Source organism: Cuculus canorus, chromosome 9, assembly GCF_017976375.1.
Source record: "Cuculus canorus isolate bCucCan1 chromosome 9, bCucCan1.pri, whole genome shotgun sequence".
In the NCBI taxonomy this organism is placed as follows: domain Eukaryota; kingdom Metazoa; phylum Chordata; class Aves; order Cuculiformes; family Cuculidae; genus Cuculus; species Cuculus canorus.
Window position 1 is genome coordinate 2978124 of NC_071409.1, and position 444742 is coordinate 3422865.

The 444742-nt window shown below is 45.7% G+C and overlaps 13 protein-coding genes and 1 long non-coding RNA gene across 52 annotated transcripts; 5 read left to right on the forward strand and 9 right to left on the reverse strand.

The window, feature by feature from the left end:
• Positions 1-2926: 2926 nt before the first annotated feature.
• NGEF (neuronal guanine nucleotide exchange factor) lies at positions 2927-43593 on the forward strand. Of its 4 annotated transcripts, none has more exons than XM_054074670.1 (15): positions 2927-3209; positions 6559-6673; positions 16545-16685; positions 17801-17895; positions 23331-23605; positions 31184-31344; positions 31552-31704; positions 33626-33755; positions 34503-34577; positions 36467-36556; positions 38083-38246; positions 39278-39433; positions 42166-42245; positions 42665-42769; positions 43415-43593. In XM_054074670.1, exons 1-15 carry the CDS (start codon positions 2942-2944, stop codon positions 43585-43587), a joined length of 2181 nt encoding a protein of 726 aa, XP_053930645.1. In that variant the 5' UTR covers positions 2927-2941; the 3' UTR covers positions 43588-43593. The 4 variants fall into 4 exon arrangements, with proteins under 4 accessions (XP_053930645.1, XP_053930646.1, XP_053930647.1 ...); XM_054074671.1 differs by lacking the exon at positions 2927-3209 and adding an exon at positions 5291-5309; XM_054074672.1 differs by lacking the exons at positions 2927-3209; positions 6559-6673 and adding an exon at positions 14766-15230.
• On the reverse strand, positions 3011-14782 carry LOC128853062 (uncharacterized). Of its 3 annotated transcripts, XR_008451293.1 has the most exons (5): positions 14657-14782; positions 13153-13218; positions 11569-11703; positions 10541-10706; positions 3011-3148 (listed from the first exon to the last, which is right to left on the reverse strand). It is a non-coding gene; the product is annotated as an uncharacterized LOC128853062 (long non-coding RNA). The 3 variants fall into 3 exon arrangements; XR_008451292.1 differs by lacking the exon at positions 14657-14782 and having other exon boundaries at positions 11569-11700; positions 13153-14530; XR_008451291.1 differs by lacking the exon at positions 14657-14782 and having other exon boundaries at positions 13153-14530.
• A 2843-nt stretch (positions 43594-46436) lies between the features above and the next one.
• Positions 46437-57292, reverse strand: SNORC (secondary ossification center associated regulator of chondrocyte maturation). 6 transcript variants are annotated; one of them, XM_054074690.1, is made up of 4 exons: positions 55876-57292; positions 55214-55358; positions 47448-47633; positions 46437-46574 (listed from the first exon to the last, which is right to left on the reverse strand). In XM_054074690.1, the coding sequence occupies exons 2-4, from the start codon at positions 55284-55286 to the stop codon at positions 46465-46467; spliced, it is 369 nt and encodes a 122-aa protein (XP_053930665.1). In that variant the 5' UTR covers positions 55287-55358; positions 55876-57292; the 3' UTR covers positions 46437-46464. The 6 variants fall into 6 exon arrangements, with proteins under 6 accessions (XP_053930665.1, XP_053930660.1, XP_053930661.1 ...); XM_054074685.1 differs by lacking the exons at positions 55214-55358; positions 55876-57292 and adding exons at positions 48215-48384; positions 52916-52963 and having other exon boundaries at positions 47448-47630; XM_054074686.1 differs by lacking the exons at positions 55214-55358; positions 55876-57292 and adding exons at positions 48215-48384; positions 48830-48876 and having other exon boundaries at positions 47448-47630.
• A 538-nt stretch (positions 57293-57830) lies between these two features.
• On the reverse strand, positions 57831-135267 carry GIGYF2 (GRB10 interacting GYF protein 2). 12 transcript variants are annotated; one of them, XM_054074656.1, is made up of 29 exons: positions 135222-135267; positions 123394-123476; positions 120659-120788; positions 118365-118460; positions 113949-114057; positions 106644-106755; positions 106050-106090; positions 87083-87262; positions 80290-80507; positions 80047-80209; positions 79760-79957; positions 79053-79243; positions 78214-78373; positions 76096-76262; positions 75619-75707; positions 74528-74635; positions 73901-73998; positions 73445-73545; positions 72482-72643; positions 70580-70681; positions 67652-67810; positions 66241-66477; positions 65522-65644; positions 64697-64909; positions 64375-64580; positions 63927-64081; positions 62386-62555; positions 61874-62021; positions 57831-59567 (listed from the first exon to the last, which is right to left on the reverse strand). In XM_054074656.1, the coding sequence occupies exons 2-29, from the start codon at positions 123432-123434 to the stop codon at positions 59500-59502; spliced, it is 3945 nt and encodes a 1314-aa protein (XP_053930631.1). In that variant the 5' UTR covers positions 123435-123476; positions 135222-135267; the 3' UTR covers positions 57831-59499. The 12 variants fall into 12 exon arrangements, with proteins under 12 accessions (XP_053930631.1, XP_053930630.1, XP_053930629.1 ...); XM_054074655.1 differs by having other exon boundaries at positions 57833-59567; positions 70580-70678; positions 79760-79960; positions 135222-135266; XM_054074654.1 differs by having other exon boundaries at positions 57833-59567; positions 79760-79960; positions 135222-135266.
• Positions 93212-102447, forward strand: KCNJ13 (potassium inwardly rectifying channel subfamily J member 13). Its single transcript, XM_009568981.2, has 3 exons — positions 93212-93358; positions 99537-100017; positions 100912-102447. Exons 2-3 carry the CDS (start codon positions 99540-99542, stop codon positions 101532-101534), a joined length of 1101 nt encoding a protein of 366 aa, XP_009567276.2. The 5' UTR covers positions 93212-93358; positions 99537-99539; the 3' UTR covers positions 101535-102447.
• Positions 135268-142573: 7306 nt separating the features above from the next.
• Positions 142574-161218, reverse strand: EFHD1 (EF-hand domain family member D1). The gene is made up of 4 exons (XM_054074684.1): positions 160840-161218; positions 151416-151563; positions 145349-145483; positions 142574-144215 (listed from the first exon to the last, which is right to left on the reverse strand). The coding sequence occupies exons 1-4, from the start codon at positions 161139-161141 to the stop codon at positions 144081-144083; spliced, it is 720 nt and encodes a 239-aa protein (XP_053930659.1). The 5' UTR covers positions 161142-161218; the 3' UTR covers positions 142574-144080.
• Positions 161219-163644: 2426 nt separating this feature from the next.
• LOC128853036 (autoimmune regulator-like) lies at positions 163645-164570 on the reverse strand. Its single transcript, XM_054074537.1, has 3 exons — positions 164385-164570; positions 164049-164117; positions 163645-163931 (listed from the first exon to the last, which is right to left on the reverse strand). Exons 1-3 carry the CDS (start codon positions 164472-164474, stop codon positions 163851-163853), a joined length of 240 nt encoding a protein of 79 aa, XP_053930512.1. The 5' UTR covers positions 164475-164570; the 3' UTR covers positions 163645-163850.
• Positions 164562-169611, reverse strand: LOC104066398 (autoimmune regulator). Its single transcript, XM_054074519.1, has 10 exons — positions 169601-169611; positions 166487-166614; positions 166214-166388; positions 165990-166142; positions 165826-165897; positions 165609-165722; positions 165367-165491; positions 165183-165260; positions 164848-164963; positions 164562-164775 (listed from the first exon to the last, which is right to left on the reverse strand). The coding sequence occupies exons 2-10, from the start codon at positions 166559-166561 to the stop codon at positions 164562-164564; spliced, it is 1122 nt and encodes a 373-aa protein (XP_053930494.1). The 5' UTR covers positions 166562-166614; positions 169601-169611.
• Positions 169612-169848: 237 nt separating this feature from the next.
• On the reverse strand, positions 169849-174507 carry LOC104066370 (uncharacterized). Its single transcript, XM_054074399.1, has 2 exons — positions 174367-174507; positions 169849-173433 (listed from the first exon to the last, which is right to left on the reverse strand). The coding sequence occupies exon 2, from the start codon at positions 173398-173400 to the stop codon at positions 172552-172554; it is 849 nt and encodes a 282-aa protein (XP_053930374.1). The 5' UTR covers positions 173401-173433; positions 174367-174507; the 3' UTR covers positions 169849-172551.
• SCLY (selenocysteine lyase) lies at positions 174401-181880 on the forward strand. Of its 12 annotated transcripts, none has more exons than XM_054074388.1 (14): positions 174401-174561; positions 175557-175640; positions 175712-175824; positions 176017-176117; positions 176259-176415; positions 177457-177584; positions 177695-177859; positions 178707-178813; positions 179109-179145; positions 179492-179575; positions 179741-179843; positions 180021-180096; positions 180708-180900; positions 181654-181875. In XM_054074388.1, the coding sequence occupies exons 2-13, from the start codon at positions 175570-175572 to the stop codon at positions 180865-180867; spliced, it is 1302 nt and encodes a 433-aa protein (XP_053930363.1). In that variant the 5' UTR covers positions 174401-174561; positions 175557-175569; the 3' UTR covers positions 180868-180900; positions 181654-181875. The 12 variants fall into 12 exon arrangements, 11 of the variants coding, with proteins under 11 accessions (XP_053930363.1, XP_053930365.1, XP_053930360.1 ...); XM_054074390.1 differs by having other exon boundaries at positions 174511-174561; positions 175523-175640; positions 175715-175824; positions 181654-181877; XM_054074385.1 differs by having other exon boundaries at positions 174511-174561; positions 175523-175640; positions 181654-181874.
• A 495-nt stretch (positions 181881-182375) lies between these two features.
• On the reverse strand, positions 182376-190233 carry SLC35G2 (solute carrier family 35 member G2). Of its 3 annotated transcripts, none has more exons than XM_054074395.1 (3): positions 189980-190233; positions 188168-188299; positions 182376-184279 (listed from the first exon to the last, which is right to left on the reverse strand). In XM_054074395.1, exons 2-3 carry the CDS (start codon positions 188176-188178, stop codon positions 183022-183024), a joined length of 1269 nt encoding a protein of 422 aa, XP_053930370.1. In that variant the 5' UTR covers positions 188179-188299; positions 189980-190233; the 3' UTR covers positions 182376-183021. The 3 variants fall into 3 exon arrangements, with proteins under 3 accessions (XP_053930370.1, XP_053930372.1, XP_053930373.1); XM_054074397.1 differs by lacking the exon at positions 189980-190233 and adding an exon at positions 189125-189903; XM_054074398.1 differs by lacking the exon at positions 188168-188299.
• Positions 190234-191856: 1623 nt separating this feature from the next.
• STAG1 (stromal antigen 1) lies at positions 191857-386471 on the forward strand. Of its 4 annotated transcripts, none has more exons than XM_054074812.1 (35): positions 194558-194782; positions 198560-198638; positions 238522-238656; positions 245871-245973; positions 254218-254397; positions 266145-266241; positions 296218-296294; positions 301429-301633; positions 304455-304606; positions 308881-308954; positions 317478-317601; positions 326082-326180; positions 331027-331106; positions 333538-333645; positions 335763-335877; positions 338001-338118; positions 339515-339618; positions 343610-343702; positions 343828-343917; positions 344105-344308; positions 347876-347946; positions 353436-353523; positions 355075-355155; positions 359890-359982; positions 364487-364661; positions 367112-367251; positions 369266-369367; positions 370894-371042; positions 372103-372231; positions 376809-377014; positions 379492-379663; positions 381499-381609; positions 382546-382660; positions 384025-384105; positions 384200-386471. In XM_054074812.1, exons 3-35 carry the CDS (start codon positions 238628-238630, stop codon positions 384221-384223), a joined length of 3789 nt encoding a protein of 1262 aa, XP_053930787.1. In that variant the 5' UTR covers positions 194558-194782; positions 198560-198638; positions 238522-238627; the 3' UTR covers positions 384224-386471. The 4 variants fall into 4 exon arrangements, with proteins under 4 accessions (XP_053930789.1, XP_053930787.1, XP_053930788.1 ...); XM_054074815.1 differs by having other exon boundaries at positions 194559-194782; positions 254233-254397; XM_054074814.1 differs by lacking the exons at positions 194558-194782; positions 198560-198638 and adding an exon at positions 191857-191891.
• Positions 386472-388562: 2091 nt separating this feature from the next.
• PCCB (propionyl-CoA carboxylase subunit beta) lies at positions 388563-412283 on the reverse strand. Of its 2 annotated transcripts, XM_054074817.1 has the most exons (15): positions 412093-412283; positions 410238-410357; positions 407964-408032; positions 406269-406325; positions 402976-403089; positions 401293-401403; positions 400878-400986; positions 399821-399941; positions 396863-396944; positions 395159-395282; positions 393750-393857; positions 391390-391490; positions 390153-390251; positions 389862-389955; positions 388563-388815 (listed from the first exon to the last, which is right to left on the reverse strand). In XM_054074817.1, the coding sequence occupies exons 1-15, from the start codon at positions 412255-412257 to the stop codon at positions 388694-388696; spliced, it is 1596 nt and encodes a 531-aa protein (XP_053930792.1). In that variant the 5' UTR covers positions 412258-412283; the 3' UTR covers positions 388563-388693. The 2 variants fall into 2 exon arrangements, with proteins under 2 accessions (XP_053930792.1, XP_053930791.1); XM_054074816.1 differs by having other exon boundaries at positions 388563-389955.
• A 10605-nt stretch (positions 412284-422888) lies between these two features.
• On the forward strand, positions 422889-440512 carry MSL2 (MSL complex subunit 2). The gene is made up of 2 exons (XM_009568952.2): positions 422889-423306; positions 436452-440512. The coding sequence occupies exons 1-2, from the start codon at positions 423165-423167 to the stop codon at positions 438047-438049; spliced, it is 1740 nt and encodes a 579-aa protein (XP_009567247.1). The 5' UTR covers positions 422889-423164; the 3' UTR covers positions 438050-440512.
• Positions 440513-444742: the final 4230 nt, after the last annotated feature.

The following is a 444742-nucleotide window of genomic DNA, read 5'->3' on the forward strand; positions in this document are numbered from 1 at the left end:
GCACTTGCTGGTTTCACTGCTGTCGTCTCTCTTTTTCCCTACAGACTGCTACTTTGGTTATCTTGAACTACAGAGAAGTATGTTTGCCTGCAAAGCACATTCAGGTAGGTGATGACGCTGCAGCCAGACATGTGATCTCAGGATACATGGGCTGGGTTACTCCTGACGCAAGACCTGTGACTATTAGAGATGAACACCTCCTTCAAATATTCACTACAAACAGACAGGGATAGTTACGGTCCACGCCTGCTTGAATCATTCATCCTCTGTCACTAAATAGCTTGACTGCTACCAGAAAAAAACCTAATACTAATTTTGAATGTATCCTTTAAACTCATCCCGAATTTTTAATATAATTAAAGCAACTGCAAAATCCAGGACTAACTGATTGACATACCAGTAAATGGTTTCTCAACAATCTCTTAGAGTATCACTTTCGGAATCAGAAGCATTGCCTTCAGAAACATTCTGTTCTTGAACTTTTCACTGAAGAAACTAAAAATGTATATATTGTTTAGAGCCAAAAACCTGGAATTCTTTCTCTCATCCACTGCTGTATTCCTTTCTGGACAAATATCTTATTTCTTAGGGACAGTTTGGCAGCCTAACAGCAGGCTGTTCAGGATGGACAGCCCTTGTTCTTCTGATGGACCAAAGTAAGTGTATCTGGCAAAGATAACTACACTGGTCTGATTGTGCTGCTGAGAACAGCTATATCTTTGGGCAGGGCAGCAGGGTTTCACTTAGCCATGCAAAAGGCTCATTCTCTACTAAGCATCTTTGTGAAAGCCCAACAATGACATCCACATACATATTCACATATTCACCTAATGATTCCTTTGGAGATTTACAAGGCTTTGAAACGACTCCTGACTGGTGAGCAGCTCCTGTGAAAACTCATTTCTCAAGAAAACACCATCAGCAATTTGCTAAGCATTGAAAACTACATTGGCACAAAAAAGAGACGGGTCTCTGTCCCAGTGTGAGTAACATGGACAAGGGGTGGCCACTCGAAGGATGTAGGAGATTCGATATAGAGGGGATTGTTACAGGTTCATCTCCCCAAGCAGCAAGGCATAAAGCAGTTTATAGAAAAGAAATAAATACAAAATAGAGCTTAGGATTAGGAAGGATTATAGGTGTAATATTAATTGTGGTCCACTTAACTGAAATACTTCCATCGCAGCTGCAACGATGAAGCCTTTGGGGCTTTAGTCATGGGACAGTAAGAAAGGTACAGGAAAAGAAATAGCTGCTTCTTTCTTTTCAGGCTGTCTCCAACAGGAGCTGTTTTTATTTTGCTGTTCCTCTGAGCCACAGAAACAGAAACAGGCTTAGTGAATCTCTATACCTCAGACTAATTTACAAACCAAACTTAACACCACAACCAACAAATGGGCCCTTCATACACTTCCAGTAACACTGGAAACAGTCCCAGAGCAACCACCAGTTCCAAACTGTCCAGCGGTCTTGGGAGAACTGAAGTCAGGATCCAAATTTAGCAGGTATGAGCTGTGTGCTGAGGTTCAGGTTATGAAAGGAGAAGGCAGACTTTCTCATCTGTAGAGCCAGGAAGCAGAACAACTCGGGCACAGCTCATGATTTCTGGGAGTGACTTTCCTTTCATAAAGATAAAACATAGGGCCCTCAAAAATTTTGGAAAGCAAAGGATTCACAGGTGATGTCCCAGCTATCACTGATGTCCCTGGGACCAGGTGAAGTGACCCTGGGGGTGAGGAAGGAAAAGGTTTGTGGCACACAGTGATTGCAGAAGACCCAGAACAGAAACTCAGACACTTACCTTCTAGAGTATCTTATATACTGGATATACTGCAACTTAACAAACCAGGGATACATATAACTACTCAAAACATCATTAATGACTAATACATAGCACTATTTTATGTCCTTCTCTCAGCGAATTGTCAATTTTACATTCACATTTCCTCTGCAGCGTTTCTTTCTACTGTTCACATTAGCCCCATCAGTCACAAAATCACATTATGTACTTAGAAAGGCTTTGACAGCTGGAAGAATTCAACAAGACAAAGCCAGCAGTGAACATTTAAGTAATCAGTTCACATTTACCCAGTCTTGCAAAGGCTGAAGGATCAACTATTGTTTTGCTGTTTTAGTGTTTTACCTTCTAAAAATGCTTGTAAGCGCTGCCATAGTCCATGTACGGATGCACGGAGCAGGGGGACCCCTGTGCTGAAGTCCCCGTGTCACTGAGCAGGTACATTGGCACCTAAGAAAACAAAATCAGGTCTCTATGCTCTCCACTGCTACATAATCTTGTCTCTTCTACCTTCACTCCCCGACAGCTATGGATTTTTCTTCACTTATCTGCACTGCAGGAGTAAGTGTTGTTCATAAGTGCTAGAAGGCACCCAGCTCTGTGAAAGGCATTAATTCTTCTCTTACAAGGAGAAGTACACAGATAATAGGCAGATTAAGAGAGCTTTCTCTTCAGCTGTTACTTTCTCTTCCGTAACATTTTCATCCTTAAAACCAAGGACATGGCTATTAGCTGTATCCCCTCTAAATCAGCTTGTAAGCTAGTGCTAACAAGTGACAAAAGGGAGTGGTCATCAACTGAGCAAATACAGTCATTTTTCCAGTGACATCCGTGGCAGCATGTTGTGTGTCATGTAGGCACATCAAAGCGATGCTCGGGACCTTAGAATAAGGCTTGTAAGGTGGTGATCTCAGAATGATCTTAGACAAAGTCCTGGAGAGTCCCCTTTATCCTAAACAGATAACGCATCGTAGCCTCTGAACTAACCAGAATTTGTCCTCTTTTCTTCTTTTGTTGCATTTTGTTTGTCTGTTTCCAGCTCCAATTAAAATCAAGCTGATGGAGTTGTGGAGGCTATCTGTCTTCTGCTGTTCTGCTGCTGATCCATAGTCTCAGTTGCCATAGAGACAAGATCTGGAAGTCATGGATGGGCATGGGAGAGAAGCCGCTGGCAGGCTCTCTGCCAGTGGGCTCCAGCAGGGCCTTTCTCAGCAGGTACTGAGAGAGTCAGGTTCGGTCTCAGAAGGTGAGGAGGAGTCAGAAAGTACTGATTTGGAGACCCATGAGAGGGACTCGCACACACGTTACATTGCCATTCAAAGAAATTCCAAGTACTACCGGTCCATGAGGCTGCCGAACAGAGAGAAAAGAAAGTTATCCAGAGAGGCAATGCATAAAGGGCGTGCTGCAGGTGAGTACTGACCCAAACAGCATTACGCTTCCTTTTCTAGTCACAATAGGAACTATAGGAGTCGATGAGATTAGAAAAGGGGCAGGGAAGGTAGAAAGTGGCTCAGCAGTCAGCACGTTACAGAACACCTCTACCCTATGGCAAAGCTCGTATCTTTCTTTGCTCAGCTTGGAAGTGTAAAACGGATGGTTGTTTAAACATGCTTGAGAATCCAAACAAAGGCAGGATTCTCTTCTGCCATCCCTTTGCCCTCTAAGAGAAAAATCATTTAAGCAGGGAAAGGCACGAAGCTGTCAACAAAGCTGGAACTTCTTTAGAGTATAGAAAGGACATATTGAAAAGCCGTAACTGTATGGCAAGCCGAACGGCGTATCGAGGAAACCGTCAGCAAAACCAGAGCCGTACGTTTAGGGACCAAGCCTGTGGAAATCACAGCGGAACATTATGAGAGGGGAGCGAGATTTCTCTGAAAATGCAGTTGCTGCCACCCCGCATGGAGTCCAGCTGTAAGAAACACCTAAGCTCCCTTTGAACTAAGAGGCTGAAATAACAGGAGCACCATCCAGAACACACATGCACTCAGCCATGGCTTCAGTAGAAACAGAACAAGTTGGCTTTCTCTGCGTGTGAACAGCACACAGCATGACTGGAAGGCCAGGATTTCACAGAGCTGGCACCTTGTCTGAGCAGCTCTCTGTGACAGAAACAAGAGAAAGATATGAGGAGCTGAAAAGAGAACCAGGAAAGAGCGACTGCAACACACTCGGAAGCAGTGCAAGAAAAAAATTAAAGTGGTTTTAATCTAAACGCCAAATGAGAGAGATTTGGATCTGTGAGAACAGAAAATGCCCTTTGCTTCATCTCCCAGGTGTTCAGAGAAATGGAGTTTCATAAATAAAAGAATTGCAGTGAAGACACCAATCCTATCTTCAGGTTACAATCTAACAGAAACAATGTCCTGGCCTCTGAACTTCAGCTTAGATGCATGAGTCAAACAACACTACTGACCTTGGAGTGCCATGCAAGCCACTGAAAGCTATTGCTTTGTTATGCAGTAGTAGAGCACGCCCTTCAGCCCCTGAAAACAGACATCTTTCTCTAAGAAAAGAAAGAAGACATCATCCACCTCAAAATAAAGGAGGTCTGGGAAATGTCTCCAGGAAAAAGGGTGTCTCCTGCCCGCCTGGCCAAGGGAGACACGCAATTTCAGCACTATAAAGGCCCATTCAACCCTGTGGCATGGACAGAAGGAAAGTTCCCTCCCTTCTCTAAGTTTCCAAGCAGACAGCAGCAGAGCAAAGAGCTCCTGTTTAATATTCTGCTACTGTTGTCAATGAGGTTTGTGGATAAACCTCTGCCAGAGCAGAGCTGCTCTCCACCCTGCCAGTGCAGCAGCAGGACCAGAGCAGAACTGTCTTTCACCGCCTTCCCAGATCGCTGCTGCAGAGCAAGCACAGAAGAGGCTCTCCCTCTCTCCTGCTCCCCAAGCGTCACAGCGCCCAGATTGCTGCTGAGGAGGCCCTCTCCCCTATTCCTTCCTGGTGTCACTGCAGCAGGACCATCACAGCAGGGCACACCTTCTTCATACATCTGCAGCATCACGGCGTCAGGACAACGGCACAGGAGGACATCCCTCCTGTCTAGCCAGTGTCATTGAGGAAGGACAAGCTAAAAGAAGGGCTTCTCTCTTAGCAGCTCTTGAGACCACCCACAGAAGCTGATCTGCGCTTCTCTCCCACACTCCCCTCTCTGTGTTACCACTGCTGAAACAGGATCTGTTCCAAGCAGGGCTTTTTCTTCTAGATCTGCAATTGGTCAGCAGGAAACACTGGGAACGTTCCTTTTCTCCAGTGCCTACAGCAAGACCTGGGCTAGGAGCAACAGCTCTTTCTCCAGTATCACTATAGCCAGTCCAGCTCAGAGCTACAGATTTTAAATTCAGCTAGGACTGTGTAAGCAGCTCTTCTACCCTCTCCCTCTGCTCCACTGATTCCATTCCCTCTCCCCGAAACTGGACAGCGGGTGCTTCTACACCAGCCTCATTTGTAGCAGGAACAACTTCTGCCAGCAGTTGCTGACGTGCATGGGAACAAGGGATGGGTGAGCTCTTTTATCTTGACTTCAAACCCATTTGAACAGCAGCTATCCGAGTGTCTGACTCAAGCTCGAATGTTAACCTGTTCTAGGGAATGACTAGGGGGGAGGAGAGGGGAAGGAAAGAAGAAAGGAAGAGAGGGAAAGATACAGGGGAAAACATAGAGTAGGATTCAAAATGGGAAAAATAGACTCAAGAAATGAGAGCAAGAAAAGTAATTTAGAAGAGAGAAAGGCTTTTTATATAGACACCCCTAGCACCAGACTAGCTTTGGCTTATAACCTAGGAGCTGTAAAACAAAATAGATGCTTTCCTTTAACTGGAAAAGGAGTTTGTTTTTTAAAGCAATCTCCTCTGACAGAAGGGCAAAATGTTTAAACTATTTAAAAGGCAAAGAGAATAACTCAAACTAGCATTTCATAACTCCTTGGCACTGTTTTGGGGAGTTTAAAAATGTCTGGATTTTACCCTTTCCCTCTGAAAATCCGTTAGCAATGATTAAATGGGTGCATCAGAAATCAGCTTGGTCAGAGCACTGACCTGCCTGTGCTGTCATCAGTTTGAAATGCAAACAAAATTATGACTTAGACCAAAATATTTCTAATAAAAAAAAAAAAAAAAGGCCATTTATCAACAGGAGGTTTCATTTGAAAAGTGAGATGCAGCCTCTCCTGCCAAGTACTGCAGTAGTAACCCATGGACTTAAGACAACTTTGGCTCCCTGAGAAAGGATCAGAGGTTCATCTGAGGGAAATTGGAGAAGCAATTAAAAGTAAAGCTCCTGTCTCTCCTGTCTTACCCAAATCTAGTCTTGATCTATCCAGTAAACTGAACACCTACTGTGTGCCTGACAGCAGAGCAGTAATGAAGGAACTTGGGGAACCAAATATTGGCATGCACACACAGCTAAACCTTTACTGTTTAGAGAATGGCACTGAAAATCACTAATTTTGGTACCCAATTTTCAGTGGTAAGAGTGCTACTCATATTCATAAGAAATGATACTCCCTATCTGCATTCACCTTTTCTCGATTGTATGTGCAGTTGGGACAGAGGCTGTGCAATCTTGCACTAGGCAAGCTGATGACATTTCGATCTTGTTTGAAAATCCAAGCTAAAAATACAGCCATCTCTGTGTCTGTGGTATTCCTATTGCCTTTGGTGTAAGCAAACCACTATCTACAGTAACAGTAAGGATGACGCTTAAAAAAAACTACTGTTTTAACACCCTCTTGGCTTTCTTTTATGTCACAGGTTCACTCAAAAACAATGAGCCCATCAAAGAGCCTCTGAATGTTTTATCTCATAAGGGATCACCATCACCAGTAAACTCCGATAAGGCACAATTAGATGAACTATGGATCCAAAGGTAAGCAAGTGCACACATGGGGTATTGAGGACAAATGTAGTTGGAGTGGTGCAAGAATGCTTGTATTGACAGCTGGACTAAGCTATAGCTCTGATATACACCTTCTCTCTCTGACTTGCAGTGCTGTTTTCAGTCTTAACAATACATATCGTATACTGCTAGCATCATGGTATGAAGGGGCTTATCAGCATGAGTCTGGAGAGGACAGTGAAGGAGATAGGGGGATCAAGAAGACGGTGGGGATGATTGGAAAAAGGGGAAAGTGATGTAGGAACACCCAGTGGTGTAAACAAAATGGGCAGATTGCCTTAAGCAGCTTGTTGAGAGTAAGGAGAGCCTGCAGGTGTTGCCTTATGGAACATCCCAACATAAGGGCTCTCCTGAAGCCTGTTACAGAATCACAGAATCACAAGGTTGGAAAGGACCCATTGGATCATCGAGTCCAACCATTCCTAACACTCCCTAAACCATGTCCCTCAGCACTTCAAAACTTTTGGGGTTACAAAACCCCACATGGAAAACAGGACTTTATAGCTGAGGAAGTAGCTACAAATATGCTTTCTAAAGTATTCTGACCTTCTGCTTGTTGTTTACTTTGAAGAACTGAAAGGCAATAGGTGCCTTTCAGTAGTGAGGTAGCTCCTTTTTGGCTTAAATCCTTCAACAACCTAGGTCCAGTGAAAGACTGTGATCCCACAACCAATAAATTTACATACGCCCAGTATATCTGCCCTCATCCCTGCTCTCTTGCCACTGCAGCCAGGCAGAGAGAGGAACAGCCACCTAACCTTACATTTTCCAATGTATGAATGAGATATTGTCCCAAACTCCCTCTCTAGCTCCTCATCTCCTGTGTGTATAACTACAAGACAGATCCTACTTGTACTGTAGAAGATCAAGATGAAAGTGCTACACACTTGCCTTCTAAAGGTGCATGCATTATGCTGCACCGTGTGGCTCTAATTACCGAGCCCCGTTGTGCTGGTGTAATGCACAGTGCCTTTCTGGGGACATTTCCTTACGAACACAACACCAGTAAAAAAAATATAGACAAATTGTCAAGTTGGATTTAAATAAACTAATTGCCCTGGCTAAAATTGATTGCCCTTTGGCACTAAATCGAGCATATGAAACTAGACAGTTACAGTCTGCTGCGATGTCAAACCCATCTGCCGCCTTCTCCTTGCGGCATAATCATCGCTGTCAGTCGCTGACATCCTGACACGGGCACTTAGGCAGCTCTGAAATGTGCAAATTCTGATTCTCCCTGGAGCTGGAAACAATGAGCCTGTGCTGGGAGCCAGTTTTATCAAAGACACTGCTGTGCTCAGAGCTTGACAGGTCAGTACAGGTTCTAAGTCATGTGTCTGCTAAAAGCAGGCAATGCTGCTGAGTGACATCTCTTGAAATCTGACAGAGCATGAGACCAGAGTTCCAGCTCAAACTGACCCCGTGTACTCCTCTTCCCTTCTCCAAAAGATTAGCGGTAATTTATAAGAGCACCACTAGAAGTCTGTATTGTGGAAAGCCTGCAGGAACCTAGGGATATTGCCATTACTTGCAGTAATCACTGATCTCCCTCTTCTATTGGGTAAACAGGCTGGGCAGGCACAATCCCTTCTCCAGCAGGTTTGACACAAACAGGTTCTTTGCAGGTAGGGATGTCACTTCATGTATAGCCATGCTACAGAATTTAGGCCAGGAAATAAACACAGCTGGGAAACCTAGTAAGTGGCTCAGGAAAAGGAATTATCCGCACTGTACTCACATGAGACACAGACTTCAACACTCTGATTAAGGAAAAAGCACCATAGGCTCCTTCAAACCCACCAGTGTCTTGAATCTACATGGCACTCAGAGCTCTGAGAAGAGCAGAATAGTTCGTTGATCTCAGAACACTGATGTCTGAAAACAAGGTGACCTCAAACATTACTGGTGATGTTATAAAATCTGCCATTTGGCCCCCATAAGCTTCTTAAAAGCATTTTTATGTCTAGTTATTCTCAAATTATTTTTTCCCATGACTTTTTTCCCATGCGATCCCCAGCTCCCCCTCAGCACTCTAGAGTTCTCCACAAAATCATGTGGCTCCCTCCCAGTCTTCCACATTATGCAAAGATCCAAACCCTTTGCATGATAAGCCACTTCCCAACAACTCGGCTGACTCGCCCTGCACAATTCAGTGCAGAGCTTCCAGCACAACTTTTCTTTTTCAGAGTAACCAGAGCCAAAGATCTGGAAGGAACTTAACAAAAGCTGCTCTTCCCCACTGTGATCAGTCCTTCCAGCTTCAGAGCAGCAGCAGTTGTGCAGACTGAGATCATAGAAACCCATCACAGAAGAACATCCACACAGGGTGTCCAGACACACTGTCAGCCTTAGCTGAAAGCAGCTCCCATAGAGACCAGAAAATTACTTATTTCAAATGCTAGAAAGGAGATTCACTAATCAGGGACCTGTCTTTACCAGCAGCCAATAGAATGTTGACTTCTCTTCATTTCTAATACAAGACAGGTATTTCAGTGGCGTGACTGTATTATTTACCTACCATTTCCCACTGAGTCAGATTCCAAAAATGATATATCTCTATTAAGGGCCAGTGGCTAGACTGTAAGAGAATCTCAGTGTGAAATTTCACATTGCAAAGCTCGCTGTGAGGTCATTGGTCTGCCAGCACAGAGCAAAGCCTTTGTTTAGGCTTGTTATAAAACCTCCAATTCAGAGAAATGAGCATAATCTAAAACAGTGTTTGATTATGTTTGTTCAGAGCTCAAAGAACAGAAGTATTACAACGGGGACTACAGTCACCTTCAGCAGCAAGAGGGAATCTAACTTGTTTGAATTCATGCAAACACATGTCTTAGGAAGAAACAGCACGCATGTAAAATAGAGCAACGCTCTGAAGGATGCTTGTGTGAATTTGGGTTAGCATTCCTCAGCACAGCACTGTTTGTCCTGGGCAGCAGAGGGCACTGCTTTTATAGCCAGGTTTGACCAGAAAAGCTGGGAAAGCCTCTAGGGAGGCTGGGACCTGTATTGCAAGAGGCCCTATGCTGTTCTCAGCAGTCTCTTTCTACTTAAGAAATACATTTCTTACAGTCACCTCTTCTGACTACCGTGCCAATGCTGCTTCAGTTTGCAGGTGCTGAAGCCTGTTGGCCAAATCTTTATATTTTCTCACACGACAACAATTTTTTCTCTTTTAGAAATAGATAGATAGATAGATAGATAGATAGATATTTTTTTCCTATCCCTCTTTCTGTACAATCTGAATCTCAGAAAGTCTAACAGCAACTGTATTTTCAGGGAGAATAACTTTTAAAAACTAATAAATTTTCTTTTTGGTAAATAGAGCCACTGTAGGTATTAATATGTGATGACTGTCAAGATCTCACGTTTCACAGGATCATACAGAATAGTAAGCGACGACATACACAATGCTGATTACATATACTTTCACCATGCAGCCAATGGAGATCCCAACCCCAATCTGCCCACCTATTCCATCCAGTCTCTATTTGTCAGGTTTTTCAGTCCAGTAATGGCTTTATTACCCAGCAAGGTCTAGGCTCTGCCCTCCAGCTCTCCCAATCCAATCTGCTTCTTTTGGACATCCCCTGACCCTCAAGTCCTCAACCAATCTCTTTGTTTTCTCCTTTACTACCAGTTTCAGCTTGTAATTCCCTGCACCATTTCCTCAGTCTACTGTTTCCCAAACACATTATTCCTCTCTCTTCCCTCCTGCAGCTCGTATCCCAGTGTCCTGCCATTCCCCAGGCTCTTCACCCTTTGGCTCCTCACGCACTTTTAGTCTCCCAGCCCTCCTCCTAGCTCCAGGGCTAGGTTGTACAGCCTTTTCCAACTCACCATTTCCTGAAGCATTCGGCTGCAGTTGAGTTCCTCTCTTCGTAGCAGTCTCCTGGTCCAGAATTAGAACCCTACCCTCCCTGTGCTTGTATCTGGTTTTTGCTCCCTCTGTTTTTCAGTCAAGTACTGTTCTCCATCGTGCTGCCTGGACCCAGCATAAGGATCACTGAGGATACAGCAGAAATGGCCTTTATTTGCATTTATTATTAGGACTGGACCAGGCAGATTTTGACAGCTGCGATATCAGAAATGTTGCTCTCAGCTCTGAGCAGGGCACCCGTTCTCTCCATGGGCAGCAGTTCATAGATTTTAGATGTTAAAACCTAAGAATAAACTTTCTGTGTATTGCAGAGAGTGCAAAAGGGCCTATAATTTCCGTGGATTTTCATAAATGTGGCAAAGACAAAGCCCCAGCAAATCCCAAATTTCAACTTGTGTTTCAACAGAAACCAAAGCTTCTCAAAGGACAGAACAATAGGTTTCCTGTTTTTCTATAAGAGGATCCAGTAATATTTTCCTAAGCCTAAGAAATCGTTGTTTTTAATATATAAAAATAACCTGCCAGCAGCAGATGGACAGTAGGTAAGAACGTCACCTTGATGATTACGAGCATCAAAAGGTTTGAAACACCTAAAGGTAGGGAATCTCATAATAGCAAGTTCTGAACATTTTTAGTTATTGGTGAGGCTGCAAGCCCTAACAGATATAATTAAGGTATTTTGATGAAAGCTTAAGCAGGTTCAGGAACAGATGTGGTCTAGGCCTTTAGGATCTAAAAATATTAGGGATGAGGAGTTCCACGTACCTCCCACTAAAAAGTCAAAAAACATGAATAAAAATTTCACAGACATATCTATTGTCGAAACACTGCTAAAACCCACACGTGAGCAGAGAGAACCTGAATGAGCCTGAAGCATGGAAATATCCTTGATAGAGAGAGGTATGTCAAGATATAATCTTATTCAAATCTATTAGTAACTTCACACTTCACAAATTTGGTTAATTCAGAGCAAAACAGCGCTTCTTACCTCATCTTGTGGCCTTTCTTGGTGTGAAACTCCCACTAACTAGAAGGGCTCGGGGAATTTTTCATGAATAAGATCTGCTGGACTGCCTCTTCTCTTTTTAGTTTCTGGAAGAGGAGGCCTAATTGCTAAAAACTGCTAAAAGAGAACATTTAAAAATTAATTTCAGAATCCTTTGAAATCAAACTCTTTGCACAGATTCATTCTAGGGGTTGCTTTTGAGTTTAGAAATCTTAATTCAAATGATTAACTATTTTTTCAAAACTACTACTGCCTGAAAATACAGATTGAGACTTCATTCAGCAAACATAACTTAGATGAGATCATTGGAATAAACTAATTATAAACTCACACCAGTTATCACATTTTAAATGCAACCATGGACTAGGTCAGCCAATATTTAAGATCTTTTCCCACAGCAGTACAGTGAAGCTGGGATCTCTGCAACAGCATAAACCCCTCTTTGCAGAAGGGAGGCAAGCTCAAACCTACTCTCCTGTGCCCACAGGGAGCTGAACCATGGTTGAGCTCTGTGTCACTGGATCATTTCCAGTGCTTGTGTGCTTGGGGATGCTAAGAATTCCTGAGACAAATTGGGCTTTGGTCCGTCAGAGTGGGTGCTGGGGTAGGATTTTTAACTTGTGTATTGCAGTAGTCAGATTCTTTAACCTACAAATAGAGAGGGAGTTTTAGGATTAAATACAGGGAATTTGGTCAGAAAAGTGATCTCTCATCATGAAATTTTACTGATTTTGATGATATGGGGGAAAGCTTCTTAGCCCCCGAGTCAAATTCAGTGTGAGAAAAGAAAACCTCCTCCAAACTCCTACCCAGAGGGTTAAGATTAGGTGGAGTGGGAACTTTTGCCTGAGCCTGCTGTTCTGCAGCAGTGTAAAATAGTCCAAGGTGGCACTGCCATGGTCCTGCCATCCATCTGCATGTCTGCCACCTCGGCTGTGCTGGCACTCGCATTGAGCTCACTCTGTAGAGAGACAATTTAGGCTCACACAAAGCTAAAAAAAAAAACATTAAAAAAAGAATCATTTTCCACCAGTTTTGCTGCCCAAACCTGCTCACCAAGAATGAGATGAGGTAGAAATCTGCCTCAGGGAGTCGAGTGAAAAGTGGAACTGAGCAGCTAGGTCAGATAAACTGTACAAGTCCTAACAGTTGTGGAAGCAGGGAGAAAGACAGAGGCAGCTATGCTGGAGCTGTTCTACTGAGCAGAAATAGTCCAGGATTGACTGATCCAAAGCCATATCTGGTCAATAAGGCATTCACCAGGTTCAAACACCATTCCCAGTGACCAGAGAAAGCAGAGCAGCTCCAAGAGGAGAAACCAGTCTGCCTGGGAATGACACAGCTAAGACTCCAACCTGGATCCCTCACACCCAGTATGAACACCCCAGCCACCAGACCACTGGGAGAGAATCGCTTTCTGCGTTCCTTCATTTTTCATGACAGCTCCCTGTTTTGTCTCCAAACAGAAAAGCAAGCTTTGGAACATCTCAACAATTTTTTCAGGACAAAAATATCTCCTTCTTGCTCAATACATATTTTTTTCGCTGTTGGGAACGCTCTTATCACCTCACTTGGAGAAAAAGCATCTCTCTTGTTATGGGTGTTCTCTGTACATCGACATGAAGAATAAGCCTAGAAAGGAAGAAAGAGCAACAGTTTTGGAAGACCAAATTACAATGTAAAATGAAAAAAAGAAGTTCTGAAGGAAGAATAAGTAGCCTATTGGTAATTGCTGCCCAGTGGAACAGACCTGGGAGAGACAAAAATATAAGCTGTGGCCTCCCATGGCCACAGGGAGCATTTCACTCCCAGCTGGTGAACTCACCTCTTCCAAAATTCCTATTATTGTTCTTACTTTTACTGATATTTTTCAGGTTTTTCATCTCAGACCAAGGAAAACATGAAGGAAAAAGAAAAACAGGCAGGACCAAATTACCGTATAGTTACAGGAGATGCTTTCTATTCTTGAATGTTTTTATATCATGACCCAAATGCTTTTTCTAAGAAGAAATTCCAATTTGTGGCAGGTTTAACCCTTCAGAGTGAAGCAATGTGAGGGGTTAGAATCCGTTACGCTCTTAATGCATATTTCTAAAAGATATATGGTTTTTTAATAGGTAAACCCAAAAGTTATATTTAGGTGTCTATTCATTCTAGCAGTGACAGTAGAAGCTTGCACACTGACTTCCCATTGATTACTTGGGAGAACTCCCCACTGCTCTTAGTCCTTCTCTTTAGAAAATAGTAAACAGCATCCCTGCTTTTCCAGAATTTGAGATAACGAGGAGGCTCAGTACGGTTAACGTCCTCCCTCCCCTTTTCTGAGAAACAGGCATTTTAGCATGCCATCCACTTACTAAAATCTAAAACCCTTCACAGTATCCCTGCCCTGGCAGCAAGCCACCAAATCACCAGTCATTAGCCCGAGCTTCACCTGGTCTCTGCTGCTTTATCCTTTCTATGAGGTCTTGGCTGCCCCCTCTCTCACCTGTCTCCCCAAATCCCCTTGGCCTTACTGTGTCATGGCTGATAACCCACTTTCACACCATACTGACCACCTACCCCGTGACAATCTCTCCCTGCACAGCCTCGCTGTCAGGCTCTCCTCCTCTCAAAGTGCGAAATAGGCTCCAGCTCTCACCTTCACCCCGATTTTTCCTGTCCACTGTCTGGTCCTTCCAACCTGCCAGTGCGGGACTGGACCTGAACTGGACTGACAGTCTTCTCCAAGTCTTCAAATCCCTCCACTGATATTTCCAGCTGTTTTTCCCTTCTGTTCTGCCTCTTAATGACATAAGGACCGATCTCTCAGTGTGCCAGATTGAGATCTAGTTCACATTAGCTGAGGGAGCTTTCCTAGGCATCCTGTCCTGTGCTGAATGGAAGCTATCACGATGTATCGTTTAGCAAATACAACATAAAAGTGATGGAAAGGAAACCATTTTCCACATACCGACCAAACCGTGGATTTCATGTTGTTGCATAAATTACATTATCACGTACAGAAAAAACCCTACAGTTCCTTATGCAACAGGGAGAAAGCGAATGTGAGGAATAGCTGAGCCTTTACCGACTGTTAACTCCTCAGTTGCAATGTGGTGCAGATGACGTTTTTTTGGCTGGGGGTTACTAACGTGTAGAGAAGAGCTGCACTCAACCTGTCCGCAAGCACTTGAACCGATCCGAGGGTGTAGCCGTACTCTGGAGCTCAAGAGGATTTATCCCTGAGGCGGAAAAACAATTACCTGAAGGAAGACAGATATAGATCATTGAGTACTGAGATGCTTACTGCCTAAATGAGACAATATATCCTTATGGAAGTAGCAGTGCTAAGGAAGGGGAGACTGGGGGAATGATCGAGCCCCGCTGGAGGAGGAGAGAAGGATAGCGGTCAATCCTGTGGGGTAATTAGGGGTGCAGTTCCCGGCAGGAGGGATTAGGCTGAGTTTCTCAGTTACATTCCTCCATCTCAGGGTTTCATTCCCGGAGAAGAAATGCAGCATACGCACCAGATCTGGAAGCAGTTCAGGAGAACCCCTTTCTCCCACTCCTATTTCTCCCTCAAAGCCGGTGCCAGCCGCGCATAGGCAGAGGGGTGCAGGGACTAGGGAGCAGCGCTGTGCTCCGGGGCTGAGAGAGGAGAGGTCAGTGCCAGGCTGGACCCCCCCTCTCCCCCCGTGGGGTGGCTGTGCATGGAGGAGAGGCTGGTGCATGGGGTGGCATGGGGGTGTGGGTGCTTGCCGGAGGAGGGTGCCTTGCTGGGGAGGGAGGGGATGGAGAAGGGGCTTCCCTGCATCTGAGGAAGGAGCCTCTCTGCAGCAGAGCGGAGGGGATGGAGAAGGGGCTTCCCTGCATCTGAGGAAGGAGCCTCTCTGCAGCAGAGCAGGGGGGATGGAGGTAGGGGTGCTTGTGGAGGTGGGGGGCCCCTGAGGCAGGGATTGTTGCCTTTTGGGGGGGCCCTTGGGGAGGAGGGATTCAGCCTCCCCGCGGAGGAGGGATCTGCATTGGAGCGCTGGAGGGAAGCTGGGGGGCTGAGGAGGTCTCTGCGGACAGGGGTGCCGGGCACGGGGTGGGGGGCTGCAGGGGGACGTGGAGTTTGCGGAGGGGGAGCCTGAGGGGTCTTGGGGGGCTGAGAAGGGATTTTGGATGCTCTGAGAGGTCTGATGGGGGGCGGGTGGGAGCTCCAAGGGTTGAGTTTGGAGGGCTCCGAGGGGCGGTGGAGGGAACTTGGGGGTCAGGTGGAAGCTCTGAGGGTTGAGTTTGAGGGCTCTGAAGGGCTGTGGGGGGAACTCAGGGATTGGGTGGGAGTTCCAAGGGTTGACTTTGGGGGCTCTGAAGGGCTTTGGGGGGAACTCAGGGGTTGGGTGAGAGCTCTGAGGAGCTGTGAGGCGAACTCAGGGGTCAGGTAGGAGCTCCAAGGGTTGAGTATGGGGGCTCTGAAGGGCTGTGGGGTAACTCAGGGGTTGGGTGAGAGCTCCAAGGGGCTATGGGGGGAACTTGGGGGTCAGGTGGTAGCTGTGAGGGTTGAGTTTGGGGGTTCTGAAGGGTAACTCAGGGGTCGGGTGGGAGCTCCGAGGGTTGAGTTTGGGGAGCTCTGAAGGGCTGCGGAAAGAGCTCAGTGGTCGGGTGAGAGCTCCAAGAGGCGGAGGGGGGAACTCAGGGGTCGGGCGGGAGCTCCGAGGGCTGAGTTTGGGGAGCTCTGGGGGAGCTCTAAGCTCGCGGGAGGGATTTGGGAAAGGCTGAGCGGTCTCCGCGTGGACTTGGCAGAGCTCTGGGCGCTCGGAGGAGAGCGGGGAGCAGAAAGAGGGGCTCCGAGGGGGCTCTCTGCGGGTTTTGCGGGGGGAGCCCCCGCCAAGCGCCGCGCGGGATCCGAGCGGGGGCGGCTCGGGGGGCTGCGGGGGGAGTGCTCCGGGAGCCCCGGGGGCGGCTGCCTCAGCTTCCCCCATCGCTGCCGCCAGGCTGCTGCCTTCCTGCCCCCGTTACCGCGGCAACCGCCCGGGCTCCCCCAGCCCCGCGCCTCCGGCCATGGAGCTGCTGGCAGCCGCGCTCAGCGCCGCCTGCGCCCTCGAGCAGGACAGCGCCGCCGGGCAGCCCGGCAGGTGAGCGGGACGGGGCGGGAGGGGATGGCCTGCGAGGGGGGAGTGACGGAGGGAGGAGGGGGTGACAGAAGGAGCGAGTGTCCAAAGGAGAGGGTGACCTGGGAAGGAGGGGGGTGATAGAGAGAGGGGGTGACAGAAGGAGGGGGTGTCCAAAAGAGAGGGTGAGCTTGGGGGGGGGTGTGACAGAAGGTGTGGGTGTCCAAAGGAGAGGGTGACCTGGGAAGGAGGGGGGTGGTAGAGAGAGGGGGTGACAGAGAGAGGGGGTGTCCAAAAGAGAGGGTGAGCTGGGGAGGGGGGGTGACAGAGGGAGGGGGTGACACGGGGGGGGTGACAGAAGGAGTGAGTGTCCAAAGGAGAGGGTGACCTGGGAAAGGGGGGCTGACAGAGGGAGGAGGTGACACGGGGGGGGGGGGTGATAGAAGGAGAAGGGGGTGACAGAAGGTGTGGGTGTCCAAAGGAGAGGGTGACCTGGGGCGGGAGGGGTGGCAGAGGGATGGGGTGATGGGCTGTGCAAGAGAAGGGGTGACCGGGGCAGGGGGTGACAGAGGGAAGGGGTGACCGGGGGGGGGGGGGGGTGAGCAAGGAAGGGGAGGTGACCAGGGGAAGGAGGGAGCGACAGAGGGAGGGGATGTCCAAAGGAGGGGGTGTCTGGGGCTGGGGGGTGACCTGAGGAGGGGGAATGACAGCGGGAGGCGGGGGGGACAGAGAGAGGGGGGTGTGACCTGGGCAGGGGGTGTCCAAAGGAAGGGGTGACCTGGGGAGGGGGAGTGACAGAGAGAGAGGGGTGACCTGGGGAGAGGGTGTCCAAAGGAGAGGGTGTCCAGGGCAGGGGGTGACCAGGCAAAGAGGGGGTGACCTGGGGAGGGCGAGTGGCAGAGGGGGGAGTTACAGGGAGAGGAGGAAACAGAGGGAGGGGGGGTGACCTGGGAAGGGGGTGTCCAAAGAAAGGGTGTCTGGGGCAGGCAGTGACCAGGGGAAGGGGGTGACTGAGGGAGGGGGTGACCTGAGGAGGGGGACTGGGGGATGGGGGTGACCGGGGTAGGAGCTGCTGTCAGACGGAGTGTCCACAGAAGGGGGGTGACCAGGTCGATCCCTGAGCTGCCCCCTGCCTGCAGGGACCCCGCGGCAGCTGCTGAGTCCCCCACCGCTGAGGGGCCACCCACGCACCCCATGACAGCAGATTCCTGGAGGAACCTCATCGAACACATTGGTGAGGACGCGCCCTGTGCCCCCTTTCCCTGGCCACTGTCTCCCACAACTTTTCCTGGTGTCCCATGCTCACGGCAGCACCGCAGTCCCTCCAGCCCCCCGCAAAATCCCCTCTAAACCCCCTACCTCCTCACTGAAACACCCGATCCCCCCAAAAGCCCAACCTTCACCTATCCCTCAACCCCCACAAACCCTCCACTCTTTCCCTGCTCCCCCAACCTCCCCCAATCCTTTTACGTCAATCTCCCCATTCCCTCCTTAAACACGTCCTAATCCATCTGAAACCCCCAGCCCCACCAAATCCCCTTCCCATCCCCCCAATCTCTCCCTAAAACCAACCCCCCCAACTCTCCCTAGTGTCCCCCTACCCTCACAACCGTCCTACCTACCATCAGGCCTGAGCAAACCAAACCCCAATCTAAACCCAGTCGGGAATGGTCCTTGGGCAGGGGCTAGCGGCTGCATCGCAGGAGCCCATTTCTGTCCTTCCTTCGGAAAACTTCTCACTGACGGTGTATGAAGAGAGGCTGAGAGAGTTGGGGTTGTTCAGCTTGAAGAAGAGAAGTCTCCAAGGAGAGCTTATTGCCACCTTTCAATGTTTGAAGGGGGCTTGTAAGAAAGATGGAGAAAAATCTTTGCGGCAGGGCCTGTGGCAATAGGACAAAGGGTGATGATTTTAAACTAATGAAGAAGTTTAGATTAGATATTGGGAAGGAATTTTTTTTACACTAAGGGTGGTGAAACACTGGGATAGGTTGCCCAGAGAGGTGGTGGACACTCCATCCCTGGAAACGTTTAAGGTCAGGTTGGATGAGCAACCTGGTTGAGTTGAAGATGTCCCTGCTCATAGCAGGGGGGTTGGACTCGGTGACCTTCATGGTCCCTTCCAACTCAAACCATTCTATGATTTTGCTCTCTTCAGAGGCATCAGGTTTGCACGCTGCCTAGCAGGGGATTTAACACCATCACTGAGCAGCTTTACCTCCATTCATCAGTAACACTTCTTACAAAGCAGTAAATTGTTAGGACTACAGCCAACTTTCTGCTGAAATCTGATTTTGTGTATGCAGAATGGTGTAAGACTAAAGTACTGGGTCAACACCAACACAGAGACTGTGTTGATGGACCTCAGCTCTACGCAGCGAGGTCAGCGTGCATCCGTAACAGCCACTGGTATAGGATTTGCAACAGAGGAGAGAGCTATTTTGTCATTTGTGGTCTCTTTGTAAAGGCGGAGTTGAGGTTATCAGGGTGGCTGTGGTGGAAAGGACTGTTATGCTTTTGCTCTTGTGGTATTTTTTTTTTTTTCCGTTTTTCTTGTGGGATGTGGAGAGGACCTTCATAGCTTGTTTCTTGGTTTCCCACATCTAAATTGTGACATTCCTCAGAGAGATTTGGGTAACTGCGAAGTTAACTCGTATCCTGAGGCAAGTTTTATGGTGGGAATAGAGGAGCTTCATTTTTAAACGGTTCTGTTCCATTTCAGAAATGAAACTGCAAGACTCTTGAATCTAAAGGGCAGGAATGTAGCACTTAGCATGGAAAAACTGGATTGATAACTCTCATGGGCAGCAAGGCAAACCTCCCTGGCGAGATTGAGGAGGCTTGTAATGCTGTCACTGCAAGGGGAGAGCTGTCACCTTCCGTGTCAGGTCGTGGCGGGCAGGGCTGATTCTTGGAGCACCTGATGCCACTGGGACAGTGAGGAAAGAGGCTGGTGAAAACACCAGCCTGCCAGACAAGACAGTCGAGGTCAGGGCCTTCAGGAGGGAAATGGTGAATGATTTGCATGGATGTTGCTACATCTGTTACGTGCTTTTGGCTATGCAGGAACTAATCTCCTGAAGCAGATGTGTCAATATGTTGTCAGTTTACTGGGACTCTGCTGAGAGGCACAATAAAAACACTGAAAACATCAGGACTTCAAAGCAACTCAGCTCCTATATTCATACGTATTTTTATATCAGAGGGAAGCGTTGCAACAGTTCTGTGCGCATCCGTGTAACTGCAAGTAGGTCTGTTGCACCTTGATGGAGGAGATAGGGTTTTGACAACCAGAGATGCTGTGCCAATCAAACAGCTGGAGCACACTCGCTCCCTTCCATTCCTCCTGCTTTTGAGGCAGTAATGGCGTTTTGCCTGAAATTGGAGCAGAGGATTTCAGAGAAAACGTCTCTGGACCTCCTGAGATTTTATATAGCTTTCAATGTAATAACGTTTACTTTAAGAGCACTGCAAACTCTCTAAGGCAAGCATTTTCCAAGATTAGTAATTAGTTTTTCAATTCCCATCCCAGTTTTTGAGAGAGCTGGGAAGGGAGACTGTGGCAGCAAAATTAAATGGAATAAATGTAAAGGGAAAAGTCTATTATGTACTATACAAACTATGTAAATACCGCTTAGGAAGATCAGCCTTAACCACTTAAGTCAACAGGCAGCACCAAACCCATGCTCTGACCACATGGTTAACCTTTAGCCAGGTCACAGTAGGGACAGCTGGGACATGAAGCAATGGATGGAGTTTGTACAGGTCTCTGACATTTTGTACTTGTTCACTTACTAAATGTAAGCATTTCCTAAATCATCTAATCATCTTCTGAGTCATGTTCAACTACTGATCCCTGTTTCTTTCTACACATTCAGTCGGTTCCCAGATGTATTGCTGTCCTTTCAACATATCAAAACCCTGTTCCTGACCTTGCATCAGTTATGCCATCCATTCCGTACCTTGACCATCTCTTGCTTCATCTATAGCAGTCTTTTGCGTGGTTTCTCCCCCTCTATCTCCTCTAAGCCTTTGCTCCGCCTATTGCAACTTCTTTACTGATATGCAGATGGGCCTTTTACACCAAGACAGCAAGGATATGTTTTATCTGTGCTACCACAGCCCTCTTTTGTTTCTTCCTACCCTTCTTCTGCCTAAACATCCACCTGTCTTTTGGCTTTATTCTGGTATCCCCTTTCTGCTTCTTGTCATATTTCTGTCTGAGATGATGCTTCAGCCAGTTTCTCGCCGGCTCCCTCCTTAAAACGAGTTACCTTGCTGTCATTTCCCAATGAGCTCTGGTGGTGAATGTCTTTATTCGATCAGATCTCCTGTCCATATTTGCCCTTGCCTGCCACTGAAGGCTCCGTAGGTCTTCTCTGTTTGGTTGGTCAGACAAGGAACCTGGAAACAAAATGAAGTTTCATTGTCTGGATTTTATTTCCTTAAAAGCAAGAGGCAAAGTTGTCTTGAGGATCTCTTTTTTTAAAGGGCTGCTTTCCAGATCTGCAGAAGGGATACTAAATCCCTCTCACACAAGATAGTTTTAATTGCCTCCGACTCACAGCACAGACCCACCAGCACAACATGGCTGTACAATCAACACTGCACATGTAAATTATCTCTGATGTGAGAGAAACAGAGAGATTACGCTTTGGTTTCCCAGCATGTTTTCCCTTGAGTGAGGCACTGTCCGTCCTGCTGCAGATACTTGCCAGCCTGTCCTGCTCTCCGGTGCACAGTTCGGTGGGGCAGCAAGTACCCGGTGCCCTACTGCATCAGAGCCTTCCAGCACAGGCTGAGCTTATGGACCAGTGGAATCGTAGAATCCCTAGGTTGGAAAAGACCTTTGAGATCTAGTCCACCTGTAGCTGTCCCCTACTAAACCATATCCCTAAGTGCTTCACCTACCCATCTTTTAAATACCTTCAGGGATGGTGACTCAATCACCTCTCTGGGCGCCAGTGCTTGAGAACCCTTTCAATAGAGTCGGTACCACTGAAAGCAGCTCCCACTTAGCAGCCTCGGCGCTTCATTCCTGAAGGGGCTTTTCCACCCCACCACATGCTTAGCACCCTCACTGATGCTGAATAGCAGGCAGAAATGCTTAGGAAAGCTGTATAAGCCTCTTTGATGCAGAGAGACATTATATAAGTAGCAGCAGCCTGCAAAACTTCAGGGGAAGTCTGCTCTCTTCGGTTATCGTGTAGGAAGCTAACAGAAGACTGTATGGTTTCCTAGGCACAGCTACCCTCATTGCTATTTTAATCCGGTGTCGAACATCTTTCCATGGAGAATGGATAACAGGATACGTTCACGGACTGCGGTACTTCTGTTCTTGTGCCTGAGCTTTTCCCCAGCATATTCCTAATGTGGTTTTAAGAGACTAGTACAGCGCCTTGTAAAAGCTGGCCCAGAGATTTCGTAGGTAGTAACATCTACATTTCTGCCCTCCCTGGACAAACTCCCCACCCAGTTGTCTCTGTCCTTGTTAAATACAGACTCTGCTTCTGAGATCCACTATCACAAGAGCATGTGACCAGATAGATTTTTTAACCCCTAATGATTCAGACAAATTATGTAGGGGTTTTTTTTAACATTGAGGACTTTTCTCTCATTCATTCACGTTACACTGTGATTCAAGTATAAACCAAGGGAGATAATGTAAATAGCGCTGCTTCAGTTTGAGTAAGTGAGGAGAGTGACTCAGAGCAGGCTCATGCTCTCTTGTCTTTTCGTATCTTCTAAATTAAATTCGAGCAATTAATATTCTGGGTCCTACAGATGGCTCGGAAAGAGAAATGGAACAGTTAGCAAGCCTTGGAGGGACAAAGGATCTTCTAAAGATGGCCAAGGAATTTCAGGATTCTTACCTTTTTTGTGTGCTCAACTGAAATCAGGAGCAGGGGCAAATTCTGTGCAATTTCGCCTGCTTCCCAAGTCAGTAATTGGAACTCGGGGGACACCTCCTGTGATTGATGTGCTGCCACTGCATGGTGATGTGAATTCATAGCCTCTTCTTTAGTGCCCTGTCATTCAGGTACCTTTTTAGTGTTCGTTTCTTACCTTCAATCATAATAGAAACAGAAGGAAATTATGCAACATGTGCAAGGCTAATTGCAAAGTCAGTAGCAAAACAAAGTAGCTGTGTCTTGTTGTCCCAGTGTTTACCTGTCTAATGCCTTAACTGCAGCTCAGTGTTTCCTCCTTAAGAGGGTTTTCATGGCCACCAAATTGCTTCTTTAACGTAGTCTCGGTGTGTGCATTACAACTTCTCCAAACATGCACTCACACATACCTGTCAATCTACAACTCGTAACATAATAATATTGCAGAGGAAATCAAGGTTTTAAAGAAACATTTAAAAACCTGGCAAATAACAAACTGCTTGTTTTATGCCTTCCAGTTGATCGTGGATTCATCTGACTGTGTTAACTAAATGTTTCGTGACAGCAGATTGTTGACAACACTTTAGATTTAGCAATGGCCTTCCATTTATAGTTTCCACTTCTGGCTGAAATAGGAACACCATAATTGGCTTTTTCACTCAGCCCGGAAGGGATCTCTCTCACCTCTGCCGAGGTGAACTAGTGTGAAACAGCTGTCCTTTCCCACAATACATTTCTACTCTTGTTCAGCTACAACATCTCAACCTGTTGTGTTGCCTCCTAGGGCTCTTGTATCAGGAATATCGAGATAAATCTACACGCCAGGAGATTGAAACTAGGCGACTGCAGGATTCACAAACAGACCCTGAGGAGAGTTCACCCAGTGAGGAAACTCCATCTGAAGCAGAGCCCACAAGTACAACTGAAAGCAAAGCTCCACCACAAATCAGTTTGCTGAGGAACTCCAACTCCAGGTTCAACTTATGGCAGGATCTTCCCGAGATCCGGAGCAGCGGGGTCCTCAGCATCCTCCAGCCAGACGAGATCAAGCTGCAGGAGGTAATGGGGGAAGGTGGAGTGTTTTTTAACTGGGTTGCTGCTTAAAAGACCACGAGTTAATTAAGTCAAATGATCAAGATTTGAAAATGAAAAGCTTCCTAGCAGCCACAGAGAAGTTTTACCCTGCTTAGTACTTTTCCATGTTGCACTGGTTAGTGCCACTCACTGTTTTTATGCAACTCCAAATACTGTTGCTGCTGGACATTTCTATAGTAAAAAAAACCTTCTTTTCCCTTTTCTAATTCAGCATTAGGAATAGTTTACAAAGGAAGAGGCATATGAAGAGGCTCTTGCAACAGAACTTTTGCTTCCCAGTGCACATTAATCCTCTTCCGAAGTAGGCTACATACTTTCCACCAGAAATCTTAGAATTAACTGTTAACTGTAGTCTGTTTTAAATAGGATGTCATTAACAAAAAGGGAAAAGATGGAGATTGATAAACTTCCTTAGTTTTAAATGTTGTTACTTGGAGTCTTATGCAAAACAGTAAAAAATAATGACAGATATATTTGCATTTTAGCCATACAGTGCTGCGACATCAGTATTTAAGAGTCACACACTATTAAATTAAGAGTAATACACTGATAGGGCTGCATCAAACAGTGAAAAGAGTAGCTAGGGGTAGCGCTGCAATTAATGAGAACATCAATCACTCAACAATGTACAACTGGTCACTGTTTTGGATTGCATGGGAGCACGGGTGCTTTTTGTCAGTGCATAGCACTGCACTCACAGCCTGCAGTGGAGTTGAACCAGCCTTGTTTAGTGTGCGATGTGCATTGTAATAAGAGCGATGAGCCTTTAAAGGCTCAATCCTGAGAGTCCTACTACACTCTTGCGGCAGGATTGCATCCAATGAGACCATTGTGGCAGTGTATCTGTTCGGCCCGGGCCAATGAGATTCTACCCGAAGTGCTGAAGAACATCTCAAGGTGTGAGCAGTTCCCCCTAATTTTACTTGAAGTTGCACAATGAACATTGATGAATCATTTGCATTTACAGTGCCACCCTCCTCTGGCCAAGACTGCGATTCACTGTTACACCGGGAACGCAGATCTTGTGACCCACAGGGTTGCGACGGGCAGAGCTGTGTTACTTACACCCTGCGTGGGAGGGACCAGTGTTTATCCAGGGTACCTTGGACTGGCAGCACAGGCTGTTACTGTGTCAGGGTTATGTCTGAAGGTGACTAAAACAATTTGTTGCTTTTCCATGTTCTTCTGCACTCGTTATTTCCATATCAGATTTGTTCTGTTTACCTGGCAAAACACGGTGCTTCTAACTGCCAGCATTACAAATACAATCTGGCATCTGAAATATTAACAAGCTTTTCTTCTTCTTTCTGCTTCAAAAAGAAGTCTTTTACATAGAAATATTCATGTAGAAGTTTGCATTATGGATTTCAAAACCTGCCGTTTCTGTTGAGTTACATTCATAACCCGTAGGTGTTTTAAGGAAAAACCCCTACATTAAAAGTGCTGAATTTTCTTCTCTCTGCTTAAATAACAACAGAAATAAAGCAGATGGAGATGGGACAGAACTGCCTTAAAGAAGTGTTGTGCTTTCTCCTGATGCTAGCTTATCAGAGCTGAAATTTTCTTCCTGTTTGTTCTGGGATTAGCACAGTAAGAGATTACAAAATTGCTCAAAGCCAGAGAGCTGTGAAATTGGCTGAACATTGAAAAGATAAAGTGAAGAATTTGCTCTATGAGGAGAGTTGAAGGCAGTAAAATCGAAAACAGGGTGTAGATGATCTTTAAGTTCCCTTCCAACCCAAACCGTTCTATGATTCTAAAACAAGGAAGGCTGACGAAGTCACAGCGGCAGTTAAAAAAGTTAATGTTGAATTCTGCCTTGCTATAAGCAAACACAGCTTGCTCTTGCAGTCCTGGAACTCTGCTTACGTTGGGTATGAACTGGGAGCGTGAGCTGTACATGAGGGCTTGACACAGTGAATGTGAAAGTGTTCAGCTCAATGAAAGAGTATTGCAGGAATTTACATGAAATACAAGGCAGCAGAAATTCTGGAGTAAATTTCTTAAGGACGAAATTGTACCTTTCTGACCCATTTTATCTTCAAAGCTGTGGTAAGCACAAGGATTAGAAGAGCAAGAGCAGCCACCAAATGTAGAATACTACACAGAGTAGTATTTAGACCACAGGGAGGAATATTGGTACACAAGCAGAAGGAAACTGAAAGCAAACACCTCTGTTCACAGCTGAGGAAGGGAACATCACTGTAACTGTGATGGAGCTGGGCTTGAACAGTCCGAGACAAAGTTGCTCATCTGCAGTGACCTGCAAAGTGAAAGAGACAAGAACAAGAAGAGGAAATGGGTCTTCCTTACTGACAATGATGCAAAATGAGAAAGGAGGTTATCAACACAAGATGGAAAACAAGGCACAGGTGTTTTTAAAGCATCAAAATAAGAACCTTGACTGGAAGATGCTTGAAAGGTGTCATGGAAGGCCTTTAATCATTGTCCCCGTTGGAACTAATGAGCCAGAAAATGGAGTTTCAGGAAAGAAAACAAACAAACAAGCCAATCAACCAAAAAAGCACACCCACTCCCCAGCAATTTGAGAAAAAAAAATGTTGCAGCATGGCCCATTAGCCCTGAGAACTCGAACAGAATTCAGACAGCCATGGCCGCTGCACACTAGCCTTTTTCATCTGAAGTGAACGTGGGAGTAGCAAGATGTAACAACTGGAAGTGTGGGTGCAAATGCAGAAAAAGGAAGAACAAAAGAAAAAGCAAAAGACATGTTACAGAGCACAGAGGTCAGGGAAATAGGAAAATGATGTACTACTGGAATAATGATCAGATAAGATTAAGTTATTGATAGGGTAGTTCTAGGTATCCGGACATCTGCTGAGCATCAAACACAGCAAAACATGAATCATCAAGGGCTTTCTCTTAACCATATAGGAAACATAATAATGCAAAAAGAACAAGGCGAAGAAACGCTGTTTGGATTCTGATAGAGTCATCGTGGAGGAAATGCCAGGCAGCATGCATCTAGCAAGATGTACAAGTGACTGGAGAGAAAACACACTCCCTGTATTACATGTGATTCAGGCTCAAATTCCATCACCAAGGTACTAGGCTCTGAAGAAGTAGCAATGCAGTGACTGGAAGAAACAGCATTTAATTAGTGAAACTATTTTCAGCGTGAAGCTTCAAGTAGACATTGATATGGCCTTTTTGTGGAGTAGCTCCAGTTAATTCCTCTTTCCCAGTTCAGTTCCCTACCTTTCCATTTGCCCTTGGTTTATTTACTGGGTAGTTTCTTTTCTGCTTGCTAACTGTATTGATTTTCCTGCATCATGTTCATCTTCTCTGTTTTAGGAGACTCTGAGCTGAGTGGAACTCAGCCAAAACAATTTAGTAATAAAAATAGTTTAGCAAAGGATTCTCAGTCTTTGAATTGAACCATTTTTACTGAGATGTATAAGCTTTGATAAAGTTTTTGGTAGACATCATCTGGATTCGGGTCACTTTGATGTTAGGAAAAGAGGCAGAGTCTGCACCATGTGTTATGGTGTGAATTTAGATCAGGGAGCTGCTGCTGTGAAAATTTTCCGTGCTCAAGCAAAAGAGGGTTATGAACCTGTTTGTGTGCAGTGGTAACACAGCGTTTCTGTCAAAGAGCGTGTTTGACAGGCAGGCAGTCTTTCTTTTTTCTTCCATTGTCACAAAAATGTCCAAATAAGATATAATTTACATTCCTTTGAGCAAACATTAGATTTCAAACTTCTAAATTTGCCGTACAGCAAAGCTGCTTTCCTCCAGATTGCTCTGGTGCTGGACTGTGCACTTCTAGCAGGTGGATGTCAGACTGACCCTGAGCAGGCAAGCAGGTCTGAGGGCTGGTCACAGGCAACACCGTGGCATCAGCTCAGAACAGCATCCCTCCTGGACCAGAGCAGAATTCCCCCTTCTTATCTACATGAAGAGCAAGGTCATTGGGAACAAATATTTTCAATCTATGCAATAAAACATTGTATTGTCTCAATATGAATGTAGTCTCTAGGGTTACTTTTAATTTTTCTCCTTTTTTTACCTTCTGCATTTCCTTCTTCCTTAGGCTTCTTTTATCTTTTCCTTTCTCAGTCTCTCTGCCAAAACATAAGCAATGAAAGCGATTGGATTAGCTTTTACATGATTATGAGAAGTCATGAAGTTCATGACCGAGAGGACTGATGGAACAGTATTGGTCATGTTTCCAAGAGATCTTTTCAAACTGTTTGTAGACTCGGGAAAGCAATATCGCACCCACTGACATTTAGTTAATTTTTTTTTCTAGTTATTTTTGCAAATCTGAGACCAGAAGCTCATGCTCTTTTTTCTAGTGACTGCTTAGAGCTAGCACAGTTCAGTTATTCCACAGAGATGACATCACATGGTTGGATGTTTGCTGCCAGTTTGGGAGGTTTGCAGCTCATACTTACCACTCAGAAGGGAAACAGCAGCCTGGGCTGCTTGAAGCAGGCACTTTGGATTTGCAGACGACCAGCTGGATTGCCAAAATAAATTAAGAAACTTGTGCCTTACACGTGCTATGAACACTTCCAGAGCTTGTCCCACTCACTGGAGATGTTACTTTTCTGGCACCTGCTTTTAATCAGAACCCTGTTGCACTGGTATGGCTTGCACCCTACACATGCCCATGAAGGTCTGGCATCCCCACCTAAGGTGAAGAGCAAGCAAACACATTTTTATTTCTCTAGACGCAAGCAGAGGAGCATCTGCAGATCAGAAAGCAACTTTCTAGATAAGCAAGTTATCTAAAGACTTCAGGCTGTGGTAGAGTGGCAGATCTTGATTTTGGCTCTTATGGCCACCCTGCAATCAAAGACTTGGCAGAAAAAACTGTGCAAAATGACTAGTGGTAGCAATCCCCAAGATATCTGGAAGGAATGGGCTGTCCCAACACGCCATGTCTTGTTCTTTGTTGTATCTTTACCTATTTCCTCCTTTCTTCTCATTTATCAAATAAAAAACTGCAGTTAAAGCTGTAAGAAGTGCATTTAGGAACTAGCCAGTCATGCAGAGAGAGAGGGGGAGAGAGAGAGAGATTCTCTCTCAGGGCCTGTGGAGAAAAACCTGGGGGTCCTGCTGGATGAGAATCTGGACATGAACTGGCACTGTACACCTGCAGCCCAGAAAGCCAACTGTATCCTGGGCTGCATCAAAAGAAATGTGGCCAGCGGGGTAAGGGAGGGGATTCTGCCCCTCTACTCCTCTCTTGTGAGACCTCGTCTGGAGTATTGTATCTAGTTCTGGAGCCCTCAGCACAGGAAGGACATGGACCTGTTGGAGCAGGTTCAGGGGAGGCCACAAAAATGATCAAAGGCCTGGAACCTCCCCTGTGAAAAGAAGCTGAGAGAGTTGGGGTTGTTCAGCCTTGAGAAGACTCCAAGGAAACCTTATTGCAGCCTTTCAATACTTAAAGGGGGCTGATAAGAAAGATGGGGAAAAACTTTTTAGCAGTGCCTGTAGCAGTAGGACAAGGGGTGATGGTTTTAAACTAAAAAGGAAAAGTTTAGGCTAGATATTAGGAAGAAGTTTGTTCCGCTGAGGGTGGTGAAACACTGGCCCAGGTTACCCAGAGAGGTGGTGGATGCCCCATCCCTCAAAACATTCGAGGTCAGGATGGATGGGTCTCTGAGTAACCTGATGGAGTTGAAGCTGTCCCTGCTCACTGGGGGTTGGACTGGATGACCGTCATGGTCCCTTCCAACCTAACCCACTCTATGATTCACCAGGTGCCCTGGTGAAACTGCTGGGGGAAGCTGAGCTGATACTGCTCCTTTTTTCTCACTGGGAATCTGGCCTTAAAAAAATTGTCCTCTTACTTTTTAAATGCCAGCCTTTCCACATACCCTGACCAAGTATATTCATTTCTACCTGCACCCTTTGCTCTGTCTCCTTTCTGGGAGCTGTCTGGGCGTGACCTCCTTCTCTGGTGCCAGGAAGGACCACCTTTTGACCTAACTGGCCACAGGGAATATTTCCTAGGCTACCAAACCCACATAGAACTGAAATGTCACTTCGACTGATATCTTAGCAGCTCTGGATTGAGTTACAGTCCCTCCTTGTTGTGTCCATCCTCCCAGATCTTGGACTGCAGCATAGCATCGGGTATATAACCCAGGTCTCTGTCCCTCAGGTCTTTCTGTGATGCATAGCAATACTTCCAGGAAAAGGCCAAAAACTGATTAGCAGAGATTTCAGATTATTTGTTTAGGAAAAAAAAAAAAAAAAACCAAACAACAGCTGCCTGGCCAGGTCCCACCATCACCAGGAGGTGAGCAGTAGGGGAGCTTGGGTCAAAGCAGCTTCAGGTTCAAGGAAGCAAGACTTCTGCTGAGCTACCAAAAGAGTCCTCTTTCAGTAGCAGCAGCTACCCAGGGTACACATTGATCAAGAGATGCCTGAAGGACCTAGCGATTTTTCACAGTGTCGAAGCCCTTGTGACAATCTTGAATTAATCTCACTTCAACTGATGGATTCAATAGCTGTGTAAATAATCACCTTTTTTATCTGCCACTCAACAAACACAACAAACACTTTCCTGGAGATAAATGAGCTCTGTGTGATAATAGTAGACTGTCTCTGTAGCATCCAGTGTGGGCAGAACGTTTTACATCCCTGTCTTATTAATTCATGATTTATCTCTGGCCTAAACCATCAATTTGTCTTTCTGCTTCCCCAGACCACATCCCTGGCTTTAACAGGAGCAGCGAGGGCTGGAAGTTAACTATAACTTCTTGGTTATAGTTAAGAACTAAGGCGTCTTGTCCTAGGTCAGAAAAGCTTATGGCTGGGATTTTGGACAGTAACAACTGTATTTCCTTTGGGTCAGGGAACACACAGGGGCTGGAGCACCACAGCTGTGTAATTCCATTAGCTCTGCCCCAAGGAGCGCGTGTCACACGCTGGGAGTACAGCGTGCCAGGTGCCAGACAGCCCAACCCCTACACCATGGTTTCTCTAAAACAAGAGTGGCGAGGGTGCAGGGAGACCCTCCTGGGCAGCACCATAAGCCCCAGTGAGCAGAGATACAAGGCAGCACTGTCATGATCAGTAGGGGGTTGGAGGGTGTGTGGAAGCTCCCAAGGAAAGGGAGACCTGTGACAAGTAGGCACAGGAGGGATCCAGTGGCTGGGCAACCTCAGGTCAGGCTTAGGTGACACTAAGAAAAAGGGAGGAGCCCATGAAGAGCATTTATATTTGCACATGTGCAAAAACAGACTGCTTATGTATCGTGAGAAAATGAGAGAGTTCTGCTGGAGTGAATCAGTGGAAGGAAGTGTGGTCAGACAACTTAAGAGAGAGACAGAAGGAGCCAGGGCTGATGGCTGAGGGAAGAAATCTTCCATTTAAGTCACTAACCTGTGTAACACATGACAAATGCCATTGTGGGCTTACCTGTCCCTGTACTTGGAGCGTGGAGGGTGGGTGCAAGGTCCATGACTGTGTGCAGCACAGATGCTCACAATAGCGCTGTGTCCCCGTCACTATAGAAGTAGAAGGTACCTGCTGATTTCCTTCTTTGGGCTTCTCTCTCAGGCCATGTTTGAGCTGGTTACTTCTGAAGCCTCGTATTACAAAAGTCTGAATCTGCTGGTTTCTCACTTCATGGAAAATGAACGTCTGAAAAAGATCTTACACCCGTCTGAGGCACACATCCTCTTCTCCAATGTCCTGGATGTCATGGCTGTTAGTGAGCGGTAAGACAACTGCTGGTGAATTTTTGTCCAACTCAATGGCATTGCTTTAGCTAACCTTGTCGAGGGGTGGAGGAGCTGACTAGGGGCAGTCTGTTACTCACTGTCTTTTCAAAGAGCTTGTGGATACACTCATTGCTTTAAACTCTTCTGGGAATTTTCCTGGGACAGACAGATCGCTTTAACATGAGCATTGTGTTTCTAACCTAGCTTCCTGTTGGACCTCGAGCAGCGAGTGGAGGAGAATATTGTGATCTCGGATGTGTGCGATATTGTCTACCAGCATACAGTTAATCACTTCTCCGTGTACATCACCTACGTCTCCAACCAGACCTACCAGGAAAGAGCTTACAAGCAGCTTCTGTGAGTTCCAGTGCTTGATGCTAAATTACTTCGCAAAATTACTTTGCAAAATTGTGTAGGCTACAAATTTAGCTGTAATTTTGATATTTATGAGAAAGGGCTAGATAGTACAGAAACAAGATTTCCTGCTTCACTGATTTTTCACTGCACCTATAAAAAGAAAACACAATTAAAAGGCTTTATGGTAAGGGTGGGGTGATCTGGTATTCAGGTAACATCCCACATAAATTCAGAGCCAGCGGCTTGCAACTGCGGGAAATATTTGTGGTGTGCATGGGGACGCATGCTTGCAAAATGTATGCATTTTTAAACTGCAAGTAGAGGCAAGAGAGTGAAAGGCCAAGAACATAATACAAATCTCTGATGATAAGAGCAGCCATTGCTTTTCTCGAGGTTCCCAGTGAGGCATTTGACCTTCCTGCAACTGAATATTGATTTTTTACATTCTGCTGTTACACAGACATTACCTACGCCTGAGGATATAATCTGAGAAATTTTTTTTCAGTATTTTTCAAGTTTAGCAAGTCTTTTGGTCCAGTAGGAATTCTCTTACGCCAGCTCTAAACAAAGAGTGCCCTACAAGCTTGTCTTTGAGCAGGAAAATTAATTTTTCTTCACTTACAATGTCCTGGATTCTTTCAGGGCAGCCCATTGCACATGCTGCACTGTATTTCCTCCCCGTAGCAGCAGCTGGTTCAGGGAGAGTAACAAGCCCTAATTCCTTCCTTTCTCTGCTCTCCAGCTTTTGAGGTGACCCCCCCACACACACACACTTTAAGGGGCCTCTGTTTAGCTTGGCCAACTGTTTTCTCCAAGAGGAGGGTACCAGAGGGTTTCCCTCAGTCAGAGGTAAGCAATATAGCTGCAGAATACAAACAATTTGCCTAGAGCCATTAGCTAAACACTCAGAAATGAAGCAGTGATAGGCTGGATTACTTTAGCTTGAAAAGGACCTGTTGGAGCTATTCGTAAATAGGGATTTAGAGGGCAGCATTTTTTTCATCTGCAGGAGAACATAAAGCAAATCGAAAACGAATAGACTCCCTTCCACTGGTTCCTAGCTGGCACAAGGCTTCTGCAGCATTTGGCTGAGCCTGAAGTGTGCCACGGTTCCCTCCATTTGGCTGTAGGTCCATTCTGCTGTGGCTTGGCGAGTCGCATAAGTACCTTCTGCAGCAGGGAGAAAGAGTGGCTTCTCTTGGGTGTTGCAAGTCACACAAAGTAAGGACAGGTTTTGCACAGCAACCTCTTCGCGTCTGTGCTGTATTTGCTAGCCAGGACTCCAGCAGTGTAAGTCTTCCTCAGGGCCCCACAGTTGTCAGGAAGCATTATATTTGACTGCGGCAGCTGGGGGTGTTCTGTGCTGCTGTGTCCATGGCCCAGCAGTGCCCTCATCTGCCACAAACACCATAAGGGGAGGCCCAGGCATGGCCCATACCCTTCTCAGCCTGAATAATTATTTCCATCCTCCAACTAAGCAGCCAGGAGTAACCAAGCTTGAGCTGTTCTGTGGCTTGTCTTATTCTTACGGCTGTGTGAATTTCACCTTGTCACAGAGTTCCAACTGTGTAAAAGTATATAATTATGCCTCTGACTCATCTACTTGGACACACACCCCATTCACGCACACCTACGCACACAGCGTATGCTGCTGAGCTAGATGTGCTAACACATGTGAACGCTACCCATGGCTTGTACATTAAATGTCTATTTTTTCCCTCCCCCAACACTATAAATAGTTTTAGATTTAAACTACAATACACCTAGAAGTGTTCAGTCCCCTTCTCCCCTCTTCTCTCTTACTGGGAGAGGCCAGGCAGATGCTGTCGCTGGAACCAAGCTGCTTTGGGGTCACCAGCCATATCATGGAATCTCGGGCAGAGTAGCACTCAAAGCTCTCACCTTCCCTCTCTCTTTTCAGCCAGGACAAGCCAGCTTTCCGGGAAGTGATCTCACAGCTGGAGCTGGATCCTAAGTGCAAAGGCCTGTCCTTTTCTTCCTTCCTGATTCTGCCGTTTCAAAGGATCACTCGGCTGAAGCTGCTGGTGCAGGTAGAGTTTTGCTCTTCTCTCTCTCCCGAAAGTCATCAGGATCACTCCTGGAATTTTCCTTTCCAGCACTTATGAATGAGGTTTAGATCGAGCCACAATCAGTCCTAGAGCTGGATAAAGTCTTTCTGTAGAGTTAGACATTCTCAATAACTATGAAAAAATATTTCAGTCCATTCTCCAGTTTATGTTGCATTCTGGCAAAAGAGTTGAGGAGGAAATTTGTTGAGCTGCTAAAAGTGGTAGCAACAGTCCGTTAACCCAGCAGCCTGATGGTTGGGATGCTGACACACAGATGCACAGTGCAGAACAACTGCAAGACAGAGAAATGCTCCTTGCATAATATCCTGCCTCGTGGTGGCTTGGACCAGACTGTCAGCCCTCTGCCACCTGTGCTTTGCCGGCTTCTGTAAATGCTGCTGGAGAATGTGCTTCTAGGAATAAGGAAACAGCTCGGTCCCAAGTGGTCTTATCCTACTGGGATTACCAAGAACACTGTTAGTGCCACTCTATTTTTATATATGCATTTAGTTTTATAAAACAGAAGTCTGCCTTCTATCTGTCTTTTAGATATAGGGCCAGATGGGAACAGGTTTTAACGAGAAAGAGGAACTAAGAGGTGAGAGTCACCGTACTCTGTCATCTTCCCTGTAATTAGGCTGATTGCTAGAAATAACTCAGAAGCTAGCAAAGACCTTTCTATGCTGTCAGACTGGAATCAAAATTAACACAGCTTTTTCTCCACTGCAGAATATTTTAAAGAAAGTGGAAGAGAAGTCTGACAGAGAAAACACTGCTCTGGATGCACATAAAGAACTGGAAACAGTAAGTTTGAATGAGCTAACTGGAGGCCATTAAAATTAAACCATCATGCTCATTCCCCACACCCAGCCCACCTCCAAGTAAAAAAACCCTACAAACTACATTCTCTCCTAGAGCTTTCCCTTTGAATCCTGTCACTATGTTTCACAAGTATTTTTTTTCTGAAGTCTTCCTTGATCTCAAAGATGGACTAATCTAGCAGCACTTAGATGTCAGTGACGAGGAATCCCTTGCTAAAAACAGATGTGTGTGTTTCCGCTGTAGGAAAGGGCAGAGAGACTCTTTTCCCCCCAGAGTCTTCAAGAATACAAATTGTTTTTCCAGATACCCAAAGGTGATGGATCCCACTGAGAGATGTAATTAGCTGCAACAGGCAGCAGAGTACAACCGTGTCAGGTTTTTCTCCAATACAGCACACTTCTTTCTCTGACCTAGAATAACAGTTTCTTAATGAAGTCCTCAGGCCTGCTGTTAGCTCTTTTCCCTGAGGCTGGCAGTTGGGTGTTGTGCTAGTTATTGCTGTGTACAAGACACCAGGAAGGCTTTGGTATGTTTTCCATCAGGACTGTTCCTGACAAGATCCCACCTCCAGGCTACACATCTGAATGGTCTGGATATAGCTGGCATCTGTGTGGGCCAGGACAGCGTTTGAACCGTTCCCCATCAGAAGCATAGAACATCTTTCAGATTCCACAGTTCAATATAAGGATTTGAAGTTGAAAACTGTGCTAGAACAGTAGCCTGAGGATACGGTTGCAGCTTCTGACTGAAATACTACAGCAAATGGGCTCTTGGGTTTGCCCTGAACCAGTCTAGGGAAGTGTACGCTTTGGCGGAGACCTTAGCAATGAAGAGTGTTCTGTATTAGTTTGGATTTGCAGAATCCCTCCTGATGTATCTGGTAGCCAGTTGGTTTTCCACTGGTCAAAAGTCTGAGGAAGGTTGTTTCTGTAGCATGCAGGTGACCACAACTGCTGATGGAAAAATGCTCTTTTTCTATTCAGCTGTCAGTGACTCATGTGATCAATTTGGTAACTCCTTTTGCATGGTAACTTATCTCTAAGTGTTTCAGTTTACATACTTAACATCCAGCTTGGTTCAGGCATCACAACAGAGATCATGTGGTGCATATTTTCTCTGTAGGTGTCCTCTTTGAGATGTAAGAGCTGATCACGGTTTCAGTTGCTGATAGCCTGGTGGATTTTGAGTAACAGAAACAGAGCACAAAGTGGAGCTTGTTCTCCAACATAATTTTTCTGCCTAGGTAGGTCTCAAGAGAGTTGCTCCTTATGAAACAGGCAGTGGCATCTAGGTTAAGGTCTCTGTAACAGGGTAGTGCCTGCACGTTGCTTGAGGTTTTTCTGTTCCAAGTCTGTGCTCAGAACACAGCTGGGCTCTGTATGATGAACCATCCCTTTCCCTGGGACATTTTATAGCCTTGGCATCTGGCGGTGCTTGGCAGAACCACAACATTTACGTCTTTGAAATTAAGATCTTTAGCTTCATTCTCTTCATGAAGATAATACTGCACGTATACCCTCACTGGGGTTGAAGACGATACATGGTGTGTCAGGATCCGGAAAATGAGCTGTGCCACCAGGAGTATTGCTTAATGCTGTCGGGTTCAGTAACTGAATGCAGACATCTAACATCCTCTGACAGTCAGCTTCCAGCTATAACATCTTCTGTGTGTCTGGGGAATTTTGGTGGGATTTTGCCTCCCCCTTTTTCTTTTTCCATGCAAATACAGTGCTGATAGAAGGGTTTAGCTTAGTCAGTTCCTATTACAGCAGGGCACTTACTTACCCTGTCATGGTCAGGCCTTTCTGCGCTGTCAATCACTTACCTGCTTAAGGCCAGTGGAGGCAAATCTTTCCACTCTTCTTTTCCAGGTGGTGAAGGCATGCAATGAAGGTGTCAGGAAGATGAGCCGAACTGAGCAGATGATCAGCATCCAAAAGAAGCTGGAATTCAAGATCAAGGTATAAGCATAACCTGGTAACCCTTTGCAGACATCAAAATAACAGCATTGAGGTGTTGCGTGCACATACGCGGTAGTAACCTTGTTGCACTCCTTTTCATGAGTGTTCAGTGATGGCATCACCCACACTGTCCCCCTCCCAAGCCTTTGTAAGGGGTGCTGCTGCCGCAGGCACTGCAGCCATGCACGTGGTCTCCATGCACGCGTGCTGCGGAGAGAGCGAGCAAGGGGCAGCACTGAGGCCAGTGTGTAGTGTGCCCCAGATGTGACATCTGTACACAGATGTGACACTGGCATCAAACTACCTGCGTGCAGCAGGTGGCTCCTGCTCCGGCACTCAGCTCTGGCTCTCACCTCTCTTCAAAGTGCTGGTCAGATTTCAGCTGTTATTTTACATTACAAATTACGTTAAAGGAAGATGAAAGCTACAAAGCAAAATATTTTGAAGCTGGAAAATACCAAAATGAAGACTGTCCCACCATTTTAATTCATCCCTGTGTTTATGAACAGTCTCTAATTACCTAATGATGATCTATTCTGGCTCCACTCATGGAATGACTGAATCAATATTTAGGAGATCTCATTTAATATATGCCATAAAACTCCAGTACTGAGTGTAAAATTGCCATTTCTTCTCTTGAGTGCTGTGGAGATGCTACTAAGATCTGTCTGAGTCACAAACTTTAAGGAGCATATTTAGCTTCCAAACAATTTTTTTTACATACCTGGACTAGTAAAGCAAAAAATTTGGGGACTTTGTTTGGAGAGCCACACTGGGCACCCAAGAATTTGATTTTTCCAGAGCACTTTACCAGTGTGTCAGGGCTAGACCACAATCCACAGCATTAGTTTGGCGTAGCTACAAGGCTGCCTTCATCTCTTGTAAAGCTGAGGCTATAATGACAGACGGGAGTGGGTTCATCCCTGGAGCAGCTCTGTCTTGGGCACTGGTGCAGGCAGGGCTTCTCTAGTGAAACAAGTGTGGAAAGACCAACCAACCATGGGGCGTGTGACAAACACAGGGTGGGAGGGAAGGTGGAAGTAGCACTTACACAGATATTTACCTATACTTCAGTTATTTGACTGGATGCGCAGTGTTCTTCTAATATAAAATGTGCTTTGTTCCAGGCTTCTTGTTTTTGACACAATATGTAGTAAAACTCCAGCCAAAGTGCTGTTGTGGCTGCATGGAGAGCATTCTTCTCCTGGCTGGGACAGACCCAAGCTGTGAGAACCCATTTAACCTGTTTTTTTGTAGCCAAAGGGCCAAATACAGGTGTTTGAAAGTCAGTCTCCCTGGCCAGAAAGGCTGAGTCCTGGTGATGAAACCTGGGATTGCCCAAAGACAGATGAGGCTCTACGTTAAATCCAGCACTTGGCACTCCAGCATTGCTGTCCTTGAATGTTTGTTCATTCCTAGGCCCTTACTATGTCTGTCCCTGACTGTCTGTGCTGGGCTGTGGTGCAGATGACAGAGGACACCGCCCTCTCTTTGCCTGATCTTTGCCTTCTTTTCCTCACTTCTAGTCTGTTCCCATCATCTCTCACTCCCGTTGGCTGCTGAAGCAGGGGGAACTCCAACAAATGAATGGTCCGAAGACATCACGAACACTTCGCACCAAAAAACTCTTCAGAGAAATCTACTTGTTCCTTTTCAATGATCTGCTGGTAATTTGCCGGCAAATTCCTGGGTGAGTGCAAAGTTCTGGCAGTACGCAGGGCACTTTGCTAGTCCTTTTTGCCCCTGGGTTTACCCAAGCTGTGGTGCTCTGTCTCTATCTTGTCACTCAGGCACAGGGAGGGCATCGTGGCCTGACCTGTGTACCCTGCTCCAGCAGTCACCTTGCCTTTGAACGCAGTCAACTCTTCATGGGTGGCACAGCTCTCTCCCGATGAAAATTTATGGCAAGTAGGACTTGAACATTCCAGGCAAGGTCTCCCAGCAGAAAGAGCTGGGGCTTGCTTATCCACTGGTGAGCTACATCAACTGGTGGGATGACTCAGAAGGCCCATCTTCCAGTCAAGAAGTGATTTTTGACTCATCACTGCCTGAATAATAGCTCAAATTCAGTCAGTTAAACTTCTAAGAAGGCAGGGTAGAAAATTTGAGCAGCTGGGAGGGGTATAAATTTAGGCATGAGGCCAGCAGTTATATTTGACATGGTGTGACCTGCCTCAGGAGAAGGAGAATGTCATCATGCTTAGGACTATGTGTTGTGCAACTAGAGACCAGTGAAATACAGCACCACAGACAGATGGGTCCCAGAGAACAGCGCGTTCTTTGTAGCATTAACTAGACTCACCAGTAGAGAGCATCTTGCTAGTCCAACGTTTCTAATAAACTTGTCGCCGCAGTGTCTGTACGCCTGGAAATATTTTGCTTCTGCGGCAGCTTGTATCCAGAAAACATAGAGGCATTTTACAAATAGGAATGAATTAAGCCTTACAATCCCCTTTGAAGGAACACCGTCTGTGGGGACAACGTGGGGAGCTCAGGAAGAGCAAGCAATTTGTTCTAGGCCACGTGGGATGCCTAAGGCAGAGCAAGGAGGTCTCTTGCTTTGTGATGGGTCTCTATAGCCTTTCGTTGATCCCTTCCCACAGCAGGACATCTTTTTTCCTCTTGTCATGCAGCGGTTTCTTGTCTGTGTCCTCAGTACAGGGTGGCTGAAGCCAAACTCTCCTGGGATCGTTTCCTAACCTCCTCTTTAACCTCTCCCAGGGACAAGTACCAAGTATTCGACTCAGCTCCTCGTGGACTTCTTCGGGTAGAGGAGTTAGAAGACCAGGGGCAAAGCTTAGCCAATGTCTTCATCTTGAGGCTGCTGGAGAACGCAGATGACCGGGAGGCCAGCTACATGCTGAAGGCATCATCCCAGTGAGTACAACAGTACTGCACTCTGCCTCCCTACACCCATGTGAGGGCAGCACCCTGCCTGCGCAGGCACGAGCTCTCTGGACTTAACCAGAGTCAGGCAGGCAGAGATCCCACTTCTGGTCAGAAATCAGCCCTCGCACGGGAGCCCAACTGATTTACAGCCCACTGCATATTCAGACAGTAAAAGCGAGTAGGATGTGTGCTGTGCATACTCTGCCAGCACAGCTGGTTCACTTAGAATCATAGAATCATTACGGTTGAGAAAGACCTCTAAAATCAAGTCCAGCCATCAACCCAACACCATTTAAAAGATCAAGGCTGTGCCTGACCAGCCGTGTGAAGTAAAGTGCCTCCTGCTTGTAGGCAAAGGTGGGAGAAGCTGCCTCTCCCTCAGCGCCTTCCAAAGCCGATGCTGATCTTGCACAGCCCTTCTGTTGCTTGGGGCCTCTTTGTCTCCCTAGATACAGGGTTTTTTGGCTGATTTTTCAGTTCAGGCTCCAACAAGCTCACATTGGGCAAATGATTCAGCTGCGCTAACAGAGACCTGGTTGTTTTGGCACACAGGACATGGCTTTCTCACTGACCCAAGCCTTACTAGGCCCAAATTTTCTAGGCACAGCATCTGTGTTATTATACATAGAATCATAGAATAGTTTGGGTTGGAAGGGACCTTAAAGATCATTCAGTTCCAACCCCCCTGCCATGGGCAGGAACACCTCCCACTGGCTCAGGCTGCCCAAGGCCCATCCAACCTGGCCTGGAACACCTCCAGGGATGGGGCAGCCATAGCCTCTCTGGGCAGCCTGGGCCAGGGCCTCACCACTCTCGCGGTGAAGAAATTCCTCCTTATGTCCAGTCTAAACCTGACCCTCTCGCATTTATACCTATTGTCCCTCCTCCTATCACTACAGGCCTTTGTAAAAAGTACATGTAGGAGTACCACCAGCTAAACAACTACTTAAGACAATGTGCACCGCCAGCTTGATAATACTTTGCTGTCAGTAGGTCAGCGTTTGACATCCGTACCCACTTAAACACCAGCCCCAGCTGGTTCCAAGTTCTGAAGGGCTGAACCCCAGCACAGTGCAGCTCTGGTGTCAGCGAGACAAGCTCCCAGCACTGCGAGCAACTGCACCTTCTCCCCAGCCACACGGCTGGACTGAAAATAGAGGCATCAGTCATGTTATGCAGGGCAAACGCACATTTGACATCTGTGAGATTGAGCTGCGTGGAGAATGATAAACCAGGCCAGGGTTTGCCTCAGCTCAGGGGAGGCAGTTGCAGTTCTGTGCTCCTTCATCCCTTCCCATTCTTCTAGATGGCCGCAGCGAGCATGCACTCCAGCGCATGGTTTGCCAACAGGTCTCATGCACCGAAATGTGAGCTAGCAACTGCTGAAAGCAGCTGTTGCAGAACTGTAGGGATGATCAAGGCACAGAGCTGGGCACAAACTGAAAAACATAAGAAAAAATAAGTGGGTGCCAAACAAACTGGCGCTTCTGTTCCACAGTTCTGAACCCACACCTACTTGGTGGCAGCTTAGTGGGCCCTGGGTGGGCTCTGCCGGGAGCTGACAGTATGTTTGGACACATCTGGTTGCAGGAGCAGGGCTGGAGTGCAGGTGGGCCCCTCACAGGCTGAGAGAAGCGAGGGGCTGCAAGCAGGATCCAAAGAGCCCTGCAAAGAGCTTTGTGCAAGGTCAGCCTGCAGGCAGGGCCACAGCCATGGCAAGACCCTCAGCTGGACCCCTCAGAGCACAGGTCAGTCATGGCTTGAAGGGCTGCACCTGACCTGCAGCTGCAAAGGGATTCACTGGGCCTTGGCATCAGGCTTCAAACCTAAAGCACAAGGTGCTTCCAGCCCCACAGATCAGCCTGCCAGTACTCGTCCTTCACATCTCCCTTTTAGGCCTCTCTCCTCCCAGAAGACACTCCAGTGGCTTTAGATGTGTGTCAAGTTCAGGCTTTAAAACTACCGTCTGAGAAAGTATAAAGTTCCGTCTCTCTCGGGGCCAGGAGCACGGCTGCTCCTCCAGGCAGGAGCTGGAGCCTGTAAAGATGAACTGCCCTGTTTCCAAGCTGGGCTGAGGGAAACCTCCAGGGATCACCAGGCCTGGGGCTTCTCCTGTGCCTGCAAAATCTTCAGCCTCCTGCCGCAGGCGTAGCTGCCTGCTGGATCTGGGGACGTGTTCAGATGGGGCTCGTCTCATCCGCTGCCAAGCGAGCGGTACCCTTGGTATGCCACAGCATTCATCTGCAAGAGAATTAATCAGCTCTGCCCTTTAAATGTTCCCGCACAGCAGTTGTGGGAATAAATGGTTCCTTTAACTGCTTTTTTTCTAGAAAAAAAACCTGCTCTTGTTGACCGAGCCCAGCCAGGAGCTGCCTTTGCTGGTTGAGACTCAACGGATGCCAGGTCCCCACGCTGCTGCTGGCTTTCTGAAGCCATCCTGTCCCCTGCTGCTTGTGGGGACAGCCAATCTGTCCCCATGGTGGCCCTGCAGCAAGCCAGGCCTGTGTGGCAGGGCCTAGGGCTCTGTGGCATGGGTGACGTCCCAGCCAGTGTGTGTGTGAGAGGGGGACACAGCCTCGCCAGTGAGTCCAGGACCACGGGGGGCAGGCAGGAAAAGGCTGCGAGAGGAGGAATTAAGATCCCAGGGCTGGCTGGGCAGGAGAACAGGGGTACCTGCAACTGTCTCCCGCTCACAGCCTTGGTTTGTCTCCCCTAACCAGGAGCGAAATGAAGCGCTGGATGATTTCGCTGGCCCCAAACCGAAGAACCAAATTTGTTTCGTTTACATCAAGACTTGTTGGTAAGAGACACAGCATAGGAGCCAGGACCTCTTCACCCCTATCCCTGGGCACCTTCTTCTGTGCAGACCTGGGTCTGGGGCCTCCATTGAAGCTGAAGCATCTCCTGGGGCTCCCCTTGTGTTTCCACCATCAATATCCACTCGTCTCTGTGCCTGGCCCAGACCTTGCTCCCCTCCAACCCAGGCTCAGCTGCACCAGTGCTCTCCCCCCGACCCACGCTGCTCCTGGGTGGCACTGGGGCGGTGATCCCTGCGGAGATGCGCCCTGTGGCTGGGGCACCCCTCAGCCTCTGCAGGGTTTCTTACCAGATCAGAAGGACCGTTTGCAGAGCTGACAGTGTTAGACTCACCTGAGCCATGCTGTCCTGCAGCGGGCTCTGTCGCAGCCCATCCCTCACTCTTGCCCTCTTCCCTGGCAGACTGCCCGCAGATCCAGTGCGTCCACCCCTACGTGGCCCAGCAGCCGGATGAGCTGTCCTTAGAACTGGCTGATGTCCTCAACATCCTGGACAAAACAGATGACGGTACAGGGGACGGGATGGGGCTGGGCTGGGTGTGCCTGTGGAAGGGTGGGCAACACTCGAGGTGGGTGGCTGCCAAACAGACAGGAGGGGTCCTCCTGCCAGGGGGAGTCCTCAGCGTTGCCATTGCAGCCGAGATTGCTACCGCCTCCTCCTAAAATTTGAACAAACTCAAATCCAGGCTGCCCTGAGCTGTGGCAGAGCTGGTACAGCCACCCTGGCACTGGCTGTAGGCCACAGGAGGGCTCATGCAGCCACTCCAGATGCAGGCTAGAGCTGTTCTTCCCATGATGATGCTTTGCAGCCAACCTTGTCCCGGTCTCCAGGGCACACTTGTAGCTAGAAAGCTCAGTCCCATGGGGTCTCTGCTGCGGGCTGCTCCTGTGGCATCAGGGGCAGCAAAGTGGAGCAGTGCCTGCTTTCTGCTGGCATCATTTTAGCCAGTTGTACAAACACAGCGTTACTCAGGGGTGTGGGGCTCCTTGGCTCCTTGGCTGGATTTACAAATTTCATCTCCTCCAGCACAGGCCTCTGAGCAGCTTCCACAAAGCACTGCCAGCTCCAGAGGCTCTTTCCAGCGCAACTATCCCAGTGCAGGAGCAAGGGCCAGTCCTTCCCCACTTACACCTCTGTCTTGTCTCTGCTCAGGCTGGATATTTGGGGAGCGTCTTCATGACCAGGAGAGGGGCTGGTTCCCCAGTTCTATGGGGGAAGAGATCCTGAACCCCAAAATCCGAGCTCAGAACTTGAAGGAGTGTTTCCGAGTGCACAAGTCGGATGACAGTCAGCGGAGGAAACTGGGCAGCAGAAACCGCCAATGACCGCCGGCGTCCCCAAGTGTCTGCAGTGCCTCTGGGAGAGGGGCAGAGGACAGATGGTGCCACGGGCTGTGGTGCAGGACCTAGTGTGCCAAAACAGGCACAGGCACCCCTGAACAGACAGACTGTAGTTCCTGGGCTCCTCTCCATGCTTCCTGCGGCACTGATCCTTCCCTGGAAGTCAGCACTTCGACCTGGCTGAAATAACCCTTTTCCAGGTGTTCTGTAAAGCCCCGCAGAGCACGAGCCAAACAGGCACAGCCTGGAGGCCAGAGGGTGCCAGCCTGCGGACCCCTGTCCCGCCCTGGGACAGGCACGCGGCCACAAACATAACAGCAGTTAACGTCACCCAATCTGAGCACTCGCAGGTCATCACTGTCTTTTGAGTTTGGGGCCCTCTTAAAGTTGCATTTGTCAGGGGCAGAGATAGAAGCAAAGGAGGTGTCTGACCATGTCTCACGCAATCCGTTGGCTCCAGGCTGGGACCAGCCCCAAGAACCCCACCTCTCCAGTCCTGCTGCAAAGCCTCTGGGCCCGTTCCCACAGGCACACCCTCGATCTGCTTCCGAACACTCCAAAGCGCTCTTTGCCCTGCCCTGCTCCGGCAGCAGCCCAGCCTCACGCCTCTGCCTGCCCGATGGCCTCAAAGCACATCTGAGCTGTGCCCCACGCCTCAGCTGCTCTTCCCCAGCCAGCAGCCCTCTGTCGAAGCCTGGTACCACGGCCTTTCCCAGCCGATCCGGTACTCGTGCTCTCTGCTGCTGAGGCACAGAGCAGGGCGCCTGCTCGCACACCATCACCGACCACGGAAGCACCAGCAGAGCCAAGCTGCCACGCAGCAGGCGAGTGACGTTACCCCAGGAGCCGCTGTCCCACGATCTCTGCCTGCATGCTTGTAACCCACACGGCGCAGCTGCGCACAGCCTGCGCGCACCAACTCCCTGTACAGGCTCACCTCTGTATATAAGCAAATCCTCCACCGCCCACAGAGATGGGTCCTCGCTCCTTCCAACTGTAGCACTGAGCATTGCATGAAGCCCAGGGCACAGCACCGAGATCAGCCAGGGCACGGACCCACGGCAGCTGCCTGTTGTTCTACCATCCTGCTCCAAACAGCCCCACACGCGGCCACAGCCGAGGAATTCTCAACCACGGGCTGTTCCCGAGCTGCTGCCAGGATCCATCAGGGAAATCAGTTCTTTGGCATCTTTCTGTAAGACCGCAATGGAGTCTTCCAGGCACTGCGGCGCGCGTTGCCGTGCGCTCCTGTTGTGCTCAAAAAGGGGACAGAGAGCAACGGAGCCGTGTGTCAGCCCCACACACAGAGCGGAAGAGCACAGCCGTGCTGGTGGCCCTGTAGGGAGAGAGCAGGACACCAGGGAGCCACAGAAGCAGGGTCTGGAGCCGGCCTTTGGGCCACACAGGCCTAGGTTTCATGTAGAATGTGTGGCATGAGGCTGGATCCAGCTGCAGGAGGGCCAGGGCTGTCCTTGGGGCTGTCCATACTGTCACTGCAGCCCCGGTACAGCCATCCCAGAGTCAGCCTCGCGCCGGGAGGGCTTGAGCCAGCCGCCAGCACCCACCAGGAGGGAGCCACAGCCGTGCAGGGAGCACAAAGGCGTTCTCCCCCTCAGTGCCACACAGCAGCACACGGCAGCCGCCAGCGGGGCTGTGCCTGCCCCGGCCACCCCAGGGAGAGGGCCCCGCACATCTCATCCCAGCCCAGAGCTGGGACCAGGGAGGGACCACAGCCTCCAGTCCAATGCATTGGGCTCAGTTAATGGGGACACTGCCCATCACCCCCCCCGACAGTGCCCCACAGACAGCTTTGGGCACAACCAGACCTCCAGCTCAGGGTCCAGACCTTGCAGCAGCCACAAATTCCCTAATGCAAAACCCAGAGGAGCTCCAGCTCCAAATCCTTAAAATGACCTGAGAAATGGCCACATCCCGACTCCTCCAGCTCCGCAGTCAGCCCAGTCCAGGCCCTACAGCCCCACATGCCCAGCTGGGACGTTTCCAGGCTCAGAGATGCTCCCTTACCATCAGAAACATTGGAGGGGCTGGCGCAGGTTCCCCAGGGCCAGGATGCCAGTTCCTCGCCGCAATTCTCCGTGGGCTCAGGGCTGCCATGCCGTGCCTCTGTGCCAAGACCTGGGACTCGCTCTGGCCCCTCCTGCTCTCTTGTGACTTTTTAGGACTCCAAACCCAAGGCACAGGCTGTGCCGTTTTCAGGCACCAAGTGGCATCCAGTGTTCTTTCCACAGACCCAGCCCTGCACGCCTCCGTTTCAGTGGTCTCACGTGTTGTCCAGGGCCAGGCCTGGGGCCAACGAGCAGGGGCTGGAGCCCCCCCGGCCTCTGCGAACTGAGGGGAACTTTTCGTCGTCTCGTTTTTCTGTGTGATGAAATATAGCTGAGCGAGCCAGCGCCAAAGCAACACGTGTGTCTCCTTCCCCCTGCTCGCCTCCTCCCCAGCCCCCCTCAGCTGTGACCGGTGAGGGACAAATGGCCCAAACGCAGGGTGAACGTGGGGTGAGACGGGGAAGTATCAGGGTGGTTTACACCAAACGGCTCTGCCCAAGGAAAGCTGTGCAGGGTGACACCCAACACTTACCACCACCCGGACCAGACAGAGCACTGCTGCCAGCTCAGAGCCACGCGCTCCCACTGGTCCCTCCTGACCATAGAGGTGACTCTGCCAGGTCTGGGTGCCCCCCAGGGAGCCACATGCTAAGAGCAAAAAGCACCTGGGGCCTGGAGTGCCCTTTGCCGCATCCGCAGCAGCATTTCTGCGCCGGGCAGATGGGGAGCAGCTCCATCTTTGAGGTTGAGGGCAGGAGACGGGGTGGTTGTGTTACAGCAAAATCTTTTATTGAGTTCAGGAGGCAGAGAACTTTCTCAGCGTGATGACAACCAAGGCCACAAGCACAGACGTACCCAGGAGGGAGGCGATGACAATGGCACCGATAGCTCCAGGCCCCAGCGAGCCTGCAGGGACAGAGAACAAGGTGGCGTCAGGTCAGCCGAGGTGGTGGGTGCCAGGGGGAAAGGGCTACAGGGATCACCCCACACCCAGCAACATCATAGAATGGTTTGGAGTGGAAGGGACCTTAAAGATCATGTAATTCCAACCCCGCTGCTGTGGGCAATGACACCTCCCACTAGAACGTCTCCAGTCATTGCACCACACTTGTGCCCCAGAGTTCCCTGAACTGACCATGGTGGCTCTGTCCCTATGTCCCACACAGCTGAGGTGTGGTCATAGAGTCATAGAAGAGTTTGGGTTGGAAGGGACCTTAAAACCCATCCAGTTCCAACTCCTGCCATGGGCAGGGACACCTCCCACTGGCTCAGGCTGCCCAACGCCCATCCAACCTGGCCTGGAACACCTCCAGGGATGGGGCAGCCACAGCTTCCCTGGGCAACCTGGGCCAGGGCCTCACCACCTTCATCATGAAGAAATTCCTCCTCAGTCCAGTCTAAATCTGCCCCTCTCCAGTTTATACCCATTGCCCCTCATCCTATCCCCACAAGCCTTTGTGAACAGCCCCTCTCCAGCTCTTTTGTAGCCCCTTCAGGTACTGGAAGGTCACTCTAAGGTCTCCTTGGAGCCTTCTCCAGGCTGAACAATCCCAACTCTCAGCCCATCCTTTTTGGGGGTGCCTGTTGTGACAGGTCCCCAGGGCAGGGACAGAGGCCTCGGCAGCAGCCCTGGGGATGGCAGGCACTCCGCAGAATAGGCATTTCAGCAAGGAAGTCCCTGGGGACAGGCCACCTCTGGTGGCTCAAACACCTCCTGGGAAGCGAGAAGCCCATAAAGATCAAATCCAGAGGGAGGACAACCCACAGGCAACCACGTACCATCCCCGGTGTCCAGCCGGTGCAGGTGGGTGGTGTCCTCGGGCTCCAGCTCGGAGGTGTACGGGGGGAAGGCGGTGGCATCCGACAGCCGAGCCGTGGTGGTGGCGGCATCGAAGGGGCCGGCGCCAGAGGGCAGCTCGGGTGGTTCGTTCCAGAGGGTGGGAACCGGGCCCTGCGGGTACTCTGCTGGGAAAGAAGCACCCACCATCACACGGGTGGCCGCAGGCTGCTGGCGACAGCCGCAGGTCACGGGGCTCCGGCTGCTGCCGAGTGCCCCAGGAGGGATGGAGGGTGACCCGAGGAAGCAGCTCCACAGAGCCCCAACAACACCCAAAGGCAATGCCCACGCCCTGGAGAAGCCACGTGGCCACAGGCTTTTGTGGCAACCCAGTGTTACCACGGTACACACGGGACAACAGGGAGCTCCCCACAACCGCACGACCTCTGCTCGTGCATGAACAGGCCCTGCATCGCCATCCACAGCCAGGCTGCTCACGGGTGCCCGTGGGACTGGGCTGGGAGGGCCTGTCACATTCCTGCCACAGGCAGAAGCCACCGGGCCACCTGCACTAGCCAATCCACAGCCTCTCGGGGCCCTTCTGTCCTGCGCCACCAGCCTACGCAGTGAGGATGCCAGAGGCGCTGGTGCTGCACAGGATGTGACTCCCAAACAGGAGCCCCAGAGCCTCGACTTCCCTCTGCTCCACCTCCACGCCGTGCCGGGCAGATGAAAGCCACAATGGGCTCCGTTTGATGCGACCGTTCACCTCCAGTTATTTCTTCCCCCTGTGGGGTCGGGGACCAAACCAGAGAGCCCTCCTTGTCTGTGTGTGGCTGAGCCGAGCGCTCCCCATCAATGCTGGTCTTGTTCAGGTGGGCTCCGGCGGGAGCGGGAGACATTCCTCAGCTCCCTGCTGAAACCACTGGGAATGTCGCACTGGGATGGAGAAAAAAAGGGGGATAGGAGGAGGAAGCAAACACCATCCAGTGCCAGAGCCCCACCTAAACTGACACCACGGTTATCTGGGCTGGGAACAAGGGCAGCAGAAGAGACAGAGTGAACAGCTTGGGCTCCCAGAGACAAGGCAGAGGTATTCCCAGGCATCCCGACTCCGGCATAGTGGGACTCAGACTCCCCAGGATCTCCCTGGCTCAGCAAGAGGGAGCAGCGCATCCCAGCAGCGCCATTCCCCACTCTCTGTGCCTGGAGAGCCCCCCCGACTCCTGCAGGCAGCCAGCATTTTGAGTGAGCTGAAGAATCGGTGCTAATGGGCTCCACCAAAGTGTGTTCTCCCACAGGAGCGCTGCGCCAAAAGGAGCAGGAGGAGCAACATCTGAGCGCTCCCCTCTGCTGCCCATACAAACCCGCCGGCAGGACTTACCGCAGGGCTCACTGTGGAGAGCAGCTCCCACCGGCCCCGGAGCCATTCGAGGCTGCCGGCAGCCTCGAGGGAACTCAGCAGGGACCTAAATGAGTTTGGGAAGTCCTTCCTACAGCCATAAAAAAGTTGCAAGACTTTCAGCAGGACAGCTGGGACTTTCAAGCAACCAGCAGAGCTGCAGACTCCCATCCCACCCAGCGGCTCTTCCAGAGTGCCATTTCCAGCAGACTGCTCTTCTATAAATCCTGCGGTTTAGCTACAGAGGACGGAGCAGGGGAAAACAGAGGATTTAGTGAGTTAATGCAGTTAAAACAACAGGGAAAGGAAGCGAGCGGAGCTGGGGCTGCGTAGTTGGCAACAGTGCCATCGGGAAGCTGTTGGTTTAGGCACAGACCAAACGTACGTCACTTCTGGAGCCCTAATTCCTGGCTGCTTTGGCAGGTGGAGAAACTCCACACGGAAGACTCATACTGTAGCTACGACCTTCCCGACTGTGTCAACACTGCCAGAGCCAGCACTGACACAGCAGCCAATCCCACCACGCGGGGATGGCATCACTGTTGTATTTCCCAAGAACGGTTTTCTCTTCAGAGCCAGAAGAGCCGAGTGTGTCCCTGTGCAGGTGACCAGCGGCATTAGCTCAGGGCATCTCCCTCACACAGAGCAGAGTGCGCTAAACATGAGTTTTCTGTCCCGAGTTCTTGTGGTTTTATTTTAACGGCGCTTCAACCAAGGGAAACACAACTCCTTTCAGTCGGGTCTGGTGCCTCTTAACAGGAGCCATCAGCTCAGCAGCAGTCGTGCACACACATAAAGACACCTGCGCCTGAACAGCATCAACAGCCAGGCCTTCCTGCTGGTCTCCTCAGTTCCTGCACCTCGGTGCTGCCAGAGCCAACGCCAAGAGCCGTGCAGCAGGCACGGAGGGTCGGGGAACACAAAACCGAATGCAGGCACCATCCCCAGAGAAAACCACTGGCCAGTGGGTCTCTCCAGCACAAACTGCTGGGAACCAGCACTTTTCTTTCCATGGCTTTGACGTTCCCTCCTAAACTAGCAGCCCATGTCCTCTCATGCCTCCATTCCCACCTGCGGGAGAAGCCCAACCGCCCACCAACCATCCCCACGCATCCTGCTGGTTTTTTCAACAACCGGAGAAGTCCCACCTGCTCCCCTCCGCAGCACCCGGGCCGCGCGGCTGCTGGCTGAGCACGGCAGAGCTCCGGTCACAGTGTTAAATGCCACACACCCGTGTCGGCCCTCTCCAGGAAAAGCAAGAAAGGAGAGGGAAGGACGGAGCTTGTGTCAGGTGCTAAAGCCAACACCCACAAACAGAACTAATAAAGAGTGCCCCGATCCAAGTGACACACGAGGGCCTGTTGGTTGCACTCCATCCAGACAGGTTCCAAGCACAGGCACGGGGCCCAGGCCAGGAAGATGTGTTCTCTGCTCCGCTGCTGACATCATACAGGATCACCCTCTCCCTCCACAGCTCCACTTCCCGGGGCATATGCAGCACTCTAAACACAAACTACAAGAGAAGAGGCACCCGGGCAGCCAGGCCTGCCCACCCGCGCGGTCACGGTCGTCCTGATAGCGATGGGGAGGGCATGGTCTGTGCGCCCCAGCGAATCCCTGCCAGTCACCGTCCCAGCGCCCTCCACAGGGAAAAGGACCTCCTGTCTTGGGGCAGGGCACAGCACTTTGCCACGCAAAGTGAGCCGGGGCAATCGAGGGAAACCAAATATCAAAGGCAAAGTAGTGCACGGTTTTCCTGTTACCCAAGAACTTGGTAGAAATAAAGAACTATCAAGAAACACCATCAAAACACATCAAACATCACAAGACCAGGAGTTTCAGGTCTAGGTGAGAGCACCAAGCAGCAGCTGTGCTGGCATCAGTCATGGGGTTGGTCGTGGCTCTGGAACTCCCACCTGGTGCACTCGTGGTGTTTGTTTGCCTGGCACAAGTCAGCAGGTGGGCGAACGGAGGGGAGCTGCCAGGGTAAGCCCAGCACTGCCAAGGCTTCCCGCTGCAGCGCTGGGTGCTCCAAGGAGAAAGAAACCTTCACCCTGCAGCACAAGCAAGCTCTGCCCCAGCACCAGCGCTGCCTCGGCCCTGGGGTACAGAGAGAGCAGCTGCTGCTCCACTGAGTTTGTGAGCACTCAAGAGACAGACGTGGAAGAGTCTTAGTTAGTGGGGTTTTACGAGGCAAGGATGGAATCCGGAAAAAATGGACTAAGGGCAGTATTTTGTACCAGCCCAGGCTGAGGAGGGCACCGCTTCTCTCCCACACACCCACACCACAAATTGCCTTACTTCAGGGAAATCCCTCTACTGCACTGCGTGTTCTCCCTCTCCCTGCACAGGTCGGTTACAACTGAGCTCAGAAAAAGGGAAGGAAATATTGGAGCTACTACACTATAAAGAAATAGACAGTGAGTTTCCCGAACGACACAGGGCCCCACCAGGACTGCAGCGAGACCCACAAGGGATGACACCATTGGCAACTTGACAAACCCCTTTTTTCCATGCTGAGAAGGAGATGGAGCGAACCGTCAGCACAGTGACACGGGAGCCGATGCCCCAGGCAGTCAGTGGCTGAAAGGTAAGACTGGGAAGGTCTCCACAAGCCCATGAGGAAGCCAATCAAATCTGAATGATCCTCCAAGATATCCCAAACAACCAACCAGAAGCTCCCTACAAGCAGGGAGCGAGACATCAAGCCCAGCAGATGTGGCCGTCTAACATCTTCATCCCTGGAGAACTCTCACCAGTGGCCAGTGCTCTTCCTTGCAGAAGCTGGTTTCAGCACCTCATCCTCCTCACAGCCTGTCAACAGGAGATGACAATGAGACTTTCTCATCCACGGGGTGACAAGTTTAAGCTTACAGTGACAGTAAGGACATGGATGCTCAGCAGTCCTTGGGAAGAAGCAAGGGCACCCGCTGTAACCTGAGCACTGCACAGTTTCCTCAATAACAACAGTTCATACATCAGCTTAATGGCACTCAGCTCTGCCGTTCACATCCTTCACCAAACCTGGGGGCTTGTACACCTAATTCCAGATGTTTGTGTCTCCATGTTACATCCATCCAGGGAGTGGGGGGAAAGGTTACGGCCACGTGCTGCTTCCTGGAGCTCTTTCCACCTCCAGCCCAGTAACCTTCACCAGGAGCTGGTACCAACATCAGTAACCTACGAGGAGCACTGGTGCTGAGCAACTCTGAGTCATGGTCTACAAAGACTTGCTGTAAGCTGGTGGGGACCTGGTGGGACAACTATATCGTTTTAAGATATTTGACTGACAGAACCTATTTACCAATCCTTACATTCTAGAACTTCAGTTTTAAAAGCTTCCTAATAATCTTTTACTCCCCTGTTGAAAATTAAGACACATGAGTCGCTACAGAATGATGTCCTTGGACAAGGTCTTCTCCTGTACGTTTTCCTTCAGCATAACAGAGACTCTCTCTGTCTCTGCTGCTTTTTCCCCCCCCATGTGCATTCAGATGTGCTACGGCCGTAAAACGTATTTCCATATGAGCTCAAAAGAAAGACGTTCATGAGCCCACATCAGAGTTCAGTGACAAAATACACACACAATTAATTCGGCAAAGGCTTTTTACTAAGTTCCACTTCACTTGGAGCTCTGAATCCATTCAGTGAATTGAAACTGGTTTTGCTGATAGAAAAAGAAAACTCCACTCTTCACAATCCCCCTGCGCTCCGGGCCCAAGTGCCACAGGGGCTGGAGGAAGAAGAAGCAGAGAGGATTTGGGTGTGTGGCAAGTCCTTGAACTGTCTCTGTCTCGTGTTGCACCTAGATGACGTGGACAAAGAGGGTTAAAGACTCGCTTGTTCCCCATCTTTGACAAACGGGATATTGGGAAGAGCCCAGGAACTCTGAGGAGAAATTCACGCTCTGCAGTCACAGAGCCTGGACCACACCGACCAGTAAACCAGACTGGCTGGGCAAGAAGCCAGATCAAGGTACATGACCCACCAGCACCCCAAAAATGCTCCCATATGGGAATCAGCTGCCAATGAGATCCTTCTCATCTCACTGAACTTCTGAGCACTTACCCCAGGGTTTTGGTACCAGGTAGCCCCGTGTCACCACTGCGATAGAATTAAATCCAAGAAGGCAGGAAAGGCTCATTCCAGACCTCAGGTGCGCATGGCCAGGGTCAGCTGCGGCCCTCTCCAAGGCAGGCTCCCCTTCTGCTCACCATGGTGGGCTCTGCTACGTTAAGTACGAGGTGCTGACACGGGAGGGCAGGGGCTGGGTGAACTCCGAGGCCAGCACCGGGCTGTCCAGCCCCAGGTAGCCACAGCAGGCGCCGGGCCAGCGCACGGATGAAAAGAGGCCTTCACAGGGAGCACAAAGGGCAGCCTGTGATGGGCGAGCGCAGGAGCGCGAGTGTGGGGCAGCGCACAGCACTGCGGTTCTCGTGAATGTTAAATAAACTTGTTTACAGAAAGGCAGGGCTGCATGTGTATGCACAGAGACCAGAGCGCTGTCTGGGTGTCCTTCCCTTCTTTGTCTGCACAAGGCAAGAAATTTCCTTTTCTAAAGGGGTGGAAAGCAGAAAAAAATTCCACTGTGCGCCTGTCTCGGGGGGGGGAGGGGATACCTCCCCAACTCCTAATGCAGCAGAAAATCCTCCTGCTCTGGGGATGGCTGACTATACGGGCTGGTTTCCTCATGTCCTGCTATGAGGTAGCAGAGAAGAACAAGCTTCAGAGGGCCTCAAGCCTCTAAAATGTGACAGAGAAAGCACAGGGGGTCTCCTATGCTCCAGGATCAGAATGTGGCCTTCATCAGCACCAAGCTCTTCAGGAGCTCCTGGCCTCGCTGCCCCACTCTGACTCGCCAGTAAAGGAATCAAGCGAACTGGGAGTATTTCATGGGGCAAAGTGACACAGGGAGGCAGAGACAGTTTGGTACAAATCATGGCTGCGACACCGAGCCAAGAGCAAGTACACAGGAAAGCTGGCAAGGCAGGAGACAGAGCAAATAAGCACCGAATACTGGAAACTTCAGGTAGCGTCAAAGAAATCCTAGCTCAGAGAGGAAGCAGATGAAATTTTCACTGGAAATGAACCAATTTCTGCAGAGTGAAATACTGTTAACAGTTAAAAACCCTTACCTGGTTTTGGGAAAGCCACTCTGGGAGCGCAAGCAAGCGACAAACTGAAACTGTGCTTAAGCAATTAACCTTCCACTACAGAAAAACCAAAGTTCAGGGTTTAAGAAGGAAAACACCTGCTTTTTAGTGCGCATTTGTTAGTTACTTTAAAGATGTCCCAGAGAGGTGTCCTAGAAGGGGAGGCTCTGTGGGGGAAAATACCAGCTACAGGGGTCCTGTTCTTGCACCCGTGCATGGTCAAGCTCTGCGCAGCAGTAAATTCTCCTACCTGTAGGAAAGCTCCTTTAAAAATAAATCATTTACTCTACTAGACTGCTGGCCAGGATCTCCTTGCTAGGCAAGACGCTGAGACCAACCTGAGAGGGAACTGGAATCCAGCCTTGCTCCAGGTCTTGGAAGGCAAACGAAGAGTTTGGAAAAAACAAGTGCTGTGCTGTTATCTTGGCCTGAGCCATCCCTTCATCCTCACCTGCACTCAGGAAAGAGGCCCCGAGGGAAGGCAGTTCCCCATAGGAGTTCCCACCCGTACACTCAGAGCTCATCCACGGAGTTGGACTGGAATCCAGTTTTCCCCGGCAAAGCCCAGCTCAGCCCAGCTTGCCTCTGAGGCCGACTGTACCCTTGGTCCCCTTCAGCCAGCATAGCTGTGCTAAAGCCGGGAGCAGCTAAGGCTGGAATCACTAACCAACCCCTTAAAACAGCCCCTCATGGAATATATGTCTGACACCGACCATTTCCATCACCTCACTCAACTCCAGTGAGAGCCGTGTGGCTTCTTGGAGCTGCCGCCTGCCTCGTACCAGACAACCTCAGCTTAGACACTGCAGCCTTTGACCAAGCCAAGGGTTGTCACAGACACGTTCCTATTGCTACTTAGAGCAGTTGCAAAGGGCTTTGCCGTAGCAAAAAAACATAGAAGGAACCAGAAATTCGCACACACGCTTGAGCCAGACAGAAATTTTTCCTGCCCTGTCTCCTGAAACGCCACAAATGCTCCCGTAGGTGCTACTGCTGTTCAGCTTTGGAAAAAAACACATATTTTCTTTCTTTTCCTCCACAGAAACAAGGTTTGAGGATGGAGAAAATATTCGTACTTGCCACCAGACTCCAAAGCATTTCCATGACTCAATAAATACTTACAGGTGGGAAAGGAGGTACGCAAGGAAAGGAGAGACAGTTAGTAAAAGCTCTCCCATGCTTTTGGGCTTTAAATGCAAACAAAGCTCCTTACCTGCCAGCGCAGCAGGGACCAGGACGCCGCAGAGCGTTAGCAGGACCAGGCAAAGGACTCTGTGGTAGGGCATGGCTTCCCTCAGGAAAAGCGTCAGCAGGAATTCTTAAAACTCTTCAAAGTACGAAATAACTCAGAAATTTCACTGGGATAATAAAAACTTTGTCCAGTCAGGTTATTAGAAAAAAAAAAAAGTTTCCTTCACACCAGCAAGTGAATAGAGAGAGTGCAGAGCCCAGCAGAGGCTCACTGTCTCGACTGCGGAGCACACCTCCTCCTGAAGGCAGCTCCACCCTCTAAAATCTGTGCCTAACCCCATAGGCAGCCCAGCCGTTAGCGCCCATCACCCTGCCAGGGCAGCGCACACACACGCGCTTGTTGGCCAACCCTTCCCAGAGGACACAGGGATGCTCCTGGAATGCCTCCCCTCTGGCCAGCCATCCTACGGCACAGGAAATAACAGAGGGGCCATTGGGGCAGCTACCCCCTAACCAAGCAGAGCGCTCGAGGGCTGTGCTCTATCCTCGGCGTGGAGGGCGGCGGTTGCCTTCCCAGAGTGGGCACAGGGGAGAACAAGTGTCTCAATCTTTTGAAGCTAAAATGCTCTGAAGCAGAGGCAGAGAGGCTCCGCAGCATCGCTGTTTTCTGTGTGTAATACTTACAGAGGTGGACTAGGAGCTGTGGGTGGTCTCTGCTGGCACAACTTTCTGTTAAAACTGGGACGGTCTTCCATGAGAGCCTCCTTTGGCAGCCAAGGCCAACATCCTCCACGGATTTGAGCTGCGCAGACCCGACCTCCTCCAGGAGCCCTCTGCTCCCCCGAGGGGGGCTCGGGAAAAGTTCACAGCAATGAAAACTGAGGTTTCTTTCAAATCACATTTGCACCATTGGAGACTTTGGAAAGGATGAAGGGTGTGAATAGTGAAACACTCCAGCTTTTTGTCAGGGGACAGAAGTATTTCATTAGGATTTAAGTTGGTATGAGGATAAAATAGTTGAGTTTCTGTTCAGAAAAAGATGTAATAAAGTACATAAATATCACCAACGTCAGCTCTTTAAGCTCTGAAAATACAGAACAAGTCGTTTTTGTCTTAAATTTCAGATCCAGATTGTTCTGCTAACAAATATCTTTGCTTTTTGGCTTTCTTTACCAGGCAGCGTTCAGGTATCCTTTCAAATAATCCTGCTTGCTGCAGTTCTTTGTAGAAGTGCCTGGCTGTAAGGGGAAGCAGGAAAACCAAAGAGGCCTGAGCGCTGCCCCTGCAGCAGCAGAAGTTGGGAAGTAACCTGGTGAAATGTGCTCAAAAGAAACCTCAGGCATCTGTAGCATCAAACTCCACATCATCTGTCAAACCTGGATCACAGCCCCATTAGCTTTCCAGGTTTGTGTTCTATCTGAAAAGGAGCTGTGAGTACATAAATAGATATTCGCCAACAGACACAAAGCTGTAGCTCCCATTTTTCCCATCCCTACGGATACAAGTAATCCTCCCTACGCAGAAACAGGCCCTGTCTGGAGACAGGGCAGTCACTTGAGTGTACAACCTGAATGCCAGTGTCTTACCTTTGTATTAAACACAGAAGCCACAACATTCAGATATTAAGAGCAACACTCCCCCTCACTGAACCATTAGCTACAAACTCTCAGAAGCCCAGCGAGGTTCTTGGGGTTCAACATATTATTGCACATTTTTCCTGCTCGCATTTCTGCACTTTCACTCAGCAATGGGCAAATTGTTCCTTTCCTGCTCCCCAGCTGAGCTGGAAATTACCAGGCTCTTGCTTATTTGTTACACAGTACAGAGCAGTCCAAAATTATCTGGTAGAAATTAGATCATACCATTAAAAAACAGAAAGTACTTATGAGCCAGACACCTTATGCCTAAAAAAAAATTAAGACATTAAAACAAAGTCAAATTATCAGCCTAAACACGTACCATTCTCTCCAAAACGCCAGCTAAACATAATGCAAAGCTACCATACAAGTTCTTTCTCTACTGGCTTCATATCTGTTGTGATCATGTGAACGGAGGACATTCACCATCAACTTTTACTGGGATTTTCCACACAAAAACAAGCACCAAGAAAAAAAAAAAAAGAGGCAAATGAGATGTTTTCTAAAAAGGGAAACCTACAAGGTGTCCATGTGGTCTTTACGCTGAGGGGAGAAATAAACCCTCTCATTTAGGGAAGGGAATGGAAGCGGGTGGTTGGTTACCAACTGGCAAAAAGAGGCTCCATGGCCGAGTGTTTGCAGAAAGAGAAAACCAGCCAGAGCTTGATCTCTCCTCCATAAACATAAGCGTGAATGCACGTGTTTCTGTTCAGATTGGGGGGAAATTAAAGCTTTCTTGTCAGGATTTTCCAATCTCAGTTTCCTGGTGTTTACCTGAACTCTAAAATTATCAAGTAGAAAAAAACCCACTGATGTTCCTCACCAGGGAAGAAATAAAGCAGTGGTTGTTCCACATCCTGTGTATTTGCTTGTTGGTTCTTGATGGAAATTGATGAGACTCAAGTTTTGGGTCAGTTTTAACAGCAGGAATTATCTCAAAATTGAGCTTCGACAAAAGCAAGCAGAAAGTTTTCTCTCAGATATAATACAACCAGGTTTTATTTAAGTTCTCTCTTTTCCCCCCCCACACTGGCAAAAGTTCAGAGGGAGTTTAAAGTTTTGTAAACATTTTAACTACCCCTCTTCCCCCTTTTATGAATTTACAAAGCAAAGGAGACAGGGAGACCAGATTTGCAACAGTTCCAAGTCTCTCCATGCTATTGGATCCAAAAACTATATACAAGTCTGCAGCAGTCTCTGTATAGTTACTGTACATGTTTGGGGGCAGGGGGAAGAGAGAGGAGGAGGGGAAGGTGACCCCAAAAATGAATAAACCAAACGAAATAAAATCCAAAGCCAAACTGCTCTTGAGCAACTCGAACTGTTTTCTTTAGGCAGTGATGACAAAGACAGACACCTTTATACAACTCCACCAAAATTGTAGCGTATCTCCCTTGGCAGGTTATAACCCTCTGGGAATGGGAGATGGGACCAGGGGGTTGAAACTAAGTGCATTTGGCAGTTTTCATTTTCTTTCTTTTGTGGTGTGTGCACGTGGGTGGGTGGAGAAGGGAAGGTGGTGTTAATCTTTCGGTGAGAGAGGAAGGTTATGATTCCATAAATACTTAATCATTATGGATCCCAGTGAAGGCGTGTGAAGTACTTTAAGCTGTAGAAGATAAGCAGGGCCATCATTGCACATAGCTTCGCCCTCCACAGTCTCTCTTCGTGACAAAAGGGCATCTCTGCTCGTTAACCTAAGCACTGCTTGAAATGACAACTAGCTAGGACTGCTTGGGGGACATAATCTGAAAGCCAGTGTTCACCCTCACCAAAGACTAAAGATCCACACAGTAAAGATCCTACTGTCTCTTAAACGAGACAAATTTGCAGGAAAAGAGCTCAAAATAAACTGGTCCTAACCCTCCAAAGGTAGCATTTAAGGGGTGAATTCAACCTGAAAGAAGAGATGCCACCCCCTTTTTTTCCCCAGAGTAGAAGTTCCCACATGTCCAGGGAGGCCGGAGTATGCCGACGGGGAACTCCACCAGCTTCAGCATCACCACCTAATGAAGACAGCCTCGAGCTTTCCCTCCAAAAATAATGTGCTGAGAAGGGCTGGCGGGGGGTGTGCAACTTCAAACCAACCCAAGCTAAACTGCGCCCACCACCGCCCCTCTCCTGCTGTCGCCAGTTCTAAGGTTAGCTTATGAATGCAACTCCTGGCTTGGGAGAGCACCTCTTGCCCTGATGGAGCGCGGAAGTCAGTATCTGTGTGGCATTTTGGTTTTGACCAACATCTGTTAACCACAAACTCTCTCTCTCACTCTCTCCGTGACTGCACGTGTTGGATGTGGTACGAGTAACCAGGAGAGGGAAGAAACGGTTTGCAGAATCCCAATTGAATTTTTTTTTCCAGGTATGTCAGCAGAAGAAATCACAGCACAGTGAAAGTTTGCTGCCCAAATCAGCCTTGTTGTGAACGAGTCCTACCTCCCACCCTCCCAGGACTCGGAACAAAGTCCGCTCGACTCTAGGCTGACAGTAGGAACGATGCCTGTGCAGTCTTGGGCAGAAAGGATTTGCTGAGGCGAGAGGAAGCAGCCTGAGATGATTGATTCTGTGACTCGCTGCGAGGCGAAGAAGAAGGACGCATGGTGGAGAGTACTGTGTCCAAAACGGAGAATCCATGGTTAACAGGTGCAGGAAAAGCCAGTTGATTTGCACATGCTCAGTAGTCTTCCAAAGTCTCTATTTCTCCCATATTGAGCCGTTCTGATGAGGCATTCACTGAAAACCCTGCAAACCAAAAAGGAGATTGAGATGAATGTTTTCCTGTGAGGGTGGGGAGGCCCTGGCCCAAGTTGCCCAGAGAAGTGGTGGCTGCCCCATCCCTGGAGGTGTTCCAGGCCAGGTTGGATGGGGCTCTAAGTCCCTGATCCACTGGGAGGTGTCGCTGCCCATGGCAGGGGGTGGAACTGGATAAGCTTTAAGGTCCATTCCAACGCAAATCATTACATGATTCTATGATGACCTCTTAAAAATCTGTCTGTGGTATCTCTTATTCGATGCAAAACATCTGTTACATGTGGTAGGACATGTAATAAAGTGAATAATACTCCTCAAATAAAAACTATGGGGAAAATTCAGTAAGACAGAGATATAATTCCCCAAACTGTTTATTTTTTCCTTAATAAATCAAAGACAAGAAGTTGCAAATTTATGTAAGCAACATTTGGTCTTTAAACACAGATTGGCAGAAGACTGATTTGAACTTTCATTCAGATGATGTGATCTGAAGAACACATCTTGGCACAGTAGCGATGTGCCTTAGCAACATCTGGGAAGCGAACACGTTTGAGTCAACTGGTACTCATCAACACGTACCAACATGGACCAAGAGGCAGAAATACACATTTCGTGAACTCAGAATCCAAGTGTGGAATGATGGTCAGCACTTAGGGATGTGAACAATTCTATCCCTTACTTTGAAGTCTAAATATGCACACCTAGGAAATCTAGTTGCCAAAAAGGATACGGAAATACATGGAATAGCCATCTCCTCTCCCAGGAATATAGCGTGAAAAAGTACAAAGTTACACAGGGCTACATGCAAGATGCACCTAAACTTCTACCCAACCTCTGAAATGTGAGTGCTGAAGACATGATGCACATGAGAAAAGGGGGAGATAAAGTAAAAACATTTTCTAGAATGAAAAAAATCCAACGTATTATATGCAAGTTCCCTACCAAAACCCAAGTTTTATGGTTTAACCAACCCCATATGCTGTATGAGAAAACGAAAGCTTTCCTGTGTAAGGCTACTAAACCCAAGCCTGACGTTTCAATGTCTTGAGACTGGCTGTCCTTGAAAACAAACCGCTTTTCACAACCACTCTCTTCAACCCATCAGTTCCGCAGGTTTAAGAAAACTGCTCTGGCTCCCTCTCGTGGTACCTCACCCAAAGGTTTTGGAGCTCATGTGTACCAAAATGCACTCATTTTTTAAGCTGCACGTGCCAGTTCTCTTACGGCTGCAGCTTCTTAATTGTGTTTAGTTATTTCTTCTTCACATCACACAAAGAGCGTTCAAAATTATTCAACTGAAGACCCAGATCAGCCCCGCTGGACTGGGACCAGAGGATGGCACAAGTCAGGTTTCTCCTGAAGAGTTCAGTATGCTTCAGTGTAGAAATTACTGATTTAATTGTTAATTGTTTTGAGAACAAGAGGGAAGATAAAAACAAAGGCAGGGCTCTGTCAGAGCCTTAAGAAAGGCAGTGACTTACAGGTGGTTAACACTAGGCTGCTTTACAGCAGTGTGAGCTAAATAGCACCAGCACAACAAATCCTGGCCAAGTATGGCATCCTAGATTGTTTTTTTGTCACATACAGCACAAATGTGGACACATTTATTCTACAAGGATACTACAGCAACATTACATCCCACACTGCTCTCTGCTCGGGTACTTACATGATGCCCTTGTATCTTGAAGGCCACTTCAAAGAAACCCTTCCACCAGTGCTACAGGGGCTGGCTAACTACCAGCATCCTCACATCAAGATTAAGATAGAGAAAAGGAAAAAAGAACACAAAAGGACCACTAACAACATCGTCATCTCCATTGTGACTGCTTTTCATCTCTTTTTCATTAAGATCTTTGCCTCTTTCCTGACCAGGGTGGTCAGCTCATGTGAAAAATGTAGGGAGGAATAAAGACAAGCCTCAGAAGCTGTTCCTCAAAGAAACAGAAGATCTGCTTTTCTTAAAAGGATAAATTATAGGTAATTCAATAAAATAGGTATAGGTCAGCTCAAAAGACTAAAGGCAGTTTAACTGAGGACCTGAAACACTTTAAATGTTTCCAGGTAATAACCAAGGTATTGAATAGGCCTTTCCATGAGGGAAAGTTGACAAAGGTCTTCCATGAAACTGGTAAGAGAATTTTTTAAATCATTAGATAATAATACTGAAACAAATTCTGAAGACACCTCAACTACCTTTTCTGCTCAAATTCAACATTCCCATTTAAGGTTAGCAAAAATTCTAACCTCCAGAAGGTTTCTCCGAAATTAAGCATTAGTTTCTACAAATTAAAACTGACCTAGCAAGCTGGGATCTGCGCGAACCATCTTCTGTTTCTTCTTCTTCTTCCCGCTTTGCACAGCCTCGAAATTGGATTGCTGGTTGTTGCTCTGATTGGTCTGAAAGACCGAATGTAGCGAACTGTGGTTCATTCCCCACACTGAATCCTAGGGGAAAACAAAAAAAAGCAAGTACAAAGTAATGAAGTGCTATTAAGCTTGGGGGTTTTACATTGAAAACATTCAGAGAGCCCAAAGCGCTTTACAGATCACGTGTGGCAGCACTAGCCACTGACACATCCATGTGACACATCTACCTCATCTTTCTGAATCGTATCCTGGATCAGGAAGACAAGACACTGCTTGACCTACACTCGGCCTCAACTGTTAGTTGTGCAGCAAATATTTAAAAACTGCTTTATTCTCTGCATTTCATGTAGCTTAAAATCTTGCTCATCCTCCTACTGTCCAGCAGAAAGGCAGACTCTTCAGATTCCCAATACACTAAGGAGTGGAGCAAGTTAAGATTTACCTGTTGCTGCTGCTGTTGCCGCTGCTGACTGGCTTTCTGTTTGGCACGGCGCTCAAGAAACTGCTTGGCAAACTCCTTGGCCTCAGGAGTATCTCCAAGATAGGCTCTGATGTAATCATGGACCTCATAGGGAGACTCTACTTCCTTCAGGAAAGAAACAAACGTGGGAACTGCAAGAAGAAGGCAGAACATGAGGGAATCTGTGTTGATACGTGAAGAGTGCATGCAATAAATACAAACATTGGATTTCTTGGTTTCAAACACTTGCTAATGTAGAGGCCATGGCAAACAGCTTGCCCTTTTAAGTTCCCTACAGTAAAGCCCTGCAACGCACGGCTTCATCTGTTTTACAGTCAAGGTTTGAGTCACCATCCCTGGAGGTATTTAAAAGACAGGTAGATGAAGTGCTCAGGGACACGGTTTAGTGGCAGATAGGAATGGTTGGATTCAATAATCTAAGAGGTCTTTTCCAATCTAGTGATTCTATGATAAGCCAACAATCTAAGGGTATGTCAGCCCATCAGCTTTAGCCAACACCAGCTTTAACGCACAAATTTAATGCCAGGCCCAAACAGAAAACTCTCTCCTCAGAGCTGCCCTCCACAGTCTCTTTATGGCTGAGGCACAGCAGATCGCACTCCGCAGATCCTGACCGGACCTGCATGCACCTCAAGCTCAACAGCTGGCTCACTCACAAGCCTTCCTTATCATCTTTTTTTACTTTAGACTACCTTTGTCGTATTGAATTTTTCACCATGAAGAAGGGCAAAGGAAACAATAGGCCAGGAAGACATCAGGACAACCGGCTGCCACCTCAGAAGCTCAGTGTGTACACATGACCCACAAACGGCACTGCAGGGCCACAGCCTCCCCTCAGACACCACACGCAGCTCGTTAGCTTATTACGGACAGGGTCAACAAATTCCTTCTAGTATCTCTCCTCTAAGAGAAGGGAAGCTGTGTGAGGTGCAATCCTGGCTCTTGGGGCAGCACTGGTTCTCCATGCAGGTTCAAGGGTCCCACAGAACCACAACTTGGCAGCATGTAGCTGCTGGAGCACAGGGATTTGCACAGGTCTGCATTGGTGGCAGTAGGATGCTTTGTCCACGAAGGTATCAGTTTATGGTCTCAGACCAGGCATTCCTCTATGTGCTCTGCAGTAGAATTCATAAAAACCCAACCAGTTTCACATCAACAAATGCTTTGCACTGGGGCATACAATAACTTGGCCTGCATTCTTAAAGGTGAACTGAATCTTCATCCATCTGCCTGACAATGCTTCTAGGACCATCAAAAGTCCTCAGCAGAGCTCTGGGTGGCAGACTTTGAAACTGTTTCTAATTCGCTATTAGTCAGCCCAACAAAAGCCATGGAGATGATGATGCAGTCAGGTCTTTGGACCACTATTTAATGATTCCATTTTGCAGACAGCATTATAGCTACTACTTTGATGTCACAACTTTCGCTCAACTCTCTGGTCAGGAAACAAACTGGATATTGTTTCTCACAGTGGATCGTTTACTCTCCTCCCCACTTCTTACCATCTAAGTTGTTGGCTGTGTTGAGTGCATGAAGCATCTGTTCACACCACTGAGTGAATCCATCCTGGGCTTTATTAACCCCCTGGAACAATTTCAACAGCTTCTCCTCTTCTTCCACCTTCTTGTTTTGTCTACTTGTAATACCGACAGATTTACTGAGATAAAGAAAACACATATAAATTACAAACCACCAGACTTGCCAACAGTACAGTACATAGTATAGCGTAACAACTCACTAATTTACAAGATGCAAACAGTGTTTAAGAATCAACCAATTTTCCAAGCAGATGATAAAATAATGAACAGTCACCTAGTAGCTGTTACTGTTGTCAAAACAGATCCTGAGTGACACATAACAAATGAAAATACACAAAGATGATGCAACTGCTAAGTGATCAGCTTGGGAGCAGTTGCCTTTCTTTGCAAGAGCTCCTTCCCCAGTTCCTACCTGAGGCTGGCATTGCTTTTATTTTTATTGGTCGAGTTGCGAGGTCCCACTTCCTTCACTGCATCATCCCAGAAACCCATGTTTGAGTTTTTGGTATCAGCATTACTCCAGATGCTACTGACTAGGTCAGATGCCCACTGGTTGCTGGGATTAGTGTTTAGGGAGCCCCACACTGAATTCCCAATGCTGGTGTGCAGGTTAGAGTGCTGTTGAAACACAACAAAGAGATCTGGTTATTGCACCAGACCTGGCCCAACAGTCACAGACAGACACGGAGAACTGTCACGTACTGTTTCCTTCCACATACTGATGAGATAAATACCGTACGTACTGCAGTATTTCTGACTCTGTTTGGCTGCTGGTGCTGCTGTTGCTGCTGCTTCTGCATCTGCCTTGCCTCCTCCTGCTGTATCTCCAGCAGGGATTTGGTGGTGCCTGTTGGTTTGGTGACATTACCCCAGCCTGACAATTTTTGCTGCTGTTGCTGCTGCTGTTGCTGGAGTGCCTTCATTAGTTCCCGCTGCTGACGCCTTTGCTGTTGCATGCAAGACAAAAGTGCTTATATGTAGTTTCAGAAGATCATTACTACTCAAAAGCCTAGCTGGGAAACTGGTTTTAAACCAATTCCACTCTCTTCTGAAGGAGTCTGGCTGACCTATTATTTTTTGAACCATTAGTGTCTCGGTTTTGGAGGAGTTAACTAACCGGTAAATATAAATTGTTTATTAGCTTAGGACAGAATAAATCATGACTGCAGCCACCTAAGCATTTGAGGTCCTGAAGGAATATCTTCTCTCCTACCATCATTTGGGGTTTCTTCCCCCCCTTAGGCTTCTCTGGGTTTGTGCATATCTGTAAGCATATCAGAATACCAATGTGAAATAATATTGTATTGTTTTGTGAACATATTATACTCCTGGGGTCAAAAGGTACAGGTTTTCCTCCTTTCAGACACTTGTATTAAGAAGCTATAAAAACCTGCAAGCAGGTACTTATTGAACCTACGCCTGAAAGACAGGACTTCATGAGTTACACGATTTCAAAAACCATTCCTCATTGATTTATTGTAATAACTTAAATAACAGTTGAACAGTCACATAGTTCAGGACACTCTAACAATATGTGCATCGTTGCCATGTGTATTTACCTCCTCTCGAAGCTGCCGCTCCCGTTCTTCTTCTAACTTCTGGATTTCTGCCAAGGACAGTGTGGTCTGGGATTGACAAGCTCCTGAATTTGATTGCTGACCCCATGTTGAAGATGAAGGGAGCTGTGCCAAAGAACACATTAAGAATTACAAAACATTTTAGAGACTACTGCTTAAGTATAATCACAATCAATCAGTACAAGCCCACAGCACAGAAGCGAAGAAAAGCCACTTTTGAAGCTTAGCAAAACACTGGGAAGTATAAAATGGTACAACTAAGTATGAAACAGTACAAAGTATAAACTGAATCACCCTCCCTCTGATGTATCATTGTGTCAAAGACACTGTGTATCAAGACTAATAAACACATTACTGCCTGAAAAACAGCAGTTTTGATTTCAAAGGCTTCAGGGAACCCCAAACTTTAGCAACCCTGTATAGGCCCTCGTGCACTGCAGCAGAATAAACATCTGTGCTCATCTGCAAACCCCTTTCTATTATGCTTCTGTCAAGTGAACCTCTTTCTTTTTTATTCTGTAGCTTAACTTCCTCTTGTTTCTTCCATCACCTTCTCAGTCAAGTATTTACCCACTTTCCCCTCCAGATAGTTCATCCTTTCCTGCTCTGTTCAAGCTAGTCTAGACAACTCTGAATCCAGCTGTGGTTCTCCTTGCTAAACTGAGCTGAAGGAGGAACTTCCAACTGTAGAAACGTGTTACCTTCATCTGTGCAAGTTGCTGCTGTTGCTGCTGCTGTTGCAGCCGTCGTAAAGCCTCCTGCTGCTGCTGCCTCTGTCTCATTATTTCTTTCTGGCGTTGGAGTTCCAGCTCCTTGCGCTTTCGCTCTTCTTCTTCGAGCCGCTGTCTGGCTGCTTCTTCTTCCATGCGTAGCCGACTTTCTTCAAGTCGCCGTTGAGCTTCCTCCTCTTCACGTGCCCACTTGGCAGCCTCCTCTTCCTTCCCAGGACATAATGAGGAATAAGTCTAAGTAGACTTAAAAAAACTAAACTACTCCTATTCTATGTTTTTGACATTCTGACAGAATGGAGAGGCACCTTTACCTCTCATCTGGGCTCTTTAAGTTGTTCATTTACCTTTACATTTCTCAGGCAAGAAAGTTCAGTAATATGGTCTATAACCCTTAAAAACATAAGCTTTCCACAGCTCCACAAAGGAACTCTGAAGAGAATAACATCTCCCTAGTCCAGATCAGCTACTTCCACACCACTTTCCTTCTAGGATTTATGCACCTTTTAGTCCGAGTTTCTATATGCTCATCAGTCATGTGCTGCTACACTGCCAGGGGAACAAAACTTGACAGGAGTAAAGCGAGAAGAGGGTTTGACTTGAAAGAAAAAAGGAGGTGACAAAAATGGTCATGTTTACCGTCGTTACACAACACTAGAGTTGCAAAGGAAGAGGTGCTAGTCCTAATAAAGGAGATGACCCCGTGGTGGGACAGAAATGGTGATCAATGTCATGGGGAAGGTCCTGAATTAAATAACAACTTGCAATTCTGCAATGGACCTGGAAGTTAACGTGAAGCCAATCATGTTTCCAGATTAGTTTGATTTATGGACTATGACAGTAACAATTCAAAGGATGGAAGCTCAAGTTCCCCTATATGGGCTCCTAAAGCTGACCCCGAGGGAAAAAAACTGCTAATAGTAAGTAAAGGGAAGAAGAACGCTGCAACTTTGATAGTGGGTACAGTCTTGGCACAGTACAGAAAGACTGGCAAAACTGATCTCAGATCAAGCTGAAGATAACAATTCTACAGTAGAGGCTCAGAGGGACTGTTCAAAACAAATTATTCCAGTTCTGCACTCAGCCTTTCTTCTGAAAAAAGTAGAAGCATGATGCTGCAAAGTCATTCTCAAACATGAAGGGAAACACACATTTAACACAAACCTCTCTTCCAAAGGGCAGATCTGATTCTGACTCTCTCATCCAAAATGAGGATGCAGGTAAACAACCTACTTTTCATTCACTTGATGCTGCCTTATGAGCTTTGCCTTTCTCCACAAAAACCGATGGCCTCTCAGGCACTGATGCAAGTTTCAAAGCCTGTTTGTTCAGGCAGCCTCTATAATAATATATAATATAGTAGGTTCCTTTTGCCATTTTTCACCTGTTTACGAATTAACTCCTCTCGCTGCCGTCTTTCCTCCTCTTCTCTTCTTCTCTCTTCCAATCTTCTAAGTGCTTCCTCCTGCTGTTGCCGCTCCTCTTCCTCCCGCTGCCTCCTTAGTGCAATTTCCTGCTCTCGCTGTCGCCTCAGGGCTTCCTCCTGGAGTTGGAACAAAATGTCAATGTATAAATGCTATTTTATTGATGAACCACATCAGAACACAGACTACAACATGGACTGGCCAGATAAATGGCCTCAAGAAAAGCTCCTTAGCTCCAAGCTAAGCACTACCAGAACAACTACATTGAACACTGCAGACCCACATGTTAACAAGTTCTTTGATGCAATGTGTATCTTGTACACAAATTAATTATTTTAATTAAAAAACCAGCACATTTAATCATCACCTATTGTTGGATTTAAAAAGAATGGTGCTGGGAATGAAAACAAAGGGTGAGACTCCTCTTTCCGATGTGGACTAACTATACTTGAGCGTACATATTTGCATGTGTGGGTATCAATAACTCCATTTGGGTTTAGGCGTCAGCTCTAAGTTGAGAGCTTTTCCTACTGATCAGAGTTACTCAGCACTGTCTACTCAAGTGCACTACAAAACTCAAACCACATCTCCAGACATCAGAATCAGCTAAAGCAGCCCAGTGCACTTAAGGACTCCGTAACCTTTGGAAGTCCCAAAGATGCAGAACTCAATGAAAGGGCTTGGACTGGGCTATTTCTACACTACTTAAATATTATGGGCAACAAAAGGTCTCTTGAGCACTTTGATTTTGGGCTACCCCTAAATTATTTAAATAGCTTCCAATACATTATACTTTGCTTTCCAGTAGCAAAATGGTTCACTTAACCCAAAACCAAACATCAGTGCTTTTCTCTGCTGCTCTGAAGATCAACATAAACAGAAATTTTTCCATTCTGCTACTTGCTTTTTTAGAGGAAAAGGGCACAACCAGCCTTGCACTTCCTGTATCCTGTTAAACGGGAGCACATCTGTGCAACTTTCCCCGAGTCCTAACTTTCCCTTGCACAGAACAGCCTTGGTCTTTGCTGTCTTTACTGATGTCCAGCAACTGTGTTAAGACCACTCTGCTTTTCATCCCTTCTGCACTAACTCTCCACTTCTTGACTTGTCCTACCAGCTCAACCTAAAGACCCTGCTTCTTCGACAAGAACTTTTGTAAGCTTTCAGAAATATATTTTCCTGTTCAATGATCAGTTCTGTGCAATTGTACTCTCACCAGTTTTTTATAAGCATTATCCACATGATGAAGGGAGAGTAGTTGGGCAGCATGGATATAAATTTTGAACTCTGGTAAATCAGGAGGTTAATTCTGAAATCTAAGTCACTTTTATTAAATATGATACCAAATCTTCGTATACATACAGCACAAACTGTGATACAGGCTCAGTGAACGACTGGACCAGTTTCTCTCTGACAATGGCTAACTTCGGATGACTAGGAATAACTGTCAGTAGACAGAACATCTTTTATAAGCAATTCAACAGCACTGAAGAGCTGCTGGTTGCAGGCCAAGAAGTAATTCATATTCTTAGAGATCACTTAAGTGCTTTAGTGCTAAACATAAGTGCTTTAAGTATAAGTTTTTCTTTTACTAGTTAGATGTAAAACAGTAGCCTATGAAACATTTTCTCATTTAATGTAGTCCTTGATGTGTCATTTTCACAAAAGCTTCAAGCATAACACAACACCTAGAGCATTTTGTTAGTTGGGCCTGTAACTGAATTAATTGGACACATACAGTCAAGTCACAATAATCAAGTGTCCTCACTACAAGGGCTGAAAAATTTCTGCTTGTTGTTTCTTCTGCTGAAAAGTCTGAGGAGGCTGGAGGTGTGACGGACTGTTTTGTTTGACTGGAGACCACACACCAGGGCCTCAGCTCTGGTCACAAGGCCTCCTATATGACAACTGCTCGTTGACATCTCTGCCCTACTTTCCCTATGGGAAAAGAGGCTGGATTTGTCACTGATAAAGCTGCAGGGATCTCTCCCTTGCTCAGGCACATCAGGAGAGACACTGTTAAATGACAGCAATTAAAAAAAGACTTCTCTCCCCTAGAGAATAAGATAAACAGTGTTGTACCAACATGAGGAAAAACTTCTGTGAGATTACAAAAACCTGGGAACCACATGGCTGATGCAATTCTTTTTCTCTACTCTTCAAAGCTATAGAAAAGGTCATCTTAGTATTTACTTCTGTATCACCTTACTATTCAATGTTTTTGTTTGAGCACGTGAGCACATTCAAAGCTCTCCAGCTTTCTGCCACTGACTGGTATGGGAAAACCATTTCTTTGGCTCTCACCGCTATCATACTTGTGGCTTTCAGCTCCAAGAGAATCCAAATATTCATCAGTATCTTTTCTAAGAATTGTTTTCAAGCACACACATCTTGCCGTACAGAAAAGTTACTTCAGATCCTTTAAAACACCAGTAGCATTGCAGAAACCCTTAAGCAGCTGCCTCATTTCAGTCTCTGGAGTGTTAAATAAAATAACAGTTTTCTGCAGTGCTTAACACATGCAATTCTGCTTGTTTGTGTTATTAGAGCTTACAAATTTTTTGTTTCACGGACCTCATCTTTGAACCAGGTACTTTAAAGGGAGCACAAAATATATAATTCAGAGAAAACAATTATTAGCTAATTCTTAAATCTCAAATTTTGTTCCTGAAAGTGATCATCATTACAAAATAGAAGGTATCAGACAAGAAATACAGGAGCTACAAAAGCTGGGCATTACTGTTTGCAATTCCACAATGCAAGTAATTGATGAAAACTATGAACAGAACTGGATTCAACATTTGGCATGACATTTCATCCTACAGAATTGAATTTCTATTAGTTATTTTTTTTATTTAGAATTCACCATCGACAGCGTATTTACTAACCTTATATACTAGTCTTTTATGCAGTATTACATCAAAAGCCTTCCTGAAGTCCAGGCAGATTAAGTCTACTGCTTCACCCCTCTCAGCTCTCACTGTCATCTCCTCAAAAGAAGTTAATCAAATTTGTTAAGCATCATCTCCTCTGTATAAATCCATGCTAATAAATCAGTTCATCCCTAATTCTACAATGCCTTCCAGTACAGAAGTCAGATTCAAATATCAGACCATTTTTTTTCAAATACAGAATACAATATTATTTTGTCTTTCCAGAGAAGTGCTTAAACTCTTTGTTACCTTTTCAAGACATTACTGCTCAGAATTAAGCATTGTGGCAATTAATATTCCATCCGTAATGAACTAAGATGTTACTGCTTTTCAACCCCGTTCCGCTTCCTCCTTGTAAATAATTCTTTCCCATGACATCTCAGAAAGGGATAGTCAGGTTGCTTACTGTACAAATCCAAAGTGGACAAAAAACTTGGGAATTTAATGGACATTTCTAAGAAGTTATACACAACAGCAAAACTGTTAGTCTGAAAAGAAACAACCCAAGTCTATTTATTTGAAGCCACCATGGAGGAAACACATCGAGTTACCAGAAGATCAGCTGAAAAATTAGTTGTTATTCAAACAGATCTAAAGCAACTTAACTCGAAAGTTATACTTTTGAGTATATTATTGCTTTAGTTTAACAATAAAGCTTGAAATCGAGCATCAAAAGATGCTTTTCCACTGTATACAATAATGACCTGCTGTACAGAAAGTAGATATGTTAAAGCAAGGAGCCATTTATATACTTCATTCTTATTTTTATACTTCATTCTTCATTCATAAAAGTGAACTGCATATCACACTGCAGTCTACTGAAATAGCTCTTCGGTGACAAAATCCAAACATGGAGTGAACAGAGGTCTATGACTAACTTGCACATAAAACTAAAGATTCTAGAGGCTTCCTCAGAAGAGTCTGAACCTTAAACCAGGAAACACGCTTTCTAATTGCCTCTTAAGCACGTAGAAAATATTGTAAAGGGCAAAATTATTTATTACGTTTGCCTATTATTAATGCACTACTTCACAGGGCATTTGTTGACTAACTCCTTAGTGAATAGCCTAACAATACGCTTGCCTTTATCTTTCACATGCAGAGTGAAAACTAAATTTCACTGTCTTTCCCTCCTGCAATGCTTAAGGAACAATTCATCTTCCCTCCACAGAGAATTCAGAAGTAAATGCAAGGCTAGTAATGTGTTCTTGTAAGATTAAGAACATATTAAAACTCCTACATTCATTCTCCTGCTGCAACATATGTCACATCATTCATTTTTAACAAATCTGCTTGTCCAAGCTACATCCCTTGCTTTCCCAAATAACAATTCAAGAAAACAAAGCTGACAGACTGACATCACCCAGATAGTCATTTATTAAAAAAAATTATTTACTAAGTAAAAAAATAATAGGGAAAGTAGCTAAATGTTACATCCCTCTACTATTTATTTATTTGAAAGAGCTTCTCCAGCTCCAGTCTACCCCAGAACGTACTCTTATCAAAAGACTAGGCTGTATAAATGGTGAATAAAGATAAAGCATACAATAACTGGACAACTAACTGAAGTCCAATATTGACACTAAGAAGCTGGGAGGGAATATTCTACACGGAATAAAGTCTCTTGGCTCAAACAGGAATCTATCTTGAAGGGAACCAAAGCCCGTTTTCTCAGATTGCAATTTGGGCTATTAAACTTCAAATCAAGAGCAGAAGAATAATTCCGGATACTCACATGAAAAGTATTAGAACTGTCTTCGTGCACACCTAGCAAAGATTAATCAGACCCCACAGGATTCTTAAAGTGAGTTTTATAAAGTATTAAAATTAGAGATGAACTACATTGAGGAAACTCACTTGCTTCCTGCGGGCCAGTTCTTCTTCTTCCCGTCGTTTCCTCTCATCTTCCTGCTGCCTCCTAAGTAGCTCTTCTTGTTGCCTCCGAAGCTCCTCCTGCCTTTTCCTCTCCTCTTCCTCTCGTTTGGCCCTCATTTCCACTTCTCTCCTCTCTTGCTCTAGCTACAATTCACATAAAACTATACTCAGACGCAGATAACGTATTCCTACACCGTTTCTCAGGGCAACTCTGCTGAGATTACAGTAACAACATAACAGATGGAAGCCTCTGACAGACGCTTTCCCTTACTTGTGATTTTACCTATCAGCTGGCTGCCTGCTGGGGTCAGATTCCTCAAATAGTCTAGAACAACTTCTGAATTTCTGTTCTTGAATGAACATCCGTTCTCTAGTCAGTCTGTCTACAGCAGCTCCTTAAAATAACCTCTGACTTTAGAAGCTACTAGCGACTTGCTTTGCAGTCATCATAAAATCATCAGTTTCAGGAAATGTACAGAATCATACAGGTTCAAACTTACTCTAGTATTAAAATATTTTTGTAAGTGTGAAACAACCCCAACTCTTACGTATTGATACCCCAAACCAATTCTAGTGAAATGATGCAAGGATTAAGAGAACAGCTACTGGCTCCTACTCAGGGTTTGACATGACAGCTCCTGATGGTCCCATTTTAAAACAGAGGTGGCTAATCAAGAGGTTTTTAGCACAAGTGTAGAAAACAGTCACTGCTTTAGACGTCAGAAGTACCTCCACAGCAGTGGTTTCCAAACAGCAGTCCACAAGGATTTTATAACTAGCTTCTATAGCCCATATTCTTTTGATGGTGGTTTTTTTTCCATGAAAATCTAATCAAAATACAGAGTGGCCTGAAGATTGAAGAGTTAGTCTTCCATTGGCTCAAGAAACACAGTTACACTGCAGAACATCAATCCCAACTTCTTACAGTACAAAACAGTTTCTGACCTTTGCAGCTTTGGCCTTCTCGAGCTGCTGAAGTTGTTCTAGAGCTGGTCCCTGAGCTGCAGTATCAATGGGGAGATCCCAGACACTGCTTCCTTCCCAGACTAGATAGTGAAGAAAACAAACATTGACAAGCAAAAATAAGCACATCAACAAAAAAATAACTGATAGGGGAAAATCTTGTGTACACTGTTACTATGTTTCATGAACTGAAGCCATGATAATACATTAATCTTAATCAGTAGAGGGCCACCTTATCTTCCTGTAGAACAAGCTCGTCTGTTACTGAAGCAAGGCTGGACTTCTTACAGAATTGTACACAAGAATCAGCTATTCAAACTCTCCCATCAGAGCAGAACACCTTTACATTATATCAGTCAATGCCTTTAGACCAAGACTTCCCATCAACATAGGAAATATGACTGTATCAACAGATCTGACACACGCTCCACATCTTACCTGTAGGCTGTGAAGCTGACTGAAGTTCCCATATTGAGCCAGTGTCCGGCACTGACACAGACCTTGTAACGGGTGGCATCATGTTTTGCTCAGATATTCTGCAATACCAACAGAAAGAATCAACACCCCATTTCCAGGGCAAATAGTGCTCTGTACACACATGAGATTCAGTAACTTGTAACATACGCCTTTCCTTCCACACCTCTATTTAAAACAAAAATATGATATGGACAATACTACTTGCTTGAAGGGTCCTGGCTCACCTCAGCCCTGCTGCCAAACCAAGGGCCAAGCCAGCTACAGTTCTTCATTTGCTGTCTACAGGCTGGTTTCAGGAACAAGCACGTAGTACTGCAGAACTCAACTGGCAAAGCCGTTTGGTTACCAGCACAGAGCTGTCAAATAGGTATGATTTCAACTGCAAGCTTTTCCTGCCCATATTCTGAGGCAAAGGCTACACGTACAAAGAAGTAATCGACATCCTGCAACTGTTTCACACTCACACCATCTTTGAAATGTGTAATGCTCAAATATGGGCAAACCTGAACAGGACAGGCCACTGAAAGGATTACAGTTATCACTGTATACAGGAAGAATGGTATTCTCTTCAAGTCTGGGCTAACTCACCTCATCTTCAGGGCCTGGAACTGTTGCAAGAGAATAGCGAGCTGCTGCTGCTGCTGGGATGAGAGGGCTGCTTTTTGCTGCTGAGCCAGCATCTGCGCGTATTGTTGTCTTCAAAAGAGAAGCAGAGAATCACTGGTATTTGTTCACTTGCTTATTTATACACTGCCCAAGTTGCCGAAGTTGTGCAAAGATTCATCCTCCAGGTTTAATGCCCACTGACCTATACAACATACATGCTAAGTGCCAGAGGAAGTCACAGAATGGGGCCTTGGAAAGAATCCAAATACCAGAATGTAACAAATCAGCCCACATAAGCAGACCCAATCTCTATTCATCTTCAACTACGTCAACTAGTTGTTGCTGATTCTCTTGGAAGCTGTGCAGCATTATTTCTGTTTTTCTAAGATCACTAATTAATGTGACTTTGATGACTGCCTGCCTACACAAATCCATCTCTTCCCCAGCATGTCAAGACATGCCCTGCCACAGGGGCAGGTTCTTGCCTCATCAAACCACAAGCTGACAATCAGTATTCAAAAGTCATAATCACGGCACACACTTCCAGGACCCCTCGCACAAGTAGTCTTATTGGACTGCTTTCTGTTCTCCAAGCTCCTACGGAACCAGTTGTCAGGAACTGGCCAGAACTGAACAAATGACAGCTTCGGCAGAAAAAAACCCACATTCTCCACTGATCTTCAAAAAGCTAAGCAAGCAGACCAAAACTAGGTTCTGCCTTCTCCATCCCCAGTTCAAAAGCCTTTCACTGACTCCGAAACATCCAAAGTGTATTATAAAGACTGCTGGGATCCAGCCTGACCATAACAGCTACCTAAATAGCAGGCCTCACCAAAGCAGCTACGCACAACACCGAAGAGACTCTGAAAAGTGTGGCTGTGGTAACCGTACTTTCTCCTAAACCTATAGACTATGGAGCCTCTGGTGGTTGTGGAAGCAGGCTATTGCCGTTAGAGGTGAAGCACTCCCAGCCCCATTGCCCAAGGAATCAGAAACAAGAAGCTGAACCCAGATGATTACAAATGCAGAGCAGAACATAGCCACCGGAAGACCTCTGGGACTGGCAGCCTTACTGTATTAAAAGATGCTGATACTGGAGGTGCTGCATTTGGATCAGAGCCAACTCTTGTTGTCTGGTCAGCCGCTCTTGGTCCAGCTCGCCCTATGTTTAGGAAGAGAACGTTCTGTTTTAATAACATAGAACAATGGTAGTAGATTGCAAACGCAAGCAACCTAAAAGTCACATTCTGAAAAGATGAAGAAAATAGAAAAATAGACAGAGCTCAACATTCACAAGCAAAGCCTGTAGTACAGTGACTGTGAAAGACACACCACTTCTGTGTAATACAGCACCAAGCCTTCCAGTCAGAGACACAGCAAAACAAGCATTTTTAAACTGAGCATTGTTCTCTTAAGAAGGTAATTTAACATAGAGTTCAACTTTGGTGCTTGGAAAACCTACAATCCCAAGACAGAGCATTTGACATGTAAATAATGCAATTTCCATTTGTTACACGGCTATCTGAATAATGTAACTGTCACGTAATTACCAGATGTGGAAGCGGTGCTGGACCTGGAGTGAAGGGAACCCTGCCCCACATTTTCATGATGTCTCCCAGCGGCTGGAAAGTTTCATCACATGCTCTCTTAACCAACAGCGACATAGTGAAGTACCCTGCCTGGAACCACTCTGCCATCTCCTGATTGCTGAAAGGACCTGAAATAACACCAACCAATACACATCGGGGGAAGGGGAATTAAGGCCAGCATACTGGAAACAAAGAGCACGGTGCTTGTTAAAATAACACAGTACACAGCTCCTGTTCACTTGTCTGGACAGATGGTAGGTTCAAAGCTGGAGTGTCACACGTATCTAGTTCTTTACAGTGGCTATAGCATTCCCTCAGATAGTCTGTATGGAAAAGGCCATGACAGCTTTCACCACGCACTGGAGGGAGGCGAGTCGGCTCCAAGATGAAAGCTAAGCAGCCACAGTTCTGTGGAGCTTGGTCTCGCTAACACACATCCTGCCTTCCACTCACTAGGACAGGCTCAGCACCGGGCTGACACCAGCTGCCATTTCCAGGTTGAACCTCAGCAGACAGTCCTCAGACTGTTCTGGCAGACAGTGCTGAAAGCTCAAGTGCCACATTCCCCACAAACTACACAGATAATTAAACAATCTTAACCTGTTTCAACTCTCGCCTTCAAAATCAGAGGAATTCATCTGTTTTATAGAAGTTGTGCTTCTGAAACTTAGCAGATGAACAGATCCATCTCCAAGTGCAAAATGACACCTTTTCAGATCAGGAAATCAGTGTCTCTTTTCCTTTCTCAAAAAGCTACACTTGGCCTTCTCTTCCTCCATTTCTCGAGAATTATTTCAGTCACTCCCTCCAAAGGGAGACTCCTACCCTGATTTTAAATATCCAAACACCCAAATAGCCAGAATAAAAAAAAATAGCTTATTTAAATTAATAACCACACTAATACAATTTTTGCAAAAATACCTTTGGGAAAGTAAAAATGTTTGGTAATTGTCTTCTTTGTAAAAGTACCTTTAGAAAGTAATTCCTTCCGAAGAATATGAAAGAAGAGTTATCCCAAGAAAAAGTTACATAGGAGTGCTTACTCTTGAGGTCACATTCAAGGCAGTACTTACTCCCATGAGTAAACTATTAGGCCATAGCTAAGCAATTAAACACCCAGCAGTGAGTAACATAGATTTCAAAGCACATAGAGCAAATAAAAATGCTTTATGGTTAACATCATTTAATCTTAAAGGGGTGCGAAGAAAGCTGTGAAGATGTGTAACACCTGCAGACTGGCACAGATCCCACAAATAACACCCGCCCGAATCCTATCTGGAGTTCCCAGTTAAGTAAGTCACTTGTACAACAGCAACAGGAGCTACTACTTAGTAAAGTACAGCAAATAAGGAACTTGCTACCTAACTACACTTTCGGGAGGCAGCTATGCAGCTGCTAAAACAGCACCCTGAGACCTCCAACACAGCAGCACCTTCTGAAAGTGAAGAAGCAAGTACCTACACTAAAGGGGCTCTTCCAGCTTTCATCAAAAGAAAATATAAGGAGAATTTTTTTTTTTTTTAAGCAAAAGCATGAAATAGTTGGTATCATATGAACTAATAACGCACTGGCTGTGAGCAAAACAAACTGAGACTATGCGTGAGCACTGGCTTGTGAAAACTCGTTTTCTTTTTGCTCTAGATTGTAAACAAGTCACCCCTCCTCAATGAACACTCCATGTCTTCAGGCTAAGACTAGAAAACTGATTTTTAAGTTTCTCATAGCTTCTTTGACAAGCTGGTTACATTCAGGTCATATAAATGGTCATGTTCTTGTTTAGTTTCCACCATTATCTGGAAATCTGAATAACTATTGGCATGAAAAAACAGGTTTTAGTCTCATCTCAATTTACAGAAACTTGAAGTGATGGCAAACCTTAGCCATGAGAGAGCAGAACTGTGGACATCAGGCATGCTGGGCTGATGGGGGCAGTGATGGGCAGAACTCTAATTCTAGAGTGGCACATTCCCTGCATTGCTTTTGTTAAAATAAGCATCAGTATTTGTAGGTGGTAATTTTGTGATGAACTCTTAACAGTTCTGTGAAACAAAAGAGGAAGTGGAAAGGGCACAGACCTACCCTGAATTTCTCCTTGTGGATCTTTGTAGTACCACTTCTGCATGGCTTCATGGAACAGCGGCATAGAGGAACCCTTTGCTCTGTGCTCCTGAATTTTTGCTGCTAGTCTTTCATCATCAAGGGCACTGTCCTGCAGGTACGCCACCATCTTCTCTGCTTGCTGCGGGAGACATCAAAACCAGCAAGGAATGCAAGAGTCAGTTGTGTGCTTAGAGATTCAAGAAAACACCATCTTCATACTACCCAGTGCTCAAGAGTGCACCGGGAACTACAGGCAACTCAAGGACTGGGGCTCACTACCACCTGAATTAGTACACAGAGCCTACCCCGAAAAAGCACAGCTCATCTGCCTAAATAAAGCTTTAAAACAACTTGACAAGAAGGTCCCACACAGCATCACGGTGAAAAATAAAATGCATATGGGAGCTCTAGCATGAAAAATGCTCTACACCCCAGCGGTCGCTAAATTTTTGTGAACACAGCCTGTGCTTTGTTTATCTATGTACTGTTCTTTGGTTTTCTGGGTTTTTTTAAACATATTGGGCATACTGCTGCTTTACGGTTTCTCAAGGCAAATGGCAAGGCTACTTGACAGTGGTCATCAGCACTAAGATCTGCAGCTCTTGAATACTGGATATACTTCCCTTATTCAAAAAAATACACAGGCTACAATTACTCTCCAAAAATATAATGGAGGGGAGAAACGTAGCTTTCAATATACATAGTGGAGTATAAAGTTTCAGCTGTATTTCTGATTTAAAGGGCTTCAAATATTTTTTGCATTCCACATTCTTCTAGCCCTGTGATTGTCAACAACAAAGGAATCTGAAAAATTTCACCTGCTCTAGGTGTTTGAGGCCCTCTTCATCATCTGGGTCAGTGGGAATGTTGCCCATGCCTGGAGCAGCTGTGACAGGTGTCTGAACTGACCGCAGAGCAGGATTTGAATTGGAAACAGGAGGAGAAAGATGAGCAGGAGAAGCTGTGTCTGCAGAAATCTGTGGCACAGGTTGAGCAACAGAAGACAAATCTAAAGAAAAAAAATAAAATTAATTTATCTTTTATGTAAAGGAAAAAAACTTTTAAGAACTTACTGCAGAAAACATTCAAGAGCTCAAAGCACAAGTATTTTCAGATCTTCCTGTATGTCTGTTTGTTGTACTGTTTTACGATTGTCAAACTGGTACTGCTAACAACACAGGCACCCAACCTAACTCCAAGAAGCAAAACAGTTTAGTTCCAACCGTGCAGAACTCCTTTCATCATATCCTGATTCTCAGCCACATCCAGACTTTGTCCGGACTGATGTGTTCTACCACAGTGAGCAACATCCACAACTAGCCTGTGTTCCTCTGAACAGCAGTGCAATAAAGGACCACTGCACTACAAGCATTTCAGACAGCATATCCAACAAATCTTGAACTTATACACCTGTTGAGGAATTCCAGCTTTTCATCAACATAATCCAGTCCCTGTCTCTTAAGATACCAAGACTAACCACAACAAGTAATGGAAACACACTAAATTCATCTATCAAGTACATTACCTTCCCCTCTGTTGGACATTTTGGCTGGCGGTGTATTCTCCGTTCGATTCTCTTTATCTTCTGCTTTTTCTGTCCTTTCTGGCACTGACTCTTCCTTCCTTTCAAACAGGCTTGTCTGCAGTGGGTCTGGAGGCTGTGATTTCGGTGGGGTATCTGATCTGGTAGCCGGTGACGATGTTTGGACTGCTTCTTCCGCTGCTTCTGTAACATTGCATGGTTCTGTGTAACTGAATTAACAGAAACTCTACACCGCAGCATGGAACGGATGCATGAGAAGTCCCCCTTACCTGACACTACTCTATCTGGTTTCTCCCCCTCTTTCTTTGTGGTCTTTTCATGATCTTTGGCTTCTTCATTGTGGCTCCCTTCAGAGTCAGATCTTTCTTCCCCTTCCTCCACAGGTCGGAAGTCCATCTCCTGTTCCTCAGGAATTGGCTCCTTCTGCACTTTCTACAAAGTCAACATAAACATCCATAATCCACCCAACAGAACAGGACGTTTGCCCAAAGTGAACAAAGACAACTTTTCACCTTTAAAGAGAGAAATGCTCCAGAGGAGTCAAATGTTCCCATTTCTTCTTCTGCATCTTCTAAGCACCACTCGGGGAGACTGTCCCTGTCATCATCCATGCTGCCACTCCCACACCGTACTCGTCGATAACCCCGTTCATCATCTCGTTCCCGGAAGTCAAATTCAAACCTCCGTCGTCGTTCCATGTGTTCCCGCCAGCCTGCAGAACGAGGGCCGTCTAAGGCAGGGGGAAAGCAACTTTACAAGACAGTCCCGGCGGCAGCACCTCGCTTGGAAGGGTGAAGAGATACCAAGCAGCGATAGTAACTCAGAAAGCCCCTACAGGTTACAACCCACCTACGAACAGGCAATCCTGAAGGATGAGGGAAAGAAAAGGCATAACTCGCCATTAAGCAGGAGATGTTCATATAACGCCCACTGTGTATCCCCACATTATAAACTGTATTATGAGCATTAAAAAGGCTCATAAGGCTAAGAAAGCTAGGCTACTAAAATCTAAAACATATTAGACATCAAAACAATACAAGCAACACTAGGTGTTGATTGAATTTATAAACTATCATTGACTTAAATCTTTTTTTGGCATTTTTATGAGATATTAGATTTTATTTTAGATGCTCACATTCGGAAGGTCACATTCGGAATAAACCACCCACGCTTATTTCCTCCTGCCCTAAGAGATGCTTTTGTGCCTAAACCTGAAAAATGGACTGACAGCTGCTCAAATACCTTTGAATCACAGAATCACAGAACTGTTTAGGTTGGAAAAGATCTGCAAGATCATCAACCCTTAACCTAATGCTGCCAAATTCAGCACTTAACATCTCCCTAAGCAAAGGACTGTTAAGTCTGTCGACTAGTCACTTTTTAGCCATGGAATACCAAAACTTGGAATGATAACAAGTAAAGAGGGAAAACTTTCCAAATTCTAGTACAAATTTTATTTTACTTTCTAATGCATTCAGATGACATCTTCACTCCATCAAGCTTCACATCCTGTGACTGCAATATTGGTATTACAACTAAGAGCCTGCTGCTAAGGAAAACAAATTCGGAGTGAAAGGATTGTAAACGGCTTTCTAGCCAACAGAAGCAATCCTTAACAGAAAGGTGCAAAGTAAAAATGAAAGCACTATAGTTTTTAGTGCTTTTAGCAGTAGCTGTGTTCTTTTCTGAAGAAAACCTTTCTTTTCGCCTCAATTTTTGCAATCAGGGCAGTCTCCCTGTGTATCAAATGAGTACCAAAAAAAAAAAAAAAAAAATCACAGTAAAGGGGAGAAACTTTGTCCTCTATTCCATTTGCTTCATAAGAATAAGGAACGTTTCTACATCAATCCTAAGCATTAATATTAACCACACAAAAATCCACCTCACTCTCACAACTACAGGAAGCTTAAATCAACAACCTCTAGAAACACTATGAACTTTAACATCATATATTGTCAAGGAATCATAACAGGTTAGATTTTAACAAAGCATTTCACTTACATGCTTATTTGCAGATAAATCCACTCTATAAATTAATTTATACTTCTAGTTATGCCTTAGAAACAAATAACATTTCAGGTATGTAAAACAAATTAGTGTTCTGAGGTAACCTTTTTAATGTCATTAAGGAAAGAAGTAAGGCGCAGTAAGCTTGCACTTACTCCACCTTTTCTGCATCCTTTGAAGTAGTTCTTAACATCTTGGACTTTTACGTCAGACTATTGTTCATCAATAACATCTCAAAAAATACATATGGAAAGAGGATGCCTGTATCACCCCCCATGCACCTCTGCCCACAGCTCCCTGGCCTCCAACCAGGAGATGCAGGAGATGCAGGTTTCTAAAGGCCTTCAAGTAATTCATCGATTTGCAGAATGGTTTTGGTTGGAAGGGACCCTTAACGGTCATCCAATCCACACCCTATGCGATGAGCAGGGACATCTTCCACTGGATGAGGTTGCTCAGAGCCCTGTCCAACCTGACCTGGAATGTTTCCAGGGATGGGACATCTACCACCTCTCTCCGTAAGTGTTTCACCACCCTTACTGTATAAATTTTCTTCCTTGTATCCAGTCTAATCTACCCTCTTGTAGTTTAAAACCACTATCCCTTGTCCAAACACAACAGCCCTTGCTAAGAAGTTTGTCCCCGTGTTTCTTATCATTCCTGTTTTAGTACCTAAAGGTCAGGTAAGGTCTCCTCAGAGCCTTCTCCTCTCCAGGCACAGCAACATGAACTCTCTCACTCTTTTTTCACAGGAGAGATGTTCCACCTGATCATTTTTGTGGACCTTCTCTGGTCCATGTCCCTCTGTGCTGAAGTCTCCAGAGTAATGAACACAGATATGAACTTCTCATAAAATGCTGTTCAGTTCTAAAAGAAAAAAAGTAACTCTGGGAGCAATCAGCAACTAAGCAGGAGACCACAGTCTACCTGAAAGGCCTGACACAAATTCCACTGGCAGGAAATCAGAAGCAGTGTGAAGTTTTCTTCTCCGCTCCTCATCATATTTGATGCATATCAATGCATCAAAACCAGGGCTTCCTTTAGAATTGGAGTGCTTTTTCTGATGTTTCAGTGACCGCCACTCTGCATTTCTGAATAAAACTCCACGCAGACATCTCCTCAGTACAGCCAGCAACATCTGCCTCGTGGAAAACCAGAGCTACAGCCTGAGCTCGGCAACGCCATAGCCTACAAACACACCCATCTCTACCTGGTTTATTCTGGGGCTCACAAACAGCTGAGCATCTCTTCTTCAGCTCTTTTTTACAGAGGTGGAAAATTAGGTATTAAGAACTTTCTCTGCAGCCATAAATAGGTTATTTTTAGCCCATGTGTTGAAAGGAGCCTCGATTATTTTTACAGGGTTTACATCCCTACACCAGGAGCACAAGCTCTCCATAGCATGACCCAGCCACATGGTTTCTGAAGGTGAATTCTAATGAATTCTAAGCATTCTGTTAATTCCACATATCTTCAAAGTTCAAATTAAGAACTACAGTTATTCTGTTTATCAAATGGTCTGCTTTACGTTTTCAGAGGTAGGTATACAGGCAAAAAGAAAAGATAAGTGGAGCAGACCAAGGCCCTTGTTTCTTAGTAACAACAGCAGTTTTTAAAAGCCTAGTTAGAATACAGTGAGCAACTCTGAAGGACAGCGCTACCGATCTTTAAGGCAAGACAAAGTAAACACAAATCTTAAATTGTTACCTCGAGTTCTTAACCAAGTCAGGACACAAACAAAACTTTAAATTCAGCCCTGTAGTACCATCAGGCACCAGTTATGAGATCAAGATTCCAAGTCAAAAGAAATAATATTAAGTTAAATTTACCCCTCACAATTCATGTTGGCATTATAGGTGAAAGAAAGGATATTAGCTGCTTCAGACTATCCAACTACACAATTACTAATAGTTACTTATCTCTTAAAAGTATTCTCTAAATCAGAAATCCCAGTGTATACTAAAACACCACTAAATATTAAACAAAAGACAAAGCAATAGTATACATATTACTTTTTGGCATATATTTTACATGAACCTGATTTTTATTCTGCTCAACTTTAGAGTAAGATTCTCCAGTGTACTATAGCTGCTTTAAAATATTCAAGAAGCACAAAGCACAATGTGCAAAGAAGTCTACCTGATTCACAGCAGCTGTTTCTGAGCCAAGATGAATTTGAAAAGCCTTTCAAAACAAACAACAACGGAAAAAAATCTTTATCTGAGATTACAGACTAAGGCCCCTAAAATATTTTTCAGGAGGGAGATCTTAATAGAGCTGCTTACACGAAGACACAAGGACATATCAGAGAGAAATTTTAGGCAAGAAGAGAGAATTCCCATTCCTTAAGGGTGACAAAAAACAACTGAAAAAACAGCTATACATTATTCGCTACTTTTGAGAACAAAAAAGGTTTGTACCTGTATTTGATAAAACAGAATTGCTCTGTAAATTTAAAGGGTGAAAATTTTATGAATGTAAGAATTGGAACAACGGAAAGAAGAGGCTTTTTAGGTAAGCAGATATTAAATCATTTGAAAAAGACAACTAAAGAAATCAAGTCAACTTCGAAGTAGCTAGTGAATTTAAAGCTACGGTCCTATTTGCTTAGGGATCTGCTTCAGTAGTGCACAGGGACAGCTGGACTTGATGATCTCAAAGGTCTTTCCCAACCAAGCGGTTCTATGATTCTTCTTACAGAAGCTAACCCATTCTAAAGATCCTATTTCACATCTACAACAGCAGCAGTACCACATTTACCCTATACAACTAGCAAAACAGCTTTTCAACTGTATAAGCCAAGGACAGACATCTTTTCATCAGGCGTTAGTCCTACTGCACAGGCAGTGGTAGAAAAAACAGAAAACCCCATAAACACTGACTGCAAAAGCCCCGTGATGCAATCCAGACAGTTTTCAGGCTGCAAAATCAGCCAAGTTCACATCTTTGTGAACTGAGTAGTAAAAAAGCATTAGGCTGGTCTATTTTAAGAAGTCCTATCTGCTTTGCTTCTCCACTTTGCTACCAACACTCAGAAGATTCCTCATTTCATAGGAGGCACAGCCATGTGAGAGGAGACCAGTTTAAATGTAGCACTGACACATGACAGATCCCTTCAACTGTGTCAAGGGAATTAACTTTAGCTACAATAAATCAGACCACAGAACGTGGGAAACTATACTTAGGGGCATCAGACTGCTTCGGCAGCAGCAGTCCATGCTCTTGATCCTTTGTGCTTATTAAAAAAGAAAGAGAATGAGCAGATTTAGGTCAGCCATCCCGCAGTAAACACAGCTGAAGGAGCAAGAGGAATTCAAAAGCCAGTAAAACAATGGCCTATGGGAATCAAAGTATGCTTTGCTCATGAACAGAAGATAAAGTCAAGCATGACAACTGCTATGTTCTTCTGAACTGTTCTCACCCAGAAAAGAAACCCAGGCCCATACAATCTAGAAGGGAGTATGCAGAGCCAAGTTAAAGGAAGGTCCAGCTAAACAAATGACAACAGCACTCCGAAGAAATCTCTATTTTTAGCAGGACACATGATTAGTACTATTACCTAACAGCAGCATAAGTACAAAGAAGCAGTTTAAGCCATGCCAATTTGAGTTAAACTCACTGTTTAAAGCAAGAATGTGATTAAAACCATTTTGATGGTCCTGTGGCTACTACTACCAGGAGAATTCACACACAGCTCCAACCAAAGCTGAGAGACAGGTACAACACAGCTGCCCACTTCAGACTCCCAAAATCAGTGACTTCTCTGCAGCTTCACAGAGTCTTTACACAGAATTTTCACTCCACCTGCTAAAACTATCCTGTCAGCGAGGCTAAGTCAGTTGTCTACTACAGCGAAAACTCAAATCAGCAATAGCATTTCCTTTGATGGAAGGACGACGAATTTTCAAAACCTTCCTCAAAACAACTTCCAAAAAAGTTCAAGACATGAACGAACTTCTGAACTTTGAGGTCTCTGCCTCCTTTCAGGCTAAAGCATGCAGGCTTGTACTTGCAAAATGCTCCACTCCAGAGTATCACGCTACAGCTGACCATCATGAGGTACTGCCGTATCTGGCCTCACATCATCTGAGCTATGTAACAATTCAGCAGTGTCTAATGAACAATCATGACCAAACATTAGGGAAATTAACTCTTCAAAATTTGCCCCCTGGCTCTTCCCTAAATAGAAAACATCTGATAAGAAATCTTGCCTTGGGCTCACTGTTAAATTTTATTAGATGCTAACAGCTCTTTGAGGACAGAGTAACTCGCTCCAAAGCTACATGTTAGGAACAGAGGTCACTGCTACTCACAACCATTATAGCAGCGAAAGTCCTTCAGGTTGATGAGAAGGGCAACATATCCATCGTAAGAGCAAGTGTTTGACTTTTAGCATAAGAAAATAAGTTGGCAACCACAGCCCCCAGAATTCCCTGTGTTTCCTTTGCTTCCCCACGAAGTTGTAAAAATAGAGCCACAATCCTCCCTTGGTTTCTTAGTAGCCTTTGCAGCCAGAAAACACCCCAAACCAAGATGCCACAACAGCATGACTGCCTAGCAGGATCTTTTCCCAGTAGAGAGAAAAAGAAATATATATACGCGTGTTTCAGCCACACTGCTTAAATACCAAGCTCCACTCTTTCTCCCACACCTCCTGGCAATGTAATGCTGGAAGGTAAGTGAACCAGACTGACTTTTTTCAGCCAGGAAAGGGGAGAGTGGCACTAATCAAGATGCCTGAAACTCAGCGAGACAAGACATCCTTTAACTAACTACAAGATGCATAGAACAACATATTTTGAGATTTTCCAAGGATGCCTCTGGATATCGTGAACACGTTTGGAAGACTATAAAGAGGCCAACAAACTCAAATGATTTAGTGCCAGCATCTCTCGTTGGCCTTAGCTACGCTGCCTAATGCACACGGTGTCTCTTCCCTCAGCATCAGAGCCAGAGAGGAACAGTGCTATTAAAAAATCCCTGATTTTAACAGACAGCTACACATCTAGAGCACAGCACAAACAAGCACACACATGAAAAATATGGTTCCCTTAAATAAGTTACAGTAGTGAAGACATTAAGAAGAAAATAAAAGGAGCATAGTTTCGTGCTAATCATTTTGTGACCAAGAGCCTCAGGTTTGCCACAAGAGTATTTAATGACCACGGACGCATGAACTTTACCTCTTTTTATCACGAACTTTAAGCCAGTTCCCTTTCCTCTGCTTTCCCTATGCTGTTTCTCCCTCTGCCCTTTACCTATAACCACGTCTGCATTTTGCTCCAAATCTCCTCTCACCTGGACTGTGAGGCCGCCACCTCTCACCATCCCTCCGTGATCCAGCCAGTCGCCAGCCTCCATCATCATCTTCTCCGTTTTGTTCCTCCCTGAAGATGCGCCAGTTCTCGCTCTCTGAGCGTATGAACTCATGCTTCCTCCCTGTCGGTGCTGTCCCGCCTTCCTCAAAGTTTGGTCTCACTGCAAAAAAGTACATGCTGGTGAACATGCGTCCTGCCTTCGGGAACCTGGAAACAAAAAGGGTTGAAATCTTGCTCCCTCAGAGGCAAAAATGCACCAGAGGTAAGTGGTGATAGGAACCTAGGAGGGGAACGGAAGTTCATGGAAGGAAACGTATGACAGAGACAGGTTTAGGAAAAGCCTCCATGTCCCTAAGTACCTTGGGATAGAAAGGCCGAGGAAAAAAACAGAACAAAGTATAACACACGAGAAATCAAGACATGGATAAGAAAGACAGAAGAGGAAAAGGTGACAGTTTAAGAGACATAGGGAGGCATAAACAGAAAGCAGCCAAAGTGTACAGGGAGAAAGTATAAATAGCCGTGTCATGAAAAGTCTGATGCTAAAGGAAAACAGGAATACAGTAATTGTGACCCGCATTTTATATAAACTAAACACATTTGCTAATTCTGTAATAAAAAGAAAGAGATCTACACATTTAATCCAATATGACGTGCAGTATTCTTGCAGTGTTTTAGGAAGGACTGAAAATTTAAAGTAGGATTAAGATTAAACAAGAAAAACATAGTAGTGTTAACACCATCCTGTGAATCCATCTTCTGGAGAGCCAAGGTCAGCATATAAAGAGTTAGAAGCAACTATGCTTGAGCTCAAGGATGAGTTTCCCAGGAGTATAGGACATGGGATGATCTTTTAGTTCATAATTTACATCATTCTATTTAAATGAATCATAAAATCCTCAAGTACTTTATGAAGAGCAGCACTGTCACAAAGGGATGATGAAGATATTTTTTACATAAGAGAATCCCCACAACATGCCCACGACTCTGGTCAGACACACAGGCTGCTGTCTCTGTTGACTCATCATGACAGGGATACACCACCACCACAATAAAAAGCGGTTCTCGCCACAGCACTTCTGGACTGTGTGTTTGTTTAAATATTTAGCCATGTAGCCCTGGAATTCTCACAGGTTTCATGGCCACGACAGTTCTTTGCTGATACTATTAACCAATGTTAAGCTGAAACTGTGAGGTTGTCTATAAAAAAACTATTCAAGTACTCGAGAAAGGTATAATGAATTTCCCTTCTTAGTCTTAAAATCCAAAAATAAGATTGTATTTGGCGAAGACTGCATAGTATGAAATAACAAAAGAAAACTTCACTATGCACTATGATTCCTGGGATGGAAAAGGACAATTTTAAGAATGCATTTCAGGAAGGATATGAGATTGTATTCCCCTTCACATCATGCAGCTTTTTCAGGCAGTGAAAAAATGAGTCAGAGTACCTGGAACTCTATGGCGCAGCAAACCTCTATTGAGAATTCAGAAATTCTTCCTACGTACAGATATTACATTCTGGAGACAGGAAATACACCATCCTTGGACTTGGCATATATCTTGGAAAAAAAACAACATCCCTGCTCCACCATCTCAAAACACCAGAGAATAAACATCTTCCTTTTCCAGCTCAAAATTTTCCAGTCAGCTGTTTTAGGGAGGGACTACACTGAAACAGTACAGGTGGAATGCACTCCAGAGTACAAAACTCAAGATGTTTCTAGTTTTCTGTGCTCCAGAGTGACATGAAATCCTTCACCATTGTCATAGGAACCAGTCACTACAAGGATTTTCAAGATTGCAAGGCCCTTGACCTATCAAGTAGGCAGCAGAAGCAGGAAACACTCCAATGCTTAAGAAGGAAGAGTTCTTCCACCCTAACAACTTCAGATAACTGCTTGAAGGACATCAGAGAGGTAACTGGAATACCTTCCTCACGTTGTCTCTATCCAAAGAAAGAGCTAGAACAAGTTGACTAATTTAATATACATGAACAGCATCAACAGGCAATCTCAGCTATGAAGCCTGACATAAACCAGACATATTTACTTCATTGAAGGTGACAACTGGCTAAAGACCACTTCTGTACTGGCTGGACTTTGAGAACAAACATTAAGACAGTGTATTTTGGCAAGTCTCGGGTAGTATCAGTTCTGAATAAAACAAAATTGCTTAAGATACACAACTCCCTTTACTGGGTAGGAATACTGTTGGCAAATGTACTTATCTGGAATGGATAAATTGTCGCTGGTGAAGGTCAACAACATTCTACTTTCCCACGTGTCACAGAAAATAAAGGATGACAACAAGCTAGATAGAAAATGTTAGTCTGGGAAATACGAAGGGCTCTTTTCATTTTATCTCTCTGAAAAATGTAACATAGAAAAAAGTAATAGGAAGTGTAGGGAGGTCTCAGTATTGCTCCCTGGATGGGCTTTGGGTAGCAGAAAACTACGAGATGGAGCTAGAGAATGGAGTCAGTTGAAAGTCAAATACACAGGCCCAAAGGCCCAGGAGAGAGCTGCAATGCGACAGATGAGATGAGCCAAAGAACTGGGGAATAAGGAATAGGCCTCATTCCTTCTGAACTTATTTTTAAAATGCTACAGAAAAATGTATTTTTTTTTTAATTCTGCAGCAGAAGACATTTGTTTTTCCACAGTAAAGCAGTTACTGACAGAAAAGTTACTCAATTTGCTATTTTGTGACTGGAAAAATATTACTTTTAGAGATATATCTATTCTTTTCATCAAAATTCAGAGTTATTACCTGACACTCATTCAGTAACATTAATTCAAGAGATTTTAGACTATCAATTAAGGGGGGGGGGGGAGGAAATACATGACTTCTTTCCACTGTTATTCAGTTAAAAATCTGGGACTGCTCTTTAACACTAGTAAGCGATCAGCCCACAAGCTTTGTTTGGGGCTTCCAAAAACATTTTAGGGGGAAAAAAGTTACCTAAAGAATACTGTGAAGTCTACTTTGTCCCCAAATCTCTCTAAGTCCTTTCGCCCTCTGCAGATATGTACATGCTATGGGCATACCCAAGAGAACTCACGTTTTCTCAGTCCTCAAACCAGCTCGGTTTGCTCCCAAGAACTAAGCTCTCACAATCAGAGTCCATACTCTGAACTTGCCAAAAACGGCATCCGCATTTGCTGCTCTGGGGTTTGAAACACAGAGGCAACCAAGCATCAACTGCTGTTTGCCAGGGTCAGACACAAGCGGGACCCTGCCCAGTCCCTGAATTTATCTTCTACAGTATTAGGAATCTAAGACACAAGAGGAGATTCAATTACAAGGGGGCAGTATTATATCGCTCTGAAGATGGCATCAGCTGTGCTTCTGAAACCTTTCTAAACCCAGCAGCACTCCGGTGTGTCACTTCAGGTGACTGTGCCGAGACCACGCTTCAGTGCGATTAAGAGAGACAATGCACCGTATCACGACATACCTAACTCTTTTAGTACTAGGACAACGGCAAGCAATATTCAAAGACAGCAAGGGATGTGTTAAAACAGATCTGGCATCAGATGATCCTGAATATGACAGACCAGCCAAGAAAACAGTTGTTTACAAACTGGTCACAGGTTAAGGATCACAAAAACCAAGCTACTCAAGTGACAAATACTGTGGCAAAAGTGCCTACCACAATACTCCTACAGCTTACACAGAAATCCGTAACTTTCAAAGTTCTAGCATACCATCTTCACAACCTGTTCCTAGGCTTGAGAACATGCATTTCAGCTGAAATTACCCAGGTCAGAGAGTCAGGATTTGGCAACATTTTAAGGATGAAAAAAAAAAACACTAAAAAGCAATCTATGGTTTTGCCTCGCACTAATTGACTGGACTTCCTGAAGAGAAGGAGCAGTAAAAGGGCACCTCTGTTCAAGTCTGTCACAAAGCCAGCAATGGTGTTTACAGAAAACTTCAGATAGAGCCTCGCGTTACCCGGCCAGAAAAGCCTACAGCTGTGCAACATCGAGGCAAAGGGACACTAACTGCAACCAACAAGGCGGGGATTCTGGGACGCAGCCCCATGGCAACATGTTTATGAAGAGGACTTACTAACAGAATGGCAAAATAACTTCTGTTCTCCATGCTGCCAGTCCACATCTCCTACAACAAGATCACTGTTTGGAAAGTATGCGAAAGCCCTGCTTGACAGCAACACTGTTTCCTCTGAAGAGGAGAAAAACTTGGAGAGTATTAATGCACTGACTTGTTCCCTTCGTTCTGCTGTGCACTCCACACTTCCTCAAGGAGAAGATAAAAAGAAAATCCTTTAATTAATGTTTTTCGAGAAATTAAAAAAGATTTGCCTAGATGTGTAATTTTACCGCTCATTTTATAAAGAATAAAACAAATGGCCTTAAGATGATGTTTTTCAAGGACTACCTTTTCCTTAGGACATGATTTAACATGCAAGGGACACTACAGGAATCTTGACACAGTAAACTGACTCACTTGTAACCAAAGCCAGGGACAGGGATCAGAAGTTCTAGCGTCACGTTTTCTCTCTCTATAAAATCTCAATCTCAACAACAGGTCTCAGACACGCTACTCCGATATTACTCCACAGTTTTTGCTAAAGTGGTGACCATTATCCACCGCCATAAGTACAAGTGAACCAGTAAATTCAAAGGAACTAACAGTTTAATTCTGTAAGACACACCTGGAAATCACGTACTATAGCTATTTCACCTGCTATCAGGTTAGGTTTTCAAGCCATTCAGTTGAATCAGATTAGAAAACCTGTGACCGGATGCTCTCGACAATACAAAATATGGTTTGTAAAAGAATAGTGATTGTAAAAAAAACCTTATGAACAGAAGGGGCGGCTATAGTGGAAGTTCAGCTTTGCGCAGGATAGAGGGAAGGGTAAGGACAAGTCACACTGTTCTACAGGCTTGCAGAGTGGTGGGAGTCCCCTTGGACTACACTTTTTGCCCTGGTTCTGAAGGTCACACTGTGCCCATCACCATTTTCAGTGCTGTGCCTGAACATGTATTAAAATCTTCCATACTAATGAAGCAAAGAATTAATGTTTTGCAATTTAGGGTTGGGGGGAAGGCTAAAGAAAAAAAAAAAAAAAGGAGGATTTTGTTTCCTAAGCAGGAAAGTCTACATTAATAATTTTCCCAGCAGGCCCTCAGCAGTTTTACTGCAAACAACTATAGCCTTTGTTTCTCAGATCCTCTTATGTCTGATATTCGATCAAAGCCCTCACATCAGCAGCTCACCGAGGGGAAAAAAGCGTAAAATATGACCGTATTACAAATCTGTACTCGAGAGTTTGGTTTAGTGGCGCAGCACGCTGACGACTCGTTCAGCTAAAACACCTTCCCTAAGTAACTCTTCTCATTTGATAAGTGAGAGAGAGAAAACATGAAGTGAAAACAGTACCCTTTATTGCGTGGAATCAGCAACCCACCTAATCTGCATTGTTTCGTTCCTAGGCTTTAGCAAATTCCTGTGATTAATTCCAGCCTTTTCACAAAGGAGCAATGTGGAGATGGAAGAGAAGCAGCCAGACCTACATCTTCTGACCAGCATTAAGCTGCCATTCAGCAACACCCTCCGGAGAGCACATGCTGTACCATGAGCTGCAGCCCACTCTTCTGGTAACATCAACGCCCAGGAGCTCAGGAGAAAAGGAAGAGGTGGCACCAGACAAGCACCAGCGAGACCCAAGAGTTTCCCTGTTCACCTAAACAAGCAATAGTTGACACTGGATATAGGGAAAGATTTCAGCAGAAAAACAGGAACTTTTTCCATTCAGCTCTTCCAGGGGAATTTTGGCGCCTTCAACTTTCACATAAAATTATAAGGGTATACAAATCTAAAATATTATCGTGATGAAGGAGGCAAGTGGAAGGCACCCCTTCTCCAAGTAAGTGTTTGAGGATTTCTCCTCAGCTGCTAAGGGTTTGTGTTGGGTAAAGAAACCCTCCTAACAAACCAGCATTCTTTTCCACATGATCAGAGCTAACCGGCCCCCCTGCAGGCAAAATGACCAATCAAATCAGCTTCAGATGAAAACCAGCCCCCCCCCCAGCACTATAAACGCAGGAATGAGACATACAAACCCATTTTTTCCCTTTTTTTTTAAAAAAAAAAAAAAAACAAACCAGATCTCTACCAACCACTTGTGGGAAGTTTCTTGCCAGTGCTGGGACCAATACACAAGACCAGCCCAGTCCTATTCCTGGAGCCCTTCTCCTGCATACAAACCCTGCAAAGACCGGTAAGTACACAAAACCATCTTAATTTTATTCTTTTTTTCTTATTATAACATTAGAAATCGTTCTATCATTCTGTAATCGAAGAAATCACACTTGTTTTCAGGACACAGAGTTTTATTTCTAAAGCTTGCTAAATTAAGTATCACCTTAAATAAAATGGTTTCTGATTTCCCCCCAAAAAACAAATGCTCTCTCAGATGACCACAGCGCTAAGAGCACACAAAGCAAAACTAAGGTCATCATGCAATTTTTCAGAGAGCTTTCACGATAAACAGCACCGAGAAGACTTGCAAGGCTCTGCAAACAGGGAGCGCTTGCAAGTCTATAGCCAAGGCAGCTGGGTGTTAACTGGCCAAGTACTACAAAAAAGTCATCCTTATCCTCTTGCCGAGTTCATTTTAACTTCAGCTCCATCACAGACTAAAGAAAGGAGCTTCACCTCCTCAAAGCCTGCTTTTATCATTTCCAACTATAGCTCGTGTCCTCAATCATCTCCAACCAATGCATTCTGGCCATGCTTAGAGCACGTCGTGAGCAAGCACCGCTGCTTAGGAAACCATGCACAGGTACCGAGTATCGGCTACCACATCCTAGAAAACTCCGTCATTCCAGACAAGCCGTTAGGAAGTTTGCATCACGCTGGGCAGGACTGCCTTCAAAAACAGCAAATTCCACCAAAAAGTGGACAGCAGCAGACTTCCACTACAGCCTTAAATCAAATATCCTCCCTCCCAATGCTAAATTCACCCTTCTATTAACAATAGTTAACTTTGCATCCCAGGTTTTCTGTAAGGATTTAATATGTACAAGCATATTTTAAGGCTTAAACAAGACTCAAGCAAAGTCTTAGCAAAATTTTTCTGCTTCTCCAAGGGTGGATGGAATATCTGGTTCACTCAGATGTTAATTAATAATCAATAATTAGAGTTCATATGGATACTCAGAGTATTTTGAGCATGCTGTTCTATCTGAAAATACCTTATGCATAAAATGGGGCATTACAAATGTCCTGAAAAATCAAGTACATAAGCAGCCCTGCTTTCTGTACTATAAAAAAGACACATCCTCCCATTTTACCAAAGTGGAGGGGTGGGGGTGGTTTGAAAAGTACGACTGGAGCTCAACAAATCAACGTTCTCATTTTCACAAGACCTGTTCATACATGTATCAACTCCTGACAACTGTTACCGGAATTCTGCAGATTGCTCGGAAAACAGTTTTGTCAAACTACTCCCATTCATCTCAATGAAGCATTAGCTGCAAGATCTTTCTAAAGGACAAACATGTTTGAAATTTTAACCATCCTACTAACAGCTGCAGCATAATCTTTCAACCAAAGCAGTTATTCCAACTGAATTACTTCCTACATTTTTATGATTGTCCTCTGATGCAAGTTATATGATCCAGTCACGTCCATCGACACTGAAAACCATCTTCATACATTAATGGCAGACCAAGGATTGCCATTCAATCTAAAAAAGAATGATACTGAGATTTTAACAGCATGAAAGTACCTTTTAAAAAAACCCTATAAACTCAGTTTGTTCTTGTTGCAAAGCACAGAGGCAGCAACACACCTGAGCGATCACAGATTAGAGTACAGCGATGATATTTAAACCTGAAACTAGTACAAGATTATGCGGACAGGTCAGGTACAGAGGGAATGCTTGTGCTCCCAGAAGAGCATGCTAGCACCACCTGGGCTCTAATAAATCTCCAAATTATGCAAGAGCCATAAGCAGTTTTTGCAGTTTCTCCGAGCAAACAGCAGGTCCTCTTACCTACTTTTGCTGTCACAGCGAAGCAGCATGCTAGAAACTGCCTCAAATCCATTCCAAGGTCAATTAGAGCAGATTTTGTTAAGGGTAGGAACTGGGCAGGTAGGGCAGCACTGCAGACATCTCCCCTGCACACAGCTCCCCATAAAGGCATTCAGGCTTCGGGAAGGGTTGTGGGTGCATTGTGGATGTACTGAGCTGAAAACTGGCTGAATGCATCAGCTTCAAACGTCCTCAGCTGAGAAGGCAAACAAAACCAGACACTGCTGCAAATGAGTCACAGAACCATAGAATAGTTCAGGTAAGGGACTTTAAAGATCATCCAGTTCCAACGCCCCTGCCATGGGCAGAGACACCTCCCACTGGATCAGGCTGCCCAAGGCCCATCCAACCTGGCCTTGAACACCTCCAGGGATGGGGCAGCCACAGCTTCCCTGGGCAACCTGGGCCAGGGACTCACCACTCTCATGGTGAAGAAATCCCTCCCTATGCCTAATCTAAATCTGCTCCTCTCCAGTTTACAGCCATTGGCCTGAGTCCTATCACTACAAGTCGCCCTTCAATCAGTCTTGGCAGCTGAGCTTCTGCTGTCAGGAGAAAGGCTAAGCAAAAGGGAAAAAGAGGAAAGCAACATGGCAGCATGGAGCAGCACTGTAACAAAGAGCTGTTACAACACCAGGAAGACGTCCATCAAAAAGGCAAAGTGTGGGAGACTGGTGTGCTGGAGTATGAATTTGAGAAACGCAAGCTATAAGGCAAGGTTTTATTACACATAATTCATTAGCTACCCAGGTCAGTTCAGAACCTGCGCGACTGCTAGGAAAAGGCAAACCACGACTTGCATTGAAAAAGGCAGTACACACCCTATCAGAGGAGTGAAGCAAGAACAAGGGACAATGATGGTAAAGAGGTTTAAAAAGGCTGACACTCACACTGAAGCTAGTGATAACCATTTAATTGTCAATTGACTGGAAACAGGAAGGATTAGACACACTGAATGCATGATAAAAGACTGGTCAACATGCCAAGAAAGGGTTAGAAAAGCCGCTTGAGACAGTTTCTGTCTTTCCAGTCAAGGGCTATCAGCTGGAAGATGAAGGGAGAAGGAACACCCCACACGTCAGGAACCAGAAAAAGCAAAACCAGACGAACAGCATAACACGAGGGTTAAGAGATGACAAACCTAGATTAGAAACACTGTACTTATTTAGAAATAGTGACAAACATTCTCCAACAAACAATGCAGAATTTTTCAAGTCAAGGCCAAATGTCTTTCCTAAAACAGATGCTGTCTGAAACTGTGACTAACATGGGGACACCAAAGACCACACTGGGCAGGGGATTGGATGAGACGGTCCAAATGGTGCTTTACAACTTCATTACTTGATCGCTAAAAAGGAAGATATTTATATGTTTTAGTACAGTGGGTAAAAGGAAAGGAGTAGACAGATGACAATAATTCTTTTAAAATTCAAGGTCACATCTACTCATAAATTGACTCTCCTTTTGAGAGTTCAGGGGCCTGATCCTCAAGCCCGAGTAAACTGTTTCTCACACAGCAGTTATTTGATTTCTTATTCTAATAAAATGCATTGCTCTGAGAGCATGTTTGCAGTTTCCTACTCTTTCCCCTCCCCCCCAAGAAGATGAGATTTATGGCTCTTTAGGCCATCAGTAGCCTTGCAAAAACAGAGTTTTGAGACTAAAGCTCATACACTTCCGATGCCATCAGTGCCACTGGATTAGATGCTCGATATTTTACACAGGCCTAGACAAGAAAAATCAGAGGCCTGTATTATCAAATGAGACCAGAGCAATAACCCAATTAACCTCAGCAGGCAAGTTCCCCTGCTGGGACTCTCAAGAAGTAGAGACCTGGGACTGTTGTGAAATGCTCTGCTGGGGGCAAACAGAGGTTCTCTTTCTCAAGTACCTTCAAAATCTATCAGTAATGGATCCTGCCCCACAGAAAAAAATTCCAATCAACCCGATGGTGAACACTGACTACATTTTTCTCAGTTTTAAGTCAACATTAAAAGCTAGAAAGCTCCTTAATCAACAATATTGAGCCCCTGCAACGCTGATCGCATTTTGCTCCAAGTAAAGTCTGCAGCACTCAAGCATATTACCTTACCATCGATGTGTGGAAGATCTGAAGCGTAGCCAAGAAAATTGACCCCATTAAGAAAAAAAAAAAAGCATGCTGAACATACATAACACTGTAGAAAAGGCTTCTGTCACCAGTCAGTCCCTATCAGATTCATTCTCACAGAATGTGTTTGTTTTGCAAACCCAAATTACTGCGAGGCTGAGGCAGACGCTGTCCCTCAAAGGACCGTGAGAATTAACACAAAAAATACTATGTGGCTGGGTTGGGCTTCTTCGAGAATGCATGAGGTCTACACCAGCAGCATTCTGCTCTGGATGTGTTCTCCTCTCCTCAAACACAGGAGTGCTTGTGAGTACTGCCTGTTCAAAGATAAAACCAAGCCATTGCCCACGGCTCATTGGGAGCATAGTCCCCACCATCCTTTCCAGAAATGCCCCTTTTCCAGCTTCAAGGCATCCAGAAGGGCTCTTCTAAATCTCAGCACAAGGACTCTGCTGTATAGACAAGACACGAATCATCTGGTTGCTGAAACATTTACAGTTGTATTCAAGTTACTGTAAATTCTATAGCAGTGCAGCAAGACTGAAAACTTGTCATTTAGAGAACCATACAGTAGACTAAAGAGGGACTCGGACGAAGGGGGTCTGCTATAAACTGAATGGACCATGATCAGAACTGCCCCAAGAAAAGTAGCCTGGTACTACTGGCCAGGAGAATCTGAGAGGCTACGGTATTCTTCGGCACTGGGAGTGGTTTTGAAATATTCCTTGTACAAGATGTGAATTGGAAAATGAGAGGAAAACACACGAAATTCCACTCAGGCCATCATTCACTCTACTTCCTTTGACTACAGCACAGATAGGAGAAATGGCTGGATGGTTCCGAGGCCCTGGAGAAAGAAAGAAAACTGAAAATCTAGCTAAGCATTCACTGTGATGTCAACTCTGATACTTCAGTATGCATTAAGCAAAAAAAAAATGTTTTATAATTACTATAATTTGGTATCCATATCAAGTAAACAGTCACGAAAGAGCTGGTTTACAGGATCAAAGATCACAGGGAAGATGTTTACCTTTCATTAATTCATTCTGAAGTTCAGGCTCCTTAGATCTAATGTGTGTCAAGATAAAACTATGACAGCATTCTTGGGGGTAGGGAGGTAGGGGGAATCCAATTCCTCTGGCCTGTTCGTACACTTGTATTATAACTGACAACAGCAGAATTCAGAGAAAGGTCAAAACTGATGAAAAACAAAATATCCTAAATACCCCCTACAGAATTATGACTTGCAGAATCTACCTGCATCTTTAAAATACTGTTATACACAAACTCCTATTCATTTTAATTTATCCTAGGTGAACTTTAAAAATTCAGTATTGATAAAGTTTATGGATTTGTGTAGCCAGCACCCCTGACAGGCTTGGCAAGTTTTGAGGTTTAAAAGTAAATAAAGGAGCCTAACATGCCAAATACCTCAAGTATCCATTTTGCTTCACACATTTGCAATTCCATCTTTGCCCCGTAATTCTCATACACTTGCTGTCCTACTTTCTTATTTTGTCACTAATGAAAAATACACTATTTAGGCTAAACTTCACACTATATGACAGTGTATTTTCAGTATTGGTCTCCTTCCCTCTTTTTACCTGATCCTTAAACAAACGGCTTCGTACTACCAGAAGCAGCTCTACCTGAAAAGTGTAATTCTACTTAACTGGACATGGGGGGTGCAGACAGCAGCCATTTCCTAAGCTAGGAAAGTCTCAAAGGGCTACTAGGTGAGCTACAGCATTCCTCTGAAATGCATAAATACGTTGGAGAAATAACACAAACATTATTCCCACAGTGCTATCATTAATAGTATTCATAACAGTATCGGTAAGCTATTATACTTGGCTAAAAAGAAATTAAACACTGATATAATCAGACAAAACCCTATTTCTTCACAGCTACAGAATGCCTAATCCCATCCCACACCCCCCTAAAGAAGTGAAGGCCCAAATGTAAATTTAGGAAGGTAAAATATGAAGTTATATTCAATCAATTAAGCAGGGAAAATCTGAGAAGCAGTCAGATTTTTAAACTTAATCTTTTTTAGCAAAGTATTACCACAAACAGTGGTAAATTCCTCTCCAGGCTCCTGACTTAATCTTCTCTGGATTGCAATGTATAAGCCCTCCTTTGTTGGCTGCAGCATTTCAACCCCTGCTGATGTGTCAAAACCTGTGAGCGTTAAGCAAAATACAAATATGCTGCACTGTATCAGATGTTTTCTCTTCTTCTCTTTTCCAGAAGATGAGAACAGATACCATAGAGAGCAATAACACCAAATCCAGTGCTCCCCTCCTGACCCAAAGATATCTGAGAATGGTCACTAAGGATGGACACAGCACATTCCAGATGGATGGGGCCCAAGGAAAAGGTCTGGCGTACCTCCGAGATGCATGGGGAATACTAATGGACATGCGCTGGAGATGGATGATGCTTGTCTTCTCTGCTTCTTTTGTCATTCACTGGCTAGTCTTTGCAGTGCTGTGGTATTTGCTGGCCGAGATGAATGGGGACCTGGAGCTGGACCACGATGCTCCACCTGACAACCACACTATATGTGTCAAGTACATCACCAGTTTCACAGCTGCTTTCTCCTTCTCACTTGAGACACAACTCACAATCGGTTACGGCACTATGTTCCCAAGCGGGGACTGTCCCAGTGCTATTGCCCTGCTCGCAATACAGATGGTGCTGGGGCTCATGCTGGAAGCCTTCATCACAGGTAACCCTTCACATTTAATCTTTAGATAGAACACGGGTAACAATTAGATTTAAGAAATGGAGCTAGAAATAAACAGTGATCACATAGTGATATCTGAAAGAGCAATTAATTCAGTTCACAGAATCACAATCACTAGTTGCTACTAGGATGATGAGATTTCAGCTACATAGGAGTAAAAGGTAAACAAATACCTTTCATTAATAAAAGACAAATTAGGAGACACCAAGATTTGAACTTGAGGTCCACTATTCATTGGACGACGCTTGGGGCAGCTCCCCGCTTAACACTCATATTTCTTATACAATTATCTCTCCAAGTTTTTTTCCATGGAATTACAGTATTTGAAGTCAATTTGTTTTGTTTAACAGTTTTAAGATTTAATTCTGTCTAGCTGAAGTATTTTTGTGAATCTTCAACTCGGTGTTTAAATATTTCTCAATACCCAACTTAATGAAAAGTTTTACATTGTTGCAGCTATTTTGAGCTATTTTAATGTATTTAAATAATTTTCAGGTTGGAAGTATTTCAATAGACTTGAAGAATACACAAGCTAGTTTACTGTGCATTAAGAAAGAGCTTCTTGAGAGGCAGAACACCAAGGTCAGGTACTATTCCCAATTATACTAAGTCAGGGCAAGCTGACGGCTCTTCTCCCGACAGCTGTAGTTCACCTTCAAATACTAGTAAGTGAACATAGTTTAGAAAAAGCAGCATTTAAAAAAAAGTATACTTAATAAACAAAAAACAGGTTGGTGTGATGTCAGCCTAGCAGTTTTCAAACGTGCAGACCAAGCCTAGAAAGATGACAGCCACCAAGCTTGCTGTCTCACAGCACTCTGAGGCTGCAGGAACCAGCCTACGCACATATTCAGTTTGGTCTTTTCCCCGATGCAGGTGCTTTTGTGGCAAAGATTGCCCGGCCAAAGAACCGAGCATTCTCCATCCGCTTCACCCACTCTGCCATAGTGACACACATCGAGGGGAAGCCATACCTTATGTTCCAGGTGGCCAACACACGCTCCAGCCCACTGACCAGCGTCCAGGTTTCTGCTATACTTTACCAAGAACAGGAGAATGGGCAGCTGCACCAAACCAGTGTTGACTTCCATCTGGATAGTGTTACTTCGGACGAGTGTCCTTTTTTCACCTTTCCACTGACCTACTACCATTCCATCACTCCACCCAGCCCTCTGGCTGCTTTCCTCCAAAGAGAAGCTGCTCACCATTTTGAGCTGGTTGTTTTTCTGTCAGCTGTGCAGGAGGGCACAGGAGAAATGTGTCAACGGAGAACATCCTACCTCCCCTCAGAGATCATGCTGTACCACCGCTTCGCTTCCGTGCTGGCCCGCAATGCCAAAGGTGAATATCAGATCAAGATGGAGAATTTTGACAAGACTATTCCTGAGCTCCCAGCTGCGGCTGACTCAAAGAGTCCGAAAAGGACTGCCAAGGAGATCCGCATCAACGGGCAGCACACCGACAGCTTCCAGCTCTCCGAGACTGGCCTCATGGAATAGAAGACTTTGAACTCTGGGCTTTTTTAATTATTATTACATTAAACTTTCAGGTTCCATTTACAACCTTCTTTCCCTGACTGCCCTGCCACCTTCTAGTGATCTTTCTCTTGTACTACCATCGTTTTGATTATACAGAGAGTAAAGAGAACTGGTGTGCCCACGTAAGATGGATTAACCACCCAGGATAAAGTCAGGTACAAGAATCGCTGGACTAATTCTTGGAAATTAAAAGAGCTACCTGCTGAATTCACCAGACTATGATTAAAGCCACACTGACCCTGACAGGAGAGACTTTCAAAACTCCCAAAGCTGACCAAAATCATAATTAACCATCTTGTGATAAAACGTACAAAAATACAAAGGAAAAATATCAGTCAAAAATCAATACAGGGTCATTCAGTGAATATATTACTTGTGGGATCAGCAACTCTGTTCATCCAGGATCCTGATTTTGCTGTATTCTTAACTCTTTGGGGATACAGAGTTATGCCAGTTTTCAGATTACTGAATTCACTCTTAAAGTACTGCCAATCTCCTGTGGCAGTGAAAAGCGTCCTTGCTGTGCTTATTAAACAAAATTGTAAATACTAACTGTAGTTCTTCCTTCTGCCAAATAAGAGGAGAACATCTATGAAAACACTATCAAAAAATCTTGATGTACATAACAAATGCTGCAGAGGAAATCTTTTCATATTTGGAAACACCAAATAAATTATTTAGTAGTGGAAAGCAGACTATTCTAAATGAATTACTGGACTTTTTTTACAGGACCACACATTCCACCTGTTCTCCCCTTTGCGTTGCTGGTCTCAAGTAGGATGCACTATATACACAACTAGAACCACATCCACTTGCATTTTATGCTTTTTAATATTAATATCTGCCTGTAGACACAGCACAAGAATATTTACTGAGACACTTGAATCAATTTTAAAATAAAAAATTAAAACAAACTATACATCAGACTTCTGTATTTAAGTGCCTCAAACCCACTACAATTAAGACATTGTTCTGAAGCTCTTAAATAATGTAGGAAGCTAACGGATAAAGAGAATGATGGATAATTATTTCCAAGCTCTCAACAAAAGCAGAGCCTATGTGTCCACCCTTGCCAAGAGCCAAGTATCAAAATAAAGTAAAAGTCACCTTTTAAAAGGTGAAAGGCTTTTCCCAGAAGCCAAGATGGCATAAATGCTCCTTTTCCTTGACAGCAGCATAGCACACAACCAAACACGCTTCCTGTTAACTTCAGTGGCATGGCCAGCAGCAAGAAAAGTGGTCTGAAGCCATCTGATGAGACAGCCTTTAACTGAATTCTTCTCAAGCCCCCAAACTCCATTAATTGACATGGTTCACAACCAGGAACACATTAGCAAAAAGCTGCTTTGTTTTAGGGTCTGGAGAAAGGGGAAGTAGGGGAACCAGACAGAACATCCATGTCTTCATTGCAAGTCAGCTCTCGTTCCAGAACTGTTCTAGTCTCTCGCTACGTTCCAGACATAAGACAGATTTGGTTTAATTTAAAATATTCTCAAAACCTCTTTTTTTTAATTTTATGTAAAAGCATTCATGAATATCATGGAACTGGCAAAGGAACACACGAGCAAGTTCCATTGTCCTCATCCCTGCTTTTCCCAGCTGTTGACCCATATACAATGTAGAGACCCCTTTTCCACCCTCATATCAGCATTGATAACCTCTAAGTTTCTCTTGCAAGCATCATTTCCATGCTCCCTCCTGGTACAACACATTGAGAAACATCTCAAAAATTAAGAACCAGCACAAGAGTAGCCGAACAGATTCCTGTGTTAAGTCTGAAATAACCATTTGGGGGGAAAAAAGCAGCAGTGAGGTATTGTTTTTCCCATCTATCAAATACTCCAGTCTCAGGCAAACCAACCATTCTAAAATCCACTTATGTTCCCAACAGGACAGTTCTATAACCTCATCATTTAGAGCCAAACCTATAAAAAACTATTTCTAATCTCAATTAACATCTAATCAAAGTGTGGGCTGCTTCCTTCAGTTTTAAATGACTTGATACATGAAAGTTGTCCTGTTTTTCTAAATCATTTTCTGTTTGAAGACTTGGTTCAAAAGGAGGCACAGGAGTAAAAAAGAAAAAATGCTTAGTATACCCTAAATGTGATCTGCAAACATTACGTTTGGAATACAGAGTTGCAGACTACCACAGAAGCTGTGTAGTCGTTGCAGAACAAGAGGCAGACAGAATACTCCTACTGCTTTTACAGTTCCAGAGAACTGATGAACCACGGATGCTTCATGAAGTACTGGGAATACACTGTGCCCCAAATCAGAATACAAGCCTAGAAAAATTGCTGCTAAGTCCAATAAAAAAAAAATTACACTCTGTGCTTCGACTACCATTGCAAGAGCAAGTTGATGATGAACCTCCTCTGGATGTACTTCTCACTAGCAAGGCAGGGAAGAACCCAAGCCAGGTAGAGTAGGGGAGTGTGATCCGCAGAAGTTCAATATCCTATTCCTATTCACTTGAACTATAGTCAGGTGGGCTTAACTTAACCAATAAATACACATTAAATGGAACTCAGTCAGGTTCCACAACTGACTTCCTAAATGTCTTGTTAAATCTGCATTATAATTATTCATTACCAGTGTGTAATTGCTGGTAACTAATCAAATCCCCTCAGCTACTAAGCTGGTATTAGTCAAGAAGCTGCACAGAAAATTAAGCTGCTTTTGTGCAGTTCTAAGAGACAGCCAGGATCAAGAAAACAACTTGCTCATTTTCTTTGCTAATGGCCTCAGCCTTCCAGAAGTAGTTTGGGTCCTGAATGAAGTCTGCCTGAACCGTGACAACTCACAAGGGAAGCCTGCAAATACTTTGGGCATCTTCAATTTGCATACTGAAACTAGGAAGAGATATTGCTTATGTTGAGACTCAGTCAAATGTGAACTTGCAAACTGCTGTGAGCACTGGAAAAGCAATTATTTATTTTTACTAACAGCACATTGATCATATTTGAGAAATAATTCCTTGTTGAAGGTCTATTAGTTCTTTAATCTCAATTTTTCATTGAGGGCTTCTTGCATTCTCATCCACTATGAATGCCCAGAAGAGTTCAATATTCGATCTCTTATTAATTCCGTAGTGTGATCACCCAGGGTGAAGACTATGAAAAAACTGGCAATTCAGTGAATTACGTAATTACGTAAGTTCAACCTGCAAATGTCTTGGAGAATCAGAGAATCATTTAGGTTGGAAAAGACCTTTAAGATTTGAGTCCAACCATAGACCTTACACCACTAAGCCCACCAGTAAACCACGTTCCTAAGCACTCCCATCTACACATCTTTTAAACCCCTCCAGAGATGGTGACTCCACCATTTCCCTGGGCAGACTCTGCCAGTGCCCAAGAACCCTTTCAGTAATGAAATTTTTCCCAATATACATTCTAAACCTCCCCTGGTGCAACTTTAGACTGTTCCTTTTCCTATCACTTGATACTGGGAAAAAGCAACCAGCATCCACTTCTTTTTCCTGACCTCAGCTTTACCAATATGTTTGCTAAGGGGGATATTTAGCCAAGACTCCTTCAGCAAAGATCAAAAGATCCTCTGGGCCAAGGCAAGATTCATTGTCAGCAAGGCCTGACTAGTACCAAAATTCTCACTAAGCACAGCTGTGGTACCTGTATGTGGGAACACGGCACAGAGACAGAGCAAGCTTGTACCTGAGAGCAACCAATACAATTCCAGAAAACAGAACTCGTTACACTTGCTATGTCAGTCGATAGAGATCTTCAATGTTCTTACCACTCCCAGAATTCAGAGTGGGTATGTTTTGTCTCCAAGATGACAACCCACTTCAAGTTCAGAAGAACATTCAGACAGATATACTGGGTCCACATTAAGGATCCAGTATTCCACCTGAAAGAGGCCAGTGTGAAGCATTTAAGAAACAGAATAGGACAGGAATGGCAGAAAGCGGGACCAGATGATAACCTGAACAAACAGAAGATTTGTATGATGACTTGAACTAAATTTGACAGATGGCGATTCCATCAGCATGGGAACCTCAAAACATGGTTCTTGGGATCTACTCCACACTACCAAGCATTCTCTAAATTAACGGTTCACATGGTCCAGAAGTGCTACCTACCAAAAGAGCCCAAGCCAGGAATGTTTAAAAGCTGCGCTGAAAAGGCATATTGCCACAGCACACCTTTTAATCAGTACAGCCTCCTTTCACAGAGATACAGGAAGTTAGTTCCAGATGTAGACATCATATCTTAATTGATTAAACAGATCCTACTTATTGCATTTTTCCTCTCTAATATATTCACATGTCCAATAGTGAAAACAAAACAAAATAAAGAACAAGACTGAGAACACACTGAGGTCACCCCGCACAGTACCATGAATCTTTTACCAACAATATACCTGGAGTAATAAGAAAGGTTTATGAACCTTCCCCAAAATACACCCTGCTCCTCCCTCCCATTTACTGCCCGTACAGTAACAAAACCATACCTGGATCTTTTCGCCCCGGTTTTTCAAAGCGTCTGTCTCCCCTGGAAAGGCAGAATAAAAGTTTCAAATAAGGTTTTGGAACTACTCCACTTATTCTAGGTATGGCTTTTTTTTTTTTTTTTTTTTTAACTTGGTGGGGGGTTTTTTAATAAAATCAGAGTTTGATGGACAGCGTCTTTAAAGGTCCAAGTGATAACTGTCATTTCAGGGAACACTGACACACACATAGCCTTTGGCTTGGTATGTTTTGAAATGTGACCCTACATACTATCGACAATGTTGAGACTAAAACTGAAGTGAATCCTTTAACAACCCATGTTTTCACCCATGATTTCCACTGCAACTGTCATAATTTATGTTCTTTTAAGTGCTTCCTTCTTCCCAGAAACTCGGCAGAAAATTTCTTGGCAAAACTGTTCTTTTACTGGATCCTTAGTTTCTAGAAACGTTGTGTTGACTCCAACTCAGAAATTCAAACACTCCATTCAGATGTGCCTAATCCCCTTTCCTAAAGTGTTTTTATGAAGTCAAAAAGGCACAAATGGAAGCTGAGCAGATGTATGCAAAAAACTTTAAGGGCTAGAGTTCTGTTACCTTTCCTCCCAACTCTGTGATCTGTGCATTTCCCTGCCCCCTCCTCGCCCAAATCCACCCTCCACTTCATCAAAACTTCTTTGGTAGAAACCGCTTTCTCCTCGGCCTCTGCCTGAAAAGACAAAAAACACAAGTGTTTGTGTAAATAATAACAGAAGTTTAAAGAGCCAGGTAGGTATCCCTTTTCTGGTTCCCTGTGAACTAATCTTGCAGTCTTAAGCCCCAGTGAAATTATCTGGGTCAAAGGGAAAAAGGAACAAAGTCTGAAGAAAGTCTTACATAAAAATTCATATCAAGAAGCACAAGATCAGACAGAACAGAAAAACAATTCTGAAATAAATACTAAGCAGAAAAACACAGAAAACTTACTTACCCAACAGAAGTTACCGAACAAGGATGCATTGCTCACACAACATCCACATAGTACATGTTTACTTTACACTCAAAGATCAGATCACTTTTAACAGCAGAATCCAGTATGACGGTACCGCACTGCAATGTACTCGATTACTGCTGTCAAGGTCAGAAAAGGAGAAGGAAGCTTCACCACTATTCAGCTCAAGTGGCTCCCAGCAGAAATCTTCCCCGGGAGGTGAGGGCGACAGGAAAGAAGGATCACAGGATAGGTATGGGCAGGACAGCATGAAGAACCTGGGTAGCTACCTAATAAAAATGATCCTCCTCACTTTTTCAAGAAAAGATTCTCTGTAGCCAGCTACCAAGTATCAAGCCTCAAGCCAAAAAAGTCACAGATTTATCTCAAGCAAAGCATCTTGAAGAACATCTTCAGTGTTTGGGTAGGCATGGGTTGCTTGTTAAAAGAATACAACAGAGAAACAACACCCACACATCCCCAGGCCTCCAAGATGGCTTCCAGCACTGGCTAGATTAATGGCTTGGGTGAAGTTTCCAGATCCACTAAAGATAAACAGTACTTCACAAAGTACTACAGCAGAAGAAATAGGAGGTTTTTATCTTTATCTTGAAACTTATCATTACAAAGATCTCATGGGAACAAGACAAACAAGTGAAACACATCGATCATCTGACTGTCAGGATAACTGCTTTCCTACATACACACACAGTCTCTATAGTCAAGTCCAAGAACCTAAAAAGCACTTGATAAAGGGAATCCTTGGCTGTCAAACCATCACAAGCCTCAATCCTTTTATATTTCTCTCTTCCTGGCTTCAAGAATATGAACACCTCAGAGGCTGATGTGCAAAACAGGCCAGGGACCCAGAGGAATAAGACAGAATGACCAAATGAAACACGAAATAAACACCTTGAGCATGGACTCCAGTCTCTGTAGTCTTCTGAGTAAAGTGATGATAATGAGACTATGTCAAAAATCTAAAGACTCCTGGATGCATCAAGGAACTATACTGTATTTCAGCATCTTATGAGAAGAGGCTCTAAAAAAATGTAAATAATTAAGGGATTTCTACCAGTTTCTATACTATTTTATACCAAATCTCTTTCAAAAAAAGAAAAAGTTACTTTCCAGACAGAGAAAAAGAAAAGTGATCCCTAGTTAATCCCATCAATTCGCTCAAATACACACTGATTTTGTGTCAGGCAGTACAAGCTGCAGGGTGTATACAAGGACACCACAAAGTTCATGCCAGTACAATTTCTCCTGCTTCAGAAACAGAACTTAAACATCACTTTGGACAAAAGTATCCTGTTCCTAGCACCAAAGCAGTTCAGTTTTAGACCTCCTCATCAGAGATGCTGAGTTTTGGGTATGTTCAAGTTCCGAGGGAGACTGGACAAACTCATGAAAGATAAATACTCAAAATTACTAAGCACAGAGACCACACCTGGCTCAGGAAAAGCACTGAGCTGTGAACGCGTGGAAGCTGAGGATACATGTGATGCTCCTGCACCTCAGTATTTTTGACAGTCGTTATTCCCTTGCCAGGGTGTCTTCTTTTGGCTGTTGAGTTAAAGGAGCCCTTGCCCAATTCAGCATGGCTGTTCTTAGACTCAGCTGGAGGCAGAGAAGTTGACTGAGCACTGAAGGCAAGAGAGAAGAGATTCGTATCAGACCTCCGACTGTATTAGAAATGTGGGTATCTTCACCATGGCAAGTCCAATGCTACAAGGTTGACAACAATCTTAAGTGCAAAATAAGTTGCAAAGGCAACAGACAGTAAAGATGTGATACGACATCAAGAGTAGCACAATGTTTATTCAGCCAAAGCATTATAGGTCCCCTAAGATCCTGGAAAAGGACTTCAAGCTGTTATTGACCACAAATAAAGCCCATGAAAGTTTAACTATCTTATGCAACGGCAACCTTTGCCTAGTTTCTTCCCTATAGGAAAGCTTTCTTCCTTCCTCTTATAGGAGATAATAAAACAAAGGGCGTTAGCAAGAGAAAGCCACAGAGTCAAAACAGAACAAAGGCACTGACTCATCTCACGTCTCCAAGGTAGCGGAGGTGTAAAGTTGCATGCATTTGTTCAACAGAAACAAAACCGGTTTTCCTTTTCTGTTTTTTTACGCTGAGTGACAGCAAGATTTGTAGTGCTGCCCTTGCTGTGTGAGTAAGTGTGCATGCACGCTGATCGCAGATAGCAGACACACAGCTAACAGAGCCAGAAGGCCAGGGATATGGGAGATTTCATCAGCAAATAAAGCAAACATCCTGTATAAAGGGAAGAACAGAATCAGAGTTGTTTTAACAGCAGCATGGCTGATGGCAGTTTTAAAAGTATGTGAAACAACAGCCTGAGAAATCTCTCTCCATTTACCACCCTCTATGTCATGGTTCACCAGTATTTGAGCTGTGCTCAGCCACCAAAATGGCCTCAATTAAAAGATAACCTTGATAAATATCCAAAGGAATGATCTCAGGAGTTCAGTTTAAGGCTGTCTGTGAGGCTATGCTACTCAACTCCGAGCTGCACTGATACCGTGTTGTACCACATAGGACCTGTTTAAGGCCCTGTGGCCCTGGCTGTGTTTCCAGCCTTCACTGCATTCCCCAAGGTCCTCTGTCCAGGTGTGGAAACAAGATGGGCCCATTCATCAGCACCTTGTAGAAGTACGTGTGCAACTCCAGCAGAAACCAAGGGGACCAGTGCATGAGAACTACACTGCACCACAACAGATTCTACCAAGCTCTGGAAGAGAAGTAGTTAGTTAAAGATACCCGTGGTGCACCAAGTCAGTTATTCAGCAAGTATTACGCAGATGAGTCAGACCTGAAAATGCACACTGGGACAGAGCCAGTAGTGATAACAAAACAGAGGGAAAATCATAGAATGACCTGAGCTGCAAGGGACCCATAAGTCCAACTCCTGTCCCTGCACAGGGCAACCACAACATTCACACCATGTGTCTGAGAGTGTTGTCCAAACGCTTCTGCAACAGTCAGGCTTGGCACCATGACTGCTTCCTCCCTGAGGAGCTGTTCCAGTGCTCTATCACCCTCTGGGTGACGACTATTTTCCTAATATTCAACCTAAACACGTGCAGAGAAGATAAAACTGCAAATATAAGCACACTGTTCACCATTCTGTCTGCATTCCTGGCTTTCTTGGGAACAAGATGCTTATTTTAAATAGAATACCACTTCTGAGAAAATGCCTGACATCGGAGGAGGAGACTTTCTAAGAGTAGGTCTTGCACAAAGTATTGAATGCAAAGTCAACAGATGGCAATAAATGCTTTCATTTACAAACTCAATGGAGCAGCTGTGGCATTTGTATTTCAGCAATTCCTTAAACCTCAAAATAGGGACCTTGATCATCCAGTGGATATTGTAATTGTCACAACCAACATTCTCTAACCTGAAAAACAGACAAGTCTGAATTTAAGTAAGAAATCCAAGATACAAAGAGGAGTAAGCAGCACGCTTACTCCTTTACGATTCTAATCATCATTACAAAGACATCCACACACAATACAACACACAAGTTCTTCTAACTACAGTATGACTGGAGTTTAGGATTTACTGTCACAGCCATAATACTGTGTGGGAAGAGCAGGATAACTGTAGTTCAACTATTGATTAGGGATGAGAACTTTCCACTTTCACACCATTCATACATTTCCCAGCAGCAGCAAAGACAGGTTACAAAGGGGAAAGAGGGTGGGAGGGAAAAGAGCTCTAGCAGGAAGCAAAGTACCCTTCATAAGGGTCTTAACCAAGAAGAACAGCTACAAAACAAGGTGTCTTTAAGCTTACAGCCCATTCCAGGGACTATTTAAATCTCTCCTCATCTGAGGCTCTTATTCATGAATGTTGACATTCCAGTCCCACCAGCACAAAGCACAGGGCTTAAGTGCACACCACAGGGAGCTCCCAGGAAAACAAGTCAATTAGAAAAAAGGTCACGTGCAAGTGCTTGGTTTCTTAAGAGACTATAACTTCAGAACTCAATACAAATGGTTGGGATTTTTGCCTCAACACAAAACACATACAGCATTAGTGATGGCAGTTTCATGCCACAAATGGTTTTTAACAGTAACACCAAGTTGTTTTTCAGGACACAGTCACAAAAATCAAAGCAGCTTCCACACAGTAATCATTTTCGCAACAGCTAAACATAACCACTGCCACTAAGACTTGGTAAGACTACTCAGTGTTATGTGGTAGTTTGAAACACTGATAAGGGAAGTCCCATTTAGAGCTCTAACAATAACCTTCCTTTACCAGCAGTTCAACCATGCTTCCCTTTGCCACTCTGCCACAGACTCCCTCTCACGCTCCCACACGCTGGAATACAATTCCGTTACTTGGGCTTCAGTGAGGGAACTTAATTAACAAATCTAATCATACATGCAAATTCTTCCCTGAGTGACTGTTGTGCAAGTCACTTTAAGCCAGTAATCTTGTTTTGGTAAAGCTGAAGCCCAGATTTGATTGGCAGCAGCTCTCTTGCATACAGTGATGTAAAGTTCATGAAAAACACCAGATAACCTTTCAAACCCAAGCAATTTTGCAGGGTAATAAAGTGTTTTCCAACTGTTAAATGAAGTAGGTCATTTAGTGAACACACTCTGAAGAAATTCCAAGTCCTTTTCACTGTAACTTGAAAAACAAGAATTGCATTTAAAGCTTGCTACTTGCAAGCAAAGTATTCATTTGCAATCTGGATGTTAACAGTCCTGCACTCCGCCTTTAATGAATACACTGTTATTAATGAAGTCTTTAATTATGCAAGTACATAATTATGAAAAAGCTACAGATTAGGGCAGAAGCCCTAATTGGTTTGTTGAGATCTAGAAACTTGGAAGACTCAACACGTCTAAAGCCCAAGACTTATAGTTTCTGGAAAGAAGGGGAAGAGTAGAGCAAGCAGCAACCAGGATCAGTTAAAGAGGGAGAAGCTCAATAATTCACAATTTCAAACTGTATCAAGAATGAAAAAATGAATGGGCTAAGTGCAGAAATGCGTCCTTCACAGCTTGGCAGAAGATAAGAACAACTGAGTGGCCCAACAAGCACAGCATATGATCATTCACACCAATTAAGAGAAAAAGATCCACTGGGGATGAAAAAAAATTAAGTGAAAAAGATGAATTCTGCAACAAAGTCCTTGGGCTAATATCTCCTAACATATCTTAAAAATGACGTACAAAACAGGGAAAAAAAGCAGGAAAAGCTTTCAAACAGTCTTAATACAGCATAAACCTTAAGTTCTGTCCACTGAAGCATGATAAATCAAACTTTAACCCCAAACAAAATTTCCATGCATACAAACAGATTGAATAATAGAATTACTGGATCATAGGCCATATTCTGCCACATTTAACTTTATGATCTTGCTGAAACTAGTGGAGGCAATTAAAATGCTACCAACTGCTCACTGAATAACGATGACGTCTATTGTTAATAGTACAGTAAAAAAAAAAAGAAAGGAAAATTGGACAAAAAGAAAGAAAAATAAAGGGTTTGCCAAATTAGAAATGATCAGTGTATCTTCAGGCTGAAGCTAGAGAGCACACTAGTAGTCACACGATCTCAAATCATCAAGTTTTAAATACTGTTCATTTCATCTGCAGAATCATCTAGTATACGTATTCCCAGCGCAAGAGAAACATGGATGCTAGCCAGGCAATACGCACATTAAAAGCACACAGCAAAAATGCAGCAGCTTCCAAATGTACAACATATTCCAAATAAAACAAGGCATATGTAGGAGTCCTACTCCACATCTATGTATGTGCACATATTTTTTGTTTAATAAGCCTTCAGCATTTAGGTAAAGACAATAATAAATAAAGAAGGGGAAACAACACGGCAGTTGTAAAAGTTTAAATGTATATGCCTTAGCTGGGGAGCAATCACAAGAGGACAGATGACAACCTACAAATATCTGGAAGATGTAAAACAGGAAGAAAGCCAGATTAAGGAATGAGAACAGAAATGAGAGAACAAATTAAGTCTGAGCAAAATTCTGGTCAAGCATTTAAGTGATTTCTGAGGGTGTTATTGAAAATATCACCAGTTAAGAACATTTAGAGTTGAATTAGAAAGGACCCTAAGAGAAGCCTCACTTAAGCACCTGCTAAGACAGAGGTCACATAATTTATTACCCCAATGATATTTCCAAGTTATTAGCTGCTTAGTAGCCCAAAATGTAACCCATCATATTTATATATAAACCCTCCCAAAACAGTGTTCACAGCAGCACTCACGTCAAAAGGAAGCTGCTAAGATAAATCCTGGATTTAACAACTGATTTTTAACCTAGTGATACAGCCTGAGGACATTCACTCTATTAGTATGCAAATGTTTTGCAGTGATCCAAGGTAGTGGTTCCCTATAGTTGGTGTCTTCACATTGGCAATACTCAAATGTCTCCCAAATTAAATTGTCTTTCCATGAATATTCTCCTGTTTATTCTTAGAATGTTAATAAATAAAAATGACAACTTTTCAGAAAATTGAACACCAACTTTTTCATTTCTTTTTCATGTTTTAAATGCATTTGTGGATTCTTCTCCCCTTTCCCTATAAACTAGGTCTATACCTTTCATAAACTTATTTCTAACAATTCTGGACCAAATAATTTTCAATTCTACCTCAAAACTACCTTTCCTTTTCCCTTCCACACCCATCAGTCTGACAGAGGCAGGTAACACGGGTACTAGATGTGTACCAAGGTGTGCAGATCACTAGAAAATATTCATTCCCTAACGCCACCATACCAAAAAGGTTTCAAAGGTTTAAGGGAAAAGAACCTGGGCATGAGAAAATCTGGCTATAACCAAGCCCAACCTAATATCTTTCACAAGATTTAACCTGTATAACCTGCATACACTGCAGCACATCTCACTAATAGCTCACCTCGACCTCTAGAGGAACTTCGACCTCGAGGAGCCCCTACCACCGTTCCTCCTCCACGTCCCGTCAACCGCAGGACAGCAGCACTGTTTACAGACATCGAGAAATTTCTCTGCCAAGAAGAAGAAAGAGACAAGGTGAAATTCTATTAAAAACAGCAAAAATCAGAAACACCATATGCTAAATTTAAATTAATACCAACTTTGCTTTACTTATATTCATTACAAAGCCCTCCCAACCTATAAACACAAAGCAGGGAAAGGATTCCTTAGAGTCATGAATAGTTGAAGCACTCTGTAAAAGGATCTTGGTCAATATTAGTGCTTCTGAGTTACTTACCTGAAATTTCCATGCTCTAAAGGTAGCAAGTGAGCATCCACTTCTTTATCCAGCACAGAAGCGATTAGAACATTAACAATTTGAAAAATAGCTTGTCAGTTGCAAAAAGAAATTGGCACCTGCCTGTACCGGACACCAGTAATACCAATTCTACACCCAATTCTTAAGCAAAAGCAAGAACATGTACAGAGCAACAGAACTTGAGTAAAATTGCATTTATCAATCTGCTCTTCAGAAATGTCTTTTTCACTTTATGTATCATCATCAGATGCTTTGGGGGGAAACTATTTAAGACTTCTGAAATTTAAGTGACTTAAGACACTAAGCACCAGTAAAACAGAACTTCATTTTAATATGAAATAATTGCTAAAGAAAAAGCTGTTTCAATAAAAAATGGATAATTACAATCAACACTGGCCCCATTCTCTGAGCACAGACAGTTTGAAAACTGGGCCTAGAATTCAGGAGCACGTTCACAAACACTAATAAGCAAACCTGAGTTCACACATGCTTTCTGAATGCAAGTTTTAAATAGTTAGAATGCAAAGAATTCCAAACAGCTGTTTCATCAGGATATTGGATAGGAACTTCAAGGAAGCAAATTGCTTACAATAACTCATCTGAACTACTATGACTTTGAAGGTCTTCAGAGAACAATGAGACAAGCAATTATATACTATTTAAAACCTAAACATCTATCATTTAAGCCAACAGACGTCTGAAGGAGTTTTAACCCAGTTCAGAAACAAGCCTAACTGCTTGATACGTTCTTCCTACAAAGCACAGCTTCCTTCAACAGCAAAATAATAAGTAAGTAGACTTGACGAGTGGGGGGGAAAAAATCCAGTCACGCATGGCAAAATAGCAAGGTCAGACTCCAGTAAATCTGATTTTATTTTCCTAGCTAGCTCAAAGTTTAAAGCATCCATTTCAACAGCAAGTCAAAGTCAACCACCTCCATCTGCCTCTAAGCATATCACCACCTTTCCTGCTGTTGATACTTCTTAGTTTTGTGAAGTGGTGAAATATTTTACTACAGAAACAAATTCAAACTATTAATTAGATTCGCTGTCTTTGCATAGGAGATACCTTAATTTTTGACACCTTACTTTTAAGAACAAAATAGTAATCTCACTTCCATTTCCACAGCTGGGGGGAGGGCAGTTTAACTTATCTGCCTAAACTCTGAACAAATTCTCCCTCCACTCTGCAGAGCTTACTGTGGTGAAGATACAATCCATATAATGTGTCTAGGGATAAGAATCCACACGGTAAGCAGAGAAGTAACAAAAGAGAAACGTCAAAATAGCAAAAACTACCCTACTATTGATCCCTGATAACGCACATCAGAGGGCAAAGCTGCCCCAAAACAAAGGTTCAAATAATTCTCTAGCAGCAAATGATGTTCCAAGAAAAAGACATCAGAAACATAATGAATGAGGACAGAAAACCCCTCCGTTATATTCACCAGGAGCTTGAGACTCCCTTATTCCACACACAGATAAGATTAAAACAAATTAATTCTTTCCTAATGCAAAGAAGGAACATATGATACATATTGCCAGTGGTCAGAGGTGGGAACTGCTGCTAAAGCTATCCACAGAAACCTTTTCTTCAAAACACAGTTCCCTGGAAACAGATCTTTGATGAACCCATATCATATAACAAAACTTAATATAAATTGAATCAGCCAAGCTCGAGGTTAGCTCAGTGTCCTTATCAGGAAAGGGACCTTCTACATAAAAAGGATCAACAATTCTGCCCAAAGTGTATCTATGCCCTAGCCTTAAATATTCAATTAGTTGAATTTCACAGGGATAAACAAATATAGCTTAAATTCATATAGCTGACATGATGTATCATCTGCCCCTAGATAACTGATCTTTGAATCACCCTGAGATGAGACAATTTCTTCTTGGACACACTACACATACACCTAAAATCCTATCAAGTGCAGAACTCTCAGGCAGCATACAAGAATTGCTCTGAGTCCAAGGCTAGAGCAAGCCCGACAGGTTCAGCTTCAACTGAACATGTCCCCTAAGTATCTATGTTCTGATCGGCCTGTCCTCTACAGGATTCTCAAACCTCTGACCCCCAGTTCTGAGAGGATACTACCTTCAGTATTCAGAGGGGGCACAAAGGTCTTTTAAATTCTTATCAATCTTAGGTGCTACAGCTTGCCTGAAACACAACTGGCAGGAAAGCCATGAATATTCACCCCAAGGTCACCTCTGTTCATCATGAAGAATCACATTCAAAGCCTATAAAGTCATGGGGAACAAACACCAGGAATTTCTGGTAGCTGAAATAATGCCATTCCCTTGGTATCTCAAATCAAACATGAAGGTGGGGGAAAAAGATCTTCAGACAAGAAAAAACAGATTGTTCGCACCCTCTAGGTCCCCAGAAGGCATTAAAGGAAAGAATTAAAAAGGGAATATTGACCTCTTCTTTCAGATTAAGATTTCTGTGGAGATTGTAGACAACTTAATCCGACCATGAAGACTCCTGTATGATTACAGGTGAAAAGGAGCCAGAAAAAACAGTGACAGAATGCACATCAACTCCTCAGAAGTTTAAGGCTGATGAAGCACTGGGCACTGGACTATAGAATCACCTGTCCCTGAAGCTCAGCAGCACCTACCATTTCATCTGTACCAAGAGGTTACTCAGCACATTTTCAATACCACAGCCACTCATACCATTTCTTTGGTAGATTACCTTGGCCATCACTAGCAGTCAACATCCCTTTAATTGAAAAGGCCTGCAGTTTACTCTCCTTCAGAGAGTAAACTATGCATCAGCAAAAAAATATGTCCAAAAGTATTTAACACCAAGGTTCAATATTTTGGCATGCTACTGTGTGTCTGGGTGACCATCACCTGGGCTCACTGCCCGTATCCCTCGTGTTCCTGCTGGAGAATGGGAGCCAAGCTAGGATTTCCCATAAAAGCATATTCTCAGTCCCAGCTGCCTTTAGGACTGTGACATGTGGTGTATTAACGTGAACTTAAACGTGACTGCTGATTAAAAGCTAAATTATTTGTATCTCATGTCAAATGACAGCACTCTAAAAAGAAAATAGAAATATGAACCAACTCTGATAAAGAAGAAATTCCAGAAGAGGTAAAGAGGATGTGCCAGAACATCCGGGCACACCAAGATGCTGAATAATTCTAGAATACAAGAGCATGGGGTAAAGGAAGGAGGATATTCTGAAGTCTTAAGAAACTTAGCACAAGCACTCTCCAGTCCTGCAACAATTACTGTCCAGTCAGTAAAAACACTCAGCTTTCCACTAGGAAAAAAAACAAAATCAATTTACAGTGTTCTGAAGGAAGTGTGAAGAAACACGATAAACCAGAAAGCAGCTGCAAAAATCAAAAAAAAGTTCAGACAGCCATAAAGAGGGAATCAATTCAGAGTCAAGAGTCAGGAGGCATTTATCTGGAGAGGGGTGGACAGTTTTCTTTGCTAAAGATCATCTTTAAAGGAAAGGCTTTCAAACTACTCATTTCAGTCACCCTTTAAATGGAACGCCTTTGCGGACTACCTATTCTCACCCTTGTTTTGTTCATCAATTTGTTGTATACCTATAGCGACCAAACAAGGAAATAATCAAGAAACTGCTTGCATACAAAGTAAGTTGAGTCCTGCCTCTTCCTAAGAAACATTAGGAGTCAAAAAACTTCCGACACCTCTCCAAAAGCCACCAGGCTGACTTTTCAGAACTTAGAGACACTTGTATCACAGAGAGAGTGGTCCAAAAATAGTACAGTTTCTGAAAATGCTATGCACTTAAACAGGTAATACTTCCTAGAAAATGATATCAAATTTAATGAGCTGACTGCCTGCCAGAAACAGAACACTGTATGAAAAATATTTGTTCAAGTATAAGATAATAATCGAGCATGAATGGAATCTGCTAAGATAGCAGCTTTCAGAATTTCTTTCCTGAAATCTACTAACCCCAAATGTTTCAGTTTTTAATGGAGGTGTACTCTGTATCTTGCCATTACAGTAACCACAATCTACAGATCCTAAGAAAGAACATCATCTCTCTGTAAAGATACAAACCTGTTCTTCTTCTGTAAAAGGTACAAGTGCCAGTGGTGGCAGGGGCTCCTCTTGTAAAACAGGCAGAAACTCCTTATCCAGAAGGTCTGAAGGTATCTATATGAAAGTAAAACAGCATACAAATAGCTGATACACCCAAATAGTTGCATTTCAGGGATGATGAAAAACCTTCGATTTACCCAAAAGAAATTTATCCTGCTCACCACCTGTAACTAAAATACGTAAAACATCAAGATCACACAAATCAGAATTCAAATTTACACACCATTGCAGATCAAATCTGAACCAAGTGAAATCTCATCTGGTAAGTGAAAAAAGTATTCCTTCAATACACATTTATAACCAGATGATTATTTAATATATTAACAAAACTACCATATAGAGCACAGAGGCTGTATTTGATTTAAACATTTCCAATTTATAACAAACAAGGAGAGTGAAGCAAAAAAAAGCACAACTATAGGCACAGATTTATCAAGCAAAGAATGCTGATGATGTAAATCAAAATAAGTTTTATCACTGATTTATAATGAGTCCATCATCATATGAAGGTCCATCCGCAGATGTGACCTTGAAAGCGTGGACAAGAAGTTGCAATTACAGCCAACTGAACTCTAATTATGCCAACAGAGTACTGGTTTAAAAATATCCAGCTCATAATAAAGACTTCTCCCAATTCTAATTGAAGCAAAGCAACCTAGTGCTGGGGTTTTTTTATTATTTGTGTATATGCTAGCAGAAATCTTCCTGGTTTTTATCAGAGCATCTTTTAATGAGAGGTTCAACTTCGCCTAATCATCAGCCAAAGATGGAAGATGACATGGCAAAAAAGGATCAGGGTAGAAGATACAGCTTAGGCTTAAATACTTTGCACTCTCTAGTTGACTAGAAACAGTGTCAAGAACCCTCCCGGTGTCAATAACTAGAATTACTCAACAACATGGAAACACATGTATATCAAAAGGAAGACATACTCTCATCATAATGCCCTTCTGGCAGACACACAGGGAGAAAGTATTCTTTTGGACAGTCATTGCCATTGGAGAGCTTTCTGTAACACCAGGTATTAGCAGGTTGTTCTGAACCAGTCCCAGCTGTAGGGGTCAGATACAATATACATAAACCGCAAAGAACAACGACCTCTGATAGGCTGGCTTAATCAAGCACAACACGAAGGTTTAAATCACAGCTTCTCAAAGTGGAGCGGGACAACTCTACATGTTGAAGCATGGCTTCAAGCTATAACACACTTAATAGCTTGTGAAAAATCTTTGACATTCAACACCCTTGAGTCTGTGTATAGCCTGATCTAGTGGGATGTCCCTGCCTATGGCAGGAGGGGTAGAACTAGATAATCTTCAAGGCCTCTTCCAACCCAAACTACTCCATGATTCTATATGAAATGCAGGGCTCCCCACACGGGATGAAAACATCAGCACAGTCGTGTAGGGCAGGAACATGGAGCTGTATGTGCACTTCTATGCACAAAGCTAAAGGTAGAACCTGACATGTTTTCTTGCAGTCCCTTCCCTGACCTGAGGGAAAGGCTCTTGAGGGATTCAGACTTCCAAGTCACTATTGCCTGCTGCAACAATAAACCAACTTCTGCCACCATCTACAGAAAAAGCTACTATTTGCTAATGCAGAAAGTATGAATCGCTTGCCTAAAATGCTCTCTTAAGCGTAACTTCTGTATTGCTGAGAACCTTCTTTTAAAACAAAACCAGAGGGAAGTTTTTGACTTGCTAGGCTGCTCTTTCCTCTCACACGTGGTAGGTTGTGTGTGTGTGTGTTCTGTGTCCCAGAGAAGTGAGCTACTTGAGGATTGCTCTCACCGGGCCGCCCACATGCTCAACTGAACAGCCTCAAGTCAGGATAAATGGGGAGCTCTCGCTTTTTTCAGATGATCTGTTAGTATGTCTTATACCCAACTATTAAGATTAATCAAATAACTCTTTTATAACTATATTAAATAAAATCCTACTGAGGCAAGCAGATCTGCTCAGCTCCAAAGAGACTTTAACCCTCAGTCTGTGGCAGTGAGATGGAATCAAGCGCTTTTATTCTTGGGGGTACAGGAAGTTGCTCCTATAGCAGCAAAAATAATCAACCATAATGAACGCAGCAAGAGTGGGATCACGTACACAAAAAACCCCCGCAACTGGACCTCTTCAGTTCTTTGCCAAGGGATATACATTTCTGCATCCATAATCACAAAACACAAATTAACTATCCCTGATCACGCAACTGTCATTAGGAATACAAGTATCAGGCCTTATCCTCTTCCTGCTCACCTTATTATCCTTTAGAAAAAGTGCCAACATTTCTTCTCTCCCATAGCGATAGTCTGCTAGTTTGTACTTTGGCAAAGCCGGAGACAGAGGAGGGGATGTCACGCTCCCGCCACTAGACAAAGCTCGCAGCCTGAAATAAAGCAGAAAAAGCAATGAAGACCAAATTGAGGAGACTGAGCCTTCACCTATGCTATAAGTCCTTTTTACATTAACAGATTTGACACAAATGAAATAAATCCAATACTGAAAGTCAAGGAAAGACGTTAAGAGTCTAACTTCAAAACTCTAAAGCTTGGTGTTTCCACAAGAAGAATGAAAGAGCTTCCCTCATTTTTCCCACAGCTTGGAGGGAGAAAACAAAAATATTCCCATGGGCACATCGAGGAATTCAACTCATCCCTGGAGAACTGCTGTTGACTATATAGCAAGTGAGCTACATCCCTTCAGCCTTCACTAAACTATTTACACTGGCCACACAAAATTCAGTTGTAAATCCTCCACAGATATTAATGACAACAGCTTGGTTTTGATGAGAAAAATTCTCACCACACCAGGGACAGTGTGACAAACATTAACATAACAAAAAAGTTTATTAGTACCCTTCACAAATTTTAACAAACAGCATCGGACAGTAAATTTTGCAGTGAGGTTGTTTCTTGTGTCTCTGGAATCCTGCTCTACTCCGAACTCCTCTTCCACAATTTCAAATTAATGGCATTTTCCAGAGAGTGCATACACCATTCAGCTTAGTATCTCAATAAAAAAGATGCACAAAATACAGCCATGCTTTACTTCAGAGGCATTTCAAGTAGTAATCTAACTCACAGTAAGATAAATATGCTGTTAAGTTTGGTCCCATCCCACACAGGTAAGCTACTCAACTTCTTATAGATACCGTCTTACAGTTGCATGATATTACTCCCACTCAGCAGGTGGATTAATCTCATTCTATGCAGTCACTTCCTCAGCTACCCAAATATCCTCTGTTCTTAAGTTTAAGGAATGTTTTGCAGAAGAATGTGTGTCAAGGAACAATATCCAGAGCACTTTCCTACACTGTCCTTGATGTGCATTTTAAGACAATTCAAATAACGGAAGCTCTTCTCAACAACTGCAAAATCCTTGGAAAGGAAGGTGCTTTAAACTAAAACATTGATTCAGAGGCTACCTTTCACCTAATTATTGAAGCATGCTTTGATTTGCTTTATTGTTCTTTAAAAAGAAAAGCAAAAGGTAATTTGCAAGTCAAATGTTTATGTTACTCGTTTAGTTTGGCGCCACCCAGTGGCAGTTTTCTTGCATCCCACCGCTAAACAAAAAACCTTGGGCAGGCGTTATTCACAGGATGAGACGGCTCAGTGCAACATGCAACTCCGATCCAGATCAAACGTGATCGAGCTTCATTATTACGTGATACAACAACATATGTGACAGATCTATATTGCCATGCAAAAGAACCATTATACATCTTGGAAACCTGTTCCATTATTCCAGCAAAAATCTGCTGACCCATTGAGAACAATACATACTTTCAAACATAATCTAATGTGGTTTGAAAACTAAACAGACACTGAAGTCCTCTCACTATGACACAGCAATGTAGTTACTGTTAAAATACGTGGGATTTCTAGAATTGCTTTTGCCCTTCTCTGTTTTTTTAATATAACTTTGGTTTCCAATCCTCAATGAATCCAATCACATCTGTTCCTTATGCTGAAGAGCACTCCAGCACAAGATACCTGCCTGGTGGGTGTATTTACAGACAGAGATAAAGTCATTCTTTAATCTTCTTACAATCTAACAACATAGACTGAGCTCTCTCATTGTTTTCCAGGCCACAGATAATAACGTCTTACTACACTGTTGAATACTCTCCAACTTTTGTACATTGTGTATAAAAATGTGTCAGCAGAAGTGAATGCATTATTCCAGTAACAGCCTCACCACATGCTAGGCAGCAATTTTATTTCCTATCACTTCCCACTCCCATTTAAACGCTTAAGGAGCACATCACACTTCAGGAAGCACTTCATCCAGAATTCTTGTTAGTAACTGCAGAAACCAACAATTTAACAAGAAATCAGAACAAATACTGAACAATAATCCCACCTGTGCAATTATTCTTCAACAAAAGCCAGGACGATGCATGTCAGACAAGCTGGAAAACTAACAGCTGACACAAGATCATACAACCTCATAGATTCCCTTCAACACAACAGCTCATTTTTCCTGATGCTTTCCAGCACACACATGTGGGAGACTACAACATGATATGTACACTTTTACCTTATTCCACATAGATTTTTTTTTTTTTAATGCTGGAAAAAACACCTTGCTTAGCTACAGATTTGAGTACAGCAAGGAGAGTGTTAGAACCTCCTAATTAATATGTATCCCACGGAAAGATCAAACAAGTCAGTCTCCTTTGCTCACTTTGTGTGTACATCTGAGATCATAAACACCATCCCTTCCTCGGACAAGTGGGAGTGATGTGGATGTTATGCATCACCATAACATGAAAGCAAATTCATTTCACACACAACAACAATTCACAAAGCAAAGACTAATTTTAAACTATTGCTGTCGGTCACAGGCCTGGGACTGAGGTGCAGCAGTACAGAACACAGACAACATCACATCCTATTCAGTCTCATAATACACTCAGCCCCAAAGGACAGAAATTAATGCTTTTAAAATTTTAGACAAGGTTCCAGACTCTCACAGAAAAAACTCACCATTCAGGCCCGAAGTTAAGTGTCTGAGTTTCTGCTGCCATTTTTTTCCTGTTCTATTCCTCTTTTTTAATAAAAGCGTGAACCTGAAAAACAAAAATATTTACTATGAAAACAACTGGATTAATACAGTCCTTCATAAATTTCCTCATGAAACAAAAAGCATACCTGGTCATGCAAAGAAGTGAAAAAAAATTGACTAACTGGAATATATATAGGCTTTTTATAAGAAACCCACTTCAGCTCTCCCACACAGATTAATTTACTAATCTAGGAGTAACTGCCTCAAGATCTCCTCCCTAAACTCATCTTTTAGCAGCTCAAGCAGGACACTGGATCAGGGTGTCTAAAGAAACAATTTGTACAGACAGTCCTGTTTCAAATCAGTGATTATCACAAGAAGGCCAAACACTGAGAATTTGATGCCTAATCCTCTTCTGTAAGAACAGTGATGCTTAATTAACAGAACTGCAGCTTCCTGACAATTACAAGAGAATAAAAAACCCACTAGAAGTACAGCAAGCAAGATTTGCCAGTTGAGTGGCAGAGTATTCAAGAAATTTCCACTGCTTATTCTCGAAAAAGAAGCCCTCTAAAGACGGAGTATCTCTCCAGTGCTGGGGCAGCCTCCTGAATTTGCAGGCAAGCAACAGCATTTCTCTCATTAAGGAAAAAATACGCACAACTTCAGACTTCAACTACTTTCATTCCCATTAGCCGAGGTTGTACAGACACTAGTGAAGGTCAGGTCAGGTTTCTATAGAACAAGAACATATGGACAACAACAGATGAACCCATACTGGAGGAAAGGACCGAGACTAAGGGAAGGCTATGAAGTTCTCTCTACCAGAAATGAGTTCAGCCCAGGCAGTTGTGAAGAAGTGTCTTTTGCAGTAAGAAAATGCAGCTCCCCTTTCTCTCCAGTAACAGCAAAATGCAAATCTGCAGAGCAAGAAGGTTTGTTGTTTGATAAAAATCAAACACATTGTAGCCAAAGCCCAAACAAAACAGGCTTTGAAGCCTTACCTACACAAACTGGTTGATTAGACTTCAAGAACTCTTAAAGACAGATGGTAGGGAGGGAACTTTGCCACATCAGAACTCTGTTCCTTAACGCACCCAGGGACTAAATAAGGAGCTTCATAAGTCTGTCTATACTTTGCATAAAAAGGTGATGGGAAGCAAAAACAATACATGAGGAGACAAGTGGAAAGGGCATGAGTTACTGAGGAAAAAAGATAAAACTGAAAAGGAAACAGTTTTCTTGTACATATATATAGCCACACTACTGAAGTAATTATATTAAATTAAAAAAATATATAAAAAAATAAATAGAATAAATTCTGAAATCTAGAAAATGCAAAAAAGTCACCAACCCACACTAAAACTGCCTGAGCAGATTTTACCCAAATCTTTTGGGCATAAGACTATAAATATTTGTAAAATTCCCAGCAGCCTGAATCTACAAACCAACCTTTGGCCCATGCGTTTTTACTACCTGCCACATTAACTTTTTCCCCATACATAGTATCATTTATATACAGATGGTAGTATTTTTATTTACACAACAACCCTATATAATGAAATGGGATCATAACCACTCATGCACTAAGCTAATACCAAACTATCCAGCTATTCTCACAGATGACTTTGCTCTGATTCCGGTTGCTGTTTTAAGCAGCTGACAGCTCACAATATAGCCACTCATCACTCTGCAAATCAAAATACAAGGTTAGGTAGCTAAAGATTACATATAGCAGCTACATGCAAAAGTACTGTCGGGCAATTCAGGCCAACCAGCGCGTACACTTTGGCTTAGACAAGGCTCTAACACAATTCCTAGTAGCCTTAATTGGATGGCTGTCCCTTTGCTTCCTGCAATGCCTGTAATCCTTCTGCTGCGAGGGAGGATAAGGGGGGGAAGCTTTCAGATCAGCCCCTGGGGATCACCAGTGAACCTGGGATCTTTAGCTCCTCATGTTGAAGCTAGCTTAGCATCAGTAATACCAAGGAGACTGGCACCGAATGTTAAACTGCAATGAAAATACAGCTGAAAAGCATCAGATACAAGAATAAAGTACTAAAAACCAATTAGGATACAGCAGTTTACTAGTTTTGGATCCACTGGGCCCACCGTCTTCAGCCACTGGGCTTCCTTCCCAAAAACTGAGGATACTGTTATCTTTCTCTACAAGATTCCTAAGCACTTCTGTAACTACAAGCATACTCAAAGCCTCATCCCACTGAGCTGCAAAATGGCTTTCTTTGTCCCTCATGTTGGCCACCACACTTTGTTTTGAGAACTCTTTGCTGACTTCCTCTTCTGGGTTGCATTCAGACAAGCTACTTCCTCTCCAGAAGTTCTCACTGTATGAATTTTGAACTGAAATTGAGACATTTGTAAGTGGGTGAGAGAGTAGCTGAACAGGGGGAAAAAAAAAAAAAAAAACAGAATAAAAAACAACTGCAGACTAAGTAGGTGTTAACAGGTAGATTTACTCTAACAAGTAACATTACCCAGAAATAAAACATACATTAAAAACAAATCACAGGCAAACCTGCAAGAAAACTCTTGGAAAGGGGGCATTCTGGAAACAGGTAACGATTTGGGTGGAAGAGGAAAAGGAACAGGAAAAGATTCAAGAAAACTAAGTGAGTGCACAGGAGGTACACATGTAGCCACGTCAGAGCACACAAGAGAGGGAAAGCAAAAACCTTCTGCTGCTTCTGTTGGTTCACAACGCAGCAAACGAAAGGTCAGAGCACACAAGCCAAACTAGAGAGGAACCTCTGAAGGGACTGCTCAACACACACAGTCCTGCGCAAAGGAGAAGGTGTACTAACTGGAAAGGCAAGTTGGGGTGGACTACAGCACACTCATATCCTGAGAGGAAAGAGGGTGGAGCAGAAAAAGGATAAGGAATTAATAAAAGGGAATGAATGATCAGCAGCCAAGGAAAAGGCATGAATTTATCACATTTTTTTATTATCTGGATAACTTTCTTAGGCTTTACACTTCAATAGTAATAATTAAGATATTTATTTGGGCCTTTTTTATTTATGCTGCCTCCTTTTTAATCAAGGATGACAAATCACAAAAATATATACCAAACACATTTTCTTCCTCATATAATTGGATGAGGGAAAAATCCCTTTCTGAATTGCTCGAGTCTTGCAAATTAAGATTTTCTACAGATTAATGGGTGTTCATTGAGGAATCTGCACAGCCAAAGATTTTATATGCGGAAAGGGCACACAGGGACAGCCCCGAGTTAAAGCAAGAAACCAAGGCCACATTTCGGTAAGGCCCCTTCAGCACTATTGCAAGACTACTGGAGAACTTCCCAACACTCCTGCAGAGGGGAATCCTCTCTCCAAAGTTCTCTTCAGATCAGGTCAACCCTTGAACACATGCCAGTGCAACCCAACAAACAGTTGCAGCTTTGCTGAATATCTGGGGGGAAATGGAACCACTCCATAAACTGGAAGTGGGATTCGATTCTCCTACGGGGGGTCCCGCAGGTACCAATCCGTTGTCAGCATGCAGGACCAAAAAGAGAAGAAATCCCATCAGCCTGTGGTCTGGCAAGGGAAAAACATCCTTTCCATTCTGCCAGCAGCTTAGTACTTTGGAAATCAGAAGTCCATCCTCTGAGTAGACACAAAATGTAATCCAATAAAGTTAAGCTTTTAAGTGGCTTTCACTCACAATTATCAGGTACTATAGGTACAGAAGTTGCCATCAGCAACACAACTCATTTCACTGGTTTGCCTTAGGTACGCTTGCTATTTTACCAAGCTAGGAGGTTTAGAAAATATTTTTCAAGCTCTCTATTTGGTACCTGACGAATCTATTAAAACACTCAGAAACATCTGCTTCAGACCGAAGTCAGAACTCGATTCTACCAGCTAGATATGTGAGTTAAAATGCATAAGATGTTTCAGTTGAAAAATTCTAAGGAAAGACTATAATTATTGTGGCACATTTTGCCCACAAGCTCTGTTTTTTTAAACATATAGCTAGCTAATAAACATTTAGGGGAAAAAGATGGTTTTCAGTGACTTTGAGAGATCTGAACTGCCACGTTTTCCAGACTCTGTTCAACCTGAGGATTTACACAAAATTGAATTTTAAGGTTTGTCCCTTACTCATGGGCACTCGAGTTTGGATTTTCAGGCAGTGTTAAATCCCTACATTTCCATTACGGAATTCTGTTGGCTTGTACCACACAGCAAAATCTGTCTCACCAAGATGACTTTGCTGTTTTGGATAAACTGATTTTTAGCATCCCAAGTTGAGCCTGGGCAATGACTGCATTCAGGTCTGCCCATTTCATCCTTCCTACAGACAAAAGGAATGAGAGATTTGCACTGTCACTGCAACTTAATAGATTTGGAGCTACTCCTTGCTTACCTTTTTTTTTTCCTTACTTTCGAAATCTAAACCTTGGGAAAAAAGATATACTGCTGATCCTTCCTATACACAGCTATTTTATTTTGAATTGGTCCGCTGTTTGATCAGAGATGTTTCAGAAGAAAAGTATCCCTTGCTTTTGATGTAGTTCCGCTGCTACTATATTAGAGCCAGCTAATTTCAGTGCCAGGAACTGTCTTTAAAAAAAAAAAATTAACAGGTTGACTGAATAATTAACACTGATTTTCACTAATTCTTGAAATAGTAAAGATGATCCAGAATGCTATGCAAGCTACCTTTTAAGTACAGCAGTAAAAGCATGACTCAGGTGGCTACATTACCAGTCTGTTTGATATTAATTATTAGCTAAAGCAGACAACACTGATTAAAGGACATTGACATAAAATTAAGACCAGCCAACATGGATTTATGGAAGAGATTCAATCTAAACATACTATTTTTAAGAGTAGAAATCTCACTGCTCAAAAGCAAGGAGGTGAAATAAAATTTAACTTCTGTAGGACATTTCAATTAAGTAGAATGCTAAAAAGGACAAAATCATTCAGAACCACATGAAAAGTCTCCAATTATCACCACCTCTTTTCCTTTAACCTTCTCTTCTCCAGATTCTACAACAACCCATCTCAGAAGGCAATATAATCTCAAAACAAAGCAGAAGGTAAAAAGCTATTCTCTACTTCCATAGAACCTGTAACATTGGCCTACATAACTTCTAAAACCCAAGGGTGACAAACATGGCTCTGGTAAATAATGGAAATGACACATCATCAGTAATAGCGTTATGAATTATTTAATTACTTGGTCCAGTATAACAGGTCGCATTTAGTAAGGCCAAGAATACAATCAAAAGACTCTGGAGCAGAAACCATAGGTGATATACAATAAATGCAAGACTATTCTGGAGAAACAGTCCTGAAATCAATCTGAGATTTATGACATTAATCGGCTGAAAAGGAACATACGATACAGCACGGTTGGACTTGATGATCTAGTGGGTCCTTTCCAACCTAGTGATTCTATGATTCTATGAACATCGACTACAAGAGCTAACACAAAACACTGAAAACAGAAATAAGGAGACAGAGTAAATATAGAACTGATTTTTATCACTCCAGGAATACTGTGCCATGTTCTGTTGTCCATAAGGCAAGAAAGCAGATAAATCGGGTGTTCTAAAATTGATAGAACCTGACAGACACACCTTACAGTGGGGAAAAAAGAAACCCACATCAAAGTTCTCTCTCTCGAGCTTTGAGAAAAATGTAATGGATCTTGCCCAGTCTGTAAATGATCACGGAGGTAAAAAAGGGTGATGGCCCAAGTTTATTCAGTGAAGGGACCGAAGCAAAACATTCAGAGATAAACAACCGAGTAAGTTGCTTTCAGGTCAGCACTAAATGATTTTATAAGAAGTATGCTCTAATTTAGGCAGAACATTAAACAGAAAAGAAAGAATCATTACTCACATTACACAAGATGCCAGACAAACCACAGCAGTCCCTGCTGGCTTACCAAGCCTTTATCCTGATAAAGGCAGTGAATTTACCAAGGCCTATCTACCCACAGGCCAAGAGGAAGTTTTTCCTAAGGAAACAATGTCTAAACAGTCCACTTCTCCAGAAACTACACTTCTATTAGTACAGTTACACTTTTACATCTCCTGAAGTCTTATAACCTTCCTCTCTCAAATCATTGCAGAAGTGTTTCCATCTCAGCAGTTTCTGGTCAAAAATGGCCTGAGAGGTTCTTAAACGGCAGGACCAAACTGACCACCCTCTGCTCACTTCATACAGACCCACCCTAAAGCTTCACTCAGCACTGCGGCTCGCACTACAGTGCACCACAGTCAAGAATGACAAACATAAGAGGCAGACACTGAAGCCATCCTGTCCCAGAAGACCTGCACTCCTAACAAAATCCCAGAAAAATAAAGGAACATGAAATATCTCACTTCCAGGTGATTTTCCTCCTTTCCTAACCAGTATAGTGAACTTGGTGGTTAGAGGAAGGTTAGAGAGCTACCCCCTTCCTGCTTCACCTGAACACAAACATAAAATTTTTTCCCAGTTTCTCCACCAGAAAGCAGCGTGACCTCCACCTTTATTACAGGACTTCCAGCCAAAGGCAGACACCAGCGATTAAGCTCCAAGCAGAGTCTGAGACCACACCCTTGGCCCTGCCACTAGCTGGAACACAAACCATTTCTCATGCCAAATCCTGTCCCAAAATCCTGCCAGCACTCTTGTTTTCCAGCTGAAAATCACTTCCACGTCTGTCTCTACCTTGTACACAGACAATCGGCTGGTAGGAAAACAGCGAGCCTCTGCTGTTCCACAAGACTCTACAGACCAGGATGCTGACTCTGTCTACCTACTCCTCAGCAAGGCCGTAGCTAGAAACTGCACAAATGCAACCAAAACCACACTGCACCACTGCTCTTCAATTCCACACATGACATAGTCCATCCATACATTCAAAGGGGCAGAACAAAGCTTCCAACTACCTTCACTGAAAACATCCATTGAATGAACAGATCTGGGTTGTTGTGGGGGTTTTCAGTTTTGTTTTTAAATGTCATTTACATAAGCAGCTTCTTTGGGCTGTGTAAAAATTCTCTCCATCCACCTACTCTCCTTAAGGTTTCCTACTCATGCAGTTCTAAGAGGTCCTTTACTTCAGGAAACAAATATTAGGACTTCTTATTCAACAGTGAGAGTGTGTCTGACAGAGACAATTAGTATGGGTATCGGATTGCATAGGCTCCTCAGGCAGGCAGAAGGTAACTTGTTACTACATATGAATGGCAACACTTTTTAATAGCTTATCACTTTCCTTCTCTTTATGTTAACACTGCTAAAGATATCCACTTGTTTTGATCCAAAAAATAGGTCTTTGTAAACTGACTTGTGATGTTACCCTTATCTTGCCTTAGTACTCTTAGAGCCTACAGTAACATCAACAGAGAAAATTACATATACAGATGATTCAGCATTAACTAAGCCTAATGTAAAAGCTTCCACTGGTTTAAACGGTAGCCAAACTGGGCCTCTGACTTATTAAGCCAAGTTATTAGATGCTTTTACTTAAAAACCTTGCCATATGCTACGTCCATGATCAGCCTCGCTCACTTTCTATCACACACATTATTCAGCCTAACGCTGACGTCAGCCCTGCTTTGAGCAGAAGGCTGGAGCAGACAACCACCACAGGCTGCTCTCTTCCAACCTAAATCATCCTCAGATTCTACTACGGGTGCCTCAAAAAAAAAAAAAAAAAAAACCAAACATCAGTGTAAACATTCATTATTTGCCACATGACATTTTGACTCCAAGTCTGAAGTTACACAGATTCAGCTATCCATTCATCACCATAAAACGTCACCCAAAGTAAACTTCACACTGTGCAAAGCGCGTCTTTTCCTTCTGTTTGTCCAGTCTGATCTGACACACCACCACACAGGCCACAAATCTGCCTGCGCCAAATCTGATCTACACTTGGACATCTACAGCCTTTGAACCTCCCAGTCACACAAACCAACAGAATGCAAAGTTTCACTTGTTGAGGTTGACAGGAGGGAGGGGGAAAAAAAAAAGTATTTCATAGTAACCACAAGCTGAAACAAGTATTTCTCTACTGAATAAAAAGGACTAAGTATTCAGCAACAAAACACCTTCATGAAGTGTAATGTAGTGTGCTTACTTTCACTGTAACAACAGCTATTTAACATACAACACTATTTGCACGTGTAAAAAAATGTAGAAAATATTTAAGCTCGTTTACCTGTTTATAAGGACAAATCACACATACGAGAGCCACTGCTGAAGGCATCAAACAATCATTCTTTCTTATTTGCCCAGATTTCTTAAAACGTATGGCCAAAGAGATAAAATATCACAACACACAGCTTTAATAACTAGCTAAGGAAATCAAAAAACAGTAACTGATCCAAAAGTATTTTAAGGCAAATTTTCTAAATGTCCATCAAAATTTCTCATTGACCCATAGACTCTACTGCCTCTTCAGAGCTCCCAGTATCTCTCCTGCCCTCCTCTAGAGCCAGAGTTTCTATATAAGACAAGCTTTAAGCATTAGACGAGGGGCTCGCTCCTGAAAACATACACTTTGATTTCATGCTTGCCAAAAGTCTCAGATGCATCAAAACAATTCTGTGCATCCTTTTCATAAACAAAAAAAAAAAAAAAAAACAAAAACGAGAGAAATAAAAATGTCAATATCAGCCTGGCTTCCTGCACTGACATCAAGCCATAGCTACATACAGCTTCCATATTCAAGGAATGTTTAACCACCTTTACTGAAAAGGGACTGACAACCCTCCCTCTGCAGATAAAAAAAAAAAAAGAAGCGGACACACTTCGTAATCACCACACTGTGGCAACCTCACCTACTGACAAAGCAGCATAAAGACCTGAGTCTGCTACAAGCCCCTTGCTACCATCTGAACTTAATATACAAAAATAATGGTATTAAACATCCCTAGGATGAACTATATGGTTTTATATACACATATGCTACCAACAACCACAAGAGGGCCAACGTTGTATAGACCTTGTAATTTAAAGCACTTAATTCTTAGTTCCATCCGTAACTTACGTCCACCTTGAGCAAAGTGGCTAAGTTCTCTCAGTTCTGACAATTTCCAAGACAGATCATTAGTACAACCAAAAAGTGTTCAGGAGCCAACTGCAAGAAAAGAAAGGGAGAGGCTAAGCTGGGCTGACTTTGCTCCCATAAAAGCAAATGCCATATTCCCCCCCGCAGCAGTTCACACACCTAGGTTTTCAAGTGTCACTCAGCGAATTAAAATAAATTGATGAGAAAACCACAAAAAGAAACAGAATCCTTTTCAACACAGATGCTCCTCCAAGTAACAAAGAGATGGGTTTCTCCTTACTGAAGCATCCCATGGATCTCTAGCAAGCTCTGGAGGATGGAGAAAGCAGATCAGGCCTGCGCTCTTACGTTTGTGAGCGGAAATTTTACTGCTCTATCTCAAATCATGAATTAAATATAGCTTATCTCCACTCATCTTTGAGCAGAAGCACTGAGAGAAAAAAAAAAAAGCACAAACAGAAAAATGAGGGAAAAATGCTAGGAAAAGGAATTTTTTTCATAAATCAGAGTATGAGAAGATTTAACGTAATACCTTAAAAAGTCCTAAGAATAAACTTTAAAGACCTCAATGAAAGAGTAAGAAACATACATGACAGATACATGAACTTACAAGATTAGACAAAAGCAGGCAGAACTAAATTTCATATTCTTGGTATTTCAAACGAACAAAAAAAAAAATATAAAGAGCTGGAGGCCTAAACTACATTAAAGGAGGGGCAGAGAGGAAAGAAGGTAGCATGGCCCAGGTGCCTAGCCCATCTTCACCCATTGCTGTGAACCCTGCATGTTTAAATAGAAAGATCTTTCAGCAGAGGGAATCCTTCAGCCACTCAGCTGCCCCAACAAGATGTTCCATATGACCTGGACACCCAATTTGTTTGCAAATGAAGTATCATTATATCTTAGAAGAGCTGCCAACTTTTTTCCTACATTCAGATATAAGAAACTCTGTTTTTATGACAGAACTCCGTTTAGAAAACTGCCCTTAAGAGACAGCAAGCATAACAGAAGCGATGCAACGATGCTTAGGCTTAATTCCTTAAAAGAAATAAAACCTTCTTTGCACTCTCCTCTTACACAACATCTTTTCCTCATCAAGGAGTAAAACAGTTGGAAAAACTACATTGTAAAGCCCTCAACTCTCTATTCACCAGCACTTTTTGATCATCTTTTTCATTCACTGTATGTTTTAGGAAGGCTAGAAAAAACGCTGACAGGAGTATGTGAGGATATATTGCATTCCTCTCAAGATCAACATCTGTAATGCAGCGAGGACCAGCAAGACTCTTAAGTGTTTTCTGTAATATCAAATTATCTTATAAGCACCCTGTGAAACAAGGCATCACTACAACTGGGCTACTTGGCATTTCAGTTCTATGCTCTTGCATCAAAAGACAGGCTCAAGAAACTATTCAGAAAAGGTCCTAAAAGAAATACAGTGACAAAGTAACCCAAAGCATGTTCATGCGTCCAAGGACCGGCAGATCCCAAGCAGCTCTTAAAATCATTAAGATAACCTAGTATTTATAGACAACGTTGTCAGATATTGAAAAGGGCTTTCAAAGCCTCAGTGCAAAAAGCGGGTCTTGCTGGAAATGATATTCAATTTCCACGGATAAACCTTTACCTTTTTTTCCACATAGTCGGCCATTAGATAGAATCTTTGTGGGTTTTTAATCACAGGCTAAGTAAGCAATTAACACTGACACACAGGACCACTGACATCAGCTAACCTGCAGAACTATGCGAGCCTGGGCAGGGAAGAGCGTGCAGGAGGGGCAATGGACTCTCCAACATTTCTGTGGATACCCCCAGGACTGAGCAGGGCATGCAGTTTAACCTCAGCATCCCATAACTGTTCAAAGGATACCTCTTCAAGAATACCAATACCTTGTAATACTAAAGCTCTTATTATCTATTGGAGCCAACACCCATTAAACAGAGCTCAAAAACACCAGAACAAAGCTTTTGTTGGTGACAACTGCAATCCATTTTGTTTATTGAGGTTCTCAATTATCACACTGGGCATCTACCAAACGTTCTATTCACAAAGCAGCAAATTAACTTGAGTTTATTAAAAAGTTTCTTAAGAACAGAAGCAACCAGCAGAGTTATGGGAAAAGGGGGGAAAAAAAAATTCACACGTACTTTCCAAGAACTTGCCCAAGTCAGCTCCTGAAGCAAGAAAATAGAATGAGCAGCAAGAAGTTAGAACACAACTGGAATCCAAAAGTTCTATCCCTTCCCACCCAACAGACACGCAAGAACCACAGCAGAAGGCGAACCATCACGGCAGCAAACCCATAACGCGAGGCTGAAGGTTACTGGGGGGAGGTTTCACTCCAGAAGGACCCTCGGCAGCATCTCCTCTTGGCCTACAGCTCGTCCCACTCCACAGCGCGATCCGCCAGGCTCGAAAGCGCCGAGGCCGCTTCGCTGACACTGCCTGGGATCGATACCTGATGGAGGGCTCCCTCTCTTCGAGCCGCCCGGGCCTCTCCGGCCCCGCCTCAACTCCTGCCTGCGGGGAGCGAGCCCGGGGCTCCCTCCGAGGCGCCGGGAGCACACGCAGGCCCGGCGGGGGGCGCTGACAGCCCCGGGGCCGCTGCCACGGTGCCTCACGGAGCGGCCCGGCCAGGCCGGCAGCGCCAGGCCTTCCCCCGCGCGGGAGGCGGCGGAGGCGAGAAGGAGGGACGGAGGAAGGGAAGGAGGTGGCGGACAGGAGGTGGTGGTGGAAGGGGAAGAGGCAGCGGGACGGCGTTACCTGCGCTGGCGGACAGGGAGTCCCTCACGGCCACAGCTACGGCTCGGCCCCAACAACACAAGATGGCGGTTGCGCCGCCACGCAGAGTCACGTGACGCGGGACACACCTCCCTCCTCTCTCTCCCTCCCTTCCTCCCTCCCCGGGACCCGGATGGGCGGTGCTGCGCATGCGCACGCGCGCCCCGCGCGGGGGCGAGGGAAGGAAACCCGAGTGGGGGGGGCGCGATCTTAAAGCCCATCCAGTTCCACCCCCTGCCATGGGCAGGGACACCTCCCACTGGCTCAGGCTGCCCAAGGCCCATCCAACCTGGCCTGGAACACCTCCAGGGATGGGGCAGCCACAGCTTCCCTGGGCAACCTGGGCCAGGGCCTCACCACTCTCATCGTGAAGAAATTCCTCCTCATGTTTAGTCTAAATCTGTCCCTCTCCAGTTTATACCCATTGCCCCTCGTCCTATCACTCCAAGCCTTTGTGATCAGCCCCTCTCCAGCTTTCCTGTAGCCCCTTCAGGTACTGGAAGGTCGCTATAAGATCTCAGAGCCTTCTCCAGGCTGAACAACCCCAACTCTCTCAGCCTGTCCTCCTGTGGGAGGTGCTCCAGCCCTCCAATCATCTTCGTGGCCTATTTCACCCATTCCAACAGCTCCATCTCCTTCTAATGTTGAGGGTTAATGGCTATAAACTGGAGAGGGGCAGATTTAGACTGGACATAAGGAGGAATTTCTTCACCATGAGAGTGGTGAGGCCCTGGCCCAGGTTGCCCAGGGAAGCTGTGGCTGCCCCATCCCTGGAGGTGTTCCAGGCCAGGTTGGATGGGCCTTGGGCAGCCTGAGCCAGTGGGAGGTGTCCCTGCCCATGGTAGGGGTTGGAACTGGATGGGCTTTAAGGTCCCTTCCAACCCAAACTATTCTATGATTCCAGAACTGGACACAGGACTCCATGTGGGGTCTGACAAGAGCAGAGCAGAAGGGCGGAATCTCCTCCCTCCCTGCTGGCCACACTTCTTTTGATGCGGCCCAGGACACGGTTGGCCTTCTGGGCTGTGAGCACACATTGCCAGTTCATGTCCAGCTTCTCATCAATCAGCACCCCAAGTCCTTCTCTGCAGCGCTGCTCTCAATCACATCATCCCTTATCCTGTATTGTAATCGAGGATTGCCTCGATCCAGGTGTAGGACCTTGCACTTGGCCTTGTGGAACCTCATGAGGTTCTCACAGGCCCGCTTCTCCAGCCTGTCCAGGTCCCTCTGGATGACATCCAATCCTTCTGGTGTGGCAACTGCACCGCTCAGCTTGGTGTCACCTGCAAGCTTGCTGAGGGTGTGCTTGATCTCGCTGTCAAACACACAGGAGTGATTTCCATCAATCATGTGAAGGAGTCACACGCTGGTTGCAGAATCTATTTCCCACTTACATACACATGGATAAATTCTCTGAGAAATCTTATGCATATTCTTTTCATTTCCAAGGACTAATTTTAATGTTATTATGAACTTCGCAGCAGTAAAACTCTTGCTAATTTGGAGCTGGTTCCAGCTCTGCCTCACCTTGCATTTGAGTTAAGGAAAGGCTCCAAACAGGGGGGATTCCAGAAGAGACATCTGTTCAGCACAGATCATCCAATTTGTTTGTAATTGAAGTATCATTACATATTAAAAGATAGAACAATACAACTTTTTTTTTCCTGCATTCAGACATAAGAAACTCTGGTTTATGACATAACTCCATTTATAAAACTGGCCTTAGGAGACAGTAAGCATAACAGAAGTGATGCAATTGCGCTTACTCTAAATTCCTTAAAAGAAAGAAAACTTTCTTCGCTCTCCCCTTTTACACAAAATCTTTTCCTCATTAAGGAGTAAAACAGTTGGAAAATTACATTGTAAAACCCTCAACTCTATTTACCAGCGTTTCTTTCCACATATACGGGATGATCTTCTTTCAGAAGAAAACGTGCTGTCAGAGGGACATTCTGTCTAACTTTCAAGAAAGACGGTGACTCGGATGAAACTTTATTTTAGCCTAAATGAAAGCCTATCCCGCTTTTTGGTCACCGCAGTCCCATCCTGTCCCAGCAGGGCGCCCTCTGCCGGACAAGCCTCCACACTGCAGCCACTGGATCCAAGCCCCATCCAACCTGGCCTTGACCACCTCCAGGGATGGGGCAGCCACAGCTTCCCTGGGCAACCTGGGACAGGGCATCCACACCCTCACAGGAAAACATCTCTCCCTAAGATCTCATCTCCATCTCCCCTCTTTCAGCTTCAAACCAATCCCCCCCTCGTCCCATCCCTGATCTCCCTGACCAAGAGCCTCTCCCCAGCTTTCCTGTAGGCTCCAGATCAGGAGCTCAAAGCAAATGTTTTTAAGCTAAAAATACTCTTTTATTTTTAGTCCTAGACCTCATATTATACATATGAGCCCCATGTGGTTCCTTCAGCCTAAAGAACTATTCTTGGCTGTTACGCACTGTTGAAGGTATAACTGTTTTCAGCTGAAACAATTTCACTCCGAATGATGATTTCAGCCACAATCCATGCAGCTCTCTCCCTCCTCTTCTAGGTGAACAAACACTTGTCATTGCGCGCTGAATGCCAGCCAAAAACGATGCAACCAAGAACACAAACAATTCTTCTGAGCTAATGGGCTGAAAGCCTGTAATTCTTGGGGATTATTTTTAGCTGAGAGCAACATAGGACTACTTCACCCCAAAATCAGAATGAAATTTCTCCTGTGGGAGGCTGCTGTGTAAAAGCAAAGCCTGCTAGAATCATAAAATAGTTTGGGTTGGAAGGGACCTTAAAGCCCATCCAGTTCCAACCCCCTGCCATGGGCAGGGACACCTCCCACTGGCTCAGGCTGCCCAAGGCCCATCCAACCTGGCCTGGAACCCCTCCAGGGATGGGGCAGCCACAGCTTCCCTGGGCAACCTGGGCCAGGGCCTCACCACTCTCATCGTGAAGAAATTCCTCCTTATGTCCAGTCTAAATCTGTCCCTCTACAGTTTATACCCATTGCCCCTCGTCCTATCACTCCAAGCGTTTGTGAACAGCCCCTCTCCAGCTTTCCTGTAGCCCCTTCAGGTACTGGAAGATCGCTATAAGGTCTCCTTGGAGCCTTCTCTTCTCCAGGCTGAACAACCCCAACTCTTGCAGCCTAGGAAGAGGCTGGCCTCTGATAAGCTGCAGTTGATCACCCTGATTGCTGGAGCCAGTACTAATAACGGTGCGGGGCAGGAGGGAGGCAGCTGCATTTCAAGCTGACCTTCAGAACTTCCAATTTCACGGCAGAAGTGGCTGTGCCTTGTTTTTCTACTTATTGAGTTTGAGCACTCAAAAATATTTTCACATGCTCTAAAAGCTTTATCTGAGATGTGAGAAGTTTAGCACTCACAGAAATGTTTTTCTCCCAGTTAGCAAAACATTATGTTATCTAGACAAAAAATTCAAGAAGGGAGTGTTCGAAACATGCCTCATCTGCAGAAGTTGGAATATTTGTAAAATATCTCAAGAAAACTCAGAATATTTTCTCTTTGGTTATAGCATCTTCAATCTTCCACGACACTCATTCAAGCAGAACAAGGAGACTGTCGTGAAAATTCATCAAGACTGTACCTGTGTGGTTAAATTCCTGCACGGTTCCATGACACGACTTCAGCTGATGTTGTCTAGGTGTGAAATCACCCCAGCAGGTAGCCTGACATTCACTGGGGCACCGAGGGCATGAAGTACTTCAGAGCCCTCTAGATTACCATGCCAATTCATCCACACTATTAAAAATCCAAGCACAGGGAAACAGCAGCCCTAACAAACTAAACCCATCATTATTGACCCATTGTTTTCACCCGTCCTAGCTCGGAAGCAAGAGCCCGCCTCCCTTGCTACAGCAGAGGAGCTACAAACACAGAGCACAGCTTTGAAACGCTAAATAATGGCCATAAAGAAGATGCGGAGGCATCTGTCATGTCTCCCCTCGCCACCCCCACGTTTCGCTATTTGGAAACGCGGCGCTCCTGTTTGTCAGAATACCAGAGATTTTGTCTGAGAAAAGTCAATGTCTTCTTGGCAGGCTCGGTTTTCCAAGAGGCAGAGAACCATCCTCGATTGTCACATCCCTAAAAATAACAATAAAAGCGACAGACAAGGCAGGCAGGTGAGCATCCAACTGTAGTTTTTACAGTTAATCACCTCACACAGCTTATGCCAAAAGATGAACTACCACAAGGACCCTGCTACTGCAACACCTGATTGGTTTAAGACATCCTTCCCACATGTGACAAGCTGAGTTTGAAAGGCAACAACAAAGCATTCTGGTTACTCCAATCCATCTTGCGAGGGATTTGTTTGGACACTCCCATAAGGAGTTAAATACAATTGAGTCACTTTCATCCTCGCATCTAAAACCTGAACGTGAAGCCAGGAAGAACCTGATGGTACTGTTTCCCTGCTTCTCTTGAGGATGTTGACACTGAGCTTTTTAGGCAAGACTTCCTGCCATCACACAGCATCTCCTGCAGCCAAGGGCAAAGGCTGTGACAGAAGCACCAGTGAGAAACACAGACAATCCCAGTATCCCGGCTGGCTGCACCTATCCCCAGTCCTGGCTGAAGTGTTAGCAACTCCTCTACTGTACATAGATTCATAGTATAGTTTGGGTTGGAATGGACCTTAAAGCCCATCCAGTTCCAACCCCCTGCCATGGGCAGGGACACCTCCCACTGGATCAGGCTGCCCAGGGCCCATCCAACCTGGCCTGGAACATCTCCAGGGATGGGGCAGCCACAGCTTCCCTGGGCAACCTGGGCCAGGGCCTCACCACCCTCATCGTGATGAAATTCCTCCTTATGTCCAGTCTAAATCTGCCCCTCTCCAGTTTATACCCATTGCCCCTCGTTCTAGCACTCCAAGCCTTTGTGAATAGTTCCTCTCCAGCTTTCCTGTAGCCCCTTCAGGTACTGGAAAGTCGCTATAAGGTCTCCTCGGAGCCTTCTCTTCTCCAGGCTGAACAACCCCAACTCTCTCAGCCTGTCCTCATATGGGAAGTGCTCCAGCCCTTGGATCACCCTTGTAGCCTCCTCTGGACACATTCCAACAGGTCCACATCCTTCTTACGTTGAGGATTCCAGAACTGGACACAATACTCCAGATGAGGTCTCACAAGAGAGGAACAGAGGGGCAGAATCCCCTCCCTTGACCTGCTGGCCACACTTCTTTTGATGCAGCCCAGGACACCGTTGGCCTTCTGGGCTATGAGCACACATTGCTTGGTCATGTCCAGCTTCTCATCAACCTGCACCCCAAGCCCTTCTCCGCAGGGCTGCTCTCAATCACATCACCCCTACCCTGTATCAAAACCATGGATTGCCCTGACCCAGATGCAGGATCTTACACTTGGCCTTGTTGAACCTCATGAGGTTCACACAGCCCCACTTCTCCAGCTTGTCCAGGTCCCTCTGGATGACATCCCATCCTTTTGGTGTGGCAACTGCACCTCTGAGCTTGGTGTCATCTCCAAACTTGCTGAGGGTGCACTCGATCTCGCTGTCAATATCATTGATGAAGATATTGAACAGCACCGGTTCCAGTACGAACCCCTGAGGGACACCACTCGTCATGGATCTCCATCTGGACTTTGAGCCATTGACCACTACTCTATGAATACAACCATCCAACCAGTTTCTTATCCACTGAACAGTCCACCCATCAAATCCATCTCCAATTCAGAGAGAAGGATGTTGTGGTGGACCGTGTCAAAGGCTCTACAGAAGTCCAGATAGATCACATCCGTTGGTTTAGCTGGGTCTACTGACGTCGTTACCCCACCATAGAAAGCCACTAGGTTGGTTATACAGGACTTGTCTCTGATGAAGCCGTGCTGGCTGTGATTAACCACTTTCCTCTCCTCCATCTTCTACTCCAGGAAGCATTAAAAACCTTCCAGGGATCGAGGACTACCTGGAATTCCCATTCAAGATGAGCGACTTGAGGCAGGGCTTTGTCCCTGCTGGTACAGACCCATAATCACAACAGGCTTTTCATCAAACTTCTCTATTTGCCATCCCAGACAGACTTACGAGTCACTCAGGGCATGTCAGTGGTGCCAGACCGCTATTGATGTACCAGCAGATATCAGCAAAGAGAGTTGGTATTGCCAGGACCTTTAAGAGCCACCTGTGGTGACATCAGGAATAAAAGGAGGACAGAGCATCAAGCACTGTAATACATTAATTATAGGTAAATAAAATTAAGTATTGACAGCCGGTATTAGGTGGGAGATTTAGCTAGAAAACTTCAGCACTTCCACATAACCTAATGACATTTTTATTCAATCCCAGATAACCAGAACCATTTAGAAAGCAATCAATTTCCCAATGTCGCTTTTTGCAAAGCTAATTTCAAAACACACATTGCTGCAACTGCAAAATCCAAAAGCAGTTACCATTCATCGCACTGAATAAATGCCCCAGCGATAACAGCACCTATCTGAATTGGACAAAACCGCTACAGCCACACTGCTCATTTCCTCATTGAAACTTGTCAGCTGGAGTTGACTCAAATCTATTAAATTAAAACCACTGGAAGCCCTTTTTCCACCCTCTCCTCACCCTGGGCTCCTCACCCAGCTGCACATGCAAAGCAGCACCAGTCAGCAGAAGAAAAAAAAAGGGAATATCAAGAGCTGCAGTGTTGCAATTTCCCTCTGGAAACAGAAACTAAGGAACCTTCACTCTGATTTTAGCTGACCTCCGAGACCCGGGGGCTCACAGACACCCAGCGAATGAATTGACTGCCAACAATGCACAGAGCACTGAATAAAATATTTATGTTTTCCATTTCATCACTGGATCATACCTGAAACGACGTGCAGTTAAACCTCCTCCTGAGCTCCCCCAAACCAACTGTGCCAGCAAAGCGTAGCAGATCAGGAACAGTAGAAACAAGATATGTGGGCATCTGAAAATGTGTCCAAGCGTTTTTTAATTCCCTTCTATGCATAAAAAGGCAGAAAGAGGAAATGGAAAGGGAAACCTGGCTGAAGCAACCTGCTGGGGCACTAGGAGGGCTGAGGCACAGGGCTACTTTCAGATAAGGGAAGGCTGACAGCCTACAGATGTCAACATTTCGTATAGTGGGCAGTATTTCAAGTATTTACACAGCCCTGTTCCCTTCTGAGGAACTGCAAACATTAGGGCTTTTTACACCAGAACTGCTCTACAGAAGGGGCAGAGCTATCAAGAAGGGGCTGAATGCTTCCCTCACTCATCCAAGTCAGGATGCTGAGCTTCAGGGATCACCGCTGTATTCTGTGAAGAAAATGGTACATTCAGGCACCTAAAATAAACCACAGACAAGACTGGAGATAATGCTTTATTTGTACATTTCAGCAACAGGAGAAATAATTGAAGATGAAATTATCTGCTTTGTTGTAAAGTATAAAAACATTTAATTATAAATATTTAGCTAAAAAAGCGTGATTTATAAAATATAATCTGTGAAGATATATATACACAGTTTAATTGTTTAGCAATTCTTTCACCTGACATTAAAGAGGAGAGGTTTTTCTATTTATTATTCCACGCTCACAGTTTAGTGCTCACAGTTTAAGAAGCGAACAGACAAGTGAAAAGATGACTGTGGAGTTTTGTTCTGGAAAGGAAAAAAAGAAATGAAATGCACAAATTGGGGTAATAGCAGAGGCAGAGTTTGAGCAAATCCACATTGCAAGAGGTTTCTGAGGGAACGCAGCTCCCCTGCTATGATCTACAGCGTAGGTATCCAGACAAGCAGTGGGCATTTTAACATTTGTGGGCAAGTTTCCTGTGTTTGCAAAAGAAAATGGCTAATGATTTAGAGCAAACCCTCCAAATTTGGTTCAGCTGAACGTGCTCACCTCGCTGGTCTTCCCTTCTTGAGCAGGGATCGCTCAGTATGCTGGGCTGGTGTTATCTGTTGTGGCTCTAATGAAATCAAACAATGCCACCTTCATGATTCAGGATATGAGCAAAATTCCAAATAGAAAACCCCAGCATGCCGTCCAATTGCATCGTCCAGCTGGCAATATCCCTTACAAACAGATACAGCTGCCTAGGGCTGGAAAATACAGTGAAGACGTACAGTACACTAAAAGTGATGGAATGTGAAAGAAGGTGGATGGTCAGGCAACTCCGTTTTCTATTCCTCGTTTAAGAGAGAGCCAGCTTCCTCCCTTCGAAGCCTTAGGAAATCTCTTATCGAAAGGTTTGTTACTATGGCACTTCAGAGAAGAAGAACTGGAAGACTCTCCAACATGCTGGGTGGCAGAAAATGCTACATTAAATGATAATTAACTTGATCCGTGTCCCTAGAAACTATCTTTCTCTCTTCACAGTGTTTTCACAGTGCCTGCGGCACGGGGCTTTGTGGAAGGAAAGGGCTAGTCAAGGATGCGTGACAACACCCAACAGCAGTACAAGCGTACAGAAAGTCGAGCTGTACTTTATACACCCTGATTTACACAAGACCTCGCTACTTGCCTGTAAGCAAAGAATGAATTAATACCGAGTTAAGAGAAAAAGGGTGTAGAGAAAAGAAGGAAAGAATGAAGTAGGCAAGCATGACACATGTCAGTGCTCGCCGTGATTTGCTACCTGCTGTTTCTGCTTTAGGGTGGTGTGCTCGTGACAGTTCAGAGCAAACACGACTCACATCGTTACGAATGCATTGTAACTGCGAGAAACTCAGAAGGATCTTCAGGAGAGGAAGGATAGCGAAGCTGTAACGAATTTTAGGCAAGATCCAGGCAGTTCTCTCCAGGTAGAGCCCTGATCTGGGAAACGTACCAAGTCGTGTGCAATCTCAGAGTGCGTATTGGCTGGTCGGTTACTGGGTAAACGCAGACTTTAACTCCCTGAAAGCCGCTCGGCGGTGTTTCCTTTCCTCCTCTTCCCGCTTTCGCTCATCCTGCTCAGCTTTTATCTCCGCTTCAAACTTACTGGCTGAAGAGAGGGCTTGAACCTTTATGAGAAAGAGAGAGACAAAATAAAAGAGCATCAAGCCTTGCATCAGGGGAGACCCAGAGCTTGAACTACTCCAAGATGAGCAACGTAGGACTATTTGCTGCATTTCCCAGTGCTTGCTGGAAAGCTCTGTCAGGATGGGTCAGGTATTAATTATACTGCAGTACTTGGGTATTTACCCCCAACACCTGTTAGCTTGCTTGACCTCAACATCAACCAAATAAAGGTCATTTACTAACAGTAAAGCCACTAACAAGTGACCAAAACAATGCTTCAGCACTGAGTCACATACATTCTTTCTGTAAGCAGGCAGCGTAGCACAAGTTGTGAGTATACACTGGGAGAAACTACTGCAGAAAACAGTTCAGAACCCCAGCCAGATCTGAGAACATCATACTACACAACGGATAATCTGCAGATCAAAGAGACATTGTTTATTTGCTGGCTATTTTTCCAGCTTTCATCTCAGTACATCTGCTGTGCAATAGCTGTGTTATGCTCTTGGGAAAAAACTTCTTACATAAACAACCAGGATTATTTTCTCTCCAAGAGAGCTTTCAAAAAGGGTGCTTTGTCAGCTTTGAATGGTGCAAAGCTCTCTGCCAACCCCAAGACCCTGCAGAGTAATTTTGATTCCAAAGGTTACAGAGAGCTGCTCGAGAGAGAGATGTCTGAAAACCTACACTCCAAAATACTCCATTCACCGCTGAACTCCGAGTCTTCTGGTTGAAGGAGGTTTTGCAAAATAGGAAAATCTGTCCGTATTGCATTACTTTTCAGGATGCTTTTGTCTTTAAAAGCGGCTGGCCAGCTAGCGCCACAGAGCTCCCAGCCACAGGGGTGCAGGTCAGCCAGTTCTACCGGGGTGAGGCCCAGAGCAGAGATGGTAAATTAAGCTGTTCTCATGTTGACTGACCTGCAGAGGAAGGCTGTAGCCAGAGTCCAACAAAGTCTGAAGGGAAAAAGCTATGTCTGAGTTGAAGGTGGGGTGGGGGCACATGAAATAGGCATCCTTTTAGCTAGGGAGAAATCTGACAGTACCTTCGACGGAAAAGCAAGCAGGGTCAATATCTCAGTGGCAATTAATGCCAGTGTGCAGAGCTTTTAGTGTTCCGCTGTGTCACACCATACCTTAGCTTCAAAGAAGTTCTTGGCTCCTTTGACTCCCTCAATGGAGACATCTATCTCTGAGAGCTTCGCAAGAGTCAACAGGCCGCTGTCCTCCTCGAGTTCCCCAGCTGCAGCCTTATGGAAAATCAGCAGGAACTACCAAGATAGAGAGGAAACATTTCAGTTCTTCCCTGAGGCCCAAACAAAATACAAACAGCAAAGACTTTTACTTGGAGGGGGCTGGAATTTACATTTTTGAGCAAAGAAAATCAGGTCTATATAAATGACTCGGCACCGTGCAGCTTGTGCTCCAGTGCTTTGGCTCTGGTACACAGCCCTGTTAGACCAAGGAGTAGAACTCTCAGACAAAAAGGGTTGCACGGAGAGCAGAGCCCGCCTGAAGCACAGCTCCTACCAAGCCTGGGCTGCTCCATGGCCAGAGGAAGATGGCTTTAGACTGGACATAAGGAGGAATTTCTTCACCGTGAGGGTGCTGAGGCCCTGGCCCAGGTTGCCCAGGGAAGCTGTGGCTGCCCCATCCCTGGAGGTGTTCCAGGCCAGGTTGGATGGGCCTTGGGCAGCCTGAGCCAGTGGGAGGTGTCCCTGCCCATGGCAGGAGATTGGAATTAGATGATCTTTAAGGTCCCTTCCAACTCAAACCAGTCTATGATTCTATGAAAGCAGCGCAAAGATGGCTCAGATCTTTGCACCCCAGGTTCCCTGGACCGAGGAACCAGCGCACTCCTGTTAGAGAGAACAGCAGTCCAAGCGTGTGCACCTGAAGGAGATCTGGGGACTGCTCTGAACTGCCTAGCTGCCTTCTCTCCTTCCAAAGCCCTGTGGTCCACATGGTATAGGAGAATAAAACAAAATTAAGGTCAAATGCACCAGGACAACAGAACATAGTTACTTCAGCCAGTCCCTTGTCTAGAGCATGGCAAAAGTGACTTCAAAAAAATCCATCCTCGTAGCTATGTCTCAGCCTGTTCCAGGGAACCCCAGCTGTTTTCGCCAAGGTGAGCAAAGCCTGTGTATGGTGGTTGTGTCATTAAATAACACACAGGAGAGCTTCTCCATGATCTGACAGAGGTCAGGTCAGAGTATGCCCTTGTGACAGCCTGAGCAGCTTTGAAGGAGTGTCTGCAGAGCAACTGGTTTTGAAACCTTTGTCCCACACTGGACTATAGATATTTAATAAATCCAGAGTCACTACAGTACAATGCATATTGGTATGTGAACTGCAAAAGAAAACAAGGCAAGAGCCCTGATGCCCTCCAGGAAAGCACACTTGTTTTTTATTTAACAGAAGGGACAAGACCTGCCAGCTTAAAAATAAAAACCTCTGCATCTTCCTCCTGCTAACTGAATCCAGGTTAAGATGTGGATGCTCTGTGGGTAATTTTGAGAGGTCCTGTACCTCTCTGCTATTCCTGGCCATCCAGGAGGTGTCTCAATGCTTGGCACAGCATGGAAAGAACAGAGACTCGAACAAGTCATCCAGGCACAAAAGGGAGCACAAGCAACAAAGCTGCGCCACTGCACCACTTCAGTCCAGGGCAGAGGGACGCAAGTACCACGTCAGGCTGTCCTGAAATCCATTCGCACAAGAACATCAAATCTCTCCAGTGCTGAGCTGCCAGGCTTGGCACTTTGCTTCCTCCTCGGATGAGCCCAAGCTGTCCCAGAGGAGGGCAGCAGAGCCCCAGCATCGGCACTGAGCCATCCGCCTGCTTCAAGCTGCTCCCAGAAGCTGGTGGAGATGCAGGAGTTTGGGAAGGTCTCCCATGGGGAAGGGTGTGGAGATGACGGCAGCGTCACCAGGCATTGCTTCATGCAACAGCCTCGTAACCCGTGTATGCTCAGCACAGGGCAGCCAGAACGCAGGCTGTGCTCGGGCAGGCAGCTTCTCCTCCTCCAAACACGTGCAAAAAATTAAATGATGCTCTGCTGAACGGGCAGAACTTCCTGCTCAGAAGGAAACCAAATCCTTCTGAAAATATCCTCTCCCTCTGCTCAGATCCGCTAGGCTCGCTCTAGTTCCTCTCCTCCTCCTCCACCACCAGGCACGGGGACACAGAGGGCTGGCAGCCAGGCTGGCATTAGTCATGGTTCCTCCTCATAGTTTCTTTCTTCTCCACTCTGTGAGTCCCACTTCCTGGCATCGGAAAAGGGCAGTGGAGGCAGCACAATCCTGGGGTCTGGTACAGCTGCTGCCGGCGAGGGGACAGGACTAGAAACACCCAGTCATGAGAACAAGTGTTGCATGAATCATGCTGAAAGTAGGCAATGGGGCAGCGATCCTCTGGTGGAGCACAGGCTGCTGCCACCAGAAGAGCAGGGTGAGCTAAAGGAAACCAGGGGCTGAGCCACCGGTCGGCACGCAGAGCGATGTCAACCCCAGGGACCAAACAATGTGGAAAATGGGCCATCATGCTTGTTTCCACAGGCGCTCAGGAGCAATCTTTCCTCACGTCCCTGCGGCTCACCTCATGCTATTTGCCTTCCAGGCATCGGTCTGTACCAACTAGAGAACACCTGCAATCTGCATTGCGCTCCCGTTCCCAGTCTCTCTCACACTCTTGCTGGGCCCAGGACACATCACCGGCAGCTAAGCCCCAGGGAAATGTCAATAGAGACACAAAAGCCAATAACATCAGTACCTTTAAAAGCTGTGCTCTCAAAGAAAACAACACAACACACACTTTCCACCCCACTAACCTCGTAAGATAAGAGACGGATCTACACTCGCATCCTTCATAATCCAAGACCTACCCCACAGTGCCAAGTTTCAGAGCGACAATGCAGTCACGCAGCCCCACTGGGCACCGTGCTGGCCTCAGGGATGTGACAGAAGGTACAGGACTGACCGGCAGCAGCAGCTTCCCAGAAAAGCACAGCCACCCAAGGCTGTGGTTTGCACCAGCCCTGCTAGCAAACAGATGCTGCGTGTCGGCATTTAAGCTGGTGCAGGCACAGGTGACAGTGGGTGGATTTTTGTGGGTTCTAGATAGCAGCTACAATTAAACACGACTATTATCGCAATTAGCTCTGGTTTCCTGTGGCAATGACGGAACTGGATGATTAGATGTGGTTTTTTTATTTCCACTGTACCTAGTTTTTTTAAGTCAAAATTTCTTTGCTTGAGTCACAGTGGGAGTCCTGTGCAGTCAGTTATTGAGGTGTGGAATGGGTTGGAACAGGTCCAGAGGAGGCTACAAGGATGATCAGAGGGCTGGAGCACCTCTCATAGGAGGACAGGCTGAGAGAGTTGGAATTGTTTAGCCTGGAGAAGAGAAGGCTCTGAGGAGAACTTAGAGCGACCTTCCAGTACCTGGAAGGGCTAAAAGAAAGCTGCGGAGGGACTGTTCACAAAGGTTTGGAGTGATAGGACGAGGGGCAATGGGTACAAACTGGAGAGGGGCAGATTTACACTGGACATAAGGAGGAATTTCTTCACCATGAGGGTGGTGAGGCCCTGGCCCAGGTTGCCCAGGGAAGCTGTGGCTGCCCCATCCCTGGATGTGTTCCAGGCCAGGTTGGAGGGGCCTTGGGCAGCCTGAGCCAGTGGGAGGTGTCCCTGCCCATGGCAGGGGTGGAACTGGATGGGCTTTAAGGTCCCTTCCAACCCAAACTATTCTATGATTCTATGATGGACACTCAAAGGTCAGTGGCATAAGACAGTTTTCCTAACAAGGCCAGCGGTTTGTTAGCAGCAAGTCAGAGCTGTACGAGCTTTCCAGGCAACAGCTTCCATGGAAAGGGAGGACACAACACTACTCAAAGCATTAATAGAAGGTGACCTATTGTGAGTGAAAGAGGTTCTTACCAATTCTCCAGCCAGGCCTTGAGAAGCACATCTTCAGGCAGTTATGTCAGGACTTGATATTCTCTGGAGAGGCAAACGAGCCCCTCAGTGCTTGAGACACACCCTGCTGAGCTCAGACACTCACTTAAAGCAGGGTTTCTCCTAGTGTTGTCAGAGTGCCCCAAGTCAGCTTGGCCAGCCTCCACGTGCTTGCTCACAACCTCCGTCGAGAAACAGAGTGGGTCAGGGCTATGGTCTGGTTCAGACCTCCTCACCCACCAGGAGACCTGCCTCCCCGCCAGTCCTCTGCCCGAGCACAGCAGCTGTACATGGCACATCTGCAACAAGGCAACAAGCTTTCCACTCCTCTCTACCACAAAAAGCACTGGGCACATGCCAAAGCGGCTGTGTAATTTGTTCCCAGAGCTCTGCCAGTGATACTCCTTCGTTCCAACCCATGTGCCACTCAAGCTTGCATTTACTTGACCGTCGTTTTGCATCTGGCGAGAAGCTATGACAGCACCAGCTGCCACACAGTGCTTGCCAAGGGCTGGCAGCACGGGCAGCCCGTGCCGGCTGATGGGCGGCCGTGCAAGGGGCTGCGCTCCAAACAGGTGGCAGCAGAAGAGGAGCTGCTCTGCCACTTGTGCTGCACCACTGATGCCAGGACACCACGGCAACTTCCAGAGCCCTGGGGATAAAGGCACTTCTCTTACCCAGGAGAAAGCCCCTGCAGCAAGCCCAGAGGCTGTCCCCAGCTCCTCCCCCAGAGTCAAGGGCGATCTGGGGGCACGCAGAGGGCTCCTCCTGCCCAGGGATTTGGCAATCTGACCTGGTGGTGAGCACTGTGCTCTTCCTGCTCCACTAGATTCTTTCCTACCTCTGCTTCAGCTTTGACCTGGCACATCTCCTTCACTGCCAAGAGGAGCTACTGGCTTAGGAATTTGCCATAGGGATCTGACAGGTTCTCACTTCCCAGATTTGCTTGTCTTTCCCCCTCTCTATGGGCCAGGCTCTGTAACCCAATGGTCTTTGGCCTTTGTCTTCTAATGCCCTCTTTCAGCAAAAGAAATGCAAGAAGACTCTCGAGAAGAGCAGGGGAGATGGTGTGATGTGCCAGCACGCAGAGACAGTGAAGCAGCTCTACAAACTGCCACTCACCCCTCACATCCCAACCAGCCCAGGCAGTCACGAGCCCTGGCTGCTCATCCTCCCTCCCAGACACTGCAAAGGTCTCTGCTCTTCCAAGATGAAGAAACTGATGTCCTGAGCTGTGGAGAGCTCTGTGTCTTCTCTCCACAACCAAGCACGGTGAGGGACCAGCCCCTGCCGAAACACGGGAACCCATCGCAGCTGCCCACGGAGTGGGATGAAGCAGGACAGCAGCTCAGCCCTCCCAGCCAGGCAGGACACGAGCAGCACTGCCCCTCCTGCTGCCTTAGGGGGCTGTTGGTTAATTCAGAAAGCCACAGCGTGACTTATGCTTCTGACCGAGACAGCAACCAAAGCCTGGGAGGAGGAGGTGATGCAACAGGAGGTTTTGGTATCCAGGCACCCCCTTCCTGCTGAGGTGAGTTGGGCACCCATGACTGCATGCAGGTCACTGCTCCAATTCCCTCTCTTCCTCTATCTGGCAGCAGTTCCCGCCTGCCCACGCTGCTCCCAGTAGTCTCAGCGCAGGGGTTACAGACCCATTTGCTGCATGTCCCTGCTGAGCCAGCAGGCACTACTGAACTGCTGCACCACCCCTTCCACTCCTCGCTGCGGGGAGGTGACCACCCCTCGTGGAGCTCGCCGTCGCTGGTGACTGCGAGATGCAGAGAAGGACACAATATCAATTTAAAGAGGAGGCCTCGTGCGCTCCATGAGACCAGCTGCTCCGAGCAGAGCCCTTCCTCTGCACCTGAAACAAAGCCTGAGCTGCTGCACAGCAGGAGCCCAGCAAGAGACCTTGTGACTGAGGGGACACGCCACCTCCAGCTACAGCAGGAAGCTCTGTCAGCACTCCCAGGCAGCTGCAGCAGGGCTCAAATGTGCTCCCAAAGCAGGCAGAGAGCTTGGAAAGCTTTCACATCAGGTACCATTACTGCCACGTGGAGGTGGATGCTAACAGTGGTCCACACCTCCAGGTCCCCACAGCATCAGGAAGCTCACCTGCTTCTCCACGCTCTCCTCACAGCTGGAGAAACACAGAGGGGACAGTGCTACCAGAGTACAGAGCCTGGCTGGTTCCTCCCTCTGCTCCACAGCCACATCCCCGTCTGCTCCTACAGCCACCCTCACCTCACGGAAGCTGAGCTTCCCATCGAAGTCTTCATCCACCTCCTTGATCATGTTCTTCAGCCCCAGGTGGGTCTGCGGGGCTCCCAGCTTTTCCATCATCAGCTTCAGCTCCATCAGGTCAATGTACCCATCCCGGCCTGAGTCGTACCTGTAGGGCGCAAAGAGGGAGGGGTCAGCCCTCATCATTCCCCATATCCACCTTCCCAGAAGGGGAACCATGCAACTAGATAAAGTCAGGGGGTGGTTCAAAGCTCAGGGTAGACGGGAAGCTGCACAACGTGGCCAGTGCTGAGATATGTTAAGCTTAGGGAAGTAGTGGGCAGCTTTCAGAGCTGTCTCTGAGAGAGAAGTGTTCAGGGGACCTCAGACCAAACCACCCACGCAGAAGGAGCACGGAGGAACTCATCTTATCTCAGTGGAACTTCAATCTCGCCCACTTGCGTGCCCAGCACAAAGGTTACTTAATGCAGCTTACACCATGCACCAGCCCGGGGAGGCGAAGGCAAGCTGGAGCCAACTGCTGCCGGGTCTCCTGCTCATTGAGAGGATAAACAGGGAGCAGAGACCAACCAGGACATCCCAGCAGAAAGCATCTATCTTTCTTTGTAAGCAAAACACACCCTCTCTAGCTGTCAAGATCTTGCCTCTCTGAAATGGTTTTGTACTACACAAGCTTCAGGGCAGCTGTTTATTCAGTGTCCCCGGGCAGAGCAGAAAGGCCGTCCCGGGGGAGCACAGCAATCCGAGCTGGTGCCACCGGCTGCACCATGGGGCCAGGCTGGCAGAGGAAACCAGTGCCTCCCTCTAGGAGCAAGACTGGAGTGGGAGCACGCTCCAAATACAGCATAGAGGACTGCAAGTACTCTTTGCAGGAGGAGAAAGTACCTGTGCAAGGGACGGAGTGCTTTAAGGATGGGGAGGCAGTGACCTGCCATGCTCAGCCTGGGACCATGCACCAATTCCTCCCCTGACATCTGCTGCGGGTGTGAGCAAAGCATCCGGCGCAGTCAGCACCCGGCACTCCACACCCACCAGGGCTGTCACTGGGTGTCGAAGTCCAAAGGCTGGAGGAATGGGTGCTCTGCTATCAGACAGCCCGTCAACAGCCCTGGTCCTGCCATCAGGGTCCAGCACAGAGACAGGGGCTCGTGTGGGAGGCCAGGGCAGGGTCCACCAGGCTGGGCTCAGCCGCACGGCACAGCCTGACACTCATCACTTCCACCGTCTCGACCTCGACAGAGTTAAATTCATTCAGCCATTCAGAGGGGAAACCATAGGCACAGGGCTGAAGCTTTCTCTGTTGGCAGGAGCCAGTCAAATCCTCCATCATCCTTCATTGACGGTTAGCTCTCTTCCAAACAAACAATGGCTTTAGTTGTCCCAGACTGAGACCTGCACAGTTGTGGTTACCCTAGAAAAAAGCCCTTTCCAGCTGAGAAACCTCACAGCCGCAGAGGAAGCTGTGGCAGAGGAAAGCATGAACAAAGCTGCTGGCCCCGAGCTGCTCGCAGGCGTGGGCAGGGAAGCAGCACTGCAGCCAAGAGCCTTGCCCCTGCCCTCCCCAGCACAGGGTGCTGCTCCCCCAAACTGGAGTCGCCTCCACAGCTCTCCAGAGACCTCCACCACTTCTACAGCAGCTTTTCTACTCTCCATGCCTCCCTGTTTCCAAGGGTCCTAGGTCCAAGAGTGGTCAGGGATGCCACCGTACCGGCATGCAACTCCTGCTACTGCTCTGCCCGCACAGTCTGCACCCAGCAAACCTGAAAGCCCATCAAGCCAGACACCTTTCTGGAAAAGTAGGAAAGAAACCTCCGTCAGAGCAGAAACCAGGTCACAGACCTGAGACGTCACGGGGAGAAAAGACAGCAGGTTCATCACAGCAGGAAGGCGTCAGTTAATTAAGGCACATGTTCACAGCATTACCCAGCCCAGCTCAGAGACGCACCTTCAAGACCTCACAGAACCTAATAAGTGCAATATTTAATTGTCAATTTGCTTTTCCTTTAAGAGAAAGGGTGTGGGGACTAAGGCAGTTGAAGAGGCAGATCAGATAAAGTAACAAAGCATGTAGTGACAGGGAGGCACTTGGGATTGGGGTTGGATTCTTTTTTTGGCCCCAGCAAGCTCACGCTGCCCTTTGGCTGGGTCTGGAAGCAGGACTACACCGAGCCCCTCACCAAGGGCTGCCCACCTGGCATCAGGACACTGCCCAGCCCCTCTCGGAGGCACTGGAAAATAGAAAAGGCAGGAGGGCACACGCTCAGTTCTCATCTCACCCTTCTGCTACAGACATTACCCACAGGCAAACACCATCCCTTAGTGCCTGCGCTGGCACTAAAGCCCAGGGGTAAATGTGCCGCCCTGAAAGGGTTAAGCGTGGGGCACAGCTTCAGGGCTCCTCATCCCTGCAGAGAGGCAACACAAAGCCAGGATTGTGAGAAATGGGGTCTTGCCAGTGGCGGCAGAGCAGCACGCTGTACCAGCCGCACAACGGGTGTTGAGCGACGGGGCTGGGGTACAGCCGGTGCAGAGATGTACCCCTACATCCAGTTTCCAGTCCTTGCAGTCAGGGACAGCCCCGCGGGGGGACGCTGAAGCCCCCATATGCTCAGTAGCAACCTGCAGAGCAGCAGCAGCACCCTGCAAACTGCTGCAATCCCTCCCCACCCCCCTCACCTCCTAAAACAGCCCGAGTATTTTAGGACCTGGTTACAGCCACTCTGCTGCCACGGAGCCACGCAGCCAGACTATTTAGGGAGAAGCATATTTATAGGGCATGAGAGACAGTGCAAATCACTCCCCACCACCCCCGCACGCACAGGCACTCGGTGCAATGGGGCACAGTACAGGCTGCACCTTGTTGGTCATGCTCCCAGCACGCTTCAGCCCTACCAAAAACCCCACCGTCTGCTTGTTGAGAGCTCCCAGAACCCCACTGTCTGCTTTTCAGGAGCTCTGATCCCTCTCAGAGCTATATAACTGCCTGCACGGCAGCCCTGTCCCAGTGACGGACACTGGTCAGCCCTAAGAGGTAGCGCAGGCAGAGCTGGAAAAGGACATCAGGGCAAGTTTTGTCCCTAAATGCATCCCAGCATCCCACGAAGCCATCCCATCCTGTGCTCCAGGAGTGGCACGGCAACAGTCCACAGCACTTGGGTTCCTTGCCAGCCTTCCCAGCTCTGCCGTCACCCGCTGTCCTGCTGTGACACTAGAGATCTGCTTCCTCCAGGCTCAAAGCTCCTCGGGCCACGAGCCAAGCCTCACCCCGGTGATGCACAGGCATTACGGAGAGAGGGGCTCTCGTGCCGACAGGCAAAGACATCTCGCATCGCGGGCAGGTGGGCAGCTCCAGCAGCAAGTCAGTGCCGTGGCGGGTCCCCACCTGCGACGGCTGGGACACCGCAGCCAGCGCAATCAGGCTTCGCAGCGCTGCCACGGCAGCATTCCTGGCAGCAGATGAGACACAGGCAGCGGCTGCCAAAATCTGCTGCAACAAGGATGCACCCAGCTTCCCACGCTGGCTCGCTTCCACCCGGGCTGCAGAGCGTGCCTGGCTGCTGAAGCGCTGGGGGAGGAAAGCAGGAAGAGAAACTGGGGAGGAAAGAGGGAATACTTGCTCAATAGACTTGCTTAAGAGCAAGGAGTGTGTTACACACGATTACAGTCCCAGTCCAATCATTGCACCGGTGTTATGCAGCACAGCTGAGGGGAGGAAAAAGGAGATGCTGAGGACTGCATCACCTGTACTGACTCAGCAGTCACCTCCCCAGCTGCACGAAAAGCCCCAAGGGGGAAAAAAAAGGCTATTTGAACGAGCAATCCCAAATCCTGAAGGATCAAAGAGCAGTTTCTAAACATTCATGCTTCTTGAGAAAGGCTGGAAAGAAAACCTGCCCTCCCTGTACAGGTTCACTGCACCTGAGCTTGCTCCACACACTACGGGCACCTGCACTTTGATCTGCAGTTCCTGCATGCTGCAATGGCCTAATACAGGCTTTGGAATAAAGCAGTCGGAGTAATGATGCTGAAGTAGTAATAATCTCCTCTTAAACATTTCAAAATCCTTTCTAAGTAGTACTTCATTCCCTCTGAGCATTGTGTTCTACCTTACATGGGAGAGGGATGCGCTGATCTCTTCTCTCTGTTATGCAGTGGTAGGACACATGGAAATGGTTCAAAGCAGCCTCAGGGGAGGTTCAGGTTGGACATGAGGAACTATTTCTTTAGGTAGAGGGTGGTCAAACACTGGAACAGGCTTCCTGGGGAGGTGGTCGATGTCCCACACCTGCCAGTTTGAAAGACATTCGGACCAATGACCTTAATGACATGCTTCAACTTTTGGTCAGCCCTGAAGTGGTCAGGCAGTTGGACCAGATGTGATCGTTGCAAGTCCCTTCCAACTGAAATAGTTTAGTCTGTTGCTGAGAGCATTGAAAACAATTCCTCCGTATCGAGGGGGGGAAAGGAACAGGCTCCTTGGCCATGCACAGCTCCATCCTTTCCAGCCCGGGCAGCAGGAGCTCTCCTGTTCTTGGAAGAACATGAGGGCAAGACAAAAGTCTCATCCAGCAAGATTTTCTCTGAGATGCTGGGCGAGACCTGAGGCACCAAAGCCTGCAGGGTCCAGGCTCAGTGCTCAGCACTTGGGGTGGCCAAGTTCCCATGGGGACAACCTCCCTGCCTGCTGGACTCCAGACACAGACCAGAGACAACCGGTGACACTGGGAGCGCCGGAACAAGCAGGTCTGCGGCAGCACATCAGACAGGTCCCTTGGTGCAGTAGCAGCAAGCGAGGCACTCCTGAATGGCTCCAGGAGGGCAAAGGAATATCACAGCCTCTCCCACCAGCCAGGCACAAGGCACTCGTGATGTGTGTGGGCAACACATGAAATTCCCCAAGTACAAAAGCAACAGCAAGGCTGGAATGTCTTCACTCCCTCGCACCCTGCAGAGGAAGCTGGTGGCTGTTTATGTCCCCTCTACATACCTCAGAAAGGTCACTCCTGCCAGGCACAGCCTCACAGCCTGGCTTTCACACCCCCAGACAAGACAGCACCAAGGGGAGCTGTGAGACACCAGAGCTCCTGTGGGTTTGCTCGCAGGACTTGGGGAAGGGAGGTTATCATGGTTACCACTGTCCCCACACATTGTCAGAATAGGCAGCTAATTAGGTCACATTATAATTAGCCTGAGCTGCAGATTTCCTGGCCCTTCTGCAAGAAAAAATACCCACCCCAAGAGCCACCTGTGCCCAGCAGCCCCACATGCTCCTGCAGCCTCAGAACCCACAGCAGATACCTGCGCTCTCTGGAGCAACAGGGCTGAAACTGGGGGGATGCTGCCACGAGGAGACTGGGACAAGAGGGAGAAAGAGCCCAAATGTGGCAGCAGGAGCAAGGAGCATCGTTTCTGCTTTGGGAGGTCCTCCCAGTGCAGCCAGCAGCACACAGCACCTGGATGGAACACTGCATTTCAGAAGTCCAACATTCAGACAGGCCCTTTGCTTCCACCCTGGCACAGGGCAGTCACAGCCACCAGCTCTGCTATCATAGAATCATAGACTCAGTAGGTTGGAAAAGACCTCTTAGATCATCGAGTCTACAGGACACCCTGGCAGGCATCAGAGCAGCGCTACCACCAGCAACTCCCTGTTCTCAGCCAGAACCCATCCCACATCGCACCTACGTCCCATAGGCTCAAGTTTAGTCCGAATTACAGATTCACAAGATGCACTAAACTGTTAAGAAACACTTTTGGATGGCCAATCTGATAGCAGAAACCTGGCATCCCGTGGCAGCAAGAGGATACATCCCTGCCTGCCAGAGGCTTGTTTTTTACCTTTAGTAAGAAAGGCCCCGGGTTGTGGTGGCCAGAGCCAATAACCCATATAGAGAATAAAAGCCTTAATCACATTAACTCAAGCTCTGACTGGCAGGAATTAAGGGGACCATTTCCTCTCCTCCTGGAGCACGTGTTGCCGGCCAGTACTTGAAATGGGTTGCTGGGAGCAGATGGAGCAAAGACCAGATCCTTCGCCACCGCTAATGCCAGGTGCCTCTAACAGAGTGAAACCAGGACGGGGCTCTCTGTCCGCCGGCCAGGGGAGCACAGGAGAACACGCAGCCCAGGTTCTTCCCCTGTCGGCACGGCTGGCGGGCGCTCAGCTCCAGTAGTCCTCGCAGGGTGCCCAACGTTTCCCAGCTACATTGACCAGCTGATTAGCATTCAACTGCAAAGCCTAGGTTCCCTCGCTTACAAGGCCAGCATTTAATGAGCTCATTGTTGAAAAATTCGGCTGCAGTTCAGCCCTTCCACTTCTTATTTCCCAAACCACCGCTGTTCCTTTCCTTATCCCTATGGAGGCAGTGCCGCTGCCTACTCGAGGCTCTCTCCTGCAGCTTCCGGGCGTCGCAGCTGCCTGCACCGTTTGTTCTCCCGCCATCGCGGCACGACGTCCCAGCCCTCTGCAGAGCAAGATCCCCATCCTCAAGAGGGGTGCAGGAGTGAGTGGAGCAGGAGTCTCACCCAGAGCACCTCCCTTCTAGCACCCATCTGGCCAAGACCACACTGCTCTGCAACAAAGAGCTCCGGTAAGCTCACAAAAGCCCATCGCTTCATCTTCTGCAGCGACAACCCCAACTGGGGCCAGCAACAGCCCCACCGTGTTGGGAGCTGGAAGCGTTTAACCAGGCTCTCGGTCTCCTCACAATGACCCCAGCCTCCAGGGTGCACAAGGTGGCTTTCAAGGAGGAGGATGACCTGACAAATTACGAACCCTGCTGCGGTCACCTCCGTCAGCTGAAGCAGGTCTTTGCACCTTGCTGTGACAGCCCACGCAGCTCCTCTGTGGTCCTGCCTCCTGGTGCCTGGCAGCAGCTCGCCCCGAGTCCGGCAGCGCTGCCTGCAGCCGGGTGACACGTGTGACTGCCTGCCCGACCCCTTTCCTTGGGGCTGAGAGGACACTGATCCCCAGGAGCACAAGAGTTTGTGGTGCTGGAGGGAAACCTGAGCACAGATAATCAAAGCTACCCGGACACAGCGCAACTGCAGGAGCCAGGATGGGGCTCAGCAAGGAGAGAAGAGGGCAGGATGGTGGTCATGGAAAGGGCGAAGCTTTTCTGCTTGCAGCAGCAGCTCTCTGCATTGCCACCAGCAGCCTGGCTTTAATGCCAAACTTCCTGCCGGGAGGGGATCCCCATCCTAGCCCCCAGGAAGCAAGAGGAAACCATGCTCAAGCTTGGTCTGAGTGCACTGGAGGGAGCACAAAGCCTCCAAAGCAGAGTGTGGAAGGAGCTACAGCACAGCCGGGGATGTTTAGGGTCGCAGTTAAGTCCAGCACACTGGGAGGTCCCGGGGCACAGACCCATCAGGTGTCCCAGGGTGTGGGGGGGCAGCACCTGTGCCCTCCCAGTCCCCTGTCCCCACAGCTCCGGGCCACAACAAACAGCCCTTGTCCCAACCCCGGGCCATGAGCTAAGTGCAAGGCTGAGCTCCAGCCCTTAGACTGAGGCAAATCCCATGATCCACCAAAGCACAGGATAACATGGGGATCCAACTCCATGAGGTCCCCCCAAAAGCACAAGGACAATGTGGGGACCAGACCCTCCCCCCCAATTATAGGGACAATGTGGGGATCAGATCTGCCCCTCCAAAGCACAGGTACAACACAGGGATCAGATCCACACACACCCCAAAGTACAAGAATAACGTGGGGATCAGACCCCCCCCAAAGACCAAGGAGTGGGGATCAGCTCCCCCTCCCTCAAAGACTGGGGATAATGTAGGGATCAGATCTCCCTCAATTCAGGGAATGAGGGTCAGACTGCTTGAAATCACAGGGACACGGGGACCAGACTCCCTCCCAAAAACAAGGGACAAAGTGGGGGTCAGACCCCTACCCCCCAGGCATGGGGACAACATGGGGACCAGACTAGATCCCCCCCAAAACACAGGGCATGGGGATCAGACATCCCCCCAATACAGGGAACGGGGATCAGATCCCTCAAAGCACAGCAAATGGGGATCAGACAACCCCGAACTCAGTGAATGAGAATCAGACCCCTCCAATGCAGGGAATGGAGATCAGAGCCGTCCCTACCCCAAAGCAGAGGGCACAGGGATCAGACCCCCTCAGTTCAGGGCATGGGGATCAGAGCCCCCCAAAGCATGGGGACTGGGGACTGCACATTCCCACAAACCTCAGGGCACGGGGATCAGACATCCCCCAATTCAGCAGACCCCCCCCCCGGAAAGCACAGGGATCAGACTGGACCCTCCCCAAAGCACAGGGACCAGACACTTCCAACAAAGATCAGAGCACAGAGACCGGACACCCCCAAAGCAGAGGGCACAAGGACCGGACACCCCAACAAAGCTCAAGGCACAGGGACCAGACACCCCCCCCCAATTCAGGGCATGGGGACCAGACACCCCCAAAGCTCAGTGCACAGGGATCAGACACCCCTACAAAGCACAAGGCACGGGGACCGGACACCCCTTAATTGAGGCATGGGGATCAGAGCCCCCCAAAGATCAGGGCATTGGGATCAGATCCCCCCAATTCAGGACACAGAGATCAGAGCTCCCCTCAAAGCAGCGGGCACAGAGACTGCACCCCCAACAAAGCTCAGGGCACAGGGACCAGATCCCCACAAAAAGCACAGAGCACGGGGACCAGACACCCCCAGTAAAGCACAGGGCATGGGGACCAGAGCCCCCCCCAAAGCACGGGTCACGGGGACCGGACACCCACAACAAAGCAGAGGGCACGGGGACCAGACACCCCCCAATTCAGGCACTGGGACTGAACCCCCCAAAACACAGGGCATGGGAACCGGACCCTCCCAAGGCTCGGGGCACAGGGACTAGACCCCCCGATTCAGGGCACGGAGACCGGACGCCCCCAAAGCACGGCGATCAGAGACTGGACCCACGACAAGGTAGAGGGCACGGGGACTGTACACCCCCCAATTCAGGACACGGAGATCAGAGCCCTCCCCAAGCTCGGGGATCAGAGTTCCCCAAAGCAGGGGGATCGGACCCCTCCAAAGTCGAGGCACAGGGATCGGAGCCCCCAAAGCAAAGCTCGGGGATCGGACACCCCCAAAGCAGAGGGATTAGAGCCCCACAAAGCTTGGGGCACAGGGATCAGAGCCCCTCAAAGCAAAGCTCGGGGATCGGACACTCCCCAAAACTCGGGGACCGGGGACCAGAGCCCCCCCCAAAGCAGGGAGATCAGAGCCCCGCAAAGCTCGGGGATCGGAGCCCCCCAAAGCTCGGGGATAGGAGCCCCTCCCCTCCAGAGCTGGGGGATCAGAGTCCCCCCAAAGCAGGGGCATCGGACCGCCCGCAAAGCAGGGGGATCTGAGCCCCCCCAAAGCTCGGGGATCGGACTCCCCAAAGCGCGGCGCCGGGAGCCACTCACAGGCGGAACATGCGCTCCATGTCCTTGATCTGCCGGCGGCTGAACTCCTTGAACTCGGTGTAGGGGTTGAAGACGGCGGCGCGGCGGGGCAGCGCGGCGCCCTCGTTGATGTCCTGGCGGCGGCTCAGCTTGGCGCTCAGCTCCGCGTCCGCGCTGCCCCGCGGGCACTCGCCGGCCTCCGCCGCAGCGGGGACATCGCCGGGGACAGCGGGGACACCATCGGGGACAGCCCCCGGCGCCGCCCCGCTCTCCTCCAGCAGCAGCCGCCGCTGCAGCTTCTGTGCCAGCTCCTCCGAGGCCATCGAGCGCCCCGCGGCCACCCCGCAACTGCCGGCCCGCACCCAGAGCCGGGATGGGGCGGGACGGGGCGGGGGGAGAGGGGGGAGCCGGGATGGGGCGGGACGGGGCGGGACGGGGCGGGGGGAGCCGGGAGGGGGGGGGGTGTGGGGGGGAGGAGGGAGCCGGGACGGGGGGTGGAAGGAGGGAGCCGGGATGGGGCGGGACGGGGCGGGGGGAGAGCCCGGATTGGGGCGGGGGGGGGGAGCCGGGGGGGTGATGTAAAAAGCTGGTATGGGGAGGGGGGAGAGGGGGGAGTCGGGATGGGGCAGGACGGGGCGGGGGGAGAGTCGGGATTGGGGGGGAAAGAAACTGGGATGGGGCGGGGGAAATAGTGAGATGGGGCGGGGAGAGCCGGGATGGGGCGTGAGGAAATAGTGGGATGGGATGGGGTGGGACGGGACTGGGGGCAGCCTCGATGGGGAGGGGGTGAACTAGGCGGGGGAGCTGGGATAGGGTGGGATGGGGGGGAGCTGGAATGGCGAGAGGGGGACGGGGGAACAGAGGCGGAGCGGGGAGAGCCGGGATGGGGCGGAGGCGAGCCTGGATGGGGAAGGGGGAGAACTTGGAGGGGGGGGAAGCGGGGATGGGGCGGGGGAAATGGTGGAGTGGGGCGGGGAGAGGGACTGGGGTGGGGAGCCGGGATGGGGCGGGGGGGGGGGGGGCAGTGGGAGCTGGGATAGGCAGGGATGGGGCGGGAGAGAGCTGGGGTGGGGAGGGGGGATATAGTGGGATGAGCCGGGATGGGGGGGAGGGAAGCGGGATGGGGAGCGGGTGGCGGGATGGGAGGGGAGGAGGGAGCTGGGATCGGTCAGTCCTCCCTGCAGGCACCCCACAGGCACCCGCTGCCCTTAAGCTCCGTGTGTGCCTCCCCTCTGTTATCTCCTTGGGCTAAAATTAACCCGGGACAAAGCCGGGCTCAGCTCTGGGCTCCCCCACCTTCCCACTACCCCGCTGCCCTTCCCGGGCTCTGCGGGACAGGGGGGTCCCTCCCGCACCATCCCAGCCGAGAGGAAGCCGGTGGCATCTCCCGAGATCGGATTAGGGCTGGCGTGGGACACTCCAGGGCGGCTGCTGATGGGATTTACCCACCGGGCACGAGGGGGGAGGGAGGGGCTGGGACACGCCGCCTGCTCGCGGCCTGCGCGCCGTGGGGAGCCTGTCCGCCAGCGCCCCGCCGCCATGGGTGACCTGCGGCTGGCTCTCCTGGGCGAGCGCATTCCCAACGAACCTCCTCAGAAAATGACTGCTTGAGGCCATTTACAGCGCTCTTGCCTTCTGCCTCCGGCTCCAGCGAGGGTGGAGGGTTGAGATGGGCCGCGGGGTCACCACAGCGCGTGTGAGGGAAGGTCACCGCGGGTGTCTCGCACCGAGAGTGCCGAATGCCCAGAGCAGGGGGGGCTGCCTCATCCCTGGAGGGGCTCCAGGCCGGGTTGGATGGGGTTTGGAGCCCCTGATCCAGTGGGAGGTGTCCCTGCCCATGGCAGGGGGTTGGAACTGGATGGGCTTTGGGGTCCCTTTCAACCTAAATCATTCTGTGTTCTACAGTTCTCTGAAATCACAGCTGCTGAGTGGAAAGGGTGGTATGTGCTGTGCCCGCACTACTTTGCCTTCAGGCAGTGCCCCATCCCAGGTGGTGAGTGGCTCCTTTGGCCCAGGAGGCGTGAGAAGGAGAGCTGGGAACTGGTGGGGGGCCACTGGCCGCCCTGCGGGCTCAGCACCAGGGCCACAGGGTGTCCAGAGACCTGAGCAGGACCACGGCGGAATCAGGAACAGCAAAGCCAGGTTGCCATCTGCTGGAAATAAGTTTGTGGGATACAAGATGACTAGGAAATCAAATGAGGAAAGCAAGAGTCGTCTGCCAACTGTGAGTCAGTACGGGGGAGATGGCACAAAAAAAATGGGAGCATGAGCGTAGAGATTGTTTTGGAGGCTGGTGATCTGACAGCACATCAGCATAGCAACACCCTGCGGGGTTATACCACGGCGTGTGAATACAATAAACGGCGTTGGAAACACGGCACTGCTGAGCGCTGCAGGCTTCTGCGCCGTTCTGGGGGCTGGAGAATACTGGGGGGACTGGTTTGTAGATGGGGGGAGAGGTGGGAGGTGGTGGGGAGGCAGGTGTGGGCATCGGGTTCCCTTGGAAGCAGCTCCAGGGGTCGCTGGGGCCGGAGCGCGGGCTGGGAGCGTGGTGGGGGCTCCAGGAGAGGGCAGGGCAGGGGGTGCCCATGGCCGTACCACCCTGACAACACCCAGCGTGGATGCGAAGCAGACTCAGCCCCGTTATTCTTGGTTTGTATGTCTGGGGCTGCGGGGCAGGTTCCACTGACCGAGGGGGGAGGATGTGGAGCGGGTTTGTGCAGGCATTGCTGGCGGTGTGGCATGTACAGTCCGTTTTCTGTTTCCCTGAGATTTAAACTTTTTATTTCACCATTAAATACATTCCTGTGGTTTTTTATCCGTTATTAAGCCTTAGGCTCATTTATCCTGCGCGCTCACTTTATTGTCACCGACTGTAAGCTGGGTTTTGCAGGTGTCTCTGCAGTTCAGGTGTCCCACAGGCGTCACAGTGTTTAAGATGCTGCTCTTTTTTGGGATGCCGTGCTGACTGTGTGCTAGCCCCCCCACAGCCTGCCCCTCTGTGCCGCGGGGCTGCCGTGGGGCAGCGCGCCCTAGGCGAGGAGCCCATGGGTGTCTGCCAGGGGCCGTGCCACGCTCTGGAATGCCCACTGCAAGATCCCATCCCAGGCGCCCTGTGGGACAGCCCGGAGGGTCACTTCTCCCTCTCCCTCTGTCCCCTGGCTCTCCCCACCGAGCCCCCAGCCCGATGTCTCCCTGTGGGTCACACCAGAGACTCCCTCATGCCATACCTCACCCAGGAGCGCATCAAGCTCGTCCCTGCTCAGCACAGGCTCACCACCGAGGGGGCCATCCTCTGCCTGTGGAAGGAGACACTTCCTGCCAGCTTTCCCACCTGCCCCCTGCCCGCACCCCTTCAGGTCAGTGCTGGGGACCAGGCCCCATCCTTCACCTCCTGCAGCATCATCTCGTGCTCTGTGTACCCTCTGGCACAGCTTCACCCTCTTGCCTGCAGCCACAGTCCCTCCCCAGCCTGAGCCACCATTCCTCAGCCTCCCTGCTCCCCGCTTACCCCCACTGCCACCTCTCCCAGCCCCTTTTGCCCTGCTGGGACCGACTGGACTGACCTTTGCTGCCTGCAGCGGGTGGTCGCTGCCCGCTGCCGAGCTCGCCAGGCTGCCCGTGTCCGGGGTGCCGGCGCAGGACACGCAGAGCATCAGTGTCCTGCAACCATCCCAGATGACATAGATGCCATCCTCTCCAAGACGGGATGTCAGGCTGGGATGGGAGGGATGGCATGGAGCTCACCTGGGGTCTGCACCAGGCGCAGGGCACTGCCGCGGTGCGGGGATCCGGGTGAAGCAGCGGCCACAGACACCCCCATCACCTCTGCCGCACCGGGCACCGCCAGCCTCCTCTCCTGGGATGTTGGAGGGTCGCTCCGCAGCCACATCCACCTCCCGCTGCCCACCTGGTTCGGCCACGCTCGCCGTGCAGGAGGCACAGCGCCACATCCCACTGCAGAGCAGGAACAGGGTAGTGAGGGACAACGGGGGGACACCGGGATCCCCGTGACAGCCCAGGGCTCACCTGGGGACGCGAGGCAGCGGGGGCACCAGGCAGGCGAGGTGGAAGGCCCTGGGGCAGCCGTCGCAGCAGATGAGCTCGCCGCCGTCACCGCACACTGCGCACTCGTCCTCATTCTCCTGTGCCGGGGGGAGCAGGCAGGAGGTCACCACCACCCTGGGTGGCACCAGCGTGGGTGGCAGAGCTCATGCTGGCAGGAGAACATTGCCCACCACCCCACCGACCCCACATCGCCTGGTTTGGGGGCTGTAGCCCAGTTGACCCCTGTGTTGCCAAAGGGACGTGCCAAGGACCCCATGACGGCGCATGGCTCACTGAGCGCCGCATGCAGAGCTCACCTGGTTGGGCACAAGGTCCTGGCTGTGCACGGTGGGTGCTGGCAGCCGGTCCTGGGGGTGCAGCTGGGGCTCCCTGCTCTGCGGGCAAGAGAAGAGCTGGGAGGCGCTGCTGGGACAGCCTGGCACGGGGACACGGCCCCAGGCCATGGCAAAAGCGGGGTGGAAGCAGATGGGGGGTCTGTACGCTCTGGGATGCCTTGGGCCGGGCAGGGGGCTTCAGGCTGCAGCTTCTGCTCCTGGCTCCCAGCTCCTCACAGGCGGTCGGGGCATAGAGCTCATCCCCAGCTTTGCTGCCCACTTTGGAGCTGCCTGCAAGAGAGCCCACGAGCAGCTCCGGAGGGCCACCTGCCTGGGGGTGGCTTTGGAATTTAGGGGGTAAAGGGGGCAGGAGGCTGGCTGGGCTCCGGGGGGGCCCTCCCCACCTACCTGGCTCCAGCACGTGTTTGATGAGGATGCCCTCGATGGCCCCGCGTGTGACGGGCACCTCGCTGCCCGCCATGGCCACCGCTCTCTGCACCGAGGTGGCCACCGCCTGGAGGGCTGCAGGCAGGGGGGCAGCTCAGCGGGGCCGGCAGCCCCCCCTGCCCTGACCGCAGGCACACGGGGCACAGACAGCCGCCGGCCCGGAGGGGTTGGCACTCACCGGCGGCACGAGGCCCACGAGGGGCATCTGCGCCCTCTGACTTCTTCACAGTCCTCGCCTTCGGTGGGGGCCCTGCGGGTGGTGAGGGTGGGCATTAAGGGGCACCTCTGTGTGGGCACCCCGGACACGGGCACCCATCGCCATCCCACTCGGGGTGTTCGTACCGGGGCTGGCTGTGTGCCGTGGGGAGGGCTGTGCCGCTCGAGCCCCGTCCCTCTCCTCGGGGGCTTTCCTCTTGCCGTGGGGTCTGTGCGGGGCTGGCACCATGGGGCTCGGGGAGAGACGCCTGCTGCGGCGCTGCCGCCCCAGCTCCACCTCTGCACAGGGGACAGGCACAGCGTCACGCTGCAGTCCCCGCGTACCGTCACCCCATCCATCCCGCTCCCACCTCTGGGGAAGGTGCCGCGAAGGGGCCGGAGGCGGCTGTACCGCTCCAGGTTGTAGTCCTTGAAGAGCACAGCCCAGAAATCGCGGATGACGGCAGCGTCACGGCTCAGCAGCCAAGTGAGCAGCGCGTGGAAAGCACGGTGGGAGCCCTCGCGCTCCGTCCAGCTCAGCGTCTCCTGCCAGAGCCACCGCGACCCATCACCACGCATCCCAGTGCTGCCAGACGGTGCCAGTCCCCACTCCGCAGGCATTTTCTCCCAACCCACCGCCTCACCTTGAAGACATGCTCAGGGACAACGTCATGGTCGGCCAGGCCGTGCAGCAGCGGGAAGACGTCGTCCACCGCCATGGCGATCTCGGTGCGGTGCAGCTTCAGCAGGTGCCGCAGGTCCCCTTCACCTCCTGCCATGTTGCGGGGACACCGCGGGGCCCAGCGGATGCCCCGACGCTCTCCTTTAATACGCCGATGGTGGAAACCTCACCGGGCTCGTGTGGCCCTACTCATTTCTGTATGAAGCCACGTAACCTGAGAGCATCCCTCCCGCTGCCGGCTGCCCCCGCGACACCACTGCACCCCCAGCTCTGCGGTTTGGGGTTCAGGATGCTGTTTCCCAGCTCGGAGCATCCACAGCCGGTGTAATGTTAGCTGCCGTGGCTGGTGAAGGACAGACCCCCCCCGCAGTTACAGCCCGGGAAGTGGGGCTCAGCCCAGATGCTGCCACAGGAACCCCCACCTCTCTCATCCCCGTGGTCAGTCAAGCATCGCCCCAAAAGTTCTGGACTTTCCACAGCACCTGCTTCTCTCATCCAGAAACTTGCCCGCGGGAGCACGTGGTGAGTAAAGCCCCGACAGTGGGGGAAAAATGGGAATGTTTGCCCTGGCCACCTGCAAACCAGCAGGAAAGCGCTGACACCAAAGGAACACCACAAACGAGCTTTCCGGTACGATTATGGATGCTGAGCAAGCAAACAGCCCGCCTGGAGCATCAGATCCAGCGTGGCCAATGGCGGAAGCGCTGCCAGTGAGCCCGGGGATTACCTGGGCAGGTGGTGCCCACAGGTCTGTTTGCCCACTCGGGGAAATGCAGTAATAGGGTGATTCCACTGGGAATAGGCAGCTGTAAAACACTTGGAGCCCGGGTGAAACTGGCTCCTTGGGAGCATCCGGCATATAAAAGCCTGGGGATCTGTCTGCTCCATTCCAGGCAGTTGGGAAAGAGAAAGATTCAAAGCTCCCGTTCTTCCTGAATGTTTGGGATTTCATAAAATCATAGAATCATAGAACAGTTTGGGTTGGAAGGGACCCCAAAGACCATCCAGTATCACCCCCTGCCATGGGCAGGGACACCTCCCACTGGCTCAGGGGCTCCAAGCCCCATCCAACCTGGCCTGGAACCCCTCCAGGGATGGGGCAGCCACAGCTTCCCTGGGCAACCTGGGCCAGGGCCTCACCACCCTCATCATGAAGAAATTCCTCCTTATGTCCAGTCTAAATCTGTCCCTCTCCAGTTTATACCCATTGCCCCTCGTCCTATCACTCCAAGCCTTTGTGAACAGCCCCTCCCCAGCTTTCTTGGAGCCCTTTCAGGTGCTGGAAGGTCGCTATAAGGTCTCCTCGGAGCCTTCTCTTCTCCAGGCTGAACAACCCCAACTCTCTCAGCCTGTCCTCGTATGGGAGGTGCTCCAGCCCTTGGACCATCCTTGTAGCCTCCTCTGGACCTGTTCCAACAGCTCCATCTCATTATGTCGAGGATTCCAGAACTGGACACAACACTCTAAATGAGGTCTCTCAAGAGAGGAATAGAGGGGCAGAGTCACCTCCCCAGAATCATTGCACCGCCTGCTGCACGGCACAGCCCAGCTGAGCGGGACAGGACAGGGGTGCAAAAGGGATGCTCTGTTGTGTGGAGCGAGGTAATAGAGGCACAGACACTTGCCATTAAGTCCTAAAAGGCTGGAGCTGGCTCCAAAGCCATGCCGGGAGGAGGCAGCTGCTATCCAGAAACTTGGGAAGAATAACAAGACAACACCCTCTGTGAGAGCAGGGAACACCCTCATACATTTCTGGTTAATAAGTCAACGTATTTACCCAGGAAAACATTCTCCCTGAAGCTTCTTTGGGGACTTGGAGTGACCTTTGGGAGTGACTTCTCCCACGAAGGCACCGGGAGCCACGGGATGGGGGTCAGGCAGGTGCTGTGCCAGGTCACACTGGGATTTTGGTGCCCAGCGCTGCCGTGGCAGGGACAGCTTCATCACTGCCTGTCCACTGCGCTCACCCAGAGGATGAAACGCAAGCGTCCGGAGAAACAGGAGGCTCATCTCCCCTCCCGGAGCTCCCCTGTGGCCAAGCCAGCAGCGCTGAGCACAAGCACACTCATGACACAGTCAGGCCTGCGCCCCCCCTTCCCAGGAAAACCCTCTTCCCCAGTGTCCCACCAGCAGAGCCACAGTTTGTCACCGTCACCCTGTGTCAAGCTGGCCGGCACCTCCAGAACGAGGCTCTGGCGCTTGCCGCAGGGGCAGCCGGTGGCTGTCCCCTCCCCGTGCCCACCCACTCGCCATGTGCCCACAGCGCTGGGCTCAGACTTGCTTTAAATTCCAACTTTGTGACTGTTTCTCTGCTCTGAATCACAGACAGATTGTTTTCCGTATCCAGCCCACTCAGTGGCGCAATCATTTGCATTTTGGGTTGTTTTTTTGGTCTTCCTTCCCCTTTGTGAGACACCACAGACAGAGCGGCCGCCATCAGGTGCCATGTGAAGAGGCACAAACATCCCGGGAGCTCAGCTGGGCGTTTCTGTGCCGCCTGGCTCGGTGCAGACCTTGGCAGCTCTAAGGTGCTTGCAAAGGGCTGTGAAGAGCCGGGTTTCTCTTGCAGAGGGGTGTAAAGCCCTCCCTGAGGCTGGCATGAGCCCTGCCCGTCTGTGAGGGCGTGAGGCCGGGGTGCAGAGGAGCCCAGCCGTGCTTGGGTTCTCTTTTCTATCGCTCCCCTTGCACAGATCAGAGCGAAGGGTTCAAGGCACACAAGCTCATTTTGAGCTCAAATCTGACTGCGAAGACCCAGCTAAATCAACACCTCAGCGTCCCTCAAGTGTTTGCAGCCCCTGGGACACACCTTAATTCCCTCCTCCTGCAAAAAGCCTGTTTTCCAGCAGCTCTTCCTTCCCCATTTCCTTTGCACACAGATGTCCCACAGTGTGAACCATCGCGTGTCTCTGGGACAACACTCATCCCTGAATCACAGACAGGAGAGAGAAGCCAGAGCAAGGAACCCACCCACCCCCCAATTCCGTGTCTCCGATACTGATCTTCCCATGCCTGAAGCACACCCAGAGCCCGTGAAACACTGCCACCACATGCAGCGGGTTCATCCCTCACCCCTTACCTTCAGCTGCTCCAGTCTCTGGCAGTTTGGCAGAAAAAAGGGCTCTGGGTGGGGCCCACATCCCAGACTCCCCTTCCGAGCAGATCCCCTACCGCTGCCCTGCAGTCCAGATGAGAGCAGGTCCACCCGCACGCTTCACGGCTGCTCCTGGAGGAGCCTGAGAGGGAGAGCTGGAGTGGAGAAGATCTATTTTAGCTTCAGTTTCCTCTTTCCTCCCCCTTCAGAAAGAAGGAACAGAGGCCCAGAAGTCTGTTATATTAATTTATTTGGGACACACCATAAAAGGAAAGTCAACAACTGTTAATGTACAAAAGTACAGAATCCTGGGACAAGTTTTACTGTCCTGATTAAAAAGGCACCATGGTCCCAAAAGAGAGCGATCAGAGTACATCATTTAGAAATCTCCCCCCTGCTGCAGCAGAAACAGAGCCGGGCTTTCGCTCAATCCACAGTCAAACCCAGATTAAAAAAAAACAAGAGTGATGTAAATGCATTAAACATCACTCAGCCCGTACAAGGCGTCGGGAACAGAATCACAGCCTAGAGGATGGCCAGAGGGGTTTTTCCGCTTTTCTTTTTTACCCCAGCAAAGGTGGCAAAACAAAACCACTATGGGTGGAGCTGAGTCAGGCGGCAGATTCTGACGCCTTCAGCTTGCCTTTGGGTGGGACAGGCCGGTTAAACTGACACCAGCAGGCTGAGCGCGGGGCTTCTGGATGAAATGTAATTCCCTGTGGTATACAGGAAGTCAGATCTGACAACCTTAAATTCCCTGAATCCCTGAAAATCATAACGCACTATACAGCTGTGTTCCATAGTCGAGCCAACCTTGGTGGATTTGCTTTATACACGAGCATCGGTACTGTCAGCTGTATTTGTAATACAAAGGGGGAGCTACAGCAGTTATTAAAAAAAACCTACTTCGGCGAGGTCCAAGCTTGGCTATATTCCCTGCGGAAACAGAGCTGCTGGTGTAGAAGCCCAGTGAGAGGCTCGAGTCCAGCACCTCAGGGCTGGAAGGCAAATAGTTTAGACGTGATGTAGGGAAGTCGGTGAAGCACGTCAGAGAGAGGAGAGAGGGCTGCACACTCTCAAGCGGTGGAGGCTGAAGGGTGTTGCAGAACGTGGCTGCGTGCTATTAAACCTTGAGGACACTACGAGGGATGCGGAATACATGGAGTTCACTAAATATTTTGGAGCAACTTACCATGAAGAACTTCTCAAAGACACAGAATAAGGATTCTGGCAATAACTAACGAGCTAGGTTGCTGGGAAGCCGATGCACGGCTCAAAGCCGGACGGATCCGTCTGTAGGTGGAGGGACGGAGCGGAGGAACGCTGGAGCCTGCCCGAGCAGCAAGGCTGGGGCTGCTGCCGCCTCTTGCACTCGCTAGAGCTGCTGTGTCCCAATCAGACCGGCAGCCGATTCATGTTTCATTCCTCCTTTGGCATAGGACTTGAAAGCAGTCCGAGAACTGACTGATCAAAGTAAGAGGAACTGTCAAAATTATTCGTACATGCATTTATTGTTAAAGGGAGCAAAAGCCAAAGAATGAAACAGCACGAGTTAATGTCAGTAAAACAATGTGCAGGGCGGACAGGAAAGAAAGGAGGGAAAGCTGAGATACTGGAGCGGGGAAACCAACGCTCACACTGAAAGGTAAATCTGAAAACCAGGCAAGTTTGTGCCCTTTCTACCAGAGAACTTCTGTGGGCAAACAGAGATGTGGGGGGTGAATTTTCAGTGTCGTCTGGCAAGGTTCGGGATCTCACTGGAGAGATCCCCAGCACTGGGTCTCGCTAAAGTTCAAGTCAAGTCTCTCACCATTACAAACCAGTAAAGCAGCTCTAACTAAGAAGGGCAGCGACCCTCGAACTGCGGGTACCCGAAGTCACAGACGTGTCACGGCACGGGATGCGTGTGGGCAAGGGTCTTATGCTTCCTTCAAACCAACTCTGGGTGGAAAACCACCGTTTCCACTCTGCTGGTCTGCAAAGACCCTGGGGCGGAAAAGCAATTCCAGGCTTAGGTGCCTGTTGCTGTAAATACCACAGCCCCCCCATGCAGGGGAAAACTTTTTCTTTCCTATGTCCTAAAGCAGCAGGATAATGGTTTATAAAATTCTTTCCAACTTAAATCTAAATAGCACAATTTGCCTCCTGACCCCCTCGAGAAGATAAAGCATTACCATTTCACTTAAGATTCACACCTCGGATCCTAGAATAGGAACTTCATCTTAAATCTCATCCAGCTACGGGAAGGTCTATCCTCACCAAGGAATCGTCATTAAAATAGAAGCTAGAATAAAACATTCAGAACCACCCCTGCTTTTACAGCCAGAGTACTCAAATGTCTCCTGATCTCTCCCCCTCCTCGAGCAGGAGAGACAGCCCTTCCTAAAATCGCAGGTACCTCTCCGGGATGGGGTAATACCTGCTGAACACCAGCTTTCTTCCTCACAGAAAGGCCAAATTCTGCTGGAAGGGGCCGAGCACCTTCATTCCCACTGAAACCAGCAGGAGTTGGGGCTTTTCAGCACATGGATTATCCATTAACAAGTCCAAGTTATTTCCCTGCAGTAAATCCGAGTGCCGTTTCATGCTGTTAGGCCACCGCTGGCTCAGAAATGGTGAGAGACTTCCCAAAACCCCACTGATGCAGACAGGACCTTGGAAGAAGAGGCTTATGTGCCACATAACCTTAGATCATCAGCTGCGGCTGAGCCTTCGCATCGTTAGCCGCTGACTACTTATCCTTCCAAATACACGTGTTTAGTCCTTGCCGCTGCTGTCGTCATTGCGACGCTCTTCCGTGGAGGCAGGACGTTCCTAAGCTCTGGCTTGGGGATCTACAACAATCACTTCCAATTGATGGTGGGATTTCAAACTTGCCTAACGTGTGCATTGCCACCTCGTACTCCAGCAGCTCTGCCTGCTGACGGCGGCATGCGCTAGCAGTTTTTCACCTTCTCCACAGTCTCGTAGAACCCAGGCCTAACTCTCCTGATGCTCATCCGTATATGCTGGCACTCCAGCGGCATGGCAGCGCTTGCAGGACTCGTGGTGCACCGGCGCTTCCTTCTGCCCCGCAGCGAAAAGGCCGGAGCCCCGCCGTTCTCCTCCTCCACGGGGTAGGATTCATCCACACTCGTGCCTTCATCTGATTGCTCGTCACCTTTTAACTTCACTTCCTTTGCCTTGTTTCCTTCCTTCTCCTCCTTGGCGAGTTTCCTGAAGTGCTCCAGACATTGTATCTTTTGTCTTCTTTCCATCATCTTCAGTTCTTGCTTGTCTGTGAAATCTTCGTAGTACATTTTCCTTTCGCTCCTCTGATCTTCAAGGAATTTCCACTCGATGCTAGTCATTTTTATCCCACTGCATTCCTCCAGTTTATTTCTCATCTGTGCATCCGTACAAAACACATCAAAGAGTTTCTCCGAACTCTCGTTGAATTTGTCTGCTCGCTCGGTGAACGCCTGGTTCTGTCTCTGCTTTCTGGTCTGATACAACCTGGTAAACTCCTCATACATTTTAAGGATAAGTTTCTTTATATTTTGAGTGGCGATGGTGTGCAAGTTGCAAACCAACCAGTGCTCCTGAAGGTGCTCGGCAAGCAGCTGGGCTGCATCCTCTTTGGAGCGCTGGGCCTGGCCAGCTCGCTTGGGCTGCAGCAAGTACAGCATGTTCTGAACCACATCCTTCTTGGTGGGCAGGACTCCCTGGGAGAAACCCGAAGACTCTACGTATTCAACAGTCCCCAGAGTCTTCCGTACTCTCACCTCGGTATCCAGTGATTCCATCACTGCTCGTTTATCTGGTAGTTACGGCATAATCTGAAAGATGAGGAGGGCAAAAAGAGAGGAGCGCGTCAAATGAAGCTTATTTTTTTTCTGCAGCAGAAATAAACAGATGGGAAAACGCACTCAGACCAATAAGATCTGGGATTTTACTGTGAACTCCATTGCTGTTGGACGGCCGCTGCTCTGGCCGAGCCCATTTAAACATCTGCGTGCCGCGACTACCTCGCCCTCTGTGTGGCTCTTAAACAAGCGCAGCAGATGAGGCTTTATGCTGATTAGTTTTTAATTGGGTTTTGGACTTCATATGTTAAATTACAGCAAAACAAGAGCGCCCAGGGCACCGGACTTCAGTGCCGGCACGCCAGGGCATGCACGCCGTGACACCGGCAGCACCGCAACGATGCGGTGGAGACCTTAGAGCAGGGGAAAGGGGGTGCAGGAAACCGGGGGAGGGGCTCTTGGTCAGGGAGTGCGGGGAGAGCATGAAGGGGAACGGTTTGAAGCTGAAAGAGGGGAGATTGGGATGACAGCTTGAGGAGAAATGTTTTCCTATGCGGGTGGGGAGGCCCGGGCCCCGGGAAGTAGTGGCTGCCCCATCCCCGGAGGTTCCAGGCCAGGTTGTTCGGGGCTCGGAGTCCCCGATCCCGCGGGAGGCGCCGCCGCCCGTGAGTGGAACCGGATGGGTGCGAGGTCCTATCCGACCCAAACCCTGCCCTGCCCGTCCCCGAGCCTCCGACGGGCGCGGGCCGAGCCCGGGCCGCCCCCCCGCCGCCTCCCCGCGCGCTGGCGGCTCTGGCGGCTCCTCCCGCCGGGCCCCCCGCCGCCCCGGGCCCCCTCCGCCCCCGGGGCCGGGTCCCCCCCCCGCGGCGCTGAGTCACGGCGCGGCGGCGGCCCCGGCGGCCCCGGCGGGGTGTGCGGCAGCGCGACGGCGCCCCCGGCCCCTCCCCCGCCCTCCCCGGGGCTCACCGCCATCGTGGAGGGGGCTCCGCGGGGCCTGCGCGGGGCGGAGCGGGGGGCGCGGGCCGAGGGCGCCGCCGCCATCTTGGAAAGGGGCAGCCTCCCGGAAGCACCGCGAGCGCGCGCGCCGGAAAAGCCGCCCCCACCTTCTCCCTCCCCTCCCGCCCCTTCCGGCTGCGGGGCGGGGCCGCGCGCGCGGAGGAGGTACGAGCGGGAGACAGTGAGGCACGAGCTTTTCCCTCTCCGCCGCCCCTCAGCCTCCCTCGCGCCCCTGCGCGCGGGCCTCGCCACAGCCCATTGGCTGCGCCGCGAGAGCCGACGGCGGGGCCGTGAGGTGATTGGCTGCGGCCCGGGGGAGGGGGGCAGGGAGCTGATTGGCTGCGGGGGCGGGAGCTGATTGGTGCATGGGGCAGGAAGGAGGGGGGTGATTGGTGCATGGGGCAGGAAGGAGGGGGGTGATTGGTTGCCCAGGGTCATGGGGCAGGGAGGAGGGAGCCCATTGGTCTCAGTGGGGCAGGAGGGAAGGGGCTGATTGGTTGCTCAGGCCTGGGGGGCAGGCGGGAGGGAGCTCATTGGTGACCCCAGGGCTGTGGGGCAGGGAGGAGGGAGCTCATTGGTTGCCCCTGGGCCGTGGGGCAGGGAGGAGGGAGCTCATTGGTTGCCCGTGGGCCATGGGGCAGGGAGGAGGGAGCTCATTGGTTGCCCGTGGGCCATGGGGCAGGAAGGAGGGAGCTCATTGGTTGCCCCTGGGCCATGGGGCAGGGAGGAGGGAGCTCATTGGTTGCCCGTGGGCCATGGGGCAGGGAGGAGGGAGCTCATTGGTTGCCCCTGGGCCGTGGGGCAGGGAGGAGGGAGCTCATTGGTTGCCCCTGGGCCATGGGGCAGGGAGGAGAGAGCTCATTGGTTGCCCCGGGCCATGGGGCAGGGAGGAGGGAGCTCATTGGTTGCTCCTGGGCTGTGGGGCAGGGAGGAAGGAGCTCATTGGTCTCAGTGGGGCAGGAGGGAGGGGATTGGTTGGTTGCCCCGGGCCATGGGGCAGGTGGGAGGGAGCCCATGGGTGACCCCAGGGCCATGGGGCAGGAGGGGCAGAGCTGACTGGTAGCAGTGGGGCAGGCAGGAGGGAGCTGGTTGGTGGCAGTGGGGCAGGTGCCCATCCCCACTGCAGGTGCCTGCTCTCTGTGCCCATGGTGCCAGGGCAGAGGTGGCAGCTGGATGGTGACAGAGACAGCAGTAATGGGTGCCGGGACGGAGCCATTGGAAGCGCGGTGTGACACAGCAGAAGGGTGAGGCCCCACCCGGCCCTACATCCCCTTCCTGCCCCATGGCACCTCCTCACTCACCGCCTGCCCTCCAGCAGGGTCTACCTGGACTACAATGCCACCACCCCGCTGGCCCCTGAGGTGGCCCAGGCTGTGCAAGATGCCATGTGCCAGGCCTGGGGCAACCCCAGCAGCTCCCACCCTACAGGTATGGACCCACGGAGCTGCTGCATTGGCTCCTCACTGAGTCCTTCATCCAAGGGAGCCCATGGTGGAGCTGCTGCTGGCTCCCCACCAAGCCCTTCATCCAGGGGAGCCTGTGGTGGAGCTGCTGCTGGCTCCCCACTGAACCCCACATCCATAGGAGCTTATGGTGGAGCTGCTGGTTCTCATCCCACAGGCAGGAAGGCAAAGGAGCTCATTGGCAGCGCTCGGGAGAGCCTGGCTAGGATGGTGGGAAGTCGACCAGAGGACATTGTCTTTACCTCGGGCGGCACAGAGGTGGGAACGGCCACTCTGATCCCACTCCCAAGCGACCCCGCCCGCCACCTCCTCTCCAGCAAGTGGTGATGAGGAGGGTGAGGATGAAGGGCTCCGAGCTCCCTCTGGACCTTCATTTTCCCACTGCCTTCCTCTCCTCAGGCCAACAACATGGTGATCCGCACCGCCTGCAGGCAATTCCAGGAGAGCCAGGCCAGGGAGGGAGGGAGCCAGGGGACACCACACATCGTGACATCGAGCGTGGAGCATGACTCCATCCGCCTGCCACTGGAGCAGCTGGTGAAGGAGAGCCTGGCAGGTGAGGGACCGCAGGAGATGGTTCGGGGACACCAGGCTGCAAGCTGAGGTTAGCCAAGGAGGCAATTTTGTGGAGGAGGATGAGGACCCTCTTGCATTATGATTTGCTGAGGCCAATTGTATGAGGTTCAACAAGGCCAAGGGCCGTGTCCTGCACTTGGGTGACAACAACTCCGTGCAGCTCCAGGCTTGGGGAAGAGTGGCTGGAAAGCTGCAAGGTGGAAAAGGACCTAGGGATGCTGGTCGACAGCAGCTGAACATGAGTCAGCAGTGGCCTGGGTGGCCCCCAAGAAGGCTAATGGCATCCTGACTTGGATCAGCCATAGGGTGGCTAGAAGTAGGACAGGGATCACTCCCCTGTACTCAGCACTGGTGCGGCCACACCTCAAATCCTGGGTTCAGTTTTGGGCCTCGCAGTACAAGAAGGACATTGAGGGGCTGGAGCGTGTCCAGAGAAGGGAACAGAGCTCGGGAAGGAGCTGGAGCTCAGGAGTTAGGGGACCCGGGGCTGTTTAGCCTGGAGAAGAGGAGGCTGAGGGGAGGTCTCAATGCTCTCTGCAGCTCCAGGAAAGGAGGTTGTGGTGAGGTAGGTGCTGGTCTCTTCTCTCAAGTAACAAGACGAGGAAATGGCCTCAAGTTTGTGGTAGGGGAGGTTTAGACTGAACATCAGCAAAAATTTCTTTATGGAAAGAGTGGTGAAGGTCTGGAACCAGCTGCCCAGAGCAGTGGTGGAGTCCCCATCCCTGGAGAAATTCAGAAAGTGTGTGGCCATGGCACTTGGGGGTATGGTTTAGTAGGCAGGGTGGGGTTGGCCTGATGGTTGGACTGGATGAGCTTAGAGGTCTTTTCCAATCTTAATGATTCCATGATTTTCCCCTTTCCCTGCCTGCCTCCATACTCCTGTTCCCTCACCTGGGTGCATTATCCCATTGGAGCCCAGCTCCAGCCCCAAGAGTGCTGTGCTTTCTGCCCACGCAGTGTGGGCAGCCCTGGACGCTGCTGGGTTTCCAGCAAGAATCAGGGCTTGTTCTTTGGCTTTCAGAAACCACCTTTGTGCCAGTGTCCCCACAAAGTGGGAGGGCCGAGGTTGACGAGATCCTCGCTGCCATCCGGCCCACCACCTGCCTGGTTTCCATCATGCTGGCTAATAATGAGACCGGGATCATCATGGTGAGCCTGTGGGCAGCAAGTGGGACGGCGTGGGGACATCCTTGGGAAAAGGTGCATGGTAAGGGCAAGCAGACAGTGGCTTGGACGCAGATTCTTTTCTCTCCCACCAGCCTGTTGCAGAGCTGAGCCAGCAAATCTGTGCTCTCAATCAGCGGAGAGTGGTGGAGGGGCTGCCCAGGATCCTGGTGCACACGGATGCAGCGCAGATGATTGGCAAGGGGCGCGTGGATGTGCGGGAGCTGGGGGTGGACTATCTCACCATTGTGGGACACAAGGTGGGCCCTGTTCCCATGGCCCAGCTACTGTTCAGCCTCTAGGACATCTCTGACATTCCCTCAAGTACAAGGGAGACTTTGAAGGGCTGGAGCGTGTCCAGAGAAGGGAACGGAGCTGGGGAAGAGTCTGGAGCCCAGGGGTTCTGGGAGGCGCTGAGGGCCTTGGACCTATTTGGCCTGGAGAAGAAGAGGCTGAGGGGAGACCTTATCGCTCTCTGCAGCTCCAGGAAATGAGGTTGTGATGAGGTGGTGCTGGTCTCTTCTCCCAGGTAACAAGGGGAGGAGAAATGGCCTCAAGTTGTGCCAAGGGAGGTTTAGATTGGATATTAGGAAAAATTCCTTTACCGAAAGAGTGGTGAAGCTCTGGCAGAGGCTGCCCAGGGCAATGGTGGAGTCTTCATCCCTGGAGGAATTTAAAAAGCATGTAGAGGTGGCACTTGGGGAAGTGGCTTAGTAGGCACGGTGGGCGGGGGCTGACAGTTGGAGTGGATGAGCTTAGAGGTCTTTTCCAACCTTAAAGATTCTGTGGTTCTGTGATTCTGTTGGGGTGCCAGGTAGACTTCGTGTGCCCCCCACGGCTGATACCTCACCAGTGGCCAATGTTTTCCAGCTGGATGGTGCTCAGGAGACAGTCTCCAGCTGGGTGACAAGGCTCCTGCGAGTCAGGGAGACCCTTCTGGAACAGGGAGCAGAAGGAGGTCAAGGGCGAGGGACAGCTCTGCAGCAGCCTGTGCCTGTGAGACAGGCGGGGCTCGGCACTGGAGGGCATCTGGATTTAGGCCAGACAACAGGAATGGGACACCTGGCATCGTTCCCCAGGGTCACTGTTGCTGTTTTCTCCCCGCAGTTCTATGGCCCGCGGATTGGTGCGCTGTATGTGCGTGGCCCCGGCACCACCACCCCACTGCACCCCATGCTCTTTGGAGGGGGGCAGGAGAGGAGTTTCCGGCCAGGGTAAGGTGGCAGGATGGTGGCCACGCGTGGCTGCTTTGTCAGAGCTGAGTTGGCAGCTGTGTCATCTGTCAGCTTGGAGGGGGGGGGGCGGTCCCTGCATGGGAGCTGCTGGAGCCTTGTGCCGTGGGAGGAACTGCCCCCTTTCCACCCACCTCCGAGAGGGGTCCTGGTCAGTGGTGAGGGGTCCAGGACACCCCGCCAGCGGTGAAGGGTCCTACGTCAGGAGCATCTGTGCCCTGAGGTTGGGTTTCTGGTCCAGAGAAATGATAATCCGCTGCTCTCTTCTCCCTTCCAGCACCGAGAACACCCCGATGATTGCCGGCCTTGGCCAGGTGAGTCAGTGATGGTCATGGGTTAGCAGTTCCTGGGGGTGCTGCCTGGCCGAGATGCCACCTGCGCTTCTCATTCCTTCAAAGTGACAAGTTCGGGGTGCGGGAGAGGAGTATTGGGAAAGGAGATGGGGGTTCTGGTACCAGTCAAAGTAGGTGCTTCAGGGAACCTCTGCAGCTCTGGCAGCGAGAAGTCATGACGTTCACGTGGCATAAGGTACCAAGAGGCTATCAGGGGATGCCGGAGACCTGGCACTGCAGAAGCTGTTCCCAGGCTGGATTTGTATTCCAAGGGGTGGGGGTGTTTGGCGATCGCTTACAGAGCCTGTCTGGGTTTTCTCTCCCTCAGGCTGCCGAGTTAGTGAGCAAGAACTGGGAGGCCTACGAGGCTCATATGCAGGATGTTCGGGATTACCTGGAGGCCAGGTTGGAGGTGAGCAGATCTGGCTCCTGTTTGTGTCTCCCCTCCCAGGGTCTCAGCCTGCAGAGCGTGGGGCTTGGAGCCAGGGTGGGTTCATTTCTCTGGCTCAGTCACCTCCTTACCAGAACAGGGCTGTTCATGATTCCAGAGTGGTTCTCATCCATCTCATTTCTCCAGGCCACTTTTGGGAAGCAGAGGATCCACTTCAACAGCCACTTTATGGGCTCCAAGCGACTTTGTAACACGTCCAACTTCTCAGTCCTGGGTCCAGGCCTTCAAGGTAGCTCTGCTCATACATCTCCATCACGCCCTCAGTCCACCGCTGCTCCGTGGCCAAGCTCCCGCCGCACGCTGTGGCTAGAGACAGGGGCACTTCGCTGCGGCTTGGGCGAGTGGGTGAGGCAGTGGCCCTCAGAGGGAGCCTGGGTGCTGGGAGACCTGTCCTTGTGTGCTGCAGGGCGGAGGGTGCTGTCTCGCTGTAAGGTGCTTCTCGCCAGCGTCGGGGCTGCCTGCCACTCTGAGAAAGGGGATCGGTAAGCAGCTTTGCCAGGCACCTTCCCAGAGGAGAGCAGGTGGGAGGAGGGAAATGGGACAGGGAAAGGGACTGTGGGCAGCGTCACCTGCAGCAAAGAGGTTGCGGAGCTCTCCAGAGGGACTGAAGAGCTGCGAAGGAGGTTATTGCTGGAATGCTTGACTGCTGCTGGGAAGGGTGTTATCCCTCTTGGCTCTGGCGATCCAACTGAGCTTGGAATTACTCTTTGTCAATGCCTGGCACTGCCAGAAGAGCATGCCTTATGTCCACGTGTGCCTGGTTCACCCATTCAATCCCAGTTTGGATCTCCAGTGGGCTCCTTTGGGGGCTTGTGAAGGCAGTGGGTGCTGCCCTGTAAATGTGGCAGAACTGCCAACCCACAGGAACAAGGGGAAGGGTCTTCTTTGGAGGGGAAGAAAATCCGCTGCAGGGTAACAAGCCCAGTAGGAGCAAACGCCTTTGGAAAACAAGCAAGGCACCGTGCAGGAGACAGGTTTGCCTGTGGTGCATCTGCAGATGTACTCCCTCTTATCTCTTGGCAAAGCTTTCTGGTGACGCATGTGCTTCCTCGGCCTTTGAGTTACCCCCGCTCACCCGGTGTCTGTGTTCCAGGCCCTCCTCGATTCTGCTCAGCTGTGGGATCCCCTACGACGTGGCACAGAATGCCTTGCGGCTGAGCGTGGGCCGAGACACCACCCGGGCTGATGTGGACCTGGTCATGCAGGACCTCGTGCAGGCTGTGGCGCAGCTGGACCAGGACCAAGCGTCGTAGAGGCCAGGAGTTGCTCCCCCAGCTATCACACAGGTCCTTGGGATGGGATGGTGCCCCGCGTGGCCCCGGGGCGCCGGCTGCCTGTGCCCGTTTGGGCTCATGTGTTGGCAGGACTAGTTTTGCGCCTCATCACTCAGTTGTACTGACCCAGCCTGCAGTCTGTGGTCATGGATCAGACGGGGAAGTGGCCGCTGGTGGTGGGAGGAGGAGGAAGTGGGATCACCCCTTCCAGCAGCAATGTGCTCATGGGTCCTGCTGGGCTGTATCTCAGGGATCGTGGCGGGGCTGGCATGGCTCTGCAGTGCCTGTGGCTCGAGCGGAGAAGCTAGCGCAAGTGCTGGAGGCACCGAGGAGGGGGCTTTGCTGCGCTGGGGCTGGGGCAGCCTATCAAGAGCTTTCTCAGGACTGTCATGTCCCCACCGCACGGGAGCCTCCTTGCCTGCCAGCATGTACCCAGCTGGCTGCCTGCGTGTTGGCATGATGGCATCTCAAAGCCTGACTCCCTTCAGAGCATTAACAGCCGTGGAAGCCATAGGAGATGGAGCCTTTTGCCCTGGTGGCTTTCCACAAAGGAAGCTTTCCCACTGTCTTCTCCATCAGAGGAGGGAAGGCCATCTGCCCGAGAGGGAAAGGAGGAATTGACAGAAGCACAGCATGATTCTGGGCTGGGAACTGCCCTGCCCCTGCCAGGGCCCTAAGCTGCCAGAGGGTTTTTTGGCTGGGAAGGTGTTGGGCATGGTTTTCCCAGCACGGCTTTGCGTGACTTGCTCCCTGTCCTTCCTACAGCGCGCAGAGCTCCTGCTGCCAGCTCCACATACTCCTAAAGGAAACAAAGCTGTCGGAACAGCCCGAACTGTGTGCCAGCACCCAAGGAATCGCATCTTTCCTGCGTGGCCCAGGCAGTCACTTTCATCACTGACACAGGAGGACACAAGTGTCACATGGATTGGGAGCTTTGCTGCCTTGTCTGACTGATGTTGGGGAACATGGTCTCCCTGGGGTATTCATAGGAATAAAAGTGATCGCTGCTGCTGTGGCTTTTACCTCCAAGTAAAGTGTGTTTTCCATGGGGGAAGCTGGACTGGTTGGGGTCATGTCTTGCCTGTCAGAAAATGCTCGTGTCCCAGGAGAGAGGCACATCCGCTGGAGCGGGGACGTGCCCGCTGCTCCTCCTTGGCACAGAGCCCATGGACGCCGAGTCTGGAACGCTGGTCTTTCTCTTTATTAGCCATGCATTAGCACGACCAGGAATGCTATTGGGACCATAAAAGCCTGGGGATTTTGTAAATGTAATCTCTAACTGAAGCACTAGGACCCAAGCACACTGACATGATGTCACCGGACGTGCGTCGGGCTGTTCTGTGTCACTGCCCCTGCTCGGCTTTTTTGTTTCCCTTTTTTTTCTCTCCCTCGCCTAATAGTCAAAACCTGTTTTAGAAAACATGGGTCAATAGAAAGACTATCACTGTGCTCCAGGGTGGACCTTTTATCTGTCATGGACCCCAGAGTCCTCGGGGACCTTTCTCTCACAGCTGTGGCACAGCTGGAAGTGCCGTTTTTTGGGCACTCTTTTCCCCTGCAGGAGGTCTGGGCTTCCTGCACTGATTCAGACGGAAATTTAATGATGAAGCACAAAAAGCTTTACTGACTCACTCTTTATACACACAGGAAATGCAAGTTTTAACTACAGAAATATAATATTGATTTAATTTTTACAGCCAAAGCATCAGATGTGTTACAGAGGTCACGAACGCTCCTGTTGACCATTTGAATGGTTTTACTGTTCATTTTCCTATCGCCGCAGTGCAGAGGAACGAGAGGCACTAAGGAGTCCCTCTGTCTCTGTGCTGCTTTGTGAGGGGAAGGCGAGGCAGAGCGTGCATGGCTTGGCCTGCACTCCCGAGGGCCAGCCGGGGCCTCTGCTCACGCAGCCTCCGTGCTGGAGACAAACAGCCTTTTCTCATGGGACAAAATGTCACTGGTTGTACGCACTAGAACGAATTCACCTGTTGTGGAAGTCTGGAAATACCAACATTGCTATATCAGCTGTGATTTTAAACAGGAGAGAGAGAGGACCTGGCCGCTATGCTAGAACACCACAGAACTGAAATAGGGTACTTTTACACAGCCAGAATCAGATGGCAAAATCACAGTTCATTTAATGGAAGAATCCACAATCTCCTGATAATCTTGTCTTCGTAAGTTCTTCCAGGACAGTTTATGACACGTAAGGAAAAAAACACTAACCAAGATAACAGCTCCCCCAAGAAGATCATAAACCCCTGGGAAGATCCGCAACACGATGAGCTGCAGGACCATGGTGATGACGATCTCCAGGTGCTGTACGGTGCTGACCAGAGCTGGGTGGAACTTGCTCAGGGCGTAGTAGACCCCCAGGAAGGCTGCTGTGGAGCACAGGCAGATGGCAAGGAGATAGCTCCAGGTTTCTCCATCCAGTGGGACGATTGGCTCCTGAAGTAAGAACATGGTGGATGCTCCCCACACCATTCCCGTCCAGCTGAAGGTGAACAGTGCTGTCCACATGCTGATGTTATCTTTGATTGACCTATAGACTATCATGGAGAGAGCAGTGGTCAAACCTGCCATAACCGTCATGGTGTAGCCAAAAGCTTCCTTCCACGTGCTCAGCAAAGAGTTTTGCTCCTTAACGATGTTGGGGATCATGACGAGACAAACGCCAAACACACTGCCAAGGACAGTAATTATGTCTACATACGCCATTCCTTCATCTACGAGTAAAAAAGCCAAAATGGCACTGAACACTGTAGTGGTGGCCCTCCACATGATGGTCCCATTGCTGGGGGGAACGATAGAGAAGGAGGTATAAGCACAGGTAATAGAGATAACGTTGCAGACCCCATAGAAGAAGAGCCGAAGTCTGTAGCCTTTGGGGCCAAAGGGAGGCTCATGGTAATAACACACGACGGTAACGGACAGCACCTGTAAAACTGAACGGATGAAAATTAACTCTAGAGATGGCACCTTGGAACGATCAGAAACTAATCTTGTAATTAGAGCCACACATCCATGAGCCACGGCAGATCCAAAAAGGACTACCCATGTCTTCCTTGACTGCAGTATGTTTCCGTCAGGAAGAGGCTGGGATTGCCCAATCTCATCGGGGTTTGGCAGTTGTGCTGGCTGAAGCTTGGTGTCTATTGTACCAAAAAAGGTCCTTTCTCTCTTCTTCCCATCATTCAGTAGTCTTTTCTTAGGATTATCCTCCACAAATACTCCAGTCTCTTCACTGGCATCCTCATATCCCTCTTCCCCAGGCTGGGGATAATGAGAAGTGTATTTCACTGTTACTGTGTTGGGATGAATTTTCACTCGCTTTTTCACTGGGTATTTTTGGGAAGACGTATCCATTTCCTCAGAGAAATGTCTTGGTCTTAAGAAAAGAATGGAGATGGACTGTTATTTTTATTTAACAAATAGTGAGAGATTTGATAGTACGTAAATGCTGTTAGCGTTTACAAGCTACTTTTATCAACCCAGTCCAAATTCTACTAGATTGTTCTTGGTTTTGCTTTCATTTACTGGCAAGTTACTGCTAAAACCTGCGACAGTCAGAGCGTTTGGATCCCCCTAAAAGCCAAAATTACACACACTCTCTACACATCATGTACAGAACATACAACACAGTCCAGTATATTCTAATGAGAAAGTTATCTCGTGGAGCCTTTAGGACAGTAGATATCCAGTAATTATGATTATATGTATTGTTAATTGCTCACTAACATTACAAGATTACAGAAGAAATTTGTCTGAGGAGATGATCACTTTGTTTCTAAAATAACAGCAACACGGGGGAATAGAGAGCATCCCTGAGCAAGTCAGCATGGTTGGCATGTGAATAACTAGAACTAGATGGGTTGGAAGTGGATGATCTTTAAGGTCTGTTCGATCCAAACCATTCTATGATTCTATGAACAAACAACACATTTTTTAACAATACTCTGACAGTATTAAAAATTCCTTCTTCTTTTCACATCCTTTTCTTTCCAGTGATCAATTTTGCAACAGACTTGTTCTTCAAATCTGATTTTCTTTTTAAGTGGGAAAATTTGGAAGGGCTGAACCAGACCACCAATCAGACCTTCTTGTAGTGGGCATTTAAAAGCCACAGCAACAAAAGCACCACCCTTCTGCCTCCTATTGAAGGTCCATTTCATGCCACACAAGCAGTGCCTGTGCTTTGTGCACACCGCCGTGACACATGCAGAAACACACATGACGCTGCATGTGTTGCAACAGTGGCATCAGCCTCCCAAACAAGCCAGTGATCCCTGCATGCACCAGCCTTCACTAGCCCAAACATTTGCACTGCCATGGGCGCATGCAGCCTGCCCGCAGGGAGCCCACCTGCAGCCTGGATTCCCTCCAGGCCTCCACCGAGTGTGCCATTGCTGTTCCTGGTCTAATTCAGGCACAGAAATGTCATTGAGATCACTTTGTTTCCACAGCACCCTCCGCCATCTGCACAAAGAGCCCTTCCAAATGAAGTGGCTGCAGGAGAAATGCAACCTTCCCTGCCTTCTGTTTGCCCCGGTAAATAAACACATGCACACCTTTACCTGTGACCGAGAGATTTAATCATGGAATCATTTGGTTACAAAAGACCTTTGAGATCAAGTCCAATGGTACCTGTCCCATTGGTACTAAACCACATCCCTGAGCACCTCGCCTGCCTGTCTGCTAAACACCTCTGGGATGGGGACTCCACCATGTCCCTGGGCAGCCTGGTCCAGTGCTTCACCACTCTTTCAGTAAAGAAATGTTTCCTAATATCCAGTCTAAACCTCCCCTGGCACAAGTTGAGGCTATTTCCTCTCCTATCACTCGTTATTTGGGAGACCAACAACCACCTCACCACCACCTCCCTTCCAGGAGCTGCAGAAAGCGATGAGGTCTCCCCTCAGCCTCCCCTCCTCCAGACTAAACAGCCCCAGGTCCCTCTGCTGCTCCCAGAACTCCTGGACTCCAGACCCTTCCCCAGCTTTGTTGCTTTTCTCTGGACATCCTGAGCCAGAAGGGGTAAAACACCTCTCGGTTATATATATCTTTGTTGAAACAGAAACGCTAGATGCTCGCAGATATCATCTCAATACAGAAAGTAATACCCAAGAGAGGCAGGAAGCACTCGGCTGGTTTGTCAAAGCCGAGAGATTTCTGAAGCACTAGCGTGCCTGTGAAACCATGTTCCTTAGGAACTGGCAACCCTGGTCCATCATGAAAAAAACCACCACCATGAAATCCACACAGCTTTACACGGAGAGAGAGACATTGGTGTCATCTTGCCAAAACCCCTCCCCAGCCATCCCTCAGAACTACTGATGGGACTCATCCACAGAACAAGTGGTGGGTATGTGAGTGCAAGGTTCCTACAGCTCCATAACAAGGAAAATCACCATCCCATGCCTGCTGTCCTGCCTCGCCAGCACTGCAGAGAACACCCAGGAGGACTCATCCTCGTAATCCAGTCACCGATCTCCGAGAGCTGAGCGCAGCGGAGCCCTGCAGGCAGCAGCAGGTTGGCCCTGTGTAGTGTCAGCAGGGGACGGACACGGACTACCGCCCAGTCCTGGTCTGCAGGGAGCACCAAAGCACCGGAGCAGGTGAGTCCTGAACTTGAAAGACCACAAGTGTGTGGACGATTGGGCTGAACAGCGTGGCCGTGGTTTGTCAGGGAGACCGCTGATCAAAAGACAATGTAAACGTAGGTGTAATAGCTCTGTGCAGCAATACCTCAGAAGCGTAGTGGCCTGGTTCAGCCCCTGCGTTTCCTCCATCCCTATTCAGTGTCAGCCAAGCACCGCCTGTGGCTCCTGACAAAAATCATTTACATAAGAATGGGACATCCTTTCTTTCCGCTGCCGGTTTATTGCAGCCCCTGCTATTCCCAAGCGAGGCTGCAGCCCACCCGCAGGCAAAGTGAATCCTGGTACGGATGGGATGAACAAGATCAGGGAGAGCACCAGGCATCGAGTCCCAGCTCTGGGCGAAGGCAGCAGCACCAGTTTAGCACCCTGGGGCACCACCTTACTCCTCCTTTGGCAGGCTACACTCCCGGCGCCGAGAGCCCTTGCAGAAGCAGATGTTGTTAGACAGCAGAGGGTCCAGGACCGAGAAACAATGTTGTCCGTTCAGGAGGCCTTGTGTTAGCACTCCTCCCGGTCATGGTTCTCCTGCCAACACATTTGCAGCAGGGCTTAGCAGAAAAAGCAGAGCATACCCTGCGAAACGGTGGAGGAGTACTTCAGAGTGCTCATTAGCATCCAGTCCAAATCCCCCAAGGAAGCAGCTGAAATGCCAAGGAGAGTAAATAAAGAGGGCGAGAGCCGGGTATCAGCTGCACTGGTAAGCAGTGCAAACATTTAAATGTCCTCTGCCAGAAGTCTGCCCCTGTCTCACCTCCTACTTACACTTTTCCTGCAGATGAAGTTAATTCCAGATTCTTTTAATATGCAAATGCAAAATGTGCTGAATGAGTCCAGGAAGGCAGCGATTTTCACCAGTACAGCTTTCCCTACCTAGCATTTTCATTCTGTTATGAATTCACAATTCTGCCTTGCTGTCCCCACATCATAAGAAAATCGAGAGCCTCTAGATTTAAGGCACAATATATAGATCGGGAATAAAATAAGCATGAGGAAAAGAAGATAAAAGGTGCACGGCAGGCATTATTAGAGTGACAGTGGATTTAAACTGTATAAACCCAGTTGTTTCCTTCAGAAACAGCTGAGTACGTGCTGCAACTCTCAGTTCAGGAAAACAAAACGCAAATAACGGATTTTTTACCATTAGCATACAATAGCAACTTCTTGCTTCCCAACTTTAGATTACCTTTTCTTCCAAGACATACAGAAAAGGCTATAGAAAAAGAAACAAAATGCAGTTGCAAATGTAGTGCTGGACCTGTGTAATGTATTCAGAGATCTCTCTGGAGGAAAACAATAGACAATTGCGAGCGTGTAGCTCAAAATGGCTGTTCTGCACAAACGCTGTGTTCTTTCCAGTGTTCCTCAGCGCTAGGAATGCTAACAGCTGGAAGGGCTGGAAAGTGGAAGGACACTCATGTGAGAAAGGAGAAGGGCAGGAGATGAGAACTTGCAAAGAACAAAAAGTGCGCTTAAACCAACATTGAATTTTCTCTGCTAAATAGAGTCGATGACAGCTGTTATGCCAACCCTCACACAGGACATTTGTTTGTACGCTTCGGCAACCTTGATTCTCCTGATCAGGGAGAAGTTCAATGGAGACTGAGATTAGTGCATACCCCAAATCCATTATGTTTGTCCCAGATTGAAAATAAATGGAAATCGGCACAGCCTGTGTAGAAAACCAGCTGCTTCCCTTTCTGCTAGTGCCTTTTGTGGAGATCACATGAAGGCTCTGTTTTTCTTCATATCTGTAAACATAAAATGGTTTATTTGCATTTCCTATGAAAAACATACTTTGATTTTGAATCAAGTTTAATACAAGGCTGAAGATTACGCGCTACCCAAAAGTCCCACGTTGTTATATAACAAAACAAACATTCCCAATCCACACGACAAGCTGAGACACCCATTTAAATCACCACCTCACGGAAATCACTGACCGACTGCCAAAGCGTGAACCTCACTTTCCCACAGCTGAACAAATGATCACTATGGATTCAATACACATCACAAATCATTAACAGAATACACCTAATTTCTTTTAAAAGAATAAAACCAAAACTCAAGACTGCCCTACTACCTCAAAAATTACTACCCATGTGCTAATTAGTAAGGCAGAAGTAGGTAATGATGTGCCACTGGATCACTGGAAGGGTGGAATGCTGAGTTCTCCTTCTTGTCATGCCTAAAGGAATTAAGGTTTTGAGGTCTGACTGGCGATTCTAACCACCAGTTTTCAATAGGCTCACAGAAAAATAGGCCTGACTTCAGCCAGATGGGTCAACGTCAGAAAGCAGACTGAACTGCTGCTACAAAAGATTTGCAGGCATGGCAATTGCAGTCCCTGTGAAGTCAAAAGCAAGAAGTCAGCTGTCCCCGCGCTTGGAAAGGCAGGCCTCACACGGGTGTTCCTCTGCCTCTCCTGTGGCAAATCCCCTGTAGCCTGACCAGGTCAGGCTGAGATTACCAGAGGGCTGTAAGCAATCTCAATAGGATAACTACAGACTAACCCTTTCCCCTCAACATTAAACATACAGAAGACCCACTCCATCCCTACAAACCCACGTAACCACCTGAACTTGTGCCACCTCCACCGAGCAAGTCCGTGCACAGAGCACCAACTTCTCACAATGCAGATTTTTCTTTCGATGCCTTATCAGGTGCAGGAAAATCTCCCAAGTTCCTGTTCCAGCACCCTCTCCATTAAACCACCTTAACCTCGCTGGAGATTCTTCGGCACTCAGCAGTTCTGGCAGCTGCACACGCCAAGGGATCTATGCTCATGTGATGTCTGGCTAGCGTAATGCAACGTGAGCCGAGGGGGAAGAGAAGGCAACGTCAGGTGCACAGCAGGCAATTAAATGTTAGTATCACTGAAACAGCCTACGCTTCTGCTACGCTTCTGAACTACTTGATAAGGTGCATGCTGGAAAATCAGAGTGCCTTTATCTCTTCAGCCAGATGGTCTGACTACATCAATCAATTTTATTAAAAATATATGCAAAGACACTCAAATATTTATTAAAAATTTATGAATAATAAAAGGTATTTAAGAAAACGAAAAAGCAATAACAGAAATGGAGTTTTTAACACTTAAGCAGAAGAGCAACAGTTATACACAAACCAACAAACCGGCATCCCAATCGTTTTGAGTGGCATCCGAAGGGAAGAGCACGCAGAACCCACCCAGCAGCCCCGCTAAGCTCGACCCCCGCCACTGCCCGCACGGTCCTGCTCGCATGCTGCTCCCAAACCCCAACCCGCATTCGCCCCTGGTCGCTACGCGGCCCCCCGCGATCCCGGCGGGGCTGGGGGTGACACCTTCCATCTCCCCTGCTCTCACCAACCCTTTCCCGCTGTCCGAGGGCTCCAGAGGGTCCACGACAAACCCTCCTCGCGCACCCCTCGGCCGTTCCAGCCGCTCTCACCTGAAGGAACCGCTCTGGATCGCAGCGCCGGGCACGCAGGGGGCTGCCCGCCCGAGGCGCCCCGCGCCCCCACCGGTACCGGCACCGCCCGCCGCAGCGCCTCGGACACAGCGCCGCCGTGCAGCGCGAGCCCCGCTGTCTGCAGCCCCAGCCCCTCAGCTCCTCGGCCCTCCAGCTTCTCAGCTCTCAGTCCCTCATCCCCACCATCACCCTCAGCCCGAGCCCCTCAGTCCACCATCCTTTCAGCTCCTCGGCCCTCCAGCTTCTCAGCCCTCAGCCCCGCTGCGCTCAGCCCCTTATCCTCTCAGCCCTTCAGCTCCTCGATCCTCCAGCTTCTCAGCCCTCAGTCCATCAATCCCACCGTCACCCTCAGCCCGAGCCCCTCAGTCCACCATCCTTTCAGCTCCTCGACCCTTCAGCTTCTCAGCCCTCAAGCCCTCAGCCCTGCAGCCCCACTGCCCTCAGCCCCACCAACCCCCTCAGTCCTGCTGCCCTCAGTCCCTCATCCCTTCAGCTTCTCAGCCCTTCAGCCCTCAGTCCCTCATCCCCACCACCCCTGTCAGCCCGAGCCTCTCAGTCTGTCATACTTTCAGCTCCTTAACCCTTCAGCTTCTCAGCCCTGTAGCCCCACTGCCCTCAGCCCCACTACCACCCTCAGTCCTGCTGCCCTCAGTCCCTCAGCCCTTCAGCTTCTCTGCCCTCAGCACCTCAGCCCTTTATCCCCTCAGTCCTGCAGCCCCATCACCCTCAGCCCTTCAGCTCCTCAGCCCTTATCCCCTCAGTGCATCAGCCCTTCAATCCCTCATCCCCTGTCTCCTCAGCTTCTCAGACCTGCTGCTCTCAGCCCCACTGTCCTCAGTCTCGGCCCCTCAGTCCTCAGCCTTCAGCCTCTCAGCCCCAACTGCCCTCAGCCATGCTGTCCTCAGCCCTTCAGCCTCGCCACCCTCAGCCTTTCATCCCTTCAGCCCCACAGCCTCAACCCTTCAGCTCCTCAGCACCTTATCCCTTCAGCCTCTTATCCCTCAGCCTTTCAGCTCCTCAGCCCTCATTCCCTTACCCCTCAGCCCTGGGGCCCCTCAGCACTTTTTCCCTTCAGCTCCTCAGTCCTTCAGCTCTTCAACTCTCATTCCCTGTCCCTCAGCCCCTCATCCCTTCATCCCTTCAAGCCCTCAGCCCTGCTACTCTCAGCCCTTGAGGCCCTCAGTCCTTCATCCCCTCAAACTCTTCAGTTCTCATTCCGTGTCCCTCAGCCCTTCATCCCCTCAGCCCTTCATCCCCTCAGCCCTTCATCCCCTCCGCCTCTCATCCTCAGCCCTGCTGCCCTCATCGCCTCAGCCCCTCATCCGCAGCCCTTCAGCCCCAGTCCCTCAGCGTCTCAGCCTCGCTGCCCTCACCCCCTTCAGTCTCTCACCCCCAATCTCCCTCCCGCCCTCCTCCCCGCAGCGACCCCGCGCTGCGGGCGCCCCTCCCTCCGCCCGGCCGAGGCTCGCAAGGCCCCGCCCCCTCCGCCCGCGCGCTCCCCGTCCCCGCCCCTTCCCCAGGGCGCACGCGCGGCGTTTTCGCGCGAAAGACGTTTGCGGCGCGCGCGTGCCGCCCCTCCCCTCCCTCCCCGCTCCCCCCTCCCCTCGGGGCGGCGCGCGCGGCGCGGCGGCGGCGGGGCGGCAGGGGGCGCTGCGGTCGCGGCGCGCGGCGGCGGCTGCGCCATTGGCCCGGCGGAGAAGCCGCCAGATGGCGGTTTAGGATTGCGGCTCCGCCGAGCGCGGCCCCCGCCAGCGCCGCCGCCCCGGCCCCGGCCCGCGCCCGCCCGGACCCCGCGCGCTCAGCCTTCGCCGCCGCTCCTCCCGGGGACGCCCGCCGGGCCGCCACCCCCCCGCCCCCCCCTCCGCCTCGCCCCCCTCCGCCCCGCCGCGAGGTGAGCGGGGGCGCCGCGCGCGGGGGAGGGCGCGGGGCGGCGATCCAAGATGGAGGCGCGAGGGGCGGGGGCAGCGCGGCCGGGGCCGCTCGGCGCTCGGTCTCGGCGGCGGCCGGGCCGGGAGCGGGCGCTGCCCGAGCGAGCAGAGAGGAGAAGGGGAGGGGAGGGAGGCGGCGCGGGGCGGGGCGGCTCTGCCGGAGCAGCGGGGCCCCCGGGCGCGGCGCTCTTCGCCGCCATCTCATTGTCCCCGCCGGGGCCGCGGAGCGCGGGGGCTCCGGGACCGCCCCGGGCGGCGCCGCTCGGGGACGGGGAGCGCGGGGGCTGCGCTCTCGGGGAGCGCGGGGGACAGAAAGTTGAGGGCGGGAGGCCCTGCCCGGCCCCGGAAAGGGGGTCCGGTGTGGGGGCCCCCCCCGTGGGACCGGGGCCGGGAGACACCACTCCCGGGGGATGCCCAGGAGGGGGGAAGAGGGAGAGCCGGGCGCTCTGAGCTGCCGGGCGGCGAAAACGGGGAGGGTCGAGCTGGGTGGGGAGGGTTCTGGCGTGGGACTGGATTGGGATGGGACTGGGTCGCACTGGGAGGTGGCGGGCAGCTACGCTTGGCACTCAGCGTGTTTGTGGGGATGGCCGTGACACAGTGGGCCAAGGGGGCACGAAGCCAGGACTGGGGCTGGGAACCGCGGCTCCCGGGAGGTGCCAAGCAGAGGCGATGCCCAGGAGGTGAAGAAGAGGGAGAGCCAACAAGCTTGGGGTCCTGCGCTGTTGGGCAGCAAAACCAAGGAGGGTTGAGCTGGGTGGGAAGATTTCTGGTATGGGACTGGGTTGCGCTGGGAGGTGGTGGGCAGCTACTCTTGGCACTCCGTGCGTTCTTGGTTAGAATGGGGATGGCAGCAAGGCCATGACCTGGCGGGCCAAGAGGGCACAAAGCCAGGACTGCGACTGGGAACAACACTTCCCAAGAGATGAGGGAGAGGGACGCCAACCAAGAATGGGGTCCTGACCTGCTGGGCAGCAAAACCAGGGAGGGTTGTGTTGAGTGGGAAGGATTCTGGGTTGGGATGAGACTGGAAGGTGGTGGACAGCTACACTTGGCACTCCTTGTGTTCTTGGGTGGAATGAGATGGCAGCAAGGCCACAACTTGGTGGGCTGAGGAGCCACAAAGCCAGGACCAGAGCTGGGAACCATGGCTCCCAGGAGATGCCAAGCACAGGCAATGCCCAGGAGGTGAAGAAGAGGAAGAGCCAACAAGCTTGGTGTCCTGAGCTGTTGGGTATTGAAAACAAGGAGGGTTGAACTTGGTTGGAAAGGAATCCGGGATGGGACTGGATTGCGCTAGGAGGTGGTGAGCAGCCATACTTGGTACTCTGTGTGTTCTTAGGTAGAATGGGGATGGCAGCAAGGCTGCAACTCGCTGGGCAGAGGGGGCACGAAGCAGGTATTGGGGCTGGAAGCCACGGCTCCCAGGAGGTGCCAAGTGCAGGCGATTCCTAGGAGGTGGAGAAGAGGGAGAGCCAACAAACTTGGGGTCCTGAGTCACTGGTCAGTGAAAACAGGGAGGGTTGTGTTGGGTGGAGAGGATTCTGGGTTGGAATAGGACTGGATTGGGATGGAACTGGTTTGCACTAGGTGGTTGCTGGCAGCTACGCTTGGCACTCAGTGTGTTCTTGGTTAGAATGGGGATGGCAGCAAGGCCACCACTCGGTGGGCCGAGGAGGCACAAAGCCAGGACGTAGCTGGGAACAAGAGTTCCCAGGAGATGAGAAAGAGGGACCAAGCGTGGGGTCCTGAGCTGCTGGGCAGCAAAACCAGGGAGGATTGTGTTGAGTGGGATGGATTTTGGGATGGGACTGGACTGCTGGGAACCACGGCTCCTGGGAGATGCCAAGTGCAGGTGATGCCTGGGAGTGAAGAAGAGGGAGAGCCAACAAGCTTGGGGTCCTGAGTTGTTGGGCCATGAAAACAGGGAATGTTGTGTTGTGTGGGATAGATTAAGGAGTGGGACTTGGTTGGGATGGGGCTGCGTTGCACTGGGTGGTTGCAAGCAGCTACACTTAGCACTCAGTGTGTTCCAGGATAGAATAGAGATGGCAGCAAGACCATGACTCAGTGGGCCAAGGGGGCACAAAGCAGGGACTAGGGCTGGCAACCATGGCTCCCAGGAGATGAGGAAGAGGGAAGTCAACTAAGCCTGGGATTCTGAGCTGCTGGGCAGCAAAACCAGGAAGGGTTGTGTTGGGTGGGAAGGTTTCTGGGATGGGACTGGGCTGCTGGGAAGTGTGGCTCCCAGGATATGCCAAGTGCAGTCGATGCCCGGGAGATAGGGAGGACAAAGAACCACCCTAAGCAGTTGGGCAGTGAAAACAAGGAACATTGTGTTGGATGGGAGGGATTCTGAGATGGGACTGGGTTGCACTGGGAGGTGGTGGACAGCCACACTTGGCACTCCGTGTGTTCCTGGACAGAGTGGGGTTGGCAGCAAGGTCACGACTCAGTGGACAAAGGGGGTGTGAAGTTGGGACCGAGGCTGGGAACCACAACTCCTGGGAGAAGCCAAGTGCTGGCAATACCTGGGAGGCGAGGAAGAGGGAGAGCCAACAAGCTTGGGGTCCTGAGCTGTTGGCAGCGAAAACAGGGAGGGTTGTGATGGGTGGGGAGGATTCTGAGATGGGATTGTCTGCATGGGGAGGTGGTGGAAAGCCACTCTTGGCATCTGTGTTCCTGGGTAGAGTAGGGGTGGCAGCAAGGCCGTGGCTTGGCTGGCGGAGGGGATATGGATCTGTGCCCTGATGCTGTCCCTGCAGCCTTCGAGGCTGGAGAAGCAGGGCTGGCCAGTGGTACCAGAGTTGGGAACCACAGCTCCGAGGAGATGCCGAATGCAAGTGATGCTCAGGAGGTGAGGAAGACTAAGAACCGCCAAGCTTGGGGTTCTGGGCTGTTGGGCAATGAAAAGAGAGAGTGTTGTACTGGGTGGGAAGGATTCTGGGATGGGACTGGGCTGCACTGGGAGGTGGTGGGCAGCCATGCTCTGTGCTCCTTGGGTTCCTGGACGGAGAGGGGATCACTGTGTCTCAGAAGGAAGACAACAGTAGTGTCTGTAGAGCTACTTGAAGGGATGTGCCTTCTGATATCACTGCCAAAAAGCTTAGGTTTTGGTAAGAGAGTGCGAGTTTAATTAAAATTGAGCTGCTTTTTACGCATTGATAGTTTTGGTTGTGTTCCACACAATGTTGTGGTACTTTCAGCTCTGTAGAGTTAGTCTGGTAACGGTGTTTATGGAGTTGTAAATAATGAAAAGCCTACGGATCCCACCGCTGTTCCAAAGTTGTGACATGTGTTTGGTATGATGGATGACACAGCTGCAATCAGATGTCCTACGACTTGACCAATTTCTCCATGCTATTACACTGTTGACAGGGGCGGTATAGGAAAAGGATTAGTCTGGCTTTTCTGAATCCAAAGCAGTTTTGCCTTGCCTAGTGAGGTTTTTGTGTTCCTCTGTGGATAGCAAGGTCATTTAATGAATGTTCTGCAGTGTAATCCATAGATCCATGAAGAAATCACTGGATCACAAGGCAGTATATAGGTTGTCAGTGTCCTGACTATGGGAAGAAGCTCTTACTTTTATGGGACCAGAGGCCAGTTTATTCATTCTTTGAGACTCGATGGTGATGAGTTGTTGGTGGATAGCCTGAGAAAGCACACGTAGTGGGCGCAGGGGGTTTGAAACAAAAAGCCAGCCTGTGACGCAGCAGGATTTCCTGGGGAGCAGGAGCAGAGGGGCTGACTCCAGGGTTATGGTTAATCTGACAGGATGTAGTTTCTACTGGCTGCTCAACACAGAGTATTCAGTTGAGATTCCTGGTTACTACTGCTCAAGGACATGCTTGTGGATTTGCGGGAGTTGGAGGAGGGAGTGGAAATCAGTGCTTTTCCGAAAGTGAGCGAGCAGCTGGGGCCAGCGAGTGGGGGTTCACAGCACCTCCACTACAAACCCACCGGAACACGTGATGGTTGGCAGCTCATGGTCTCTGCTGGTTCCTAATGTTTTACCAGTGTGCTGAGGTTGATAAATTCACTGTAAGAGGACAGCATTTGTGGCCAAACATCCACACACAATCCGCTGTGGGCAGAAGTTGTGAGGGCAGCTGAAAACCTGATCGTAGAGTGTTGTGACTGGGGTCTGCAAGCGTTTCAGCCGCTCTCTGTCTTTTGTATTGTCTAAGTTTTTATGTGACATCTACTGAAACTGCAGTGCATTTTTTGATAGTCAAGAAGGTTTATGAGAGTTGAGAAGATTTGGACATTAAATATTTGGATGCGTTGACAAAATGAGTTACTTAGGTTGTTCAGAAACTCACTGAGCAAATAGTTTTGATTTGGACAAATCCTTTTCTGAAGAAGAATATGTACCTCAAGTTTGCGCTGGTGACTTCGGATTCTTTCCTTTATTTCGTTTACCAAGACTTGTGCTGTTATAAGGTGGCTAAATATAGGTAATTTAAAAATTTTAGTGGACAAGAGAGCCTGTAGAAGTGTAAGGATGCAGTGGAAGAGAAATGCTTAAATGTGATGACAGAATTTCTAAGAAAAACTCTTGTACTGGTGTAAGGATGTCTCTTTATTGTAACCTCTGTGAATTGTTGTCTGGCAAAATGCACAAAAGGACACCCTGCTGGAAATTTGGAAGTGCTAGTTTTGTAGTTAGCTTAAGAGGTACCAAAAGCAACCAACTTGTCTCCTCGTCCACTTCAGTTGCGCAGGAGTGGAAAAAGGTAGCTTTGGACACACTGCTGTTGTATGGGTAGTTGGTGTCTGAGTGGTCTGGCTCTCCCTGTTGTGCACTGTGACGTGCCCGAGTGTTTGGATGAGGCTCTGGCTTCTTGTGCTTGGAGTCAAAACCTTGCAAGCGATACTGCAATCTGGTGCCAAGATAAGGCTGCCGCTTATACTGACTTCAGGATTTGAAATGTCAACCAAAATCTGTAAGATACTTCATGCTTTTTTACAGTTTTGGTATTTACTTGTGGTCACTCAGATTTGTCACGTGGAGCCCTGGAACTCTCCCATTGCAAGTGACATCTCTTGCTTGCAGTGCCACTGTATTCACTCCTTTGGCTAAAAATAGATAGGAGTGGAGCTAGTTGTCTCCTTTGAGAGAAAGAGAAATCCTACTGAGTTGGAGTTCACCCGCAGATAATTGTTTTGTCGTTTCTATCCAGGACTTCTACAGATACACTATTTTTAGCAATATTTTGCTTTTCCAAACTGATCTCACTTTGGTTTGCATGTTGGCTATGCAATCGGAATGCAAAGAGGTATTTCTTTGTTCCCCTAGAAAATAAGATGTTGAGAGAACATTACTATGACCCTCTGTTGCCACTTCTTAGTCTGAAAATTTGCTTCCAAAACCATGTGTTGTTTGGGGAAGGTCCACACTGCAAATTTTTTAGGATAGTCACTGCTTTCAGCTGGCTGAGAGAGCTGAATCTTCTTCCTGGTTCTGTAGCCACTTACTACAATTCTGACATGCCCTTTTGAACATCTAAGTGTAGGCCATGATTTCACCCCTCAACAATTTGTTTATATTGTTGGCAAGAGAACACCCAATAACTTGGGTCCTTTCACTAATGTTGGAAGGAGCTGCGCTCCTGGTTTTGATAAGTTGTGCAAGGTTTCCTCATCTGCATCTCTGCAGGCATTTTAATACTTTGGAAAATACTTTTTAGTAATAAAAGATACCAGCATACCTTGGACAATAGCTTCTACACAGTATCTTTACTGAACCCAGGCTGTATCACGTGTATCCTGTTTTGAGCAGTAGGTACAATGTAAGCCTGATAAATTGGGTAACTCTGCTTTCATATTATGCAACCTCAAAGCCACCTTATTTTGGAAGGAAATGCCCATCTGTAAATACAGGTAATATCATATTTGGTACAAATACAAGGTTTTTGCCCTGCCTTCAAGCATTGAAGTACATGATTTTGATACTGTCAAACGCTCGTTCTGTGGTTATGATGCCCAGGGTGGACTTGTAGGCTCAGAATATGCAGAAAGCCACTGGTTGCAGGACATTGGTGGGAGAGACGTCTCAGCTACGGTTGCCAGCATTGTTAGACACAAACAAGAGCTTGATGTGGGATGTATTCTGAGCTCCAGTCACACAGTTATTAATCATTTAGTGCAGAAATAAGAGCAAGAGATTGAGTTCTTAAGCTTGTCCTCCCTTAACTGAAAAGCAACTTGTTTCAGGTGTTTCCCAAAAGTGATGTTTTACTAGAAAGCCAAATGAGGCAACGTCCAGCCAGCTGTGTTCCTTGCTACTGGAATACGTGCTGTTTACTCTGTGAATAAATCTAATGTCTCTATATTCTGTAAATCTCCATATAGCAGACTTGGCAGGTTAGCTGGGTGAAAGTATGAACAGATCATTCAGCTTGCATGAGAAAACGCTGCTTTGTAGAGTTACGTATTTAGACTGGTGGGTCTGAAATTTTTCTAAATGTCAGATATTTTTCTACAATAACCCCCCCAAACAATTAATCTTGTATGTGGTTTTTCATATACTACAGGATAGCATGCGATGATGTTTTTTGAAACTGAAAAATCAAACGACAAGCTGGGGATCCGTTTGCTGTACCCCTCATGAGGGTTTCTCTCTCCTTTTTAGGGTCAGAATCCCCAAAGACCGGGAAGATACCAATGTGCTACTGTTTACAAGTGGAAAATAAACCTTCATTTGCAAATGGGTAATGAATTCCATCTTCAATGAATGATAAATATGCCCATTTTGCATTGTTATTTTCTTAGATCTGTTTGCTAGGACCACAGGAGCTTGTTCCTGCCAGTGGAATTGCACAAGATGGTCGAGCTGATCTGCCAGCCTCCCACAGCTGAGAGAGGAATCTCTTTCTCCACAGCTGCGCAGTTCTTCCTTTTTCCTTTGTGCTGGTGCTGGCTTGACCTTCCCTTGAACTGGTTGAATTCCCTACCTGGCAAACCCCGTCTGCTTGGGAGGGGTGTTTGTCGGTGGTGTGAATGGATTGAATCAGGCCATGAGAGTACCGTGTTGCTAGGGGTGACACGAGGTCAGCGACAGGAATGTTTTGGAGAAGAGCCCTTAGGAGCTCAAGACCCTTCCTTGTGCAGAGGGAGGGGCTCAGCTCTGTGCGCTTGCCCTGGGTGGCAGTGTTCAGCCTGAAGCCCATCCCTGTGTGTGTGAAGTTGGGATTCCTGTGGATAACTCCCTCACCTGTGCTGGATTCCATCTGCCAGCTTTGCTGTATGGAGCCTGTGTTCCTTCGTCATTCTCCATGCTGGTCCCACCTGCCTTACCGTGAATAACTGCGTGCATCAGCAAATTGTCAGCATTCGCCTCCTTTTCCAGACGTATGGATGTCTCAGTTCAGGCTCCAGCTCATATTCCTGTGGGACTGTTTTTGCTCCTTGTTACCTCTCTTCTAGCTGGATAACCTATCCATGCCAGGCATTTTACAGCAGCTTCATTTCTTTGAGAACCTTTTGTAATGGATCTTGTTCAATGTCTCTTGGAAATGAAAGCAAGCGTTCTCTAGTTGAGATGTGTGGGTGAGGGAGGCCTCCTAGAGAATTCCTGTAGATTTGTGGAACTTGACTTCCCTGTACAAAAGTGGGGTTGATTTCCTCGTCTAAATGCTGTCATTATTCAGCTGTCTGTTGATCTGTCTTCTAGGATATCTTCTGCTAAGTCACGCTTGCTCGGCTGTGGCATCACGAAGGTTAGGTGAGAGAGGAAATGGAACTATGGATTATGCTCAAGAGATTGTGCTTCAAGCAGTAGAGTTTTTGAAGGCTGTTTTCTTTTGATTCTCTCTTGGGTAACTTCTGTCATGTCTGATAATTTTGATTTTCCTGCAGCTTTAACGGGACACTGCTTTCGAGGGAGAGGAATTATAAGAATCCCTTTTCTAAAGAATGAATGTTTTTAAAAGTGCAGAGGAACATAAATATCCTGGGGTCTCTGTTTTCCTGACTTCAGTGGAAATTGGTCCAGGGACTGTCAGTTACTGGCAGTAGGAATTGGAGACGAAGACAGTGAGAGAAGGATAAGCACACAAAATAGAGCTGTGTAGGCCTGTTCCTGATGGATAGTGAGCTTAGAAACCAAACCAAACAACGAGGTTGTAGAGATACAGTGAAACAGACAGCAGGATTGGACTGTATGATCCTTATGGGCCTCTGCCAACTTGAGATAACTCTGTGTTAGTGCGCACAGAGTGCAAGTCACGGTTACAGAGATCATCCCTGCTTCCCCAGCTGTAGTGTAAGGGTGTGCCATCCTTTGACTGCTCCCAGACTGTACTCAGTGCTCAGTGTTCTGCCATACATAATGCTCTGGGAATAAAAGCGTGAGCAAAAAAAAATAGTAAGGAGAGCTCCTGAGCCTTCAGAAGGACTTCTCTGGAAGTCTCAACTTTTCAGGTGCCTTTTTAGTTACAGATCGTAGTTTATTTGTTCTTCTTTCTATTCCAGAGGTCCGGTGTTTTTCTTCAGCTCTTTGAGGCTGTTTCTGTTTCAGTCTGCTGGTATTTACATAAATTAAACTGGCCTGTGATGTGTTCTACCTCATCCCTCTGACAAGGGTTGGTGTGTTGGGTGAGACAAAATGTTTCTGTGTGTATGGGTCTCTTGCCTTCCCCATCACATGGGTGATTTTGTCACTTTAACGCGTGTTATTTTTGTAAGCTCCATTTGGAACAGCCTTGTCTTACCAAACTGATAAAATGGAGCTGTAATTCAATTCATGTTTCAAAATGTTTCAGGGAGTTTTTTAATATCAGCTATTATGCTGTTGTGCAAGACACTGGGTGTGTTTGGAACCTGAAGAGATGTGGAATAGTGTACTATTTAATGGAAAATAGCCAATCGTGTTCTGGCAGTGCTGTCCATTTGCTGAGGTGGAAGAGAGAACGGTGGACTGGATGGCAGTGAGAACTTGCCATTGGAACCTACCAAAGCCAGAGTGGAACAAGTGGAACCATCCCAGTGGAATGCAGGACTTCCTGGCTCTTCCCTGTTGTGAGTGGGCAGGAGAGCATAAGCAGGAGTCAAGTTTTGGGTATAACCTATGCTACTGGAAAACTATACTGAGTATAACTGTGCTACTTCACTGTTGGAGAAGGAATGGAAGTGAAATGCCCCACTTCTGGCCTTTTCCTTAAATGCGTCGTTATACTTAGTTTTCTCCCCAAAGGACGGCGGAGAAGCTGCTGGTCTTTTGCGTTGCCAAGGAAAGTTTTTCCACACTGTTCCTGCTGGTGTGTGTCCCTGTTGGGAACTGAGAGCACTGCTGCTGGCTATCCCATGGAAATTCCTGCAGCCCCAGGTGGCTGTTGAATTGCGCATTTCTTGTCTTTCAGCTGGAGTGTTAGTGAACATTTGCCCTTAAAGCTGGTGAAATTAACTTTTCTCATTGGTGTGCCTTACTTTTCTGATTTCTCCTTGCTGTTTGTTGATTTGGGGCCTGCTGGTGCTCAGGCAGAAAGTTGGGAGAGAAAAGACAAGGGCATTAGCGAGGAGTGAGAATCAAGGGAAGCTAAATGTCAGATTTGGGGGGCAGGAGGAGGAATGGTCAGATGTCACTGTGGTTATTTCCTAGACACTTTGTTTTCCATAGGCAAATGCATTGTTACAAAACTGCTGAAACTTGAAAGTGAATCCTTTCCAAAACCTGTAGAATATTTGCTGCGAGGCTTCTGCCCTGGACTTCATCCCTGAGGAGCACTGGACCTTTTGCAAGAATGCAGTGGCTCACCAGCGTCATCCCTAGCAGAACTTGGGGTGTCTCACCTTGCGATGCCGGAATATCCCACCAGCACTTTCTGTAGGGAGTCCAGAGGTGTTGCTGGGGTACCTCACTTGTAGTTCAATTCATTGTGAAGCGCACAGCTAAGAATAACCCCTTCACAGCTGACTTGCCCATAAATTTTTGGCAGTCAGCTCCTTTGTCCTTCTCTCAAACAACTTGCCTAATGTAACGTTGTGCTTTAATAACACCCACATCTGGAGTTTGACTATTGTTTCTGCCTCTGTCCCAAAGGCAACTTGTCGCTGCTTTGTAAGTTGTGTTTGCATTCAAGCTGATGTCAAAAGAGAACAACTTTCTGTGGCAGTAACCGCAAAAAGCATTCAGCCTGTGGGACAATTGGCACTGATTTGTAGTTCCCCAGTTCTGGTCTCCACCTCCAAAGCTGGTAAAAGGCAGGAAGCACAGTTGCAAAGTGTTAGAAAGTGTCATTAGATTTATTTACACCGTGTGAATCCTATGTGAATGTGCAGGGTCCCTGTTACTGGCAGAGGTGAGCATCGTGTGGGGAAAAGCTTATGGAACCATGAAGAAACAAAGATGTAATTGAAGAACATGGGAATGTAAAAAACCATCATCTTGCTGGAAGATAGTTACACGACGTGCTGGTTCCCCTTGGACCAAATGAAGTGGTAGGGGTAAAGGAACCAGGCTGTTGCCATCGTGTGCTGGTGGCTGCTACTAAAGGATTGAGCAAAGTAACCATAGCTCCTGTAGCTCCCTGTTTTTCTTTTATGAAAAAAAAAAATGCTAGCTTAATCTCTGGTCAAAGTATTGCTGGTAGGCTTTGCACATCAGACTCTGAGGTCATTGAGAAGAGCGTGGCTTTCAGGTTAGGTTAGGAACCGTTCTGTTCATTCCGTGAGCTTGTGTGTCAGATGTTAGTGCCGAAGTTCCATGGAGGCTCAAGTTGAGCAGACAGAGTGGAGCGGGGGAAGAACACGCTGGCAGAAGGTTAGAAAAGATCTGGATGTTGTCCTACCTAACAGACTTTTCTCTCTAGCAGCAGCAAAGTTTTAAGACACAGAGCAGCCTTTTCTACGTGTTTTCCTTTGCCGTAAGTTCAAGCAGCCAGGGGCTTGGTTGCCGGGGATTTTTTTAATCCTGAAGGGGAACTTTGGTTACTGCATTGTTAGGGTGGCTCGGATAAGCATGCCTGTGGTTGAGATGAGCATTGTTAGGCAGAGCTTCAAATCTTGTTTCAAATAATACATGCCTCTGACAAACAAACCATTCAGACTGGAAATTCCTGTATTAGGCTTTGAGCTACAGATGGGGTATTTTTATTGTGCTCCAGCAAAAAAATATGCAAATTAATTCTTGAATATGAGAGTAAGGCATTTTTTTGGCTGTGGTAAATATGCATTTCTTTCTAAGAGTTTCAGTGCGAAATTCCTGCTGAGTTTTCCTGCTTATAGGTTGAAGACTTGTCATTGACCTGTGGCTTTAGGGTGATTGCTGTGAGCTGGTACTTAAAAAAATATGTATATACACACACATTGCTTGGCCAGTTTATAAGTGTTTGCTAAATAGTCAGTGGTGTCTTGGTGGGGGCTACAGGTTGTGATTTTTGGAGAGGCTCTGCACAGAGCAGATTTCCTGGTGGTGCAAATTCTGTCTACGAAGCTGATTGTGTGTGCCACGGTGAGTGACCTGTGCCGCATCCTTCCAGTGTTGCCAAGGAGGCCAGCAGTGTGGCAGGCATCAGTCTGGTCCTGTCTAAACATGAGCCTTTACCGTATTTTTAGTATAACTTCCAGGGCTGGACAACTCCCGATGCTTTTTCTGTTGTCATTAAGTTGCTGAAAAGGCAATCCTGCCAACGTGCTGTGTTCGAGCTTCCTCCGAAGCATGCAAGTTACTGAGAATTCCAATGAAGGACCAGTATTTTTCTTAGCTTTGTTTGGGAGAGAATATTGCTTTTGGCTAAAATCTTTGCAGAGCAACTTAAACAGACACCAGCATGGGGGAATGAGCAAAACTAGCAGGCTGTAACAACATTTTTGTGGTTGGGGAAATTTGAAATGTCATAGTGGACTGTGAAGTAAAAGAACAACGTGAACGGCTTTTAAACTTGTCAAAATCTGGCCGATAATGTTGAGATTGGAATTGTTTGTACTTCAGAATCTGTTATAGAAACATAGGATGGTTTGTCTTGGAAGGTCATCCAGCCCAACCCCCCTGCAGTCAGCCGGGACATCTTCAACTCAGTCAGGTTGCTTGGAGCTCCATTCAACCTGACCTTGAATGTTTCCAGGGATAGAGCATCCACCACCTGTCTGGACAACCTGTACCAGTGCCTCACCACCTTCAGCGAAAATGAAGGCTATAAAGGTGAATGGAAGTGTCCCCATGTAGAACTTCAGTTTGGCTGCCTGACTGCTGGGGAGCCATGTGGCAACCTCATTTGTTGGGTGGGTATCCGTGCTCTCACAGCAGCACCCACTGCCCTCTTAATTCTGAATAACCTGATCATATGTGATAAGAACCATTGAGATAACCCTGCTTCCTCCGTGTTCTGTTCATTACAGTCTTTTCCTTGCTCTTCAGTCAATGAGAATTTAACTGATACCAACACAGGTTTAACCTTGAGGTGTGTCTTCTTGAAGACCACTACCCAACCCCTTCAAGTGGCGAAGGTTCATGTAATATCTGTTTTGCTGTCCTGTTATTTGCCTCCCTAGCAGAAACACACTGCTACTTTGTTCCAAAATTCATTTCCCTTAGAAACAGTGTTTTAGTTTTGAAAAACTGCAAAGTTTACTTCATTTCCTCTAACTGGGACATGCTGTGATGTGAGGATGTGTGTTGCTAAAATTTTATTGTTGAAGTTTTATGTCATTAAATACCTGGTATTGGGAGGACTACTAAAGTTTATTTCTATCTAATTATTTTAATTATCTCACTTTTTTTTTGTGTGTGTGTGCATTGCTGGAATCCCTAATGACATAACTCTAAATCCAATCTAGTGCTTTTACAGCCACTGAGGGATGTTAAAGCTGTAGTGTTCTGAGATCTCTACCCACTCTTGTACTTTACTGTAACAATGGACTAGTCCTAGAATGGTTATTTATTTACTTTTGTGGTTCTGCCTGGGTTTTCTTTGTTCCTGGAAGAACACTGGACAAAACAAAAAGCTGGAGAGAGACCTTGAGTTAATCCCTTTCTCTGTCCTGAGGGAAGATCATTTACAATATTCTTGACAGATGCTTGTCTAATCTCTTAATTGCTGGAAATTCCACTGCATTTCTTAAGCAGCTCATGCCAGTACTTTGTATTCTTGCTACTTGGTTTTTCCTAATATTCATCTGACACAGTTTGCAGTAAACTTCATTTTTTATTTGGTCAGGTCCAGCTATTTTTGATGTGCCTGGATGTATTCGATCTGCCACTTTTCCCTTGATACCTTCCATACGCAAACTGTGTGTTCCTGTCCTTCCAGTGTTGGTCATAGATCTTTCCCTGTCTCCTGACCCAGCTCACTGCTTTGTAGACTTCCTCCTGTCAGTTCAGATCTTGAAGCCTGGAACCCCAGGCTGGGCACTGCGGCTTTAATGCTGAAGATTTACCCCTGCTGGGCTGTTTTTGTGGAAGAGCTCTTCCCAAGCCTCCCTTGCGCTGCTCTTACACTTCTGTTTGTAGTTGATGTCAGGCTTTGCAAGCAGTCCCAGCGTTGGAGGCTCTGTGTTGGCCTGCAGTTGGTTGCAGATCTGGATGGACTGTTGGTTTCTGTCACCAAGAGACACGTTCATCCTTCTCACAAGCAGAGGAACAAAAAGTGGGATAAGAATCGGCATGGAAAACTATTGTTGCTGACAAAACAAATTGATACGTGCCCCTTGGTAAAGACAGCTTCCCTTCCGTGGTTAGCAAGATTTACAGGATCACTGCTTTATTAGTTTCTTGGCTGATGAGATTTGATCCAGCAGGAGCTGTGGCTTTCTTAGCTTCTGTCTAGGAGGATCGGGACTTTCCCTTTTGCCGCTGTTGCCCGATGTGGTTGTCTCTGCTGTCATTTGATTAGCTACAGTCTTCAATATTCATGAAGAGCGGTGAAGAAAGAGGCTGCCTTGTTTGCTCAGCGTCAAGCTGTTGGAAGCATACGTGGAACATGGGTTTCTCTGCATCCTTTGATTTCAAATGCTTATTTCTTTGTTACTATAAAATGGTACAAATCTTCACAACTACTGCTGGCAATACAGAAAGGGGATTTACTTTTTCATGGTAAAAGCATAGTAGCAGTTTTAAGAGAAAAGAAAAAAATGGGGAAGATGATAAAAATTATATCCTAAAAAAGTGAAAAAGGGATACATTTAAAGTGAATACAGGCTCTGGTTTTACAGTTTTCCTCTGGTATTTGTCTGAGAAACCCCGCTCTTCCTGCACAGGCTGTCTTTTCAGCCTTTGTTTCTTTCAGGCTGTTGGTGTACTTTTGAACCAAGTAGGGATGCTTTGAGCCTTGAAACCAATCCTCTAATTATGACTTAGTTAATAAATAAATGTTGCTAATTGTTTGGATCCTGGCTTCTTCAAATATCAGTATTTGTTCCCTGTTGACGCATAATCATCAGTGCATAACTTCAGACATGGGTTGGATTGGATACAGTACTATTTTAAGTGCACCATGATTTGAAACTTGGATTTCATTCCTTGTTTGCTTACCTTGAATCTATTTTACAAGCTGATATTTCCTGGGACTGTAGGGTGAAGATTTAGAATTGCAGTGGATCTAGCTTATGTGTACTAGGCTGTACTGAATTTCATTCATTTAGTAGCTTTACACTGATAAACATGCGTAATCTTTTTTTTAAGCGCATTTTTGTTGTCAGTTTGTGTTTTCCCACCTCTGTTTTTCCTTTCTTGAGTGTCAGTCCCTGCTACCACCTTTGCTGCCCTCCTGTCTGCCCCAAGCGTCTGCTTGTGACTGATGAGCCTGTTCCCTCTTCCCTTGTCGCTGCTTGCTTCCCTCGCGAACAGTTTGGCTCCTGCTTGGAGCGCGAGGTCATCTGCTGGGGAGGGGCTCTTGATCAGGGGGTGCAGGGATAGACAAGGTTTTCAGCTGAAAGAAGGGAGATTGAGATGAGATCTTAGGAAGAAATGTTTTGCTGTGAGGGTGGGGAGGCCCTGGCCCAGGTTGCCCTTAGTAGTCGAGGCTGCCCCATCCCTGGAGGTGTTCAAGGCCCAGTTGGATTTGGCTTGGAGCAACTGGATCCAGCGGAAGTTGTCCCTGCCCGTGGCAAGGGGTGGAACTGAATGGGCTTTAAGGTCCCTTCCAACCTAAACTGTTCTGTGATCCTATGGAAGTTGTTAGCAGCTGGTTGTCGGTGGAGGAACCAAGTCTTTCAGTAGTGAAAAAAACTTAAAGGGTGGCGATTGAAAAAAAGAGCCCTCCCTTCCTTTTCTGTCCTCTCCATAAGGTTGCAGTTCCCCAGCAGAGCCACCTGTATTTTGCTGTGCTGTTTCTTTGGTGGTTGTTGTTGGTTAAGGTGTGTTGTAAGACAGGTATCTCTGCTGGTTAGAGAGTAGCTTGTGGTCTAATGTATAATAACTGTGACACTGAGGTTTGTTTGCAGGTGGAGAAATAGTTGGTGCTTTGATTCTGTACTTCTGTGGCAACTGCATTTCGCTCTGCGGCTCTCGGCCTGATGGAGCATGCTGGGTTCTGTAATCAAGCATTTCACTAGGTGTAACAGCATATAGAACAGGAGCGAAGGATTGCTCAACTACCCGTTCTGCATCTCTGATATTAGGGGTTTCTTCCCCATCATTGCAATTGGGAGACTTTATTCTTCCAATTCACCCAGGGAAACTCGTATCCCCTGTAATCACTTCTCTTACCAAATACCACCCTTTTCAATGTGCTAGGAGGAATCTAATCATCAGTCTCTTTCTTTCCTTTCTGAAAGTTCTCCAATATCCAAGGAAAAAAAATAAAACAAGTCAACTGCTGTGATTTCTTGAGAGTTTGGTGCTGTATGTGTGTAAAGTCCTCGAGCTTTAGGTGTTGACAGCAAAATCTGTTTGGTTGTGTGGCATCTTTCACTCTGGTTTCATGATTGCAGTGTGCAATTCCACTGCCACTTTCTCTTCTGCTCTGTTCTGCAATGTTTTGAAGAGTCCTTTCCTTGTTTGAGCTTCACAAGCATTTTCCTGCTCTTCCTTAATTAGTCTGGAGAAGTTCTCCACAGTGGCTCTATATGAATTCTATTAAGAGATTCGGTAAGATTCAGTGTTGTTTTAAAGCAAAATTTCTGCTTTTGTGTCACAAACTTGTAGCTCATTTTTATCTGAAATGAAAGTAAGAAATGTAAGAAAAGGCAACCCTACAATAAAGCAGAACAACGGCCACTAGGAAAGGGAAGCTAAAAGGCTAAAGATGGGTACGACAACTTCGATCCAAATTTCTTGCCACTGACTGAGAAGACCTAGATGGTTTGGTGTTAAGAGAATCTCACGTGCCAGCTGACAGAGTGGTTTGTCTTTAAAATGTTCTGCTCTGGCTAGGAATTGTATATTTCCGGACTAATTGTCTTCTCTTCCATTTCCCTGTAACGCGATTTAATTTTCTTCAAGTCTTCATCGGTCTGGAGTTTGGAAGCAGGTTAAAAAGTGAGTTGTACTTTAGAGAATGGTCAATAATAAACATCCTTTGTCACTTTTTGTTCACTTTTAAATAAAATGAATTGTACGCCCCCTATTAAAATAGATATTTTAAAACATAGAACTATAGAATCCTGGAATCATTAAGGTTGGAAAAGACCTCTAGGATCATCTGGTACAACCATCAGCCCACTATGCCTATTCAGGTTCCCATTTTTGTAGTGAATTAAAATGTCATTCAGTTTTCTCTTTTCCTCCTTTGGCAATTAATCTGATATCACATTCTCCCAGATCGTTCTCCTGGTGTTTGAATAAGGTCAACAGCTGCTCCAAACGGCAACCTTTTTTTCAAGTGTGGCTGCCAAATTGCATTTTAATGTGTGAGAAATATCTTGTGTCTTCAAAGAAAACACAGACTTTCCTGTTGCAGAAATATTAGCTGTTCCATTTCTGCTCACGGGTGTTAATGAATCGCTTCTCCCTCCTTTGGGGAGTAATGGAAAACTTGTGGAAGAGGCTTTTGTACCTCTTGGTAAGGAACTTGTGAAACTTTTTAGCTTAAAATACAGGATTTTCTCGGCATTGGTCTCCAAGTGCTTGGTGAGGTGGTTTTAGCTTCAGTGTGGGACACGTTGCTGGAACAACTGTCTCGTTTCACATACACTGGGCAGATTCAGAGAATCTGGAATGGGAAGGTGCTGTATTAACTGTAGTTGATGTCTGAATAAAACATGGGCACAACAGTGTGGAAGAGTTCCCTGTATTCTGACTACAAAGGAAGGGTTGGGTTTTGGGAGTGGGCTTCGCTAGCGTTGTTTGTCCAGAGGAGTGGCGTTAACGGACTGTCCTTTAACAGCTGCAGTGCCCACCAGTTCTGTCAGACAGGAACAAGCCTTTGAAAATAGTCATTTTTGAGCAGTTGAAGCTTCTGTGGTGTCTGCCTGCACCTTCTGCAGGCGAAGCAGTGATTTCAGGCTTGCTGCAGTGGAGTGGCAACTTAACTGCACGGGTTTGATGTGAACTGGTGAGTGGGATGACATTAGTTATGTGTTACTCTATGCTCTTCCAGGAGCCTTTTCTGGACTGAGTATCTACTGGTAAGATTTATCGTATGAGTTGTGTTACTTTGAAGGTGTTGAGGTGTTTAAGTGATCAAACACAGGTAGAAGACTTCAATGGCAGCCCTGTAGGGGAGGGAAAACAGAATCTATATTGTATCAGCACTGTGTGTTAGATATGTCATCGCCTTGTAGCTAAAGTCTGTAAGAAATCTGTACTATGTATGTTAGTGGGACGAATGCAGGCACATAGGAGTTTTCAGTTACATCACTGAAGAGGGCAGATGTCATGTTAGTTGTGTGCCATCTTGGAGCCACTCCCTGTAGTCCTGTCTGCAAGGTTAAGTTTTTACGGTTCTGGTTTTGAATAGTACCTGTGGAAATAAAAAGTTTGAGACAGAAATCAACCTCACACTGTAATTACAGGAAAGTTATAACGAGGGGAAAAAAAAACCCAGGCATAAATAGCTGAAGTGTCAGCAAGGGTGGAGTTTTTGGTAAATGTGTTGAATGGGAAGTCAACTGCAAATTCTCTAGGAGCTCTGTATTCGGGAGTTCTTGCACTTCTGAAGGATATATGGTTTTAACCTGTACATTTAAAAACACTGAGCCCCTGCTTTAAGCATACAGCGAAGTCCAAGTTTCATCCTGCAGGTAGCTTCCATAGGAAACACACAGGTAATTCCCATTGTTCCTGGAAAAGAGCAGTAAATGTAAAGGAGTTACTTTCAAAAGGTAGTCGGTTCCATTTTCTCTCCTTGTCAGTGTTAAGAACAGATTTACAAACATTTTTAATAATGAGCTGTAAAAATCAGTGATGAAAATCGCTCTGAAGCAGCACAGCTTTTGAAGAACATTTTTCTCTTCTGTTGCCTCTTCTACCAAATATGGGAAGACCAGTTGCAAATCTAGCACTGCTGTTCTGCTTTGGAAGTATCTGAAGGCTTGAGTTAGATTGAGAATGTGTTTTGCTAGAGATTTTACAAATGCATATCCATACTGAAAAACATTACATAGAGGGCGAGGTGTGGCAGGGACAGGAGAACGTGGTGATAAGTCAGCCAAGCCAGGCTGAGTCAGAGAATAAGAGGTGAGATTGCTCTTATCTTTCAAGCTGGTTGTGGGCTGAGAATCGATTAGAGAAGTGTAGGACTTGAAATATGTAATTAATGATGAAAAGAGCCACCAGCAATTTGGACTGTATTGAACATGAACACTTTAATGAAGTAGGGCGGTGAGGTCGACCACATTCAATGGGAGAACGTGTCACATCTATAATATTTAAAAGCTGTCTCAGTATTAGAAAACTGCAGTGGTGGGGTACTCAGTAATTTAGAGTATTTCGCATAAAAAATCTGGATGAGCTAATTAAGGGTATTAAAATGACTGCAATAAGATTTGAATATTGAAGGTTTATAAAAGCTCTAAGCAGTAATTAAGGATGCTATTTTAATATATAAAATTCATTAAAGTTGGGCAAAGAAAAATCGTGCTGCAGCTCACATGGGCAAGTGTAAAAGGGAAAATCTGCTTTTAAATTCTTGTTAGAGTCTCTCTATTGGACTTTGTTAAATAACTAAGGAACATGAAACTAGACTATCCTTTTCTCATGCACAGTGTAATTTGGGATATTTCCATGTCCTTGCTAAAACTGAAGATAGTTCTTTGTGTGTTGATCTAATTTCACACTGTGGTTGGGGGGTTATAAACTACGCTGTCAACTTTTCATCTGCTCTGTATTTTCTGAGATCTTTCCATTTTAGAGCTTCCGAGATCATGCCTGAAATAAGAGCTGTGCTCTTCTCTCTAATCAAACTGCTTCCTCACTTGTAGCTGGTGAAAGGTTTCTGGCACCTTGCTCTTGGGCTGTCCTTGCTATGACTGTTGAGCTCCTCACATTCAGGCAGTGCAGTCCCCAAAGAGAACCAAGAGGAGCTTTATAGCAGCTGGCCCGGGATCACCCTCTGGTGCTGGAGCTGCCCGTTGAGCAGTAAGAGAAGGCCTGAGCTGCATCAGAAGTGGCACCAGCAGGGTGACAGGGATTTCTGCCCCTCTCCTCTGCTTTTCTGGGACCTCACGGGATGTCCTGCGTTCAGTTTTGGAGTCCTCAGCACGGGAAGGACATGTGTCTGTTGGAGCGAGTTCAGAGAAGGCCATGGAGATGATCTGAGGGCTGGAACACCTCCCACACGAGGACAGGCTGAGGAGCTGAGGTTATTCAGCCTGGAGAAGAGAAGGCTCCAGGGAGGCCTTAGAGCAGCTTCCAGTGCTGAAAGGGGCTCCAGGAAAGCTGAGAAGGGGCTCTTGATCAGGTTATGCAGGGGTAGGACAAGAGTGAATGGATTTCAGCTGAAAGAGCGGAGATTGAGATGGGATCGTAGGAAGAAATCTTTTCCTGTGAGAGTGGGGAGGTCCTGGCCCAGGTTGCCCAGGGAAGTGGTGGCTGCCCCATCCCTGGAGGTATTCAAGGCCAGGCTGGATGGGGCTTGGAGCAACAGGATCCAGTGGGAGGTGTCCCTGCCCATGGCAGGGGGTGGAACTGGATGGGCTTTGAGGTCCCTTCCAACCCAAACCATCCTATGAACTCCTTATCAACCTGCAGGCCTTGGGTAAGCTCAAACAGCAGCGTAGAAGCTGCTGGGAAACGAAAGCTTGATCCTTGGCAAGATGTTACCTAGTCTCACAAATTGCTTTAGAAGCTCATCAGAAGCTGTAGTCAGTTATTCTGGATATTGAATTACAGTAGGGAAAGGTACTTTTGCAAATATAGTTACATACCTGTGTGTTGGAGCCATCCACCCCCTCCCCTTTCAGTAGGGTGGTTGGTTGCCTGTTGCGTGTGAGTTGCATTACATAAAGAGTGAGGACTTTCCGTTTGCCACTGACTTCTTTTCTTAACTGCTTTCCACTGATGGTAATCAGGACCTTTCCTTCTTGCCAGGGTGTGCCCCTTCCTGCTGAAATATCACTCCTTTCTCTAGTGTGCACTGCCATCCCTGGTTTGGGCTGCTGCGGTAGGGATTGAGGTGAGGCAGTCTTGAGGGGATTTGAAGGTTACAGCTGAGGCCCTTTGAGATGGGAACACGCAAAGAGTTATTGGTGACCTATGTTTGCTGAGTAATCTTTGTTTATTGCCATTTGTGGTTACTGATGAGTAAACTGATTAGCATTTGATGCTGGTTAGCATCGGCATCATTGGTTACTAATGACCACCGTTACCTTTTACCAAGAATGACAAACATGTGAAGCTTTGTATCAAATTCTGAGCTGTTCTAGCTCACTGTTAAAGTGCCTTACCTAAATGGTATTTGAGTATATCCAGTTGCTCTTTTTGAAACCCAAAGCAGGAGAATTAACATGTTGTGTGTCATCAAAGGATTTCAGTGTTATTTGTTCAATGTCCTCTACTATTAAGTTTTAGACTCACTGCATCTTCATTGAGAAGGATTTCTGAAAATTAAAGGTATTAATCTAGTTGGCTTTTCCTCACATCAAAGGGAAAGTGCCTTTTCTTGTTGCATACAGCGGTACAGGTGGGTGGATGTTAACCCTGACCACCCAACTCCATTCCCCATGAAGCAATGCAGCGTTCTTGGAGTGCTCCTTTTTAGCCCTACATCAGTGTGCTCTTCAGCTTTTCTCATGGTAGGACTGGGATCAATACAGTCCTTCATAATTTCTCAGAGTAGACTCAGATTTAGATAGAATGTGAGTATTAATGTGTAGACATTATTCTCTGGAAGCAATGATGCTGTTTGCTCATGCAGGGGACAAAACCAACTTGTCCTGGGCCAGGAAGCTGCCTCTCATCCTCTGCCCTTAGTCGTTCGTTAAGCTATCTGCATATATTGATGCTACCTGACCATTCCTCTGCTTTTTATATTGTCAGAGAAATGATAAACAGCTTCCTCTTCTCTGAGATTGTTTCTTAAAAGTCATGTATCAATCGGAGTTAATTCTCAGTGTCCTGTTTACAGTTGATCAGCTTGGAAGATGACTTAAAATCTGGTTGTGTTGGTGTGGATGAAGATGTTCTCCACATACATGGTTCTCCTAAGGTCTTGATGTTGGTCTTTAAACCTGTGAGTTGAGCTGTGCTTTTCCTGCCTGTGCACTTACTCATAAAGGGAGGAGTCTCACAGGTATTGGGAAATGAATTGAAGTGGGTTAAGCTTGGTCTTAAGACCAAGAACTGCATTTCTCAGACTGTAATTTATTATTTATCCCTTTATTGGAAGGCACTCCTTCACGTTCTCGGCTTTCAGTACTGTTTTATCATTGAGAGTTGGTTTGTGATTTTGTAATTGTTTCCCGTTCATGGAGTGCAGTTTTGTGGGGCCAGACATTACCTAGAAAATTGCATTTAGGGGAAGAAAGCCTCTCCAAATGTTTTCATGGGTATTAGCTGTGTTTTATGGTGTTTTAGTTTCACCAAATGTACTTCGAATTTTCATCAACTGAGATAGTGAAATGTTTTAGGTTTAAATCTTTTGAAGAGTTATATACTCTAATACCATCCTGTAACTTTTCTTGTTGGTATAAGATGGTGTGCTTACCAGCAAAAAATACTTGTCAGCTGGAAACAATTGCTTGTGCACCTCCCTCTCCTGATTTCTAAGCCCTTCTTCCCCCCACTAAAAATGAAGAAATAAAAAGGCTAACAACTCAGAAGGGCAAAATGATGAGCATTAAATCCTGTGCTCTGGGATTTTTCAAATAGAGAGTCTGACCTTTTTTTTTAAGATAGGCTTGAGTTCCAGGAGATATTTGGAAGCCTTTGAAGTAAGGAACGTGTGTTAGTTGGGAAACAGAGAAATCAGTCCTTTAGTGCACTCTTCATTATCTGTGTGTAGTCCAGATACTTTTAAGGTAGCAAAGGAGCTGAAAGATTTTTGGCAAATATATGCTGCTTGGATATAAACCCAAGAATTTTAACAACAGTTTTCTGGGGAATTTCTTGGCTGTTGTTGTTCTGTGTAATTTATATCCATGCAGGCAGTTTAATGTCACCTTTTGAAGATTCATGACTCGTAGTTGGGTTTTCTAAGGCAACGCAGCTTTGCAAGTGTTTCGGTCTGGACTGGAGGCAGCACAGTGAGGGGCAGAGCCAGGGTTGGGAATCCCAGTACGGGACGGACAAGGAACAGCAGTTGGGAATGCTTTTGTATGGTTAATTTTTGGTCTTGTTTTTTATATGGCAGGGTTCAGATATTTATGGTACAACATGATGTGTTATTGAAATGCTTTAGGGAGATGACTGCATTGCTGAACATCTCCCTTGAACACAGCCACCAATCCCAGTGAAATTTGGAGGGGGTAGCGGTGTCCAAAAGACAAGTTTCGGCATCTTTTGTGAAGATAGGTAACTGGCCAAAGTTACTCTGTTAATATCGTCTTCCTTTCCCATCCCTCTCCTCCCTATATGTACTCTCCTAAATAAAAGCAGCAGGAGGATTTAAATTGCTGTCCTGTGTTAAAGAATCCACACAGTTACAGTGCAGTAATCCCTTCAGAACCAGGCTTCTTTGTTTCCACAGCTTATGCAACTGCTGGAAAAGACAAACATGAGGAAGTTATAAGTATTTAGCAGTCTCAGTTGGACAAACGCTGAAACAAGAGCTCTTTCATCCGTGTATCAGGACAGCAGCAACGACTTTTGAGTCTGGATTCCTGGAAAAAGAAGAAATGCTATTCTTCTAGAAGAAAATCTTGAATATGGTTTAATGGGGAGTGACTACATCCTCAGGAAAGACAGCAGAAGGAACAGAGAGATGCATCAATACCTTCTCAGAAACCCCTGTGAAGTAGTTGATCAAGTTCAGCATCTCCCGTGATGGCTCATGAGGCATTTTTACACATTCATTTGTTTTAAAGTGGGATTTTGCTTGACTGTTCCAAAGCCACATAAGCCACTCACTGCATTGACAGAGAGAAATCTGTGTACAAGAGCAAGGTGTTCCTAGGTGAGATGTTCTTGTCTGGTCCAGGACAGGGTTTCACCATTCACTTTTTGATCTAGTTGTTAATGTGTTTCCCTAGGGAAAAGGAGGTGGGGCACTCAACCCCTCACACTCCAGTTGCGGGATAGGGATGCACATGCGTCAGTGTAACAGGGAACAAGGTTTGATTCTACTTTATGTGTACTGTGTAAAGGTACAAAGGTATAAAGCATATAATATAAAATAAATAATTTTTATTAAATTATTTATATTTTATAATATAAAATAAAGCACTTTATTTTAACAATGACTTCTTTAAATTTGATCCACTGATCCAGTGGGAGGTGTCCCTGCCCATGGCAGGGGGGTTGGAACTGGATGGGCTTTAAGGACCCTTCCAACCATACCATTCTGTGATTCTGTGAAGTTTGCCAACTTGTTGGGAGCAGTGATCCATTACCGGGGAAAAATCCAGTTCATTTGAGGTTTCAGGTCAAATTTAACTCCTGTCCTCTTCAGTGCACACTGAGATTTATGCAATGCTGGTGACTAATGGGAAATTATTGCTAGACTGCTAATAAATACAACCTTATACAGTTTTAATGTCAGAAACCCCGACCCTCAAATAAAAGGAAAGCCTGGTGAGTCCCACAGCCTTATTAGCAGTGCCTTTTAAGAATGAAAGTGTGAGAATTATCTACATGATGCGTGGGTTATTGGAAAAAAAGCCATGTAGGATTCATTTAAACATCAATTTTTATGTTAGTGCTAATGTATTAATTTAGCATGAAACAGTTATGTTGGTGGGATCCTGATAACAAAGCTGTTATTAATGTGGCCTTTTGACTTCCATCTGAAGGAAAATGGGGGCCAAAAGACCACATGACTTTTCAGTGATAAGCATCACAGTTCAAATGTTTCATTATGCGGCAAACTTAGGTAGAAAGGAAACAGTGGGGTTTTGCAAAACTCGTCTTGTATATGTGAATGCTGGCACTGCATCTGCTCCAAAGAGCGAGGCAGAAGCAGAACACAAGATAAAACATAGAGACTCATTCTAGGATAAAAATAACCCAACAAGGGTTTGGACTTATGTTTGGGGTCAAGGAATTAATGCTGGAGTGTTTTATGGAAGGTGAGTGAGCATACAGTTAAAGAGTGTGCTCACTGAGAACTGAGTGCAGGCTGCTGACAGACTGATCCAGCTTCTCCTCCATCCTTCTTGCATTCTTTTCCAAACTTTGTACTCTGGTCTGCGTAGTCTGCATCATAGTAACAGTTATGTTTTTGAAGGAATACATTCTAAAACTGTGAATGTATCAATTTCTCAGCTGGAAGCACCTCCTGGTTAGAAGGAGAGGCGTGGGAAAACAGACAAGGTATTTGAGACCAAAGTGAAGAAGCAGGCATTGGAAGGTGACTTTGCTGATGGACCTGGACTTGGTGTTGGGAATATGAATGGGAGCACAGACTGAAGGACAAGGGAGGGGACAGGGCAGGGTGAGAACATCATTTGGGCCGATGGAAGAAAAGGCAGGGGGAGGGAAATTGGTTCCTGTCAGGGAAGTGTTACTCTTCGGGCTGAATCTGCAGTCAGGGGGTTATGGCTGTTGAAGGCAACGGAGAGGAAGCTGCACCAGTCAGGATCTCCATGACTGGGGTTCTCACACTGGAGCTGTAGGGAATTAGCTTTCCTGCAGATGTGAAGGAGAAGCAGAAAAAGTGGATCAGGTCCAGGTGAGGGTGGGGTGGCAGCGTTCCAGCTGCTAAGGGGTCCCTCTTCTTGAGGTGCTCAGCTGGATGCCACAGGGCAGACGCCAAGGGGGCAAGTGGGGGTTTTGTGTGGAATAAAGGGGGGAAAGATCCAGACAGGAGAGGTAGATTTGGAAAGGAAACAGCAGCAGCTATAGTGTTGAATGTAGGTGGTGAGGAAAACTAGCTCGGTTTGTTTATTCTCAGAGGGCAGTGCCAGGATAGGATGTGACTGTGGTTTTGGATAAGGAAATAAAAGCATACAAGGCAAATAGTAGGGAATGAAATGTATCCAGTTCAAGGGTAATATTGACACAACATCTAATGTATGTAAATGGGAGCAATGGGGAAGACCCGGATTTTGAGAGGGTTCTGGAAGAGGATGGCTGCTCACGTGCAGTGGTCCTGGGCCTTGCAGGGCTGCCCTCTGCCCAGCAGGGTGGCTTTCTTACAGTGGCTGTGTTTAAACTGGTGTTCTTAACAACAAAAACCAAACCAGGAATGGGCATCGCTCTTTAAAGACTTTGACGGTTAAGTCATCTTGCCTCTCTCAGTTATTTAAGGTTTTTATCCGTGGAACCGTGGTCAGTTAAATTCTGGAATTGAAAAAAGTTAATTACAGTTTATAATTCTTGTTACCAAACTCTGGAGTTGTGTGTACTGGTTCCTCACTGAAAAGGTGAAGGGGAAGTTGATTGTCCTGATTAGACAATGTTGCTTAATTAGTCCTGTGCCTGTGACTGCTGCTGGCTCTCCCATCCCGATGTGAAAACTAGCTTTTTAAGGCAACACTTTTCTTGCTGTTTGTAGAGTGTTAGGCTGTCTATAACTAGAAATGAATCGTTGGTTGGTTGTGCTCTCGCTCGTTTTACTCATGTGGGCCTATGTTGAGAGGGCAGTTGGAGAAATACCCTTGTTCCTCTCCTTCCGCTGGGTCTTGCTGCCCTGGTGGGCCTGGAGAGGGATGTAGAGATCTCTTGATCTAGGATCAAGCTTTCAAAGCTGGTCCTTTCTGTCCAAACTAAAAGGATTGGCTGTGATTATTTTTAGCAGATCCTCCCTGTTAAATCCAGGGCAAGAAGGTCCCTACAGGAACTGTTGTGTGTGTGTAGCTGGTCGCCTGGTGTGCCGGGCAGAGCTTGTCGACCCAAGCTGCTCACAAAGGTGCTACAGGACTTCAGGCCATGTATCTCGCTCTATATTCTGATGTCCATGGTGGCTTCCAGCAGGATTTCAGCTGGCAACAATAGTAGCACATATTCAAAGCCTGGGTGCTGCGCAAGCTTAATGTTTATCCTCAAGCAGAAGCGGTAATGGGAAAGCGTTTTTGATTTGTCACGTGAGAAAATGATTTGAACTGGATTTAGAGGGGGTGAGAAAGGAAAGCGAAACACCTCTCAAGGTCGCGTCGGAGCTGAGAAACCACTGCAGCGTGTGTTTCTGTATCATTGACAGAGGCGGTACTTGGTGATCCAGAGCATTTCCAAAGGTGTTTTATAGGGAGAAAATATTCTCTGCATTCAGACGCGCTTGCCTTTCCGTGGGCAGATGGGCCAGTCCCTGAACAGAACGTGTGTCCTGGCTGAGGTTGGCGAAAGCCTGGCATCTCATACCTGCTGCTGTAAGGCAGGGGTTTGTGGGACACAATACTGTGGGAACCGCTGTCTGTGGGACCACACTGCTGTCAGGTGTTTTGGTAGTGGTAGTTGAGTTTTTCTGAGGTTTTCTTTCTGAGAATAATGAGTTGGTACTTCAGTTCTGTGCTTTTTCTCTGGGGTTCTGTGTTGTGTAGAGGGGTTATCACCAAGCACACCGATTGAACCCTGGTGGGTATCCAGCTCTGGAGAAAGAAGCGCTGCAAGTCTCTTGGTCTGAGTGAAGGTTAGGAAACAGTCGGCTAGATATTTTCATGAAGTGAGATTGAAACTGGATGCTTGGGTTTGGGGATTACTCAACGTACTTTAAAATACAGTGGTGTTGTTTCTTATTGCAGGAATTTTACCCAGGACAAGTAACAGAAACTTCAATTAAATCATGGTTTTTGTGTGCAGAGTGATCTTACAAGTTGCACTGACGTGCTTAAATTAGAGATTTAGCGATCTGTATGAGTGATTTCCCCCTTCCAGACTGGAGTCAAGTCTTTCATACTTCATTAATTTTGTGCACTTCAATAGAAGTAGTTACATCTTGATACTAAACATATGACTTTTTAATTGTTGGTGATGCCTGTCAGCCTGCAGTGGGTTTCCCGCTATTCCCCTTTGCAGCCCTAGAGCCACAGTGTTTATTTTGTCACTGTGCTGGTGTGCGATGTGTTACCCGCTGCCGTGGTTATTAATTGACAGATGAGTTACACTATGATGGCACTTAAAATGCACAACGTGTATTTCTGAAAGCAGTCGTTGCTATAGCAACTTTCTAGTAGGTCACTGGCGGTGTTGTGTGTGCGGCTCTGTGTGTGTGTGTATGATTTGGCTGTTAATGCCGACTAATACTGATAGAGAAATGAGAAACGGGAACATCGGGAAGGAGACAGCCCTTCCCCCTCCCTGTTCTCTCCCTTCAAATCCATCGGGAGATAATTTTTGGGAGAAAGTGCTTACTCGGGATATTGCATGGATCGGCAAGAAAGTGGCCATCATCTCCGATAATTCAGTGTCTTCTTTTTGTTTGTGTGAAGATTGTAAAATACAAAATTGCCTTAATCTCATTCTGATTTTCCTTTGGCATTGCTGGAATTTGATAGGAAAGGAATACACATTCAGTTTATCAGAAATGCGCTGTATTTATTGAGTGCGCGGATTATATTTAAAGACAAAGAACATCTGTATTACATGTTGGAAGTGAAAACTTTGAGAAATCACTTCTTTATTTCTGTGATCCCTGTGATCCCAATGCACTTGCAGAGCAGTTGAGGCCAGTGTAGATGTCATGTCCCCTTCTTTCTCCCTGGCCACTCTCGTCTCTTCCCTAGCGCTAGTCCTGTGACCAAGGGGTGAGCTGGTTCAGGGAGCTCATCCAGATACAAACAACTTGAAAATAGTTTTAAAAATCACTAGATGTTTTTCTGAATTGTGAAAATAGGCAGAAAGCCACGTGCTGGTGCAGCCACTGGAGGGAGGAACCACAGTGGCTGCACTCCAGGTCAGTGTCCATGGACGGCAGCGACTGGGATTTGTTCAGGGGCTGAGGGAGCTCTTTCCCACTGACTTCTGGGTTTAGTTTGCTCTGATACTTAACCAAAAGTGCTGTGCAGAGGATGGTCTCCCAAAGTCTTTGCTTTGTTTTCTTCTCTTAAATAGTTTTCAACAGTCTCTTCTGTTTTTCCAATAGCATTATACTGCTCTAATTAGAGAGCGCTCATAAATCTCTTTCAGAGCAATCAACCTGTAACGAGGCCATTATTCTCAGTCTTAAATTAACACTGCCTTAAGATATTAGAAAGTTAATGATTTAAGGTAACACATGCTAGATGATGATCAATGAAAATAATGTCATGTAGCAAGTATTTTCCGATCTTATAATCAATTAGATTTTTCTCAAATTATAGCGTTGCTTTAAAAAACAGTATAATAATGTGAACTTTTTGCTGTGTGGATTCACTTGTTCTCCAAAAGAAAGAGCAAGCTGTGCTATGTTTGTGGTTGGATCAATATGACAGGATTGTTCTGGTGTCTGGGTGGGAGCACTGAGAGAGCATGGTAAGGAGTGGAGGGAGGGTGGTAGGATTTGAGCTCCTTTCTACCTTTTCTTCTTTTCCAGTGTCTCCCATCTCTCTCTTCTCTGGGTTGCTGAGGGCCAAAGCTGCTGTAAAGGGAGGAGCAGGAGTGTGTGGCCAGGAGCAGGAGGAAAGAGCAGGGACTGCACTTTTGGTAGCAGCAACCCATCAGCTTGGTTCAGCCTGTGTATGAAACCTCTTCCTAACACTCTGCTGGAAGAGAAGATCTTTGTTTCATCTTGGGTTCCATCTCGCTACCCCTACCCTGATGCGTAGTTACGTTCTCTGTGTTTTGAGAACTTCATTTGAGGAAGCGCTAAATGTTGATTTAACCTGTGGAGAAAAAAAACCCTTCCTTGACGGTTTTAGTATTTAAATGATTGTTTCAATGCTCTGTTAAATGTGTTTGTATGTACTGTGTACTCTGGAAAAGCTTGCTTTAACTCTGCCTCAAGGGTGAATGCAATGCTTACAAATTAATGTTTAATCACAGAATCACTTGAATATACATTCAAATATGTATTCATTTGGAGGTGGAGGTGGGAGCAGGTACAAGAAAAATGAGAGCTTATATCTTCCTTGTGTTTTCTTTAAGAATTGTTCTTGGAGGAACTGTTCCCTTATTTAACTCCTGGGGTTGCAGTTTTCAGTTAGAACTTGTTCTGTCTCATGGGAGTTGAGAATCTGTTTGAGGAAATGCTTCAGAATATTCCCACTCTTGCTCTCACAGCCTGACAGTTTCAAATGTCAGCTACTGGTCCGTATTTTCATTTATGTAACTGTGTAAGAGACACTGAAAATCCTCTTCCTCTCTACCTGAAGTGCAGCAGAAAACGTCTGCAAACTCGGCAACATTTAAAACCCTACGGTCTGATCCCTTCTCTGCAAAAACAAAGGCCCAGAAGCCTTGCAGGGGAACATAACCTCTGGTGTGGATCACTGCAGGAATTTCCCCTCTTGCTGGAGAGCCTCAGCTTCTGGTGATGGCACTTTCTCTTCTGGAGCTTCTGCTGTTTCTCTCAGTTTTACCAGCAGTACTTAGAGACCAGTGTTTTTTCTGTTTCCAGTGTCTTGTGTTTGGTGCTAGAGGTGAGGCAGTTCTCTCTTCTTCTAGGCCAGAGGTTTCTTCTTTCTATCATCTGTTAATTTTTTCTTTTTTCTTAGTCTCTCACGCACAGCTGTATGAATCTCTTCCTGGTGAATATGCAAGCAGGAGGTTGGTGTTAGCAGGCCTGTTACAGACCGTCCCTGTGACTGAGTGGAGAGTTCTGTGAGCAGCAAATGTTTTCCTGTCCCAGTTGTTGGAGACAGTGTCATACACATTCTAGACACCAACTGTATTTTTGCTGCTCTTCCCTGGACGGAGCTGTGACCTTCCACAGACCAACCAGTACCTCTGAACACCCAAAGCATTTCTGAACAAGGTTTGGCAGTTGTCAGGATAGCCTCTGGATTCCAAGTGGTTCCTCTTAATTGTCTTTAGGGCCAGGAGGAGGCTTAGTTGCTTTTTTTTTTTTTTTTTTTCAGTGGGAGAGGAAAGAGTACTGCTGGGGCTGCTGGGAAAGTCCGTGGTCTGGCTTTCCAGTACCACCAGGTTTTCTCTCTGGGTATCTTGTGAAAAATAAAGCACTCTGCCAGTTCATGCTGGAACTCTTGGTGGCTTCATTGCTGGCATCTTGGAGCTGCTTTCATCCAATGGCAGCTTTTCCAAGTGAGACAAGATCTCTTCTTTGCTGGTCTCTTTTCAAGTGGTCCATTTTTGCTAAGGCATTACCTAAGTTACTTTGTTAAGCTCAACACCTCTGTTAGACCAAAGAATTGTTTGGGTGAATGTTCTTCCTTGTCTAGGGGGAAGGACTGCTGTCGGCATCACGAGCAGAAGGCACATCTGTCTGGGCTTCCAAGCTCTCAGAACGGCAGCATGAAAATGAATGATGCTTGCTCAGACACAGTCACACCACTTCCAGCTTTTGCCATCTAAGTAACTGGTCAGAAATAAAAGAGATGTTTCGTATTTCTGTAAGGAAGCAAAACACGGCGAATAAAACAAAGAGAGCATCAGTGTTTGCAACTTAGTCTGAGTGTCCAAGGAAGTTGTTGAGAGTTTTACAGTTTGAGTTGTCACCATGTCTTCAAATAAATATGTTTGGATTGAGTCAAGAGTAAAAACAACCTTAAAGAGCAGAGAGGGATAAGGTGAGGAATAAGTCCTCATGTGGTCAGCAGAATTAGTGAAGCCTGGTTATGTTCCTTACTGCAGAAAAGCCACACAGTTACCTGTGTCCTTGCTGGCTGTCTGCCCTGTGCACGACACCTCTACTGCAGTATCACACCTTGGCGCCTTCCTGGGGCTGGGCAGGGCCAGACATGCGGCAGCCAGCTCTGTGCCATGTGCCTGGTGAACAGGAGAAACAGCAGCCCCCGCTGAGCCCGGTCCCTGCCTCTGCCCTCGTGGGAGCACCAGGCTCAGCCAGCACTTAAGTTTATACAATGATCTTTAGAGGTACCTGTCCCTCTGTCAAACCTGTTTGCGTTTGGCAACAGGTTCAGAAGTTGTCAGGAGGTGGAGGGCGAACAGCCTGGTTGGATGTGAAGTCACTGAGAAATGAAGCTGAATCAGCTTGTTGTCCAGCGTATGCGTTGGCTTCTCTGTTCTCGATTCTCTTCCTTGTATTTCAGATAACGCCTGTCTGGTTTTTCAGGTTGTCCAGTTTGGAACTGGGCTCTCAACTGGTTTCACATCGTGAGGTTATCCTCTTGCCATCTGTACAGTCGTCATTCCTGTATCTGGAGCAAGGAATAAGCAATGAAAGAGAGATTATTTTTTTCCAAGCATTTTTTTTTTCCCAAGGAAGTTTCTCTTTAATGGATTTATTGTGGTGTGCAAGATGTTTATAAACAGCAAAGTGTAGACAGTTTCACCTCCTACTGATTCTTCCTAGGGTTGTTGACTGACCAAATTTCATTTCAGCACTGAATGATAGCATTATTTACTGAGCTAAAATAGCTCTTTTTCCCAGGTGCTAACTTGTCTTTTCTCTAGTGATATCTGGACTATTGCAGAACTATGTCCAATTTTAGTACTTGATAATAACTTCCCTCCTATTTCCTCCTTCCATTTCATTGAGAAATGCGTCAGGGAGATCGTCTCAAGTGCTGGTGGGTAGCCAACCCTAGTTAGCTTTAATTTCTCGAGTCCTTACATTGTTGTTTTCTGCCTCATATCAAAACTCACATCAGGAGAGCCTTCCAGGTACAGGTGATGTATTTTTCAGGTCAATTGACGTTGCTGTGGAGAAGTAGACAAGGTTTTGGATCAGACACCTTTAGACCGAAAAAAAATCACAGTGCTGAGGCTCGATACAAGTGGAAACCCGTTCACTGCTGCAAGGTCTGCAGTGCTGGGGGGAGGATGTGAAATCAGAATTTCCTGTGAGGCAGAGAGGGAAGTTATCCTGGCCGTGGACTATGGAGGCACCATAACCTGGGGATGGAGGAGACTCGTGTAGCAAAGCCATAGTCCCTTCAGAGTCAAGTATTTAAAATGATGGTGAATTTCTGGTTTCTGGCCCTGTGTTTTCAAAGCCTTTAGGATCAGGATTGAGGACTTAGAAGTGGAATGTTTTTAGCTCTGCAAAGTGTTTTGCTGGTAAATCATAGTTTCTGAAGGTTTGCTGCTGTTCCTGGTGCTCTGCACCTGCGCTGTCGTGGGGAAGTTGTCTTGGGGCTCTGGTGAATTACGTTAGCTTGGGATGTGTGAATTTGGATTTGAATTCTGATTGCAGTATGAGGCATTTGTGGTCACTGGGGAAATGTGTTTGCTAGGCTTTTCATTTTTAACTCCAGCGTGGTTGCATGTGTCGATTGGAAAAATGTGCTTCTCCTTGTGAGTTTGTTGTGGTGGAGGGGTTGTTTTAGGATTGGAGGATAAGAGGAAAGCCTTTTAAGGTATGCTTTTCCAGGAGATGTTTTATGTGTATAACTGACTTAAGTTATAGGCTGTGCCATTTGTAGTAATCGAGGAAATATGAGCAGAGGCAATGGCTGGTGGAGTACATTTCAGTGACATTTATTCAGCTGGTTCAAAATGTAGATGTATTTTTGTGTAGCTGTGTCTTTGGGGGAAGTTCTCTTGAGATGAGAGGAGCGCAACAGTGAGTGCCCTGGCAGCACATGCTGTGGTTCTTGGTACACCGCCTGGATGATATGGCTTGTTTGACTTGGAGGTGGTGTTGGCTTTGTGACAGGAGGTTGGTCTGGTGTGCAGGAAACCAGGATCGGTGTGGGCTCTGGAAGCAGCTTGATAGAAAAGTGTTTGCTTGGTATCACACATTGGATGACTTTGGAAGAGTATGAGTCTTCAGACTACAAAATAGATGGCACTTCCATGCTTTTGGAAAAGAATAGGCTTAGTTATGTCTTTGGAATCTCTTCCCTTAAGTAAGTCCATGAGGATTTCAGCGTGTTTATGGCTCTGTTCCAGTGCCTTTAGACTCATGCAGTGTCAGGTTAGGATGGATTGAAAGTATCTGGCAGCATATGGATTCTGGGATTGTCATTCTTGTAAGTTATTAAGGCAAAATACGGTATCACAGGATGAGAAACTGATGATCCAACTTAATACATTTGTGGTAGCACTGATGGCTTTGATGGAGGGCTGATTCAATTTGTGTGGTTTGTAGATGCAGTTTACTTTGTCTTGAAGATAACTGACTCACTGTGTAGTAAAGAGAAAAATTCTTCAATGCATTCTGATGGGTTTTGTTCCATCTGTTTTACTTGGATGAAAGACCTGCCAGGCTTGTCGGGCTTGGGGAGCATCAGAAGTAGGAGAATAGGGTTGCTTTATTTTTGGGGAAGAGAACTGGAAACAAGTATTAAGGTGAAGAGGGGTCAAGTCATAGCCAACAGCTTCTTTTGCCAGTTGTCAGGGTTTGGGATTTCCGTAGCTCAGTCTTCGATGTCGTGGACATGGTAGGATTTAAGGCTTGGGTAGCTTTTTCCTGAACAGCTGCAGTTGTGCTTCAGAAGTAGTAATGATGCAAGATGTAAGTGAATGGTGTCTGGCTTGACATAGGGTTGGGTTTTCTCAGAAGGTTGTTTGGGTTGGGAGGTAACAATTGATTCTGTAATTAATATGTATATATGTATATTTAATGACTGTATTGGCTAGCTTGATCTTTTCTGGTCTACCTTTGCTCATTTTTTGTGGCTCTTGTTCAGCTTTCACAAACTTAGCAGGTATTTGTAATTTAGGTCCTCTGTCTAATGAGTTGAGGAGGGATGTGGAAAAGACTCCCTCTCCGTGACTTCACTGTATTCTGTCAGTACTCCAGCAGCGTATCGAGAATCGAGAGTCAAAATATCCGTGCTACTATGAGCTCCTCTGAGAAATTTGTCTTATACTGTGATTTATTTATTTATTTTAAATCATTTACAGAGTTATTTGGGCTAAAAATAGTGAACAATTGAAGGAAAACAGCTTTCTTGGGATTCTTGTTGAAATTTATTGCTGCTTAAATGAAAAGCATCAGTGGAAGCCTCGTCCACTTAATGACAGCACAAGTTAAAAACGGTAACTAAAAGCGAGAGATTTTCGGCTGCCTTGCTGCAGAAAGACAGCGTTATGTTCCTTCTAGTAGTGCCTGTTGGGTATTCGCTAATCCCTTTATTAAATGCGACCTCTCTTCTCGGGAGCTCAAAACAGAAGGGATTTAATAATTTTATTAAACCCACATACCCTCATGCACACAAAAAGGTTGATTTGAGCACAAAAGGAGCCTCGGCGATGCAGATGCCAATGAGCTGTGTCAGGCTGAGGGTTAAGCTGAGTCTCCAACCTGTTAATAGAGAGGCATCAATATGGGAATCCATAGGATTTTGTCTTATGAACACTGCTGGAGCCCCCGTGCTAGGAAAAACTGGTACTCCAGGATCTTTTTCTCCCTGGACTGATAGCCCTGGAAGATGCTCTCGGCCTAAAGCTCTGTAAGAATTATCTCTGGAGTAGGTGGGAATACTGAGCAGAGGCTCCCGATACTAGGTATCGGGATGCCTAGGTACTGTCCAGAAACCTTCGATGTTTGAGAGACTTGAATCATGACAGCATTATAAGGACAGGGATCCTGACAGGGCTAGCAACAAGGTCATTGATGGAGCTGCTTCGTGAAGCTTGGAGTCTGAGATACATGATTTTCTGAATGAGCAGCATTCAGTGGCGGGAATGCTTTAACATAGTTCTTCAGCACAGCCTCCTGCTTTTGGAACCATTATGCCTTCAAGTTCTTTTGAGGGTGGGATAATGAAGTTGTCAATCAGGAAACTGGTAGGATATTGAACTTCAGGGTCATCCTGCATTTACTCCTACTGGATACATGCCAGTGACTTTCTCTATCGACCTTTAAGTATTCCTGCCCCTGCGGCAACTTGAGAAGTTACTTATGTAGTGACCTTAATTTTATATGATCACAGAATAGTTTGGGTTGGAAGGAACCTTAAAGCCCATCCAGTTCTAATCCCTCTGCCATGGGCAGGGACACCTCCCACTGGATCCGGTTGCTCCAAGCCCCATCCAACCTGGCCTTGAACACCTCCAGGAATGGGGCAGCCACAGCTTCTCTGGGCAACCTGGGCCAGGGCCTCCCCACCCTTGCACGAACACATTTCTCCCTAACATCTCATCCCAATCTCCCCTCTTTCAGCTGAAAACTGTTCCCTATCATTCTATTAAAGAGACCCTCCACATCTCATTTCCTTGAGACTTTGTGCATATCCTCATAAAGATCATATGAGTACCAGAATTAGTTGATTCCCAGAGTTTTTAATCTATATGTGCTTTCAAAATGCACATTTTCATTGATAATCTGGACAAAATGTTCTGCAGTTCCTCTTGGCTTTTCTCATCCGAGTCCCATGTAAGGGAGGAAAATAAAAGAACAAAGAAACAAATGCCCATAGAACAAAAAAACCCTGATTCTTTCTGAGAGTTTTTTTCCTTTATTCCAGCATTCTGCATATCAGGCTTTGCTGCTTTTTTGTGAAAATTGGTTTTATTGTTGGCAGTTTTCCAGATGTGATGAATAATAGAACACCAGATGTCCGCTGCCAAGAAAAATTACAGATGAGTAAACATTCTTTTGAGGTAGCATAAAACAATCTATTAACGCTGCTCGAGGTGTGCCTGTAGCGTGCCTGCATTCTTGGCCTCGTGTGCTCTGTGCTGTGCGGGGATGAAAACCTGGGGCCTGTGTGACCATCTAAATGTGTTTGGCTTCACCAGGGATTCCTGCCTTCCTCTAGGTGTGGATTATTTGGCAGGAATAAGCTGTCACTCACTCAAGTGCTTGATGAATTTAAACACCGGATTTAATTTTATTTATTGTCACACATGGATTTGATTCAAGGTGAAGTCACAGAAACCTTAGAAGTAATGGGGGAGTAAGGGATATCAAGAGTTCGTCTGCTTCTCACCCTCCGGCAGGCTCCGTTACAGCAACACTGTGTTTTCAGGCCCAAAGCAGGCTGTGTTCCCAAAGCTGCCTCTGTTTTTTTCCCAGCTGTTTCGATCTCCTAGGAATAATAAGCCTTTTCCACCAACTTTGCTAGATTTATTGTACCTGAGAAGTGTGACCCGTCTGTTTGGGAAAAGAAAAAATCTCCGGTGTTGGATAATTCATGTTTTTTCGAGCAAACAATGAATGCTTCAAGAAGCATTTTTTGAGCAAATTTTTCCCAGTGTCTTACCTGAAACTTCCTTGCTGCAGCTTAAACCAATTACTTGTCCCGTTCTCACTCTGGAAAAGAGTTTAGTCTCCCTCTCCATTGCCTTTGCAGCCATTTTTATGCATTGAAATCCCCCTCCTTCAGTCTCGCCTGTGTCTGGCTGTACTCTCAAGTTGCTTTCCTGCACGTGGGTGGTTGAGCCTCCCAGGACCCTGGCTGGGCCCACTTAGATTAACTTGGCAAGACCCTGGCAAGACCCCGGTGTGACATTTTAGTGAGCTGAATCAGCTTACGAAATGTCAACTGAAGAGGGGGAAGCATTTCACATCTTGATAACTCAACTATCTCTTGAAACTTTGCCCTAGAGACTGGTGAACACTTAGGCTGTCCATGCCATCATTCAGTCTTTGGCAGGCTTTCATTAATCGCGCAGTCTCGTGGTCAGAAAGATGACTCCACAGTTTTTATGACAGGCAAAATCTCTCGTTCAAATTTGTCCCATGGGGTTTTTTTTGTGGCTCTTAATACTCTTGCATCACCTTAGAGCGATGAGTGAGTTTATCTTCTCAAGGCTCCTTCAGGGTCCTGGAAATACAAGTGCAGAGAAGCAGAGGACTTCAAGGATCCGTCTGTTCATGCTCACAGTTCGAAGATGGTAGAACCTAACTTTCTAGAGGTTTTTTTTATTATGTGCTTGTATCTTCGGAGCGGGTAGGTAGAGGACTGATGTTACGTTAATGGATAGCTCTTGTGAGACCTCACCTGGGTCCCTGCTTCAGGTCTGGAGCCCTCAGTGCAAGAGGGACATGGATCTGTTGGAGCAAGTCCAGGGGAGGTCACAAAGATTATCCGAGGGCTGGAGCACCTCCTGTGTGAGGACAGGCTGAGAGAGTTGTGTTTGTTCAGCCTGGAGAAGAGAAGGCTCTGAGGAGACCTTGTAGCAGCTGCCAGTACTGAAAGGGGCTACAGAAAAGCTGGGGAGGGGCTTTTGATCAGAGGGTGCAGAGACAGGATGAGGGAAACGATTTTCAACTGAAAGAGGGGAGATTGAGATGAGATTTTAGGAAGAAATGTTTTCCTGCGTGGGTGGGGAGGCCCTGGCCCAGGTTGCCCAGGGAAGCTGTGGCTGCCCCATCCCTGGAGGTGTTCAAGGCCAGGTTGGATGGGCCTTGGGCAGCCTGATCCAGTGGGAGATGTCCCTGCCCGTGGCGGGGTGTGAAACTGGATGGGCTTTGAGGTCCCTTCCAACCCAAACCATTCTGTGATTCTATGGCAAGAAGCAAGTTGTTAATTTAGACCTTTAGACCAGATATTGCACTGGCATTAGAATTCAGTGCCTTAACTCTTAGCCTCATGCAATCAGTCAATAATTATTTGCCTTATGAAAGACCGAGTGCTTGTAGCCCCCAGTGATCTCGGTCACCGTTGTGAATGCGCAGTGCTGCAGAAAATCAGGTCAAGTGTCTCACTGGGTGTCCGCAGAGTGTAGAGCAGTTATGTCTGAAGAGGCTGTAAGGATAACAAAGGGAAAGCAACCTTGTTTTCATGTGCTCAGCCCATCAAATTTATTTTCATTTAAAAAAGAAAATTGCAAATTGAAAAGGATTGAATTATTGTTCTTGAGCAAACCCTATCTACAGGCAATCGTTTGGACCAAGCACTTGATGAATATTGTTGGTATTAGCCATCCTAGGCGCTAAGCAGTTTGTGATAATATAGTTAAGAACTATTGATGTAAATACTGAGAAGATCAAACAAGATTATCTGAGTGATGTTTGCCGTTTGAAGCACTCCACAGTTATCACAGAATCACAAAATAGTTTGGATTGAAAGGAACCTTAAAGCCCATCCAGTTCCACCCCCTGCCACGGGCAGGGACACCTCCCACTGGATCCAGTTGCTCCAAGCCCCATCCAGCCTGGCCTTGAACACCTCCAGGGATGGGGCAGCCACGGCTTCTCTGGGCAACCTGGGCCAGTGCCTCACCACCTTCATCGTGAAGAATTTCTTCCTAATGTCTCATCTAAATCTCCCCCCCTTCCATTTTAAAGCCCTGCTTAGAAAATTGTGTCAGCTTTTCTGTGTAACTATGATGTTTGTGCCTTGGCTGAGCCATGCATGGTCCAGCAATTAGCTGCTCCCGTCTGGAAATAGTAGCAGAAGATACAGAGAAACTGATTGTTTATGGCAGCTCACACAGTTTTAGAGACAGAAACCTAAGTGCAGCCGGGCGGTAGTGTGGCTTGGATGGTTTTGTCATTTAAGACTTGTATTCCCAGCTCTGCAAGAAATGATTTGCGTAACCTTTCAGTGTGAGGTCTTGCATTCGTAATCGTGAAGAGCAGAGCATAATATTGCATGCTGGAAAGTGAGACTTGAGGTGGTTTTTTTTTTCTGGCTGACTGGGCAGGACTTCCTAGGCTGAGGGTGTTTGGAGAGAGGCAGCAGCCAGAGCTGTCTGCCCGGGGTGTCGGTTCTACCCGCTGGGGCGACTGGGGAGAGAGCGGGAATTGAAAGCAGGGCTAAATGAGCAACTAAGATTGCCACGAGATGGTTCTTGTTTCCATGTCTGTATGTAATGCAGCTGGAAATACCTTTAAAGCATGGAAAGAAGTAAACTTGAGTCATCACAATGGACATCCAAATGCTTTAGCTTTGGATACAGGCTGGCTTTGTGGTTCTTTGCTTTGCATTGTTCTTACATTATATGTGTTAACTCTGTGAGCTCCCTTCTTTTGGGAGGGTTCACAAGGCTCAAGGGGAGAGTGCAGGCTGGCTAACAGAGGGGTGCTACAGGGGGCAAACTGAGGCCTTTAGAGCACTTCAGAAGGTGCATTGGGGTGCTGAGAGGTTCTGGGAGGGCATCTGGGTCAGGCTGAGGCAACCCCAGGACAAAAGAGGGGTGGGGTTCAGATGGGACTGTTGGATATGGGGAGGGCTCTAGGCCTGATGGAGCTGGAAGGGAAAATGAATAAGTTTTGAGGGGATCTGGCGGCAGAAGGAGAGCCACCATCATCCTGAAATCCCAAGACAGCCAGTCCTTATCTACCTCTTTCCCATCCTGCCCCCAGTGCTCCCCAGCCGTTCTCAGCTAAGCAGCCCTGAATGGCACCCCTAGCCAGCTTGGGCAGAGCAGAGCTCTCAAAGTGTCTGAGCATGGTCACACTGGGCAACGACTCCATCAGAGAGGGGCTGTTCCAGGGCCCCCGGGGCTGTTCTTGGGCAGCTTCTGTGGAAGAGGGGCTGAGGCAACAGCACCGGGATTACAGTTCTGGGCACGTCGTGCAATGCTGTTCAACGTTATCTCTTTCCTGCTGAACAAATACGTCCATGTCTCTTGTACTAGGGAGCCCAGCACTGGGCGCAGCGCTGCAAACACGGCTCATCAGCTCTGAGTCAGGGGGAGGGCCACCTCCCTCCCATGCGCTGGCTGTTCTCAGCCCAGGGGGTGCTGTTGGCCTTCGTAGCAAGGGTGCGTCGCTGGCTCGTTTTCAAGTCATTGTCCGGCAGGATCCTTGGATCTGTCTTAGAAAACCTTTCCAGGTGATGAGTCCTAAACCCATGCATGGAGTTGTTCCTCACCAGATGCAAGACTGTGTGGTTCCCTTGATTGACCTTCACACGATTCCTCTTTGTCCGTTGCTCCAGCCTGGCCATATCCTTCTGAGTGGCAACACAAGCATCTGGTGCATCACCCAGTTCTTCCAGTGTTTTTCCTTTGTCGCTGACCTGTTTTGGCAGGCTGGGAACTTGAGGTATTAAATGGATTACAGCAACACCAGAGACACACCTTTGGGAGAGCAGTGTGGAATATTAATGATGTGCCTAGTATGGTTTTGAAGGATGCAGAAAGTGAAGCATCGCAGCACTGCTCTAACGTAGCTTTTCCAAATCCTATCTCCTCCTGCCATGGTTAAGCTGGGCCAAGAGCAGAGCTTGCTGTGGGCTGCGAGTGTTGAAGACACTCACTAGTGCTTAGTGCTAGTTTGTCTATGACTTGGACTTTCAGTCTTGGTTTTAATGCTTACTAAAATGTGATAATGTGAAATTTAGATTTTGTGTGAAACATTAAGGAAATTATCTTAAAGACAGACTAAACAACCATTATGTCTTGTTTGGCCTTAAACAACGCCTTGTATTTTCAAAATCCGAGCTGGGAGAGATGATTTAATTTCTCTTTCAGTTCAAGTGGCTGCAGGGTCAAGGTCAATTGATTTGTTTCAAGTTCCAAACTGTAGTAGAAATAAAGCTTGTGCTTATAGAAATACATGATCCAAAACAAACAAAACCTTGAGTGATGAGAAACGCATCACAGGTTTGATAAATTTGTTCTGGAGTAAGTTCCTGGTGGCTCTTTTTCTGCTCCTGCAGGGCTCAGAATTGACTGTGGGATTTAGAATTTACATTTTGATTTCTAAATATTGCTTTCCCGTTACAGCGGGAATGGCTGGGTGGGCAGGAAGGGTTGGAGTGGTGAGCCCAAGGCCATGCGTGGGGTTGGATAAAGCAGTGAAAGGCCAGAGTTTATCTGCCAGTGTGTTAAGATCCTCTTTTCTCTCTCACCTGGTTGGTCAAAGCTTTTGGAGCTTTGCTGCTGCCTTCCGGCAGGATTGTTGTTCACTGCTGCAGGGCTTTTGCTGGCTGTCAAACACTGTTGGGCAAAGGTATTGAGGGGACAAATCCCATCTCTAAACTGAATATGGAAACTTTTGAGATTTATATGTCTTGTTTTGTGGGGCTGTGCAATGGCACACCTGCACAAAGCAGTGCATTTGGAGGTCTCAGATTTCCTTTGAGCCTTAATGGGATAGAGGGATGCACTGCTTTATCGTTTTTCAACTTGGAAGAAAAGACATAGCAGGGAGCAGAGAGGGAGAAGGCAAAGTTATTTTAAATGGAAAATGAAATTATAGCGCACAGGCATTACCAATTCAGGAGTAGAAGATGCTGCTCCATTGGGATGAGCCATCATTTGAGTGTGTTTTGGACTTGGGTGGGACAATGTCACTTATTTAAGAAGAAAATGGTTTTTGAGTGGGAGTCAGTCAAATACTAATTCTCTTTCATTTTGAGTATTTTCCAGGCAGTGAAACTGATAATGATTGAACTCTTATTGCTAAATTTAGTAGTTAGGTTACTATGTTTGGGTTTTATTTGTTCGTTTTGTTTTAGGTTTTGGTTTCAGCTTTATGAGGAGCAGTACCTGGTTTATGATAAGGTCGAGGAACATTATTATAGAACCATAGAAAGATTTGGGATGGAAGGGAACATGAAGGTCATCCCGTCCAACCAAGCAGTGTCCAGTGGCGGGAATGCTTTAACATAGTTCTTCAGTGCTGACCTCTGCTTTTGGAACCATTATGCCTTCGAGTTCTACTGAGGGTAGGATAATAAAAGTGTCAATCAGGAAACTGATAGTATATTGAACTTCAGAGTGATCCTGCATTTACTGCTACTGGATACATGCCAGAGACTTTCTCTATCGACCGTTTAATATTCTTTGTGTTAGCAACTGTGGGAACTTGAGAAGTTACTAATGTAGTGACCTCAATTTCATAGAATCACAGATTGGTTTGTGTTGGAAGGGACCTTAAAGATCATCCAGTTCCAACTCCCTGCCATGGGCAGGGACACCTCCCACTGGATCAGGTGCTCCAAGCCCCATCCAACCTGGCCCATCCAACCAGAGCTGGGGCAGCCACAGCTTCCCTGTGCAACCGAGGACGGAGCCTCCCCCTTCCCCCCCAGGAAAACATTTCTTCCTAAAATCTAGTCTAAACCTCATCTCTTTTAGTTTTGTTTGGTTGTTGGTACCAGATAATCTCATGGACCAACTCTGTGGGGTTGCAGGGTTGTCAATATTTTCCTTAGTTTTTTTTGTTGTGTGGCTCAATGGGGAGATTATGTCAGCACCAGAGAGACAAATAAACAATCTAAAGGCTGCAAAAATATAGGTAGGTAGCTTTTCACATTAGTAGAAACTACAGAAAATATTAATGGAGTGCTTGTATCTGGTTTATTGTTGTAAAATTGTGGAGTCTTTCATGAAGTGAACCTCACGATGGGATATTTAATTAATATAAGCTACAATAGAACTGAAAACTGACCAGAAAAGGCCTTTTTTTGGTTTTGTTTTTTTTTTTTAAAGAAGCAGTTTTATCCAGTGGTCACTGTCTGCCCTGGCTGTCGTGCATGTTTAAAAAATAGAAGCAAAAAAGAGGAACGCTTCCTTGTTTTCCCATTGTGTGTTTCAATGGGGTGATCTCTGCTGCTGCCTGCTTTGTGTTATTCTATAGGTCATTTGAGCTATGCCAGCATAAACTTATGTCATCTTAAAATACAGATGTATGGGTTTAAAAAGCTGCAAGCATGCAAAGGTCATTAAAATTTGGATAGAATGAAAACATTGGATCTTTTAAAATCCTAAAAAAGAAGCAGTTGACTGGAAGTTAAAGGACTTGTTCAACTGCATTTCGATTATTATAGCTTCGGTAATCCAACATGCGGAATTATGAAGCGCTCCTTCCCCAGCACTTCTCTTTCCGAGGATAAAGGTGACAAAACAGCGGTCTGTCTCAAGCTTTTGGGGTTTCTTATCATTGGCTTTATTACCAGACTGAATGAGACAAATGAGGAGAGTAAACAGGGTTTATTGTTTATAAGAACATCATCATTAAGAAATGGGTATTCCTTTTATTAAAACCAGAAAGAATGGGAAGGTTCGCACTTGCGTAGTCTGTAAGGATCAATGATTTTTCCACAGTTGTCAAACTAGATTTGGTTGCACGACTGAATTGAGAACACTGTCCAAGCATATACAGCTTTCCAGTAGTAGCTGTAGTGCCTTAGTTTATTTTCAAACCAATTGTAGGCAACATGGGGGATAATTTAAGACTGAATTTTGGAAGCAAATGGTGGTGGTGTTTCTCTGAGTGCAGAGGAACACGGCTGTGGAGAGAACGTGCAAGGCGGTTATCCCAGGACCACTGAGGGTTTCCTAGCTTCAGCTGAGTGCCTGGGTTGAAGAAGAAAGAGTTATCTGGAACAGGACAGCCAGCAGGACCGTACTGGGTGGGTGAGGGGTAGAGCTGACTGGGACTGTGTAACAGGGAGGCATTATTCCATGTGGTGTCAGACTCCGCGTCTGGTCAGTCACACAGAATGAACAGGGTTGGACCTCTTCTTTTTTGGCTTTTGGCTCCAAGCTTTTCATTCCCTGGCTCATCAGCTTTGGTAATTCGTATATTTTAACACTCTGGCTTAATCCTTGTATATACCTTTATTAACACCGGACAGCAGAAGGGCAGCTTTGTTGTCTTCTAAATCGTCCAGTCTGGACCTAACCTCAGACAGATGGATTTTTTCAGCACTGTTCCGCAGGTCCCTGTTTAGCGTAGGGATTTTGACACATCTCCACAAGACTTTGCAGTCCCCTGTGCATCGGATGTCCTCCATAACCACTGTGTCCAGGCCAGGGGTCCAGCTTCCTTGGTTCTCCCAAATGAAACGGTTTGTCTCTTCTCCTTGTGGCTGTTATTCCCTTCAGTCCCTTTTAGGCCAGGACTATGCTTTTCAGATAAGTTGTCTCTGAGCGAGTGTGCTTTTCCTTGTGTGTGAGAGCACTGCCCTGGGGTATTTGTGTGGTTACTACACCTGAGCAGGCATGGCACCGCGGTTGTGAAGGGCGATAACTGGGTTAAAACAGAAAATTAAACAAAGCAATTCCACATGACAGTTGTGCAGGATGCCTTAAACATCTGTGGATAAGATCGGATGTGAAACACACAAATTTTCTTGAGCTTCTTTTGAAAGCTCCTCTGAAAAGTAAGATTGATGCCCAGTATCCTGCTAGAATTAGATCATGGGAAGATCCAAGGTGGTTTGGTTTCCTTTGAGGTCTAGTTAGCATCCACAAAAGCGTGTGTGTGTGAGTGCTTGTGTGCCTACTGAAAACAGACTTTTGTTCTTCTGTTTTAAACAAAGGGAAGGTATTATTGGGGGTTGGGCTGGATGACCTTCACGGTCCCTTCCAACCCAAACCATTCTATGATTACAAAATGTAATTGGCGTGGCAGGAGGAAAAAATATTTGCAGAAGCTTAATAAAAAACTTTGTTCTATTTCAGGATTTCATTAAATATCCGTAATTATACCTAAGATATTAGTGTTTTATGACTGCCAGAGTGCACATTGTTCTGATTGTTGTGAATCTCTCTATTTCAGAGTTTGGAACATTCTCTTTTTCCTTTCAGTAGGAAATAAGACTGAATGAAGATCTGAGTTGATCCTATGCTTGTTTATAATAAATTCTTACGAGCATCTGAAATGGTTGCTTGTTGTTGCGTGGCGATGTCATTCCGCTGTTGAGAGTAACGGCAGCCTTTAAAACATTGTTATGACCAGTGTCTCTAATGAGGAAGCCCCGTTACGGAAACAAGCTATGGAAATAGCACAATTGCATGTCATATCACCTTTTTGTTTATGAAGAACTCGGACTGACTTGTGTCTCCTAGTGAAATTGGAGAGCTTTTACCCCCGCCTGGTGTCCTGGCTGTGGAAACTGCCCCCCACCTTTAAACCATTAATGCTGGAGTGGAACTGTTAATTCCAAACACACTTCTCTTTTGCTAATGTTTATTTTGCACCAAAGTGGAGATGGCAGTACATGGGGAAAGATCTAGATTTGCTGTTGAGACACTCGCTGTAAGTACAAATACTGGTGGCCTAAAGCAGTACGGACTGGGAGAACTGGTTGTGTGCATCTGAATCTAACGGGAACTGCAACACCAGAGGCAGAAAAGCCTGTTCAAGCTGTGGAGTTACAGATTTAGTAAATGAATACTGATATGCATACAGCAGGGTGGAAAATTGTACTTCACAGGTTGGATTGTTTTGCTTAGGCAAGTTTTATTTAGATCTTGTGTTTGGCGCAGGTCACGCTACCTCCTCCTGGCTTGATTTCCTGCTGTCTTGTGCAAAGCTACTAGAGCACAGAAAACCCGCCCGCTGAGAAGTGAAACATGAAAAGAAAAGACATTTAAGATGTCCCATGTTTTAAAAACATCCATTACAGTCCTTGGTACTCATCGCCAGTGCTCACTGCTGTAATCTCTGTACAAGGACGCAAGGAAACAAATTGCTGGAGTTTCTCTACAACTTGTGTTTTCTGGAAGAATGGGATGGCATCTGTGTGTTTTATGGCATCTGTCACATTGTGCCATTCTTTAATGATAAAGTCACACCTGCTGTCATTAGCCAACCCCTTAATGAGTCTTTGAGGAGAGCTGTTACTGGTGGCAGCAGTGGCTCCACACATGCAGTCCAGTTTAGTGTTTAAACATATGACTTCAGTTCCATCAGGTTAAGACACTTTCTGTTGCAGTTAGGCCTCTGCACAGCTCCTGAGAGATGTTCTCTTCTGAGAGATTCAGTCACATAAACCTGGTTGATCAGTGAGTCTCAAGATTTGTGGCTCCATTAAAGGGAATGTTATCAGAATAGTTTACCTGTTTTATCAAAACCTGTATGATTTTAGGTGCAGAGCTCTTGTCTTGATTCAGAACCAGGAAAGACTGTTTCTCATGAAACCACACTTTGGTCTTTTAAGTTTAATCTGTTGTATGACTAGAAAATCAATTCCTTAGATCTAGATCATCACATTCTCTGATTGCTTCGGCTTATCTGTTTATCTTTTTTCTTTGTTTTCTCAGCATTCTGCTTGTGTTTTCTACATCACAGCTACTGTAAACAAATATGGGCAGTGGTGGGAAAGACTTTGGGCCATTTAGAAGAAACCAAACTAAAATTGCCTGAGCAGAGTTGTAAAAACTGACTGTAAGCATATGATTACGCTGTTGTGGGGGCATCCATTCTAAATTTCCTATGATTTAATAGTGATGCAGCTTCAGAACGGACCATTTTTGTTTACAGTGCTTTTTTATTCAATGCATGATTCTTTTGGATTTGCATCTAACTGCTTTTTTTTTTTTCTCTTTTACAGGCGGGCCTTTGACATTCTTTTCATGAAAGAGGTTTCCAAGTAGTTGTCCTATAATAACTTTGAGAAGAAGGTCTATGTAGCTCTTACTTTCAAGAGTGCTGCAAAAATGATTACTTCAGATTTGCCAGTGCTACAGTGAGTATACATTTCTGCTTGTCTTTAAAATCTTCAGTTTGAAAGGGTAGAAGTAAACACAGAGGTGATTATGAGGATAAAGCACAAGCTGGAGAGAGATGCAGATTGGTGTGACTGTTCCAGGCCTCCCGTGTTGTCCTATGCTGGAAAACTGTGTAAAAAATAAAACACTTTATCTAGAAAATTTTCCTCTGTATGTATGGAGGTTTAACTTTACTGTGAAAAGCAAAACAAGGTCTTTGCTACTTTAATGCTTCTGAATGTGGTGAGATTTCAGAAATGTGTGTGTTTAGTCATAATTGACTATATTTGTATATTCCAGTTGTGTACTCTTTCTCACAATGAGCTGCATTTATTGTGCAAAAAGCTTTTGGCTTCTGCAATTAAAGAGGGTGAGAGGCATTAGCATGTGTTGATCTCGCTGGGAAACAGGAGTGGGTTATACAGATGGGAACGTCGCTCTACCTGGATAAAGTGAGCTACTGGGAAGAATAGAATGGAAGTCAGTAATGAGAGAAGCTAGAGAGTTGATCACGTGGAGTTAAGAAAGGAATTTTAGAAATGGGAACAAACCGGAGCTTTATTTGATGGGGTGGGTTGACCTTGGCCAGCTGCCGGAAGGGGGAGGAAAGAAGAGACCAAGCTCTTGGGGTGAGATAAAGGCAGGGAAGCCCTGACCAACTGCCCTCGCAGACAGAACAGGCTCAATTAAGGAAAATTAATTTATTACTAATTAACAAAGATTTGGATGATGGTGAGAAACAAAGACAAAAATTGAAATATGTTGCCTCTCCCTCCTGCTTGTTTCCCTGGTTTAACTTCAGTCCTTCATTCCCGACTCTTGTTCCTGTGAGGTGGCAGCCTGGATACCGGCTCTAGTGCTGGGGCTGTGGGGAAGTCCTGCCAGCAGGACCTCCTCTGTCCTCCTGCTGCTTGCAGGGCCGGTCCTTCACATGCCATGGCATCCGTCCCTTTCTTCAGGAGCCCTCACAGGAACACTGCTGGCTCCAGCACAGGGCAGGACCCACCTCTCCTCGCAGAGTCCACCCTGCGGCCGCCTCGCCCCTACCACCAGGCTGTCTTAGACAAAGACCTCCTGGAATTATCCAATGTTAGTTTTTTTTGCTTGGAACAAATGTATGAAAATAGGAATTACCACAGGGCATAAAAGATCTTCCGTGGGAAGGGACAGCTCTGGAGGTTGCCATCCCTGGAAACATTGAAGGTCCAGTGGATGAGGCTCTGAGCAATTGAATCCAGTTGAAGATGTCCCTGGTGAGTTGGACTGGATGACCTTCATGGTCCCTTCCAACACAAACCACTCTATGATTCTATAATTCAGGTTGGGGTCAGGGTTAGAGTTAGGGTCAGGCTTGGGGTTAAAGTTGTCCCTGCAGAGAGTTGTCCTAGACCCAAGATTCCAGTTATCAAAGTTGAGTGGTGGTGCAAAACTAAGATTTTAAGAGCCTTTATTTAGGAAACTGAATGCTTGAACCACCATAAAGTTACTTGCTCACCTTAATAATCACATGCTCTGCATTGCGTTTTTTTTCTTATATTTTTAAAACCTCTTTGAAAAAAAGTTAACTCCTGCTGTGGGTAAGGACATGGCTAAAGATGGGAATGATCCTGATGGGTAGCACTGGGGGGTTCTGGTCAGCTTTGAGGGCCATTGTGGAAAAAAGTTTTTCTCCAATTGGGTTTTCCTGGGTGTGGCACATTCGGAAAGTGACAGTGTGCCTGTGAACTCTTCCAAGGACAAGAAGGTGGGAGATTCTGTCTCAGGAACAGCAGGAAAGGGATATTCTGGTTCCCAGTTCAGGAGGCTAGATGGCCTTAAGAAGCGGATGAAATATCACAGAGTTTAAAGTTAGAAGTGCGTATTAACAGATCTGGTGAAAAACCCGAGGGACATTAAAGGTATCAGTGTGTTCGAGAATCATAGAAGCGTTTGGCTGGAAAAGACCTTCGAGATCATCGAGTCCAACTGTATCATTCCACTACTAAACCAGATCCCTGAGCACCTCCTCTACCCATCTGATGTATATGTAGTTTTGGTTGCTCATAAACAAGATGAGAGCTTCCTTTTTACCAAAAAAATCAGCAGGATTTCCATGTAGAGGTCATATCATCGTCTGGTGTGGATGAGGTATCAAAGGAAGTGATAACCACTAATCTAGTAGTTCCCAACAAGGCTTTCATCAGAAAGGAGTCTGGGGAAGTGTGAGAAAACATGAAGCAATCTTTGATTTAGGGTCATTAGCTTCACACATTTAGGGACTGTGGGAAGCCACAGTCCAGTTCCACACAAGGGAATCCAAGGTTTTCTTTCTAGCTTGTAAATAAGCAGCCTTGAAGGGTTATTGGTAGTCCACCACTCCTAGGCCTTGTTTCTCCATTTTCATAAAACATTTTCTAATCTTTTCAGCTGCCCCTTTTAAACTAAAGTCAGTTGATAGATGACGGTACTTTGCTTAGGACCATATCAAATACCCCCTCCCAAATTCTGCTCTGTTGAAGGAACATGGAAGAAGAAAGCTTTAATCTTTCTGGGTTCATGGAAGTGCCTGCGGAATGCAAGATTTTGCTTATTGGTGTTTCAGTGGTAGAGGAGGATCTCCTCTGTGTGTTTGACCTGGGTGAGGCAGTTACGAGTCTTCTCTCAATGGGATGACTCATATTTGCTGTGAGGCATGTTCCTCTTCAGATTTTGAAGATCAACCGTGAGAGCTGATTCACCCGTGATTCATGAGCCCGTGCATTTAGTTATTTTTCTTCATGAATACTTTTTTTCACAAAGTTGAGTCTGGTGCCAGCAGTTACCGAGTTTGTCTCTGCCAGAACCTTGAGCTACCTCAGCACCAAGGATAAAAGCTTACAGAAGCATTTTTATCTATAAAAACTGAGACACAAACGTAAGTTTTTGATGTGGTGTGTTTATAAGCGGGGGTGATGTAAGCTCTGTAGCCGAGGCTTTATGTAATAATGGAAGGAAGGTAAATTTGTTTTGATTTATTTTGCAGAGATGTGGCATTTACTGTGTCCAAGGAAATCTGTTCTTCAGAAGGCTGACACAGTAAAGGGCTACCCAGTAATCTGTTAATTCTTCATCGCCATATGGTTTGTTTCAGTGGCTGCTTATTATCACTTCAGAATACTGTCCAGAGTTTTTAGGAGGGATCCTGCACTTACTGGAAGCCGGTAAATGCTTTAGCTGCCACAGAAGCCAGAAAGAAAAGCAGAGTAAATTTGAGCCGCTAGAAGAGATTATCACTTGCCTGCCTTGCACTGCCCACCTGTCTTGTAGGTCTCCCACACTCTGCCATATTCTCTGATGTCTCTGTCCTGTCAAAGGTGTCTCGGAGAGGAAAGGCTTGGCCTTAGGCCCTGCCGCCTCTCCTTTTAGATGAGGTTTCCTTAGTTCTATATTATTTTCCCTCCCAACAGTTTCAGGAAAGATAAATAGCGACTAAGCCCAAGTTTTCCCCTCAGGTAACATGTCATGCGCACCTAAAATAGGGATGGGATAATTCTGCTCTGTTAAGATGTGGATGACTGCCACCAGATAAATGACTTGTTAGCGGTTCTGCACGATGTCGGGGACTGAGGGAGGTGGATGCTGGGCAGATGCTGTTCTCGGTGAATGTTAAAAACCAGACAGAACTGTAGGCACTTAAGAGAAGCTTTACTCCTCCACCGAGGTCAGGAGGAGTTAGAAGAAAAGGGGCATGTGTGTGTGTTCCCGGAGCAGCTGTAAGGCTTTGACAGAAGCAAGAGGCGCTGCCTCCCAAAATGGAGGGGTTCAAGGCCGCAGTGGAAGGGCCTTTTTGTGAAGGAGTTGATTCAGACAGAATTCCTTGCTGCTGGAAATGCTGTTCATTTTAATGGTAAATCAGCTAAGGACTGCAGGTTGTCCCCGATCCTGTCGCCCTGCTCCAAGTAATGTGAAGATTGAAGGGAACTGACTTCCTGATGTTTTGCCCTCACTCCTTACACGCTTACACTGTTAGCCAGGAAGAAATGTCCTCTCTGCCTCACATATTGATGGGGTGAGAGCCACCTTGTTTGCTTGTAAACGTTCCTGTCTGAGCTGCTCATCTAGCTTACCTGAGCATCAGTGGAGAGAAAAGAACACTTAGAAACAAACACAAACTGTCTGGCCGGTTTTGGACACGGACCTTAGCATGTGGCGCGCTGTACCTTAAGACTGTCTTTTTTCTGCCTTGTATCCCTCTCCAAATTAGAACAGATGAATCTCACCCTTAGTTCTGGTTTATTGAGCCTTTCCCAGAAGGCTTCCAGCAAACCAGAGAAGTGTTATGGGCAGAATATTAGAGGAGCATGGATAGTGGGTTTAAGACAAGTCTGCTAAAGACAAAGAGGAGAAGTTGGTTAATAATTAAGCTATTCCTTCCATATACAGTATTTTGAAGCAACTTCAATGTCCAGAACTCCCAAAGCCTGGTGGGATTTGCTGAGCCCAGGCAGAGGCCGTAGCAAAGCCACAGACTAGCTGCATGCAAAGTCGTAGTGCAGTTTAGTTTACTGCACTACTAAACATTCTTTGGGTTTGGGTTGGAAGGGACCTTAAAGCCCATCCAATTCCAGCCCCCCGCCATGGGCAGGGACACCTCCCACTGGCTCAGGCTGCCCAAGGCCCATCCAACCTGGCCTTGAACACCTCCAGGGATGGGGCAGCCACAGCTTCCCTGGGCAACCTGGGCCAGGGCCTCACCACCTTCACTGTGACGAAATTCCTTCTTATATCCAGTCTAAATCTGCCTCTCTCCAGTTTATACCCATTGCCCCTCATCCTATCACTCCAAGCCTTTGTGAACAGCCTCTCCCCAGCTTTCTTGTAGCCCCTTCAGGTACTGGAAGGTCGCTCTAAGGTCTCCTGGGAGCTAGTGCTTGAAGGGAAGCACTTGAGCCGCTTGCCCAGGAGGACTGATGAATCTGGTTTTAATGGAGACAAATCTTTATCCCGATAATATTCGGGGTGTGGTTTTGTGAGCTAGAAAAGCTACTGGATTTCACCAGGAATGGTGGTATTGCTTAGACCACACCATGCCTAAAACTTTATCAGTAAGGATTCGTGTAAACCCGAGAGAAATTTAACTGTTCTACAGAGAGCAAGAGAGACTGGCTTTCATTTCTCTACAGCATAGAAAGCAGCAGGTATTTTTATGAGGTTCCTCACTTCTGTATTCAAACGTTATTTTACAAAAGCCACTGTCCTTGTGAGGCAACGCGCGTTTCTGAGCTGCAGTTGGGTGGCTGGTCCTTGAGTTGGGGCTGAGTACATCCATCGCAGAGTGCTGAGCATAGCTTGGGGCCTTGAGCACCCTGATCCAGAGGAAGGTCTCCTTGCCCGTGGAACTGACTGGGCTTCAAGATCCCTTCCAAACCAAACTATTCTATGATAGCCATTGTATTCAGCTGTCCTCGCTGCTTCGCTTTTCACTCGTGTGGCCCTGTTTCACTAAATCACTCTGAGCTCTGCCTGGGAGATCTTTTACTCAGTTTCAGGCTTTTTACAATTTTTTCCCCCAAAATACATAGCTCAATAGCAAGTTTTTAAAATGTCATACTTTATGAAGCAAAAAAGTTACTTCTCTTTAATTTTATCCCAACAAAGCTGCATTTTCAGTATTTTGTAGAGATACTATTTTACAGTAGTGCAATTTTGGAACCCAAATGTACTTGCATACTGTTTTTAGTTGAGAGTACCTGGTTTTCTGGGCTGTGCAGAGTGTTTAGAGGTAATCCATTGAAATTACTCTCAGAAAAGATTTGCTTATGTTCTGCTTCATTCTAGTTTTTGTAAAGGATTCTGTGGACCCCTTGGTGGGTTTGCGCTTGCAGAGCGGAAAACATTGGATAATAATGTATTTAGTGTTAGAAATTCATCTTAGTTCCCCAGAAATATTTGGATTAGAGCAGACTTGGAGTAAAGCAGTAATTTCTGTAAAGCAGTAATTTCTGTAAAGAAGAGGCATCGTTCTTGATTCTGATACAGCAGTGTTTGTACCTTCCTGCATTAGTAACTAGCTTGCTTGATGATACAGGAGATTTGTGAAGCATTCCTGGTTTATAAAACAAAACACGAGGTAAAACTGCAGACAGCATGGAAGTTCTTGGCTTGCTGAAGCTGCTTATTTCTGTAAACCAGATCACTAATGCCACGTTCTGTACTTGAGGCTGTGTCAATTAATGGAGCAGGTCTAGTTTTCCCCTGCCCCTTGCACAAGTTTACAGCAATTTAACTCCTTTCACTTCAAGGAACTGATGTGGGATTTAAAGAAACCTCTGTTTAGAGCTAAGTTGGACCCATCTTGGAGTAATCCAGGACATGGCTACAGCTGCTTTGTCATTTGCAGAGATATCATGCACTGGTGGTCTTGCATAATCAAAATATAGCCCATCAGTAACAGATGTGGGATTGCGTGTAGGTTCTTCTTGGGCAAAATCGAATGCCTTGGAATATCATTTACAAACTGAGTTTCTGCAAGTGGCTGGGACTGTTTTGAAGACAGAGAAGTAGCTGTGCGCCCAGCTTGTGGGAGGGGGAGAGACAGGGGTTGTGGTTTTTTCCTGCTTAGTGTGGTCGTGAAGCTAAAAGATCCATGTCATGGTCTTCTGTTGTACAAATGAAAATGCTTTTGCAACTGCAAGAATCATAGATGTCTTTGGATCAAAGTGAGTTTTCTGGTTGTGCCTCACGGTCAGTGTTAATCCTCTCTTTATTAACGGCTGCACAATGCCATTGTCTTTGACTGACTGAAAACACAATGTAAGCTGAGTGGGACCTCCTGTAACCGTTCTAACGATGCGATAGCTGGGCTGGACTCCAGTTAGGTTTCTCACGGCCGTGAGAGCAGCTTGGAAGTAGTTACCAGTAAGTTGGTACTAGTGAATACATTGTGGGGTGGGTATGTGGAGAACGTGCCGTTTAATAAAGCCACTTTTTGAAGTATAATGTGGTTGCAAAAACAGCTGTTAATTTAAATAACTTCAGTCTATAAAATGACATTCCAGCCCATAAAAAGGTAAGGCTTTTTGCCAGGGCTAACAATGCTTAGTGTGCAGAATAAATGTGGCAAGCCTTTTAATGCTGATTTTTTTTTACTGCCTTAGGACTAAATATTTAATCAGTTGGTTATAGATTGTTGATTTCAAATCATTTTAATTTATCTAGTGTTTTTCCCCCCTAGGGATTCTACAAATGAAACTACTGCACACTCAGATGCTGGCAGTGAGCTTGAAGAAGCAGAAGTCAAAGGAAAAAGAAAAAGGGGCCGTCCTGGCAGGCCTCCAGTATGTGTAATTTAGTTTTGTTTTGTTATGCATCTATTTAAAAATGACTGCAAACTGTTTTTCATCTGATCATCTTGTGGTCACGTAAATAGGCTTTTAATGAACCCAGTGTCAAACTTTATGAAGACTTGTAGTATGAAATACTTATCGGATTGATACACAGACAATGTTTGGGGTGTTTAAAAGGGGACATAACAATGAGCTCGTTATAGCTATTATTTTTTCTTTTGCTAGCTGGTTATATGAACCTTACAGATTTGTTATTATTGTCATATATGAACATTCTTCCAGGCAGGAGATTAATCTCAGTACACATGACCACTTTCTCTTTTGGAAGCTGTAATGAATTTTAAGTGACAAATGTCATTTGAGCCATCCTTTTAATAACTGCTGGTCTCTTAATGTGAGCCGAAGAGCTGCAGCACAGTATTAACAAAATGCCTCAGATCTGTTAACACATCTTAGAAATTAATGCAATTGTCATACAGTTTTTGGGTGACTTGACAAAATTTGTATGTTTTGGATTCACAATCAAATCCTACCTTCATCACTGATACTGCAACAACAGAGAGGAATAAATAAGGTTATTCTACAAAGAAGGACCAGAAAGGAAAAAGCCACTTGGTGTCTAATATCCTTGAGGACACATGGAGATACCTTGGAAAGTCTAATCTAGGCAATCTTACTTATAACGTTACTTAATAATAATCACAGACTTTGTAATGGAGGTAATGGTTTTGCGAATGTTGTATTCCATTTTCCCTCCTCCTCCGGCTGCCCCCTATCTGTGCTGCTGACCCATCCGCCTTCCTCAAATGAATTAGCCCTTTCTTACAGGAGGTGCAGTTCTGATATCTTCCCCCATGCTTCCGTCTGCTAACGTGACTGTTGTTTCTTCCACAGGTACCACCTAACTTGACTCTCAGATAGGAAACAAATTAAAACACTTTGTTGAATTCAGAGCTGTTTTTCTCAACGGATACATAGCTTTGTTTTCCATTTCTGTTATAGAACCTAAAGAAAGGCTTTTCTGCCTAAAGGCTCTTCTGTTTTTTGTGGATTTTTTTTTCCCTAACTAAAATATTATGTTCTAATAAGATTTGATCTCTCCCTGCAGATGCTGCTTTGCTTATGTCCTTAGGCCATCACAGCTACCCTGACACATCTGCCAATATTGACTTGTTTTGGGAAGAGAGTTTTCTCTTCAGTGCTGTTCTATCTGGCTACATGGTTCTGTTAGAGCTGCACACAACGTCCTCCATCAGATATATGTGTGGATGTATTTTAGACAATTTTCTGCTGGAGTGCTTTAGAACAGGCTTGACCTTTTATCAGACAGATTGACTACTAACAGAGGAATTTCCAGACCCTTTTTCCAAAGAATGTTCCTCTTTGCAGAGTTTAAACTAGTGTAAGCAGATGCTCCTCACTTGAAAATTTGCGGTTTGTAGCAAATACCTCTTCAGTTCATGAAGAACCATAATATTTTGGGGAACCTTCCCTTCCTGAAAACGCTGTTCTGTATTGACTCTCCACTTCTGTAAGAAACTCTTCTCACAAGTACTTTGATTGAGTTGATGAGATAGTCAACTTGCGAAGAGATTAAGTGCGCTGGTCCTTCCAAACAGCTCTCGGAACCTAACCTGATTATACTGGATTCACTGCCCCTTGCTGTGAATTTAGCAGGAGTTGCACCATCTCCTGTTCTAGCCTTGACAATGGTTGGAGCTGGCCTTCCCCTTGCCCATGTTTGGTTTAAGCACTGAATCTTGTAGCCTGCCTGTGGAACGAGTGGCTGAGATGTGGATCTGTCCCATCAGTGGAATTGTTCGGTGCGAGTATTTACATGGCACTATGTGAGCATATCATCTTGATATATGTTTTGTGAATTTTATGGGCTGTATTTAAGGAGTAAACTATGCCAGTCCTCTCGTTAATGATGCTGAGTAACATTGGCCAAAAATGCTTCTTCTGTCTGCTGCATTTTTGAACTGTACAGGTATGGATGCGTGCTTCTGCTCTAGGTAGGAGATTTGAAAGCCCAAGGGCCAGTGGTGCGGTGCAGCTTTCACGTTAGTGAGCTCAGGCTCAGAGCAGTTATTTATCTGTCCTTTTGTCTCCTCTCCTGGATCAATGCTCTTGTTCATGATTGTTGGCATGCTTTAGTTTAACCTACCGGCCCTTACCTTTCCAGGAGCTTAGAAGAGCTTGGCTTAAACCTCAGCCATTAGAGGTTGAGGGAGCGAGAGGTCCCTGGCCATATTTCAGGTTTGAAGTAGGAGCAAACAGGGGACAAGAATAAACGTCAGTCTTTCTGTCCAAGAGGTGGCAATTCCAAGATCTCTGCTGGTGTCTCTCTCATCCCATACTCAAGCCCACAGAATGCCTTTCTCCAATTCCTCTCCTTGGATTCTTCTCTTGAGGCAAGATGGAACAAGGCACTTCTGATCCTTTTGTCCCTGGTGCGGACTGTACAGGTTTGCTTTCAGGTCCTCTTATGTTGTTTAGTGTGGAAGAGACAAACCACAGACCCTTATCTTTGCATTCACATGTGGAATTTTAACTTTGCAGAAGACTCTAAGCCATATTTTGTCTTATAGCATGGATGTTAAATCCTGCAGGTGATTGAGTTTTCCTTCCAGTTCCAAATCATACATGTGCTGATTAAGAGCAAGAAGGAATCCTCTTGGAAGAACTTCCTTTCATATTAGTTGAGTGCAGTTTGGTGTGACATCGGTGTCCTCTTTCAGCTTACGTGCCTGATATTTTAGATCTGTCCCTTAAAACTGAGATGAATGATCCTTCTGTGATCCTGTGGAAATGCAGTGCACACATAGCCGTGGTGTGAAGGCTTCTCTATCCGTCCACTTGTAGCTTCTTGTGGAGAAATCCTAGGGACATTAGACATTTTCCTTTAATACTTTGGATGGAACGGTCCTTTTATTTTTGGCAATCTAATCTATTCTTCATTTTTCTGTGGAAATAGCTTTTTTTTGGTAGCAGTTGCCTCAGCTAGAAGAATAGAAGTGATTGAAGCATTTATAGCACTCTTTGATTTTTAAGATCACTTTTAGAACTCTTGCTGAGTTTTTAAATCAGTATGAAAAAAAAGCAACATGCCCCTTTCCCCCCAAGACTGCCTCCGGGAGTTGTTTTGTTCAGAACTGTGTGTGCTGCAGCTGCAGCAGCTCTGTATGTGCAGGACAGCAGGGACCTGCATCTGCCGTTGCATGCAGGGTCAGGCTTTTCACAGGGAGCACAGCAGTCCAAGGGACTGACCGTTTGAACCCAAGAACTTCTCATTAGATACCCAAGGCGATAATACGCAGCGTGCAGTAGACTTCCTCGTTTAATCAAGGTTCATTCAGAAGGAGCTCAGGCATTACCACTCCTCTGCTTAACACAAGGTTATAATGTAGAAAGGTTGCAAGGTGATGGTGCCTTTGAGAGCCAAGTTCTTCAGTCCTACTCAAGTGAAAGTTAGAAAGCTCCCTCCAGCTATCCTGGGTATTGCTTTAAAGTACTTACAGTATGAATGCACGTAGAGGCCATCATGTGAGACAGTGAGTTAGGTGGAGTTACTGAGCTGTGACACTTACTGCATTTATCCTAGAATTGGGTTTGGGTTGGAAGGGAACTCAAAGCCCATCCTGTTCCAGCCCCCCTGCTGTGGGCAGGGACATCTCCCATTGGATCAGATGCCCAGGGCCCATCCAACCTGGCCTTGAACACCTCCAGGGATGGGGCAGCCACAGCTTCCCTGGGCAACCTGGGCCAGGGCCTCACCACCCTCATCGTGAATAATTTCTTCGTAAGATCTTATTGAAATCTTCCCCCTTCCAATTAAAAGCCATTTCCCCTAGTCCTATCACTCTAGGCCCTTGTAGAAAGCGCCTTCCCGTCCTTCTTGTAGCCCCTCTTCAGATGACGGAAGGCTGCTCTAAGATCTCCCTGGAGCCTTCTCTTTCTGAGCCTGAACAGCCCCAACTTTCTCAGCTTGTCCTCATACGGGAGGTGCTCCAGCCCTCGGATCTTCTTTGTGGCCTCTGGACCCATTCCAACAGTTCCATCTCCTTCTTATGTTGAAGATTCCGGAACTGGACACAAGACTCCAGATGAAGTCTCCGGAGAGCAGAGTAGAGGGGGAGAATCACCTCCCTTGCCTGCAGGCCACTCTGCTTTTGTTGCAGTCCAGGATATGGTTGGCCTCTTGGGCTGCAAGCACACATTGCCGGCTCATGTCAAGCTTCTCAATCCACCAGCAATTTCTTTATGAAGAGCGTGTGCTTGACTCAGGAATTGTTAATGGAAAATGGCAAGCTGCTTTCACCTGTTGGGTTATTTTATTGTTCATGTCTGAATTGACTTTCACTATATTACTTGATTTTACAAATGTGAGTCACTCCTTCCCCCAGTCATTTTAAATACGTGAAAGGAAAAATATTACCTAGCTAATTCATTACAGAAATCTGGTTTGCCATCATTTTAGTTTAATTACAGTCCGGGTAAGTCTTTTGTTTCCTGTTTGCCTTTGTTGAAGCCATAAAGCAACAGGTCACTATGTGGGCAGCAACGTAGCCATTTTAGAGATGCTTCTGTGGCACATCTGGAACTGATGGATTTCCCGTTGCTGCTGTGTATAAATCCTCGCTTGGTTGTTGTCAGTTGAATCTGCTGCACAGATCTGAAAAATCACGATTAACTTCTGTTTTCCTTTGGCAATGTGGTCCATTTCGACACCCTCACCAGTCTGACTGTCTGTCCCCGGTCTCCAGGCAACAGCACAGGTTTAACTGCTCCAGGCCCCCAGCTCCAAGCAGTATCTTTCTTGGGGTGTGCTTAAAAAGCCTCAAGCTTTCTTACCTTGTCCTGCTGCTTTATCCTCCCTCTGGCAGTCCTGACTCACCTCGGTGCTGTCTCTGCCATTGCAGCAGGTGCCTGGATTATGGCAGATGTCACAAGGATATACGAATACATTTAAATACGGCGTTGCTAACCAGCTTGCCTTTTGCATGACTTCTTGGAGATCCCTCTCATTAAACAGGAGAAAATTCAGTTTTGAGCCTGGAAAACAATCAGTTCTTACCTACCTCAGGATGTTGGCAGACTGACAAAAAGGAAAAGAAACCCCATTCATGACTGTGAATTCAAGGAGGCTGTAGGTAGAAGCCGTCAGTTGCCGGCTGGAAGGGTGTAAAGGGACAAACAATAACCACAATTCTTGTTCCTGTTGGGAAACAGGGTTTCTGCTTTTCCTGTATCTTGATGACCATTTGGTGGATCCTCACAAGAGCAGACTTGATAGAAATTCACTCTAATCTTCTGGAACATCACACTTTACACCAATCAGTGATAGTCTGATGGGGTTACTGGAGCCACATGCATCCTTGGGCAGGGCTCCTTCTGTGTGGAAGCTCCTCATGGCACTAGAGGATGGGTTCTTTTGTCTTGAGCTGAAGAACCACCCTTCCCAGTGAATGCAGTTCTCTTTCTTTTGGGATGCAGGGCATCATCAGTGAAAACGTAATGTTTAGATTTGTATCTTGACCTTACAACTCTGCTTCCGAGAGCACTCTGTCTCTTCAGATATTCCACAGAAATTCTCTATCATAGAGGAGTCTTCTTTCTGTTTCTGGCGTGTGTCAGTCCATGCTGTTCCTTCGCTTGCCTCAGTGATGTCGGATGTCTCCATCCTGGGAAGGGTTGCCTGTTCAGCTTTGTACTCAGAGGCAGGGACACCGCTTCTGTGCCTCCTGATTGCAAACTTTATAATTAATGAGGCAATTTCTGGAGGATCTACGTTTGACTCTAGGGTGGGATTGAGCTTGGGCTTCCTGTTGGATTCCTACTGGGTGGAAGTGCTCTGGAGTGGAATTCTGGTTGACCGCTACCACCTACACCTGGCATTACCTGGTTCCTCTAGAACCTCTTCACCTGAAGATAATGTTAATCTCTGCCTACCTCAGAAGGTTCCAGTTTTGGATTTCCTTCAGTTTCTCAGTGGAGGTTCCTTTGTTTTGTCTCTTAGGCAGAGTTTGATACAGCTCCTGTACCGGGATTCAGCTACGGAAGCTTGGATGCAGAACAGCTTTTGTTAAGTGAGCGACATGGTTTCTTCACTGTCATAGATGTTCATTATCGAAAGAAAATCTATACCAGAGGAAAACTTGGTTCAAATAGACTCAGGGCCACACCTGGTGTTAATTCAGATGCAGGATATTGAGATATTTATTGGGCCTTGGAGAACCTGGCCTTGTCTAGTAGTTCTGTCAAAAGTACATCTGTCGGCTGTTTCTGTACCTCTTCTGAGAGCTCACTGGTGTCCTCACCCTTCTAATTCAAACTATGAGTCTTGGTCAAAGCACTCTTTCCCAGGTTCCCTGACAAAAGTGGAGTTTAAACCGAGCTTTGGCCTGTCCTGACTTATTTTGAACGTGCGCGCTGGTCCATAGCGCCCAGGCCAGCGTGGGTGACATCTCTCATTGCTGTGCAGTAACAGGGTGTCTTTGCAGGCATTCATTCCATGTCCGTCTCCTACTTACTTTCCCTTCATCCTTGCAGCGTTTAATGCCTTCCTTTGAATTACACGTTCAAATGATCTGAGCATGGAGAGGGCTTGCGTTAGCTTCTGTGGAGGGCTTCAGCTTGCCCTCCCGCTTTCATTAGCGGTACTTGTAGCTAGCTCAAGTACTTACGGCTTACTGTCACCCAGCTTGAATAAGCACGAGGATTATGCATCTCAAAAGAGGCAATTTGCTTCTAATTCTTTGCTATCTTATTAAATAGTGATCGCGTGTACCTCCGGAGCTCGGTGGAGCTCAAACGTTTCATGTATTGATAGCTGCTGTGCTGATAAAGGCGGCTTTGCACAGGTTTAAAAATTCATTGAGGGAGAATGCAGATCATTAAATGTGGATGTTACCCAAAACATTTGTCACAGTGAGTGTAGCATTATTTTAGGCTTTCCAGCTTGCATTTGTATGCAAGTCCTTAACTGAATATTTGCAAGAGGGAGCTGCCCTCTACCTTGCCTTTTACTTTAGCTCTCTGGCCCCACCAGCAGCGATCCCTTTTAAAGTAAGGCGAAAGCTAAACTGCAGGGCTGTCTCCTGCTGACTCTCTTCCAGATAAGAGATCCCTTTCCTCTGCAGGAAAACTCTAAAGGTGTCAGTGGTTGGAGGATGCAGCCAAAAATGTTGTTCATCTTCTTTACTAAAAGCTGTAATAGAGGTGAGCTGCCAGTACTCTCAAATAAATGGGACCAGGAGGGTATGGCCCTAAATGTGGTCTTCAAGTTACTTACATGTTGTTTTCTTTAATATAATTCCTCAAAACAGCTTCATTGTTCTGTGGAAAATGGCAGCTTTTGCTTTTGGCTGCCTCACAGCAGGGAGAAAGAATAGAATATGGAAGTGAGATCATGTTATTTTCCCCGGAAATCTGTTTATTTTTGCATAAAGTGACTTAAATTCAGAGAAACCTGTTCCCTGGATGGCTTCTTACAAGTGGGATCTGTGACACCTGGTTCTAAGCTTGAAGGATCTAAAGAAAATTTACAATAAATAATTTAGATTCACAGGAAAAGTGTTTTAACTGATAAAATTTTGAAGCGATGGAATGTGAGGATCATCTAAATCTGGCTGTATAAGTGTAGTGATTAATCTGAGCTGCCTTGAAGAACTGTGTGCATGATTTCTTATGAATGTTGTATTAAAAGAAAATCACAGAAGAAGAATGTTAGTGACAAGTGTATTTTTAATAACTTCTCTTCCAACGATCATTCTTTATTCTAAAGGTTTGTGTGCCAGTATAACACCATTGTGCTGTCCTGTCTAGAGTCTGCTTCCCTTTCTCTGGTTTTATTCCTGTTGTTGGCTGCCACTGTTGAACAAACTGATCTGGGCATTGGGATGAGCCGGTACTCCAAGGCTGGGAATTTTCCACTTCTTACCTTGACAGAACAGCGGCTTCGAGGTGCTCCTTGACAACTACTGATAAATGGAAATATGTGTCCCCCACTGGATAAAGCCTGGAGCAACCTGGTTGAGTTTCAGAACTGACTCTGCTTTGAGCAGGAGGTCGGACTGGAGGCCTCCTGAGATCCCTTCTGAGCCGGCTTATCCCGTGACCCTTGTGTGTATGTAGATGTGTGAGTGTGTAATCGTGTGTTTCATGTTTATGTATAGTTTATAAGGAGACACTGAGTGATTTCAGGTGTGGCTATAATCAGTTTTCATTCTGCTGGTTTTCTTTGCCCAGTCTGCCACTAAGAAACCTCGGAAGTCTCCGGCGGACAAGGGTCGTGTTGAAACCGGAGCTAGAGGAGCGAGCCGTGGAAGAGCCAATGGCCACCCTCAGCAGAACGGAGAAGGGGACCCTGTCACCTTGTTTGAGGTGGTTAAGCTGGGGAAGAGCGCGATGCAGGTAAAGTAGCTGTGTTACACCATCGCAATTCTGTATGTCCTGACTGTAGAGGTTCAGTCCAAGCTATGCTTTAGCAAACCATTGTGTCTTTTCCTAACCTGTGCTGGTCCAGAAGTCTGTCCGTGTAGGATAAAGGGACAGACAGGCTCTGATTGAGTTGGGGACTGTCATCTACACCTCTGAGAGACAAGAGCCACACCATGGCCAGCTACGGGGCATGAAGGTGGCATGGAATAGCTCATTGGCCATTCATTGCCCTGGCCATGGCCCTTCCCACCTTGTTGTGAAAATTAACTCTTTTCCAATCAGAGCCAGGACAGAAACTCCTCTATTTCAAATTCTCTAAAATTTTATTCATGACTTCCAAATTGAAAATACATGTTGGTATTAAGCAGTCCATTGAAGAATATTCTGTAATAAGTTTTATGTGAGGAAAGAGCATGTGGTATTAGTGATGGATATAAGGGAGGTTTTGTTCGCTTGTTTTTATTGAAATACCCGCTGACACAAGCCATTTTGAGTCCTTTGCGCTGCAGCTTGTACCCTTCTTGCTGTCCCCACCAGAGCTGCAGGTGAAGGCTAAATGAGTTGCGTAGACTTCCTCTGTGGCCGGAGGACAAAGATGGACATATCTTGAAGGCAAAATTTCATCGTAAAATAAATATATACGACAGTAGTGAATTCCCTCTGGAAGTGGTTCATGTTCTTTTGTGTTTTGATCCATTTCAGAGGTGTTACAGAATTCACTGGGCCAGAAGAGTCCCACGCCAAGATGTTTTTTCCATTACTTGTGTGCTTTTAGTAAACTGAAAGGAGAAACAATGGCTGAAGCCCAGTGTTCACCCAGTGCAGTGCAAACCCAGCAGTCGTTCTTTCTGGAGGACTGTTTAAGCAAACCTCCTTTACTTTGCATTTCAACAAAACAGGACTCGTGTCATGTCAGTTCATTTGTTTTGACTTTGTGGTGCTAACTAACGTGAGAACGTTAAAAATCAGGAAAATTAGGGGCCGAGTCTCATTTCCAAAATTACTTTTAGTGTAGCTAAAAGCTGAGTGTAATTAACTCCCGAAGGAATCTAGTCTTGCAAATGAGCAAAAGCTGCTGGAAATCGTCTCCCGGTCTCAATCCTGTGGCAGGTCTGAGGTGTGATTTTAAAGTAGTAATGAACAGGATGAAAACCAGAATTTTTGTTCTTTGTAATTGCTGTATTTACAGTTACTCAGGATTAACCCTTCTTCTGCAGTCGGTGAAGACAGAACAAATTTTCTCCTAACAAAACCACGGATTCCTTGTGCCTCTTCGTCCTGTGTGTTTTACGTTGGGGCTTCCAACTTTGCTTGGTTTTCAGCACTTTTTCAAATTTCGTTTTTGGCAGGATTTGAGGAAACATCTGGAGTCTGTTTTCTGGTTTTGCTGTGGCACAGAAGGTACAATATGCTTTATGTAGGATGTTTATCTTCAAGCGATTGGTATTTTCAGGAGGCAGATGAAGAGGAGTGGGTGATTTGATACTTGATTACTGTGTGTATGTGGAATCGACAGATACATTTCATCTCCTTCAAAAGAGATGCCATCGGAAAGCTTCGGCAAACGAAGTGCTAAGAACAAATTGTGTGCACGTTTGCATTAAGCAACCTTTGGATTTCAAATACAGAAGAATAATTTTAAGAAATGTAGTGTTTATGTCTGCATCTCCTGGTGGGTGCGTGTCTGTACATTTGAGGATAGACACGTGCCCAGCCTGTGTGAGGAAGACGTCGACAGCACATTTTTAACCAGTGGAGAAATTATAAGCTAATAGTGAAGGAATAGACAAGTTTATTTGAAGGCCTGGGATGCAGACAGGCATATGTGACTCAAATCTTAGAATGGCTTGGGTTGGAAGGGACCTTAAAGCCCATCCAGTTCCAAACCCTGCCACGGACAGGGACACCTCCCACTGGCTCAGGCTGCCCAAGGCCCATCCAACCTGGCCTGGAACACCTCCAGGGATGGGGCAGCCACAGCTTCCCTGGGCAGCCTGGGCCAGGGCCTCACTACCCTCATGTTTAGGAGCGCCAGCCCTGATGTAAAGAGTACGGATCACTTGTGAACCTCTGAACATTCTACTATTTGTAAAAATATTCCCCCTAAACCCTGCTGTAGGAAAGAGGATGCAATTAGAAGGTGATTCAGTACTTTTTAATGCACTTCTAAGCAGTAATCCCACGTGAAACCAAGGTTCTATGAACCAAACTTATTAGCATTTTTATACTTTTTCCTTCGTTGCTTAAAGATGTTGATGTAACAATTAGGAACACTTGGCATCTTTTTTCATAATTTCACTGCTAAAATTGGAAACACAGCCCCTGCAATTTTGTCAGTATTGCCAGTTTTCAGGAAAGTGCCATCTATTTCTCTTTGTCAGAACATATTATTCCTCAAAATTTGGTTCATTCCGTGTAATACAAGCCTATGTTTTTCTGTCATGCTCTTCAACTTGCTTCCAGCAGTGGAAACCCAGAAAAATTCAATTAATATATTAGGAGATTATGTGGGAATTTAATGCATGTGCATTCATTTCTGATCTGTCTGCCCCTGCTGTTTGCTCTTAGGATTTGTTTTCAGTGTTAGATTTTTGTGACTCTGTGTTGCCAGCTCATGGAAATCTGTAGCAGAATTCAATTCTCACTTCTTTTAAGTTTGTCCTCTCTTTCGGGTCTCAGAGCAGGATTAATTTAACTAATTCTCTTTAGGCGTATTGCTTCTTGGGTCTTCCAGGGAAGTAAAGTTAGGTTAGTATTTTGTATTTCAAATAAATGTAACTTCAGGGCTACTCTTTGCATATAAATCTTTCTTATGAAGTCCTGGTTGTGTTGATGTTAGGTCTCATTTGAACTCTATAAATAGATATTGGTTTTTTTGTCCCTGGTTTGTACTTTGCTCTGTAACCTTTTGTACAGTTAGTTGTTCAGAAGTTTTTCTGTTGGCAGCTCTCTTGGATGAAGGCTGGTGTGGCCTCCTGTCCCTGTTTTCTGCTGGTACATTTGTTAGCCTGCTAAGGTTGTTCCAGGGTTTTTTTTAGGCTATTTTTTCCTTATGTAAACACAATACTCATCTGCTTTCTGTCACTTCACTCTTTTCATTATTTTTTTTCCTTGAATGTTTTTATGGATACAGCCAATTCCACTGTATTTCCCCATTTTAAATCTCGTGGGCAGAAGGGAATGCATCACCATTTCTCTTGTGCCAAACCACCTGAGTTTATGGTGAACTTCTCCACCTCCCTCCGAGTCCCGCGGCAGCGGCTGAGGGGCCTTACAGCCTCACAGACACTTTGCATCAGTCTTCCTCCCTGGCAGTGATCTAAAGAGCGTGTGATGCTCTCAAATTCTCTTTAGGTCTCAGTTTGAAAACTTCTTGCAAGTAAACTATATCCGATTAGCTGTGATGAATTTGTGCTTCAGAGAGAATCGCCAGTAATCGTCAGGGGTGTTTGATACCAAAACATGAACAGGTCTGTGCCTCAATTACTCTGTAGTATTCTGTTAGCATTTATTTCTGTTAGTATTTTGTTAGTATTTATTTTTCATATTGCCAGATGGATTTCTTCTGCTGCCTAACCCTGCTTTGCTTTTGGTTATGAGTTAAAAGAAAAAGAAAACCATAACCATAACTAGCTATATTTTTTCACATATGTCATACTAAGAAAAATTTAGCCACAAGATTAATTAATTAGAAGGGTATCCTTTAATACCAAATGCATTTTTATGCAGTCATCACATGAGATGACTTTTCCTTTGTGATGTAATGAGATGTGGGATGATTTTGCTGTTAATGTGAAGATGTGTGCCAATAGTGCAGTGGGTGAACATTTCTGCTTGAAAATACCCATTACAGTTAAAGCCAGAGGAGTCTGCAGTGTCATCGTTTTTTGAAGAATCTGAGGTGATTGGTGAGCTCTTTACAAACTGTGCTAGCAAGGGAGCTTGAATTGTGTTTAATAGATTGATGAGTTTCTTACTGGAATAACTGATTTTGTTTCTGCGCTTCTCTACAGATATTTTGATTCTCATTTTCCAAGTGTATGAGTAGTTTAGGTTCTTTGTAGCATCTCAGAAGCTTTCCTGCCCTTGACTGCCAGCTTAAACTGATGCAGCCCCTCGCGAACTGTGTAACGTGTCAGCTGGGAGATTTCAGCACCTGCAGAAATTCTGTAGCAGAGTAGAAAATCTGCTTGGTATGGGCTGTTGAACGCTTCATCCGTTGTTTCTGAGGACTCGGGTGAGGAAATGCAGCTCTAAGCACTGTAGATCTGCTGCAACCAGAGTGCTCGTCCTCACTACTTCTGTGGCTTTAATCCAGTTGAAAGAAGAATTTTCCCAGTACCTTTTATGCACAAAATCGTAATACCAGTTAAATTGTGCTGTTTTAGTGCTGTCATATCAGAACTAAATATTTTTATCTTTCAGTAGCATCTTTTTCTCCCAAATGGTTCCATGTAGTGCATTACACTGATTTCCCCACTGAATGACACCTACCACCCATTCTGCTGCATGGAAATACGTATTAATACAAACACCAAACAATTATCTCTGTATGGAGAGTGTGGATCTCTTAGTTTTAATGGGAATAAATACTCCCAGCATTTTATTCCTTCCCTCTCTGTGCTTCAGGAGAAAAAAAGTTACCGAGGTAGACACTGCATAATGCAGATTTTCCCATTTTTGCTTATGATGAGAAAAGAAATGAGTACTGTTACATAAAGAGAATAGCCTTGGCCTTTCAGAAAGTGCTTGCTAGGTGTTAGCGAAGTGTGAACTCTTTCATAATTTAGAAGTACCACTGTTAGTGGAAAAAGAATTAATTGCAGCGTCTCAGTCTACAGTTTTCTTTTATTAACCTTACATCAGGTTTTTGAAAGGATGTATGGAATCATAGAATCACAGAATGGCTGAGGTCAGAAGGGACCTTAAAGCCCATCCAGTTCCACCCCCCTGCCATGGGCAGGGACACCTCCCACTGGCTCAGGCTGCCCAAGGCCCATCCAACCTGGCCTGGAACCCCTCCAGGGATGGGGCAGCCACAGCTTCCCTGGGCAACCTGGGCCAGGGCCTCACCACTCTCACAAGAAAGCGTTTCTTCCTAAGATCTCATCTCAATCTCCCCTCTTTCAGCTTCAAACCATTCCCCCTCGCCCTATCCCTGCATTCCCTGACCCAGAGCCCCTCCCCGGCTTTCCTGGAGCCCCTCTTAGCTCTGAAAGCTGCTCTAAGGTCTCCTCGGAGCCTTCTCTTCTCGAGACTGAACAACCCCAGCTCAGCATGTCAGACTTACTGCCTGCAGTTGGGAACGCAACCAAACAGTTGTCTTGCAGGCTAATGCACAATCTTAAATTGCATGTTCTTTCACATGTGAGGAACTACCTTCTCCCCAATAATTGTCTATGGAATTAGTTCAGTCTTCACAAAATTTGTCGCTAAAAGACTAATTTTCTTTTTAAAAAAACCTACATGATTTCTCTTTAAAACAGCTTCAAGCAGAGCATGATGAGACTTTCTCTGCTTCCCTCTCTGTCCCCAGGTTCTTATTTTCAGTGTACTATAAGTTCTCCTCACTGTCTGTTAAAGCATATTTTCTAGCCTCTATCTTCTCTTCGGGCTGCTTTTTATGCAGATAATATGAATCTTTAATTTCCTTTCCTTTTTTATTTCAATAAGCTTTGTATTTCATTTGAGTAACGTTTTTTTGGCATTTTTGGCAGATGATGTTAGTATAAGTTGTGCTGCTTTGTTTTTTTCCCTGTCTTTAAAGTAAATGCAGTGTACATCCGTTCTAGAGCCATTTTTTTGTCTGTCATATTCACTCTAAATGAAGCGTGTCCACCGTCAATTGTAGGAAATAGCAAATCATTTAACATTTTTTATCCTTCATTTGCCTTGGTTTACAGTTGACTCAGATCTTATATTTGAACATAAACTTCGTGTACGGTGTCATTTGTTTTCACTTTGTGTTAGTAGCACTCCTGCCAGATTGTTACTTAATTTAAATTGTGAAATAGTGTTTTTTGAAATCGACTTCCATTAATGTTTCGTGGGAGTGTGCTCATTTGCAAGGGCTGGCAAGGTATCTGCAGTCAGTCCCTCTGGGTCCTCCAGCGCTCGCTGCTCCTGGATGTGGCAGTGTGCTTGCGCTGAAGGAATGTCAAATGGGTTCAGAGCTGTAAAGCCTCCAGGAGGTAATAAGATAACGCGCTTCATTATTTCATTCATTGCATCAGACTTGTGCTTTTACTGGCAATCCGAGCTGCTGTTTCTCTTCAATACTATGAAGTGTTCCTATTTATCTTTTAGCAGGCTTGGAGATGTGAAGGCCAGTGTATCTCTAAGTCTCCAGGTTTGATTTTAAGTTGTTTAGTCACACTAAGGATCTGTCCTGCTGCTAGCTTGACTTGCTTTCAACCTCTTAATTTCTGTAGGTTTACCTCTCTGGCATATTCTTCAAATTGTCCTGCATGATACCTGTTAAAACGGAGTCACTGCAGACTTAATTTCTGTAAGATTCTCTTGAAAGCTGTTGCAGGCTTTTGCAAATCTCTGTCCAGACGATGCGTGTGTGTTCTACCTCACCTGCCATTTGCAGATGACCTTCATTTTTCACTCAGTTCTCATAAGAATTTTCAGATGAAAAATACAGACTAAAATACAAAAAAAGTCTCATTTAACAAATACTTACAAGGACTTGTTATGTTCACTGACAGAGACGTGGTGCCTCTGTGGATAGATCTGCATACATATGATGATAGATGTACAGACATATGTGTATGTGTATATAGGTATAGCTCTTTTCTGACAGCAGGGAGTGATGTGAAAGGAGGCTACGCAGGTTTTACAGGTCTAATCCTGATGTTTTATCTGTGTAACTGAGCTAGGTAATTTTTTACTTGGCATTTCATCCCACTACTTGCCTTGCTGCAGTCTGGTAGTGAAGATGAGAAGCTAACGAGGCTTTTGTGTAGTTTCTCATTTGCAGTCTTTCAGAACTTTAGGGTCAGGGGAGTCTTTTCCTTCTGCATGCGCACTGGATTTGGTGAATCCTAGAGGCATGGATGTCCTGCCCCTGGGCAGAGCATTGCAACACATGTACTGTAGATGTGCTTCAGTACACGATGGGGGATGATGTGATTGAGAGCAGCCCTGCAGACAAGGATTTGCGGGTGCTGGTCGATAGCAAGCTTGACATGAGCTGGCAGTGTGCACTCGCAGACCAGGTCAACCGTGTCCTGGGCTGCAACAAAAGCAGCGTGGCCAGCAGGGATTCTGCCCCTCTATTCCTCTCTTGTGAGACCTCATCTGGAGGATTGTGTCCAGTTCTGGAATCCTCAACATAAGAAGGAGATGGAGCTGTTGGAACGGGTCCAGAGGAGGCCACAAAGTTGATTGGAGGGCTGAAGAACCTCCCATACGAGGACAGGCTGAGGAGTTGGCCTTGTTCAGTCTGGAGAAGAGAAGGCTGCGAGGAGATCATATAGCGACCTTCCAGTACCTGAAGGGAGAGTAAAGGCTTGTGGTGATAGGACGAGGGGCAATGGGTATAAACTGGAGATGGGCAGGTTTAAACTGGACATAAGGAAGAATTTCTTCACCATGAGAGTGGTGAGGCCCTGGCCCAGGTTGCCCAGGGAAGCTGTGGCTGCCCCATCCCTGGAGGTGTTCAAGGCCAGGTTGGATGAGCCTTGGGCAGCCTGATCCAGTGGGAGATGTCCCTGCCCGTGGCGGGGTGTGAAACTGGATGGGCTTTAAGGTCCCTTCCAACCCAAACCATTCTGTGATTCTATGGCAAGAAGCAAGTTGTTAATTTAGACCTTTAGACCAGATATTGCACTGGCATTAGAATTCAGTGCCTTAACTCTTAGCCTCATGCAATCAGTCAATAATTATTTGCCTGCACCCACCTTCTGTCCAAAAAGCTGTTTGTTCCTTCCCCCCTTCTGTCAGCAGCTTCCCTGCCGCATCAGTTCTGTGTTTGGGACAGGAAGGGGCCCGGGCAGGAAAGCTCTGGACAAAACGGTCACTAAATGGGAGTTTTTGCTGAAATTTGCTCTTTGCTTGTGTCTGAAAACCTTCTAAAAACAGGGTGACGGGGTGGAGGCAGCCAACAAGATAGAATCATCCTGGAGAAACCAGTTTGCTGTAACCGGTGGAGTGTTGGTTAGAAATACTTGCTTTTAACATTAGCCTTTCTCCCTATGTGTGTTTACGCCAAACAGTTCCTTTTCTGGCAAGGATTGCTTGTTGCACTGTTTGCTGCGCTATTGCTTGTTGGTTGATGTCTTTTTCACTCATATTGGACGTTTTTCCTGGTGTTTGGATAACTGCTGGGTTTTCTTGGTACGGTTGATACTTGTCTCTATTTTAGGTCTGGATGTGTATCATTTTTATTTTTTTCATCCTAATGTTTTCATCTTTTGTAGCTCTTTTCTGTTACATCAAAAGTCAACAGTTTGATTAAGTTCCAACTGTTGTAGCATATGTAGTCTGGCTTCATTATCTCCTGTTGCCTTTAAACTGTAATCCGTAAAAAAATTCACCAACAAGCATGCCAACTGTGCACGAGGAGTTGAGTGATGCGGATCTGTGGGTGTTATTTTGATTTTGATAGATTGGAAATATCCCTCTCATTTAGAGATGAGTGAACACAACTTGTGTGACTCTGTCTAGGTGCTGACAGGTCATCACTATCTACAGCTGCCTTAAAGGAGGTTTTAGCGAGGTGGGTGCTGGTCTCTTCTCCCGAGTGATAGGATGAGAGGAAATGGCCTCAAGTTGCACCAGGAGGGGTTTAGATGGGATATCAGGAATAATCTCTTCACTGAAAGGGTTCTCAGGCGCTGGAATGGGCTGCCTGGGGAAGTGGTGGAGTCCCCATCCCTAGAGGGGTTTAACAGATGGGTAAATGAGGTGCTCGGGGATCTGGTACTAGTGGACAGGTACTGTTGAACTCTATGATCTCAAAGGTTTTTTCCAACCAAACAATTCTATGATTCTAGATCAGGTGCCTGTATGTGCCTTGTCCGCTCCTTGGGCAGCTGGTGGAGATCTGCTGAGTGTAATCACAAGTGTTTTGAAGTAGGAGCCGTCTCATCTCTGCATGCCTTCCTGCCCCGGAGAGATGAGTTGTGCTGACAGCTGCATTGAATATTGGCTGTAGATATGTACATCTGGAGTATAAAGGGAGCAACTGATTTGTGTGACGACACGGGCACTTTAAGTTAGGTAAAACAAATCCTACTCAAACATTTGACGTCTTAGTTACAGCTTTGTCAATCCTCTACTGGGTCCAGATGACACCAGAGGCAGCCTTTGCCTGCTAACCCTGCTCAGGACCTTCACTCTGGTTTTGCTGGTTTCTTTATTTCCTGCTGCCACCAAAGGCTCTGTGTTGCCTCAAGTCTGGCCCGTGAGCCTTGGGATCCACTGCTTGTCTTTACTTCTCTGTGGATGGCATTTTGGCTCTGGATTGAAAATAAAACACTCTACGAGGTAGGACAGAGCGGGCTCTTTCTGCCCCAGGACATAGCAGAGCCCTCACAATTCTTATTGCATGAAGAGATGAAAAATAGCAGAAGGGAGATGAGCTGCACTGGTGGTTTTGAGGTAGTGCTGCAAAAACCAATTAAATAATTGTTTAAAAGAAGCAGAAACAAAAGAGGGATACTCCTCCAGCTCTGCCCCCTCTGGTTCCCTTCTTTTTCAGTCCAGACGGATTCACTGGCATATCCGTAGCACAGCACGGGAACAGTCGCAGTGGGGTAGCCGGAGGGGCAGGGTGTTGTAGCGAGAGGCAGGCGTAAGGCCCCTTCCAACTCAAACCTTTCTGTGATTCTATGAACCAACAGTGAAGCGTTCCAGGTAGCTGGATTTGCGCTGCTGCTTTGTGTTTCCTCAACTTGTCTGAAGATTAATTTGAGGCCAAGTATTCCTTTCTATTTTTTCCGAAGCAGCAGATGGACCTCTTTGTAAGCTTGCTTCTCCTCCTGTGCGAGTGTGTTAGTACACAAACCTGTAAAAACTTAGTTTCCTGGCAAACTGAATGTTTAGAGATTCCTGGTGGTTATTGAACATGGTAATACTGGTCCTCTTCTGTGTTGGGTGAGGAACCGGTACAGAGATCTGTGTTAAACATGAGGTGTTTGGGCTCAGTTCCCAGAGTTGTGTATGGCTTCAGTACATCCACAGCTCTGTTCCTGTTGCTCCCCTTTGCGCAGAACTTTGCTAAGGTCCCACTGGCATGAGGTGTGCGCTTGGATGGTGAAGACTGCGGAGGGGGTTTTCAGGATCCTATCCTTACATCTACTGGCTTAGAAAGAGGCAACGTTTTCCTGAAAGGTCAAATTGTTTGTATTTTGTCTTTCCTGTTAATTCTTTTCCAGCCTGGTTGGAAGCTGGTTGCGTGGGGCTGGTGGTAATTGGCAGAGGAGTGTTTAGGATTTTTAAACTTAATTTTATATACAACTTTTTTGTAAACCTGAACTCTCCAAAATAAAATAACCTGTTTGGAAGGTGTGCTCAGAAAGCAAAATCCAGGTCAGCTTAGTGAATGCTGCTGCATGGAGGGAACAGGATTTGGTTACATGAGATATACTCAGATCCTTACTTCCAGTGTTTATGTAACCGAGGAGCTCAGTATCCCTGTTTTAAGGACGTGCAAGGAAGTTATACTTGTCTTCCGTCGATGTGAAGCATGCTAAAGAAGGACCTCACATGCTCTTGCTTTTGTAGACCAGTTTTTAAGAATTTCCATAGTTCTTTTGTTTGCTTTGTCCTCGTTGCTTCATTGTTCCTACATCTGGAGTTCTAAAAACTGTGGATCTACGCAGCTGGCGTTGGGTCCTGTCGTCAGAGCTGCAGCGTGAGGTGCCGTGTGGGCAGCAGCGACAGGTTTCGCATGCCTCTCAGCTGCTGGTTTCCTGCCTCAAGTCTTTCTGATGCTGGGGTTGCACTTCACATTGAACGGCAGGATCCCTTTAGTGCCTTTTCTCTTCATTTTGTGTCCCCGAGGTTGATATGGTGCACATTTTGCCACCTGTATGCTTTCTGGCCTCCTCCGTGCTGCTGTTCATAGTCTGTGTGCTACGCCTGCCTGTCGGGGATGATGATCTCCTGGCTATGGATGGTCCTGAGTGCAGTTTGAAACTGCTACTCAGCTTCCGATGCTGTGATTCAGGCGGCGTATTGACCCCCAAACATTGTAAGACCCAACTTCAGTGCATTATTTTTATTTACCAACTATTCCTCGTTGGTCTCTGTCTTCCTGACCTGTGTAAGGTATTTCTGGATGCCTGGTGCGCTGCTTAGGCCTTTATAAATACTGAGGCGTTCACTATGCAATATAAATTCAGTTTTAAACCCAAACTGTTTCTCTCCATCAGATTTCTGGGAATATACGTTGGTCATTCTGAACAGAATCACAGTGTTTGCTGAAAATTAATACTGCAAGTAGAGTTTTGAGGAGTAATGGTAATTTCAATTGGAACTTCTCTTTATACAATCACAATACCAGAAAACAAGGCATGGAGTTGTGGTCTCTAACAATATTTGTTCTGTCTCCACCCTCAGAGAAGGTGTGTAGAGTTCTGAGTTTGTATGTGTGTAATGATGCAAAATAAATGCTCAATTATACAATTATATTCTGAAAAGAATAAGTCATTTGCCTTAATAAAACGCCTTTTAAGAGTCTCTGATAAGTATTCTCTTTTTCTTGACAGTCTGTGGTGGACGACTGGATTGAATCATATAAACAAGACAGGGACATAGCACTTCTGGATTTAATCAACTTCTTTATCCAGTGTTCAGGATGTCGAGGTACAGAACGTTGAAAATGAGTTGTGTGGAATAAATCTGATGGTCGCACAGATGTGTGTTAGTGCGAATGCTGGTAAAGATGTGGGAGACACGTGGCTTGGTGCTCCTTGTGTGCATGTTCTCTGTAGAAACGTTGTCTACGTTCAGGAATGATTTTATTTAAAACTTGTTTGTCGAGGGCCTACCCTTTCTTTCTCTCACTTCCCTGTCATCATCCTGAAGTGTATAAATCCTCACAGAGACACTCTGCTCATCAGCAAAGGGAGACAAAAGCTCTGTTGATCAAGGTAGGTACATCATTCCTTCCTCTTTCCGTTTATTCCCCATTTTTTAATTACAAGAATTAGGTGTAGCTATACCTTAACTTTACTGGTTTTTCTTTCTTTCTAGGGAAACAATGTTTTTTGAAACTGAAGAGGAAGGAGTTGGGCGTCTGTTGATTTGAATTAGCAAGAAAGATTTCTTCGGGATGAGGCACCAATCTCATTTTTTCCCCTGTTGTACTCTGTCAAGGCGGCAGCGAGCGGCCTGCCTTTTATACCCTATTTAAGCCATCTCCCTTACCAGACACACGGCAGTCAGTCTTTCCAGCGTTCTGTTGCCACACTGTAGCTTCTAATGAATTTTTCATGTGCTTTTTTCAGTTAACTCAGCCTTGAAAAGAGAGAAAGACAGAGTTCTACTCTCTCTGTAGTGCCCAGAACCAAGTGGTTTACTGTTTTCTGATGCTTCCTATGATTTCCTTTGAGTAGAGTTGAAAATAGCCCACAGTTCAGCAATTATTTTCCTTTATTTTGTAACTGATATGGGAATATACCGTTAGGTATCAAATGATCTGGATAGAAGTCCGTTTTCTTCCTTCCGAAGTAGAAAGTGAAGTCGCAAGTGCAGTTAAAAGCATCGGAGGAAAGAAATATGAGCTGTCAGCAGCTTCAGCAACCCTTTTCCATAGCTTAAGGAAAATTTGTGGATGGTAGGAAAGCCTGGAGCTCTGGAAGTGTTCTGTGAAAGGGCTGAAGCTTAGGGTTTAGGTTACCAGCCTGTGTGAATGTCTGCACTGTTCACACAGATTGCCTAAAATATTGTTCAGACTTGTTTGGCGGCTTATGTGAAAGGAGTTGCATGCTGTTTGCCTTTATTTAACACTCTCCTAAAGGTACATATGAAAAAAACCCCACAAGCTTCTTTCTAAGAATTTGGGCAGCATTAAACCAAAGGGACCCTTGGCCATGTTTTTTTATTCTCGTTGATGCAAGCTGTTGGTGGAGGCGTGTCATAACTATCTTTATCCCCCTGCCGCTCTCCAGTTGCCACTTTCTCCTTGTTAGAGCAAGCAGCGCTCTTAGAATCTCCGAAGATTCAGATTTTTTTAAAGCTCTTGTTAGTGCCTGAATCAGGCTGAATGCCCAGTGTCAGCCATATGCTGCTGAGGCAATAGCTTCCCAGAAAAGCTTTCTGTCATTGGCTGGGAAGCAGCACTTAAAGTGGCTGATGTCATTTGCTTGCTTTGTTTTTTTCCACGGTGACTTTCTATCCCTTTTCCATCCTCAACTTCGTACCCTCAGTGGTCTCTGTGCCGAGCTTGCTTTAGTGGCCGCCTTATCCCAGACAGCGGTGCTTGGAGAAAGGAAGCAAAACTGGAGTTAACAGTGTCTTTGAGGGATCTGTCTGTGTTGGGATTTGTGCACCGGGTACAGTAACAGCTGTGAAAGAGTTAAAATCCCAGCAAACAGTTCTGTTCTTTCCAACTTGCAGTAACATGCCTGTGTGCTAGAATAGTCTTTATCAGAAGAGAGTGGATTTTGATAGTCCACTCAGTAAAGTGCGTACTAAGCTGCCCTTAGTGGACACGAGGTATGGAAATCTGGGACTGTTGAATATTTTGTGAGGAAAACCAGGTTTCTTTTCCATGGCATATCCACTTTTATAATGTTTTTATTTCCCTTTGAAGACTTCCTTGACATTCTTCTTTGTTTCCGTCTCTGATCAATAACTGCTCCTCGTGGATCTCAGTGGCTGCTTCGTCTTTCTTAATATTCCTTGATTTTGTTCTTTTCAGTTTCTTTCACCACATTGTCTCGGATTCTCCAGTCTTCTTTCCCAGTGTTGGATCTAAATGCTTAGTGATAATGTATCTAACTTTGTGATCATTAACTTGAAGGAAGGAGGACAATTACCTTGTGAGGAGGTTCCTCAGGAAACACTGAAAGTGACACTAGATTTATAAATCTTCTATTTTAACAGTGCTTGGAATTATTTGATATCTAAATATAGGTAAAATGACACTCAGCTTGATATTTCTTTTGAAAGTTTCAAGCAGGTGAAGAATGTATGCCTATTTTGTTAGAAATCACGTAGGCACCAAACTGTTCTATTCAGCAACAGTGTGGCTGACTGACAGAAGTGTCTTTCTGTTTAGAGGACCATTATCGTTATATATTTCTCCTGTTCTCTTGGGCAGCACATACACTTGGATTAACCTCTTACCATCCTCCAGCTTTGCTTGTAGATGTTCCAGTGAGAACTGATCTCTTGTAAATACGAATAAGCAGACATGTTCTGTAAATTATTAGTACCAAAAACTGTAAAATTAATGAATTTTGCAGAAGATCTGTGCAACTTAAAATTGAATAAACATAACCTGAATTTTCAAGCACGTCTGCCTTTTTTGAACTCTTCTGAGCATCTGTTTAATCAGCCACTTTATGTATAACATGCTCTGGTTTATACAATTATGTCCATTAAATGGAAGATTTGGCGTTAGCTTGACTTTGGTAATCTTTCTGGGATCATTTGGTATAAATCAGGAGTTTGTCCTAATTAAACTACCAGAAGCTTCTTAAGTCAAATAATCAGATTTGCACGAGAGATAAAATCACTTTCCATGCCCCCTTTCCTCTGGTTTGCCTGCTCAGTCTGTATGTTTGTTGCCTTTGCCAATTTTGGTTATATAGAAGTAAAAGTAACTTCTTGAAGAGTTTTTCCTTTGTCTTGCTACTTTTTTCTCCAAGAAAACCAGCAAACCCCCTGCGTTTCACAGATTGTCTGTGTAGCCTTCCTTACGATGTTACCTCGTGTTCCTGGGGCAGAACAGTGCTTAGTAAAGAATGATAAATTCACCGCTTTGCTTGTTTCTGACCCTTTTAAAATGCATTGCTCCTTCTAGAGGGAGGATCTTGTTTAAGGTACTGCCTTAGAAAGATGAAAATATTAGTTTTAAAACACTTTATCTTCCTGGATAAATGCTGTTTCTGGTCCTCGAATAAAACAGGTCGGTTTGTTTGTAGTAGATGTTTATTTCCCACAATATACACAACCTGTAAAGCCAGGTCCTGGGGTATTTCCCTGTCAAGGGTTTAATTTAAGGGTTTGGATTTTCAGATAACGGGGAACGTTTCGAATTTAGGTTGTCCTAATGATAAACCAATCTTTCAAGTAACCTTTCCATGGCTGAGGGTGGAAGCGTGTCCTTCCCTCCGAGATTTCCATTTCAAATGCTGTGGTTTGCTCTGGAGCATCGTGGATACAGGCATCCTCCTTCTCCAGAAGAGTTTCAGCATTCGGAGTTTCCCAGGGTTTTTTTGAGAGACCTTTTCCATTGCTTTCTTCTCTGTAGGAACATATTTTTGCTTTTTTTCTCTTTTTCTTTTCTGCTTTTATGTAAAGCACAGCATAGTACGCTGAGGTCTCGGAGCTGGTTGCAAGTGAGCTGAAACATCTCATCAGCAGTATGTGTGCCCAGGTCCCAGAAGGATTGTAACTGTGTCAGGATGATGCTGCGTCTGGGCTAATTAGCTCTGCCTCTCAGACTGAGTAATTAGCTCAGGTATCATGCTCTGCTGCTATGACAACCGGGCTGTTTCCATTTCTGGATTTAGAGCTGACTGTGGGTATCTGCATTGCTGTCAGCTTTTGCCTTCTGTTATTGATATAAAACAAACAGAAAACCCCACAGTCACTCTGACCTCTCCACATTTGAAAGGCAGAGAGATGTGCTTGTGGAATAAATGGGTTTTTTTCCTAACTAGAAGCGATTAGTGGTTGAAGCAGCCCCTTAAGCTGTGAAGGACAAACCAACCCATTGAGTCCATGTAAGAAAAGAAGCTTTCTTGTACAGGGGAAAAAAGGTCTCTCGTGTAGCTAAAGAGAACTACTTGACTGCTTTCAAGTATATAGTGAAATTATTCCCATTCCTTCTCTCCCATCTCTCTCCTTCCCTCTCATTTACAGTCTGATAGGTAAGCAAGAAACCTGTATATCCTTAGGCAGATGCTCAGAAGTGGTTTAAGCACTGCTTCTTCTGCTCACCTCTGCCAGACAGCTCCGAGGCACCGGTGACTGATGGAACAAAGCAGGTGGAACTCCTGTCCTGTTAGATCTTTGCAGTGCCGAAGCCTTTTCTGCATCGTGGGGGGCTCTCTGCTTAAGCCGTTTGGTGATTTGGCACACGAGGTATTTTTAGGAGTACTCGGTGAAGTGGAGTTTCCTCAGTATGAAGTTTCTCATATCTTGTGTTTCCCCTCAAAATCTTCTCTTGAGATTCTTGTGTGGAATCAAAGGTTAATGAAGAAATGTTCAAAGCCATCAGCCTTGATGGCTGGTGGTGGTGAAGGTTGGATGGTTTTCAGTTGGAAGCAAGCAGGAATCTGGGTGTGAACTTTTTGCCCAGTGCTTAAAGCAGGACATCTTTATGGAATTTTTCTTCATGAACCAGACACTTGAGGATCCGCGCTCCCTTCCAGCTCCAGCCTGGACTCTCTGGGTGTTCCTCCCCTCTTTTAGTAAGATCCTCTGAAAAACTCTGTGATTGGATGAGGCAAGTGGAGTCAATGAGTGCAGGAGTTGGGAGGTGCCTTGCTTGAATGCAGCGTGCGTGCTCCTCTTTTTACTGATGTTCTGTGCTATTAATTAAGGGAAGTTAATAGTTTTCTGTTTTGCCAAAGGAAATTGAAGGCTAAACCCAGGAAAAATCACCATAAAGTGTCTGTTGTATGGTCTGACAGAAGAAACGAACAGGCAGCTGCTTGCTTTGCTCCTGGACAGGATTTCCGAAAGTAGATTAGCCAGGAAATAGTGTTGTTTTCTCTGATTAGTAGTATTTTAATAGAGGGTATGGCGTTGTAAATAGAATAGTGGTTTTAATAAAAAGTCAGTCACTTGTCATTTTTTTGTATACAGTTTTGTTTTGTGATGAATGGAATAACATGGCTCTGCACAGGTAGGTGTTATTCAGCATGGAAAAAGACTGCTTGATAAATATTTCCTGGAAATGGTCTTTTAATGAGGAACTGAAAGTTGTTAGTGAGAAAAGTTGCTGATTTTGGCACATGTTATAGAGCTTTATCTCTTTGGTCATTTCTGTATTAGTAAGAAAATGATATAAATATTCAGTAGTTTGAACAAATTAGAAAAGAATGCTGTTTGTTGCATCAGGGCTGTATTTTTATTAAGGGTATAAAATTCACTTTCCTCCAGTTTCTTCAACAAAACCCCTTTTTAGTGTGTGAGTGCAGGGGAGCAGCTGCAAAGCAAAGGACTAACGCACATTACTGATCACAAAAGTTGATGCTCATTCATGATTTTGGTCATAGTCATGACAAAGATTTAGGCAATACTGTGTATACATAGCATACAGAAATAAACGCCCACCCCAATAACTGTGAGGCCATTAAAAGCATTCTGCTAACTCTGTTCAGAAATGGGAAGGTAAGATTGAATGATGGAAATGACTTAATTTTAATTTCATGTGTGGTGTAGGTAAATCAGATCTGAATTTTGTCCTTCTTGTTTCTGAGCCTCGAGATCATTTTTTATGGTGTGTGTATCTTGAAGTGAAAGCTTATAAAATTCAAACTGAAAATGCAATGCAAATTACCAGCTGGTTTGGGTGGAAGATAAATCACGTTGCCAGACACACGGGAAATGTTTTGTCGTTTCACTTCCTTACGTGAAGATAGAGGTAAGATTAAGAAGTTCATATCAAACCCTTGACAATTAATGAGGTTACATCAAAGTCACTTGTTGGTGAAAAAGTACAAATGACTGATATTTGTTGCCATACTCGAAGCTGAAGTTGTAGTTTCATTTTGTGACTTATTTTTAAACCAAGAAGGTTTTCAGTATTTCTCCCTGTTTGCTGCTGAATGGTATCTCTGCTTTTCATCTCCCATACTCTGTGTTCATTGGGCTATGGGAAAAGAAGCTACAAAAAGATATGAAATACTGCATCAGATTTTATAGCCATTTGTGAACTAATGGCATCTTCTCCCAAAGTGTGCATCAGAAACGAGTGGAAAAAAAAAAAACCCACAGGGATTTTCTGACCTCTCAGTGCAGGAGACACGAATGAAGGGCATACTGCTGTGCGGTTGCAAAGTCTGAACGACATTCCTGCTGTGTTGAGGTCTGACTTTGGTCCAAGGTTTCACCCTATGAATTGGTAACAGGAGTGACAGTAATTCAAAGCAAATGTATTTTTTTGTGTTACTCTCTACCTCAGAATATTGAACTCTTCACGTTTGAACTGCAACAGCAGACCAAAGATAAGCTGTCTTCAGATCAACTATTAAATAACTTTTAATATGAGTTAATGTGACCTTTTAAACAATTTAAAATACGTGTATTGCCGGTCACAAGCGGCGTTCCCAGGGCTCAGGGCTGGGGACGGTTCTGTTCTGTATCTTTATTGATGACCTGGATGAAAGGATTGAATGGACCCTTAGTAAGTTTGCGGCTGACACTGGGCTGGGAGGAAGTGTGGGTCTGCTGGAGGGTGGGGAGGCTCTGCAGAGGGATCTGGACAGGCTGGACCGCTGGGCTGAGACCAACGGGATGGGGTTCAACAAGGCCAAGTGATGAGTCCAGCACCTGGGTGACAACAACCCTGTGCAGCTCCAGGTTGGGGGAAGACTGGCTGGAAAGCTGCCTGGAGGAGGAGGACATGGGGGTGTTGGTTGACAGCGGCTGAACATGAGGCAGCAGTGGCCCAAGTGGCCAAGAAGTCCAATGGCATCTTGGCTTGGATCAGAAACAGCATGGCCAGCAGGGCCAGGGAGGTGATTGTGTCCCTGTCTCGTCACTGGTGAGACGCACCTTGAATCCTGGGTTCAGTTCTGGGCCCCTCACTCCAAGAAGGACACTGAGAGGCTGGAGCGTGTCCAGAGAAGGGAACAGAGCTGGGGAAGGGGCTGGAAAACAAATCTTAGGAGAAGCAGCTGGGGGAGTTGGGGTTGTTTAACCTGGTGAAGAAGAGGCTGAGGTGAGACCTTGTCACTGCCTACAAGTGCCTGAAAGGAGGTTGGAGAGAGGTGGGTGTTGGTCTCTTCTCCCAATTGACAGGTGATAGGACGAGAGGGAATGGCCGTAAGCTGCGCCAGGGGAGGTTCAAATTGGACATTAGGAAAAATTTCTTCACTGGAAGAGTTCTCAGGCACTGGCAGAGGCTGCCCAGGGGGGTGCTGGAGTCCTGAAGGTATTTAAAAGACAGGTGGATGACGTGCTTAGGGATCTGGTTTAGTAGGGGACAGGTACAGTTGGACTTGATGATCTCAAAGGTCTTTTCCAGCCTAGGGATTCTGTGAGTCTGTGAGTCTGTGACTTCATTGACAGAACTTGCAATACTAGACTATTTTGCAGCAAATGCATAAAGACAAATTCCCTTTGAAACTATAATCTAACAGCAGGTTCTGTGCTGCCGGTTCTGTATAATACATTCAAATCTCTGCTGAAAGTGAAAGCGCTCCTTGTAAGTGTGGAGCGATGTCTGTGCTCTGCTTTTGGGTACTACTTAGTAAAATCCTCGCTTGTACAATTATTGTTGGCGCTGCTTGTTTGAGATAGATTGTGTGAGGCTTTCATATATTGCTGCTTGTTTTCCACTGTGTTCATTTAATTACATAGGTATTGATCTGGAGAATGGGGCTGCTCGTGTGACTGCAAAGTTACTGTTTGAGATGAGTTGCAGATCGATGGTGCTTTAATGCTATAACATCCTAAGAGAAGAGCAGTAAAAGCCTCTTGGTGTTAATGACTCAGAATAGTTGCTGTCTTACTATTACAGATCTAAAATATAGCGAGAGCTTTGTGTCCTTTCCTCTATATCTATTCTTAGTTTGCTTTCTGCGTGACAGGTTTGTTGCAGGAGGGACACCTCAGTGCTAAGTGGATAAGAAAAACCATCAGTTCAATTGTTGACAGTATTGTTCTAAGTCTCATGAGCAAATTATGCTGTGTGTGAGTTTGGCTCTACCTGTGTGCTAGACACATGGCTGAATTTTTTTTAGATGCCATAGATGGTATTTTTGGTGAAGACAGGAGCTAATTATGAAAAGTACCACTACATTTTAGTGCTCTCTTGGTGGATTACAAGAGGGGAGGCTCCTCACGTCTCCATTCTTTCAAAAGATGCAAATTCTGCTCAAGGTTGAGTCAGACTTATTCCTGACCAAGGGTAGGAATTAAATTCCAAAAATGACATTGCTCTTAGCAAACACTGTAATTACGATTCTCTCTTTTGCATTAAGGAAGCCGTAGATTTATTTGATTAAGTGCTGTGCTAGTGCACACTTTGGTAATTACTGTTGAGGAGAAAAAGACAGGGGTGATTAAAAAGATCTACATCCTAATAAAAAAGCCGTAATCTCTGGCACAAAGACAGTGCTTAAACAAATCCAACATTCTCTTTATCTGCAAGCATTCAGCAGTAGCTGGATAGAGAAGAAAAAGAGTAACTCGAGTTTCAAAGAAGATGCATCTAAACTTGAAAGAAGAAAAAGTGGGCCCTTAAGTGGATACAATCCTGCTCACATTCCACTCCCACCTACGTTGTTCCCTGTTTATGTCAGTCTGATCACATTGCCTCGGTCATCTTTAACCTGAATTGTGACCGGCTGAACCTTACCATCTTTCACCTCCTTTTAGCTGGAAGCTATGGCATTGTCTAGCACTGCTAAGGTCCACTTCCACAGGGCCTTTGCCTTCATGGTGTGGTCCTTTCCTTGTTTGCATCGAGCAAGAAGCGTAGAGGAATGGTTTTGGGTACTTGGATGGGTGGAAGAGGGAGTTGTACGAAACTGTTACCGCATCTTGCAGGAGCAGTGGGGAGCTCCCTTGCCACAAGTCCTTGTTCCCCTGTTTAAGTGGGGAACTGTTAACCCCTGGCAAAGCTGAGCCTGGTTCTTGGGTAACTCAGTGACTGAGAAGTGAAGAGTAGAGAGTTTCACACTTCTTTCAGTTGACACTATTAGCTTAAATCCCTGCTTAGAACAGCTGGTATCGGTACTCTCCGCCTTTAGTGTTCAATCCTGGCTATTTCAGTTTGAAACTGCCTGATTACATAAAGGGGTGAACTCAGGACTTGTGAGATTAAAGCACCTTTGGCTGCTTCGAAGGCCTTTTCTCTCAGGGGTAGCCTGCACAGTTTCGTAGGCACCATCTGTCGTGGAAGGGAGCTTCTACAAAGTCATAACATCAACTCTTGAAATACCTTTCATGTGGTTCGTCACACTTATTGCCATCAGCACTGTTTATTTTCTTTATTTCATCAGTATTAAAAGAAGGGTTCTGGATAACTTGTAAGTTGTTTTGACTTAGGAAAGAAACTGGGAATGGGAAAAGGACCTAGAAATACTTTCAGAAACTTTTGAGGATGAAAACTTAATGTGGCTCTATTTAATGACATAGGTAGAGCCAATCATACTGTTACTTGAAATAACTTTTTTTTTTTTTTGACTCTAGAAATCACCAGGTCAAAAAATTCTTAAGGATTAAATCACTGAAACAAGTTTTACTTTGGATCTGATTTGGTATGTCAAGAATACATTTCCTCTTGACCATGTTTATTCCCAGCACAGCCTCCTGAATCCAGAGTACTTAGGAAGTTTTATGAATTGAACCATGAAGTAATGAGGTAGGTCTGTGATAAGTTTCTAACGTACAAACAAAAAATAACAAGAATTTAAAAGAATTGTTGACAGTATGAAATGATTGTTCTTGAAATTTTGTAAAACAATATAGCAAGAAGTTCTTTAAAACTGTGGGAAATAAGATACCTGCCTGAAAATGAATAATCTGCTTGGATTATTGAGGTGTAGAAAGAGCAGTTAATGAGTACTGGAGATTTCAGAAAGACTGAATTATCTGTGCTGTCTCAGGCAGGAGGATATTAAATACGTAAATGACCACAGGAGATGTGGTGTAGGAGGAACGTTTGAACAGAGGGCCATTAGGGACTGGCACAGTTCTGTTTGCAGTGCAGCACGTTCTCTGTGGAGCCTTCTTAAGGGAAGCTGTGGATGGTTTTGTCACCTACATGCTGCAGCTCAATCAGCTGGCAGTTATGTTTTAGAGATTGAACTGAGCTTTTTGCACTGCGTTGCAGGGCTGTAGACGAGGTGAGGACAGCATCCCTCTTACCAAGAGTTTCTCCATCCCCCAGATGCAGAACCAGCCTCTCCAGCCCCCCAGGCAACAAAAAACCTCATCTACTGATGTCCTAGAAATGGTTTTGGAAGTAGTACCACACATTTCCGAAAAGGAGATGCTGAAGTAAACTGATGAAGTGAGAATCAAAACCTCATCAGCTCCCAGTCCTACACTTGGGAACAGTTTGGGAATAGACTTGTTGAACTGTTAGCAGAAGTACATAACCTTCATTAAAGATGGTTTTGTGCCAGAGAGAAAGCAGACTGGAGTTTTGCAGAGGTTTAATTTGCCTCGAGAGGCAGAAGAGGAAGCAATACTGTAGACTCCAGAAAGGTGGATAGCCCTAAAATTAATGAATTACATGAGAGCAATAGAAGACAGCAGGAGATGCTACATTCTCTCAAAGAGAAATCCCTGCTGTTGCAGTGTATCGGCATCTCTTACACATAAGAGCAACGTAGTGTGGTGAAGCAGTTCTGCACAAAAGCTGTTGTGAAAAATGTTATATTGCCAACTCTTAAAAGAAGGCACTCAATTTTCATTTTGGGAGACCCAAGCTGATTAATAAATCCGTTGCGTGGAATTCATGCAAGTGATTCTAATTTTGCGACTGTATAATATAGACATTTCGGAGGGACCCAGTAATGTTGCTAAGTAAAATTACATTTATTAAATTGAGAGCTGTGACAGGAGATTAAACGTATATATTTTTGATGGAAATAAATACCTTTTTTCCCCAAATATTATAGTGAAGAATAGTTTTGTGGATTTGGTGGTTGTAGTGGAATTTCAGTTTGTGGTGGCATAACTGCCTGGCAATTTTCTGCTGATTCAAACTGTGTTTGCACCATTTTGATTTTCATCTTATATTCTTCAAGTCAGTGTAATTAATTAGCCATTCAAGGTTACTTTTTTTTTTTTAAATTGATGAAGAAGTTGCAGAATAGTTTCAAGAAAATAGAGTCTTTTGAGGTTAATGAAAGATTGCTGTGACTCCTGTGTTCTCACTGGCTGCCTTGTAGACAACTGGTTTTCCTTATGGTGGAGGAGACTAAAAAATACAAAACTGAACACTCCAGGCAAGGTCAAGGATATTTCCATGGCTCCTTGTAACAACCTGAGTAATTTCTTCCAGTTAGAGCTGGATTTATCAAGAGCGCCCTTTTTATTTCCAAAGTTATGCACCAATAGTGATAGTGAATCTTGACAACTAGAGCATATGTAATTCCAGTGGAATCCGTACTGCACTGGGAGGCTGTGGGTATGGCACGGAGATTGTAGGGAGCTCCTTGGGCTTCAGAGATATTGCTCACATGACTTATGTTTGATGTGAGCTCAACCAGAGTCCTCAAAGTATTTCCTTCAGACTTCGTTGATAACCAAAAAATGCCCTGGATGCCTTGGATCCCTTGTCACAGAAACATTGAGTCAGAAAATGGTTTGGGTTGGAAGGGACCATGAAGGTCATCCGGTCCAACCTCCCTGCAGTGAGCGGGGACACCTTCCACTACATCAGATTGCTCAGAGCTCCATCCAACCTGGCCTTGAACACCTCCAGGGATGGGGCAGCCACAGCTTCCCTGGGCAACCTGGGCCAGAGCCTCACCACCCTCAACGTGAAGAAGCTCCTCCTGATGTCCAGTCTAAATCTGCCCCTCTCCAGTTTATACCCATTGCCCCTCGTCCTATCACTCCAAGCCTTTGTGAACAGCCCCTCTCCAGCTTTCTTGTAACCCCTTCAGGTACTGGAAGGTCGCTGTAAGGTCTCATCGCAGCCTTCTCTTCTCCAGGCTGAACAACCCCAACTCTCTCAGCCTGTCCTGGTATGGGAGGTGCTTCAGCCCTCCGATCATCCTTGTAGCCTCTTCTGGTCCCAAATCATAATTTCATCCTGGTATGGTGCCATTGGTACAGTATCAGAACACCACTATCTTTTCAGCTTCACGGGAAAGGTATAAGCTTATTTTTATCTCTTGCTTTGTTATTTGGCCATCTGGGCAAGTGCCTGGTGACAGAGTATTGTTATGCTCTCAATTATGAGATAATTGAGTTTATGGATTGGCAGTGCTTTGATTTCTACTTCTCCAAGCAGCTATTGAACTGTAGGTCTTTTCAGCTGATCACCACTGCCAGAAGATGTAATCCTTGCTGTTAATATCCATAAGAAAATACGTGCCAGTCAGTTCCTGGTGCCACCTGTGGGTATTTCAGAACAGATTGCAATTTAAAGTCCTGATTAACAAAGGAATCATAAGAGATTCAAACTGTCAGGAATTCTTTATCTGAGTTACAAAGGGTTTAATCTTAATGGCAATGATGCAGAAAACCTGGATGAGTTGGTTTGCTTTTTGTTCTCAAGATTTGTTATTAATGTAATTCCTTTTTTTTGCTGGAGATTCGGCTCTTCTGGGGCCAGCACTGACATAGCGAAGGTTTGTGGTTGATGCAGAAATTTGACTTGCTGGTGTTGGATGATGTTTCCCTCTTGGCTATATTTTTTGACAACTTACAAGTAAATCCATGGCTTAGAGTTTAATTTATACTGCGTACATTTGAGGTTACTTACGCTTCTCTCAAACATGCTGCTTTTTTCCTTTTTCTGGTGGGAGAGTACACTGCAGTTCTGAAGCTTTAGAACCACTGTGTGGGTCCTGGCTGTGTGGTCCGCTCATCACTGCTTAGTAGAGAATGGTGTGGACAGGAAAGGTCCCAGCCCAGGCCCATTATAAGCACTTGCAAACCGTTTTGTCTGACAGCGGTGAAGGATGTTCTCACTCTCAGATTTGTTTGATATCTAATTTTCAGCCCATTTTTTTTTTCTTGTTTCCATGGTAGCCTCTAACAGCAGGATTATACTTCAATTATATGCTGTGTGGAAAACTTGCTTTATTTAAAGCTGCAATAGGTCCAGAGGAGGCTACAAAGATGATCTGAGGGCTGGAGCACCCCCCATGCCAGGACGGGCTGAGAGAGTTGGGGTTGTTCAGCCAAGGCTGCATAGAGATCTTAGAGCGACCTTCCAGTGCCTGAAGCGGCTACAAGAAAGCTGAGGAGGGGCTGTTCACAAAGGCTTGGAGTGATAGGACGAGGGGCAGTGGGTGTAAACTGGAGAAGGGCAAGTATAGACCGGACATAAGGAGGAATTTCTTCACCGTGGGGGTGGTGAGGCCCTGGCCCAGGCTGCCCAGGGAAGCTGTGGCTGCCCCATCCCTGGAGGTGTTCAAGGCCAGGTTGGATGGGGCCACTTTCTTTCCATTTCATTCCTGTTTGGGCATCAACAAAGATCAGAGAATGAAACTATATTTGTATGATATTTCTAACCTAATCTCACGTCCCGTGGTTCTTATCTGCTAACTCAGCTGTGACAGCTGACTTCTATCCGATGTTTCTGAGATATCAGATGAGGCTTTGATGTAGGCAGGTTGCTGATAAGGAGCGGTGTCTGAGCTCAGCGGTTTGCAAGGTGTTATCGGAATGGAGTCATAACTGTGGGTGGAAGCTGTTTGCTTTTGAGAAAGACGGGGTGGCCTGTAGAAATTGCCACTTGATTTAACTTGGTAATTACTTTATTGCTCTGGCTGTCCGATGCTTTGGCTGTGGATTACTTTCTAGTGCTGCTTTGCATATTATGGATATAATGCCATCATAATTGCTTTTACCTCCTTAATTTGGTTATAAAATTAAAATTGGTTTTAATTTTATATGCACAGTGCTTTTGTGCCTGAATGGTAGCTTAGTAAACTTAACTCGGTGATTACAGAGATGTTTAATACATTTTAGGGAGAAAAAATAATCAGAGATTGGGGAAGGAATAATTTTAACATATTCAAAGTAAGTAAGTTAATTCTAGTTTGATTCTGTGATTCTATAGCAACGCTTCAGGCTTGAGGAAGAGTGGCTGAAAAGCTGTCTGGCAGAGAAGGACCTGGGGGGAGTGTTGTGTGACAGCGGCTGAACGTGAGCCAGCAGTGGCCCAGGTGGCCCAAGAAGGCCAGCGGCATCCTGGCTTGGATTAGCCATGGGGTGGCCAGCAGGAGCAGGGAAGTGGTTGTGCTGCTGTCCTTAGCGCTGGTGAGGCTGCATCTGGAATCCTGGGTTCAGTTTTGGGCCCCTCACTACAACAAGGACATTGAGGGGCTGGAGCATGTCCAGAGAAGGGAACGGTGCTGGGGAAGGAGCTGGAGCCCAGGGCTGCTGGGAGCGGTGAGGAACACGGGGCTGTTCAGCCTGGAGAAGAGGAGGCTGAGGGGAGACCTCATCACTGTCTGCAACTGCCTGAAAGGTTGTGGTGAGGTGGGTGTTGGTCTCTTCTCCCAAGGGACAGGACAGGACGAGAGGAGATGGCCTCAGGTTGCACCAGGGGAGGTTTAGATTGGATATCAGGAAAGATTTCTTTACTGAAAGAGTGGTGAAGCACTGGCAAAGGGCTGCCCAGGGGGTGGGTGGTTGAGTCCCCATCCCTGGAGGGGTTTAACAGGTGGGCAGATGGTTCAGATCAGATCTATGGTTCAGTAGTGGACCGGTGCCATTGGACTCAGTGATCTCGAAGACTTTTTCCAACCAAACAATCCTGTGATTCTGTGATTCCAATTGGTCTTGACTGTGCTGTAAAGTAATATTAGTACTGGTCAGCATAATGGAGCGTGTGTTGGTATGGTACTCTGTTGTAATTGTGTCCTTGCTGTAGCGTATGGTATTAATAGCCGAGCTGACTTGCGTTGGCTTTGCTCCACTTACGGTAAGTTATAAAATCTAGAGAAATACCAAGTTCAACACTGAGCTGTGGAGATGTGAGACGAGTTGGAGATAAACTGCAGGGCTTAGATTTAGCTTTAACACGCACAGATGAATGCACAGATGGATATCCCCTAGCTTGCTTTCAGGGAAATACATACAGAATTGATCTTAGGAAGTGGCTAATGTTTCCTAAAGCTCTGACGGCAGACTCGGCAACAAGCTGCTCTGGGAAAGCTGAGCATCTGCAGTCCTCGCCCCTGGTAGCATTCCTCTCTGCCTGCCTGTGCTGAGCAAAGCTTGCAGCTCTTTCTGATTAGAAACAGTGAGAAGCGTTGCTTTGCTTTGAAAACTGCGTTTGACTCTTAGAGGTTATAAGATTCCGATCTCATGGAAACGGTGTGAGGTGGCAGGGATTTTGAAAACGGAGAATCCTTTATGCATTTCTTTCTAGCAGAAAAATAAAAGAATAAATATCCTAGAAAAAAGTTAGCTCCATGCATGAGATCTCATTAATAAGGAAAATTCAAGGAGAAGGGGAAACGGAAACGTCTGCAACAGTGGAATGAAGGATGAAGTAAACTTGTGCTTTTAAGTGCAGGAAAGTATAAGGCAAAAGGAGGAAATTATGGATTAAAAAATGACAAGGAAGGAACGTGTTCTGTGGGGGCACATCTACATAGGTGAGATTAGGAGGCAGGAGAAGAAAGGTGGAGGTGTACATCCCAGCGTGATAGAGCTGGAGGTCCTGCTGAACAGAGCCATAACATGGAAATGTAACTCATTTTTCGACTATTCTCTTCAAGCTGATGTTCCATATTGTAACAGCGTTCAGTGTGGACTCCAGTGAGGTTTCATGGGAAGGAAAACAGCAATTCCAAGACAGAGGCTATGCAGACGTGGAGTTAGAGCTGAGGGTGTAGTTGTGCCAATACAAATGAGTACTAACAGAAAATTTGGCATTAGAGTTAAACTTAAAAATCTGAGCATATTAAAACCACCCAGTTACTAAGACTTCCAGACATCTTAAACAGAGGAAAGGGAGCACTGGGAAACCTTAAAAGGAAAGATTGCCTGAAGTGCTGAAAGCTGTGGGTGGGAATCCGAGTGGTTTGGTACAAAATATTGAGAAAACTAAATGCTCTTTACAAAATAAAACATTTACTCTTAAAATATTTTGTTTTACCCAAGTATTGCTTTGTATTTTCCCACTTCAAAGGTTTTTCCACCAAGCTGTGAGACACAGCCAGCGGAGTGAGGTGGCTGCGTTATTCTGTGGCTGAGGGAGTAGTGTTTTGCGCTTGGTTATCTACAAAGAATAGTAGCAGTGGCATAGCAATCCTTGATGTATCTACAGGCCATTCTTAATTTGAGCAAAGCACAGCATTTAACTAGCTCTGATATTCAAATTTGTAATAGAGAATCCAAACCAATCTGCGAGGAGATTATAAATAAATGTTTAAGCCATCTCCAGATTAAACCTGCCTTACTAGCAGTGTTCCTCTGTGTTTTTCTTCTTTCCCTTTTCCATAGTGGTACTTGGTTAATTTTTCCCCTGGAGTCCACTCTCTTTGTTTTAATGAATGTACTCAAGCTCTTCATTTCCTCTTGTATTTCATCCTCTATTTATCACTATTTGTCTTTCAGTACTCTTTTTCTGTACTCGCTGCTTTATCACTTAGGTAAAGTTTTGGTTTTCTACTCTTATTACATAGGTGCATCTTTTTCTACATTAGTCTCCTTAGTGAATCCTAGACATCCACTCTTGAGAACCAATTTGTGCTGAGTTTTCTCCACTTTCTGCTCCTTTCTCCACTTTCCCACTTCTATTTGTCTTGTCAACACTTGCTGTGATCCGTGTGTATTCACTTGCTTCATTTTGCCTCTCCAAATGCAGTTCCTGCAGCTTGAGCTGATGTCAGAGCTGCCGTAGTGTTACTTTTCCTCCAGCCTTCCCAGGAGACCTCCTGGCAGTTTGCCTTTGCCACATTCTGAGGTGACAAGTTCCCTCTTGCATCATGTTTTTTACAAGCAAATCTATACTGTTACTGGTTTTGGTTCTAGTGTGTGTTCTCTTGGTCTCCTACCCATGCCAAAATGTCTTGGGCAACTATTTATTGTGTTGTTTTGACTTTGCTTTTAACACAACGCTACTTTTTATTTTTCCATAGCAGCTAAGTTTCAATCAAGGCTTTTTTCTATAGGGTTTCAATCAATTCTCTTTTGTAAATCCCTTGGAATCTTAAAATCCGTAAGGTTGGAAACGACCTCCAAGATCATCAAGTCCAACCATAAAGATCCTGTCTGCTCAGTAATGGGCTATTCCAGGCGCAGAGTCAGGGATAGAAGAGGGTATTGAGGCAGTAGAACGGGATCTTTGCCACTCCCTGAGGGGAGGCTTTCTCAGATAACGCATCACATGGTTAAACCCTAGCTGTTATTGATTTCCTCCTCCCCCTCTTCCAATTGTTCACTGACTCAGCTTGCAATATCTAGAAGATTTCTTGAAGTTCAGGGAATGGCAACTTACTTTTGTATATGTATTTGCAATAAGGAAAAAGCAAGACTTTAGCCTAAGCCCTCTCTGGTAAGGAAGGGCTAATTCAAACTTTTCCCGTTCTTCCTAAGTTCAGGGCTTTTTACATCCCGAAGGGAAGTTGTTGCAGTCCGTGTACACACAGTTACAACTGCTTGTGTGCTGCGCTTCTGTAAATTCCTCCATCAGACTGCATGGGAGATGCCTGGGAAGAGGAGAATGTACCATTATGGGTAGAATAGCTTAAATTGTCTAGACTCTTTCAGGAACTCTTAACGGCCGTCTGAAGCATCCTAATCAATTCCTCTTGCAAGCCCACCCGTGTTCTTCCTGTTCTTCCCTACCTAGTTCAGTGGCTGTAGCAGGAGTTGCGTACATCCGATACAGGCATCAAAAGCAGCGTGGCCAGCACGTCGATTCTGCCCCTCTGTTCCTCTCTTGTGAGACCTCATCTGGAGTATTGTGTCCGGTTCTGGAATCCTCAACATAAGAAGGAGATGGAGCTGTTGGAACGGGTCCAGAGGAGGCTACAAAGATGATCAGAGAGCTGGAGCACCTCCCATACGAGGACAGGCTGAGGGAATTGGGGTTGTTCAGCCTGGAGAAAAGAAAGCTCCGAGGAGACCTTAGTGCGACCTTCCAGTACCTGAAGGGGCTACAAGAAAGCTGGAGAGGGGCTGTTCACAAAGGCTTGTGGTGATGGGACTCGGGGCAATGGGTATAAACTGGAGAGGGGCAGACTTAGACCGGACATAAGGAGGAATTTCTTCACGATGAGAGTGGTGAGGCCCTGGCCCAGGTTGCCCAGGGAAGCTGTGGCTGCCCCATCCCTGGAGGTGTTCAGGGCCAGGTTGGATGGGCCTTGGGCAGCCTGAGCCAGTGGGAGGGTGGAACGGGATGATCTTTAAGGTCCCTTCCAACCCAAACTATTTGATGGTTCTGTGATACACAGTAATTTCACCTGCACAACTCCTAGTCACTTCCTAGACAGTTCTCTTTTCTGTGGCTGATGAAGATGGAGCCACAGACAGCCGTGCAAGCTGGTGACTCATCAGACTCTACACACACAGATTGAATCAAGGTCGCACAGAGCATATTAAGCTTGACCCTTCTTCATTTCTACTCTAGTTTTGAAGCACAACAATTACGGGATTTTTGAGTGTGATTTCTCAGATTCTTTGTCTTTCCTTAGAGAGACAAAAACCTCCATGCATATGTTCAGATAGTCAGAAAGTTAAAAAAGGTGTTGGAAGGAGCTAAGAAAGAAGAGACAACCGAATTTTGTTTTCCTAGCGAAGCAGGAAAAATTGTGATGTGAAAAAGTAGAACTTCGCTCATCTTGCATACTTTCAGAAGAGGAGAGAGAAGGGTTTGAGGCATTGCTTTGTGGCCACTCAGCTAAGTTTTGCACTGTCTTTTCACAGATCCTGGTCAGTAAATGCTTTAGTCTTTAAAATACTCAAAATAAGTGATTTTATGAGAAGCGAAACTGATGAAGAGTGGTTTCTAGTGTTGATGAACTGCACTGAATTATATGAAAGCTGTTGAATATAACTCATGAAGTGTCTCATGCTCTTCATGAGAGATGATGTTCTGAATGCCATCTACCTTTAAAAAAGATTTAGAAGAAGCGTATAACTTTTTGGAAGCTAAATAAGCTGTGTAGACAAACATTGCTAGGGAGGAGATTATTGTGCACCAGTTGAAGCTTTCTTGAAGCAGCATTGGTGATGTGAGTGTCCTTGTCTTTCTCCAACCTGAGCTGGAGGCTGAGAGAGATGAACAGAGACGTGGTCGTGCCTCATGCTGGACCTGAATGGCCTCTTTGGTCTCTACTCAGCTACCTGCTTTCGTAACATTTATTGGAACATATTGGAGCAGAGACTGATCAGATTTGGTTTAAAGAAATAGTTCAGAATGTATTCTCAGAGACCTTATTGCAGCCTTTCAGTACTTAGAGGGGAACTCATAAGAAAGACAGGGAAAAACTTTTTAGCAGGGCCTGTAGCAAATGCACAAAGGGGGATGGTTTTAAATCAGAAGGGGAAAGGTTTAGACTAGATGTCAGGAAGGAATTTTTCACACTGAAGGTGGTGAAACACTGGCCTAGATTGCCCAGAGTGGTGGTGTCTGCCCCATCCCTGCAGACGTTCAAGGTCAGGTTGGATGGGGATCTGAGCAGCCTGACCTAGTTGAAGATGTCCCTGCCCATGGCAGGGTGTTTGGACTGGATGACCTTCATGGTTCCCTCCAACCCAAACCGTTCTATGATTTTAAGGATTGGCTCTGGGAAACCTGGAGCTGTTTTGGTCTGTTTGGTTGTGCTGTTGCTGATAAGATTTGGCTGCAAATTCAGACACTCCTTTTGTGCCTTATCCTTTCCTTCCACAGATTGGAGGCACAAACATGTGACATAAAACTGTAGAAGACCTGTACCGGGGATATTTCCTCAGAGCTGTGTTGGAAAGGATCTCATGCAGTTAACAGCAGGTTCCCTTAGATCAGAATGCAAGGTCAGTTGTCTTGGGGAACAGGAGGCAGGTGAATGAGCAGCAGAGTGTGATGGGTCTGCAGCAGCTGCATGACACTCGTTGTTTTGCCCCCTTGAGTTCTGTCAGAACTTTGGCAACACCCAGGCGTGGCACAGCCTGCCTCAAGGCCTGGCTGCTGGCTTTGAGTGAAGAAGGATGCTGTAAAGGATTCTCTTCCTCTCTTTTTCTTCCTTTTTGCTTTGTTTTCTCTCATATGAGACTGTTGTTTGTGGAGTTTTCAGCCTGTCACATCAGTTGAAAGTCTCTAAATAATTGTGGCTTTTTAGAGTTTCTCTTTCAGCTTTTCTTCTTTGCCACTTCTGCAAACTACTGAGGACTAGAAATAAGAGTAACAGGGGACTGAGGAAAGGATCGATAGACCCTCAGAGGAAGCAGAAAAACTGAAGGAAAGGGGAGGGACCCTGGATATATAATCCTCCTATGATTATCTTTTGCTTCCTGTCTTCCTGGTAAGCAGAGGTACCATTGTTCACGGAGTTCTGTTGTAGATATGAGGAGAAATGTAGGGATGGACTAACAAGAAATCCATTTATCTGGTAAAGAAAACATCCTTTGGCAAAGATGCATGTGAAGGGCTGTTGAAGGTTGATGATATGTCCATGGGTCATTGTTGAGCTGGCTTGTCAGTGGGAACCTGTTGGTGGGACAAGCACCTTCATAGAAAGCAGAAGGAAGGATGGACTTTGGAGGTAACTGTCCTTGGATGGACACTGATGTGACTGTCCTTGGTGGAAGGTTTCTGTGGAAAAGAGCTTGAAGTTCTCTGAAGCAGGAAATGTGAATGAGTGTGACATGGGTAACAGAGTCTGTTTGGATTCCTGGAAGGCCTTCAGTGGAGCCCTTGCTCTTCTGAGTGAGAAGCTGAGAGAACAGAATTGCTCAGTCTCAAGAAGAGAAGGCCAAAGGGAGACCTTAGTGCTTTCTTCAAATAAGAAGAGACAAGAGAAGGTGAAGTCAGAATCTTCATGCAAATCCATGGGCACAGACTGACAGGTAACAGATAAAAGTTGAAACTTGGGAAATTCCAGTTTGACATAAGGGAAGATGTTTCTGCCATGGGGTCATCAAGTACTGGAGGCATAAAGGCTCAGGGCCTACAGGCAGGCTGGGGAGGGGTTCTTGGTCAGGGATGGGGCGACGCAGAACAGTTTTCAGCTGAAGGAGGGGAGATTGAGATGAGGTCTTAGGGAGAAATGTTTTCCTGTGAGGGTGGTGAGGCACTGGCCCAGATTGCCCAGGGAAGTGGTGGCTGCCCCATCCCTGGAGGTGTTCAAGGCCAGGTTGGATGGGGCTTGGAGCAACCTGATGTAGTGGAAGGCATCCCTGCCAATGGCAGGGGGGTTGGAACTGGATGGGCTTTAAGATCCCTTCTGACCGAAACCATTCAGTGATTCTACAATTCTTTGCTTGGATTATCTGGCTCCTCTTTTGTCACTGGGCACTACTGAGAAGCAGCAGGCTCCATTGTCTTCACAACCTCCCATCAGGTTTTAAACACACAGAGAAGATACCCACCCGAGAGAAGGGAGGGGCTCAGACCCACTCTCAGCCTCTCTTGTGCTTGTTTTGTATCTTAACAGCGCAGGTAATGGGTGAGTCTGGATGTCTTTAGGCTTCGATAAAGCACTCGGAAAGGGTACATACACCTAAATGGACTTATTTCTAATATTTACGTTGTTGTATCTTATACTTAACTTGCAGCTGCGCTTGCAAACTGCCTATATTTATATTGCTGAGTTTGAGTAACCTCTGCCAACACACGGCCAGAGTCGGGTTCCAGAAGGATGGTGACAGGCTGTAGGTACTAACATTTCCTCTTGGAGCCTCCTGACATTGGGAATAATTTGAAGATAACCGCTTTGTTTGGCAGTGCTCGGAGGTACAAAGTTAAGAATGAGAAATAAAGGATAAATTTATGTGTGTGCCTATTAGAAAGAAAAAAAAAATCTGTCTCTCGAAGTTGTATTACAGCTGTGTTATAGAGTTATTTGGTGGTAAAAGATTTTTGAGATCAAGTCCAACCATACCTATGCACTACTAAACTATATCTCTGAGCACCTCATCTGCCCGTCTTTTAAATACCCTGAGGGACGGTGACAATGGTCTTGAGCATTGAATGTAGTTCTGAGCATCCTGCTGCCAAAGAGGTATCCAGAATTGGAGGGGAAAACATAAGCAATGGGGAAAAGAATGGTAAATAGAAGAACATTAATTATTCACTCTGCAAAAAAAAAAAAAGGCCTAGTAAATAAAACAGTCAGGCAGCAGCTTTAAATATAGAATGAGCTACCTTCTTCGGGAATATGGAGCTCAGCTGCAGATCTCATTACTGCACAGTTCTGTGGAGATAAAGCGTACAAGTGAATTAAGAGATGATCGATCCACTAGCAGCTGTTAAACCCAGTAGTCGCAGTATGGCTTAACAACCTGTGGTGCAGGGAAACCCTAAATTACTGCCAAATGCAAGATTCGTCTAACGATGACTTGGACTTGCACTCTTCCTAACACCTAGTGCTGGTTACCGGGTACAAAAGTCCATATGCTGGTTTTTGTTTCATCAGATCTGTGAGAACTGGTTTTTTTAAATGTTTCCTTACAGCACATTTGCAGGCAGCCGCAGCAGTGAGCAGTGCAATTTCAGAAAAGTGCAGCAGAGAAAGTTTCGGAGGAGCATGAACCCAAGAATACCTTGGAGTCAATGTTTTCCATCTCTCCTCGAGCCTACCTGTCCTCCTTGATCACGGGCTTCTCGCGCAGCCCAAGTAGCCTGAGGGCAGTGCAGGGCAGGCTGAGTGGCTGTGGTTGTTGGCACTTCCAGCTTCCAGGTGCTAAAGCCTTAAGACATTACCGGGAACCAAGCAATGCCTTCGGGGCAGCAAAGGCTCCTCCATGTTTGTGTCATGTACTGTTCAAGTCAGAAGGTACCCGGGTGCCTTGTGAGAATATCTGCTTCAGGCTATCAAAGCATGGAAAGATCTATTTGGTGGAATCATTCATAGAATCATAGTATCATTAAGGTTGGAAAAGACCTCTAAGTTCATCCAGTCCAACTGTCAGCCCAACACCACTGTGCCAACGAAACCATGTCCTGAAGTGCCATGGCCACACTTTATAAACCTCTCCAGGCATGGAGACCACCACTGCCCTGGGCAGCCTCTGCCAGTGCTTCACCTTTCTTTCAGTAAAGAATTTTTTCCTGATATCCAATCTAAATATCCTCTGGCACAACTTGAGGACATTTCCTCTCATCCTGTCCCTTGTAATTTGGGAGAAGAGCCCAGCACTCACCTTGCTAAAACCTCCTTTTCCGGAATTACAGAGAGCGATGAGTTCTCCCCTGAGCCTCCTCTTCTCCAGACTGAACATAGAATTGCTCACTCTAAAACTTGAAACATTTACCCTTGAATTTGGGTATCAGAAATAGCAAATCCTAGAATTCCACTGGTTTGTGCAGTGAGCCCTGTGACAGTCAAAACAAGGAATAATTCCTCTGAGCATAGTTGAGATGTTTGACAACCATTACTGATACTCCTCTGAGTTATTTGCACCATTAACAGCAACGATGGGTTTAAGTAAATCCCATTTTAGTAAACTTTAAGAGATTATATTGATGTTTCCACACTGAGCAAGACATTTTTCCTGAGCCTGAATTCGGTTACGAAAGGCCAGCAGAAACAGTTCAGCTAATTATTCAAATGATGATAAGAAAAAAGTGGGTTTTTGCTTCTGTGTTGTTTATGCAGGCCAGAACAGTAATGGATTTCTGTGCCTGCTATGGAGGAGGTAAAATTCTAAATGCTTTAGCAGTGGTCCCTGTAAATGTGCCTCTCTCTGCCCCAGTGGATCACCGGGTGTGTGGTGTGTACGTGCCATCGCTGGACGCACAATGAGCACAGAGCTGGGACTGTAGGTGGCAGTCAGGCATTGGGAGGAGAGAGCACACCAGGGCCATACGAGTGGTGAAAGGACTGCAGTGACCAACATTTCCTCCATTCCAGAATCTAGTTTTCGTTGCAGATTTAATGCCACGTTGCGGTAGAGAAATACGTCTCTACCCAGTGCACAATGACAAGGAACAAATTACTTTATTTGTCATTTTCACTGCTATCTTGTGAAATTCCGTTCTGTTCCTGTGTTTCTCATACTGCTTAAGGCTCACAGCGGGGCTAACATAGTTCTCTGTAATGACTTTTCTGATCTTTATTTGTTTGGAAGGATTTGTAGCAATATCAAGACCTGAAAATTCAGGAAAAGGAGGTTGGCACTAAATCCTTGTCCTGTTTAATGTTTATAGTTAATATTTGTTCTGAAATCTAGAATAGCTTTCTTGAAAATGTCTGCACAGTGATAGAAGGGGAGAAAAGCCAGGGATAGGCATCTGCTGGAGGCATGTGGGCGTCTACTATGAACCGTCAAAGCAGGAAGGCCGGATACAAAAGCTTTGTTGCTGTTTTTTAATCAGCGTATACAGTGGTATGATGTACGTTAGGTTGTGAGATGAAGAGTCTTAAGCTGGCAAGGTGTCACCAAGGAGTAGAATGTAGCAAGTTAAGGATTGTCCAGTGAGTACTTAGTGTGGTGATGACGCTTCTTTTATGCAGAAGACAAGAGAACACAAATGGAAAGCACTTTCTTCTAGAGCTAATTCTCAGTACTGAGGTGGCAACTTAAATGAGTTCAGTCATTAGAATAATAATATTCCTAGTTCTGTGAGAGCAAAGTGAAGGACAAAGCAATGATAATGGTCTTCAAAAGAGACTATACTAAAAAACAGATCACAGAAACATTAGGGTTGGAAAAGACCTCTAAGCTCATCCAGTCCAACCATCAGCCCAACATCACTGTGCCTGCTAAACCTTCTCCTGAAGTGCCACCCCGACATGTTTTTTGAACCCCTCAAGGGATGAGGACTCCACCACTGCCCTGGGCAGCCCGTGCCAGTGCTTCACTATTCTTTCAGTAAAGAATTTTTTCCTAATGTCCAATCTGAATCTCCCCTAGTGCAACTTGAGGCCGTTTCCTCTTGTCCATCTCCAGGGGAAGCAGACTGGGGCGGGGGGGAAATGAGCTTCCTGTCCCAAAAAATTATATTCAAGACTCAAGTGCAAGATAACCTAAAGGAAAGGAGGAATAGGAATTATAGCCAGAGAACAACTTGTTTGAGTTGTGCTATGCAATGGTTTGAAAATCAAAATGCAGTGTGCAGAATCAAAGAATTAAAAATACATATTCAAGAATTGCAGGAGCAGGTTGGACAAAATCAGAGGAATGCATAAAATAAGTAAAACAAAATTAAGAGTAACAAACTTATGTTCTGGTATGCAAATTAATAAGCAGAAGGGCAATTAAAGAATTGGACTGCAGCAAGAGAACACACTGCTGGGTGTACCGGGCGTCAGGTGGGTGATAACATCGCAGGGAGATTTCAGAGAATGCGTTGGCACCGATTTTGGGAACTGACAGATCTTTGGGGTTGGTTTTGTAGGAGGGTGGGCTTAGATGAACCATTAGAATTCTTTTGAACAATCACCTGTGATTCTTGATTTGATGAGGTTTTAATTGAATGAGACTGTGTGGGGTTTTTTACGATTGGAATTCTTGCTGATTCATTCAGTCCGAGTTCACCGTCTGGAGCTGTAAGGATGAATGAGGGCCGTGTCTGTAGGAATATGCTGGGTTTCGAATAGTGCTTCACTGGCAGCAGACATTGGGCAATGTAGAGTTCATGCAGCAGGAAGACCTGGGAAATAAGTCAAGAAAAGGGTCTTCTGTTCCTGTGTGTGCCACGCAAGCTGAAATTCAATTTAGTCTTTAGGCTAACTTCTTTCTAGAATCCTGACTTTTGGTTCCAGTAAAGTGTTTCAGTTTTCAAGCACAGAAATCAATAGAAATTTAGGGGCCGTGATGGGATTTAGAAGTCTCAACATCTATTTGGATGCACTTCAGCTGTCCCAATACTCGTTCAATTTAGATTAATGATTAACGCCTATTGATTCTGGTGAGGTAAGATCTACATTAATGTTTCTGTGTGAGAGCAAGCTACAGGAAAAAGCCTTTTTTTTCCTGGGGTGAATAATTTGTGGTTGGTTTCAGGCAGTTCTCTCCTGGGAGCAGTAAAGGAAGGGTTACAGAGGGGTACCATCACCCAAGCTGAGCAGTCAGAAGCCATGTCCTCTTTATGGTTTGACTTCAGTCTTTGTTTATCATCTTTCATGTGGAGATTTGTTGCTGACACTTCTGAAACAATTAAAAACTGCGCTTATGGACGTTGTAGAAGTGGATTAATTTGTGTGATCCAAGTGGTAAGTGGGGAGAACGGTAGAGGAAACGTACATTGAATGATATCAAGGGAAAGAAATATCGCCCATCCAGCCATTCTGTTCTCATCTATCTCTGCAAGATCTTCACTAAATGTGCCCTCTCTTGACAGTTTTAACAGTCCAGATCACTTCCAGCACTCTGATCCAAACTATGGACTTGCAGCTAGTGCAAGAGTACAGTGCCTTTTTCTTGTGATACTCGCCAGTGCAAATCTTCTCCTGTCTTCATCTTGATGCCATAACAAGTCTTTCTTCTGGTTACGGATTTTCCAGTTTGTGTGGTTGAGAGATACTCATTAGCCACCAGGAATTTCAGGTGCCACAATTAATCCTGCTTTGGCAGAAGACTTTGGGCTTACTTTATATCCATTAAATATTTCATGAGACCTCACCTGGAGCCCTGTATTCAGTGCTGGAGTCCTCAGCACAGGGAGGACATGGATCTGTTAGAACGAGTCCAGAGGAGGCCACGGAGATGATCCAAGGGCTGGAGCACCTCCCATATGAGGGCAGGCTGAGAGTTGGGGTTGTTCAGCCTGGAGAAGAGAAGGCTGCAGGAAGACCTTAGAGCAGCTTCCAGGACTTAAAGGGGGTGCAGGAAAGCTGGGGAGGGGCTCTTGATCAGGGAGTGCAGGGATAGGGTGAGGGGGAATGGTTTTCAGCTGAAAGAGGGGAGATTGAGATGAGATCTTAGGAAGAAATGTTTTCCCGTGAGAGTGGTGATGCCCTGGCCCAGGTTGCTCAGGGAAGCTGTGGCTGCCCCAACCATGGAGGTGTTCAAGGCCAGGTTGGATGGGACTTTGAGCCCCTGATCCAGTGGGAGGTATCCCTGCCCACGGCAGGGGGTGGAACTGGATTGGTTTTGAGGTCATTTCTAACTAAAACTATTCTGTGATTCTATGATTTTGTGACTTTAGTCTTGAGCTGCAGTTTTTCCACCACTTTTCTTACAACTTACTCAGTTTGGGCAGGTGGTCCGAAAGAGAAGAGGTAAAATTGGCTGTGTAGCTTCTGTGAATAAAAGTACCAGAGATTAAAACAGTATCACAGAATCACAGAATCACAGAATCACAAGGTTGGAAAGGACCCATTGGATCATCGAGTCCAACCATTCCTAACACTCCCTAAACCATGTCCCTCAGCACTTCATCCACCCGTTCCTTAAACACCTCCAGGGAAGGCTGGATAAATTGGTACCTGTTTTTAACTGAAACTTAAACTGGAACTTTGTTTGTAAGAAAATATACTCACATGTCAGCAAGAAGACTTGTAAAAGCACAATGGATGTGGATAAGTTTGAACTGAGCACTTAGTACTGTAGAGGAATAGGCTTATTTGTTTGTTAATGGACCAGGACAATTAAATCCTCTTCACTAAATCCAGAGCAAGAACTTGATGATAGAGGTAAAACTCAGTTTAGAAAAGGACAGGCGACTGGTAGCGATATGGGTGAGGCAGAGACAGTAGGAATGCCCTCTGCGCCTTCAGTTGTAAGACATAGAAAAAGACATTTTATAGAAAATCTGTTATATTTTAAGAATTCCGTTTCAAATGAGAAAGTTCAGCTTTTCACTAATATAAAAACTACAAATTTGAGAAGTATTGACTGTTGTAAGTGCTGAAATGCTGTGATGACACTATGTTGTGAGCAGTCTTCACAGCGTATCTACAGAGGGTTAGCTCAGCTTCCCAGATAAACAGGGAGGGTTGTGTTCTGGTCAGGTGGGGGAAAGGCAGTAGTAGGAAAAGCAGTTGGTCCAAAGCTGTTACTGACTGCCAGACAAATAGAAATGTTCGTTTAGCTTGACCTGACTCCACTAAACTGTGTCATAACCAGTGGAGGAAAGGAGACGTGACAGCGAGTTGGTAAGTGCTGCCCATCTTTGCCCCTCTTAATGCTTACTGGGACTTCCTGGGCGGTGCTCAGCTCCTGTCCACCCTCCAACTGGTGCGTGGTAATATTGTCCTGGATTTCTCGTTTATATTAATATGTTGCATTGCTAACTGTTTTATTAATAATCTGGAAACTGCCTTGCACAAACTTCAGTCACCATTGTTAGAACTGCGGTTGACGATGTTACCCTGTGTGAAATAGATGACAAAGATTATTTCATGAAGAAGCAAAACGAACTCAAGAAATCAGTGTTTAAATTGCATTGTAAAACAGTGCCCCTGCTAAGACACAGAGGATCAGTGTGCTCTGACTGTGTATTTTCAGATGTGTCTGTCTGATGCTTGTTTTTCAAAGCGTCAAGTATCAGAATTAATACGTTCTCATAATATTTAGTATACCTAAATTATCATTATTTATCCTCTGTTCAGGGACTAATGCTATTAGCTGTTAAGCTGCTTCTATTATGGTTTGAATTTTTGGAGCCGTGCGGTGGATCATTAATCCAATTGAACTCTTTGCAGAAGCATGGAGATGCACTCGTTGTAATGTTAATGACGTTGGGATGGATTTTATAGCTCTGCAGTTTGGTAGATTTTTCTGCATGTCCTCCATTACCAAAAGAGGGTCATGAAGTGGCAACAAGAAGATTGTGCGGTACCAAACCAGTGTTCTCTGTTGACTTGTGTTGTGGTTGGATACTCAGACAACATCTAGCTACAAAGACAATAATGTGTAAAATTATTTTATTATTTAATACTGACTGAATTTAGGATTGAGTCACAAGAATTTTAATTTATTTCTATCGTGTTTTAGATTTTCAGGTTTGGGTAGCTTTGTTCAATTTACAAGAAAAAGTTAATCCTATTAACTTTGCTGTTCGGATAACAGAAGGGAATGGTGTAATCCAAGTGAAAGGATAACATGTAATTGCTGCTTTTGGTCCTGAGCTGGCTCCCATCCTGACCGAGCCCTTCCGAGCCTTTGAGTTGGAAAGACTGGCTGGCAGGAGCACCATACGATGCGATTGCACTAGCTTTAACCTGGTGGTGCTGCAGCTCCGTCCCACAGCGCTGTGGCCGGGTCAGGAAGCTGTGCCAGTCCTGAGCCGCACAGTCTGAAAACCAGTCCTGTGCTTCTGCATAGGGATCCTGGTCCGTCTGTAATCCAGGTGACTCGGCATAGGAAGTGGAGTTCATTTTATTGTGCGTGAAAATTTAAAAGCACTTGACAACTGCAGATGTGGCGCGAATCCTGCATTGCCGTCGCTTCTATCTCGTGTTTGCTGAGTTGCAAAAAGTGAAAGGTGGGCAACGTTACTAACTCAGACTCCGATAGTGCTTTACGGGACAGTTGTTTTCTTCTACCTGCTTCTTCAAGAGATGGTCTTGTTCAATGTGTTCCTGTTATTGCGCTGTGGACTCTTTCATGTGTATTATCGAGCTGTAAGAAAATGTTAGTATTTTGATGTACCAAAAAATGGGTTGTGTTAATTTCTTTTGTTCCTTCATTGTATTACAGGTACGGTAAGAATTGAAATGTTCAGGAACATGCAGAATGCAGAAATCATAAGGAAAATGACAGAAGAATTCGATGAGGTATAGTATGCAAATAGTTCTTTAAGCTTTTATGAAATATACTGCCATATACTTTTGTTTTAAAATAAAACCACGATGGGCAAGAAACCTGTGGATGAGCAACGGCTCAGGATGAGAAACAGCCTTGAGAAGCAAAGCAGCGATTAAAAGTCTTGGATCAGGAACAACAGGCCAGCTTAAGCTTTAGGGAAGAATAATAACAGACCGAAAATGCCAAAATACTGGTAGTGAAAGGCTGCCCCCCAGTTGAGGGGCGTAAGTGTGCTGTGACACAAGAGCCTGGAGCAAGCTCACCTCTCGTAGTGTCAGAGAGCGCAGCCACATCTCACTCTGCAAGAACTACCTTGGATCCATGTTGGCTCTGGGCTGGGCAGACCCTCTTATTTCTTTGGGTGGCTTTAGGGATATCCACCTCTGGCCGCATCCTGACTGTCAGAGAGGTTAATGAGAGGAGGCAGAACCACAGGAGGTTTCCTCGTCCCATTGGAGTTGGCAGTGATATTCTAGATTCTGGCGTTCACATCTCAGAACTGCCCTTGTACGAAGAGCTCCCGTTTCTGGAGAAAGGACTGCAGGTTTTTGCAGCATTCTGCTCTGGTTTCTCTGGGCAAGCTGATGTTTTGTGCATTTGAAAGGGCAATTTAAACCAAGTGGTTTTAAACTTGACATGAAAATTACTGTTTTGGAACAATGTTACAGAAAGAATTACTCTTTCAAAAGATCTAAGGGTTTTGTTTGAAGCAAGCGTGTTACAAGTCAGATTTCTGTCAAAATAAGAATGTTCTAATGGTGAATGGTTTTTAGCTTTTGAGATTTTCAAACTGTAATGTCTTTGATCTTTCGCATATTAAAATCTTAAATATTCTGAGTGTTTATTTTGTAGAGTGAGGAAAACATGCTAAAACATGAATAGGTACGACAGCAGTGTCTTTTCTGACCCTTTCTAAATGGAATGCCGAGGCCGTGATTCAGAAAGTTAAGCAGGAAAACTCTAAACAAGCTCTTTTCCAGGACTTACATCTGCAAGATTTCCATCTTGTTCATGGCCGTGAACCACAAAGTGTTTAACTGTGTGCTCACCTGCGGCTTCTCTTGTTCTGACAGTCAGGGCTGTTGTCTGCGGGTGGGACAGGGCACAGTGAATCAAATTCAGGTGTACGATGCCGAACAGAAGGACTGTATCATTTCATGCTGCATTCTGGCTGACTTAGTTTTGCTTTTTAAAACATCACCCAAATGAAGTTAATAAACCAGTGTATTTTTACTAGTGTAAATTGAAAACAGAATTGGATGTTGTCTTCAGTGTGGCCTCGCTATACAAAACAGAATGGCCGAGGCACTATCCAGAAGCCAAAGAATATTGATTTTGCCCAAGGGAGCAAGCTGACAGAAGAAAAACTTCCCAAAGCTTGTCATTTTTTTGTCAAACGAGAAGGAAAACCTCCCTTATGCACAGCATGAATGGATGTGTTAGCAACATCTCTCAAAGAATTACAGTTCCTGCTACATAAGCTTTCTTTCTACATCACCTAAAACCTCTCAGCACTTTTTTACAATTCTAAGAGAAAGTTTCCCTTCTAGCTTCTGCCTTCATACTGAATGGCTTTGTGAAAGAATATGTGGGGTTTAGTATAAAAGCCTGGAATTGTTAGTCCTGGATCACAAGCCACTAAATGTTTTGTAGTCTGGAATAAACTCAGACCCTGGTAGCAGTGGGAAACATTTCGAATGTAGTGTAGTTCTCTCCCAGTGTTCAAATGTCAGATGATCACAGCATAGAATGTTTGTAAGTGCTGGATGACCTGCCAGTTATGTTATAATGTTTCAGATTGCTCTGTGCAGGGTGTCATAGTCACAAAAAGCCCTGCCAAAATACAGGCTTTTGGAAGAAGAGAGGCTTACCTTACTGTTCAGGGTAAAACACATGATGAGATGAACAAACCAAACCTTTCTGGGGCTTCAGCAGTACGTAAATTGCAGTTGCATCTGGCAGAGCATCAGTGCACTCTTTGGCCCTCTCTTCAGTGTCTTCCACTTAAAGATTCAGAACAAGGATCGTTTTTACCCAGGAGAGCTGCTGGCAGCAGACACCGTTGCCAGTAGTCCCTTGACTAAATGCAGCTCAAGCTAAATCCGGCAGATCTGCCTGATCCTTCCCAGCCTTGCTTGCCTTGCTGGAGAAGAGAAGCTGGCAGATTGCTTCTCACCACCTTTCAGCCATGCTGTTGGCTGTGCTATCTGACTCCGTGCAGATTTGACTGGGCGGCTTCCCTGAGCCCAGACTGCCACTGGATTTCTTCATTTGTTCCAAGTATGTGGTAAGCCCTGAAAGAAAGGGAGCCTGGAGGAGACGAGCAGCGGTGCCTGGGCCAAGCGGTCATCGTTTTCTCAGTAAAGCACCACTGTTTTCTGTGCAGCTGGAAGCAGCCCTTGGTTCTCGTTCTCAATATCATTGTTGGTGTTTGTCCTGCAGCACCTCTTCCAGTCCCCCAGGACTCCCAGCGTCCATCTGCCCATGTCATCCTGAGACAAAGCAGTTGCTTAGGGCTGTTGCCAGCAAGGTATTCCCCTTGCCCTGCTGTTCTCTCATGTCCTTGACTCCCATGTCAATCTCGGAGAAGGTACCGGTCAGACTATGTTGAGAGTGAAGGAGAAAAAGAAAGTTGGTGACACTTCTGTCAAAATATTTAGACAGTCTGTCAGCCCAACCTATCTCTGCTGTCATCTTTAAGTTGCTGTTTTCAGATGGAGATCAGCCCCTTGTTAATGTATTTTCCTTCCTGTATCAAAATGTACCTAAAATGCCATGTCTTTTGTATCAGATTAGGGTCCAAAGCAGCTAGTGCTCAGTGGTCTGTGTGGGGGGGTGGTGTAAAATACCTGTTGTCAGATTTGTGACGTGATAAATCATTTCTACAAGTCTAGAGCTAATAGAAAAAAAAGTACAAGTGTACTATTAACTAGGGTGAAATCTCACATTTTCTGTTCTTTAGCACAGCATGCTGCCCAGAAGATATCTCAAACACCATTGAAGATGTTTGGATTTGCTGCTTTCTTTACATTTCCAAGATCGCTGTGTTGTTCTGTCCATGCTGCAGTGATCAGCTGGGTGCTGGACCCATTTCTGTACTGATCACAGAGATTGAAGCATTGGTTTTCCTCATCGTGAGTGGAGGAACACTTATGCAGGACTTAAACAATGGAAATAGTTTCATTCACTTTGTTCCTATCTGCCACAGGTTCAGTTAGAGACAGGGAGTTCCATGAACATCCATCCGCTGCACTGTTTGGGTGTTTGGCTTATGAGGACAGGCATTTTATAGATTAATTCCCTCCTAATTCTTGTGCTAGAGGTGAAGAAAAACTCATTTTGCTTTGACTGGCTTACCTGACACAACCAGCTTGACGAGACCATTGAGTATCACATGTCAGTGTCACCGATGTATCATGTTTTTGTTGGTCTTCAAGAATGAAAGATCCCATAAAATGACTATTGTAAAACTATTCTTCCCATTTCAGCTCTGAGATGATCTCAGAGCAGTCTGTGTATGCTTTTCAAAAGGACTGTCTCATATGTGATTGTAGGTTAAAAATACATCATACAAATGTGAGTAGTTACACAGAGCACTAGATATCCTTAGGATCTGTGCTGAGAAATTGTCTATACGAACCTCTAGAGAGCATGTATTGTGTATGGAAGGGCACAGTGGAAGCAGGGACTTAGTCCGGAGATGATTTGTGAACTTAAGATATAAGCAGGGAGAAGAGGCTGTGCATATGGAGTTACTGTTAGGAAAACATTGAGGAGAAAGCTTGAATGTTTTAATTTCAGTCCTAGCTCGTGTTTCTACGATGTAGTGCTTTGGTGCGATTCACAGAAGTTCAAAGGACTCAAAGCACCAATTAAATACGCTAAGAGATACCCTTATATCAGGAGCTTTACGATCCTCTGAATTGTTATTTTTAAACCAAAGCTCCTGCTTCTCTCAAATTGGACATTGGAAGGTAGAAGTGAATATATTGCTCGTTAGGATGATGTCGTTCAGCGTTGTAGTGAGTGATGTGGTGAGGTCATTGAGTACTTTGCAGTTTTTGTAATGCATGAGCGCTCATCTTGCAATTTTGATCATTGTTTTAGTATGATTGAAGAGTGTTGGATTTGATAGATGGGTGTTTTGCTGCAGGGAAACGTAGTTTATGAAGCTTAGGTCAAAAGGGTACTTGCTTACAGCTCCTCTGTGCGTATGTCACTGGCTGTACGTGGTTCAGTTGGGGCAGTGAGACAAGTCCCGAGAGAACAGAAGCACTTGTTCTTCACAAAACCGCAGAGTAGATATATGCAAATGGATTTAATTTTGGTGCTACTGACTTCTCTTGGGGAAGAGATGCAGGATGGAGCGTTATTGCCGTGATGTTCTGGATAATCTGGAACTGGCTTGTAGGTCAGCTCACCAGGGAGATTGTATTTAGTCCTTCTCACTGAAGGAGAAAAAAGCCCTTCCCAGCTGGGGGCAGCCTCACTGAAATGCAGTATCGCTAAAGTGAGAGTAATAAGAGCAGACTTGGGCTCAGAGAGGAACTGAACTTATACAAAGTCGGTGTTTACATGCCTACTCCAGTCTTGCAATAATCTTTGGAAGACATGGTGTGTGAAGGTGTTCATTACTTCTCTCAGAAGGTATAGTTTATAGGATCAGTTTATAGGATCAAAAACAGGGAAGTATTTACTTTCTGGTAAGATCTCAGTTGTAAACTTGAGTAAAGCAAAGTTTGTTGGGAGTTCTGTTTCTTTAGGTTTTGACCTTACATAGTTTCTAATATTCTTTATTCATCCTTTCCTCCCACTTCCTTACCTGGGACAGGAGAAGAATTGAGTCCTGCTGCATGCTTTGGACTATGCAAGCTAATATTGCAAGTGTAGAACTGTTGTAATGAAGCCTTTGTAAAAGTGATTTCATACCAACAAGTGTCTTTGTTTATTGCAGACTAATGTGTTTGTTTTATTTGTTTTTCTTCACTGGCTTCAAGGAAAAAGTGTTTAGCATAGCAACTTAGACCTTGATGGCTACAACGTTAAGATAAATTAAATGGGGAGACTTTTAATACTTTATATTTTCATGTTCTTGTTCTTCAGGACAGCGGTGATTACCCACTTACCATGCCGGGGCCACAGTGGAAGAAGTTCCGATCCAACTTCTGCGAGTTCATTGGAGTGCTCATTCGACAGTGTCAGTATAGCATCATTTATGACGAATACATGATGGACACGGTGATCTCTCTTCTGACTGGTTTGTCAGATTCCCAGGTCCGGGCTTTCAGGCACACCAGTACATTAGCTGGTAAGTAAGCAATCACAGAGAAGAGTTTTGTTCAAAGAAGTTGCTCCTATTTGGCCACCTTGAGAATTACTCCTAATTTTGTTTGTGGTCAAGCTTTGAAAAGCTTGATCAAATCCATATGCCATATATGGTATAACTACAGCTAAAATACACATTATTGTTTGGAAAGGAGTGTACTGAGCCACCTGCTCTGAGATTCCTGTCATACCCAGGAGCCTCCTGTGAATCAAAAGCAGCATTCTTGTGTTTTGTTATTAATTATTCATTTTTTTTGCATAGACTATCTTCATAATTTTATATTTTAGAGTATAAATTAGTTCCAAACAAGTGTCAAGAAAATTGTATTAGCAAAGAATTTCAGTTCACCAAAAAATAAAATCTCTGCCTTCACTCTTGAGGAGTGTTAGGTTCGGAAGCGCTGGGCCAGAGTTGTAGGTCTCGCTGTCTTCTGCCTCCAGCCACGCTGCACCTTTCAGTGCAGCTTCCTACATCTAAGGAGCGCACTGGGCGTAGCATCAGGTAGAAACAGACCTTCCTAGAGTGGTTCATCACACTTGTTCAAAGCCTTTGCCATAAGATGGATGAATCGCTCTCTAGAAGTGTTTTTCTGATTGCTTGGATGCAGGTGTGTGTGAACCTGGTTGTGTCTGGTGATACCTTTCTGCTCATCTCTTGTGCTGAAGCACGTCTTGTTGGGAGATTCTTCACCTTAGATTGTTCATGGATCATGCCAAATATTTAAAGTCTTTCTCAGAGACATTTGTCTGAATAGTTCTACTGCCAGTATTTATTGCCAATTTAGTCTTTCCACAATCATAGACTCATAGAATAGTTTGGGTTGGAAGAGACCTTAAAGATCATCCAGCCCCAACCCCCCTGCCATGGGCAGGTACTCCTCCCACTGGATCAGGCTGCCAATCAGCCTCTTGCAATTCTGTTCAGGTTTCCAAGTGTAGCACTCAATGTCCAACTAATTAGATCAGAACTTGTTAAAAATTTCATCTCTTGCTGTGTATCTGAGTAAGAGGCAGAATTTCCAATGCTATTGAAAAACCAACTCCAGATTTGATTGGAATTTGATTTTAAAATTGAAAGCCAAAACCTTCAACTGACAGTGACTGAACTCTTTTGGAAACCTGTCTTCTTGCATTCTTCACCTTCCCCAGTAATGGGGTGGTACAGGCATGAATTATAGAGGCATAAATTTCCAAGTTTAGAGTTTACCTTTAGAAATTCAGCATTCCAAGGTGGATGCTATTTGAGCTGCAGATAACCTGTTGGAAATCTGTGCCTTTTGTTGAAACTGAGGTGGAAACTATATTCCTTTCCCATGATACTACCTTCAGTTCCAGGTGAGCGAGATTTGCTGTTTGCTCAGGTTGTGGTTGGTTGTTTCATAGGGGAGAGATGATGGTGTGAGCTGCACACTCCGGTCTCTTATTGATTGGTTCACCCTTGTGTGGGACAGATGTTTGGAAAAAGGCTCGATTGAAAAGACAGGAACTGCACCATATGTTAGAGACATTACCCAAGACCTGTGCTGTGTGGGAGAAATAGTTGCCATCGTTTGGAATGGATATGTAGCTAGAAATGTCAGGCAAGGATAAGCAGATACTAAAGACATGGTTCATCACAACTAGATTAGGTTATTGGGGCCACTGCTGGCTTCTTGCATTAGATATACCTGTATCTAGCGCTTGCAGTCGGAATAGCTGCTGAAGATCGCCAGCATTTCCCAGTGATAACACATGCCATTTATTTATTTATTTAATTATTTTAACAAGCTTGAGAGCTTTGGTTGGGTTCTGCAAATTTCCTTCAAGCTAGTTGTTATACATTCATTTAGGTTGCGATCCTGGAGAGCAGAGGTCAACATGACTTTTATAATTTCACTTATCCTTGAACAAGTGTTTTTGAGGTCTTTGTTTCCAGTTTTCCTCTGGGCTAGCTGGTTTGAAGGAGAAGTGACTCACTATAGCAAGAAACCATAGGCGAGAAGTGTATGCGAGTGCTTCTGGAGTCAACAGCTTCGAGCGATAGTGAGATAGGACAGAGGAGCTGTAAGTAGCTGAAGAGTAGCTTCACTTCTCCATTTGTGTAGTTGCTTCTCTGCCATGAAAACAGTGCTGCGTATTGAGCCAGAGACAAGGTGGTAGTTTATGTTATTTTGCTGGGTTTCAGTATTATAAAATGTGATAATGTTATGTAACCACAGAGAACGTGAGAGAGACCCTCGTTAGTGTTTTTGTAGAAGTTAATTAATACAGAAAAAGAAACCTGAACAACGTTATCTTCAGTGTGTGGTGAAGATGCATACAAAGGAGTACGTGAAGTTCTAATTGTGTCTGGATGCAGCTATGAACTTGGCCATAGAGCAGTGTCAGACTTGCTTCCAGAGGATCTGTGCCCTGGTCCCTTGTACGCTGAGCAGCCTCCAGAAGCTCTCGGATAAGAGTTGCCCTTAGCATGCAGGCTCCTCCAGGGATTTCAGTAGAGAAATGGATTTCACTCCACAGTGACTGGCTTCACAGCATACACTGATCCTGCAGGTTCACACTGACCTTGTGCACTCGGAACATGCATAATTTTCTGCAGGAGATGGTAAAGACTGTTGCCTGGAGCTCCATGCGATATATATCCTCTTTTTTCTGATCTTTAGATGAGCTGAGTGACCTGATGTTGTGTGGGTGGAAAGTGCTTTTCCAGCTGGCCTTGTGTGAGGGTCGAGTTGTGATTTTCTGTAAGTGTGGATCTGCTGAGGAAATCCTTTTTTAGCTCTGACTACAGGTAAAGAGTCACATTCTGTCTTCTGCCTTTGCAGCTATGAAGCTTATGACTGCTCTTGTGAATGTTGCCTTAAACCTGAGCATTCATCAGGATAATACACAGAGGCAGTATGAAGCTGAAAGAAACAAAATGATTGGCAAAAGAGCCAATGAAAGATTGGAGCTGCTGCTTCAGAAAAGAAAAGAGGCAAGTGAAAAGATGACTTTTTTTCCTGGTTCATGTGCATTCCCTCCAACAGAAAGCCCAGGGTGGGTTGTGACTTGAGTGCCGTAGTGAGAAACAAGAGATTAGTTCTGCAGTCGGGTTTGTGTGATCTCAGCTACATTTTTAAACCTTGTGTTAACATGTCCAGTTGAGTTCGTGTGCTGTTTGCACGCACAGGGTGATGTCTCTTCTCGGGCAAGAAGAAAATTAGTCTCAAGTTGTAAGTAGTAACTGTTTCGATTACGCAAAAAACTTTTACACAGAGGATCACCCGTAGCCCCTCACTGCACTGCCCATTTCTCCCTTTGATCACTGCAGTTATTACAGTGTCTCATTAGTACTTCTTTTTGTAGCTGCTTTCAAGAAACACTGGCGTGGGGGCTATAGCACCTGGTCTCAGGGAGAAGAAGCTAGGGAGACATTTAAGTCGCTTTTAGTAAGTACCAGTCTGGCATTAGGTGAGCAAAACAATTAGAAGATTGGTGTAATCATCCCTAAATAAAGTATTATATCTAAGGAAATTCAGTTTTAGAGTTGTGCTTAAAAAAAATACTTAAAAAGAAATGTACTTAAAAGAAATGTGAAGATGACAAGTAGAAAATGAATATGAATACATCAAAACAGCTGTAATCTGTAAAGATCCATGTAAAGCTCCTGAGATTGATTGCAGAATTGAGGTATACGTGCCTTAGATTTAAACTTATTGATTTTAATATATTAGTTTTTAATGTATTTCCTCCTCCACTGCTTTACTCTGTAGCAAATTAAGATGTCTGGGTGGTTTACCTGTACGTACCTTGGATTCTTTTAGGTATAACTTGGACTGAAAATTGCTTGACTTCATTGTCTTTGTCTGGGGATAATTGCATTTATGTATTTTCATTTTTATTTCACCCCTATGATCCATAACACAATTTCATTAGGCTTTCACAGTTCTTAGAAATCATGCATTTAGGTACAAAGCAAGAACAATCTCTCCTGCCCAAACTGCCAGAGAAACATTTTACATTAAATATTAAATTCAATGACAACCTTAAAGCATTTTAAGAAGCAAGATTGTCTTGTTAAAATAGCTGCAGCACAGTTTCTATTCCCCATTTGTTGATTGTTTACTTTTCAGAGAAGGACAAAGTCACTAATTACAGTGATTAGCTGGGTTTATTGTCTCTGGACATCCTCTGCACTCATTCCTTCAGCTGTTCTTTTCCATGATGTCTTCTGGAGATGCCAGGGCTAATTGCTCTGGGGAGATGCTGAAGGATGACGCCCAGGCCAACGCGGGGCTGTGAAACCCTGACAGAAGCAGCAGCATTGAGCAAACCTTAACTTTTGATGTGTATACACAGTCTCTCTCATATCACTACTCACTAAAACTAATCGAAACGCTGCCAGAGAGGAGCGGTGGTGATCACGTGTGTCCTCAGATACACGGTGTTCGGCACAGTAGAGCGTCCTGTGTAGGAAAGATTTCTTAGAATTAGATGTTGTCATGGCTCTGTGTAAGAATTCCTAATAATGCTGTGTATTTCTTGTGCTTAAATATGCTGAATTTACAACAGGATTCTGTGCTTGCTCTTTCAGTTCATTCTTTTAGCATCGTGCCATCATAATAAACCCTCACAGGTGCTTACACGGGCACGTGTTCATCTTTGTAAAGTCATATAGGGGCGGTTTGCAGGCTAAGAGCGTGAGTTAGTCTGAGGTAGCAGGAATGGAACGCTCTCTCTGACGTGTTTCATTCTCGTGTCATCTTCTGTGTGCCTGAGAGCAGCCTCTGAAGGTCTGTTCTCCTCCGTGAGATTCTCAGCTACCCTGGATGAGCAATCTGCCACAAAACAGCAGAGCTTGGGGTTGAGGTGCTGCCAGGAGTAATTAAAGTTTTGTTTGTCATACATGGCTTTTTCAGCTTCTCAAAGTACCTGCAGAGTCAAGGAGAAAAGGTTTCCCTTGTTTTTGCTGAGCTTTCAGGGATATGTGTGAAATCACTTTTGTAGTGGTGAGAACAGAAGTCCCAAGACACCAGTGCTCCCGAGGGGCCTGAAATTAAGCCCTGAAATTCAAGCACAGGGGCTGGAAAAGCTGAAATGGTAAAAAGCAATTAAAGTTTTGGAGAAAGTTCCTACTTTTCAAAGAATTGTTCATTCATTACTGAAACTCAAATACACTGGAGAATGGTATCTTTAAATGTTAGCTTGCAGAACAAAAGGGATCTCCCGTGGACCTCCTGAGCCTCTGATTTACCTTCTGCACCAGCTCTGCCCCAGCACGGGGATCCCCAGAGCAGCCACCCTCTGATCCCTCACAGGTTTTTAGCAAGCTGCACATTCCCTGTGGGAAAAGAGAGGGAGAAGGCCATCCGCGCTGTCCCCTCAGCACTGCCGCTTAGTCTGGTATGGTGCTGCTCAACTTTTCATTTAAAGAAACATCAAAATACACTTTTCTTTGGTATCTTAACCTTCTCATGACTCAAAAGTTCAGTCTCTCCTTTTGTGCTGTGTTTTTATAAAGCCGATCCATACCCAAAGTTCTGTGGCAGCTTTCGCTGTCAGGGCCTCAGTAGTTTTTCAGAAAGCCTCCCGAGGCCTCTTGGTTCATTCCCAACCTCATTTTACTCCTCAGCCTGTACTGGGTTCTCTCTAGTGCCGCATTTCTCTGGATATTTGCCTGCCTGGAGTGTGAGAGGGCAACCAGCTGAGGAGTGATCAGAGATTCCTACTTCCTTTTGGGTTGTGTATTCTGGAACAAGTGTTTAGTCCATCCAGAGTTGGGCTGAGCTGATGCTGACAATACCGCTGCTCCCAGAAAACATGTCTAAATGTGCTTGGTTTGTGCAGCAGCCCTTCAGCATACACAGAGCTGGTGCGCAGCCACCTTTTCCCTTTGTACATAATCGTTTTGCTGTGAAATTAATTTCCTTGGCAGGTGTTCGACAAATTACTCAAGAGCTCTTAACGCCTCTGTTTCCCCATATGCAAAACGGAGACAGTACCTCTTTCCTTTTTAGAAAACTGGGAGACTTCATTTACTGAATTTTGCAAGCTACTTTAGATCTTATCTGCAAATATTTATAAACATACTTTGAGAAGTATAAACCCCCAGGTGAAGTGTTTAGGAGCTCGTGGTATGCAGGGAGTGAACCCAACCTATCGTAATTCTGCTGCTGGCTTTAAGATGATTAATCTGTTAAATATATCTGTTCATAATGGTACAGGTGTATTATTTTATGCGTACGTGCGCTCTGTACCAGCAGGGCTTCCTTGTGCTTCCCATACTGGAAATGTGGAGAAGTTCCCGTTCACTGTGGGCTTCTGCTTTGACATGAAGAAAAACATCTTAATGACGGAACACTGGCTTTGGGTGGAGGAGCGATCCCACTCCAAAACTGATTGTGTAAAATCAGCCTAATTTTATTTAAGAAAGCAGCCTTTTGGTTTAATTAAATAATTTAGTTTATTAGTATTATTTATTTAGTTTATTTAGTACAAAAGCTGGCAATACGGGAATATTTTAATTGATACCAAGATGTTTCTGTAGGATGCATTAACAGATTCATTTGCACAAAGTAAGCTTTCCACAGGGCTTACACCAGGTGCTCATACTACACAGGGCACATTAAGTTTTTTAAAAAAACACTCTTATTTATAAAAACCCACTTGTAAGACCTTTTTTGTTTGCGTTTGGGTTTCGGTTGAATTGGGTTTCTACAGTCCAAGGCCCAGGACTGCTTGTCAGGTGTGCTGCCGTGTCGAGTACCATGGCTCAGAAACTCGGTTTTCTTGGGCACTGAAGCCAAAGCGACTTACACCCGTATTTAAGATTGAGAACATCTTTAGGTACTTTCCTTAAAGAGGATATTGCATTTTTCAGAGGGGAGTCCTGATGGGTAACCAGCTTCATTTCCGCAGCTTTCCTTATTTCCCAGTTCTTTCTGTTTCACTACAACTGCAGGACTGCTGATGTTACTGAACATGTGGTCTCTACTTGTCTTAATTTCCATAGCAAAAAAAGGCACGATGGCCGCTTTACAAAATTAATTGATGTTTGTAAAGAATGTTAACTTTCTTCCATTAAGGCATTGATATAAATTTGTGCATATCTGTGTATGTATTTGTGCACAATATAGACATGCTGGGAAATCAGAAGATGGTGAAACTACTGATACCTTTAGTTTAGCTCTTGTAATGTTTTCCAATAAGGAATTGTAGAATATCTAATAAGCAGTGATCTTTTATTTATTTTTGTTTTGTTTTTTGCAGCTACAAGAAAACCAAGATGAAATCGAAAATATGATGAACTCTATTTTTAAGGGTATATTTGTTCATAGATACCGGTAAGAAAATGCATGCTACAGTAGGCTCTGCTAACGAAGTATGATCGTAAATATTGTCAAGGGCGGTTACTCTGTTGAATTTTCTTCTGATGAAATATTCTAGATGCCACAAAAACAATACTAAAAGCACTGAAGTTATGGAGGAAGAGCTAAGTGTAACCCCTGTTGATTACACAGCAGAACTGTCCATATGACTTTAATTCAGTAAAAAATTTTTAATGAGCTGTGGGAAACACAGAATTTGAGTCTTTGTCTTTTAAAAAGAAAAGTTGTCCAAGGTGGGAGGACAAACGTGACATAACTTAGGAGTAATCAAATGATCACAGTATGTCGTAAGAGGGCAGTTTTGGTTGTTGGGTACCTCTGCTCTGTTTCCTTTTGTATATCTTAAGTGCAAAGAGCAAAGTTCTGATGCTTCCACCATATGTCTTTAGCCACAGCTTCAACCATATTCTAGGCATTTTCCTTCTTAAATTACACAGGGGTGGTCAAAAGCCTGGATGCCAGGTAACGTGTATTTTTGTTTGTGGATTGGTTTGGACGTTTGCAGCAAGAGCATTACAAAGTTATTGTGGCGTTAGCACATCACAAAGGATTTTTTAGATAACTAACCTACTGTCTTGCGAACACAAACCGAGGGCAGGTTATATATGTGAACGTGCTTGTGTGAACTTCTGTGTACTTCGGAATTGCACAAACCAGTAGGCTTGGGCTGTTGCATGTTATTTTGGAGTATGGTTTGTGAGAGAGCAATAGTTTTTTAAAATAGAGGTTGTTTGGCGTCACAGGGTACCTCAAAGCATCTGCAGCAGCTCGGTGAAGTCAACTCTTTAAATGTTAATTGATTTTTTGAAGACGAAGGACACCAAACAATGCAATTAAAGAACTGGATTGAAGTTTTGGTTTAAAACTTTACCATTTATGAAATCTTTTAGACAAATGGCAGAAAACAAGAAAGGGTCTGTGAGAAGAGGTTTAGAAGGTGAAGAGGAACCCATGGGTCAGGTGGGCAAAGAGATTATTGTGATTATGGACAAGAGCGTGCAGGAAGCCTGGAAGGGGCCTGTGCTAAGCAATACGTGAGTGTGAAGAGCCCAGTGGAGATGGAGCGTGTCTCTTCAGTACCCAAACATGGTGCTCAGGAGCAGTACTTTGAGCATCTCTCCAAGGAGATGAGAGGTAGCAGCAAAAAGGGATGTCTCGAGAAGACAGGGCATCTAAATACAGTGATTGCTCAGGAGAGACCCTCTCTTCCTGCAGGCACATGTCACACTTCTCATTTTCTTCCAACCTTGTGTCCTTATTCTGTCCCACATAACCTGTGAGACAACTTCATTTGCTATCCGTTTGTTTCTTCCCACGTGAGGAAGTTGTGCAGGTGGGATGGTGCGCTGAGAAGGTCTGAGAGGCAATGGAATTGGCCTCTGCAGTAAACCTCGAGCTGAATGGCGTCAGGATGGGTGTAGAGAGTCAACAGGCAAATGAGGACATGAGCTCAGTATGGCACTCGTGCTGGTTTTGTTATGACAACACCTTTTATGTTGCGTAGGTAATGAAATCAAATGCAAGGGGTTTTCCCATTACCCCCATTCGGAATTCGGTGTATTGTATCAAACAAGAGCTTGCTTTAAATTGTTTTCCTAGTAGCTTCTGTATTAAACCCACTAAATTGAGGAGAAAACCAGGGGAGAAAAAAGAAAAGGATTTCAAACTATTATCTACTTCCATAGTGATTTTTAAGCATCCCTTCTCTCACAGTCCAAATGATTTATAGACTTGACATCATTTTACAGCATAAGTGGTAATTATTTCACTAGGACATCACTTTAATTATTCCCAGGGAAGAAATCCCTTTCCACAATATGATTCAGACTCTGCCACAGTGATTTGTGCTTGGTGACCTTTGTAACTTCAGTAGCGACTCCTTGATCTAAACAGAAAGGCCCCCTAAACTGTTTTGTGGAGAATGTAGCCGTCTTCCTACTAGTAAGCTAGTGTTGTGGAGAGGTTTCATCTTCTTTCTGTAGCTGGGCTTCCGATGGCATGGAAAATTTCACTGCTCAATTCTCACACTAAAAAAAGAAGTAAAAAAGTTTTGCAGAAATAGCTGAGCAGTATTCCAGGTGCGATGTTAGTCTGGGGTCAAAATTGAGATGAGCTTAATAAACCTGCAGGTGAAGCACCTCCTCCCTCATTGCATATTTCCTTAACTCTTTCCTGAATCGCTTTTTCTGACTATTTTTGTGTTGCTTTGTACTGTATTTGTTTGTCCATTGATTATTTTCTTTCTCTAAAACATAGAGTGAGCATCAAAGGGCAAAGGTAAGAGCCAAAGGTCAAGTTGCTGAGCTCACGTTGGTGATATAAAATCAGCGAAGATGCTGCTTGTGGTAAATAGGACCACAGGGCCATGAGGATAATCCAACTCTGAACAGATTGTCCAGAGGGGCTGGAGAATATCTGGAAATACCCAAAAATTGATTGTACAAGTCATGTGGAGGGGCTTGGCTATGGTTCTGTTCAGAGGTCCTAATCTCGCAATAACCAGTTTTGTGTCTGCATGAGTCTAATCGCTTTGGTGTGTAGCAATGAGATACTTTGTTCTGGTAGATTGGGGATCTTTAACTTTTTCTTTGTCTGATGGGCTGACAGTTGGACTTGATGATCCTAGAGGGCTTTTCCAACCTTACTGATCCTGTGATTCTAAGCTGCAAATTGCTTGCAGAATACGTGTATATTCAAATAAAAGAAAAAAAGAAGAGGAGGCCTATTTCTTCACTGCGGTTGTGTCTGCGTATCAGGGATTACTTTGATTCTGAGATGATTGCCACATGGCTTCTCAGATGTAACAACTGTTTACAAAATGCCCGTCACTCTCAACGATTGTCAGAGATATCAACATTTTATTGTTTCTGCTAACCTGCTTTGGACTTAGCAGCGTGGGTCTGGACACATCTCCCCTTCAGAGGCTAAGATTCAAGAAATCAAGAAATTGAGACCTACTTGATAATATCTTTTTGTTTTGGATGCTCACAGAGCTTTTCCTCCAGACATCAGTGTCCAGCAAAATAGAACTACAGAATCATAGAATGGTTTGGGTAGGAAGGGACCATGAAGGTCATCCAGTCCAACTCCCAGCAGTGAGCAGGACATCTTCGACTGGATCAGGTTGACAAATTAGTGCAGCTTAAACTTCTGTCAACCCTGAATAGTGATCTTCAGACCGATGAACACAATGGGTTTGTGAATTTATGCAATGCAGTGCAGGTATCCTGAGGTATTATTCTGACAGTACTGATAATTAAGGTAAAACTTACTAAGTAGAGCCACCGTCTTTACAGAGTTGATGCTTCTGTCTCCTTCCAAGGTGCTCCTTGCCCTCATACTGAGAAAATAGTGATGGTGACAAGTTACATGTGAGTCCCACTCAATGGGACAGATGTTGCATGGACAAACAGAGGGGATATTAGATGGAAGTGTGGTGAGGAGGCAGATAAGAGACTGAGAGGAGCCCAAACCATTAAGCAGAGAGAACTGGAAAACCATACACAATCACAGAAAAATCCTTTTCCCTCCCTTAAATGTCTTATCCTAAGGAGGTGAAACACCTATCTTAAGGGCCTAGAGAACACGTTGTGGCTTTATATATGTTGAAAAAGCAGATAGAAATTATTGAGACCATTTGTCACTTATAGGCATAAAAAAAAAGAGAAAGGCAAAACGTTACACCTTTGTCCTTAAATTAGTTTGGCTTTCATGTGAAGTTTAGAAGCACACACTGCTCTGTTTCCTACAAAGCCATGTATCATACTTCATGTAAGCAAAGGTGTTAGTTTGCCAAGTCTTTGAGAAACACTGGTTTTGGAGACATGTAGAGCTACATCTTAAAATGCAGTTCATGCCTTCAATAAAATTCCTTAGTCTGGCAGGAATGTTGGATAATCAGCTTAGCAATAGATTATTGAAATAGATATTTAAGCAGCACCTTATGTAGAATTACTTAGAGATGAGTGTGTGGCTTCCTGGTCCCTCCCAGAAGTGGGATACGCAGTTAACATTCACCAGAGTTTCTGGAAGTGAGCTCTGCGCACTTTTTATTCTTACCCTTCTTCCCTTACGGGGTGCTAATTCAGCTCCAGGAAGGAGAGAGTCCTAGAAGGGAGTAAAAAAAAAACCATTTTGTCCAGTCCTCTTTATAACTACATCCTCAGAATGTTAAGAAACAGTTGAGCAGCCCAAGAGACGGGCATGGTTTGGTCCAGCTGGCAGCAGTGTGTTACTGTAAGGCTGCACTATGTCATGTCCCTTGATTGGGAATTTGAGATTCCATCTCGAAGAACACCAGAGGCAGGCGAGTGACTCTTATTTCTGTCTTTGTTAGAAGGTTTCTTTATAGATAAACTCTTATCCAAAGCCACTGACTGAAACGTCTCCTTTTCTGTTCCTATCCAGTTTACATGTCAAATAATACCATGTTTTTCTGAAGGTTGTCTGTTCTTCTCTCTGTCTTAGAAGGGAGATGTGAAAAGCAGGAGCTCCACGAGTGGTATTAAGGAAGCAAACATGCCATCAGACATCCTTTAGGAGCTTCCAAGAAGTCTTGAAGCAGCTACTGCTCCGCTAGTCATCTTCATCTCTTGCCTTGTGTGTTTTCCCTCTACACTGGTACTGCTTTAAGGATTAAAGCATCCCTTTCAGTGCTGATCGGCCAGATTAGTTTAAACTGCTTTCAGTTTTGGTCTGAATTAACCTAAATGAGTTCATGATCAAAGAGACTGAGAGAACCTAGGAGCTGCAACTGGGAACCACTCCAGGAAGACTGAGGCGCACACCTGTCTCCACCTGCCATATCCCAGTTATCCATTACAGACTCTCTGTTTTGGGGTCCTAAATACTTCTGGACTTAAGCTAAACACTTGAGGGTGATTTAGCACGAAGTACATGTCAAATTGGCACTTGTGATGATTGTTTCTCTGGAGCAGTCGGCTGGTAAAACCTATTTCCTGCTGTGGTTTGTCCTGAGTTCTATGGACCGGTCTTGTCAGCACAGGATTGGGAAAGGAACCAGTGAATTCCGTACCTGCTCCCCTTTTGTCAAATCCCTTTACAAAGTTGTGTCATGGGGAGCCTCTGTACTAAAAGCAGGAATACAGGCTGTGAATCCTGCTGCGAATGCTTTGCTGTGTCCGGTTCAATGCAACAGTTTGTGCTGAAAAAAAGGTTAAATTTTTATGTCTAATATTTGCACGTCCAGCTTGAGTTTTGTTTTCTGTGCTGGACTAGATTCTGTTCCCTTCTAGAAGCATTTGGCGAGTAATACAAACTTACATCACTAATTTGTAATTATGGTGATGAATAATGTATGAATTATTCCAAAAGTACTTCCAGTGCTGGTGTGATGCGTTAGTGTCATCCACAGGTAGTGTCTGTTTTCAAAAACACTTAACAATTCATAGTGATGAGAAGCTAAACTGTATTTAATCGGGTAAATAATTATAAGAAAAGAGTTACAGTTTCATAACAAGCAATTGCTCTCGAGCATCTTCAGGAAAGCTGAGGAGGGGCTCTCGGTCGGGGAGTGCAGGGACAGGATGAGGGGGAGCGGTTTAGGGCTGAAAGACATGAGATCTTAGGAAGAGGTGTTTTGCTGTGAGGGTGGTGAGGCCCTGGCCCAGGTTGCCCAGGGAAGCTGTGGCTGCCCCATCCCTGGAGGGGTTCCAGGCCAGGTTGGATGGGCCTTGGGCAGCCTGAGCCAGTGGGAGGTGTCCCTGCCCATGGCAGGGGGTGGAACTGGATGGGCTTTGAGGTATCTTCTAACCCAAACCTTTCTGTGATTCTTAGGTAGCAAAGGCAAAGTTGTGTTCGGTTGTATTGTGTTGGATGCAGCGTTGTGTGGTCAGGGAGTCTGTGTCAGTGGTCCCTGCCGGACAGCAAGTGATTCTTACTGGTGATACGGGCACCTGGAAGATGGTGGTGGAGCAGGAAATTGGTGTCTCCTGCCTCTCAAGCAACCTGAGTCTCTTTGCTCGTCTCACAGACCCTATGCATGATCCTTCCTCATTGCCATTTATACTGAAGATGTTAAATGGTTATTATACTACATCTTGTAATTAGTTTAATAGCTTTAGTTTCCTTTTTTCCTTTTTTTTATATTATAAATAGCAGCTTGGATCGAGTGTGTGTTCGTAGTTCTTAGCGATCCCTGAGAAGCTTTTGAATCACAGATCAGTTTTTCGCTCTCTGCTTAGGGAAGCTTGAATGCATTCTCACAGAAAAGATAAATTTCCCTGATTTTTGGCTGGCTGTACCGGGTGATTAAATAGCTGTTGACACTTGGGTTCTTTTTGGGATTGCCATTAAATCCTTCCAAACTGCTTCACAGTTAGTAAATCCATAAGGTGGTGAAATAACCTACTTGGAAGTGAGGACTCCAGCTATCATCCCCTAGTGGAGACGTCTTTGTGGCTGCTTTCTGTTGCTGTATACATGTTTCCCCTTTTTTCCTTGACTGATATTCACCAGTCCTTTAGATCGTTCTTTAAGTCTTGCATTCTGATTCCTTCCACCTATACTTTTGTTTTAAAAATAGTTTTAAATAATTCCATAAAATGAAATTGCTACTTTAGTGTGAAGTAATACACAGTAATTAGGCAGATATTCAGGGCCAGGTTGGATGGGGCTCTGAGCCCCGTGATGCAGTGGGAGGTGTCCCTGCCCGTGGTAGGGGCTGGAACTGGATGGGCTGTGAGGTCCCTTCCAACCCAAACCATTCCATGATTCTATTTTATATATATATATGGGAACATAGTCACAGTTTTAATTAAAACTTGTCTTCATTGTGGCTGCATTCTCCTTAACGAATGCAGTTTTTGTAGTGCAAACCTTCTACACAGAGTTTGACATGTTAGCTTTAATGATTCTGTTACGAAGTTGATGGGATCAATGTGCTTCACAGGCAAAAAAAGACGATGATAGTGGTTTGATGGCATTCCTATACATTTTCCCCTTATACCTTAGCCATCAATGCAGTTTTTATCTGTTTCAACGGAACAGTTTCCTCCCTGTAATTTGAAATTGAATGAGAAAAACAGAGATGTGGCTGTGGAAGTGTCGCACCTGGTCATGTGTGATGCTGCGGCCGATTGCCATGTTCACGTAGGAGTTGTGGTTTTCCCCCCGGTATCTGGCAGATCGCGTGGCACCTACTGAGGGCGACCGTTTCGAGGGTTGGAAGTGTACAGGCAGTTACATAACGGGTTTGTTGTGCTATTTTGCGTGCACAAAGGTGGTCTTGAACACTAGATTGAGTGCATTTTGTTTATCTTTTGGTACACTGAAGGCTTTCGGAGGAGCACGGTTCATTGCAATTATTCTCTTGCATGAATCTTGGAATTTTAAAATTTATTTTCATAAATTAGATTTCATTTTGGGGCTCTGTTGGTGCTGTTTTAGAATTGATGCTTATTACTTTTGAAAAAAAGACCTTTTTAATAAAAATACAGAAGAAGAGTCTCAATTATAAGTAAGACCAGTGTTTGCAAAGCTCCAGACTTTCCCTTCTTTTGCATAGCGGCTCTTTATGTTCCTCTTTTACTATAGCTGAAATTTTGAACTGTGAAGCGATGCCAGCTGGAGTGGCACAAGTGATTTCTCATAGTAACAGATGTCTCGGAGATGAAATTACTGAAGGGCCAGATGGCCCCAATCGCTTTTCCCCGTTGTTTAGCCATCGTTCGTTATTAGTAAATATGCCATGCTCTGTGTCAGTGAGGCAGGAAAGTGCCAATCAGATTGAAATCATTTCCATCCCTGATCTCTTTGGATATGATCTCTCTAGACACTTTCCTGCGGCCCCTCCTCGATAAGCAGCTGATCAGTCTGCCTGTGATATGGCTTCATCTCCTCCATCACTTCCCGCAGTCAGAGTGTAGAGAAAACCAAGAGTGCTGGAAGAAACCAATGCTGAAATGTAAACGTTCTCCTGAGTTTTGTTATAGGGGTATTCCCACAGCACACGAAACAAGATCTTTTTATGTACCGAGTTCCATTCTGCCGCTCTGGCCAGCTCCTTTGGTTAAACCAAATGACTTTATCCGCCTTGCAGTTGTTCTACACCTCTGGCTGGAGAGAGTCCAGCCTGCTAAGCAGATGTCAGCGGCGATGTTTCAGAAACAATTGTCTAGAGGAGGTTTCTAACTTGGATTCATAATTCTGTTTGAAAACGGGGAGGTAGAAGGTGGAGTAATGGACTAAGAAGCAAACCAGGGTGAGAATTTTTTGAGATAATGGAAATATCGTATCTGAATGGAGAAATACTGTATTTATTGTTCGATAGATCAGTGAGTTCAAGGACACAAAGGAAGAGAAAATCAGTGAGAGCACTGAAAACAGGGACAGGCGCTACATAGCAAAGCTTTTTACAAGTGCAAGCAAAATGTTGTAGCTAGGAAAATGGGAATGAGAAGTAATTGGTATGTGCCTGTAAACTGATTAATACTTTTTCTTTTCTTTTTTCCTTATTAGTGATGCTATTGCTGAGATTAGAGCCGTCTGTATTGAAGAAATCGGTGTCTGGATGAAAATGTACAGCGATGCCTTCCTGAATGATAGTTATTTAAAATATGTTGGTTGGACACTACATGACAGGGTGAGTATTGTGTGTTGCTGTACCGAGCAGTGCACCGTAGGGAGCTAGTGGTACGCCATCCAAGACGTGTTTGCCATCGCTGTGTGAAGAGATTGTTCTTTTTTCTTACTTATTATTTATATTTCAACCAGCTTATTTGAAGGTATTCACTTAAATTAGGATGCAGTAGTCCCAAACTCTGTGCTTGCTTCTTGTGCTTTTTGTGTTTTCAGTCTCCGTTAGAATATCCTAATAGAAGTGTTTCCATGGTGCTTTTTTGCTGATTACAAGATAGAGAGAGTTCCAGATACATCTTCCATTTACGTTGCCCAGTAGCTGGAGAAAAGAGAACACCTCTGGGTCCCCGACAGACATCTCTGGCTGCACAACCAATGCAATTGTCATAAGTTCATTTTCCCTTAAAGAATCACTTTGGTGTTCTTTTTATCTTTTTCTTCAAAAGGCAGTTGAAGCACCAGGTGGAAGCAAAAAGATTGGTATCCAGAGGTTCTTTCCTTCTTCCCCACAGCTCTTCGTGCTGCTGGTCCCACAGTGTGCCTCTGCTGGGTGGCAGCAGCCTAAGCATCGCTCAGTTCCTGCAGCAAGAGCAGCTCATTCCTAATGTTCACCGAACAGGGCTTTGCACTTCTGACTGCACAGGGGTTTTGTACGCCAGGCAGCGACCGGGACGAACCATCCTCCAAAACCACGGGAAGCACTTGTTTTGCTCTAAGCTCCTTTGCTAACATTATCCAGGGAAAACAGAAGAGACCTACCCATACTGTTGAAACGCTCGTTAGATTCCAGCGTCCTGATTCAAACTGTTCTTTCCTAGGAGCGGTGCTGGAAAAAATAGAAAGCGTGCAAGTTTGTTGTGATGGCTTGGGTCACTGGTAGTTAACAGCTGGTTCTTCAAAAAGGCAATTTCTTCAGGACCTTGGGACACATTGACTTTGAGGATAGGACTCGGCCACTCTTTTGCTGAAGTCTGAGCACGATCAGTTAGGAAGTTGGAAGCTTTCGCTAAGCAGTGAGCTGCTGTTGCTTCTTTTGCTTTGCTATTGCTGACGCAGATCTGCATCTTGCCTTGATCTGGACCAGCAGACTCCTTGTTAAGTGCATCCTGTCTGCTTTAGAAACCAGATATGTGGTGCTTTTCCTCTGTACGCCTGTAGTTCTCAGACTTCTACTATACAAACTCTCTCCAAACTGTTCCATAACGTCTCATTGATACAGAGCTTGGTTAGGAGGAAGGCTCTACTTACTGCTACAATCAGCCGTGACCACTGTTTACTCTAGTGATGCTACACTTGCTATCATTAAAGCTTTTCTGATGGGAAAGCAGAATGCAGTAGCATTCCACTTTGCAGGTCTCGGTCCCCAGTTGGTCCCTATGAAGTCCAGCCTTTAACCATCTGTGAAATGCAACAATTCCTCGTGGCACTGTCTGTGTCTGGTGTCAGCTTCTCACGCCGCTGTCACATCCAGCAGTTTCTCACGTCATCTCCAATAGCTTTCCCCATCCTCTTCAGCTGGGCCAGGGTCTACTCATCTGCTCGCAGTCTTAACGTGTATTTGTACCTCAACTTTTTTAAAATTAATATACTCTTTCAAATCAGACAAACTTTAAATTACAGTTTTATGGCAAAAAAAAGGGGTTTCCAGAAGAAACCCCTAGACAGAAGAATTCTGTCAGGCTGCTCTCCTGCCTCCTTTGTAATAATGCTCTCCTGCTTTGTAATACTGATCATTGAGGGCCTCAGAAGCGTCACGGTGTTCTCAGTCTTTAAATCACTAACTAGTCTGCTAAATAGCCTGATGTACATGGTGTGTGATGTGATTTCATTGATGTAGAGTATGGTTAATGCATAGAGTGAGACAGATTGTAAGTGGAATAGAGGGAGAGTCAGAGGTAGGTGAGCCACGTTTCAGGTTGAAAAGGGAGAGAACGGAGAGAAAGAGATGTTTGGGGAGGCACAGAAAGGAGGGAGAAAGTGCAGTGGCAACAATATATTGAAAAAAAGATGGAATAAGAGCCAACTAAAAATGCCAACCCTCCAAAAGTAAAAGATCCCTTCACGGCATGGTTTTCCTATGCACTACCTGAAAAACTTGCCACCCAGTACCCAGGTTTCTTGATTTCGCTTTGCTTTGATCAGGAGATATTTTTGCTATGATTAGTATATAAAATACTGAAAATACGAAAACCAAGGCAACAGTCATAAGTTATTTCCATTTCCTATGAACAGAAGTCACCCCAAAATGATTAACTTCTCTGGAAGGTTGCATCTTGAAAAAGGAGAGGAAGCAGCAGTGCAAGAGATTCACGAGCTGTTTCAAATTCTCCTTCAGTAGATACACAGATTAAACCACAGGGAAGTGACAGTTCTTGCATTTCTTTGTAGTAGCTCCAGTGTTGTCTGTCAGAGGTGGGATACAGAAGTTTAGGTCTCTAATTTGGAACATCACTATATCTTTTATGTTAACCCTGCCTCTTTCCCAGATTTCAGATGGGTGTCTACGGGGCTTTTTGGTTTTTATGTAGATTACTTTCTCATTTGAAGATGGGGTTTTAGTTCTGCCTTCTCTCCTTTTAAGCAACTTTTTCATTCTCATGGATTTGGAAACATAAATTAAAAATACCTAAAATTATAATGTAATTGCATTAAAAAAACCCTCTAAAAGATGTGTTCAATCAGACTGTCCAGTCTGCTTTTTCACCTCCCTCATTGATGTGGGGAACTGTTGTGAACCCATAACTGTATCATAATTGACAGCCACGGTTCTTAAACCAGTTCCTAACACATAAGAAAATGCCTTTCCCTTCTTCACCTCTCTCTAATTATTGTCTATTTCTGTGAAAGAAAAGAACGCAGGATCTTCTGGCACAGCCAATGTTTAAATACCTCATCGCAATGACATCCTACCTTAGAAGGACAGAAAAATAGAGAATTATATGAGAACTGAAATTGTTTTCCAAACTTCTAAATGTTTAACTTTATATCATCTCCTTGGCATCTAATTTCCTTGGGTTTGGGAAAGCTTGAGATAGTAAAAAAATCAATCAGCTGATATACGGTGTCTTCCTAAATGGTTTTGAGGGGCAGTCCCCAATTTCAATACAGGATGGAGGATGATGTGATTGAGAGCAGCCCTGCAGAGAAGAGCTTGGGGTGCTGGTCGATGAGAAGCTCGATATGAGCTGGCAACGTGTGCTCACAGCCCAGAAGGACAACTGTGTCCTGGGCTGCATCAAATAAGTGTGGCCAGCAGGGAGGGAGGGGATTCTGCCCCTCTGTTCCTCTTTCGTGAGATCTCATTTGGAGTATTGTGTCCAGTTCTGGAATCCTCAACATAAGAAGGAGATGGAGCTGTTGGAACGGGTCTAGAGGAGGATACAGGGATGATCCTCCCATATGAGGACAGGCTGAGAGAGCTGGGGTTGTTCAGCCTGGAGAAGACTCCAAGGAGACCTTAAAGTGACCTTCCAGTGACCTGAAGGGCCTCCAAACGCTCAGTGTAAAAAATTTCTTCATGATATCTAGTCTAAACCTCTCCTCATTTAGTTTAAAACCATCATCCTTTGTCCTATTGCTGCAAGCCCTGCTATAAAGTTTTTCCCGGTCTTTCTTACCAGCCCCTTTGAAGTATTGAAAGGCCACAATAAGGTCTTCTTGGAGTTTTCACTTCTCCAAGATGAAACCCCCCAACAGGTCCATGTCCTCCCTGTGCTGAAGGCTCCAGAGTTGGATGCAGTGTTCCAGATGGGGTCTCATAAGATAGGAGAAAAGGGGCAGAATCCCCTCCCTCCCTGCTGGCCACGCTGCTTTTGATGCAGCCCAGGACAGGGTTGGCCCTCTGGGCTGTGAGCGCACGTTGCCGGCTCGTGATGAGCTTTCCATGAATCAGTACCCCAAGCCATGCTCTGCAGCGCTGCTCTCAATCTCTTCATCCCTCAGCCTGTGTCAATACTGAGGATTGCCCCAACCCAGGCACAGGACCTTGCTGAACCTCATGAAGTTTTCACAAGCTCTCTCCTCCGGCTAGTTTAACAGAGATGGCAAACTGATACTCAGATAATCAACTAATGCTCAAATAATCAATCAAATAAGCAACTGAGTTGGCTCAATACCAGGCTGAGGATCAGTGTGAGCCTTACACATTAGAGTCACAGATTGTTGGTTCAAGTCCTGCGATTAGCATGTCAAAAATATGGAAATGATGTGCTTCCATCAGGGTGGGTTATTTTTCCCTGGTCTGCCTTATTAAAGAGAATTTTGAGTAGAGCACGACTCTCCCAGACAGATGCAGCCTGCCCCGCACTGCTGGTGTGAAAGTTATCTGCATCGCTTTTTGCTTCGTTAGCAGTGGTAAAGATTTTTTTGCTCAGAAATGCCTGGAGAATTACTGCAACAAAACTAGGGAAGATAGGAGAAATGTTTGTTGTGTAACAGTGCTGATAAACATTTAAGGCTTTTGTTTTAGGTTCTAATTTCAAATTGTACATAAAAGAATCGTAGAATAGTTTGGGTTGGAAGGGACCTTAAAACCCATCCAGTTCCACCCCCTGCCATGGGCAGGGACACCTCCCACTGGCTCAGGCTGCCCAAGGCCCATCCAACCTGGCCTGGAACACCTCCAGGGATGGGGCAGCCACAGCTTCCCTGGGCAACCTGGGCCAGGGCCTCACCACCCTCATGGTGAAAAAACTCCTCCTCCAGTCTAAATCTGCCCCTCTCCAGTTTATAGCATTAACAATTAAGAATGAGTGCAAAGCATTTCTCATATTCATGAAAAAGCATTTTATATAACAAAAATAAAACCAGAAATTATTATCTAAAACCACTTTGAGAGAAGAGGAATTTCAGGAATAATGAGACTGGAGAAAGGCATTCTTAGAACTGATGGCAAAGTGGATGAGTTCAGGGGTCGCAGTTATAAACTGAACAAACCCCCAAGTAAGTACATTTTTCGGGAATACAGAACTCAAGAGTCTCAGTTATTAGAATGTGGAGAATGCAGATATTTTGTCTGTTATTTTCTTAGCAAGCAGGAAGGCTTTCCTGTCTGCCTGGAAAGCACAGATGTGACTACACAAAAATAGCTGGGAAGCGATGCTTGTTTTCTGTAACAGCATTAAAAGCATTGTGTGGTTGCAAATATCTGCTGTGTTAGGTTGACTCATGCTATGAACTTGAGCTCAGAATTGCAGAGAATCTGGTTAAAATCTAGTCTGGGAGATAGTATTGCATCGTCCTTTCCTGCAGAAAGCAGAGCTCTCTGTGTACCCGCAGTTCTTCTTGCACTCATTCCTTCTATAAAAGCTCAGATGTTGGTTTTTCTGCAACTTTCTGTAGCGGTTTGAGTGCTTAACTATGTTTGCCACTAAAAAGTTCTTCCCCACAGAATCTTAACAGTCTGTGTTGTAATTTTAATTCGTTATTTCTTTTCCTACCCACTGGGCACATAAACAGCGACAATTACTTGTTTCATCTCCCTTCAAAGCAAACAAACTTTTCTTTGTTGTGCTTCAAGGGTATTTATGGGAAGTTTTCTTCATTACCTCCTGCACCCATTCCGTACTGTGCCCTGGCCTTTTATACTTTATCTTCCTTTGGATTTTTCCATTCCTCTGTCCTAGGCCTCTTGTCTAATTCCTTAGTTAAGTGAGTTCATCTCTGAGTTAACTAAGTCTCTTCCTATCCTTTCTCTGCATCACTGTGTTTGCAGCTCTTAAGTTTATAGGAATTGTCCTCGCTTCAGCTTTCCCACCCACTGACTTCCTTGCTAGACAGGAAATCTCTGCTGTGTTTTTTTCCCCAAAAAACACATTTTGGGGTGTTAAAGGCTTGTGTTACTTGTATGGCTCTCATAGTTACTCAAGAAACATCTCGTGCTTGGCCTGTTGGTGGTCTGTGGGATGTTCCTCCTCTTCCTTTCCAGATGTCAGTGCAGTGTATCCCTCTACAGCTTCACTTCCACCGTTCTTAGGTTGTTGTCCAGATCGTTGCTGTTTATACTTCCCCGTGGGCTCCTGTCACTAATCTCCACGGACTCTACTTTAAAACCTTCTCAGTGGGATGAGCAGTGTGACATGCAGGGGCTCTTTCCTCTCCAAAGAGATTAATTTCATCCTTGTCCAACACCTTAAAGACATTCTGCTATCAGAGAAGGTCCTTCTTCTATCATTTGTCCCTTTCAGGGATTGCCTCAGTTTCTCCAGGGCCTTTGCTCTCAGGAAACCAGGTGTAACACAACCTTTCTCTGTTCCTCACCTGCTCCTGCAGTCCCTCGTCTTCTGCCTCAGATCTGGAGGGCGGCAGGAGGATAGCAGCCTGCTTCAGTGCGCTCTTGTTAGCGTCTGGCTTCAGTCTCTGGGCAGGCCATGCGAGTACCAGATGCTCACAGGTTTGCTCCCTATCTGCTTTGATTGCTTTGCTCGCTTCAGACTTAGACCCTCGGTATCGGGCCTGAAGCTAGCTCTGGGACCATCAATCCATGGGGTTTGATGAAGGCCACGAGGGCTTTGGACTCCATGGGGAACCCAAACCTTCTCTGCACAGGGCTTAATTCTTGTTCCTGTTGGCACTCATTGTTCCTCTGTACCGAACCAATTTCATGTTGCCGTTTGGGACTACAGCGCTGGCTGAATAACAAGCTGTCTGCTCACAAACGGAACAGTCCTCAGTGGAGCTGTAACTGAATCTGCCACCTCGCCGCTGCCCGGTAGTGTTCATCACTTGCCAACACTGATCGTCGGTGGCTAAACATCCTGAAGCCTGAAGAGGTTTATGCCCTCATCTAACAATTATTGATGGCTCCAAAGATCCTGTCCTCTCTGAATGCAACATGGCAAAGTAAACACCATTTCTGGCACTGCAACTCGGGTACCATTAGAAGAAGATGACAATCAGCATTTCTCACTGCTTCTTTAGCAGTTGATCACTTCCATATAATGTTTTTCTTCATGAAAGTTCTTTTCTGTACCTTGGAAGATCTTATGATAGATCTGTTAAACATAGCTTTCATCTCATGGACTTTCCCTGCAATGGGAGTCAAAAAGATCCCTGGAAGAGAGCACGAGTGCTCAGGGTCTCCTCGTGGATATAGAGAGATGATTTCTCAGAAACAACAGTTCTTCAAGGAAAACTTCTGAAAATCCTCCTTTCCACTTCTGTCCTTCTTTAATCTTCTGTTTCAATTTTTTAAATAGATGGGAAAGAGGAAAGAAACTTAAAAGTAAGGATTTTTGCTTGCTGTTTTCATGTCAGTCTCCTAATATTCTTTCAGGTTTTAGCTTGAGCAGTTTTTTAAATACACTTCCATAAAGGTAAGTTCGCACTGCAGTGAACTCTAGAGATTTGTTTATAACCGTTTTGCTCCCTACAAATACTTTGACCAAGATTCCGCAGTTTGCCAAGATGGTGCAGGTGGGCCGGGTCGCACATTCGCAGCCAGACAGATGACGTGCACGTCCCGTGGGGAATCCAGCTCTTCTCTTTATTATCGATGTGCCTGTAGGCAACAAACCTTGATCCGTAGGCACTGTCTCATGACGCCCACATTCCCTGCTTACAGCCCACCAGATCAAAGCAATCCCCATCTCAGTTGTGGCTGGGAATGTGCTGCTGCCACAAGAACAACTCAGACAGACGGACACAAGCTGCTCTTCCTCCCAAGGGCTCCTCAGCCCGTGCCTTAGATGCGTTGTTCTTGGGGCAGCTGCCTGCTCCCCACCAGAGGGTCTCAGCCTTCGGTACCCTTCAACCTGTGCCTGTGCTATGATGAGAGATGGAGTGTGGAACATTTCCGATTAATTAATCCAGTGGCTATTCCTTCTGTCCCTGAGAAAAGGAGAGACAGTGCGTGGAGATGGCTGAGTTGCTTGAGTGGGCTACATGCAGCCCGTGCTCACTCGTTATGAACACCCATGCACCGATGGTGAACACCAGACATCAGGCAGAAGTTACCTCTAGTCTCTTTCCTAAGGATGAATAGCCACGCTGTCTTCACTAGGATTTTTAGATTGACGTTAAGGAAGCACCTTAACACTTGGAGAAGTCACTGACGAGTCTGGATCGTGAAGAGATAGATCAAGAAAACTGTTACTTCTGTGACAGAAAAGTCTTCAAACTGCATCCCCTCCCATTGCCACAAGCGCTGGGTTTGTTACTGTCATTAAGACTTGAGATCATACGTCTTTATTTTGTCTTTGCATGCTGCACTCTTTTATCTTTTTGTGGAGTTACTTGAAAGGGAAACAGTAAGAGACATTAAAGTGATGGCACATTAAATTCTTTATATATGCAAATAGGGAGAAAATGTAACATTGTTTGGAGGCAGCTGCGTGTGGTTTTTTGCTGAATTGCAAATCAGCTTTGGTAACTCATTTGTATAACATTTTAAATGTACATTAAACAAATTGCGATATGATATTGTTTCATATTCATGTGCATGTGATTAGGGTATTCTGTCAGCTAATCTTAGTGTGTTTTATTTAGCAAGGTGAAGTGAGGTTGAAGTGTTTGAAAGCTCTTCAGAGCCTGTATACCAACAGAGAGTTATTTCCAAAACTGGAGCTGTTCACTAATAGATTCAAGGTAAGAGGAAATACAATTTTTGGAAGGACTACAGAAAATAGAATTACCATTCTGTTGCGGTCTTTGAGTTATGTATATTAAATGCAAAAATAAGCTAATTTGTTTGTGACGAGGCATGTAACTGCAGTAGTAAAACTGTATTACTGAATGATGTGATTAAGCCAAATTAATTTTACAGTGTTTTTCTTGTAGGATTTGTCAGGCTTGGCCAGGATAAGCATTTATCTGTTTGTATTATTGATAGCTTATATTTTGTCATTATTCAATCTGGTTGTACTTAATTTTAGAGTTATTGAATTTTAAGGACTAAAATACATCAGAAAGCCTGGTAAAAACAGTTGTTCATAAGACGGCTTTTTAGCTGGGGATGTGCTTGTGTTTGATGGCAGAGCCCCTTCCAGCTGCATCACAATATTTGACGCAGTGAAACACCTTGCTGCGAACAGGAGTTTACGGTGTGCTTTCAGACAAACCCCTGATCCTGGGTGCCCCTGGTAGGAGAGGAGCCCTGGAAGAATATTTCATGTGGTTTTTTGCTAGCACAATCGCACTGACTTTTTGCTTAATGTCTTGATGAGAACGTGGCTGTTAATTTGCTCTGTGGCCTGACTGCTTTATTTCACAAGTGAAGTATCTGGAGAGATGAGTATAGAAATGCTGTCAATGCTTCTGCTTGGATGCTCTGCGAAGAAAGCTCTCAGGCAGCGTCACCACGTTGGCTGCCACCTGTCACCACCGCTTTTGTGTTCTGGAGAACACAGAGCTGGGGCAAAGGCTCCCCCTAAGGAGAGACCAATTTAATTTATTTTAATTTAGATCACAATTATAGTGCTGGTGAAAAAGTCTATTTAGAAAAGAAGTGGAGATTTAAATACTTGTAAATAACTACTGTGCATGGGACTTAACAGCTTCTCAGTGTAGACTTTATACTGCTTTGTCTGTCATTGCAGTTACTATTAACCCTTTCAGTTTGATCTAGGAAAGCACAAACTATGGAAAACTTGTCATGGGGTTTGATCGGACGATCTCCAGGGGTCCCTCTGACCCAGACCATTCTATGATTCTGTGTGTCAACGGCTCATAAAAACATCATCAGCTGGTTACCACGTTCACTTGAGATGGAGAAAAAAAGATGATTGAACTGCGCTAAAGTCTAGCTGATAAGGAAAGATTTTTGTCCTCTATAAGTTATATAATATAACAGACTCTTCATTAATCATGTCCTTCATTTGAGGCTTTTAAGGGCAGATTAAATAAATACCTGTCAGGATAGGTATAGTATATATCAACTAGGTGTAGTTGACTTTAAAGTAGGAGATGAAACTACTGAGGGCCTGTATTCCTCTCATTTTATAAAGGCAAAGTTTCCTCTCATAGAAGAGGACCTGGCAAAGAGGTTCACACCTCAAACTCATTCTGTGATGCCTCATAGGTCTGGTTTGCTTATTGTTTCAGGACAACCAGGAGTACTAGTTACCTCTCCAGGAAAACAAACCTCTAACTGTGCTGCTTTTCTTGTTCCATCCATGCAGACTTACAGATTTGTTTATACTTACTCTTCCTGTAAATCGATTTATTTCAAATTGGCTGCTAAAACTCTCATGGTCTCTATATCTGCTTTTCTTTACTGGCAGATGTGCCGGATGCTTCCCCCTTAGCTTCCTCTCGTTTGTAGGAGAAGATGCTGCTTTGGGTTTTGACCCTCTCCCATCCACCAGCAAAACATTTCAAGCCAACTGGAGGTACTTTGAGAAGCAGTTACCCGGCAGTGTGCTTCCAAACAACGACAGGAACATGAACCTGTACATCCTCCTGGCTTTTGGACAGGATGAGCAGTTCTCTTTGTTGGGAGAAGTTAGGGTAGGCTGTCCATTGCTGCTTGGTATAGAACGGCACAAGGAGCTTTCCTTTGTGTCAAAAAGATTCAGACAAAAGGGAAGCCTGTTAGGAATCCTCATCTTTCTTCTGTTCCATGAAAACTGGTTTTAATACAGAAATCAGTATTATTATGAAATAAATTAGAGAAAACGTGAGTTCAAAGTCCCTGTGGGCCTAGAGGAGAGATGCGTATCACACGATGATTTATCCATTTCCCGTTCCAGCCACCTCAAGAGAACAAAAGGCTGGCATCGCCCGAAAGCCTGCAGTTGGATTTACAGCTGTGCTGACAGGGATTTGGCCTTTGGCACCGGGACCGAGCAGATTTTCAAATGAATGCTTTCTGAATGGGTGATGCATGACTGAAATGTCTTGCCACCACAAACTCTGCACCCTTCCCCCAACCAATAACTGACCTAAATGCCATTCTCCGTTTCATGGCTGCTTATTTATATTTCTTCATCAGACGCTAATGGACCTGCACAGTTCAGCTGATACTCGGCTCAGTCCATTCCAGCTGTCAAGGGAAATCTCTCTAGAGATCTTCTAGTCGTTTAAAGTATGAATTCATTTGATCCAGAATTACTTCTACCGGGGTGTTAATATTTTACCACCTTCCAGATTGCTGTGACAAGGATCTGATAATGTCACTTCTCCAAAGGAGAGCTGTGTGTTCTTCCCACCAGTCGTTTGTGATTCTAGGAGTAGGTGATATGCTGGAAAACAAGCTTTGTCTATCAAAAAAAGCGTTATCCGTCGAAGAGGAGACTTTTGTTTTCCATCCAGAAGTCGTGTCTGATACAAGATTTAGCTGAAGCTGTATGGAAAAGATGTGAATTAGCTCTTTTGCAGTCAGTGCCAAAGCCCAAACACCAGCGGGCTTAGGTGCAGCCTAATTCCTGTCCTTTCTCTCTGACCCTTCGCAGGCCAGCACTGTCTCCACACCCTGAAAGGCAAAAGGAGGTGGATTTGCTATTCAGCCGGCTGTGTTCACAGCCTAATATGTAGTCACAAACTGATCTTTGTAGACAATGGAAATTATTATTTCTAGTTATAATTACAGGCCTGTGTCCTGTTCTCCTGCTGCACAGGTGTATGGGGAATTCCTGTCAAAGCAGCTTGAGCAGCTGGGAGAACTGAACCAGCTCTCGTTTTCAAGGATCGTGGTGCCTGCCTGGCAGGTGCCATCACATGGAGATGCGGGCACTGAGGTAGTGAGGAGGAAATGATGCATCCACACTGTGTAATTTAAGCCTTATGTTTCTGGGGAAAATTGAGAGGAGAGAACAATCTTTTCAGATAAGAAAACATTGTCATATCAGTTGGTTCGGTGTCCTAAAGGTCTCAAGATTTAGAGAGTACCTCTGCTCTGTAGGCAGGAGAGAAGATCCCTTCCCTCCAGGCTTTTTTTCAGAGATGCGGAAGGAGTTTTATACTTGTGTTCTTACTCCTTCCTGTGCAGTTGGTTCCTTCCCTGTGGTATCCAAGAGTAAGACACACTTTGAGGGAGTATATGTAATTCCACTGAAATTTAGCGGATTAGTATCTCTGGGTGTTCTTTCTCTTGATGTTGTTGTTTGTTGTTGTTCTTGGCCAGGACCTTAGTTAAAAATGACAGCATTTTTTTTTGTCTTGTCCATACACAGAATTTCCCCTTTGGAAAGTTATTTCACTATTTGAGTCCCATCATGGACTTCTGACAGTGTCTAAAGCTGTCTGGGCAGAACGGTTGGATGCATCGAGGTTCCCAGGGGCAGAATGGTGATTGCTAGAGGTGCATTCAGTCACAGAGACACCGGGTACCTCTGCAGACCTGGTTTTGTGGGGAGGGAACACTGGAGACAGCCACAATGCTCCTCTTAAATTTCAATATTGAAGTAAGCATCAGCTGCTTGATATTCACCTTCAGCCTTTAAATGCCCAGAGTAGCAAAGAAGAGAGGTGAACACCTTTCTTTTGTCCTGATTTGTTCTTGGTGACTTTCACTGTTGTTTCCTAACACTTCCCTTGTTTCTTTTCCAGTCTCTGACTTCTGTTTTTTTGCATCCCAAAAAGTCACATAGTACCCAGTCCTTCCTGAAGCAGGTCAAGCAAGAGAAATCAAGTTTTATTTTCAGATGGCCCAATTTCTTTTCATTAACTTGATCAGTCAAGCGAAGAACATCAAGACATATTGCATTTTTATGGATGAATAGAAATTCTCCCTGGGCAGGGAGGACAATGTACAGTGATCGCATCTATTTTTGATCACCAGTGAGCAAACTGAAACTAAGGAGAAAGAAACCCTAAGGAATCTTCTCATATCTACAAGGTCCTTACAAGTTATAAAATCATTCCATTGCATTGGAAAATGATGTGCTTGTCTCTGCTAAAAAGACTATAGGAAAATACAAAGCCAAACCATGGACTTCCTCACTTTCCCGTGGAAGGTCTGTGGTGTGATTCATGATGTCAGCTTCAGACCTTAAGATGTAGCCAGGGGTAAAGGCTACAATTTTATAGGCAACACACAGATGCGGATGTGATTTTCTTCGCAGTATTTCCAAGTATGTATATGTGCAGCATTCATTGTTTAAAATTACTTATTTCCAAGGGGATGAAGCAGGGCAGTTTTTTGGCCGTCATCCAACCCAAGCACATTCCTTTTCAGTAGGGAACTGTTCGAAAAGACGAGTCAAGAACAGTGCTTCAACTCAAAAGTCTGCTTGCTTGTTTCCTGGAAAGCACACAAGGATAAGGACTGTTTGTGAAACACTTGTTCTCATTCCTGTGTCCCTGTGTGTTTTTCCACTGTGCGTATGGCACACAGCTTCCTAAAGTGTACGGTAAATGGTTGAATAATATCAAAGGGCTTCCATTAATGGTCTCTAGTTGAAAGATCTTTTTGTATTTTGTGATCTCTGGGACACTTCATCTGACAGCTGTTTGTGTGTTTCTGTTTTGTCACCGTAATAACGTTCCTTTTTAGGATCGCATTGTATCAATGACACTTGATAAGGAATACGATGTCGCTGTGGAAGCCATTCGATTAGTCACGCTAATACTTCAGTGAGTATTTGTCAAAACCAGTGTATTCCCTTTGAAAGTCACCGAAGCTGGGAATATTTAATTCCTTAATTTCTTTGCTTCTGTAATGAAGTGGCTCCGTAACTTTACACTCAGTATAAAGTTGAACTGAATATGTACTAATATGGTTGTGAAGCTAAAATAAGATACTCCGTCTTGTGGAAATAGAGTAGGCAAAGTATAGAAATGTATGGGTTTATTGAGACTAATAGTGCATCCGTCATTCAGGAAGAATGCCAAAGGGCATTCATGCCTTTTGCCAAGGGCAAAATGATTGTCTTCCCCAGAACAAATATCTGTGGGTTACATTTGATAAAGTAACTCTAGCAGTATCTAAGCAAAGGTCCGGCATTCGGAGATTTGAGCACCTGGTAAATAAGCTAAGAGAGCAAAGATGCCAACCTCAACACCCGTGGCTGGGTTACGTGGAGGGGGCAGTAGGGGACTGCAGTTAGAAACACTTGGCCGTGCAGAAGGAGACGTGCCTCCAGGCCCCCAGTGGCTTCCCAGGCATGGACTCAGTCCGAAGATCATGCCACAAGCTGACTGTTTGAACCAGCCTGCCCTCAGCAGCTTCCTGCTATATTCCTTAAAACCTGTGTTATAGAAAATCTGCTCTGCAAACAGATACCCGGAATTCCTGCATCATCCTCTACACCCGGTGGCTCCACTTTGAAGAGCGTTTTTGGGTGTGCAGAGTTTGGCTGAAAGATGAGACCACCTTTTGCTCTTAGTAGAGATGCCTGGAGCTCATTTATTTATTTATGGGTCACTCTACTTCACAGATATTAGACTTGTAGCATTAGGAAGAAAGTAAATCTTATATCTACTATTATATTTTTAAGCAAGTGCAACAAATCTGATCACAGATGAGATGTAGGACACATCTATTCCCTACATTATTAGCAATGTTTGGGAACACAGTAAGATTTGAGGTCAAAAATCATCCAGTGCACTTTTTTTTTCCCTGTTCTTTTTTCTCTTTGCTTGCATGATGAAAACGTAGCTAAATGGATTTAGCAGCCAAAGAGTATGGGTTGTCTTGAACACGGGGCAGTGTTCTGGCAGGTAGGAGCTCCGAAGGATGTCAGGAACGGTAACGATGGGCAAGACCAATGGAAAATTATCTGTAGGGTGAAGCCAGATGATTCATAGGGTCCTCATATATAAAGGTTTGGATGAATGCTGACTAAACAAAGAGGGGACCATGCGTTCCTGTGTATATCCATACCCTATGGTTTTGGTATCATCGATTAAATGTAGTTGTTTTGTGGCTTATAGCATTTTTTAGGCACACTGCTGAAAAAATGGAGTTTTCCCCAGTTTAAGAAAACTCACACATAAAATCGATCTCGAGCTCAGAACCTGCAGAAGCCCCAACTATGTTGTTTACCCAAGAAAAAGGTGGCTTGTTCTGGTCTATAAATAATTATAGAAAATAAGCTTTTTATCCTCATTCATCCAGCAGAGAAGGTATGATCAGATTCAGTTCCTTGATGTTGAGAATGAAGTCTGTATCTAATCAGCACAATTACTGCTGTAAAGGTGGTGGACTATTCATTATATCCTCATTAGTGTACTTCTAAACACAGTGTGATTCGGTCCTAAAGCAAGTGGGTGTCTATTTGACACCCAGCACAGCGCCGCTTCTGTGTCCCACGTTACAGTGTAGTCTGGTTGAATTTTTTACTGTCCATACCCAGAGCATTTCTCTGCCTTCTCCCACTTCTGAGGCAGTTCTGCCCACCTGGCCTGGCCCTTTCAGCAGCTGAAATTGGGAATATTCCTCCGTACTTACCAGGCTAGCAGAGAGACCCTCCCGCCCCACAGCGCACAAGAGCACATGGAAAGCCTCAACTCAGAATGGAGCAGACCAGGAGGCTGATGCAGGTTTTCCCAGTCCCAATTCCAAATACTTTACAAATGAAAAGCTTTGCAAGCAAACAAACATCGCTAAAGAAGGAAATAAGTTTAAGCGAGCAATTACAATTTCCTTGTGTGACGTTCTAGGGTTTTAGTTTAATGATATTTTATAATGAGTGTGTGGCATCTGGCAGTCTGTGCACTGTAGTTAGTGAGGTGGTCGCAGTCATTGAGCAGGGCAAGGTTTGTAAGCACTGATGATGTTTATTTCATAGTATTATATATATATATATATATATATATGTATCTCCTTGTCAGAGAAAGAAATCAGACAAACTTACGGGTCCTTAATGTGTATTTCTTTCATATTTATTATATTTATTCCTGTATTTGGAAATGGAGCCAAAGAGCCTTGACATCAACGTTCATCCGTTTTGAATTCTGTGTGAATGAAGTCAATCTTGTAGCTGTCGAAAGAAAGTTCTGGGAGGTGAGGAGATGGAAAATGAACATTTGGTTTAGTTCAGGTGTCGCTTTTTGCCTCTTTCAGTGGAAGCGAAGAAGCTCTGTCGAATGAGGACTGCGAGAATGTTTATCACTTGGTGTACTCAGCACACCGGCCTGTGGCGGTAGCGGCTGGAGAGTTCCTTCACAAAAAGTAAGTTTTCAGTTGCCCTGGAAGATGACCAGCTTTGGGAATGCCTCATAGGGGAAGTGACATCAACAGGCAAAGAAGTCATAGAATGAAAATGTCCCAATTTAGCAAATCAGGTATTTAATTTAAAACAGAGCCTTATTGTCTTGTTCAAATTCAAGACCTAAACGCTTGAAGAAACTGAATTTATGTTTTTCTTGCTCTAAAATTCAGATAACTTTTCCTAACTCCTCAAGGGCTAAATATACAGAGGCTGCATAGACCTCTAAAGTTGGTTTAACTCCTGCAGCTGTTGCTGAATTACTATTGCCATGATATATATGGGGCCTGTACATCCCCAAGGGTCTGTCTGTGTGCTGTTTAGAAAGTTTTAAACCAGTTTATTTCAAAAATGAGAAGAGGTCATGTAGTAATAATAGTAATAATTAAGAAATTTGGTTTTAAACTTACTAACTTCCTAAAAAATAGTTTATGCCGTGGTTACATATTGCATGTTCCCACTCGGCCAAAGGAAATGAGCTCGCTTTTCCGTGGATGTGAATCGTACCGCCTCGGTAGCTGTGGACCAGGATATTAACACATTGTAGTAGTTAACCTTTTCATTTTAGTGTTTGTAGTTAAAATTCTTTTAGCAGTAGTTTCATTTTTTCCCCTCCTGGGCTGTGAAATCAGAGTTCTTTAATACACCTGTAGAGTTTTTATATCACAACCCAGGTTACTTAATTTTTCATGCCAAGATACAGGATAGAAAAAAATATGTAAAACCACCAGGTTTCCTTTGCCAGTGTTCTAATTTTTTGTGGTTTATTGGTGATTTAGAAGTCCACATTGTAAGCTTTCACCAGTGGATTTCTGGAATTCCATCTTTGTGATCAGACTTTGTAGAATTCATTTACAAAATGTAGTTACATTTAGTTTCCTCCGTGACATTTTCTGTTAGAGGAAAGGGTTAGATTCTTAAGAATATAAACTGAAATTCCTTCGTTAATCAACATGTGGCAAAACAATTCTGTAAAGTGCCTCGAAGGTAAATGAAGACGTATCTTCATCTGTCTTTACTCTTTTCATATCTTTTGTGTTTCCGCTAAGTGGGTCTTAGTGCACAAAACTTTATCCGTACTTTTCTTTACGACAAGATACAACTCTGTGGTCTGTAAATGTCTCTTGAGGTAAGCAGCACTGAGAGAAGATTGTCCCATTCCTAACCCTCATTCTCCCTGGGTTTCTGCTAACACAGAAGAGCTGGTGCTCCAATGAAATAAGTTAGAGTCTATTTAAGACTTGGGAATTAGACGACCTAATTTTATATGCTTAAATATCACTTTCTAGTAAAATACAACATCTGTGTGTGACTCATGCTTCTCTTATATAGTAATGAAGTCAGAATTGTAGTAAATTGTTGTGTAAATCACATTTCTGATTTACTTCGTGACTGCAGTTTCACTGTAAAAAGAGGGAACAGGTTTCAAACTCCTCAAAATAAACCAATCATTGCTCTAACTGTAATGTAGACACGCGTGAGATCTCTAAGTGAGCAAATTTGAGCGTTGAGAATAGTTTGGAGTTAGCTGTGCATCAGGGGACTCAGTGCAGAAAGTGTAATTTACCTAAAAAAACCCCAAATAATTGACTGGTAGCTTGATTTATTCTTATGCTGCTGCTTGTGCCTGAGGTTGGTTGTTTAATGGGATGGTTCTGTGTCAGGTTTGATTGTTCCATATCCCAGTCAGTGTGTCCACGGTGAAGATGCAGCCTTAGTTCTTAAACACTGGTGGGATCAGCCCTACCACCGGTGGAAGACTTGATTAGTTAAAACTGCAAAACTATACAAATTAGTCAAATGTGTAAAAAGCTGCAAAATCTTTCAGTATAAATATGTTTTGGAGATCTTTTTGCTGTGTGAGATTCTTCCAGCTCTGTGAACTTGAAGACTCTGAAGATGAATTAATCTCTTCAGACAGGCAGAGATCCTGCCCTCTGTCCCTTGAAAGAAAGAGCTTGAGATGCTTTCAGTGTGTTTTATGAACAAAGCTACTGTATCGAGAATGAATGCTCATCGTCTTATTGCAGAAATGAGATTTGTTTTGATAAACATGATCGCTGCTTTTGCTTATTTTTAGACTGTTCAGCAGACATGATCCCCAGGCTGAAGAAGCTCTAGCAAAAAGAAGGGGACGAAATAGTCCAAATGGAAACCTTATTAGAATGTTGGTGCTTTTCTTTCTTGAAAGTGAGGTAAAAAATTCATTTTTACATGTTTTATAAAACCTGGAACTTAAGTAGCAATATATCAACATACAATAATAAGTTGTTTTTCATTTCTTTTTCATAAATACTGAATGCCCTCTAGCTTGCCCCCGTTTGCTTCTCCATCAAGCAAATTTAACTCAAAATTGTCTTTGTGGTTTATTTTGCTCTTGCGTTTCCCACTGTACTCAGCAGTGTGTTGCCAGCGGTACAGTGGCTACCAGGATTCATTGCTGCATCAAAATGTGACTGATCCTTTTTTTAAGATAACCATGTAAAGAGTTACTCTTTATGGAATAAGTTCATTTAGACCAGAAAGGAACAGAAATTACGTACTGTCTCACATTGTGAATCGAATCATAGAATAATTCAGAGTGGAAAGGAGAACACAAGGGTCGACAGCTCAAAGCAGAGGGAGCTGTGAGGTGAGATGAGGTTGTTCAGAGCTTTATGCGGTTGAAAACGTCAGAGGATGGAGACTGCAAGCAGGCATTAAGTGTTTGATGAACGTCATCAGGATGTGAGTGTGCTCATATCTCGTGTCTATAGAGGCAGTATATTTGGGAAGTTTCATGGTAGGTGTACTAAGAGTATCTCAGGTGGGGAATGGCAGTGGAGCAGAGAAAAACCTGAGAAGGTAAACAGATGCTCTGATGATAAAGGGAGAAAGGCTTAAAAATGATAACATTTGATTTGGTAAGAAAGAGGTGGGAAAAGAAGACTGAAAGAAAAGTTTGACAAAAATGTTTCTCTACAAAAGGGAGGGTGTAAAAAGCAAGAGGAAAGCTATTATAATCAGGTATTGTAATCATTATGAAGAGACTTGACTGAGAATGAAAAGAAACGCAGTCAGAGATGCCGAGAAGGAAGGATAACACTTAGGTACAGTGTTAATGTTAACATTTTTCAGAAACACCCTATAAGCCTCCAAGTTTGGTCTGGGTGAAATGTCACAACCTGAGTGAACCTTTCCTCTGTTCTCTGAAAGTGTTTTTGGTTCCAGCTTCTTAAAAACTTTAAAACCATAATAGATCATTTTGTTTTCTGGTGAATGTACCTGGAACCTGAGGGTGTGTGACTGGGACGTCATCCCTAGGGTTAAGCCTGTCTGTCCTGAGGAGGAAGGAAACTGGACTTTGCTCCCAAAACCACGATTAGCCAAGTGCCTTCCACAGCAAGCCATGTGCTGTGCCCCGAGGTCGCTTCTGTCTCAGGGCCATTTTTTGCTGTTGCTGTGTTTGAGAGTCATTAGGAACAGAGTAGAGTATCACGATTCCCATTTGAATAAAGAGAGAATCGGGAGTTCTGTCTGCATAGGACTAGAAGGTGTAAACGCTGCAGTCGGAGAGTGTGCAATTGGAAAAGTGAGCAGGTGGAGCTGGGATAAGCACCGGAGAGCTCTGTGACACAGGACATTGTGCCCACAGCTCTCACAGCAGAGGAACAGGTAAACGGACAGACACCTCCTTCCCTACACTGGTTTCCAGTTAAGGGATCGGCCTGCCGAGCCAATCAGAACTTGCATACTGTGCTTGTCACTTTTTGATCAGGGTTAAAGATCAGTTTATAAAACAGTAGAAGCCTACAGATTATTTTTCTCACTTTACAGTAGTTGTGTTATTTCACAGCTTTTGCAGTTGAAGTTAGTGATAGTTCTGTACTCTCTGAAATCAGTTGGATTTCTGCTGCTGCTTTCTGAGCACATAGTGGCATGTATGAAAAAGAAATGCCTGTTCAAAACACATATATTGCAACTCTCTTCCTCTCATGTCTCACCATCTCTCCTTTTTATAATGCAGTAAGAAAGCGAGGAGAGGTAAGTTTGTAGCTTCTACGTCAGAACTCTGAGAAAGATTTTTCACACACAAGCTGCTTTATGGAAAAGCAGCTCAATTTGGTTGTATTCCATTTCCTGTGAAAACATAGCCCCCTGTCGTGCAGTTGTATCATTCAGTTGGAAGACGGCCTTCCAGAGTTAGTTTCAAACTGAATTTTCTTTCCAACTGACATATACATGCCCGGGACACCCTCTGTGGCCTAATGACTATGAAAGGTGAAAAACTGCTACTTGTCCCAGAACACTGTACTGATGATTGCGTTGGATTTTCCAGTTGCACGAACATGCAGCCTACTTGGTGGACAGTTTGTGGGAGAGCTCTCAAGAACTGTTGAAAGACTGGGAATGTATGACGGAATTGCTCTTGGAGGAGCCAGTCCAAGGAGAAGAAGGTATTTGTTTAACCTCTATACTGTGTTGATATTGCACAGGGTAATTATCCCTTAAAAATGCTGTTTCTCTATGGCTGATAGAGATATTTATGTTATGCTTTGCTTAGAAAGCGTATTTGAAGAAGATTTTAGTTCAGTCCATTTTAATTGTACTTTGCTTCAAAAGCAGTGTTTTTGTACTCTCTTTTTCGTCTTGTGAAATCTGCTGTGCTGTGATTATCTGATGTTAAAGGGTAGGGCAGCTTCTTGTCTGAATATTTAAGTAACTAGTATATACACAAACATTTGGAATCATGGAATGGTTGGAGTTGGAAGGGACCTTAAAGCCTATCCAGTTCCAACCCCCCTGCCCTGGGCAGGGACACCTCCCACTGGCTCAGGCTGCCCAAGGCCCATCCAACCTGGCCTGGAACACCTCCAGGGATGGGGCAGCCACAGCTTCCCTGGGCAACCTGGGCCAGGGCATCACCCCCCTCACAGGAAAACATTTCTTCATCTGTGTTTCTATATATTCTATATATATTTCCTATATATTTCTTCCTCAGTAAATGAAATAGCTAATAGAATTTTGAATAAATAAGCATGTCAGGTGATACTAATGAAATATGGGGCTTTTCCAGCTGATGTTAAAACCTAATAAATATTCAAGACAGAAAAAAATAAGGGAATTCTTTTGCCATTGGTTTCCAATCTCCTTTCGCTAATACCAGTGCACAAGGTGGCCACAGAGGCTCATGGCAAAGAGTCCCTAGTGGTAACGAGTGTCGTTCAAGATACCTTAATCTATCGGGTTTCTCCTGCTTCGGGGTCCTTCATAGGGGTTAGGTGGTTGAAACACCGATGTGTTCCTTCTGCTTCGTAGCATGATGTGTGGATCATCTCAGTGTTTCAAAATCCAGCCTTTTGGTCTCCACCTGCTGCAACTGTGATGTTTATGTGGTAATTTCCTCAGGAAATTCGTGGCTTTGGTTCTTTGTTTCTGCATAGCCTCCTGGGGTCTGATCCTCTAGACGTGACCAGAAGTATTTCCCAAAGAACAGAACTAATACTTCATGGCAGTGAGAATATTTTATTGGACGTGACAGTCCACAGGCAGTCACTCTCTGTCCTCTGTGACGCTCTTTAGTTCATAGATCTTTGTATAGTCCCCCTCGATCATCCTTTCGCCAGACTACACTTCTCTGCACCTCTTTCAGCTCTGCCGTGTCCTTCTTGATACGATGCAATAATTCAAAGAGCAAGCAAGAAAGCCTTGATTTTACAAGTGGAACAAAATGACGACTTCTGTGTTGTTCCCTGTTCCCTGTGTTTTACCGCCATGTTTACACATCTGTCTTCTTTCCGATGTCTTGCACACACATCAGAACTGATGTTCCTTGTTCTTTTTCCTCCGCAGCGATGTCAGACCGGCAGGAGAGCGCTCTCATTGAGCTGATGGTGTGTACGATCCGCCAGGCTGCTGAAGCACATCCCCCGGTGGGCAGAGGCACTGGCAAGAGAGTAAGTGGTACCACGATAGGGAATTTGAACCCGTGTGTATTTCTCCAGCAACATAAGCTTTTTATCTACAGTGCCACATCTTAACTCTTGCAAATCAGATTTCTATAATTGATGTTTCCTGTTTTACGTGAATAGTTTTGAAGAAAAATAGTAGAAATTCCATTTCTGGATGTGTTTGGGTTTTCTTTATTTCATTTTGGGTTTGTATTACCAAGTTAATAGAAACTTACAGCATGAAAATCTTTTTTAATGGTTTTTTAGATGTTGTTTTTATCACACCCCTGGCTTACACTTATCAAGTACACACATCTACAGGTCTTAGCTTAAGTCTTGATTAGAATTGAAAGTGTAGAGCTCAGGAGCAGAATAAAATCATCTCTGTCTCCCATAAAAAGGAATAGGCTGCTAATATGGATATAAAATTTACCTAAAAAGCCAAGAGTATCTTCATGAGAGTAGTTAAGGACTGAAACAGAAGCTGAGAGTTTCCATCCCTGGAGGTTTTGAGACCTGACTGGACATAGCCCTGAGCAGCCTGGTCTGTGCCCTGAGCCGGCTCTGCTTTGAGCAGGAGGAGTGGGACTGGGACCAGCCTGAACACGACTGTGGTTTTATGTATCCATCCTCTTTGGCCTCTTTCACTGAGTGCCCTGAAATTTTAAGAATTTGACATCCTGGCCATATTGCAACCTAGCTACCTCTTCCGTTTATTTTATAGTCACCGTTGGGGATCGGTGCAAGTCCATTCCTAAGGCTGAACAGGCGCTTTTAAGCATTTCACTACAAGTCACAAAGTCAGGGTGATCTTCAGGCTTTCAGCTGTATTCTCTATACCTACAGCATCCAAGTTCCGAAAGAGTCTTAGCTTCCCAGATGTATTTCCCTGATTTTTGGTTGTCTCGATCTTATTCAAGTCGTACTAAAATGAATAAACACAGGCGAACATTTGTTTGTTTTGTTCTGAATAACTGTAACTAGTTTATTAAAGCCAACCACAGATTTAATGAAGGTGAGACCTGGAGACAGACTTAGCATTCTGTATTGCTACTTTAAGTTTGATGTGCCAAAAGCAGATTAGCCTCAAACGGCATCCTAGGAAAAGCTCCAAGAAGCCATGCATTTCAACATGCTTTATGTACCTTAATTTATAAAGCGCATTTGAAGAGATTACTAATTTATTTCAGGAGTTTGGGGGATCTCAAAGCTCAGATTTATACAAGCAGGTATCGTCCTCTGTTACCAAACCTGTTTTATAAGCACAGCTTTGCTGTGCTTTTGTCCATAGCTGCAAACCCTTCTAGCAGACAAAGCAACCTTGAACAAAAATGGTTCTGTTTGTTCTGTTTGGAGCACCAAATAACGTCACTATTGGCTTCCTTGTTATTTTTCCTGTCTCGAGATCGACAGTTCAGTTCGTTGAAGTTCAGCAAGTTGTTTAGCCTTAGATTTTCAATGTCCATATTTCTTCAAAGCTAAAGGAAACACTGAAGTACCTTAAATTTCACCTTCTGAAGGATGATCAGAAGTGGCTCAAGATTGTTCTTTGGATGCAGATCCTCGGTGCCAAAAAGGGATATTTGACCCCCAGACAGTGGAGGGGTTGTTAGTGGGTGGGAGCCAGGCTTGCTTGCTGTGTTTGTTGCCTTCCAATGAGCTGCAGCTTTGTGGGTCGCGGTGGTGCTGCACTGGGAGTTGGGACAGGAACGGTGGGAGCTGCTGGGTGTATCCAGCTGCTCGCCCTCTGCTGTGGAAGTGCTTTCCTACCCTGGTTACAAAGCTGTTCCCCTTCGCTTCCACGGTTGGTTTGGGTTCCTGCTGGTGCCATAGGCTACCCGTCATCTGAGCACAGGCTTTGTTTCCAGCCACTCTTCTGCTCTTGCAGAGGGTTGTAGGTATGACATTCAGCTTTTGCTTCTTTGTGGTTAGATCCTGAGCTGTGGGGTGGTAACAGCAGGGATCTCTTGAGCTGTCAGTGGAGCTTTGTCCTGTTCTCCTGATACCCTTTGAGCTGAAGCAGGAGCAGATTCCTAATTATGCTCCCACATTCTTGTGGAATAGTTTCCTCTCTGACTTTAGTTTGTAACCCTTATTGTGTGGTCTGGCAGCTTTGCTCTACATAAATCATTAGCTAACTTCAGCTTTTTCATAGAGTCATACAACAGTTCGGGTTGGAAAGGACCTTAAAGATCATCTAGTTCCACCCCCCTGCCGTGGGCAGGGACATCCCATTAGATCAGGGATTATCGTTATTTGTTTTCAAAAGTACTCTCTCCTTTTCTGCAGCCAAGAAGCCAGATCTAAGCCCTTACGAAGCACGCTGGTTCGATTATAGTCTCTCTGTTGGCTGTTTGAAGGTGGTTTTAGTATGACAGCATTAGGAGCTTCAGTATATCTGTCACTGAAAACTGGAAATGAGTTCTGTGAACTGGGATGTACGTTCTCACTGAGAGTTACATTCTGATTTAGACAGGAGGCCATGAATCCGCTAATGAAAATCACTGTTACAGTGTGGTTTGGTTTTGCTTTTCTCAATTATGCTTCAGTTCACCCTGAGGTCTTACATTAACACTTTGTTTAATGTGTGAAAGCCAGAACTCAATTCGCTTGGAAGCAAAAGCAAAGCTTCCACTGTCTGGAGTTATATTTGAATTCCAATCCTAAAAAAATGATGGTCCTCCCATTTTATCAGCCTTCAGTCCCAATGCGTGTGAGATTTTTATTCCCTTCTCTTTTGATTTGTACACTTGCGTGGAGGGAAAGGCTGTGGCTGGAGTCTTCTTGGACTTCAGTAAAGCCTTTGACACAGTTTCTCACAGCATTCTGCTTCAGAAACTGTCAGCCTCTGGCCTGGACAGGCGCACACTCTCCTGGGTCGAAAACTGGTTGGATGGCCCAGAGAGTGGTGGTCAATGGAGTTAACTCCAGCTGGAGGCCAGTCACAAGTGGGGTTCCTCAAGGCTCGGTACTGGGTCCAGCTCCGTTCAATGTCTTTATCAATGACCTGGATGAGGGGATCGAATGCACCGTAAGTAAGTTTGCAGATGACACTCAGCTGGGAGGAAGTGTGGATCTGCTGGAGGGTAGGGAGGCTCTGCAAAGGGATCTGAACAGGCTGGACTGCTGGGCCGAGACCAATGGCATGAGGTTCAACAAGGCCAAATGCCGGGTCCTGCACTTGGGGCACAACAACCCTATGCAGTGCTACTGGGGGAAGAGTGGCTGGAGAGCTGCCTGAAGGAAAAGGACCTGGGGGTGTTGGTTGACAGCGACTGAACATGAGGCAGCAGTGGCCCAGGTGACCAAGAAGGCCAATGGCATCTTGGCTTGGATCAGAAATGGCGTGACCAGCAGGTCCAGGGAGGTGATTCTGCCCCTGTACTCGGCACTGGTGAGGCCGCACCTCGAATCCTGTGTTCAGTTCTGGACCCCTCACTCCAAGAAGGATGTTGAGGCTCTGGAGCGTGTCCAGAGAAGAGCAACAAAGCTGATGAAGGAGCTGGAGAACAAGTCTTACAAGAAGCAGCTGAGGGACCTGGGGTTGTTTAGCCTTGAGAAGAGGAGGCTGAGGGGAGACCTTATTGCTCTCTACAACTACCTGAAAGGAGGTTGTGGAGAGGAGGGAGCTGGTCTCTTCTCCCAAGTGACAGGGGACAGGACAAGAGGGAATGGCCTCAAGCTCCGCCAGGGGAGGTTCAGGCTGGACATAAGAACAAAAATGTTTCACGGAAAGGGTCATTGGGCACTGGCAGAGACTGCCCAGGGAGAGGTGGAGTCACCATCCCTGGAGGTGTTTAAAAGATGGGTAGACAGGTGCTCAGGGACATGGTTTAGTGGCAGATAGGAATGGTTGGACTCGATGATCTATGAGGTCTTTTCCAACCTGGTGATTCTGTGATTCTATGGTATTTGTTTGTAATACAAACTTCAGAAAAACTAATGAATGCTGCATGCAGAAATTGTATTTATGTTCGTTATTTTTGATTATTTGCAGGTCTTGACAGCAAAAGAAAGAAAAACTCAGATAGATGACAGAAATAAATTGACCGAGCATTTCATTATTGCACTTCCTATGCTGCTGTCAAAGGTACATTTTTCAGCAAAATAGATCTCTCACTGATATCTTCAACTGCCTTCAAACTTTTTCATTCTGTGCTGTAGGTGTTTATTTGTATCTCACTGTTTATTTGTTTTGTTTTGATGATGTTCTAGTATTCCGCTGATGCTGAGAAGGTTGCAAATCTCCTGCAAATCCCTCAGTATTTTGATCTGGAAATCTATAGCACGGGCAGAATGGAAAAGGTATAGTACATTGGGCAAGGCGTCCGGTGGCTTTCAGGTGTCTGATTGCTCTCCCTGTCACGTGGGGCTGTGCCTTCATTCGGCACATGAGTAATCTTACCTTGATTCTGTGTGTTCTTTGAATGATGACTTCTTTGAGTTGCATTGTTGGGTAGGGCGAAAGCTGAACTTCTTTTCTGATCTACAGCATCTGGATGCCTTACTGAAACAGATAAAGTTTGTTGTGGAAAAGCATGTGGAATCCGACGTCCTAGAAGCCTGCAGCAAAACCTACAGCATACTCTGTAGCGAAGAATATACGATCCAGAACAGAGTTGACATTGCCCACAGCCAACTTATTGATGAATTTGTGGATCGATTCAATCATTCCGTGGAGGATCTGCTGCAGGAGGTTTGTTTTCTTAGAATTACTTTATTTAGATTACCTAAAATACACTATGATAAACTGCAGAAAAACCTTCTTACCCCATACCGAGTCATGAAATTATCTGTCTGAAGACAGCAGCAACTATTTCATAATCTTTTGGAGCTATTTCTCCCTGTAGAAATTCCCTTGGACTCGCCATTGAGCCTGCAGAGCGTTGGTGCTGTGAAACAAAGACGGGACAGTCCTGCTTCTGAAAATCTAGTATTTAAACATAAGAAACGAAAGGGATGAATGGGTGAAAGCTGATGAAAAATGCAGGGAATGGTGCCTTTAAATTAATGCTTGTGGCGATTCCAGTGGTCCCAAATGCCTGTGCAGGCAGCGGAATTGTGATTCTGTCTTGAATGGAAGAGAGGATTTAGGATAAAATATTTATAATGGCATATTGAAAGAGCTCTGGGAAGAATGAAATAAAAGATACAGGTCTGAAACCTGGAGGTACCTGGGATTTACTTGTAAGAATTCAGCCTTCAAAATGCACAAGACAGAATACATCAAATAAGAATAGAAACCTTCTTGCTCTGCATCAACTTAACTTTGTGTAGCACTACTTAATTTGTTGCAATTCTCATGCGTTATAACTTAGGGGCTGCCTAGGCCTTTCTCTTCACCACTTCTAGCTGTGCACTGGGGCAGATACATTTAATATTTGATGTACATTTATAGAAACTTAAGCTACAGCATATTTTAGAAGTGCCTATTAGAAAAAATAAGCTTTTTTCTATCTTTAAGTAATATGCCAATGCCGACATGCTCTGTATATCACAGAGTAAGTAAAAATGTGTCTGTTACTGTAGGAATTTGCAGGAGTGAAAAAAGGCAGTGCAGAAAGAGGGCACCCCACATCCCAGAGGATTGAGTGTGCCACTGTGCATTCCTTGATAGAATGCTTTCCCTTTGCTGCCTGCCTGCCTGCTGTTTTCTACGTGCTTTCTCAGAAACTTCGGAGCAGAACCTGGAAAGTCATTCCAGTATTTGTGCTACATCTCTGCCCGTCTGCGTGTGGCAAGGGAATCCTTGGAGTTCATGTCACGTTACATGTCATAGCCCTCTGTCTTAATAGCCATGGATTTTTTTGAAGCTCCTCACCACTGGTCAATAGGACCAAAAACTCAGAGACCAAAGCCTTGGGGAATCTTTTGCTGGCTTGAGTAGCAAAAAGAGCTAAAGTTGGACTCCCAGCACAGAGAACCAGCCGAGTTCTCCACACCATATACCCAGCAACTGATCACTATAACCAGTGCCTTTGCTTTTCCCATTGTTACCCATGGACAGAGGTTTAGGAGCTCTGGTGAGGTCCTTACGTGTTTCACTGTCCACACATCCAACGCCAAGGTTCAGCCGAGCTCTGTATGCAGGGACAAATCTCCTGTGTTGTTTCTCCAGGCCTGGTTCTGGGGCATCTTCAGCTTGTGTCTCCATAGCCAAGCTCAGACCAGCAAAACCCATCTCACTCACACTTTCTTGCCTCGAGATGGAAGGAAGTGCCTCTGGGTTTTTTTCAGACCAAGAAGCAAGTGGAGTCACCGTTCCTTGGCCCTTGCTTGCTGTTTCTTTTGTACTATCTTGTCAGAAGTCACTATGAAAATGTCTCCTCTCAGCTTTTTCTCATAGTTTTATCTTGGAACTTCTCCAAAGCAAATGCCATATTTGTTCTCTCTGGAGACAGTCAAGTAACAGCCAGTGTGACAAACAGAAACAGGTCTGTGTGAGGATGTGCACCTTTCTGGAAGAGCCCCCTTCGAGCTTCCATAGTCTTCAGCTGTCCAGATGTTATTAATCCATGGATCCATTCAAGGATTCAGAGGTGGCATTCTGTTCTCTGGATATTTTCACCCAAAAAAAGATCCACTCACCATTTTATTAGTGTTGCTGAGACAACCACAAATAATTTTTTCAACCGTAATCCCAAACTCTGGTAGGAAATGCAGAAACACTTTGATTTCTCCTGCTTTCTCTAACTTACCCGTTCTCCACACAGCAGTTTTGAAGAGAAGTCAAGACAATAACCAGTCCTTTTGTTCCATCAGCTCCTTGTCTGACATCCATGTACCTTTCCGTAAGGGAGCATTCCTGTTAAAATTGAGTTTGGTTTGCTGTAGCATCAGTCCCGTTATTCTTGCATTCTCTGCTCTGAGATCCTCCAGAGATGGTGTTTAAAAATACTCCTCATCTGGAGTATTGTGTCCAGTTCTGGAATACTCAACATAAGAAGGAGATGGAGCTGTTGGAACTTGGCAGAAGAATTAATAAGTTTATTTCATCCCTTTAAAGAGATTTTAAATTAAAAAATGTGCATACTTTTACCCAAGCGAGTATCCCACTGCTTTATGGCTTCCTACTAAGTTGGTAATGAGAGAAACATTGATTGACGATTGCATCTGAAGGCAGGAGAACATCTTAACTCTTAGGCTTTTGGATGGAAAAAAAAGGATTGTTGCAAGTGGGTTTCCTGCTTCAGAAAATTGCTGGAAAAATTAAGTTTTGGAAGTAGCTTATTTCTGCTTGTTTCACCAAGAGAATTTGCTGTTCAGTTTGCATAAAATATGAGGATAATGTAATTGCAATTTTAAAATGCACCCTCATCTGCTGGTGGTTAAAGCTGATAGTTCAGTCTTTCTTGTAAAAGAAGGTAGAACTTGGATTTTATGCTTGGGAATGATTTCTACTGATTTGAGTGTTAACAGAGTGGTGCTGCCGAATGCCAGCGGATGATCCTAGTGCTGCGCAGTGGCTGCTTAGATATTATGATTATGGAATCGAGGCCAACGTGAGCCGGTAATGTGCGCTCACAGCCCAGAAGGACAACTGTGTCCTGGGCTGCATCAAAAGCAGTGTGGCCAGAAGGGCGAGGGAGGGGATTCTGCCCCTCTGTTCCTCTCTTGTGAGACATCATCTGGAGTACTGTGCCCAGTTCTGGAGTCCTCAACATAAGAAGGAGATGGAGCTGTTGGAACGGGTCTAGAGGAGGGTACAGGGATGATCCTCCCATATGAGGACAGGCTGAGAGAGCTGGGGTTGTTCAGCCTGGAGACGAGAAGGCTCTGAGGAGACCTTATAGCGACTTTCCAGTGCCTGAAGGGGCTCCAAGAAAGCTGGAGAGGGGCTGTTCACAAAGGCTTGGAGTGATGGGACGAGGGGCAATGGGTATAAACTGGAGAGGGGCAGATTTAGACTGGACATAAGGAGGAATTTCTTCATGATGAGAGTGGTGAGGCCCTGGCCCAGATTGCCCAGGGAAGCTGTGGCTGCCCCATCCCTGGAGGTGTTCCAGGCCAGGTTGGATGGGCCCTGGGCAGCCTGATCCGGTGGAAGGTGTCCCTGCCAATGGCAGGGGGTTGGAACGGGATGATCTTTAAAGTCCCTTCCAACCCGAACTATTCTATGATCCTATGATTCTGTAAGACATTGGAAAATTTGGAGTCCATTTTGGAGTCAACATAAACCCTCAGAGAAATCTGCTCCTCCCTGAGCAGTGAGGTGCTCTGCTGGGCTGCTGAACTCTCTTAACGGCTTTCCTTTCATTTTCAGGGTGAAGAGGCTGATGATGATGACATTTACAATGTGCTCTCCACATTAAAGAGGTTAACTTCTTTTCACAAGTAGGTGACATTTTTCCCCTCAAAAATTTACTATGTTAATTTTATCACTTCAGTGAGTATCAGATGATAAATAATGATAAGAAATGAGAAAATAGGTGGCCTGAAATCTGAAGTAGAGATTGATGGATGATTATGGTCTTTGTCAGTGTAACTGTCTGCATGAATCTGGGTCCTTGTTTAGTTAATACCATTACTTTCACAGATTTGATTTGCATGTGACATAACACCCCTGACAATAAATGCTTTTACACCTATGGGTGTCTTACTAAAAGTCACACTCCCCTGCACGACAGACAGTCGATGTGCAAGGGACGCTCCCTGAGACAGGCATCAGTGGATGCACGCCAAATCCGTGCGCTGAGCTTCAGCTTAGGAGGAACTTCTGTGTTTCTCAGTGCCTTTGAGGTAGTTGTCCTCAGAATTATAGAAGTAGTAGTAGTAGTAACAATAATTAATAGTTTATGGTGAGAGTCTGGAAGATGCCTTCTCTTCCTGCAGAAGTGCCAGGAATGGTTTCTAGTTGAGATGTTGGCAAAGTCTTATGAGGACAGGCTGAGAGAGTTGAGGTTGTTCAGCCTGGAGAAGAGAAGGCTCCGGGGACACCTTAGAGTGGCCTTCCAGTACCGGAAGGGGGCTTCCAAGAAAGATAGGGAGGCACTTTTTACAAGGGCATGGAGTGATAGGATGAGGGAGGGTGGCTTTAAATTGGATGGGGGGAGATTTAGATTAAACATTAGGAAGAAATTCTTAACTGTGAGGGTTGTGATACACCGGTGCCAGATGCCCAGGGTGGCTGTGGCTGCCCCATCCCTGGAGGTGTTCAAGGCCGGGTTGGATGGGCCTTGGGCAGCCTGATCCCGTGGGAGGTGTCCCTGCCCATCGCAGAGGGGTGGAACTGGATGATCTTTAAGGTCCCTTCCAACCCAAACTATTCTATGATTCTAACAGTGCGGATTGTACTGAGGCTCCTTTGCCAAGCATGACCCCGCTCGGTGGAACTAGGCAGCAGCTTGCATGGTCCTGCTGCTCGTGCGAGACCTTCAGACACCCTTGTATCTTGTAGAGCAACCGGGAAAAACTCACTCAAACTGTGAATTTTTGCACATAGCACAAAGATCTCGTCTTCCCCTCCTGTCAGCTGTAGGAAGTAGTTTCTCCTGGTCAGGATGTAAGAAAGCAGATGGCTGAGTGCCACAAATAATTTCTCCCTTATCTGTCACAAGATGTGAGAGGACGTTGCTTCTGCCACCTCTTTCACACAAATTGATTTCAGTGCTTTCATTTCTCTCTCCTTTCTGTGCTTAGTCTTCACTTTTCTGGAATTATGCATTGGCTCATTGTATGAAATGGTTCTGAAATATCTGCTCTTTGTTTCCATTCAACCAGAGTCCCACAGAGATCATTAAATCCTTACTAATTTCTGTAGTGCAGCAGGCTGACACTTGCAAATTAGGTTTTCCAGTCTCCCTGGTAACACACTGGAGCCACTTCTGCCTTTCCTGAGAGGACTGGTGAAAGCTTCACATCCATGAAAGAAGCACAAATCTTAAGGCTTCCCTGAGAGTCCCCCATATGTATTTTTTTTTTACCTTTAGGATTCCAAATCTCTAGAGAGTTAATTCAGACTATAAAGAAAGTTTTGTAGAATAACGCACAAATGAGGATCAGGGACATCTAACTTCACCTTCAAAAAATGGGAAAGAAAAGAATGAAAGCTGAAGAGCAGCTGCGTGTCATTTCTCAGCTGATTTGTTATTTATGATTATAGTATATAGAGCATATATAGGGACTTCCTAATTAATACCTGCTTGCATATAAAGAATTAATGAAATCTTTTCACTATTCTACTGAATATTATGTCTGGTGTGATGTCTTTGTGAAAGGAGACAATCATACCATGCGAAACAGGATTTTTGCAAAACTTTTAGCTATGAGATGAGGATCTTCCATTCAAAAGTTGCAATTAGTGTTCTTATCGCAAGGAACAGTGGCTGTTGTCTGATGCTGTCATTTTCTGTTATGAGTTGGGAGCCAAAATGAATTAAATCAATGGAAGAAGTTGAAATTGCAGACTGACAACTGACACTTCATCAGATTCTACAACAGATCTTCTAAACGTGCACTGATAAAGTAGTCGCTGATGCTTTGAAAAGCAACAAGTCCTGCTTCTCTCTCAGTGAGAGAAACTCCACTGTATCTTATCTGTGCTTGTGCTTCCTCTGTAGTTGCTGCTTCTTCATGTTTTAGGAAGAAGAGGCACAGCAAGGTGTAAAAAAACATAGTAGGGGATTATCGGAAAAGCCTTCCAGGCCAAAAGGCTTCTACGCTGCGATTTCCCAAGCCTGAGCTAATCCTCTTCCTGAGAGGGTCATGGCAACAAAGGGCTCAGAGCTCACTTTTTAATTCAGATCTTGTCATCAAACAAGGATATCAGGATTCCAATACAAATGAAATTAATCATTACAATGTTGCCTTCCAAGTTTTCAGTATATAATTATACATTTTCTGAATAGAACGCCTGGAGAATACACTCGATCTTTTTTTTTTTGCCAGGGTCTCACTGCTATTTGTAGCTGGTTTTACTGTCCTTAAGTACAGAGACCTTTTCTCTATATTGGCTCCAGCGCAGTTCAACTGAGCTCTCCCACATAACACATCGGTGCTGTAGCTGTTTGTATGCTGCAAAATATCAGCATTTCATGTTTAATTACTTCAGTTAATTCAATGCAAGAGAGATGGATCATCTCAAGCATCACCTCTGTCACTCTGGATGTGCCTTTTGATCCTGTATTGTATATAGAATATTGTTTCACATTCAGAAATCAGGATTGTTGGTATCACTGCCCAGTAGTCCTCAGATCCGATATGGAGTTTGATTCCTTCCTGCCTCCCTGCTGACTTCATAAGCCTGCAGAGGCTGGGGGAACTCTGCAGGTACATGCCGTGTTTTTATCGGTCAGGACACTTCCCAGAAAGGTAAATTCATGGTCAGACCAGCAGATCTTCTCTTCCTGTTATAGAAACCCTTCCCTTAACCTTTTTCAAGTAGCCGACCAGTACATTCTTCAGACTGAGGGACTTGGAAGTTGCTTATATCCAGCAGAAGTAGAACTGCTGATAAATGAAACCTCAGCAAGCAGACTGTATCTAGCGTGGCCGCTCAAAGCCTAGGGGCTCTCACCTTGTCCTGCTTTAGAAAGAGGAGCAGGTTTGTGGGTGGGGAGATCACCTCTTTGGAAAGGAAGTTTCGTAAGCTGCTTCTTGCCACACTTTCAGAAACACTGTGCCTTTACTTCATCTATCATTTTGATTGCCAAGTTGTTCAGAAGAGACAAAGATGTACCAGAATATGCCCAAACTTAATATGAAGGGTCTTATTTCAGGAAGTTTATATTGAAAAGCCCTATGCAGCTTCTATATCGATAGAATTTTTCCGTTTTGAAAGCTGAAAAGCTCGAGCTGAGCCATGAAGCGATGCTCAGAGCAAAGAGCGAAGGTGCCCCCCGCTGCCCGGGCGCTGGGGTGTGCCCCCGTGCCGGCCTGCCACAAGGAAAAGATGAAAATGAGACAGTTCTTCCTTTCGTAGTCTCTGTGGGATAATCTATGCTGGTATCTGCCTCGGCACACCAAGGAGATTTTACTGCTTTAATTACAGCGCTGTAATTAAGGAGGTATAACTCTGCCTTGCCAGCAGCCCTGTGGTTTGCTGCAGCAGCATCTCCATGCTAATATCAGTAGCTCAGAGGCAGTTCTCTGACAGCCTGTAATTTATATATGAAACGTTTTCTTTCCTTTCTTACTTCAAAGACCTTCCAGAATCCAAGGTGGGGGGAATATTTTACAGTTTTGTTTCCTTTATTAAAAGTTTTGCTGTTGTTCTGTTCATGGGTTTGAATTAGCAGCGACTTGGCTCAACGACTCAACCCCGGAGCGCAGACTTGACTGACTCTCAGCACTGCAGCGTTGACTGTTATGTCCTCTGTGAAACTTTAGTCAGTGAGGTTTTCCAGGGCTACTACATTCCACACTGGGAAGTGTTTCATAGTAGGGGTTTCAACAAGATCTAAGCATCCCTAGTCCTGAGTTCAACCTCTGCCCATTTCAGAACTGGAGAATTATTCTTTCTGCCTGAGCAGGGTAGTTAATTATTTAAACAAAGTCAGGTGGCTCTAAAGCAGGGCAGATGTAGAGGGGTGGGAAAAGGGAGCGTATCTTGGTAGTCAGGGTGCTGGGATGAAAGGGAGCCAGAGGCAAGAGACTGCTTGATCTAATCTAGACTTGCCAATTCAGTCTGAGTATAATACTCACCTTCTTCCAGGTGAGTATTTTTTCATCACCAAGTTTCAGATTATTCTGGAGTGGCTTGCTCTTTTATAAACATATTATAAACTACTTCCAGTTAGCTCAGTTGAATTCCTCTGCAGAAAAAGGTGTTAAAGCTAAATGGTTTAGTGAGAGAGAATTTTTATCTTTCAAGCAACGTGATGTTTTGTAATTTCTTCTGTATTTCATAGAATCGTAGAATAGTTTGGGTTGGAAGAGACCATGAAGGTCATCCAGTCCAACCCCCTTGCACTGAGCAGGGACAGCTTCCACTCCATCAGGTTGCTCAGAGCCCCATCCATCCTGGCCTTGAGTATTTCCAGGGATGGGGCAGCCACCACCTCTCTGGGCAACCTGGGCCAGTGTTTCACCACCCTCAGCATCAAAAAAATTCTTCCTAATACCCAGTCTAAACCTCTCTTCCTTTAGTTTGAAACCATTTCTCAATTCTGTATTAAAAAAGCAGTTTCATGAGCTGTTGAGGTCTGTAAGGCTGTAGAATATATGTTGTTAATCTCGTTTGTATTCCTCACACCGATGGATCAGGTTGGTACAACTGAAATGTGAAACAAGGAATGGAGGGTGGCAACCACCACCTCTGTCTCATGTACGTGTCTATCGTGCTGTCTTACTTCAGATATTTCAGGGTGTTTAATATCTAGTGATAATGTACGTTCTTCTGCAAGTGTTACAGCTGAAAAATGTGTAACTTGATTTTGCTTGAAGCCCATTGTTCATTCGGTTTGTACTGATGAGAGTTTGGCCCCAGTTCCTGCTGCAGTGCCAGAGGAGCACCTCTGGGCTTCTGTCACTGTTGGGAACCAAAAACGGAAGGCGATTTACAGCCAACACTGAGAAAGAGCTTGTAGCTACACTTAAGTAACCTTTAAAGATGTATCGTATGCAGAGAGTTTTATCTCCTCCTTACAAAAAAACCTCCTTACAAAAAAACCCCGAGCAGTAAAACATTTTCCCCAGTTATTAGAAAGCTGAATTTCTGCTTTTAGCATGGTGTGAACTAACTGTGAGCTGTGTTGTCAGCAGGCTGCATTGTCTCTGCTTTGCAAAAACACCAAACCACTCACCGAGCTGCCGGGTCAGGCTCTGTGCTCGCTGTGATGTTTTGAGGAAGCCAACTAATCTCTCTTTATTACCTCTCATTCCAGTGCGCATGATCTCACCAAATGGGATCTGTTCAGTAACTGCTACAGATTGCTGAGGACTGGAATTGAACACGGAGCTATGCCGGAACAGGTACAGTCAGCAACACCTGCACCGTGTTGTCTGCGAATTCAATGTTTTAGAGAGTCTCATTGTAGAGAAATGCAAAATATTGGTGCACTGGACTTTGGTTATTTAGGAAGAACGTGGAGTTCTGAATGAGATTTATGTTGTAGTGACGAGGTGTCCAGGAGGTGAAAAATCTTGGATTCTGTGATTTGCGAGCTACTTGCCTCAGCTTTCTCATCTGTAAAGTTAGGAATAACTAACGTTCCGGGCTGTGAAAAGCAATGCATTTCATGATGTTTACACTGAAACCCAGCATTTGTAAACCTTGGCTGCAATTAGAATTATCAGAGTTATTGCGCATTGAAGGTGAGTGGAAGCTTTTCATAACCAGGAGACAAGAAGAACGCTTCTGGCCAGCTCTGTCAGTGGAGTTCTGTTAGTGGACACATCTTAGAATTCGTTCCCTCCTGGTTAGGTTTTAGTCTCTCATGGATGAGCACAGGGACCATTCCTGAATCTCCGAGGGTTCCAGATCAAACTGCAGACTGCCCACTCCATCATTTCAGCACATTTTAAGTTATAATTTGAAACAGTTGGAAACCAGTTGTTAATTCTAACTCAACTTTGTTCAGGGGGAAAAAAAAAATCACCTACAGTTCTGTAAAAGTCTTTTCTAAGAAAGGGCGGTGTGGAGAAGGCATTGCCACGCGCTGTGGGAAAGTCCTGCCTTTGAGCTGGGGGACCTTCTGCTCTCTCTGCGGTTGATACTTTATGCTGGAATTGTCCTCCCTGGAGGGAAAGGGCCAACAGATAAAATATTTCCATACAGCTTCACTTTTTGGGTTTGACAGTGGTGTGATCCTCAAATATATCTGAAGGATCTTAGGAAAAAAGTTCTTGTAGCGGAACTGCTCGGTATTTGTTTCCCCAGTGCGCTAGAGTTTGGTCTGTAGAGGGACCTTTCAAAAATAGTAATTTACAAACTGATTAGAGCTGTTGCAAACCTGATTTATTCTGCACAGAACCGCAGACTGTTGAGATCATCTTCAAGCCAAACTGATTTTGAAGTTTTTTAGCACCTAATAGAGATTTGAAATTTTAAAAAGACATCGTGAATGCTTTTCTGGGCACTGTAAACAGGAGCCTGAGCTTCTCTGTGAGCAAATTAATATTTTCTCCCCTTTTTTAGAAAGTGAGCTACATGATCATTTGACAAGGAAACAAATTTCCAGGCTGTTTACTAGTGAAGTCAGATTTAGAGGTATTTAAACAGATGCTTTTGAACTGAGTTGGGTTTACTTCTGTCACGCTGAGCCATCACCTCTTGCTGTGCTCTAGTGAGGTTTTCTCTTCTGTTTCCCAGCGTTTACACAGTATTTTTTCACCTATAATGGCCGGTTTCTTATTGCACCAAGCTGACTGAGGAAAAATATAATATCCTCGCAAACAAAAAGTCCTACCTAAGAGCCGCTCCTATTTCTTCTCCCCAAAATGCATTATAAATTTTACCTACACTTTACTGATACACTTCATATTTCCACTGTGCTGGGATTCTTTGTGTTCCCTCTGTTACAGATCGTTGTTCAGGCGCTGCAGTGTTCCCATTACTCTATTCTCTGGCAGCTGGTGAAAATCACTGAAGGCTCCCCTTCCAAAGTAAGTTCAGATGTTACTGAAGAAACATAAATTGCCTAGAAAGGCGTTAGACCCACTTCTCTCCAACTCCACTCGCTGTACAGGCATTTTGTGTTGTTGTGAAACATAGAAAATGTTGGTGGTTTGATTTATTTGATATTTCGGGTGATGTTTAACATCACGTCTGTCTCGAAACAAGCTGCACGAGCAGTAGAAGCTTGTCATTATCAGGATGTGATACTACCTGGGTTTTATATTTGTATTGATGAAGATAATGGACTTCATTACAGCAGTTTGTGTGAGTGGAGAAGTCATGATGACCGATTATCTAATAATTGTTAGCAATACTGTTGATCTCACCACAGACAGCTTAACATTTATGTGTATTTACTTTGTTTACTTCTTACTTGCAGCTTTTACGTTGCTAAATATAAATGTGATGTTACTGGCAGTGGCAATTGCTAATAAAAAGCAAGTGCACACAAGTGCAAAGCGGTAGGGGCAGTGTTACATGTAACTTGCCTGTTGTACTCAGCTTTTGCAGGAGCTTTCTTAAGGTTTTTTCTCAACTGGAGGCCAACATCCTGTCTTTTCAGGGCTTTTTCAGAAGTAAAACATCAAATTAAACTGGTTTGACAACCAGAGTAGGAACGTACTTCCCATCAGCATCCAAAAGAAAAAATGCTATGCTAAAGGACTACTAAAATAAGCATTTTATGCACATAAAAATGATAAAAATACATTGTAAATTCTTTGAGTTGATTTGAATAATGACATATATTGACATTTTAAAATAGCTACTAGAAAAAAAAAGAATAATTTGTATCCTTTATTCTGGCTTTCATTCCCATTTTTCCCTCTTGGCTTCTTTAGCTTCTTTCTCTTTAGGGTGCTGGTTGTACATAATATTACATCTTGACTCCTCGTAACTGTGAAAACTGGGTACATCCCATTTGTTTTAAAGGAACTCAGAATCTCATCACAATAAAGCATCTGAAGTCCTAGCTCGCAGCATTGTTATCCATAGGGAGGAACTTCACTTTGACAGACAGAGCTAAGTAACTAAAAGTAAATCCTAGCGGCCATACATTCATAGAATCATAGAATCACCAGGTTGGAAAAGACCTCTTAGATCATGGAGTCCAACCATTCCAGTCTGCCACTAAACCACGTCCCTGAGCACCTCCTCTCCCCGTCTTTTAACTTCAACCCTTAAGCTGACCCTTTTCTGGTAGGGAGAACTGGACTGCTGCCTACCTGTCTAGTTGGTGACTTGGGTATGAGAAACCAAGCACTTAGGGCAGGGGTACCTGGAGTTCTTGGTCAACTCTTCAAGCCTCGGCACTCTCTTCTACACCTTTATTATAAATTTCTCTCCTTTCTTGGGAAGAAATGTTTTCCTATGAGGGTGGTGAGGCCCTGGCCCAGGTTGCCCAGGGAAGCTGTGGCTGCCCCATCCCTGGAGGTGTTCCAGGCCAGGTTGGATGGGCCTTGGGCAGCCTGAGCCAGTGGGAGGTGTCCCTGTCCATGGCAAGGGGGGTGGAACTGGATGGGCTTTGAGGTCCCTTCCAACCCAAACCATTTTATGATACTATGAAATAATGTGTACCTGGGAGACATGTTCATTCACTTTTTAACCTTTATGCAGGATTTTTCGTAGGTTTTAGTTTCTCTGTTATTGATTACCGAGTTCATTAAAGACTAAATAAAGATAATTGTGATAGAAAGTAGGAAGTTATTAAAGTGATTGTAATCCCGGTGCTTAAAGCTGTAAATTAGATTATGATGCAACAGCAAAGAGATAAGCCTGGCATCAATCCTAGGGAAAATCTTGGACTGGCTGGTAGGAAACCCACCCAGTGCAGGGTGGGAGGATAGAATGGACATGGCCAACAGATGAGTCTGGAAAGAACAAATACCTTTGTTCTTGAGAAGATTGCGGTTTTTACTGATACGGAAACCAGTTGAAATACCAGTTTCTGTAAGGCATTAGCATCACCTTGTTTCTCAGGTGAATATGTGTGTTTAATGTAACTCATATTCAATAGCTCAAAACTGATTAATACATTAGAAAAAAGTGGTAAGTGGGAAATCATCACACATGGAGAGAGATTTTGATGTGTTCTGCGGGAGATCTGCTACAAACTGGTAATTTTTACCAGTGATCAGGTAGGTAAGGCAAAGGTATTTTTTGTTCTGGGAACAAAAAGGCTGATGAGTGGAAAGCTGTGAGTGAGAATAGAGCAGAGCTGTCCTACAGATCGTGGAATGGCAGCGAATGCGGTAGCACAAAGGGATTCTTGGCTGTGTTATCAAACTAAAAATTATTAGGGCTAGGAAAGCAGGGTCACTCGTGGGCCTTTGCTCTCTGTGTCAGAAAATCACACTCGCTCTGTCAGTAATTCTAAGAGGTTGAGAGGTTTAGGAACATGTGGGTTGCTTTAGCACGCTTGCAGACCTGCCTTCTGTTATGAACCCACGCAGGAGGAACATATGGACCACAAAAAGGCTTTTCAGTAAACAAAGAATAGCAAGATCTTATGGTGGGAAGCAATAAGAGAAGCTAAAACTAGAAATGAGACACATGGACTGAACAGCAAGGGTAATTAAAAATCTGAATTTTTAGCAAAGACAATATTGTGTGCACACTATGTAGGTTATTTAGATTTAGGTTGGGAATGTTGCTCTGTAGGGCATGTTGTCTGCCCTCCAGAAGCTGCTGGAGGTACCATGAAGGAAGGTCTGGGGTGCAGAAGGCCAGCAGTCTTGGTGTGAGTTCATGGCTGTTACCACCCCTGCTTTACCTGAAGCCAGTGACAGTGAAAACGGGGAGGGAAAACTCTTTGAAGCAACGCTCCCATGTGCGCGTGAGAAAGGCCGTCATCTGCACCCCTGGCAGAACTGCTGGTGGTGCGGGAGAAGGTCAGAGTGCCAGAAGACATTGGCACGGCAGGCAGGGAGGAGCGTGCTTGTCATGTGAACGGCGCAGGGCAGCGGCATCTCGGGGTGGGCACCGACAGAGCCAGCCCTTGCCGCACGACTGGGAGCCAACTCAAAAGCCTGGTGATTGGTAGTTCTGGTGTTCTCGGTGATTGCTTCACAGAATCACAGAATCACAAGGTTGGAAAGGACCCATTGGATCATCGAGTCCAACCATTCCCTAAGCAGCTGTTCCAGTACCCAATGACTCCTACTGTGAAGAATTTTTTTCTGATATCCAACCTGAACCTCCCCTGACGGAGCTTCAGGCCATTCCCTCCTGTCCTGTCCCCTGTCACTTGGGAGAAGAGCCCAGCTCCCTCCTCTCCACAACCTCCTTTCAGGTAGTTGTGGAAAGTAATAAGGTCTCCCCTCAGGCTCCTCTTCTCCAGGCTAAACAACCCCAGCTCTCTCAGCCGCTCCTCGTAAGACTTGTTCTCCAGCCCCTTCACCAGCTTCGTTGCTCTTCTCTGGACACGCTCCAGAGCCTCAACATCCTTCTTGTGGTGAGGGGTCCAGAACTGAACACAGTATTCGAGGTGCGGTCTCACCAGTGCTGAGTACAGAGGGAGAATCACCTCCCTGGACCTGCTGGTGACCCCATTTCTGATCCAAGCCAAGATGCCGTTGGCCTTCTTGGCCACCTGGGCACACTGCTGGCTCATATTCAGTCGGCTGTCAACCAGCACCCCCAGGTCCTTCTCCTCTGTGCAGCTCTCCAGCCATTCTTCCCCCAGTCTGTAGCGCTGCATAGGGTTGTTGTGCCCCAAGTGCAGGACCCGGCGTTTGGCCTTGTTAAACCTCATCCCATTGGTCTCGGCCCAGCAGTCCAGCCTGTTCAGATCCCTAAATTCATTACTGATGTAACAGGGTAACAGCTGAAGTAGCTGTGTACGCCTTTGGTACGTTTCTTGGTCACAGTAGAGGCAGTCGTAGCTTTTTGCGTAGGAGGGTTCTTGTTTCTCCTGTCTCTGTTTTGCTCTTTCCATGTGGCTGTTTGCTGTATTCTTGTGATTACGCTCCAGTATCTTATGTGTGGGTTTGAGTTGTTTTCACTGATTTGTCCTGTTATCCCTACAAATTCATCAAGGCACAGCTTTATTTCCCTACGTCAAGGTACACCACTCTCCTGTTGAACCCACCGCTTCTGGTACCCATGGAATTACCTGGCGGTTGTCTCTAGCTCAAGTTTATCAGGAACAGTCATTCGCTTCTCTTCCACCCACAAGCCCTTCCTTGTCCCTCCTCCATCCTTAAGTCATCAGATTCCTGGGATTTGCTTTCACATCTCCCCTGTCTGTGGGTAGTTCGGAGAAGGTTTTTGTTGAGACATTCATTAGTAATTTACTTTTATTACATCGGTTTATCTGAGTACAGAATGGTAGATAAACCACCAGGTGAGCTGACCTCGATGCATCAAACTTATTCTGAAACATCTGCATTCGATATACATTACAGACAATTTTAACTTAGGAATGTATTGGGTGGATGATGATGGTGATGATGATAATTATTGTTGTTAATTATTTATTGTTACTATTACTATTGGTATTATTACTATTATTGTTATTATTATTTATAATAAGGACCCCTTGGGTCATTCTTCTGAAAATTAATGACTTGGTTTACCCTGTGCTGTATGAATGGGATGTATTTTCATGGCCTCTCCATTTTTGTTTGGCTCCTTTATAGACTGGAATGTCTGAAATTATTAACCATCTTTTTATTTTGCCTTTTCGTAGCAATCTTATATTCATATTTTAATGTTTCTTCCAGGAGGACTTGTTGGTATTGAGGAAAACTGTGAAATCCTTTCTGGCTGTCTGCCAGCAGTGTCTGTCAAATGTCAACACTCCGGTCAAGGAACAGGTAAGGGAAACATCGTATCATGTGCCACTGCGAAAGTCAGAATGGTAAACTCTAGTCGAACTCAAAGACCAAACTTAAAGGAAAATCATATGTGCCCTCTGACTAAATAACACTGCACAAATGCTCCAAAATAAGAGCGGTATGAAAAGCACCTTGAGCTGATGTCAAGTTCAATTTTGATATCACTTAAGGATTACCTGGATGCTCGGGCTTGTGTTCAGCTGCTGTAACGTTAGGCATCAAACTCAAGCAACTAAAATAAAAGCGTATTCTATTAGACGTTTCCTATGTTAATAAATAGAAATAGGCACTTTCCGAGGGTGATTTGGACCTCAAATGAGTTGGATCTTTCTCTGGATATTTCTGGATATTTTTCTGCTATTATTGACCAGTAGGGAGTTTAGAGTGACCTGCCAAAACCACGTCTGAAGCTAGAGCAGAAAAGTCTAAGCCTCAATGATATCTCATTATTTCATTATCCTAATAATCCATTTGACCGTAGTGGTGAATACTGGTGTCTGTATCTCTGTTTCCCCTTGTGGCTAATGGGAGAAAACTGGGACTTGTAGCAGTGCAGCTCATGCTTCTGCTGCTTTCTAGAAGAAGAAATAGTCCATTAATTTTATAAAAATAACTCTGAATAACACTAAGAACATAGTGTCCTCTCAAGTGATGCAAAAATTATCACTTGACAAATAGTTATATCTCTTTGATAAATCCGAGTAAAATATCCACTTCCGCAGGGTCTTTTTTTATATAAATCTCAAGATCTGGAGGATTTTTTTTAGAACATAGAACTGTGGAATGGTTTGAATTGGAAGGGACTGTGAAGGTCATCCGGTCCAACCCCCATGCAGTGAGCAGGGACAGCTTCAACTCCATCGGGTCGCTCAGAGCCCCATCCAACCTGATCTGGAATGTTTCGAGGGATGGGGCAGCCACCACCTCTCTGGGCAACCTGGGCCAGTGTTTCACCACCCTCAGCGTGAAAAGTTTCTTCCTAATACCTCATGTAAACCCCTCCTCTTTTAGTTTAAAACCATCACCCCTTGTCCTATTGCTGCAGGCCCTGCTAAAAAGATTTTCCCCATCTTTCTTAGCCCCCTTGAAATATTGAAAGGCTGCGATAACGTCTCCTTGGAGTCTTCTCTTCTCCAGGCTGAAGAACCTCGACCCTTCTCAGTTGATTCTCATCAATTTAATCATTAAAGCTTAGGATGCTGTGCTTCCCTGCTTGGCAGGGTGAGTGCAAACCCAAGCGCGTGCGTCTCTCTGCGCACACATAGGCCACGAGTATGCGTGTGAAGTGCAATTCCATAGTAAGGTATCGGATGATTTTTATGGTTCATTGTAGTTACCCAGTCCTTTGGTTTAGATTTTTGGAAAGCCACATGTGCGAAGCTTCTGGTATTTAGAAACTGAAATAAAAGAAATTAAATTGAAGAGCTTATTAAATAATTCGCAGTCTCTGCAAAAAAAAACATAGCTGGAAAGCTTGCTGAGGTCTTGTGAATCTGTGCTGATTTATATCAAGTGTGTTGACATCTTTTAGTTGTCTGCAAATTACATTTCTATCAAAGCTTCCAGGGTTTTGCAAGGACTGTAATTGGCTGTCCTGTGTTTTTTGCCCGTGTTTTGTTAAAGATAATGCTTCTCAAGAGACAATTTTATTTTTTTGGAAGATAGCTCTGCTTGGCATTTGCGCTGTGTGCTGCAAGTTGATAAATATAAATACTAAAGGCTCAGAGATGTTGCTAGTTCATGTATTTTTAAGAGACTCTGACGTGTCGTTGTCTTCCAGCAGATTTAACTTCAGTAATTGTTTTTTAATATTCCGAGTAGTTACTCTTGGCATATTTTATTAATATTGTATAATGTGAAAATATCATCCAGCTTCATGAAAATGCCAGCCGCTCCAGCGTAAGCTAACGTTAATGACTTTTCTGCGTGAACAAATGGTGAATGATCCTTCCCATTACTGCAGTGCTTTTGTTCTTGATATATATTAACATGGTTTTATCCTCTTATTATTAGTGGCACAATGTGGGGGGTTTTTTAATTGGTAATTTAAGCTTTCCTTAGCAGCACCTTAGCAGTTCACAGATCTGTGGAGGCTTTCAAACCACAGCTGGACAGAGCCGTGACCAAACGGACCTAGAGACAGCAAGAGTCCCAGTCGGAGCAGGTTCAAGTAGAGACTCCACCGTCCAACCAATGCTCCTCTGATCTTTGCCATTTTCGTAGAATCGTAGAATAGTTTGGATTGGAAGAGACCTTAAAGATCATCCCCTTCCAACACCTCCCACTGGCTCAGGCTGCCCAAGGCCCATCTAACCTGGCCTTGAACACCTCCAGGGATGGGGCAGCCACAGCTTCCCTGGGCAACCTGGGCCAGGGCCTCACCACCCTCATCGTGATGAAATTCCTCAATACGTCTAGTCTAAATCTGCCCCTCTCCAGTTTATAGCCATTGCCCCTCGTCCTGTCACTCCAAGCCTGTGTGAACAGCCCCTCTCCAGCTTTCCTGTAGCCCCTTCAGGCACTGGAAGGTCACTCTAAGATCTCCTGGGAGCCTTCTCTTCTCCAGGCTGAACAACCCCAACTCTCTCAGCCTGTCCTCCTATGGGAGGTGCTCCAGCCCTTGGATCATCTTTGTAGCCTCCTCTGGACCCCTTCCAACAGCTCCATCTCTTACTTACGTTGAGGACTCCAGAACTGGACACAGATGAGGTCTCACAAGAGAGGAACAGAGGGGCAGAATCACCTCCCTCGACCTGCTTTTCTTCCTTAAAAAGTGCTTTTTCTTCCTTAAAAAGTGTTTTTCTGCGAGTGCAGGACTGTTCCTTTATCCTTTTGCTTTCCTGGAGTTTTATTCTAAATCATATTGTCTCCCTACCACATCTGCTTCTTAATCTCCACATTCTTCACAGAGCAGATCAATGTACACATCAAAGAAGGGAAAAAAAGGATTAAACGTTTCTAAAAACAGGACTCAAACTTTTCAGATTTTCCTAGACCACTTGAGTGAGGTGAATCTCCTGCGAGCAGATGTATCTACAATAAGTAGACATCAGTGTCTGAGTCCACTGCTCTTCAGATCAGACAGAAATAAGCACTGTCAGTGCATAATCCATATGCTCCAATTTCATTAGAATGAAATTGAATTCTCGTGACTATCAAAGGAGTTTAGAGCAGGTGAGATCATTGCTGAAACAAATCACAACTGATTGGGTCCAGTGGAGAAAACGCCAAATGGTGGCATCCATCTCCCAAGTCTACCCAGAACATGGTTTGTGACGATCTGTGTTTTGTCCTTGCTTAAGTATAGCTCATTCGGGGTTTATAACATACTCCAAGAAGTAAGCGTGCTGCTGTGATGTTCAGCACTCACAGAGATTTCATTTTGGAGGTTTGTAAGCAGATTGCTCTCACTCACTGCTTTTCCTTAGGCTCAGTTCAGAATATATTTTAACACATATTTAACTATATTCCTGTTCAGCTCTTTGGAGCGGGGAATATAGGGCTGAATCAAAGCCTGCGTTGGGTTTCATGATCTGTCAGAGCTGCTCTGCAATCTCTCTTCAGTTGGAAATGCCTGCGGCCAACTGCCTCCCTGCGCCTGGTGAGACTGCTGCGGGCCAGTGTAGAGCTTCTTAGGGGTCTTATACAGTCATACTTGGAACCTTCCTCTCTTTTTCTCGGTTTTCAGAACCCAGAGTTAAAGATAAGACAAACTAAGATGATTAGAAAGTCCTTTCTGAAAGGTCCTCGGATGTGGAATGTTGTGTGAGCAAATAGCGCAGGTTGAGACGCTCGGACATAAGCCGCTGGGGAAAATAGCGATAGCCTCGTGCATGCGAGTGTGCAGATAAGCCCTTGACAGACATGAAGTTATTACGAGTTGCCTTCTTTCTCTGTTCTTAGGTAATGAGGTCATAATAGCATAAATCATGGAAAATTCTGCCCTGGTCAGCTTTTGTCCAGATTTGAAAGCACTGCAGCATTGCTTGATTCTTTTTACCGGAGAATTGTTGATGAAACTCTGCAAGGATTTCTTTGCTTAAAGCTGCTTTCTGTATTTTGGGGATTTGACAGTGACTCGGCTCAGAGTTTTTCTTGTAATGTTGTTCATTTTTTAGCTTGCTTAACTTTTCTAACGGTTTATCAAAAGAGGTGTTGATTCTTTACTACAAATTCATCTCCAGTCCTTGGAAGAGAGGTTGATTTAGAGTTCTTTTTTGTAGAGGGGAAATGGAAGTTTAATATGGATCATCCTGAACACGGAAAAGGTAGTTAACTCTGCTCCTTACATAGAAAGCAAAGGCATAGCATTTTAAAGTTAGAGGAGACCCTCGTGAACACTTTTCACAGCACACGAGCAGCTACAGCTGAGCACAGGTTCAAAAGGATGTTTAATAATAGCAGGGAATACCTGGAAAGTAAATAAATGGTATTTTGTTTTTTACCTCTGCGTCTTACCGCATTCATTCTCTTCTTCTTTCAGGCTTTCATGCTGCTCTGTGATCTCCTGATGATTTTTAGTCATCAGCTGATGACTGGAGGTCGAGAAGGTCTTCAGCCTTTGGTGTTTAATCCAGACTCAGGCCTCCAGTCAGAACTTCTCAGTTTCGTGATGGACCATGTCTTTATCGACCAAGATGATGAAAACCAGAGCATGGGTATGTTTAGCCTTCAAATTTTCTACTTAGCTTTTGTTCATAACAGGCACAGAAGAAAGAAGAAATAGAATTTTCATATCTGCTTGCTCAAACGTTTCCAGAATTATTCCTTCATTATTTTGGGGAGTTGTGACTATGAAATATTCAGTACTACTCGTGTTAAAAGAAGAAGAGCAATTACAAAATTAATTTCATAAAAAGAGATGTTTTCAGAAGACATGGGAGTTGCCTGTAACTAAAGGCTATAAATCTGGGCACAGTTATTCTTCCTTTACTGATCTGTATTTATTTCCAAAACTGTACAGTTTTGGTTTGGTAGCAGAGTTCATTTTATATGGCTTCGAGGGAGGAAGTACATTAGAACAGCCATAGACGAGAAATCCTCTAGAGTTACTAAATGGAGTTGTAGACTGCCAAAGGCAAACCCTACCAGCACAGCTTTAGAATCGTAGAATCACCAGGTTGGAAAGGACCCACTGGATCATCGAGTCCAACCACTCCTAACATTCCCTTAAACCATGTCCCTCAGCACTTCATCCACCGGTTCCTTAAACACCTCCAGGGGAGGCGACTCGACCCCCTCCCTGGGCAGCCTCTGCCAGTGAAGGTACAGAAGACCGTAAGAAACTCTGTTACCAAATAAATACCCCTTCTGCTCCTTTCTCCAAGAAATCAACTAAAGCTCAGGACATCATTGATTTGGTTGGAGACTTGGAAAGTACTTGGGAAAGTATCGTGCATGCTTGCTCGCTTCCTTGCTCTTTCCTAGGCGTCAGTGCTGTGAGAGGCCACGGTTTGAGGTGGCCCCGTCCCTACCCCTTCGCCGGGGTGATTTGAGATTTTTGGCTTTCAGGTGAGGAGAGGCAGATTTGTCAATTAGGTCTGGATTTAGTATTATAAACACCTAAGTGCAAAGTGCAGGAATACACGATTTCTGAATCCTAAACAGCTTTGGACGAGAGATGGATTCCCAGAGAGTCAAACCTGTGAAAGAGATGCTGAGTGCAAACTGCAGCGCTCTCTGGGGCGCATCCTCCGAAATTCCGCTGGACTCCGTTGTTGGCGTGACAGATGGTTGCTATTTAAGACAGCAATATATAGAACTGAGGTCTCGGAGAATGTATCCTTGCTCTAAAAGTGCTTTCAGTCTTCTAGTTCCCTTGCTCCTCCGTAGCCAGCATCTTTCTTTTTGAGCCTCTCTGAGGATTCCTGGGAAGAACACGAGAATACATGTTGAAACACGCCTTCACCAGAAACCTCTGTGCAGGTTATCATCCTTTGTGAGTTCAGTGATCAGAATAATACATTAAAGATAGATTTTAGGAGGACACTGTCTAATTTTTTTTTGCTCTTTAGCAAAATTCTTTAACATCTTGTGACTGGGAAGACAGCAAAAAGAAGGATGAAGATCTTTGTATGTAATTTCAATTCCCTAATGCTGCTTTGACTCCATGATTTCAGTTTGACCATTTATAACCTCTGGTATTCAGGACACACCAGTAATGATAAAAAGAAATTAAGAAAAGGGGCGGGAGGGAGTGTGCTGATGGGCTTCAGTTCTGTGGGTTAAATCATCTCAGGACTGAAACGTGTGTGCATATTCACAGTGAGCTCCACGGCTCGTAAGAGATTTCCTGTGATCAAATACGTGACTGATGTGGTGCAGCTCTGTGGGGACTCCAGAGTGTCACAAGAGTTGCAGTTGACACTATGTCCCTTCTCCCTCCGCCACAGCTCTGCATTTCTTCAGACTGGCTGGAAGATCCCCTCCAAGGATAAGCTGGTCTGAAGACTACAGAATATTTACTTTTGTCACAACTGTTTTAGCTGATTCATTTTCTTGTATAAGTTGTGGAATATGCTCTTATTCTATGATATTATATTTCAGATTTTATGTGTATAGTTTCATATTCCTTTGCAGCGGGGTCTTACATGGGGACTTAATGCTTACAACATTGCCATTCAGTGTTAATGCTTCTTACAGTTGAATTTTATTTCCTATTGTTAGCGATGCTTTAGAGCCATCGATTTCATATCTGAAAATCCAAGGCGTGCGATAGAAGTATTGCTGCTTCTGGTTTTCCTCATGTGAAATATTTCTAGCTTATCCCTGTTAAAGGAGCATCTCCAGACATTTCAGAAGTCAGGCAAAAAGCATTCAACAAGCCTTCACTGCGGCCTTTCAGAGGATAAAGAAACGAAACAATTCAGTTCCATGTGGATTGGGTTTAGTACCTGTTCAAAACTACAGCATCCCTGGTCCATGGTGTGTCGTGCTCGTGAACTCCCCTGAAGGTTCTAACATGGGCAGGACTTTCATTTTAGCTTCTGCCTCAACAATTCTCACTTCATTTTAAAGAACTGATTTTTTCTAAAACCTACTTGTCGATGGTGTTGCTTTAGAACATAGCGGTTACTTGTAAACATTGTATTGTTGTTGATGCTTTCAGAGGGAGATGAAGAGGATGAAGCTAACAAAATAGAAGCTTTACATAAGAGAAGAAACCTTTTGGCTGCCTTTAGCAAGCTGATAATTTATGACATTGTGGACATGCATGCGGCAGCAGATATCTTCAAGCACTATATGAAGGTACAGCTCTGTGCATCCTCCTCTTCCTAACTGAACACTGTCAGGGCGCCTCTTCCTTCCCCTTCAATGCAGTGGTGAAAGGTTGAACACTTCTGAAAGCTTTTGCAACCTTATTAGATTTCCTGTAATAGTTTTTCCTTTCTAAGTTGTGCCTTCTAGTGGGAAGCAGTAAGCTCTGACCTTCGTCTCCGATGTGGCAGGAGCGCCTTATTAAAGGCAGCACCAAAGGTTGGTCCTACCAGGTGCTGAGTATTTCCGGAGAGGAGATTTTCTTATCCTGCTCCTCAAATTCATTCCTAGAATCCCCAGTAACGGCTATCAGTTCAATGTCATATTTGACGGGGAGTCCCTCAATCTTGGCACTTGCCATAGGGAAGCAGTTTTTTTGTGAGAAAAGGTTGTTTTAAAAGGAACAGCAGTAAAAAAAACACCTCTCTATGGTACTGCTGTACGTGGGAACGCATTAACTGAATGTCCTACCACCTTCGGCTGCCTCCGTGCAGTGGTTAAGCGCAGTGGGATTCAGAAGGACTTGGTGCTCAGCTGCCACTGCACTCTGGGGTTGGGAGTTCACCTGCCAAAAACCAGGCATGCTTGCAGTCCGGACTCTGCCAGGCAGCACTGAGCCCCTGAGATGACATCCCGTTGCTCCAGAAGGAAGCAAGTATCACAAAGATGACAGTCGAGGAGGAAAACCTGGAGCAGGTCCTTTACTACAGATAATGCTTAGGATGATGCTGTGAATAGAAAGGATTTAACTTTAAACTGGCACAGTCACAAGCCAAGGCAGAGTCCTACCTGCTGGCCCAGGCTGGCCCTCTCTCTCTATGCCCCTCCTCCTGAAACTGGAGTGAATCAGAGAATCCCTAAGTTGGAAAAGACTTTGAGATCATCAGTTCCAACCGTACCTGTCCATTACTAAACCATGTCCCTGAGGACCTCATTTACCCATCTTTTAAACCCCTTCAGGGATGGTGACTCCACCCCCTCCCTGGGCAGCCTCTGCCAGTGCCCCGTGACCCTTTCAGTGAAGAATTTTTTCCTGATGTCCAGCCTGACCCTCCCCTGGCGCAGCTTGAGGCCATTCCCCCTTGTCCTATCTCCTGTCACTTGGGAGAACAGACCAACACTCACCTCTCCAGAATCTCCTTTCAGGCAGTTGTAGACAGTGATGAGGTCTCCCCTCAGCCTCCTCCAGCTTAAACAACCCCAGCTCCCTCAGCCGCTCCTCCTAAGACTTGTTCTCCAGCCCCTTCTCCAGCTCTGTTGCTCTTCTCTGGACACGTTCAGGACCTCAATATCTTTCTTGTAGTGAGAGGCCCAACTGACATTTAAACTGCAATACAAATGAGAAGGATCTTTGTACCAAAGAAGGGAGGAGCAGTATTTAAGAGGGAATGGAAGTAAGTGGTTACAAATACATCAGGCTGAAAGAATACTGATTGGAGTAAAAGTTTATATTCTCAGCCTGGAAATGATTGTACAGGCTTTCCTACCCAAATGGACAGTACCATTGTCTGTGGTTTTCAGCAACCATTCTTCTAACGTAAAAGAAAAGCAGCACTTTCATACCGACTAATTCCTTTCTGGCTTCAGTCAGTTCCTTTCTTGGCCGTCCAACTGGCCTTGTGTTGCACGTGGAGCTTCACACCGGGTGCCGGTGCTGCTCACACCTCTTGAAGGGTGTTCATGAAATGTTGTTTCTTAGGAAGTGCAACCACAGGCCAAATATTTAGTTAAGTGTAGGAAAAATTCTGTGATTTGTTTTTCAACAGATTTGCTACAAAAGATGATAACAAATGCAGAGGTCCCTTATCTCATCACTGGATGCAGGCTAACAAATGGTTTCAATTTTGATAGTGAACCGTTACTTCCCACTCAGACCAAACATCTGGATTGAAACTAGGTTTTCTTCACCACAAGAATTGCGAGTGATTTTGCTTTTAGGAAAACTGTAAGAAATTGTAGAAGAGGTTCAATTTAAAAGGCTTTTTCCCCACATTTTTTTTCCTAGTACTACAATGACTACGGAGATATCATTAAGGAAACCCTGAGCAAAACAAGGCAAATTGATAAAATCCAGTGTGCAAAGACACTTATTCTCAGTTTGCAACAGGTAAGAATATTGATTTTTCTTCAAAATGCCTCACTGTGAAAAATACCAGACAGGAGTTTCTCTGGTGCACTTTACAGAGTAGTGAAAATACTGCTGTTCTGTTAAGAGATTATCACACTCCTTGATTTGAGCCGCCACTAATCATTTGTCTCTGTTATCTCTGTCTCCTTAAGCCCACGCTGACAACGTTTTGCTCAGATTAAAATGCAAGAAAGAAAGAGAATGGCCTTGAAGGCTAATTCACAGCTTTCGTTTGGTGGTACCTGGCGAACAGCAAGAATCAGAATAACTTTTTCTTCTTATAATCAGCTGGAAGTAATGTGGCTTTACATTTTGTGTAAATGCTGATTGATTTGTCAAACCAATTTCAGTCTTCCAGGATTATTAGAAATGGGCTTTTCCCCCTGAAAAATGTGCTTGTATCAATGCTAAATTATTGGCTTGAGGATTAAATCCATCCTTGTTCTGCCACCAGCATGAAGCGTGCGCTTTGCTAAATACCCTTCAGGCCCTTGAAGTATCAGCTCTTGCTGCTGTGTAGGAAAATTACTGCTATAAATTAGATGTTTTCCCATCAGATGGGCCTCTCCAGGTTCATTCCGAAGTACTAAGGGATTTCCTGGAACAGTCTCGAAACTGTGAATTATCTGTGAAAACTTGTGAAAGCAGGCAATACCTCCAGAATTGGCAAGTGTCAAAGCAGCTCCTGGTTTTAAGTCTTGGAGAGAGAAGAAGCCAGGTGCTATGGATCAATCAGCCTAGGATCGCTTCATGAACACAAATAATGAGACAAGCGATTTGCAAGTGCCTCAGTTATAGGTAACAGCCAGTATGAATTTGTCAAGGAGAAATCATGTCCAATTAAGCTGCTTTCGTTAATTATATGGTAACAGAGCTTGTGGGTATCAGAGAAACAGCAGATTTAATGCAACTTGATTTAATGTTGTCACTGACACCGTCTCCTTTGATATTCTCATTAGCAAGTTAGGAAAATGTCATCTAAATGGCAATATCGGAAGATGATACAGAGCTGATTGGAAAGGTACTGAGTAGCTCATTATTGTCCTGAAAGGGCGTTATCAAACAGCTTTTGAAGGCATTTACCCAGTAATGCTGTTCAGGTATTCATTGAGTCTTGAATGATGGAATAGCAATTCCGCTTCCTAAATTCCAAGGTGATGCTGATCCAATGGGTATTTTAGAAAACAGCATATGGTTGCAGAGCCTTTTGGATAAGTTGGGAGAATAATTGGTGCAATTCAGTGAAGGTAAGTGCAGAATTCTGTGTAAGAGTTCTTGTTCGCGCAAGTGCAAGATGGGGAACAACTGACCAACTGCAGTGGCACGGAAGGAATTCTGGGAACTGAAGTGGATTAGAAGTTGAAGATAAGAGAACTCTGTTAGATCTCTATGGAAAAAAGACCTTGTCGTGCCCTCTCCTAGTTGTACCTGCTTAAAACCCGAAGTCTTTCTTGAGGGAAGTGTTTTGTAGCTCACAGTGTTGAACAATTCAATTCTTTCTCCAGCTGTTTAATGAGCTCGTTCAGGAGCAAGGTCCCAATTTGGACCGGACGTCGGCCCACGTCAGTGGAATTAAGGAGCTGGCCCGTCGATTTGCCCTCACTTTTGGCTTGGATCAGATCAAGACAAGAGAGGCTGTGGCCACACTACACAAGTGAGTGGTGGTAAATAAACTAGATTTTTATATTACTTCAGCTAAAACTTTGGCTCAGCATAACTTTTCTAAAGGTACATAATCTTCACAGGTCCTGGAATGATTATATGTTGTTTTTTTCTAGTCTATATAGAAGAACAGGGGGAGGGAGGGTACGTGTTTGTATGTAAGAAAGGAAGAAAAACTTGCTGCCACCTAATTATGGGTTGGAATTTATTGCAATGACCATGTTTGTCTGTCTCGGATAAAGCCACTGGTATTAATAGCTGCTTGTGTGGACTGTATCTAATAACTGTAGATTGTTCTTTGTACCACAGTGGGTTCTGTAGGCACCAACGGCTTTTATAGAAAGATCTTCCAAGAATGGTTTGGAAATCTCTTCTTTTAAACTGGTTTTAAGCTTTTTATGAAACTGCTGCATAGGAAAGTGTAGAAGGGTGCCGATAAACTTAAATTATGTCTTTCCCATGCCATAAAATGATTAAAATATTAAAGTTTGCTATCTCAGAGACTTGTCATTAAGACTAAGACTGGCAAAGCATGATCAAAATCCTACCAGACAAGCAAAGGAGAAGTCAAGACATGCACGCGCCCTTATAGGATAATGTGAATGTCAAGGGTTATTTTTAGTCTCAAACAATAAAGCAAAGATAAGGCAGAGGTTCATGTGTCTGTGTACTGGTAAGTAAATTCTCTGACTCCTGATGCAAAAGTTACATCTCTGTCTTACGTGTTATTCTTACCGGAAGCTTCTGCTCCATGCAGAAGCCGGAGCGAGGCAGTTGGCTGTTCCTAAGGCAGTGGCGTGCAGCACCTGCCAACTTTCTTAGTCTTACCGTGTGACTGGCAAGATGTTGTCTTGGAGCCAGAATCCTCGTGAATTGAGAGGGAACATTTGATTTCCCTTTGTCCAACAGCAGCTGTTTGCTAGTAAAGGGAAGAAAGAAAAGTTACGATGGAAAATAAAGATATAAAGAATTGTGTCACAGTTCAGATTTTGGGCAACGTTTACTAAATTTTATTCCAAGTGTCTGAAAATTTTTCTATTTCTTTACTGTAGAGATGGTATAGAGTTCGCCTTCAAATATCAGAATCAAAAAGGGCAAGACTATCCACCTCCTAACCTCGCTTTCCTTGAAGTGCTTAGTGAATTTTCGTCTAAACTCCTGCGGCAGGACAAAAAGACTGTGTAAGTAAAGCTCCGTTTTCTTCTGTGGGTGCTGCTGGGCTCTTAATCACTGCAGGCTGTGTGTAGGTGCTCTGCTTTGAGGTTTTCACAACCTAACACGGGCTCTAGGAAATCGCAGTGAGACGTTTCACATACATATTATCAATTCTCTTATATTTTAAGTAATGAAACTAAATGCAAAAAGGAGAATCGGATCCACTGATGAGTTGAGTTTGAGACCTCACAAAACAATGTTCCTTAAAATGTCCCATGGGGCACTGAAAATAAAAAACAAGCTTTTTTTACGGGCTGGAAATAAAAAGAAATTACATGTTAGCAGGGCAGGAAATTTGCAGGCCTGTAACCGCTGCAGTAACATCTGTTTCTGTTAGGTATTTACATAAAATGGAAACATAGATTTGTTGTTTGGCTTAATATATTGAGTTAAACTGGGAAATAAAGGTTTGTCAAGGCTTCTGTTACTGGCAAAGTAGAACAGAGAAAGAGGCTGAGAGAGTACGCTGTTGTTGGTTAGGACGGAGCGGGGTGGAGGAGGCCTGGCAGGCGGAACCCAGCAGCCTGAATTTGATACGGTGGATAATTACTGCTGGAGAAATACTGGAAATGAAATAATTCGAAGTATAGTTGATAAGATCTGAATAAAGAGCGAGAAATACTGTTTTACGAGCAGCATTTGAGCAGACTGCCAGGAGGGGCTGCGCTTATCAACAGAGTTAGCAAAGAGAAAACTGCATTATTGGAGGCAGGTTATAGTAACGACCCATTATCAGTGCCACTGCGAGATAACGCTCTACATTGCTAATGTGTTTTGTAACAAATAGTCAGGATTTGCCCTCTGTGCAGCAGTAGTAAGGGAGAAGGGAAGAGGAGTCCAGTCAAAAACCAGCCAAGCACTATGTGTGCGGTGTAGGAAAGAATTATTTGAATAATTTTATGGCCATTTAATAAATGCATTTTCCAGATCTTACGATTTATCTGTGTTATAAGAGATGCATCTTGGTGAACTTTGTATCATTTTTAACAAACTTGAACCAATTTAATTTCTATTATTGTATCAGTAATTTGTCAACTCAGCAAACACAGTAGAAGAAATCGTTAAATGGTCTCGAGAACGGAGGGATCCAGTGGTACTCCATTTCTGAAACTGCTCTGCATCGTTTTGTTGCTGAATTTTGTCAACCTCAGTCCTGTTCTTCAGGACAGAACTTAAGGACAATAGCGTTTTGTCTTCCTAGCTGAACTGTAGGTTCTCCGCATCTGTTAGTTTAGGTGTCGTTAGCCTGATTCCTGTTTAATTTAGTGTAGCTTATCCTTCTTGTACCGTTAGCGTCCCTTCCACAAGTTTCTCTCTCCAGCATCTAAAATGTAAAATCACATCATTCTGTAGTTTCTGTGACAGCTTAATTTGAGCAGCTGCTTTGCATGAAATTCAGTGCTCCGGGAGATCTTGTTCTTTAGCCTTTTGTGTTGCCATTTAATATTTTTTCTCAAAGGTCTCCTTCTCCACTCATCAGTGCCCACACAGCGAACCATCAGCTTGTAGCAGGACTAGGGATTGCTCTGATGGAATCCAGTTCTCCTGGTTTGAGCTCTCTTTATGGTAGTGAGCTGAGCTATTGACTTCAGCTGAATTTGAAGAGCAGTGAGTAGCAGGAGGCCCTGTAGGACAAGTCATCTGCTGTGTGCTCACTGACTGCTGTGAGATGAGTTCAGACATGCCCTAGATTCCATCGGCTGTGGTGACTGTGAAAAGAGTCAAGATAACTTGCTTATACGTAAAGATTTCTTTTGGAGATACCTGCGTTCCTTCCCTTGGGGGACGTGTGGTGTCTGGACCCATCGGGCGATGGCTGCGCTGCCCACAGCGCTTCACTGATATTACACGCTCTGGGCAGTCGATTTGCCCTTCTCTGGAGCCCAACTCCTCCAATCCAGGGCCCTCTCCCCTCCCTCCAGAGGGGTTGCCTCCAACAGGAAGGTCCGTGACCACCATCTGGTGGAGAAGCCCTGTGTACGGGATCATTTCCCTCCCTCCCTGGCTTCATCCTGCCAAGTGACGCTGTAAACTCAGCAATGGGCTCTTCGTCTGGAGTGCTCAGAATAACCCTGGAAGCCTCGTGCGCCTCTGCCTGGCTGCCACGAGTCCTCCAGCTTGGCTTCCCAACCCAAAACGATTAAATATCGGCTCGATAGGTTTGAGCGTGTCACCTGCCCCGTGGTGCAGAACACCGCTCCCGTCAGAGTCCTGCAAACACGGCTCTTGCACAGGGCTCCTGCTCCCTTCCTGCTTTACTGCTGCCTTTTGTGTTTGCGGGAGAAAAGGGAGATATTTCCAGTTTGGGAATGGGGCAGTAACATTATAACTGAAGAACGGTTTATTTATTTATTCCCGTTCTTCTGGAATTTGTTCTGCCCTATTTATTTATAATAGGGCATAAATATATGCTATTTTGATGGCATATGTGTTCTTGGTTTATGAGTAACCTCCAGAATTAGCGGGAGCCATTTATGGATTTAATCAAGCTTATGGATTTAATATAAAACTATTCACTGAAGGTGCTGGGCTCTTACACTTCACAAAAGAAGATTTATACTAATGCCACTAGGTGTAGGCAGGGAAATGTAGAGGGATTTACCTAAGGCATTATAGAGGTGAACAGAAAAAGGGGAATGGTTTTAGGCTGAAAGAGGGGAGATTTAGATGAGATCTTCGGAAGAAATGTTTTCCTGTGAGGGGAGTGAGAACCTGGCCCGAGTTGCCCAGATAAGTCGTAGCTGCCCCATCCCTGGAGGTGTTCCAGGCCAGGTTGGATGGGGCTTTGAGCAACCAGATCCAGTGGGAGGTGTCCCTGCCCATGGCAGGGGGTGAACTCAATGGTATTTAAGGTCCCTCCCAACCCAAACCGTTCTGTGATTCTAGGAATTGCCCTGTGGAGGCATTTATTTCCATTTATTTCTCTCAGAGACTTAGCGTAGACTGTTGGGTTTCGGAAGTCAGAGGAGACAGCATTCCTACTTCTGGAAATTCAGATTTCTGTCCTCATTGTAGCTGGCAAGAACTCCCAGGATGCTGCTCCTCTAAAATGCTAAGCAAAAGTTGTCTGAAGTTTGGCATCCTGTCAGTGAAGAACTCCAAGTGGTGGTGGTTTTCCTTCTTCACAGCTTGGGCGTAACCTCTGCACTCTAGTTTTATAAATAAAAAGGAAAAGCTCTTACTTTCCAAGACTGTCCCACAGATTAATTCTCTGAAGTCATGGAGCACTCCAGTATTGCACTGGTTGGAACTGTAAAATCATAGAGTCATAGAATAGTTTGGGTTGGAAAGGACCTTAAAGATCATCCAGTTCCACCCCCTGCCGTGGGCAGGGACATCCCATTAAAGGAGGTAAAAGAGAGAATAAACCAGGGGTTTCCCATGCAGTGCTGCATTGGGATGTCACTCAGTGCTGCTGTGAAAAAGGGACAAAAGAAATTTGGCCCTGCTATGAGCTGGCAGAGGAAAAGGGAGTTTGGGGGTTCATTTCTGTGCAGAATTTGTAGGTGCCGCTGATGGCAGCCTGGCAGTGTTGGGAGGAAATGAAATTGTGATCAAACAGTGCACCCTAATGTCTGTGCCAAAAGGGTAGAGGTGATGCTGAAGCATCCTGAGGTCTCCCGCCTTCTTTCTGAACGCTTGAAATCCATTAGAATCACTTCATCTGGATTTGCATATTCCTTTTATGGACTAGTCCTAATTCTGTAATTGAATAATCAGTGGAAAAAGGAATTCCTTGGATGCCTCGAGAGCAGGGACGGGAGGGAGGTGGTTTAGTCGAAGTGGCAGTCAAACACATCTTTTTCATATGGAAAAACAACTGCGTGTGTTCGAGGAAGGCTTTTTTGTTGTTCCGAGATGCAAAAGGATATCCTGCATCCTCACACCAGTGGCTCTGGCTCAGTCTGCCTCTTGGCACAGTAGCAATAGGTAGAGGTGGTTTCCTCCAGCCTGGAGGGAGGTTGTAGCAAAGTGGTCTCTTCTCCCAAATAACGAGTGATAGGACGAGAGGAAATGGCCTCAAGTTGTGCTGGGGGAGGTTTAGACCGGATATCAGGAAGCATTTCTTCACCAAAAGGGTTACCAGGCAGAGGCTGCCCAGGGAATGGTGGAGTCTTCATCCTGGAGGTGTTCAGCAGACGGGCAGGCGAGGTGCTCGGGGTTCTGGGTCAGTAGTGGACAAGTATGGTTGGAGTTGATCTCAAAGGTCTTTTCCAACCAAATGGTTCTATGATTCCTCCCTCTGCGAAATGGAAAAGGAAGTCCAGTCGAGCGTGCTGCGAATGATGGCAGACAAGCGTGGGAGGAGAGAACCTTCCGTACGGTTTGTCTGTGAGCGGCCCGTGCACCGCTGACTGCGTTACTTGTTCTGAGGGAATGGCACATACGTGTGCTCCTTCAGTCTCGGATACGGTGTGTTTGTTATTAAATTAAAATAAGGAAACACCCTGTGGGATATGTGTTCAGCTCTCAACAATGTGAAGAGGGTTTGCAGATTAATTGGAGAGGAAACATCTCTGTACTTCTTCTCTTCCCTTTTCAGTCACACCTACTTAGAGAAGTTCCTGACAGAGCAGATGATGGAGAGAAGAGAAGATGTCTGGCTGCCACTCATTTCCTACAGGAACTCCCTAGTTACAGGCGGCGAGGACGACAGGATGTCCGTTAACAGCGGAAGCAGCAGCAGCAAAGCTTCCTCAGTGAGGAATAAGAAAGGACGGCCACCGCTCCACAAAAAGAGAGTAGAAGGTTTGTGCCTGGTAGAGGTATTTCTCATTTTGGATCTGTGTTACAGCCTTCCTTCTTCGCAGTCCTTGGGGTTTATCAGGTAATGCTGGAATACAGGACACATTCCGCGTGTGGTGAAAGCAGTGCAGCTGTTCTGCTCGGGCCTGGCTGCTGGAACGTGTCTTTCTGAGAAATGCCATCCCAAATTGCTCTCCCGTCTGCCTTCACTGAGGTTGGCAGATGCAGGACTATTAGAGGCTGTTGTGGAGGTCAGAAACAGGAGGTGTCTGTGGAGTTATCTCCACCTTTCTCAGCCGTGGACTTCTGGGTTTGTGCCTGTGCCTCAGTCTGGAGCAGCTGTGGATCAACAGGGTGCAGCAGGAATTCTGACACAGATCAGTAGGTTTGTGGGACCACTGGACAATACTAAAAAGACCCCTTTTTTTGTTTAAAATGATATCGAAACCAGTATCTGCATTTACTCTTTCTGTGACTTCAGGCACGTTCATCAGGAATTTGGCAACTTTAGCCCTTTTCTTACAAGACTGCATCCGTTCCTGGTTAATCCATACGATCTACTGTGCACTTCCGTGACTATTAACCCACTCTTTCACTACAGAGCAGGGTGTAAGTGGGATCTTTAAACCTTAGAGCTTTTTCCAAGGTCTGTATCTGTGATAGAAACTCCTCAGTGAGGAATCTAATGCCAGAACTGAAAAGTTACTGGCAGGGGCTCTCTAATAACAACACGAGCTCCGTGGCCTTTCCGTACATAGAAGGATATGTGCTGTAAGCACACGGCCTCTTCGTCTGAACACGTATGGAGAGAGAACGTTTGATATCATAGGTTAAAAACCACCTGCACGATAATAGAAGCAGGAGGAAGGAGACCACATACTTGATTTTTGATGCTTCTTGATGTGCAGTAGGCATTACAAAGTGTGTCATGCCCTAAGTATACTTCCTTTTGAATCCTGGAAAGCCAAGAAAACCTGGAGGCAGGTTGTCTATATTTTTCCTGAGAAGACACAGACCTCTGGAAAGGGAAGGCCTTGGTTTGTGTGTTCTGGTAATGAGCTCATGACATGATCGGAGATGGGATCTGCAGCAGTAAGTGCTCACTGAACACTCGTCTGAATGGTTTGAGCTATGAAGAACCACTTTTAAGAACAAATGAACTGGTGTTCTGGACGTAGCCTGTACACAAGTCTTTGATGGTTTTTCTTATCTTTACATATTTTTATAACACTTCCAAAAATCCTGGTGTTAATCCGGCAGTGTGGTTACACATTTAGACCTCTCTTCAAATCCTGCAAAGATGTTTTTTTTCTTTAAATTCCACTCTGCAGGAACCAAACCAAGGGCAGAGGCGCTGCAGAAATGAACCTTGCATCAAAGAACTATAACAGGGTTCCTTTCTCGCCTAAATCCAGAGTATGGTGGGTTCAGCACACTGCCAGGCTCAGAGAACGTGCCCTGTTCCTATTGAAAGTAAACCTGCTCTGTGACATTTCCTTAGGGAAATCAAACAGAACTTGGACTTAAAAAAAATCTCTAATGTGAAAAAGGTAAATTCCAGAATCAGTAGGCAACTTTTTAGACAATATTTATACCCAAAGTGTAATAAAAGGCATAGGAAAGATTAGAAGATCCATTGCCATCTATTTTCTCACCAGACGTTTTCCTGTTAGTAAGTCTGTGATCTCGCCTTCTCCTCCCTTGCCATCTCCACAGTGGTTTCTCTGCGTCCCTTGCCTGCTCTGTCACATCTCTTCAAGTCCCCCCTCTTCCTTCCCCTCTGGTTTGCTCCCTCACGGCGGGAGCCCAACGTCCCACTGTCACCTTCGGTCACCTTCCCACCCCCAGTCCTCAAATACACTGTCTGAAATCGCCGTGTGGAGTTCACACCATTTAAAATGCCCCCACTGCCCCCGCCGAGATGGCTCTGACTGAAGCCTCTGAAGGTCTGTGCTGAACAGATTTTTGGGATTTAGCCTCCATCCTCACCCCTGTCTGGTTTGCTGTACGGATATGAGAGGAGCAGTCTTATATTTGGACTGTGAGCTCAGTAACTGGGCATTATCTTTGTTCTGTATGTGCGGGATACCCAGCGGTTTAGGCAGTGCTAACATTTGTTGGCAAAGATTTGTGTTTGTTAAGTATTTCTACGTTAAATTGTTGTTATTGCTGGGAGTAACTGGTAGTAATCCTTCCTTAAAGGAACACAGAATAGAAATTACAGCTGTAAAATCTATCAATTCAAGCGTTTGCGCGGTTGATCTCTTAAAGGCACACTGGCCTGAAAAGAGACTCAAGTGCCAAAAATACAAATTTGGAGAAGAGGCTGTGTCTGAAGTTGCCGGTGCTGAAGCGTGGCCGTGGGTGGGAGGCCCTGGCTGCTCGGGGAAGGCGTTTGTGGGCTGAACGACTCCTGAGGGCGGTGCCGCTGCGCTGTGCGCTGTCAGAAATGCATCACTAATTGTCAGTTTGTTTTCCAGATGAGAGCCTAGAAGGCTCATGGCTGAACAGGAATGAAAACATCCACACTCCCGGGACGCTGCAGGCACCCCAGCTCACCTCAACCGTCCTGAGAGAGAACACCAGACAAATGGGAGAGCAGATCCAGGAGCACGAGTCGGAGCAGGGATCGGAGCAAGATTTTTTACACAAGTAAGTGTTGGAATTTTGGTTTTGAATCAGTGAATCAGACAAAGGAGTTGCCCATTATTTACAGTGATGGTCTGTGGCTCCATAAATGCAGCGTTTAGTGGCAAAACCAACTGGAAGTGTCTTGGCTATAGCTCAGTGACACTTGGGATTATTTTCAGTTCTCAGGAAAAACATGATGTAATGAAGTCACAATAGAGATTCCTGAGCATAACTGTGCAGTTATGGTTATATCTTCCCGGTGTTCGTGGCCCCAGGCTGGGCTGAGCCGTTCCCCTCGTGATCTGTTGGACATTCTCTTTTCTTGCCCTCTGCCAGAGCACAGTTGAGGTTCCTCAGACATCCCAGCTGATTTCTTGTAGATGAACTCTTCCACCCCGTTCCAGTCCTGAGCTGCAGCTCCTGGTTCTGGGGTGATTGCCGGCAGCGGCTGTTTTGCCCTAAATTATACGGACTTTCTGTCACTCAACTCCCATTTTGTCACCTCTACTTAGAGAGGAAAAAATGTTGTTTGTTATCTGTTATTAGAAATTGAGAGTCACAACATGTTAAAACATAGAAGGGATGGCAACATCGGGGGAGAGTGGGAAGCAGTCCCTGACCTCGGAAAGACAACTAAGAGCCATGAACCCATGCTCCACACCCCACGGGGTTCTGGTGGAAAGACGATATTGGACTGATGTGAGCAGGGCTCTTCCCCAGCTGTGTGTGCTTTGCGGCCGGTCTGAGCTGCGCAGGGGGAAATCCATGCCCAGGCCGCCCTGCGCTGCCCGCCAGCCCTGCCTTCCGGATGCACCTGCTGGGAACATGTGATCCTGCAAAGGGTTGAAGTGTTCCCATTTGTTATGGGAAGCGGGACAGCTTCCAGTCACAGCGTTCCCAAACCTGATGAGCTGGCATGGTCTTAATGGGGGAGAGCATTCCCTGTTTCTGGGGGAAACGGAGTCAGGCTCTTGAACCTCAGCGTATCCGCCGCGGGAATGCTGCCGGCAGGGAGCTGCAGAGGCAGGTGGATCGCACTCCTCCCGGTTACTTTCAGAGAGTTGGGTTCCACGGGGATGTTCACCGTGCAAACCGACAGTGGGGAATCCTTCCCTTTCCGCCCGGCGTCAGCTGCCGTTCGCGGTTCCTACTGCTCAGCCAAAACGTAAAATAAATCCAGAGCAGTCACTTGCCGAACGAGTGGGGTTCATGGCATCCAGAAGAATGGTTGTTCTGGGCTGTTTTCAGGTGGGTTGTCCCAGTTCGTTCTGTCCATCTTATTCGGGTACAGGAGTGCATAAGAAAAGCAGACTGGTGCTGCTCTTGAGGAGCTGCACTCGGCTCTCTGCAGCTGCGCTGCGGTATCACAGCAAAGGCATTGCTGTCTGCTACTGGATTTAGGTGGTAGTAGAATTGCGGCCTCTCTGGAGTTTCCATGTGGATAATTGCTGGATGCTGAAGTTCATGGGGGGATATATTTAAAAGCAATTTGTTTTTCATGTTGTGTGACATTTTGGGTTTAAAATGGGTGTCAGTTATTAATTTGGGTCTCTTCTGGCTCGTATCTCACCTGACCCGAGACAGTGGAGTGGGATTAAATAAACTGCATTTCAGAAGTGCTGCTCCTCAGGCGCGTGTCCCGGTCACGCTGGCATGTCGCGTAGCTGCTCTTCTCCCAATTAATGGATTCTTTTGTGAACACAGTGAGAGAAGTTGTGGAAGATGTGTACAACGGTGGATGTGATTTAAATACCTTAATCAGAAGGATGGCCAGACACAAATGGGATGGGTGCTGTCTGCACGTAGCCAACTCGAACCGCGCGTGTTCTCCATCGTAACGCTGCTCTGTTTGTTAGTCCCCAGATGCAGATCTCGTGGCTGGGCCAACAGAAACTAGAAGATTTAAATCGAAAGGACAGGACAGGCATGAACTACATGAAAGGGAGAACTGGCGTAAGGCATGCAGTGTAAGTGTTCAGAGCGTCCACCAAATCAGAACCCTTTGAGATGACAGTGCCACATTCTCTGTCGCCTTTTCCGGGTCGTTGCTAGCACTTGTGTGACATTTGAACTCTCGCTAACGAAGGCACAGTTGCAGCTCTGCAGTGCTGGAATGGATGCCAGGCCATGTGGCCCTCGCGCCCCACGTTCTGCCTCCGACCAGGGCCACCAGCGGGCGCCCAGTGAATGGGGCAGACACGGCACAATTCCCGGAATCCTCTCCCAGCCTTTGACTGCTTCCATCGCAGGAGGGTTCTGTGAAGCACTGTGATTGCTCTGTGAATTAATTCCCAGTGAACCTCTCCACGCTGTTGTCCAGTCTTCCCATGAGCGTGTTTAAGCCTCTTTTATCCACCTCAGCTGCTGCCAAGGCACCCCACTGGGCAGCTGCTGGAGGGAGCAGGCGTGGGCGAAGGCCGAAGCGTTCTGTGGTACAAGGGGCTGCGTGCTCTGGGGCCGATCCAGCTGGGCCTTCCAGCACAGAAGGAGTTGTCAGGACGGCAGCCAGAGTCTCTAGCAAGATCAAGGCCTTATGGTGTTTGAAACTGGTCTTGCACTCGCTGCTGGACTCCCAGGGATTTACCAGGGATCCCAGCAAACGGCACAACCCCTTTCTGTGAAAGGGCAAGAGGTTGTTGCCCTTTTCTTGTTAGGGACAACTTTAATACCATTTATGATATCACACAGGCCTTCCTGCTTTAGCCTCTGCGAGTGCTGCCTTTGTTTTTACTTAAGATTTTCATCCAGTTAATATTACAGAAAGCGTGCGGGCTTTCCTCTCGGCATAAAGTTTTATGTGAAGGCATTCAGGGATAGGATCTGTGCATTCTTTTTAATGAAGACGATCATAGCTGGGAAATGTAAATGCCTGGAAATGACTTTTTCTTTCTTTTTTTAATCAGACGAGGTCTAATGGAAGATGACGCTGAGCCCATCTTTGAAGATGTAATGATGTCCTCACGAGGTCAGCTAGAGGATATGAATGAAGAATTTGAGGACACAATGGTCATTGATCTGGTCAGTAAATACTAATACCAAGTTTAAAATGCACGAATGATAAGTTAAAAGGAATTTTAGAAGTGCAAACAAACATTTCTAATCCTGTGAACCTGATTTCCTGTTGTGTGAACCTGAAAGAACAGAAATGATCCGAGCGCTCCCTAAAACCGAGCCCTGCAGCCTCGGGCCCAGACGATTGGTTTCACAGAAACACGGAGAGTGTTGCTTAGTGCTCCTCCTCCTCTCCGGCACTCAGGCAGGAGCGAGCGCCTGAAGCACATTTCTGGGTCTGTTTGATTCCTTGGAGGTGCGAGTGGATTAGGGGGAGCCTCAACCAAGGTCTGGGGAGTTTGCAGCGGCACAGAGTTGTGCTGGCACAGAAGGGAGAGCAGCATGTGCGGTTTGGCAGGAGCCGGCACCTCGCCCTGGAGCTGCTCCAGACAGGTCACATCGTCAGCTGGCAACCGCAGGGCCTCTCCTGGTAACGCACGGCTCCAGACAGAGTTTCCTTTGGAGAGACTGTGACCCTACCAGACTCTCCATTCGGAACAAATACCCTCTCAAATGGGGAAAAAGGAGCAGTTTGCATCCCACACTTCACCATTTTTATGCTGCTGTATTTCTCCTATTGTCCCCAAACAATATGGCCCAGGTCCCTCTAGGCCTGGGCTATAATGTCGTGGAAAGAAGGTGGGTTCAGGGGCTGCTGCCAAACACTGAGGTGGTTCCTGGCACTGAAACATAGTCCAGTAAATAAAAATCTCTGTATACCGGTAACCCACAGCAGGGAGAGGAAGGAATCGATCAAGCCAGTGAGGCTCACCTTTAACGGTTCCCAGGAAAGGACAACTCCCAGGGTTTGACCCTCAAAGTGCTGGGGCAGCTCAAGCACCTTTTTTTTGTAAATCCATTTTTACACCATTTCAGAGCTGGACCTTCACCATCAACTTAAAAGTATAAAGACAGGTTTTCGCAGCCAGCAAAAGCCCTAAGCCAGTCTCTAGCTACAAGCACAGACTTAAGATTACATTGGAATCCATCAGCTTTTACCCCATTCATTAAATAAAAATCATAGAATAGTTTGGGTTGGAAGGGACGTTACAGCCCATCCAGTTCCACCCCCTGCCATGGGCAGGGACACCTCCCACTGGCTCAGGCTGCCCAAGGCCCATCCAACCTGGCCTGGAACACTGAGGTGGTTTTAAGAGGCGCTGTCCTCTGTCCGGGCCCACACTGTACCTGAGCGCTAACGCTGAGCTGTGCGAAGCTGCCTTGTGCCGCAGGCGGTATCGGCAGTAGCGCCCGTGGGCTGTAGCGCCACGCGGCCCCGTCGTGCCGCGATCACCGATGCAATGTCCTAAACCACTGCCTCCTCCTTTCAGCCTCCGTCACGAAACCGGCGAGAACGGGCTGAACTGAGGCCAGACTTCTTCGACTCTGCAGCTATCATTGAGGACGATTCAGTAAGCCTTTACCAGTACCGATCGCTGTTTATCTGAGGTTCTTTTGATGCTTATTCCACCTAATTAATTGCCATCTTTCAACTCGTTTTTCTAGGGATTTGGGATGCCCATGTTCTGAAGTCTGGTGAAGACATTTTACAAATTTGGAACTCTATTGTTTAGAGCTAGAGGCCTATATACTGTGATAGCTTGTATGAAAACCACATTTTTGATGTGATACGGTTTGATTTTTAACCAAATGATTGAGGTCAATCCCTTTTTGTAGTGACAGAAAGAAGAGGAGCTTCTTAATGACACACGGGAACGTTGGCCAATCCAGTCGCCTCAGAAGGGCTGACCTGAAATAATCATTTGTATCCCTGTTCTTGACTGTCCTAATACAGATTTTTTTTTTCTGGATGAGGAGGAAGTTTTAAATTGTTAAGACAGCTGTCGAAATAAACACTGTTCTACATATGTTTTCTGAAAACAACACGGAGTGAAAACAGAACTTTTTAACTTTATTTTTCTGCTGTACAATTTAAAACAGTTTTAACATTTGCCTTTTTATGTTTTAAAAGCTAGCCATTTTTATTAAACCTCTGCCTATCAGCCACTGACGAGCAACGCTGCTCCGAGCAGGTCATTCGGGCTACAGAAAAGTGTTTTTGAACACACTGGATTTGATTAGCATTATGGTACGCGTATAGCCTCTCACAGGCGGTGAGGAGAACACTCTCAGAGGAGAGGTTAGAATTCTAATGACGTGCATCTCTGCCAAAAAATTTCAGATTCTGATATGATAAACCCAGATTTTATACTCTTGAGAAGATTTATTTTTATTTATAATGGGACATAAAGTAAGAGATGTCCGTGAAGCCACTTTTCCAACAGACGCTGTGTAACATTCATTTTATATAGCACATGGGGACACAAAACCAGTAAATTTTCTATTGGTACTTGCTCTGTGCATTTTTAGCAACTTATACCAGCAAATAAAGTATTCTCAGTAAAACACACAAACGGTTCTCAAGTAATCACTTTGCTGTTTTTACTACCTACGTCAAGCCCTGCCGACCCGAGGTACATAAACAGCAACTGGCCTATGAGAAAAGACAAGTGAAAGGGGGGGGGAAGGAATCGCTTTAGCAGACTAAAAGCAATTTTAACTGTACCATAAAAAAAAAAAGAAGTCTACTTTCCATGCCACAAAAACCCTTTTGCGCTATTTTTGTAAATTAATTTTGCCAGTTAGAAGTACTGTATGTGCTGCATAGAAACTTGTGCTTAGATGGTGAAGTTCTTGAGCTTACAATGGCGAACAACTACGTTGTCAGTGTTACCTGTGCGTATTCAGAGTAATTCTTGGGGGAAAAAAAGCTATGATTTTTCAAAAAAGAGAAAAATAGCCAAAAAAAAAGCCAAAAACCCAAAACATTCTCAGCTAATTCATTGTAATAAGAGATTTTTTTCAATGTCTTCAATAATTTGGATTTCATTATGCTTCAATTTTATGACTCTGCCCAGTAGCTGCTACTTAGCCTGATCTCCGAGGTGGTGGCCATCCACAACTCGCACCAAGTCTCGCATCAAAGAATCAGCCCCAAAACATTAACTTTCCTTTCTGCATTCTGGGCTTAGCGTTTGCGATCCGAAGCGGACTGACCCACTTGAAGCACAGCAGTTTTTAGAGGTGCTTTTTTTCGGGTTTTTTTTTTTTTTTAGCAACTGCAAATTAATCGCGGAGTTTTTTTCTGTTACGAGCTTATTTAAAAAATCGCTGCCCAGCGCTTCCTCGCTGGGAGGAAAAGAATCCAATTCCAAACACAAGCCAGCGTTTCACTCTGCTGAGGTTTGTTTCCTACAACAACGTGCAGTTCTCAGACAAGGTTGCCAAAAGCATTTGACGAGTAATGCAGCCATTCCTCAGCTGTCGGCTGGGTATCGGTAAAACCGAGCGGCAGCTGGACCTTCGAAAAGTACTGTTACCTCCCTTCCTCTTCCATCCCTCGCGAAGGAACGGGGCGGGCAGGAATGGCTGCATTACACGGTCATCCCAACAAACCTGGGAGCATAGTGGCACGCTGACTGCTGCCTGGTTTGAGTCATCGCCTCAGATGAACCTTGTGCTTCACAGTCCTCTGTGTGGAAAACTGATCCCTAATTTAACATTGTAGAATACTGTATGACAAACATTTACTATCACGGTACCTGCAATGGGTTTCCAGTTCAGTTTGCAGTCAATAGGTTTTTGTATTATGAGTGTCTCCTTGATTGGTTTTGCTAGTAATTCTGTAAATTGTACATTTACAATATGAGGTTTTTTTTCCTTTTGTACAATTTAAAACTGATGCTTCACCTTTCATTTAATAAACTATTCAAAATCATGAGTATGATGAGCACCCTCTTCACTATAACTTTCTTTTAAATGCTCCTTTGGGCCATCACATCCTGCCATCCCATCCGTTAGGAGCCAAAGGCAATACTGCAGGGTAGTTCTGGCACAGGCCAGGCTGCACAACCCGATCCCGCACCGCTGCCTTACCCGTTTGGCCTCGGCACAAAGGAACGCCCGGGCTGGGCTCGTCTTTCCCCTCCACTCTGTCTGATTTTGGTCGATGCGGGGGGGGTTTGCTATGAGCTTGCTGTAAATCAGGTAAGGCACCAGCCAAGCTGGGAGAGCTGCACTGTTAAAACTTAGAATGGTTTGAACTGCCACAAGTTTTGAGGAAAACGTACTGCCCTGTATGCCTGAAGTGGAATGGACGGCGTGGGAAGAGGTGGAAGCGGTACAGGTTTGGAAGGGCTAACAACCAGCCGGGCTACGTGAAGCTTTACAGAGTCCTGAAGGGAAATGTCCTCCCGTTACTCCCATCTCTCAGAGAAAGGTGCTCTTTTGGTCCAGGCCATGAATGATTTCATCTCCGTAGCGCTTGAGAAAACTGACCTATCACCCAGCCCACTTCCTACAGGGAAATCGGCCAAGTCAGAGAAGGTAACGCAGCGTTGCAGGTGAGGAACAGAGACAGAGCTCCAGAGCTGAACTGCGCTCTAGGACAGCTCAGCCTGAATGTTCAGTCTCCAGCTGTGCCCAAGTAACCCTCACCTCCTGATATGCTGCAGAGCACCGTAAGTAACCCGCTGTGCTTCTCCGTTCACGGGCTGCTCTCTGCCGAACAGATCTCATCTTGTGCTTATTGTTCCTGCAGGTGACTGGAGTCCATGAAAATCTCGAGTGCCGTGGACAGGGATTTCCAGTGTCTTTCCAAAGTGTTGCACTGGTAGAGCAACTCACAGCTTGGAAATCAAGAGGATAGAAAAGCCAAATTCTTGTGCTGGCGAGGACAGAAGAGAGGATGAAGTCTAGAACTTATGAGGTTAGGAAACAGCTTTAAGAGAGGATGTACTCTTTTTCTTTGACAACGATGACTGTGGTTCTCATTTAACGTTATCTCCTGACCCTGGACAAGCTGAGGAAACTGCATATGGCTTCACTTAACAGAGCTTTTGCCTTTGGGACAACCATCAGCCACCCCCTCAGCTATTGATTACCTTTGGAAAACACTCCTGGCCTTTCTTGACTCTGACACACTATGCCTACACCTTTTTGCAGTTAAGCAGAACTCGCAGCAACAGCCCCCAACACAGCACCACATCCATTTGCGTTCCCTGGCACAGCACATACAGACAGTGCCCCTGCTCAGAATATAACCCATGTGTACGCAGCAGGACAGACAGTTGACCTGTGGAGCTGGGATTTATACTTGAAACACTGCTTCTATACTGTATCTTCTAAGGATATTTAGTTGCTGCCCTTTTTTTTCCCCCTCAGGTACAGGCTACGAGTTCCACAGCTGCACCTGCCTGGGAAGAGATAGAGACTGCAAAGTCGCATCTTACCTTTCTTCTGCTTTGGGCACTGCGCTGTGCAGGTAGGTAGCTCTCTGCCTTATATTGTAGTGCCATTAATTACTGAGGTTACTCACAGCAGACAGGTCATTACAGGCCGTCGCGTGCTTGGCAGCTCTGCAGTAACACAGCCATTACTCGCTGCCTTCTGGGGCTGTACTTAAACTGCAGCTTATAACGAGTAGAGTGAGCACAGGGCTCAGGGCTGATCAGCAGCAACGCCTACTGCAGTGGCTCCTTGCAAGCCTGGCAAATATCAGAGAAAACGTTAGGCTGGAAGGGGCCTCTGGAGGTCTCTATTTGAGCCCTCTGCTGAGAGAGAAAAGCCCCCGTCGCTTTGGAGACAAGACTCCAAAGGTGGACCCAGGGCTGGCTCAGACTGCACAGAGGCCTGACTTCTCAGCAGTGAGAGTCACGGGAGCTCTGCCCATCTGAGCCACCTCCAGGAGCTAAGGGAGCATTTGACCTTGAGCAATTGGTAACAGCTCACCTGCAGCAGGCACTGCGGGTTTCGTTGCTTATTAACCAACCAAAAGGGGTTTGTAGAGATGAACTGATATGTCCCCAAGTTAAATGAGACAAGTACTGTGATTTATTGATGGTCAAAATCAGAATGAAAAGAAATATTTCCCTTGCAAAGCAGACCTCCAGGTCAGCAGCGAGCATTTGTGCGCAGAGCACTGGCCAGGCGCCCTCGCACTCACAGCGGGATATTAGCGTGCTTCTTCCAAGGACTGGACTGTGCTTTACTCGCCAGCACGTCGAGGTCGTGGCAGATACGCATGCGGGTGGTCGAAGGCTGGATGATGTCATCAACAAACCCTGTGAAAACACAAACACTCAGCCCTGACCAACTGTGAAGCGTTTGCCTCTTGGGCTTCTGGATCGAGGCTATAATGTAAGTTAGCAAAATCTAAACAGTATTTGGAATAAACAGTTCACGAGTTACAAATTAACTTACAAAAGCGATTTAAAATAGCCTGAAAAGGAACTGTTCCTGCCCATGTTTGTTTAATTAGAAACGTTTGCTTTCTTCAATTTTGCAAAACTTCACAAGGCAAGAAGTGTTAAGGAGGGGGCTTTACTCTGAGCGCAGCACCTGCTGCTGCAGAGCTTTAGAGATGCCATCTCCCACCGTTAGTCCGATCTAACGGTTCAGAAGTGCTCATTAGAAGGGACATTCCCTCACTTTACACGTGCAGGGCTCTGTTCTGGCTCAGACAGCAGTAACAGGTCATCAACTGCAGAACCAAAGGGAGCAATCCTGCTCGCAGTGGTTGTGGTGCAAAGCAGCCTGGCTAAGCCTTCCTGGCCCTGTGGCAGTACAAATGGGATTCAAATGGAGTACAAACCAGACAACAGAGTAAGGCAGCGCGGCTGGAAACTGAGCGAGCTGCCTCCAGAGCTGCCTCCTAGAGCACAGTGAGCACTTCAAAGATAGAAATAAAATTCAGAAGGAACAACAGTGGAAAAGTTTACTCTGGCAGGTCCTGGGGAACCATCATGGAGCAGAACCAGACCCTGACCCTTTCCTGAGGGCACTGGCCTGCCGCTAGGACCGCCAAACAGACTGTCAAAGCACCTCTACTTTTAAGGACAAGGCTGAGTTTTGAGAAGCTTTCTACAAAACTGAAAATATGCTTCTCAGTGCAGGCCACGCATCATGGTAGTCTCTTTCTATCTGGCGATGTGTTTTGGGTCCAGATGTGTTCTTCCCTCACAGGTGTGAGCTACGGTCAAGCCTCACCTTTCTGACCCAGATACAGTTGCCTCACCTAAGTAGCAAAAAGTTGACTCAAAAGCCACCAATTTATCTGTGTGCAATGGCAAACTCAAAACAGGGAACACAACACGCGAGACAACTGTACCTCTCGTAGCAGCAGGAAATGGATTTGCAAACTTCTCCACATATTCTGCCTCTGCATCTGCCTCTTTTCCTCTGAAAATGATCTGGACAGCACCCTACAAGGACAAAGTCTACAGCTCAGCAACAGTGATTCAGCCATTACAGAAGAAAGCTGCCTGGTTTACCATCCCTCTCCCAGACACGGGATACAATGCAGGGAAAACAGCAGTTGTCTCTGTCTTGCTGAGCCGCCTCTGCTGCTGCAAAGGCACTGGTGGCTGCTGCACACGTGTGTGTGTCAGCCAGGATTTACCTTTGCTCCCATCACCGCCACCTCTGCTGTCGGCCAGGCGTAATTTGCATCTCCTCTTAAATGCTTTGAGCTCATCACATCGTAAGCACCTCCATAGGCCTGGAACAAAAGCCAAGGGATTAATTAGAGTGAAGTGACCTCGCAACAGCAATAGCCTGCCTTCCTCTTGCAGCTTTCACTATGCCGAAAACAAGCCAGTGGTGCTAAATTGTACCTGAAAGAGAGCGTGAGCATCTCTGCTCCGCTACCGCCACCTCCTAAGGCTAGAAGTCTCCTAAGCTGGGACCTCAACGGAGCAAGGAAGGGGCTGCTGGTAACTGAGACCACTCCTGATAGCAAAGAGAGTGGAATCAGCATGCATCTGGGACACCAGCCCTCAGCCTGCACCCTGCACATGCACACAAACAAATCAGTCCATGTTCTCCTGGAATCTGCTGGCCAGGGAATGCAGCACCTGGACTCCGCAGTGCTCCAGCCAGCAGAGATGAACAGGGACTACAGAACTGCAGAACAAACCGCAGCACAGTCTCTTTTACGGCACTACTGAAAGCTACGGCAAGCTCGGGGAGGGAAGGAATATCCAGGAGAATCAAGGAAGGCAAAGGGACAGAAACAAGGAAGTTCTTTGTTCTTTCTGCCGTGGTACGTCCAAAGCCTATCAGGAAAACAAGCAGGAGGGGCAGAGCAGCAAGGAAAAAGCAAACCATTTTAGGAACCAGAAGGTCACCAAAGCTTATGGCAGCATGGTGTCAGGCATCTTGTGGAGAAGAGAAACGAAGACAATTAAGCAGACTAGCTAATGCCTATGGAAACGAGAACCCACACCAGCGATAAACCTGCAATCAAAGCAGAAGAAAGGTGCAACCAGCACCTGCTTCAGAAAAGGAGCCTGAAACGGCAAGAACAGAAAACAGATGGATTGTCCTCAGTGCGACATGCTGGGTGCCAGAGGACACACACTTGACTGAAGGCATTCCAGGGAGAGAACAAAACCCAAAACCAGGCGAGTTCAGAGGAGAGCAGAGACAAAGGAATGAAGGAGCTGAGGTCATACTCTGAGAACAGACAAAACGCCTCTTGTAACCGGACAGAGAGAAGTGTGACCAGATGGGATAAGCAGAGATGTGACTATGACAGAAGGCAGCAGTGGGACAGATGGACAAGACTTCGCCAAACTGAAATTGCTTCTTGTGAAACAGGAACAGCACAAGGACACCATGGAACTGTGGCAACCTACCTTTCTGGTGATGACAGTAATTTTAGGCACGGTTGCTTCTGCAAAGGCAAACAGCAGTTTTGCACCATGACGTATGATTCCACCGTACTCCTGAGCTGTACCTACAACGGACAAACAACTTGTTGCACTCCAGGGAATTCACAAAAATCCCCGCATGTAGTTTGGCGGTGGCTGCCATCCGTTACTGGCGCAGACCTAGCAACCATCAGCGCCCTGTCCACAGCCAGGAGAAGGTACCAGCCGGGCAGGGTCCTTCGTAACAGGCTGAACAACTCTAGGAAAAAAACATCAACAAAAGCAGCAGATCTTTGTATGCCCACAGACCCAGAACACTCACTAAACAGTATCTTCCTAGGAACAAAACACACTTCCATTGTTATCAAGAATCCAAATGTGACTAAGCAGTGAAAGAACACAAACCAGAGTCACTGCCCCGAAACTCATCCTTCCAGCCCCAGTTCTGCCCCCAGCACAGCCCTGGCTGATGGGACCTGGAACCAGAACTCACCTGCACTTCATTCCTAGGGCTTCGGAATTTCACACCACTGGATAGAGCTCTACAATTACTTCCTAGCAGTTTATCCACCTACTGTCTTTTGCTTTCATCACGCATGATAACCTCTTAGGGGACTCTGGGGTCTTCTTAATGGATTTAAAAAAAAAAAAAAGGAAGATTTTGAGGAGAAATTCTTTTGTGAGATTATTTCTTTAATAACTTCTTTGGTAGCCTGTTATGCAGCCTGACTTTAATGCTTCCTCACAAGTGTAATCTGAGTGTCTAGTAATTTATGCCTGCACTTAGAAATGTCTGTTTTGAACTACAATTTCACTTTTTGTTCCCGTATTCCCCTCCAGCCAGTGGGGCTCATCAGGCTGCAGAACCTTGCGGCGGCAGCAATCGCAGCAGCCGTGCCTCGCTACCCCAGGAGGCAGGCTGATCGCAGCTGGGATACTCAGCCCACAGCCTACCATCTACTCACAGCCTTCGGTTTTAATTCACACATAGAACAGAGTCACCAGTCACTTACAATGCTGCAAGTGTTGTAAATACTGGAACTATTTACACTGTCAGCCACGGTGAATTAATGTAAACCCTTTCCTGGCCATACATTCAGTCCCAAACATGTTCTCAATGCGCCAAATGTCATCTCTATGCACACCGAGTATGCTGGTGGCTATTCACCTGTCTGGCTCACTAAGACAGAGATGTTTTGTACGCCTCTGAACTGGTATGACAGATTCTTCCTTCTCTGCTGCACAGGGCAATGAGGTGATCAACACCCTCAGAATTTATCACTTAATCTGAAACTTGTAATGCTAATGTGCTAATCTTGGCATAGCCCTTAAAATACCCCAGCTTAGGGTTGCTATCAAGCATCAAAGTCTCCTCCATCTACCCTTCTCTACTTCTATCGATCTTCCATTTATCTGCTTTCACACCCATGTTCTATTCTGCAATATTAAGTTAGTACTCTACGTTGGCTTTATGGCAACAGCTTTGTTCGTGGATTCTGAACCTCTGTCCAAGCCTGGATTCCAGTCACAGCCCCTGAAGAGAACAGAGCTGCTGCTTGGCCCACATCAGCAGCAAAGGAGAGAGGGCAAGAGGGAAGAGAATGGTTCTGTTAACACCTTCTGTGTCACCTCACTGCAAAATACATTCTATTCAAATAAGAACTGGCATGTTAGTTAGTGACATGTTGATGCTTTGGTATCTATAGAGGCTTTGAGGTAAACCAGTTTTAATCTTATAGTGTGAAAGGCAGAGGACGTTTATCAGTGCAACATTTATATTCCTCACACAAACTGTTTTCTAATTGGTCATTTTAACATCAACTGCTCATGTAACCTATGCTGAAAAAAGTCTGATCCCAGACCTTTCCTCGCTGATTTACCCAATGCTTCTAAATCAAGAACCCAGGCTTTCAAAGATCCGGGCTGGGGCTTTGTGTGTAACTTAATCACCAGCAGAGCATTCCGTACAGCAGATGAAGCTGTCGGCGGAGGCAGGCAGTTTCTCGTGCTACAGCAAAGCTTAGATGGCAACCCATCTAAGCCTACACAAATTCAGTAACTCCAGCACCGAGTGAGTGTTGTTGGGATGCATCTTCCCAGTGCTTTCAGCTGGAAAGAACTCCTTGGAGAACTCCCTGCCCACCAGAGAACCAGATGCACTCCCACCTCACCCTGGCCAAGGGCTCAGAAACAGCGTGATGGAATGCCGCTGCCTACGGCCTCGCAGGAGCCACAGGCCCTTCTGGTCCCACACTGCCCATGTAAAGGTCTTCTCACAGAGCTTTTAAAATGAGTTTTTACCACCACGCCCCTGCAAGACGCTGAATTGTAACAGCGAGGCATACCTGGCAAAAATCCAGGAACATCCACAAAAGTGATCAGAGGTATGTTGAAAGCATCACAGAACCGGACAAAGCGGGCTCCTTTCACAGAGGAATTTATGTCTAAGCATCCTGAAGTGAAGAAAACAGGAAAAGGTGTCAGTCATTCCAGTGATCTGCTAACAGCAGTGATTCAAGGCAACCTCAAAAGCACTTCTTTTAACTGTACTGTCCTCTTAAAACAAAACATCTCTGTAACATGGAGATAACCTGCCATGAAGTTTTGCGGGTTTAGAACTGAGATCCGAGTACAAGCTCCATTCCACAGGCACTCATGTCATTTTTGTGACCACTGCGCACAGAGGCTTCCTATCCCCAGAAGTAGCACCTAAATTATATTCTTGTAATTTAAAGTATTTGTCTGTCATTTTCTCTTTACTTTTTTCTCTTTACTGTAATTTTTTCAGATCTGTCGCACTGCAAGGCCAGAGAGTTCTGTTTAAAAAAACATTAAAGAGTCCACTAATATTTTATGAAAGAAGAGCAATTTTGGTAAACACACTTCAAAATATTTCACTTCTATTTAGGAATTATATTCTGTGTTATTACATTACAACTAAACGCATTTTGTATCACAGAAATATTAAAAACGTTTGTTAAAATTGAACACTAAAGTAATATCAGAACTGCTGACTCTCTCATATCTCAATAGTTGTATCTTGTAAAGACTAGAAAAGAATAAAACATCATACTGGTTCATCCAATCTTCCCAAAGAAAAAGGCAGAAACCTTAAAAAGAAGGAGCAAACCAGAAAGTCCTGATTAGTAAAAGCCACTTCAGAAATTACCCAGTTAGGAGAGAAAGCAAAATCCCTCTGGAGTTAAAAAAGTAAGGGAAGGTGTTAGCTTTAGCAAAATGTTGTATCCTCATATTTAAATTATTTGAGGTTAAGACCTGTGTCCAGCTTCGCAGGGTTCTAGCTACAGCAAAACAACCAAAATCACCTAAGGTGCCTTGCCCTGCAGAAGTCTGGGGCTTTGGAATGCCGTGACAGTAAGCACACCCTTTCCACACCACGCCTCACCCAGGTAACTGCCAGCTGCTGCTGAGGAATTGAGGAATCGCTGCTCTCCTACCCACCCCGCTGCTCTGCTCCTGCCCCTCCGCTGGGGCTGGATCCAGCAACCATTCAACTACCTGGAAGCACCATCGCCTTGCTGAGCCTCTAAAGGCATTAACTGGTTTACAGCTAGTTTTCATACAGATTCAAGACAAAAAGTGGTAGGAAAACAGTGAGGAGAGAGGACCACAGCAACCACAAACAGTTCATCTCACACCGGACAGCTTTACAGCACACCAAAAAAAGAAAATGGAGAGGGAATACACATGCTGTTAAAAACTTTCCTGTGGGGCTGGTACAACCAGCTCTAACCTGATGCTACTTTGGGTTGGTTGCCCACTATCCCAACAGTCCGTCCGTTCATCCTGGCAAATCCAACAACAATGTTTCTGGCATAGGAAGGCATGATCTCGAAGAATTCCCTTTCATCAGTGATCTGCAAAGGGAAGAGTGAGGCAGAGCCCTTGTGAGGACATAGGTATGTTTATGTATGCAGGCAGACACACAATCCTGTTCACATCAGCACTCTTTAAAACATCACAGAATTTCCAGAATTTAAAAAATAAAGAAATAAAAGGAAGAAACATCTTAATTGTCTTTGCAGCCTTCATTCCAGGAATTAACTACTACTAACACTGCCACTGAAGCATCCCATCAGAGCATGCCTCTATGATGTTTCTTCTGTAGTGAGCCTTTTTTCCTAGCTTGTAACAAATTAAAACTTCAGATCAGATGTTAAGAACTTCTTTCTCACAACATAATTGCAGGTAGTCTATACATCTAAAAAACAATTCCCAGCGACAAGCAGCAAACAGTACTTCATAGAGCTCAGGCACTCCCCAGGACACGTTTAACGTATGCTCTGTGTCTGCTCCGCAAAGTGGCAGCCAGTGATGTATTAAGTAGTATCCAAATTCCTGTTTATCTACTGGAATTCCATGGTTTTAACTATTTAGGACAAGTCTGCCTAAACAGACTGCACCTTGCCAGGCATTTCTGAGACTGAGGCAAAGGAAGAGTTGTGAAAAATATACCTATCATTAAAGTAGGCTTATTTCCATCCTTAATACTTCTCAAAAGTCTTTGGGAGAGGTCAAATACAGAAAGGGCAAAATCTGTAACTGTCCCACCAAGTCAGCTGAGCTCCCCTCCACTGCTGCCTGTGAAATGGAGTTGTTCCCAGCTTCTTCATCCCCCTCAGAACCCTGGGCCATCTGCCATTCATAGTCCAAGTGGGAGAAGCAGCAGCTGGAAAGTTTAATACTCAAAATCTAGACTCTTGGAGTGACGTACGAGGAAGCTGTAACAAGTTTCACATGATAAAACTGCTTTTACAACCATGTTCTTTGCCCAAGCTTTTATCACATACTAAGCTGTTACAACTAGAGAAGCAAAATTCGCAAAGTTAGGCAATTAGCATTAGCACGATTAATTAGCATTTGTTAGCACTGCCTATTCTGCTTTAATCAAACTGCCATTATTTACACATTGCAATAGTGCCGTCCTCCAGGAGACCTGCCTCACTTCGTAAAACTTCAGTACTGGTGTGGCCAAGAGTGCTTGACTTGGAAATAAAAAAATATCTGTTCTTGTAGGGAAAACACACTTTTTGAATGCGCTCTAGGTAGTTCATCGCTTTTTATAAAGGAGTGGTGGAATTCAAGGCAGTTGTACCAAGGGGCAGGAGAGAAGAAGTGATAAAACTTAAAGCAGGGGTTGTTTTGAGTCCAGAGAGAAAACTGAGTTGCAGCACTTCTGGTCTGTGCAGTTATGCAAGCAGCATTAGCTGATGTATACTGGAAACAAATCTTAAGATTCCTTTCATCTGCTAAAATCTTTTTGTCTGCAGTTTTTATTGTCCCTTCACTCATAGCCACTACACAAGCAAACCCAGTAACTTGTGAAGACTAAAAATGTATCTTCAGTGCCATTCTATTGGTTTCTTTCAATTATTTACACACAAAATATATAATATATCCATCTCACTCTCAGCAATGCTCACTCTAGATTACTCACAGAGTGTATGATATCCAGCATATCGTAGGCTTTAGTAGATTCAATCGGGACAACAGTGTCCAGCTCAGGAACCAAACGGTCACTGTGGAAAGTAAGTATGTGTAGACAACAATATTTACAGACTGGATAAACACCAAAACCAAAAACTGGGTAAACTATGACTTCATAGAAACTGCTTCTCGAATACAAGGAAAAGAAACAGGCCTCTTCACCTCAGCCTGTCGTGTCTCAGCCACCAAGCTTTTACACACCAGGGGGAACAAAAACCTGGCCAATCTCTGCCTGAAGGAGACCTGTTGGGAAAAGGACCTGGCAGGATGAGTGCCAGGTGGCAGAAGACCCCACTGAGCCAGCGGCACCACTCCTTACAGCTGGACAGGCAAACTGGTTTCTCCCAACAGCAGAGCAAGGTTTCCTGTCCTGGATCCTCTGCACACTGACAACTCTGATCCTTTCCCTGCCCATATCGTGCACTTGTGATTTGGAACCGCAGAACAGCAGGAAAACTTGCCACACTTAGTTCCCTTGCCACCAACAAGCAGACATTCACAGGTGGGGAAAACACATCCACCCTCTGTTTCTTTATTTTAACAGCTGGGTTTAAAGAATCATTGCTGCTACTCTGCGTAACTCAACAATGACACTCTGCACGTGGAGCTTCCCATTCAACACAAACACTGCTCCCCATTTGCAGCTGATGTTCTCCACTACACCTCCACCTTTGCTCATAGTAGCTTCCTGGAGGATCTACAAGTGTTAGCATTCACCGAGTCTGTGGATTCACTCACAGCCCTGATCGGGGTTGTCAGAGAGTCATCTTGGAGATGCTGGCTCTGTGCTATTCCGTAAAAGTACTAATGTACATGGTGTTTCTGTGGAGTTCTCACTGAATTCCTGTTTTAACAATGCTGTGCTCTAGTACGTTCAAAACAAGACAACTCGAGTCTCAAGACACCCTGTTTAAAACTGAAGGAAGTGATCTGCAGCTTGTCACTATCGGGCATAAACTAATAATGCAAGCCCCAGCGCTGTCCCCCTGCTCCTCACACACAGGACGAGAGGCACAACTCCTTGGCCTGAGACTAAGAAAGAGGTCTATTAACAGAACAACACTGACAGCAACACTTCAAGGTTTTTTCCAACATGATTTAGAGTACCGCAGGCAAGTATTTCCATAAAATGATATAAGGAAACCTTATATCAATGAAAGCAACCAATTTCAACCTCCTAAACCCCAAGCTACGGATGAATGTAAAACTTCCTTGTCCGTAGAGCAGATATGAATGCACTCTAAGTGCTGTTTGTTACCAACCTCTCCAGCTTCTGGACTTGACAATGAAAAAAAAAGTACATTACATTTAATTTGCATTATTTGTGGCAACTTTCTGCAGTAAGAAATTACTGTAGAGGGATGGGCTTTCACTGGAGTCACAGTAAGGACCAAAACCATCAATTCAAAGCAAAAGGAGTCTATAAAGATGTCCATATGTCCAGATGAAATATTACCAATGTAAGCATTAAGACCACAAATAGGAAAAATATTGGAGATGCTGCTATAAAACCAAGCAAATTCAACAAACAGATTTGTCTTCACATGTACAAAGGCTCCTAAATTGAAGTTCTTAGTACAAATTATTGAGCACACCGTGATCCTCTAATAATGTATCTGGTGCTACAGAAAAGATTGTCTCCCTTAAGAAAATAAAGAACTAATCTCTTATAGGCAAGTAGCTACAATGTAACTGACAGCTTCTGCCAAGAAAATAAACTGACTATTATGAGATCTGTGGGTTTAAGAAACCAGACTGTTGTTTCTGTAATGAAATAAAAATATCACATCAAGTCTATAGAGGGTAATTATCCCAGCAGAACCTGTTGAATGCTTAGACAGAACATGATAACCTTGAAGGTAATCCTGCAAATGTACAAATAAGACAAGAGATTTGCTTTGGTTTGTCACTATCAAACCAGAACATCTTCCAGTTTAATAAACTCCTGAAGATCAACATCTTGGAAAAAACGAGGACCAGTAACTAAATGACCTGTTAACCATTCCCTAAAGGCAGCTGGCAAATTTATTTCTCTCACAGTGAGCAGTGTATTTCAGATTCCAGAGCAGCGATTTGTAAATCTGATCCAAAACACCCTCCCCAAACAAACTGCTTCAAAGGCACAGCAAAGAACACTGAAGCATGACGAGAAGACAACCTTCCCAACTCACACGTTAAAACACAAGACATGGCTCACACACATCTGTCGAAACGAAGGGAGCGCATTCAGGAGCAGCTCCCATACCAGACAGGGCAACAACCTCTTATGGTTTCCTTACAGAAAGGGCTGAACTGGAGGTGCAACCGGATGTCAGGTCAAAATGCTTTTACTCCATGGACATTCTCTGTCTTTAACACTGCTAGCCAGGCTGCCCCCTCAGACAGTCCAGTGCTGGCTCTCTGGCTGTCCCTCTCTCTTGCAAAAACTGATAAAAATCCAGACAGATGTTGCTTTTCCCTTCTTGAAGTGACTTGAGTTCTTTGTTCTGTTGCCAACTACACAACGAGCCCGACAGACAAGTACCCAATAAATAAAACTTGCTGCCTCCTTGCTGCTTCGCCTCTTTAATGAGCAGAACTTACCCAGAGACACAAACTGACAGAGCAGCGCATGTTCTCCCCACTCTGTGCTATCTGCTGTCTCGCTTGGTTCTTTCAAGGGGTGGTGACATCTGTGCAGAGATTACTTTTCCCCATATTCTGTACACTGCCTGCATAACATTGCTTTCAGAAAACAATTCAATCTCACGGTGAGTGTGCGTACACGTGTGTTGATGCACTTCCCATATTCACACACCACAACGCAGAATTATCAGCCGGAATCCCAGGCACAACACACCCATCTACACTCCTGGAGCCATGAAATTCAGCAGTTAGAGACTACAGGTCTCAGCCAGTCTCCTCTTACCTGGGATCATGGCATTCACGGACTGGTGCTGGATCACGGTTACTAAGAGGTAAATAATTAAAGAACTCTCGGAGATTAAGTAAAGCATCTATATCGTTCTCAAAGGCTCTGTGTGCAACTCCTGGAAAGAAACAGTTAAGCAGTTATTGAAGTTATTTGCAAGGTTTTGTTTTCAAGCACAAACCAATAAAGAAACAAATAAGTAACAGCAAGAATTTTTAAACATGACCTAATAGCAATCGGGAGTTTTAAGCCACCAGATTTGACCATCTAAGAACATCTAGAAAATGCGTGGCTGTATCAGGCTTCCTCCTTAACAGGTCTGGATTGCTGAGCTTGCATTTAAAACAATGTAAACTGGTTTATCAGCTGCCACAGACCTAGCTGGACCCCAGCCTTCTGGAATTCAATCCAGGTGATTGTGCTGCACTCAAGCTTTGGACTGTAACATCTTTTATAAAGGCTGGATTTGAGCAGTGTTTCCGTGCGTGGTTTTGGTTCATCACCAGTTCAGTTCTGACAGAATGTGAGATCCCACAGTCATTTTGAACCTCAAGAAGATTCATGAGTCACGAAGTTTTCCCAGCCAGAGGGGAAAATAAAACAGCATTTAATCTCATGCTGCCATTGGGTTTGCAGTTAAAATGTTTAATCAATCATGTTAGTGAGGAAACAAAGGATTGTTAAGAATCTTCCAACCCAATACAGTTTCTGGACAAATACACAACCCCGCAGCGCTCTGGCCTGCCTCACTATGCCCTGCTCTCCGACAGCCTTCCCACCGCTGGAGTGTTTTGTGGATTGGTCACTTTCTCATCCAAACCCCAGAAACCTCACGCTGTCCATCTTTTCCTATTTTGTTTTCCTTTACTAAAAACGACCGTCGAGAGAGCCCCATACAGATTAAGATCCTGTGCTTAAGTTGAGTTTTATCGCTTAGACTCGAGTGACACCCATGAGTACAAAAAATCCGTGTTAGACGATCAGCTGTTCAGCTAGAACAACCACCTCATTTATTTTAAGGAACGATTAGTACATTAAACTTCCCAGCTCTCACCAGATACAGTAGTGTGCGTCTTCGCACCCCCAAGCTGTTCTTGGGTGACATCTTCATTGGTGACAGACTTAACTACATCCGGGCCAGTGATGAATAGATAGGATGTGTCCTGGGGAGGAGAAAAAAGCAATCACATACAGACCCAAACTACAAAAGTTCCAAAGAAAAACCCACAGTCTCTAGAGTCTTTCCCCAAATTAAGAAAACAAAACACAGGGACAAATTTCTTAACAAATTCTTAATGCATTATATTAAAAATCCACAGAAAATGCTATTATTCACAAGTTATTTGGGGAAGTTTTTCTTAAGTTTTTATAAAAAATATGCTTAATCCAAAGCAGGAGACCTTCATGTGGGGTCAGTTTGTGCCTGATCGATGTCCCCAGCAGCAGGTCAGGATACACTCCACCCTTACCTTCACCATGAATGTGAAATCAGTTAAAGCAGGCGAATAAACAGCTCCACCGGCACAAGGACCCATAATGAGAGAGATCTGTGGAATCACCCCAGAACACAGAACATTCCTCTGCAACAGAACAGACAGACATCTAGTTTGATCCAAAAAAAAAAGTCCATCTTTAAGTCTGTGCACTGATTCTACGAGAATTCACAATCAGAAAGCGGAGAGGACAGCTTGCCTTATTTATTGGGAGACAAATACCAAGATGGGATGTCTCGATGCAAACAGAATCAAAATAATTTTTTTGCTACTGGTTTGCTTCTTTCTGTTCCCATACACTTGGTTTCTTATACCATGCAAAGGTGTATATATATGACTTTGCATAGTATATACACCTGCAGAGGATGGCAGAATGTGTGACCTCAACAGATGCTGCAGGGGCAAAAACTTCACTGAGCCTGGAGTGGCGAGAAGTGTATGCAACTGACATTTGAACGGGCACATATGCTGCCGCTCAGAGGTAGAAGTAAGCTTTACTGACCAGATACGGCAGAGATTCTTTTAAAATCACGTTCCTGCCCTGGCCTGAGCGTTACGTGATGGTCAACTACTGCTGTCCACCTATACAGATGGCATTGTTGCCCAAAAAATGTTTACATTGCACAGTGCTGAACCGGATTACAATTGACTTCTGTACCTGTTCAACTGCATCATCCCAGATCATAGCAATACAAAAGATCAACGTTAACTTACCGATCCCCCTGTTCACATTCCTACTGAAACCACAAGCATGTTTGTGCTCTGTGCACTTACTTTAAGACCTTGTGGTTTGGTAGGCATAGAAATTAAGGTCATTCCAGTGAAAAATGAACTTTCACCAGTCCAATCATTACTGGATGTCCCAGAAGGGTATGGTTAACAGGTTCCACTGTACTGCATACTGTTCTTTACACTGAAACCTCAGATTACCATGTTCTTTCCTCTTTTTTAACAGACATTTTTCCTCCACTGCCCTCCCATCCAGACAGAACAGGCACTTGGTGCTTCTGATCCAAGTTTCTCAAGTTTTCTTCGAGTGCACAGTGTCTGATTTACTTTAAGTCCCTCTTTCTGCAGTGGAAATCTTTCACCTTTTATCTGCTGTGTGAAATTCTTAAGGTGTCTGTGTTTCACAGGAGACTTGGGGACAGCTGGTGGTGGCCCACAACCATCAGTCACCTAACAGAGCACCCTGTGAACCACAGCATGCTCTCCTGCCTCAGACAAACAGATAAACGCCGCCAGAGAAATTACATCCCAAAACAGGCAATCTGCACATTAGCGTGAATCAGAATGTTCATCAAAAGAAAACCCTACAACGGCTGCTTAAGTAAACTGCCTATTCTCTCATTCGTATGACAAAGCTCACTATACAGTGTGACTCCTACAGAGCTTTTCATTGGATCAGTGTTTTACAGGGCTCAGCATTACCCTTGTTTAACAAGAGTGGAACTAAAAGGTACAGGAATTTCCCCAAAGCCAGGAAAAGAACCACGAGGACAGTCCAGAACTCACAAGCCCTGCTCAATCCACCATTTAACATTGGCTGAAATAGGATGATAACCTAAAAGTTTACTTAAAAACACTGACTTAGGTAAAGAAAGGCTTTGTCCATCTTCGTGGATGTCAAGCTTTCTGGTCATCCAGCAGCCTACTTACCAAAAATATATCTGCGTAGCCGGCCAAGGACTCCACTCCCTCCTGGATACGGGCTCCTCCAGAGTCATTCAGCCCAATCACAGGTGCTCCAACCATGGCAGCTTGATCCATGACCTGGTGATGAATAAACACTATGCTTTACTGACCTAGCTAAGCTCAAATCCCAAAGCAACCAATCCCAAAAACTGTACATCTCCTAAAAAAAGCATCCATACATGGCAGAATTCAAACTGCCTACGCAGTGCTCAGCTTCTCCTTTTTTTGTACTGTCACTGACTGCTTATTGGGGTACCATGTTTTGACTCATTCAGACCGGAGGCAGAGAAATGCACATTCAGTCCCTCTCGTGACATTTATCTGCCTTACTAGCTGTGCATCTGCATACCCACCCTGTGTTATCCAAACCCTGGCACAATCACAGGAGTTTGGATCAGAGAGGTCCAGTTTGTCTCCGTCTCATCTGCACCTTCAAAGCACTCCCTCAAGTGCGTCTAATCTGATGTTAAAAGGTTTGTTTGGAGTGGCGATTGTGTAATCTCTCTAAGCAGTACACACTACTGCTTGATCATACTTCTTACTTCTTTGACAAAACTAAACTACATCTTTCCTTTGGAAATTTAGAGACATTACTTCTGTCTTGATACACAGTGGACATGGAGAGCAATTAACTATTTCTCTGCCTGCATAAACATTCAAGTACCTCAAATATCCCTTCAGAATTCCTTCTTCCCTTCATGTTTTCAGACCAAACAGCATCAATTTGGTCTCGCTGTCCTTTCCATGTCCTGTTTCCTAGACCTCTGATCATTTTCATTACTTGCCTCGAGATCATATACAATAATCCTGGGAAGGTTTAAGTGGGAGGACTGAATTCCTTACATTCCTTACATAAACTATTGCTGCTTATTAGATCTCAGTAAAATATTTACCATTTTCCTAACACTACAGTACTGGCAGATTACATTAAGATCTGCTTTAACATTAAGATCTGCTTTAGCGCCTAAATAATTTTCTGTAAAACTACATGTTGTCAGTCGGTCCCCATTTAGAATTTCAAAGTTCCTTTTCCTTGCCTGGTATTAGCGCTTTCAACCATTGTTAAAGATTTGTATCTGATTTCAGACAGTCTTTAATTTACTAAGATACTTAAAACTTCACTCCTGTCTTTCAGAGAGTTTGCATCATCAGCCTTGAATTTTATATTGCCAAGAAACCCAGTAAGCATACTCAGTCCCACTCAAACCAGTGATATCCCAGCAGTACCAAAATTCCAGCCCAAATGTGATTCAGTGAGAACTCTCTATGGAGTTCTAAAGCGCCTTTGATCCTACTTGTAGATGTTCAACATAAAACAAGGCTCCTTCATACTTTGTGCTCGGGTATCCATTAAGAAGTTGAAATGTCGCTGTGGTAGACACAATTTAAATATAATCCCATGTTTACAAAGCATCTGTGTGGAGTGCAAACACGCTCTGTGAGCCACCAGTGGCCTCGTTTGCTTATGTGGATGGTACAGAAGGCATTATCAAATGCCTCATGGAAAATTAGTTGAGTTGACATTATTGCTCCTTCTTAGAAGGCTTATCGGGACAGGTTAGCGAACAATCTCACTGACACATTTTGCTGTTTTCAAGGGCCTTCTATATGGAATAATCATATATTTCAAGGCTTTTCCAGACACTGAAGTTCTTCCTAAAACACACATCAATAAGTACATTCAGACTACTGAAAATGTGTTCATAGATCTGATACCAGACATTTTTTTGCCAAACCAGTATTTGTAGGGAACATTTCAGGATCCATTCTCAAAAACACTTCATTTCACAGACTCAACAACTGTCTTTAAATACGACATCGCAGATGCACACACAGGCATTAAAGTGCTCCCCACCACAAGTGGGCACACATTACTCTCCAAAGAGCTCCACTGAATCTCTACTGCTTTACGGAAGACATCACAGGCATTTAATGTGATGAGCACAGAGCTCTTGTGTAACAGGCAACCTGTAGCCCAGACCTATCTAGCCTGGAGCTTTGCTGCAAGACGCCGAGTAGAATTGCAACTCCAGGAGAAATATCCCAAAAGGGAAATCAGTTTCACAGGAGCCAAGATCATCTCTCTGAGAACAGATTTCTGCTTCCCAGAATCCAGTCCAAGAACTACTAAGAGAAGCGAGACAGAAACCACACAAGCCAGCCAGTCTCTTCTGAGTTCTCCGCTGCCCAGGCTGCAGCTCAAAGTCTCTGAGCCCCAAAGAAACCGACGCATCCAAAGCCTTCAAATTTTGGAGTCTACCACCAACATCGATGCCAACCAAGAACAGTACCAACTGGGAAGGACTCACATTTTTTTCTAGTTCTCTGAACAGCACTTGCCCTACTTTAGAAATAAGAGAACAAAGAAATGAGTAGGAAGCATCCCAATATTCCAGCACCATTACACTTTCCCTAACACAGGGAGACACTGCAAAGTTCCAGTGCAAATGGGTAATATCAAATGTTTTCTCAATATCAAAGACTTGGTAAAGCCAAGCAGTTATCATCCAGCCCAAAGTCTTTATGCTTTCTAGTTTTATACATTCTCACTACTGAGGAGTCTATGCCAACAAGTGGTTATTTCCATCAGGAGAAAAAGCCTTCACATGAAAAACCTCGTTTCTGATGCCACAGCAAGAAAATTTAGGACATTCCGCCAGCCCACCACACTCATGCATGAGAGTTTTCGTTGTCCTTGGCCATGGTATTCAAATACCAGCTTTTACAGTGAGACAGCAGACAAATGAGAATAAATAGCCACAAGCGCCTGATAACAGAAGCTCTGAGAACCAAAGTGACCTTCAAGTCGCAAAACTGTTTATCTTCAGACTGTTAGTTACATTTGCTTTTTATAAATATTACATGTCCACATAGTGCTGTTTACAGGGAAAAGTTTCTCCCAAGCCATTTCCCATTTCTCCAGAAAACAATGGCAGTTAGTTGGCATTTGTACTTTGCAAGAGTCTCTTGACTTTTGCAGCACAGTGTAAAAGGCACCTTACTTTAAACAAGGTGTGTATTACTTGGAAACACTCTCTTATACTTGAAAAGCTTCTGGGAGATACCTTTCTGCTCACCTGTGCTTCCACACCGTAACTGATTTGAGGAGACACGTATTTTCACGTTGCCGTGACATACACCAGAGTCCACTAACGGCAGCCACCAACCATCTTCGCCAAAGTCATTATCGTGACGGATAGAAAAAAACAAAAGGACACTGACAATTTTTTGGTTTATTGTATCCTGTGAAATATTACCTTACAGATCTTCTGGGCATGAGCTCCAGATAAACTGCCTCCAAATACAGTAAAATCCTGGAGGAAAAACAAATTTTCAGATTAGGGAAAGAATTATTTCAGTAAAATGTTGCAAGTAAACAGAATAATCCTACAGTGTTCTACATTTAGTTTGCTGCTCTGAAACTACCCAACTCCTTACTGTACATCAATCCCATTCAATCCAAGCCTTCTTTACAAGCAAAAGATCTTTTATAGGTATTTGCCCACAGATTCTATATTATCACAAACTTACTATGTATCATTTGCTTTTTTCTTTTCCTTCACAGAAACATTCTTTCTACAATGACATGTTCCTCTTTCACGGACATCACCAATACTGGAGTAGTCTGGAGGACGTTCCCCCGCAAGGAAGGTGCCACTGCAAGGGGCAGCAGCGAAAACTGAAAATACGCCATCATCTGTATTCATGAGTCAAGCTCCAAGAGCTGATTATTCTTTTATGGGTGCTGCAGAGGCCACATCAGCCAAAACCAACTGCTAGTGCTACCCCGAGGCCTGAGCGGTAAGATCCTGAACAAACACCACCAGGCCCTGGGACCGACCCAGAGGAGGAAGGGGATGTTGACACATACTGACACCAACAGAGGCCTAAGCCAGCTGCTGGTGAGTCTCTCTGATGTGTTCCCACCAAGCATTACTCCAAAAGAAGCCCTAAAAGCTGTGTGGACATGAGTATGACTAGCAGTTGAACCAAAAAGGAAGGGACATCTCGGGTGCCAGCTCGATTTGGTGGGGAAAAAGGTCTTTAAATGTTTTTTTATATATATATATATATATATAAAAAATGCTATATCATGAAGGGGCATGTTTAAAAATGTTTAATATAAAAACTGCTCCTTAAAAAAATCAAGGGCTGTGTTTGGCTCTTACGTTCACGCCTGCACAATAGTGTCCTTCCTTGGAAGAACTACATATCCAAGACAAAAAAGGGCAGGCATATGACTTGCTCCAAGGTCACACAGCAACAATCATTTTGGCCATGATAGCAAATTGAACAAAGGCTGCTTTGTGGCCCAGAACAGGGCAGCAATTATCAACGATCTGAAAGAAAGCCTTTTTTTCCCTGTGTTAAGACTAACAAAGATAAATCTCTCCCTATGGTGTCTCCTCTAAAATATTTTTATTTTAATAGAAAATGTATGTTTTAATATAAAAAGTATATTTTATCTGTCTATTTACATGCTATCCCCGAGAAACAATTCAAGGTTGCTCAGGTGCCCTCTATCATGAATTCCACTCATTGCAATTCCAGCTGACATCTCCAGCAAACAGCAATCCCAATACACAGCCACGAAATCCACAAGGTGGTTCTCAGAACTCGCAAAGCCTCCACTGATGCTCCCTGGTCTCCACACGCCCGCAGGAGCTCATCAGCACACATCCAGCTACAGGAACGGAGTCAAAGTTTGCAGTTGCTTTAACCCCACGGGTTCATCACTCTCTCCATCTCAGCGTTGCCACAACCGTATCTACCGGCTAAAAAAGTTTTTAGAAATGATTTTTTTGCTTCTTGTTGGCTGAAGGTGCCTAGTTTCCTCTCACGGGATGGCAAAAGATAAACAGGTACATTACTGCATGGCCACGCTGAACTACTGTGAATTTATTTCAAAGGATAAGTTTGCACCATTTAAAAAACAACAAGCAAAACCGTACCTGGCTGAAAACATAAGCCAATCTCCCATTAATCCGTCCACGGCCAGTCACCACACTGTCTCCAGGATACTGTATTAAAACACAAATAAATTTATTACAATTAATAATTAAAAAAGCAAAGCAGCAACAATGTCCACTAAAAAAACCCACACAGTTATACTGAGTCCTAAGTCAAAGCAAAGACTGATTCTCTGATAGGACTGGTCTTTCACGCCTGCCATCGGGGCTCCACAAAGATTTCCCCCAGCCCTGGAAAGGAAAACTGGAGTTAATATGACATTAGGTATTTGTGTAAAGATCAGTGAATTTTGCAGTCTCCCTTCAATTTTCAGCTAATATGGAGTTAGGGCAAGTCCTGGTCTTAGAGACAGGACACACCTTTTATTAGGACCACCTGGTGCTTTTCAAAGAATGGACACAGTACACAAACCTTTCCTGAGGTGTGGATACAGGTGTTGAGATGTTTAACAAAACAGCCCTGGAAAGGTCAAAAAATATAATTACAGTCACCTGAAATACTTCAACTTGACCAGTCACATTTTCCACCCTGCAAATAAGGGAAGGAGAAAGAGCTGGAAGAGGAAATGAAGCCTCTGAATCTTAAAATCTGCTTATCTATGTTGTCTCACTTTTTAGTAAAGTTAATATAGACAAGACTTTCAAGACAACAGCAGAAAAGGAACTTTACCGCACTGTCACAAAGAAATTCCGGCTACTTAAATTCTTTTTGCTGTTCAGTATTAAAAAACAAAACAGGGGGTCTATCATGCAGGGCCCACTCTGAAGATCATTTCTGCTCAGGGCGATCTGTTGTCAGGAAGGTCACAGTGGTCTGGAGGCTGCTCTCAGGCTGCAGACAGCACTGCTACCAACTCTCAGCTCTTGGTGCACAGAACAGCAGCAAACACACCTGTAATTCCAGCCACTGTTTGATGCAGATGACTCCTAAGAGCCCAAGCAGTCTGCAGAGTGGCCCAGACACGAGTACAAGTCTCGCCCTACCTTCAAAAAGTTCCGGGAACTCAGAGAAATTCAATGCTAAACTAGTATTCCAGCTCACTGGCCACAGTTAGGTCATCTGTTGTGAAACTGCTCTGTAAACACAATCTGCAGCTGAAAGGTGAATTCTGAAGGACAAGGAAAAAATTAACCCTCTTATCAGTCAGGACTTTGCTGCTCTTCCTGTCTTCAGAAACAGCAATTTGTTATTGTGGGATGCAGCACTGAGTAGCGTGATGAGAGGCAACACAGCAGTTACTTGAGTTTGCTGGGAAAGAGTAAGAAAGTTACTTAGAGAAGAAAAGATGTTTGCACCTGCACTCACTGAGAGGGGAGAAGGCCTAACACAACATCCCAGCACCTTGCCCATCAGGCTCCTGGCTACTAAAGCTAAAATAAATCCTTCACCTTTGCCAGTTCATTATGGAACATAAGCTTTGCTGCTCACGGTGGAAGCCTGCTGGTCGCTCCCTCATCCACAGCATGCAGCCTTGCAACCAGAAGGACTGAAAATTGATGAAATGGTGTAACAGCCACACAAACAGAAGCTGTAGTCATCACAGGCAGCATGGGGCAGTCACACATACGGAGCAGCTTCTCACCACACCCTAGATCCGAATACTTCAGAGTAAACGGGGCTCTCACCATAACCAATGCTATGGTTATAAGAGTTTGGTGAGCCACAGATCTTCCATCTACACGCTGAGCCTCACCTCATGTACCACGTTGGTTTAGGACACGTGGCCATATATCTGAAAACTGCACAAGCAAGCAGGTTGCAAGATGCTAACAGACCGGTACGAACGCTTGAGTTTCCAAACAGATCAGATTTTAAGGCTCTAAAGGATTTTCTGACTTAAGAGTTTGGCAGGCATAAATACAGATCTAGGTTATTTCATCCTCTAACATAACCTGTAGGGAGACAGAAGTATCTACCCATATTTGTCCTTCACATCTGACGTGACTGACAAATTTGTAACAGCAAAGCTCTGCAGCCTCCTCTGTTATTTAAAACGCAAATCTAAGACAATATCCGGGGAGGTATTTGAATGAAACCGGCAACCTTACAAAAAAGGTATCAAGTTTAGATAATGGAAAAGTAAACCATGTAAGCTGTGAAATGGAAACTGAGAGTAATAAAAAGAAATTTGCAAGACAAAAGAAACCCAAAACAAATAAAAGAAATTATATGTGAGCAGAAGAGCCTGTTTCCAGCCAGCAGGCTGGCTAAACAGCAGAGGACAATGAAACAAGAGTTACACAAAATAAAAATACCTTATTCTTGCTAGAGTCCATCCCGAAGTCAGAACACCTGTGTTCCACAAACATATCATATTCATCAAAACTGTCAGGGTCCAAGAGGAGAAGAATTCGTTCTCTCGCTGTCAGCTTTCCCTAAACACAATGAGCAATGATTAATACAGCCATGCGGTGATTCTGGCTCTGCTTACTGACCACCAACAGACGCCATTTCATCAAATATACTCTCACTTGATGTTTGGGCCATTGAGCAACTGCAGGCCTTCAAAGCTGGAAGCAGCCCATATAGCACTTATCCTCCTTAAAACAAAGCATAATGCAAGCCAGACTGCAAGAAGAAGGCTACCTATCAGAGCAGCACTACCACAAGATAAAGGAAACAATCTCAGAGTCTTTTCAACAATATGTAACAGCATCACAGCTAATTTTACTACACATTTAAACGCCACTATTAAAGCCTTTGTTCTGCCAACAGTTCAAGGCTCAATTCTCCACGCTCGATATTTGACTGCAGCAAATGAGTGCAAAAAGGAAATATGTCAGCCTGCAGAGATTTTCTGACAATATCTTTTTGTTCTTCTTCCTGTTGGACACTGGTATAGGCAAAAGCAGAGTCAGGACCAATAATGCAATCAGCCAAGCAGATATGCACATCCCTTACTCAATACCAATGATGCCATGCACTAATAACTGATTGTAAATTTCTTTTTATCTTAACCTCCAAACAAATTTGTTATTTCCAACCAAGGCCAGGGCTCCTGCGTTGTCTACTTCAAGGGATGGGGTAAGCTCACCTAAACACGATGTTAAAACACAGCTCAGCTTCTCTGTGGACCTTCCGACCAGCAGGTCAAAGAGTTGAAGAAAATCAACAAATGCAAGACATACTAACGTAAGCCACAGATTTAATTTATATAAAGCACAACATGAGAGGTCTGAGGCCCCTACACACAGAAACAAACGTCAGTGTCCTAAATGTTAACTTGGTGTAACTCTTTCTAGATACTGTGTAACTATGTGAGGGAACCTGCTGAAGGACAAACTGATCATAAAATCATAGACTGGTTTGGGTCAGAAGGAACCTCAAAGCCCATCCAGTTCCACCCCTGTGATGGGCAGGGACACCTCCCACTGGATCAGGCTGCCCAAGGCCCATCCAACTTGGCCTTGAACACCTCCAGGGATGGGGCAGCCACAGCTTCCCTGGGCAACCTGGGCCAGGGCCTCACCACTCTCATCATGAAGAAATTCCTCGATACGTCTAGTCTAAATCTGCCCCTCTCCAGTTTACAGCCATTGCCCCCAGTGCTATCACTACAAGCATCTGGAAACAGACCCTCCCCAACTCTCTTGTAGCCCCATCAGGTACTGGAAGGTCGAAGGTTCCTGGGCAACCTGGGCCAGGGCCTCCCCATCCTCACTGTGAAAAATTTCTTCCTAAGATCTCATCTTAGTCTTCCCTCTTTTGGCTTCATCGCTGAGGCAGTCTTCACACAAACAGCTGTTACTGCCTCCTGGATGCCTCCAAGCTACCGTGGCCCTTACCCTAGACAGAAACGACATCCCAGCAAGAAACAACAAACAGAAATGGCTTTAAATTGGAGGAGGGACTACACATTAGGAGGAAATTCTTCACTGTGAGAGTGGGAAGGCACCGGCCCAGGGAAGCTGTGGCTGCCCCATCCCTGGAGGTGTTCCAGGCCAGGCTGGGTGCGGCTTGGAGCCCCCTGACCCCGTGGGAGGTGTCCCTGCCCGTGGCAGGGGTGGGAATGGATGGCTTCGAGGTCCCTCCAGCCCAAACCGTTCCTGATGCTATGCCGCGGGGGAGCCAGGCTGCCGCCCCGGCGCTGCCCGCTCCCTCCCCGCTCACCCGCCGGTGCTGCGCCTCGAGGCGGGCCTGCCCTCCGCCCAGCAGCGCGGCGCGGCGCTTCTCCTCGATGCGCTGGGGCACGGCGGGGCCCCGGCTCCCCGAGGCGGCGCGGAACGGGCTCCGCCAGGGCCCCACCGCCCGCCGCACCGCCCGCCACGCCGCCATCGCCGGGCTGCAGCCGCGCCTGCGCACGGGACACCGAGCTCAGCCCCCCCCCCGGGGCGGGGACACGTGGGACACCGAGCTCAGCCTCCCGGTGCGGGGCGCACGGACGCCAGACTCACTCCCCGGGTGCGGGGACGCACCGAGCTCAGCCCCCCCCCGGTGCGGGGGTGCATGGGATGCTGGGCTCGCCCTCGGGTGCGGGACAGGGAGCAGCGGGGGCACACAGGACACCGAGCTCACCCTCCCGGTGCGGGACAGGGCACAGCGGGGGCACACAGGATACCGAGCTCACCCTCGGGTGCGGGACAGGGCACAGCGGGGTCACACGGGACGCGGGGCTCACTCGCCTGGTGCAGGGGCACATGGAATGCTGTGCTCACCCTCCCGGTGCGGGGATGCATGGAACACCAAGCTCACCCTCCCGGTGCAGGAACACACGGGATGGTTGTGCTGACCCTCCCGGTGCGAGACAGGGTCGGGGGGCGCACAGGACACTGAGCTCACCCTCCCCACTGCCATCTGCTCCCCTCTTTCTCCGAGAGCTGGAAAGGGTTTGTTAGGATAACACTGCCCTTATGTGAATGAGCCATCCGCCCTTCACACAGCACACTGCCGTAAGGATGAGGAAAATAAAGACCCTGTAAAAAGGGAACACAAACTGCACAGCCCATGTAACCCACCTGCGGTATATCCACAACCTGTGATTTGATGCCACCAGTCCCCAGCATATCAGGTACTTCCCTCATTCCTCTGGAGCCCACCTCAGATGCTGACCACCAAGAAGTAACTCCTCCTTCAAAAAAGAACTGAAGAAGCACGAGGTGGCTATTGTTTTGCGTCCATATTCCAAGCATGAATGAGGACACCAGCATGGCGTTGTAGGTATCACAAAGGTAAGACTGAACATACCAGTGTTCCCAGGGCTTTGTCAGCTGGATCATAGCAGTCTGCAAGGACAGAGACTGGCACACCTTTCCCAGTCCCTGTTCAAGTGCTTGAAACCAATTCCCCTCCTACCCCTTCTGTTAAGTAGCAGTCTGCCCCATTTCAGCTCAGGACAACTGTCTCTTGTCCCTTGACTATGTGCTTCAACAAAGAGGTTAGCGAGGAGACAGGTGGGCTCTTCAGTACTGGAAACCAGCTATTAGGGGTGTCCCCAAACTCTTCCTTTCTCCAGGTTAAGAAAAGACCAGTCCCTCAGCCTCTCATCCTGGGGCAAGTGCTCCAGCCCCTCATCACCATGTTATCCCTCCTCATCACAATGTCTCAACCTGGATACAACTGTACAGTAGGAGATCCTGGCCAAAACTTTGCCCAAGTCAAGAAAGATGACATCTCCTGCTCTTCCTTCATCCACAGAGCCAGTCATCACCCAAAGGCACTGAGGTTGCTCACGCATGATTCACCCTTGGTTAATCTATGCTAGCTATTCCCAATTACCTTCTCTTTCATGTGCCAAAAGAAGGCAACCCAGATGACAGTTTTCCTCAGAGACAAAGTTGAGGCTGATCACCTTACAGTCCTCCATAGCGTCCTCCCCACTCTTTTTGTAGATGGGTGCAACACCAGCCTCTCCCCAGTCATCAGGGTTCTCTACTGATCTCCATGACCTTTCACAGATGATGGTGGCCTTGCTGCAACACCTGCCTGCTCTCTTGGCACACTTGGGCCATCCTGTCTGGTCTCCCAAACTGTGTGTGTCAAACTTCCCCCGTAATTGCTAACTCATGCATCCCCCAGTGCTGGTAGCCCCTCTCCTTGAGCTTCGGCACAAAGGCCTGGGAGACCTCATCAGCAAAGCCAAGGCATGAAGGCATCAAGTACCTTAGTCCACACCCTCCTTAGCATGAGACCATTTCAACCTGTGCAGTTTTCAGCACCCAGCAGGAACTGCAAGATGTTAGCTGCATTTCTGCCTGTCTGTGAAATAAATCGGCACGTGACACTCCTCAGTCAGGCTCCATCAAAAATCGGGAAGCAGAGGTTCTCCCTGAGCAGGAAATAGCCCAAGCAGGAAACAGACAGCAGGGATGTTTGAAGCTAAAGCCTCCACTGTCTCTTAGGAAAACGTAATTCTATGCTGCAGGCTGGTTAAGCACCATTCAGGCTGGCTACAATCGCTTCTTCATTAAAAATAAACGTGAAGTGGAATTTTGCAATTTTAGGAATTAGAGTTACCACTATTCGGAACACTGGTCATGTGCAAAAGGGCTAGGAACACGCATCCTGCGCACACAGGTTTCAGAAAGACCCCATCTGGGAAGAGAAGGTTGGCGTGCCTTGGCAGCGGAGTTACGACAAGCGAAAAGGCATTCTTCAAACAGCTGAAGTTCTGCCCAAAAGAGAAGTACTAGGGGAAAACAGAGCTGTAAACTGTCACAGGTTACATATGAAAAACAGAGTGAAGTGGCCGTAAAATACTTTTAGGAACAACTTGCTAGAAGTATGAAAACTAGTCAGTTCTTTCTTATGTACACAGGGAAATGGAAGCGTGCCAGAGAATCTGGCCATGAGACAAATCAAGATTAAAGGGGTTATTCAGACTATACAATTACTGCAGGAAAACATATATTTTTGGTTTACATCTGAATTAATAGCAAAGGAACTTGAAAAGATTTCTGTGCCAAAAAAACTGTTATTCGATGAAGAGAGACTGGAGGTTCTCTTTCACCCTGAAGAGTAGGAGAGATTAAGTTACAGAACAAATGATTAGCTAACTAATACTAACAATACTAATACTAACAAGTCTCCAGGACCAAATTGTTTACACCTCAACATTACAAGATAATTCACAGATGAACTAGCTTAAATATCAAGTCTCTTGCTAAAAAGTCATATGGTGAGTGGCTATTGCCAATTTTTAAGGCAGGCACTAAGGGATTTAATAAAGCATAAATCTATAAATCAAATATGAATTATGAAGCAAAATAGCAAAAAACCCAAGCAGCAACAACAAAAAATACACCAAAACCCCACACCCAACCAAAAAAAAAATAGTATTAGTGAACATATAAATGAGACATACTGGGGAGGATCTGACACAGGTTTTCCACAGAAATTCATTCCATATGGATCTAGCGGCATTATTTAATGAAATCAAACATATGCAAGGGAGACTCAGTTCATGTCATTACTAGGATTTCCATAGCCCTTTGACAATTAGAAGCTCTTGAAAGTAACTTTTCATTGCATAAAAGGGTCCTGTCACTAATGAACAGTTTTTTTAGGAAAGAAAGAGTAAAAACTGCATTTTAACAGTGTTACCAGCAAGTCCCACAAGCTTAAGCCAGGACGTCTCCTGTTCCTTGAGTTGGGACCTACTCTGTTCATCACAACTGTGCAAAGTCTGGAAAAGGGACTTAGTAAATGCAATCCCAAGAATACATACAATGTTAGACCTTTGAACTGTCCGAAAGGAACAAGTTTACAACACCTCTGCAAAAACATCAGCTCAATAGCGGTCAAAAAGCAAACTGAATATTAGCAATGATTACAAAAGAAAATAAAACTTCAGAAGAGACATTGTGCCACAGAATACCTGCATGGTAAACCTGTATCTCCAATCCTGCTTGCAGTTCTGGTCTTCCATCACACCTTGTGCCTTGCTCTTGAAAAGGAAGGAGATGTATGTGATTTTATATAGTCTCTAGGGTATGTACATATATACAGATGCAGAAAGACCGAGAGAGACAAGAACAGAGTTGATTGAGCATATGCAGTGATTCCTATAAAAGCAGCCAATGAATAGTTTTCAGCCTGGAAAAGGGAGGGCTGAAGTAGAACAACAGGCACCTGCAAAGTCAGGAGTGGCAGGAAAGGGGTGGCTGGGGGTGAGGGTTCTACAGCTATTCCCATGCAAATATCGTAGGCTTCAGCTGGGATGGAGAACATTCACAAAGAGGTACTTCTTCAGGCCACAGCAAGACTCTGCTTAATGCAGGGGACCCTGTGTGCCAAGGGGTTTGGAAAGCATCGGGCAAACCAATGGAGGAGAAATAGATCTAAAACTATAAAATGCAAAAGGGTGGCGGCCATCTGTGGAGGTGTTGCAGACACAAATTGCTGGAAGTTAAGAGACTACGCTAGCAAAATAACACTGTATGCTTACAACATTATTAGTGTTGCCTACATATTGGTCATTGCCCGCTTTTGGAAGTGGGATACCAGAATGAGTTCTGACACAGTTGTTCCTACAGGCCTGTATTGTCAGAATTGTTGTTAGACATTGTCTCAGAGATGCAACAAAACCCAAAAACTCTCCAGGCAGCTTCTCTAGAAGCCCCCACAATGCAATTCAGTGAAAGAGGAGAAAGGATTTTGAGACCAAATCCAGTTACAAGAGGACTTTAAACCATAAGAAAACAGTCTCCTGCTATTCAGTTTTTCCGTGTTCAGGCAAATAGTGATTTGTATATATTTTTGGTAAACAGAAGTACTCAATAAAAACCAATTCCATCATCACTTTGTATTCCAGTAAGAAACAGCTAGAGGTCATCAACGCTTGTTGATATCTTAAGTCAGAGGGGTAACTCAGGCGTGTAAGAGGTAGATTCTTGTTCCCGAAAAGCACATACAGCAGCGTTCTCGCTAAACCCAAATGAGCTGGAGTAGGTGCAGAGCTGAACCAGTATTTCTACATTAGCAGTCTGGCTCAGATTCAGCCTGAATATTCAGTGCTAATTCCAGATCATCTCTACTTGCTTTGCGCTGTTCCAAACCAAACTGAAGCAAAAGTCCTGTTCTGACAAAACTCCTGCATTCCTGGAAGCCCAGGTGCTGAACGGATGCACAGCTCACATCAGAAAAGAGCTGGGGACTCACAAAAATAAGCAGATCTCAGAGACGTGGCCCAAACTGGATTTGTAGTGGCTGCCATGATCACATCAGACAAGCTATACAACATGAGATTGTCTAGGTAAGATATTCTCCGAATTGCATATTTTAATCAACTATGAAATATTCATTTAAAAACAAAACAAAGAAGAGAGAGAACTTTCTATTCATTGTCTGATATGTGGAAATAATCAGCTTGCATTGGTTTATCAAGAAAGCCTGACAGAAGACTTCTGAGTGAAGATAATATGTTTGTCAGGGGGGTAACTACACAGTATCAATTGGCAAAAGCAGTTGTCCTCTCCCCGCTTCAAAAGGAGGAAAAGCAACAAGGAGATTAACCATCTATCTGTCATCAGGTGGAAGATTTTCATTACAGAAGGCCGGAAGGGCTTTGGTCAAAGAAAAGCTGCACAGAGGACATGTGGATCTGAGAAGTCACCTTTAGGAAGTCACAGTAACAATTATTTGCCTGGCTGGGGAATGAGGCAGTCAAGCAAACCATTTCCCAGAAGTTTTTCTATCCCACTTGCAGCTGAGACCCAAAGGAGAGAGGTCAGAATATCCCTGCTTTAATAATAATAGTAATAATGGTAATAATGGTAATAATAGTAATAATAGTAATAATAGTAATAGTAGTAGTAGTAGTAATAATAATAATAATAATAATTCAAGTTGCCAAAACAATCTATTTCTTGAAAGAAGGGCTCCTTCCATGAGCTTCTGTAGAACTTCTCAACCTCACAGCTCAGTCAGTGGTTGGGAAGGTGACCAAAGATGAAGGGAACAATCCTCCTGGAAGCAAAATACAATGGCCAGCCCTTATGCAAATGCAGAATTTGCTCAACTCCCCCCAGTCCTCCAAATCATTACAATTTAAGAAGCTGCCCAAATCAATTCTGAGCTCTTGCTATGTTATTTGGAAAGAGTCATCATCCCGAGCTGGATAGCACACACAGAGCTTGACCAGGAGTGAAGTGGTACTACATCCGAATTGGTAGAAGGCCTGAGATTTTCCAGGCATGCACAGAAAACAAGAACCCCCCAGCCTAGACAAGCAACAGCTGATTTTGGATTTATGGTACTATGTCCAGGGAGGGAGCAGGGAAAGGCTGGCAGAGCTTTAATTTCTTTGTTTGGCAATCCCATAAATAAAGAAACAGCTTCCGTAAAGAGATGGACTGATGTGTGCTCTACCAATACCCTTCTGCTTCTAACTTGCACGCTGGAAGCCTGTTCCATGACACTTTCAAAAGGCAAGGCAAACAGATTTTTCACATTAGCCACACTATAAAGTGACACAGTTCATGTAAATTACACTACAAGGAAAAAGTAACTGAAAAGGCATTTTTGTAGACATAAATTAGATCAACACAGAACATGTCTAGCATCTGGTAAAAGCTCTCAGGTCCTGTTCTGGAAAAAAGGTGGAATTGATCTCCTCCGACAGAACTCAAGAGTTACACAGATCAGCCCCATGACTTCAGCTTGTACCTAGACAATTTAATAACAACAGGAGGAACTTGATTACCAAAGATCTAATATGATATGCAAAATGCATGACCGTACTTGATGCTGATTCAAATAGAACAATTATTAGGCCAGGCATGCTTGCACAGTTGGAGAAAAGCTCTTGCAGCTACACCCACTAGCTGTTTCAAATTGGTAAAGTGCTGGGAGAACTAAGGAAGAAAGCTGTGCTGAATAATAAATTCCAGGGAACGTGTCCTACAAATGCAGCCTGTGAAAGTTCCCTTTAAACATATTGCCCGAATAATGTGAGTGAATGTGGGTGACTGACTTGTAGAGAACAATAACCAAAACCTAGAACAATAGCGACTTAGTGGGTGGGGTTTGTACTAAGAGCCCAGGGACCTTAAAGTTCTTGGGGAATATTAATTTTCAGGTCCTTGTAAATCCAAAACAGAAACAGATTCTTGTTTATTTTCTGGGTGTTTCTGAAAAGCAGCAGACAGTTAAATAAAAAACAAACAAACAAACAAGACCACACAGTTGCAAAAACTGGTGGACCCAACATTGTTCTAGAACTGATTGTGCAGCATTGTGTGTTTCAGTGGTCAACAACAGAGCAAGGAACTTTCTGGCTCCAAACTGGGAATTCCTGTGCACTGGTAAAGACAAATCACACTGAACTACTCCAGGTCTCAAGCTTGATAGTGTAGATGGCTTACCCCCACCCCCCCCAAAGGGCTACTTGCAAAACCAGACCCAAATAAACAAGTAGGAATTGGCTTCTTCCTATATGAATGTGCACTTGAAGACAGGGCCACTGCAGCCACTCCTGTATAAACCGTAAAAACAGGGTGGTCTTGGATGTGGCATTGTAGGCATCAAACTCAAAAACTATAGATAATAACTCCCAGAGAGAGATCCTGGTGTGAGGTTAGCAAGAAATTGGAATACCTTTTAGAAAACATGGCCATTCTGGAATAACATCTGGGAATACTTTTGAACACAGAGGAGGAAAAAAATATGTTATAACAGGAAAGTCTACAGTTCATTTATGAACATGAAATGAGGCAAAAACAGTGGGCGGTGGTGTGTACTCTCTTTTACCAGGATTCTGAAGCCATGTCATGGTTGGCCCCCCGTGGACATTCAGGAGTGATACAACTAAAAGGACAATTCTACAAGACAAAACACAGGGAGATTTAAACACCAAAAAGGCACAGAGAAGTTAACAGATACAGCTTGTACTGCAGGAGAGTCCTGGAGCTGCGTCTCACTGGGGTAGTGACAAGGGTGAGCAGATAGCCATGGGTCACTTGACAGAAAGGCACACAGGCCTTGTGGAGTAACGCTGACAAGCTCCAGTTCTTTCTGAGCACGTTTTGGAAAAAAATCAGCTTTGTCTTTCCTAGAAGGCACGGGGTGGTTTGGTGTTGTTCGATTCTTCCATAGTTACTGTGATATTGATCAGTGTTTGATTTGTTAATTCATTAATAACTATGTTAGAACTATTACAATCATTCCAATCTTATCCTGTCTCTCTCTTCATGATATTCTAAGTGTAAGGACACAGATGGAAACACACATCAAGTCAAACGAGTGAGCAGATATAAAGAAGTCTGCCATTGGCATCTGTCTTCTATTTGAGGGAATAAACCACACAAACCCTACAGGAAAACAGCAACAAAAGCCCATCTCTTTCTTCATACCCAAGCTTTCAGAGGCAGTATATAGAATCATAGAATCACTAGGTTGGAAAAGACCTCTTAGATCATAGAGTCCAACCATTCCTATCTGCCACTAAGTCATGTCCCTGAGCACCTTGTCTCCCCGTCTTTTAAACACCCCCAGGGGTGGTGACTCCACCCCCTCCCTGGGCAGCCTCTGCCAGTGCCTGATGACCCTTTCTGTGAAATTTTTTTCCTGATATCCAGTCTGAGCCTCCCCTCGCGCAGCTTGAGGCCATTCCCCCTTGTCCTATCTCCTGTCACTTGGGAGAAGAGGCCAGCACCCTCCTCTATAGAATCAAGATTCTTGTAGCCCCCTTCAGGCACTGGAAGGCCGCTATAAGGTCTCCTTGGAGCCTTCTCTTCTTCAGCCAGAACAACCCCAGCTCTCTCAGCCTGTCCTCATATGGGAGGTGCTCCAGCCCTCCCACATAGGGGGCTACAAGAATCTGTAGAATTTTGATAACTTTCCTTTAAAGATGCAGCACTGTAGGAATTATACACTTTAGGAGGCACCATTTCTATAACCAAAGGATGTCTTGGCACAGGGAGCTCCCTCATCACCTCATGTTCTATAGAATATAAAGAACCACCCATTGACATCTATATGGTTACTCTGTTCAGGCACTGTTCAAAAACCTAAAACTATCACCCAAGGTGTGCTGCAGATGTTTGTATTTGTCAGAGTTCGTGGGCCGTATTCTAAACTGACCTATATGAAACGTCTTGTTCTTCCCAAGTGCAGCCGTGGGCAGAACATTGATATGAACCAGAGAATAAAATAACATCTCTATTCCACCCTTATTTAGACTCACTTTCTACTGAAAAGATACAGGGATGTAAATAAATTAGCAAACAAGCACAGACTGTAAGTGACCAAACTGATCCATGACCAAACTGATCCATGACCACAGTCATCTGAGGGTCAGGGATCGGTCTGTCATTATAGAGTTAGCTTAAAAAAAAGCACAATCCCACAGTACCTGAACAGAAAAGCAGAACAGGTCCAGCAGCAGGAACAAGGACAAGCCCAGTGACTGCCAGACGTCCACAGCAATGAGGCAGGTCGAAGGACAAACCAGAAAGCCAGCAGGCCAGGCTCAGTGAGACTCAGGAAAGGCAAAGTCCTGTGCTTAAAGCAGCTCCTAAGGCACAGCAGACAGGGCCCAGATGAAGCTTCTCGCACTGAGGCTCTTTCTCAGCAGCCTGATTGAAGGGCACACAGTTGCACTGCATCATAGACTCATAGAATAGTTTGGGTTGGAAGGGACCTTCAAGATCATCCATTTCCAACCCCCCCGCCATGGGAAGGGACACCTCCCACTGGATCAGGCTGCCCACGGCCCATCCAACCTTGAACACCTCCAGGGATGGGGCAGCCGCAACTTGCCAGCAAGGTGAGCAGCCCTGCAGAGAAGGACTTGCGGGTGCTGGTGGATGAGAAGCTCGACATGAGCCGGCAATGTGTGCTTGCAGCCCAGAACCAACCGTATCCTGGGCTGCATCAAAAGTGTGGCCAGCATGTCAAGGGAAGAGATTCTGCCCCTCTATTCCTCTTTTGTGAGACCTCATCTGGAATACTGTGTTCAGTTCTGGAATCCTCAACATAAGGAGATGGAGATGTTGGAACGGGTCCAGAGTAGGCTACAAAGATGATCCAAGGGCTGGAGCACCTCCTGTATAAGGACGGGATGAGAGAGTTGGGGTTGTTCAGCCTGGAGAAGGCTCCAAGGAGACCTTATAGTGACCTTCCAGTGCCTGAAGGCTCTCCAAGAGAGCTGGAGAGGGCTGTTCACAAAGGCTTGGAGTGATAGGACGAGGGGCAATGGGTATAAACTGGAGAGAGGCAGATACAGACTGGACATAAGGAGGAATTTCTTCACCATGAGGGTGGTGAGGCCCTGGCCCAGGTTGCCCAGGGAAGCTGTGGCTGCCCCATCCCTGGAGGTGTTCCAGGCCAGGTTGGCTGGGCCTTGGGCAGCCTGAGCCAGTGGGAGGTGTCCAGGTGTCCCTGTCCATGGCAGGGGGGTTGGAACTGGATGATCTTCACGCTCCCTTCCGCCCCCAACGCTATTATCAGTCTACGATTGTACAGGCCGCGGAGGGTGGGGGGGGCGGGAAGGAGAGGCGGCGCGCGCCACGCTCTGCGCGGGCGGGGCCGGCGCGCCCCGGGGGGGGGGGAGGGGGGGCGGAGTGCGCCGCTGAGGCGATCGCGAATCCGCGCGGCCGAGGCTATCGCGGCGCCCGCTGAGGCGATTGTGGCGGTGTGCGCTGAGGCGGTTGTGGCGGCGCCCGCTGAGGCGCCCATCGCGACGCCCGCTGAGGCGCCCATCGCGACGCCCGCTGAGGCGATCGCGACCGCCGGGCCCGTCGCCGCGCTGCGCTCCCCCGCCAGAGGGCGCGCTGCCCGCTCCCCGCCCCCCCCCCCCCCGGCCGGGCCCCCGCAGCGGGGAGGGCGGCGGCGCATGCGCAGCGCGGTCGTCGGCGATGGCTCCGCAGTGACGGCCGGACCTAACGGTCGCTGTTGACATTGCGGCGCGCGCATCGGGCCGGCCCGCAGCCCCGCGGCGGAGGAGGCGGCGGCGGTGATGCGGCCGCGCTGAGGCCCAGGCCGCCCCCGGCCGCCATGCGGGGCCGCCGCTGAGGCGCGAGGGGGAGGGCGGGCGCGGCCCGGCATGGCGCGCGGCCCCGCGTAGCAGCGCCCAGCCCCGCCGGCAGCGAGGCCCCCGCCGAGGAGGAGGAGCTGACAGGGCCGCCGCGGCCTCCGCGCTGCCGGGCCCCGGGGTGGCCGCGGCCCAAGGTGACACCCGGCCCGGCCCCGGGGCCGCCGCCGCGCCTTCTTCTCTCCGCGGAGCCGGCGGCGTGCGAGCGGCTGCGATGAACCCGGTGAATGCCACTGCTCTCTACGTGTCAGCGAGCCGCCTGGTGCTCAACTACGACCCGGGGGACCCCCAGTCCTTCTCTGAGATTAACAAGCTCCTGCCCTACTTCAGGCAGTCCCTCTCCTGCTGCGTGTGCGGTGAGGATCTTTCTTTTGTTCCCTGCACAATGAGCCCCCCCTCCCCGCCCCAATCCCGGGAAAACCCCTTCCCGACCCCTGGATCCGCCTGGGAAACTCGGCTTGGAGGGGGGAGGAGAGAAAATACCCGCGGGCTTCCGCCGCCTCCTGCGAAATCCGGGTGGAAAAGCGAGAAAAGGGCCGTGTTGAATAGCCAGAAAATACTGCGGTGGTTTTTTTTTTTCTGTCGAGAGAGTGTGTTTTGCTCAACCCGCCCCGCTGCTGTGGTCGCTCTGCTCCCAAAAGGGCACGGCGATTGTTGGAATACCCTGCTCGACGGGGGTGAATTGCCCTAAAATGCTGATGACTAAGAGCAAGCGGGGTAAAAGGTACCCAAAACAGCGCGCAGAGCCAGGGAAATACGGACTTCTGGGAGGAGGGGAGTATTTACTCCCCGAAATGTAAACAATAAAAAGTAATTCGGATGGAAAGCCAGGAATTTTAAGCCCACGGAAACAGTGTTTGGAATATATTTTTCGTGTGTAGCCCTCTAACGATAATTAAAAAAAAAAAAAATATATATATATATATCTATCAAAGAGGCTGCAAGCCTGCGAGGGTTTCGTGCTCCCTCTTCTCAAAACCGAGCATTCCGCGGTGGGTGGGCAAAGGCGGGCGCCCGGAATTTGGGTTTTAGAGCCTGGGAGACGCGGGGAAGGAGCTGCATTCTGCTGTGTTTATGAACCGGGGGCACGTGTCTGTTCCCGGTAGGAAGCTCTGGGATAAGCTGTCAGCCTTTCTTGAACCTTCCTTTGAAGCCGTGGTCGTTGGTGGGAGAGAGCGAGTCCGAGCTGGTAGACCTCTCGGCTGACACTTTTATTAATTCTCCTCTTTCCCCCTGGTAGTTTTAAGCCTTGGCCTTGTGAGCGTTTGTATTTTCCTACGGCGTGGACTACTGTTGGCATGTGTTTATCCTTCCTAATATGTGTGGCCCCCACTAAGATTTAATTGAGTTTCTGGGGTTTATGAAGGTAAATATTTTATTTATTCTCAGGATCAGGCTTTCAGCTGTTGAGGCTGCTATACTCGCGTTGTGTGCTTCCTACCCTGTAGCTATTGGCTCCTCCCACTTAAAGTCTTAGAAGAGAGATCTGTTTGTACTGGGAAAGGGGGAGCCTGTTCCCAGGATCGCTGCGTCGTCATTTCCTGAAGTAATTTGTCGAAGGGTTTTTTTCTCACATAACCCCGATGTTAGTATCAGGGCACCTCTGAGCCTAATCTCTTGCTTATTACTTTAGGCCCTCTTAATTCCAGTCCCAAACTGTGCTTTCTTTCCATAAATCCTTGCTTTTGGTCAGTTATCAGACTGCTTTTGCCTAAAAACATGCTAATATTTCTCTGACTTTTTTTTTTTTTTTTAAATACGATATTTACATCAAGACTGCGTGTTTCCAGCTCCTGTGCCATCCGGCCTCTCCATTTGAAGACTGGTCTTCTGAAATGTGTTCTTTGTTCTCCTTGCCTGGACTTCTTCCCTTCTTGGTCTTTTGCAGTCTGATTTTTTACTATAATGCTGAAATAGCCTCTTTAATTAGCACCTGCTATTCCTGAGCTATTTTCCCTCTCTTCAGCTTTTCTTGCTTGGCTTTTCAGTTGCTCTCAGTTTGGTAGAGTAGACCGTGCCTTTTAGTTTCTCTGTTGACTTGTGCTTCGATGAATATTCCTACTTACAAACTGCTACTCAGTGCTTCCACCTCCCCTCTTCATGCTTCATTTTCTTGAGTTTTAAGTTTACTGCTTTGACTTATTTTTCTGAACTGTGGCTGGCTTTCAGATAACTGCAGCTGCTGTTTGTTTCACGTTTTGTCTCCCAGTGACTCCCTAGCACTATCTCTGTGTCCTGGGTTCCTATTTGTGGCATGTACATTCAGAGGCCTTGGTAAACACCCGCCCCTTCGTGGAGCCCTACAGTAAAATACATTTCTGTCCTGCGGAGTTAGTGCAGTGCCTCTCCTGAGCCTGCAGGCAGTTACTCATGGGAGAGCGGTCCTGCCCAATAGAAAACTGTCCTCTCTGGGCTTGACCAGCAGGCACAAATCCTCCGCTCGGGCTGGTAAAGGCAAATCTACCTTCTTTTTCTTGTTTGCTTTCTGTAGCCCTCCTCTCCTGCTCCTGCCATGGGTGAATATCAGTGCTTCTTCCTCTCTTTGGCCTTCTGACCCTGCTGTGACGTTTTTAAAATGGTTCTTTCATCGTGTGCATGTTAGTGCTAAGAGCTGTTACACCTTCTGCATACTTCAAGTCATGTAAAGCCTATCCAACTGTCAAAACCTTTTCAAATTTAGTGTCTTAAAAGGTAAAGTTTATGTACTGGAGTTAAGATTACTTTGTGAGGATTCATGATCGCAAGAGTCAGTGCTATGACCACCCAAAACTTTACAGCATGTGGGTTTTATATTGAAAAGCTTTTCAGGTGCTCACTTCTTTCTCTGCAGACCATGAGATCCAAATACCTGGGTATAAGTTTGTGTGCAAGGGACTTGGAGCATCTGGTGTTTTCCTTGCATGGATCTTGGTACAACGCATCCTTGACTGTAAATGTTGAAAAATCATGCTTTGTTGCAGAAATGCTGTGTGAATTATCAGTAATGCATAAACCCCCTACGCTCCGGTAAAATCTCAAGAATCGGACTTCTAGGACTTCCCTTGGGAAATTACTCCTCAAATTAGTGCTCCTTATGTTATCAAGCTTTCCTCAGTATTTAACTTCTCTCAGCACATCCTGTAACACTTTGTTATGCTGTAGGTATTAATTCCACAGGCAGGATTCTCCGTTTAATTTTAGAGAATTGTTTTTGGAAGAATTCAGTGGCCATTCCCCATGCTCTATATAGACAACTCTATAAATCAGCTAACGCTGCTGTGCTTTCACTCTTCTCAGTGCACTAGACATGAGCCAACTCATTTTCTTTTGATCCTGTGGCCTTTTAAATAGGCTCGCATAGGGGTGGCAGAAGTTTTTGGCCCCACAGAGGTATGAAATTCTAATTAAAGCTCTGTTTTTAGATTGGAATTGGCACACATGACATTCCATCAGTAGAAAGTCGTAATGTAGATGCTGGATGCCATCGTAGGTCAGCTAATTCTGTTCTGGGTGGGTTGGAAGTCTCTTTCTTACCTGAAGGGCTATAAAGGTGGAATTATGTGGATGGTCTAGCGGTGTGTGTTTCTAGGATTTAAGTGAGATCATGTGATAGTTCCTAGATGGTGCTGTAGGTAATGCATCATCTTTTTACAGGGATGTACGAGACAATGTTTCCTGAAGCTTTTAAAACTTAAAAATAACTGCTCCCAAAGGTGCATTAGGCAGAAGGTACGTGCCTTTGCGTCTTGAGGATGTGAAATCAGAGTGTTGGTTTCTGGACTACAGTGATTATTACTAAATTGCATGTTAATACCGCATTTAATTTGAAAATGGCTTAGTAGGATCTATGCAACAAACTTCTGTGTTTTAAAAGCACTGCCTGTTGAGGTAAAATTCTTCTCAAAAGTGGCTTTATCTGTTTCAGATACCATGTGGTTACTGCAAGTCCTTCAAAGGGCCACTGGGCTTGCCAGCACTAACAGCCTTTTTCTGGAATTCAGTTAAAATGCTTGTAAGAGACTGCCAATCAGATCAGATCAGCTTTTTATCCGAGGAAAACTTCACCCTGGAACCTCCGAAAGATACTTGAAGTGTATTGCTGATGCAGAATGTGAAAAGTGCTTGAGAGGTTGCCTGGCTTCAGGACAACGCTTGATGTTTGGCCAAGGCCTTGGCTGTTGCTTGTGCTGTAGAAATACAGGTTGAGAGTATAGTTCTTGCCTTAAACATGCGGGAGTCTGAGTATGGGGATGTGAGACAACGCGTGGCTTAGGGGAGGCTTAGGGAGATTAGTGGATGGGAGGGAACAAAACCTGATGTGACAGTGTGACTGCTGCCTTATACAACTCACATCAAGTGTTCTGAGGAAGCTCTTGGTCATTTTAGTTAGAGGGTTGGGGGCTAATTGGTAAAGCAGCTTTACAGAAGCAGGTCTCGAGCATGGGGAATGGCCAAAAAATAGAAAAAAACCTGTAGACTTTTTGTTTTCCTGTTTAAAGATCAATGCAGAGATGGTATTGTTTCCATCCTGCTCTCGTGTAAAAGCATGAGCTTATTTTTCAAAAGTTTTATACCATTAATGTAAGTTGAGTCTTAGGGAACTCATTCTGCCAGCTAGATTTGGAATCTCTCCCTAGTTGGTGGCCTGTTGAGTTGTGTAAAATTTTCCATCTTTGTCCTATCTTCTCAGTGTTGTTGGGCCTGCGAAGGCTCCTCCTCTTCCTTCTTGCCCCTTCCTGAGCTAATTCTCCATTGCTTCTGCAGCCCTGACCACTTCTCCCTTGTGCTGGTGCGTGGTGGGACCTCCTCTGGACCCCTTGTCTGTAGCTCTTAGTGGAGTTTATTACTTTAGGCTCTTACTGTGTCATGGGGAAATTGGGAATTAGACCTGTACGGTGTCATTGAACTTCCATGTGAAGATTTCTGTCTGAGGGAAGAAGCACCACAAACAAGTGGAAACAAAAGTGAATGATGGCTCGAGTAAGCAAATTCTTTTTTTTCACTGATGGTACTGAAGCATGTGGCAGTTAGGTGGTGTCCTTTAGAGAAGGGAAGGTTGTTAGGTGACACCTAAGTAGACTGAAACTTCTAGAAAATTCAGTTTCTGATCACAGGGGAAGAAACAAATTTTCACTACTCATAGAACTAATTATATGTGTAGTACTGGATTTTCTGTTTGGGATGTGAGCCATGACTGAGCGAGTTAAGCCTGGATATCAGAATTTTAAAGTGAAAAAGCATCTTTAAGTTTTGTGATGGAAAAATATAGTTTAGAGCTCCTATTCCTTGTCTGTTCTCCCTAGATTAAGAGGAGCGAAAGCTGATTCATGATCCATGCTGCCAGATTAGAGTCACTTTTTATGTTTGAAAAGTGATCTGGATCAGTGCTTTTCTATGGGTATTTTTTCATTGACATTTTCTTCTTTCTTCCATTTTCAATGATGAAAAACACCATCCAGCTATAATATATTGGTATTGTATAAAACATGTTATTTTCCCCTTAAAAATTACATGAATGGTTGCCAGAATGCTTATGAATTTCTGAAAAATGTGCAGAATAACAGCACTCGTGACACAGACACCGGGGAGCATGGGGTACAGGACTGAGTACCTATCCAGTACCTTCTGCTGCAGGTATTCTTTTTCTCCTTGCATTGAGGTAACCAGCACAAGCAGTTATCAATAAAATGTCCACTGGTACCTCTCTGAATACACCAGCTTTTAGCCAAGAACACGTTGGATGGTTTCTCTTCCTCTTAAAACCTCCTTACTTAAGTTCAGTGTTTCCCTTTCCTGTTTTCAAGTCCTGTGTGTGTGACTCCTGGGAGAACTGCTTTTTCAAGGTTGTCTGCATTGTGCTGTCTGTGTTTTGATAACATTAAGTTCTACCAGTTGAATTCAGATTGGCTTCTAAACTAGACATACTCCTGTGTCTTAGAACAAGGCTGCGGAGTAGAAAGAGAAGTAACTGTGGTTTCCATCTGAAGAGCTGGTGGGTGGTGAGCTTCCAAGGAAGGGTGCACAGTGAAGATTGTGCTATGGTCGTTTGACATGATTTGCGATGAGAGTTTGTTTCTCATTGAGGCAGTGGGAGCTGATGGACAGGGTTTAGCGGTCGCCTGAGGATATTGATTAAAGCAATTGCATTTCAGAGTGTTTAGAGAAAAGTTAATGTATTGCTAAGAGGCATCTTTATTGGGACAACTTAGTTGTCTGGGGTTATGGACATAGTCCATTCAAACACAGATTTCTGTGGGTTTGTTTTCCTCTGTTAGGATTTACAGATGAGGCTGGCTAAATACGGAGCAAGCAGTTGCTGGATATTCTGTTGAGGACTGTGAGGCCAGAAAAAATTTTGTTTGCATCTAATATGTAAGTTGAGAAATAATGCACAGCACAGCCCTTTCTGGAGCACCCTGCTTCCCAGACAGTAAAGGTTTCCCTGCTCTTAGGGAGGAATTCGCTTTGAGGTCCTTCGATGACGTCATTTGTTATTCTCTGTCTCCTGAGCCTGGCAGTCACAGCACAGGGCCTGCTGCCTCCCCAGCAGGCTTGAAGAGCACACTTTACTTCAAGGCTGCACAGTTAGTCCTTGTAGGGCATTTTTGTTTGGTGGGGAAAAAGCAGCTTTTAGTACCTTTTTGTTTGCTTGGAGAATGCGATCAACCGGATCTCTAACTTTCAGAACAAGTTTTAACCCTTACAAGTGTTCATGGTGCATAGAAACATGTTAAATTAATCTTATACCCATCAGAGACATGTTAACTTTGCCATTTAAAACCTCATAAAATACAGCAAGCTTGGCTTTTGGAAGACATTATTACATGAACATTTTATGTTGGGTGATGAAAAAGATGAATTTATCGATCTTTATAAAGCCTGTTCATTACCAAGTTTGAACCTTGCCACCTAGTTTGTTAAAAATACATTTAGAATTTTTCCAGTCAGTGATTTTGTGAACGTGGAGATTTTTGAACAGAAATGTAGCTTTGACTTGGTAAAATCGGTTCTGTTGGGTTTTATGCAGTAGGTAGATTCAGAGAACAAAGCAGCCCCTTCCACAGTAAAATGCAGTTTGTTGTCACGTTTCTGGTTTTGTTTTTTTTTTAATTTAGCTACTAAAGGGGTCGAGTGTTTTTCTCCAGATCCACAGAAAAATAGTCTTAATTGTATTCTTACCATGGTTAATTGGGGTTCTCATGGTGTTTAGACAAATATAGTGCAGGGTTCATTTATTCCAGAGAGTTCTACAATCATTAATTCTTTAGCCACCACCATCCTTCTATTGGAGCAACAATTTCTGCAGCTAATGTTTCGGTGTTGTTTATTGATGGGGGAGACTCAGAAATATTCAGCAGAATGTTTTCTCTGATAAAATTTTGAAATAAGGTGATTTTTGTTAATGCTTTTTTTGTGTGCGTCCAATGTTTCCATTACACCTGATGGGGAATCTGTCACTGCTTGTGAATATCATTGGACAAATTCTAGTGGCACTGTTGTAATTGTGATGGTCCAAGAGCACCATGGTATTTTCAGGAAGAAATCCTATCATTTAGTCACAAGCAAATAAACTCTTACTGTTCCAGAGTTGAAAAAGAGTTGTGCTCAGAGTCTTGGGCACTTTTTTCTATTTCTGGCTTTTGGTTGAATAAAACTATTTCTATGTATGACACCTTGTCTCACAGGAAACATTCAAGGATAAGCACATTTTTAGTGTTGTCATTGTGAACAACTCTTACTCTCTTACTTACAGTCAGTGCTTCATAGACCTAGGTTAACATGTTGTGCTAGCAATATTGCTGGTGTGTCTTGTGCCTTTGTGCCTCCCAGCTAGCAGCATGGTGGCTGCTGATGCCAGTGTGGTTTCTGAATGCTGTCCAGTGCTGGGTGGTCAGTGGGTTTCTCTGTGATGACAGAAGTTGCCCAACATTTTCCAACTGGGGCATTTTTTCAGGGCAGGGGTGAGCCAAATGCCTATCTAGTGAGACTCTTGGCCTCAGTGCGGTATTTGTGATGGTCTTCAGGCTGGGCTGGAGACCTTTCGCTGCTGTCCTGCCCTTGGCAGCTGCCCTGTGCACTAACCTCCCGAGGTTTCTGTGGTTTTGAGTGTGTCTGGTTCTTCTCTAGTAAATATCCAGGTCTCACACCCATATGCAACAGCTCTTATGCGCTTGTTTTATTTTCCCACTGACGGTTAACAGACCTTTCCACTCTATCATATGTCCATCTGTTCTCAAATAGATTTGCGAAGAGAGATTGTAGGGGGTTGTCAAACTCTGAAAATGCTACTGCTTTTATGATGGTGTATTTCTTTTCCATGTTTTGCTTTGCAGTCTCATTGATGTACTTATTCCTTAGTCGGATCTGGCCAATAACTCCTTAGATGAAGGGATGCTGTGTGGGGCTGGAGGAGGGAGCAGCGCCGGGAAGGGGGGAAAACAAGCCTTTTCCTTTCGGAGGTGGCTTCAGCGGAAGCGCTCGAGCTGCAGGTGGATGGGCAGCTGAATTTCAAACAGCCTTTCCTGTGTCATGTGTTAGAGCTAGCTCCTGTCCTTCAGGAGGTGTTTAACTCTGAAGCGTGTGTAGCAGTGTGTTAGAGCTTACTGCCCCTAGCTAGTTGTTTTAGTAGAAACAATCGGATCACATTAAGTCCAGAAAAGAAAATGCAGGAAGATTAGCAGTCCACCTGCTCAATCCCCAGCTCCTAGTTATTACTTTGAGGTGCTTGTCATGTATTCATTTCAAGTACGTGTGCCTTGGCAGACTGATTATAGCTTCCTGGTTTTAAAACTTTCTGGATTTAATGGAGCTATGGAGTTTCTGTCTGACTAACCCAGAGTCCAGAGAGGCTTTTTGTAATACTCGGTTTAAAAATGCCACCCTGGCCATTGTTTGATGCCAAGAGATGGGTGAGTTCTCCTCTTTCCTCCCTTGCAGATGCGGCTCCTGCACCGTGCAGCCAATAGGGCGCTCCAGCGACTGGAGGAGAGGGCTGGGCTGCTGTGCTTCATGCTTGCCTACTGCAGGCTATAACCCGAGGCTGACTTCTGGTGATGCCAGCACACTTTTGGCAGACAAATTTTGGAGGTTGACCCCGGTGATGCAGTTATTTATAGTGAGAACAAAATTTGACCCCATATTTTTTTCTAGTGTACTTCATCAGATTAAGATTTAATAGTTCCGTCATTCTTCAAGTTGTTAAAAATGGTGATATATGAAGTACCAGCAGGCTTTTCCAAGGGCAGTGGTTTCTGGTGTTCAGCACATTTTCCAGAGCATTACATTTCTGCCTTTGCCAGATGAGAACGGGAGGGGGTGACCTGTTCAGGTTTATCTTCTCAGGGAGTGGCACCCATGCTGAGCAAGTTTGCGGGACACAGACACCTAACAATTGCTTTGATTTCCAATTCTCCTCCCTTTGGTCTCTGAGACGAAGTTTGCAGATGCTTCCCCACTTCCTGCAGCTGTGAAGTAATACTGGTTAAGGAACACAATAGGAAGTACTCCTTGTGGTTGAAACGACCTCCCACCTGGTAGCAGTCTTTCCAGGACTGCTGTGGCATTTTGTAAATAATACATTAAAAGTATTTCCTCTGTGTATGCAGCTCATTAACTGTCAGTGCTTCTATTAGTGGAGTTGTTTAGTAAACTTTTCTGAAAGTAGGAGAGTGAAGAACTGATGTTGTTTCAGGAAAGTCTCTTGTTGGAGGCTTTGTAAGAACGTGATTTTGCTTTTGGTGTATTAATAGAGCCCTTGCAAAAGAGAGTGAGGAAAAAGGAGGCAAAGTTTAGTCACAGCATGCTATTTAGGGCAGTAAAAATGGACTGCATTGAGTAATTGTGGAAGGATCTTACACGGATGGATGACTGCGCAATAAAATGACAAATTAAATGTAGCTTAGATAAATATGAAATGATAAACATGGAAAAATATTGACTTCTTGGAGCCTGCCATTTTTATATCTTGCAGATCTATATACCTTTGTGAATTTATAGAAGATGGTAGCACTGATGGCTACCAGCCAAAGGAGAGGTCTCTGTCTTGCAGCAGAAATGGCCACATTAGCTCAGTACTGAGTATCCATCAAAAAAGGCAAAGCAAGCACTAACAGCCAGGGCTGGAGTACAGACTGAAGTGGGAACTTCATTATAGCACTGCATAAAACTGTGGTTCTCCTGTATCTTACAGTGTTGCAGTTGTGGTCCCCCATCTCAAAGAAGAGCCCTGGAGGTAGGAGAAAGGTGATCTAACAGAAGGAGCAACTTCTGTGCAGTCTGGAAAGAGACAGCTCAGAGGGTTATGTGGTCAATGTCTAAAACCGCGATTAGTGTGGAAGAGAGGGACAAGAATTGACTTGTGCTTCATCCAGCACGAGCAGCAGAGATTGTCAGGTGAAACTACTGAGAGTAATGTTCAAACCAGAAGGGTCCTTCCCAGCACAATGGGCAGTTGACCAGGGAACTTATCGGAGCCTCTCCTGACTGATTACATCCTAAATAGTTGAAGAGATGATGCAAGCCAAAGGAGAGACTCTGAGGGATACCCAGCACATGGAAACCCATCTCCCCTGAGAAGTATCTCAGCTAATAACCGTTAAGATGCAGCCAGGTACTAAGAGCTTGCTTGCCTCGTTCTTGCTCTCTGCTCTGGGCACCTGCTTTTGGCCACTAGTGAGATGGCTGCCAGGCCAGATGGATCTGCAGTCTAACTCAGCATGCGCTAGGTGACATCTTTGAATTCCTCCAGGCTTTATTTTGTTGCTGGAGTTCATAACCCTAATCCAGGAAAGTTTGGTAATTAACAGCATCAAATGACTGTTAGGCCTCGGGAGCCTGTACGGTCCAACAGTTTGGAATGTCCCAGAGCTGGTTGCCTCCAGGTCCTGGGTCGCAGGTTGGGTGTTGTCTCTGGACGGTGTTGCTGACTTCATACCATTCCCCAGATATTAAAAGTAATGAAATTTAACTTTCTGTGAATTAGCATCTCATGGTTGGCTCTTTAGCTTAACAGTACTAGAGCTGAAGAGTGATAGGTGCCGCAGGATCCGTATGAGAAAGGAACCTTGAAGAATGAATATTCAATGAGATATGAGCTCAAGCTGAAAATATTCCCACAGCTCAGGCATTCCTAGGGTCTCTCCTGTGTAGGTTGCCTGGCATTCACTGAGGGTAGAACTCGCTCTGTTCTTCCCTTCACTGAGAGCATGTGAGGGGTTTTCTCTTGTCTGCCCGTCTGTTATTTTTCCCCAAAGCTTCTGGAAATGTAAATTTTTCAGTATCCTCTTGTAGCATTCATACCCATCCAACAGTTTCAGCCAAATTTATTTTAGGAGAAATAAAATGCACAGTTGGTGATGAGTTTTTTTTTAATCAACAGTTAAATTGGTATACCCTTTTTTTGGTTCCATCTCTGAAGTATTTTAGTCCTTCATGATCTGTAAAGCATTGATCATCGTATGTAATCACCAAAACCAGCAAAACGAGGGTAAAGACAAACCCAGGAGCTCACCCGACTGCTTGGTTTCACCGGTTATTTATAGTGAGAACAAAATTTGACCTCATATTGAATGCTGGTGGCCTCTGGTTCTGGGAGCACTGTGGAGGTGTGCAGTTGCACGATGGCTCCTGAGGTCTCAAAGCATGATATGAAGGAGTCTCGGGTGGGTTTGCCTCCTGTGTGGGGCAGGGCACAGCTTTCTGCCTGTCCTGTTGGGAAGACTCAGGATCCAGGAGGGACAGACAGCTGTTGGTGAAGTTGAATTTTTACAGGTGGTTGGAACCGTGAGAAGTGTGGAGGGTTCAGTTGGAAGGTGTGGGACATGCTGACAAAGGCTGCAGAGCAAGGGATGCATTCCATAGTTTTAAGTGCAGCCAAGGGTTGGGAGAGTTTCGCCCTGCTACCCGACGGTTTGGATTCTTGACTAAGGTAATACAGGGTGGAAAACTTGGGGGGTTACTCCTTAGCTGAGAACTTGCTCCACTCTATTAGGTCCAGCGTGTTATATTCCTCCAAAGTGCTGTCACGAGAATTGGGTATGAAAGGGCCATGTGGTGAAAATTTCCTTGGCAAGTGAGTGAGGAGAGAAAATATCTTGGATATGTTTTTTAATCTCAGTCTGTTTAATGTGTGCACTTTGCTGTCTCTTCCCAAATGGTTTATGTTTGTTCATTTGTTCTTAGCAGCATGTTTTTACTGTGGAAAATCTGGGTGAGAATCCACTGATGGTTGTAACTCGCCAAACAAAGGCTCCTTCTGAGGAGAGGGCTATGCTTGAAGCTGAGGATCTCCTGCCCAGAAAGGGGGGAACCTGTTGCTGTAGGTGACTACAGATGCTCTGAAAGGGAATTTCAATGTTCAAATATCCTTTTGGCCTGGAGCGGGCTAGAAATAGCAAAGCAATCCCAGCATTGTCTGGGTCAAGTCACTACCTGAGTCATTTCTGTGCAGAACTGCAGTTATCTCTGTTCTTTCTTACTTTATCCTTATGTGTTATTTGATTTGCTCTTAAGGAAAACCAGAAACACTCTCCCAGGCTTTTACTGTTTCAGGGATCTGGGTGTCAGAACTGGGTGCCTGCAGGTGTGGTGATCCCTCAGCAAGTGATTTTTATTGGCTTTTTATTCTTCACCGTAAGACCTCGGAGAAATCCTTTCTTCTGGTTTCATCGCTTCTACCCAGGACAGGAGCTGCTGTTGGCACTTCAAGTATTTAGGCGTCCTGGCTATGGCAGTGCCACTGTTTGAAGCATTATTTCAGCAATAGGTGTCTGGGAATTGGAAAACTGAAAGCCACTACTCCCCAGGATGTGTCAGTAGTCGCCTTGTCACACCTTCTGGTTTGGCACAGGAGCAATCTGTTAGAAAGCAATACAGCGTGGGGTTGTTTGGGGTTTATACACAGAGATTACACGGTGGTTTATTCAGTGTTTATAGGAATTCATGGGATTCATTTAACTGGTTTTGTTACTTGCAAAGTTAAAAACTGTGTGGTAGTGACGGCACTGACTGTCACAAAGCCAGGCTCTATTTTCAGTCCCAGCTAAATGGAAAGTAAAACCAAGTCATCTGTGTGGTCTTTCCTTTTGGAGTTGCTGTTGCATCATTTTTCCGCTCCAGTCGGAGCCTCCTTCTGCTCCGTTGCTGTTTGTTTTCACTGATGTCATTAACATCTCTGCAATAGCTCTTTATGGGACTTTGGGTAAATTCTTAGAAACCTTGTGTATTTGGTGAGTTCAATGGAAGGAGCTGCTGAAGGGGACACGGGATTGGCAGTGGGTTAGTCGAGGGTGTATTAATGGCTGCAGCAGTACAATAAATCATGGCTTGATGGTTTTCTTCTAATTTTTGTCTTTAATTTAATGTTGGTTTAAAACCAGCTAGGGCAGCTGTGAGAATTTTCACAGGCTGTTGCCTGTGACTTGCTGAACTTCAGGCTATTTGTTTCGATAGTGCCAAAACCCATCCCCCACTATCCTGGAATGCTTCTACGAGTCCTTCATCTTTCTCTTTCTTCTTTCCTTAGGAAACTTGCTACAAGACCCTATTGCTCCTACCAACTCCACGTGTCAGCATTATGTCTGCAAAACTTGTAAAGGTAAGAAGATGATGATGAAACCATCATGTAGCTGGTGCAAGGACTACGAACAGTTTGAGGAGAACAAGCAGCTGAGCATCTTGGTGAACTGCTACAAGAAACTCTGCGAATACATAACGCAGACCCCGCTGGCACGAGATATCATCCAGGCGGTTGATTGCTCTGCAGATCTCTTGGCTTTGCTCAAAGATGGATCACCACTCCATGATGAGACAGAAAAATCTTCCGACGCAGCCTTGGCTTTGTGTTTGACACATTCCCCAGTACCTTCAACCTCGGAACTCACGGCTGATCCTCCAGCTACTTTTACGTCAATACCTGAAAGCACACACAGCATTGATATTAGAGGTTCTGTTATCAATGGGTTGCCCAATTGTAATGGGCTTTCGGTAGATAAATTGGGGGTGAATATTCCTTCTCCTGAACAGGCAAACACGATTGATGTCTGTAGTACCGGGGAATACATAAAAACTGAGGACATCTCCGGCAGCCTGCAGCCTGTGTGCGACCCCGTCTCTACGAGTGACCTGTGCACCACAGGCATCGACATCTGCAGCTTCAGTGAGGACATAAAGCCAGGCGGCTCACTCCTCCTCAGCGTGGAGGAAGTTCTTCGGAGCCTGGAGACTGTCTCCAATACTGAAGTCTGTGATTCTAATTTGCAGCCGAGCCTGGAAGCAAACATGACTAACGGTCCTTTCCTGCAGCTTTCTCCCCCACCTCTTAGCCATAACATTTTCATGTCCACAGATGCTTCTCCACACGGAATCTCGTGTACAGCGGCAACACCTAAGGTAGTTAAGTTAAATAGAAAGCGATCTCGGTCAGAAAGCGACAGCGAAAAGGTGCAACCTCTACCCATTTCCAGCATCATCTGTGGCCCAACACTGGGCGCATCAGCTCCAGTAACAGTGAAGCAGGAAAACAAAATGTCTTTGCAGCCTATTGCAACGGTGCCCAACGGAGGCACCACTCCCAAAATAAGTAAAACTGTGCTCCTGTCTAACAAAAGCATGAAAAAGAATTTAGAACATGCCCCTAAGAAATCTCACCCAAAAGCCAAACCCGGGGTGCTGAAAACAAAAGACAAAGCGAAGGAGAAAGTTCCTAGCAGTAACGTTATGCCGGGAAGCCCAACAAAAACTGTGTATAAAAAGCCACAAGAAAAGAAAGGGTGCAAATGTGGTCGTGCCACCCAAAATCCAAGTGTTCTTACATGCCGTGGCCAACGCTGCCCTTGCTACTCGAACCGCAAAGCCTGCCTTGACTGCATATGCCGTGGCTGCCAAAACTCGTACATGGCTAACGGGGAGAAGAAGCTGGAGGCGTTTGCAGTGCCAGAAAAGGCCTTGGAGCAGACTCGGCTTACTTTGGGCATTAATGTGACAAGCATTGCGGTGCGCAATGCCAGCACAAGCACCAGTGTAATCAATGTGACAGGGTCACCAGTAACGACGTTTTTAGCTGCCAGTACACACGACGATAAAAGTTTGGATGAAGCTATAGACATGAGATATGACTGTTGACTCTCTCTTTTCCCTGCCCTCCGTAGGGGAACTGCTACAGTTTTACGGCAGCTATGGTTCTGTTTAACTTGCTGGAGCTCCTGCGTTTAGATCACTTGTATCAAGTGTTTTTCATTGCTATGTTCTGTGTATTAGTGTCTGGGAAATAGTTGCAGATAATGGAGGAGTTACCCTAAAACTGTTCTTAGTTCTTACAGCACCTCATAGTTTTGAGATCGATTGCTGATGTAAATGATTTATCACAAGATCTTTGGCAAGGAATATATTAACCTCATTGTACCTGGTCATGCTTTGTGCTCAGTCAAAGCTTCTGCTTCAAAGTGGTATCCAGTTAGTCCATCGGAACTGTGTTAGAGCACAGCATAGTGAAGTAATTGCCCATTAGTTACAGCCAGGGTGACTAGAAAATCCCCTGGCGTTCCTGTAGGGAACGCGGCGTGGAGCTGGGGAATGCCATCTGAAAAGGGAGGTAATTTCCCAGTGTGTGTCCCAGATGATCGCCCATACCGACTGTATGGGACAGTTTAAAAAGGAGGAGTAATACATTGAGAAAGCCAGCAGCCCACACAGAGCTTGACCTTCAGCCAAGGGCAGGAGGATCAGTGCTTGACCATCACCCTGCTGCCTGCGATGCACCGGCCTGTTCACAACATCATCTGTTGTTCCTTGACAGTCCCACCAGTCATTCCTCCTCTGTTCTGCCCTCTGTGCCAGCTCTGTCTGTTTGATGTGTTATGGACAGTTGGCTGAGGCAAGAAAATGACTTGTACACCAAGAAGGCTGGAGCTTGATAGGCTCTGTTCTCCCCTTTTCTCCTCACCCCCCTTCTTTTTTGAAGCTCCTGCTGGTTTTTCTGCTGTTGCTTCTAGAAGAGAGAGGGGATTTTGTGGGTCACAGAGAGACTGTGGCCGATTCCTGCCCCTCCGCTGCCAGTTGGTGCCTGGGGTAGATGGAGCCTTCCACAGCAGCTGGGCTGGGTGGGTTTGATGAGGTTTGTCCCACAGCAGAGCTGGGACCCGTCCCCTCGACGGTGGTCACTCAGCTGAGGCAGAGGGTTCGGTTGCGATAAAGTCAAAGGTTTTGGATGTCTGTTAGACAGAACCAGCTGTATCGCCCACTTCCAGAATCCATCCTGTTCCCCTCCGGTCTGTTGGGAGCGGCTTTCGAAGGTCTGTGCTTGTCAGCCTGGGCTGAAAGGGCAGCAAATGAACTAACGCAGAGCTGCAAAGAGTTGAGCCCAGACCGCATTCAGTGGAGCGCACCTCTGTGGAACTGGGCCTGATGCACAAATGCCTCATTTTGGTGTAGTCCCTGAACTCCTCTGCCTGCACTCCCGTTTAGGCTCGTGTTTAAGGCTTCGCTGGCACCAGAGAAAGTCAGGTTCCTTTGTGAAAGCAGAAGCCTCTCCCCTTTGAGTGATGCAGCACGATTAAGCATGGGCTGACTGCAACACAAACCATTGCCTCCTCATGTGCAAGGCAGCTCCTGCCTCAGCATGTAGGTGAATTTTTGAGTTGCTTCACCGCTTCCATCTCCCCTTTTCCTCGTCCCAGGAACCCTGCAGCACGCTCTGACCCAGCGTTAGGTGTGTTTTGATTTGGCACAAAGCATGTACAATGATGGTTCCTCACCTAAGAAATAAGCAACCCCCTTGGACACAAATGACACCTCCTTTGTTTGTAGTGTACCATGGTGTCATCTCCTGTGAACGTGGTCAGATCTCTCTGTTGGTTTTGGTTTGTTTCTCCCCCCGTCTTTTCTGTGGGGTGGGTAGGGTGGGGGGTTAAAGCCATAGGAAGAAAAATGTGATGTACGTGTCCAGTCTGTACTTTTTTGTTTTTGTTTTGCAAGAAGAGTTGAAAAATATTTTTGATAATGAGTAAATGGTGGAAAATGCTTCTTAGTATTCTTGTCTTTATTTGCCAATCCAAGTACCCACGATCTGTGTTTTTTAGCCCTCATGAGATTTAACGATGTCCTATTAAAATGTATTTAGTTAAACTTGTATGTGATCTTTGTGTTGACCCAAAGGGATCCTACCATTGCCCGATGTGGTGGTTTGATCGTGACCTTCTGATGTAAATCTGTTCTAGTCCATTGCGTGTACGCCGAGCAGCCAACCCCGGCTCTGGTTTAAGGGGAGGGAACTGCACAGCATGGGTTGTTTCGGAATGCTTTTTCGGAGCTGTTAAGTTTTGCCGAGATTGTTGCTGGTACATTGATTAGGACTTGGATTAAATGGAATACGCAGTACCTTGGCTCCAGAAATGTGGGAGTACTTGGAATCTTTACTATCTCACTGCTGCATTAAACACGGTACCAACAGCTGGAGATTCGGGCCAAGCGTGCTTTGGAACCGCCGACAGGAGAGCCCTGATCGTTGATGTAAACTGCAAACGGTAGATTCAGGTTGTTCCTAAGAACATTTTCTTTTATGCTGCCACCTTCTTGAAATGTCTATTAAAATTCAAATTGATTTAATAAATGTTAGTTTTTTCTAATTGTATTTTGCACCTGCTGAGGGCACCAGCATGGCATCTGTTGAACTTATTGTCTAAACACCCTTAGTCCATCGCTGACTAATTCTGTAATTGGTTAAATTAGGCTTGGCTTGGTTTGGTTTTCTTAACCTCCTGGCCACTTGTTTCCAAATAAGCTGAGCAACAGAAAGGATCGTAACAGTGCTGGAAAAACTGCCGCGGCTCCAGCTTGGAAAACGTTCCTTTCCACTGGACAGCAGTAGGAGCAGCGAACACTGTTCTGGGGCCTCGTCTCAGAGTTGGGTGAAAACATCCCGCAGCCCACGGCAAGGACTTGCTCCCTGCTGGCTGCGTGCAGGGAAGCGCCACAGAATCCCAGCGGCCGAGCAGCTGCAAGGAAGGTTTTAGCTCTTTAGCTCCAGCTTAGTCCTGGCTGGGCTTGCGGGAGTTCCCTGTGTACCATCACCTTCCTGCGTGCTGGGGATTCAGGGAACTGTTCTCGGTGTTAGCGTAGAGGAATCTGCTTGGAGATTTCTTTTGATATTGGAAAGGTGCAGTGTGTCAGTGTTCTTCCCAAGCCTCTCGGAGAAAGCGATTCACTCTTGTATTTCCTAGAGCTGCATCAGAGAGAGAAAAAGGAGCAGCTCATCGGGTGGTTTGCTGTGGGAGTCTTCCTGCCTGAGGACGTGTCGCAAAGATGGGAAGGAGAGCTCGTTCTGGAAGGGCTGGACTCCGGATCGTGTTGGGATGGGCAGTAGAACAGAATGAATACAGACCTTCAGCCATCCAAATCTGAACATGTGGGAGATGCTCCTTCAGGGAAGAGAAGACGTAGAAACTTACGGTCTGAGCGGAAAGGCTTTTTCCATTAGTGAAATCACTGGTTGGGATTCGATCCCAGCACAGGGAGGGACAGGGAAGCAAAACTGGAAATGAACCCTTGGTTTAGGTCGGCCTTGCTGCTCTTCTGGCAGTTTGTGCAGGTGACGTTCCAGCTCTGGCCTGGCTGAGCCTCCGCACGGAGCCAGGGAACACAAGGGCACCACAAACTCGTCCATGGCTGCTGTCTCCCTGGAGATGTTCCAGGACATGCACGAGTTCTGTGTGATCGCACAGGGAGGCAGCAGGGAATGGATGTCATTTTGCCTTCTGTGATGTTATCACCACACCTTGGTGGCTGCCCCGCAGCACCGGAGCATTTCCCATGGCCAAAGAGCTGCAGTCGCAGTGCGCCTGCGGTCGGACGCCAGGAAACCTGGTGGCCTTCCTGGAAGAGACTGTAAGGCTGTGGCACAGGAATCGCGCAAAGAACTGGGCCTAATTGAGGCCCAAAGCATCTTTCTGCTGTACGCGAGGAGCACGTGGCCCCTGACTTCTTGTAGGTATTTAATTTTTATACAGATGGTATCTATAAACCCCCTTCTGAGAAGCGAGACGACAAAACAGCGCAGCTGTTGGATCCCTCCCGGCAGTGTGGTGCGGCGGCCGACGCTCACCCCGAAGGATCCGCAGAGCTTCCCGGCAGCGCAGAGAACGCCGCCAACGCATCACTGGTCTCAAGTAGCGACTGTTTCAAGCTGCGGCGCCTCAGGTATTGCGAGGAAACCCAGAGGTCCTCCCCAAACCGTGTGATCTGCATCTGGGCACAACGCCGACCCGATGCTCTCGCAGCTGAAGTATCGCAGCGATTCTGCTCCAGCGTTTGCAGCCCATGAAGTCAGAAAAGGCGTTACTTTGTCTTCTCTTTTTCTGTCCCCTCCTTCACTCCTCTTGCAGCAGACCCCGGAGACGGCTTTCTTTTCAGGTCAGGTTAAAATGCAGGAGCTTGGCGTGTGCTGAGTGAGCAGGTGGGCAGCGCTCTGCGTTGAGGGTGTGGGTGGGAGGAAGGGAAGCGGTTCGGTTGCTTCTCTTGCCCAGTGTTTTTGAGGAGAAAGTCTGGAGTTCTGGCGCTGTCAGGTAACAGGATCGGGGCGCTCAGCAGCAGCAGGGACAGGATTTCAGGGCAGCAGTTGGGATGAAGTGAACAAGAGTGCTGAACTCACCACAGCCAGACAGGTCTTTTTAAATTCAGAGTCCTTTTATTTGCCAAAAAAGAAGAAAATACAAAGTAAAAATACAAAGATCAAATCAGGCCAGCACAAAACGTCTCCAAACTACAAAGTATGAGACTCTTAAGTGTTAAATACTTGGCTTCTGAACTGATCACACGGTGCTACAGAGAGAAGACGAGGACAGACAGGCAGCGGACATGGTTTCCTTACAGACACTCTTCACTGAGGCACAATGGGGACTGCACAGCCCAAAGATGCTGTGGTTTAGAAACGCTGTACTCCACACACATGCGCGGTGACCTCTGGTTTTGGCCTTTCTGGCACGTTCTGTTTCAGGAACGAAGTGCAGTACCTTGGGGCCGCTCTCTGCAGTCCCTGGCTCAGAGATGGGCTGCTGCTGAACACAAAACTAAAAGGCAAAGGGGCTGAGAAGCCCCAGGACAGTTTTCCTGGACAGAAGCAGACCAGGGAGAACAAATAAACACTTCAGTCTGAGCTGGATTTACAGTGGAAAAGGCATGTGCTGTCTAGAAAAGTGTGCAACAGAACCATAGGATTGTTTAGGCTGGAAAAGACCTTTGAGATCACAAAGTCCAACCCTCAACCCAACACTGCCCACTCCACCACTAAACCACGTCCCTAAGCACTACATCCACATGTCTGAAACCCCTCCAGGGATGGGAATTCCGCCGCTCCCCTGTGCCTGTTCCAATGCTTGACGACCCTTGCCATGAAGGAATTTTTCCTAATATCCAATCTAAACTTTCCATGGTGCAACTTGAGGCCATAACATGGCACTGACAGTTGGAGATGGGAGGCAAACTCAGAGCTAAGTGTCCTCCTGCAGGTTTTCTGTGCTGTGATTCTTGGGTTTCTTCATCTTAAGGAGCTTGTTGGCCCCTGAGGTTGGGGTGTTACAGCTGAGCCCACGCTGGTGCCTGTGGTCATGAGCCTCCTTGTCAGCTTCGGTTCTGACCAACCCAGAGAGAACAGCTAAGCAGTAGGCCAGGAGGTCCAGAATTTACCTTGCTTCTAGGCTGCAGGTTTAGAAACCTTCCAGCCAGAGAAGCTGTGGGCAGAGTTAAGTCACAGTGGGCTGCAGAACACCTTCACCAACAGAGCCATGGCTGTTGAATTGTGATTGCTTTCAAATGTACTGGGGAGAGAACGTGGGTTTCTGCTCCTGGAGCAAACGATACAAACTCCTGTACATTCTGCACTGCTATCGCATCAGCAGTGGCTGCTGTGGCTTGTCCTTAGACCCACGTACAAGGCAACACATTTGCTGTAAGGTGTGGGGTTTTTGTCTTCGTTATCAGCTTGTTGTGTTGACCTACTAGAAAGCAAAAACTGGATTGGAAACCACTCTGCTTTGTCACAGCAGCAGAAAGCCTCTGTTTGTGGAAGAGAGGGCCTTGGGGCTGGGAGCCAAAGGGCCGAGCAGAGCAGTCACCAGCTTTTGTCTCAGTTTACTGCAGCCAGACCTTGAAAAAGTGACTGGTGATTTTTCCCAGGCTCCGAATAATGACTTCTTACACAAAAAAAAAGGCAGCAGATTAGGTAGACCGGTGTGAGATGAAGTCCAACTGGATTTGATGGTCTGAGTTAAAGTCCCTTTGCAAAAGGCATCTGTGGAGAAAGAGGAAAGATCCTGCAGCAGTGGTGACCAGAGAACAGCAGACGCCGCTTCCGGTACAACCTGCAGGAACAGAAATGCCAAACTGAGAGCGCGGTGCACCGAGAGAGGCCGGTACTGGCTCTGTGCAGTCCACCATGGGCCATGTCTGCAGCCCAGCACACCCAGTGCTCGGGAACAGGGCATCACTGCTCCACTGCAAGTCCTCGAGACCCACATCTAACTCCCTCCTGTAGGAGAAAGAAATCGTCCATTCCTGGGAATAGACATCCTTCCTGGAAACGGATGTTGCTGTGATCTCCCAGAGGGAGGAGGAGGAGGAAATGTAACACATGGAGAGGTTGTGGAGTCATTATCTATAGTGATTTTTCAGAACTAGGCTGGATGAGGCCCTGAGAAACTTGCTCCAGCTTTGAAGCTGGCCTGTCTTTGAGCATGGAGGTGGAAGAGAGACCTACAAAGGTCCCTTTCAACCTGAATTATTACATTATTCTGTACTGCACCAGGAAAGCTGCTTTTCTTGGAG

Bases quoted from the DNA above. Each gene is read 5' to 3' on its own strand.
- KCNJ13 (XM_009568981.2), top strand. From the start codon at position 99,540: ATGAGAACAGATACCATAGAGAGCAATAACACCAAATCCAGTGCTCCC. The intron at 100,018-100,911 runs GTAACCCTTCAC...TCCCCGATGCAG, and splicing joins GCTGGAAGCCTTCATCACAG to GTGCTTTTGTGGCAAAGATT.
- MSL2 (XM_009568952.2), top strand. From the start codon at position 423,165: ATGAACCCGGTGAATGCCACTGCTCTCTACGTGTCAGCGAGCCGCCTG. The intron at 423,307-436,451 runs GTGAGGATCTTT...TTCTTTCCTTAG, and splicing joins CCTCTCCTGCTGCGTGTGCG to GAAACTTGCTACAAGACCCT.
- STAG1 (XM_054074814.1), top strand. From the start codon at position 238,628: ATGATTACTTCAGATTTGCCAGTGCTACA. The intron at 333,646-335,762 runs GTAAGTTTTCAG...GCTTATTTTTAG, and splicing joins GGAGAGTTCCTTCACAAAAA to ACTGTTCAGCAGACATGATC. The intron at 372,232-376,808 runs GTAAGTAAAGCT...TTCCCTTTTCAG, and splicing joins CGGCAGGACAAAAAGACTGT to TCACACCTACTTAGAGAAGT.
- LOC128853036 (XM_054074537.1), bottom strand. From the start codon at position 164,474: ATGCTCTGCGTGTCCTGCGCCGGCACCCCGGACACGGGCAGCCTGGCG. The intron at 164,118-164,384 runs GTCAGTCCAGTC...CTCCTTCCACAG, and splicing joins ACCCGCTGCAGGCAGCAAAG to GCAGAGGATGGCCCCCTCGG. The intron at 163,932-164,048 runs GTATGGCATGAG...GCTGTCCCACAG, and splicing joins TTGATGCGCTCCTGGGTGAG to GGCGCCTGGGATGGGATCTT.
- EFHD1 (XM_054074684.1), bottom strand. From the start codon at position 161,141: ATGGCCTCGGAGGAGCTGGCACAGAAGCTGCAGCGGCGGCTGCTGCTG. The intron at 151,564-160,839 runs GTGAGTGGCTCC...TGCGCCCTACAG, and splicing joins ATGGAGCGCATGTTCCGCCT to GTACGACTCAGGCCGGGATG. The intron at 144,216-145,348 runs GTATGGTGTGAC...TTTCTCATAAAG, and splicing joins AGAACTTCTTTGAAGCTAAG to GTTCAAGCCCTCTCTTCAGC.
- GIGYF2 (XM_054074654.1), bottom strand. From the start codon at position 123,434: ATGGCAGCAGAAACTCAGACACTTAACTTCGGGCCTGAATG. The intron at 76,263-78,213 runs GTAGGTCTGTGC...GTGTTATTTCAG, and splicing joins TCCACAAGGAGAAATTCAGG to GTCCTTTCAGCAATCAGGAG. The intron at 59,568-61,873 runs GTCAGTTTTAAT...TTTGGTTTGCAG, and splicing joins CGCAGATCCCAGCTTGCTAG to GGTTTTCAGTGAATGCCTCA.
- PCCB (XM_054074816.1), bottom strand. From the start codon at position 412,257: ATGGCGGCGTGGCGGGCGGTGCGGCGGGCGGTGGGGCCCTGGCGGAGC. The intron at 400,987-401,292 runs GTAAGGGTGGAG...TCTCCTCCCCAG, and splicing joins ATTTCACATTCATGGTGAAG to GACACATCCTATCTATTCAT. The intron at 391,491-393,749 runs GTATGCCTCGCT...TGTCCGTTGTAG, and splicing joins TGTTCCTGGATTTTTGCCAG to GTACAGCTCAGGAGTACGGT.
- LOC104066398 (XM_054074519.1), bottom strand. From the start codon at position 166,561: ATGGCGGTGGACGACGTCTTCCCGCTGCTGCACGGCCTGGCCGACCAT. The intron at 164,964-165,182 runs GTGAGCTCTGCA...CCCCCGGCACAG, and splicing joins AGGACCTTGTGCCCAACCAG to GAGAATGAGGACGAGTGCGC. The intron at 164,776-164,847 runs GTGAGCCCTGGG...CCTGCTCTGCAG, and splicing joins CCGCTGCCTCGCGTCCCCAG to TGGGATGTGGCGCTGTGCCT.
- SCLY (XM_054074388.1), top strand. From the start codon at position 175,570: ATGGTGACAGAGACAGCAGTAATGGGTGCCGGGACGGAGCCATTGGAA. The intron at 176,118-176,258 runs GTGGGAACGGCC...TCCTCTCCTCAG, and splicing joins TTACCTCGGGCGGCACAGAG to GCCAACAACATGGTGATCCG. The intron at 179,146-179,491 runs GTGAGTCAGTGA...TCTCTCCCTCAG, and splicing joins TGATTGCCGGCCTTGGCCAG to GCTGCCGAGTTAGTGAGCAA.
- SNORC (XM_054074685.1), bottom strand. From the start codon at position 48,347: ATGTCTCCCGCTCCCGCCGGAGCCCACCTGAACAAGACCAGCATTGAT. The intron at 47,631-48,214 runs GTGAACGGTCGC...CTTTCCCAGCAG, and splicing joins GGGGGAAGAAATAACTGGAG to AGTACCCGCAGGGCCCGGTT. The intron at 46,575-47,447 runs GTACGTGGTTGC...CTGTCCCTGCAG, and splicing joins CCGGCTGGACACCGGGGATG to GCTCGCTGGGGCCTGGAGCT.
- NGEF (XM_054074670.1), top strand. From the start codon at position 2,942: ATGGATGGGCATGGGAGAGAAGCCGCTGGCAGGCTCTCTGCCAGTGGG. The intron at 3,210-6,558 runs GTGAGTACTGAC...TTTATGTCACAG, and splicing joins GCATAAAGGGCGTGCTGCAG to GTTCACTCAAAAACAATGAG. The intron at 38,247-39,277 runs GTGAGTGCAAAG...AACCTCTCCCAG, and splicing joins ATTTGCCGGCAAATTCCTGG to GGACAAGTACCAAGTATTCG.
- LOC104066370 (XM_054074399.1), bottom strand. From the start codon at position 173,400: ATGGAATCACTGGATACCGAGGTGAGAGTACGGAAGACTCTGGGGACT.